The 540,143-nt window shown below is 38.4% G+C and overlaps 34 protein-coding genes, 6 long non-coding RNA genes and 2 other non-coding genes across 105 annotated transcripts; 15 read left to right on the top strand and 27 right to left on the bottom strand.

Annotated features, from left to right (window-relative positions):
* Nucleotides 1-3: 3 nt before the first annotated feature.
* On the top strand, nt 4-1,806 carry LOC129738343 (DNA replication licensing factor Mcm5; the record flags this gene model as incomplete). The annotated part of the gene is made up of 1 exon (XM_055729528.1): nt 4-1,806. A coding segment is annotated over one exon (1,668 nt), but the record flags the coding sequence as incomplete, so codon positions are not given.
* A 1,336-nt stretch (nt 1,807-3,142) lies between these two features.
* On the bottom strand, nt 3,143-4,915 carry LOC129746019 (39S ribosomal protein L37, mitochondrial). The gene is made up of 3 exons (XM_055739441.1): nt 4,052-4,915; nt 3,530-3,992; nt 3,143-3,448 (listed from the first exon to the last, which is right to left on the bottom strand). The coding sequence occupies exons 1-3, from the start codon at nt 4,576-4,578 to the stop codon at nt 3,191-3,193; spliced, it is 1,248 nt and encodes a 415-aa protein (XP_055595416.1). The 5' UTR covers nt 4,579-4,915; the 3' UTR covers nt 3,143-3,190.
* A 2,451-nt stretch (nt 4,916-7,366) lies between these two features.
* On the top strand, nt 7,367-9,539 carry LOC129739781 (translocon-associated protein subunit alpha-like). The gene is made up of 3 exons (XM_055731300.1): nt 7,367-7,619; nt 7,711-8,430; nt 8,572-9,539. Exons 1-3 carry the CDS (start codon nt 7,556-7,558, stop codon nt 8,655-8,657), a joined length of 870 nt encoding a protein of 289 aa, XP_055587275.1. The 5' UTR covers nt 7,367-7,555; the 3' UTR covers nt 8,658-9,539.
* A 784-nt stretch (nt 9,540-10,323) lies between these two features.
* LOC129739780 (probable prefoldin subunit 5) lies at nt 10,324-12,568 on the bottom strand. Its single transcript, XM_055731299.1, has 4 exons — nt 12,553-12,568; nt 10,985-11,218; nt 10,838-10,916; nt 10,324-10,769 (listed from the first exon to the last, which is right to left on the bottom strand). The coding sequence occupies exons 2-4, from the start codon at nt 11,215-11,217 to the stop codon at nt 10,581-10,583; spliced, it is 501 nt and encodes a 166-aa protein (XP_055587274.1). The 5' UTR covers nt 11,218; nt 12,553-12,568; the 3' UTR covers nt 10,324-10,580.
* Nucleotides 12,569-17,228: 4,660 nt separating this feature from the next.
* On the bottom strand, nt 17,229-18,257 carry LOC129739779 (uncharacterized). Its single transcript, XR_008735966.1, has 2 exons — nt 17,579-18,257; nt 17,229-17,518 (listed from the first exon to the last, which is right to left on the bottom strand). It is a non-coding gene; the product is annotated as an uncharacterized LOC129739779 (long non-coding RNA).
* A 747-nt stretch (nt 18,258-19,004) lies between these two features.
* Nucleotides 19,005-64,236, top strand: LOC129745982 (zinc finger and BTB domain-containing protein 41-like). 2 transcript variants are annotated; one of them, XM_055739406.1, is made up of 4 exons: nt 19,005-19,421; nt 19,491-20,422; nt 20,489-20,600; nt 64,134-64,236. In XM_055739406.1, exons 1-3 carry the CDS (start codon nt 19,200-19,202, stop codon nt 20,580-20,582), a joined length of 1,248 nt encoding a protein of 415 aa, XP_055595381.1. In that variant the 5' UTR covers nt 19,005-19,199; the 3' UTR covers nt 20,583-20,600; nt 64,134-64,236. The 2 variants fall into 2 exon arrangements, with proteins under 2 accessions (XP_055595381.1, XP_055595377.1); XM_055739402.1 differs by lacking the exon at nt 64,134-64,236 and having other exon boundaries at nt 20,489-20,770.
* On the bottom strand, nt 28,234-34,110 carry LOC129738342 (uncharacterized). Its single transcript, XM_055729527.1, has one exon. The coding sequence runs from the start codon at nt 34,108-34,110 to the stop codon at nt 28,234-28,236; it is 5,877 nt and encodes a 1,958-aa protein (XP_055585502.1).
* Nucleotides 37,830-46,133, bottom strand: LOC129745907 (RUN domain-containing protein 1-like). Its single transcript, XM_055739289.1, has 4 exons — nt 45,935-46,133; nt 43,940-45,868; nt 39,399-39,496; nt 37,830-39,310 (listed from the first exon to the last, which is right to left on the bottom strand). Exons 2-4 carry the CDS (start codon nt 45,722-45,724, stop codon nt 39,106-39,108), a joined length of 2,088 nt encoding a protein of 695 aa, XP_055595264.1. The 5' UTR covers nt 45,725-45,868; nt 45,935-46,133; the 3' UTR covers nt 37,830-39,105.
* LOC129745943 (zinc finger protein 62 homolog) lies at nt 47,072-50,239 on the bottom strand. Its single transcript, XM_055739345.1, has 3 exons — nt 49,049-50,239; nt 48,382-48,981; nt 47,072-47,885 (listed from the first exon to the last, which is right to left on the bottom strand). Exons 1-3 carry the CDS (start codon nt 49,375-49,377, stop codon nt 47,315-47,317), a joined length of 1,500 nt encoding a protein of 499 aa, XP_055595320.1. The 5' UTR covers nt 49,378-50,239; the 3' UTR covers nt 47,072-47,314.
* LOC129745929 (zinc finger protein 226-like) lies at nt 51,632-54,947 on the bottom strand. 2 transcript variants are annotated; one of them, XM_055739326.1, is made up of 3 exons: nt 54,149-54,947; nt 53,432-54,058; nt 51,632-52,375 (listed from the first exon to the last, which is right to left on the bottom strand). In XM_055739326.1, exons 1-3 carry the CDS (start codon nt 54,523-54,525, stop codon nt 51,727-51,729), a joined length of 1,653 nt encoding a protein of 550 aa, XP_055595301.1. In that variant the 5' UTR covers nt 54,526-54,947; the 3' UTR covers nt 51,632-51,726. The 2 variants fall into 2 exon arrangements, with proteins under 2 accessions (XP_055595301.1, XP_055595309.1); XM_055739334.1 differs by lacking the exon at nt 51,632-52,375 and adding an exon at nt 52,419-53,130.
* On the bottom strand, nt 55,834-59,282 carry LOC129745911 (zinc finger and SCAN domain-containing protein 12-like). Its single transcript, XM_055739303.1, has 3 exons — nt 59,083-59,282; nt 57,612-59,010; nt 55,834-56,274 (listed from the first exon to the last, which is right to left on the bottom strand). The coding sequence occupies exons 2-3, from the start codon at nt 58,995-58,997 to the stop codon at nt 55,927-55,929; spliced, it is 1,734 nt and encodes a 577-aa protein (XP_055595278.1). The 5' UTR covers nt 58,998-59,010; nt 59,083-59,282; the 3' UTR covers nt 55,834-55,926.
* On the top strand, nt 61,111-63,328 carry LOC129745920 (zinc finger protein 777-like). Its single transcript, XM_055739315.1, has 3 exons — nt 61,111-61,235; nt 61,300-62,749; nt 62,806-63,328. Exons 2-3 carry the CDS (start codon nt 61,322-61,324, stop codon nt 63,082-63,084), a joined length of 1,707 nt encoding a protein of 568 aa, XP_055595290.1. The 5' UTR covers nt 61,111-61,235; nt 61,300-61,321; the 3' UTR covers nt 63,085-63,328.
* Nucleotides 64,237-65,957: 1,721 nt separating the features above from the next.
* Nucleotides 65,958-94,176, top strand: LOC129745954 (adenylyltransferase and sulfurtransferase MOCS3-like). Of its 5 annotated transcripts, none has more exons than XM_055739356.1 (3): nt 65,958-66,107; nt 92,651-92,779; nt 92,836-94,176. In XM_055739356.1, the coding sequence occupies exons 1-3, from the start codon at nt 66,087-66,089 to the stop codon at nt 94,033-94,035; spliced, it is 1,350 nt and encodes a 449-aa protein (XP_055595331.1). In that variant the 5' UTR covers nt 65,958-66,086; the 3' UTR covers nt 94,036-94,176. The 5 variants fall into 5 exon arrangements, with proteins under 5 accessions (XP_055595331.1, XP_055595348.1, XP_055595365.1 ...); XM_055739373.1 differs by having other exon boundaries at nt 65,968-66,107; nt 92,646-92,779; XM_055739390.1 differs by lacking the exon at nt 65,958-66,107 and adding an exon at nt 92,501-92,580 and having other exon boundaries at nt 92,646-92,779.
* Nucleotides 94,177-98,723: 4,547 nt separating this feature from the next.
* Nucleotides 98,724-99,752, bottom strand: LOC129740000 (uncharacterized). Its single transcript, XR_008736063.1, has 3 exons — nt 99,459-99,752; nt 99,186-99,400; nt 98,724-99,092 (listed from the first exon to the last, which is right to left on the bottom strand). It is a non-coding gene; the product is annotated as an uncharacterized LOC129740000 (long non-coding RNA).
* A 3,783-nt stretch (nt 99,753-103,535) lies between these two features.
* LOC129739777 (uncharacterized) lies at nt 103,536-105,241 on the bottom strand. 2 transcript variants are annotated; one of them, XR_008735964.1, is made up of 5 exons: nt 105,099-105,241; nt 104,960-105,037; nt 104,309-104,886; nt 104,104-104,245; nt 103,536-104,046 (listed from the first exon to the last, which is right to left on the bottom strand). XR_008735964.1 is itself a non-coding variant. In XM_055731297.1 (4 exons), the coding sequence occupies exons 2-4, from the start codon at nt 104,459-104,461 to the stop codon at nt 104,003-104,005; spliced, it is 339 nt and encodes a 112-aa protein (XP_055587272.1). In that variant the 5' UTR covers nt 104,462-104,886; nt 104,960-105,052; the 3' UTR covers nt 103,536-104,002. The 2 variants fall into 2 exon arrangements, 1 of the variants encoding a protein (XP_055587272.1); XM_055731297.1 differs by lacking the exon at nt 105,099-105,241 and having other exon boundaries at nt 104,960-105,052.
* A 4,886-nt stretch (nt 105,242-110,127) lies between these two features.
* On the top strand, nt 110,128-125,644 carry LOC129745886 (condensin complex subunit 1-like). Of its 2 annotated transcripts, none has more exons than XM_055739269.1 (5): nt 110,128-110,838; nt 110,973-111,696; nt 111,771-114,353; nt 123,240-123,618; nt 125,372-125,644. In XM_055739269.1, the coding sequence occupies exons 1-5, from the start codon at nt 110,261-110,263 to the stop codon at nt 125,419-125,421; spliced, it is 4,314 nt and encodes a 1,437-aa protein (XP_055595244.1). In that variant the 5' UTR covers nt 110,128-110,260; the 3' UTR covers nt 125,422-125,644. The 2 variants fall into 2 exon arrangements, with proteins under 2 accessions (XP_055595244.1, XP_055595236.1); XM_055739261.1 differs by lacking the exon at nt 125,372-125,644 and adding an exon at nt 124,724-125,364.
* Nucleotides 115,454-115,535, top strand: Trnal-aag (transfer RNA leucine (anticodon AAG)). Its single transcript has one exon. It is a non-coding gene; the product is annotated as a tRNA-Leu (tRNA).
* LOC129745900 (uncharacterized) lies at nt 117,465-118,267 on the bottom strand. Its single transcript, XR_008737208.1, has 3 exons — nt 117,844-118,267; nt 117,678-117,786; nt 117,465-117,513 (listed from the first exon to the last, which is right to left on the bottom strand). It is a non-coding gene; the product is annotated as an uncharacterized LOC129745900 (long non-coding RNA).
* Nucleotides 123,109-123,190, top strand: Trnal-aag (transfer RNA leucine (anticodon AAG)). The gene has a single exon. It is a non-coding gene; the product is annotated as a tRNA-Leu (tRNA).
* A 1,233-nt stretch (nt 125,645-126,877) lies between the features above and the next one.
* Nucleotides 126,878-130,217, bottom strand: LOC129739776 (sorting nexin-12-like). Of its 3 annotated transcripts, none has more exons than XM_055731294.1 (4): nt 130,062-130,217; nt 129,489-129,874; nt 128,415-128,510; nt 126,878-128,157 (listed from the first exon to the last, which is right to left on the bottom strand). In XM_055731294.1, exons 2-4 carry the CDS (start codon nt 129,663-129,665, stop codon nt 127,927-127,929), a joined length of 504 nt encoding a protein of 167 aa, XP_055587269.1. In that variant the 5' UTR covers nt 129,666-129,874; nt 130,062-130,217; the 3' UTR covers nt 126,878-127,926. The 3 variants fall into 3 exon arrangements, with proteins under 3 accessions (XP_055587269.1, XP_055587270.1, XP_055587271.1); XM_055731295.1 differs by having other exon boundaries at nt 129,489-129,894; nt 130,062-130,211; XM_055731296.1 differs by having other exon boundaries at nt 129,489-129,890; nt 130,062-130,199.
* Nucleotides 130,218-152,598: 22,381 nt separating this feature from the next.
* Nucleotides 152,599-164,531, bottom strand: LOC129745862 (uncharacterized). Its single transcript, XM_055739231.1, has 6 exons — nt 164,082-164,531; nt 163,583-164,014; nt 162,755-163,433; nt 154,387-155,172; nt 152,985-154,244; nt 152,599-152,918 (listed from the first exon to the last, which is right to left on the bottom strand). The coding sequence occupies exons 4-5, from the start codon at nt 154,693-154,695 to the stop codon at nt 153,903-153,905; spliced, it is 651 nt and encodes a 216-aa protein (XP_055595206.1). The 5' UTR covers nt 154,696-155,172; nt 162,755-163,433; nt 163,583-164,014; nt 164,082-164,531; the 3' UTR covers nt 152,599-152,918; nt 152,985-153,902.
* Nucleotides 164,532-165,086: 555 nt separating this feature from the next.
* Nucleotides 165,087-168,675, bottom strand: LOC129745880 (uncharacterized). Its single transcript, XR_008737206.1, has 8 exons — nt 168,530-168,675; nt 168,224-168,381; nt 167,952-168,135; nt 167,395-167,885; nt 166,813-166,981; nt 165,872-166,348; nt 165,650-165,812; nt 165,087-165,562 (listed from the first exon to the last, which is right to left on the bottom strand). It is a non-coding gene; the product is annotated as an uncharacterized LOC129745880 (long non-coding RNA).
* Nucleotides 168,676-168,710: 35 nt separating this feature from the next.
* Nucleotides 168,711-170,975, bottom strand: LOC129745870 (uncharacterized). The gene is made up of 6 exons (XM_055739242.1): nt 170,608-170,975; nt 170,183-170,382; nt 169,930-170,023; nt 169,160-169,404; nt 168,932-169,091; nt 168,711-168,839 (listed from the first exon to the last, which is right to left on the bottom strand). Coding segments are annotated over exons 3-6 (414 nt in total). The 5' UTR covers nt 169,937-170,023; nt 170,183-170,382; nt 170,608-170,975; the 3' UTR covers nt 168,711-168,837.
* A 7,746-nt stretch (nt 170,976-178,721) lies between these two features.
* On the bottom strand, nt 178,722-184,471 carry LOC129745831 (uncharacterized). The gene is made up of 6 exons (XM_055739191.1): nt 180,934-184,471; nt 180,582-180,790; nt 180,348-180,516; nt 179,674-180,286; nt 179,237-179,423; nt 178,722-179,173 (listed from the first exon to the last, which is right to left on the bottom strand). Exons 1-4 carry the CDS (start codon nt 180,998-181,000, stop codon nt 180,096-180,098), a joined length of 636 nt encoding a protein of 211 aa, XP_055595166.1. The 5' UTR covers nt 181,001-184,471; the 3' UTR covers nt 178,722-179,173; nt 179,237-179,423; nt 179,674-180,095.
* On the top strand, nt 179,592-180,287 carry LOC129745853 (uncharacterized). The gene is made up of 2 exons (XR_008737195.1): nt 179,592-179,740; nt 180,116-180,287. It is a non-coding gene; the product is annotated as an uncharacterized LOC129745853 (long non-coding RNA).
* Nucleotides 184,472-184,617: 146 nt separating the features above from the next.
* Nucleotides 184,618-189,469, bottom strand: LOC129745820 (uncharacterized). Its single transcript, XM_055739180.1, has 7 exons — nt 188,326-189,469; nt 188,141-188,252; nt 187,673-187,935; nt 187,438-187,603; nt 186,961-187,369; nt 186,736-186,904; nt 184,618-186,660 (listed from the first exon to the last, which is right to left on the bottom strand). Exons 1-5 carry the CDS (start codon nt 188,479-188,481, stop codon nt 187,233-187,235), a joined length of 834 nt encoding a protein of 277 aa, XP_055595155.1. The 5' UTR covers nt 188,482-189,469; the 3' UTR covers nt 184,618-186,660; nt 186,736-186,904; nt 186,961-187,232.
* An 8,494-nt stretch (nt 189,470-197,963) lies between these two features.
* Nucleotides 197,964-198,500, bottom strand: LOC129738341 (uncharacterized; the record flags this gene model as incomplete). The annotated part of the gene is made up of 2 exons (XM_055729526.1): nt 197,964-198,083; nt 198,274-198,500. Coding segments are annotated over 2 exons (258 nt in total), but the record flags the coding sequence as incomplete, so codon positions are not given.
* LOC129738340 (uncharacterized) lies at nt 198,404-198,939 on the bottom strand (the record flags this gene model as incomplete). Its single annotated transcript, XM_055729525.1, has 1 exon — nt 198,404-198,939. A coding segment is annotated over one exon (306 nt), but the record flags the coding sequence as incomplete, so codon positions are not given.
* Nucleotides 198,940-211,697: 12,758 nt separating this feature from the next.
* Nucleotides 211,698-299,790, bottom strand: LOC129745528 (modifier of mdg4-like). Of its 50 annotated transcripts, none has more exons than XR_008737149.1 (10): nt 299,580-299,790; nt 298,550-298,787; nt 298,237-298,379; nt 296,992-297,766; nt 213,742-214,106; nt 213,248-213,419; nt 212,728-213,172; nt 212,238-212,657; nt 211,947-212,121; nt 211,698-211,880 (listed from the first exon to the last, which is right to left on the bottom strand). XR_008737149.1 is itself a non-coding variant. In XM_055738657.1 (7 exons), the coding sequence occupies exons 2-7, from the start codon at nt 298,761-298,763 to the stop codon at nt 219,886-219,888; spliced, it is 1,731 nt and encodes a 576-aa protein (XP_055594632.1). In that variant the 5' UTR covers nt 298,764-298,787; nt 299,580-299,790; the 3' UTR covers nt 219,871-219,885. The 50 variants fall into 50 exon arrangements, 48 of the variants coding, with proteins under 48 accessions (XP_055594649.1, XP_055594632.1, XP_055594625.1 ...); XR_008737150.1 differs by having other exon boundaries at nt 212,732-213,172; XM_055738657.1 differs by lacking the exons at nt 211,698-211,880; nt 211,947-212,121; nt 212,238-212,657; ... (1 more) ...; nt 213,248-213,419; nt 213,742-214,106 and adding exons at nt 219,871-220,019; nt 220,075-220,252; nt 220,343-220,629.
* On the bottom strand, nt 241,913-244,104 carry LOC129745850 (uncharacterized). The gene is made up of 2 exons (XR_008737194.1): nt 242,226-244,104; nt 241,913-242,155 (listed from the first exon to the last, which is right to left on the bottom strand). It is a non-coding gene; the product is annotated as an uncharacterized LOC129745850 (long non-coding RNA).
* Nucleotides 299,791-300,929: 1,139 nt separating the features above from the next.
* Nucleotides 300,930-302,728, top strand: LOC129745813 (valacyclovir hydrolase-like). Its single transcript, XM_055739177.1, has 4 exons — nt 300,930-300,948; nt 301,014-301,571; nt 301,647-301,905; nt 302,224-302,728. Exons 2-4 carry the CDS (start codon nt 301,046-301,048, stop codon nt 302,312-302,314), a joined length of 876 nt encoding a protein of 291 aa, XP_055595152.1. The 5' UTR covers nt 300,930-300,948; nt 301,014-301,045; the 3' UTR covers nt 302,315-302,728.
* Nucleotides 302,729-303,591: 863 nt separating this feature from the next.
* LOC129745808 (vesicular integral-membrane protein VIP36-like) lies at nt 303,592-306,290 on the top strand. Its single transcript, XM_055739165.1, has 5 exons — nt 303,592-303,971; nt 304,044-304,159; nt 304,821-305,018; nt 305,086-305,248; nt 305,314-306,290. Exons 1-5 carry the CDS (start codon nt 303,812-303,814, stop codon nt 305,688-305,690), a joined length of 1,014 nt encoding a protein of 337 aa, XP_055595140.1. The 5' UTR covers nt 303,592-303,811; the 3' UTR covers nt 305,691-306,290.
* A 38-nt stretch (nt 306,291-306,328) lies between these two features.
* LOC129745740 (polypeptide N-acetylgalactosaminyltransferase 16-like) lies at nt 306,329-313,815 on the bottom strand. Its single transcript, XM_055739065.1, is given in 4 exon segments — nt 306,329-306,962; nt 312,544-313,072; nt 313,134-313,372; nt 313,481-313,815. Coding segments are annotated over 4 exon segments (1,737 nt in total).
* A 198-nt stretch (nt 313,816-314,013) lies between these two features.
* Nucleotides 314,014-334,265, bottom strand: LOC129745773 (uncharacterized). The gene is made up of 3 exons (XM_055739112.1): nt 333,763-334,265; nt 332,813-333,695; nt 314,014-314,153 (listed from the first exon to the last, which is right to left on the bottom strand). The coding sequence occupies exons 1-2, from the start codon at nt 334,171-334,173 to the stop codon at nt 332,826-332,828; spliced, it is 1,281 nt and encodes a 426-aa protein (XP_055595087.1). The 5' UTR covers nt 334,174-334,265; the 3' UTR covers nt 314,014-314,153; nt 332,813-332,825.
* On the top strand, nt 330,870-332,679 carry LOC129745764 (galactose mutarotase-like). Its single transcript, XM_055739102.1, has 3 exons — nt 330,870-331,934; nt 331,996-332,331; nt 332,388-332,679. Exons 1-3 carry the CDS (start codon nt 331,236-331,238, stop codon nt 332,634-332,636), a joined length of 1,284 nt encoding a protein of 427 aa, XP_055595077.1. The 5' UTR covers nt 330,870-331,235; the 3' UTR covers nt 332,637-332,679.
* A 483-nt stretch (nt 334,266-334,748) lies between the features above and the next one.
* On the top strand, nt 334,749-369,932 carry LOC129745495 (ankyrin repeat domain-containing protein 50-like). 3 transcript variants are annotated; one of them, XM_055738618.1, is made up of 9 exons: nt 334,749-334,840; nt 335,346-335,969; nt 361,003-365,355; nt 365,419-366,772; nt 366,838-367,143; nt 367,203-367,483; nt 367,550-367,748; nt 367,806-368,088; nt 368,151-369,932. In XM_055738618.1, the coding sequence occupies exons 3-9, from the start codon at nt 361,537-361,539 to the stop codon at nt 368,341-368,343; spliced, it is 6,435 nt and encodes a 2,144-aa protein (XP_055594593.1). In that variant the 5' UTR covers nt 334,749-334,840; nt 335,346-335,969; nt 361,003-361,536; the 3' UTR covers nt 368,344-369,932. The 3 variants fall into 3 exon arrangements, with proteins under 3 accessions (XP_055594593.1, XP_055594584.1, XP_055594581.1); XM_055738609.1 differs by having other exon boundaries at nt 334,759-334,963; XM_055738606.1 differs by having other exon boundaries at nt 334,759-335,969.
* Nucleotides 347,441-349,806, top strand: LOC129738339 (uncharacterized). The gene is made up of 3 exons (XM_055729524.1): nt 347,441-348,728; nt 348,802-349,752; nt 349,799-349,806. Exons 1-3 carry the CDS (start codon nt 347,441-347,443, stop codon nt 349,804-349,806), a joined length of 2,247 nt encoding a protein of 748 aa, XP_055585499.1.
* Nucleotides 369,933-376,361: 6,429 nt separating the features above from the next.
* LOC129745515 (uncharacterized) lies at nt 376,362-381,914 on the bottom strand. The gene is made up of 6 exons (XM_055738630.1): nt 381,628-381,914; nt 381,233-381,530; nt 378,908-381,177; nt 377,191-378,846; nt 376,908-377,117; nt 376,362-376,846 (listed from the first exon to the last, which is right to left on the bottom strand). The coding sequence occupies exons 2-6, from the start codon at nt 381,498-381,500 to the stop codon at nt 376,742-376,744; spliced, it is 4,509 nt and encodes a 1,502-aa protein (XP_055594605.1). The 5' UTR covers nt 381,501-381,530; nt 381,628-381,914; the 3' UTR covers nt 376,362-376,741.
* Nucleotides 381,915-383,376: 1,462 nt separating this feature from the next.
* Nucleotides 383,377-426,908, bottom strand: LOC129745788 (fibroblast growth factor receptor-like 1). 3 transcript variants are annotated; one of them, XM_055739136.1, is made up of 5 exons: nt 426,419-426,908; nt 397,910-398,083; nt 397,737-397,846; nt 384,181-384,412; nt 383,377-384,120 (listed from the first exon to the last, which is right to left on the bottom strand). In XM_055739136.1, exons 2-5 carry the CDS (start codon nt 398,025-398,027, stop codon nt 383,441-383,443), a joined length of 1,140 nt encoding a protein of 379 aa, XP_055595111.1. In that variant the 5' UTR covers nt 398,028-398,083; nt 426,419-426,908; the 3' UTR covers nt 383,377-383,440. The 3 variants fall into 3 exon arrangements, with proteins under 3 accessions (XP_055595111.1, XP_055595120.1, XP_055595129.1); XM_055739145.1 differs by having other exon boundaries at nt 426,433-426,908; XM_055739154.1 differs by lacking the exon at nt 426,419-426,908 and adding an exon at nt 421,146-421,504.
* Nucleotides 426,909-448,358: 21,450 nt separating this feature from the next.
* On the bottom strand, nt 448,359-448,743 carry LOC129745839 (protein chibby homolog 1-like). Its single transcript, XM_055739202.1, has one exon. The coding sequence runs from the start codon at nt 448,735-448,737 to the stop codon at nt 448,375-448,377; it is 363 nt and encodes a 120-aa protein (XP_055595177.1). The 5' UTR covers nt 448,738-448,743; the 3' UTR covers nt 448,359-448,374.
* A 253-nt stretch (nt 448,744-448,996) lies between these two features.
* Nucleotides 448,997-481,659, top strand: LOC129745749 (protein Daple-like). Its single transcript, XM_055739076.1, has 5 exons — nt 448,997-449,330; nt 459,620-459,890; nt 470,158-470,693; nt 471,185-471,249; nt 480,981-481,659. The coding sequence occupies exons 1-5, from the start codon at nt 448,998-449,000 to the stop codon at nt 481,279-481,281; spliced, it is 1,506 nt and encodes a 501-aa protein (XP_055595051.1). The 5' UTR covers nt 448,997; the 3' UTR covers nt 481,282-481,659.
* A 33,986-nt stretch (nt 481,660-515,645) lies between these two features.
* On the bottom strand, nt 515,646-519,926 carry LOC129738338 (uncharacterized protein K02A2.6-like). Its single transcript, XM_055729523.1, has 3 exons — nt 519,105-519,926; nt 518,411-519,049; nt 515,646-518,339 (listed from the first exon to the last, which is right to left on the bottom strand). The coding sequence occupies exons 1-3, from the start codon at nt 519,924-519,926 to the stop codon at nt 515,646-515,648; spliced, it is 4,155 nt and encodes a 1,384-aa protein (XP_055585498.1).
* Nucleotides 519,927-540,143: the final 20,217 nt, after the last annotated feature.

The raw sequence follows: 540,143 nt of genomic DNA, 5'->3' as shown, positions 1-540,143 counted from the left end.
AATTTACCGGTTAATCCAGGATTAGAGGGTTACCAGCTACCTCGAAAATGTAACACGGAACAAGCGGGTCGACCGAAATGTCCATTGGATCCTTACTTTATCATGCCAGATAAATGCAAATGTGTCGATTTCCAGGTGCTGAAGTTGCAAGAATTACCCGATTTCATTCCCCAGGGTGAGATACCCCGACATATGCAATTATTTTGTGATAGGAGTTTATGTGAGCGAGTCGTACCCGGCAATAGGGTTTTGATTCATGGCATTTTCTCCATCAGGAAGATCGGTAAGCCCAGCAGGCAAGACGGTCGTGAGAAGGCTATTGTTGGTGTTCGTGCCCCTTACATGAGAGTTGTTGGAATAACAGTTGATACAGAAGGCGTTGGTGCCATTTCTCGTTTCAACAACATAACCACAGAAGAGGAATCAATGTTCCGTAAGATGGCAGCGAACCCAAACATATATGACAGTTTATCAGATAGTTTGGCGCCTAGTATTTTTGGCTCACAAGATATCAAAAAAGCTATAGTTTGTATGCTTTTTGGAGGATCTCGCAAAAGAATGCCAGATGGTCTTACTCGTCGAGGTGATATCAATATACTTCTGCTGGGAGACCCTGGTACTGCCAAATCACAACTGTTGAAATTTGTGGAAAAGGTAGCTCCGATCGCCGTCTACACTTCCGGCAAAGGTTCAAGTGCTGCCGGTTTAACTGCTTCGGTTATGCGTGATCCTGCCACCAGAAATTTCGTCATGGAAGGAGGTGCTATGGTTCTGGCCGATGGTGGTGTTGTTTGTATCGACGAGTTCGATAAAATGAAAGAAGACGATCGTGTTGCTATTCACGAAGCAATGGAACAGCAAACGATTTCTATTGCCAAAGCTGGTATCACGACCACATTGAATTCTCGTTGCTCGGTCCTCGCAGCCGCAAACTCTATTTTTGGTCGCTGGGACGACACCAAAGGTGAAGAAAATATTGATTTCATGCCTACGATTTTGTCTCGTTTCGATATGATCTTCATAGTTAAAGATGTGCACGACCAAAATCGAGATATAACTCTGGCAAAACATGTGATGAACGTCCACATGAACGCCAACAAAGTACTGGATAATCAGGAAGGAGAAATTCCACTTGCTACCTTCAAAAAATATATTAACTACTGCCGAACCCATTGTGGACCTCGACTGAATGAAACTGCTGCTGAAAAATTAAAATCGCGGTACGTTCTTATGAGATCGGGTGCCGGAGAACACGAACGTCAATCGGATAAACGTCTTTCGATCCCAATCACCGTTCGTCAACTTGAAGCCGTTATCCGAATGTCAGAATCTTTGGCAAAAATGCAACTCCAACCTTTCGCTACAGAAACGCACGTTACCGAAGCCCTCCGACTGTTCCAGGTGTCCACTCTCGATGCAGCGATGTCCGGTTCCTTAGCCGGTGCTGAAGGCTTCACAACCGAGGAGGACTCTGAAATGCTGAATCGTATCGAGAAACAACTGAAACGCCGTTTTGCCATTGGCTCCCAGGTATCGGAGCAAAACATCATCCAGGACTTCTCACGCCAAAAGTATCCAGAACGTGCCGTGCTTAAGGTGATCCACACAATGATTCGTCGGGGTGAGCTGCAGCATCGAATGCAACGAAAAATGCTTTACCGGTTGTCCTAAATTGATATGTACCTGTCTGCAAAATTTTTTCTACATCGATTAAATGTTTCCGTTTTACGTAGATTTAGTTTTTTTTTACTTCTACAATAATGTCAGCTAAAGTTGAAAGACCAATAAATAATTTCGATTGATGTATTTTATCTTTTTCTATCTTTCAATTTTATTGACCTTTTTTCCATGAGCTGATCGTTCAGAAGCTACAGTGGTGTATTCTACTAAATTCACCAGAATTGATTTTTTTAGAAATATCGAAATGTAGCCAAATTCGTCCTTTTTTTCTCATTGACCAGCTTGCTAACACCGTACAATCCGATAATTGTCCAGGACGGGGCAGAATTTTCACTCGTTTATTTTTAATTCAATTTTCAAAAACTGAATCGTAAACACCGGCACAACACAATCAGAGCAAATTTCGCCATTTTTCTAGATGGGTTCATCCAGTCACTCAGCTCGGAATGAGTATCTGTCACTTGCTCTCACCTTGTTGTCACCTCACTTAAACCGACTGTCGGAATAAGGTGACAAGAGTCGAGTGACGGTGGGGTGACTCGCCAACTGTCACGTCACTCGCGGCGCAGAATAAGGGCCATAAGCATTTCGGCGATCCTAAGGTTAGAATCATTGATTCATTAATTCATTCGATACGTCCTACCTAGTATAAGTTTGTTTTGTAAAGTTCCAGCGTCTCAAATTGAAAACGAAAAATGTTATCTATAAAATCAATCCCCTTCAAGCATCGTGGATAACGCGATGTTGATTTGAACAGTAGTCAATATTTATTTGTTCTCCTCGGACAGGGAAATAATTGCAATTGATTTGATAGTGAACTACATACGCTTAGCTTCAAGTGGGAAATGATTGCCAATCCTAGAAGTCAGTTTCTTTACTGCTTTCTACCACGATACATTACTTCTAGCTTATCTTTTCAAGAAAACTTTTCACTATGAAACATTTAATTTCTTTTCTGTTTCTTTTTGAGATAAATCTTTTTTTAAACATTTTTCCAGTGGAGGTGAGTGGTGTGGAATGTTACAGTTGTAATTCCGATTTGACAGACATGGATTGCACGGCTTTCAGTCTGCTTCCGAAGGTCAACTGCACATCGAAGATGATCAACTTAGTCTGTGGATTCCACCAAGTGGAAGGTAAACAGATATCTGATAACGAAATATTCATAAATTTTGACGAAAAAGTTTTTAATTTTCGATTAGATGATACTTCCTCGCGAATCTTCCGAGGCTGCATGGTAGCAGGAGAATGCGCATTTATACAGAAGCAGGTAACAGATAAATCAACCTTACGTATGACTTATTGTGCGGAATGTTCTTCCCCAAACTGCAACACCATGCGGAGCACTGCGGTCTCAATTCATAATTCTCTGATTTTTGGTTTTTGTTTTATCAGTTTGTGTATAGGTGCTTTGTGAGTATTAACTAATAAAGGATATTTCGAAAAAAATAGCTACGAAGCAAACGGGTGTTCAGTTTATTAAACTTGCATTTGCGATTCTAAATAATGACTAGCTGCTGGCGTAGAAATTGGCCAAATGCCTTAGTACGTCTTTGTTGTATTCTCTCAGAGTTGGTTTCCCCAAAACATATCCGCACTCCGAATATAGGTTCATGACAGGTTTGCGGAACCACAGATTATGCTGCTGATTGCCATTTCCACCGATTATGTCAAGAGTGTTGAGTTGGAAAACACCAAACTGGAACCATTTGCTATCCGTTTGGACAACTTGAACCGTTATTGGATGGGGTAAAATTTTCACCCCTTTCTGAAATAAAAATAAAATGTATTGATGTAGAAATGTTTTCTTCATTCACATTTGAAACTCTATAATGTCTTGTGCTATTACCCCATAAAGCTGTCTAGCACGGGACGCAGCCACAGTGAACGCCTTCATGATGGCCCGGCTTTCCTTCTGATCGTCGCTGACCGGTGTCTCGAACTGATTGGCAACATCTTCAGGGGCACAGTGCAGCAAAATCGTGTGTGGGTGAGAACAATGATATTCTTTACGGACCGGATAACGATCAGTCCAATCGTAGAAATTGCTCCGGGGAATAGTGGCAGTTTCACGCACTGGAAACAAATCTGGAAGTTGCTGGTCCTGGGAGCGATAAACGGAACTATCCAGGGGACTAATAGGACTGGTAGATGTGATGAATGTTTCCGTTCGCAATGAACAAAGTATGCGGTCAAGATCCTTTATAAGCGGAACTCTAAATTGGGCGCCGTTGATAACTTTTCGATTTGCGGTAACCGTACGGCCCAGGAAACGTTCGGAGTGAATGATCATCTTGGACAATAGGAGCGAGCTTTGCAGAAAGATATACGTTATTAGGAGTGTAATGCCATTACATTGAATTAAACTTACATTTTTCTTTGATCGGATATTCCGTACACTCTGGGAAAAGTGTAGGCCGGTCTCTCCGGATCTTTGATCTTTGCCGTCTTGACCTGTTCAGCATCAAATACCAAGGCAGCCAGCACAGATTGTTGCATTGACCGGTCCAATTGCGTCGGGATTTTTAATTTTTCAATACGTTCCTCGTACTTCGATGGAAGCTCTTCGTAAACAATCGTATTCAATAAAACCTGAGCTTGGCGGACTCCTTCCAACAAGACATTGCTATCGCTGTACTGATAACAGGCTTCCTGTTTATATAGAGGATGGTTTTCATCCAGTGCTGTTTCTGGCGGCAACTGGCCTACAGGCTTGGATATTATTTCGCGTTTCCAATCCCCGTCCAACACTTGTCTGGCTTCGACCACCGGAATTCCTCGAGCTGCCAGTTCAGCAGCAGCCCCTAGTTCGGTAGGAACTCGTTTGCCCTGGATGATCCAGTGTTTCTTGAAATGATAGCCAATATGTTGCCGAAATAAGACCGCTGTGAAACGCATTTTTGTACTGATTTCACCAACAGAGACCAACAGCTATTAGTTCTTCTAGGTTTAGATGACAGTTCAAACAAGTATTAAATAACACGCAAAGTCGTTTTTCGATTTTTTATGCTGATCTTCTTCTTCTTCGAGTTCGCGTTATGTTTTTATGCTCTTCTTTGTAAACATTGAGCATACACACTGAATATCTTTTCAAATAGTAAGTGTACTTGAGAAATGGGTGAAAACCGCCGTTAAAACGATTTATATAAATCGCAGATTTATATGGCCAATGACATAGTGAGAGCGATGCGATACGAATTGGCAAACGCGGCCATTGCGAACTCGAGCGACGGAACATATTGGTATCTGCTTCGCCGCGTTCAGTATGCAGATCCCAGATCCAGATCCCGGCAACGTTATACAATCCGTGTGGAGTACATCTCTCACATTTAAGTTTTTTTTCCTCAGATTTAAGATTTTTTCCTCAGATTTAAGCTTTTTATCTCAGATTTGAGCTTACATCTCCTTAATCTCTAGGCAAAAAAGCTTAAATCTGAGAAAAAAAAGTTTAAATCTGAGGAAAAAAAGTTTAAATCTGAGGAAAAAAAGCCTAAAAACAATAAGATTCACCATAAGACTTCATAATTAAAAGATGTTATGGTCACACGATACATAGACAAATCGTGTGATGTTGCGGGATCTGGCCGCATTCAGTCACATTCGCCGGTTCGCATCGCATCGCATACTCAGTATGTTATAACATTCACCTCGAAGAGGTAGTAAAAGTTACCTTTATGGCTTTCACGAGCATTCACCTTTTAATCTCGGTAAGTTTTACCTTTTTATTATTTATAATGATTGATCCAAAACTGATGAGATTTGAATCGTTTGGATCCAACCAAATATTTAGTCCTCGCTGGTATTGACGCATTTGAAATGCGGCATTTCTGAACCGTTTGACAGTTAATGGAAGACGATAGGAAGGGTTGCGTTTTTTCACTGGGTTGGATCTAATTTCTTTAGTTCAATTCTGGTATCAATTAGAACCTTTAGAGCAAACGCACCAATACGGGAGTATACGCGGCCCGATTTTGCTCATTTCAGCGGACCTATTTTGGCATACACACTCGTTCGCGCACCGGGCGGAAGCATAATAATTTTTAAATTGAGCATTGCACTGAGAAAACTTTTGCAGAAAATCTTAAATTAAATTTATACCGATCGAGTAAATTTTCGGAGTCGATATGTTTTTCGTATTTATTTCGATTATTTCATTATTATTAATAATTATTATAATACATGGGGATTGTTGGCGGCTATTCGACTGGTTAACTGCTATCCGTGACGTGACGTCAAAGTCGACATCCTGGTTGAACATGCCATACAGCAGCAACAGGGCCAAGCAGCTTCGAGCGTCCTGCAACCAAGTCCGGTGGTGGATGCAGCAAGAACTTCTGTGCAGTAGCAGCCGGAATCATCCGAAAGTCAGTGGAACTTGCGCGAAATAAGCCAGCTGCTGTGGAGTTCCACCACGTTCCTTCATCAAGCAGGAGGTTTTCCGCCGCTGGTCCTAAGACTTCGGCTTCAGTGAGTCGGAACCGTTTGCCCTGGTGCAGCGCAGCGAGAAGGAGGACTGTATGCGTCATTGCCCCGGTTCAACCCTATCTGCTAAAGATACTGCTCATGGACCCGGCCAGATGGTGAAGTTTTTTCTTCTATCTGTTGCGTACTTTTCCAAGCTGTACGGAGAGTAGAAAAAAATTTAAATTTTCGCTAAATAAACAGTTTTTTCACTTACCTTCATCGCTTGTGTTGTTGTTACTCGATGCTGGTCAATTGCAAGTTCGGCACCGTCCAAAATTATACTAATTCCGACGGCCCACTCGGCTGCAAAGAACAAATCCTGGGCCACCGATTCCGAGGGTCTAAATTTTCACCTCTTTCGACCCAGCACAGAATACTTCCGAAATGGCTCTATATGATCTTTAACACACTTTCGATCCCCCCGCGAACAAAATTCCATCCGCACATTCGACTGAATCATTAATTAATTAGTTAACAAATTGGTTTACCAAAATTACAAAATTTCAATGAATGTAACAAACTCTACACGCTGAACGTCGTTTGTTTTACTTAGCCTTAAATTGCAGATTTTTTTTCAGTGCATGTTTGCTCTCGCCCCTTTCTAGTGAGCAAATTTGGTGATTTTGTCGGTCCCGACGGCAACGGCCCTATTTTTCTCACCCTCATACTAACCCCCGGTGCGGTATGAGAGTGATCAAACGCGTGAGTATTTTCACTATACTCGCGATTGCTGCGGATGCCCTTAGAACCAGACCACGGATACAGGTGCTCTGAAAGGTCGCTAATGCGAAAAGTTATGACAGAAGGCGGAACAAATATAATTAGAATCAAAATGCGTGCATGAAATCAATCGTGCATCGAAGATAAATTTGAAATTTTCTCCATCGTAAATTACTGAAAATGGAGAGCAGCTATAATACAAATTCATTCTTATTCTACATAAATTGAATGTTATCATCAATTCGTGATATTTCAATGATTCATTAGTTCAACATTACAATACGAATGCATCGTTAAGGCATATTTGAAAAAAGCTTTTTTCACAAAATTAATTTAATTAGCTGAAAAAAGGTAAGCTTTATCAAGATGAATACATACTATGAAATTATTACCATTGCCTTCACGCTTTGTGACGCCCCCAAACTTCAATGTCTTTACTGTCATGTAACCGTTGCACGAATGTCAAACTGCTTCCACGTTTACTGACGTTTTCATCGCAAAACGGCCAGCCGTGCAGCATTCGGTAGGAAAGCTCGATCGGCTACGCGGACGCATCAGCGCAAGTTGGATTTGGCTACCTCATATTACCACGGTTTGCGCTAGCGGATGTAAGTGTCTTTTCCAGTGAATAAATAAAGTGTAAATTTTGTGAACAAACTCAGTGATTCAAGTAGCAGAACAGTTACTTCCAATGAAGAAGCTATTGGTCTTTGCTTTGCTGGTTCTTCCGGCGGTTCTCCTTACGGTGGACAATGGTAAGTTTCAAGTTTTCATTGGAAGTTCTATCACTTTCACTTCGACGTGGCATTTCGTAACCATAATTTTTGGTTTTTCTATTTCTGGCAGGCTCCCGGTTCATGGCCAATGCTACCGAGGATGAATTAGACGAGGAATTGGATGTTGAAGTTGAATCCGATGAGGCATCGGTAACCCAAAACGAGGAGCCGGAAACAGATGAAGAACCAGAAACGACGAAATCGCCAGATGCAGATACGTTCCTTCTATTTACAAGGCCTCTCTATGTTACTGGAACTCAACTGGAATTGCCTGCTGGAAATCCTGTCGAATTCCTCGTTGGATTCGCCAATAAGGGAAGTGACGATTTCATAGTAGAAAGCGTCGAAGCTTCCTTCCGCTATCCCATGGATTTCAACTACTTCATTCAAAACTTTTCGGCTATTGCCTACAACCGAGACATTAAACCGGGTCACGAAGCGACCGTCTCGTACTCCTTCCTTCCATCTGAATCGTTTGCCGGTCGGCCATTCGGATTGAACATTGCGCTCAACTACCGTGACGCCAGTGGAAATCAGTTTTCCGAAGCCGTCTTCAATGAAACCATTTCGATTATCGAAATCGATGAGGGTCTGGATGGGGAAACGTTCTTCCTGTACGTGTTCCTGGCGGCTGTTGTAGTTTTGTTGCTGGTGCTCGGCCAACAATTCCTGGCATCGTATGGCAAGCGTAAACGCTCCCCAGCTGCCCGTAAAACTGTGGAAACCGGAACCACCAGTACCAAGGATGTGGACTATGAATGGATTCCACAGGAAACTCTCAAGAGGATTCGTAAGTTTATCTTATTGTTTTACTTATAAAAACTAGACTTTCTCTCTGGAAAATATTTTAATAACCGACTTAAAAAACTTAAACGTAAATTGGAAGTCCTAATACTTAACTGTACTAATGAAAGTCGTTTGTTTCTTCCAGAAAATTCTCCCAAGGGCGGCAAAGTGTCCCCGAAGCAAAGCCCACGGCAGCGGAAGGCAAAGCGAGCTGCCGGTGCCGATGATTAGATCAACGGCTTGGAGAACTCATTGCTTTGAAAAGGGTAGCTATCGTTAACAAAGCATAAAAACAGAAACACAAATATGTAGAATGCCCATCACCATCATCAACACAAAAAGCACAATCGGTGTCGAACAATAATTCTGGCGTTATCTTCCGGAAAGTCGTTTGACAGAATGGTTAGTTGGCCTAACAATTTATAATGACAAATTTGGTATCTTGCGAAAAGTCACATTGTGCTAGATAACCGTTATGTCAAATGGTCCTAAAGTCAAAACGGGACGAACCAGATTATTTCCATTGGCAAACATTCAGCAAACAATAGGTAGTGTTTAAATTTACATTATTTCATTTCGAGATTAAATGAGTGATGAGTCCGGTGTGTGACTGCACTCGTTTTGTGGAGGACATTTATGAATGATTTAGTCAAAATGAGTTGAAAATATCGGAAACTTCCTATTAGGAACATCCACATAAAACAACGTTGTAGTTTATTTTTGTTGTCATAGCGTACCAATTGTCTCAATTTCCAATCATTTGGTGAGGAAGATTTTTTTAATCTGTATAATCAGAACAAACATGATTTGTGTACTGGTAAGAATGAGAGTGAGACTGCGATGTTAATTCCATTAGGTTGATTTCCTCTTTGTAGAATGGAATCTAGCACTCAAACTATCAAACAAACACACCTTATGAATATAATTTAGTTGGAAGGCGTGAGACCGAACAGGACGCTTCGTTAGTGGAAGCGCATCAGAAAGGCCCGCATATGTTGGTTATCCTTAAACATAACTCTTAAGTTGTAGGATGTTCTGTCGTGAAATCTTCATTTTGCTTAACTTAATTTACGCGTTTGAAAAAAGAACCTTAAATAAAATGTAAAAAAATGATGTATAGCTGAACTTTTTATACGATGACATACCTACTGTTTTCTGTCTATAGTTTTTAATTTAACCCTCTTTTGCTTGAATTATGAATGCTTTTTGAAAAAAAAAAAAATCGATGGAAATAACTATCGACCCCTAAATAAGATTTTTCTGTCGAAAAAAACTAGAGATACAATTTTTTGAAACTTATTTTAGGCTGCATAATTGCTAATTGTATTGTGATGCATCGAAATACATAGTTTATTAAGTTTTCCAGTACTGAATTAAGCTTAAAAAGTAAAAAGAACTTCGAGATCATAAATTGATTATGTGTTGTAACTAGAAATCGTAACTGAGAAATGATTCTTGAAATTTCTGATTGATATTTTTTGTTTGCTCCTTTAAATGTTTAGTTAGGGCGTTTGTTTTAAATGTCTAACTAGTTTTTTTTAGATTAAATTTTGTTGATTGGTCGTGACCTGGGCAAAATTTCAGCAGCTCAACCGGGCTTTATTCGATTGGTTGTTTTCAAAATACGCTTGAACGACAAAGCCACACGATTTTAACAGATCTAATAACTTATGAACGATTGTGACAAAGAAAAATTGTGATTACAAAAATGTGTAGCCTATCAAATGAAACCTGTCCTTCCCAAAAAGTGCCCAGTTCAATTGTCGGGATATTTATGTCATCCGGTATGAAATCAAATCAATTACCTGCCTACTGATAGACTACACTTTTCAGATGTGATTTCATAGGGTAATAAACAGGTCTTGCTTGAAATAACAAAATTAAAAGATTTTCATGATTTATAGGTATAAATAAATTTATTAGATTAAATGCACCTATATCATAAACCTGAAAAAAGCAAACCGGTAGCTATGGACAAATTTCTTCTACTGACCAAAAAAGTTCTTAAAAGATGTGGGAAGTTGTTCAATTGGTTATAATACAGTATTTTTGATTCTTTGTATTGAATTAAAGATCTTAGGGTTAGTTATGAAAGCATGGTTATTCAATAGTGCCTGTTGGACTGAACGAGAATAAATTCAATTTTTCCTTAATTTATTCCTTTTCAATGCCCTCCCGTTTTTTCTGCAATTCCTTCTCGAACTGCAGTAACTTGATTTCCATCACCTCTCGGATGGCGTCTCGTATCTTCGACTTTTCCATGCCAAGCACTTCGATCTTCTCCATCTGCTCCTGGACAAAGTCCACCCGACGCTTGAAGAAATTTTTCGCACTGTCCAAATCCTTTAAGAAAACAATACAATCAATTTTCTCTGTTCTTATATAGGTACCCAATCTTAATCATATCATACGTTTTCGATGTAGTATCCGGTTCCAATATCTACGATCACATTGTCCGCATCTTTGATAGTCCCAGGGACATACATGCTCCTAGAAATTACGAAACGAAAGAATTTGAAGCAATCAAACAATTAACGCTTGAAAAAAAAAACACTTACCCGGTGAGCGGAACCAGTATTTGTTTTTCGTTCCAGTCAGGCTTGAATTGCTCCAGAGCTTCTTTTGACCCACTGTACTTAACCCTTGCCATTTTGAGGGTCTGGAGCGACTCCTGGAACACGGTCAGTTCCTGGTCCAGCTGGTTCTTGAGTTGAGTCAGCTGTTGAAGGTTAAGTGTGTTCAGATCGATCTGCGTCATATGCGGCTTTTCGGTGGTAGAAATGGCAGCCATCCTATTAGTAAATGTTTAAAATTCCGTTTTTAAATGAGTTTGATTGACAACAGTTGGATAAAATCACGAAGTGAGACGCTTAGATTTCCGGATATGGGCAAAAAGAACGGAAATCCTGTCGCAGAAAACCTATAATGAGGGTTTTCTTGTCTTGGGTTGCGCACGAACACTGAACCTCAAAAATACCCACACAGCAAATTTTTTTTTGCTGGAAACCAGCAAAATTTTGCTGGTTTTTGTCCCGCTGACTTTCCAGCAAAATTTCCAGCAATTTCAATTGCTGGAAAAAACAGCAAACGTTAATGCTGGTTTCCAGCAATTCAATGCTGGGAAATCAGCAATCCAAATTGCTGGAAACCAGCTATTTCTTTCAACACAACCGGCAGTATTTAGTATGAAATTTATATTTCAATTCAAAATTACAGTTTAATATTGGCTGTGCATATAATAAGCAATAAAAACAATTATTTTCTCCCATTTTCAATAAGGGATTTATTTATTTAAAAAAAAACTTTTTTTTTACAACTTTCTAAACCGGCTCTGGGGTGGCCGCTTTGTGCCGCAGTGTTGATCATCCGCCACCTGTAAAAATAGTTTTGATTAGTATCTTCTATGGAATATCTATGTACCTGTACAATAAAAACTTACCCTTGACTTGATGCCTGGTTGCTAGAATATAGAGGAAAATAAAGTAATTATATTAATTCAACCTAAATTCGTAAAATAGAATCTCACCTTACTTCAGCGTACGAAACAAAAACAAACTCCAAATTGACAACTCGATTGCTGATTTTCCAGCAAACTAGATCAATTGCTGGAAAGTCCAGCAATTTGAAAACCGATTGCTGATTTTTCAGCAAAAATGACAAGCACATAACCGAATGCTGAAAAATCCAGCAATTCGAAAATCGATTGCTGGTTTCCAGCAAAAATTTGGATTGCTGAACGTTTCCAGCAATTTTTTTTGCTGGAAATCGAGGCAAAAATTTACAGTGCAAACTTGAGAACTTTCCCCGCCAACCCGAATGAAACTCCCTCCCTACAGGTTTGGCTATTGGTAGCATAAACCAAAGTTAAGCTTTTAAAGGAGAACTCATCCCCCAAAATCTAATACCGCAATAAAATGGAAATCAAAATAAAAAAATTACTGCAGATACGGGAATCACACCCATACCTGCAATGTCTTTGCGATTACCATCTCAGGATGCTAACCGCTCGACCACCGAAGAGTTGTTGAGAGAGGCACCTACATCATCGTATATGCGAAACTTTCTGCGAATGAAGCGGGAATAAAAGTTATCCCCCAAAAAAAACAGTTCTTCGCTTTGAACTTACCCCCCAAACCTAAATCTGCCACGATGGAGGTAACAGAATAAGATGCGCTTACAACAAAAACCCCCCAAAAAAACAGTTCTCCGCTTGAAGGACAAGTTTGGCTTATTTTCAAGCTGTGATTTTTTCACAAACTTGAGTTGTCAATATCGAACTCAGGTTTGGCGGGTGGCAGTTCTCAAGTTTGGGTATTTTTGATTTTCAGTGAAGATTTTGTTCGATTAGACTGAATTTGACGTTTATTAAACGGGAGCGCAGTTCTCAGAGTTCTCATTCATATGCTTCGTTCAATCGTAGATAGAAATTGGTTTCTACCGTTATCTATAGCAAGGTGGGTATATATTCAGGAGGTGTTCCCGAATAACGAATTCCCGATTCAGCCATTTTGGCTATGTAGGCTATGCAACTATATGGAACTCATGAAGTTTGTTTACCAACAAACCCCAGAAAAGCTGAGCAAAAAATAAACAAACTCACTGAGAGCCCCGCTCACTCCTCGCCTACTTACTGTGAAAGTCGGAGAACCTAGTGTATCTAAGAACCTTGATCTATAGGTTTCTGTAAACACTGTAGTTATTCAATGAGTGTTTTGGTCGAAACTTGTCAGGTCGTAGTTCAATGAAGCAAGTTGAAATCGATTGAAACAAAACAGATCCAGCTCACCAGGAGGATTCGTTTAGATCTGGTAGAAATCGATCGAAATCAATTGGAACAAGACATGCAGGTAATCAACTGTCCATCCTTTTCTACTTGTTTTGACCTATTTATTACGGCCAGACTTCATTGAACAGACTTATGGTACTCACGAAATTGAACCTCGTTTTGATCAAGGTGTATATATAGAAGGTGTTACCGATTACTAAATTCCCGATTCAGCCATTTTAACCATGCAACTGCGGAACTCATGGAGTTTGTTTACCAACAAACCACAGAAAAGCTGAGCAAATAATCTTATGTTTGTAAACAAACTCATTGAGAGCCCCGCTCACTCCTCGCCTACTTACTGTAAAAGTCGGAGAACCTCGTGTTTCAAAAAACCTTGGTTTTGATTTAAACTTCAAGATGCTTCTCTATAGAGTTGTTTTTGACATTTCTTACGCACACTTGCTGAGCGTGTCTGATGAGACAGGACAATTAACCTCAAAAACTCTCGGTACAAAAAACGGGCAGCCAGTCGACGCACATGGTCGTTTTTGAGGTTAATTGTCCCAAAACTGAAAAGTGTTGGTGAATCAATCTGCATAATTTCACGAACACTACCAGCGGCAAATAGGTTTATTGTGTGAGTTGATATTGCTACATCTGAAGATATGTACACTGCAAATTTTTGCCTCGATTTCCAGCAAAAAAAATTGCTGGAAACGTTCAGCAATCCAAATTTTTGCTGGAAACCAGCAATCGGTTTTTTAATTGCTGGATTTTTCAGCAATCGGTTGTGTTCTTATCATTTTTGCTGAAAAATCAGTAATCGGTTTTCAAATTGCTGGACTTTCCAGCAATTGATCTAGTTTGCTGGAAAATCAGCAATCGAGATGTCACATTATGGAGTCTGTTTGTTTTCGTACACTGAAGCAAGGTGAGACTTTATTTTACGAATTTTGGTTGGATTAATATAATTATTTTTATTTTCCTCTATATTCTAGCAACCAGACACAAGTCAAGGGTGAGTTTTTATTGGACAGATTTCACAAAAGATACTAATCAGAACTCTTTTCTCAGGTAGCGAATGATCAACACTCTGGCACAAAGCTGCCACCCCAGCGCCGGTGTTGGAAAATTTAAAAAAAAAGTTCTTGAAAATAAACAAAACATAATTTAAAAATAGAATAAACTAATTTTTTTTTCATTGCTCATATATGCACAGCCAGTATTCAATATTTAATTTAGAATTGAAATATAAATTTGGTACTAAATACAGCCGGTTGTTTTGAAAGAAATAGCTGGTTTCCAGCAATCTGGATTGCTGATTTTCCAGCAATTTGAATTGCTGGAAACCAGCATTAACGTTTGCTGTTTTTTCCAGCAATTCAAATTGCTGGAAATTTTGCTGGAAAGTCAGCGGGACAAAAACCAGCAAAATTTTGCTGGTTTCCAGCAAAAAAAAAATTGCTGTGTATGTATTAGAGCACCTGTATCCGTGGTCAAAACAGCCGGTTTAGACCCAAATTCCAACCCGAGCAACCGCACTGGTGATCCATTGTAGAAGTTTCAACTCAACTTTTTTTAGAGCTGGTATTTATAAGGATTGATCCAAAACTGATGAGATTTGGATCCAATTTGACGCAGTTCTAAACCGTTTGACAATTATTGGAACACGAGTGCAGTTGCCAGTTTTTTCATTGGATCGGATCTAATTTCTTTGGTTCAATTCTTGCATAAATTAGACCCAAGAATAGATCAAGAATACAGATGCTCTTAAGGCATCTGTATTCGTGGTCTATTCTTGGGTCTAATTTATACAAGAATTGAACCAAAGAAATTAGATCCGATCTGTAGGAAATAATAGTATAGTGTAGAAAAGTGTGTATGAAATAATGGTAGTGTAAGAAAAATATAAGATAGGTTATTGAGATTTAGTGTGTAAAAATAGAATACGAGTCAATGGAATAAACTGTGGTAGGCCGAATGGAAAAAGGGAGACAGATGAGCTGTATGAATGATTTCGTCTCGCTTCACCACACGGATGATTGATTCAGAATTTGCATGTGTGCTGTTGGAAGTTGAAAGAGTCTTTCTGAAAACTAATGTTGTAGCAGATGGAAGTAGTTCGGTTGATCGAGGAAAAAAAAAATCGTTGTGATGATTTGTGTCACTTTAGAGCAAACACACCAATACGGGAGTATACGCGGCCCGGTTTTGCTCATTTCAGCGGACCGGTTTTGGTATACACACCCTTTCGCGCACCAGGCGTTAGCATATTTATTTTAAATTTAGCATTGCACTGAGAAAACTTTTTGCAGAACATCTTGATCAAATAATATTATACGGACCGAGTAAATTTTCTTAGCCGTGAGTTTTTTCGATTAAATTTCGATTGGTGCTTTTTCGAAAAGTTAAATCATAGTCGACATCTCAGCATCAGCAGCCAAGCAGCTTCGACCGACCAGCAACCGGGTCCGGTGGCGGATACAGCCGAAACTTCCGGGCAGCAGCAGCCGGAATCAAAGTCAGCAGAATCTGCGCGAAATATTCCAGGTGCTGTGGAGTTCTATCATCAAGTAGAAAGTATTCCACCGCTGGTCAGAGGCTTCGGTTTCTGTGAGTTGGACCCGTCCGGCCTGGAGCGAGATGAAGGGCCGTTTTCGTCATTGCCCCGGTTCAAGCCTATCTGATGCATCCTCGATTTGATGCACCTCATCAGGAAGCGACTAATACGTCACCGAAACCGCCACGAAAATCGTAATGGACGAGATGCTTAAAACAGGAAAATCCTAAAACGAAGAATATTCATTTTGAACACCCAAGCAACCAAAAGTCGCGTTTTTACTTAACTCCGAACTCCGAAGTTCACATTTGGCTGAAAAAATGTATTACGGGAACTTCAGGTGACTCTTGTCGCGTAAAAGTTACTCAGGAACTTCCATCGCCCTTTGAAAGGTTAAACTATCGATAACGGAACTTCTAAGCGCTTTTAATGGAACTTCTTTCAAGAAGGTCGATAACGTTCGCGTAACATTCCAAAACGCACCATTAAGATACTTGAAGGTGTTTTAAAGAACCTATATGGGAAATCTAAGCGACATGTCAAAAATATTTTTCAAGAAGGTCGATAACGTTCGCGTAACATTCTAAAGCGCACCATTAAGATACTTGAAGGTGTTTTAAAGAACCTATATGGGAATTCTAAGCGACATGTCAAAAATGTCTGTCAATTTCTTGTCATGGTATTTGTTTTGTTTATATCTGTACTAATATTTACAAATGGAATTCAAGATTTTTTCGAATTTTTCTTATAAATGTTAAATAAGGTATTCGAATAAATTTTTTGATGATGCGAATTTTTGTTATGATTCATATTGTGTACTGAAAGTCCTTTGAACGAAATAAGGTACCTTCTATTGACCAACCCACTCAATCATCTCAAATGACATTAAGTTTAAATACTAATCATTACAGTGGCAATTAGCTATTGCTGGATTGGTCGAGAGGCTGGTGAGTTTCATTGCAACCTAGAGAGCAGCGGTTCAATTCTCTAGGCGTGTAAGCAGCTTTTGTAATCAAAACAATATAATTAAAATCAATGAGATAGATTATGATAGACCGGCAACCTAGCAATCTGACATGTGGTTGTCAGAGCAATCTGTCAATTGGATTTTTTTTTCGGCGCGTAGAAGTTTCTTGACATTCTCTTAGAAGCTGAATAGCGTTCTCTACAGCCACCTAAACGAACTTGAAAGTAGCTTTAAGAACTTAAATTTTGGGCTGATTAACATTCTCTTCAGACACAAACGAGAGCTGATTAAGCTTCTATGGAACCTTTTTAAGGGAATTCTGGTTGCTTGGGCAGTTTGCTGAAGCTTTCTAACTCCGATCATAATGATTTTCTAGAAAATGTACAGATTGGAAGTTTTCCAGAAAAAAACAAATATGGACAGATTGAAAACCTTCGAAATAAACTATTTATAAACCTATATGATGAAAATCAAGTTCTTTTCACGTTTCATTAATATTCGAAACACTTTATGATACATTATTTATTACAGTTCAATAGTAGAAAACAACACTTAACAAATATTTCAAATTTAACATGTTTGCACTGTTGTTCGACACATACATCATCATCCAGTACGCCATCCTATTATGTTTTTGAGCCACTGTCTCAATCGATTAGCTGCTCACTGATTAGAATGCCAATTTGAAGCTGACCTAGTCCTCTCAACTGGGTTAAGTTGTTCGACTTTCCGGAAGACGTTTCCAATGCCAACAAACGATATCAAATTGTATCCCCGAAAGCATTTTGCAGACGAACCTTCAAAATACAAAAATATAGTTGGCATGTGCTGAACCAATTTTATTTTATCATATTTACCTGATATTTTAGAAGCGCTGATTTTCATTTTTCCTATTTTTGTATGTATTCTGGTTCGCTATGCGTAGAGCACACAGACCAATAAAATCACAGCTACACGACCGGAACAATGTTTATCAGAATCGGCCACCAGCGAATATTGAAATTCGAGAACGGAGACTTTTTTCCTTTTAGCAATCCTTCGGGTCGAATCGGCGAACCATGGAGCTTCGGATGAAATCACGAATGAAAATTTCTTTGTTTTTTGAACTGATTGTGGTTGATGTTGCTGTTACTTCGAAGATTGATTTGAAGTTATTGAAGGCCATGATTCTGGTTCGGAGTTCCGTTGTTGTTAACCCTGGGAGATGCACCTTGATTGGAAAAATTTCTGCTCTTCCCGTAAACGAGTCTGCCGGTTCCACCACGGCCGGTGTTCAGTGGACCAGTTCGACCCGATGCGCAAAATGGAATGTAAACAAACTCTACACGCTGAACGTCGTTTGTTTAACTCAGCATTAAACGGTAAAATTTTTTCAGTGCCTGTTTGCTCTCGCCCCTTTCTTGTGAGCAAATTTGGTGATTTTATCGGTCCCGACGGCAACGGCCCTATTTTGCTCACCCATATACCAACCCCCGGTGCGGTATAAAAGTGATCAAACTCGTGAGCATTTTCACTTTGCTCGCGATTGCTGCGGATGCCCTTAGATGTAGTTTTGTGAAACGGTGATGCGGGTTGTGCTGTTTAAGATGCTTGAATAGCTGAGATCACGACACGATCCAATGAAAAAACTGGCAACTGCACTCGTGTTCCATTAACTGTCAAACGGTTTAGAACTGTGCGTATTGAAATGTCCACGCTTGTCCACGGAGAGGGGGGTGTAGGGAATAAGAATAGAGTTAGCCAAATGTCCACGCTTGTCCACGGAAGGGGTCAAAAATCTCATTTTTCTGTCAACTTGATATCTGAACGGCCCCTCGGATCAAATTAATAAATTAAAAGCAAAAACTCACTGCAAAAATCACTAAACTTTAATGTGAACTTTATTTTAGGTGTATGTTTTGAGTGATGCGCGAGTGCGATGCTCATGAGCAGAGATGCCAATGTGCCTGATTTTTCGAGGCTCAGCCTGACAACTTGGCCATTGGATTTCTCCGATTTCCCTGATTTTTTAAAATAAGCCAGAGTTTGCCTGATTTTTGTGAATGTGATGAAAAATGGGTAGTAAGGAACTACATCAGATGCCATTGCTGAAGTGCAAATGGGGATCGACGGCCAAAAAAAGGTCATCATTTTGAGCGAAAATTTCATTTCCTTTGACGTATCCTGATTTTTATTTCATCAGTTCCTTATTTTTGAAAAAAAAAAAATGTTGGCAACCCTGCTCATGAGGGGCTCCATGGCAAGGTACTCAATGGCTCTCAAATTTATTACTGTGGACACTGTGGTGGCCATCGCGTTGATCGGTGCGCTGTTGCTGTTGCATTCGCGGATTGTGGGATTTGTATACAAGAAAAATTACATCTGGTGGCTGTGTAATTGTTAAAATTATTTTGCTGGAATCCGGCTCAAATTTGTGTTTGATCTTAAGGTCACCAAGTAAATAATAAATAAGTGTAAAATTCTCAGTCACCTACCAATATGTCTAAGATTTGTGCCATTCCCGGATGCCCTTCGGAGGTCGAAAAAACGACGCTGTTTAGCATCACTTCGACTCCTGCCCTAACTAAATGGTGGCAAAATTGTCCCTGGAACGGAAATCGGTATATGGCTGACAATAAAGAAGGAGTCATTTCTAGTCGACCGAAGGTTCAGATATGTGTTGCCCACTTTCGGCCCAACGAATTGGATCGATCCAAATCGGTAAGAACGAAAACGAGGGGCTGGGGTAGATCGATAAATTTCTTTTACGTAAACAATTTTGATTTTTAGATTCTTCGTATAGCTGCTACTGCTGTTCCGACAATTAACTTGCCCCAAAATTTGAAAACTGAGTTCCCTGTTGATGTGACCGGGACAGGTAATCCAGTGTTGTTGTACTGTCGTTTCTGCGCTCGAAAACAGCACCAACCTATCGAGAATCATCTTGAGAACCTGGTTGAATCAGAAGATCTGCTGCAGTTGTGTCTGGGCCGTGGGCGCTTCTTGGAAGGTTTTCCCAGTGGCGTTTGTGACCCTTGCCTGAAAATTATTCGAGTTTCTTCATCCTTTATACGAAATTGCGAAAAGGCTCAGGAAAAACTGCAGAAAATGTTTTTCGGAACCGCCCAACAACAAGCCGACTCATTTCAAGAGGAAGAAGACGAGGATGCACAATCTTTCACAATGCCAGAAGCTATTGTATCCCTCGATGAATACGAAGAACCCAGACTTAACATTGCCAAATCAGATCTTGAAGATCCTTTGGGAGATGATGATGACGACGACGATGATTATGACGGTTATAAAGCGGATTCGGATAACGTAAATTTAATGCATAACCTGCTTGCTCTCCCAGGCTCAATCAAATCGGAATTGATGCAACCAGTCGGGAAAACTACTAGTAGCGGTGAGGGCAGTTCTGCTAACTCTGAAGGCGAAATTAAATGCCTCGAGTGTAATAGAACTTTCAATCGAAAGCGTGCTCTCAAAGCCCACATGGAATCATTGCACGAAGGAAGGGTCTTTACTTGTAAAATTTGTGGCAAGTCTATGGGATGGCGGAAAACTTTGCAAAGACACATGAAAAGTCACGAAGAAAATTATTACAAACACAAGTGTGAAATTTGCGATAAAAGCTTCAGCAGGCCCAGCCATCTCAAACTACACATGACAAAACACACAGGTGTTAAGGTGCGATGTCCACTCTGTTCCTCCGGTTGCCGGTAAAGCGAAAAAGATAAGGATAAGAAGGACCAAATTAATTAATGTTTTTTTTTCTTTTGTGACAGTTGCAACTACAAGCTTGTCGAGCACATAGTAAAGATACATCATATGGACCAGGAAACCGCCAAGATGTATGCACAGCAAGCTGAAGTATACTGAGCGATAGCGGACATTCCGGTAAGCACGATTATTTTCACGATACCTTTTACATTGTGTTTTTTAAAAATCTTGAAGTTCTTGTAACTGAACATAAAATTGTCTATTCGTTTCAATTGAGCAGAACACTATATTCGCAATCAAATCCATCTAATTTAAAAAATGTCAAAGAAATAATAAGCGTGCAAGTACGATATTTTTATACTTTTATAGAACAAAAAGAACAATACTTGTAATCGTTTGGTGGGCCTGGTTGTCTCAAAACATGTTGGTTGTTTGTTTTTTTTTCTTGGATTAGAACACTCGTTTTATTCATACCCATATCCTCCGTGTCAAAGATAATATTTGTTGTAGGTATGGGTAGGTAGTACGCCTTCAAAAATTGTAATTGCAGTCTCATTTTAATTAAAATATTTCAGGTGAAAAAAATATTGTACACATCTAGAGACAAAAGCACATCTGTATATGGTTGTATACTGTTTACCGGAATTCCATTTACCGGACTGCAATTTACCGGAAATTGATAAATTTGGAATGAACCATTTACCTGACTGCCATTAACCGGGAAGGCACTATGTACCGGATTTAGAATCTTTATTTTAAAATTTTAGAATAATATTTTAAAATCTTTTTTTCTTTTTTTTAATTATAGGTTTGTTTATTGGGCATTTTACTTATAAAGTTTCATTTTGCCGAGTGTATCACTTTATTAATCTATGTTAGTAGAAGGGGGAGCCGTAATAGTCGTGGGGACGCAACTGTTAGTGTTGTATTCTAATTTAGGGGAGGGAAGAGGAGCTTTTAGGATTCACTATCAAAAACGTTTCTCCATCCGGGTTGGATGGTGGCTTTCTGTAGCTGTGGATGCAGTAGCTACTCCAGATTGTCGTCTTCCTGGCCAGACTTCTGGTGGAGTCTGGTAGAGCCAACGTCCCAGTGTGCCATTATCCCAGCTAGACTGCCAAGCGTTAATCGCTTGCGAGGTATTGAAAAATATTCATTGTAAGTAATTTCTCTTAAAGATTTCACCTTGTAACGCGCCCACCTTAGCCAATGAGTCCGCATTCTCATTGCCTTGAATAAGACAATGAGACAGGATCCAAGATAAGGTAATCCTATACGAATTTTCGATCTGGCATCTGAGGCTTTTTGGGGCCGGAGAGGGTTTCTATAATAGTTACAAACCCGTCCGACTTAAAGGGGAGGGGGCTCCCATACAAAACTACCATTAAATATGACACAACTCAAACAATTTATATGTTGTTTCGATAGAAAATGCTACCCAAACATATTTTAACATTATAGGGAAGAATGACCCTGGTTGTTAAACTCTCTTGAGGAAAAAAAATATGTTAACATGATGGTTTATAAAATTGGTGGACAAGTTAAGTTAAGATACATTTTAGAGATTTTTTTTTAATTTAAAGACCCCTTTTTTTGCTAAAGACGGGGAGGAGGTCCCATATAAATTCAATGCCAAATATGGCTGAACTTGACTAATTTTCATACAATTTTGATCTTACTTGGCACGCTTTCAAGTTTTGATGTAACAATGTAATTAAAAAATATTGTAAGTATTCTGACAAAACTCGAAAAAAATTTAAATTATTTTACAGTTTACAGGAAGAGGGGAGGGGGGAGGGGGAGAGGCCTCCCAAACAAAAGACAAATGTTTGCATAACTCGAGAACCGATCAAGCAAATGGTACCAAATTTGATGTGAGAGGGTATAAGCTTTTGTTTTTTAAAATAACTTTTAAAAATAAGTGAAAATCATTTGAGAAATTTTTGACTTTTTGACAAAACATTACAACAAATTTTAAAATAAAGGTGATGATCAACATTCCCCAAGACAAAAAAAAATCCCCAAGACAACAAGTTACTTGCCAAAACAAAAGTGATAGAACTATTCTTCTAGTTTGATTACCCCATTCTGTATCATATGGAAATTTTAATGAATGTTTATTAGTTTTAGACTAAATCGAATTTTTTGATATTTTTTTTAAAGCGAAAATCAAATCGTTTTGCAGGTTTAAACAAATTTGTTAAATAAAATTAAATCTTTTTTAACTTTTTTCAGTAAGATCAGGACTAATTGTAATGATATCTTTCCAAATTTTGAAAAACTGGGGAATTTTAAAATCATCAAAGTATTATTTCTAAATTGAATGAAGTATAATTAACCCTTCATTTCATGATTTTTTATTTTTTCTTAAAAACCACTTTTAGCAGTTGGAAATGATGAGTACATCAAGAAAAAAAATTAAATTAAAATACGATTCACTTTTCCCATACATTAATTGTTGCAAATTTGTAACTTTATGAAACGAAGGGTTAATGTGACGACCTCTCGGACGTAGCGTCTCCATCAACAACACCCAGAGTAAATACTTTTTAACATCGGGGTGTCAACATATTAATTTGAGCGCAATTATAGATTATCGCAGACAAGGATAGTAAGATCAAATAAGAGCAGTTAGAGTAAGAGTCATTTCAAGAAGAATTAAAGTCAGGAAACTAGCGGAAGTCGCAAGTCGAGTTAGCATCTTGTTCACATCATATAAAGTCGAATTATATATCGTGTATCAGTGCCAGAACACCAAGTAAGCTAATTTATTAGATTCGTTTTCGAACAACAAGCTAACACAGTTATCACTACAGGAGGCTCAAGTTGACCAAAACAACGGTCGTTCCATAAATCGTGCCAATAGACATCTTATAGGGAATCCACGTGCCAGTTGGTTGACCCCTAGAAGGTAATTTCTGAAACAACAAAAAATATAAAACAACAAAAGAATTATAAAAATGTATGTCACAGGTTGTCGCGAAAATATCAGCTGGGCCCACAGTTACTGTAAATTCATAGCTCGCAAAGTTCAACACTCGCTGTTCAGGATAACAAGGAAAAAGGAAGATTAGAAGAAGTATTTAGTAGAAATTGAAACAGAATTGAAAACAAGGAAAATTAGTAAACGTAAGTTAAAATTTATTATTGATATGTATTCCCGCTAACTTACAAAATGTTTTAGGATATTTTAATATACCGAATTCTATTAAAACGTCGGAATCTCGTCTGTTTCACTCTACAAATAACAGTTAACGAATTCGAAATCTTTTTTTTTTTCGAAGCTGATTCATTTTTAAACTTATAAACTATAAACTTGAGCTGATAGCTGATAAAATTTGACGAAAGATATGAGTTCAGGACGCCAAAATCTACCAAATCATATTCTATTAATTTGTTTTTAAATGATTCGACATTTTTATTGAAAAAAAAAATGTTTAAAAACTTATCATTTTCATCATAATATTTTGTTTTTATTTACTAGATAAATTTACCAAAATTTACAGTCAAACTTTTTGATTTTTTTTATTTTTTTTATAAGTGCGTCTATGTTTTTCAATTCTGAATTTTTGTGTTTTTAAAATATAATATAAAACATAAATATAAAAACAGAGCTTTTACCTTTTGTCCTTTCCACCTAACCTACCTAAGGGTCCAGCGCCGATTGACCGGCGCATAGGACTGAGATAAAAGATCTCCACTGCTGGCGATCCGGAGCCAGCGTCTTCACTTGTTGCCAGCCAAGGTTCTCGTCAACTGTGCGGATTTCAGCGGGTAGACTTCGCCGCAACGAGCTTTTATCCTGCCTCTTCTTCGATGCCCATCTGGATTCCAGTCAAGCGCCTCTCTGCAAATCTCGTTTTCATCTCTTCGCAGCGTGTGCCCAATCCATCTCCACTTACGTTTCCGAATCTCGATTTCTAGCGCCTTTTGATGACACCGGCGATGAAGTTCAACGTTTGAGATCCAGTTGCCAGGCCACCAAGCGCGGATGATGCTCCGCAGGCAGCGATTCACAAAAACTTGCAGTTTTCGCGTCGTCACCGCATATGTGCACCAAGTTTCACACCCGTACAGCAATACGGATTTGACGTTTGAGTTGAAGATTCGGATCTTAGTTCGTAGAGAGATCTGGCGTGACCGCCAGATGTTTCGGAGACTCGCGAACGCAAATCGGGCTTTTCTGATCCGGGTTTCGATGTCCTTCTTGGTACCACCATCAGGCGTAATCTGGCTACCAAGATACTGGAAGCATTCCACTGTCTCAACCTGTTGTCCAGCTACCACGAAATTGGAACGATTTTCTGTATTGATTTCCATCGACTTGGTCTTTCCGACATTGATTTTGAGACCTGCTGCCTTGGAGCTTTCGGTGAGGTCGTCGAGTTTCCTCTGCATTTCTTGTTTAGTTTGGGCGAGCAAAACAATATCGTCTGCCAGGTCAAGGTCGTTCAGTTGCTCCATGGTTGAAGGATTCCACGGCAATCCTCGGTTTGGTCTACAGTCAATCGATCCAGTCAAGATCTCATCCATTACGATGAGAAAAAGCAGCGGTGACAAAATGCATCCTTGTCTCACTCCAGCAGTTACCGGGATTGGTTCGGACAAGACACCGTCGTGCAAGACCTTGCACGAAAATGCCTCGTACTGTGCTTCGATGAGATGGACTAGTTTCTCTGGGACCCCTCGTCGTCTAAGAGCAGCCCAGATGTTTTCGTGGTTCAGTCGGTCAAATCTTTTTTCGAAATCAACGAACACCAGCAGAAGAGAGTCCTGGAATTCGTTGATTTGTTCCAGTATTATTCGTAGCGTTGTGATGTGGTCCACACATGATCGTCCGGATCGGAATCCAGCTTGTTGCCGTCGGAGTGTAGCGTCGATTTTCTCTTGGATCCTGTTCAGGATCACTTCGCAGAGTACTTTAAGGGTTGTACAGATCAAAGTTATGCCACGCCAGTAACCGCACTCTGTTAGGTCTCCTTTCTTTGGGACCTTTACGAGGATACCCTGCATCCAGTCGGCCGGGAATGTTGCAGTATCCCAAATGTCAGCGAAAAGACGATGCAACATTTGTGCTGACAAGGCAGGGTCGGCTTTGAGCATTTCAGCAGGAATGCAATCGATTCCAGGCGCTTTGTTGGATTTCATGTCCTTGATTGCCGCTTCTATTTCAGCCAGCGAGGGCGCTTCCGAGTTGACGCCATTTATGCGACTTACTGTTGGCGCTTCAAGCTGCGGGTTCTGTTGGCCATCGCTATTCGTGACTCGGAAGAGTTGTTCGAAGTGCTCAGTCCATCGTTTGAGCTGATCTGTTCGATCGGTCAATAACTGACCTGCTCGGTCTTTCAACGGCATTCTTGCATTAGTCCTTGCACCACTGAGGCGGCGAGAAATGTCATAAAGTAATCGGATATCTCCATTGGCGGCGGCTCTTTCTCCCTCTTCGGCTATGGAGTTTGTCCAGGCTCTCTTGTCTCGTCTACAAGCTCGTTTAACTGCCTTTTCCAGCTCCGCATATCGTAAGCGGGCGGCTGTTTTGGCTGACCCGGTACATGCCTGCTCAATTCCGACTTTCGCCTTTCTCCGATCATCGACCATCCTCCAAGTTTCATCCGACATCCATTCACTTCTTCTTCCACAAACTTTACCGAGAGTACCATGGCTCGTCGTGATAAAGGCATTCTAGATTCCACACCACTGTTCTTCGACTGTTCCGTCTGTCGGCAGCTCCGAGGCTCGGGATTCTAGCTGTTCAACGTATGCCCTTTTCACCTCTGGATTCTCCAACCGGCGGACGTCGTATCGACACCCGACTTTCTCCTCGCGCCGTTGGACACGCGCAACTCTCAGTCGTATCTCGCCAAGGACGAGGTGATGGTCAGATGCAATGTCTGCGATTCGTTTGTTGCGGACATCAAGAAGGCTCCTTCTCCATTTTCGACTGATGCAGATGTGGTCAATTTGTTTTTCTGTTCGGCCATCTCGGGATACCCAAGTGACCTTATGTGCTGGTCGATGGGGGAAGAGCGATCCACCGATCACCATGTTGTTGTTGCCACAAAATTCTACAAACAGCTCTCCGTTTTCGCTCATCTGTCCTAGACCATGGCGCCCCATGATGCGCTCAAAGTCCTGATTATCGGAGCCAATCTTTGCGTTGAAGTCGCCTAAGTGGATTTGAATGTCACCCTTCGGAATTCTTTCAACCACGCTGTTCAATTGACTGTAAAACTGCTCTTTTTCCTGCAAATCGGCAACGTCAGTTGGCGCATAACACTGGACCATTGTAAGGTTTCTAACCCGTGTTCTGAATCTGGCTACGATTATTCTTTCGTTTATCGGTTCCCATCTTATGAGGGCCGCATGGGCCTGCGGGCTTAACAGGAAACCAACTCCTCGTTCCCGAGTAGCATGTTCTCCTCGTATGCCAGAGCAAAGCAGTACTTGCCCGGACTGTGTCTTGTGTTCTCCAGTGTTAGACCAACGGACTTCGCTCAGTCCCAGAATTTCAAACTTGAGGCGGCTAGCTTCTCTAGCAAGTTGAGCCAGCTTGCCTTGTTGAGCAAGGGTTAATACATTCCAAGTTCCAATTCGTGTCCGTAGACTATATTTTACTACAGAATGATCTGAACGCTGTTACGAGATGGTGCATGACAAACGGTATGCTGGTGAATGTTGAAAAATGTAAAATAGTGAGTTTTTCAAGATCACGCAACTTACTTCGTTATGAATACTCTATGAGCAACCATTCCCTCGAAAGGATTGAAACAATCAAGGACCTGGGAGTTACATTTGATAGTCGGTTGAGATTCCACACGCACATTACTACCATAACTGCAAAGGCTTATGCAATGCTTGGTTTCCTTCGTCGAAATACAACTCATTTCAACGATGTATACACCCACAAAACGCTGTATTGCTCGATTGTCAGAAGCATTCTGGAGTACGCAGCTCCTGTTTGGGCCCCGTACCAATCGACACTAAGTCAATCCATTGAAGGTGTTCAACGAGCCTTTATCCGCTTCGCTCTTCGGAAACTTAGATGGAATCCTGATATCACTACTCCATACGAACATCGCTGCAACCTTATACATTTGGATACTGTAACGGCGATTTTCGGATCTCCGAGAGATGATCTACCTTTTTTGCAGCAGTACAATAACAGACAGCTCAACTGTAAATTTATTATAGAATGGGTAAACTTGAATTGCGTAACCTTGCTTATTTCAAATCCAATACTTACAAATTTATTAGTAGAACCTCTTTTCTTCTTTGATTTGCGATATCGTGTTTCTGACCGTGGACTACTTAAATCTTGCGTTTGATTAAACTTTTTCTTGACTGCCTAATAATCGACCTAATTGCAATTGTAACGTTATATGAGATTTTTGATTTCCAAATTAGTTTTAATTGAACTTACATACGATGTTCGCTCTATCGTTTATGCCAACTATGCGCAGCAATTTGAGACAATCTTCTCAAAGATTGCTACTACTAATGATTTTCCGATCGATTGACCGGATTTGAGGTTAGTTTATTTTCTGTTGATGGTGTCTTGTAATAGCAGCTGAACTACGGGTGTAACTACAACAGCCTTGGGCCAACAGGTAGCCAACAATTCGTCCGAATTTAGTAGCTCTACTACGCCGCATTAATCGACAACCCCAATTGTATGGCTTAAATAAACGGGCACTTCCTTGAATTTTAACTAACGTGTTATAATTTTGTGCTGAATATTTGCGGAACTAAATTCCTAACCAGGTGGTTTTCCATCAACAACTTTCCTTAATCTTCTTCCTACTTCTCTTTTTTATTTTAGCAATTTCCTCTCTGTTCCTGCCTTTGTAGTATGGGTTATTTGATTTGACATCTGACCACTATGGGCCGCGTCAACACCCCCCACACGTAACTCCGGTAAATCTCTAGATTTTCCGGTTTTACCCTTTTCTTCAATACCTAGCTCCAACACTGCAAGGTTAATTACACTTCGTCGGTTTACCCCTTTGGCAGTTCTGATCAAAGCCTGTCGAACCTTCCCGTCACGTCCTTCGAATATTTCGTCGACAATTCCTCGAACCCACTGGTTCCGGTCCCTTCCAGTCACTACAAATACCAGATCGTCTTTCTTGATGTTTCTTTGTTCTTGGAACCACTTCGTACGCCGATTAATTGATGGTAAGTATTCTTTCAACCAACGTTGCCAAGCTCTATCCGCTAAGAACTGTGATCTCTGAAAAATGTTTCTTAACGCATCAGCTAGTTCTGTCTCAGTTTTGGGTTGAAATTCTTCCGCTTTAACAGTCCTCAGGAAATGGTTTGGGGTTAACGATTCGTCCTCCATAACATCCTGGGATTTGTACGTCAGGGGTCGTAAATTAATCATATCTTGGACTTCGGATAGAGTAGTCCAGAGGATCTCATCCGTTAGCTTCCTTCCATCGTCCAATGCTTTCATAGCTTCCTTTACTGAGCGCACCATCCTTTCCCAGATGCCACCCATGTGGGGGGTTCCTGGGGGGTTGAAATGCCACTTTGTTCGAGGAGTGGTCATAGCTTCAGCACATTCGTAGTAAATCTGTTTCTGCATCTCATTCCAGGCTCCCGTGAAGTTCGTGCCATTGTCGGAAAAGATGTCTGAGGGTACTCCTTGTTTGCATACGAATCTACGTATTGCCATAAGGCACGATGGTGTAGATAAGGTGTAAACTACTTCTAGGTGTATCGCTCTAATAGATACACACGTAAAAACAGCGACCCATCTTTTCTCCTTGCGCCGACCCACCGTTACTTCAAGCGGGCCTAAGTAATCCACACCGACAGCTTGAAATGGTCCCAATTGAGGGGTTACGCGTTGTATAGGTAACGGTGCCATCATCGGAGCTCGTGGAACACAACGGTGAACTTTGCACCAAACACAACTTTTGGCTACCGTTCGAATCACGCCGCGTAATCCTATGATGTAAAATTTTTGTTGCACTTCGTTGAACACCGTCTCGCGGTTGCCATGTCCTAACAGTTCGTGATAATGTTGAATAATTCGCAAAGTTATAATGTGATCACGGGGCAGAATTATAGGGTGACGTTTGTCAAATGGTAGGTGTTCGGCTTTCTCCATCCTGCCTTTAACTCGTAGAACTCCCTTTTCATCTACGATGGGTGTAAGCTTGAACAGTTTGCTGCTTGTTGGTAAAGGATATCTTGTTTCGTTGCGACCACTTTCTGTAAATTTTGATAATCTGCGAATTTCATCAGGAAAGCCATCGTTTTGAGCTTGCTTCCATAAGATAGAATCAGCTCTTTGGAGCTCTTCGCTTTGAAGAGGACATTTCACTTTTTTACATTTAATCTGTAGTTTCAGTACTTGCGATTCTTTCAACTTGGCACAGAACAACGGCTCTCCATTTTTTTTTCTTTTTAGATTGTCAATGTACCTGATAACTGTAGCAGTTACTCGTGAAATTCGATTCCAAGTTGACATATTAGTCACGGGAATGAGTGGAAGTCGTGGGGCACCATCATGATGGAGTAAAACACATGGTTTTATTTCTTCCGGGGTGTTACTGGGTGAGTTGATTTGTTCTGGCCAGCGGCTTTCTGGTTCATACAAAAATGCGGGTCCTCGATACCAAGCGCCGTCCATGTCCAAGGGAGATCCCGTTCCCCATTTAGTGAGGATGTCAGCGATGTTCTGCTTACTGGGAACCCATCGCCAGTCTGATGTATTTGTAAGGTCCTGTACTTCAGCGATACGGAATGACACGAACTGTTGATAGTTACGGGCTTCAGATCGAATCCAGCTGAGTACGGTTCGGGAATCCGTCCACAGGGTACATTTTCCAACCTTCAGTCGATGATTTTGCTGAACCGTTTTCATCAACTTTGCTCCACGGACTGCTGCCATGAGCTCCAGGCGCGGCACCGATATTCGCTTCAGTGGGGCCACTTTTGCGCTCGACATCACCAATGAAACCTTCACACCATTGGCCCATTTTACGCGGAAGTAGACTGCACAGCCATAAGCATACTCACTGGCATCTGTGAATACATGCATTTCCAGTGATTCAATTTCTTTTGAATGTAAATTTCCGAGGTAACATCGATCAATACGAAGGCTTTCCACTTGAGACATTATTTCGGTCCATTTTTTCCATTTATCAAAAGAGTTGTCATCTATGGCTTCATCCCACTCACATCCAGTCCTCCACAAGTCCTGGATTAACATCTTGCCTAGAATTGTGAAGGGAGAAAGAAGCCCTAGCGGATCAAAAAATCCCATAACACAACTCAGGACAATCCGTTTTGTCGGTCGTGAGTTCCCACTTAAATACTGTCGAACTTCATCACGATGCGCAGTGGAAAAGCAGAAAACGTCATCGTGGGGGTTCCAAATGATTCCTAACACCCGTTCAGTGTCTGTTTCTTTACACTTGTTGAATTTGATAGCCTGTTCCTCATTGGGTTCTCCCAAATTTAAAAGCATTTCTTCAGAATTCGAAACCCAGTTTCGAATTTCGAATCCTCCTCTGGCATGAATATCTCGCACTTGGGTGGCTAATCCGACCGCTTGATCCAGCGTATCCACGCTGTCATAATAGTCGTCAACGTAGTGGTTTTCAACTATCGCAGCAGCAGCCTCAGCATATTCCGTTGCATACTCACGCGCATTCAAGTTTTTGATATACTGGGCAGAGCATGGGGAGCATGTTGCCCCAAAAGTGGCCACATCCATGATATAGATCGTCGGTGGCTTCGAACGATCTTCCCGGAAAAGAAACCGTTGTACCTGTTTGTCTTCTGCCCTAATTTGGATTTGATGGTACATCTCCCGAATATCTGCACCAAAGGCTAAACGTCGTTCTCGGAAGCGACTGATGACAGACGGCAGAGACACCGTCATATCCGGACCCTTCATCAATTGGGAATTGAGCGAGATTCCTTTAACGGTTGCCGCCGCATCCCAAACCAGACGAACTTTATTGGGCTTATTTCGATTTAAAACCACGTTTAATGGTAGGTACCACGTTTTGCTGGCATTGGCTACCGAAAGTTCTTCCGCTGTCGCTATGTGCGCGTATCCCTTCTGCAAGTATTGCTCAATTTGTGTGCGAACATTTGAGAACAATTGTGGTTTATTTGCGAGTCTTCGTTCTAGTTCTTCCATTCGCCTCAATGCCATTCCATAACCATCAGGGAACCAAGGATCATCTGTTCTCCAAAGTAAGCCTGTTTCGAATCGGTTACCGATTCGTACGGTGGTTGCTTCCATGATTTTACGAGCTCTTTGTTCCTCCTTTGATTCAGGCGAAACCGAACTAAGGTTCTCTTCCACCGAGTATTGGAATTTTAACAGGTTGTAGATTTCTTGGTTGGTAGGTTGTACATGAACCCCAACATATCCACTCGAGGTGGTAAACGGTGACTCCTTAACTGGACCATACACTGACCAACCTAATTTCGAACGTACGCCTATTGGTTCACCAATATTCCCCACCTTCGTTTCTAATGGTGCTATAATCTCCAAGTTATTGAGTCCGATTAAGAGTCCGGGTCGCTCGGCTTGGTAAGACTGAACTGGTACTTCGGCGAGGAAAGGATATTGCTGTTTAAGTTCTTTAGTATCTAGAACTTGCATTGGAAGGAGGAGCTGCGAAACTGTTCGAACATTCCTTAGCTGCCATCGATGATCGTTAGTCCCTGACGATATTTCGACGTCCGCTCTGATGGAGTCCTTTTCGGTGCGCGACACGTCTGCTGTCCATTTGATGGTTAACGGATCCGACTCACCTACTAGATTCAGTTTTGCTGCCAGTGAGTTTTCGATCAACGTAACTGATGCGCCTTCGTCGAGAAAGGCAAGAGTACTCACAACTTTATCCGCAAAGTAAAGACTGACAGGTATCATGCGAAACATAATACTGGAGGAATCAGGGAAGTGCGTGTTTAGAGATACAGTTGGGCAGGTTGATGGGTGGAGGAGTGTATGATGACGATCGCGACATCCAGCAACGTCACATTTTATTCGGTGGAATCTGCATGGCAGCCGTCCATGCTCATTCAGGCAAATATGGCACAGTTTCCACTTCTCCGCAAGGTCAAAACGCTGCTCCTCAGACATTTTCTTGAATTCATCGCAGAAGCGTAGACGATGATCCGTACGCCCACATGCTTTACATGGTTTTTGTGCTGTGAGTGTTTGTCGTTCTTCAACGCTGTGAGTGAAAACTACTCTTTCCTTGGTTCTTGGTTTTTGAGAATCTAGTACGGATTCTACATCGACATTTGTTTCGCAAATTTCAGACACAATTTTAGAAATGAATTTTGCAAATGTGCGTAGATTCACGGTGGATTTTCTCCTTTTATACCGTACCCACTCTCGTTTGTTTATTGCCGGCAATTTGTTTACAAGATCCTGGATCAAAGTAGGGTTGATCAAGTGCGCATACAAACCAGATGCTTCCAAGTGACTGCAAAGCTGTTCTACCGCATTTCCGAACGGAATATAAGTCGTTAACTTTTCTGCTTTTGGAGATTCCAATTTACGTACTTTGTCGATGTAGTGTTGCAACAGGATCTCCGGACGACCGTATAATTTGCGTAATTTTTTGATGACTTTGGGTACAGATTTAGGATACAGCAGGAGTCCACGTACATTTTCCAAGGCCGGTCCTGTTAGGCTTTCCTGGAGGCGAACTAAGTTTTCGATGTTATTGTAACCGCACGCCTCTGTAGAGGATGTGTAGCTGCTCAGAAAAAGTGGCCATTCTTCCGGCTTTCCTGAGAAAGGTGGAAGTCTTCGATTGATTCCATTGCGTGCCGTCAATTGTGCTTTTGAAGGTCTAGTTTGATTCCCTTGTAAAGCAGCCTTTGAACTAGTTGATGAACATGACGATGAACTATCGGTGAAATCAGAGAGGGAGCTACTCGAGGAACTATCAGTCGAGCTAGGTTCCGAATCCAATACTGTAGTTTTCTTAGTGTAGTTTCTACTCTTCAGTGACTCACCAGGTGCTTTCCAGCATTGTTGATCAAGTTGGCGTAAAGGAGTCGAAGTTTTACCACGAGTACCCTTTGGCAGCACAGTTTGAGATTGCAAGCTGAATTCTGCTAATTCTTTATCAAGAGCGTCCATTTTAGATTGATAAGATTCGCGCATAGCTTTGAGTTTTTGTAAATGCATTCGCTTGTCTTCCAAAGCCCTTTCAAACATCTGTTGTTCCAACTTGATTTGCCTCTCACGTATTTCTGTTTCGATGCCATACTGCTTTGCCAATGATTCAATTTCCAAATCTTGTTTTTCGAACGCTTGCCTTCTTTCCACATCGAGTTTCTCTTTTCTAATCTGTTGGTTTTCGTCCCGAGTAACAATTGTTTCATCCTTATTATCGCTGAGGAGATTTGGCCGTTGTTCAGATGTCGTGCTCGACTTATCTGAGCCATCGGTTTTCTTCGTAGCGCCTTTACGACCGGCTTCTTGCTTCTTCTGATACTTGGCGTACAACTGCTGACAAGCTTCGGACGGACAGAACCATTTCTTCTGTTTTTTGACCTCGTCCGTGACTCCAACGCAACGGTAGTGGAACCACCCTGCACAACCGTTGCATCCGACCATTCCTTCATCTTGTGTGGATACTTGACCACACGACTCGCAAGGGGTTGATGTAAAATCCTGTTTTCCACACGATGCCATTTCGAAGGTTTGATCCGTTTATCCGATAATAAATTTTTGAGAAATGTAACGGCGATTTTCGGATCTCCGAGAGATGATCTACCTTTTTTGCAGCAGTACAATAACAGACAGCTCAACTGTAAATTTATTATAGAATGGGTAAACTTGAATTGCGTAACCTTGCTTATTTCAAATCCAATACTTACAAATTTATTAGTAGAACCTCTTTTCTTCTTTGATTTGCGATATCGTGTTTCTGACCGTGGACTACTTAAATCTTGCGTTTGATTAAACTTTTTCTTGACTGCCTAATAATCGACCTAATTGCAATTGTAACGTTATATGAGATTTTTGATTTCCAAATTAGTTTTAATTGAACTTACATACGATGTTCGCTCTATCGTTTATGCCAACTATGCGCAGCAATTTGAGACAATCTTCTCAAAGATTGCTACTACTAATGATTTTCCGATCGATTGACCGGATTTGAGGTTAGTTTATTTTCTGTTGATGGTGTCTTGTAATAGCAGCTGAACTACGGGTGTAACTACAACAGCCTTGGGCCAACAGGTAGCCAACAATTCGTCCGAATTTAGTAGCTCTACTACGCCGCATTAATCGACAACCCCAATTGTATGGCTTAAATAAACGGGCACTTCCTTGAATTTTAACTAACGTGTTATAATTTTGTGCTGAATATTTGCGGAACTAAATTCCTAACCAGGTGGTTTTCCATCAACAACTTTCCTTAATCTTCTTCCTACTTCTCTTTTTTATTTTAGCAATTTCCTCTCTGTTCCTGCCTTTGTAGTATGGGTTATTTGATTTGACATCTGACCACTATGGGCCGCGTCAACAGATACGCTTGCCCGGAGAAGAAAATTTTTACAGTGTTTGTTCACATTCGACATATTGAGCGGGAACATCGACCATAGCGAACTCCTACAAAATGTTAGTTTGTTCGCCCCTACACGGTCACTCCGGCATCAGCAGTTCCTCTGGATTCCCGGTCATCGGACTACGTATGGTTTCTACAACCCTTTGGACACGTGCAACCGCTACTTCAATCAATGTGCTAGCATCTTCGATTTTGGAATCTCAAAACAGGTGTACAAAAATAGATTAAGGCAACTATCATTATAATTAGTCTGTGCGAAACATTTGTTCTCGAAGACAATAAATAAAATAAAAGTCGTCGCCAAAGTTCCAGATCGGTCATTTCTTTCGGATTCCGTAACAAGTTTATGAATCGGGAGCAGTAGGTTGTTAGCCTAAAGTCCCTATCCCGCGATGGGGCTGCCATCTTGGACTTAGCTGGCGGGAGCCGCATTTCATAAGTTCAGCCGCTTGCTGCAAGACAGACGCTGTTTAAGCCGCCCCTGACCTGGAGAACAGACGCTCGGTTGTTGTTGCACGCCGCCCCTGACCTGGGGAACAGACGCGTGCGGCCACCTTCTCAGTCTGCATGCGACCAAAGCATCCACCGGGGTTGGGTACCCGATCTCCGCTTAGGTTACTCGCACCCCAGCCGGCACCGGCACACTTCATCCTGAATCCTCCTAATTTAGCTAACTCTGATCTACATTTTCACACGACCAGTCAAACTTGATTCCCTTTTTCGGTTTTCAATTTTTCTTGCAAGTCCAATCAAAATGTTTTTTGAATCAAAGGCTGAAGTTTTTATTCAAAGAAATCATTTCTTTAAGTTAAAATTTCTTTAAATCAAATCATTCGCCAGATCACGCTCCACTCGGTCTAACCACCTCGCTCGTTGCGTCCCAGCTCGGCTCGTTCCTACCGGATTCGTAGCGAACATCTGTTTTGCAGGACAGTCGTTCGGCATTCTCGCAACATGTCCTGCCCAGTGTATCTGTCTAGCCTTCGCCACCTTCTGGATACTGGGTTCGCCGTAAAGTCGCGCCAGTTTGTGGTTCGCCTTCAGATTCCGTTCTCCTGCACGCTGCTAAATATGATTCTTAACACTCGTCGCTCGAATATTCCGAGTGTACGCAGGTCCTCCTCGAGCAATATATGTACATTAGATTGAGTCGATTTAGGGTCATTTTCGAATTTCTCAAACCCTGGGGTCTAAAAAGTTTCGTCTTGGTCCAAAACTCATCCATGATTTTTTGCAGAATTTTTAAATAACGTTTACATGAGTAAATTTGAACTTTTAGGTTTGTATGGGATAATTGAATATTTTGTTCCGAAAAATCAACATCATTTTTGTTTCTTCTGTGGAACCGAGTCAGCTGACAGTTTTTGTGCCAATTTATAAAATTCCGAAAGGAAATTTTCCGCTGAACAACTTTGTATAAGACCGTAACTTCGTATCTTATTAGGCAAAAAAGTTATTAGCTATTTAGCAGAGGTAGGTCTTTTCGCATTGATAAACAATAAATTCGATTGACATCCCTGCTGGGTGCCTGGCGAGGTATTGCATGGCTACTTTTCATGCTATACTTCGCGCGACTCCAGGAGTGATGTCAATTTAATTTATACAAAGTTAATGTCTTCAACAAAGTTGTTCAGCGGATAATTTCCTTTCGGAATTTTATAAATTGGCACAAAAACTGTCAGCTGACTCGGTTCCACACAAGAAACAAAAATGATGTTGATTTTTAAGTACAAAATATTCAATTTTCCCATACAAACCTAAAAGTTCAAATTTACTCATGCAAACGTTACTTAAAAATTCTACAAAAAATCATGGATGAGTTTTGGACCAAAACGAAGCTTTTTAAACCTCAGGGTTTAAGAAATTAAAAAATGACCCCAAATCGACTCAGTCTAATTAGTGTACATGTCTCGTGCTCGTAGAGAACAGTCGGTCTAATGAGCGTCGTTTACAGGCTGGGTTGCCAGGTGCCCAGATTTGTCTGTAAAACCAAGACTTTTGACCCTTCGTCCAGATATTGGTCAGACACAGATTTAGCCCAGATTTTTGCTGAGAGTGCCCAGATTTTACAGACTTTCAAAATTGACAGATAAATTCAATATTAATGTATCAGATTTGATATGTAAGTGGCAGATCAGACTAAAATCTGGCTTGTATTCTATGGTATCACCAATCATTTTGTTTTTTAAATAAGATCGGCATGGTACGTGGTAGGAAACTGTGTTTGTTATTTAGTTATTAACTCGAAAATAACCCGAACACCATAATACAAACACCCCCCCGCTCACACGATTCGCCAAATTTAATTTCTTGTTTAGTACCAAATTTTTGATTTTCCTTATGCACAGACACACACAGACTTTTTTTCAAAATTGCCCAGATTTTTCATCCTCAACACCTGGCATCCCTGTTTACAGGTTACACTTCGTGCGAGGGCTAAGTCTTCTCGACTGCAGTTGCTTGTGGAGCCCATAGTATTTAGGCACTACTTCCGCTGATCATTCGCCGCCGGTTCTCGTCAAGATCTTTCAAACCGAGTATATGGTGAAATGAGGCTTTCAGAGCAACCCGATCTAAAAACGTTTTAGTCCATTCGATTCTTCGCATTTTTTGCATAAGAAGAAATGCTGGTTTACCTACAAGAATTCAACACGTGCGGGGTTCTTGAAAACAAAAAAAAGTACTTTTAAAATCCAAAAAGTACTCCAAAATCCAAAATAACAACTTTCCAAACAAATCTTACAAAATTTCATAGAAATTTCTTCACCAAAGAATATAAAACTTATTTTTGGTTGTGTTTTGCTTTATTCATCTGAAACTTATAGCTATTTTTTTATATATATTTTTAATATATCGTCGGCTAGAAACAGATTCTCCTGCTACCCTCGACAAATGCTAACAAATCTAGATCAATAAACATAACAAATATGGTATAGCTTTGAACAGATTATTTTAGGTCTTTCCTTGCTTATTTGCACCGTATTCGTGTAATGTCATGTCTTTCTCTATAATGTTTCGTCTTTATGCGCACCACTTTCCTATTGTTCATTTATTATTGAATGACTTGTCAATATTTACTGCATTTATTTAGTTGAAATCAAGCATTATTTTTGAATGATCTCAACTGTCGAAAATTGAGTTTCGATTTTATTGAACCATCGTTTCCTATACTTGAGTAAGTGGTAACAAGTTCAAAATCGAAACCCATTTTCAACAGATATTTGGAAAAATATGCCTGATATGTAGTTGCAACATTATTATGCATGACCTTTGAATATTTATTTGCTATTATAGATAATACACTCTTCCCTGTGAAAGCACGTTTACTTCTTACATATATGTATGTATATAAATATACTAAAAGTGTGTATCGCCATATTTGTGGTTTTTTTTATTTGTTAATATTGTTTTGATCATTCAACAGTTTTTTATTCTTTGAACTGTTTAGAAATAAATTCTTTCTAAAAAAACGCTAAAATACGCTTTTGAATAAATGAGTAAGCCAAATCTAGAATTAAACAAAGAAAAACCCTATTGAGATAATTTAGAATTCTACTTGACATATATATTACAACTCAAAATAAAAAAATACACTACCAAGTTAATTAAACCACAAGATATCCTTTTCATGGCACGTTTTAAAGAACAGCTTTTTCGAGATAAACCTAATTTGTCAGATTGTGTTCATTAAACTGACATAACCACAATTTATTTAACCTGCGCTAAGATGCTATGAAATAAATATATACCTTGTTAAGGATTTTTTTAAATGTTTTAAGTTTAAAAAATTTAAGATCGTTTTCAAAATACTGTATGCAAGAATAAGCATTATTTGTCCATGACTGATTGTGAGTTGATGATGAAAATACCGCTTAGTTAGGAGGGGAAAATATATTGTTACTTTTGACTAGAAAATCTTTTCAATCATTAAATAACGGAATGTTGGTGTATGATTAGTTATTTTTAGTCAATATGTGCATTGTTTCCGGGTTTTACGCTCAGAATCAGTTCTTTATGGTATAAGCATTGAATCTCGGTGTAGTCGTTACAGATTATCTAACTGGTGCAGAGTGGGATTTGAAAGAGAGGAAAAAAATAGCAAGTTTATCGTCACATGTCTACATGAAAACGTCCTTGATGTTTTTGAATTGTCGAATCGACAAATCCACCGGTAGGTCGAATCGATACTGGGTTAACCGATCGAGCGATTTCAGTGCGTCGCGGAATCCTGTATTGGCCACGTAGCTCCAGCTCGCGTAGTACGACGTCACAAGTTCCTTGCATTGGTAAATCAGGTGTAACCACTGTGTTAACTTCTGGGCGCTGAAAATTAAAAAATAATTATAATCAAACTTTTTTATGAACTTAAACAGTTGCAATCACACAGCTGCAGCAGTTTTATGATACTTACTTTAAAGCGGCGCAGATAAAAGCCTTGAACTGTGAATTATAACTTCTTTTGTATGGTCTATGCAAAGCAATGATAGTCCCGATGGCACTCAATAAACTCTGCAAACGGTAGAAATGGAAGAGGATAAGTTACTTTTCGAAGGAAACCTACAAAGCTACAAGTCATAGTCTCCAGTATAAGGTACACCGGGTCAAGTGGAAATGGATCTCAGCTTAGTTCAACTGTTATATTTTCTAGACAAATAAATATTTCTTCAAAAATCATCGGTTATCGTTCTTGGGACAGTTAAATTAGTTCATAACAAATTATTGTTGAAAAAAAAAGTTTCAAAAATATTGGCAAACAGTAACGGAACTTAATTTAATGAAGAGATTAACCACCGTAATGTTTGTATGTTACTTTAATTTGTCGGCCTTAGCAGTGAAAAGTGATGTCCTTTTTAGTAGGGACATCTAAAGATTATGAAAGATTTTTTATATAGGTGGATAGAAGGTTAGATGAAATGAAAGATGTTGAAAATGAGCGGGTAGAATTTATTTAGAAGTATATCATCACATATTAAATTTTTGTTCCTCACGGGCCTACTACTATGCCTCGGCCTGTGATGATATACTTCTAAATAAATTCTACCCGCTCATTTTCAACATCCTTCATTTCATCTAACCTTCTATCCACCTATATAAAAAATCTTTCATAATCTTTAGATGTCCCTACTAAAAAGGACATCACTTTTCACCGCTAAGGCCGACAAATTAAAGTAACAGTAACGGAACTTTTCTTATTTTTTAATAATTACACTTGCTCATTTATGGGGCGTTTAATCAACGTTTTTATCTACGAAAATCTTGTACTGTGCGGTCAATTTTTAGGCACCTTCTATGGTGTTTTTCGTGTTATTAATTCAAATTAAGCCGAATGATTTCTTTACTTTGCATAGGTAATTGGAAAGAAATTTGTTGAGCAAGTTCCTTTCGGGAGCTATCTCAAAAACCGCCTCACAGATTGTCACGAAATTGCCACATGGAAGCATTACATTACTAACTAATTTCGCTGAAAACTTCATTTGATTCCATCCATGCAATCAAAAATTATTCACAAAAAAAATATGCTTTTCCATCGAGTACTAGGCCTTATTTGTTACATTTTTAATCAGTAAAGGCCCATTTACACTTCACGTTAAAATTAACGTGAAAAAATCTTATTTTATCAATAACTCAATAACAAAAACGCGACACAACTAGCTTGTGTAACATGGTGGAATCGATGGGGGATGATAGAAGGGCTTGTTCCTTAAAACCTTCTAAAACTGTTTTTATCTCGATTACCCCGGATTTCACCGCGAAAATTTCATCATGGCGGGGGAATCGGAATAAAAACAGTTCTATCAGGTTTTAAGGAAGGAGTTCTACTGGAATTTCAGCTTTCAACAGTTCCCCATCGATTCCGCTATGTCAGAAGGTTCGTTGCGTTGTTGAGTTATTGACGAAATAAGATTTTTCAGGCTCATTTTCACGTGAAGTTTAAATGGGCCTTAAAGGAAAAAAAACCTTAAGTGTCCGGTAGCGGACAATTTCCCCCTATTTCTTTATCGTATTTCGGCAAATGTGTTTGGTGGAGATGTTTTTGCTTCAACGCTTTATCAACTTTATTGATAAACTAGCTGTCCCCATACGAACTCCGTTTCGCTTTCAACTTGGAATATGTTATGAACAGTTTGTATGAAAGTCAATAGCCAAATATTTTCCAGATGCATTTCCGAATTAATTGTTAAGTTATAATTGCAAAAATATTGAACGAACACCTCTTCTGTCGTCTGCTACTTCATTAGAAATCAGGAATTGATTGTCCGTGCCAAAAAAAACCCCGTCTAAAAATTTCGAGTCGATCGTCGCATAACAACGCAATTATTGCCAAAAAGTTAAACTTCTTTTGGTGGCTTCTTATACAATCTTTGATATCTGAAGTCGATTGTCCGTCTCTGAAAACTACCGTGTGCAAATTTTCATCCCAATCCGATGTATAATAATGACGATATTTCAAATATTGTAAGGTTAATATGGACGACCCCATTGCCGGCCCCTTACGCTGAATTCAATACCTGAAATCGATTCATCGTCCCTCAAAACTATCGTGTACCAATTTCTTTTAAATAGGTGTATAATAACGACAATATCGCAAAATCAGTGAATAGTAAATATGAACGACCTCTTAGACCGACCCCTGACTTTAATTTGGATAAGTGAATTCAATTGTTTGTCCCAAATAACCCCTATCGGCCAATTTACAACCCAATCCGATGTATAAAAACGGCAAGATGACTAAGACATTGAAAACTTAATAGTGACAAACATCATTTCTTAGGAAGCTTGAATAGATTTGGCCTAATAGTTTTATCTTCAAAACATTTAACTGCTTTTTTATCTTTTCTATCCCTTATTTAATGAAAATATCTGTTGAAGATTATCCCACTTTTCAATATGGATGATTTTGTTAAGCATGTTGAAAACTCACTTTGCATGGAGATGAACCAGCTGAAAGCTGAAAATCTCTAGAATAAAGACATTTAAAAAAAAACTTTGCATGTTTTCAACTGCATAAACTCTGAATCTGATTTTTTTTTCTTATGAGGAATTCCAAAAATATGAAAATGGTTGACCCCCAAAGCCGACCAGCGGCGGCAAAGAGTACTTTGAAAGCCACTTTCACTTTCAAATTTTTAATGCTCAGCAAGCTTTGATTTGCTATCCAGTACATGTGAGCTCTGGATGGTCGTTTCTAATAGCCTGCCCATAGTGATGGTGAAAATAATCCCGCCAACAAAACGAACGGAAACGAACGTCGGTCCACAAAATGGGTGCCATGACTTTTGGTTCGGGGGAATAAAACCGTTGTTGTATGGACGACCGCCTTCAAAAGGGGTCATCCGAAAATCTAAAAACATTTTTCATCATTCCTGGCCCTAATGAGCACCCATGCCAAATTTCAGCTCTCTAGCTCTTAAGGCAGCTGAGCCTATTGAAGACAAACATACAAACGAACAAACAAACGGAATTTACTTTTTATATATATAGATAAGAATTTTGAAGATTCACAGTCTGTTTCTACATCACCGGGTATGTAAGTCGAAGTTATGTAGTGAGACGAAATACTATGTAAATAAAATAAATACATAGTAAGTCGAACTGCTCAATAGACCGAGTCGATTTGGGGTCATTTTAGAATTTCTCAAACCCTGGGGCCTTAAAAGCTTTGTTTCGATTTAAAACTCATCGATGATTTTTGCAGAATTTTGAAGTAAAATTTTCCTGAGTAAATTCAGACTTTTAAGTTTGTATGGGAAAATTGAATATTTTGTACTGAAGAATCAACATAATTTTTGTTTCTCCTGTGAAACCGAGCTGCTAGAAGTTTTTGTGCCTATTTATAAATTTATCAAAGGATCAATGCTTGTGATCCGTAAATTATTGCATGAAAAGTAGTAATGCAATCAGGCTTGTAAGTGGTCACCATCGTTTGAATTTTTCTGGAGACAACCACCACACATCGTTCGTGACAATCGTGGAGAGCGCAATCGTTTGATCGGAGAGCAAAAAAATGTCAAATGAAGTTTTGATCTTTGGTGTGGTTAGTCGTTTGACTTTCATCCCTCTTGCGTAGATAATCGAGATAATCATTCCACATTGTTCGACCAACACATCCAAACATCACCCGGCGCTGCAGAGTGGCGAATTTTTTTTTCAACAGGATGGAGTGAATAGAAAAGATTGCATTTGCTTATTGAGTCTGTAAGTTCTGCTGCGTGAAAGAGATAGGCGATGTCGTAAACTGTCGGGAATTATGGTCGTTTGACCATCAAATTATCCCTCTCGTGTACCAAGACACTAAATTTCGTTCGATAATCACACAAAGAAGAATGAATGTCGTTTCGTTTGATGGTAGTCGACTGTTCGGCAAGTTTTCGGTCGCATTCGTTTGATGGCACGAACAATGAAACTGATAGTAGCAGGCTGTGCGACTGTCAGAGAAAATGTCGATGGTTTACAAGTCTGAATGCAATACCTCGCTAGGCACCCAGCAGGGGTGTCAATTGATTTTATTGTTTATCAATGCCAAAACACATACCCCTTTTAAACACCTTATAACTTTTTTGTCTAATAAGATACGAAGTTACGGTCTTCGACAAAGTTATTCAGCGGAAAATGTCCTTTGGAGAATTTATAAATTGGCACAAAAACTTCTAGAAGACTCGGTTCCACAGGAGAAGCAAAAACGATGTTGATTTTTCAGTACAAAATACTCAAATTTCCCATACGAACCTAAAAGCTCAAATTTGCTCTTGTAAATGTTACTTAAAAATTCTGGAAAAAATCATGGATGAACTTTGAACAAAAAAGAAACTTTTTAGACCCCAGGGTTTGAAACATTCAAAAATGACCCCATATCGACTCAGTCTACTGCTCAACTCATTAATACTGGGTGCAATGCACCGTATACTTCTTATCGATTTGAGCCAAAAAACAGAGATCTACGGATGAACTTACCTGCTTGTTCGATTGGGGTCTTCCATCCACCAGGTCGAGGTTGAAGCTTTCCGAGAGTTTCCTAGCTGGAGTTGAATTGTACCGATCTCCATTTTTGATATTGTAATAAATAAGTAACAGTTCCCAGGCGTGCATCTCAGTCTCATCGCTGCCATCGTAATATGCAACTTCCTCGTCATCGTCATCGTCCAGCTGCATGAATAGGTTCTCTTCGATGGTTATCTCATCGTCTGTCACAACCGAGTTATTTTGACGTTTCGGAGGCGTAGTTGCAGTTCTAGCGATGCCACCGGTGCTTTTTCTTCTTGTTTCGCTTCGATAGAATCGATCTTCGCCGACTGTTGGTTGGGGTTGCTGACGATAGTTTCCTCCCGAAAAACATCCGGAGATAAACGGTACCAGACTTCCACTACTCTCAGAAATTCCTCTGAGGCCATGTTGCATCAGACCTTGAATAGTTCTTGCCAATTGTTTGCGAACTAACATGGTCAATTCGTAATTCTTCCGACTGTTTGTAGGTACATGTGATTCGCCACTATCGCTGGCCGTATCCGATAGTTGTAGATCGTCTTGCATGTCCATCGCAAAAGATATAACCTCCTGTATATCAATCTCAAGCTTGGCTCGTGTATCTCCCCAGCAATTTTCTTTGGACTGTTTCATCATATTGCACTGGAAGTTTTCACGATTTCGATCGCTACCACAGTTGAATTGCGATAGTGCAAACATCTGCAGTATTGTGCTTGCTCTGTCCATCAAACCTAAAGCTTTAGCATTGAAGGTCTCCTTGGATGCTGTCTCTGAACCATCCCGACTTGAAGAGGGCTTCTCGTGGCGATTGCCATAGGCCAAAGATCGTTTGACTTTAGCACGTTCTTGAGCTTCAGCGCGACCAGCTGCTTCAGCTTTGGCTAGCTCTTGTTGTTCTAGAAAACGTTTTTTGATTTCTGCCTTCTCGTTGGTTTGCAGAAAACTTATAAACCGTTCTAGATCTTGTATCTGAGTTTTGAGCTGCGATACAAGTTGTTCCTTCATTTTCAATGGATTAACAAGCTGTTCATCTAGAGCGGAATCCACCTGACTTCGGAGATCTTCCGTTGTGAGCTGGGGTAGATCTAGTTCGTTAAGGTTGAGATTAATTTTGTTCTTAATCTCATCTATGATGACTTTCTGTTTCTCAAGAAGTATCGTATGTGGAAGTATACCGGCCCCGGATTCATACGCATAATGCTCCAGGTCCATCAATTGATGTTTGAGTTGATCAATCAAGGCGTGCTGTTTCTCTCGAAGGTTTTCCACCGATTCCGGACTTTGATCGAGACTTGCGACTATTTCAGGAATGTTTTTCTTGACCGGATTTTGCTGCATTTCTGGAATACCTAGAAAGGCAAATTCCTCAAGGTTTTTGAGCAAACCATCACGTTCTTCCGGTGGTGCTTCAACAATTTGGCGTAACCTCAATTGAACCTGTGCAAAGTGCGATGTTAGTGCGATCAGGTTCGAAGACAGTACCTCGTGTTCATCCTCTAAAGATTTCAGTCTTTCCTCATGAGGTCCTCCATCGGCTCCTTCAACTCCCTCATCAGTAAACACATTATTTGACTCGGAACTGAAGGCTGAATCAAAATCAAACTCATCGTCAGACACTGGTTTACGAGTTGATAGAAACAGATGGTGATGTCCATTATCCGATAGCAGAGTCATTGGCGTGCAGTTGGCCTCGTCGTGTTCTAATATTTCATCCTGCGTATCGCATTTGCTGACTTCTATCCCAATGGAGGACATGATTCTTTTGGTTTTTCGAATTATATGTATTTCAAACAGCACTTTGTTAGCCAACTGAATAAAGTTTCACTTGTTTTGTGATGTCATCATTGCAATAAACTTGACGTCCACCCACGCAGTCTGGTTCAATTATTTGCGTATGTCCTCGAAGAAATGACTTTTTTATAGATTTTTTTAGGCAAGGGTCGAAAAGCTCGCAATATGACTTACAAATTGTTCGTTTTCCTGGCAGTTCCGGTTGGATTCTTTAGTGCAATCAAACAGACAGTTGATCGGTCCAATAAGGAACCAGAAACATCTTTTAAAAACTTTATTTTAGATGAAAAAGTTGTTTCTCAATCTTTGTGACATAAAGTTCGCCTGAATGAGGAAAGAAAATCAACCAATTATTGACGTTTTCCACGAATTTTCCTTTTTCCTAAGCGAGAGTCAGCTTTTCGCTAGGCCTGTCGAAAAGTGAGTCTGGTTTCTTATCTGAGTGCTCGAGCACGTGCAAATGAGTGCCTACCATTACGACGCTGGAAGGCTTGGGAGCAATGTGATGGAAAAGTGTAGGTTGGCTTGATCTAAACCATCAATTACAATTTTCGGAATTCCGTTGTTAGGTTTTTTTTCGCGGTCTTTAATGTGATATGATTAAGATTTTCATTGAAGATATTTATTTTTGTTGAAAAAAATCTACGATTCATTGAATTCAAGCTCTTCTTACGAGCAAAACTAAAGATAGATGATAAGATTTATTCATGGGATAAGATTTTTGAAGGTTCTCTCCAACAAATATTTTACACCTATATTTATTAAGGTGGTGTACTATTAAGGTTACATTAATAAAACTAAACATTCACCAACCAACCGATAAATCATGCATTAACCTTCTTCTGCAACAACTATGAATTCGTTAAGATTTTTTTTTGTCCATAGAAATAACTTTAATGACCTCTAACTAAGCAATTTATGAAGAATAAAAATAAAATTGTTTTTCAAGAGTTTAATTGTTTGAATAGTGTAAGAAATGAGTTATTTAAAAAAATTATTAGTTTTCATTATTGCAAATGTAATGTTTGATGAATTTTAGTTGTTTGAAATCTTTTACAGCACTGAATTATAAGCTAAAAAATGTGAAAACAGAACTCAAGGACGTACATAAAGTCAACCGCAAAACTTATCGTACACTAATGTTTTTGTTTTTTTTAGTACTTTAGTGTCGATGTACGCAACGTTGATCGTACAGTACAAGTTTTTCTAAAAAAAAGTTTTGAAAATCAGTTTTTAAAGAAGAAAAAATAGTACAAGTACATAATAGTAAATTTAATAAACATCTAATATCGCCAAGGGCTTGTGATATAGCTCAGTTGGCAAGTCTGTTAGTCTCCTGAGCCGATGTCCGCGAGTCCGCGAGAAGTTATCACGTGGCTTTCTTCACAAAAAAGGTATATGTCATAGGATGTTCAAATAATCTATTTGGAGAAAAGTTAAGTTCATTCATTTAGCATACATGGGAAAACATAAAATATGCTAGTGATTGCTCCACAAACAAGTCATCTTCACGAAGTGTCACCTATTCGCAGCGTTGAATGATTCCATAGAAATCTACATATACTCCTTCGATTGATGCGCCGTCCGGATATGCCGTTTCAGATTGGACCGACATAGATAGTCCTTCCCGCAAAACTCACACCGAAAATTACGCTCCTTGGTGTGCACCGACATATGTACCCGAATCTTCTCTTTGGTGGAGAATTTTACCCCACACAATTCACATTCGATAGTCTTGAAATGTTTCTTTATGTGCATGACCATAGCACTAGCTGTGCAAGCCGCGGTTTTGCCACAATGATGACATCGAAGGTAGCGAGTTTTGTCTTCGTCGTAACTTACAGTGTATTGATCCTTCCAGTCTTTAGGTCTCCGATAGTTGTCGTTTTTTTCGTGAATCTTTTTATGAGTGCAAAGGTTCGCTACACTATGAAATTTGGCGTGACAGACTTCACATTCATACTGCCGTTCGCCATGCTTTTTCAGGTGAATATTATAACCTTCGAGGGAGGTGATCACGGAATCACAAATTTCGCATTTGTATCGATCCTTGTTTTCGTGCGCCCGAGCTATGTGCATCTTCAGTTTGCTGGGCTTGTGAAAAACCTTTTCACATTTGGGGCACCTGAAAGTGTATGAATGTTGTTGTTCTTTTAAATCGAGCCCAGGATCAATGAAAACCGGATACGGTTTTGATGAACATTATAGGTAAATATTAGGTGTACAACAAAGTTTCCGCTGATTTTCAATAGAAGGTTCGAGATCCAGCAGTAAGTGTTTGTCGATTTCGAAATTTCCAAAACGCCAAGAACACATGGTAAACAGATCGCTCTGATGATTAACATGGCGTTCGTAAATTCTTTTTAAGGGTATGTATCAGTCGATCGATATTTTTTTGTATATGTCTTCTCCTATGACGTTTTGGAAACGCCGAAATCGACCAACTTTTATGCTGGAGTAAACTATTGACAACCAGTTGGGCACTAAGTGCTGTCAAAGCGTTTTTTTTAGAAGACAGTAGTTAGTGCACAACTGGTTTGACTCATGATGAGAACAAATACGATATTAATTGCGCACCTTTTTAAAATAATAGGTAGGTATATAACGTATATAACACTTACGGGAGATGCGTTTTATGCTCTCGAAGATGATTTTTGAGCGCCAGTTGGGATCGGCATATTTTTCCGCACTCGTCACACGGTGAAGGACAGGGTGCCCCCTCACCCATGTGATACGATTGCACGTGGATGTCCCGAGCGGTGTTATCACAGTATCGCCGATCGCAGTACGCACATTTGAGGGGTTGTGCGTGCATCTTCTTGTGGTTGTTGAGGGCGCGAGCATTTTTTAGGACCACCGTTTCCATTACACAGCTCGTACACGTTGAGGGAACCATTTCCTGATGAGTGGTCAGATGATCTAGCAGAGCCTTAGAGGAATCGAACGGATCGACGTTACATATGTAGCACTTGTGATCGTGCAGGCGTGGCCTTCCTGGAAGATTTTTCAGCTGCTTCCGTGACATTTTTTCTGGGTCGTGAGCTCGCCTTTTTTTGACTGCTATTCGTGGTGATTGAGGCTGAAGTAATTCTTCCGTGATTGCTTCAGCTTCAGCAGTGTTTGGTTCATCCTTCGCATCGTCACACAATACAAACTCATTGTTCGGCGGAGCAACATCCAAAATATCAATGGATTCTTCCTTGATTACCATATTTAAGTGTCTGTAAAAATTGTAGAAATAATAAATTATTGCAGTTTGCAAACCGTGAAAAAAACAAACAAACTTACTCTGCAGCTGGCATCTTTATCAGTTCCGAATCTAGATTAGAATTATTTTGACATCCTTCGATTATTTCGTTACCGGCATCGTTACTAAAGATCAGGGTCCTGAGCTTCTGATCGTTCTGTCGAAACGTGTCTATGGTATTCTGCATCTTGAGCAGTGTGTTGGCACAGGGCTTACAGATGTTAGAAGGCAAACCATCGTCGTCGGAGATGTTTAGGTGCAGAACTTCAGAGATAATTTTTACCATGTTGCAATGACCGTACTCAAGGAAAATTGACCGCAATCGTAGTTTTTCGGATATGCACATCCGACAGACGGCATACACATTCATTTTACAAAATAGAGTCAATTTAGAGAACTAGGTTGTTGTGTTTTGTTTAGAAAACTTACTGAAGACAGAAATGATAACTAGCAGTAAGCTTGACGCAGTGCTGTCGAATGAAGACGATAACCCGCACCTCACCCTCCACCCACACCATGCGATGGCTATGTTATTTCGTTGAGCTCCCACTTCCCACATCGTTTGGGAGAGTCGAGAGCAAATGTGTAAGCCTCGACCACACTCAGCAACTGGAACTGCGATTCCGGTTGTGGTGAGGCTAATAGAAATTCGTTGCAGCATTTTTTTAACGTTTCGACAAAAAAAAACTGAGCAGTTTTTGAAGAGTTGTAATCGTTTAAGACAAAATTTCATGCCGGAACCAAACAAATCAAAAAAACTATTGTTTTATGTAAGGTACACCGGGGCAAGTGCAAACGGTTTTCACCATAGTTCAATTTTCACATGTCCTAGAAAAATATGTATATGTTCAAAAATTATCAATTATCGTTCGTTGTATCACTAAAATAGTTCTCAACAAATTCCCATTGGTAGTGAAAAATTAAAAAATGTTGGTAAAAAGTAACGGTGCTTTTGTGAAAAAATTTCAAAATTTGCACTTGCCCCGTTTATGGGGGCAAGTGCAAACGCAATACTTTTTCCAAACTAATTCACAGACGAGTCAGTGTATCGGTCTTAAAATGAATTGAATACATGTTCCGGTACGTTTTATCAACTTTGATTAATATGTTTGCTGTTTTCTCGCAATATTGATAACTTTTTGGAACTCCATTTTTGGTGACTGTTGTTTTAAGCAAAAGACCTTCATTTACTAATGCATTAAGGAATTTCGAACATCCGCTTCAGATACAACACTTTGGATACCCCTTCTGACCATTTGAATATAATGCTGAACCATTTTGGTGATGAATTTTCTGAAATGGCTGATGTTGCATGGCTTAAAGGTGCGTTTGCACTTACCCCGGTAGTGTCGTTTGCACTTGCCCCACAGTGTGGGTTGACAAGAGCGAATATTATTTTCACAAATTCGGGGTGTAATGAAAATTTATCAAAAATTTTCTGCTTTCACTTGAATATCAGTCTCAAACACTCACCTTTTAACGAAAATTCGGATTTGAATGCCTTTTTTTTGTAGCCAAAATATGCAAAACAAAAACACACTGTTCATGTCTAGTACGAACTTGAATTCGTGTGTGATCAAACAGTGCCGTGTTTTAAGTGAAAAATTTAAAGAAAGTTTAGTTTATCTATGTCAGATTGTTTGTTTGGGGCTAAATAACAATTTCTAGAAGAAGAAATATTTTTTACTTTTTTTGTAACAGAGAAAAGACGAACGTTTGCACTTGCCCCGAGTTTGCACTTGCCCCGGTGTACCTTATAAGGCATTCTCAGTTTGATGTCAGTCATTCCACATTTTGATTTCCGCCAATGGTATCTACAGCATTTCCGTGACGTCCATTTCTATCACATTCACAAAAATCAAGGAAAATTATGTTTATCTTCAAAAATCCGAGAAAAACTATGGCTATCCAGGTTGTCATGGAGACTTCGAATACTCAGGCAAAACCTGAATAATTCAGGCACTTTGGCATTTCTGCCTACGAGACAAGTTCTAACATAATGAGATAATTTATTGAAAACCCCTTTCCACTATCAAAGAGTAAAACTTACATTCGAATCATCAAAATTATTGGAGGTCTTCATACAAAAAAATGAAATATGTTTGATTTGAAATCAATCATTTTGCTAGTGAATTTAATGAAACTCGGTACATAAGCAATTTTTTTTATATATCGAGGAAAAATATGGTTTTAAAAGACCTTTTTAGCTCTTAAAGTGGTGGCAGGGAGGACGTTAAGGCTTTAAAAAAAAAGTTTATTAAGATTTATTGAATTCAGGGCAAAACGAAGTTTATCGAGTCAGATCGTTTTTTGCAAAAAATATAAGGGATTCGCACTGGAACGCTTTATTGCTTCGGATTACAATAAATTTTTCTGAACCATCATTTAGTATTTTAGTTTAGTAGTACCTATTAGATATTTTGTTCAGTAACTTCCAACTCAATTTAAATTTCAAGCAAATGTAATTTAAACCAGAGCCATAAAAAATAGTTATAAAAATTTAATTTTTAACAGAACTTTCTGTAACAGTTTAACTACCTACTACTACAGTATTACCTAAATATAAAAAGTTATAACACATGAGTGTATCATCTTTGGACAAGAGATGTAAATGTCATTAAACAGAATTTGAAGGAAATAGAATTTAATTTTATCCTCGAATTGAAGCGTTTATTTTACGTTTAATAATAATTTCAATGCCATCACTCAAAACCCCAAATTAATACCCCGGCAATTGTATGCTTATTTCAACGATGTCGGGTCCATTAAGCGGGGCCGATGGTAGCGCTACTGTCCCACTAGCAACTTCTTTCGGCAGATGAGTGTTTTTTAAATGTCGCCGTAAATTAGTACGGGTTGGGTAGGTCTTCCCGCAAAACTCACAAGCAAAGTTTTTTTCCTTGGTATGAACAACCATGTGTACTTTCAACCTCTGCTGGGTACAGCACTTAAACTCGCACAACTCACACTGAATTGTTTTGAAGTGCTTCTTGATATGGCTGACGATGGCGCTCACCGAACTGGTAAAGGATTTGTTGCAAACTTTACACGTGTTAGTGCGTTTTCCGCTCTCATCGAACTTTACCGTATAATGACCTTTCCAGTCGTTCGGCTTCCGGTAATTATCGTGCTTTTCGTGTATTTTTCTGTGCGATATCAAGTTCGCAATGCTATGAAATTTGGTCTGACACACCTCACATTCGTAGAGTTTCTCACCATGTTGCTTCAAATGGATATTGTACCCCTCAAGTGATTTGATAACGGCTCCACAGATGGCACATTCGTGTCGGTCACTTTGGTCGTGTACGCGGGTGATGTGCAGTTTCAGTTTGCTTGGCTTTGGAAACATTTTGTCGCAGCTAGGGCACCTGAAAATTGTAAAGCAAAATAACAATTCAAATAAGTAGACTTGACATCGGAATTAACACGAAACGTTATTCTAAAAATGGAAATTTCTTTTCTGTTAGAAAAAAAAACAATCTATTATCATTTTCAGATTATTTTTACACGACGCATAAAACCCTATTGATGTCTAATTACAGGTTTCACATTAACCCCTTTGGAATGATGTACAGTTCTGATGTGGCGATTGAGATTTGACTGACACGGATAATGCTTTCCACAAAGCTCACAATGATAGTTTCTTTCCTTAGTGTGAACTACCATGTGCCCTTGCAGATAGTTGTTTGTGGAAAATTTCATTCCACACACCTCGCAGGTGAATGTTTTAAAGTGTGTTTTGATATGCGACACGAAAAGATTTGTCGAACATGCCGCCTTTTTACCGCAGTGATTGCAGGTAAAAGTTCGACTTCCATTGGTTTCGTGACTCACGGTGTAGTGATTGTTCCAATCTCGCTTCGGTGGTTGGTAGTTTGCATTTTTCACGTGCACCTTCCGGTGAGCACATAGATTTCCTATGTTGTGGAACTTGATATGACAGATGTCGCATTCATATTCCTTTTCGCCGTGGATCTTTAAGTGGTTGTTGTAGCCTTCCATCGACGCCAGAACTGCGTGACAAATTTCACAAGTGTAAGTGTTCGTCCGAGGTTCGTGGATGCGGCCAAAATGTCTTTTCAATAAGCTGGGCTTATGAAAAATTTTGTCACACTGAGGACACCTGTGGGATCGGATTGTTGTATAATGAATATTTCGCATCTACTGAGTTATCAGCTTCATGAATCTTGCTCTTCTATAATCCATTGAATGCTCTTAATATATTTTTACATTGTGGATTGTGGAAGTCCCCCTGTGTATTTTTTTTTTATAGGTATGTATGTCTCGAATTCTAAATTAGATTTTATTATATATATCTGATATACTTAAAATAAAAAAACTACAGTCGTTCAATTTGAAAAACCTCTACCAAAAATATTAAATATTTATTAAATGCTTTAGACACATGTTTAAAGCATACTTACTTAAGTTGAGTCTTATGCTCTCGTAGGTGATTTTTGAGTGCCGTTTGAGATTTGCACACTTTGCCACACAGGTCGCACGGAGATGGACAGGGTGCTCCTTCGCCCATGTGGTACGACTGCACGTGCAGCTCCCGGGCGGCATTGTCGCAGTATCTTCGATCGCAGTACGAACACTTGAGAGGCTGAGCGTGCATCTTCTTATGGTTATTCAAGGAACGGGCATTTTTAAGCACGATCGTTTCCATAACGCAGTCGGAACAAGTGTATGGAAATATACCTTGGTGCTGAATGGTTAGATGATCTAGCAGGTTTTTGGCCGATCCTAAAGGTTCGCTATTACAAATGTAACAGATGTGATCGTGTAGCCTCGGTCTTCCAGGAAGATGTTTCAATTGATTGCGTGACATCCGTTCAGGATCACGAGCTCGTTTCTTTTTGATTATTTTCGGCTTCTTCGGTATCACCGTGTTTTGAGGGATAAATTGATCATCATCATCATCATCTTCAAGGTATTCTTCCTCTATTGGCAGTTCACTTGAGTCGTTTGTATCGTCTATTTGCTCACGAATTTCCTTTGCTGTTTCGATAATATCTTCGGGCTCGTCTTTGATCAAACAATCTACGTCGCTGTTTGTTGAGAAAAAAGGGTTAATTAATAAACTAGTGCGTCAATCTTTAACTGTGGTCAGTGCTTTAACATTGCACTGTGGTACTTACACTGTCGCTAGTTCCATTGTTATCATCTGTTCGTCGTTGTCCACGTTCCCAACATCCAACTCGACCTCGCTTTCTTTAATACCATCGCAAACATCACTCTTCTCACATATGACGATTGTTTCACCTTTAAGAATAAGTTCCCTCAACTTCTGGTCGTTTTGCCGGAAGGCTTCGATGGTGTCTCCCATTTTGAGGATAGTTGTAGCACACGGTTTACATACGTTCGGTGGCAGTCCATCGTCTTCGGATATCTCCAAACGGAGAACATCGGTTATGATCTGCATCATGTTGCTATCGTTGTATTCGAGAAAAATTGATCGCAATCGCAATTTTGCGGATATGCACATCCGACAGACGGCGTACACATCCATTAGCATACAAATTAATTAATAATCACAACTTTTGTTTCTATTTTTCGTATCAAAATTTGCAATTGCAATGAACCCGAGAACGAAATTGTTTTGCTTTCACTCGCGATATGGGCATAGGCTGCCTGCCTGTCACATTTGAGTTTTCCTTTTCTCCCCCTCCCAGACAGTACATATGTATTGAGTTCCATTGAAAATGAGTTCCTTCTTTTCAAAGACCGTACATCAGGCGTCGCATTATGGAATACCAAGTACATCAAATATTATGAAAATTTTCACAGATTATACACAAGATATGAACTTAAATCTAGGTCTTTCGTCAATTGCACTAAAATTTCCATCATTTAGAATATAGGAAATTAAACTGGTTATTAAAAAACTGCTAAAAGTACAAAAGTCCTTCTTTTCAAAGACCGTACATCAGGCGTCCCATTAGGGGATACCAAGTACATCAAATATTATGAAAATTTTCACAGATTATACACAAGATATGAACTTAAATCTAGGTCTATCGTCAATTGCATTAAAATTTCCATTATTTAGAATATAGGAAATTAAATTGGTGATTAAAAAACTGCTAAAAGTACAAAAGTACTGACCTAAAAAACGTAGGTCCTTAAAGTTCAAACTGCTTTGCCATAAGTAACCGATTTTCACAAACTTTATCTTATTATTATCTTAATATATTACTTAAAGTGCCTGCGGCGATGTGTGGTTGTCAGTTCGCTCAACTATCGTGCTTTTTGTTGTTGAAGAACCAGCCAACTAATGCGAAGTGAGTTGGTAGTTTTTCGAACATTTTTTTCTTCTAAACCATCGAAATAAAATATTTATCTAATAATAAAATCAAAGTTTGTCTGAATGTGAAAACAGAATAATATACCTATAATCACAGAAAACAGACGTACAAGCTCGAACAAAAAACCGTCAAAAAAGTGTGTAAAATTTCAAATGCTATCACCAAAAAAATACGTTAGAAACTGACTGCAAACAGTGCCATCTATTGCGCCATTCAGGAGTTTCATATCAACTTTAAAGTGCCCAGTTTTCGAAAAGGCGTAATCGTAGTCAAAAACAAAAATTAGTTCAAAAAGGGTGCGGGGATTTTTACACAAGTTTCGTGGGCTAGCTTGTACGTCTGTTCTCTGTGCTATAATTGCAATGCACTTTTAATCGGTTTACTTTGCCATGAAGGAAGGTTAGAAAATCACATTAGAAAAAAATCATTCAACAAAATTGTTGCCTCTAATTTTTACTCCTTACATTAAAGTAAAACTAAAAAAATGTATGACACAAAAAAAAATTAACTTCAAAGTGTAATAGTCGGTAGTTTCTGAGATCTACCTTATATAAACAGCTTTTTTATTATATATTCTTATCTACTTAAAATAAGGTATCTACATCATGTTTCTACATACTTCGATCTTCAATGATCGAATCTACAAACGACGACGGCTGGTCAATACTGAACAATGCTGTCTCCAGAGTCAATCTGTCACTTTCGGAAACCGGTTCCGTGATTGGCATTATCGAAACACTGGTAATGCCATCGTCCTCGTGCCTCTTAGCTATGTGCCTTTTAAGAGCATTGCTGTTTGTGAACCGCTTCGGGCACATGGCACAATAGATCAATGACGATTCATCGTGGAGTTTTTTGTGCCGGTACAGCGTTTCTTTCGAAATCAGAATGGCCTGGCAGACGTCACAGGAATATCGTATCTTCTCATGAACTATATTAACGTGGCGCAGCATTTCAGACTGAAATATAAATATTTAAAATTAAACGAGAAAATCGTTTTTTTTTTTGTATATTTAATATTAAATAAAACTTATAACAGAAATCATCTATCCAAATTGAAAACGTACTTAATATAAACGCAGATAACGGTTTTACAAATACCGTTTACCGAAATGAACCATTTACCGGACTACTATTTACCGGTATGATATTTGTCTAATTAAGAATTTTTAAGTACAAATCCATAATTGTATCCCGTTTATCCGAAAGGCGAAAACTTTTACCCAGAATGATTTTTGGGCAAGGTTTAAGTATTCTGGGCTGACCAGTGAGCGTTTTAAAAATCGTGTTGATAGCCAACATCTCACGCTGCGCGTTCGGACTTGAAAGACATATTGGCCTTCACGCTGTCGCATGGCGGCATTCTAGGGAATTGTTTACGGGGAGATGGATTACAACCCAAAGCTATACATATTAACGAAAATCCGGTAAATGGTATAGACCGGTAAATGGGGTCCTATATTATAAGGTAACATAAATTATAAGGTAACATAAAATGTTGCTAAACATTAAAATACATAAGTTTTTTTTCAATTTACCGATTTTCTAGGTTTAATCAAATCCCTAGGAAGGCCCCGTGTTTCTAGGTTTACCCAAAGCTAGGGACAATCCCCTAGCCCGGTCCGCAACGCGAAGCGTAAGGACCATACTTCATTTTAGTTCGAACGCGAAGCGTGAGGAGGCTTCCTCGAAATTTTGATTCATCATTTTAGGACGGCCACGTCTTTCTACGTTTTTTCAAAGCCCTAAGAAGGCCCCGTGTTTCTAGGTTTACCCAAAGCTAGGGACAATCCCCTAGCCCGGTCCGCAACGCGAAGCGTAAGGACCATACTTCATTTTAGTTCGAACGCGAAGCGTGAGCCTCCTCGAAATTTTGATCCATCATTTTAGGACGGCCACGTCTTTCTAGGTTTATTCAAAGCCCTAGGAAGGCCCCGTGTTTCTAGGTTTACCCAAAGTTAAAGACAATCCCCTAGCCCTGTCCGCAACGCGAAGCGTAAGGACCATATTTTATTTTAGTTCGAACGCGAAGCGTGAGTAGGCTTCCTCGAAATTTTTATCCATCATTTTATGCCAAACGGCCATTATGCCAAATGACCATTATGCCAAACGACCATTATGCCAAACGACTTTATGCCAAACGACTTTTATGCCAAACGGCTTTATGCCAAATGACTTTATGCCAATCGGTATATAATCGGTAAATGGAATTCCAGTAAATATATATTACAGTCCGGTAAATGGTACTTCCGGTGAATGAAATTCCGTAAACATTATACAAGCGCAGATAACATACCTTAGTGTAGAAGAATTTCCCACAGTGCATGCACCGAACATCTTTAGTTTTATTGTGAAATTTAATGTGTAAAGCAAGGGAACCGGCCGATGAAAGTTGTTTGCCACATATGCTACATAAATTACTGCTCGTCATATCTTTAGCGTTACGATACACCCTGGAATTGGTGCTCTTGTGACTAGGCAAATGATACCATAATCGATTACGTGCTTCGAAATATTCGTTGCACAGCGGACATTTAATGTTCTTCCGTCGGCCCATCTTGATCAGTTCATCCGGCAAAGTTTCTCCTTTTTCATTATTGTAAAATTTATCCTTGTGTAAAGTCCATAAATGGTAGCGATATCCAGCCATAGATTTCACTGTTTTATCACAGATCGAACAAGTGTATGGCTTATATCTAAGTGATTCCTCACTTCCAATCAATAAGCAAGATTTTCTATGTTTGCTCATGAGATCTTTCTTTCTGAATGTTTCTCCACAGTCCAAACAATCATATGGCCTCGGGGCACAGCTTTTGGTATGTTTATTTTGCTCTAACTTTGCCATCAGTATGTCAACATATCGGTCTGTTCGTTCCTCTTTCGTTTCGCCGTCATGGAAAGATGTTGGATCAAATGGTTCAGTATCATCGTCAGACTCCACTAGAGAAAAGCCTTCGTCGTTTTCACTTCCAGCAGCATCAGAAGCATCTTTAAAGCTCTCAGAAATTTCAGGTTGATTTACTCTTAATTTAGAAGCTAACTGTGTTTGACCATTGTGACAAATTTTAATGAATTGCATAAATCCGGTAAATTCACTGTAGCAATTTTCGCAAACATGTCTAAATGCTGCCAGTATAGGGTCTTGAACAAGGCACATTGTGATTGCTATTTTTACATTATCATCCTCGCCAAAGTTGTCCAGATCACTTTTGTATTCGCTTTCACTTTTAACACCGCACAAACGGCAGAAAGCATTGACATCTAGCTGTAGTATTTCTGACTCAAACTCCATTGAGCTCGTTTCATCCATAACTAGGACATTCTCAACAGATTGGTTTAGTTCAGATTTTCGTTTGAGTTTATCTTTTCTTGAAATTGTTTTGCGTTTTACTCTTACGACAGTTTCTTGCTTGGGTTGTTCCGCTTTTGGGACCTTCCAGTACAAATTAAGCGACGGTACCGCTCGACTTTGTGTCGGATTAACAAAAACGTCCTCTGGGTTAAAATGCTTCTCGCACACCGTTGCGTTTTTCGGAGGTACGTAATTTTCAGACCGACCACAAGCCCGCAACCACGCAACCATCAGACCCTTGTTTTCACGAGGAAAATTGTACGAGCGAATACCACGCTCGTAATAATCTTTATGGGTTCGACAACCCACTACGGAACAAGTCCGAGGCATTGAAAATATAAATCTGCAAATATTTACATAAAACATGCAGTTAAGGCAAATAGGAATTGCTTTGTTTCTTGTTGAATAAACTTACCTACAGAACTTATCCTGTGAAATTTTTCTTCCCGGAAGCCTTCAACTTTCGAAACTTCAAAAAGTCAGGTGTACGAAATATTTGTTTGTTTTGAGTGAGATATCTCAAACTTTTTACCAGGTTAATCACTACGTTATACTAATGCATCGAGTTTTTAATTTACTATCGTGCAGAATAGTATGCAACATGCATTTACAGAATATTATTGCGGAAATTGCACCTATTTAGATTCCTGTGCAAATAATTTCCACGCAGAAATATTTTCGCACTGACGCACACATAGACAACCCGTGTCAGTTTTTCAAATCAGCCGTTGCTCGCTTCTGATATTCGAATCACATTTCCAAACGGCATAATCGTTATTGTTTTGGCGAAAATTATTATGAAATGCGAACCAAGGAGTTCAATAACGAAAATTGACCTATCAACAAATGAAAAGAAACGAGCAGAAAACAGAATGCATTCTGTACATTCGGGTACAGAATGTAAGTGGAACAAATTAATCATGCATATTCGGGCTATTATCAATTACTGAAAAATTAGCCAAAAAATTATGGATTCACTGACAATTTTTACTGACACACCAGCTAGTCGCAATTGTTTTTATTTCAATTTTATCCAAAGATGTAAAGAATATCAATATGTGTCATTGTCTATGTATTGGTCTGTGAGCAGATTTTACTGCGCGCAAATTATTTGCACGGGGGTCTAAATAGGTGCAATCTTCGCAGTTTGTTGAAGACGGCAACGGTGCGTATGAAAGTTGATTTTTTGGTAGAAATAATTTGAAGTAACTGAACTCTGATGTTGGTCCTTTTTTTCATATAGTCCCTTTTCAACTTTTAGCACATGATAGTTTATATATAGAATGTGATTGTGTTAGTGAGTGCGGAATTCTTACCTGTCAAATCAGATTCTCTCAATAGTCTAAAAATTCATGCAATTGACAATATAGAAAAATATGAATATTATGGATGAAAGTACACGAAATCTGTACCAACACGTGAAAAGGATCTATCTCCAAAAGTAAACAAAAACCATTTTCAGTACCTCGCGATAGGCCAACACTTGCACTACTTAACGGTAAAACCCTTTTGAGAAAATAATATTCCGTTACATTGAAAACTCAATTTGAGTAAAGGATCTATAAACATTCTAAAACCAGAACTGTCATTACATTCATATACACCCTTTACTCCGGAACAATTTTTCGCTACTACTCCGCAAACAAACTCAAGATAATCAATTCGACTCTTTATTCAACATAAAAACATAATTGTAAATGTATGCGAGCTTAAAACTAAAGCTCAAAATAAGAAAATAGCAAAGGGGGTAAAAACAGGTTAGACAAAATATTACGTGAGCTAGGTTCTATCTACGATAGCGCGTTGTTTTTTTCATGAAAATTGATATTCCTCTATTCTAACATGGGATGCTTCTTAAAAATCGTTTGTCTTTCATAAAAACCAAAAATTTGAAGTGATTTTTAATTAGCGATTTAAAATAGGTTGTATTTTTTCAAACGCGCTTTTCTTGATACGCCATATATGGAGATAGATGCTTTTTATGTGTTGGTAAAGATTTGACACTTTATTCAACATAAAAACATAGTTACAAATGAACGCGAGCTTAAAACTAATGCTAGAAATGAGAAAATAGCAAAGGGTGTATAAACAAAGGAGACAAAATATTACGTGAGCTAGGTTCTATCTACGATAGCGCGTTGTTTTTTCACTAAAATTAATATTCCTCTATTCTAACGTATAGAGGATGCTTCTAAACATCGTTTGGCTGTCATAAAATGCAAACATTTCAAGTGATTTTTAATTAGCGATTTAAAATAGGTTGTATTTTCTTCAAACGCGTTTTTCTCGATTCGCCATATATGGAGATACATCCTTTTCACGTGTTGGTACAGAAATAAATTATTTGTTATTTATAATAGAAAAAAAATTACTCAAAGAATAATAATAAATAGTTTACGAATTGGTTGAAAATTAGCTGAAAACTTCAATGTTTTTCTAAGCGTGTAAAAGAAGCTGCATGTAAACAGTGCAAACAATTAATTTGCGGGCTTCAAAAAATATTGAAAAAAATATTTGTTGCTTAAACTGTACAACTATTTTGATTGAACATTACCTTCATTAAATAATGTAAGTATTACTTTTGCGGATATGTGTTTATAAAAAGTAAAGGCATGACCGCATTACATTCCAGAAACTACCACACCAACAACAAGATGCCTCGAACGTGCTCAGTGCTTGGTTGTCAAACGCACAAAAAGTATTTCGAGCGGGGAGTCCGGTCATTTGACTTTCCTAGGAAAGATCCGGAATTGATGGCCGCATGGATACGTGCTTGTGGGCGAGAGCAGAACTTCGTTCCAGCGAAGACTGCTTCCGTGTGTGAGAGGCATTTTACAGAAGAGGAGAAAAATCCAAATCCTCGAATACGCGAAGCAGTACCCTCTCTTAACCTTTATTGGAAACTACCGAAAGAACCGACAATGGATGTCTCACAGACAGGAAGCGTCATTACATCTAGAAGGAAAAGATCAGCGATCGAGAAAAAGACTAAACCTGTTAAAACTTTTGATCGCATAGTAGAAAGTGTACTAGTGCAGGAAGCAAACAGCACAATGCAGTTTGAAACTGAAGTCCTCTTTTATAATTTGAATCAATTTTGCCGGACGTGTGGCATCAAATGTGAAGAAGGTCAACATTTTGAAATGGGCAATCTTGGAAGTGACGACAATGTTGAAACACTTAAAACTCTCTGCATTACGCAGGACCCATTACTGGATCCAATATCATTCATTTGTGAAAAATGTTACCAGGAATTCACATCTTTTTTGCAGTTTGTCGTCATTTGTAAGAACGGACAGCAAAGCTTAATTTCAAGACTACAAGCTAATCAATTGTCTGTCAAGGAAGAATGCTTGCCCACGGTTGGAGATGCAAGCGCTTTGGAGAGCGATATAGAGCCTGATCAATCGGACAATGATTTACCACTTTCTAGATCCAACAGTCCTATAGATGACATCGTAGATGCTGAAAAAATGGATCAATACGTAGACAAATTGATGGAAGAGATCAAAATGTCTAAAAAACATATGTTCAATAGACCGCACGATTGTATTGACTGTGGTGAAATCATGAAAGGAAAAATGCAGTTCAAAAGGCATAGACTTACATGTCCGCTTATAGGAAGTGAGAACTCTCTCAGACATACTCCTTACACGTGTTCACTTTGCAATAAAACTGTTCGTTCTATCGTTGGCTATCGTTGCCATCTTTGGAAGATGCATAAAAATCTCGTTCTCCGCCCGAAGCAGATCGACAAACCTTTGCCTGAGGAACTGATCAAGATGGGTGAACGGCGACAGATAGTGTGCCCTCTATGCCAAAAGCGCTTTGTGCTCTACTGCCAATTAATGTACCACCTACCGAGTCACAAAAGCACTAATCAACATAAAGGTATCAATCAATACACAATTCTTGATTCAAGGGACGGTCTCGAAGAAAGAAAACAAGAACCTGAACCAAAACCTTTGTGTAGTATTTGTGGTAAAAAGATATCACCTGCAGCGTTGCCGCTGCATATGAAATTCCATCTCAAACAGAAAGATTTTAAGTGTAAAGAATGTGGGAAGTTATTCTACAGTAATGTAAGTAACAGCAGTCGTACTTTTAGTTTTTGTGTTGAGATTGTTTCTTTTTCCAGAATCAATTACAAATTCACGTAGACCAGAAGCATAAGAAAATTCGTTATTCCTGTGATGTTTGTGGTGCTAGTTTGGCAACCAAAGCGACTCTGTACAGACATAAATTACTGCATAATGAGGCAGCCCTTATATACTGTGAGATTTGTCCGGAACGATCGAAACGATTTACTAACAGGGATGCCCTCAGGCGACATATGAACAAACAGCACAACTGTGTCAACGGAGCCGAAGGCGTAACGCAGTTGGCTGAGATGTTGGCACCAGAAACGGCCCTGTGATGTTCGATTCCTGCATGTTAGAATGAGCATTCTGCAGTGTCTGGCATTAAAGCGCTAATCGCACATAAGTCTGCTCGTTTTTTATAAGCAAACATTTATAACGGAGGCAATCAAACAAAAGTGCTGATATATGGTATTTTCCACCAGGCCAGGCGGGGCGTGGAGCTAATTAACGATTAGCGTTTTTATGTAAAACACTGGTACTCCGCTGTTATGTTTGAATATAAAATGGCCTTTTAATCTATTAAGATTTATACGAAGCTATTTGAGAATTTCCCAGTCCGCAAGTCGTTCGGTTTTAAACACTTCGAAAGCTTATTTGACATTATACTTAGTAAGATTAGTGTTGTCAGGAAATATCAGCGTTTATACGATATTGTAATTATTGTTAAAGTTTATTTATTTTTTGAAACAAATATTTGCATGCTCGTAGAAAATCTATGTACCTATTACCTACTATCATAACCATAATGGTTGTTGCAACGGTTAGCTTATCTATGGTGTTAGGGTTACTTAAAACATGTTTTGAACTTCCGGATAGAATGAAAGACCTCAACTCGTTGCATCGATCAAAATAATATTTGTGAACCGATATTGGTCCAAACGGTACATAATTATCGGATTTTTTTTTAAATACACATTTTACGTCACAATTCAAAGTACCTCACTACCCGATTATGAATCGATTCCGTTGACCGTGTAGTAGCGAAAATCGATGTCACAACAAAATATGAATAATGTTTGTTATTGTCTATTTGCTGATGAATTCTGCACAACAGTGATTATAAATTGCTGAACACAATTTAAGGACTCAATATTGCGAAAAGTACGGCTGCAGTAAGCTCAAATAACTAAGTAACTTACGCTTAAAATAAAACAATAAAGGTAAAACAATTTTTTTTTTTGGAAAAATATCTACAAGGTATAAAATTTCATTTGAATTGAGCAATACTTGCGGCCGAATTAGTGGTGTTATATATGAATTATAATTTCATCAAATCAGCATTAAGTATTTGGTAGTGCTTTTAATTTTTTTTTCATTTTTCTAGCACCACAAAATGGTAAAAGCATGTGCGGTCCTAAATTGCCTCTCCAATCGTTATTTCTACGAAGGCATCTACATGTACCCGTTACCTAGAGAAAACCCGGACCTTTTATCGACTTGGATGCGTGCTTGCCGACGTCCGGAGGGATATATTCCTCCCGGGTATATGTTTGTTTGTGAGAAACACTTTGATCATTCAGTTGTAACCAGAAACTCTCGGGATACCCGAGGTAAACTGTTAGTAGGCGCGGTACCAACACTGAACTTAGACTGCGAACTCCAACCTGCGGTCGAAAAGCATTCAGCACCTCTTAATCCCGAAAAAGGATGCAAAATGAAAAAGCACCTGAAGCTAGAAAATGTCGGTAATCGAAAAACTAGTAAAAGAAAACTAAAAAGTTATCTGACGGAGAGAACGATAGACATCAATGAAGCGAAAGAAAAAGCTTCTGCAAAAGTATTAAACACAAGAAAAAAGAAACGACAAAAACTGGAAGAAATAGAGGAAGTTGTAGTGGATGGCGGTGGTTGTTCAGCCGAAGTAGAATTTGAAGAAGAGAACTTGGATCTTAATATGTATGCTTATTGTCGGCTTTGTTGTGTAAAGTATGAATATGGTAATAACCGTAGTTTGGGCAGCTTGGGAGACGATGAAACCGTATCGTGCTTACTGAGTATAAGTTTGATTGAATCACCTGCACTTACATCAGCCCAACAAATATGTATGTTATGTTACGACCAGTTTACGGATTTTGTTCAATTTCTCAAAGTATGTCATCGCGGTCAGTTGAATTTAATGCTACAACTGTCAGATCAGCAAGTTAAACCACAAAATAAATCCACTAATGAATTACATCTAGCTGAAGAGAGTTCTATTAAACAAGGAGAGCAGTTTGAAGAAGATACCGGCTCATATATGGAGGAAAGCGACTCTGATCTTTCTGAGAATATAGAACAAAATGACCCTGTTGACACAGGACCGGAATCAGAACTACCAACTAACAATTTTGAAAGTAGCGATCCTGCGAAAACGATAGACTATATTGATCAGTTGATAACAGAAATGGATCAATTAAAGTTTAAGAAACATAAACATAAACCAGGCAGGGATTACGAGTGCAATGATTGTGGTAAGGTTTTTCAGCGCAGTCACGTGCATAGAGCTCACCGGAAACATTGTTCGCTGGTCGGGAATCCACTTTCACTACGGAATAAACGTTACGATTGCCCGCTTTGTCCCAGAACGTCCATTCAATCGCTCAGCGGTTTTCGCTACCATTTATGGAATATCCATCGAGGGATAATACAACCAAACGGTAATAACGACCACGTACCGGAAGAACTGATGAAGATGTATATAAGAAAATCCTACCCATGTTCGTTGTGCAAAGATACTTTCGGTTCCCGAAATCAGCTGCGCTACCACCTATTGACACATAAACGAATCCTACAGGGCGGTCCGGGCTTCAGAAAACGCTTCAGTGATCACCCGAACGCGTCCTATTCAGTGTTATGTAATTTTTGTGGAAAAACCATGAATTCGCTTGCAGCCCTCGAGTTGCACATGAAATTTCATAAGAAGCAAAAAGATGTCAAATGCGAAAAGTGTGAAAAAATGTTTTACCAAACTGTAGGTTATTTTTATAAATCGCCTGTGAAATACGTTTTAACACAATCCTTACGTTACAGCATGATATGCAGATACATATGGAATCGGTTCACTTGAACATCAAACACCCGTGTGATATCTGCGGCAAGGTGCTAGCGGCCAAGAAACTGTTAGCCAATCATAAGCGGTTGCACGATGAATCAGCTCTTAGGAGGTGTCCCTACTGCCCCAAGGCATACACCCAGAACTCAGCCTTAAAGTATCACATGAACAAACATCACAGCTTGATACCGGAACCGGTGAAAGGAGGTTTTGACGGTGTTATTTTAAAGGAAGACAAACAAATCGATGTTGGTGCAACTACAGTGGGTAAATCGACTTCTGATTTCACAATTTTTTAGAGTTAATTTGGATATGAAGACTGAAGGAATTAGAGCATAATGCTCCAAGTAATATGTTTCAAAAGTCACCCAGCTACCTTGAATCGGATTAAACATCAAATCATTTTTCCTGAGATATTGCAGTTATCACCTTGCGTTGAAAAAGGGTAACTTTTAGCAAAACGCGTATGGTTTATGAGAGTAGTCAGAGTGAAGTGAACATTTATTTAAAAATCAATGCATAGCCTACTGATAATTATATAAATTCATAGGTTACTTATTCAACAGTAACAAACTGCGGAGTCAGAGAGTCAGGTAAGCTAGATATGTAGATTATTAAATTTGTATTTCGAAATCGGCTTTCTAGTATCTGCCGATTGATATTCACATTGTCTGTGTAAAATAGAATTGGTATTTGCGAGAAGAAGAGAGAAGTTTTTTCTTCTTTGGCTCCGGCTAGCTCATTCAATTCAGCCAAAGAGAATAAGGAACTGTTTCCGAAATAAAATTTAACATGTAATTTAGATTAAATTAATTTGCTTTTATTTTGGCCATGCCACTTTGCTCAATTTATGAGAGCAGGAAATTCTTCTCGCCAAACATCTACTGTGTTCAAAATAATGAATGGGCACTTAAGCGGGCCCACAGAGAACAGACGTACAAGCTATTTCACGAAACTTGTGTAAAATTTCCAACGAACATTTTAACCAGTTTTTCCTTTTTAGCTTAGTCACCAGATGTCTCCAAATACACCAAAGAGAACTGTGAAAATTTGATTTGTAACTTTTGAACGGCTCAATAGATGGCACTGTTTCAAGTCAATTTTCAACGTATTTTTTGGGTGTCAGCATTTGAAATTTTACACTTTTTTAAAGATTTTTTGTTCGAGCTTGTACGTCTGTTCTCTGTGGCGGGCCATAGACTACACAAATGGCCTGCACAAATTCGATGATTCCATGACGATTGTTTGTTCTATGCTCGCCCACACACTATACAAACATTTTTCACGCGAACACAAACGATTGCTGGCGAAAATAGCAACAGCAACAATAAAAACCATCTCCACCCCGGCTGGGAGGATGGTTTGTACAAAATATTTCGATCCCGACCGATTTTACTCCAACCGTTTGGGCGCTCATTCAAGCAGTGCCATACACTATGCAAAACGTGTTTACAGCGACAAAATTTCATCGCATTTGTACAAATGTTGTGTAGTCTGTGGCCCGCTTTACATTATAGCCTCTAGGCCTCTCCGGCATGGCATCGAATTTCGAATCGGTAGCGAAAGCGCTCATTTTTCTCTTCGCAAATGGTCATCGACAGACCAACCAATGGCAAACGCGCGTCGGTGGCTCTGAACAGAGCCGGCTGACTCTCACGCTTCGACGGCGGAATGATGATGAGGATTTTGCTTCTTCTCGTCCGAGTACTTTTCCGAGCATTTTGTTTGTCTCGTGGTGGCTTATCGACTTTCCAGCACTCTTTTTGTCCGTTTACTTCTCTATGCGGACCGTCTTTTCGTTCCCGTTCGGTGGGGTCTGTCATTTTTTTCCGCGCTTGACCTGCTCGCCAGAATCTGTTGTAGCCGGATTCCGGGAAACCGCGGTGAATTCACACGGTACACGACAAATAAAAAACCGCCACTTGTACGAACGACAGCCAGCAAAAAAAGAACGCGTCAATCGGAAGCGTGTTGTCGTGTGGTTGTTGTATTTTCTTGAAGTCGTTCTCGTATTGCGTGATTTTCTTTCTTTGGACAACAGCGGGTATTCAGGTCGACTTACACTTTTGGTGCACGGAGCTTAACTTGCACTGATTTTTTTCTTATGTTTGTTAATTCTATTTTCATTTATTCAATCTTTTTACATGTTCATCCGAATTGGTTCAAAAAACACATAAATGAACCAAGTTTTAAATATAACCGCTACACAGCTTTGCCACTACCGAAAATTGTTTTCATGAGACGGTGTAAGGCGGCTCATGAAAAAAATTACAACTTTAAAAAAAATTGATCAGAGATTATATTGATAAGAAACTTGAGCTAAATTATGGAGGGGTGCTTTTGGGGATTGTGCAGGATTATCTTTTGACTGGAAATCACCCGACACGCGAGCACAGAGCACACTACTTCCTTATCCGAGGGATGACTCGCGAAAGAGGCACTAATGCTTGCCCGTGTAGCGGAGAGCTAGAATCGGGTCGAACTCCGACATCGACGACAACTCTCAACAGTCATTGAGACAGTATGCGTATGGCTAACAGATAGGCTCCGCACATCCTCCTTCTTCTCTAATGAAAAAAAAGCAGAAACATTTCTTGACAACAAATTGAAATGTTAAAGGCATTCCCTCATTTCAGCCATTTTGTTTCGCTCAAGTGCTCATGCTCAAATGAATTAATCTGGTCTCTTAGTAACTTCGAATTATTTTTATTATTTTCCTACCGTCATAAATTTATTATTATTTGCATACAAGACGCAGTAACAATTATATTTATGGCTTGAGCAATAAGTGTTTTCACAACCGTTCTATCTATTATCGTATTTGTTTTCTCCCCTCGTTCAGTGTTCCACCGTACCCGATTAAAACAAACACAGCAATCGTCAATGTAATTGCTACCTCAATTACTCACCCGCTCTCTCGCAACACTGACAAAATTTTCGGGGCACTACCGGCCGATGGCAGTGCGGTCAAAACCAGTGCAACACTGTCAGAATAAACAAACAAGATGACAGTGCCAAAAAAAAAGTGATTGCCAAACAATTTTCTATCCTTACGAATCCACGCAACGCGATAGCGCGCTCAACTAAACTAAACATCTAAATATACACCCATAGAAGAGGTTGCAAAAATCCAATGCCTATTTAGCACATCTCTGTGCCGATAATGCGCTGAAATGTGCACTGTGCCGAAGATGATATGTTTGAAAAACCGTAACTGGCATAAGGACTCGGCTCCCAACTAAAATGATGCATGACCACTACATTCATGCGAAACAAGAAAAACATTTTATGGGATTTCGTTCCTATTGGATAATTCATCCCAGAAACAAGAAAATAAAAATATAAACCACAGCGCCCGTAGGGAGAATCGAACTCAAATCACTAACTAAATGGTCTTGCCAGACCGACATCTTAACCAGTGTACTATTTGAACTTCATGCAAGAAGAGGGATATTTGTCATAGGCATTCTGCCACCGATCAATCACAAAAGAAACGCACTACAGTGGCTTCCCGGCGTTTGGCCTCCTTTCTAGGTATTCATTTGTCTTGCGATGGAAACGGGAAAGGGAACGGGAAAGGGAACGGGAGTGGAGGAAACGGGAAACCCATTGAATGAGAACTGTGCTTTGCTTACTGCCTGCTATTACATACACACGCTACATATACACAGCTGCTAAAGCCGGGCAGCTTGGCCGGTGCTTGTTTGCCGGTTAATTGAAGGAATATATTCTTGTTGCTTTTGCTACATACACACGCACAGCTTAGCCGTGGTTGTTTGCCGGCGAATTGAATTGAAGGAATGTTTTTTTTTGTTGTTGCTTTTACTGCATATATACACACGCACAGCTCGGCCGTGGTTGTTTGCCGGTCGATTGAAGGGATTGAATTAGAAGGATGTTTTTGTTGTTGCTTTTGCTACATTCACACGCACAGTGCTCGGTTCGCTGGCTGCCTGGTGTTGGCCGGTATTTATTTCCATCCTTCTTCGTCTTGTGATGCGATAGGGAGGGACGTGAAAGCGTTTTTATTTTGTTTCTTTCAGACATTCGCAATTCGGTTAACTTGGGAGGTTAATGCCGGTGGGAGCAAATCGAATCAGCACCGATCGCGTTATCTTCTTGTACCAATGATGCTATGTAATTGACTACACGCCATTGGCACAGAGGCTGAATTTTGGGTGTAGTCTATGCAAATGGTATTCACCATCACAGAATTTCATAGCTTTGCGCAAAAACGGTGTAGTTTATAAGCCGCCTAGTATTGATCATATCATCGATTTAGATGTTATTAACAGTAATAAATTTGAGCTTTTATCATAGTTGATTATTCATTGCTTTTTTCCATGTAACATAAAAAGTTTGGTAATCCATTTCGCTGCAATAAAGTTTTCCCTTGTAAGATTTACTGACAACGTGTTCCATTTTTAAATTAATATTCATTTTATTCATTTGAACCGTACAGCTGTACTTTCCTAAAATCCCTTTTTCATCTTTAAATTTTTTTATATCGTTAAAGCCATATACTAACCATAGACTAACGATAAACCTCCTTAGTTGCTTAGGTCTAATATACTACATGTGCCATATTTGAACTTACTATCTTCCTACAAAAGTTAGTCAGATCAAAGTCGAACTTTCAACATACGCTTTCATGTATGTATAGATTTGCAATTTGTTTGTTATTTCTCAAAATTGTATGTGAATTTTCCATAAACATGATAAGATATTGAGGACTATTCATAGTCAGTGCTATTCAGTTATTATTAGACTTAAATCTTTATTCAGAATTATTATCCAGTAGTTAATTCACAGAATCCAGACGATCCAAACATTTGTTGGAATCCAGTACGCTTGGGTTTTAGATTGAAGATAACTTTATGATTATCACACTGCCTAAAGACACTAAATCTTTTACTGTACCTCGCCTAACAACTCCCTTTTATGAAAAAAAAAAATTCTACTGGTAAATCTTAAGTTTGGCTGGTAATAATAGATCTTATTCTTAGCATACATGAATGCTACCGGAAACCTTTACACCTCATAACAAGGTTTCCTTGTCTTATATTAAAGCCTCTAAATAGAAAAATTATTTCGTGTTTAATTCCCTTTATTGCTTGGAAAACAAATCGTAAAGGCATTGTATATCTTACAACAGGTTTTACATGTGCAGATGATTACAACAGGTGGAAACATACGTTATTCGGCTGGTGGTAAACGTTACAATTTTATCTAATACCCACCAGATTGGTTAATCAACACATTCAACTTATTGAAGAATGTCCTCGCTACAGACGGAGGTATCACGCAAATCATTAACATAACTTTGATAATGCTGAAAAATGATTATTGTTTTTTTTTGCCTTTTCAAATCGGTTATATTTTTCTCAGATATCTAATCAGAAACACAACAAAAAGTTTCAGTTTTGAGAGGTATTTTTTTATCATCTTTTATGAAATATTTTCCTCAATGCTCAAAATATTTCAATCTTTGTAACACCATACCACCAAAATTAGAGGTGGTGTATTCATTGCGCCGAAAACTTGCTAAATCAGTTATTGGAGGATTTGAAGCAAATGGGCTGTTCCCCTGTCAATTTATCATCCGGTAAATAGGCATCCATATGCTCAAAGATTTAGTATAGATGAACCAGCAAGCTCGAACAATCTCATTAAAAACAAAAAGTAAAATCTTGTGTTCTACAGATAGGTGCGATATGTGCTTCATTCACATAAGCATTTGCCGATATATGTAAATTTAAAACACTTAATTGCAATTAACACGGAGATTTAACTATTTTACAACTCCGGTGTTTGGAACTGATACAATTTCTAAAACTTAAGACTCTTGTAGTCTCTATAATCAATCACTCTGATAAATTGGTTAAATAGTCAGAATCATTCGAATGCCGCATTTAATGCTCCAGTGATGTATTACAGCAAATGCCAATAATCTGCACCAAATTTCAAAAAATATGTCATCTGTACGTACAGATTCTGTACCGAAAACGAGCGCAAAAATCTGCATTTTTCTAGATAAGTCTGTTCATGTGGCAACAATGATTATCTATAATCGTTAATAGAGATTTGGCTCTCATCTTTTCTCGCTCTAGAACTGCGAAAGCTTCGCTGTTTATTTGCGTGTGTGTGGCTTCTCTCAGCGGGATGACGGAGCAAAGCATTGCAAAGAAATGACTCCGACACGACAAGTTAGGCCTTTATCGGTTCATGTTACCGAAGGAAAGCGTCATTTGCATGTGTGAGAAAAAGACACGATGCTCGGCTTGAGCGGGAACCCTGACGCAGAGGACGCAGACCACCTGAGAAAACGAAAAGTTCTATCAGTGTTGGTGCAAACTAGGTGCGTTACTTAAGTGTTCGAAGCTGGGTTGCCAGGTGCCCTGATTTGATCGGAAACGCAGACTTTTGACCAATTGTCGATACTGCTCAGACACAGATTATGTCCTAATTTTTGCTCAGAGCACACAGAGTTTATGGACTCGAAATTCTGTTGATTATAGAGGTCAATATTAATGTACCGAATATGATACTTTAGCGCCAGATGCTAAAAATCTCGCTTGTATACATTATTATTTAACCGATCATTAATTTAAAACTATTTTTTTTAAGTCCGATCTTACTATCTGTTGGTGGTGGAAAAGTGTGTTTGATATATGTGTATTTCTTAACTCAAATACAACCAGATTCGCAACAAGCCAGAAACTCTAGGCAATTTCGGTAAAAGAGAGTTGTGTTCGGGATTATGGTCTTAGCATAAAATGCCTCTTATGCTAATCCCATTCGAGAACAAGAGAAATGATCCCTCCCATCGTTTTTGTAAAATCGGCGTGATGATGAAATTTGTTTTCACATATTCGCTCTAGCTTTTTCGGATTCCATTCCAGTGTTGCTTGTTCGTTTTCCCCAAAATTTAACCTATGTGTTTTGTTTGTTATAAAGATGACAATAAGATGGTTGGTTTCATTTCAGTTACATTTTTCCTCCCTTAGAACCAAATTATCGACTATCACTTATACGGCACTGACATTGCATGTTCTGTTTCAGTGACCCGAAATTTTTAATTCGAGACAGCTTCTTTTTCCATACATATGATCGATATGACAACACTGTTTCTTGAATTACCAACAATTAACACTCCTTTTTAGGAGATAACAAACAGGCTGTTTGGTACCACCAATATTGAAAATAAAACAAATATTTTATGAGTTTTTTCATACTCACAGAATTACAAGGAATATGCATAATTCCTGCATCAAATTGTTCAAGAACTTTCTCACCCTTCTATAGCTTCAATCATTTTCTATTTTGCTACTTAGCCTCACTCTAGTTTTTTTTTATTTTAATTTTTTTAATTGAATTTGAACCTGTTAAATGTTTTTAATAAGGCTCATAGCCCAACACACCTTCGAAACCATTTTGCTTGCTGTCGTAATTTATTTAATATCTTTTACTCATATATCGAGTCGGTATTCTATCAGACTTTTTTTTATCGATATTTGCTTCAAATGATTGTTGTTCGAATATGATTGATTCCTCACATTTCTTACTCACTTATTCAAAATTGTCTAGTTGTCAGTCTTTTCTCGGCAATCTTCCATGTTATTGCCAAAAGTAAAGTCTCATCACGTCTTTCCGCTTCTACGGTTTTCAAGTTTTGACGTAATATCTACAAATTAGTTCATTGTGCAAGCATTTTTCCAACACGCTAGTTTCAACTCTCATAATGTTTTCTAAAGTTTGCAGAATCGGATTCTCATCACATAGATTTTGAAATATATTTTTTTTTATTTTCACTTTTCCCGGCTCTTATCGCCTTTTGCTTAAAAAATCGGTCCTAAAACATTTAAACGTATGGTTTCTTAGTGTCATACTCATCTGAACACGCTTTTTTGCATAAACTTTAAATTAGTTCTCGAAATATATTCCCAAAAGGGATTTTTTTGTTCTAACTAGGTGAACTTCTAGTTTGCATTTTTCCCAAATGCTGGCTTTCAAAATTTTACTTTTTTCTTAATTATAGAAGCATTCTGTCAACTCGCCTCTTTTTCGATTTTTTTTTCCTTTTTTCTAGACTCTCTACATTTTCTTTCTTTTTTTTTTTGGTTCTTGTCAATTCCAAAAGCGGACTCTCAATGTGCTTTTTAATTTAAGAAGCGCGCATTCAACGCGCTCCTGTATTCTTATTACATTTTTCCCAAATTCCAAAAGCGGACTCTCAACGCGCTTTTTAAATTTATTATTTCTAGAAGCTGACTCTCAACGCATTTCTTATTTCAAGCGGACTCCCAGCACGCTCTTTTGATTATTTTCTCATTGCAAAAGCGGACTCTCAGCGCGCTTCGTAGTCCTTTCCCTTTTTCCATACTTTAAAAGCGGACTCTCAACGCGCTTTTTTGGAATTTTAGAAGCGGACTCTCAACGCGCTTCTTATCTCAAGCGGACTCCCAACACGCTCTTTTGAATTCTTTCCATTCCAAAAGCGGACTCTCAACGCGCTTTAAGAATTTCAGAAGCGGACTCTCAGCGCGCTTTTTTGTTTCTTGATTATCACAGTTTTAATTTATACTTACGTTATACTTTTAACACTTCTCGCGTATAGGGTGATTTCCAAAATCTTAAGTTCACTTTTTCCCACCGGTTGATTTATTTAAAAACCGGCATATCTGTCTAGGTCGCCATTGTGCAGGATTATCTTTTGACTGGAAATCACCCGACACGCGAGCACAGAGCACACTACTTCCTTATCCGAGGGATGACTCGCGAAAGAGGCACTAATGCTTGCCCGTGTAGCGGAGAGCTAGAATCGGGTCGAACTCCGACATCGACGACAACTCTCAACAGTCATTGAGACAGTATGCGTATGGCTAACAGATAGGCTCCGCACAGGGATCAATAAACGCCACTCCTTTTATAGAATCCACCTCCCTTTATCAGGAGGAATTGAAGCTGTTGCATGTCATATAACTATAAGAGGTAAGGACTTATGCGTTGTCAGTTTGTACTGGCCTCATAGAGTTGCAGTGGATCGAAATCACCTAGAGGACCTGTGCTCAGTGCTTCCTGAGCCAAGGTTGATCCTGGGTGACTTCAATTCACATGGAACTGTCTGGGGAGAACAAACTGACGATTGTCGTTCTACTCTTATTTATGACATTTGTGACAGTTTCAATTTAACAATTTTGAACACGGGTGAAAAAACACGGGTACCTAAACCCCCTGCAAGACCAAGTGCAATTGACCTCTCACTCTGCTCAAATTCACTATCATTGGATTGCCAGTGGAAGGTAATCCCTGATCCCAATGGTAGTGATCACTTGCCAATCAAAATTACAATCACCAATGGGGCCAGCACTTCAAATTCAACAAATATGGCATATGACCTTACAAGGCACATCGATTGGAAAAAGTACTCGGACGAAATAACAGATGCCATTAATTCTATGAATGTTTTACCTCCTTTGGAGGAGTATCACTTTCTTTCACGTTTGATCCATGAAAGTGCACTTTGCGCTCAAAAAAAAACTATCCCAGATTCATCTGTTCTTCAAAGGCCCCCAAATCCATGGTGGGACCAGCAGTGTTCCAAGCTTTATAAGGACAAATCAAAAGCATTCAAAGATTTTCGAAAACATGGAACCCTCGTCCTTTTTGAATCATATGTTTCCCTTGAAAATCAGTTCAAAAAATTGATCAAAGGGAAGAAAAAGGCGTATTGGAGGAATTTTGTGGGTGGTTTATCACGGGAAACATCCTTGAGTACCTTATGGAAAGTGGCACGAAGCATGCGCAATCGATCATCTACAAATGAAAGTGAAGAAAATACACATAGATGGATATTAAACTTTGCACGGAAAGTCTGCCCAGATTCTACACCTGTACAAAAAATAATCCGGAACGTGCCTCCTGATAGGTGTGGTCTGGATTCCAGCTTTTCGATGGTCGAATTTTCACTTGCCCTCCTCTCTTGCAACAATTCAGCTCCGGGAATTGATAAAATCAAATTTAACTTGTTGAAAAACCTTCCGGACGCCGCCAAGTTTCGCTTGTTAAATTTATTTAATCAATTCTTGGAGAACAACATTGTTCCCCAAGAGTGGAGAGAAGTGAGAGTTATCGCTATCCAAAAGCCCGGGAAACCAGCGTCCGATGCGAATTCGTATCGTCCAATAGCGATGTTGTCTTGTATACGCAAGTTGATGGAGAAAATGATTTTGTTTCGTTTGGATAAATGGGTAGAAGCAAATGGTCTCCTTTCAGATACTCAATTTGGGTTCCGAAGGGGCAAAGGGAGGCGGGAATACTTCCTCTTAAAGATCGATTCAATTTACTATCACTCCGGTTCCTCATCAGGTGTGAGGTCATGAACCCATTGGTGATTGTGAATTTCGAAAGGTTACTTGAGCAAAATCTTCAAACTAGATTTATGGCTATATACCATGTCCTCATGTCAATGCAGGTAAACCCTTCTTCGTATTCTCCAACTCGTGTTTGTAGCCCAGATTACGATCATTCTTCTGTCCAGTTTGATTTGTCTATGCAGCAGGAAATTCGTGGAATCCCAGTCTCACATCGCCCTCTTCTGATTCCAAGAATTTTCGAAGCTAAATATAGACACTTAGGCGACTTCAACGCAAAGATTGGCTCCGATAATCAGGACTTTGAGCGCATCATGGGGCGCCATGGCCTAGGACAGATGAGCGAAAACGGAGAGCTGTTTGTAGAATTTTGTGGCAACAACAACATGGTGATCGGTGGATCGCTCTTCCCCCATCGACCAGCACATAAGGTCACTTGGGTATCCCGAGATGGCCGAACAGAAAATCAAATTGACCACATCTGCATCAGCCGAAAATGGAGAAGGAGCCTTCTTGATGTCCGCAACAAACGGAGCGCAGACATTGCATCTGACCATCACCTCGTCCTTGGCGAGATACGACTGAGAGTTGCACGTGTCCAACGGCGCGAGGAGAAAGTCGGGTGTCGATACGACGTCCGCCGGTTGGAGAATCCAGAGGTGAAAAGGGCATACGTTGAACAGCTAGAATCCCGAGCCTCGGAATTGCCGACAGGCGGTACAGTCGAAGAACAGTGGTGTGGAATCAAGAATGCCTTTATCACGACGAGCCATGGTACTCTCGGTAAAGTTTGTGGAAGACGAAGTGAATGGATGTCGGATGAAACCTGGAGGATGATCGATGATCGGAGAAAGGCGAAAGTCGGAATTGAGCAGGCATGTACCGGGTCAGCCAAAGCAGCCGCCCGCTTACGATATGCGGAGCTGGAAAAGGCAGTTAAACGAGCTTGTAGACGAGACAAGAGAGCCTGGACAAACTCCCTAGCCGAAGAGGGAGAAAGAGCCGCCGCCATTGGAGATATCCGATTATTATATGATATTTCTCGCCGCCTTAGTGGTGCAAGGACTAATGCAAGAATGCCGCTGAAAAACCGAGCAGGTCAGCTGCTGACAGATCGAACAGATCAGCTCAAGCGTTGGACTGAGCATTTTGATCAACTTTTTCGAGTTACAAATAGCAATGGCCAACAGAACCCGCAGCTCGAGGCGCCCACAGTAAGTCGCATTAATGGCGTCAACTCGGAAGCGCCCTCGCTGGCTGAAATAGAAGCGGCAATCAAGGACATGAAATCCAACAAAGCGCCTGGAATCGATTGCATTCCTGCTGAAATGCTCAAAGCCGACCCTGCCTTGTCAGCACAAATGTTGCACCGTCTATTCGCTGACATTTGGGATACTGCAACATTCCCGGCCGACTGGATGCAGGGTATCCTCGTAAAGGTCCCAAAGAAAGGAGACCTGACAGAGTGCGGTAACTGGCGTGGCATAACTTTGATCTGTACAACCCTCAAAGTACTCTGCAAAGTGATCCTGAACAGGATCCAGGAGAAAATCGACGCTACACTCCGACGGCAACAAGCTGGATTCCGATCCGGACGATCATGTGTGGACCACATCACAACGCTACGAATAATACTGGAACAAATCAACGAATTCCAGGACTCTCTTCTGCTGGTGTTCGTTGATTTCGAAAAAGCATTTGACCGACTGAACCACGAAAACATCTGGGCTGCTCTTAGACGACGAGGGGTCCCAGAGAAACTAGTCCATCTCATCGAAGCACAGTACGAGGCATTTTCGTGCAAGGTCTTGCACGACGGTGTCTTGTCCGAACCAATCCCGGTAACTGCTGGAGTGAGACAAGGATGTATTTTGTCACCGCTGCTTTTTCTCATCGTAATGGATGAGATCTTGACTGGATCGATTGACTGTAGACCAAACCGAGGATTGCCGTGGAATCCTTCAACCATGGAGCAACTGAACGACCTTGACCTGGCAGACGATATTGTTTTGCTCGCCCAAACACAACAAGACATGCAGAGCAAACTCGACGACCTCACCGAAAGCTCCAAGGCAGCAGGTCTCAAAATCAATGTCGGAAAGACCAAGTCGATGGAAATCAATACAGAAAATCGTTCCAATTTCGTGGTAGCTGGACAACAGGTTGAGACAGTGGAGTGCTTCCAGTATCTTGGTAGCCAGATTACGCCTGATGGTGGGACCAAGAAGGACATCGAGACCCGGATCAGAAAAGCCCGATTTGCGTTTGCGAGTCTCCGAAACATCTGGCGGTCACGCCAGATCTCTCTTCGAACTAAGATCCGAATCTTCAACTCAAACGTCAAATCCGTATTGCTGTACGGGTGTGAAACTTGGTGCACATATGCGGTGACGACGCGAAAACTGCAAGTTTTTGTGAATCGCTGCCTGCGGAACATCATCCGCGCTTGGTGGCCTGGCAACTGGATCTCAAACGTTGAACTTCATCGCCGGTGTCATCAAAAGGCGCTAGAAATCGAGATTCGGGAACGTAAGTGGAGATGGATTGGGCACACGCTGCGAAGAGATGAAAACGAGATTTGCAGAGAGGCGCTTGACTGGAATCCAGATGGGCATCGAAGAAGAGGCAGGCCCAAAAGCTCGTGGCGGCGAAGTCTAGCCGCTGAAATCCGCACAGTTGACGAGAACCTCGGCTGGCAGCAAGTGAAGACGCTGGCTCCGGATCGCCAGCAGTGGAGATCTTTTATCTCAGCCCTATGCGCCGGTCAATCGGCGCTGGACCCTTAGGTAGGTAGGTAAATATAGACACGTCGATGCTGATAAAATGTACTTTACCGATGGATCACTTATAGAGGAAGCAACAGGATTTGGAGTGTTCAACGAAATATTTAGCGCCTCTTACAGTCTCCAGTCACCATGTTCTGTGTACATCGCAGAGTTAGCTGCTATTCATTGCGCTCTGGATAGTATCGCTGCTCGACCTGTGGAACACTACTATATTATAACTGATAGTCTCAGCTCTGTTGAAGCAATCCGCTCCATAAGACCAGGAAAATTCACGCCGTACTTCATCGAAAAGATACGCTATGTATTGACTACTTTGTCAAGACGTTGCTTTTCCATTACCTTTGTCTGGGTCCCCTCACATTGCTCGATAGTAGGCAATGAGAGGGCAGATTCCCTTGCAAAGGTGGGTGCGATGGAAGGCAACATTTACCAGCGTGAAATCGTATTCAACGAATTCTACTTCTTGGCACGGAGAAACTCTCTTATCAACTGGCAGCGCAAATGGGACGAGGATGAGCAGGGTCGGTGGTTCCACTCGATTATCCCAAAGGTAAGCCTTAAACCCTGGTTTAATAGATTGAACCTGAGTCGGGATTTTATTCGTATATTTTCCCGTCTCATGTCCAATCATTCTTCCTTGAATGCGGTACTCTATCGTATAAATATTGCTGGCAGCAATTTATGCGGTTGTGGCCTAGGTTACCATGACATAGAGCATATTGTTTGGTCGTGTGAGGACCATCTTGTCGCTAGAACGAATTTAATAGACTCCCTTCGGGCCCGAGGAAAACCACCTGACGTTCCAGTGAGGGATGTGTTAGCTGTGATGGACTTGGACTACATGTTCGAAATATACATTTTCCTAAAAGCTATTGATCTCCGTCTATAATTCTTTTTATTTTCATATTTCCCTTTCTATTTCCTATTCTCTTCAAAAAGTGTTAAAAAAGTGATCTAGACTTAAGCAAACAATTGTAAAAATCAAAACGAGTTTGGCTCCTTAAAGCCTCAAGGTATGAGCCGTTTCAAATAAACGAATTACAAAAAAAAAAAAAAGGGCCAAAGGGACAAACGATTGTCTTGCTTTGCTGTCTTCAGAGATACAAATGGCGTACGCAAAACGTGAGCAAATGGCTTCAGTGTTTCTAGACATAAAAGGAGCTTTTGATGCAGTCTCTATAGAGGTGTTGTCAGACAAGTTACACTCCAGGGGTCTGCCTCCACTATTGAACAACATCTTATACAGTTTGCTTTGTGAGAAACATCTGAACTTTGCTCACGGAGATATTGCAGTTAGAAGAACCTCTTACATGGGTCTCCCGCAGGGTTCATGTTTGAGTCCACTTTTGTACAACTTTTACGTAAGTGACATCGACAGTTGTCTCTCTGAAGGCTGCACTCTAAGACAACTTGCAGATGACGGCGTGGTGTCTGTCACAGGATCTTCTGAGTCTCATCTGCACAGACCTTTACAAGATACTTTGAACAGATTGTCTTCCTGGGCTTTGGGGCTTGGGATTGAGTTTTCCCCTCAGAAAACGGAGATGGTTGTTTTTTCTAAGAAACATAGACCTGCTCAACCTAAGCTTCAACTCCTGGGCAGAACGATCACTCAATCGAAGTGTTTTAAGTATCTTGGGGTTTGGTTTGATTCCAAGTGTACCTGGAGGGCCCATATTGAGTATCTGAAAGGAAAATTCCAACAAAGAATCAGTTTTCTCCGATCAATCACTGGCACCTGGTGGGGAGCCCATCCAGAAGATCTTTTAAAATTGTATCGAACAACTATTCTCTCAGTGATGGAATATGGTAGCTTCTGTTTCCAGTCAGCTGCCAAAACTCACCTCATTAAACTCGAGCGTATCCAATATCGTTGTCTCCGCATCGCTTTGGGCTGTATGCCCTCAACGCATAACATGAGTCTCGAAGTTTTGGCAGGAATACTCCCACTAAAAGATCGATTCAATTTACTATCACTCCGGTTCCTCATCAGGTGTGAGGTCATGAACCCATTGGTTATTGTAAATTTTGAAAGGCTTCTTGAGCAAAATTTTCAAACTAGATTTATGTCTATATACCATGTCCTCATGTCAATGCAGGTAAACCCTTCTTCGTATTCTCCCGCTCGTGTTTGTAGCCCAGACTACGATGATTCTTCTGTCCAGTTTGATTTGTCTATGCAGCAGGAAATTCGTGGAATCCCGGATCCGCATCGTCCACTTCTGATTCCAAGAATTTTCGAAACTAAATATAGACACGTCGATGCTGATAAAATGTACTTTACTTGTTGGCGCTTCTGGCAACACGGACAATTCGGAATCGATACGTACGAGGGGTGATCACGACATCGCAGAGGAAAACGTCAGTTTGCTGTCATCGTAAAGCCACTTCCGTTAATTCACGCGATAAGCTCTGGATCAAATTGCCCGAATAAGTTTAGATTTCTATCAAAGTTCTCAATCATTGATTATTTAGTTAAAGTACAGGCTTAAGGAACATCATTCCGCTCTTCCGCCAATTTATTATTTTCACCTAACCTTAAACTAAATAATATTCGCACAAGTAAGTCATTACAAAAAGTTTCAAGTGCATACAACTAACTAAATATCGTTAAATCTATGATTAGGATCCTTAGTAATCATCCAGTCGATTCTCAGGAGGCAAATCAGTGCCTAGTCCACACCGAATTGTAAGTTTCTTGCAATGATTACAAGGATAAATTATAAAACTACATTTAAATTACAGTTTTGAAGCTGATTAAAGAACTGCTGTCAGAAATCGAGTGCTGGTCTTATTATTAACCTCTACAATCTTCAAAAAATTCGACTTGGATACCCTGTACAAGGATGTCCCGAGCGAATTCTTCTACACCGTTCGTTGGCGGGCCGACAACCACTAATGCTGGAGCGAAAAATTGTCAAGAATGTGACCGTAATGATTCATTCGACAACATGGTCCAATGCGACTTCTGTCCCTCTTGGTGGCACTTCAAATGTGCTGAAGTGGATGCCACCGTAGAAAGCAGGACGTGGAAATGTAAAAACTGTGTTGCCAAAGGAAGTAGTCAAAAGCCTTTGTCTCAAACGGGTTCCGCTCTTCAGCGGCTTCGTGAACGCCAAGAACTTGAACGACAACGGGCCGATCTTGAGCTTCGACAGAAACACCTCAACGAACAAGAAACGTTCATCAACTCCGAGGAATCTCGTAGTAATCGCAGCGGGATTAGCTCTGGTGGAATTGATCAACGTACGCAACAGTGGGTCGACAGCATCGACGAACAAGCATTTACTCCGGAACCGACAATGTCTTTTATGCCACCAGTGAATCAACTGTCATCCGATATTCCTCAGCTTAGACGACAGTTAGCCCAGTGTGAAGCTGGTAACCCTACGACCGAGCAGTTGGAAAATTTACAGAGACAACTTCAACTGTGTCAGGAGTTCCTTGCTACATTATCAGCTGGTGAACTGCCTAAATCAACTGGAAGGAACAAATCCATGGCTGCACAGGAAAAATCTGATGAAAATTTGGGAATTAGAACTGGAGCTATCCCGAAATCAGTCGCTACAGGAGCAACAGTCATTGGTCATCCGATGACAAATTCTAAGCGAGTAGGGGAGTTCCTACAACAACAGGAAAGTGTGCTGCCCACAGGTGAGTGCCATGCCTCTGATCATACAGATAGATATGCCTCGTTTAAATGCTCCACAATCAATAGAATTACCAAATATGGGCAGCAGCGCCTTGAATCCGCGCGCCCACCTGTGCATAGTTTCAATCATACAAATCAAATCGCTCATGTAAATCAAAATACAAACCAATTGAGTAATAACCCGTCCCAGGTATCGCAATTAGGTGAACAGGCAATCCAACTGCCACCTCCCCCTATCGATATTATGAATTCTAAGCCCAAACAATCGTTACAAATTCCATTACCCAACTATCAAACAGACACGACCTTTCCCCAATTTAGATCGGCTCGACGTGCACGATTCGAATCACTGCCTAATCATGCGTCTCAAAATCTGCTAACTGATCAGCCTATTTCTCAACCGGTCTCTCATATCGAATCGCAACCAATGCCATCAAATGGCGTTGTAAATGCCCCCCAATGTGAGTTATTCGATGTAGTTTTTCCTACACCTCAGCAGATGGCAGCTAGGCAATCGTTTCCGCGTGAACTTCCCAGTTTTTCCGGAGATCCCGCCGATTGGCCGATGTTCATAGCGAATTATGATTACACGACTGCAACTTGTGGCTACTCCAACGGTGAAAATATGCTACGACTTCAACACTGTCTAAAAGGACACGCACTCCAGACCGTACGTAGTCGCCTGGTGCACCCCGCAGCTGTACCACAAGTAATAGAAACATTACGCTTACGGTACGGAAGAGCAGATTTTTTAATTAACTCCCTTCTACAGAAGGTTCGAGCCATCGCGGTGATAAGGTCGGACAGATTAGAGGCACTGGTCGATTATGGTGATGCTGTCCAAGCACTATGCGACCACATAGAAGCCGCAAACGAACACGCTCATCTATCAAATCCTCAACTTCTGCAAGAGCTCGTGGAAAAGCTTCCGTCCGAGCAGAAAATGTTATGGGCGGCCTATAGGCGCAATCTTCATGGAGTAGATCTTCGAACATTCGGTGATTACATGACGGTGGTGGCGAAAGATGCCCTAGGCGTAATAAGCTTCAACAGCAAAGTGAATGTCATCAAAACGGATAAACAGAAACCTAATGCGAAAGGATATATCAACTCCCACGCTGAATCAACCGAATTCTCGCCAGAACAACATATCGAAGAAAGTGCAGACGGCTTTAAGCCGGAATGTGGTTGCTGTGGAAAATCTGGCCACCGACTCCGTGAATGCTATAAATTTAAAGGACTGTCACTCGAAGAACGCTGGAACACTGTAAGAGCGTTACATGTGTGTTTCACATGCCTCAACAGCCACGGTAGGCGCGCGTGTCGGAGCGGAATAAGATGTGATGTTGTGGGATGTAATTATCGACACCACCCGCTTCTTCATATTTCTAAGGATCCCAAAGCGCAAATGATCCATGTTGCGGAACATCACACACACCGAATCGCAGATTCGCCAACACTCTTTCGAATACTTCCAGTAACAGTATATGGAGCTTCAACTGCAGTGGAAACATACGCGTTCCTCGACGAAGGATCCGACTTAACGTTGATTGAAGGTAGCTTAGCACAACAGTTAGGCTTGCAGGGAATTGCCGAGCCCCTTTGCCTTCGTTGGACCGGGAATACAACGCGCACGGAAAACGATTCCCATAAAATTGACATCTCACTGGCCGGAGTTGGACAAAACAAGTTTTTTGTTTTAAAGAACGCAAGAACAGTAAACTGTCTCAACCTTCCTACACAATGTTTCAATGCAGAAAATGCTGCTAAACAATTCAGACATCTTCGTGGTATCCCTCTCAAAAGCTACAGTCAAGCAAAACCTACAATACTTATTGGCATCGACAATCTACGACTCGCAGTACCGCTGAAAATAAAAGAAGGAGATGGATTAGGACTCGTAGCTTCGAAAACGAGGCTTGGATGGTGCGTCTATGGGAGACATCCGGGAAAACTGACATCGTCAAATAGCTTCCACATCTGCGGGTGTACGGCGGATGAAAATCTCAACGAGTTAATCAAGCGTTTTCTCACACTCGAACAGGTCGAAGAAACGGTACCAAAACAATTATCGGAAAAGGAAGAACGCGCTTTATATATCCTTAAACAGACGACGAAACGAGTGGGCGATCGATTCCAGACCGGACTTCTATGGATAGATGATGTAGTGGTCTTACCAAACAGCTATAACATGAGTTTAGGCCGCTTAAAGTGTCTGGAAAAAAGAATGCTGGGAGACGGCAACCTGAGGGAGAACCTCAATCAGCAAATCCAAGATTACGTAAAAAAGGGCTACGCACATAAAGCAACAACCCAAGAACTCCAAGAAGCAAATCCTGATCGTGTGTGGTACCTTCCGTTAGGAGCTGTTACTAATCCAAAAAAACCCGGCAAAGTAAGAATAATCTGGGATGCAGCCGCCAAAGCTTCCGGAGTTTCATTGAATAGCCAGTTGTTGAAAGGCCCCGATCAACTTTCCTCACTACCAGGAATATTATTTCAGTTTCGTCTATATCGTATAGCCGTCAGCTCTGATGTCAAAGAAATGTTTCATCAGGTACAAATCATACCTGAGGATAGACATGCTCAGCGTTTTTTATGGCGCACAGATCCCAAACTAGATCCCGAAATTTACTTGATGGACGTGGCGACATTCGGGTCAACATGCTCACCAGCCTCGGCCCAATATGTCAAGAACCTTAATGCTGAGCAACATGCGCTGCAGTACCCTGAAGCGGCTAGATCAATCGTTCAACGCTATTATATGGACGATTACTTCGAGAGTTTTAGCGACGAAACGGCAGCATCGAAAATATCGGAAGAAATCCGCCAGATTCAGCTCAATGGAGGATTTGTTTTACATAATTGGAGGTCTAATTGCGATCGAGTATTAGAAAACCTTGGCGTTATCCAGAATGCCTCATCTAAAGAAATGAATTTGGCGAGTGAAGATAGAGTCGAACGAGTGCTAGGAATGCTGTGGAATCCAGTTACCGACAAATTAGGATTTTCTACTCAAATGAGAGATGATGTTCAACAACTACTTGATTCGTGTAAGAGACCAACTAAACGACAGATTTTGCGGTGTGTGATGACACTATTCGACCCATTGGGTTTATTAGCTCCGTTTGTCATTCACGGAAAGGTGCTTATTCAGGAGCTGTGGAGATCAGGAATAGCATGGGACGACGAAGTTGGGGACGCAGTATTTACTCGTTGGAATCAGTGGATCAACATGATCGAATTTATATCTAACGTCCAAATTTCCCGGTGTTATTTCCCTGAAGCAACCAAATCTACTTACGAAAACACAGAATTCCATGTATTCGTTGATGCTAGTGAAATAGCTTACGCTTGCGCAGCATATATTCGGATCGTAGCAAAGGATGGTAGAGCTGTTCTTCAACTGATATCGGGAAAAGCTAAAGTCGCCCCACTCAAACCACTGTCAATACCGAGAATGGAGCTTCAGAGTTGTGTACTAGGAGCTCGGATTTTGAGATTTGTAAAAACACACCACGATATACCGATAGCTAGAAGTTTTCTCTGGACCGACTCAAGGACAGCTTTATCGTGGATCAAGTCTGATCCTCGAAATTATCGACCATTCGTGTCTCATCGGGTTTGCGAAATACTCGAACACACGGCTGCAGCTGAGTGGAGATGGGTACCGTCCAAGGAAAACCCAGCAGATGAAGCTACCAAATGGGGGTCCGGCCCATACTTCAATAGCGATTCTCGTTGGTATGATGGTCCAAAGTTTCTAGAATTACCGGAATTATATTGGCCAGGAATGGAAGGTATAGGCGGGGGCACGAAAGAAGAAATACGTTCTTCAGTCCACATTCACGTAAACTACCGACCTGTGATAGACTACGCTAGGTTCTCTAAATGGGAACGACTTTATCGAGCAACTGCTTACGTGCTACGATACCTCGAATACTTCGAAGGTTGTCCACTTCGCTTCGATATATTACAGCAGTCCGAACTACTTGAAGCAACACAAACCGTCATCAAACAAGTTCAAGTCGAAACATATTCAGAAGAAATAACCATTCTCAAGCGTAACCAGACTGGCTCAATTGGCAAAGGCATTACTTCAAGAAGTTCCCTTTTCAAGCTTCTTCCCTTCCTAGACGATGAAGGACTTCTTCGGGAAAACAGTCGGATGAGAAATTCGAATTCAGCGCCATAAGGAGTACGCTTCGCAGTGATTCTGCCCACCAAGCACCGTGTCACGATGCTGATTGTCGACTGGTATCATCGTCGATACAATCATGCAAACTTTGAAACTGTAGTTAATGAAGTGAGACAACTCTACACTATACCAGGGCTTCGAACACTTACCAGACGAGTCTGTCGAACGTGTCAAAAATGCAAGATCCTGAAAGCTAAACCTACCGAGGTCCGTATGGCCCCATTGCCTGCAGCACGACTTGCCGAAGGAGAACGACCTTTCACATACACCGGACTGGACTATTTTGGACCGCTATACGTAACTGTCGGCAGGGCCAGAGTGAAGAGATGGATTGCACTCTTCACTTGCCTTACTGTCCGTGCAATTCATTTGGAAGTAGTCTACTCTCTGTCAACAAGTTCCTGTATATTGGCTGTGCGCAGATTTGTCAGTCGACGCGGAGCACCTGCAGAAATTTTTAGTGACAACGGAACCAATTTTCTGGGTGCATCTAACATCTTGCGAGAACAAATCGAACAAGGACTAGCGAACACGTTTACGAATCTAGATACCAAATGGAAATTCAACCCGCCAGGGGCACCACATATGGGGGGCATTTGGGAAAGGTTGGTAAGGTCGGTGAAAGTAGCGATAAATGAAGCATACAACGAGGGTAGAATGGACGATGAGGGGCTTATAACATTGATTGTGGAAGCAGAGAGCATTGTTAATTCGAGGCCACTCACTTATCTACCTTTAGATTCGGCTGAATCCGAAGCGCTCACTCCAAATCATTTTTTGCTGGGGAGTTCTAACGGAACAAAGCAGCCTGTAGTGCCAACAGGACAATATCCGAACATTAAAGCTTCCTGGGGTTTAATTCAAAGGGAATTAAACGTTTTTTGGGGCCGCTGGATAAAGGAGTATCTTCCCGTCATCCGGCGTCAAACGAAGTGGTTCGATTCGAGCAGGACAGTTGCAGTTGGAGATCTGGTAATGGTGGTGGACACTAAGAATCGAAACGGCTGGACACGAGGAAAAGTGACGGACGTAATCCCCGGTCCGGACGGGGTAATCCGCAACGTATTCGTCGACACGATTAGCGGCCGAGTGCGGCGTGCTGTGCATTACTTGGCACGTCTAGATGTTGAAGATGACCGTGCAGTCCCGGAGTCCCTCGAGATGCACCCGGGGGAGGATGTTGGCGCTTCTGGCAACACGGACAATTCGGAATCGATACGTACGAGGGGTGATCACGACATCGCAGAGGAAAACGTCAGTTTGCTGTCATCGTAAAGCCACTTCCGTTAATTCACGCGATAAGCTCTGGATCAAATTGCCCGAATAAGTTTAGATTTCTATCAAAGTTCTCAATCATTGATTATTTAGTTAAAGTACAGGCTTAAGGAACATCATTCCGCTCTTCCGCCAATTTATTATTTTCACCTAACCTTAAACTAAATAATATTCGCACAAGTAAGTCATTACAAAAAGTTTCAAGTGCATACAACTAACTAAATATCGTTAAATCTATGATTAGGATCCTTAGTAATCATCCAGTCGATTCTCAGGAGGCAAATCAGTGCCTAGTCCACACCGAATTGTAAGTTTCTTGCAATGATTACAAGGATAAATTATAAAACTACATTTAAATTACAGTTTTGAAGCTGATTAAAGAACTGCTGTCAGAAATCGAGTGCTGGTCTTATTATTAACCTCTACATTACTGATGGATCACTTATAGAGGAATCAACAGGATTTGGAGTGTTCAACGAAATATCTAGCGCCTCTTACAGCCTCGAGTCACCATGCTCTGTGTATATAGCAGAGTTAACAGCAATTCATTGGGCTTTGGACAGTATCGCTTCAAGGCCAGTTGGGCACTACTTTATTGTAACGGATAGTCTGAGTTCTGTTCAAGCAATTCACTCAATAAAACCGGGAAAGCACTCACCATACTTCTTCGAGAAGATACGGGATAGTTTGAGTGCTTTATCAAAACGTCGCTTTACCATCACCTTTGTTTGGGTTCCCTCCCATTGCTCGATAGAGGGTAATGAGAAGGCAGACTCTCTGGCAAAGGTGGGGGCGATGGAAGGTGACACGTATCAGCGTGAAATCGCCTTCAACGAATTTTACTTTTTAGTTCGAAGAAACTCTCTTGTCAACTGGCAACGCAAATGGGACGAGGATGAGGATGGTCGGTGCCTCCACTCGATTATCCCAAGGGTAAGCCTTAAACCATGGTTTAATAGATTGGACCTGAGTCGGGATTTTATTCGTATATTTTCCCGTCTCATGTCCAATCATTGTTCCTTAGACGCGGTACTCTATCGTTTTGATATTGCTGGCAGCAATTTGTGTAGTTGCGGCCAAGGTTACCACGACATCGAGCATATTGTTTGGTCGTGCGAGGTTCATCTTGTCGCTAGAACGAATTTGATAGAATCCCTTCGGGCCCGAGGAAAACCACCCTATGTTCCAGTGAGAGATGTGCTGGCTGTTATAGACTTGGACTACATGTTTGAAATATACCTTTTCCTAAAAGCTATTGATCTTCGTCTATAATTCTTTTTATTTTCATATTTCCCTATCTATCTTCTTTTTTCTTTAAAAGTGAACTAGATATAAGCACACAATTGTAATCAAACAAAACGAGTTTGGCTCCTTAAAGCCTAAAGGTACGAGCCGTTTCAAATAAAGAATTTACAAACTTGAGCTAAACTCAAAATACTTATTTATTAACTATATAGCTTAGTTGCGTGGCCCTAAAGGCACACCAGAAGTAGTGCACAGTACAAAACGAAGATACTTATTCTAACCAAAGGTGGCAACAGCGAATTCTGGTAAATGGTGATCAAGATTGCGTCACCGAAATGTGACAGAGTCACCGACCAATATCTTAAACTTGCTTCTCTCAACGAATTTCTGCTGCAGCAAACACGCAGAAACGATAAAAAATCTTTACTAAGCAAAAGGATTCAGATCGAACAATGATGACGAAACTAACGATACGATACATGTATTTACAAAGAGACATGATGGTTCCAGGCAAAGGGGGATTTAGTCTCCTAAAACAATAAGAGCCCAGAGTATTGGTTGTATCGCGCCTCCAATTCGCGTTCCTTTTGAATTACTCCCCCGGAAGTTTCTACGAATGTTTGTAAGCGTCAGATAACACTTCCATCGAGGTGGTAGAGATTGATCGCGGTTTAACGTAGCTTTTTCAAAAAGTAGTATATCGCAGTGAGTGACTAGTGTGTGTGAAGTTTTTCCCCAAAAATCCGCCTTCGAAGCAACGAACGCCTGCGCAACGAACGTCAACAGCATGCAGCCAGAATGTTTTATCAACTCACAACCAGAGGGCCAACTGGGATAGTCGATGCTTCCGGGTAAATACACGAATGGCAGCGACGCCCAACGATAACGCCCAACGCCCAACGAGAGCAACGACCGAAACTCGCGGTTCAAGGCCGGTCAAATGCGGCTTCCTGGTGCTGGCTCACTTTGCTAAAAACCACCGCAGTGTACACGTAAAAACTTTGATAGTGCAAATAACAGCCAGACACCAGGTAAGCCAACCGCCACTCATCCGCCATTTTGCCCTCGCCAAGAAGGACGCGCACTAATGCCAGTGTCCCCTTAATACAGGACCCCTTTTGTTTTGGAATAAAATACCGTGGTTGGAATAATCTTTTCCCTCCCACTACGACGGGTATAACCGTCGGTTAACCCACGATCGGAAGTACCCGTCGCTCTTACGCCCTCGAACGTTACGGATCGACCCAAGACGGTGGACCGCCCGTTACCTGAAAGGCCACTGTCTTAACCAATCGAGATCGACGCTGTATTCGAGGAAAAGAGGAACCGCCATCGTCATTGGACACTCGCTGACACGTCAGCCTTACCGACACCCGTACCAGTATCGGCAGCATCCACAAGGGCTTGGCCCTCCAGGTACTGTGCTATTATTGTGACCATTTTTACTGTGCAAATAAGCGTGAATAAAACCATTAGTCGAGAAGTGCAATTTTGGGGTTTTTTCTGAGTGCATTCTGGAAGCTCCCTGCGATTTTGTTTGATAAGCGTGCCGCCCTGAGGTCTAGAAAGGGACTCTCTTACACGCCGGTGGGAGTGGTAGGTTTCATACTTACATGTTTGTATTTAAATTTTTTTAGATAATGAGAGTTATTGATTTAGAGAAAGTAGTTTCAAATCCTCTAAGTAGTAAATAGATGGTGATGGGTCGCTTTCGTTGTGCACGGTTTGTCTCGTCCGGCGAACGGTTTCTTCTCCTTCAGTATTTCTTACAATCCATCATCAGTTTGTAGCCTTCATAGCTATTCGTCAGTTGTCACGATCTGAGAACGGCTCATAGTACTTTGAAGTATATTTCCAAGTACGATGTTCCTCCCCCAGGTTTTGACTGGTTTCGATCGATTTCGATTGGCTTTCTTGAACGTCAAATGGATTAGTTTCGACCAAAACAATGGCTGAGTGAACAACCATTTACCGATCGAGATCGATTGAAACCAAGATAAATAGCGTATTGAACAGAGTTTAAAAACATCTTATTTCTTTACAACTAACTACCTTTTTGATTTTTTATCCCAAAATTGAGCTGAGAACTTTTGCTCAAAACGTGTGTGTGAGAATTAAATGAGGACCCAAATGTTTGCTTTGTGCCTCAGCGTGTAGAATTGGAAAAGAATAAAAACAGGAATCGCGCGAAGTGTCAAAAACAGTGAAATTTTATTGAAAATTTTATTAAAAATTCTTCCAAATCTGCAAATTACAAAGCAGCTCTTTAAAAAAAACGGTTAAGAATAACCTTTTTTTAACTTCTCCGCTAGAATCCCATTCGGTTGAAAAATAATCATATTCGAACTTTTCCCCTAGAAGTCATTTTATGGCTTAATTTCCATTGGGATTGGGCCTGCTAAAAAGAATAAAGCTTGCTCTTTACTCTTACACAGATTTCCATAAGAATGACAGCTAATCGGAGTGAAATTGGAGTGAAGGCTATTGCCTCTGTTTAACACACGAGAAATCGTATACCGGGTTTGTGAGCGCGCCCATCGCCCATGGAGAAGTCATAAAATGGCATTTCCCGGGAAAAGGTCAAAAATGGTTATTTTTGAAACATAAACGGTTTAATAATTTCTAGCGTGTAGGTCAGGCACTTACCGTATTTTTTTTCACCTGGAGGCAAACTAGAGGCAACCTAGGTTCGCTCTAACTGCTGTCATCGTGCTCATTTATTGCTCGAGAGGCAACCTAGGTTCGCTCGAAAAACGGACGGAGTCGCCCTGAGAAGAAAGTCAGTTTTGCGAGAAGTTCACCAATACTCTCAACGTTGTTGTCAAAACATTAAACAGCTGTTTGTGGCTGAAAGCAAAACAGTTGAAATAATGAACGAGAAAATGATGATTGCCGCGATTTTGAACCTCTCAGCCAAGCAAAAGTGAACTATCTGCTGTCCAGTGCAATCCGGACAAGAAAAAAGGCAATCCGGATGTGAAGAACCGAATGAAGAAATCTAGAAGGGAGAACAAAATGACAGCTGCATGTAAACATTGCGCTCGTTCTCACGCACACCTACCTTTGGAATAACTCGAACCCCGAAAATCGTTTTTTTATTCTGACAGTTTCAGAGCCAATTCCGGAATCAAAAAAAAATACGCCAACTGTCAGCATGCAGTGCGTGAATCGACCTATTTTGGTTGTGTTCGAAATCGGAAAGAATTCATAAGTTGTATATAATATTCTAATATATCATTGTTCAGATCATCTTTATTGATTTACGAATCTTTTCAGCATAGACTCGAGCCTCACTTAAAATGACAGAGCAGATGGAAATTGAACTACTGGAACATGACATCCGCACGTTGCGCAAACAGCTCAGCCAAAAAGTTCAACAGCTGAAGGCCTTGAAAAAACATTTTCAGAAAGTAAGTGTACTGCATTTTCTAGGCCTTGTCAAAGTACTACTTTCAAACCATTCCAGAATTGTTTGAATAAATTGAATAACAATGAAATAGCTCGATACAGTCGCCAGATTATACTGTCCGAAATTGGAGTCCAAGGACAGCTGAAACTGAAAAAAGCGTCCGTTCTGGTGGTTGGTACCGGCGGTCTCGGCTGCCCGTCATCACTCTACCTGGCAGGTGCGGGCATCGGTTGCATTGGTATCCTGGATTATGATGAAGTAGAGCTCACGAATCTGCATAGGCAACTGCTTCACACAGAATCCACTGTTGGCCTGAGCAAGGTCGAATCTGCCAAAACTTTTCTCGCTGAGCTCAATTCCCAGATCGAAATTATTACGCATCGCACACAGTTAACCAGCGATAATGCTTTGAGTATTCTTGAACCATACAATATTGTAGTCGATGCAACAGACAATGTTGCGACGAGATATTTATTGAATGACGCATGTGTTCTTCTCAAAAAACCACTAGTTTCTGGAAGTGCCTTGCAATTAGAAGGACAGCTTACAGTTTACAACTATAAAGATGGTCCATGTTATCGATGCTTGTTTCCTACACCTCCACCACCGGAAACTGTTACGAATTGTGGAGATGGTGGCGTGTTAGGAGCAATTACGGGTGTAATAGGAGCACTTCAAGCACTTGAAACGATCAAGATAATACTAGGAAATGAGGGTGTACTGAACGGACGATTATTATTGTTTGATGGACAACGAAGTACCTTCCGCAACTTGAAACTTCGACCGAAAAAAGTCGACTGCTCTGTTTGCTCTGAAAAACCAAGCTTGACCCAATTGATTGATTACGAAGTATTTTGTAGTATGAAAGCAACCGATAAGGATTCACATTTGCATTTATTACAACCGAATGAACGCATAACCGTTGAAGAGTACAAAAAGTTGGCGGACTCGGCAGACCCACACATACTGATTGATGTACGAGGGAGCAATCAATTTGAGATTTGTCAGCTTCCGTCTTCAGTGAACATTCCTATCGATGACATTTTAAAGGATCGTCGAACTAACGAACTTATAAATCGTGCTGAGGAAAATAAAGTTCCTGTATTTCTGCTGTGTCGTCGTGGAAATGATTCTCAGCTTGCCGTTCGTCATTTAAAACCACTGTTTGAACAGAAAGGCCTCAAACCACCCAAAGATATTTTTGGAGGCTTACACGCGTGGACGCAAATTATTGACCCTGATTTTCCAATTTACTAAAATCGTTAAAACTAAAACAAACTGAAATTTAATGAAATTGTTGTTATTGGCTTTGCTTGCTCTTAATTACACTATATAATATTCTATAAAAGTAAGTTGAAATGCTAATGTATCAAGAACAAAGTTTTTTTTATTAATTCATCCATTATTTATTATTGATTTCGATGACTGCACGTTATGAAGATTTGGTGTATGAAACTGACCAGTGACCATCAGCACAGCTCTCGACAAATTTGAAAGGCGAATTTATATATAATTCCTAGGTCCAATCGTAAAAACGTTTGAGTGAATTGCTATCTCGATTTGTCTATACATTTGTAAATTTCGCCCTTTTGAAATGTTCTGTCTTAAATTTTTAAGAAAAATATGTCAATTACCAAAATAATAGGTTTCGTGTGCTGTCCGCAGTTTCAGACCTACCGAGAACCTGGATTTACCGATATCTATCCGAGAAATTTTAAGCAACGAAAGAGGAGCCGAAGATAAAATTTTAAAAATTTCTGAAAGTGTGTAAACTTTATGATGCAATTGATGCAATCTATAATGAGATCCATCACCTTGATCCATCACAGACAAAATACACAACAACATTTCTAATACTTCAGTATTATTCATAATTTTTAAAATATATAGTAAAATGGACTAAGACAGTGGTCGGCAACCTTTTGAGTCGGAAGAGCCAAAAACTTCAAATTTTCAATATTTCAGAGTTTGAAAGAGCCACATTAAAGATGTTTTGTTTATAATTTAAAAAATCAAAATAAATGAATTGTAAATGAACATTAGTTTTGCGAAAATAATTTTAAACCCCTTATATATTTTTTTCTAGCTCTTGTATTTTTCTTTTGAATCTGTTTCTGATAATCTGATAAGCAAAGCTAAAACAAAGTAAAGGAAAATAATTTTCTTAAAATTATCACACTTTTTTATTACATTCCCCAAATAGCCAATCCTTTACAAAATCCAGAAGTATGATATAATATTCAATTAAAATTTATGTAGCCGAAACTTTAAAAAATTATGCTCCTGATAACTGGCAGAATTTTCCAAATTCTGGACATCAAGTTAACGTGTCTTCAGAATTTTATGCATCTGGAAAATCCAAAATCTCATTTTATACCACATGTGATTTTCAGTATTGTGCGTCCAATTGAATGAAAAATGAAATTCAATTTATTGTATATTATTCAGCAATGCTGGCTAAAGCTAAGATTATAGAAAAAAAACTTGTGGTTCGACCAGCATAAATCTGTAAAAATGTGATTTTAACTGACAAAATCAGTTCAAGGATTCTTTCAAAGTTTCAAAACAAAAGTTAATAAAAACAAATCAACGGGGATTAACTCTTAATCGAAAATATAAAAAAATGTGTCCGTTACGGAAACTTCATTGAAAGTTTAAGTGCTTTTGGTAAATCTTTGCTGCAGGTATCACACTTGAAATTTTAAATATGTTCAAAAACTCAAAGGTTTACTTTAAAAAAATCAACTATAAAAGAATTGCTTCGAGGTGTAAAGGTCAATTTTGTTAATGATTACAAGTATTTGGCCTGTGATTTAGTTTTTAAATAGATTTTCAGAATTGAAGCTTTCATCCATTCTCAACGCTGATACGAGTTTGAAAAGCTGTCAAACTTTAATTTGAATTCTCAATTCTTTTTTTTTTGTTTCGATTATAGTCGTTTTACCACCTTTATGGCATTCGCGACTTTATCAACGTTGCAGTTGGCGGATCGTTATTGAAAAACTATCCGGTACAACTGTGTTCGATGTTTACTCTTGGGCTCGAACTCGCGGACATCGGCTCAGGAGACAACAGACTTGCCAACTGAGCTATATCACAAGCCACATTCTCAATTCTAAGTTTTGTTATTTTGTATTTGTATTTCGGTATCTGTTAACTTTGTAACCCGTTATTTTTTGAGAAAGCATTCCAGATTTTGGCATTGGGTTTCTTAATTTTGAACTCAAAATCGAATAATATCCGGGCAAATCCAGCCAAAATCTATGTCGGTTCCATAAAAAGCAAAAAAAAAAAAGCTGAAAAATCAACACACGAGAATCGTCATAACAATTAAATCAAAATTTTAAAAAATGCATGCGCTAAAACAAGTTAAAAATTTCGAATTTCGTAAAAATTGTGAATAATCCTGGAACAAAAACAGGGCCTTTATTTTAGATATCCTGGCATTCGAACCGGACCAAGCACTCCCATTTTTTTCTTTGAAAATCTGGGAAAGCCGGATTAAATCCGGGCAATCATGAATGCCAATATTCAGAAAATTTAAAATCATCGTTTTGAATTCAAATTTATTAAATAGTATTGAAATGGTTTTTCCAATATTTTTATGTTGCTACGCGTCAATTTTACAATCTTAAGATGTCCCTTCTAAAAAGGACTTCACTTTTCACCGATAAGACCGATAAATTAAAGTAACAAACATAAATTAAGGTGATTAATCTCTTCATAAAAAATTACGCGTCAAAGTTCTGATTATTTTTCGAAATGGTTGATTAATTCTAATACGATTTATGAAATTTCAATTGATCAATTTTAATAGAGGCCAAGAAAGTTTTTGCTAGTGCTTAAAATATAAAATTTATTGTGGGTACGTAGAGGCTGCCTAAGAACTACTTTTTTGTAAATGATAAACTTTGATTTTCCTGTTAGCTCTAGCACAGCTTTGTTGTTCGATTGATTTAAAAATATCCACAGGTTTTAGAAATAAATAATTTGATTTGAGTATTTGTTGCTTTGAAACAACGGTTATTCCTCGCATTCACGGTTATTGATAAATTAAGTCTTTATCTCTAAGCTAAAGCTTCAAAAACAGTGAAAATCAAAAAAATTACAAAATTTGGTCGAGGATTAATGACTTTAATGGGTTAGATTCCTATAAAAAAGGAAATGAAAGTAAAATTAGGCTTCAAAATTGTATTTTGCCATTTGGGTCTTTACGCTTGTTCCTACAGCGGATAAAATTTTAAAATTCACTTCTGGATCTATGTAAAAACGTGTGCCAGGTCACAAGACTCAATTATCACATCAGTACGGTTTTATAAATATTGCATTCAAAAATATATATAATATTAGTGCAATGAGCTAAAGAGCCGCAGCTTTACATCAAGAGAGCCGCATGCGGCTCGCGAGCCGCAGGTTGCCGACCTATGGACTAAGACTCTCTGGCAAAGGTGGGGGCGATGGAAGGCGACACGTATCAACGTGAAATCGTCTTCAACGAATTTTACTTTTTGGTTCGAAGAAACTCTCTTGTCAACTGGCAGCGCAAATGGGACGAGGATGAGTTGGGTCGGTGGCTCCACTCGATTATCCCAAAGGTAAGCCTTAAACCCTGGTTTAATAGGTTGGACCTGAGTCGGGATTTTATTCGTATATTCTCCCGTCTCATGTCCAATCATTACTCCTTAGACGCGGTACTCTATCGTTTTGACATTGCTGGCAGCAGTTTGTGTAGCTGCGGTCAAGGTTACCATGACATCGAGCATATTGTTTGGTCGTGTGAGGTCCACCTTATCGCCAGAACGAATTTTATAGTCTCCCATCGGGCCCGAGGAAAACCACCCAACGTTCCGGTGAGGGATGTGCTGGCTATGCTTGACTTGGACTACATGTTCGAAATGAACCTTTTCCTTGAAGCTACACGGACAGAAAAAACAACCCACTCTAGGTAATTTTGACGTAAATCGCCACTTCAGTGCAGGAACTTACTAGTAGGTTAAAGCACAACAACCCACTAGTAGGTAGTTGTGCTTTAAGGTCCCAGTGGGTGAAAATGATGTACTTTGTTAATTTATGGGAAAAATTGAAATAATTTGTAAAATTCATGCTTTTATGCTTTTGGACGTGAAATTCAGATACTTTAAGCACAAGGTCAAACGGTTGTTTTATGAGGAGTTTTTCATAAAATAATACATTTATTTCCATTTTTTTTCGAACATGGGTCATATTTTTTTAAATACTTTTTCACTGCTTTTGTTGTGAAATACTTTCCTACACAGCAAGAAAAATTCGTGTAATTTTAGACCGAAAACGATGCACGAAAACGGAACATAGTTTTTGATGTAAAATTCTATCACGATGTATTTTTTTCAAGAATGTAATTTTTGAGGCGTGTAAATTTAGATCGAAAACAATGCACGAAATCGGACGACGAAAGCCGTCGTGTAAAAATAGACGGTGATGTAAATTTTAAGATTTATTATCGTAAATATTAGAAATCTTTGCTAAACATTCAGGTTTTGCTGTTGTCCATGAATGAATACGCTGCTTTTAAAAATTTAATTTCGCATATATTTCCAAAAATAACCTAAAAGATATACACCATCACGCACAGCTTCAGCCTGGAATTTTTGTTTCATCCGATGATTCCCAGCACGGTGATGTTGAACAGATAGCCGTCACCAGGATCCTCGATTCGTCCCAGAACACCATTATTTTTCGGTCCGCGTCACCTCCGCCTGACGAAAATTTCTGCGAAAAATCACTGCCACTGCAAAAAATCTGATCTTGCTGTAATGAAGAGGAAACTGATTAATTTCAACATCTTTCTTTTTTCAATATGACATTATTATGAACCTACCAGCTTTTGAAGGATTATGGAAATGCTAGAGCTACGCCTACGACTCGTTTTCGAAAAATTTTCATACTTGTTTACTTTGTATCCGACGCGCGCCACACAAGTTGCACATTTCCATTTAATTTTAAATCAAACATACAATTTTACACTGTTTGTGATATAAAATTCATTGACCGCTTGATTTTTACATCACGGAATGTAAAATTATAGCAAAACAATGTATTTCTATTCACTTTTTGAAAAAAGACTAAAATTACATCAAAAGGAGTTGAAAATTACATCGTCTTCGATTTACACTTGTAAAAAATTAGACTACTCGTGTTTTAGATTCCGTATACTTTTAGAAATTTTTTGCTGTGTAGGGATATCGATAAGCAACTCCGAACTTGTTAATTCGAAGCATGTCGGATTGTTCGAACAAGTTCCTTAGGTTCCTTACATTCATCACAACTGTAAGTTCCTGTAACAAAAAAGAACAAATCCGGTAAGTAGTAAAATTGATTGGTGGACATGGAACATTAAGTAAAGGAAATCGTAAATCAAATCAACTTACCTTGAATCATGAATGAATTTCATAAAGTTGATCGAGGACTCCTCACGATTCGGATCATGACAAACGATTACTTTGCTCAGAACGTTATGCAGCTACGGCGTTGGATATTTAGTCCCCTAAAGATTTTCCCGATGAGCTGATGATTGGCTTTCAATCTTCCCCCTCCCATCCGTACAAATCCATTCGTCGGTCTCATCGGGTTTTTTTTTGGTTGGCTGAAAAGTAAACATCTATAAGTGGACTTCCTTAGATAAAAGTAATATAAAAAATCACCTAATGTCGATGAGAGGAATAATTCTTCCTATGATTGCGGGAGCTATTGGGAGGAGTACCGATGCCGCTTCCGATCATCCTCATCCTGATTGTTACATGAATTTCACATTTGCTTCTTCTGAAGGAGTCATGCTTTTGCAGCTTTCGCCGATCCCCGCAAGAATAAACACATTCCGGAAAGGCTGCATTGAGGCATGTAACTTTAGCTGGCTGCTGGGGCTGCCGTTGGCAATAAAGGCAATAAAGGTGAAGGATCCGGTTGCATCATTCGGAATTCCCGGTGGCGAATTTTTCTGCAGCATCTACAAAAAAAAAAGGAAATTCAATGATTATGTGTTTTAAATTTATAGAAAAATAAAATGCTTACCGTACTTGTCTTCAAATCTCGGACTCAGCGGATAAGATTATGTATTCGCTAAGCTGCGACCTAAACTTTTACTCGGACTTCTGCCAGACGCGTCTATTCAATAGAAGAAAATGGCGTACAGTCTAGAGGAAAAAAATGTACCTAGTGAGTGGGTACTTTGATAAAAAGCCTCTAGTAGATTAAAACTACCCACCCAAAACTACTTACTTTGGGCTTAATGTAAATCAACCCAGTAGTGAGTAGTCAAGTGGGTAGTTTTGTTTTGTCCATGTATGGATCTTCGCCTACACCGAAAAAATTCTTCACATGACCGCTACGTGAAAATGTTCATAGATTTTTGTCACCATGAAAATCATGTGAAACCTACGTGAATTTCAGGTAGCAAACAGAGCTCGCGCAGCAAGCAGATTATTCACGTAATTTTCATATGAGTTGTACGTGAATTAAACGTAGATCGAATGTGGGTAGGACCAGAGATGTTAAAATCGCGAGTCTACATACTCGCACTTTGCCCTTCTTTGCAGAACGATTTTATTTCGTTAAACTCAATCTGCAATGATGCTTTCTAAAGTTCAACTCGGAAAGCATCAGGAAGTAAGCTTCGGGTAAACTCGGCAGGAGTAAACAGCAATCGGGGGAGAAACATCAGCGAAGCAAACGAACAGTTCAGCGAATTAAAGAAAAAATCGTTTTCGTTCGGCAGCCGAACACATCAATCGGACAACACATGGGGGCGTGGCTAAAAGTGATAGATACAAGGGAACGGGAAACGAGCGAGAGAAGGGTGCGAGGAATGTTAACTCGGTCCGTCGGGCAACGATCGCTCGTGAGCATTCGTGTACGGTAAGCTTCGTTCTGTTGTTTCATTGGTGTGATTTTATTCCTGCGAGGAGGGGAAAACATCAACTCGGAACTGTTCTCTTTGTTTTGTGTGCAATCACGTCATGATTGGAACGAAGATAAAATCAATCTGCACACAACAAGTTAAACTCGGAAAAAATCAGCCGAATGATTCTTTCCGAGGCGAGTTTAAACACCGCTGGGTAGGACTTCGTTCTGCTACGTGCAATTCACGTAGATTTCATTGTAATATTAATATAGGGAGGTTTTTTTCGGATATTTCAAATAAAAATGCTTTGATTTCGGAAGTAAACTTTATTAAACGACAAAATAACATATTTAACACTTGAACTTGCATAACACTTCTAAACTGACACTTTGTAACTCCACTCAATTCATTGAACAAAAATTCGTCGAAAAATGGAATTTGTTCTTCCTCTTCAGCGGTTGCTTGGCCGTTTCAGCTGCCTCAATATCAAATCCTGTGGAAAAAAAAACAAAGATGTACATAACTACTAACCACAAAACATAATTTTATTACTTACGAAAAGAATATCATCGCTTCTCCATAACCCAGTATTTTTGTCTTTATGCACCACCTGTCGGATCTGCGCCATGTTGAAACTGGTATTCCTTCACAAAGATTTTACGTGAATGAGTCGTGTTTACGTGATGAACATCACATAGAATGCACCAAATCCCTCAGTACTTGGCGGATCACTGGATTTTCACGTAAAACGAATGTGTCTTTGTTTTGACGACATTCAACTATATGAATTTCACGTAAGGATCAAGTGATTTTTTATTAACTCCTAAATGGTTTAAGTAGACCAAGCAAAAATTCACGTAACGAGTGGCTACGTGAAAATCCAGGTAAATTTAACGTTCCTTTTTCGGCTGAGTGTATGATTCTTTTTATTTTTCATGTTTCCCTTTCTATCTTTTTCAATGTCATCGCTCAGCGTACACTCAGCCGAAAAGAAAACGTTAAATTCACCTAGATTTTCACGTAGGCACTCATTACGTGAATTTTTGCTTGGTTTACGTGAAGCACTTGGAAGCTAATACGAAATCACTTAATCCTTACGTGAAATTCCCATAGTTGTCATGCTTCAAAACAAAGACACGTTCGATTTACGTGAAAATCCAGTGAACCACCAATCACAAACGGGTTTGTTGAATTTTATGTGATGTTCACTTAGCTCTGAAGGGCTCATTTGCGTAAAATCTATTATGTGAAAGAATAAAGATACCCAATATGGCGCGCGCGAATTCAAGTGCTATCGACTGTCGTAAAGAGCAGTTTTTATTGCGTTGGAGAAGCTGTATTTTTGTAAGTAGTAAAAATATCATTCTTTGGTTGTTGTTTACATATTTTGCCATTTCAACAGGATGCAGAATTGGAGCAGCTGGGACGATCAGCCAACCGCTAAATGAAATACATTTTTTAGAGACTTTGTGACGTGAAGAAATGTGAAGTGAAGTTAAATTGTGAAAAGTTGTGTATTGTGATAGGTATAAATTCCGGTAAATAAAATCTTTTTTTTTCCGAATAAATCATTTATTATTTCATTGATGCGAAATACAACGAAATCTACGTGAAAAGTATGCAGTAGATCGAATCCTTATTCACATCCAATCTAAATTATTGCGGTTACTGGGAAAATTTCTAATCGAGCGACGGTAGCCTTCCGTGCGGTAGGCTAGCCGGAGCAGTAAACACAGTTGAAAAATTCACTCTTACTCACTAATTTCATTGAAAAGTTAAGAAGTAAATTCTTGAATCAATCTTCAAATCATTATTTTGCAAGAGAGGACAAAACATGAAGTCATCGGAATGAAATATTATTATTCTTAGTATTCATTGAGATTGAATTAATTACGAGCGTTAAAATCCCAGACAACACAAAAAATATTGAACACTATTGAAAACACATTTTTCCATAGCCTGAGAATTAACGAATTTGGCATGACGAAGATTTTTGATGCGATAAATGCGTCTTTGATACTTTATATGCTGGTCGAATTCAATTATGTTGTCGTTAAAATGTAACAAATCGTATATGAGAAGTTAAAAAAAGGAGTTGTGTACGGATAATGATCTATTATAGGAAATAATACCATTCGCATCGCAAAAAATTGGACTGCGCACTCATAACTGCGAAACTTGTGCGATCTGTCAAATCAGTATAAAATCTGTCGGTTTTCTACACGCTAACCGTTTTCATTTAACCTTTTACGGATAACTCCGACTGCAAAACATAGCACGAAATCCAACATTCAATGAATGATCGCTACCGTGTCGTCGAACTCTAAACTTATTTAAACAACTACAGCGTTTTCTTTTTTTTCGTGAATTTGTCCGCTGATTGACCCCATCGCAAACAGTTTTTTTTATTATTCATTTTTCCGTGATTTCGACCGCTGATTGACCAAGCTCAAGGCAAACACAATTTTTTGTTTTATAAACAATAGATAATCCGATAATAATATTTGGTATACATGTTTGTTTGACAACTTTTTATTAAATCATCTTTAAATGTTTTCCGCTTGTTCATCCGATTTAATTTCAGTCGATAAATAATCCTTATGTAGAACAATGCTCATTTTTTTCTTGAATACTGTAATTTTTTTTACAGTGGTACCCTACGGGAGCCCAAATCAGCTATCGCAGAAATAGAAAAAAAGAGTGGATCAGCAATATTTTCACGTACGCTTCACCTACAACTCATACACGGCAAAAATAATAAACTCAACCGCCACTTTTTTGTACGCATCTCGGACAAAAAGTGCAGGGACTCAATGTTAAGTTTAATGCATTAAACTCAACTTCAAGTTTAGCGTATTAAACTCAACGTTAGTTTAGTGCACTTTACTCAACGGAAAGTTTTTCTAAGATTTCTCGCCGGTGCGTAGAATCGTACAATGTTGAAAATTAGCGAATTAATTTAAATGAAATTAAATACAATGCAGGCATTTGAATCTATTTTCTTTATTTACATTTATTTCACTTCTTTATTGTTCGTATTATGAATTGCTTCCAGATTATCTTCAGCCCGTCTTTTCGGGGCAGCGTGAACACAGGTGGTAGCAAATTCAGCTGCCTTAGCGACAGCACACTCAGCTTCAGACGGACGTTGCGAGTGCAGCACAGCACTAGCCCGTGGGGGGGGGGAGGAAGTATGGTGCAGTCTCCGCTGATTTGTGTTGGCATTGTAGATGTTTGCAGGCTACGATGTGACCGTTGCCTTCAAAGCCGGCCGAACTTTGAACCACGGTAGTCTCGCACACCTTGCCCTTTGCAATGGCATTCTCAGGCGCTTGCTGGGTCTTTATTTCAATGAAAAAAACAGCACCAACTCCTCGTTCGTCCACAAAAACCTGTCAGAAGAAATTAAGGATAAAAAAATTGATTTGAGAAAACTGGAAGTTACTTACCTAATCCGGTTGTAACCGATTCACCATCAAAGCATTGTGCGGGACTCGGACCATAATCGCGAACATTTCCCATCAGCTTCCGCAAGCTTTTGAAAGGAAATGGTGCGGTTCCGGCGGAAGTCCCAACTGCCATCAGTTCTACCTGTAAGAGACAATTAAAAAGTTTTAGTTAATGTAACAAATTTGATTTATTGCTGCTACTAACCTGTCCGGAATTTCCGAAAGAACGCGGTAGTGTCGGTTTGTTCTGACCATGGCTCGTCTGGTACCGAGCAAGCAAGACTAAAATTCCCCTCGGAGGTCCACGAGGAAAACAAATGAACGCATGCCGGATTTGTCTTTTTTTCTGTTTCACCATGTTTCCATTCTTGGCCTTTTATCCTTGCTGAAACGGTTGCTTTCGGATAGAAAGGTTCGCATCCGAGAAATGATCCGGCACCTTCTTGTGAAATCAGTGAGAAAACGATCATCGACTCATGAAGGACAGTCTGGAGCAGATACCAAATGGCAATGCATGTTGGCGTTAATGATATTTTTCAGTTTTGTGTGCCTGCTGATAGTGAACTGCTTTAGCAGAACCTTTACAGTTGCCTTCGAATGCTTACGGATTACTCTGGTCGCTTGGAGGACATAATTAAAAACGTCTTCTTGTGGACAGGTCCGCGTCACTGGAGCGATATCAGTTTGGTCGTATTGTTTGGCTCCGTGATGAAAAGTTCTTGTTTTTCCTACGTGCGTTCTAGGCGGAGCGTATAGAAATTCATGTTCCGATGTTCAAGTCCGCTGAAAGATGAGAAGATTATCAGGTTACTAACTGTTTAAGCTTCAGGTTCACAAGTTAACCACAAATCATTACCTAAAATAGACACTCCTGCATCCCTTTTCCTTCAGCACATTCACACTATCGACCTTACTGACATGTATCAGGTAGTACCTGTCGGAATGGATTTAGTTTTAATGTTTTTATTGAAATATATTTTTTAACTAAAACTGACCTGATTCGGTTTCGGTTGCGTTGTATTTTGAAGTCCGCCAGCGAAAAAAATCCTCTTCCGGAAGAGTCGTTGATTCACGTAGAATAACCGATGTCGACATCCTTTACCACGGCTAGTTAGCTGGTCCACCTAGGAGAATGTCCACATTTTCACTAGTAGAACTTTTCAGACTGGAAAATTTTAAATTATCTTCGCAATTCGGAGCGAACAACCGATATACCGCGCCAACTTACCGCCTAAAAATAAACAAAATGGAAGATCTAAAGTACTCACCCGAAAGTTTTATGGAATAAACTTTTGAGATGCATACAAAATCAGAAACGAAAAGTATGCAAACAAAAGAAAACGCCAAAAAACTCTCGGTTGCGTAAAAATAACTTCCTCGGTACGTTTTTGAAAGTTTGCGTGTATGAAAATTACGTGAATTCTGCCTGCTGCGCGAGCTCTGTGTGCTACCTGAAATTCACGTACACTCAGAAATGAAAAAAATATAAATATATTATTTTTCATGTATTTTCAAGCTTCACCGTGCCCACTCCCAGAATTATTTCTCGGCGTGTAATTACTGAAATATTTCTCATCGAGAAATATCTCGGTTATTAAAATTTATGCATTGAGAAATATCTACGACAGTGACATCTGGTGGTGGTAAATGGAAAGAAACTTAAAACGGCGGTTTTACTAAACGAATGCAATGAATGATATTGAAAGAATTCAGGATTGAATGATTCACGATTTTATAATTAAAATTTTTATTTTCAATTAATATGAAATTCATTACTAAGTATACAAATTAAGTACACCCACCTTTACCACCCACGAGCAGCGCTGAACTGGTACTTTGCTTCGCTCGACCGGGGATGAGCAGCTTCGGTGTTGGTTCAATTAATCAGCATCACCTGCGTGAATCCTTTAGGAGAGGCTGAATCCATTCCGGACAATCGAAACCCCCAACAAATATTCCACATTTCTGATGGCAATGGACCGAACTGATTTTCCGACCCAGTCATCGCCCATGGTGCTGCTGCAGCTCCTAACGTTCGAATACCGTCTGTAGTTAATGAAACGGATTTATTATTTTCTTTTTAGAAAACAGCAGAAGGCAGGAATACTTACATCCGCAAACGATTTTTGCACGTTTTGACTGAAAAAAAAAATAAAAACATAAAACGACTGCCATGCATGGCAAGAAGAAGAATAAGAAAATGACAGTTCGAAATATTTCGGTTCTAATTTTTATGCGCTGGGACATTTCTCGCTGAGAAATGTTTCAAGTGCATTAAAAATTAATAATCCGATACATATTTTTTAGACACTGCGGCAATTACTGGCATAGAAATAACGTGATGATTAAATAAAAATTATTTTTATATTTTATTCATTTCTGAGTGTAGGTTTCACGTGATTTTCATGGTGGCAAAAATCTATGTACATTTTCACGTAGCGTTCATATGAAAAGTTTTTTTCGGTGTACAGGTGCCGTCCAATCCTGAAGTGATTCTTGATTCGCTGTCAAATCACATCAAGGAATTCAGATACGATCCGGACAACAACATCACATTTGCTGCTTGATACGCGAGATACGAAGATCTGTTCGAGCAAGACGCTTCCAGGCTCGATAACGAAGCAAAAGTTCGTTTTCTTCTCCGGAAGCTGGGTGCTGCTGAGCACGAACGGTACGTGAATTTTATTCTCCCCAAACTGCCGAAAGATTGCCGAATCTTGTTTGGTGCAGCTGAATCACTCATCAGCAAACGGTATCGCTGCCTGCAAACAACAAAATCACCCTTCGAGGATTTTGTTACATTTTCGTGCAGGGTAAACAAAAACAGCGTTGATTTCGAGCTAAGTAAATTAACCGAGGAGCAGTTTAAGTGCTTACTGTTTGTTTGCGGGTTAAACCAGACTGCTAGCGAAGATCGAAGATCGGAACGACGTTACCCTGGAGCAGCTTTCGGAAGACTGCCAGCGGCTGATGTGCCTCAAACGGGATACAGCCATGATCGAGGGAACCACCGGACCAGCAGTGCAGTTCGTGAATCAGAGTCGGCAGCAATTTTCTAAAAACTCTCCGAACAAAGTGCAGAAACATAGTGCGAACAAAAACATTCCCCCAACCCCTTGTTGGAAGTGCGGCGCAATGCACTACACTCGTGTGTGCCCCTACAAGGACCACAAGTGTAGTGATTGTGGCCAAAGTGGACACCGTGAAGGTTATTGTGTAACCGAAAAGAAAAGTGGGAAGCCCTATCGCAAGAACCAAAACAAAACTTTTCGGGCACAATCTGTGAAAATTCTATCAGTGCAACAAAAACGAAAATTCGTGCATGCAACAATCAGCAGTGCTGAAGTGCAGCTCCAGTTGGACACTGAATCCGACATCAGTGTTGTGTCGAAGCGTGTGTGGGAGAAAATTGGGAAGCCTTCCATCACCCCCGCACTAGGAAAAGCATCCACTGCTTCTGGTGCCCCCCTCCAACTGCTTTTCAAATTCGCGTGTGACGTCAACCACCGTCAACGTCAATGGCCAGCAGCGCCACGGCACATTCTACGTGGTCGACAAATCGCTCAACGTACTTGGGATCGATTTGATCGACGCGTTTGGACACTGGTCGGTGCCAATTTCGTCTTTTTGCGACCAGATCATCAAACCGTCCACATCATTGAAGCAGCATAATCCAGCACTTCACCACAGCACCTTTCCACCCACAATCGAACGGTCTGGCCGAACGATGTGCGAACACGTTAGCGAGCCATTCGGGAATTACAAGAGGGGAGAAGTTCGGTACCAATGATACCTCCAGCGACACCGAACACTTTTGGTCAAGATCCAGGGCAGTCTCCAAATTTTCCTCCGATGTCCCGTTGCTCTTTACATCTCCTTCTCCTCACCACCAAGCTCTGCTGATATGGTAGGGTTCCAGTCAGCCACCGATCAAACAGCTGTCCAGGTGCCTCGTTGTTCTTCTTGGACCAGAAGACCGCCGATTCGGATTAACCCGCACCAGCTGTATTAAGGGAGGAGATGTTAGGGCGTGAAACACCCTACAACAAAACCGCTGGGCTCACTGCTGGCAACCTATTGTCAGCTGATCGACGCGCCAACCAGCGGGATGTAAACATTAATTAACGTGCTTTTATTATTGTTGTCCAAGCGAGTTGCACGTCCCATTTTTAGTCCGTCAAAAAAAGTCCAGTTCAACGGCGTGTTCGTAAATTGAATTTTTCTATCTAATACCGTATTTGTTTTCGCCACCCGAAAGTGTTGCACCTTTCACGCTGAAAACGAGCATGAATCGAGTTTCGCACCCACCTTTGTTGGTGTACGTGAAATCGGCAGTGTCAACAGAAAACATCAAGCTGTCAAAAATCCATTACAGCTGGTATTTGTTTTCGTTTGACTTCGACAATTGAAATGAAATTTACTTCAGTTGATCATTATCTTTTAAATAATATGAAAATTTTAGCATCAATTTATATACTATGTTGAATTGTGAAGATTTCAGATTTATTTTGCTTGGTAGATTCGCCTCTGGCTCTGATGATAACTGCAATACCAGCTGATTCTGGGTGGTCTATGTTTGCTGCTGCTAGACTGCAGTTACCCCAGCTTGAAGGTTCCGGTATTTTGAACGTTCATTCCTCGCAAATACCTCGAGTACCTATTTCCGTTTTCAGATGACAAAAGAAAAATTCTTGGAAGTCAAATTGGCGAACTCAGATTGCGGAAATCGGGGGAGAAAATTTTGCTAACAGACCGAAACGAAATTCAAGCTCCCAATGCGGGTGTAGTCTCGAACTACCGTTTTTGAAGGGCAACGGGTGGGAATCCGGGACTTGGCGCAACCGAGCATCGTCACCCTAAGGCACAGCTCGAAGCAGAGTAGCTTCGATGCAGCTGAACGCTTTTTGCTGTGGAGACCAACTAATAGGACCTCCCGAACAAGAAAACTTTTCGATTTGGGCGATTCCACCAGATTTTTGGGTTGGCCTTTTTGCACTCGGATTTGCTGCTCTTTTTCGGCATCGCCTGGAACTGATTGCAGCAAGCCTTCTGGGCACATTTCTTCTTGGAAGCGTTGTTTGCTTTGGATCGTGCCATCCAGGTGAAATTCTCCGCCTCTGTTGGAAACGGCACTGGTATTGAATCCGGAACAAGTCTCCGTTCTTCAGGATAATAAAGAGAAAAAAAACAGCTCGAACGCAATTTATACGGTATAGAAATAAACCAACCAGCTGATATTTGTTTACATCGGGAAGCATGTGCTGTCAAAATTCATGATAGTATTGGTGAGAGCGCAAGCAACACCGAATATTTTCAGAGTGTTCCACCGTCCACTTTATGGTGCACTACCAGTGGACTACTCATCCTGAAAACGAGCATGAAAACAGCAAAAAGTGCACTACCGGTAGTGCCCCGGTGCACCACCACACGAAAACAAATTCTCTATAAGTGATTTTTTCTATCGATGCTGGCGTTCGTAAATTAAACAAACTGTATGCAAAAGCATTGGAAGGTGATTTGACATCTACCAAAAAAATCGATGCATCACCCAAACAAACCAGTTTACGAACACGCCGTAAGTATGTAAATCTCGCGTCTTTTTAATTCGTGTATCCGCATTTCCCGGTACATAACAATTTTGACATTTTTAATGGGATTTTTCTGAGTGTCCTAATTGTACACAGGGTGGGTGCATATTGAGGAAAAGTAGGCAAGGGGTACCAAAAGTTTCTCATTGGTGGGGGGTGGAGACGGAGCGTTTTTTGACAGCGAATTGTTCGTCTACCATGCCTACGATTACGATTGCCTGTCACAAGATGGACGATTCCGTGCATTGGTATAAGAACACACCTGAAGCTTTACCCGCCTTGATTGTGCACATTACATGCGTTACTACGTTACAACCGTTACAACTCAGTTTGTTTTCAAACAAACGAAATTATTTATATCGCTTAAGCGTCAGCCGCCGTTTTCCGAAACCGTTTTCTTTGGCTGTGTCTTTTCCCTCGGACGTTTGACGAAATAATTTTAATCGCTCGTTTTGCTTTGCCCAAGCCGAAAAACGGCAGTTTTCTCAACAATTTACTTCACAAAATAATACATTTTTTATTTCTATTCTTCATTACAAGTGTTCTCGGATGAAAGTGAATCTATCGAGATGCAGTGGCAATTTGTGATACCGCGAGTTAATGCGGAACTCCTTAGTTCCGACAAAAACAATTACTGCGTCGGTCGCGTTCTCGATGCCCGGGAAATCCCCGATGCTTTGAAAAATGCTCGTGCACCGATGATGGACCCCTATGGAGTATTTGATCATTTTGATACATTCTATTCGGTTATCGATAACGCTCAGCAGCTGTCCGGAGTGAATCTGGTTCGCGCGTGCGATCTGTTGTACATTACGGTAGACCGGTTAGGAACGGCTTTAGCGGATATCCTTAGCCGATCGGATCTATCCCAAGACGACCGGTTGCCAGCATTGAATGCGGTTAAAATGTTGATTTACTTGATGGCGGGTACCGTCAAGGCAGTTGATGCCCACGTTAAATCTGCCAAGGCCGAATCGGAAGGATTGTTCAAGGGTAAAGGTGGCAGTAAACGGAAAGATAATGAGCAAATCGAATGCCTAGATTGGGACAATAAACGATATCGATGTGTGGTACAGTTGTACAACTTTTTCCAACTACCTCTCGAGAGACTGTGGGATCCGCCTGTTTGCGAAGAATCTTTTGTAGAGTAAGCATACCTTGTCTGATAATTATTAAATAAATTTTGGTTTCTTTTTGTCAAATAGTCGGCCAAAGTTTCGAATTAAGATTTCTCGCTCTATAAATATTCCATTTGAAAAGATGTTTGATCTTTCCTTGCAGTGTTATTTGCGATATCTGCTACCGAACATTGGAGCAATCTTATGTGAAGACCCGTAGCGTAGTTGACAGCGTATTTCAAATTCTTGGAACGGCAATCAAACGGTACAATCACGCGCTCTCATTCCCCGTGCGGACATTGCAGATTTTGGAACAAAACGAATCATCAATCGCTCCGATAGCAGCCGGAGTTATGCTTCTGTACGAAGAGTTCAACATTGCGACCATCTATCCCGTGCTGATCAAGGAATTAATCGAGCGACTGGGTATTGATGCAGCAGATGCTCAAACGGCTCGACACTTCAGTCAGTTCTTGGTCGAACTGGGAACACTAGCACCGAAGCTCATCATTCCTCATCTTTCGACTTTGAGCGAGGAATTGCTCGGGTTAGAATCGTACGTCGTGCGCAATTGCGTACTTCAGATTATGGGGGAAGCCATTGTGACGGAACTGACCTCTGAAGAACTTTCCGATGAGTTGAAAGAGACGCGAGACGAGTTCTTGCAAGATCTGTTCAACCACACGATGGATGTGTCGGCTCACGTACGTTCGAAAGTTTTACAAATCTGGCTGCACATTCAGGGCCAAAATGCCGTTCCACTTAGCTGGCAGCATCAAGTTTTGGAAAGAGCCGTTGAACGACTAGAAGATAAAGCGCTTCTAGTCCGAAAGAATGCAATTGCTCTTATAAAGGTTTTCTTAGAGCACAATCCGTTTTCAGCAAAGGTAAGATTAAAATTTGATGCTTATTTTTTGGAAAAATATGTACCTATTATTTTTTTTTCATTCTTTGAATGCAGCTATCACTGGCAGAGTTACGTGCTCAGTATGAAGAAGCAGATAAGAAATTACAAGACATTCGGAATCAGATGGTTGAGCAAGATTCGGCACTGAAACAAATTGAGGAGGACTGGGAAGATCAGAAAGTACAGATGTATCCGATTTTCTCCGAAGTTCTTTCCAATGAAAACTCTTCTGAGGACAAACCGCCTGAATCGGAAGGCACAATGGAAGATGTGGAAGTATTGATGCGAGACATTGGTAGCATGATCGATGGGCAACGCTACAAAGACTTGATTCATTTGGCCATAAAGGTGGATTTCGCGATTGGTAACAGCGAAACACGCAAGGAATTGAATGTTGAACAACAATGTTTGTATTATTTGACTGTACTGAAAAACTATTACGTGAATTGCCGTCGTGGTAAAAATCTAAGCGAGGAATTCCAAAAAATTGAAAACGAAGTAAACTTCCTTAAAGATTCAATAAGATTTTCCGAGATAGTATCAGATGCTGTGCCGAAACTGCAGGACATGCTAATGTCTAAATCTCAATCGGATGTTTATGAAGCAATAGATTTCTTCACTTCAGCTTATCTTTTTGGGATCAAGGGTACTGAATGTGGAATGCAGCAAATGTTGTATCTAGTTTGGTCATCGGACGCCGAAAAACGAAGCTCTGTCGCTTCGGCATATAAACGTGTTCTTCTTGACGTCGATCTGCAGGGTCGAGCAAAGCACGTGAAGGTCGTTCGTAACCTATGCCAATTCATGATCAACCTTTCAATGGGGCACTACACCGCAATGGAAGTTCTGGTAAAGGATTGGGTCGAAAGTGGGGATTTGGATACTAATATGATACAAGTGATGTTTGAGATTTACACAAAGAAACTTGATAACGTCAACGATGCTGAATCAAGACAAGCTTTACAATTACTAATTATGGTTTCTGCTGCTAAACCATCTGTGGTTTCAGCAAATCAATCATTGATCGAAAAAATAGGATTCGAAACTCGTGGTCGTAAAGATTATCGCATTTTCACAGCGACCCTCTCATTGCTGATAAATTCGATTCCAAAATTAAAAGACGGGGTGAAGTACTACAAGCGGTACGATGCGGATTCGGCATCAGTGGAAAAAGTTATCGAGATTTTCACGAAATTATTTTTCAACAGCAAAGTTTCGAACTTTGACAGTATAGGCACGAAAACGTTTGATTTTGTTTATAAAATGGTCAATACTCCAGATCTTGTGAGTCAAAACATGTTGGTCACGATCTACGAAAAGCTACAATCAATGGCCACGGCATTAAACAATCCCAGTGCAAGTGATGATCACAGACTTACTCAATCTTCTCAAATCCCTGGCTCCACTCAAGACGAACAAAGTCGCTTATCACAAATTTCACAAGGCAAACAATCAAGCGCCACTCTTCCAACGTTTTTGATCTCGAGATTTGTACTCATAATTGGATATGTAGCCATGCGAGAGATGATCTACCTCGATATAGATGTATACGGAAATTTGAAATATCGCCAGGAATTGAAAGACGAACTGAAAAATCAGAAAAAGAAAACTGCAGCCCAAAACAAAACCAATAAACGGGCCACTGCCAACATGAGCATAAACGTATCTGCCAGTAATGCTCTAAAACGATTGTCCGGTACTGGTGGTGCTAAAGAACAAGAGCAACCAGAAGAAGAAGAACTTCTAAGCGGAGCGACGGCCGAGGATACAGTAGCCGAAGAAATCACTTTCATATGCGAAACGGAAATGCTTTACTCCAAAGAAAGTCTGATAGCCCGTTTCATCCCCACCATAATTGAAGTCTGTAAATACCCAAATCGTCACAAAGACGATTTGCTTCAAAAATGTACAGTGCTCACACTAATCCGGCTAATGTCGGTTTCTTCCAGCTTTTGTGAAACTAACATGCCATTCTTAATGAACATTCTACAACACACGAAAAATAATCAAATCAAATGCAACATCGTTATCGGCCTTTCAGATTTAACATTCCGTTTCCCAAATGTCATAGAACCCTGGACCAGTCACATGTATGCAACGTTGCACGAAAAAAACGTTGAACTACGTCTCACTGCAGTGAAAATGCTCTCCAATTTAATCCTGCACGAAATGATTCGTGTGAAGGGACAAATTTCAGATCTAGCCATGTGCATCGTCGATTCTGTGCCGGAGATCCGAGTGATCACAGAGCAATTTTTCAAGGAAATCGCCAACAAATCAAACATTCTGTATAACGTTTTGCCAGATATCATTTCCAGGCTGAGCGATCCTTCGTTGGATCTAGAAGAACAAAAGTATCAGATCATCATGCAACATATTATCAGTCTCATCAATAAAGACAAACAGATCGAGAGTCTGGTAGAGAAATTGTGCCTACGGTTTCGAGTGACAAGTGAACAACGCCAGTGGCGGGATATAGCCTTTTGTCTTTCGCTACTTTCGTACAACGAAAAAACGATCAAGAAACTATCGGAAAATATCGGCTGCTTCAAGGACAAGGTGCAGTACGACGAAATCCATTGCTCGTTCAAGACCATCATCAGCAACACGAACAAGCTGGCCAAACCGGAACTCAAGGTGAGTTATTGTTTCGATTTTTTCTATAGTGATTTCATGCTTTCATCACGAATGTTTAATGTCAATTAAAATCTATTTTGAATGACCATTTCAATGGTCCAGATCCAAAATTTCAATTACAAAACTAGTTCCCGATGAATGCACTTCAAAAGAATCAAATGGCGAACGTAGGAGAAATAAATAATTTTGATTGCCATTCTACATAAAACTGCCAAAATTTCATAACTATTTAGTTGGTATGCAAGCATGTTGTGTACTTGCACGCGTGCTTGCACGGGGCTTTCAAGCAGAGCTTAAATTTTTTTAATATCACAGTTGACATGGTTGCTGATTTTCCTTCACCAACATAACGAGCCTATAGTAGTCTCTTTACGCCAACACGTTTCAGATCTTAGTCAACTGCTAGTCAATCTTCAAGAGACTGGAGAGGCCTAACTGTCGTCATGGAGTTCTCTTCTCGTGTACACACTTTATTTTCTCTCAATATCGAAAGATTTCGCTCTTTCACCGACCCGAGTAAGTGCTCTTAGGTTATTGCCAGTGACGCCAATCTTTTAATTATTCCATCATTTATCATTTCCTATACAGTAGCTATCAATATTTTTTCAAAAAATATTTAAAATACTAGAAGAAGACCTAAAAATTGATTCTACTTACTTTTTAAGAGATCTCTGAAGTAAAAAGCCGTAGTAAAATGAGTTTTAAATTCATCGAAAATGTACACGCTTTTGTTTATCTTTTTTCCTAACTATAAAACGTCAAACATTTACCTGGCATCGCGGATTGTTCAAACCACTGTCGTCACATCAAGTTGACGAGTCGTTTTCGAATGTTTCTGTTTTAGAGGTAACCGGATCATTCCTTGGCGGAATGAATCCGAGAACGCTTTGCTTTCAAGTGAGGTTCAGTGCAAAGGCGTACCTGTCTTTTCCATGTACTTTGATACTGTTTAACTTCTAGTAACGCTTACTTAGCAAAGACGCATTCAGATACGTTACGGGTAGTGCGTTAGTTATTTTAAAGCGCTCGGAAGGTAACGAGAGAAATTGAGATGAGGTTCGCTTGATTTTGTAGCACTTGTAGCGAGGGGGCTGGTACAAGGTAGCGTGGCCGAGCGGTCTAAGGCGCTGGTTTAAGGCACCAGTCTCTTCGGGGGCGTGGGTTCGAATCCCACCGCTGCCAGTATTTTTTGCTCTCAAAGTGTTTTAGGTTTTTTTGCTCAGAGGCCTCAAACTTTTAGATTTTTTTTAATCAATTCATTGTGGGATGGCATGTTTATCGCTTAAGTAATATAATTATGTGGTCCCATTTAAAATTTAAAGTGAAAATAAACATCAACAAATTTTATTTCGTCAATTAATTAATGACGCAATATAATTGCATTTCGATATGTGTTGAATGATATTTGGCGATATTGGAACTGTTCCCAGCAATGTTTTAAACCTTTTTAAATTGTTTTCATTGCGATTCCCTCTATTTTTACCGCGGAAACTTATTAAGGTACTCCGGGGTAAGTGGGACGCGGGGTAAGTGGGAACGATGGCTATTTAAATAATACTGTATACTTTTTTTACAAATCTATTATGCAGAATGTTAAATTTACTTGTAATCTATCCAATAATGGATTTCTTTAAGCACCTCCTGCGTAGTTTTCCGCTAGAGAGATACAAACCTGTCATCTGTCGTATTTATTAAAAACCTTTTTATTTTTATCAGATGGCGGTACTGAAGCGAATCAGGTTAGGGTGACATGAAATAATTTAGATTTTAGATAAATGCAACTGTAAATTGAATGCTAGTAAATTGATCAAATGACAAGCCATAACATTTTGATTCTTCAACTGTTGAAATAAAAACCTTTGAATTACTTCAATGGAATGAAAAAGATTATTTTTAACGGTATAACAAACTTCTCAGATGTTCCAACTGACAATCAGCTATATTGAAATTAATTCAAATGTTTTTTAACACAAGTGTCCTTTTTTGCCTTTACCTTCAAAACAATGATAATGATTTTAAATTTAGTTATTTTTTTCTTAGGTTTATCAATAAATTTAATATATTTCTTAATCGATTTAAAAAATTCTAATACATACGGTTTTTAGAACGTATAGCATTCCAGATTATCCTGACGTGCCCAAATATTCAAGGAAAATATTGTCCGTATCAGCCCGGATTCCTGGATTGTATTACAATGGTTCGGTTTTTGTCCGGGTGTATTCACATAATTTTTTGAATTTACCAAAAAAATCAAATTGAGCAATTATTTGTTTTCATTTCTGATCCGAAAACGGATATTTCATAATTATTTTCATCAAAATTAATAAGATTTTTTTTGAGGCTATGGAACACATTTGATGTTCTTCGACGAAAAAATAAAGGTACAGGTTTCTCCTATCTTTTCCTGATTTTGTTCAAAAATGGATAAATTTTGCTCTGATTTGTCCGGATAGTACCCGGTTTTTGTGTTTGAAAATTTCAAATTGAATGTACGTTTTTTCACCCGTTTTTGAAAAATGGTCAGGCTCGAAAATGTGCTGAAAAGTTCTAGAAAGCATAACATAAAACTCCATTGTTTTTCGCACCACTCGCACTCAATTCATTAAGACAAGCACGCACATAGAATCGCTCGATCAGATAATTATTTTTACTTTGTTGAAAAAAAAAATTATTTCAATATGAATTAAAACCTCATAAAATTTGTCAGCCTAACTTTTCATGTTTACTTCATACCTACACGCAGAAAAATAGAAATTAGTTTCAAAGGAAAGTGCCGCAAAAACAAAGGATTTTTTCCTTTGATTTTGGGACAAATTAAAATTCCTTTGATTCAAATGCATTTTCTTTTGTTTCGAAGAAATGCTTTCCTTTGAATCAAAACATTATCTTTGTTCCAAAAAACAAAATGCTTTTGATTCAAAAGCCTTTTCGTTTAATTTTACGAACTTTTCGTTTATTACAATGATATTTGGGTTTCAATTTAAAAGCATTTGTTCTTTAATTTTACTTTTTGTTTCTAAAAATTCTAGTACTACATATTAATTATCGTCCTATTGGAAATAATAAGAAATCAATTATGGTTTAAAACATTTTATTTATTTTGAAAGTTCATGTTCACATTATCGATTTTCCCTATAATTCGAGTTTTGAACTGGTACATCTGTAAATAAAGAGGAGAACAAAATGTACACATGACATTTTTACATAGCGCATATAATACAAATTTATGACAAAAATGCTTCTCTTATTATAAAGCTCACAAAAAAACTATATTAAGCTAAATAATGCTAACAATAAAAATTCAAAATTGCATTAAGTACTTACTGAACGATGTTTGTTGGCGACAGTTCCTTCCGAACCACTCATGAAGGGTTTCGGTGAAAGATGTCTCCTTGGACCGGATCGGAAGGAATTCGTTGGATGAATGATTGCCCTGAAAAAGTTTTTTAAGTTGGTTTATTTGAAATTAAATTGATTTTGAAAGACCTACCCAGGAGTCCACTATCGTTTGCCCTCTTAAAGCTGTCAAGACTTTCCTACGCCGGATTTTGTGATTCCGGTGCTGTCTGGCTGTTGCGCGGAAAATTTTCCAGCCGTCCCGTTCACCAAACAGAAGCTTATGAAGATGTGTCGACTGTTTGACGAAAAAATATTTTGATTCAAAAGAAAATTCATCTAAATCAATGAATTTTTACATTGAATCTGAGTCAAAATAAAAAATCTTTGAATTCAAATTAAATACTTTGATTCAAAAATTTGGAACATTGGTTTAATGGAAAAAAAATTCGGTTCAATACAAAATTTACTTGAATCAAAGAAATGGATTTTGTTTCAATGTACACGAGGTTTTTGAATCAAAGATGTATTTTTTTTATCTCAATGGTACTACTTTTCGCTGCGTGTATCCTTGGCGCTAATTCTTGTTTATTATGAAAATAAAACAATTCCTGTGGTAACTATGCCAACTATGGTAACGCACTATGAGAGATTGTCGTACAAGCAAGCGGACAAACTTAAATTAATTGGAGTTTTGGTTTTTTCAACGCTTCTGTTTGTACTTCGAAATGATCGACGATGTCCGGTGAGTTTTAATAACAATCAAACAAAATTTACTAGTTGTCTATATGCTTCGATCTACTCGAGAAGTAGCTTTTGTTTGATTAATATTGAAACTTACCGTAAAATTTCGATAATTTCGAAACACAAACATGAATTGAAATGTTTTCAACAATTTGACTGTCATTTCTTTTGGTAACGATCGTAAGATCAAAGGGTTATATTTCACGATCACATTTTGGAAATGAAGTTAAAAGAATTAAATATTTTTTTTTTATAAAAAAATGGAAAAAAAATATTTATGTATTTGAGCGGAACTCAGGCCCCTATCATTTCAGTGGCCGCTCTTTTATATTTTAAAAACTTCTAGGCAGCTCTTATTTGTAAAAAAACACGTTTAAAAAGTTAGGACAACATAGGTAGCCCGTTAGAACACCTAGTTTCAAAGTCAAAGACGGGTGACCTGGAAATCTGGAAAACTGATCTGATCGTTTTATAATTACTTTTCATAGAGGATAGGTCCAAAAGACTAACACTGGTGTGTAGTGAATAGACGGGGATATAGAAAATAAATAAAACCTGTCATCCAGAATACACAGCAGCTCAAATAAACATATTAATATCGAGACTATCACTCGAAATTTTAAAGAATCGAGACTAGCACTCGATGTTGTTTATCACTAAATTAGTACAGATTGAAATCGAGACTATCACTCGATTCTTCCTTTTTTTGAGTCGAAATCAAACAAATTAATTAAAATCGAGACTATCACTCGAAGTTATTTTTAAATAATCGAGACTAGCACTCGATGTTGTTTATCGCAAAATAGGACAATTTCAAATCGAGACTATCACTTGATTCTTCCTTCTTCTTTTTCATTCTATTTTAGAGTTGGAAAATTACAATCGAAACTATCAGTCGAAATGAATTTCGAGGAATCGAGACTAGCACTCGCAACTTTTATCATCAATGTAGAACACTATGATTCTGAATAACGATTAAGTTTGTTCATCAAGGGTCAATAACTCGACAGCGCGGTGGGAGTTTATTATGAAAATTATCGTTCTATAAAAAAAATCATAAATATCGGTATAGACTAGCACTCTAATTATGATCAGGAACTGTGTCGTTTTTTTTTTCTACGAAATACAATGTAACACTAACACATTCATATGGTTGATTCTTACGCGACTAACAGCCATCTTGTGCCCAAAAAATCACTTATAGGTCACGCCGCCATTTTCTCTATTTTCGCTTTTGAGAACATTTCGTACTTTTTTTAGGTGCTAAATAGGAACTTACCGCATCGGAGCAGTGACTGCGCCATTGTCGTATCCTTCGGGATCCATTCCTGATACGCTGACCACAGAAAACTAGCACTTTACCACTTTTTTTTGGACTTCGAACAAAACGCGACTATTACTGCCAAATTTATTCCTCAGAATGATCTTTTTTCCTAAACGTCCTTGCTTACTTACTCACTCTCTTTCTCTCTCATACTCGTGCGTGAATACCCAGCATGTAAGTCTACACGCTAATAATTTTGCAACTCTCTTGAGGTTTAAGTTTTAAACGGGCGTAGTGAGTGTCTTGTTGAATAAATTTAATTATAAATGCCATAACGATGCACCTGAGCTGCTGTGTATTCTGGATGACAGGTTTTATTTATTTTCTATATCCCCGTCTATTCACTACATGGTGCATTTCTAAAAAAGCTTTAAATCTTGAGATCGAAACTGAACTTTTCAGAACTTGTTAAATATCCACGTAAACAAATCAGCAGGACCTAAATGATCCCGTTCGAAATCTTTAATTATTTAATTTTTTTCTAATTTCCTTCATTTTCTCAAACTTTATATTCTTATACGTGATTCTGAAGCTACTCAACACTGTATTTTCATAGAGATTAACGTTTACATCAAAAGTATTGTTTTGTAATGTTTTGTAATCAGTGACCATAAATTTGCCTTGCTACTTTTTTATCAAACATACCTATATATCTTTGCAATTTTTCCTTATTTTTCAATATCAAGAATAGAAGAGTTCTGAAATACGAGCTTTTTTTAACAAAGTCCTTCCTAATAATAATTTAATTGATTTTTTTCCGATTTTTGTCCGCGCGAATTTTCATAGTACAACACAGTGCCATATTTTGTTGATTTTTCTATGTTTTCTTAGCTACTTTGATCATGAGGTTTGACAGCTCTGAGCGCTAGTGGCGACTCCACTCGGAAAATTAGCTTTTTCCATCGATCCATTGTGGAAGAGATACGGTTCCGACAATAGCTGATGTTTACGGTGACTTTTTGTTCATTTTCTATTTTTACCTACGATGTGGAGTTGATGTGCATCTTTTTCAATCGCAAATTTCTCGTAAACTAGCTGGCTCTTGACGAAAAACTCTACGTTGAAACAATCCTTACATTCGAAACAACCAGTTAGGAAAAAAAAAAACGACGGTTGAAAATTAAGAAAAGAGTTCATTTGCAAAAATCTAAAAATTTGTCTCCAAACCCTACCTGGGGACGGCTTTATACATACTTGATACTTATACACATTTTTTTTCTTTTTCAATTTTCTCTCCTTCATTCAATAAAATTTAGCTTTATTTAGCATTCCGATCATGAAAAGTTGGGAAAAGTAGGTACTTGTTGAAAGATGCTTTACTAACAGTACCATGAACTTTTTTCAAAATTTTGTAGGTTCGAGCAATAAAGTAACGTATTCAACCAAGAAAACACTAATTTGATGAAAATTTACTAAGAAATCAAAGGAAAAATCTACCGTCCCCACTTATCCCACAAAGCGGGGTAAGTGAAGACCAGCGTTGCCACATTTAAATCTGTATTTTCGAGGCAAAAAATCTTTTTAATCTGTATAAAATCTCAAAAATCTGTATTAAAATCTGTATTCAAAATTTTGATCCGGATACTAACATTGCACTACGATGACCTTTTTTATAATGCGTGGAGCACTAATCTAGTTGCCCTCTTCATTATTGCGAACTGCGACATTTGTGCGATCTTTCAAATCAGTGATAATTCTGTGATTTTGCTACATGCAATCCGCTTTTTGGTTTGTTTGTACAAATGAATGAGACTTTGAAACATTGCTAGAAATCCAATTTCCTGTACAACGAACAAAATACATATCCGCTACCGCTACATGTAAAAAATAAGGTCACGCCAACTTTAAAGTGGATATGTTTCGTAAAAGCAACGATCTTTTTCCATCCGGGGTTTATCAATTAGATGGGAGTTTTAAATTGTGTCAATTGTCTCTGATCAGTTTCTGTATTTAGTTGTAATCGCTGTATACTGCAAGAAAAATGTTCACAGCAGCTGAAGTAACTCAATGATATTTAACTAGGTACCATTAAAAGTTACATTGCGTGTAATGCAATGTCTGATCTTGGTATATGATTTTCGGACACAGGTTTGAAAACTGTTTTCTTACCGTTGCATTGATGCAGTTTCGAACTATAATCTGGAAGATTTTTCTCATTTCTGAGCATGGCAATTGATGGCTTGAACGTTGGATCATCAAAGGAGATTATTCTCGATTAACTCAAAGCATAATCAAAATATCATAGATTTTTTTTCATTTGCTGAAAATCTGTATAAAATCTGTATAAATTTCCAATTATCTGTAATCTGTATATACAGATTCTTGGTTTGAAAATTTCAAAAAATCTGTATGTTCACTGAAAAATCTGTATATGTGGTAACGCTGGTGAAGACACCAGCAGTCCATAAAAATTTACGTGATAACCAGGGTTGCCAACATTTTTTTTTCCAAAAATCAGGGAACTGGCGAAAAAAAATCAGGCAAAATCAGGCTAAGATATAGTAACGGAAATTTCGCTTAAAGTGATGACCTTTTTTTTTTAGTCACCGCTCTTCATTTTCTCTCTAATTAATATGTGTTGTGAGCGTAATTCTACTGAATCAAAGCAATCGACAGATTCCCTTTATTTCCCTTTTTTAAATAAGAATTCAAGGAAATCTTTCGATTACTTTGATTTAGCCGCATTTCCACTATTTCTCTTCAGAAATTGTACCTAATCCAGTTCCTTAGTACCCTTTTTCATCACATTCCAAAAAATCAGGCAAAATCAGGCATGTTTTCAAAAATCAGGCAAATTTAATGGCTTATCAGGTTGTCAGGCAGGACCTCGAAAAATCAGGCAAGCCTGAAAAATCAGGCATATTGGCATCTCTGGTGATAACTTTTTTCGCTTTGCGTCTATCAAGCTCATCTCTTCAGCCTTTGTGAACAACATGTTCTGCATTACATTGAACGCGATTTGATCAAAATTGACCCACTGCTGATTTTTTTTAATGATTTTTTAAAGTTGAACTATACGAAAATCCATCCCCACTTACCCGGTGGATTAAAAAAAAACTTTCTTAGGAGAATTTCATCAATGAAACCGGATCGCATTTCATCTTTCAACAAAATATAATATAATATAATTTTGTTGCGATGTTAAGCTATTGCCGAATCAAAATTTTTTGTTCATTTTCACTCTTATTACTTACCTAATAGAGTTTCATCCAAATGCGACCAAAATCATTTAACATTCAATTTTGAAATTTTACATTAGAAATTTTACCTTGTGACTCGGGCACCCCTGGAATACAGCCCTGTGTGGAATAAAATGCGTGCTCGCAATCTAAGCAAGTGATAATCAACAAGGGTAGCGTGGCCGAGCGGTCTAAGGCGCTGGTTTAAGGCACCAGTCTCCTCGGAGGCGTGGGTTCGAATCCCACCGCTGCCAAGAAATCTTTTTTGATTTGTTTTTTTTTCTTATTTTTTTTTATTCACAGGCTGCGGTGGCAGAATTTGAAAGTCGACTAGAGGAATGTCTGGCCATCCGGGAAGAAGGCGCCGCTCGACTTAACGAGGACAGCGGTGCTGACAGTCAGGAACAGGGTGGTGGTACCCAACAATCACAACACGCAACAGGAAGTGGACGAGGAAATCGAGGCCGACAAGCGGCTGGAGGTTCCAAAGCTACTCAGAAGGCCAAAAGCGCTGCAGGTACAAGTAAAGGTGGTGGTCGAGGCAATCGGAAAAAGGTATCTTCCTCGGAGAGCGGTAGTGACAGTGAGGAAGAAAACATGCCACCATCTGCCAGTGCCCGTGCTGTGGCTCGCATCCGGCAGACCAAAAAAGTCACCAAGGTCATCGAGAGCGACAGTTCAGGTAATTGTTCGAAGTTGATTGATATTTTAATCATTGATCGAAGGGATGTTCGCCATCTCTAGGATCTCATTGTAGATCATGTCATGTACATAATGTAACTGGTATGCTTCACTTTCTAGCTTCCAACCGTAGCACTCAGCATCAAAAACGTAGAACCCGCATGCACTAACCATTCATTAGATGAGGTTGAATATTTTAGAACTTTTAGCTCCATTCATCTAGGATATGGATTTGATGTAGTTTGTAAAACAGATTTAACTAGCACATTTAAAAACGCAAACATATATGTGCCTCCACTTAGTGCAAATAAGAGCTTAATTTATCGAATGTGTTGTTTTTATTGTAAACGTCCATTGTTGTTAGCACCTGTTTTAATGACTTTGACAAAATTTAAATAAAAGCACTTTTTAAAACGTTGATCAGTTTCTATAATCAGGGCATTATTTGGAACAATCTAAGTACGGTTGATCGGTTGAGCACCTTAATTCTAACCAACCACAAAATTTTACAAACCAAAAATGTAACATAATATTTCGAGGGGTCCCTCGTAAAAAAAAATATTTCGATGATATATCGTTAAAGAATGCCAATTGCACAATGTACCAAGATTTTATTTTGGAAAAAAAAATCTACTAAGATTTCGTTTTGAAGGAAAGCCAACTTATTCAAATCCTTCAACAAAAAGTTTCCAACAAGCAAACTGCTCAAAGAACAGTTCCAGTTTACGTAACAGGCTTTACTTTAAACTAAATTGTAAGTAAAAACTGAAATTTGTTGGTCTATAGGATTATCTGATTTTGTTGGAGAAATAATGATCAGCATTCGTACAATTTCTCAAATTGTTTACTCAATTCTCAAAGACTATGAAACATATCTTCGTAGGATCTCTGCCAAGAGCAGTTCTAAAAGTTATAATTGAATGACCCTCAGTTCTTCTAGATAGTCCTCCTTATCATTCCGTGTATGTATAGAATAATATTGGTCAATAGAAAATCTAACACCAATCCATTTAGTAATTTTTAAAATCAAGACCTCACATTTATGATTTTGTTTTCTAATTATTTTTTTCTTTTTCCCCTTCACTTTTCCACTGCTATACTTGCAGACACTGATGCTATGCCTAGGCGCAAAACCAAACGAATTCAAGTGCAAAACTAGACAGAAAAATGTAGCTCTGTCCAGTTGAACCATTCGTATAGCTAGCTTCACCCCCTAGATAAACGCACACATAATTGCACTTACGCACCAACAATCATGTTCCCTCAGAGCAAGTTAAAGGCACTTTTGTCCATGAACAATCAGAATCAGGAATGAGCCTGACTTACGGCGTGTTCGCAAATTGATTTTTTTCTATCGAAGTGATTCTTTTTATCGATGCTGGCGTTCGTAAATTAAACAAACTGCATGCAAAAGCTTTGGAAGGTGATTTGACATCTACCAAACAAATCGATGCATCACTCAAAAAATCAGTTTACGAACGCGCCGTTAAACTTCGATTTTTTTTATTCTGAAATTTTGTTCTTCAGTTTTTTTCTTATCAATTCAATATTAAGTTCTTATCATAAGTTTTAGGCGGCCAAACAGTAGTTAAGGTATTTTTAGAAGTAGATGTTTACTATGCTGTATTTCGATTACTATTGAAACAAATAACTACTAGCTGCTAGAAATTGTTTATGCATAAACCAACAAAACTATACAGACAAGTAAGAAAACCAAAATTCCATTTCTGTATTGTTGTTTCTTTCCCTTTTAGACGAGGATGAAGTGCAACCACAGCCGAAGAAAGGCAGAGGGAGACGTTAGTTGACGCATGTTCGCGTACAACGTGTTAAATCTGATCGAAAAATCAGCAACAGTTAGAATTAAGCTACAAAATTTACCCTCTAGGGACTCGCGCAGGGCATGTTAAAATCATTGAGTATACAAAATATTCCCGTCATTGCATGCGGTTTATTTTTGATAAAATTATTTAAAGTTTTCGCATCCTCAATCGCCTAAGTAAAATATACACTTAATTCTGACTTTACCAGATGGTTTTTGGCCAAGTTTCATTCATCCGAAATCCGATTCATCTGCCCGTCGACACTGAGGCAGATGATGTTGTTTCGCTTCCAGTATCTGTCCAGCACGATCGGTGTGAAGCCGTGCTTGGCAGCCCAGAGGACTGCAGTTTGAACATCGCCAGTAGAGCCGATCCTTCGATGAACCATGCCGATAGAAATAGAAACCATCATAGAGCATTTTCTTCCCCTGAAATATGAACGTGTCGTGATCGTCGAACGCAATTGGTTGTGGTAATTGTCCCGTTCCCATTGCGATTGTTGGTGCAGGGTGGTTGTGATTTATGCCGATGCTAGCCGGACGAATCCGTTTGGTCAGGGAATCCAAGGCCAGCGATACCTTACAGTGGCCCTTGCGTCGCGCAGCACATCGATAGTAAACTGTTCCTCGACGTACCGGTCCGCTTTTGTGAAATAAGTGTCCCTGGTAGGTGAGACTGGCCGCCCGACAGTTGACCATCAACGCAGCAGAATCAGTAGTTGTGCGCGGTTCTGCGAATGAAACGGGACCCAGCTTTTTAAGACATGTTATGTTCAGAATTTGTTTACACTTTGATAAAACTAGTATTAAAGTATATGTAAAGATATCAGATGAGAATCAAGCCGATAAATGCTTGAATTTATTTTGATGTTTCAGTTCTACCTGAAGGATCTTAGGGGCTATAGACCACCTTTCTTTCGTATCCCCTGAATAGAATGGATGGTTCTCATATCATTATATTTGTTCACATCTTTTGTTAAAAATACTACAAAATAATAAAACTGTTGCCCTTATTCTGCATCGCACATAAAGTGACGATAGTCGAGTTACTCGATTTCAGGATTCGCTTTAGGTGAGGAACGTCACTTCGGGTGAACTTTGGGAATGAATTTCTGCCATTTCACTTACATTGACTATCGGAATAAGGTGACTTGAATATCGTCACCTAACGCGCGGCGCAGAATAAGGGCCATGCATGTGTCTATAGTACAAGTGGTCAAAACATCATGTCGAATTCCAATTTTACGGGGGGTTGCCAAACTATTGAAGAAATAACGAATCTTAACTTCCATGTAACGAATCTGCAATGAAAAAAAAAAAAGTAAGATACTTATCGAATACGAATTTGAAAATTCTATCACTATTTCTACATTTCAAGGAAAACACTGTCCTAGTAGAACTAAAATAGGCAGAAAAGAACGGTCAAGAAAAACATCCATTTGAAAGGAAAAAAATGATTTATTTCGCAAATTCCACGTTTTCTGTCCAATTCCCACATACACACGTGTGGTATAGTTTCGTTCTGGTTTTTTGCTGATGGGATTATAAAACCGAGAAAAATACAGGTTACTTATTTTTATTCCGTTTTTCCTTAATTTTTCTGTCATCTGTTGCTGCATGCATAGTTGATAATTCGTAAATCGAACAGCAGTGTTATTGATGAAGGAATACTGTGGAATTCACGTATGTTTTTCCTGATGAAAGGACCACCGACCTTCCATATTTGTATTACAGTATTTCCAAATATGTATAGATAGAAGGAAAACCAACGGCTGATCATCACGTTACCTAACTACAGAAATAATAACCATACTAATATCCGAAGTTTTATTTGAATTGGGGATAATTTGGGTGGGAGGATCAGATTCTATGTTTTTTTTTTAAGTTTTTTACATCAACAGTGATTTGTGATTGCAAACTGTTTGAAAATTAAACAATTCAGGTTATATAAGAATGGCATTTCGAAAAAGATGTCCAAGAATTGATCAAAATCGAACGTCGATAAAGCAGAGAGTTACGTTTTCCTTAAAGAAAGATCCTAGAGAAAATCGTAACGCTTAGCCAAATGTTGCTGATAGTGATATCCTTTAAATATATACATACAAGTAATCAAAATCCACCAAAAGGACAGAACGTTTTATGTAATGTGTTTTTGTTTGATATTACGCGAATTTGAACCTAACATTAGTCTGCAATATATACTTTTCTGATTGATTCGATGAACTTCTTAACACCGAAGATCTTTTGTAACAAGAAAGTCTAACATAATCAGTTGTAGTTTGGGTAGTTGTTTTGTTTTGTAGTTGTTGAAATATTTGTCTCTAAATATAAAGTTCGTTCATAACTGCTATTTTATGAACCATTCCTCCAAAATTGTTCGCACCGGGAAGTTAGCAAACTGTCTACAAGACTCTTGTTCCTTGCCTTCGCTTTCGTACAACGAAATAACAGCGAGGAGGTGGTTCTCTGTCCCGTAACTGCATGCTTTTACGTGTTCCGTATCTTGCCCGGGACGTAGTTCTTGTCGATGGTTGGCTCCTGCAGGAACATATGCAGACAGCGTTCATTCTGAGCCAACGGGTGCCCGGCAATCTTGTTCACAAATTGCTCCAAACCTTTTCGTCGCTCTTCGATAAAGTTCTCGTCAAAGATGCCATCGTCGCCACGGAACGGCATTTGACGTTTCCAGGCCTTTCCCGGTAGTGGTGGTACAACGATCTGGAAAGCGGAAAAGAAAATGCATCAACGAACGGCCCAGTTGCCGGCTGAAAGTGATTGAGTCATAATCCCCGATGTGCTAATAAGCTTTGCGACAAACTATAATGTGGGAAGACGTGAACTAGCAAGTTCGCGTACGCATGAGGAAGCCCAATACAACGTAACCCGACATAAACAAAGAACTAAAAGGCATCGTAATGATGGTACATTTTTCTAAAACAGATTCAAAAGATACAAAGTTATGGATAGATTATTACCTTGCTGTCCCGTTCGAGTTCATTTCGCAACCATTCAAAGTCGCTGTACCGTCTTCGGACACTGGATTCCTTCACCTTAAACACGGGCAGGTTGGTCTAAAAATGAAAAAAAAAAACATAAACCATAATACAAAGGCCCAACTAACAGCGTTAACTATTCATAACAGAGATTGATCAGCAACACTACTCAAAGTCTGTCTTAATTAAGAAAAAAAGAACATGCATACTTTTCAAATATAGAAGTTTTTACAAATAAAGCTTGTTTTGTTTGTCCATCGTTCAGATATCCTGAACATATTCCTAAAGTGTCCAGGACGTCAATCAGTTTAAAAATTTTATCAATTCGTACATCTTTTAATCTTAACTTGATTGAATGTGGGATACCACACTGGCTTAGCAATTACAAAAGGATGATTATAAAAAAAAAAAAATTATCTGGTTCTCTCAATAAATTTCAACCTGAAATCCTCAAGAACACTCGACCGTTATATTGAAGTATTTAAAGTGTTTTTAACTTCGTTATTCCTAATGCAATAGTTATAATTGAGATTTTTTTACGGGAACCTTCAGGTTGAAAAAGAATTAAATGACTAAATCAAAGCTTTCACAACATAAAGTATCTGCGAACTGTGTAAACCAAATTAAACCTCTCGGAATATCTCCTGACTTCTTCTAAAGCGCTTATCGCACATTTCAAGCTGACGATAGCAGCTCTTCCATTCCCTTTCGTTGCAATCTACATATTATGAAAGCAACCGAAATCAACACAATACACAAATGTTATATTTTTAGCTACTCGAATATGGTTGGTTGCACTATCATAACTGCATAAGTACCTACACATATTGCTAGCCGAATACGGAGGAAATTCGTAATGAATAACACCTCGTAAGAGGAATGACAAAAAAAATGTCCGGCAGGAACTTAAAACATCTCTAGGCGTGATTATGGGGAATTCCACATCGCAGGAAGGAGGTCCGTGATGTTCGTCCGTGTTTATATAAAGAAAGAACTCGCATCTTCGGAAACAGACAAAAGAGACCGCCAGCATATGATACGATAAGACAGACTCACCCTCATCCGGACCTCGTAGTCTGTGTAGCGCTTCTTGCCGGCCGTAAGCGTCGTCATCGGATTTACCACGTCAATTTCGAGGAAATTGGCCGGGATGGCATACGCATCGTCCAGGGTTTGTTTCTTAACATTGAGCCGCCTGGTCGCTTCCGCCGTGTTGTCTGACTCAGCCATCATTTCGGTTTTATATTTGCTCCTATGCACAAGTGTATGTACAGTTGAAGCTGCTGATGTTATTTTTGTTGAACTTTCGCTCCTTGCTGTCAAAATTTCCAGAAAATCCGCCTACTTGTTCCGAGAGGAAGCAGTTGGGCCCTGCGTTTCCCCTCCCGAAGATGAATTCCGTGCTTAGATCACGATCCGGATGAAACAGCTTACGTTTACAGCTGTAAAAATGCCGTTCTGGCTATAATTAGTTAGCCTTTAATATGATTATTGCATTTGGGAGGGGTGGATGGGGAAGGCGTTTTAATAAAGAACATCCGAAATAGGAGGATGTGTCTAATAAAATGTTAGAAATATAACCAAAGGAGAGCAATCTTTGATAGAACTGTTCCAATTACAAAAACATACCTAATAATAAAAAGGTTATTGAACGCAGCAGAAATAATGGTAGGTATGTATCACTGTCACACTTATTGGTAATATGGAGAAAAAAGAACTTATAACTTTCGAATGTCCACTAGGCTTGAAGTTTATTGAATGACTGCGAACTGCGAGTGCGATAGCGAGCTGAGAAGCGGAACAAGTGAGACGAGCGCTTGACAATCGAAGGTGAGTCGTGAGAACTTGCTTCTCATCATTCCCATTTTCATACCCTTAGAATTGAAGAGGTCGAAAGTGTTCAGATGCTTATTAATTTTTTTTTAATTATTTAACGTCGAAATTTGTTGTTATCTCATGGAATGGGTTAAGAAAGTTTAAATTTCTTCTCTTATTTTGTCATTTTTAAAAATACCTTAAGCGTAATTGGATGACCAAATTGCAGGAAAAGGGACAGTTTGCCGCATAATTCTCCCCCCTTCACTCTTTCAAAATGAACTTTTATTACTGATTAAAATCGGTAGGGATCGAAATTTTTTGTACAAACTGAACAAACAACCCTTTATGGTATATGGTGTATGCGGTGCTATTTGTACAAAATTCAGGCCTTTTACTCAGCCCCAGCCGGGATGGAGGGGGCTTTTGTTGTTGCTTATTTTGCTGTTTTCGCCAGCAATCGTTTGTGTTGGCATGAAATATGTTTGTATCGTGTGAGCGAGCATAGAATCAAACCAACGCCGGCAAATTATCGCATTTGTACAAATGTGGTGTAGTCTTGGCCCGCTTAAAAGAATTGTTTTTGACATTTCTCACGCACATCAACTGGCGTTCCCCTGGGCATGTACGAACAAGAACGGGAAAATTAACCTCCAAAAATATCAATGCAAAAATCAGGCAGCCGGCCGACGAAAACGCTCGTTTTTGAGGTTAATGTTCCCAAAATTAAAAAGTGCTAGTGAATTGCTCTGAATTCTTACACGAATAATTAGAGGCAAATAGAACTATATACGAAACAAAATTAGCAATTAATCGACGTACCCTGAACAAAGTGACATGCAAAGCTGAATCCGGATAAGCAATCTCTAGACAGCACATGTGAGCGCTGCCTGTGTGATTTTTTTGCCAGTTAGGACGCAATCTCATGTGCTCGACCCATCCATGATGGCTCTAGTATGGTGATCTCATATGCCAAATCGCCATTCCGCCATATTGAAAAAAGTTTTGACAGCTGGCTGTAGTGTTTACGAAAAAAGGGGTCCAGGGATGCCAGGTGTTAGAGATAAAAAATCAGATAGCAAAAAAGTGTGTATGTGCACAAGTCAATCGTAAACGAAAGATCAAAAGATTTAAAACCGTACTGGGGTTTAGTTTATGTTATTATATTTAAATTGAGTTTTCGGAAAAAAGCAATGATATGAGTATATTCAATGAATAAATTTGTATTCTAAACACGTTTTTATAATAAAATTACAATACAGTTCGGTCTATCCGTAAGTTCCAAAAAAGAAAAACTTTTCATTGACCGTTATGATAGAAAGGATCTTAAAGGGTGGAACAAACAACCAAAACCCTTAACCGGATGTTGCTTGTTCCTTATTCTTGTTACCTTATCCAAAGAGCTATTTTGTTTCCCTCCAATCGAAAAGCGTTGGATGAAAATAAAAGTAAATCGGTTCTGCTAAAGGAATGCTATAAATTCTGCTATTGATAATTTTCATGATTAAATGATAAACGATTTTATGGTTCGAAATTTTTTTTTCAAATAACTGTTGCATCATGTAAATACTGCTTAAGCCTTTTTCAATATTAACATATTCAGTTAATCTACCTTCACCACCACCCACGAGCAGCGCTAAGCTGGAGCTTTGCTGCACTTGAGGATGACTAGCAATTGGACAGCATCACCTGCAGAATCCTTCAGGGGCTCAATCCATTCCGGACAATCAACAGTCTGCAGTGGATCGAACTGATTCCCCAACCCACTCATCAGACTTATCGTCATGCTGCTCAGGCGCCTAACGTTGCGCCTATTTTCCTATTTCAGCTCATCGGTCCCATCATTCAAAAGTGCCAAAAACTTCATCTGATTTTCCCAAATGCTACCCATCAGATCCGGATTACTCGATTAAATCTTCTGGAGCAGCGATGGCAACAGACGGGGGTCTTCCTGAAGCAGCTTTTTCATCTTGATGAAGATCGGATGTTCCTGCAGGAGGGCGCTTCTCGGACGATGGAATGTAACGCCTCGCCATGTTACCATCCGATTCGATGACTTTCTGCTGCTTCTAGATAGCTCTTGAAAGAAAAAAGTGTTGAATAAGCATAAATTTGTCATAAGTAATGCAAAATTAATGTTACTCACCGCTACCGACAAAGCTGGCACCGTCGTTCATAGGTCCAACTTCTTCCAGCTTTGCTTACCAACCCGGAGCTCAGCCGGAAGATTTTGTTTCGATTCTATGAATTATATTTGCAAAAATCAAGACGAAATCTTTGTCTAAGCAATATCTTGATGATTGGCAAAACTTCGTGTTTTACAAAAAATCAGAGCACCTGGCATCCCAGCCAGCCAGCAGCCAGCCGAACAGCCAGCTGTCAAATTTCGGCTCCTCCTCCGCATCCAACCCTCGTCTACTTTTTGCCAAAGTGAGACCACCATATCTAGAGGCATCATGGACCCATCCATAGCTGGTTGTGGGTTAACAGGGTGGCCAGCGAACCGGGAAAACCGGGAAAACCGGGAAAAAACCGGGAATTCAAAATGGGACCGGGAAAACCGGGAAAAAACCGGGAATTTCAAATCAAAACCGGGAAAAAATGTTTATGGATTATTTTTTCCCAAAGATATATAAACCTATTAAATCCTTAAATCAGGACGGAACTTTCTCCCAGAAATTTTACAATCTTTAGTCGTTTATTCCAGGACTGTTAATCATTATGGAGAAGCAGGAAAATGTCGGAATTTTATATAATTGAGTGAAATTGCAGGAAAAGTCAGGAATATTTTAAAAATTGAGATATTTGAACGCAGTGCATACTTCTGTCGAGCAAAGAAACGTCGTAGAAAAATTTCTCGACCGCAAACTATTTTTTAGCTCACGCATTTTGTGCACTGCAGTGTATATAAAAACTAAAAAGTTTTTAAAATAAATAAACGTTTCACAACTATGAAGTTTGAATACGTTAAGTCTTGGTAGTTGACTTTTATTGTGCACTTTCTTTGCAAATATCTGTAAAAATAGAACTTAGAAATCTGAATGCAGAAATAAGTGAAAGGAATTTAAAAAAATCCTAAATGCCGCGACTTTATAGTCCTGATGTGAATTCATAAATTGAAATCAGATAGTTTTCTATTGAATCCACATCCCGAAAAATAAGCTCACCATCTATCTTATATCTGGAATTTCTATACACTAGGGGAGATGGGGGCATAATGGCCACCTTAAGGAAAACGGTTATTTAACCATAGAAAATAGCTATAATATGGAGGTTACATTATTGTTTCGTGTTCAGACACTTGAAAAGCCTATTCCCTAACGGGCTGAAACGTGAAAAACTAGATGAAAGCGTTAAAAAATGCATTTTAAAAAATTTTGCCAAAAGCTGAAAACCAGCCACTGTGGAGGCATAATGAGAAACCCTCCTGAGGCAGTATGAGCACCATTAATCAGAGCAAGATGTGCGTTTTTTCCGGGGAATCTAGCAGCGAATTCAATGATGAAGTCAGGTGAGTCGTAGATTCATCAAACAAAGCAATAACAAAATAATCTAGATCTGTTTGTAGAATACAAACAATTCACGCACGCTCATACATTAAGTGCTTTGTTCGGAGGATGATGCTACTAGCCGTATAATGTAACAATAAAAAAATCGATCATGAATTGTGAATTGAAAAAAATCACCTCGAACAGAAATCTAACTCTAGTCTTTTGATTACCTCTCCGACACCTTACCAATAGGCTAAATTGTCGGATGAAAACTAGTCAAGGTGTGGCGCTATAAATCAATTTTAATTCGCTGCTAGATTCTACGGCAGAAAATGCTCATTATGCCTCGATAATATGGTGCTCTATATGCCCCTAGTCAACAAATTTAAGTAAAAACGTGTTTTAAAATTGATAAAAGTGAAAAATTAAAAATTTTTTGATGGTAAAAATTGAGAAACAATGTGTACATCATGTTGCAGTGCGTACATTATAGATCAAGGTTATTTTAAGATCATAAGAGCTTATTTCGTGGTGCTCAAAAATTATAATATTTTCGTAACTTGAGAACCAAGCTAGTTTTTTTTAAATATCTCTGTATAGATGATAAGGAGATTCTTTTTTTTGTGAAAAATTAATACTATAGGAAGTACGAAACAAATCCTCATGAAAATTTATTTAAGAAAATACGCACTTTCGTAGAAAAGCGTAGTTCTCATTATGCCTCGGGTGCTCGTTATGCCCTCATCTCCCCTAGTCCAGAATTGATTAAGTTCGAGTCTGCATCAGGAGCTCATTTTTTTTTCAGAAAAACACGTTATGCTGAAAAAACTGAGCAAAATTAGCAGAAATCTAACAAACACATTAAAACCGGGGGAATAGAACGTTAATAGAGAGTTATGAATTCAGTTGATCATCCATGAAGTCTTAACTCGGTCGACAAATTTTCTGAAAAGCTATTTTTACAAAAAATCTAATGATCAAAGGTAGTTTATAATTAGATTGAACAATGAGATTTTTTCACGTAACTTTACTCATTTTCAGCTGTTTTCAATTGAGTTTACAGTACCTCAAAAATCAAAAATAATCATAATCATACTTCAAATTTTCATTTGATTGATAAAACATTGAAAAAAGAAGCTAAACAAAAATATTTTGTTTGTTTTTTATGTATTGTCAAAAAACTATCAGTACGTAAGTTCATAAATCAAAATCAAATTTCTGACAAACCGATATAACCTTAAAGTACTTATTTTATTTGTTTTGGAAAATACTTTCTTTTGATATTTAGCTCAATTTTAATTTTCGAAAATCGGGAACTGTCCCATGTGGGAAAAATGCTAGAAAAAAAGATGCCATCATTTTATTCGATTAATTGATAAACGCACAATATGCAGAAAATGTAACAAGAGAACAAGTTGTTGTGTGATTCTTGTTCACATTACATAAAAAATCGAATAAAAACATGCATTTTGAGATAGGACAGATAATTTAGAACTCAGCGCATTCTAATAAAAATTTTAAAGGTATCCAAACAAAAACAGGATTCAGTTTTCAATATGAGAACCGAAATGAAATATCAGATTGCTTATCATGAATAAGGTTCATCTGAATCTGTTTTAAGAACTTTAGAAGAAAAATATCAGAATATCAATCAGTAGAATTCAATAGAAAAATTTAGTATTTCAACTTAATATTTCAAAAGTATTATATGGCATCATATAAAAACTATGATTTATCCATGCAAATAAATCATAAAAAAGCAGTTTCTCATATCAAAAGCGAAGATGGTATGAAAGACTGAAAAGAAGGTGACAATTTTCGGTTCAGGTTCGGACAACTAGATTTATTTTCTTGCCGTGTTACGATCACCGTAATTTGAATAACCTTTGAGTTTCAAGATTAAACTAAAAAGAATTAAGTCATCTCACACTTTTACATTCAACTTAAATAAACATATCTTCAGTTTTGGTCAAAAAACCTAATGGACATATTTATTTGCGCATTTTGAAACGAGGGAACCCAGTCAATTATTATTCTACCTGACTTTTTTTAAACGTGTATTTATGGCAGCTAACTGATAGTTCAACTGCCGGAATCCTTAGTATTTGTAAGTTTTGAACCCTGCAATTGAAATCTGTCACACATACATCTACACTTAATGTTGTTCATGCTTAAGCTACACAAACAACATGAACCATCCTTCTGATTGTTCATCTTGTTCATGTTTTTTTATGCAAGTACGAGTGATGGCAGCATGGCTGCCCATCGGCCATGCTGCAAGATTCAAAAACAATGATGGCTGCAGCAGTGGCTCCAATGGAATTTTATTTGGCGAATTTGAGTAAATTTCAATTACGATGAAATTGAAGTTGAGATGATTTTTTTAAATATTAATCCAATATGTACAATATTGAAATATAGGTGTAAGCAAAAATCAATGATTCGAAATTGAAATTTATAAAACTAAATAATCTATTTGCATATGTTAAAATACGTCAAATATTTTTACAAATTTTAATAATAATTTATAAAATAATAATAACAATTTATAAATCAATGTAGTAATATCACAGAGTTATATTCTCTGTGGGTATATTTAAGAAAAATTAGACGTTTAGCAACTGATTTGGCACATTGCGTCAATATCTCATTGCTCAGTATACGTAAACGAACTGTGCGTGATTTCAGAATTTAAAACGGTTTTAGATTAATAAGCAATAGCATAAGACCATCATAAGTTGATGATCATTTAACTCAAAATCATCAAGATTGATTCACAATAATCCTTAAACAAAATAACTGTTTTCAGACTAAAAGATTTTGTTCGAAAAAAATGTTGCATAAATTTCGAACTGCATGCTTAGCAACACTGGCCCTGATATAAACACCCTTTGACGGAAAAGAATAGTAGGACCACTAGAAAGATTAGTAGGATTCCTACTAGCCACCTACTAGCCGTCTCATTGTTTTCTAGTGGAAAATGGCCCAACCGATACAGTAGAAATGACATTCCCGGTTCAGAATGACAGCTCTCGTTGACATCTGTCATTGTTTGATAGTATTGGTGTGATAGATTTTTGCTTATGTGTGAGTGTATTTTTTTTTTTTTGTAAAAATGGTTTTATTCGTACAAAATATAACAGTTTACAAGATATTACATACATTCAAAAGCAAAATCAAGATTTTCAGTAGTTAACATATTTCTAGAGTCTAATACAAAGTTAACATATGTTATGAACAATTTTAGAGCTTTATTTTTAGCTTCTCGACTTTTCGATTTAAGTTCTGGGAAAGCAAACATGTTATAGGAGATATTTCTGCCTACAATTGGTTCCAGATGCAGCTTCAGATGATTCCATAGGTGGCCGATTCGGGTACAGGATGAAAATTTGTGTTCCAACGTTTCCATTACATTCGGACAATGTTCACAGTTAGAACTGCTAGCCCTTCCAGTTCTTGCCATTAGAACACCATGGGGAATTTTCTTATGCACAAGGAGGTACAGTTGGGATTTTTCTTGGGAATTCAAAGTGGATTTGTGTATGTTTCGCCATATGAGCTTCCATGTCACGTGTGGGTGTTCCTCGACGACTTTTGGCTTATTCGAAGATTGTCTGTAGTACATGTAGAGAGCTGAAGCTGTCGGTTGATCTTTCAGTCGATCATCTATGTAGGGAATTTCTTTGGCGATAGTTTTGAGACATGGATACAAAGCTGGGATACCACTGATATTTGGGGGATTGATCATTTGAGTTGTGAAAGATGCAGCAAAAGGAGTACAATCGAGGCTTTTTAAAAATCGTGTGAGAAGAAGCGATTTGCATTTTTTTATGGGTAGATGTAGATTAAGACCTCCTTGTTCCAGTGGCAGGGAAATATTTTCCATTGAAACCCTTGTTGGGTATCGTCCCCATATAAAAGAACCTATTTGCGATGTTATTCGAGCAACTTGTGCATTTGGGATACTAAGAACAGATGCTAAAAACCAGAGTTTCGATGTTACAAATGTGTTGACTAATATAACTTTTTGCCGTAATGACAGCAAACGAGGCTTAAATATCCACATCAGTTGAGATGTTTTTCGGATCAGTTCTCCCCAGTTGATTTCGATGGTAGTTTTTAGCGAATTGAAAAATGTAATACCCAGAATTCTCACTGACTCTTTAGGAGTCATCCAATCATATTGAAAAGATGATTGAGATTGCCCAATATCCATTGATACAGTTTTGTTGGTATTCAGTATTGCACCAGCACAAGCTTCATAATCGTCGAATGTTCGTTTGATCATACTTAGTTTTCGTGGGTCTGATATAATTATCGATACATCATCGGCGTAGGCTACTACTAAGTCTAAGGGATCATTGCAGATAGTTTTAAGTTTTTCTAGGAGAGGATGAAGGTAAATAACAAAGAGGTGCATACTTATAGGATCCCCTTGCCGGACAGAACATTGAATGGGAAAGGGTTGACTGATGTTTCCATTGACAATTACACGAGATGAAGAAAGACACATAATCTTATTAATAAGAGATACAAAACCCGAATTAAAGTTCATTTCCTGCATAACTGTGAGGAGGAAGTTTTTGTTAACACGGTCAAATGCATGATCCAAGTCAAAAGAAATAACTTTTGCAGATTTCCTTAGGCAGTTGATTTCGACGATTCTGTCTTTGATGGCAGTTACAGCTTCGAAAATATTCTTTTTACCATTCGAACATTTTTGAATGTCATTCAGTATATTGTTTTCAGACATAATTCTTTCAAGTCGAGTTTTAAGAATCCTAGAAAAGAGCTTGAAGTCAAAATTCAAAAGAGATATTGGTCGAAACGATTTTATTGTTTCATCTGAAGTCTTCTTTTTTGTTAACACTATGATACCATCTGCAAAGTTTGGGTGAATATTTCCTCTGATGGCTTCATTCAATATAAGATTTAGTTGACCATGGATTATGTCAAAAATTTGTAGGTATAGTTCTTTTGGGAGTCCATCGGATCCAGGAGATTTTCTACTAGCACTGCTTTTGATGGCGAAAAAAATTTCCTCAGTAGAAATTTCAGCCATTACATCATTATTTGAAAGCGATTCCGAAGAAATCACCCTATTACAGGGAAATGTATTACGCGTTGGTGTACTTTGAGCAGAATAAAGGTCTTTAAAATAATTGAATACAAAAGTTTCTATTTCAGATGGATTGTTTAGCGTTCGATCAGCATTTTTTAAAGAAGTTATCGTACTTTTATTTTTCTTTTGAACACGATCTCCAAGTTGAAATGATGAGAAACTTTCACCTGCTAAAATATTATCATTTAATCTTTCATAAGCTTTTGAAAATTTAGATTGCAGTTGCAACATCATTGCCTTTATTTTGTTGACCTCTTGCAGTGTGCCAGTATTTTGAAGAAGATTATCATATGCTGAATTTAACCTTCCATACAAAAGTTCATTGTTCGCATGGAAATCTCTAAAAGTCTCGTTAGTTTTCCATTTAAAAAAATTACGGATTCTAGGTTTCGCTAATTCTATCCACCATGTTATCCACGAATTGTAATTTTGCCGTTCTCTGAGCCATCTACTCCATTTAAGTTTGAATTCATTGATATTGTCTGTCGTCAAAACATGGGAACGCAAGGCCCAATAGCCCCGACCATTAGCTTTTCCTAGATCAGGTAAACAACATCTTAGCTTGAATGCTCTGTGATCAGAAAAACACGTTGGATGATAGTTTGAAGAGCGTAGATGTGGAGAGAGAGAAGAAGATACATATATTCTATCTATACGGGATGCTGAATTTGACCTGATGAAGCTGTAGATTACTTGGTTTCTATTAAGAGTATCCCACGTATCCAACAGTTTTAAATTCTCAACAAGACGTTTTAAAGAAGGACAGTGATTGCTGGTTCCGGTTGCGTCTTTAGAAGAAATCACACAATTAAAGTCTCCCCCCACCATAAAATATTCACCACAGTTTTGGAGATAGAAAGGTAACGAATGACTAAAAAAATAATCACGAGCGGACTGGTTTTGTGTTCCTGAGGGAGCGTAGACATTACATACTGTTACAGAGTTGTTAATTTTGATTGAAAGAATACGACTGTCAAGACTTCGTTGCACGTTTGAATAAGGAATATATGACTTCAGTACAATGGCAGTTCCCCTTTTAGAATTATCAATGTTAGAAATAACATTAAACCCAGGAAAAGATAAGTTAGGATTTTCCACCTCCTGTAATAACACAATGTCCAGTTCGAAGAGACGTATAAACGATTGTAAAGCATTAAGTTTGTTAGTGCTCGCAATGCAACAGGTGTTGATGCTAGCAATATTATAGCTTTTGAATTGATTAGTCACTTTTAAAATATAGGTGATGAACATAAATACACATCGGATTAGGTTTGGGTACAAAGTTAGTGTGCAACAAAGTTGCCAACATTCCCCGAGGGAGAGGATGTACGAGGTTTTTTGGATTTATTGCGTTTAACAGTTGTAAACGAATGAACAGAATTTGAATCGTCAATAACATTATCAGCCGTATCATCATCAGAAGATTCTGAGATGTTAATTTCATGGTTTTTGGATGGGATCATGGAAATTGGAGGGGTACTTACGGGATTAGACGAAGTAGTAGCTTGAATATTGTACTCCTGTGGAGTCGAAACTTGATCATCATCTACTAGCATTTCAATGATCATCTCACCATCAGCATCAGAGACCTCACTTTTTTCAGTTACCTTATTCTCATTCGTTTCGATAACACTCAGAGTTGAGCGAGGGGAAATTTGCTCAATACTCTCTTCAACCCTTGATATCTCAGGCAAAGTATTGGACTTTACAACTTTAGCGTACGAGCTTTCACTTCGCGCGTTTTCTAACCGTTTCTCAAGGTCAACCTTTTGTTTAAGCAGCTTTTTATTCTCAACACATGTACTACCAGGATGTGACGCACTGAGGCAATGGCGACAATTTTGAGGTTGATTACGATATGTAATCAAGGTCAATTCTCCTTGGATGGTAACAAACGACCGAATATGACGACGAAGAATCATTTTTACCACCTTTGCACCCGTTGGTCTTCCCTTATATGGAGAGCTCTCACCCCACACCAAATCCTTAATGCACTGTACCTCCCCGTATTGTTGCATATAAGCAATAACTTCATGGTTCCCGATGTTTTCCGACAAGTCGTGTATTTTAACTTCTACACCACCATCCTCCATAGCCAAACGAACACGGATTTTAGTTGCACCCATTATCATCTCGTGCTTCTCGTTGTGATGGTCAACTGCATCTTGAGCAGTTTTCAAGTTGTTGCACTTAACGTGCACGCAGTTTTGTGCATGGTTCATTTGAAGCCGCACTACTTGCTCAAATGACAAGCCGATCTTTTGATGGATGAAACGATGCATATCTTCAAAAGAAGGTCGTTTGGTAAAGTTGGATAAATCCACTTTAAAGGTGTTTTCCCGCGGGCGCGGGGCCGATTGTGCCATGATGTACTTAGCTTTCAAAGTACGGCACGTGAATACAAAGCAACACCACTATCTAAAAAAAACTGAGAGCGCTTGTAAAACAAGTCCGGTTGCGGCGAGAGCTTTAACCTAACTTAGTGTATTGAAAAATGGCAGTGCATATGTATGTGTGTCACCTTAAAACGTGGCGTTAAAGGATTTTTTCTTCAAATTATTAATTTTCATTTGCTCTAATTTTACATAATTTGCTTTATTTTTAACTTTATTTACTTCTTTTTGCATGCACTGAAATAACACATTTATTAATTAATTTTTGGTTTTCCAAACACATTGTAACTTCGGATGAGCAGTTGAGCTTTTGCTTCACCAGCGGGCCACAATCATTGCGGAAAGCACACCGCAAACGTCCGGAACCAATCGGCCTTCTTCCTCCAGGTGCTTATTGTGGTCCCGGTGCTCGATATCATCTTGTTGTTGCGAATGTCGTGGGAAAGAGGCAGCAGCATACGAATGTGAAACTGCAGTATATGCGGTCCGTGAAGCTTATAGTCCTTGGTTTTCTTTGTGGATTCATATTTTCAAGCCTTTTAGGGGCCAAATTATCTGGAAAAATAAACACGATATAAAACTGAGAAAGTGGAAAAATATCAATAAAATACCTCGAAATCTGAATAGCTAGATGGCAATCGATTTTCCTCTTTTGCTATAGACAGCACATGCAAATCAGAAGATTCACTAAAATGGGGCCGTGCGATCAGTAGAGGTGTTACTGCGTCGACTGTTAGCTTCGAACTGAAGGGGGGATGGCTTGAACTCCTATCAGTGCTCTACAGGTGGAACAACTGATCAATTTGAAGTGTATGTGTGATGGATATAAAATGAAGGATAAAAACTCACAAATACAAAAAAGTTTGACACTTCAAACCGTTTTTTCACTGTCAATTTACCGTCACAATCCGTCAATTAACCATCAAATGCACGACTAATTAAAAACATGTATACAAGTACACTTGGAATTTTCCCAGCTACATTGATCTACAGAGATAGGGCAATTGCCCCAATAAGGCATTTCCCCACTTGTCAGACGAACAGCTGATTTCTCATGTTTACTTTTTCTCGGCATATCGTGGTAGGGTAAGCATAACAACAACATTACGCATGTTCAATGACCAGATAGTAACGAAATAAAATTGGCAATGCAGTTGTAGTGGTTTTGCAAGCGCACCTTGGTGATGAGAACATAAATTCTTGATTAAATGATTTGTAAATTCATAACAAGCTAAGACATGAAGAAATAGTTATGATTTTAATTAAATAAGTTTTTAAAAGAAAGCATTGAACAGTGCTTATCATCAAAGATCAAAATGGCGACCAGTTGGTGTTTACATTTTTCAAAACAAAAACAAAAAGCTACCCTACCACAATCTGTCTCAGGAAATACTCTATTGCCGTTAACAGTCGAAAAAAAATCACATCATTCACCAAACAACTTCGAAGAGAAAAAACCTCTGGTAAGTTAGATTTGCAAACTGAAATGCTCGACAATAATTCATATATTTTTTACAGCCACAGAGGCCGGCTTGAGCCACGATAAGCAGATGCAGATAGTGGTTGGTGAAATAATGCAGGAACTGCCGAAGGCACATCACGAAAGACAAAACAGAATCTAAACAAGCTGAAGACCTGGCTCGCTTCCAATGTCCTCGAGTGTTCCCCGACTTGTTGACATAATGGTGTGCCATACGAAGCCAATCCGATTCTGCTTCCCAATTCGGACTGCTAGTGTGGTGAGTTATTTTTTTATGTGAAATTTCCAACATTATAAAGCCAAACTTTCTTCCCTTTAACGTTCAGATCGCGGTTGTGGCCGTTATGTGAAAACCACATCGCTGTCCGCACATTAACATGACTGGTAACATTGGTGAGAACTGTCCGGCCCGTCCGGACAGTGGCTTCGACTATTCCACCCAGAGCTAAACCGGATACGAGGCGCAAAAAAACTGATTCTGAAAGAAGGCCCGAGATGGCAGAAGGCGTTCAGAGATGAGGGATTCCAAAAGTTTGCTTCGAAAAATATCAGCAGCTAGGTGATGCATTTCAGCAGTCCAAAAGGAATCCAATGAGCCAGCTCAGACATCCAGCGCGAGATGAAGAAGGTTCCGACTGATAATATCAACCAATTTGTGGCTCCCGACGGTGCCGAGGCAACTTGATTGCTAGCATTTTTCCCTGCAGGTGAGTAGAAATTCCAAATAAATTCTGACAAAATCTAGCTGACATTTTCTGTTTCAGTTTTATATCCCGTACAGGTAAAATCCCTTATTTATACGCGGTAACTGGAGGAAGCAATCGGTAGTTGAAGGGCCATCCCATGCATGAACCAATCAATGGTTGCTGTTCCAGATCGCTGATGACGGCCAACTGCTAGGAAAAATTGTATTTAAAAATAATTTTGGAAATGTTTTTATATAGCTTATTGTAACATGTGTATTCAAAGCAACAGAAATAAAATTTGAAACTTATAATTTTATAATTTATTATGTTTGATTTGGATTCTTGAATCTTCTACTGAAAAAAACTGTGGATGGCAACACTGTAATAACGGTCAAAGAAAATTAATTAAAATGGCAACACTGTCCAGTGCCTGCACTCACACTAATGCACTTTGGTTTGACAAATTAAAACATGCATGTGTGCGCAAATGGTCATTCTGAAACGGGAAAATTCATTCCAAGTAGAATCGGCTGGGCCATATTCTACTTGGCTGCCTGCAGAAATTCTACTAGAATTCTACTAGAACTGCTACTAGAATTCTAGTAGTCCTAGTAGAATTTTTATTAAGCGGGAAACCATAAATTCTCAATCGGGAAAACCGGGAAAAAACCGGGAATTTGAAAATGGAAACACGCTGGCCACCCTGTGGGTAGCAATGTGGCTTCTTCGTCACTTACTACAAATAGCCAGCTGGTTCTGGGCAAATAATCACATAGGCAGTTTAAAAGCTGTCGATAACACAAGTCCCTAGCTTACATTCCTTCAACATCTATTCGATTCTTCTACCCAAAGCGCTCTAGCTTTGACCTAGTCCAACTATCAGTTTCATACTCTTTCTCATTAAAAATTTTACTTAGTCTCAATAAAATTTGCCGAAATGCCAATTCAGATTTAACTCAATAGAAATTAGTTAACTTAATAGATTACTTACCGGACATAATTGACAAAAGATATATAACAACTTCCTTATTTTAAAGAAATTTGTGAATACTGTAGAGAATATTGGATAGAGAATAATAAATCTGGGTTTAACGTGGTTTAACCTACCTACCTGGGTTTAACCTAACCTACCTACCTACCTAAGGGTCCGGCGCTGATTGACCGACGCATAGGGCTGAGATAAAAGATCTCCACTGCTGGCGATCCGGAGCCAGCGTCTTCACTTGCTGCCAGCCAAGGTTCTCGTCAACTGTGCGGATTTCAGCGGCTAGACTACGCCGCCACGAGCTTCTGGGCCTGCCTCTTCGATACCCATCTGGATTCCAGTCAAGCGCCTCTCTGCAAATCTCGTTTTCATCTCCTCGCAGCGTGTGCCCAATCCATCTCCACTTATGTTCCCGAATCTCGATTTCTAGGGCCTTTTGATGACACCGGCGATTAAGTTCAACGTTTGAGATCCAGTTGCCAGGCCACCAAGCGCGGATGATGTTCCGCAGGCAGCGATTCACAAAACTTGCAGTTTTCGCGTCGTCACCGCATATGTGCACCAAGTTTCACACCCGTACAGCAATACGGATTTGACGTTTGAGTTGAAGGTTCGGATCTTAGTTCGTAGAGAGATCTGGCGTGACCGCCAGATGTTTCGGAGACTCGCAAACGCAAATCGGGCTTTTCTGATCCGGGTTTCGATGTCCTTCTTGATACCACCATCAGGCGTAATCTGGCTACCAAGATACTGGAAGCACTCCACTGTCTCAACCTGTTGTCCAGCTACCACGAAATTGGAACGATTATGTGTTGATTTCCATCGACTTGGTCTTTCCGACATTGATTTTGAGACCTGCTGCCTTGGAACTTTCGGTGAGGTCGTCGAGTTTGCTCTGCATGTCTTGTTTTATTTGGGCGAGCAAAACAATATCGTCTGCCAGGTCAAGGTCGTTCAGTTGCTCAATTGATGAAGGATTCCACGTCAATCGGGTGAATGACAGTCCCTAGTGGGTTATACAATTCTAAAAAGATAAAGTCCCGTTGGGGTCAGAAAGGGTCCCACTAGGGTGAATGACAGTCCCTAATTGGTGATACAATTTTCAGAAGAAAGAGTCCCGCTGGGGTAAGAAAAGTCCTAGAAGAGTTTCATTAGGTTGATACTATTTAAAAAAGGAAGAATACCGTTGTGGTAAGAACGGTTGATGTCGTGATCGGTGGTATCCTCTTCAACAAAACCGAACTTATTTTTCTGAGACGCCATTTTCACCACTTTTCTCTGGTATTTCTATCTATAAGCACCCACGAATATATTAGTCGAACTTTCCTTCTCAACAACACTTTTTCACTGTTGTTGTGAAGAGCAGTTCGTTTAATTTGTAAATAAATCGCGTTAAGTTTTCATAGTGGAAATAAAAAAGAAAAAAAATCGAAAATGAAAGTTAAAAAAAAATGAGAACAGAGCAGAGACCCACCCAGTCACGACAAATACCTGCGGGAAATTAGAGCATACAGAGTCGGACAATAGAATAGGACCGGTCTAATGCAAAATATTCAAATCACCTTTAAACTGCCAATTCAAATATAATAATATGCGACACCTAGCGGCAAGCACTTATTGTAGTATTCCAACTTTGAATACTGCACGTTTGTTGCAATCAAAGCAAAAAAGTCCCGTCATAAAATAAGACCAGCTCATGGGTTCGGCTGTTCCGGCATTTTCAGCGCTCTAGATTTGAAGAAAAGGTGTTGTTTGTCCATTTTCGTGTCCTGGTAAGTATTTCCCATAAAATTAATCATGTAAATCATGAAAACAAACAAAAAATAAAGATTTCCTTCCTCCTACTCTGTTTTCAGCGAAAAAGCGATGGGTCGGGCACAGCACTGCACGGAGGTCCAGCGAGCGATCATCCGGAATCTGTACAGCTAGCAAAAGCCAACGCGAGATTGCCGACTACTTAGGAAGGTCGAAAATCTTCGTTTTCAACGCGCTTCACAGCACCGGCAAACGGGAACTGTCCGGCCGCTCCCGACGCCGAAGGACGATTCGGCAATCAAGCGGGCCTCGCAAAAGGACCCTTTCAAAGCGTCCAAGCAGATCAGAGACGAGCTGAACTTATCCGTGAGTTCCCGGACGGTTCAGCGACGGTTGGCGGAGAAGGGACTAGGGGGAAAAAGTCCCCGGAAGGTGCCGATGCTGACGCCGAAGCACTTGAAGGCGCGGCTGAAGTATGCGAAGGACCACTTCGATTGGGTCGGTCCGGAAAAGGAGAAACTATGGAGAAATGTGCTGTGGTCGGATGAGACCAAAGTGAACCTCATCTGCTTGGACGGAAAGAGTTGGGTCCATCGCCCACTCGGCTGTGCGTATATGCCCCAGTATACAAATAAAACATTCAAACATGGAGGAGGTAGCATCATGGTGTGGGGGTGCTTTTCTTGGTACGGGGTGGGTCCCTTGTACTGGATCGACCGGATTATGGACCAGCATCTCTATGCCCAGATACTTCGGGAAGTAATGCTGCCACACGCCGAGTGGGAGATGCCCCTAAAGTGGCAGTTCCAGCAGGACAACGACCCCAAACATACCGCTAAAACGGTTAAAAAGTGGTTCCAGGATAATAAGGTAGACGTTATGGAGTGGCCAGCACAGTCCCCTGATCTCAATCCCATAGAGAAAATAGTTAAACGTAAGGTGTACACCGAAAAATCAAAAAAACAAGCAGCAGCTGTGGTGGGAGAGAATCCAGGCGGTGTGGTACGCTATCCCGGTGAGAACGTGCCAAAAGCTGGTGGAGTCGATGCCGAACTGGGTGCGAGAAGTGATGCGTAATAAGGGTTATACCACCAAGTACTAACCCTGCAAATCGATCACGGTATGAATTTCCTTTTTTTTTACCATGAATTCTAAAGCGGTCCTATTTTATGTCGCGTTATTTTAGTCAGTAAGTATGCTTAAAACGCATTTTTAAATAAAGGACAATTGTTTTAACTACGGATGATTTTAATTTCTTCGAAGAATGGAATTTACAATTTGTAAATGGTTTGATGCACTTAAATGGGAATTTTTTTCTCAAAGTTTTGTCACTTTCTGTTTTGGATTGAGCTGTGGTCCTATTCTATTGTCCGACACTGTACATATAAGAAATGTAAATTAATGAGAATATGTAGAAAGAAAAAAATGAAATGCAAAGAAAAAAAAAGGAATTACATTATTACCTACAATGAAAAAATCTTAGACAAATTAAACTTGAAACTCTCGAATTTCTGATTCATTAGGCAGAAAGTCGATTTTTGACCAAATTTCCGATTTCCTTCGATCCCTCTTGTTGGAGTCGAAGTAATCCAGATATGCTGAAGTTAAATCTAAGCAATCGTAGACTAAGTTTAGTGAAAATAAATTTTAGTTCCTAATAACTATTCAAACCTACAAGACGTGTTTCCCTATCACAAGCGTAATTCCCATAGGTTATGGGCCCAGGTCCCGTCGTTTGAAAATTTTTGAAGAAGATGATTCCAAGGGACTATCCAGTTCGAAACCCAGGCGGTGCAAGTAGTGGTGCGGATTTTACCGAAGGTCAGGAGTCTGGAGGACCAAGAGAAAATGGTCAGATTCCCGGCAGTAGAAGCGGCGGATCCCATCATGGTGAGCAGCGAGTGGTTCGATCCGGTGGAGGCGTTACCTTGGCCATCGAGAAGTTAAAAGGCAGAGACAACTACGTATCGTGGGCTTTCTCCATGAAAATGAGCCTGATCCGGGATTGTTGCTGGAATGCCGTGATGCCCAAGGAAGGTGAAATCGTGGATGAAGAGACGGATATGAGGGCGTTGTCAACGATCTGCCTGAGCCTGGAGAAGACCAACTTCAGTTTAGTCATGGATGCGAGAAGCGCAAAGGAAGCATGGGACAAATTGAAGACGGCTTTTCAAGACGATGGTATCTACCAAGGTTCTTAGATACACTAGGTTCTCCGACTTTCATAGTAAGTAGGCGAGGAGTGAGCGGGGCTCTCAATGAGTTTGTTTATTTTTTGCTCAGCTTTTCTGGGGTTTGTTGGTAAACAAACTTCATGAGTTCCGTATAGTTGCATAGCCTACATAGCCAAAATGGCTGATTCGGGAATTCGTTATTCGGGAACACCTCCTGAATATATACCCACCTTGGTATCTACAGAAGAATTGGGTTGCTACAACAACTCGTATCGTCAAGGCTGGAAAATTTTCCAAACACTGAAGCCTACGTTGATGCAATAATTTCGACAAGTCACAAACTGTCGGAAATTAATTTTCCGGTAAGCGACGAATGGTTGGCGTCAATTCTGCTGATGGGGTTGCCAAAATATTACGCCCCGATGGTGATGGGACTAGAAGCGTCCGGTCAAGTCCTGAGGTCCGACTTCGTAAGGAGCAAAATATTGCAAGACGTCAAGGTGAAGCAAGATCTTCGGAGCGGCGCAGATGAAGGAGCTCTGTACTCGAAAGAGCAACAAAGGCGACGAGGCAGCGTTAAGAAAGGCGTTTGTTACTCATGTGGCGAAACAGGTCATTTTGCGGCAAGTTGTCCGAGTAAGGCCAAATCGATGAAGAAGGACAGGAAGCGAGCAATGTGTGCTACATTTGCGATGGGCGATGCGGATCGGAACGAGTGGTATTTCGATTCAGGCGCGACTTGCCACATGGCGAGAGGTGATGTAGATTTCCAATCGAAGACGGAAATTTCCCTAAATGTTGGTACCGCAAACAACGACAGCATGTTGGCGAAATCGAAAGGCATCGTCAATTTGGTCTGTCTTGAAGGAGCTGTGGACGTAAGCGACGTACTGGAAGTTCCGGATCTGGCGACAAACCTGTTGTCAGTTGGAAGAATTTGCGAGAAGGGCTTTACGGTTGTTTTCACAAAAGACGACTGCAAGGTTCTCAACAAAAATGGCCAGATTTTTGTTTCGGGAACTGCTGATGGAGGATTATACCGGCTGAATCGGAAAGCACCGAAGGCGTTTTTATGCAATGATCTAGATCTTTGGCATAAAAGACTTGGTCATTTGAACGTGCACAGTCTCAAGCAGCTTCAAAACGTCTCAACGGGAATGCAGCTCAATGGGTCATCGTTTGCTGGTTGTATGGAGTGCATCGAAGAAAAACAAGCTAGAGCATCGTTTCCGACTAGCACGACGAGGGCACGAGAGCGTTTGGAACTAGTACACTCTGATTTGTGTGGTCCATTCGAGATTCCGTCGCTGGGAGGATGCAGGTATTTCATCAGTTTCATCGATGATGCTACGAGGAAGCTTTTCGTTTATAATTTGGAGACGAAAAATCAAGCCGTTGAAGCGTTCCAGAATTTCAAAGCTTTGGTTGAGCGCCAGACTGGTCTCAAGCTAAAAGTGTTGAGAAGCGATAATGGCCGCGAATATGTGAACTCAAGTTTCAAGCGAATTCTAGAACGTGAAGGTATCCGACATCAGAAGACCTGCCCGTATACGCCGGAACAAAATGGAGTGGCCGAGAGAATGAATCGAACGATTCTCGAGAAGGTTCGCTGTATGCTCAACGAGGCGAAGTTACCGAAGGAGTTTTGGGCTGAGGCTGTGAACACGGCAGCCTATATCATCAATCGTTGCCCGACACGTGTGCTGAATGGTGTTACGCCCGAAGAAGCCTGGACAGGATCGAAGCCCGACTTGAGCAAGTTGAAGGTGTTTGGTTCGACTGCGATGGTTCACGAGCCAAAACAACGAAGAAAGAAGCTGGATCCGAAATCAAAGCGATGTGTGTTCCTTGGCTATGCTGACGATACCAAAGGCTTCAGGGTATACAATACTGAAATTCAAGACGTCGTTAAAAGTCGAGATGTGGTTATTTTCCATGAATGTCGATGTGAAGGATTGAAGGACAAGCGACATGAACCGGTCAATTTCTTGGAAATTGTCTTCCCTGAGCCAGCTGTGACGGTCGTTGAGGCAACTGTGCCTCAAGTTTCGGAAGAACCTTCAAGCTCGTCAGCAGAAAACGATTTTTTGCAGCATCCGGTGGCAGATCGCGCGCTCCCACCGCAATCTGGTAGACCTTCTGAAAAAGAGCATGAGTTTAGGCGCAGCGGTCGGGAGCGCAGGTACCCAGGCAAGTATAACAATTACATTTCTTATTCGACTTATACTGGCCAAAATGTCTTCCCACCAACGCAGACGACCGAATGTTTGGACGATCCTACGAGCTATGAAAAGGTACTCGGTCGGCCGGACCGTGAGCTGTGGATTGCGGCGATGTGTGAGGAAATTGCAGCACTCGAAACAACACGTGGGTGCTCGAGGATCTACCAAAAGGGCAGAAGGCGATAAAAAACAAATGGGTGTTCAAAACCAAACGTGGAGCCAGCGGAGAGGTCGAGCGGTACAAAGCACGGTTGGTCGTTAAGGGGTGCTCTCAGCGACCAGGCATCGATTTTGACGAGGTGTACGCTCCAGTCGTACGGTATTCCACGATCCGATTCTTGATGGCGATGGCGGTGAAACACGATCTGCAAATTGAGCAAATGGATGCGGTTACGGCATTTTTGCAAGGCGATCTGAAGGACGAGGTGCTGTTCATGGAGCAACCTGAAGGTTTCGGCGGTAATCAAAGGAAAGTTTGCAGACTCCGCAAGGCGATGTATGGTCTCAAACAGTCCAGTAGGGTCTGGAACAACCAGTTGGACCAGGCGTTACAAGAATTCGGATTGACTCAATCGAAGGTGGATACATGTCTCTATTATCAGGCCACGGAAGGAAAGATGCTTTTCGTCACGATATACGTCGACGATTTTCTAATCTTTACCAACGATGATCGGACGAAACAGCACTTGAAGAGGTTCCTGTGTGATCGATTCCGAATGAAGGATTTGGGTATCGCTAAATACTGTCTCGGAATTCGGATCAATCGAGATTTGGAGGCAGGAGAAATTACCCTGGATCAAGAAACCTACATTAAAGATGTTCTCAATCGGTTCAAAATGATTGATTGTCATCCAGCTAGTACACCGTTTGAGGCAAGCGAGAAATTGGACAAGTCGATGGTACCAAGCACACCCGAGGAGCAAGACGAAATGAAAAATACACCGTATAAGGAGGCAGTAGGTTGTCTTCTATACCTTTCTCAAGCAACAAGACCCGATATTTCGTATGCAGTGAACGTGGTAAGCCAATTTTGCCACAATCCTGGCAGAAAGCACTGGACGGCGGTGAAGCGGTTTTTCCGTTATCTCAAGGGAACAACAGGAAGTCGACTTTGTTACCGGAGAGATGGCAATGCTGACATTGTTGGCTACACCGATGCAGATTGGAGAGGAGATTTGGATACCAGGCGATCCACAACCGGTTACGTTTTTGTGCTGCAAGGTGGCGCAATTTCCTGGAGTGTGAAGAAACAACCAACGGTCGCCCTTTCCTCGTGTGAAGCGGAACTGATGGCTTTGGCGAAAACTGTTCAGGAAGCATTGTGGTGGCGGAACCTGCTGTGGATGATTTGTGGAGCAACGAAGTTGATAGGTATACTGCGATAATCAATCTGCACTGTGTTTGGCCAAAAATGGTGCATATAACCCGAGGACGAAACACATGGACATCAGATACCATTTTGTCAACGATGCTATCACCAGCGGAGCGATTGATGTACAATACATCAACACGAAACATCAGGCAGCCGACGGATTCACCAAACCACTTTCATCAACCAAAATCTCGGACCAGAAGATTTTGATCGGGATCTTGGATTAGGGAGGAGTGTTGGAGTCGAAGTAATCCAGATATGCTGAAGTTAAATCTAAGCAATCGTAGACTAAGTTTAGTGAAAATAAATTTTAGTTCCTAATAACTATTCAAACCTACAAGACGTGTTTCCCTATCACAAGCGTAATTCCCATACCTCTTTTGGTGATTTTTGAAACTTGGAGCGCTTGGAGTCCGATTGGGCTGAAATTTGGCACAGGTCAAAATTCGGTTTTCAAAATTCGATCATGATAACTTTCCTATACATCCATTGCAACCCTAACATATATAAATTGGTAGCTGGTAACTTAGGGATTTTCTTAAACTGCATAAAATAAACTCGGATTTCTAAATTCATCGTTATACCATCGAAATTATGTTAGATGTTAAATTAAATAATAAAAAAAATCAACAATTACTAAAAGATTATATTTTAATTAGCATAATGCCCTTAACACCATTAACAGTTATGTACCGGGAAAAGTAATGGAATTTTTATTATCTAAATTGAAACATTATAAAACGTAACCCTTCAACTCAACAAAACGTGGCTAGGCTTTTTGTAGCGGTTGCGTCCGTTAGCTTTTCGAACGATCGTATCGAACCGGTTGTTGATCTTGCCGGAGTGTCTATCGTCCCCGACGTTGTCCAATTTGCGATGGAAGTAGAGCGAATGCGGCTCGTGGGGAGTGGTACTGCAGGCCAACTGCGGAAACGTGTGTACGATCGATTTGGCCAATATTTCCTTCTTGTCTGTATCTGGGTACATGGAGCTATGTTCGTAAAAAAATTGATTGAAAATCAGATTCGCGTGAATTGTATTGAATATGATCACTCACCCATCGCAGCGCTGCAAATGTTCGCAGCAAATTCGTACCAGCTCGTTGTTTTCCGAATCGGTGAGTTTGGAGCCCTGATGGAGGTTCCGCAGTATGTTGGCACCGTTGCGATTCTCGTAGAGGTCCGGGTCTGTCAGCACTTTTTCCATGTTGAATACCTTGGTGTATGGATTGTTGTATTTATTTAAGCTATCGGGATGCCCGGTGCGTACGCCAACTATCTTTCCATCTGGCAACAGCAGCACGTACGGTTCCCTTTTTTGTGGTCCGGCCTTGTGCTTGGGCAAAGGATTTCGATCGGTATTCTTTTTTCTGTACCTTCGATGGGTTGCTCCTGTAACGGTTATTAAAAACTACTGTTAATCTTATGCTTATTAAAATTTCTTGTTTTAATAATGTTCTGCTTGAATGTTTTTTCCGATATATGTTTATTTGGCATGAGATGATTTGTTAGATTTATTGGTTCACATTTGGAAAACACACATGGAGGATAAAATTTAATCTCAAAAAATATTTATGGCACATATGAAATCACCTTACTTAACTCAATATTTGGCGTATTACATGGAAAACTTGTTTGAATAAGAGTATCAACGTTTTTTTTTGTAAAATAAATAAATATTATAAATTAAAACTTAAAACAAGGGAAAATAAATTACTATGACTAACACTTTCTACGAAGACTAGAAATAAATGTTGTGCAGTATTTGGCATATGGTAATATCAATCGTATCTGACTAGTTTGGCTTCTAAAAACAGAGTGCCTGCATATTTACGCTTCTCAAGCGCCATCTGTTATCGTAATTTAACTATCTTGTGGGTCAGTTTAATACTGCTATAAGATCTAAGAGTGGTTTAGTACTTGGTTGACTAGCATGGGTTTGTGCATGCAATCTTTGGCAAATATTTCACTTAATTCTAGGGACTACTCTGAACGACGTAGTTTTGTTTCTTCACAAACAGAGCGTGGCAGCGTAGTTTGCGCTTGAGGAACTTTTCGATCCCCTCGTGAATTTCCTCCAAACTGCACTTGCCGAAACGCAAGCGTCTGGCCCTGTGCAGCAGATGGATCACACCGATCAGGTTTCTAAACGGTTGCTGTTCCCCCATGCCGCGGGCTATCGGTGAACGAGGCAGAAAACCGAACCAGCTGTACTTCAGTAGAACCGCATAATCCACAGCAAACTCTAGCAGCAGCCGCATGTGACCGGTCACGTTTTCCAGAGTTTCATTGCGTACAGCATTGTGCATCATTTGCGCCTGCAGTTTTAGAAGGGACTTAGAGTTAGTTTGAAGAAAATAATAGATCGGGCAGAGTGAGACTACGAAATACGAATGAGAATGTTTCACTCGACTGATCTTTTAAATAAGATTGAAAATTATGGAAAGAAAGATGTCTCACGCATTTCTCCATGAACCCAGGATTGCCCAGCAGCAAAGTATCCAGTTCGTTCAGCTCGTTGACGGTGTGCACCGGGAAGGGATTGTTCATCAGATTCCTGTTCTGACTGCACACATTGGAGATTTGGAAGAGATCGCTGAACTGCATCTTCGGTGCCGGTTCTAGTTTGGTCCGCACCCGTGCCGCTGTAGCGTTCGGCGACTTGTCCTGCTGACTGCTGCTGTCATCGTTTTTCACGTTGTGCTCCGAGTAAAAAGCATACTCATCGAACTCGTTGCTATCTTCCTCGATCTTGATCGTCGGCTCCATTAGATTGCTGGTTTCTGTGAATGGAGCAAATCATTAGTATGGAAATAAAATAAATTTATTTTTAGTCAATAAAACAATGAGCATTTTTTATAGAGCAAAAATTTAAACTTTTATTTGTAGGCCTAAAAAGAAAATTTATTATTAGCAACAACCATCAGGAGTCATTTAAAGGCGCTGAATGCCGAGAATTTTTGCCTTGCGGTTGGCAAAATATTTCCGATTCCGCTTGCGTCCGTTTATGTTCTTGATGACGTGACAGAGGCGATCCTTCAGCGTTTCCCGATCGATCCCGTCACTTTCCCACGCTTCCAACATACAGTCGACAAAAATGGTATAGTTTTGCATCGCCTTGCGGTTCGGACCCCGATTGCAGATGCCGGAAAAGTTGTAGTTGTACATGGCCTCATCTTTGAACAGCATATGGAATACGTGAATGATATCCATATTTATGGGTTTCTTCGAGCGCAGGAAGTTTACCTGTAATAGAAGATTTGGACATTAGTTGAAAATTGGTTGTTAATGGGACGATTAGACTTATCTAAGGAATAAGATCGGTGAATCGATAAAATCGATGAAATATTATGTGATTTTTAGTAATGATTATGAAATTTTCTAGACAGATAGAAAGTTAGATGAAATCATGAAATGAAAGATGGTCAAAATGAGAGAGTAGAATTTTATTTGGAAGCATTTTCATCCCCATACAACTTTTATAGTACACTAAGATGGCAAATATTCCACTCGGGAAACTGTCTAATTTTCACGACATTCGAACGAAATCAAACACGAATCTCGTCACACTTCATTTCTCCTGAAATTCAGGATGACATGAATACGAGTTCACAGAAATTCGAAATAACCCCGTGAATTCAGGACAATGTTCTCCTGACTCGCGTTAGACAAGTGTTTGTAAAATATTCTGTCTCTTGTCATCCTACACAAAAAGCAACGAGATGTTTTTTTCTCTTTTTCACCATGTGTTTCGCCTATCTGTTATTTTTCTCATTGTGTTTGTCGCACAGAGTAAAATTTTTCGTTTTATCGTTTTGTGCAGTCAGTGGCTTTCTTTCGGAAAAGAATATAAATTCTGGTTGAAGCCTGCGAAGAAAAGCACAAACTAATCAATGCGGTGCTTATGCACAACGAGAACCTGGAACTTCAAAGAGAAACTCATCTATCCCGGAATGAAATCAATGCAAATGGAAAAGCTGTTGATTCAAGCATAATTCCGTTCAACGATGTCGGTATATTTGGCTTGCTCGATGATTTGTTGAAATCGCTGAAATAGTCCTCATGTTTTTTTTATTCCAGTTAAAGGGTGATACGGTGAAAATTTGGTCAATATCAACTTGACGTATTTCTTTCAATTTTGCATTTAAAAAACCTGAACACCCCTCATTATGAAGGTGTGTTTGTGTAGAATGTTGCTTCTATTTTAATTTTGGAATTCACTCTTCTGTTGTCAAAATGCTGTCCAAGGAAGAAGAGCAGCGTAACAATTTTTGCTCGCGCATCGCGAAAATCCGAGCAACTCGCGCGCAAAACTGGCAAAATCGCTAAAAGTTGCCAAACTAACCGTTACAAATGTAATTAAAGTGTTTGGGGAACGTTTGTCGAAAGCCAGGAAGTCTGAATCGGGGGTAAATCCAAAAAACCGGAAGCCGCTGAGACGACAAAGAGAGTTGCCGGTAGTTTCAAGCGAAACCCTAACCTCTCTCTCCGAGATGCCGCAAATAAGCTAGGTGTATCGTCTAAAACCGTGCATCGAGCCAAAAAACGAGCCGGACTATCGACTTACAAGAAGGTAGTGACTCTAAATCGCGATGATAAACAAAATACGACGGCCAAAGCGCGATCCCGGAGGCTGTACACGACGATGCTGACGAAGTTTGACTGCGTGGTAATGGACGACGAAACCTACGTCAAAGCCGACTACAAGCAGCTTCCGGGACAGGAGTTTTATACGGCAAAAGGAAGGGGAAAGGTAGCAGATATTTTCAAGCACATGAAACTGTCAAAGCTCGCGAAGAAATATCTGGTTTGGCAAGCCATCTGTACCTGTGGCTTGAAAAGCAGCATTTTCATAGCTTCCGGGACTGTCAACCAAGAAATTTACGTGAAAGAGTGTTTGAATAAACGTCTGCTGCCTTTCCTGAAGAAACACGGTTGTTCCGTACTGTTTTGGCCGGATTTGGCATCTTGCCATTACGGTAAAAAGGCCATGGAGTGGTACGCCGCCAACAATGTGCAGGTGGTTCCCGAGGACAAGAACCCTCCCAACACGCCAGAGCTCCGCCCGATTGAGAAATACTGGGCTATAGTCAAGCGGAACCTAAAGAAGACCAAACAAACTGCTAAGGACGAGCAGCTGCGGCTTTCTGCGGCGAAGAAGGTGGACAAGGTGGCTGTACAAAATCTGATGGCAGGGGTTAAGCGTAAGGCCCGGCAATTCGGATTTGGAAAAGCGGAAGCCTAACTGAATATTTTTCCTGAATTTTATACCAATTAAACTTAAAAAAGAAATTTAATTTGATTTTTTAAATAAACGATTTCACCGATTTACACGCGTTTTCCCTTGACCAAATTTTGACCGTATCACCCCCACACACTTTTCTAACTTTACGTCGATTCGGGTACAAAATTCCTTCATCTCAGCCCCAGGTTCCACAGCTTTGTTGCCTGTATGGCTGATTCAGTTTAGCTTACTGGCATGGACCCAGGGCACAAGGTTTAAGGCACCAGCATCGGTTATTGTTTGGGATCAGATAAGTATCTTCGCCATCCGGCGTTTACAATTTTTTTTTAATTTTCTCAAAAATAAGTCGTCCTGAAGCTACAGGACTTCTTCTTCTTCTTACATCAACATGGCCAAAACATGTAGGCATCCTGGAAAATGGGAGACTTGCGTCTATCATTTTTCTTTTCAGCGTAATACCTGTTACATGTTCCTATGCATTGCAGATATTACTACGGCCAGGACAACCATGTGATGAAAATCGCGAAAGATACAGGATACAGGGGCGGAATGTCGTCCTGAAGCTACAGGACTATTCTAAAAGTTCCCGCATACACAGGAGAAAACTGTCACGAATTTACAGAATAATTTGGCAGTTGTTTTCCTGTGCTCTTTTTCTGTCTTGAAATCGTCCTGTAATTTCAGTTGTTGAAAATACAGGACGAAATCGTCCCGAACACAGGAGAGCAGATTGAGTGTGAAGTAACTCGAGAAGGAATAAAAAAGGAAACCGAATGTGATCAAAGATAGCGTTTGGCATGGGAGATTATTTGGAGCCATATGTGGTATGTGCCGTAATTTTGTTTCGAAAAATGTTTCTAAGTTAGTTCGAGACCCTTCCCATGCGGGAAAAGGGAGTGAAGTTGGATGGCTCAAGTAGTTCCTTGGCAGAAACCGTCTAGCTTCAGAGGCGCTGGAAGTAAAGCCCTACAGTAAAAGTGCGGCAGACTGTCACCGCGGAGTTCCAATCGAACTGTCAAAAGTCGTTCCAATCGAGCATAACCATTTTCTGCCGCCTTTTACTGTAGGGCTTTATTTCAAACTAGTACTGTAGGGCTTAGGTAAAAGTGCAGCAGAAAATGGTTATGCTCGATTGGAACGACTTTTGACAGTTCGATTGGAATTCCGCGGTGACAGTCTGCCGCACTTTTACCGTAAGGTCTTACTTCTAGCGCCTCTGAAGCTAGACGGTTCCTGCCTACACGCAGAAAAAAGACGGGGGGTCGGTTCAACAAAACGTTTTGTTATTTTATTTAGTTTTTACAATGCATAATTTTGAATTCTATTCATGAAAAAATCGATTGAAAATAATTACAAAATTTTGTTATTTGTACACACTCATTTTTTATTAATGAAAATTTAAATTTGGTTTGTTTTCAAACGAAAAACAAGCTTTATCCAGTAATCGTGTATCTTGTTGGGACATGAAAAAAAAAGAAAAAAACGAAAGGATTAAAGTCGATTTCCGAAAAATGTTTGACCCGCGAGCGCGAACATATCCTGCGGAATGGACGGAGCTTTTTTCCTGCGGTTGTCTCTCGGCCAGCATGCCTTCATGGTAAGTTGCTTATTTTACTTTACCCAACCATTCCCCCAGATATTATATTTTGGTTCCAACTTCAAAATATTTTATTTTCTTCCCTCTCCCTAAATTTGTTTTTTAATATTCCAGCTGCCTCATCCCATCAAACGGTCCCAGTCAAATTCTAGGTTTCATTGGAGGTGCCAATTCCAACAAAGCCCAATGCCCAAAATAAGAATACAGAACAGCGTTCACAGAAATTCCAGCGGTGCGTGTGATGACGGGCCTCACCGAAAGTAGCCAGGGATCGATGAGGGACGGTAGTCTTTGCCAGGTCACAGGATCAAGCGGATGATATGCAGACCTATTGCTACGTCTGGCCAGCTATAGTCACCAGATGCGCTGGTCGATCCGCTTAAGATGATTCCGGCAACAATCCGATGCTCCAAGAAAAATCATGATCGTGTGTGAAAACGAGTTTGGCCCTTTTTGGTGGATTCAGGAAGCAACGGAAGCCGTCTCCAAAGCCAGCATGAATGGAAATTAGTTGAATCCGCCATTGGTGTTGGTAAAAGAGAAATTTGTTCATGGTTTAGGCTCGTTATTGTGAATAAAGAAAATAATTAATGTTCCGAAATTTCTCTTTCTCTTCAAATCATCATTTTATTTTTGAATTTGAAATAAAAATAAATTAACCCCTCAATGATTTAATTTTCGAACAATAAAAATTTTGTAATTCTCAACCCAATTTCGTTTTATCGTTTTGACAGAAATTTCGAATCATTTTTAAAAAAGGTGTATTTTAGTTTCAATCAAACGATAAGTTCAAATCGATTCGATGTTTTTTGTCAGTGTTATCAAAAATATATTTGTGCTTTTTCCCAACCAAAATTTTTATTATTTTTGGTCGAAATCTTATTATTTTTAAAATATATTTTTCTGCGTGTAGAAGTGTTTTTGTTTCTGCCTAGAAGTGTTATTAGTATTATGTATGAAAGTTTCCGGTCGTGTATCTCGTAACGCCTCAAATTTAGTACACGATGTACGCAGGTTAAGGCAGCCACACAATACCGCGTCGTCCGTCGCGTCACGTCAGCTGTCAACGCCGTCGTTGTGTACTAAAACGCTGACGCGACGCACTCTACAATTTTTGCACCACAATATAGCGTCCACTGACAGGGCTGACAGGGAAATATTGAGAGAAAACTCACAAACTCCAACGCAAAATGTTTCATTTATTTTTATTTAAAAAAAACGGGAACATACAAATCAAGTTAATATTTCTTAAAAACGCTTTATATGTAATTTCATCATTATCATTATAATGTTAAAAATAAATTTCAATGACGTTTTTCAACAAATGTGTATCATCGAAGAGATAAAATAACGATGATATGATTTTTGAATCTGTTTGTGTCAATCTTTGACGAAAAATATCAAATACGATTAGTTCAAACCCATGCTGACGCGCTTAAATTTTGATATTTTTCAAAACCAAAACGTCGACGCTCGAAAACGCTGCCGTTTAGAACAAGTTTTGCGTTTTAGTACAATGCCTTCGCTGACGCGACGCACCATTGTGGCGACTCAAACGGAAAATGGCATCCTCAAAATTAAATGTCAACGCGACGCGACGATCGACGCTGTATTGTGTGGCAGCCTTTACAATACCTACGGCGCATAAATAAACCAGAACCAACAAAAGAGCTGGTCTCTTTTGGATTGGCTGTTAACTCGACAAGACGTCTTTTTTTCTTTAACAGTGAGAGAGAGTTGTTAACAGAAAAATTAGATGGATGAATGTACTCCAAGAGTTTCTAACTAGCATCAAGATCGATGTGGTCCTTGTCGTTTCTGAGCTTTTCCGTTAACGAGAGAGAGTCGATTTAAGATCGTTCGCAAGTGACCCGACTTCGAATGTCATATACGAAGAATAAACAAGTCAATCGAAGCTGGACTATCGAGCTGAACAGTTAATGCAGTATAGTTCCCGATTACGATATTCCGGACAAATTAAGGGCACTATTTTTCTGACTTAAAATACATATTTATTAGGTGATATGAAAAGCAGTTAGAAATACGATCGTTCTAAGCGAGGAGAGAACTCGAATTGGGATTCGATGTCTTCGTACAGAGGGGTGCCTCGATGTCACTTCACTCATACATTACACCCCCGTCTTAACTTGAAAAACATCTGCTAATAGCAAACATCTGTAAAAACGGTTTAACCTTTGGAAATTCGTCCTTGCTTGTCTCGTAGTCTCCAGAAACCTCTGGCGAAACCACTAACGACCAATCCAGCTTCAGCATCATCTTTGCTCGAAAACCCTGTCGTATCCGGCGGAAGGGCTTCCTTCAATTTTCTCAATTTCCTCTTATTTCTCACTACGTTTAAACTAAATCTTTTTTACCTATACGTTACCTATACCTATACGTTCTTCTTGTTCTGAGCTATCTTCTTCATTTGGGGTGAAATAGCCTTCATTTTCAGCTGAACTTAGTTCCTCAACTTCTAGCTCAACAAAACTATTCCTATTAAGGGGCACTTCCTTAGTTCTGTCAATTTCAGGTACTGTATCCACTACGCTCGTTTCGTTATTTACGACGGAACCCGATGGACTTGCTGCCACGTTATGAACAACTAAACCCGAGTTGAAAGATCTTTTCGCCGGCATCGACGCTGTGGCTATTGAGGGTGACCCCTGTTTTGGTTCTTTCGGAGAAACAACCAGTTCTCCGCTCCCCAACAGTCGAGTGTCCTTTTATAGCTGATCAAGGTGACGTTTTATGATGCGCCCGGAATGCTCTAGCCGAGTATAATAGTTTCTCGTTTCTGAGATAGATTTCACAATCGCTGGGGTCCACGACACTTTATCCAAATCTAACGTCGTTCTTATGGTGTAGATGTTTTTCCCATTTTATCCAATTCCTGTGCCATAGGCTGATGTCATGCTGAAGCAACTAGCAACGCAACGCAACGTTCCAATAAGATTGCGTTGCAACGCATTGGTATGTCATGCTGGCGCGACCTGTGACTTTGAAATTCCCTACAAATCATCACTTCTCTACATCTGATAATGCTTTGAATCGTCTCCTTTCTTTCGGGAGCTATCAAAAACTCATCGAATCACGACCCGGATTGCAAGAATGTCAAAATTTGAACCGACAAAATTCCTTGTTTTTTTTTGCCGGAACTAAGAATTCATGAAAATTTTCTCGCCGATTAAGATATTTTTTAGTTTATTATCACAAGTTCGGACAGATCTTCGTACTATTGTGCTTAAAACCCGGAATCACTGCTTCAAATCGAGAAAAAACAATATTCCTATTGGATTTCCTACTAGTCGCGCTACAAAACACATTGGCATCAGATTGGTCGCGCTATACAAAGCGACCAGTATGACAGGTCTGCGCGATTTCCATGGAGATCAAATGAGAGCTGGTTAGTCGTGTGAACGTTGCGTTGTAGGTCGCGTTGCTAGTTGCTTCAGCATGACATCAGCCATAAGGTCTCGAAATTTCAAAGGAACTGGGCGAACTGGCATACTCAACCAACGATGTTGAGCAATCGCTAGCACAACTGACCTTTCCAGTCTTCAGCTAGCAGGTCAGGTAATCTCGAAACGTAGGGATGAATCATCCCAGAGGATGAAAATCCCGTACAAAAAAAAAGTGATCTCGAAAACCAAAGTTCTGGCTTTCCTTCGCAAAGCTAAACTTCTACATAAAATCTGAACCAAAAACCACACCCAATGACCCCAATGGGTTAAACATCATTTCCAACGAGGAAGAATGACCTAAATGGATTAAGCTCCTATCAAAAACAAAAACAAAAAGTAATCTCGAAATGAACCCTGAAAACGGGCTGTCCTGGATTCCCTAACAATGTTCCTCTCGGTTTCGTTTCTCAAGGACGCCTGAATGAATGTGATTTCAGAAGCGAATCCTGCCATTCTGAGTGAAAATCTTCCCCCCTAACATACATTCTACACTTGACTAAATTATCGTGCAATCATACTCACATATTCGTTCCGGATTCGGACGTTCCAGTTGACGGTCGCTTCCAGATGTTCGATCGTTTCCTCGTCTGAGATGGGGAAATTGAACCCACTAACGACGGACCGCGTGTGGACCTGGTTGATCATGTGCGACCTACCAGTTTTTTCCTCCTCTTCGTCGTCTTCGATGTATTCCACCTGTTCCATGTTTGGATCTTGATCGCGTATCACCAGCACCGGTGTTGATGATGGTTTTCCGTTCCGTTGTTGTTTTGCTTGCGCTGGGTCTAAACTCGCATCGATATTGTACAAGTTCAGGCACACGTTTTGTTCCGTTTGTTTCTCTTCATGTGCATCTTTCGCTGAAGATTCTTCAGCTGCCTCAAGCTTTACCAGACGACAGCGTGGTTTATCTGAAAGATAGGCATACTGTTAAAAAAAAACTCTTACATTTTATTGTTCAGTAAAAGATTCTTTCGGAGAAGGTTGTCATCTAAGTAATACAAAATGATATATTTTAGAACACAAATGTTGGTAGAACAGAATGAAGCAGAAATCATTAAGTAATATTAAAAAAATAACACTTCGTTCCACTTGACAAGACAGTTTTTAGCATCACATCATATGCGTGTACACTCAGTTATTTTTAAAGTAAATTTTTGGTAGATATCACATCATCAGTAAACTAGTAGTTCAAGCGGATCTGAAAATAAAAAAAAAAGTTTATCATTTTATACGTTCTTCATTGCATAGTTCTTGAGGGTTTTCGATTTTAATAGAAACTTTTGAAGTCGACAGCCAAGTAATCTTAACTCATGGTATATTAAAAGATACATTTTCTACTACACTCACCTGTTTTTTTTTTGCATAACGGGGCGAACATTGTTTTTTTTTTTTTCAAAGTTCTTAGAAAATGAAAAACCAACACTATAAGCAATACTTAGTGTCTGTTGATGACGGTTATCCAGCTCATTTCCTCAAATTCTTCCGACATGTCCTGTTCCTGTGCTTCAAAATGTATAGACGCGATCGTTTGCGCGAGTTGATAGATTTGATAATCTTACTGAGAGACTCCCTAAGCAGGTAAATGTTCATTCCGTCGAACTTCCACGCTTCCAGCATACATTCGACAAAAATGGAATAATTTTTCATTGCTTTTCGTTTGTAGGGACTGACTGCGATACCGGAAAAGTTGTAACCGTACATGGCTTCGTCTTCAAACAGCCGATGAAACACACTGAACAGATCGATGCCCGGTGGCTTTTTCAGTCGAAGAACATTAATCTGCAAACATTCAAGCTTCAAGTCAGTTTCCGCGATTCTGGCTTCGAAAACGGTGGTAGATACTTACGTATTCATTACGAATCTGTGGACAAGCATTGACGGAAGCCTCCAGTTTTTCTACCGTTTTTTCGTCAACGATTGGAAAGGTAAATCCCGTAATGCTATCGCTTTTAAAAGTTGAGAACGTCGTTTGTGGAGAATATAGTAGGTCTTCACTGTCCTCATTGTATTCCACCTTGATGTGACTTGGATCTATCATTGGTATCTTCTCCGTAGACCCTGGAAAAAATAATAAATAAAAATCTTTAGTTGATTAGTTTGTGAAACAAGGGTTTGTCAGACAATGATTTCTAGTTTTCTGTAGAATGAACCTTAAAATTGTAGATATTTTATTAATTAATTGTACACTAGAAAATGTTGAGAAATCATATCACAAACTGTAGCACAGCGAATTTCAATTTTTTCTTCCCATTGTAGAACACAGCCATTTTGAAAGTTTTAACTTATATTGGAATTGATAGCGAAGCTTTTGCCGTTTAGTACCGCTTGCCAACTACGGTGTTCCGTAGTTTTCTACTGATGACCATGACCACCGCTCGGAGGGCATTGTTCAATGCCGCACTATCAACTCCCATTGCAGACCAAGCCTCTGGAAAAGAAAGAAAATATTTTTACTAAAGGTATTTGATGACACAAATTCGTCAACCTACCCAACATACAGCCTTGGAAAATTTCGTAATTAACCATCGCTTTGCGTGAGGCTTGTTTGAAATACGGTTGCCGATCAGTTGACAAGCAGTAGTTTTGCAGCGCTCGATTAGTGAATATGCGTTTGGACACAATGTCATAGATCCGTTGGGCATCCGAGCGGCGTGACATCTGGGATCGCAACAAATTCACGTAAGCCTGACGGACGGGCCAACTGCTGCGGACGGCCAGTTCCAACTTTTCCACCGTGGCCTCATCCGCGATGGGAAAACTAAATCCAGCAATATTAATACGTGACGCGGTATAGGTTGGCACCGGACTTGCTGGGCGATCGTGGTCCGGAGAAGAGGGTTGAGTTTTCGAAAGCAGCTTATCTTGACTCACCAAACGAATCGAGGCTAGAATTGAAGAAAAAACTATTAGAAGTAATAACAAATAGGCTTTGCTGTTGGGTAATTTCCAGAAAATATAAAAATCGGTAAATGAACATTTGAAATCTGGTTAAAATTTTATTTTCTGCCCTTGTAGGTAAAACGAAAAATAACGTTCTTATTTTCAGGAAATGTTAAATAAAATTAGGTAAATAAATAAATTCAATCGAAATCCACAGTGAGTATGGCGGGATAAACTAAATGTATAGATTGCTTTCGTTATTTTGGGCCAGTCCCGTGCTTCATGACTGTATGTCGGAAAAATTTGAAAACATTGTTCCAACGTTTTGGAAAATTTTCCGTCGAAAGTTGAACAGTTTGGCTCGCTTTCGCCCATCCGCCCGTTTGATGACGATGTTGATGCTCTCTTGAAGGCTGTCCACGTTGACACCATCTTCGGCCCACGCTTCTGTTTGGTGGTACAAGAAGGCAAAGAAAAAAAGCATCTGTAAGCAATTGATTTCTTTTACGCGAAAGATAAATTGTGGACAAAAACCTAGCATGCAGTCGTGGAATATCTGGTAGTCCCGCATTGCTCGGCGCTCCTTTCGTCCGGTGCCATTGTAGTTATACAGCTCCAAAGCTGTATCAGAGAACAGGACAGGGAACGCTTTGGGGATGTCTTTCGTTTGCTCTTTCACTCGACGCAGATACTCCACCTGAGAACGACAATTTAAAAATTAGTCTTTTTCTATAAATTGGAAAAATAAGTACTCACATATTGCTTCCGAACATTGGGAAACATGCGCACTGATATTTCGAGCCGTTCGATGGTGTCCGCATCTGGGATTGGGAAAGCGAAATTGTCGACTCCTTGTTGGGCTGTCTGCTTGAACAATTGGATCCGTTTGAACACTGCAACGGAATTGATAGGAATTAGAATAGAGTGGATGAATGTACATTTTACTTCAGAAAAAAAAAAACCAATTAAAACAACTGTTAAATGCTTCGCAATAAAATGAATTTCACGTGTCGTTTACTGAATAACAAGTTTATTGAAGGTTTCTATCGTTGCCCTATTGTTTCTTGTTTTGTGGGGTTCCAAGCCATATCGTCCGTGGTTCGAATATTTGCTGTTCCTCTTCTAGCCTTTTCGTGGCTCGGTATAATCGTTTCGAATAGCGATAGCGAGTTTTCCTTACAGCATCGCCGACAATGGTCACCATCTGCTCGTGAGTGAACTCAGGCCACGCAACTAGAAATAGCGAATCATATCGAAATATCGAAAAAGATTAACAACCTAAAAAGCTATCAAACTGTTTTAAAGGTTTTCATTTTACATGACAAAATAGAGGCTGCTCACATCTCTTAGAAATATTAACTTATTCACTAAACAACACATTTTCATCCTATGAGGCTTCTGGCTTCATATTGACCACATCGATGACGCTGTGTAACAGCCCGCGGCGCCATTTATTCTGACGATAGCGTTTGACACGTTCGCGATTTCTGGCTCCCGTTACAGCGGCGCGAATATTTTTCTGTAGCTCTTCGTTCTGCATTTCTGGCCAGGCTTCTGCGGAAAGGAGACAGATAAAATTGTGGCATGCAGTTCGATATGTAGGTAGGTAGACAAGAATTTTGAACAGCCTCTGATTCATCATTTCAAATATAAAAATCAAAATACCTAGATACGAAATAATTCAAAATTACACTTACCAAGCATACAGTCGATGAAAATAGCATACATCTTGAGAGGCCTTTTCTGGCGTATTTTGCCCTGGGTACCATTGAAGTTGTATCCGTCCAGAGATTGATCTTTGAAAAGCAACTTCATCATATCCGGTATGTCCATGACAGTTGTTCTTTTGTCTCGCAGGAAGTTAACCTGTTGATGAGAGGAGAGAATTCTTGATCAGTTGATAAAACTTGTTAAAAAATTGATAATTAATTTTTATATTTGGGCACGCGCACGTGTTTAAGGTAGCGTGTTGAAGTTTGTATATTCAGAAAACTGTCTGATCAGGTTACTCAGATGTGTCTTAGCTAACATCAAGTTGTTTGCTGACAGTAGCGACATTGTATAGTACAGTGGTTTGTTGCGGTACTAAACATAGGTGTCTTGGCTACAAATTAAGGTTTCTGCGGGCATTTCAATTTTTAATTTTCTTTTGAGTCGAATTTCAAAAATCAAAGCCAAACGATTCAATTGCGAACTCATCATTTCAGCCCACACGATAAACTTAAAACTTTTTGTAGAGGTTCGAAAATTTCAAACTGCATTGGAAGTGGTTCACTTACATATTGATTCCACACGATAGTGCTCTCTCGAACGGCCGTTTCAAGGCGCTCGATTTCGTCGGCCGTTTCGAGCGGAAAGCTGAATCCATCAACGCCGGAGCCGCGCTGCTCGCTCAAGGCTGTCAATCGGGCTGGCATTTGCGGGAAAAAGGTGGATCCGTGGGGTGGCATAACCTCGCCTCGATGATGGAAAGAGGGACCTACAAAAAAAATCGTTACAAAACAAAATATAAGTAAAATGATTCTTCTGTTGAATTTTTTAAATATAGGTATAAAAAAACACTAGTGACCCGATGTTGGTTGCTTATATTTATTATTTGTACGAATTTAACGTTTGCACAGTCTTGCTGTATTAATGTCATCCTGTACATTTGCAGACTTTTGACTTCGACCAAGACGAACGTAATTCCGAACATGAATTCGTTTGATCAGACGTTTCATTATGTTCGGTAAAGTCGATGGATCGATATCAGAGTGGTCGCACCAGGCCTCTGAAAACAAAATAAAATTGATGAGACTTAAACATATCAAATTAAAAAAATCATCCATCAGCTTACCAATCATACAGGCTCCGAAAACCATGAAATCACGCAAAGCTCGACGTTTCCTACCGTCTGCAGAAAATTTGGTAGTCGAATAGCAGAAATAGGGAAATATAGCGGAGTCATCGCAAATTCGACCAAAAACCTTTCCATCGCTCAGCGCTTCGTCGACCGTTTTGATGCGTCGGAGATAACTGACCTGTTAGAGAAAATTTGAATTATTGGTATTAGGTAGGTAATCAAATTGGTAGGATACCACATCCCACAGAGAATGATCGTCTACTTACGAATTTCTTTCTGGTGCGTGGGTTTTTCCTTACTGCGTACTCTAAATCGTCCAATACATCCGGATCGCTGATGGGAAACGTGTAGCTGTTGATTAATTTCCTATCATCGGACCCTTCATATTCGGACAAAAACGTCGGCGACATCCGATTCGATGAATCTTTTCGAGCAGCATTTCCAAAATAAAAAAAGAATAAAACATTTAATCATACGTTAGGTGGCATATATCATAGACAAATATGTAAATCGTTCTAAATTTCTAAAAAAAAAAATTAAAAAAATATTTTTAAGAACATTTTTTATTTCACCTAAATTGCGTCTGAAATCGTCAAATCTGAGATTAGAGATGAAAAGTTATTGATTACTTAAACTTATAACATTCGAATGTTAAAACGGTAACCCAGACACTTTATAGCGTAAATTTTAATTTTTTCGAAATTTCAGTCAGTTTAACTTTTTATGTCATCTTTCAGAGGATCTCGAAATTTTCCACCAAACTATTTATTCTTGCTTTACGACGTCGCTTAGAATGCTGCACATTGCGTCTGTTATTGATCTTTTCGATAGCTCGCTTCATCTTCGACGCAAGACGTTCCGAGTTCAGCCCTGGCCAAGCCTCTGGAAGAATACACAATTAAAACCATATCGGTTGATTGTTGAGAAAAGAAAATAGGTTATTGTCAATTGTTATCAGTTCTCACCAAGCATACATAAAGTGAAAATCTGGTAATTCTTCATGGCTTTTTTGGGAAACCGATGGCTGGATATTCCGTTCCAATTGTAGTTTACCATGGAAGCGTCCGTGAAGAACAAGCTGAATCCATCGACGAGGTCAACCGCTGGTGGTTTCTTTGTCGCTAGGTAATCAATCTGTAAATTTATCATTAGGTACATTGTACGAACAAAGGCTGGTCCGGCTATCATCGTTTGAATCTTACGTATTTCTGCTTCAGCAGCCTGTCGTTACGAACAGACTGTTCAAGTCGTTCAATATCTCTCTCGTCTTTGAGGGGGAAATCGAAACCTTCTACGCGGACCTTCACCTTATCTTTCGCCCCAGGGTAGCATTGAAAGGCCCCTGCTGTTTGCTGTTTGTTGAGCAAATTGGTTCCTCGTTTGTCAATTCGATGCAACGATGTCGAACGCTGTGATGGAAGGCCTTTCGTTAATAACTTATAATCGGCTGTGGAAAAAATACAAGAAAAAAAAATTAGTGTTCCTCTTTTTTGTCGTAACAAAACTAGTTAATTGAAAATAATACTTTTTTTCTAAAACGTTATCATATATTTGAAAAGTTTTGCACAAAATGTCTAGATTTTTGTTTCTTTTTTTCGCCGTTTTGAGCTGTATGCCAGGTGAATGATAAAGCAGGGGTAAAGGTAGAACATTGCTTTCTTCATTAAAAAAAGAAGCATTTGGTTGTCACCTTGAAGTTTCGAACGAGCATCTGCAAAAAAGATGATTTTGGTAGTAAGCGTTTAAAGGTTTCACTACTTATAGCTAAACGAATGAATAAATCTGGTTTTGAAAATTACTTTCTATGTTAGCACATCTTCTAACTCAGTAAAGGAGGTAGTATTGGCTTGAATGGGATTTTTTTAAAATTTTAATTTTTAATGTTATATTCGTTGTTAAGTCTCAAAATAACAAATTATCATTTATAATCTTTCGGGAGGCAACAGGCAAACCAATCAATACGTATACTCACCAAGCATGTTTACAGGTACAAACAACAATAAAGCCCTTTTTTGGACTCCGTGATTTTTCTTTACATATCGATTATATAGGCACAAATAATCAACCTAAAGAAGAGAGAACCAAAAAAATTGTTAGAACAAAAAAATGTCAAAATGAAAGTCAATTAAATCTAACATATAAAGCCTGATAGAAACGCAATTTTACTTCTAGATCTATGCATGGCATTTTCATTACTAAATTAATCACTAAAAGTTTTTCCTTACTCATCAGACGATCGCCATCAGAGTAAAGTCATACATGTTGATGGGATGTTTCTAAACCAGATAGACTAGCTGCATCATCAGAAATAGGTAGAAGTCAACCCGGTCCTGTAGTCCAAGTTCATCCAATAGCGCAAATAAACTAATGTTTGCGAATTCCATGCTACAGTTCGAAGAACCAGGTATTGATGACGTATATTTTCCTGAAAATAGACGAGAAAATTGTATTTAAACAGAGTTTAAATTAAAAGATAAGATTTGCTTTTTGTAGTTTTAATAAAATTAAAGCGTTTTTTTAATACTTGGATACCACTTAAGATGTTGGATACATAGGTTGTCCATGTTGTGGAATTAAAATCTTTTAGATAAGATTTTTCATTTTTTAATTTTGATTTCTGGCAAACATTTTACATTTCAATTATACTTACCGTCAAATAAAGTTACCTAGATCTCCATCAGTTTGAAAAAATCGCCAAATCGCTATCTTCATCACTAAAAAACATTTTCACCAAATTTTACATTTTCATCTACATGGGATTTTCCTCCCGGCCACCCACTCCACACAGTGCCACCCACAACTGGAACCATAGTTGAATCCACTCATTTTGATCTTCAATTTCCACTGACAATCAAGCTTCATTTCACTTAAAAACACTACCTCGATCAGCCACAACATCCACAGAAGTAATTTAACTGGTTTTCATCCAAAATCACAACTATTTGCAGCGTTTTTACACTTTTTCCGACACCGTCGTAATGGCGTTTGTTTTTGTTTCGCAAATTTTATGAATGGCGAGATGGACCATTCTTTTTTTTTTTTTTTTTTTTTTTTTTTTTCCTGGGATTTTAACGCCTGGACGTTATTCATCCCCTTTCCTGCAATGTCTGTCTAGTGCGTCTAGTGTTGCCAGTGTTGTAGATCTGTTTCTTGTTGTTGATTTCTTTTATCTTATATCTCTCCGAACAATTTGGTTTTTCGTAAAAAGCGTATCATTTTCTCTTCGTCTTCAGGATCATTTGAGAGTGCTTCCCGAAGGTTTTGAGCCAATCCACAGTCCGACCGGACCTGGTGATATATCGGGCACTGAATGATGATGTGTTTGATGGTTACGGGAACTTTGCAAGTGTGACATTCGGGAGGATCATCGTTACCCATTAGGTGACCGTGTGTCAGTCTGGTGTGACCTATGCGTAGCCGCGTAAGTACTCTCCGTTCCAGAAATGTGTTTCGATCAGTCCATGCCAGAGTGCAGTTTTTTACTTCTCTTAGTTTGTTCTCAGGGCAGGTGTTCCAACGATGTGCCCATAGTAGGGATAGTCTGTCTTTTATCCAGTTTGTGATGTCTGACGGCGGGACAGGAATATTTGGAGGAGTCATCTGACTGCCTTCAAAAGCCAGACGATCTGCAGCTTCATTCCCGGGAATCATGGAATGACCAGGGATCCAGCACAGGGTAATACTTTTCTGGATAGCGAGTTCAGAGAAGGTAGTAATCCAGGGATGTTTTGTGTTACCCGCTGACACGGCACTAAGCACGCTAGCAGAGTCCGAGAAGATGACGGAACCAGATGATGGGCATAAATCTTCGGCAGTTCTTAAGACAGCATAGGCTTCTGAGCTGAACACTGTACATTGAGATGGAAGTGCAAGTGCGAAGTTTCTTGTACTGCCAAATATACCACATCCTACTCGGTCATCGGTTGATTTGGAGCCATCAGTGTAGAATTTTGGGGTATTTTTGTACTTCCTCTCTACCAGTTGGTGGAAAAATGGCAAGACAACTGAGGAGCTTACTCCAGCGCGAAGTTTTGAAAGCAGACACGTGTCAACTTTCGGGATTGGCGTGTTGTATTTGCGGAGTCTAGGTTCGAGACGAGGTGCAATATCTGGAAGAGATGTTTGGTACTCTAAAAGAGCATTTTCAACTCGTCGGATCATCGGAATTCCGGGATGTCTATTGTATGACAGCCACCTTATTGCTTTGATGGTGAGGTTTTTGGTGAGGATGAATTCAAAAGGTGGTTGCCCACTCTCAGCCATCAGTGATACAATAGGGCTGCTTCTAAAGGCACCGCTGATGATACGAATTGCTTCATTGTACATAGGTTCCAAAAGTTTGGAGATGCGGTCACCTCCTCTGCTGATCAATCCTAGACCGTGAAGCATTGTGGGTAATATCCATCCGTGCAGGAACAGAAATAACGATTTGCGAGACCCAGCTCCTCTGACGCTGCATACTTTTCTAAGGATGTTAAGTTTAAGGGAAGTGGATTTGCGAACGCGGTTAGCGTGGTTGATGAACTTTAATCGATCATCTATCCAGACTCCTAGGATGCGAGCTGAGTGAACTAGAGGAACAGAGTTGTCGTTCATGGTAACTGGTGGGAGCTTACTCAGCTTTCTGTTCCGGTTGCCGAAGTGCATTAACTTTGATTTATCTGGAGCGAAAGTGAAACCTAACGTAGGGGCCCAATTAGATACTTTGTCTACAGCAAATTGTAATCGTTTTCTGGCAAGTTTCGAGAAAGGAGCAACAGAAAGAAGTGTGATGTCGTCTGCGTAAGCCAAGATTTTGACATTTCCAGGAACAGTGTTGAAAATTGATTGCATCGCGATAAGGAATAGAGTAGGGGCCAATACAGAACCTTGTGGGACGCCGTTTGAGATGATCCGGGAGGAAGATACCATGCCGTCGATAAAGACTCTGGATTTCCGGTCCGTCAGAAAGCTTTTAACGAATTGGCCCATTCTACCAAGCACTCCCCAATCTTTTAACGTGGACAAGATTTTATGTCTGTACACCCTGTCAAAGGCTTTGGAGAGGTCTAACGAGAGGCATTCAACATGTTGGTTGTTTTCGAGGGCATCGTCTAGGATGCCTTCGAGGGTGGTGAGGTGATCGTCAGTAGAGCACCCAGGACGAAATCCAAACTGACGGGTATCTAGTCGATTTTCAGATTCTAGAACGGAGGACAAGCGACGTTTAACCATTCGCTCCAGGATCTTCCCAGAGCAGTCCAGAAGAGTGATGGGGCGGTAGCTGTTTGTTAAATGGAGATCTTGGTGTGGTTTTGGGATTGGGATGATGAGTCCCTCTTTCCATTGAGATGGGAATTCTCCGGTCTGCCAAATTTCATTCAATATGTTTAGAAAAGTTATCTTTCCGACTGGTGGAAGATTTTTCAATAAAGGGTATCCGACTTCATCCTGTCCTGCAGAACGACCTTTAACTTTCTGAAGTGCAATGTTGAGTTCGTGCAAAGTGAAGTCAGAGTTATATTCCAGGTTCAGATCGGTATCGAAGTCGATAGAATGAGGAGTGTTAGGTGGGGAATCTGAAGAAACGGAGGAGAAGTATTCAATAAAAGCTTCTGCTAGTTGCGAAGGATCGCTGGAGTAATTTTGGTGCAGCAGCAGGTGGTATCGGCTAGTCCGATTTGAGCCTTCTAGACGTTTAAGTTTCTCCCAGAGTTTCGCGGATGGGGTGTTGGGGTTTATTTCTTCGACGAATTCCTTCCAGCATTTGCTTTTTGCAGCTTTTATGATCGCTCGAGCGGCTGAGCGGGCAGCTTTGAACTGGCTAAGAGCGGAGTCTTTTCTTGGGTCATCATTTGGTAGACGTTTGAGTGCGCGAAGTCTTTTTCTACGGAGCTTAATAGCGTCTCTGACTTCTGGGCTCCACCAGGGGACTGATGGTTTTCCAGGTACGCCAGTTGTTCGTGGTATACATAGATGAGCAGTTTCGAATAGGAGCTTAATAAAGGATGTTGGGGTGTAATGAGGATTTCTTCCGAGGGCCCTTTCGATTTCAATCTGGTAATTAGTCCAGTCCGCATCTTCATATTTCCAGCGAGGCCTAGTTGCAACTTGAGGAGTGGAGTTTTCGAGATTTATCAGGATGGGAATGTGATCACTTCCGTGGGCATCTTGCAGAGTCCTCCAAGTAAATTTCGAAGCAAAGTGCCATGAAACTAGACTCAGATCCAAAGCAGATGTATTTCCGGATGAAGGGTCGATTCGAGTTGGTAATGAATTGTTGAGTATTATTAGGTTATTGCTAAAGCAGAAATCTTCAACAAAAAGTCCTTTCGTGTCATTTCGAGAACAACCCCAGCTGGTTGAATGTGCGTTAAAATCGCCCAACAGTAAAACTGGTTGAGGGATCTGTTGGAATAGATCTTCAATATCTTTGCAGTAATCGCTAATGGGCTTGTCGGGGGGTATGTAAATGGACAAAACTGTTATTTCTACAGGAGACTTCAATCGGATGCATACTACGTTGAGAGGGGAGTCTATATTTATTGTGGTATAGGGATAACCATTTTTGATAGCAAGACCTGATCCTTGACCATGATTTGTGTTGAGGTGGAGTTGGTATCCTTTTATGTAATTTTGAGGAATTTGGTTTTGTCGCACCAAGGTCTCTTGAAAAGCTAGGACGATGGGGGAGAAATTCATAGTCAATAATTGAATTTCTGATGCTCGGGCTCTCAGACCTCGTAGGTTCCATTGGAGGGCGAATGTATATTTCTTTCTTTGGGAAGGTGGCGGTGTATGTGGTTCAGGGGAAGGGTTTGTTGTGATGGTATTTATTGTGGGGGTAACGGCTTCATTTAGTTGTGTAGTTCTTGATGGTTCGTCAGTAGCCGGAGTGATATTGCTTATAGAGGCCATTTTTAGGAAAAGAAAAGATAAGACTTACCGGATAGTACTGGAAGCCTAGGTGGGACAGATCGAATGAGGGGAGAGCTATTTGTTTTTGCGGGATTTTTTGTTGGCTGGTTGGCTTGGATTTGATGACTGATGATTTTTCTTTTCGAGTTCCATATCTGATTTAGATTGTCGTTCTTCTGATGATTCTCGGTTTCGATTTCTTTTAGGTGTAGACAAGGGGTTGCTGGATTCCGAAAACATGGTGTCATCGGATTCGATTGATGATTCCTCGCTTTCTGCTTCTCGTTCCGTGGCTGATTGTAGTTTATACAGTTGTGTGGTGAGCTCCTGAATTTCCTTCTCCAGTTGCTTAATTCGTTGGTCCTTTTCATCGGTTGCAATATTGTTCCTAATAGCATCCATTCGGTTCTGAACAGAGCTATCATTTTTGGCGGTTGCGATGTGGGAATGGTATTCTTTTGTGGCAGCAGCTTGGGAGATTCCCTGATCCACGCGGATCCGGACGATGGCTTGCTCTTCTATTTGCTTTGGGCAGGATCGGTTGATTGCTGAATGGGAACCGCCACAGTTGAGACAATGTGCTTTGTTGGAACACTCTGGATGTACCTCAGCGGCGCCACACTCTAAGCAAGCAGCTTTCACTTGGCAGCGTTGTTTAGTGTGCCCGAATTTGCCACAGTTGTAGCACAACAGGGGACGGGGATAATATGGCCTGGTTTGTACTCTGATGTATCCGAAGAATATGTGTGTTGGGGGTGTGGATCCTTTCGTGGTAATGACCATGGTGTTCGTTGGTACTTTTGCACCATTTACCTTTTTCAGGAAGCGATACACGCGTGTAACTCCCTGATCAGCTAGGCATTCAGTTAATTCATCGTCGCTCATTCCGAGTACTTCCCGGCATGAGACAACACACTGGCTGACGTTGAGTGTTGGGTGTAGACTAATCGACACAGGTGTCCCGTCGATAAGTTGATTGATGAGAGTCAGTTTCGTTGCTTGATCGGCGCTACGGACTTTCAGGAGATAGCATTTTCCACCTTCGCTTGGATTGGCAGCATATATTTTTCCAGCAGCTTGGTCCAAGGTTTTGGCTATGATGAATGGGTTGGGGAGTTTTGAATTTTCGGCCGGCTTGAGGGTGAGGAATTGAACTTCCCCATGAAGACCTTCTGGGTCCATCCAGGACGGTAAAGTTCTTCGATTTTGTTGACGGGAGGGGCCAGGCTGACCGCCCCACGGTGGATTTTTAACCACCGACATGGTGGAGATAAAATGGTCTGAACACCTTATCACTCGTGCGGTGTTTTCAACAAACAAGGAGGGAATAAAATAACTTCCGAATTTGAATAATTTTTTTTTCTAGCACACTTATTCACTGGCGAACTGTTAGGACACACGTGTGTACACGTCGGCAGTCGAAGCGGAAAAAAAGGAGATGGACCATTCGAAAAGCGGACAATCTGACACGCACGCTTAAAGGAGAAAACGCAATGGACGTATGTTTTTAACCAACTTCCTTATGATTATATTTTATTCAGAATTTTCGGCGAATAATGTATACACAATCGGCGCATGCTTTTACAGGTTCTGTGAATAAGGGACATCAACTCATAATATAAATTAGTAAACACATGTTCAATTTGAATAATGACAGCCATTAAGAGGGCACAGACACAATAATAACTGCTCATCGTTGTCAAACACATGTTTATTCTTATAATTAAAGACTGGACCTTTATTTTGCGAGCTTGAGAAGTTGAAGTATGATTTACTTAATTGAAATTCTCAGACACTTAATTTAACACAGTTTGTTAGGGCTACCACGACGTCGATCATATTGTTTGGACGTGTGTGCGGTATGATCAATCGAGGTCATGTTTACTATGGTGTTCCAATTTGAGACATTTTCTGACATGAAAGTTTTTTTTGTGTTTCGATTTATAGTCGTTTAACATCATTATGTCATTCGCGACTTCTATCAACGATGCAGTTAGCGAACAGTCATTGAAAACTTATAACAATCCCACGTGTGTGCTACAGAAGCCTACACACATACATATTTATTCAAACCGCCCCTCTTGAGATTACTGCTAAAACTTGTAGAGTAATTGGCCTGAAATAATGGTAAGCATGAGTTAAGTTACTTAAGTATTATGGCATTTCGGCATTTTCAAATAAAAATCACAAACATGGGAAACTAAAAAACATTGAATTTTGGTACATTTTAATAAAAGTTTGGTTTTTTATGCCAATTATCTTGGAAATTGGTAAAACTTTTGAAATCTGTTAAATATTATCTCGGAAAAAATGACTTTGAATCGACTTTTTTTGTTTTTTTTTGTACAGAAAATATAAAACTGACTGACAGTTAGCTCTAAACCGCCTATAACACATTTCACATCTTGAACACATCTTGAACTCGATTTTCATAAAAATGCAAAAATAACAAAAATGAAAAGGAAGATAAAATAACTGATAAAAATGACAATAACAAAAAAAAAACCCTAATTTCAAATATGCATTGAAAAACGGCAAAAATGCAAAAAAATGATCAAAAATAACAAACTGATGAAAGTTTTTAAAAATGATAAAAACGACACAAATTTGTTATTGATAAAAATGCCAAAAATACAAAAACGACTCAAAACAAAAATTACAAATTTCACAAAAATGATAAAATAGACAAAAAAAAAAAAAAAATACGAAAATGACCAAAATTGATAAAGTACAGAAATCAAGAATACAGTAAAAAGGATCAAAATTAAAATTATGACAAAAAAAAAACTCATTAATGGCGAATAACAAGGAATTGACAAATTTTAATTGAATTGAAAAATTTTACAAAAGTTATGTTAATACAAAAATAACAAAAACGACAAAGAAATAACAAAAAAAAAAAAAACAAGAATGACAGAGAATAATTAAAAACAAAAATGACTAAACGATTTTTTGTCAATTTTGAATCATTAACTTCGAAATCAAACCAGATTGCTTCATGTACTTCTAAGTCATTTGGCATCAACAAAACAGTTGTGATCGTCATGAATTTTGAACGATAGCGTAAGCTAAATGATGCCCGATAGAGCGGTAATTTTGCAAACATAATTCACATTTTTTCGATGATTGAGGGAAATAGTACCTACATTCGAGGACCTAACATTATGATTGTACAAAGTTTTTCTGAATGATATTTGGTTTTGGAAAATGAAGAAAACAATCTAGTATTCTTGCTGGGAGCTTATGGAGCTGTCAAACATTGAACGCGTTTTTCTCGAAGCAGTGATGTTGGCGCATTCGCCGTGTTCGATAACGAATTGGTTTTGTTTTTCAATCAGTTCTACTTTAACTACTGAAAATAGGTGAAAATTCATACAATAAGTTAGGGCTTTTTTTTAATGCAAAACCATAGAACATAACAAAGATTTTGAAAACAAAGGTTCAATTAAATGATCAACTTTCCCCACGACCGCGAGTAATTATGAATTCTGAAATAAAGGTTGAAGAAGTTTTGTTCTGGTCATTTTTCCCAATTTGGCAAAAAAAGATTATTTTTGACGAAATTTTGAATCTGGAATCTTCGATATTTCTTAAAGCGTTTAAGTTAAACCATTTCGCAGTGTTTAAAAAAGTTGTTTAATGAGTTCAAATCTTCAATATCAATTACTCAAAGAGTAAATATTGAAAATATCCAAGCAAGACCTCAATCCATGATTGAATGAAAGATATAAATGATGAAAGATATAATCCATGATTGAATGAAAGATATGAAAGAGATAAATAGGTTCGAAATCTGTTTTCAGCTGTCATGTAGGTTTAAAAGTTTATCAGTTATCAAAGACCGATTCAACTCGAAACTAATCAATTTTAAAATTTCCACAAGCCATATCACCAGAGCTAGAGGAGATGGACAAAATCTGATGAATGATTCGAATTCAGGACGCCAATATCTTGCAAAATTAGTTCTTAAAAAAACATTGGCACCGAAATGCTGTTCCCTTGTGTATCCAGAATGTACCTACATGGTAAGGTTTTGAAATTCGATTCGTCGCCTATAACATATACGAAGTTCTGATCAGGTGGAAACACATACATGAAAAGCACGAATAGTTAAGTAAGACAGTAAAACACAGTTTTGAAAAATTGGAAAAACATTTATTTCCAACCAATTGGAAACTACCGATTTTGCCGAGCCGTAATGTCATCATGTTTCCGTTTCTTGTAATTGCTGGAGTATCTATGATTCGAAATTGGCTGCAGTATTTTCTTCAGCGATTCTTCCAGCAGACTCGCGCTGATACCATGAGCTTTCCATGCATCTGGAATGATTAAAGTCGGAACTGTAAATTGTATTTGTTGTTTGAATTCAATCTTCTACTAACCAAGCATACATGAGCTGAATATTGCGTACTGATGGAAAGATTTTCTACGCCCGGGAACACCATTTTTCCCGTCACTTTCTATTCTTGTTGTATGAATAAAATTTGCCAATATATCCTCCTCGAAGAGCCGATAGAAAACTTGCGCGATGTCCAGATGGGCGGTCTTGTTGCTCGCCAGGTATTGTACCTATGGGAACAGCAAAGCCGGTTAACAGTTGGGATCAACTATAGAAGCAATCGCACATTCCTGCATTTGATCAACCACGATAGGTTAGGGAATAAATAATTTTTGTCTAACATACACGCAGGTTTCTGTCTTAGCAAGCGTTGAAGTCTTTTGTAGGAAAACGCGTAAACGAAAAGGTAACCAAGTGCTGAATCGTTTAAGTTTAACGTACTGACGGAGAAAAAAAAACCCAAAAAATTATCAAACTTACATATTGGTTCCGTATCACGGGATTGCGGCTCACCATCAGCTCCAATCGATCGATATCTTCTTTACAGGTGAGGGGGAATTCGAATCCAGCCACACGGATCGGTTTTCTTGTGCCCATCGTCTGGTTTGGCCTGTTTAGTTCTTTAGCAGCTGACGGTTTGTAACCTTTACAAAAGGTTTCTGTCAGAGGGCTTTGTTTGAAAGTTGTCTGTAGCTTGTCCGTTTTCCACATTAACTTGGAATAATCTGTAGTTGCCCTAATACATTTTTCCAGTTTTACACCTGAAATCGTATAGTTTGAAACGAAACTTGTATTCCAAAATTATAAAACAAAAACTGAAGACAGCCAAATTAAACAAAATTTTTAACAAACGGACTGTTTATTTAACGTTCTTCTTTCGCACTCTCTCTCTCTCATGTAAACTAGACTTTATCACTTTCAGCCCCTTCGAGCTGCCTTTTCCGATCGAAGCGTTCCTTTCGTTTGGCCAACAGCAGATATTTGTACCGCTGATAGTAGCGGGCATTGTTGAGGTGCAGCTTGGCTTTCTGGACCGCTCGCATCAGCTCGTGCTTCAACATGTCAGTCGTAATACCGTGACCCAGCCAGGCATCTGCGGAAAAAAGTTCAATCTAAGTGATAAGACTTCGAAAATATCTGAAGGATTTATCTACCCAAAAAACAATCCGTAAATACGGAATAGTTTTTCATCGCTTTCCTGGCACATTGAGCCGTCGATAGCCCGTGGTAGGTGAATTGGGAAAGTGCCTGGGCAGTGAAAACTTTCTTCATAACCGAGTGGATACGTTCTCGTGGCTTCTTTACCGTTGCAAGAAAACGCACCTAATTTGAAATGATGAACAGAAAATGTAAACGATAAAACTACTTCATTACGTTTGAATTCTTACATATTGCTCTCGCACTTGATTGTCAATGGTGACCAACTTCTCTAGCCGCTCAACGTCTTCGTCGCATCGAATCGGGAAGCTGAATCCCATCAATTCCAGCATCCGACCGGGATTGAAGAGTGAAAAAGCAAGAAGTGCTTCCGGCGGGAAATTCTGCATAGGGCTCAAGTCGAATGTGGTGGGTTCGGTTTTGATAACTGTGTTCAGTCCTGAAAAAGGGAAAAATTGAGATCTTTAGAGTCAGTTTTGATTTTGATTTGTAATTTATTTCAGCATCTAAGAAAACAAAGCGTTTCGTTGGAAGAATTCCGAAATTTTATTTCCATGAAAAAAATACTCATTGTTAATTTACTTCTTCCTGATGGATCGCTGGACACATTCTTTTTTATTTGAATTTCAATACTCCGGGTAATGAGCATCTGAAAAAAAGAAAATGGAGTTAATATATTTTTTTTTTTCAATTTCTGTTAATATAAATTAAGCAATTGTTGTTTTGTCATTTGTGTCTTTTTAATCATATTTGTCATTTTAGTCATTTTAGTCATTTTTGACATTTATGACATTTTCGAAATTTTTGTCATTGTTGTCATTTTTGTCATTTTAGTCATTTTTGTCATTTTTGTCATTTTTGTCATTTTCATCATTTCTGTGATTTTTGTCTTTTTTGTCATTTTTGCTATTTATGTTTTTACCATTTTAGTCATTTTCGTAGGTTTTGTCATTTTGGTTTTTATTGATATTTTTACCATTCTGTCATTTTTTGCCATTTTAGTAATTTTTGCAATTTTTTTAAATTTTTGTCATTTTTGTTATTTTTGTCATTTTTGCGTTGTTGTCATTTTTGTAATTTTTGTCATTTTTGCGTTGTTGTCATTTTTGTAATTTTTGATTTTTTTGTAATTTTTGTCATTTTTGTAATTTATGTCATTTTTGTCAATTTTGTAATTTTTGTCATTTTTGACATTTTTTTTTGTCATTTTTGACAATTTTGTCATTTTTGGCATTTTTGTCATTTTTGTCATTTTTGTTATCTTTGCCATTTTTGTTATTTTTGCCATTTTTGTCATTTTGGTCATTTTTGGCATTTTTGTCATTTTGTCATTTTTGTCATTTTCGTCATTTTTGTCATTTTTGTCTGTTTTGTCATTTTGGTCATTTATGTCATTTTTGTCATTTTTGTAATTCTTGTCATTTTTGTCATTTTTGTCATTCTTGTCATATTTGTCATTTTAGTCATTTTTGGCATTTTTGTCATTTTTGTTATTTTTGGCATTATGTATTGTCATTTTTGTCGTTTCGTAAATTTTTTTTTGTCATTTTGGTCATTTTTGATATTTTTGACAGTTTTGTAATTTTCGTCATTTTTGTCATTTTCGTCTTATTTTAATTCTTGTAGTGTTGCCATTTTTTTCGATTTTTGTCATTTTTATCATTTTTGTCAATTTTATCAATTTTGTCATTTTTGTCATTTTTGTCATTTTTATCATTTTTGTCGTTTTTGCTTTTTATGTTTTAACCATTTTAGTCATTTTCGTAGGTTTAGTCATATTTGTCATTCTTGTCATTTTTGTCATTTTTGTCATTTTTGTCATTTTTGTCATTTTTGTCATTTTTGTCATTTTTGTCATTTTTGTCATTTTTGTCATTTTTGTCATTTTTGTCATTTTTGTCATTTTTTTATTTCATTAATTTTAGTAATTTTAGTAATTTTTGTCAATTTTTCTCATTATTGTCAATTTTGTCATTTTTGTCGTTTTTGTTATTTTTGTCATTTTTGTCATTTTTGTCGTTTTTTTGTCGTTTTTTGTCATTTTTGTTTTTTTTTTGTTATTTTTGTCATTTTTGTCATGTTTGTCATTTTTGTCATTTTTGTCGTTTTTGTCATGTTTGTTATTTTTGACATATTTGTCATTTTTGTCATTTTTATCATTTTTGTCATTTTTGTCATTTTTGTCATTTTTTTCATTTTTGTCATTTTTGTCATTTTTGTCATTTTTGTCATTATTGTCGTTTTTGTAATTTATTTATTTTTTGTCATTTTTGACAGTTAGGTCAATTTTGTCATTTTGGTCATTTTTGTCATTTTTGACAATTTTGTCATTTTTTCACTTTTGTCATGTTTATCATTTTTGTCATTTTCGTCATTTTAGTTATTTTTTGTCATTTTTGTCATTTTTGTCATTTTTGTTATTTTTGTCATTTTTGTTATTATTGTCATTTTTGTTATTTTTTGTCATTTTTGTCATTTTTGTCATTTTCTTCTTTTTTGTCATTTTTGTCATTTTTGTCATTCTTGTCACATTTGTAATTTTTGTAATTTTTTTAATTTTTGTAATTTTTGTAATTTTTGTAATTTTAGTAATTTTAGTAATTTTTGTCAATTTTATCAATTTTGTCAATTTTGTCATTTTCGTCATTTTTGTAATTTTTGTCATTGTTGTCATTTTTGTAATTTTTTGTCATTTTGTCATTTTTGTCATTCTTGTCATTTTTATCATTTTTATCATTTTTATCATTTTTGTCATTTTTGTCATTTTTGTCATTTTTGTCATTTTTGTCATTATTGTCATTATTGTCATTTTTGTCATTTTTGTCATTTTTGTCATTTTTGTCATTTTTGTCATTTTTGTCATTTTTGTCATTTTTGTCATTTTTGTCATTTTTGTCATTTTTGTCATTTTTGTCATTTTTGTCATTTTTGTCATTTTTGTCATTTTTGTCATTTTTGTAATTTTTGTGATTTCTTGTCATTTTTGTCATTTTGTCATTTTTGTAATTTTCGTTATTTTTGAAATTTTTGTCATTTTTGTCATTTTTGCCATTTTTGTCATTTTTGTAATTTTTCTAATTTTTGTCATTTTTGTCATTTTTGTTGTTTTTGTCATTTTTGTTATTTTTGTTATTTATATCGTTTTTGTCATTTTTTGTCATTTTTTGTAATTTTTTGTCATTTTTATCATTTTTGTCATTTTTGTCATTTTTGTCATTTTTGTTAATTATGCCATTTTTGTCATTTTCGTTATTTTTGTCATTTTTGTCAATTTTATCATTTTTTTCATATTTGTCATTTTTGTGATTTTTGTAATTTTTGTCATTTTTGACAATTTTTTTTCATTTTAGCCATTTTTGTAATTTTTGTCATTTTTGTCATTTTTGTCATTTTTTTCATTTTTGCCATTTTTGTCATTTTTGTCATTTTTGTCATTCTTGACACATTTGTCATTTTTGTTATTTTTGTAATTTTTGTAATTTTTGTCATTTTAGTAATTTTAGTAATTTTAGTCATTTTTGTTAGTTTTGTCAATTTTGTCATTTTCGTCATTTTTGTCATTTTTGTCATTGTTGTCATTTTTGTAATTTTTGTCAATTTAGTAATTTTTGTCATTTTTAACATTTAGGTCATTTTTGTCATTCAAGTCATTTTAGTAATTTTAGTCATTCTAGTCATTTTTGTCAGATTTGTCATTTTTGTCATTTTTGACAATTTTGTCATTTTCGTCACTTTTGTTATTTTTGGCAATTTTGTTATTTTTGGCAATATTGTCATTTTTGTTGTTTTTATATTTTTTTTGTCATTTTTGACATTTTTGTCATTTTTTTTGACAGTGTTGTCATTTTTGGAATTTTTGTCATTTTTGTCGTTTTTAAAATTCTTGTAGTTTTGCCATTTTTTTCGATTTACGTAATTTTTATCATTTTTGTCAATTTTGTCATTTTTGTTATTTTTGTCATTTTTATCATTTTTGTCATTTTTGTAATTTTTGTCATTTATGTCATTTTTGTCATTTTTGTCATTTTGTAATTTTTTTCAATTTTCATTCTTGTAGTTTTTGCCGTTTTTATGTTTGCCGATTTTTTTAATTTTTGTTAGTTTTGTTATTGCCATTTTTTTTTTTTTTTTTTTTGTAGATTTTTGTCATTTTTATCATTTTCGTCATTTTTGTTATTTTTGTCATTTTTGTTATTTTTTTTCATTTTTTTTTCATTTTGGTCATTTTTATCAATTTTGTAATTTTAGTCATTTTTGTCATTTTGGTCATTTTTGTTATTTTTGTCATTTTTGTCATTTTTTTCATTTTTGTCATTTTTTTTCATTTTGGTCATTTTTATCAATTAATTTTAGTCATTTTGGTCATTTTGATTATTTTGGTTATTTTTGTTATTTTGGTTATTTTGGTCATTTAGGTCATTTTGGTCATTTTGGTCATTTTGGTCATTTTTGTCATTTTTTTCATTTTTGTAATTTTTGTTATTTTTGTAATTTTTGTAATTTTTGTAATTTTGGTCATTTTTGTCATTTTAGTGATTTTTGTTACTTTTGTCATTTCTTTTCATTTTTGTCGTTTTTATCAATTTTGTAATTTTGGTCATTTTTGTCATTTATGTCATTTTGATAGTTTTTGTCATTTTGGTTATTTTGGTTATTTTGGTCATTTTGGTCATTTTTGTCAATTTGGTCATTTTGTCATTTTTTGTGATTTTTGTATATTTTATCATTTTTGTCAATTTTTTCATTTTTGTAATTTTTGTAATATTTGTCATTTTTATTATTTTGTCATTTTTGTCATTTTGGTTATTTTGATTTTTGGTCAATTTGGTCATTTTGGTTATTTTTGTCATTTTTGTTATTTTTGTAATTTTTGTCATTTTTGTCATTTCAATTCATTTTCGTAGGTTTTGTCTTTTTTTTCATTTTTGTTCCTTTTTTCATTTTGTTATTTTTGTTTTATTTTCATTCTTGTAGTTTTTGCCGTCGATTTTTGTTATTTTTGTCATTTTTTAATTCTTGTAGTTTTGCTATTTTCATTTTTGTCGATTTTGTAGGTTTTGTCATTTATGTTTGTGTTTGTGTTAAATTACACATTTTTGTCATTTATGTATGCCATTTTTGTCTTTTCTGTGATTTTTGTCATTTGATCATTTTTGACATTTTTATATTTTTTTAACTTTGTCATTTTTACAATTCACAAAATTTCTTCTTCTGGGCATAGGTTTCTCTCGTTTTCTCACATTTTCTTTTTTTCACGCACAACTGTGCACACTTATGAACATTAATTCAATAATTGACTACACAATTGCAATCATTTCTTCCACAATTTGCGTGATCATTGGCGTACCTTCACTCTGCATTGTAGTCTTCCGGTGGAATTACGAAAAATGGATTTCAATAATATGCTGGTGTTTGATAATCATGTTTTTCTTTCCTTTATATAACTAATGAAATATGCTTATCGCCACTAGATCATAAAAAAAAAATAATCAAACGGCTGAACTCTCTGGAGCCATCACATGATACGTTTCTAAAGATTTTCGCCAAAACACTCTTCCTTAAAATGTCTTCAATTTTATAAATGATCCATTTTCACTACAGTGTTTTACTGACTTTCGCTTTATACGTCAATTAGGTTGCGTTTAAGAAAACTCTCAAAATATGTTTAAAAATATCACAAAATAAACTAAAACGAACCAGGTCTACCTGAATACAGACTCTCTGGAGCCACCTCGCGAAATGTTTTCATAGATTTTCGGCACTTAATTAGTTAACCACAATATTACCTGAAGGCCTTCAAAAACACGGAATGTCAAAAAAAGTCGTCGATTTTATTCATCATTCGTGATCACACTCTTAAGTTGTTTTCGTCTTCCAAATGGCGAACTCGTTCATTAAACATTTATAAGCACAAAGCAAAAATGGCAAAAATAGAGTTATAAAAATCAAAAAAAAAATCCTCAAGGAGTTGAACAACAAAGAAACAAGTGAAATCAACAGATTGACGAACAAAATCCAAGGGTACTTGCAGTACGACTCTCTGGAGCCACCACTTGACAAAGGTTGTTCCGACAACTAATTAGCTACTGTATCATTTAGAGGCCTCCGATTTCAACTATCATTCATTCTCTGAGCCATCTTCCATTGCCCCCCGCTTTTTGTGCCAATTTTCTTTACGCTTCGCCAGCAAACGGGGCTTGTACCGCTGATAGTAGCGTGCCGAGGAAAGATGTTGCTTGGCTCGTTGGACCGCCCGTATGAGCTCCGGTTTCAAAGTTTCCATCGTAACCCCGTGCTCAGTCCAGGCATCTGGATGGGAAGGATTATTCGTGAGATTCGTTAAATTTTCAACAAACTTTGAAGTTTCTTAATTGAAGAATTTACCTATTAAACAATCGGTAAAAATGAGATAGTTTTTGATCGCTTTTTTACAGTAGTTGGAATTGACCAAACCATGGAAGGTGAAATCGCACAGCACTTTGTCGGTAAAAATTTGGTTGATCACGGAATTGACCCGTTCCTGAGGTTTCTTCACCGTTGCGAGGTAGCGCACCTGTAACGAGGCAAGTTGAAGTTGGTCTGGTTGTCGAATTGAAGCAACGAACTTACGTATTGTTCTCTGATGTGCTCGTCTACGGTGACCAGCTTTTCTAGCCGTTCGATGTCTTCCTCGCATCGAAGAGGGAAATTGAATCCGGGGACTCGCTGTGATCTTTTCGGTTGGGTTGCCGAACTGCGTTTATACGTTCGTTGCGTTCCTAAAACATAAGTTTTTATTAGGGAGTTGAAAATTACGCGTACTGCAAAACAAAACGGCGGAAAGCATATTTTTCTTAGGCATCTTTTTTCTGTTTTATTCAAGAGATTTCTTGTAATGTATCTTATTGGTTGAGCATTTTCTTGATCGATTTCTTAGCACGGAACGTTCTCTGGCGCATGCGATTGCGGCACTGTTTGATGGCGGCAGCCATCTGCGCGGCCAGCTCAGTTTGGTCCAATCCTTCGGAGGCGTAGGCATCTTAAATAAAAAAAAAAGAAATTTTAACTCACATTTTTTAAAATGAAAATTGAAATGATTAAACTCACCGAGAAAACAGTTGGAAAATATTTCGTAACCTCTCATCGGAAGCTTCATTTTGCCCAAGGTATTCGATCCGTTGTAGTTGTAGCTTTCCAGAGCTTCGTCGGCAAAAACCGAGGGCATAAATTGTACAATCGACATGCTGCCCTTCTTGCGCATCAAAAAGTCGACCTGAGAAAAGAAAGTAGAACTAAGTTGTAAATTGCTTTCAATTAACTTTAGCACTGGTCAACGACTTACGTAGGATTTCCTCACTTTATCATTCTTCACAACCAACATCTCTAGCCGCTCGATGTCCTCCTGCTCGGCAATGGGAAAGGTAATACCCGCGATCACCGTTGGTTTGTTCTGTGCGGACGCCTTGTTGCTGGCCGACGAGGTTCGATCACTCTTATCCGGGGAATACTTTGGGAGTTTGACGACCGGTTCCTCCACACTAATAATCTCATAGCCGTCGTGTTCCGCTTCCAGGTAAAACAGTTTTCCGGAGACCTTTTTAATTCCTGGAACCCACATCACAAAATAAGATATGTATTAGAAGATATGATCCCAAATAATTTTTCCTACTCGACTTGGTGCAATGCGAAAGTAAAATTATCAACAAAAAAAAAAAAAAAGTTATTCCATAACCATGTATTTCAGAAAACAAAAATGTCTATCGTCTAATTAATCCCTATGTAAAAGTTTCATTTGGGTAGTTCTGATGACCTTGACTTCCGGCCCGAGTCTTCGCGTTTTCGGTGAATGGTTGTGATCGTTTCGGTAGGAGCGCACTATTCCCGGCCTCCCGCGGATGGTTGTGACACGGCTTTTGCAGCCCCTGCAGATGTAAAGTTTGTAAGTATAGGGGATAATGTTGTCGGAAAAAAACGAAAAAAAAATCATTCACATACCCATTTCTTTTCTGAGAGCACGTCCAGATGATGATATTTTCTCGGACCTGAGAGCGTTGGAAAGAGTTTTTCTCGATAACAAGCTGCATCGTGCCCCGCGGTCCCATGATGAATTGTATCATCGGTGCTCCTGCGAAAACATAATGTTGGTTTCATTAGATTATAGGTAATAACGTTTTTTTAATAGAAGATGAAAAACAGTAATTTTCGCAAATTATTTTTGTAAATTGAGTTTACTTTATTTTAAACGCACTTCTTTTAAAGGACTCAAACCTGAAGTTTATCATGAAAAGAATAAAAGTATTAAATGTGTTTTTGTGTCCAAATGAAAACTACATCTATAAAAAAAAACTTAAAAAAAAGTAAGGCACAAGTAAGGTGCTTCCAATGCTTCCAATGAGTAATGGTATTTCGATTCTTTTAATGTGTTTCGAAATACATTAATGTGTTCGTCGATAAAAAGCTATAAAAATTGTATTTTTTTTCTATTTCATCATCATTGATGTTGATGCTGCCTACTTTGTTAGCAAATATTGTAAACCTCAACTGGTCTACTGAAATCGATTCAAATTGAGTAAGAAAGATTTTGGAAGCTTTTTCAGTAACAATCAATTCTTCCGCTGGATTCGGTACGACCCACAAACGTCCACGCTGGCCGGATCGTTTTTTTCGTGATTGTGCTCGGCGCTGATGCAGTATATGAGCTCATCTTTGATGAAAATCTGAGCCGCGCATCCCGCTTTACGATAGTTCATACAACGGTAGAAGTTAAGGCCTTCTTTTTTGTAGGCAAACTGGAAAATTTCACTCGCATATGTCACCGTGGCCGATCCGAAACGAGTATTGTTGTACACCACCGGTATTCCTTGCTGCTGCGACAATATCACGTTCAAATCTATTGTTTGTTTGATAATTTTCGGCTTCCGACCACGTTTTTTACCTCCGGAATTGATTTCAATCGGGCTTATAAGAAAATCTGCAATAAATTAGAAAAGTAATTAGAAACACAAAGTTTTATTTAAAAAAAATGTTTAAACCGAATTGAAATCAAAACGTGCAACTATTTTACAAAATTTATTTATCATAATTTGGAATTCATTTTCTTTAATCCTCAATTCAAAAATCATAATAACTGAAAAAAAAGTAAAAAGAAACCGTTTAAGCATCAAATTTTCACTCGTCCAACTTGCTACTATTCGTGGGATCGTGATTGTGCTGTTGGTTCTTCAGGATAAGCCCCGAGCTTCCGTCCAACGTAATAATACGGGCCCGGCACTTGAGAGATCGACTTTTCGAGCACAGCCAGTAGGTTTTGTTCTTGTTACTGTTGTTGCGGAAAAACGCATATCCACCCATCAGCAGCATCGGACGACCTTTGCGACCGACCACCATCTTGAGATCCAGTGGGAACTGTTGGACCTCTTCCTCACATTGATCCCAAGAATCATCGCGGGCCAACTTCACTATCACAACTTCTTCTGAAAAAAAGATTGAAAAATGAAGATGTTAGTCAAAAAATAATAAAAAATTTCCGCAAAATTTTTTATTGGATAAAAATGATTCTTCAAATTAAAAAAAAAAAACAATTTATTTGCTACATTTTTTTTCTCTCTCTCTCTCTTGGTCATTAACTAATCCTGTGCAGGGGATTAGGCGGTGGGTGGTTGTGGCTTTGACCATTGTGACAAATTTTAGCACTTCCGGCGTAGGTAACTATCCGTGCTCGACACTTCATCTTTTTGATCCGCGAACAGGTCCAGTAGGTGGTGTGCTCATTGCCCCCGTTGCGGGTATAGGAAAACCCATCGATCAGCATCTTGTAGTTACCCTTCATGCTCGGAATCACGTTGATACGGTGGGCGGCTAGGTTGAGCTCTATTAGGTGGCGACCTACAAAAAATAAAACTATTAGTATTGATGAAATTTCACGACAAAAATTCGACTGAAATTCGAAGAATGCTATCAGTTACAAATTGTAACTTACAATAAAACTAATCCCCTTTTTGAAATTTTTAAAATTTTATTGCTCTAGAAAGTTATCGATACTTCACAACCCAGAGTTCTTACGGTTACCTTTCGGTGGTATTTCTGACCCGGATATTCTCCAGAGAATGATGAAAAAAAAAAACATTCCAACCGAACAGGATAATTCTGCCTAATTTAGTCATCTGCCCAGTATCCCAATCAGTATTCCGATCTCTAGCCGAGCAACCTTCACTTTTGTTCGAACGTCCAACGACTGTCTTCACAATCTCATACTCAAAACACGTATATCAAATTATTGCAGCACTAGTTCATCAGTCTGCCGTTCGGCTTAATTGACGATCCCGATAGTTTCCAGATAGTACTGGAAATATTTTGTTTGCAGAGGCCCTTGTTCTGTCTGCGCCGCCCGTGATGTCAAGTCACCTTACCTTCACGGGACTGTTGTTACTTTATTCCGATAGTAGGTGAAGTGAAAGAGGTTCATTCCCAAAGTTCATTCCTCGCCTGAACCGACCTCTGGAATCGAGTGAGACCAAACCCACCGGGCGTCGCTATTTCGGTCGGTATTTTAGTTGCTTTGATAGGTTGCGTTTATATTTATTTACTGATTTTCTTACCCATTGTTGCCTTCCAGGTTGGTATTTGTGTTTGTTTATTTTCTGATAGCGACGACAGGCTCCGTTGCTACCGGGTTGCTACATAAACGCATCCTGTAACAACCTACTGCTCGAATGCTATTTCTCGAATCAAGTTAGCCACTGTTGGTGCGATGATGGGTTGATAGATATGTTGCTGAATGTACTCGATTCGAAGTTTAGCAACCATTGGTGGGCTTAGTCTGACTCACTACTGTCACCTCACGCGAGGCGCAGAATAAGGACGTTCGAAAAACTGTGATCACTGATATTCAAACTCGTGTACCAAGTATTGGTTGCTTCAGGAAAAGTGTTCTACCCACACTAAAGGCAGGAAATCTCTATACCAAACCTCTTTGTGATCAAATCTACACCAAATGTATGCTCTTAAATTTCTTCTGGATTCTTCCATACAAACATTTGAGCGAATGGTCAAAAATAGCCATCGGAGAGTGAGGATCCAATTTAAGCGAAATTCAAAGACCGAATCAGCGAAACATTTTCTCGATCAATAAAAGTGACCAGATTTACACATGTGTAATGCTACTGCAAGTCTGAATTGTGTGAAGGAAGGTTTTCTTCTTGAGTCAACTCTAGCTACAGCCAGGTGTTCCTCGAATCAATCTATCAGTTTTCTTTTGATTTGTCCTTATCACAGTCGGAACAACTGATTCTATGCACACCAGATCTTCGAAAGGAGATCTACTGGATCTTTAGTCGATCCTAAGATGGATTTCAGTTGTTTATTTGAGCTAATGAACGCTAGCTCAACATCAAACTTTGTCAACATTTGTCGCATTCACACTGTTGAACTCCATGTATCTCCGTTGGAACTCCTTCTGCATGGGAGTCAAAGAAGTGGAAGATTTCCGTTGAAGCAATCTTTCTTTTTTTCTTAGGACGGCTTGAATGTATCTACTTTGGTATCCATTTTTATTAGCAGTTTGGAAGATATATTGAAGCTCCTTTTCTCTTCCTTCTGTTGAGAGAGGAATGGAGTTCATTTGATGGATTATGTGATGGAACGCCGCCATCTTATGCTGGAACGAGAGGCTAGAGGTGCTTGGTATCACCCTCACCCTGACAACTAAACCAATATTTGACGTAAACGGGACTTTTCTTCTGAAATAAAAATAAGAATATGTTAGTTTAAATTTTACGCATAAGAATTGTCCTCCAAATTTCCCGAAATTCAAAATATTGAATACAAAAAAGAACAAACTCATTCCAAGCGCTTTATTTACATTTTTGTCCACGGCATTTCGAAATCATTTATCCCGGTGTCACAAATAGTCCACTGAGCTCATTTTCGGGCACGATGCGCTTGTCGGTGGCCGGATTCATCCGTCGGAAATTCATTTTGTATTGACCGACCGGGTGAAAGTGCATTGAGTTGGTCACCTTGACGTAGATTACCCCGTTGATTTCACGGGTGATGGCGCGTGCTTTACACTTGAACCGCGTGAACAGCGAACACTTCCAGTTGCAGGTGCGAGCCGACTGCCGATCCTTGGTGTAGGCATGACCTCCGTGCATAAGTTTCTGCTGTCCGCGGCGGGTCGTTCCGAAAACTGCCGGTTCGAAGATACCTTTGGGATGGGAACGAAATAGATTAGATTGCGCGGCTCGGTCACAATAACTGTACGCACATTAAAAAATGAAAGACAAAAAACTTTTCAATTTTACTAAAATCTCATACATTTAGGGGATGCTTTCGTATATCACGTATAAAATTTGCACTGTGAGTGATTCAGTTATCATTTCTGGTCCTACGGAGCATTACGGGCGTCTTGCGGTACTCAGAAACCGAATGGCAGTGGGCATCGTTGGTCAATCGGACGTAGGTGATCCCGTGGATTTCTTTAGTGATAGCCCGAGCTCGACACAGACGCCGCCTGAACAGCGAACAGCGCCAGTTGGTAGAATCGGAAAAATCTCTATCCTTGACGTATTCGAAACCATGGTAGAGGAGTTTTTTGGCACCCCGCTGTGAAACTCCGAACTGGGCCACCTCAAGCGGTACGTCCGGATCTAATTTGGTGCTAATGATCCGTGTGAACTCCGCACCTGAAAAATGTTTGAGAACGTTAGAATATTTGAACAGCCAGTGACATCTGGTGTTATTCGGTGTTGAACACCAGCTAAAGTGAAACGCGAAAATCAAAATTAGCCAGCCAATAAATAGTATTTATTCTCTCTTGGTAAGAAACAACCTGTGGGAGGGTACACTTTGAGCGTACGTAGCATTTAGTACGGATGGAACTCTTAACAGACTAGCACTGGGGCCGCCCATGCTGTCGTAATGACTTCCGCTGCCCGAAGGAGCTGCGGAGACGGCTAACATGTTCTCACTCAGCAGCGCTGCTCCCGGTAGTAAAGATGAAGCCGCCGCAAAGTTCACACCAGTCCCTCCACCGCTATTGATGTCATGGTTATGCATGTGCTTCATGTTCATGCGCGAGTTCACTTCGTCTATCACAACTATACAGGGACATTTGCATTTGTAGTACTGGTTGCACTTCCAGTATTGTTTCGTGTTGCGGTGTCGATTGCGAAAAAATGTGACTCCATTTACCACCAACAGTAGACGACCGCTGCGCTTTGATGTTTTGAAAGAAAACTGCGGCTGGGTAGTTGCCGCCAGAAGTGATTGCGGTTGGAATTGATGAAACTGTGCCGGGGCTAAAAACAGATAAAAGAAAACATTATTAGCATTACAAACTAATGCATCTTTAAATAGTTTCAAATCAACCATGAAGCACCCCACGATAAGAGATATTTTAATTTAAAAAGTGTTCTAAGTGGAATGCAATACATAAGACATTGAAATTTTATTTTTCCATTAAATCAAACTAATTATGGCTGATCGAGAGATCGTGATTATGGGTGTTTTTCAACAAACACGTATCCGGTGAGGACACGTTGGTGATCGCCCGAGCCTTGCAGCCGCTGTGCCACTTGGTACACTTCCAGTAGGTTTTCTCGCTGTGCGCGTTGTTCTTGATGTAGCGGTGACCGTCGTAGATCAGGACATTGTTGCCCCGCCCGGTCGTGTAACGCAGCCGCGAGGAACCCGTCTGTTTCGGCGGCCAATCATCCGACGAATCCAGGTCCAGTTTGCATTCCTTCTTTTTCTGCTTCCGTGACGTGGTTTTGGCGTCCCCTAACATCTCCGTCGAAATGTAGTAAATCCGTGGCTCAGAATCTACAACATAAAATCAAAAGAAATATTCTGTTGGCGTTACATTTTTTCGTAAAATTTCGATAATGCTGACAAAGAAACACACATTGCTCAATTTCACATGAATTAGTCGACATTTATTTATTTTATTTATTAACATCTATCTTCAATCCGAATCCTCCTGGCCAAATTTAATGATACCCGGCATATTCCTGCGCTTCCGTATCACGTGAAGCGGATGGTTGTGTGAACCACTACCCTGGACCAACCCGGCGGTATCACCGTCCGTGATCACCCGGGCCTTGCAACCGGTACTACCCTGGAACGAAGAAAGAAACGGGTCATCATTGGAATTCGAAATAAGGATCAAAACCCAATAGGGTGTACTAGAAGGCCCTTATTCTGCGCGGCGCGTGGGGTGACGATAGTCGAGTCACTCGATTCCAGGAGTCGCTTTAGATGAAAAACGTCACTTCACTTACGCGGACTATCGGAATAAGGTGACGGTAAGGGGACTTGACTTTTGTCACCTCAAGGGCGGCGCAGAATAAGGACCAAAATGTCAAGGCCCAATATTTGTGAAATACTGTTTTTTAAGTACTGCAATGATCACGTCTTCCCAGAAGGACTCATGAATTTTCCACTTCTACCTCTTACTCCCCTAGGTCCACCCGAGGCCTTTGACCGTGTCTCAGTCTTGTTTATTTGGTAGCAAATCAACGGATCACATGTTGATCCCAATGATTAAATGGATACAAAACAAAGTAATTAAAATTATAAAAAAGTTTACACAAACTATCTGGACCTAAACGCTATTAAAATTTTCCTTCTAAAGGAATCCCTCGATTTACCGAAATCAAAATGTTCAGAGTAGCGGTTAAACGTCTTGATCACGCCGATCAATGCACTATTTGCCCCGTAGTTGTTTTGACGAAGGGGAGTGTAGAGCTGTAAATTCCGGTTCCGTAGTCCTTGAGGTCTGACACTAATGTCGATTGATTCCAAAAGCGAAGGGCAGTCAATTTTCGATGTCAGGATATCGGAGACAAACAAGGCCCGTGTGACAGCTCGACGGGCTTGTAGCGTGTCTAGGCTAATGAGGTTGCAGCGGTTCTCGTAGCTTGGAAGGTGGAACGGGTCAGACCAGTTCAAATGGCGTAGAGCATATCGCATAAACCGTCGTTGTAGAGCTTCGATCCGATCAGCGCCATTCTGATAGAAAGAGCTCCAAACTGCCAATGCATATTCCAGGATGGAGCGAACGAGGCTGCAGTAGAGGCTTTTCAAGCAGTATACGTCTCTGAAGTCCTTCGTCACGCGTAAAATAAAGCCTAAACATCGAGAAGCTTTATCCACTATATAGTTTGTATGTGTCTTGAAGTCAAGTTTTTGATCAAGAATCACACCTAAATCTTTGATGTGGTTCACACGGGCAATTAAGTGTTCCGAAAGGAAATAATCGGCGGAAATGGGATGCTTTTTGCGCGAAAATGTTATGACGGAACATTTATTGCGGTTCAACGCCAGGCAATTGTTGTTGCACCAGGTAGCGAAAAGGTCGAATTGCCTTTGTAGTGAAGCAGTGTCTTCGGGGCCTTTTATTACGTTGAACAATTTCAGATCATCAGCATAGGCGAGTTTAGGTCCGTCGAGCAGTAGATGAGCGTCATTAAAATAAATAAGGAACACAATTGGTCCTAGATGGCTCCCTTGTGGAACCCCGGAAGTAGCAGGGAATTGCCTGGGATACGAATCCTCAGTTCGAACGGTCAGTTTTCTTCCGATCAGGTAGCTACGGAACCAATTCAATAGGCAACCGCAGATTCCGAGACGTTCGAGTTTTGCAATAGCAACTTCATGATTAACCTTGTCAAACGCGGCAGACAAATCTGTATAGATTGCATCGGTTTGGATACCCGCTGTAAAACTTTCTTGCACATAGGATGTAAATTTCATTAAGTTCGTACTAGTTGAACGCTTGGGCATAAACCCATGTTGGTCATTGGAAAAATACTCCTTGCAGAATGAGAAAATGGGGTCCAGAATTACCAGTTCGAATAATTTTGCAATTGCGCATAAGGCAGATATTCCTCTGTAGTTATTTATATCCCTTTTGTCACCTTTTTTGTGAACAGGAAACATATAAGCATCCTTCCACAGCGAAGGGTAAACGGCTCTGTCCAGCGAAGCTTGAAATATTCGTTTAATTGGAGACAATAAATGGGGCATAAAGCGTTTCAGAAATGTGGCGGGTATTCCGTCCGGTCCCGAGAGAAGAGAGTTTTTCATTTTTGCAGTCGCCTTTAAAATGGTTTCCTCTTCAATTGCAATCATGTTTAAAGATGCGTTTAGGGAAGGAACGTTTAGAACAGCGTTAGCTATTTGATCGGCAGAGATTAAACCAATGGTAAAAACACTAGAGATTTTTTTAGCGAGCAGATTACATAAACAGAGATCCGAACTTGCAGTTTCGCCCTCCAAGAACATGTTGGTTGGAAGTCCAAATTCTCTCCGCTGATATTTCACATGTTTCCAGAACGATTTAGAACTATCTTAGGAGCTTTTCTTGCGGCTAAGCTATATTTTGATGCTGATGATTTTAATACTCATCGAATCATCCAATCTCAGCATATCTCTCCTCTTGACGTCTTCAGGTCCGATCTATTTTCTTAATAAAACAAGGGCATGTCTTCTGCTCGGCCTGTGCCGATCGAGTGTCGCTTTTCCTGTGCTCACTTCTGTCCTACAATACGTTTTTGGCTGTCCTGCCCAATCCGCTGGAGGCGAATATGTTGGCGCGTCCTCCTTCGAATTTCGGGCTACGTGTTAGGATGCCTCGTCGGTCAAGTCAGACATAGTGTGGCCTTTGCCGAACCGCTGGTGGTACTTCATGAAGCATCCGTAACTAGTCAAAAGCTGCATTAGCATCATCATGCTTATTTTCTATCCAATAGAGGACGTTCGGGTTCGGGCGGCGGGTCCAACTTACATCCGCTGAGCTGCCCCACACCTGTTGCCAGTTGGCCAACGAGGCCTCACTTGCGTATCTATCACGTTAGGCGTGCCTTTATTGGTAATTGGTAATTCTTTCGGTAAAACTGAAGGTGTTACAATTGTTCCAGGCACTGGCGCTACCAAAATGGCAGGCAGTGATGGAGCCGAAGATCGCGGGAGTTGGTCATCTGGTGGGAGGAGTTTGGCAATGAAGCGTTCCGAACCGTAATCCTGCATTGAGCTGGATTCACTGCAAATTTCATATCCAAGGCGAATCGTATAAATCGAACGAACTTGATAGGCTGTGGGCGAAGAAAGCGGTCAAGTTTTTTTTTTGACAGGAAAATTTTTTGAAATTTGTGAAATATTTGAAGATAGAAGCTTATATGGCAACTTACATCCGCTGAGCTGCCCCAAAGCTGTTACGAGTTGATTGACGAGGCCACACTTGCGTATCTATCACGTTAGGCGTGCCTTTATTGGTAATTGCTGGGCAGGCCGCTCCACCGTATCTCAGAATTGATGAGGTCACGCTCAACAAAACCCTTCTTTTGCTGAATCAAATCATCGAGGTGTTCAAGATGATCCGCCTGAGGGCAGCCGTAACTATTGCCTCTTTCTCGTAAGCGTACTCATCTTGGCTTTTGAAGTTTAGTCGTCAGTATATGGCATGAACGACATTTGAACGATTCACAAATACTGGCTAACCTTAATCTTTCTAGTTTAGTAATCGTCGAATTGAGATTTAACTAACGTGGATATGTTAAGCAAAGCAATTACCTTCTTGGCACAGATCCAGTAAGTCTTGGTTTTGCTCTTTCGATTTTTGACGAATTTGAATCCGTTTACACTCAGCAGCACGCAACCACGTTGTCCAACCGTGAATGATACCTCCTTTGCTAAGTCGCAGGGATCATCTACATCCAGATCTTCAACCGTAAAGCGTAACAACTGCTCGTCTTCTGCAAAATGGAGTGTTAAAAGAAACAAACGTTAGTAAAAATGAAAACGAGATATACAAACAACTTCCTAAACTGATTATTCATATAAGAAAAATAACAGCCAAACTTCTCGGTTAAAAACATGGTCCAGTTTATTTTTCACATGCATTAGCGCACCATTCAGAAAGGTTCATGATTATGGGTGGGATACCGTATGACTAGGTTCTCCTCCCCGTTATGCAACATGTACGTCAGAACACGGGCCTTGCACCGACTCACACCGGCCTTCGCGCACGACCAGTATGTTTTGTTGTGGCTTTCCTTGTTCTTGGTAAAGCTGAATTCGCCCACCTTCAGCTTACGGCAGCCTCGAAAGCCCGACACGTACCGCACGTAATCTGCAATGGTGCAATCCGTGGAAACAGAAGGGAAATAAGGGAGTTAATATAATTTTCCAATTTCAAAAAGCTCTAGTTTAACAAGTAAAGCTACATTGAAGAACTTCAGCATTTTTCTCATTGTGCTTATTTTATTCGAAAGTTTACGTTTTTCTATCTTAACGAAAATCTCATCAGTGGCATTCATGATGGGCCAGCTGCTGCTTCAGTCGTTTGAGGGAACCGTAAGTTCGGGGCGTTGAGATCACCTCGTGGTTATGGTCCACGTTGATCATCACAAAGTCATCGTTGACTGTCTTGATGCGGGCCCTGCACTTGTAGACGGTAAACTGGGAACAACGCCAGTATATGATACTCTGACGCTTGACATGCCGATTGAAAAGGTGTCCCTGGTGCCGCAGCTGGACCGTTCCACATTTACTCTGCACGAAGATCGGAACCAGTCCTGCAAAAACGGTCAAAATCGTTAACACAGATTGTTATTGGCTAAAAAGAAAAGATTTAAACGTTAGCATAAAAACACGTTTATTATGAAAAAAGTAACTGTTATTTATTTTAAGTATTTCAAACATCAGGATAAATTCAACTAAATGTATTCAAATAAAGTTTTGGTGTACAACAAGCTTGAAGCTTGCTGGTTGTTGGGAAGACAAAAAGTGCTCTCGAGTGCATGTTTATCAAACAAGCAGAGAGAAGATCTGTAGATTCAGAAAGTTTCCCGAGAAACTATCTTTCAGCGGAAGCGAAACCAAATATTTGGTCAGCAGACGTAGACCAGTTGAAGGAAAAATAAATCTCAAATATATTAGGTTAACTTTGAAGAAAATGGGTTTCAGCCCTTTCCGGATGATATATCTGTGAAAAGAAAAGATTTTTTTTAAATAAAATTTGAAAAAATTGTCTCGATAAATGAAGTACAGATTCACCTCTGAATTTCCCTTAGTTGATAAATAATTACCTATCATTTCCAGATGATATGCTTTCAAATGTGTTTCCTCAAATGCCCATTTTCTTCGGCTTCATCGAGTTTCTGTAGTTCACGGTCGTGGTTATGTCTCCCGACTGTAAAGTTAAGAAGGAAAAATACTATTTAATTTCAAAAAATGATATAATTTTTTCCTCTTACCATTTTGCCAACTGGATGCATCACTCAGGCAGCACAGCAGCTTCGCTTTGCAACTGCGCCGTATACAGTACCATCTGTAGGTTCCATGGCGCGGGACACTCTTCATGCGGGATGCGTAAATGTACTCATCGTGCACCAGCTTGAAGCAGCCGCCGTTCATTTCGGCAATGAATCGACGTTTCACCCGGTCTCGATTACTGGTCCGGCTCGGTGATCCGATGACCACTTGATGATGGTTTTCATAAGCTTCCTGCTCCTCTGGCTCCATTTTTTCCACCTTGATCGGCACCATGACAAAGGGCACTTTACCTGCAAACGAAGAAATTATGTTAGTTCTAAAAATCTATCAGCAACGAATAATTTTTTATTCAAAATAGGTACCCAAAAATTGCTGTTACATTTCAAAGTTCAAGCTCCACGAGGAAGTATTCTTAGACCAGTGCTGTTTAGGTAAATTCATACAGACCTACTTGGGTCTAGCAAGAAAGATTTACGCTTCAACTACAAGCTGTCAAGCTGTACATGCTATCTCAACTTAAGTATTTTGAAAGAAGTACGCTGAGTAGACTGCCTTATGAAAGGTTTTGGCGTATGGCACACGCACTCAAAAGCAACATTATCTTTGTAGGGACCACGCGAATGGGTATAGTTTTAGTAAAAGATAAAATCTAGGAGGCCGTGATCAAATGTTAGTGATCAAATATTTCCACGCAGTCGATCAATAAAAACCCAAATCCCGAGTTATCAAGTCTTGTCTTTAGTTACAACACGACATCCTACAATCTTCAGAAGTGGGATAGTAATCCTGAAAGCAGTTGAAAATACCCGAGAATCTATCAAATTTGGAACGTCCTTAGTTACAACACGGCATCCGACAATCTTCAGAAGTGGGATAGTAATTCCGAAAGCAGTTGAAAATACCCGAGAATCTATCAAATTTGAAACGTCCCGGATTCTTTCGGTAAAACTGAAAGTGTTACAATTGTTCCAGGCACTGGCGCTAGGCAGTGATGGAGCCGGAGATCGCTGGAGTTAGTCATCTAGTGGGAGGAGTATAGCAATGAAGCGTTCCGAACCGTAATCCTACATTAAGCTGGATTCACGGCAAATTTCATATCCAAGGCGCGCATCGTATAAATCGAACGAACTTGATAGGCTGTGGGCGAAGAAAGCGGTCAAGTTTTTTTGACAGGAATTTTTTTTTTAAATTTGTGAAATATTTGAAGATGGAAGCTTATGGTGGTTAAAGTTCGAGAAATGGATCCGAACAGTGACCAACCCAAAAAAGAAGCCCCACTATTAAGCCTTGGTTCCTCCGAAGAAGCGAAGCCGGCAGTTTTCACATCACCAGTTGCAGTTGAAGCTATGAATGCGTCAGGCATCAGCCGTAATCATCGGTTCCCTTTGATTTGGTGAGCCAGTTCTGTATTATTAAATTTTTTTTTTGCTTATTTATATTCTATAAAGAAAATCACAAACACCATAAAATCATATGATATATCATACGAAATCATATGAAGCGTTTGGCAAGAAACTCCACGCTTTGAATATTCTTTCCTTGGTCCCGTATCTTTTGCGTTTTTCGTCACATGGTTGACCTGGCCGTAGTACTATCTGCAATGCATGTTCTATGTTACAGATACTATGTTGAAAAGAAAAATGAGGACCGCAAGTTTTTCATTTTCCAAGGTGCATACAAGTTTTGGCCATGTTGATGTTCTTGTAGAAAGTAGAAGTTGTAGAAACCATGCTAGCAAGTATTAGAATAAAGATGCAAATCAGGAGGTCACGTTGAACAAAATGTAAATATGACAGATTCAGTTCAGACACCAATAAATAAAGATGTGAATAATCTGAAGAAATCTTTCTGTTTGAAATAGGCTTCGTTCAATTTTTAGGCTCGGTAAAACCCAAACAGACACCCGTTTTCATTGAAACAAAAAATCAAACTATATAAAATGGAGTCGACTTTTGTTTTATAAAAATAATGTTTCCTACTAGGGTTTTTGTTTACAGCTACAATGACTCATTCTCAGTAAGGTAAGAGAAAAATGAGCATCAAAACTTACCGGGAGTCTGCGGCCATCCTTGTATTTGTTTCTTGCAATCGTTGATCGGTGATTTCGTTGGGGGCCGTATTTTCGGAGCCAGTAGCGTTCGTCTTACTACCGTTTTCCTTCGCAAGGGGTTCAGACGTAAATCTGCAAGCAAACGTGAAAGAAACCAGTAAAAAATTATTGAAACAATGAAAAATTACGATGGTATTTTCTAATACTAAATTGGTGTTTTTCGGAAATGTTTTCATTAAGGCGTGTATCAATGACGCTGATCGATTATATTTTAGATCTAAGCAAGGTTTGGATTATAGAATAAAATTTGATCAGAGAAATGGCTGAGTTGAGGATTCTGTTGAACACTTCGCAACTAAAATTTGATTGGTTTTTTAAATTATTCTCCTATAAGCACCATAAGCAATGGTTTTTTTAATCGTTTATGAATACGTTGAACTAAAGCGTATACATTTATGGTCGATAATGAATGAAGACTGGTATCACTTTAATCGTTATTTTTCAGCTTTTTGGCGTATCCGATGTACTGTCTGACATCCTCCATCGATCGGCGGGATAGGTGCCCCATCTTTCGGGAATACTTGACACGGCTTTCCTCCGTGGGATGGTTATGCGTTCCTGAAAAAGGAGACAATCATTAGATAATTATGAAATAAATATGACAGGGTCTGAATTCAGTAAAATCAAAGTCTAAAGTTCTTCGTTTTAGGTCGTGAAATCAGTGGTTTTCAAATTTATTTTTCTCAATCAATGCCATCAACAGCATTTTTTAACTATCGCTCGTTTGTTATCGTTTTACCTTTGTACATTAACTGTACCTCGTTTTGCCATCGCTTTCCGAAAGTTTTGAGAGCCTTGTGATAGCAAATTTTGCCATTACCTCTCGAAACCAGCTAAATTTGGTATTTCTTTGCTATCCGCGTATTAAATTCTGCTTTAATTTTTGCTGTGTGTACCTCCTTCCTTAAGCAAAGCAAAATGCGGGCATATTAGGCACTCAAGACGCGAAAGCCAAATTTGGTAGGTATAATTTCGGGAAAAATGCCTTGCGCTTTGGCATAGAACGTCAGGTCAGAAGTTGATGAATTTTAAGCCGCAGTGAGGTCGTTGATGTTATGGAAGGCGATTGAGTCGAATGAAGGTTATTGAGCAGGCATAAGGCATCCATACGATTAATAAATCTCTCTTTTTCACAAAAAAGCAGGATGACCTTCCTTTGGGTTGATGACATTGCCTCAGTTACATCCCTACAATCTTGTAATGGATCCCGGTTCGATGACTTTTCAGGCTCCTAATCCGAGTGAAGTCTTTCGAATTTGAAACCATTGGAAGATGATCGTGTAGTCTATTGTGATCACCAAAATTATAAATTTTTAAAATATGGGAAACTATAGGATTTTCCTTTAAGTTATCAGTAAATGATAGCACGTCTAATTAGGCTTGTAGTTACACCAAAAGTGAACGATTACTCTTTATTTCTTTCATATCTTACAATAAACCAAGTCTCTCTCGTAATCGGTTATTACCGTTTAACTCTCAAAATGGATTAGCCTAAACTGATCGAATGCCTGATTGATCGACTACTACATAGTCAAGAACCGTAACTGAAGGAGTTTTCCGGCCAAACTTATGGACGATCGTTAACCCAAAGAATAGTTGTTATCCGGAGAAAGGTCACAGCACAGGAAAGCCGTGAAAGTAGGAGAGCTCTGGGAAGACGATCAAATCGAGGTAAGGTCACCGAGCCGCAGAAATGGCGTAGACCGAGAGCAAATGAATATCCTTTTCACTAAAAAGCGTTTCCTATTTATAACCGTTATTCAGATGGTAGTTTTTGAAGTAAAATCATCAGTGGCAGATTGACGAACGAACCAGAGCTGATGAAAGAAAAATGAATCAGAAACCAAAAGAAGTTCGAGCAAAACACCAGAGTTATATGTCTGGTCTCTTCCTAAGTGCGTTAGCCGAGAAGTCCCGATTAGAATGGCTGAATGGAATTGACATTTGTAACTGAGATGTTTATTTTTAGTTGAAAATTTTGGTTAAAATGCCTGGCAAATAGGTTAGCCGTCTATCCTGGAATTGATGTCTCTTGTATTAGTGGTCACTGGAAAGAAGAGTTCCTCATGCGAACTCATATAAGTTACGCAAGTAAATTGCAACTCCTGGCTCTTAAGTAATGCCTTAATCTTTAGTCTAATCAATCGCTGAGTCCAAGGATGATTCAAGAAATTTCAGAACCATGTACTTACGTTCAACGGGCAGTATAAGTTCCCCTTGGCTGCGCACCCGAACCGGACACCGCTCGTTCCGCATCCTCACACACTCCCAGTGGATGGTGTGGGTTGTTTTTTTCTTTCCTCGGAACAGATAATTTCCCACTACCAGCAGGGGTTTACCGCACGCACTCTCGATGAATAGGTGACGATTGGCTCCCGATCTCAGCGGATCTGTAACACAGGCAAAAACCTTTCATCAGAAAATAATAATAGAATACTTCCGATGTCGAATTAAGCTGCAACTTGGTTTTTAATGGTTGTTCGAAATAGGATTACTTTTCACGGAACAGTAACAAAATTCTACACGTTCTATTTTTTTTCAAGAAATTGAAATAACAGATTTTCTTATGTTTATTTCGAACATTTCTTCAATTTCCGAGCTTGGCTGACCTCGTAGATTTTTATTTTCTCTTCTTGAAACCTACAACCTGCTGAATGAAAATTTTGGAAATTAAAACAAAGGAAAATAGCACAGCAAAATTGTCTCTGCCTGTTTTTCACAGCAACATCGAATTACATTATTCAATTTTGGTTCGATTTGCGGAAACGGAACCGCTGCATACGTCGCCGGGCTGTTAGTTTTTTGATTGCGTTTCGGATTTTCTCCTCCAAAACATCGTGCGTCAAACCGTCATGTCCGAATGCCTCTGTGGAACAGAGAGAAAACGTTCTAAAACAATTCCTAGCGGTAAAAGAATTGATCTCACCGATCATACAATCCGTAAATATGTAGTAATTCCTCATCGGAAGCTTCTGTTCGCCAACGTTATTGGTGCCGGAATAGTTGTAGCACACAAGGGCCTCATCGGTGAATAGGTATGAGAAAAATCGCACTAAATCCATGCCGCTCGGTTTTTTGGTAAGCAGATAATTCACCTGGAAAAATAATCGTTTGAAGAGTTAGTTCTTCACCCACACTCGATAGGACCAGGGGATTTTTCCCACTTACGAATTGGTTGTGAATGTGAATATTGGTGCGAACTGCTTCCTCGAGACGCTCGATTTCGGCCATCGATTGCAGGGGAAAGCCAAATCCGTCTACGGTACATGATTTTTCCACATTCCTCTGTTTCACTTTGAACGTGGCCAACTCGTTCAACTCGTCAGTGATGCTATCGATCTGCCGCCGCAGCGAACTTTGTTCTTTCTGCGTTGCATTGCGCGAACTGATCTTGAACAACTTCTGCAAACGTTTGCGTAGTTTGGCGGTTACCTCATCTGAAAATAAAGAGAGAAAAAAGGTCACTCTTAATTCCATGCTAGTATTATGCAGCAAACATGAACTTTAAAATAAAACAGAAAGTTTTTCTTCAATTTTTTTTTATGGTTTCTTGTGCACCGCCCGGAATTTGCGTACATTATTGCGAACATAAATTCGTTTTATGATGTATTTCATGCTGTCTGTGATTTGTTGCATCGTTATTCCGTGATGTTTCCAGGCATCTGAAAGCGGAGGAAAATACCTTCAGTTAAGTAAATCGACTTTCAACGTTCATTCTGCACACTACTCACCATACATACAATCCGTGAAGATGGAATAGTGTCGGATCGATTCGCGATTGTTCAAGGCCGTACCCGTTGTTCTCATCGAGGTCCAGCTGAAGTTCCGATATATGGCCTCATCGGTGCAAATTTTTTCAAACGTATCGTCGATGTCTTCGTCGGGGGTTTTGATCCGCGACAGATATTTGATCTAGAATATGAACATGTGTATCGAAATCAGAACGTAAATTTAAACAAATTTTTCACTATGACATCCGTACATATTTACGTCTCATATTTTGATCGCAACGGACGGATTTTTCCAATTGCTTCACAGCATCCGGTTCAAAGAGCGGGAACAGTAGCAACGGTCCAGTGGTCGTTCCTTTTTGCATCTTGATAGTTTTTATTTCACCTGATTGAAAGAAAAGCACATTATTAGATAGGAAAATCACATTAACTTAGACAGTAAAAACAAAAAAAAAGGAAAAATAAAAAAAAACAGTATTTATTTCGATTTTTCTTTATTGCGAGCAATCGAACGCGTGGCATCGGCCGGGTTTCTTTGCTCTCTCTGTCTGTTTTTGTAGCGCCGGAAGCGGAGTCGGTTGTTTAAATTTTTGACGATATATCGCAGCGTTGATTGGACCATGTCAGCCGTTACACCATGACCGACCCAAGCTTCTGCCAATGGAAAAAAGAAAAATAGGTATCAGTTAAGTTTAAATTCGGTCATGTCACATGAAAACAGAAACCTAGGCAGCAATCCATAAAGATTTTGTAGTCCTTCATCGCGCGCTTCATCGTCTGCTGACGGTTGCACATCCCATTGTAGTTGTAGTTGATCAGCGCTTCGTCGTAGAAAATGAGCTTGTAGACCTCTTTGAGGTCCATTTCAGGAGTTTTGATTCCCTGCAGGAAAGCGATCTGAAAATTAAAAAAAAAAGCAAAACCAAAAATGAGACATTTGGTTTTTTTTCGGCAAGTCATGAGAGAATCGAAGTAGGCTTTGACGAAATAGGACGAAGAAAATTTTCCGCGTGTGTCAAAATCATTGTACTAAAAAAATTTACTTTTGAAAAGAAATTAATCGAAAAGTTACATGTCTACACTGGCCATGTAGTTAGCGAATCCTTCCGCTAGTTGCGAGAAATTTATTGCGAAACTTGTAGTTATTACTTAGAGACTTTGATTGATGTTTGCATAGTCCTGTTTCAAGTTCAAGTGTTCATTTTAAGCGTATGGAAGTTCAAACAAATTCAAACAAATCTTCCGCATGATGCTACGAGAGGATTTTTTTTCATTTGTTTTTTTTTTTCGTGAAAATACAATGATTTTTTTCTGTTTTGGAGCTTCTTTTCCAGAATATGTGTGAGGATTGTGTTATTCTGCAGAAGAAAAAAAGCACTCAAATCCCGAAACTTCCTGGATTATCAAGCAACAGTGACTGGAAGGTGCAGGGATGATCACCATAAGTACAACCGGACCATAAAATACTAATCAATCCATGCTGCGTGCTTCCCTCATCGCCTATCAATGGACTGTGGTGAGATTGTTTCATTTTATTTTAATTATATTTATACATATTTCGTTAATCCTATTTTCCACGTAGGATTTCCCACTTAAACTTCCCTTCCAAAAGCTTTCTGAAACAGCTTTATGGGTCGTATGAATTTTCTGCACCTAAAGAGTTATTTTTGCTGTTTCAGATAATCCCTTCTATGATTACGTTGACTTGTCACGGTGTGCATCATGGTACCACACTGATCTTCAAGAGCAGCACTTGGAATGAATATTGAATCCAGATACTCATTTTCGCATCTTGCGTTGCTCTTGATTATCAGTTGTACCTCATGTATCAGCCAATGCAAGATGTGTGTAGTCACTCTATGATATGCTATGTTATGCTATTTGGTTTTTTTCGGCAAGTCACGTTACGTGACTTCTTATTCATGAATCCTTCAAGTACTCCAGGCAACAAATATCAGTTTAGATAAGCTTCGATCGGTTCTCGGAGCTTAATCGGTTTCGTGTTTCTTGGCTGAAGAACTTACAATCATTTTTTTTTTTCTTGGGATTTTCATCCAATATGATAATTCATCCCTATAACTTACAATCATCAATAAAACGGCTGATTGACCTTAAGCAATCAACTGTGAATACACGAGATTCAACTATAACGATATAACTGATTCAATTGTTAATATGATAGATTCAACTGTATTGATTTTAGACATTCAACTATAAATATAATCGGACCAACTATAAATCTCTGATTGTCCTGTCATCTTTAACTATAAATATGATAAATTCAATTTTAAATTTATTCTAGTTTCAAATATAAGTATGATACATTCAACTACAATTGTATGGTTGAAACTATGCTAGTTAATTCAACAATATTTTTAAGATTGATTGTATGATACTTAACTAGATACCTACACATATAAACATTCAATGCGTTTCTTATCATTGTGGAACAGCTCAGAAAAATCGATTCTCGGCGCGCAGTTAGAGAGAGAGAGAGAGAGAGAGAGAGAGAGAGAGAGAGAGAGAGAGAGAGAGAGAGAGAGAGAGAGAGAGAGAGAGAGAGAAAGAGCAGCAATAAATTCGCTTGCCGCCGCACGCAGCTTTTGTAGTCTGCGTTCACATTGTGCTAGCAGAACACATTGTGTAATTTTGAGGAGCGAAACGCCCCTGAAAGGTAAAGATAACCCGGTTCATCTGTTCGATGTGTCTGTCCTTCTCATTTGATGGCGTAAGCGACCGGTTCCAAAAAAGGATGAAAATGAAGGACGGAATAAGTCACCGTCTGCCGGATTCCGATGTTTTTGGTAAAAAATATGTCAAATGCTTCATTTTTATTCACGTAGTCGTTGTACAATTAATAATATTCCAAGAAAGTGGTTGTGGAATTCAGTTGAACTGTTTGAACTTCAAGTGGCTTTTTCTCAAAATCGCTCTGGTTTTTGTTATAGTTCTAGTTGAATCCATCATATGTTTTGTTGAATGCACAAAATCGATCAGATAATCTATTATATAGTTGAAAGTTTAATATTTATAGTCGATTGAGAATGAATCGGAAATACAGTTCAATATAGGCGAAATATTGCTTATGCTTATGCTTATGCTTATGATACGTACACAGCCAGATCTTGTCAGCATCCCGGTGAATAGTAAAAATACATTTACTATTCATCTTATCAAGGCCGGGCCCACTGTGCAGTATTGGACGCAGAGACGACTGGAACCAGGGGAGGAAGAAACGTGGACAACAGTACCATACGTTCCCATGTTTATTTAATATTTATTCGTTGGGAGCATAGATGCTAAGATATTTCTATGCTCCTTGGTGTTGGGCCTTGCGATTCTTCCTTCAGGGGATGGAAATGAGGTTTTTCTACATGGAGTCCAAAATTCAACAATACAATAATTAAAGAAATTTCTTTAATCATTATACACTGTTAAGTTCTGGATCCCTGTACCTTCATCTCAGGTCATCGACCATGGTTATAGCGCCATTGCCCGCTTTTGAAAAGATTTGAAAGAGCAGAGAAATTATTAATACAGCACTGAAATCCTTAGAATTTTTCCATTCTAAAAGATTTCAGCGCCAAAAGGAATACATACACGTTATGACATACTAAAAATATCAAAAGCAAAATTCTAAAAACAATTATTTATGATTAGATTTAAGAACAATGATTAAAACAACGTGTGTTGCGCGCAATACATAATTTCATTAGTTGTGCGTAATGTTTCCAGTATACATATTTAAACAATTCGGTTGGCATCTACTAGAATTATCAGATTAATAAAAGGTCACAAAATTATGGAAAATCAAGTGTCACGTTGTTCAGCTGTGCGATAAAAGTAGTGTTTAAAAATAAAACCTATGAAAATGTCAATGAGAAATATATGCATACAGTCAAAATTCAATTTTTTCATCGACGGTATGAATTCCATTAGGATTTGTCTATGCATCGTGTGACCAACATCTTTTAACTAAGTGTTGGTGAATCTCGTTTTAAATTTTTTTTTTCTCCAGATTTCAGCTTTTTTGACTTTATAGCATAGGAGATTAAAAGCTTAAATCTGAGAAAAAAGCTTGAATCTGACAAAAAAAAAACCTAAATCTGAGAGATGTGCTCCACACGGATTGTATATGGTTGCCGGGATCTGCGTTCCACATAATGGTGAACAGTGTGGTATAAAATAAAGCAGAAAGCGGAAAGTAGACCGGCTCAAAACATAGCAAGACAGATGGATAGTCACACAAAAGGCAAGTGTTTAGGGTGTCCATTCTGCGGAGCTCTAGAAAACTATAAAAAATAATTATTGGATCGCCTTAAAAATTCTTGAACAACACTCTAATCTAAACCACATTAAAACACATAATTCATCTTTCAAGGTGAACTAATGAAAATTATTCTACTCTACTTAGCTTTAATTTGGTAGTGTCAGCATAAATGTGAAAATCCGTATGCCGTCCATACAGTTGTCCGATTGATGAATTGAACCATTCTATTAAAACGGAATCAAACCAGAAACACATCACAGCAACCATACTTCTTTCTCCGATTTCACAATTTCTCTTCTTTCCTAATTCATAACCCATACACATACACGAAGGCATCACAAAAAATGTCAGGTGCCATTTTTAAAACATAATTTGTGAAATTTTCAAATATTTCACATCAAAATATTCCTTCAAGGGCAATGCTAAGCTAACACTCTTTTCTATTCCCAACTTAATGATAATTTAAACATCAAAGAACCACTGCCCTGTTCACTTTTTGACTTCGCGTCATTGCCAAATACAATCACCGACCGCAACAGTTTCTGTTAATTATTTTCTTCCAAAGGTCATTTCCTTTTCATTGAACCAAAGCTAGGTCACTTAAAATGATTGATAAAATTTTCGTGTTTTCAAAACACAAGGAAACACAGCACAACCCGATTCCAACGAACGACCAGGAACGCGACGACTAGACGGGAGAACGAGAGAAAAACGACCGCCCACGACCAAGGCTCAACTCCTGATCTGGTTAAATTCACTTTGTTTGAAAAGAAAACTCAGAAATAATCCTTCATTATCCATTTGAATTCAATTTTTAGGATAATTTTCTTTAAACGCAAGGAAAATTGACACGAGCGAAAAAATACGACCGCACTCCACCAAGGCTTGCTTAGATCTCCTCGTTCAATATAGGCGAAATATTGTACAAAAAACTATTCTTCATTCGCCGTGAGGCTACGATATTGTTTTCTTCGCTCTAAAATAACCGAAAATGCACGGCAAATTCGACGATCTCAATGACAGCTCCCAGGACTCGAAGTCCATGTCGGAAATTCCAAATCGATGGAAGTAAACACAGAAAATTCTTTCACAGTTTCATCTCCAAAAATCCGAATCTTCAACTCAAATGTCAATAATTTGTCATTCGCGCTTGGTAGCCTGGCAACGGGATCTCAAACGTGGAACCAAGGTTTTTAGAAATACAAGGTTCTCCGACTTTCACAGTAAGTAAGCGAGAATTGCGCGGGGCGCTCGATGAGTTTGTTTACAAACATAAGAATATTTGCTCAGTTGTTTAGTGGTTTGTTGGTTAAGAAATTCAGAAGTTACTAAACCAAAATGGTCAAAATGACTGAATCGGGAAGTTGACATACGGTAACACACCTTGCATGGAACTAAATCGCCGCGCCGGTGTCATGGAGAAGAGATAGCAAAGAAGCTCATGTCGGCGTAGGATAGCCGCAGACATACGAGCTGTTGACGATAACTTTGACTGGCATCAAGTGAAGACGCTGACAGATTGTCAACAGTGATGATCTTTACTTGAAAGATTTGAACTAGCAGTTTTTTGGGCCATTATACAAAATGTTTATGGTCGATATTCAAAGTTGGAAAAGCATTTTTTTTTTTTGGGATTTTCATCCTGTAGGATGATTCATCCCTAATAATAATTTGTTTGAAAAGCATGAAATTTGCCACCCTTACATACATAGTTAGCAGTTTGCGCATACTTACATAACAAGCTTTGATGGTAATGTCGGTCCGCACATTGAGCTCCAATCGCTCGATCTCTTCCTCACAGTAAATGGGAAACTGGAATCCCGGGACGCCGGAATCGTTATCAGCTTCCTGGAATACTCTAGACACGGCATGATGTTGATTGCCAATCCTTCTTCTGGCTAAAATAAAGACAATAAAATCCATATCACATAACGGATCCATTTTAAAAATTAGCAGCTTATAGCTATGTAGAAACAAAAAGTTCTAAATTTAAACAACGCTTTTATTGGTCACTCGTTTTCTTCGAGCACATCATATTGAAACGGATCTGGTATCGTTTTTTGCCGGTAGCCACGCGTTCGTAATTTATGATTCAACCGGGATATGATTTTGGTGATTGTGGCTCTCAGGTTGTCCTCGTTCAAGCCGTCGTTTCGCCAGGCGGCTGTAATAAATTAGATACACTGTTAGAACAACTTTCTAAAGGAAATCGACCAATAAAAAGAGTTACCGAGTAAGCAGTTGGTAAAAATGATATAATCTCGCATGGCTTTCTTCTTGTGGATTTTGGACCGATTCGTCATACCGTGGTAGTTGAAGTTCAGCAGTGACTCATCGCTAAAGACGAACGGAAATGCGCTGGTTATGTTCATGCGGGGCGACTTGCATTTGCGTAGGTATGTAATCTGTAAACAAATAGATTCATGGTCAGATTGAGTCCAAAATGGGGGCTTTCTCATCAGTGAGATCATAACACAAAAGTTTAGGAACTATCAAATCAAACTACAAAAATCTTACTTACATATTTCTCTTGAATGTCCGGATTGTCTCGAACGGCGGCCTCGAGTGCTTCCACTTCTTCATCAGTTTGTAGTGGAAAATGTATTCCATACGCTGCTAGCTCGTTTGTGATTGTCTCTAAACCGGCAAGGTGGAATGGGTTTTTTCTTGGAAAAAAACTTCTATAATCGCGTTCCTCTTCCGCCGAGTAAAAATCTAAAACAAATTCGAAACAGATCACCTGTATTAGCAATGGGTGTTAAACAACAGGTTGAGCTTCTTTGTACGATTAATAATCAATCGGATTTTCAGGCAACTGGAATTTTATTTGGTTTGATACATATGTTGAAAGAAAAATACTTTAGTACTTTTCGAAAGCTACTTTCGCTCTGAGTCCTTGTTACTCATTGTTTAATCAAATGTTTAAAAAATTATCAGAAATCTGAAAAAAAAACAAAACAAAGACAAATGGTTAAGAGATTAAAATTTTTTACCTTAAAATGTATGCATACCTACTGAACAAAATATCTACTGTACAACATTGTAACCCGAAAACCACCGAAACGTTCACGGACGTATCATTTGATCTACTTTTTTCTGCAGCTCCATTATCATCCTGGTCGAATCGATGGTTCCCAAACGTCTCAGAGAGGCAATACGGTTTTTTATTTTAAGAACTTCCTTCCCTGAAAAGTAATTGTTAACGAATTAGTTGAACGGAGGTTCGTTAATAATGTCTTGTATGAAGAAATGCACATAGAAGTCAATAAAACGATTCGACACTCAGTAGCAAATCTAAACCCTTTTATTAGATTGAGAAGATTTTTCAATTTCATTCGTTAGTTTTCTTTTTCCGGTGGCGGAATCGAGCCCCCCGGATGCGAGTGTTGACCAAGGTGATGGCGCTTGAGAGATGACGTTGGACATCCGCTGGTTTCTCAAAATCCGACCAGGCTTCTGTTGGGCGAGTAAAAGTAAAACAACCAAATCATTTCAGAGCAACAACTCGAATAGGTACACCGGTACACATACCGTAAACACATTCGGTAAACACCCAGTAATCCTTCATGGCAAATTTCTTTTCACCGGAAAAGTTACAACGGCCACTGTAGTTGAAACTCGCCAGCGCATTGTCCGTGAATAGTTTCAAGAAAGCCACCTGGGGTTTTGGGTGGTTCATATGCGTTTTGCGCAGCAAATCGATCTGTGAGAAAACAAAAAAAAAAATACCTATATAATATTTATTTGAAGTTACATTTTTTCAGAGATTCTAGGCCTAAGTTTAAATTCATTCCGATTTTTTAAGGTTCTCCAAGTTACCGAAATTCACATACCAACTTGAACAGGATCATTCAAAGTTTTTACTTTAGATTTTGAGAAGGTTCCAAAACGTCCCTTTAGTTAAAAAAAAAATTGTTTTGAAACGCTCTCAATTTGATCTATACACCTTTATACAAGTTTCTTTGCTTTCTCAAAATGCCTCGACCATTAAGAAAAGAAAATGTGCAAACAAATTAGCTACTTACATACTGACGTTTGACGGTCGGTTGGCCACGTATTGCCATCTCCAAAAGTTCAACATCGGCTGGTGTTTGAAGGGGAAAGGTGAATCCTTTCACAGAACGATCGTGTATGTCGCTGCCCTCGTCACTTTCTCTGACGCGATCAGCTTTGATGGCTTTGGTGGTGGCTTTTCGCGATGGGCGATGAATCACGAGGCTGGATACATCTGGATCTTCTTCCTCGCGAGCATCGTCGTTGACAACCGGCGACGACTTTTGATGCATTCCGAGACCCGATATTCCGGTACCGATGATTTCATGCTTCAAGTACGATTCGGGGGCCACTTGGACAATAAACACACGCTGCTTCCGATCGGTAGGCGTTGTTCCTTTTGGAAATGGAAAAAAAAATATATATTATAAATTTTTTACACATATTTGAATACAGACTACAACTATTAAAGAATAAACGAAAATAATTTAGATAATATTTATTTTAAAAAGTTCTTGATGAGCAATTCAGGATTCTCTGTTTGCATTCAAATATGTATTATGTTTGATAATTTTTTATTCATTTTCTCTATTTTCCGCATTTTTTTTCCTTTGCCTTCTTTTCGCTAACACTTCTTAACATCGATCTACATAGTCTACTTCGGATATTGTCACGATTTGCTGTTCTGCGCTCCGGTCGTAGGGGGAAGCGTGAATTCTTGAGCCGTTGGTTTACAATGACTGTTGTTAGCATACCGTTCACTTATGTGCCGATCAAGTTGGGCCAATTCCAGACGCAATAAATCTTGCCTGCTTCTTGTAGAATAAACCGGTCCTGCGATGGAGGAAAAGTATTTAAATATTGTTTGAATTTTTAATTTCGTTTTCTCACAAATATATTTCTAGGAAGCTAGGATTTTTTTATTCACAAATTTGTTCATTTATTTCACTTCGAACGATCTTTCAAAAGCATTTTCTGAATAATTTTTGATCGTTTGCGTCTTTTAATGCTCGACAACTGACGCCGAACGTTGACCTTCAATAACATCTCATTTAGTTGATCATTAAGTTCAGATTCTGTTATATTGCAGGACTGCCAAGCCTCTATAAAACAGTTGGTGAAAATTTGGTAAGCTCGCATGCATTTTTTTGAGCATCCAGCCGGCGATTGATCCATGGAAAAGTTATAGAGGGATAGATCCGTGAATAGTTGCCCGAAAATCTCTTCGATCGACGCTCTTGGTTTTCTAGCTAGGTAGGTTATCTGTAAATATTAAAAAAAAAGTTATTCCGGAGAGTTGAAAAAAATTTGGTTTTGAGACTTAACATATTCCTTGCGAATGGATGGATCAGATCTAACGATGCTTTCCAGTCGTTCAACGTCTTCTTCGCAGAACAACGGGAAACTGAATCCGGTAACTGCAATTGGTTAGAGAAACTGTTATAAAATTTGATTTTTGTTTCACATAAATACAACAAATGGAAAGTGATAGAAAAGATGGAGTTCTGAAACTATTCTACACTGTATTTCTATTCCATATTTGTATTTGATTCGTTTTGTTTTTCGAGCGACTGCATCAGCCGTTTGCGCTGATTGTACTGGTTCGATCGCCGACGGCCACTTATTTTTGTTACCAGCTTCTGCATGATGTCGGCCAGCTGCTCCAGCGAGTTCACGCCGCAGGAAGTCCAGGCCTCTGAAATGATGGAGAAGAAAAATACTTTCGTCAAAGTTTCGAAGAGCTAATCTTAAGACCGTTAGTTAATGTTCTTTTATTCATGAAGATACCCAAGTAACTCAAAAGTTCCATACAAGGAGTTTAAACCAGTTTAATCAGCCCTCTCAAGCATGTATATAATACTACTCTTATTTATTATTTCGGTGATTTTCATCCGCGAAAGGTGATTCATCCCCAATCCTGATAGCATTCTACTCGTTAATTTAATTCCGTATAGATACATACTTGGCAAGTTTTTCCGTTCTAAAAGGATGAATTTCTGAAGCTAGGAACTTAAAATACAAGCGCTTAGCTCCCAATTGGTGCCATACTGAACAAAGAAGTTCAATTATGGTTAAATAAAAACATGTAGATGCTCAAAGTAATATAGTCATCAGAAAAGTACCTTTGAAGTGATATCGCTTTTCTTAACTTTTAAAAATTCGAAGATTCAATCATTAAGCCCACTTTACGAAACGACCTTGTGTTCCCCCAGGGAAGTAAGTTGAGACGTCTATTATTTAAAGAATTGATCACCAGTTTAGAAGCAACGTTTCTTAAGTGAACGACCTTGGACCTTAATCAGCTACCTACCTAAGTGCCCGGTGTCGATTGTCCGAAGCATAGGACCACTGCAGGCGTTCCGGAGCCAGCGTCTTCACTTGCTGCCATCCATTTTTTTTGTCTTTATTAGTGACACTTTACACCTATGAGGCTGTTCGTGAATTCATCCAAAATGCTTTCATTGCTTCGGACCCCGGACAGCAAAGTTACGCGTGCTAAAGTACTTTATCAGATTTCTCTTAAGAAACCTGCCCTGGTACCATCTCAAAGTTCTTCGGCGTGTCCCGATCGATGCCAGCTTTTGGGCCTCGAAGACCTACGTCCTCTTTTAACTCGATTGTATCAATCTTCCACAAGTTTAACTGGACCGAGGTCAATAATATAAACTGAATTTAGGAGGAGGGACGGGGAGAGGTTAGGATTTAGAAAGGGATGAGGAGTGAGGATAAACTTTATTTCGATTAGCGCTTCGTGAACAGGTCAAAACCGATTGGTACGAGAGGCGGTTGTTAGGAAGTGTGCATTTCCTAAGAGGGGAATCGGAATCCAACACAAGGCTTGGAGTGTTGGTTACTGCAGTGAAGTGATCTCTCTTTGGTTGTTGCTTGGTTGTTTCCTACAGCTGGTGTTGTTCTTTTTTTTTGTTACGATTCTTTCTGTTGCGGCGCTTGCTGGTCTGATTATTTTTTACGGGGCGTATTGTGTTCTTCGATATGTCGCTTAACGACTTCGGCATGAGTTGGTGCTGTTTTCTTCTACTTTTATGAGTGCAGCTGTCAACGTTATTCCTTGGTCGGTTTTCAATTTTAGACCTGTGGATTCAAACATGCAGACTGGGCAGGACCTATCAGTAGGCGAGTGGTTTTGTTTGCAAATCCGACAGAATTTTATTTTGGTAGTGCAATTTGCACTATTGGCGATTTGCAGCTCGAAACGACACTCAGAAGGCGCTGCGATCAAAATGATGATATTATGGGTGAAAATGTCATTGTGCGTACAACTTTTTCAAAACAAAACGGAAATTTTAAAATTGCAGTGTTAATTGGAATATTATTCAAGGTTTTATTGTTGAATATGGCAAGAAAAAGTGAACTTCACAATCGTCTTTGTTTTTAAAACCCGTTTATGGCTCAATGTATATTAATTTTTAGTTTTGCGGAAAAAGCTGTGTTTTGCTAACATGCAACAGCGCGGAAGACCTATTCGGAGTTAACATGACGCTGAAACCAAATCCATCCAAATGCTCTCTCTTCGAAATCTGGAGGGCCAAGGTGTTTATCCAGCTACTTCGAAACATCTTGTAGTGGAGCAAAGATCCAGAACCCAGAATCAATCAATTTTAGGATACAAATGTACTTAGTTGAGAAATTTCGTCAGTAATTCGAGTAATTCCACAAATCACCAAGTATTCCAACTCCAGCAGCTGAAGCATATCAATGTTACCATTCTTTGAGGATCAGAAGAACCCCAGTGCTATATAAGCAATGTCAGATAAAAAAAACGGGGAAGGTTTTGTTCGAACGAAGGTGCTTTCAACGATCAACTGATGGCTTTTCAAGTGACGGAAGTTATTCAAATAGACAAAAAATTCATGTTAAAAAAACTTCATTTCTGATCGATATTTGAAATAAACATTGATTGAATATCCAAAGAATTTGCGTCTGAATATTTAGATGTTTAGCCATTTAACAAGAACAAATAGTTTCAGGAACAAAAATTAACTGCCTCTTCATCAAGCATTCGAACAGGAGTTTCAAAGAAAATATGGGGGCATCCATAAATTACGTAACGCTCCTAGGGGGGGAGGGGGTTAGCTCGAACGTTACGAATTGTGACATAGGGGAGGGGGGGAGGTATGCTCATCGTTACGTAACGATTTTTTTCCTTAAAAATTTCAGTTCAATCGCAGCTTTTTTATGTCATGCAATTTTGGCAGAATGATATGCAAACCAAAATCAGTTTAAAATTTGTAAGCTTAAACATGATTGAAACTGATTTGTAATCTTTCCTCTTTAAAGATTCTGAAATAGACTTCTTGAAAGGTGTATTAAATATCCGTGAAATAACCGTTGAAAAAAAACCTCTACATTAAGGTACATTTACCCCTTTAAAACTCAATTCAACCTTTAGACGTAAATTTTACTATTTTTTTCTCAATTTATTAAAAAATGCAATTTTGATTCTTGCGACGAATATTACATAGTGGAATATATTTCGCATAAAAAGTAAGGCTTCTTGAACAAATTTAAGTAAACAAGGTAGATCATCAGTTTACAAGCAAAGAGCAACTCATAACAAGAAAATCAATTTATTTTATGAGAGAGTTATCATCAATAAGCACTAAGAAGCGATTTGGATAGATCGATATTAATTCCGTTTTGAAGAACGTTAAAAAATAATGTTGAAATATTCGAAAATCAGAATTTAAATCCATGAGAAGATTGAGGGGGGGGGGGGGTAATTATCAGCGTTACGTAATTTTCATAGGGGGGTACGTCGAAGCGTTACAATTTGTGACATACGGGGGGGAGGGGGTCAAAAAAGTGCAATTTTTGCGTTACGTAATTTATGGATGCCGCCTATGGACAATTCTCTTGCCCCAGACCAGAAATAAACGAATAATTGTTCAACTTAGAGAATTGACGTCGATAAAAAGTTTAATGAATAAAACTATTAAACTACTATCTACAAATTTATTAATTACATATCTTGGAAGCAAATTTCGGTTTTAGAATATGCCGACCAGATTATTTTGAACATTTTCTTCAATTTTAGTTTTCTTCCAGCTTTGGAATTGGTGATTCCAATTTTTTAAATAAGTTTTTTCAGAAAAAACCAGAAAAATTGTATTCACTTTTCCGAAAATCATCAAAACTAGTAGAAATGTGGTTTTCTTACCCAACTCAGTAATTGTTATTGTCCGCAATTAAACACTTTCTGCAAAAAATTTTATTTTTTAAACAATTTCATATTCATCGCCGTGTTAAAAAGCAGCTATCATCACCCTTTTGTAAGTTCCGAAAGTGAAAGCTAGTTGGCACTGCATGTCAAAAAGTTTTGCTGCAAATCGCCAATCGTGATTAGGCACGACTGGTTATGACATCTTATTTTTGAGTGGCCGTAAGTCCAAAATTGCCGGCACAACATCGGTTGGGGATCTTAGTCTAGTTCTGACTGTCAAGGAATAAAATTTATAAATTACGGTACGACGGTACAATTGATCGTTAACACAAGAGTTGGTGAATTGCTTCTTGATCCGACACTAGCACACTTTTGTAAATGCGACTGATCGTCTCGAAAGCAGAGAGTGAACTGCTTTTTGGTAACTTGGGTATCATCAATGAGATGTGCAGATTCTATTTAAATCGGTTCCAATAAGATAAAGTTCTACTCACCGATCATGCAATCGGTGAAGATGTCCATCGACTTCATAGGCCGCCTGGGAAAGCGTGGATTTTTACTCTCATTCCAGGCGTACAGTGTCATCGCTTCGTCGGTGAAAAATTTGCCGAAACACTCGAATATGTCCATGTGGCGCGGTTTGCGTTCCATCAAATGTTGGATGTATTGTCGCCGAACAATCTCATTCGACTGAACGGTTTCCTCCAACCGTTCGATCTCATCTGCCGTCTTCAGCGGGAAGCTGAACCCCTCGACCTTGGTACGCTCCCGACGTTCCGGTCTCCGGAACGGCTCCAGATACTGCAAAAGATTGGTCAACGTTTTCTTGGGACTTTTTCCTGCAATGAAAAATCGGTTAGTTTCTCGATGATTGTGAGCTGTTTTTTTTAATTAGCAAAACTGCATTATGCTTAAAAAAAAAATTTGTATAAGCAACATAATCACGATTAATTTATTAATTTTATTTGGTCAAAATAACTAGGCAAACTTTTTATCACGATTCCATTCGTTTGTTTTTCTTCTTTAAAGCTTGTTTCTTCGTGTACCGTCGGCGACATATGTGATACACGGTTTTCTTCAGTTGGTCCACCAGTGTCGCATGTTCGATTCCATGGCTTTGCCACGCTTCTGCAAGTAGAAATTTACTTATAGATTATACTTTTTAATCAAATGAACAACCTACCGAACATACAGCTGTAGAAAATCTCATACTTTTGCATCGCTTTCTTGGGCGTACGGGGAAAGTCTGCTTTCTCCAGACCGTGCCAGTTGTAGTTGGTCATTGCTTCGTCCGAGAAAAACTTGCTGAACACCTGAACGATGGTCAATCGTATCGGTTTGAGCGCATTCAGGTAGGATATCTGCAAAAAATGGTAAATTTTATAGCTTTGTAAGTAGGGAGAACTTTTGTTGATAAGAGATAAGAAGATAGGGTTCAAATATTAACTCACATATTGCTCTCGAATGCTCAGATCTCGCTGTACGGCTTGCTCTAGCCGTTCGATCTCGCTCTCGCTTTGAATGGGAAATCGGAATCCGCTGACTACGGGCACCGAATCGACCTGTGAGAGAGATCGTAATTCCTCATCGAGCTGGATCAGCTCTTGGCGAAGTGCTTTCACCCGAGCCCACTGATCCCGGTTGCCTTCACCGTCTGCAGATTTGTTTTCGACGCTCCGATTCAAACGCTCCAATTCAAAACTTATGACCGCCATGCGGGCTTTAGGTTCCACGGGCACTACGGAAAACGAACGTCAAATGGATTAGAACTATTATTAAAGTAATTGAAATTAAGATCAAGTACTGGAAAACCATCGTTTGACCATGAATACAATTTATTGACAGTCACATATTTTTTGCGTTTTTTAGAAACATTCTTCCACAATAACTTCGAACCAATTTCTAATTTTTATGATCCCGTGTAGTGATACGTTCGATCGATTTCTTCGCACGAAACGTTCGCTGCCTCATCCGATTGCGGCTTTGCTTGATCGCGCTGACCAGTTGGTTGGATAGCTCATGCGAATCTAATCCGTGTGAGCCAAATGCTTCTGGAAAACAAAATAATACAGTTTGTGAGAAACAGATTAAAGGAACAGAATCACCACAATTCTCATACCTAGAAAACAGCTAGAAAATATCGAATACCCCTTCATCGGTAGCTTGGATTTGCCGGATGCGTTCGATCCGTGGTAGTTGTACGACACGAGAGCTTCGTCGGAGAAAATCATCGGTAAAAATTGGATCAGGGACATCGATTTTGGTTTTTTCCGATAAATGTACTCGACCTTCGGAAGAATTGTGTAAACGAATAAACATATTTTATTGATTTGTGGCAAAGTTTCCTAGATTTGACTTATAAAGTCCAAAAAGAGAAAAAAAGCTTTCCCAAGCTCAATCAGTAATATTGAAATTCTGAATTTGGTGCAAAGCTTCATTAAATTGTTCATTTTCCTTAAAAAATCAGTGAAAGTTCTAATATGCGCTGTGAGCCTACTTGGTTGAAGAATTCTAGTGAATCAAAGCAATCGAAAGATTCCCTTTAAGCGCAATCGAAAACGCTCACTCACGAAGATAGTAAATTGCTGTCGAAATACCGGTATCTGAACTTTTCTTATACCGTGGTTGAATTAAAGGGAATCTTTCGATTGCCTTGATTCAGCATTGAAAGTTAAAACTGTTGCTTGGGTTTGAACACCTTCATAGAAATTCCGGATCAGATGGGGTTAATATACGGATCGCACAGGAATTCTTCAATTCCTTTTTCTGTTGTGAGTTGTGACAAAAAATTACCGGATAAACGACTTACATATTGATCGTGCACCTCGTGATCGTTCTGGACGGCCGCCTCGAGTCGCTCGATGTCCTCCTGCTCGGTCAGCGGAAACTGGAACCCCTCGACGGCAATCGATCGATCCAGGCTGATTTCTTGGGCCAGCGAATCGGCCGATACCGTTGGCAGTTTGGCCTGCAAGGTCTGCAGCTCACGCTGAAGGGTTTCGATCTGCGGCATCACCGGGTTGCCTTCGTACAGCTCGAACTCGGCGCTCACTTTCTGCAGGTAGTAGATCCGTTTCTGTAGCTTGGTAATTTTGTTCACTACAGATGATGATGGACGAAGAAAAATGGGTAAGTGAATGTCGGGCTTGGTTGGTCAGATATATTGGAGTCGAGTCATTTGAAAGTAGGTTACGGTTTTGCTCTCAAAATAAATTTTATTTCTTCAACTGCCGAAAAACAGATTGATTCCATGGGCGAATTGCTTGATTCGATGTTTTACTAATTCACGATTTCGTACACGCTCGAACGTTAAATCTAAAAATAAAAAAGGGAAGTTTATTAGGATACCGAGAATTGCGTTGGACTCAATACAGCAGAAAATTCTTCGTTATTAAACAAAAACTTATCTAGTTGTTCACTGCCCCTACTTTCATAACAGTCCCATATGCAAAAACAAGCAAGCGAGAAAATCAGCTTTTTCTGATTTGGAATATATTTTTAAACTATAACCATTACATTCAGTATAAACGAAAATCGTTTGATGGAATGTGTTCTAGGTTGTCATAATAAATCGTACGACCTGAAATTTTAGAAATTGGGCCATCGGTAACGTCGGGAGCACCATTTTATTCGCTATGGGACTGTTATGCGAGCATATTTGAGACCTTTTTCAAATCTACTCGCATAACAGTCCCATCCAGAATATGTTTTGCTAACCAAGCTACTTTCGTAAACTTAAATTTGATCATTTTTGAACTTCTAAATGCAGTTATCAGAAAAAGAAACACACTTTTGGAAAAATATCGTGAATTCTTCATTGTAAGTTGAATCTTTTTACGATTTTGATTGCATCGGTTAGTTTTTTGCTCAGGAAGACATTCCTTCCTTCTTACTGACCTGCCTTCGAGAACTAGTGTGCATAATTCGACATCAAGTGAGTTTAAATCTTTTTTAAATGATTCGAAGCAATAAATCAAAGACTATTTCGCCGAAAGAAGCATTGAAAAGAAACCAAATCCGTGATATTTCACATATGGGACTGTTATGCGGGTATATTTCATATGGGACAGCCACAAGTTGATATTTTTTTCAAAATTTCTAGAACAAAATCTCTTTTTTTATTGTTTTATATTGAAGCCTTATGTTCAAAATGACGAACTGTCAGGTTAGATGAAAAATGACGAAAATTCATATGGGACTGTTATGCGAGTAGGGGCAGTTCAGCATGTATTCAAAAACATATTTGTATGCATCTAACTAAAGTGAACTATTTCCTACTGTTGATCATGCTCAATTTTCTGGTTTGAGGAGTAAGATTCGCTCAGTGCCGTTGCCTTGCGGAGGATGTCCTTCTGAAGCATGGCGCTTAAATCCTCATCGGTGAAATCGATCAGCATTCCGATTTGGTGTCGCTTCATCGGCGCATGGTTGTGGTTCCCATTCAACACTACGCAGGTTTTGTTCTTGTTCAAGCGTATCCGGCCTTTGCACTTGAGCGTATTCTTTTTGTCACACACCCACTTGCTGGACTTTTCCGTCGTGTACGATCGGTTAAAAAAGTTCCCCTGGAAGTACAGCTTCAAAGAGTTCCGGTGGCCAATTTTAAACAGCGGTTTTCCTATAACTAATAAAAGAAAGAGCTGATCAGTTTAAATTTATCCTAGGATCTATACCAATATAACAAATGAGATCGTTTAGTGACTAAATGTTTGATTAGGACTCGAACTTATTTATTTTCGGTTCATGATTTCTCTACATTATGCTTTTCGTCAAAACAATTTTCGCAAGTCCACTGTCCGCCAGGACAAGCCGAGCAGTATGTGATTATTTTCCCCAGATGCTTTTTATATTCGGGGTCTTGAATGATACGGATGCAATTCACACAGAATCCCTTGTTTCGAGCCCGCTTCAACAACATCAGCGTATGGCCGTTGCTGAGTTGTTTGACGATGTGATCGGCAGACAAGCTCGGTGAATTCGGATGCAGAGTTAAAACCTTACTTATATCTGGAACAACGACGGTAACTTTCTCCTTCTTTATTGGCGAGATGGCTTTAGCTGCACGTTTAATTTTGACCTTTCTTAGGATGATCGGAAGCTTTTCGCATGTCATGTTGTTTCCTAGGATAGAGGAAAAGCAATATTAGTGTGGGGTATGGAGAGAAGTGTTATCTGGTTCGACATAAAGAAGAAGGTCGTTTATGATTGTTTCAAATGATGTTTATTGAAATTGATCCGTTTCCTGCGAAAAAGAAAGGAAGGAATAAAACATCAACTGGCTGATTTAAAAGAGGTAGGATCACCGTACATTCCACACTGGCAAAGCAGAAGCGAGCACAATATTTCCAATATCATTCGCTTCGTGATTGTGTTCTACATTTAGCAGCATCAATTGCTTGCCTTTCGTCTTGAGCGATGCTTTACATTTGTGCTTCCGGGAATTTTTGCACCTCCAGTAGATGACATTTTCCGATCCGATCGTGGTGGCCCGAATGTATGGGAAACCTTCGAACACCAAATTTCCGTTTCGATTATAACTGTACGGTTGATCGCAGAGCAACGCTTTCATCCGATTACTGTTCTGTTTTGGCTGAGATGGAAGCATCTGGTAAACTACTGCGGTTCCTGAAAACAAGGAATACCTAGATTAGTTTTAGGAAGATTGATGAAATCAAATTGGAAATTATGTCAAGAAAAAACGGAATTGCCAGTATCATCAGTTTATTCGTTCTCAACGTTTTTATCATCAGAAAGAAAAGCTAAACCTGTCTCATGTTCTGTTTGACGCGTTCTTCCTTTGCTTACGTCGGCGCAGCAATTTCTGGAGGTCACCTGGTTTCCGGCGTTTGTCAATCAGGTAATGATTGTGTTGCCCTCCCTCGATCAGCACTATTCTGCCGTTGGATGTCCGTATTCGAGATCGACACCCGAGCGGCTTGAACTGAATACACCGCCAATAAATAGTGTTTTTCTTGGTACTGTGACGAGAGTAGGGGAACCCATCCAGCCACAACTGCAAACATCCCTTGGAACCCATCTTGTACTCCGCAATGTGATTGGCGTAACCTGGAAGCAGGAAAGTTATCGTTACTCATTTGCAAATAAAAATTCCTTCGCAGATAGCCGTAAAACTAGACAAAAAATTATATTACAATCATATAAAGTAGGTACTTTCGATTTATTTTGATTCTATTGAAAATTCACGTTGTTCTCTACGGAATCGCGCGTCCTGGTTTCTCGCCTTCGCTGATGAAGCAGCCTTCGAAGGACACCATTCTTTCGCCGGTCCATTTGCATCGGGTGGTTGTGTTGGGCGTCAATCACTTGCACTACGGATTTTGTGTCTTTGCCGGTTTTGGCGCGTGCTTTGCAACTGCAAACGAGAACGCAGACAGAAGAATTTTAGTCATATGGTCAGAAAATATATAAAAAAAAATCACATACCCAAGCGGTTTGTAGTGTACACATCGGTAATTGATCGCGTTTTCCTTGATACGTTCCCGAGTGAAGCGATAGCCGTCGATACTCAGCTGCATTCCTCCCCTGGCGCTCATAATGTACTGCACCTCGTGCTTATCAGCTATGGAGGGGGACGAACAAAACACAGAATTATTATTTCAAATGTATATAAAAAAATAAAAAAAAATATGGAAAGCAAATGTTTTTTTCTTCAGGTTTAACGAATTTATTTTAAAAATAATCTTGAAACAAAATATTCCTCAGTAATGGGTCAGTTTCTTCAGGGTTCCGCGGGGTCTACGCTCTGTCAGTATCGCATGGTTATGCGACGCTCGCACTATCGTATAGGTGGGTTCAGTGTAGGCATTCAATCGCTCTATGATCCTCGCTTTACATCTGAAACGTAGGAAAAGACTCGTGTGAGACAAAGAATACGTACTTATTTGAGTTTGAAACAGTATTGGTGATCAATTTTGGCCGTTATCGGACATTTTAAAAACTGTTTGTAGAAATTGTAAGTTGCTCCGTCAACATGGGGCATGAGATGTATTTGTCCTAATGCGAGTTAAAAATAGTTAAAAAACTTTTTCAGAACATTCCTATACCGCGCGAGAAGAGATCAATAACAGACTCCTTTCTGAATACATTACCTATTCGCATCGAATAGGGTTTATAAACACTGTTGAAAAATCTTTATTCACCTCACAGCATGTATGTATGTATGTATAAGAATCCACCAGTGACTGATAGGTCTTTCGAACCGAGTCGGTACGGGAAGTCTCGATCGTACATTCAAATATTGTTCATACTTAACTCATCAACAATTACTGCAGTACTACCAAGGGGTTTGTTACAACTGGCTTGGAACAGGTTTTGAATCATCTTCTTACTGTTCGAAACAAATAAAAAGAATTTCGAAAAGGTACCCAAGTATCCTCTTGGTGATTCAAAACCTGCCGATATACTCCGGCTTGCTTGATTCTACAATCCATTGTACCATTTCAAAAGAAAACTAGAACTTCTGAAATGAAAGAATACTTATCTTCATAGCATAAATTCTAAACGGTCCACAAATTAGTGCTATGAATTTTCCTGGTCGCAGCATGCCGAGATTGCTACAGCGATTGCCCGAAAGCAAAAAAAAATCTCACAATAGTGTGACATGATATCGAACACCGATATCGATTTCTGAGCAGTAATCTGTTCCTTAGAATCACAATCACACCACCATTATCTTCAGCTCTAATCACAATTCTTGCCAAAAAACATAAACAACTTTTAGAAGTAATTCATACGCCAGGATGGCTTTCCTTCCCTCACAGCGGCAATCCCGGAACTACTCCTTTCAGCTTTTAATTAGGCTTTAAAACCCACCCACACTGTTGGAAATTTTGGTTTTCACTATTTCACAGTACTACAGTACCCATGCGTTTGGAATAAGAGCTTTACTAAAATTTATCACTTTATTTCCCGAACCGTTCCCGATTAGTTCTGCATTAAAACTTGCTAATGAGGGAAATTTTTCGGGAACCCCAATTCCTGATGAGTTAACAGCGCAACTTAAAACTAAGTAAAGAACTTTTTTTCGCAATCAACACAGAAAAAAAAACACGTGCGTTCGAAACAAGCCCTCGCCTACTTCTCAAATCTTCATTCACCGTACAGCACATAACAAACTGTCCCATGGGAAATTCGTTGAACGTTGATTGAGGAGCACAGTAGCGGCTGGGATAAATGGTTCTACGGATTGTTATAAAAAGTCCCATGATTGGCTCTCCTATGTCACATTCCGGCAGTCGCGGAGAAACAGCGTATTGCAGTATATCTTCTGATCTCTTGGTATATCTTCTGACCCCTTGAGTGAAGCAGTTTAAATTTGACAAGGATTGAGGATAGATCTGCGCTAGTATAGCTTCTATTATTTACAAGTACAGTAGCGCTGTAAAATGATCGATTCCGTGATACCTTCTGACGTTTTGGGTGAAAGGTTTGACTTGTACCGATGAGGGAACAGTTGATATTTGCAGAAACGGTGTTAGAGATTTGCTATAGTTCAAGCTACTATAAACGCAAGATAATTTTAAAATCACACACGCAAATTTCGACGGTGTAAATCACAAAACCAAATAATATTTTTCTATTATGTCGATTATGACAGATGAGCGAAAACGGAGAGCTGTTTGTAGAATTTTGTGGCAACAACAATATGGTGATTCCCCCATCGACCAGCACATAAGGTCACTTGGGTATCCCGAGATGGCCGAACAGAAAATCAAATTCACCACATCTGCATCAGCCGAAAATGGAGAAGGAGCCTTCTTGATATCCGCAACAAACGAAGCGCAGACATTGCATCTGACCATCACCTCGTCCTTGGCGAGATACGACGTCCGCCGGTTGGAGAATCCAGAGGTGAAAAGGGCATACGTTGAACAGCTAGAATCCCGAGCCTCGGAGCTGCCGACAGACGGAACAGTCGAACAACAGTGGTGTGGAATCAAGAATGCCTTTATCACGACGAGCCATGGTACTTTCGGTAAAGTTTGTGGAAGAAGAAGTGAATGGATGTCGGATGAAACTTGGAGGATGGTCGATGATCGGAGAAAGGCGAAAGTCGGAATTGAGCAGGCATGTACCGGGTCAGTCAAAGCAGCCGCTCGCTTACGATTTGCGGAGCTGGAAAAGGCAGTTAAACGAGCTTGTAGACGAGACAAGAGAGCCTGGACAAACTCCCTAGCCGAAGAGGGAGAAAGAACCGCCGCCAATGGAGATATCCGATTACTTTATGACATTTCTCGCCGCCTCAGTGATGCAAGGACTAATGCAAGAATGCCGCTAAAAGACCTAGCAGGTCAGTTATTGACCGATCGAACAGATCAGCTCAAACGATGGACTGAGCACTTCGAACAACTCTTCCGAGTCACGAATAGCGACGGCCAACAGAATCCGCACCTCGAAGCGCCAACAGTAAGTCGCATAAATGGCGTCAACTCAAATGTTGCACCGTCTTTTCGCTAACATCTGGTATACTGCAACATTCCCGGCCGACTGGATGCAGGGTATCCTCTTAAAGGTCCCGAAGAAAGGATACCTGACAGAGTGCGGTAACTGGCGAGGCATAACGTTGATCTGTACAACCCGCAAAGTACTCAGCAAAGTGATCCCGAACAGGATCCAGGAGAAAATCGACGCTACACTCCGACGGCAACAAGCTGGTGTTCGTTGATTTCGAAAAAGCATTCGACCGACCTAACCATGAAAACATCTGGGCGGCTCTAAGGCGACGAGGGGTCCCAGAGAAACTAGTCCATCTCATCGAAGCACAATACGAGGCATTTTCGTGCAAGGTCTTGCACGACGGTGTCTTGTCCGAACCAATCCCGGTAACTGCTGGAGTGAGACAAGGATGTATTTCATCACCGCTACTTTTTCTAATCGTAATGGATGAGATTCTGATTGAATCGATTGACTGTGCACCGAACCGAGGATTGCCGTGGAATCCTTCAACAATGGAGCATCTGAACGACCTTGACCTGGCTGACGATATTGTTTTGCTCGCCCAAACGCAACCGGATATGCAGAGCAAACTCGACGACCTCACTGAAAGTTCCAAGGCAGCAGGTCTCAAAGTCAATGTCGGAAAGACCAAGTCGATGGAGATCAACACAGGAAATCCCTCCAGTTTCATGGTAGCTGGGCAACAAGTTGAGAAAGTGGAGTGCTTCCAGTATCTTGGTAGCCAGATAACGCCTGATGGTGGTACCAGGAAAGACATCGAAACCCGGATCAGAAAGGCCCGATTTGCGTTTGCGAGTCTCCGAAACGCCAGGTTACGCCAGATCTCTCTACGAACAAAAATCCGAATCTTCAACTCAAACGTTAAATCCGTATTGCTGTACGGGAGCGAAACTTGGTGCACATATGCGGTGACGACGCGAAAACTGCAAGTATTTGTAAACCGCTGCCTGCGGAATATCATCCGCGCTTGGTGGCCTGGCAACTGGATCTCGAATGAGGAACTACATCGCCGGTATCATCAAAGGGCGCAAGAAATCGAGATTCGGGAACGTAAGTGAAGATGGATTAGGCACACGCTGCGAAAAGATGAAAACGAGATTTGCAGAGAGGCGCTAGATTGGAATCCAGAAGGTCATCAAAGAAGAGGCAGGCCCAGAAACTCGTGGCGGCGAAGCCTAGCCGCTGAAATCCGAACTGTCGACGAGAATCTTGACTGGGACCAGGTGAAGACGCTGGCTCCGGATCGTCAACAGTGGAGGTCTTTTACCACGGCCCTATGCACCGGAGGATCGGCGCGGGATCATTAAGTAAGTAAGTAAGTATGTCGATTATGACGTTGATTCAGTTTTGTGTTCCGTAAGGTACAAAGAGGCTTATACTGTACCACTTGGTTTTCAATCACTTAAATTGACATCACTGCTTGTGCCTATAGCGAGATATTGTATGAGTACTTTTCAAGGAATGTTTCGATAGGCACAGGCAGTGATGTCTGTTGAATTTATTCGTTATGAATGCAAAAAGACATATCTAACCCTTTTTAAAGCTAATAACTTTTTTGCATGAAAAGGTACGACCGTTTTTGACAAAGTTATTCAGCGGAAAATTTCCCTTGAAGAATTTAAAAATTGGCATAAAACCCATTATCAGGCTAGGTTTCACAGAAGAAAAAAAAATGATATTCATTTTTCAGAACAAAATATTCAATTTACTCATGTAAACATTACTTAAAAATTCTGCAAAAAATCATGAATGAGTTTTGAACCAAAACAAAGGGTTTAAGAAATTCAGTAATTTTCGATAGGACGAAACTGTGAGCAGTTTGGTGGAGTAAAACTTTAATTTAAAAACATCAAAATTATTCTTCTGGTACCATTACAATGTATCCCAGGTGTAATGGCAGCTAGTTGGATCAAGCCAGAACTTCACAGGGCCTTCGCGTGTCTGAATAAACGGCAAAGCTATCTCCTGAAGACATTTCTGCTTGTAAACTTGTTCATACATGAAAATTGTCAAATATATAATTTGGCTTCCCAAATCATCAACTGGCGGGAAAATTAATTCCACGAAAACAAATTTGAACCCATCTGGAGCATTCCTCTTAAGGTTAGCAAGGTACAATTTCTGCCTCGAGATTTGTCGATCTCAGGAGTTTGAAAGCCTCGACGATCATTCCTCCTGACCATATAAGGTTTGCACAACCACATTGTGCAGAATTACTTTTCCGCTCTCGCGTTCCATCTTGGATAACTTTTAAAGCCGTGTACCAATCCTGACGCAAATGTCACCACCAGACATAGAAACCTTAAGGGGGTCCTTGAACAACCCGATACTAAGTGGTACAAGTCTTATAAATCCAAAAAAAAATGTCCATGGCCCCAGGCCTGCCGTTAATGCCAACTAAGGTCTAAAGGTTTAAAACTTCAAAACAAACTCTTGAATGAATTCTTGAAAATTCTCTTTTTGCAATACGAAAAATTGATCAACTGACTAAAGAGAGTTTAAAACTTACTTGAGCGTTTTCGCCTGAGAGCAGCGCCAGCTGGTCGATCCCTTCCGTTCCTTCTCCATCTCGAATGTGTAGCCTTCGTAGCAAATTTGGCGTCTTCCGCGTCGACTGATGGTGTACGTGACCGGTCCTAGTCGTCGTCGTCGTCGTCGTCCAAGAACAGTAGAAGAACAATATTAGTTTTTAGGCTAGTTCAAAAAGAATAAAAACAGAACACATTTTCAAAGCAATGCCGCTCTATTGTTTCACTTGAAATAAAGAAAGAAAAACCACTCATTGTGCTTCTGCTGCGTTTGTCTAATTTTGCTAGCTATGTATTTATGATGAGGTACTAGAAGTAGCGCATATATTTATTGAGAGGAACTATTCTTTCTGCGCTCGGTTACGAGCGGATGATTATGTGAGTATTTGATAACAATTTTTCTTTGGCCACTACGGTCCCGGACGGCGTTGGCACGTGCTTTGCAGCTATTTTGGGAGAGATAGATAAATAATGGAATAATGTTAGATGAAGCTTAAACGTTTTTTTTTTTTCAGTTGAGATATGCAAGATTTGACGAGTGCCAAATAGATTGACTGTTACCTTAAAGCGCGATGTTGCGAACATTTCCATGAGGTAACACTGTTGCGTGATTTGTCCCTGGTGAAGGTAAATCCATCCAACAGCAGGAGCGGAGTTCCGCGACTGCTGATCGTATACTGTATCTGGGGTTCATTGGCCCCATTCTCCACTACTGTCGTTGATGAGTGGTCGTCTAACCATTGTGATTGCCAAGGAAAGCAGCAGGATGAGAAAAGAATGCAAAATCGTTCGAGTTAGCAGCAATATGAAACTGAAATGAAAGAGAGAAAAAAAACGGATCCAAAATAAAAACTAAAATGTTCTAACAAGCTACAATCAGACAGCCGGTTGTGGGATTTTTGTTCGCGAATTTATGACATTTATTTGTTCTAAATTCGATCAGCACCGGTGAGGCGCATGCGACGTGCTTCGCGTTCTTGTTCACGCTTTTGTACGAGCGACTGACTGAGCTCTGTCGGATTGTTTTTAAGGGTTTTCTGACTGGCGATATGATTGTGGGATCCCATGACAGCCAAAACCTTCCGATCGCTATCGCGCGCAGTTATGATCCGAGCTTGGCATCCAGACTCATTCGCGATGCATGACCATTCAATGATACTGGTATCCACAAAATCTTTAATAAAATTGAAGTTCTGAAAGCACAACTGCATTACTCCATTCCGTATTATGAAGAAAGTTTTCATATCTAGAAATAAAAAAAATATGTTAGATTATACACTTATTAAATCATTAAAATAAGGATTCTAAAACACAAAACACCGCTATTTTATTCAAAACAAAAACCTTGACTTTTGCAAAGTGTCGTTTTAATGTTAAAGGTCGTTGAACAACTATTCGAGTAATTGATCGGACGCTTGTGTCCTGTTCTTGATCAGGAATCGAAGGACAACAATAAAAACGATCACGTTTCAACGGTTTCCTTTCTTTATTGATCGAGCTATTCGTTCCATTTTACGTTTCTCCATGAGGATTTTGCGCTGCCCAAGCTTCCGGCGTTCCGTCACAATCGGGTGATTGTGGTGTCCTCGTACGCTCACTTTGTTGCTCCCGTCGATGTAGGTCGTGGCACCGGCCTTGCATCCCAACGGTTTCGCCTGACAACATTCCCATATGGTGTACCGTTCGCGTAGCACTTTCCGGGTAAAGTTATAGCCACGTATGTACAGCTTCCGGGACTTTCCGACAACCACAAAATGCACGTCCTGCTGCTGGTCCAGTGTTATTTCTGTAATGTACAAAGCTCATGTTAGTAGTGAAATCCGGAAAAATCCTTCTCCTTGTTTGTGGCATTTTCACACTGTAGCGCATTCAAAGACGTTTGCCTCAAAAATTTTCGTTAAACCATATTTATTGAACAACTTTAGTTTTCATGCGATCGAGCCGTCGCTGTTGGGCTTTTTCACGTTCCCGCATTTCCAGCAACTTCTTACGGACACCGGCTTTCCGACGTTCCCGTATTAAGCCGTGGTTGTGTTCACCGCGCAAAATAACCTTGCCCCGCTCCATTGGTTTATTGTAGGTCGTAGCTCGCGCCGTGCATCTGGAAGATTAAGATGGGAGCAGTTAGGGAAACAATGCCAATCTTCAACGAATGAATGCCAAAAATGTAATCGTTTTGACATTCATCAATTTGCATTTTTTTATGAGATCAATGATACGTACTTGAGAGGTTTCGCTTGGCAGCATGCCCAAAACACCATATGGGGACGTGCGTTCAACTTCGTGTAGGGAAAACCTTGGATCATCAGCTGTGTCGTTCCTCGAGCTGTTATGAAATACGAAACTTCAGGGACCGTATTGGCGTATTCTTGAAATAAAGAAAGTCGAAATATTAACATTAGAATCAGAGTTTTGGGTAAAAAAAAATTTGGAACAAAAAAAAACAATAACACTGTCGGTTTATTCTAATGCAACCAATTAATTTATTTTCTGATTTCCTGTTTTCGTTTGGCCAGAAGCTCCCGCAGAGCGCCCCGTTTCCGTCGCTCCACTATCACTTCATGATTGTGACTACCTCGACAGATGACCGGACCCTTGTTCGGAGGACGGGGCATCGTCGCTCGAACTCGACACCTGTATCAATGGAAATTAGAAAGAGTGGGATTTTTTTTTGTTAAACTTCGGGAAATCGACTTAAGATCAATTCATTGACATTTCGTTTTTTCACAACGAACACAATAAATTCGAGATGCGGAACAATAAGGAGTTGACACGCAACAAACTCACCCCAACTTTTTCTGCGTACACTGCCAAAAAAGGTAACGTTTGGATACTTTGTTCCGTGTGAAACAGTGATTCCGGATGACCATGTTCTGGGTGCCACGATAATTTAGCATGAACGAAATCTCCTCCGGGCTAATGACTGAAAGAGGAAAAAGTTAACTGTTATTACTAAAGAAATTTTAAGTTTCGTGGTTCTGAAGGGTTCAAATGAACATTAAATGGTCATCTTTCAGTTTTTAACAAAAAAAAAAAAAACAAACTATTCGACAATCGAGTTTTCAAATGCCTCGATTTTGTATTCATCGAAGCTTAGATTCGTTTTATGGCCTGAAAACTTTAAAACATTAACATAGGCGGATTTATGCTAGATTTATCGAAGAGGTCTTCCAATATCCCAATTAAGTCGCGAGACCCCGATCTTTTCGAGCCTTCTGTAACAGCACGGCCCGAGCTCCAGCTTTTCGGCGCTCACTGATGATGCCGTGGTTATGCGTTCCTCGTACCGTCAAGTTGGGCTGGCTGTCCTTCCCGGATTTACAGGTGATCGCGCGTGATGTGCAGCTGGATTGAGACAAAGTTTAAATTTTAATTTTTTCGATACGCTTCGAAGAAAGGAAACAACCTACTTGAAAACTTTCGATTGATTGCAGGCCCAAAATTGCTTCTCGGATCGGATTTTATCGCGCGTGTAAAGGTATCCATCGATACAAAGCTGCATTTTGCCACGTTTCGTCATCACGTACGACACCTCTCGAGGCACTGAAAACGATCAAGAATTAACTGGCGGGTGTCAAGGATTTTCATTTGAGCAAGCATAGTGGAATGAAAACAGATTCATTTATTTTATCGACGTATGGTTACATGTTTTATAATAGTTTTATTAAAAAGCATCTATATTGATGGAATAAATATTTTGCATCTTCATCTAGTTATAGCACAAAAAATCCACGGAAATCTGAAACAACGAAAAAAACAGAGCATAAGCATAGTTTTCGTACTCTTTGTATAGTTCAGATGACAAATTTATGAGTCGCTATTAGTCATTAAAACAAATAAAAAATCAAGCAACAGAAAACGAAACAAGTGATTTAAATTTAGAAATCTTACATCCCTCCTTTTATGAAGCTTTCATAATTTCATCAAGCAAATATTCCACACAACGACTTTTTTTTAAATTACTCCCTTTATCAAAGCCAAAATTACAAATCATCGAGCACGATAATAAAGAAAAATTACAACAAAATTAAATTGAAAATCCAAAGTTTAAAATTGAAAATAAAAATTAGAAATTCACATTTAACTGGGTCAACTACCTACTAGAAACTGGAATAAAAAACAATTTCCATCTGCTAACTAACATCAGAAGTTCAAAACAGGCGTATAATATTTTTATGCACGTTTTACAGTGTAGGACAATAGAATAGGACCGCTCTAATGCAAAATATTCAAATCACCTTTAAACTGCCAATTCAATATAGCATTTATTGTAGTATGCCAACTTTGTATACTGCACGTTTGTTGTAATCAAAGCAACCCCTTTGTTCTACTCGACCAGAAAGCTGTCAGAGGTAGGAAAAAGTTGCGTCATAAAATAAGACCAGCTCATCGGTTCGGCTGTTCCGGCATTTTCAGCGCTCTAGATTTGAAGAAAAGGTGTTGTTTTCGGTGTTGTTTGTCCATTTTCGTGTCCTGGTAAGTATTTCCCATAAAATTAATCATGTAAATCATGAAAACAAACAAAAAATAAAGATTTCCTTCCTCCTACTCTGTTTTCAGCGATCATCCGGAATCTGTACAAGGCTGGCATAAGCCAACGCGAGATTGCCGACTACTTAGGAAGGTCGAAAACTTTCGTTTTCAACGCGCTTCACAGCACCGGCAAACGGGAACTGACTGGCCGCCCCCGCAAAACGACGCCGAAGGAGGATTCGGCAATCAAGCGGGCCTCGCAAAAGGACCCTTTCAAAGCATCCAAGCAGATCAGAGACGAGCTGAACTTATCTGTGAGTTCCCGGACGGTTCAGCGACGGTTGGCGGAGAAGGGACTAGGAGGAAAAAGTCCCCGGAGGGTGCCGATGCTGACGCCGAAGCACTTGAAGGCGCGGCTGAAGTATGCGAAGGACCACTTCGTCGGTCCGGAAAAGGAGAAATGTGCTGTGGTCGGATGAGACCAAAGTGAACCTCATCGGCTCGGACGGAAAGAGTTGGGTAGCATCATGATGTGGGGGTGGTACGGGGTGGGTCCCTTGTACTGGATCGACCGGATTATGGACCAGCATCTCTACGCCCAGATACTTCGGGAAGTAATGCTGCCACACGCCGAGTGGGAGATGCCCCTAAAGTGGCAGTTCCAGCAGGACAACGACCCCAAACATACCGCTAAAACGGTTAAAAAGTGGTTCCAGGATAATAAGGTAGACGTTATGGAGTGGCCAGCACAGTCCCCTGATCTCAATCCCACAGAGAATCTATGGGAAATAGTTAAACGTAAGGTCTACACCGAAAAATCAAAAAACAAGCAGCAGCTGTGGGAGCGAATCCAGGCGGTGTGGTACGCTATCCCGGTGAGAACGTGCCAAAAGTTGATGGAGTCGATGCCGAACCGAGTGCGAGAAGTGATGCGTAGTAAGGGTTATACCACCAAGTACAAACCCGCAAATCGATCACGGTTTGAATTTCCTTTTTTTTTTTTAATTTTTTACCATGAATTCCAAAGCGGTCCTATTTTATGTCGCGTTATTTTAGTCAGTAAGTATGCTTAAAACGCATTTTTAAATAAAGGACAATTGTTTAAACTACGGATGATTTTAATTTCTTCGAAGAATGGAATTTACAATTTGTAAATGGTTTGATGCACTTAAATGGAAATTTTTTTCTCAAAGTTTTGTCACTTTCTGTTTTGGATTGAGCTGTGGTCCCTTTTCGATTGTCCGACACTGTATGTGCCTCTGTTGGATTATTGGTCATCCTTGTGCTTTTTAACAAAATTTTTGGTTCCATGTGACACTAAGTTGGAACTCATATGCACATTAGACTGAGTCGATTTGGGGTCATTTTTGAATTTCTCAAACCCTGAAGTCTTAAAAGCTTCGTTTTGGTCCAAAACTCATCCATGATTTTTTGCAGAATTTTTAAGTAACGTTTACATGAGTAAATTTGAACTTTTAGGTTTGTATGGGAAAATTGAATGTTTTGTACTGAAAAATCAACATCATTTTTGTTTCTTCTGTGGAACCAAACCTGCTTATGGTTTTTGAGCCAATTTAAAAATTTCTTACAGGACAGGACAGGGACCACTTTTCATGCCATACTTCGTGGGGAACAAGCAGTGGTGTCAATTGAATTCATGGTTTATCAATCCAAAAAGACATACACCTGTTAAACTGCTAATAACTTTTTTGTCAAAAAAGATACGAAGTTGTGATATTCGACAAAGTTGTTCAGCGGAAAATTTCCTGTAAGAAATTTATAAATTGGCACAAAAACCATTAGCAAGCTCGGTTCCACAGAAAAAACAAAAATGATGTTGATTTTTCAGTACAAAATATTCAATTTTCCCATACAAACCTAAAAGTTTAAATTTACTCATGTAAACGTTACTCAAAAATTCTGCAAAAAATCATGGATGAGTTTTGGACCAAAACGAAGCTTTTAAGACCCCAGGGTTTGAGAAATTAAAAAATGACCCCAAATCGACTCAGTCTAATGCACATTCGGTGTTGCAAATAATGTTATTATCAGTTTGACTTAGTTTTTATTGTTTTTCTTAACCTGAACCAATAATTAATTGTAACTGACAGGCTACGTTAAATTTTATAAATTACAAATTTCAAAATTTCTTAAAAAGGAAGCAAATTGATCGATTCCTTTGAATTCTGCCACGGAACTATAGGACACAAACAAATAACAACTCCTACATACTTGTGTTGTGTTCATCCCTCTAAAAAAAACGAGACTATGCAAATGGTAGTAACATGCGACTCACCTATGATTTAGTAGCTTTCGACTTCGATTTCGATTTGGCCTTCATTTCGCGCTCTTTTCGAAGTTTCAACAGCCTGGCAAGCTCGCCGGCCTTCCGTCGCTCGCTGATGATCCCGTGATTGTGACTTTCTTTCATGGTCAGTATTGGCGGTTTTCCATCGGAGGTTCGCTGCGTGATTGCACGGCATTTGCAGCTAGAAAAAGAGTCAGAACAATTTTTTTTTGTTAATGTTAATGATTGATGACGACCACCGAGACGAGTACGTCTCGGTGGTCGAGTGGTTAGCGTGGTAGGACGGTAATCGCTAGCCCACTGATGGCATGGGTTCGATTCCCAACTCGGTACTGGGTGTTAAATGTTAATCTTAAGTTGTCCAGTCTGTAAAGCCTAAATCGGCTAAGACGGTGTATGTCTTTAAAAAAAAAAAGAAAAAAGAAAAGTTTGTTCCAACTTACTTGAAAACTTTATTTTGAATGCAAGCCCAGAACTGCTTTTCCCCGCTGACCTTATCGCGGGAGAAGAAGAAACCATCAATGCAGAGCTGCATTTTGCCTCGTTTGGTCACCACGAACGATACGTCCTTTGGCGCTGAAAGTGGAAAAGTATCGAAGTGAAAGATTAGTTTTGGGAGTTCCTTTAATTCCCAAAATTGTAAATCGAAACATCATCCACTTGTGTTAGGAAGCGACGACTTTTATTTCTTAATCCGATCAACATATACGTAAATCATTTCACCATGTATTGATTTTAATTCTGCACTTTGGTTTTACAACATTGTGTTGACGGATCTGAAAGTTAGATATCCGTTTACCATTTAATATAACTTTTTCAACTTATCTAGCAACCCACCTGATAATCACATCGAAAGGTTCCATTCAGTATCGCTACCCTCGTTTTTGTCAACCTTGGATGCACGGATCCGTCGGGGATTTCGTTTGATCACGTCGTGAGTGTGATCTTCCCGGATCGATACAATCGCGCCGTTATCCTGGCGGGAAGTTGTGACACGAGCACTGCACCTTGAAATAAAAGGAAGAAAATAGTTAGTGAAAAATAAAGTGTTGAAGGATAAGTTTGAATACACTCACGAATGTGCTCGCCGCTGGCTGCACACCCAAATAATGATGCGATCGCGGACTTGCGATCGTGTAAAGACGTGACCGTTGATTTTTAGCTGCACCCTTCCTCTTTGACTGATCACGGCCAACGCTGAAAAATTGTAACAAAAATATTAGGTACTTGAGGATCACCAAAACTTAAACATAAGAACACTCCAATCAACACAAAGTGAATTCGATTTTCGATTTAAAAAAACAGATTTATTCAACAAAGCTATTCAAGCCTGTGGATGCGCGTTCTTGGGCGTCCCCCTTTTCTCAAGGGAACCGGATGAACTTCGGGCTCGTTTCGACGCTGCTCTTTGATCATCTGACATTCACCCTTCTGGCGGCGGCTTTTGACCACATCATGATTGTGACTGCCTCGTACCGAGATCAACTTTCCGCTTTCTCGTTGACTAGTGGCCCGCGCTTTGCAACTGAAACATAAGATGAAACCTAATTAAAATCTATTCTAAGGTATAGTTATGGGTACATGCTTACTTCAACACCCAAGCTTGGTTGCAAATCCAACGGATCGTTTTGGGTCGAAGCTTCTCTCGCGAAAAGGTATAGCCATCGATCATCAGCTGAAGTTTTCCTCGATTACTTAGCACGGCGTGCACTTCGGGCGCTCCTTCCACTTGGTGTGCTGTAATGAAACTTCATTAAGTTGAATGAATATTGTTCGGAAGGTTCAAAACTAAACGGACGAATTTAATTTGAAAAAAATCAACGTTTTTTTTTTATTTGATCGACATTGTTCATTCTAATACATTGTTCGATCTGCGCTCTTGTTGCCGTAACGCCATTAAATAGCGCAGCTCTCCATTCTTGCGACGCTCCCGGATCACATCGTGGTTATGTTTTCCACTGGTTGAAATAATCTTGCCTCCACTCTGTATGTGGGTTGTCGCACGAGCGATGCAACTGAAAGAAGTAGAAAAATAGAATTAGTAAAATGAATTTTTAAAATTCTAAATTAAAATAGTAGGCTATGTTGCACGATTCGACTATTGACAAACATCCTTTAAGAATCAGTTGTGTGTTGAAGACACAGGGGCTTATTGCATCGCCTTACGCAACTTTCATTAGATGTCATTGAATAGAAGCAAATTTGGAAAGCGTTGTGAGTTGATTTGCGATTTTTAAGAGCGTTTAAGGCGACTTGTGATTTAAAATTAATCTACTTGTTCATAGGTCGTTCAAGCATAAAAGTATCAACAAGAGCTCAAATATTAAGCTTCTACGGAACTGTCGCTAGCAACTTACTTTAAAGCTTTCGATTGAACGCAGCGCCAGCGTATGGTTTTCTCTCGTACTCTCTGCCGGGTGAAGCTGTAGCCATTGATCGTCAGTTGCAGAGTTCCTTTACGGCTGGGCACGTAAATGGGATCGATGCCACTCCAAACTGCAAACGTAAACAAACATTAATATTCATATCCACAGAAAAATCATCACTTCTTAAGCCTAAAACAATTTTTTCCACAATCAACAATTAACAGTTTTTATTGGTAGTTGAAATATTCCTTAGGATAGCAGCTTCCCGTATGCGCTTCAGATCACCGGCCTTTCTGCGAGTCATATTGGCGGGATGATTGTGTATGTTGTTGTACTTCTTGACCACTCCATGAAGTGCGTTGCTTGTAAGGGCGCGAGCCCTGCATGCCAAGGGTTTCGATTGCAGACACTCCCAATGTATTGAATGCTTCAGTATTTTCATTCTAGTAAACCGATACCCCCCGATTTCCAGCTGCACGGATCCTTTGCGACCGTTGTGATAGCTGATTACAGTCGGTTCAATCAAACCTGGAAAAAGAATCGAACCTCAGTAAAAGATTCAAAGCAGAATGAACCAAATTTCCAATCACAGAACAAAAAGTGTCAGGTTCAAATGAAGATTTATTAACACGAATCGAAACGCTTCGAAACTACAACATATTAAGCCAATCCGGAGCTCTGTTGTTTCAGTCGTCGAAGTTCGCCAGCCTTGCGACGTTCCATGTGTGGCGGGTGGTTATGAACGTTGTTGTAGTACTGCACTAAACCTTTCGGCGTATTTCCGGTAGTGGCACGAGCCTTACATGCCAGTGCTTTGGTCTGCAGACACTCCCACCGAACCGTGGTTTTACTGATCTTCTGCCGCGTGAAACGGTACCCATCAATCTCCAGCTGAGGCGCTCCCTTCCGACTGATGCTATAGCTGTAGCTGGGTCGATTATCTAAAACCATAAAGAGCTCATTATTCGCCGTAAGAAATCAATTAGGTTAGAACGATAAGAAAAACAACCCTAGATTAATTTTTCTTAAGTGGAATGTTCATTTATGTCAACACAAAATCGTTTAAAATTATAGTTTGGTTACAAAATAAATCAACAGACTCAGGTAAGAACCTCGTGGCTTACCAACAATATCTTTAACCTCACTCGCGGGATACCAGTACGAGTCTTCTCAAAATCATTTTTTATTTTTAGATCCCAATTTAAATTTCAACCGCGGTTTGTTGCCTTCAAATTCCTCCAGAGCATTACTGTGCTTTTTGGGAAGAGGCTGCCCTTTTCCGCTCTGCTTCCGTTGCTGTATAATATCGCGCAAGGTGCCGCGCTTCCGTCGCTCCAGGATTTCATGATTGTGTTCGGCCCACACCACCTCAAAGGTGCCCGTCGCGATACGCTGGCGATTTCTGGCAGGACATCTGTTGAGAAAGGTAAAAGAATAACTGTAACTTCCGAATAAGAATGAGATTCTCAATTCGAATATGTTAACAATAAACGGAATACATCATCCGAGAGAGCCTAAACGGAATGTTATGACCAGTAAAAAAAAGCCAAAAACAAACAAATCAACCGAAAAGTTAGTTTTATTTACGCACTCCAAGGATTTTGATATTGTACTCACAAAATTTTCGAGGCCGGAAATTAGCTAAAATTTGCTCAAATTTGACCAGCTAGAAACTTAGCAATCAATTTAGCAAAATTTTCGAACTGAAATTTTAGCAAACGAGAGAAAAAATTAGCCGCCGCAATGTTTGCTCACTTTTTTAGCAAAAACCGGTAGAAAAGAGCCCCGGATCTGAAATTTCAAAATTTATAGTTTTTTCTCTGCTAATTCGAAGGGAATGCTTGATCATTAAATAGAATGCACGAATAATTTCACTTTTAATTTATTTTTCACATTTTTTCGGAAGTTCATTTACCACTTTTCGTTGAATTGAAAGTAATTCGTTCCGTTCCTGAACGCACCTTCCGGCGAGCGAAATGCCAAGGGCCGACCCTCATCAACGAATGCACCTGGGTTGTGTCGGATGCAGCGCGTTGACATGCCAGTTGTGGTCACTCTTTATTTACAGACTGTTGCAAAAAGAAAACCGTCGTGTTTACCGGCAGTTGCAACCTGGTAGAAAAAACAAACAATTTGGAATTTCACAATCGGAAAATCGGTACACTTCAAGATCGGCCCTTACCTGTACGCATCCGGTGTATATTTGACCACCTTTTTTACGTTGAACTAGCCACCAAACGAACCGCAATCATCGAATTATCGGAACCGCACTGATCAATTCGATTTGTTGTTCTTCTCCCAACTGACGGCGGCTGCTGTCTATGAACAAAGCGGCTAGAAAACCTTACTTTTACTAAAATCAAGCAAGATTAACTTTCTTATTACTAAAATTGAGTAAATTTAGTTTTTTGCTAACTCGAAAGTAAAAAAATATTTTTGCTAACGGAAAGTAACAGCGAATTTTTGCTAAGTGGAGCTCCGAAAGTTTTGTGTGTAGTCATCCCATTTGGTTTCGAGAACAGTCCTGCGCTCTATAGTTGTCATCATCATTTGGATGAGCTCCGGACCGTTTTTAGAACCGAACGAAGTGCTTTGAAATTCATAATGTTCAGAAAACGCCAGATAACTAACATTTCAACAAATCTCAGGTCTCAGGTGTCCCCAGACAACCAGAAGTCGTATTTTCTTTTACAGATTACATCGTATAGAATGTTATTTATACTCATTTTCGTATATCTGCACCTACAATGTGCGGTCCATGCATATTCTTTATCGTATTTAAAAGCATTGCAGCTGCTGATCGAATCGTCAGGGGATCAAGTCCAGGTGCTAACAATAAATTCATGAACGTGGAAAAAAATCAGCAATCAGGCAAATAATAAATGTGTACGATATAAACTTGAATTTGACAGCAAAAAACACATTTCTTTGGAATAATCTTATTTTTATTATTTTTTGGGGATGGATAAACCAATTGGTTTAAAATCCCAAAAAACAAAATTTTTTTTTTCAACTGACGGAAAATGAGAGTCGCAAAAGACGATCAAATAAGTCGTCAAACTTTCCATATTGTTACGAAAAATGTCGTATATTACAACCTCAATCATCTATATGATGATGTAAATTGTCATAGTATATTCCAAAAAGAATCAGGGTAGTCGTAAATGATGCGCATGACAAGTCGTGCAAATCGTAATTTAATACAATCCAAATCAAGAATATGTTTGCTAATGTACCTATATGGCCTCCAAAATGATACGTATATACTGGTTTTGCTACATTATATACGATATGTTTACACGTATATTTGCACGTATATTTGCGTTGCAAATTCGAAATACCCACCAAATGGTTGTCTGGGTCATGTCTAAAGTCTCAAGTCTTAGGTCTCAGATCTCAGGTTTCATGTCTCTAGTCTACATTCTCAAGTCTCAAGTCATAAATTTCAGGTCTCAGGTCTTAACTGTCAAGTTACATGTCTTTTTGTTTCAAATTTCAGAGCTACAGAATTTGAATGGTCTTTTTTTACACGGTTTTCGGGAATTAGCACGGTTTTTCAACACGGTTTTTTGGAATTAGCACGGTTCTTTTACACGGTTTTCGGGAATTAACACGGTTTTTTTACATGGTTTTTTACGCGGTAAGTATATCAGTATAATTTTCATAATCGTTTGGAAGAGCTGTGGACTGTTTTTTAAACCGAACGAAATGTGTTTAGTGTTTTTAAGCATTCCATTTGGTTTCAAAAAACAGTCCTGATAGCAACCGAATGATAATGGATGTATTGTTTCCAACATTTGGAAGAATTCAGGACTGTTATTTAAACCGAACGGAATCATTCCGTTTTTTTTTGTTTTATCTAAACGGTATGAATTTAAAAGCATTCCGAATGCTTTAAAATTCTTACCGTCCAGATAAAGCAAAAAAAAAATCCCTTTGAAAAGTTACTTTTTGCCGGTTTTTGACATTATAAATTTCGAAGCATATCTTTCGGTTTCAAGAACAGTCCTGAACTTTTCTAAATAATGATGAAAATCTTACCAGATTCAAACTAGCTTTTGGGAAACTTACCGCAGTGCTCTGAACTGAGTACATCTCCAGTAGATGGTGTCCTCTTTGACAATGTGCCTCGTAAAGGTGAATCCTTGCACGCAAAGTTGGGCCGATCCTCTGCTGCTCATCACATAGCGGGTACCAGGGAGTGTCTCTGTGAGAAAAATAAAATGAATCAGTTGCGATGAAAAATAAAACAAGGGAACCTAGACTGTTGTTGTTTGACTTTTTTTTTCTGAATAAGCATTGTGATATCAAAAACTTCAATCAGTTTCAGAACAACCTTTAAAAAAAAAGTATCAAGATTTAAAAATTCGTTTTCCCACGGACTTAGCATATCAATTAACTTTTTATTAATCATTCGTACCGTTAAGGTTCTTAGAGTTTTATTTTCAAATTTGTAAGGCCATTTTTGTAGTATTTTGCGAAATCGCTCAGTCTTTCGAGCTGATTCTTTTTTGAATAAATGATCTTCAAATTAATAATGATTGCAAATCTTCAAATCTTAAGCTTTGAATAACTATGTTTTAAAGGATAATTTATAGCTTGGAAAACGTTACAACTTAAAGCGCTAGATTTGTTTGCCCAGTACATGCGCATCCAGTGTTGAAGACTCTCGGTGCGAGTGTTCCTCGCAGACGACGTAGACCTTGCGATCGAAGGCCAACACCTGGGCGGGACAATTAAGCTGGGAGTGCCAGGCGCAGCGGTACAGTTTGTGCGATTGTTTGCCATAGTGGTACTCGAAATGATGGCCGTCGAATTCGACCCCAACTGGGCCCCGGCGAGTCGGTACCATAACCATGGTATGCCCTGTCTCTTTCGCAACGATGGCCTCCATATCTAGAAACGAAGTTGATCGGGCCTTTTTCATGGTTGATTTTTTTGAAGCTCGGGTTTGTTTTTTCCATGGTTCAACGGGGGAAGGCACTGATTCTGAAAACAATGATTTTGTAGTATGATTAACTAGGGAACACATACGAAAAGGGTTTTACCTGTCGGTTGAGCGACCTGATTGATTTTACGGTGGCTGGTTGAAGAAAAAACCCATGGTGTCAATGGTTCCGCCAGCTCAAATTCAGATGGATTGTTGCGGTAGTCATTTCTCGTGGACGTCGTTGCTTTTAAAAATAACACACAGAGAAGCTTTGGTTAAGTAGGGAAACCACAAAGAGGAAAAGTAATAAAAACGAAAAAAAACCCAAAACTATAATACATAACTCGTTCAGTTTGAAGGGTACCTTTTAATAAATTTGTATTCATATGTATTTGATTGTACTCTTAACTCGATCGCTTATCTCAAAATAATACAAACAAAAAACATTGATATTGTCTGGAGAGTGTTGTTGCTTCATGAATTCAGGCCTCGCCATGGTTATGCCAACCATCAATTGGATAAACTTTCGACCGTTGTAGCAACACCCTAGCTTCACAATTGCATTCACAGTATTGCATACAACGATAGATCCTGGAACCACGGGACGCATAATGGTAGGAAAATAGATGTCCACGGTAGCATATGTCCATTCCCCCTCCTACCACACTGGGCACCAAACAGACATCCTCGCTTGGCTGGAGCAGAACCTTGTGAATGTCAAAAGGACGAGCGCGTTTACCGTTGTGTTTCATTTTTCGTTTGCCTGAAAAGCATTAAATAATTGGTTAGAAACACTATTTACTCTGATCATCTTTATCAAAAAAAAAAAAAAATATAATAAATCAGATAAATAAAACAACTACACTAAATTTATAATAGGATTTTACGTCTTTATGTGAAATATATTCGGATCACTTTCGGATTGCACAATAGCCTTGTGGCTGAGTTTGGGCAAATGATTGTGTTTGACTCCGCCTAGCATTATTCGGTAGAGACCGTCTATTTGCCGGGTGGTACTTGCACGAGCCTTGCATTTGACGTGATTAGTCACAACCCGACACGCCCAGTAGGTCGTGCAACCGATAGTATTGTTCTGGCTGTAGGTAAAATTATCGATCACCAACAGATGCTTTCCACGCTGCGATTCGTACAGTACCAGTGGTTGATCGTACAGGACCAGCGGTTTACCTGGTTTATTACGGCGTCGAGGTGTGTAGGTTTTACCTGCAGGTAACATCGGTTCCGGAGAGGGCGTTTCCGAAACAATAAATTGTATCAACGGATCGAGATCTGAAATAAAAATGGATTCGTATTTTAGACAGAATATAAATGAAGCATTTTAGGCATGCATGAAGGTTATTTTAACAAGAAACTACAGAAATCGGTATCCGAAGTGGTGCAAAAGAATCCTTCCATCGAAAGGGCTTACATTTTATTGCCAACTATTCTACCATATGGAAAATATTGGGATCGTCTGGGGATGGTACAATCGACTTCTGGCCATGCCTAAGGCTAAGTTTGGGCATGTGGTTGTGTTCGGCGGTGCCCAGCGTGATTCGATACCGACCATCCGGTTGCCGAGTTGTATGGACGCGGGCCCTGCATCTGACCCGTTTTGAATAAGTTCGGCAGGTCCAATAGGTTGTGGCGCCTATGGTGGTCTTTCGGCAATATGTATAATTTTCCAACACCAACATACGTTTCCCACGCTGCGATTCGTACATTACGAGCCGTTGATTGTTGAGAACAACCTGTTGAAGTTTCTTTTCCCTTTGGCGAGATTTTTTAATTTCACGTTGTCGAGGACGATTCGAACCAATAGTTAGTACAGAATGGTTGAAATCTGAAAGTGAAGGACACATCGTTAGTAACCGATAATAATTAACCTTTGAAATCATACATATAAAAAATAATAAATAAAGCAGCGATTAGCATATCAGTTTTATTCAGGGTCATACTCGAAGGAGTACAGTTCTTCTACGAAAAGTCTGTTTGGTTTGGATCGACTCTTCGGAACGGGAGTGTACGTTTTCTTTACGGGCTCGTGGAAATGGATTGGATTAGTGATAACAATTCGGTGTAAACCGTTACTTTTCAATGTCGTCACTGCCCGGGCGTTACACCTTTGATGATTGATCCGTGTCCGACATACCCAGTAGGTAGTATTGTTGGCTTTATTGTTCTTGGCGTAGCAGTAGTCTTGAACCCGCAATAAACTGGTACCCCGCTGACCAGGCACTAGGTCCAGTTCCTGATCGTCCAATTCTATGATCAGCGGCTTTTTCGTTGGAACAAACTCTAAATCTTCAAAATAGTACGACATATCTGAAATAGATAGAAAACTAAACTGAAATGTCCATCGATACTAGATCAGTTACAAACGTCAAGGCCAATAGAATAAAACGCTTGATTAATCGAACACGATTGATTCCTTTTTAATTTTGATCAGATCAGGCCCGTGGTTGTGGTTTACATTTCTAACAATAAACAATTTATCTTCCGAATCTGTTATCAAGCGAGCTCTACAGCTTCGACTACGCTGCTTTCCACAGATCCAGTACTTGCGATTCTTCAAATGCTTGGCACACACGTACGAAAAGCCTTCGTACACAATTTTGGGAGCACCCCTTTGACCGGTAACGTACGTGAATGGTGGATTCGAGTGGAACAAAGTTTCTTCCGGAATTGCTTCCATCCAGTAAGATGCATCTGAAAACAGTTAAAATATTAGTTACAAACGTTACGAAACTTATTTATCATTCAAGCAGTTTTTCATTCGAAACTAATTATTCGCAAAATTTTAAAACAATGCTTATTTTATTCGTCCTATAACACATTTATGCATATTGTTGGTAGTCAGGCATGTGACAGTGGCCAGGGTTGGTCATCGAAACCTTGTTATCTAGCCTGTTGGTCATGACCTTGGCTTTGCAACCGAGAGACCGGAGCTTTGAACAGCGCCAATACGTAGTACGGAAGTTACCCTTATTCCGCACAAACGAATAACCGTCTACAATTAGCTTGGGGGTGCCACGTTGTCCACTTACGAACACCAGTTCCTTGTATTGTCTCGAAGATCCTGCAGAAACAGAGATGATCTTTTGTAAATACTAATTCTGCTTAGATAAAAATTTAGGCAAAGAAAATCTCAATGTAGTAAATGAAACAAAATTTCTTTTTCGAGTTTTATGTACAACAGTGCCTACGAACGGCACTCACATTCATCTTTATTCACTCCGTTCTGGTGGGTGGTTGTGTTCCTGATTCTTCATCACCACGGCCCCGGTGCCATTGTGGGTGATGACACGGGCCCGGCACTTGAGCGAACGGTTCTTGGCACACAGCCAATAGGTGCGGGTGTTTTTGGTGTTGTTGCGACAGAAGCTGTGGCCACCTATGCGCAGCATCGGATGGCCCGACCGTCCAACCGACACCTGCAAACCCATCGGAAACCGCTGCCGGAACTGTTGGTGAAGCGACCAGAGTAGATTCAGCCCTGCAACAGTTTTTCACGGTCGGTTAGTTGAAGAAAAACATGGATGGGTGGGTTGGTGAAAGAATGAGGCATCTTCATTTCAGATTTTAACTGAAAGTTTATTTTTATTTCAGTAATGTAAGGTTTTAATTCACGATCAAAACACAGCTATTCAGCGGCAATTCATCAAGTTATGAGTAGAAAACGTATCACAGCATATCTGAAAAGAAAAGAAGACAAGAGATCAGACTAGAAGATTTTGAGCATAAGATTTTTGCTTATCGAATCGCCGAATAACGAGGAAATGGACGTGAAAAATCTTATTTCATCAATAACTTCACCATGTCACAAAAACTAGTTCCGTCGCAAACTAGTTTTTATGACATGGTGGAATCGATGGGGAATTGTTGAAAGATGAAATTCTAGCCGGACTCGTTCCTTAAAACCTGATAGAACTGTTTTTATTTCTATTCCCCTGCCGTTGTTGAAGGTTTCTAGGAAAGAGTCTGGCTGGAATTTCATCTTTCAACCATCCCTCATCGGTTCCCCTATGCTACACATGCTAGTCGTGTATCGTTTTTGAGTAATTGACCAAATAAAAATTTTTTCATGTTCTATTTAACTTGAACTGTAAAACGGGCTTGAGGGGAGGGGAGGGGAGGAAATCGGAAATATCAAAATTTCAATGTTGATGCCAAATGACTTAAAAATGTATGAAACGTCGAGATCTGGCGTTATATGAAAAAAATAAATGTTTGGAATAAAATCACTTTTTGGGACATAAAATCGGCCTTTTTTCTGAAGAAGCGAGTAGGCTATGGTCGAGTGCGTACAATTTTGTCGTTTTTCTGTTTGTTTTGAAAGGAAGTTTTGATTTTTGAGACAAATCATATCAACGTGATTAATTTTCTGTCAGCGAAAAATTTGTAGGTGGCTGGTGCCTCTGCTGGAGTGAAACAAGGATGTATTTTATCACCGCTACTTTTTCTAATCGTAATGGATGAGATTCTTACTGGATCGATTGACTATGTACCGAACCGAGGATTGCCGTGGAATCCTTCAACAATGGAGCAGCTTAACGACCTTGACCTGGCTGACGATATTATTTTGCTCGCCCAAACACAACCGGACATGCAGAGCAAACTCGACGACCTCACCGAAAGTTTCAAGGCAGCAGGTCTCAAAGTCAATGTCGGAAAGACCAAGTCGATGGAGATTAACACAGGAAATCCCTCCAGTTTCATGGTAGATAGGCAACAAGTTGAGAAAGTGGAGTGCTTCCAGTATCTTGGTAGCCAGATAACGCCTGATGGTGGTTTTGCATTTGCGAGTCTCCGAAACATCTGGCGGTCACGCCAGATCTCTCTACGAACGAAAATCCGAATCTTCAACTCAAACGTCAAATCCGTTTTGCTGTACGAGTGCGAAACTTGGTGCACATATGCGGTGACGATGCGAAAACTGCAAGTATTTGTAAACCGCTGCCTGCGGAATATCATCCGCGCTTGGTGGCCTGGCAACTGGATCTCGAATGAGGAACTACATCGCCGGTGTCATCAAAGGGCGCTAGAAATCGAGATTCGGGAACGTAAGTGGTGATGGATTGGGCACACGCTGCTAAAAGATGAAAACGAGATTTGCAGAGAGGCGCTAGATTGGAATCCAGAAGGTCATCGAAGAAGAGGCAGACCCAAAAGCTCGTGGCGGCGAAGCCTAGGCGCTGAAATCCGACTGTCGACGAGAATCTTGACTGGGACCAGGTGAAGACGCTGGCTCCGGATCGTCAACAGTGGAGGTCTTTTACCACGGCTCTATGCACCGGAGGATCGGCGCGGGATCATTAAGTAAGTGAGTAAGGTGCCTCTGCATCGACGACCACTTTTGGAATCAGGCCACTCGAAAAGGAACACCCCTGAGATTCGAGTTCAAGCCCTCCGAAGCGGTCTTAAGTTTCCCAGAAAGGCGACGCAGATTATCAACAGGTGGTGCAACTTCCGTTTCATTATACTTTGGTGAACCCGTTCTTGTTTACTTATGATTTTTTCGTGAAAAATATTATTTCGTCAATGACTTCTTTTTAGATTTTGTCACTTGTTTGGCCTTTTTCGTCTATATACGTTTTCAAAAACAACAAAAAGTTAATCTGGCCGAGTTCAGGGAATATAAACGAATGCCAATTTTTCAATATTAAGGGCAGTAAAAAGTTTCAATCTGTTTAATTTCCACGAAAATACTGCAAAATACAGTGGACACGTTTCCCTTTTTCTGGTTATTGATCTTGACGTTTTAAGCATCTTCAAGTCATTTGGCATCAAAATTAAAATTTCGTTTTTTTTTTTCTAATTTCCTTTGATACCCCCTCAGGTGATTTTTGAGGGTCAAAAAATCAAGTCCGATCAAGCTGATATTTGGCACAGGTCAGGCTTCTGAGCCAATCTATAAAATCTATATGGTCAGTTTTCGAAATTCTACATAACCAATTTGGTTGCCAACCGAAGTGTATATAAGATTTAGTGATTTTGAAGTTTTAAAGCGGCAGTGGGTTGAGACTTTGAAGTTTTAAATGGGTAACCAAAGTAACCGAGGACTGTTTATTCAGTCAAATTAGTACTTAGAGGGCACCCTGTTCAAAGTTTTGGGTTTCGTTTTATAATTTTAACTCAGACTAACATTTAAAAAAAAGATCAAAAAGACCTACCTTCATTTGCTGATATTGGACGTCCATCTTCTGATCCAGCTCGGTACAATGAATATTCTATGTCCAATATCCTAGTGCAAATTTGCAGTGTTTCAGTACTAATGCATTTGTGAAGCTGGATGGTTGTGACTGTGGGTATTAATCGTCACGTTGCCCCGCTCGGTGACGGCCCTGGCCCGGCACTTGAGTTTACCGAACTTGTCGCAAAGCCAGTACGTTCGACCGGAACCGCCAGCATTCCGCACAAACGTGTACCCATCGAGTATCATCTTTGGCCGACCCCGTTTGCTGGGAATGAACAAGATGTCTTTATTGCTGAGCTTTGATCTCTCCCCTTTAGTTTTCGAAGGACCTCCTATAAATAGAAAGATACGGTGTGTTAGATTGGTTTACTAACGAATGAGCCAACGAATATTGGTAAAGAGCCTCTTTCTTCCCAAGATAGTTTATGTCTATTAGTAAATTTGGTTTATTCATAGATGAAACAGATTTATACAATTTCCATAAACAGCGACTTCTTTTTCTTCCGTTTTATGAACTTTTTACTGCCTTGTAATTCAAATCCATCGCATGAGGCCGTTCGTAGAACTCATTCATGTCCGCCTCGACACGAGCCACCTTGGACATGTCGTTATATTCATTCGGGTGAGTGTGCGTTCTGAAGGTGTACTTGACAACCATACTGTCCCGATGGGTTACAATCTTACACTTGCAACGTTTCGATTTGTACGCCGAACATGACCAGTACGACCGTAGATTGTCACCCTTGGTGCGGAAGAATGAATTACCCTCGACCACGAGCTTAGGTTTACCTCGCTGGCCCGGTGTGAAGGTCCACTGGGGAAGGTTGATGACCCCGGAGAGACGCATTTTTTTACCTGTAACGAAACAATTTTTAGTTAGACTTGGATTAAGACTTCATCCAGTTTCGATTTACAAGGAAAAATAGAAACAAAAGTACTCATAAGCAAGAACCAAATTTATTAACATTCTTAACTACTCCGTCGCCCATCGGGTCTTCATTTCATCGGGTTTATGGTTGTGGGCTAGATTTTTCAACGTTATATCGTAATAGTCGACGGCATCGGTAATAAGACGAGCCCGGCATCTAAAAGGGACCGCCCGTGCACAGCCCCAGTAAAGCTTTCCGTTGCGCTTTTTGTTCACTATGAAGGTATAGCCTTGAATCAGCAATTTCACCTTGCCCCGCTGACCGATAACGGTCGATATCTCAAACTCCTGGTTCATTTTGACCAAAATCTGCTCCGGGACAGTTTCCATCCGACAACGAGGATCATCTTTGGAGAAAACATATGTACCCGCTATCAAATCATAGCCAGAATCTACAAAGGAGAAAAGAACGTCTTTAGAAAATAATTTCCACCCTAAATTACAAAATCAAAAGTTTAGAAAAATACTGAAATTGGGCTACCTTAAGAAATAGAATAAAAGTAGCCACATCGCTGAAAAACACATTGTTCTATATTTATTACGAATTAAAATGAAGACAAAACCTATAAGCTACGATTTTTTTTACGAGATCAGCATACTTAGGGACTAGATGACCAGACAAAAAATACAGATACAGCTAAAGTTTCGTTGGCAGCTTCTAGAACAAACTACGGAACTTCTGGCTCAGATGAGGAAACACTTTGTCGTGGGTGTGCTCGGCCACGACGACCCGCAGCCGCGGTTTGCCGTAGGTTTCCGTCGTCACCACGCGGGCCCGGCACTTCAGACGATAGTACAGGGTGCACTTCCAGGTGCGAGACCTTTGGCCCGGGAAGGGTCGCTCGTTCGGGGTATATGTGTTGCCATCGTAGAACAAGTGCTTGGTTCCTCGCTTCGAAAGCACGTAGATGATACTCGCTGTGTGTAGGAAGTAAAAGTAGAAGATGTTAGTGAAGTGAGGAAAAGTGGTTAGGGAAAAGGGATAGTTTAAAGAGAAGAACGCTATCGAGAGTAATTAAATCTGCTAAATCTACATTACCTACTAGTCCTGAAATAAAAACTTATTTTGATCACAATGGAAAAAAACGACCAATTGTTTTCTGCTTTACTCATGGATTTTAATTTTCTAAAAAAAGTCATCATCATCATCTTCGGGGAACCACAGGGTCGATGACCCGTCCTCCAAAGTGGTTTCCAGGTCTAGTCGGTGCCTCTGCTTGGCAGCACTGCTGCTTCTTTCCGCGCCTGTAGACGTCACTACAGCAGAACTACCACCTCCTTCATCCTTAGGACCATGTGTATGAGTAGCGTGGGAAAGTTTCACATACACTTCACCATTATGCTTCACAGTAATAGCTTTTGCTTTGCACTTTTTGTTCCTGTAGGCCGAACAACGCCAATTGACTGTGCCACAGAAACCACCGTTGCGAATAAAGCTGAACCCTTTATGAAGCAGTGCAGGTCGACCTCGTTGAGTTGTACCGAATTCAGCTATGTCCATGTCCGCGATCAATTTGTTGGAATCTAAAATGAAACATAGGAAAAGGTATGTTAATATAAAAAAAATACAAACCAGCCGCCTTGTTCCTCAAAAGTGCTACAGCATGGCAAAAAATCTACTCAATTGTGTTTAATTCTTTTTTTTATTTTCAGATGTAACCTAAATCAAGGATTTCATCACAACCCAAAAGGATCACCTCAGGGCACGCCCATAAACGGTTTTCGACGTTTCTTGCGAGCCCCCCTAGATTCCATTTCGCGCAAATGGGTGTGTTCCGGGTTGGAAACTTTGACGTAGTCAGCTCCGTTGATGGTTTTGGTCAGTGCGCGGGCCTTGCATTTGAGCCGCTGGTAAAAACGACACTTCCAGTTGACCCTTACTCCGCCGTCGTTCGTTTTGTTCTTGCTAAAGTAGAATCCATCGTACACCAGGCACTGGGTTCCGCGGGACGTGAACTCATAGTATGCCCGCTCTGTGAAACCGCTCTTGTCGTCTGGAATGAATTTAGAATGAAGATTCATAAGTCATGGTGATTTTGATCAACGAAATGGTTAATGGACAAAAACAGATAAATAACAATAATCCGAACGTCAGCAGTATATTTTCTATTAACTATTTCATGTCGTCTTAACACTAGCATGTGGGGGATGTGTATGGATGGAACAGGTTATCCGCACATACTGGTTACCACCGATCTCTTTCGTCACCGCCCTTGCCTTACACCGGTGCTTCACGTGCCAGGAACACTTCCAATTGGTAGTGTTGTGTTTTTGCTTCTCGCGCATAAAGGAGTATCCATCTTGTATCAACATTTTGTGCCCCCTCCTGGTAAAGCCAAAGTAAGCTTCGGAATACGTTTCTAAAATGTAAAAAAAACAACTGTTAGACCATACGTGTTGAAAATTTTACCTGTGTTTAATAAGCCTTAAAAACTATTCGAATAAAACGCTCAACATTTGAAAGCCATTTGAACTTTATTTTATCCAATCAGCTGGATTATCAAATTCCATCCGGTACTCGCTACGATCATGGGTATGTACGGGATTGGTGATCTTGACCATCTGCCTACCGTTGATGTACTTGGTGGTGGCTCGAGCCCGGCACTTCATACGGCGAAACAACGAACACTTCCAGCTGCAGGTCGAGGCCGACGAACGGTCCTTGATGTAACCATAGCCGTCGTACTGCAGCATCGTGTATCCGCGCTGGGTATGACCGAAGGATGCCACTCGATAGGTTGAGCTCTTTTTTTTAGGCTTTTGTTCTGCAAGCAAAATATTAGGAATTTGTTGGAGTAAAAATTTGTTTTCCATGAACTTAGTTAATGAAGATAATAAATTGGGCATAAATTCATACTATCTATCTATTTTTTGACATTCAGCTTGCAACATTGTGATCATTGCGGGTTCCCGATAAATAGTTAGATAATTTGTAGGGAAAAAAGTCGAAAAATCAGTAAAAAAGACATTTTTCTGTTTGAATAAGAACGTTCTTTTTAACACATAATTTTCGAAGTTCACTCTCAAATTACAAATTGATTTCGGAAGAGTGTTAAGGAAGTAATACTCTGCTGGTTGCAGAGAGAACATTTTTCTCACTTGAAGCCTGCGCGGGAGCGGAATCATTTCAAAATTTACCATCATAGCGAACTTTCTATCATATCCGATTTAAATTGACTTCAAACGACATTTTATACGATCTTTTCAATATACAACTGGAATTGCGATTCGCAACACCATTGTAAACGACTTAAGTTATCATTTCTGTTACGATTTCATGTTTGCTGGGTAGTTCCGACCTCTAAACGAATTTTAAAGATGGTTTAACTGCCAGTAGAGGGGCTTGTGACGTGAGCTGACGATCAAGATAATGCCTGAAAATAATTTCTCTTAGTCAGTTTTAGAGCACCTGTATCCGTGGTCCAAACAGCCGGTTTAGACCCAAATTCCGACCCGAGCAACCGCATTGGTGATCCATTATACCAGTTTCAACTCAACTTTTTTTAGAGCTGGTATAAGGATTGATCCAAAAACTGATGAGATTTGGATCCAATTTGACGCCAGTTCTAAACCGTTTGACAGTTAATGGAACACGAGTGCAGTTGCCAGTTTTTTCATTGGATCGGATCTAATTTCTTTGGTTCAATTCTTGTATAAATTAGACCCAAGAATAGACCACGAATACAGATGCCCTTAGAGCACCTGTATCCGTGGTCCAAACAGCCGGTTTAGACCCAAATTCCGACCCAAGCAAACGCACTGGTGGTCCATTAGACCAGTTTCAACTAAACTTTTTTTTAGAACTGGTATAAGGATTGATCCAAAACTGATGAGATTTGGATCCAATTTAACGGGGTTCTAAACCGTTTGACAGTTAATGGAACACGAGTGGGGTTGCCAGTTTTTTCACTGGGTTGGATCTTATTTCTTTGGTTCAATTCTCGTATAAATTGGACCCAAAAATAGACCACGACTACAGATGCTCTTAGAGCGTCTGTATTCTTGGGTCTAATTTATACAAGAAATGAACAAAAGAAATTAGATCCAATCCAATGAAAAAGCTGGCAACTGCACTCATGTTCCATTAACTGTCAAACGGTTTAGAACTGCGTCAAATTGAATTCAAATCTCATCAGTTTTAGATCAATCCTTATACCAGCTCTAAAAAAAGTTGAGTTGAAACAGGTATAATGAATCACCGGTGCGGTTGCTCCGGTCGGAAACTGGGTCTAAACCGGCTGTTTGGACCACGAATACAGGTGCTCTTAGTTCTGAGAATGGAAATGGAGAAGGGAACAAACGCACAGAGACAGAGAGTGCATTTTCCATCGATTTGCGTCTATCCTGACTCCGCGTTCTTGGTTTCATGCAAAATAGTGAGAAATTTTCTCTTGAATTTATCCTTAACGTTAAAAGAGACGATAAATATGAATCGGAATATACAACATAGAGCAAGTTCACTGGTTGTTGGGAGAAAGTGGTAGAAATTTTGACACTTTGAGCACATTTTGAAAACTTTACCATGCGAAAACATTTCAAGATCTGTGGCCTTCCAGAGGTTTTACAACACGTGTTGTATTCTCGCATGCTGTGATGCAAAAATAGCAATATTTCTATCACAAACGACTGGAATAGAAACAGTGCTGTAAAAAAATACAACGCCAAAAGATCTTGAAAACATTTTTGCATGGTAAAAGTTTCAAAATGTGCTACAAGTGTCAAAATTTCTACCACTTTCCCCCAACACCAGTGAACTTGCTCTTATCGAGAGCAAAATTGAAATTGATAAGTGCTGGTCTAGTGTGCTTGCGTATGAAAATCTCTGTCACGGGTGCTTTGATCGTGAAATTCTATCGGAGGATAACAATTTTTAGATTCCCTGATCCGAAGTGACTTTTCTCGAATTGAGCCCTAACAGAATTTAAGTAGCATGATCTAGTACATGATAAGCTGCCCTCGACCGACACACGACGGACAAATGTGTGACAACCCGCGAGCTTTGTGATAAGAGGTCGGACCTCGAGTCGCCAAGAGGAGAGGTTTGTCCGTGAACCTCCACTCATTACAAGGGAGGTGAAATATCGAATCATTAGAGAGTCATAAAGAGGAGAGGTCGTAAGAGGAGATATCGTTATCAGGCCTCGAGTCGTAAAGAAGAGAGGTATCGCTGAAGTTAGTTTCGTTAATCAGTATGCCCGTTTTCTATACCAAATGGGTCACAACGTTATTATTGGCCTTTGATCTACGCCACTCGATTCCAGAAGTCGCTTAAGGTGAGGAAAGATACTTCGGATAAACTTGGGTAATGAACCTCTGTCACTTCACTTACAACGACTATTAGCATAAGATGATTAGAGTCCCGTGACGGTAATGTGACTCGACTATCGTCACGCCACGCGCTTTAAGGGCCATTGTACCGCCTAGAGTTTGAATGTCATGAGATATATGTTTTTTTTATATTAGAATACCCACGGATTTCCCAATCCAACTACTCACACTGTACAAAAAGGAGGTCTATCGGTCGATGTCATCGCAGTTTTTCGTCTTTTTATTATCTACTGGCCAAAGTGAGTTAAAAATTTAGGTTCGGTCCTCCAGTGACGGCCGAGACTCCGTGTGCCGTTCGATACTCGCGCACGTCGTGGCAGTGATCGTCGTTGGTGAGCCGCACATAGACCACCCCTCCAATGTCCTTAGTGATGGCTCTGGCCCGGCATTTGCGTCGCTTGAACAGGGCACAGCGCCAGTTGGTCGAGTCGGCAAACTCTCGATCGCGCACATACTCGAATCCATTGTACAGCAGCTTACGGGCTCCGCGTTGGGATCGTCCAAATTTTGCCTCCTCTAGCATCATCTCCCGATGGGCGGGTGCCGACGTTCGCGCTATCGTGAAGTCCCCGTTCTCGTTCTTGAGAAAAATAACTAAAATAAAAAAAAAGACTGTTAGTGTAAAGTTTTTTTTTACTGAAAAAAAACGAAGATTAGATCAGAACAATTTTCTCTAAATTATACTTTTTTTTTATTAGGTAACAACAATTTATTCAAGAGAAGCTCATTATTTGAAACATTTGAGTGCTTTGAGCTTTTTCGTGTTTGAACAACTTTTCCGGGCTGTGAGAATGCGCGCTGCCGGCCAGCCGGATCGGGTATTCGTTCGTATTCTTGGATGTCACACAGGTTGCCCGACAACCGTACTTCACGTATCGGGAACACCGCCAGAACACATTTTTGGTGCTTTGACGATTCTCGACGTATTTGTAGCCATCGTGTATCAACATCAGCCGCCCTCGTTGCGTTTTGGTGAATTGGATCATCGGTGTATTTTCGAGCGCCTCGATGATCGCCATGCACGTTTGGTCCGCTTTTATTGAAAAATAGAATAGAATAAAAGGAAGGAGTGTCTGAGATAAATACGTTCTGTCATTATAATTGTTGTGCTCGTGCATGGAGTAAACAGATCTTAGTAAGTATTAGATTCTTCCTAAATTTATTGACGTCTTAATTTAATTCCACTTTAGATATTGTGAGCTTGGAAATGTGCTTGCTTCTGGGAGATTGGTACTCCTCTGAGGGATTTAGAATGATCTCGGACAGGCGGTTGTAATCGGCTCGTTTGAATACTCCTGGGCGGTGATTATGCGGCGTCGAGTGATTGATCTCGCCGTTGAGCGTATGTAACCTGCCGTGGCATCTGATCTTGGTGGTGTAGTAAACGCATCGCCAATACTCCTTCTGCTTCACGGTTTTTTCTTTAACGTAGAAGAAGCCATCGCAAGAGAGTTGCAATCGACCTTTCTGACTGCTTCGGTAGGTCAGAACTTTCCCGGAGCTCACTATCACTTTGTATTCTAAAAAGAAAGAAAAAAATGTCAGAACGACAGAACACATTTTTTAAAAGATCTTATTGAAGATTTAAAGAATAAAATCAATACACGGTTATTCGCATTCTACTGTTTATTCATTAATATACTCCTATAACAAATCCCCCTCCGGTATGACCGAGAACACGTCCTGCGTTAGAAATGCGACCTTGTTTCGCTTCAGGGGCGCGTGAATGTGTTTATCTCGGTGTATGACGAAGCGTTCCGGGTTTTTGTATTGGAATATTCGGGCAGGGCACTTGAGCTTGCTAGTAGCCATGGACGAACATCGCCACACCACCCGTTTGTGGTTTTCCGACATAAATAGATACTTTACACCGTCAATGATAATAGCCGGCCTGCCTCGGGCAGATTTTGTGAAGTAGATTTCTGAAAACAAAAATACTTCGGTTAGTTCATCGATATTGGGATTGCTTATTTTAAGCCTGATATAACTTAAATGAAAAACTGAGCCACCAATTAACTTTTGGTTGATCTAACGTATTTATTATTCTCTGTTTATGATCTTTTAAAGCCTAGATTGGAACTTCTGCTCCCGGTTGGCGCGATCCGTGGTGGAATTTCATGATTATGCTCGTACTTCACCGTTATGTGAGCACTTTCATCGTTGATTATGGCCGTACATGGACATTTGCATTTGTAGTACTGATGGCACTTCCAATAGTGTTTCCCATTTCGTTGGCGATTGCGAAAAAATGTCACTCCATTCACGGTTAAAAGGTGCGTACTTCGTTGTGACATCTTGAAGGCAAAGTGTGGGTACTGGTTGATGGTGCCTGTAAGACAGATAAAACATTTCAGAATATTTTCTTACTCTTTTTGAAGAATAAAAATAACTCAATGAAAGTAAATGTGATATGAAGCTCGCTTTTGAATGAATTTCGTTTTATTCTTATCGTCAATTTAGGCTGATGGTTTTATTTTAAAAAGCGTATGAATTAACATTTTTTTATGTGATTTATATGGAATCACATTCCTTCGCACATTAGACTTTGCTCCAGCTGCGTCAACTCGGCCACCGAAAGTTGATCCATAAATTCAGCCGGCCGATTTTTGTAATAATCTGATGAGCAATCGTCCTCGTGGTGCATCAAGATTTTGATCTGACCTCCCTTCAGCTCCTGGAACAAAACCTGACCCGGACAGCTGTACTCGATGCAGTTGTAATAGCTGCGATAAGCCCGACCTAGCGTTTTGCGATAGATTTTGTTACGCAACTTCAACAACTGCTGCTTGGTGCTCACGGCAATGAAAATGGCTGGAAAGGAAACAATCGAATTCGATGAGTAATTTTATTCTACGAAATTTTATTTAAGAAAGGGTCGAATATGTCAAAGCCTCTACAAAAAACAAAAAACCTAACGTTTTAATTTAACTTTATTCATGTTTCCTAAACTTATCGAAGGTATCGGCATTCTTCAGCTTTCGTTTCCGATTAACACCCATGCCGTACACGAGCCGGCGCATGGGCAGATGGTTGTGGTTCGGGTTCTTGATCCGCAGATGGCTGCAGTCCGTTGTCACGAGCGTTGCCTTGCACTTCAGTCTGGCCGCGTACGCACAGCGCCAGTAGATCTGTGCCCCAGAAGCCGTGTTCTTGTGGAACACAAAGTCATTGTGGATCAGCAGCCTGGTACCGACCGAGGAGTACTCGAAGTAGAAGTCATAGGTCGGATCTGAGGAAAGCACATGAAGTACAGATGGAAAACAGAGCTTGATTAAGTATCTTTCCTTATTTGTCGTAAGGATTGATGTTAGCAAATAAATTATTGTGAAATTGATAAAATTCCTGTACAATAGAATTCATTTCTTTTATTTCTGGCTTTGAATTTGACACAATCGGTTGCGAATAAAGCCTAGCACGAGAGCCTCCGAGATTTCAATTTTTTGTTTCTTGAAAACGTTGACCACGTGCACTGTAAATAAAGAGAGGAAACAAGAAAAAAATGTTCAAATTATCTCTTTCATTGGAATTCTGGGTGTCTTCTAACACGGACATCTATAACCATGATTCAAGGACGTCGGCTTTTCGGATGTATAAGCCATTGATGCTTAAAATCCAGTGAGAAAAACAAGACGTCGGCTTCGGTAAAAAAAAATCTTTCTAAAAACCAAAAAATTTAACTCACCAATAATCGACTGTAACATGTTAGAGTCGAGCGGTTTTAGGTGACTGATGTTGTTGCTGGTCGCTGCCGTTCCTGCTCCTGTTGATCCTTCCAGACAGGACTTCATCATGGTTTCCCGCCCGAAAACAATTTCCACCAGCCGTGCGGTGTACAGTGCCGGCTTGGTGGTATAGATACGGATCAAATCCTTGGTCGTCACGAATACGGTGCTACCGCTATGTAGAGGAACCTTATCCAGCGAGGTGGATTGCTGGACTGGTGTTGACTTCGAAGCCGGTCCCGATCGCTGCTTTTTTTGGTTAATTGGCTTCGGTGGAGTTCTGTTCTGTTGCCGGGGTTGTTGAATACACTTTTGTGGTGGGTGCATTTGAACGGATGATAATATTTGTACTTTTTTAACAATTCTCAAATTCGAGTCGGAACCTGGAAAAAGAATAAAAACAGTATCAGTTCCAGTTGTCCGATAAATCCGATAAAAGAAAATAGATCAGAAAGTCATAGAACTACAAAATTGTTTAAAATGGTTTATTAATCTACAGATTGCAATCAGACTCAATGATCGCGTGCTAGAGTCTTTTTTTATTGATAAAGCTAGAATCTTCCGTTACACATGACACGACATATTCCGTGCCATCGACATCCACTGTTTTCGATTCCTCTATGCCGCTACTGGAGGAGGCAGCAATGGAACCGGTGACATATTCGACTGTGGCAGGTTTCTTCTTAGCAACTCGTCGCTTTCGTTTGACGATATCCGAGTGGGTGTGATATTTGTTCAGTGGAGTGATAATATTGTCGATAGTGTAGACACGTGCTCGGCACTTTTGATTCCACCATTGATTACAGCGCCATATTTTCTTCGGATGAGCCATTGATGTTACGACTAGCTTCTCAAACACAAACGGTTGACCAAGGTAGAGCAACTGTTCCTTGCCACGCATCGTTGTGGTAAAGATTGCGATACATTCCGGACCGGGTTCGTTTCCGTACTCTACATAGTTTTTTAAACGAAAAAACAAACAAATTGTTAGAAGGGGTCCTACAGAGTACCCTAGGGTGAATTCACTGTAGACTTAATAAAGAAATAAGAAGTGTTTTAATCTATGCGGTTTTTTTTTATTTTTCTTCTTCGAAATGTAGGTTCAATACACGGGATCGTGATTGTGGCCATGCTTGCCCAGCTTGAGTTCGTTCGTAGCTGTTTTCTGGATCACCCTCGCTTGACAGCGACCAGCCGCATTTCGATTGCAAACCCAGTTTATCGATGTCTTGAATGTGGCTTCTTTGCGATAGACATAGTTGAAAAGGACCAACGATTTACCACCCTTTTGATTCGGTATCACATCGAAGGGTTGGTTTGCCAACCAAACCCCGGTGGATAAGGACCCAAATGTTTCTGAAATTAAATGGTTTTATTAGTTCAAGTTCTTCTTATCATTGAAGTAACCTAATAATCTACTGCAAAATATTTAAAAAAAAAGCAAAGTTTCGTTAATCCATCAAATATTCCGAGTTTATTTCATATTGTTTCATGGGATCATCGCTTTCATACTGAACCATCGGAGGGTGATTGTGACCCTTTTTGCTCAGTTTGATACCGCCCTCTTTGTTGGTGGTACAGCGAGCCGCACATGTATCCGCATATCCACCGTATGGCGAGGAGTCCGTAGACCCGATGAACCGATTGTAATGCGGATTCGCGCAAACCCAATTGACCGTGTTTGCGAAGTCGGCTTTCCGCCGGTACAGATAGCCCCGGTAGCACAGGTTGAGTCCTCCCTTCCGATTGCCAATGAGTTCATACTTGCATCCATAGATGAATTTCTTACTACAACTGCCTCCATCATTAGAACCTGAAAAAGAACGGAATTTCATAGTTAGTTTTGCTACACATTGTTTGTCTATCGCAACGCAACTGAAGCATTCAAGAAATACTTCGTTGAGTACTTCAGTTGTATCGTTCCCTAAATCTGCCTTTCCAAATAATCGCAAGAATGCAGTTTCAAAATCACAGATCTTTATTTGGCCAAACAACTCATTTCCCCTCATTGGTCAACACCGTATCGTGGTTGTGGCGGCGTTTGCTAAACTTGATCATCCGATTGCCCTGGGTAACGCACCGGGCCGGACATCGTACGGCCGGATTACTGTTCTTGTTGCACACCCAATTGACGGTGGTGTTGTAACGACGCTCGGTAGTGAACAGAAATCCGTGAAACTTCAGGCTAAAACCACCGCGCCGATTTTCGATAAACTCCAGCGGTATCTGGTACCAGACTCCGGCGAGTAGTCCGAGGGGAGCTACCGGATAACCCGTCGCACCTGAAACGGATTAACAAAAACGCAATTTAACACCGACCTTCCGTAAATTGAAGTATGTGCAGAAAAATGAAATTTAATTTAAAAAATTTAAATTTACATAAATAAAAAAAAACCGTGGAGGCAATAATAACTACCAGAAAGAGTAAGCTTACCAATAGAAGTGTTTCTCTGCCAACCACTACACCTACTGGATACTGTAAAAGAATTTTCTTAAAAGAACATTCACTATTTCATTGAGATTTCTCTTTTAAAAATTGTTAACCAACTGTTTTTTTCTTTCTTAAACATTAGTATTTATAATCAACATCGTCCATATCCAACACCCCGTGATTGTGTAGCTTAACACCGAACCGAATCTTGCTGTTCCCCTCGGTGGATACCCGGGCTTTGCAGGCCAGCTGAGAGTTGTTGCTCTTGTTGCAAACCCAGTTGATAGTACGGTCGTAGCGTTTCTTCTGGATGTAGATGTACCCCCGGAAGTGCAAATTCATCGTTCCTCTCCGGTTCATAACGTACGTCAGGGGAAATGAGTACCACACCTTCGGAACCGGCAGCCGATCGCCCAGCGGAGGCGGACAGAAAGGAATGGCCGTACCTGTAAAAAATTGAATGCCGATTCATTAGATTACACCTCTTAAGTAATGCTTCTTTTATGAATGGAAATAAAAAAAGGAAAAGTTTTAACAATTTTATCAATCTTTTATTGCAGATGGTCTTTCACTTGTTTCATCATCGTGATCTTCCGGTTCCGTTGAGTCAACCTTGCAGTGAGGCTGTCGCATACGGATTATAACATGATTCTCCTCGACCATACTTTGGGCTTTCACACTTTCCAGCACTGTTCGGCCCCAATTGATCTTCTGTGATTCCGGCCCGTGGGTGTGGTTTTCTATACGAATAGGATGCTGACCTGGTTTAGTGATCAGCCGACTGCGACACTTGTATTTGGTACACCTGTGTAGACGACAAGAGGGTAGAAAAGACAATGTGATCTTCAACAAGTTGTTAAATGATTCCAAAACTAATCTCACCTAATGCAGCGCCAATAGTTGCCTCGATTCTTTCGGTAAAGGTAGTTGTCCACGACAAGTAACGGATGACCTCGCTGACTGTAGATGTACTCCACGTTTCCGAACTCTGTGTGGTAAAAGAAATTAAGAAAAAAAAATCAGTTTCCTATGTTTCCATAAAGAAGTTTCGCAAAAATGATGATAAAAAAGAAAACTTTTCAATCTTTTGCTGATTTGCATATATTTGTTCATCAAACTTAACTATGTGGTTTTCACTGGCACAGGTTGGTGGTTATGCACCCGATAACGAACTATCTGATCTCCGGGAACGGCCGTGATCAGCCTTCCTGGGCAGCGATCGACCATACAGCGCCAGTAGATTTTGGCGCTCGGTCCTTTGGTAATTTCTTGGCGGAAACGATAGCCACAGAATAGCAACAAAGGTCTTCCCCGTTGACTGCGTGCGTAGGCTACGGGTTCCTGTGATAGCGTCGAATTAAGGATATCCGCCTCCAGATAGACCTGCTTTCCCGCCACCAACGGTTTAATATCTGAAATGAAATGTGTATTGAAGACAAAAATTACTCACCGCTTGGGGTTTTAACTAGATCCCAAACAAGTTCCATTTTTTAAAAAGAAATGTTTTTAAAAAGTAATAAATTTTATTAGACCATCTCTGTTCCTATACCAACAAAAAACAATCACAGCATCGGAGGATCATGGGTATGCACGTGATATTTGACAATGATACCGGCCACGGTAGTGGCCCTACCCGGACACTTGGCAAACGAGGCACACCGCCAATAACCTTTCTCCTTACATCCACCGTTCCGACGAAATTTGTAGCCCCGGAATATTAGCAACGGATGACCTCGTCGGCTTCGTATGTACTGCACTGCTTCAGGGTACAACTGATCCCTCAGATCATCGCTGTAGAACACATTCGATGAACTGCTCAGAGGAGTGGTGGTCTCAGACGTCGTTATGTACACTACGAAAGAGGAAAATAAAAGAAATTTAGAATATTGCTTCAATTTTTTTTGGGTACTATTTGTTCGAAGATCTCGGGATTACGGACGGAAAAATGTAGTTCATTACAATTCACTTTTCTTTTCTTTATTTCCGCTTAACTAGAAGCCCTTCTTTATTGTGAACCATCGTTTGCTTGCACCACTCATCAAGATCTATCTCATTCAAATCCGTTTGTTCCAAGATGGAGGTGCTGATGCGTCGTTCGTCGTTCGCATGGCAATGGGTCGTGTTCTTGATAACCGTATTACCCTGGCAGATCACTCGCCCGTTGCATTTGGAACTTTTGTAGCGTATACATAGCCAGTAGGATCGGGTCTTCCGAACCCGTTCGCAACGGTAGATGAAATTCCCAAGGGCCAACAGAGGTGCTCCCCGTTGACTTCTAATGAAGGTACGATACTCATTGAAATAAACGTCTGAAATGGAACCAAAGCAATTAAGTAAGTCAGATTAGTATTTTCTTGCGCAATTGTCCAACTAGATGTAGCAATAAAACACAGATTTTTGTCGATTGCTTTTACAACATCAATAAATTTATTGCGAGCGATTCAGAGGTAAAAAATTACGAATTATTTGATATTGCCTTTTACAGTTCAACTGAAAGACTGTATTCTCCCAATTTTGGAAGCACATCGATTTTGATGAGTCCAGCGAATTCCTGTGAGCTTGTATCCATCAGTGGTGAAGTGGACAGGTACGTGGAATCACAGAACTCAGACGTAGGGTCTCCCAGGATGGGTGAATGTTGTCGATGATGGTTGGTCCTATCAAAGTCTAGAGCTAGATCGTCGTCATCGGCCAGGTGATTACGGCGGGAAATTTTCGCAATTTTTTCGGTATGCGGCGGGTGGTTGTGTAGCGTACCAGTCAGGGCACTCAATCTTCCGTTGATGATTACACATCGAGCACGACAGCGTTCTTCCTTTATTTTACGTGAATAGTTGTGACAGCGCCAGTACATTTTATTACCCCGGGTGCTGTGGCAATTGTACAGGAAGTCGTTCAGAACCAGGCACGGTGTCGACCAGGGACTTTTGATAAATTTCAGCTCCTGAGAAAAAAGATCTTGGAAAACAGAAAGAAAAAGAAAAAACATCGCCATTGAACTCGATTAGACCACAGAATATTTTATAAATCTAAGGTAAGTTTATCGTTTATCATTAAACTCTTGGAATAAAGTTTCATTCATATGTGATGGAAATATTTTCAGACTTAAAGAAATTGTAATACAACGATTGGATTTCACAGCAGGAAGGACAATCACTTTAATAGCGTGGCATTTTATTTCAACAATGTCTATCTCTCTCTCTCTTTATTTTGTTACGGATCATGAATACTGTAGTCTTCGAATAAATGCTTCCCATCGAGTCTGGAGCTAGCCGCAGGATGATTGTGGTTGCCGCAAAACTTCACCACACTATTATTACGAGTCGTACATCGTACTTGACATTTGTCTCCCACATAGCTCTTCGAGGCTGTACAACGCCAGTAAGTCGTATTCGTGGCTTTGACGCGCTTGTTGGTGAAGAAAACGTAATCATCGTAGACGAGTAACTTTCTGCCCCAACCACTTCGTACGAACATCAGTCTTTTGGGTGGTGTTAAGCGATCTGAAATGAGGTACATAAGAAACGACCTCTCTTTACTAAAACACTATATGCACCATATGTGCACACACTTGAAGAAAAAAAACATCACATTCCACCAAGGTTTAACGATATATTTGAAGTAAGCCTTCTTCGTCGCCTACAGTCGCTGCGTTTTCATGATCGTGTTCTCCCCGGACCCGTTTGATCTGGCGATCGTCGGTAGTTATCCTCGAGGGGCAACTTTTGAGCTTAGACCGCCGGTGGACACATTCCCAGTACCCGAGCGGACCACGTTGCCGGTTCAACGTGTACGAGAAACCCTTATACAACAGCAACTGTTTGCCCTTGCGACTTCGAATGAACTGGACATCAGTCGGGTGAAACGTATCGTCGTAACCCTCGGTTTCTACAACGAAACATAATAGAAGTACTTTGTAAAATTACCACTGTATTCGGGTGCTCAAAAAATTGAACATCAATTAATTAACTGTACGCCAAAATCATTTTATTCTGTTTGATTTCATGTTTTATTTACAATTATCGCATTCAAGTTCACAATGAAGAAAAGGTACGATAAGTCATATGACCCGCTGTCATAGCGGACGTCACCTTCGCCGAATCAGGATCATGATTATGGTCGACTAGAGAAGAAAAATAGAACAGAAGAAAAAAAAAGAATTGGTAGGCATTTTTGAAGCCTGTTACGTCCAATAAGATTAAAAATACCATTTGAATTGGATATATAGAGCGAATCGCCGATGCTTTTGACCCGTCCACGACATTTGTCTGTCCGGTTGTGAACACATTCCCAGTAGAGGATATCCTTGTTGCGCCCCGAACGCCTCAAATTCGACCGATATACATAGTTATTGTGCACGAGATGGATCCCGCCCTTGCGACTTGTCAAAAAAGTGTAAACCCGATCGCCGGTCGCCACACATTCTCCATCATTCTGCACTTTCTTCGCGATAACGTACAGGTCTGCAAGAAACAACATAGACAACAATCATCACCCAACATATCCTCAGCCGATCGATAATAGCCAAAAACCAAAGGAAAACAAAACAAATTTAGATTTTCCATTTCACAGCATTTTATTCACTCATCTATAATTCGTTTAAGAACCAACCCTTCAACATTGATTAGGAGCGGATGGACCAGCCTCGGATCCTTCGGGGACATTGGAATCGCGTACCACAACCTGATAGTTACTGCCATCATCGATCACATCAAACTTTTGCGACGACGAAATCGGATCCTTCGAAAAAATGTCCAAATACTCTTCCAAATCTTCCGGGTAGTCGTAGAGCAACTTGTTTTTGATTTTACTCTCGTGATTCTCGTGGAAATGCTGCCGTTTGGCCCGGATCAGTTTATTGAATTTGGTAACGCATATCGCCTTGCAGCGCAGCTTCGATACTTCGATACAGCGCCACGTGGTCGTTCCGTTTTGCTGGGTTAGCTTCCGGTTGTACAGGTATCCTCTGTACACGAGCTGGGCGTTCTTTTTCTGACTGCGTATGAACTTGATCGATTCAACAGCAATCGATCCTGCATGAGCGTTCGGCCTTTTCACTGGCAAAGGACCGTCGCTGGACGGTTGTCCGAGATTTCCATCGGTTCCTAAAGAAGGATGCAAAATATTGAAGTATCGATGATCTCGTGGACGTTTGTTTCTATCAAGGCAATATATTTTTCTCAACAACAAAAAAAGTAAAACAAGTTTAATTGTTCTTTTCAAAAAAAAATCTTTATTTTTTTTATGCAGGTACTTGTATCATTACATGATTAACACATTCTACTAACTTATAATAAAATATAGGTACCTAATGATATGTATTTAAACTCACAAATTTGTTGCTATATTTTTTCCTGATAAAAGAAGAGAGTCATGTGAAACCACATCCCCGGGTTGCAAAGATTCCTAACCCCCTACACCCTCTCCCCTAATGTTCACGTGGACATGTTGGATTTTTTTTTTCTAAATCTAATATTGCAGTTAGAAAACACATCTGGTTGAAATTTTGGGCTTCTGCACTTTTGATAGTTTTATTTAACAAAAGAAGAGGCATTCCTGATCATCATTTTTCTAACGGACTCAACGTTGGTATTTAGAACTTATTTGAAGAGAATTTTTCCCTGGGACTAGATTCCTCACCTAAATTTCTTAACCGGATGTACAAGTTCTGATTTTAACATAGTTCTAATATTCTAGAAATATATGTTTTCTCGATCGACACTCAATCATTGATGTTGTATAACTTGATAATTTCAAAGTATTTATTATTTTATTTCAGCCATCACCATATCAATAACACTAGAAAATTTTCATAATGCAAAAATGCGTCTATATGCGCCTATTAAGAAGAATACTGACGTTGAACGATCCCTTATTGGCAGTCTTCTTTTACAAATCAAAATTTGACAATGTAGTGTGGGATTCCATCTGCTTTTTTAAGTGACCAAGAAGGAATTTCTGTTGAACGAACGTGTGCATTTTAACCTACCTTACGAGTCAATAAATGACCAAAAGTTTCGATTCAAGTCATCGTCTCTTTCTTTAGAAAAATATGTAATACTTATAATGGACAAATCACAGAATTCTGGCAGATTCGTTGGCATCGTTGGAATTGTTGAAAACCAAATTTATTTAAAAACTATTATTTCAATTATCTTTCGTGATGTCTTTAATTATAGGTATTAAAATACATTATAAAAATCAATTAAGAAATGAACATGCAATCTACAAATATCTGTATTGTACAAGAAAAATAATGCGAAGGAACAAATTTGTTCATGATTTCGTTAATTCGAAGTGTAACACAAAATTACAATAAAAATGAAATACTTTCTGCAAAAATTGATTCCCATCAATACAAATTTTTTTTTTATATTTAATGTAGACTAACTTACGAAATTCACATTCTATTTCTATTTTATGAATTTTCGTTAATTTTGAAAAATGTGAATTTAAATCTGGAAAAACTTCACCGCTCCCAAGGAATATTTAAAGAAGGTAGTGCCAAGGCAGCCCTGCTCTAGTATTGGTACAGGCTGATACGTCACAATCACGAAAAATCTGTCAATTTACCTACTAGGAAACTTTTCTTTTTCGATGATAATTCGAAGAATCTGCTGGAAATTTTCCACATTGAAAACATGCTATTGTAGGAGGATTTTTGCTCTTCAAGATGGGTACAAAAAAAGTTGCATTTTTTAATAATTTTTCTAATCAATAGACGATCGAAGTTCGAAAAAAATGTGGATTTTCACCACTGAAATTTGCAAAACTTAAAAATTAGTTCAAAGTCTTCCATGAAAGACTTCAAGTTAGTGCAGTTAAAACTCCTCATTACAATAAAGTGATTAAAACACAATTTTTTATACAAAAACACAATCTTTTAATGGCATTTTAGTAAACACAGTTAACAGTCATTAATTGATGTTAAGGGGGGGGTAGGGTCTAACACTTTCAAAAATCGATTTTTTTATTTTTTTTATTTTCTTATTGTAAAACATTTCAAGAATGTTGTGTCAAATTTTCAAGTCAATTGAAGCAAAACTGTAGAAATTATAGGCCTTTATCACATCCTATCTAATATTGCAAAGAAGCAAGATCAGAAACTTCAAACGCGTTTTTCTCGAAAGCACATTTTTAAAGTCCGTGGACATCGTCATTTGAAAACTACTTATCCGATTCTTTTCAAATTTGGAGCATACTTTCTACATGTAAATTACCAGACCCCAACGTTTTTCTTTTTTATTTTTTTTACTTTGGGGAGATTTTACAGATTAAAAATGGCGGATTTTTTAGTGAAAAATCGTAGTTTTTATTTCAAACAGCCACAAAAATTTCAAAAAAAATTTTTTAAGTTAAATAAAAACGTTGGGGTCCAGAAAAACATCCATTAAAAATATTTTGCTCTGATTTTTTGACTTCAGATGATTCTGTGCTGAGATACAGTGTCCACCGCAAATCCTGTTTTCTAAAAGGCATCTTCGAAAGTGCTCCGTCACCGGCTCATTTTTCAATATTTTTCTACGAATAAATTACTAAATGTTCTTTTAACAATGCTTTGTATGATGCAAAAAATTTGAATACATTTGTTTGAACAATAGCTCTAGAAAAAAATCGTGAAAATGGTGTTTTTTTATACCCGTTAGACCCTACCCCCCCCCCTTAATTGTTTTGTTCTACATAAGAATTGTATATGGTAAACCGGTAGGATTCAAATCATGACAATCAGTTGAACACTCAATATCTACCAGCTAGACCTTTTTGAAGTTGATATTTTCTTAATTTTTGCACATTTTAGCTTCAAGGCGACATTGCATTCATTAATAAATTAAGAAAAAAACATAATGCAATCTTCGAAGGACCAAAAAACTTCATAACATGGTAAAATTTTCGTACTATTCGATTTCGTACTAAAACGTGTTTTTCTTTGAAATTCCTACCATTCTCACATAAATTTTCAATACAATCGTTTTTGTGACGTCACAAAAAAAAATCCAATATGGCTCTCGGCACTACCTTATTTAAATATTCCTTGCACTGCTCCCCGAAATTTGCATTCTGATGCTAGGTTTGGAAAAAATCAGAATAGAAAATCTTTATCTAGATTTTAAACCTAAAATCTCAATCCTAAATAATACATCAGAAAATCGAAACTGCATCGATCTTAACCCTAATCTACTCTTGAGTGTCAATATGACACTATTGAAAGTTTTTTAGTCAGGCGCATCCAATTAAAAAAAAAATCTTCTGGGACCCTTAACGAATTCATGGAATCTTTAATTTTGCATCATTACTTTTTTATGGACGCACCCTGAAAGCCCTGGCAAAAAGCTCCCTTATCAAACCGATAGTGTCAATTTGAGACTCCTCGATTAAAACCACATTATCTCTCTATTGTTCTCAACCGATTTGTACAAAATTTGTAGTCTCAGAAACCTCGTAATGTCACTTAAATATGATTCTCAGACAACATTCAGCTACAACACTACACAGGGTGGCCACAACTTTTTCATTTTGAAATTCCCGGTTTTCCCGATCATAAATTTAAGGTTTTCCCGGCTTTGATGATCGGAAATATTGAAAAACAACTTACACAGAATCCTTAAGGGTGTAAAAAAGCTGGAGTTGGCAACACTTCTATGCATTTAAAACACACTTTTGGTGGATGATTTGAAATCATATACAGAATTTTTGACATGATGTGTTAAATAAAAAGAAAAAATAATAAAATAATAAGTAATGTTTTTAATTAATCAGTCACAAATGAATATAAAAAAATCAGTCCTCATTATGACAATTTTTTTAAACCAAAAGTATTCAAATGAATGAAATGTATCATTTTTTGATAAGTCACAGATACCAAGTGTGTAAAAACAGTTCACAAAATTCATATCTCTGTTAATTTAAAATTATTCTGAAGGGCATTCAATCTTAAAACTCACTCGTCCGTCACAGTAAATTCAGTTAAAATGTTGATTTCAGATGTTTCACATTCAGTAATAGATGTAATTTCAAGTGTAATAAATTTTTGTTATAAAATCGATCTCACAGATTGATCATAGTTGCATAATATTTTTCAAAATTATAGTAAAAGTTTTGTAAAATTATAGTACTTCTGAACACTTGTTTCAAGGCATTGTTTAATTATTTAAACTTAAAACGAAAATACCCTATGACTAATACATAGATGGCAATTTTTGAAAGATCACAAATCCTATCTAGATGCAGTGATGAAAATCCACTAGAAATATTGCAAACACTAAAAGTTGTTACCTACCAGAGTAATTTAGATCATAATCAGTCAATTTTTCTGTAAACACTCAACAAAGCACGAAAAATAGTGTTTTTATCTGCTTTGAAGTTCTTTTGTTTCCATGTTGTTAGAAGCAAGGTTGCCGAAATCACAGAAAAATCTGTAATTTCACAGAATTTTGTGCAAATTTTCATCACAGAATCTGTGTCATAGAACACAGAATTTTGGAATATTCACAGATTTCACAGAATTTTCGAATTTTGAATGGATTTACAAAAAAGTGTTTTTACCTACTTTGAAGTTCTTTTGTTTCCATGTTGTTAGAAGCAAGGTTGCCGAAATCACAGCTGTAATTTCACAGAATTTTGAGCAAATTTTCATCACAGAATCTGTGTCATAGAACACAGAATTTTGGAATATTTCACAGATTTCACAGAATTTTCGAATTTTGATGGATTTTTAAAAAAAATTTTTTGGCCATACAAAATCAATATTTTTTTCTTATCTTGAATTAGAGAAATATGATAAAATTGTCAATGTTAATTGATTTTTCCCATATAAAAGGTTAAAAAGACCCAAATTGTCATAAATTTTCAATGAAATTAAGGGAAACTGCATCACAGATAACCATACCAGAATTTTTGGATAAAATCACAGAAAGTCAGAAGTTTTTTTCTCAAAAACACAGAATTTTTTTCGGCAACCTTGGTTAGAAGTGCTACCTCCATATGTTAGTGCAGTTGTTCATTGTTTGTTTTCGATGCAAAAAAAGAGATTTAATGTCATTATTTCTTTCATAACTCTTCAAGGAGTTGTTGGCCCACTTTGGTGTCTTCAGATGAAAGTTGCATCATAAATTGAGCTATGCAATGGTATTTTTTCGGTAAAATATTCGGTGATGCAGACGGTACTTTTAGACGCCATTTAAAGCTTATTTACAATTTTTCATGTTGAAGGTCATTTATTAAATTTCAATGCATTTTGATGTGCCATTTCATAATTTCATTTATTTACAAGAGTCTAACCGAGGCTAACTCAAAAAATATAAATGTTAGAAATCTGAAAAAATACATGTCTTTCTTAGTCGTAAAAATGAACCAAATTTTCAATTTCGGAGAAGATCTTAAGACTCCCGGCGCAAATTGTCAGATAATAAAAAAACAATCCTCAAAACAAAAACTATTTTCTTTACAATTCGAAAAAGATTTTTAAAATTTTTAATTCCTTGTTCAAAAAGTTTTTTTAGAAACATTGTTTATGAATCATAATTCCAAAGTTCTCATTACAGAACTTGGAAATCACGATTTAAATTTAGAATTCTCACTACGAAAATGTGAGCAACAAGTTGAACAGTCTTGAATATACATTGATTCTTTGCAGTATTTTTAATTTTGAATAAATTGAATATTTTGCTCTGAAAAATCAACCGATTTTTGTTCTTCTGTAGATCCAAGCTTACTTATGAGTTCTGTGCCAATTTTATTTGAATTGATTGTTTTGCAATGCCATGCCAAACCGCAAAAAACATACCGCTTTTTAATAACTGATAACCTTTTTGCATAATAAGAAACGAAGCTACAGTCTTCGACAAAGTTGGTTAAGCAGAAATTTACCTTTTAAGAATTTATAAATTGGCATAAAAACCGTGGGTTGGCTTGGTTCCACAGAAAACCAAAAACAAAAATTAGGTTGAATTTTCAAAATAAAACATCCTATTTACCCATACAAACCTAAAAGTTCATCTTGAAAATTCTGCCATGAGTTTGAAACCAAAACAAAACAAAAATGACCCCAATCGACTCGACTCATTCTAATGAAACATTTGTTTGAATTCGTCAGATTCACCCACTTTATTTTCTTTTAGCCAAGGAATTTCAATTTCTAAATGAATATTTAAAAAATAAGGAAAAATGGTTTTTAAATTCATGATGAAAAATCAATGTTCAAACGCGTTTTTCTCGAAAGCACATTTTTAAAGTCCATCGTCATTTGAAAACATATTTTTTTATATATAAAATACCAAACCCCAACGATCCTCTTTTTTTTCTACTTTGGAGAGATTTTACAGATAAAAAATGGCGGATTTTTTCGTGAAAAATCGTAGTTTTTACTTCAAACAGCCACAAAAATTTCATAAAAAATTTTTTAAGTTAAATAAAAACGTTGGGGTCCAGAAAAACATCTATTAAAAATATTTTGCTCTGATTTTTTGACTTCAGATGATTCTGTGCTGAGATACAGTTTCCACCGCAAGTCCTGTTTTCTTAAAGGCATCCTCGAAAGTGCTCCGTCACCGGCTTGTTTTTCAATATTTTTCTACGAAAAAATTACTAAATGTTCTTTTAACAATGCTTTGTATAATGCAAAAAATTTGAATACATTTGTTCGAACGATAGCTCTAGAAAAAAATCGTGAAAATGGTGTTTTTTTACCCGTTAGACCCTATCCCCCCCCCCCTTAATTTCATAGCGTAGAAAAATGTAATTCACAATTTTGAAGTTTAAACCGGTTGAAGCTCGAACTTAACTGTACTTCTTCAAAACTCTGAACACTGAATTCAGAACCCATGAATTTGAAAAGTTCAACATAAACTGTTCATGTATAATTTTAGAAATCAAAGATCAGTTTCTTCAATCAGTGATCCAGAATAAAGCTGGGCCGAATATTACCCAAATTTTTAATTTGTCGAACATTCAGCGCACAAAACAGTGCGCCAAATATTCGGCCGAAATTGTTGCAAGTTTTTGTAGAATTTTTAAAATGAAAAATTTGCCGATTGTTTGAAGTTTGAAAAAGCCATAAAACATTCAAGAAAACATTGTAGGGTATTTCTAAATGTGCATACGACCCAATATTTTGTTGTTATTAATCTATAAAAAATTCACCGTGTCGTGTGTCAAGATGATTTGCATATTTATTTTTAATTTCTTGTCTATCTGTCTATCACTGGAAAATATTATATGAGTCTCTCATTACATTTCCAAGTTTGAAATAAATTCAAAATGTAACTTTAATTCACTTGGTAGTTTTTAAATTTAAAAACTTATGATTTTCTTACCACACATTTTTTAACTATTGAATTCTGACATAGAAATAATTTTGAGTTTTGGGTTTAATCTCTGATCTTGGACCCAAAACTGAATTTTCGTTTCCTTTTGAATAGTATCCGATTTTGGGTCTTAACTCCCAGTTTTTTCCTGGTTTCCCAGTGCGATTTTCAATTCCCGATTCCCGGTTCCCGAAAAATCAAAGTTCGAAAACTAGCTACTTTTGAAAATTCAGAAAAAAAATCAGTGTTTCGTGTTTTGAGAATCTGTGTCAAATTACGTCAACTTGCCAAGCCACTTTTCAAAATTTACAGGTCTAAAACAATTTTGAAGGTTATTTGATTAAAAAGAACGGTTTTTACACCACTTGTTTACATTTTTTTTCGTCATGAACTTGAAAAAAAGCGTTTTTTTTTTAAATTTTTTTCTTAGGCTTTGAAAACTGAAGTGTTGTAGCTGAATGGTGTCTGAGAATCATATTTGAGTTACATTTTACATTACGAGATTACTGAAGCTATAAATTTCGTACATATCGGTTGGATAACAAGAGATATACGCCGTGATGTGCCGAAATGACGTACATCCATTTTTGAGGATTTTGACATTTTTGATTCTACTTTATGCGTTTTTCGACTAGATTTTTGATGCTCTGAATTATTCTTCTTAAAAAATCAAACCGTTTTTTTTTTAAATATTTGAGAAAAACGAAACGGCAAATCTACGGTTTATACGACGGAGGTGACGTACAGTACCGTTCATAATTGTATAGAAATGGGAAGCACGCACACTGTCCCTTCGATTTTGAACTTCCATAACTTTCAACTCTGATGATATTTTTTGATTAAATTTTCTACATAAGGTAAATCAACTATCACACTGTTTTCACAAAATTTGAGCTTTCTAAAGTTTGTGTGGCTTGAGATACAGTATAATGCTACGAAAATCGGACTTTTTGGACTTCTGCCATTCAAACTACAATATCTCAGAAACTACGCAACGCCTATTAACAAAATTTTGCAAAGTGATTGTTGAAAAATAAAACTAACAGGTCTGAAGTTTTTTAAAAATTTCTATCGATGTGATAAAAAAGTTTCGCGAAGTACAATATTTTAGGGTTGAACCGAAAAATACGCTTTCTACAGAATTTGGACGGTTCATGGGAACAATATTGTTCATTCACAAATAAGTCAAAAAATGACTGACGAAAGCATTATCGAAAAAAATGGAATGAAATTCATTTGTGCTTAGAAATCTGAATCCACGATATTGTTTTGAGTTTTTGATTGAAATAGTAAAACTGACTGTTGAACATAAAATAAGATTTTCATATGGATACATTCGTCCAAAATTTGATAGAAATAGCATTTTGGATTGATGCCTGAAATATTGTACCTCGCGTAACTTAACTTTTTATATCATCGATAGAAATTTTCAAAAACTTCAGAAATGCTAGCTTTTTATTTCAACAATCACTCTGCGAAATTTCAATAATGGGCGTTGCGTAGTTTATGAGATATTGCAGTTTGAATGGCAGTCCAAAAAGTCCGATATTCGCAGAATCACTGTATCTCGGGCCACACGAATTCATAAAACTTTTCACTTGCAAATGAAAAACTCATTTGATGAACTAGAAAAATTGATTTCAGACGCAATTTTTAACCTGCCGAACATAAAGCAACTCCTATCAAGCTTTATACAATGTTTCATTCATCCGATATTTTTTTAATGAAACTATCATAAAATATATTTTTAGACACGAATGCCACAAGGTAGTTAGAGTAAGGTGGGGTAAAAGTACGAGTCGGGTAAAAGTACGTTTTGGGATTATCACAAACCGAGAACAGTAAAATTCAAAACTCTGGCGTGGATTGATAGTGATTTGAACTGCCAACAACAAGCCATAATTTTTTTTTCGTATAAGTTGAAAATACCCCGAAAAATGAAGTAAATGGGGCCGTTCAGATACCACGTGGACAGAAAAATGAGATTTTTGACACCCCCCTCCCCCTCCGTGGACAAGCGTGGACATTTGGCAAACCCCTACCCCCCTCCCCGGATGTCCACGTGAACAGATTTGAAATTGTTTTTTTTTTCTCAAAAACTCATTTGACAGTTAGAAAACACTACTTTTTGCCTATTTGTTATTGGAATGGCTGATTTAAAAAAGAAAAAAAAAGATATAGCATTACCTGATATACAATTATTTTAAAAATTTAAAATTTCTTTATTATCATATTTATTACTTGCTTTCAAGTGGTTATTAATTGTATAAACTTAAACTGGAAAGCTTTGTAATATTAAGATTCAAACAGTAAGTATGTCCACGTGGACATGACCCAAACCCCTACCCCCCTCTCCGTGGACAAACGTGGACATTTTCATACACCCCCCCTCCCCCTAAGTTGTCCACGTGATATGTGAACGGCCCCAAAGTAGCTTTTTTGCTTGAATGATGTAATATTTCAAAAAACGGCAAACATGTTTATGTAATCAAAAGTCTGGCTTTCAATGAAAGTTTTAATATGTCTTTTTAGTTGTTTTTAATCACTATCAAATACCGAAGAAAGAATTTAATTACTATTTCTCTATTCATCACAATAAACTGTGAATCATAAGAAACCTTGAAGGGGCAAAAGTACGAACTGCAAATGGGGCAAAAGTACGAAGGGTCTTCTGAAGTAAATCTGAACGGAAAGTTTTAACTTCTTTTTTAAATGCTCTGGAGACATCAGCGCATATTTTTGATTCTTCAAGACTTGCTTGCGTGAAAAATTGCTCAAATACGATGAGAACTGGATTTCGAAAACCTGTCGAATATGGACAGTTAGTGGAGAACTCCAAATTCGCACAGGTTATTTGCTTATGTATAGGATTTGTATCAGAAGCAAACAAAAATGCTGCTGCTGTAAGCAGAGATTAATACAAAATAATTTTCCTGTTGACTTAATGCAGAATTGTGGAATTTTGAATGGTCGTACTTTTACCCCACATCATTCGAACTTTTGCCCCAGAGATGGGGTAAGAGTACGTTTCGATAGCAGTTAGACATTTGCTTAGACACAGTTAGACACTGCTATCAAATGCGTCGACCGATTATCTTCGTAATTTTGTAGAAGAGAGATAAAAGTCTAAAAAATCAAATGCTGTTCTTGTTTTTTCGGAAAACAACCGGCAAAATTTTCTAAAAATAGGATAGCATTAAGGTCGTACTTTTACCCCACCATACTCTAAGTTTCATAAAAAAAATCATAAAATATTTAATTGTTTATATAGACCACCTAAAGGGATCAATTAAAAAAAAATGAATGTGAGACTGGTGAAATGACACCAGATCTCGACATTTCATGCTATTCTATGTCATTTGGTATCAAAATATTATGCTCGAATTACTGAATGAAATCTATTTTTGACAAATAAATTGTTTTAGAGATAATACCAGATTTCGACGTTTTATTTTTATTTTTAAGTCATTTGACATCAAAATTAAAATTCAATTTTTCCTTGGTCCCGCCTCTTCTTCTGATTTTTGAGGATAAAACCGAAATTTTGAGCGCTTTGAGGCACCCATAAATCAAGTCCGATTGAGCTCAAATTTTGCACAGGTCAGTTTTTGGGCCAACCTACAAAATGTATATGGGTCGGTTTGCGAAATTTGACATGATCTATTCGGCTGCCACAAAAAATCTTTCGAATAAGTCTTCTTCTCATAATAAGCACCAATTTTCCAGAGTTTACATAAGACAATACTGAATAACCTTAAAGTTACAGTAAGATTCTGATTCAGCTAAACTTTCTTGGAGCACGGTCAACCATTGGAATGTAAATAATTGTGGTTGGCGCGTGGAGTAATTTAAATACAAATGTCCAGGCTTGTCCACGGAGAGGGGGGTAGGGGTTTTGGGCATGTCCACGTGAACATACCTACTTTCAAAATATTTTCTTAACGTGAATAAATATTAAGATGTTTAAATCAAAATCTTAAAATGGCATACCCTTCCAGTTTAAGTTTAAACAATAAGTAGCTACTTGAAAGCTAGTGATAAATATGGTAATTAAGAAATATAAAATTTTTAATTTTTTTTATATCAGGAAATTCTTATTCGGTTTTTTTCAAAATCAGCCATTTCTATAACAAAAAATGCAAAAAGTAATGTTTTCTAACTGTCAAAGTATAGGTTTTTAAAATAAAATCTTTTTTAAATCTGTCCACGTGGACATCCGGAGGGGGTAGGGGTTTGCCAAATGTCCACGCTTGTCCACGGAGGGGTAGGAGGGGGTCAAAAATCTCATTTTTCTGTCCACGTGGTTTCTGAACGGCCCCAAAGTAGGGAATCATGTGCGTTAATTTTAATTTCAGTATATTCTCTCATTCAGGGGTGCGAGATGTACCGATTTTGAAAAACGCTCGATTGGTACTGGGCCTTATTCTGCGAGGCGAATGAAGTGACTCGGAGTCACATTAGTCGTAGTCACGTGACTCTAGTCGGGGTATTCCGAGAGGCGACTCACTCACGGTGACTAGTTCATTGCCTCGGTGGCTTGATGTTCATTTTGACGTTCCAGAGGCAATGAACCAGTTTCATCGGGTTCACCATGCGAACTGTCAAACATGTAAGGAACATTCAAAGCAGGTAGTGTGATATTCAATTTCTTGGATGACGTCACATTTATGAAGAATTTGAAAATAATGCATTCAATTTTTATGTAACCAAACCCAATGTAGGATAAAACAAAACAATCTTCTTCGAACATGCTGTAAATTCCTAAGCAAGCAAGGGATTGAGTTTTTATCTCAACACACATCTGAGATATTTAGAGTGGCCCACGTTACCCCACTCTCCCCTAATAATTTAAAAAAATGAGATTTCGATAACAGAGTCGAAATTCTTTTTTTTTTATCGAATTCTTCATTCAGAATCGAAAACTTATCAGCTAAAGATCACATCATTAGTTTTTTTTTTTTTTTTTTTGAATTTACAGCTAGTTTACAAAAGGCTTTTTATTTTCACTCACAGGGAAGATTTCATTTGAATACAAATGTTGGTATTGTTGCGACGTCACGCCCAGCCGTTACCGCCGCTGAAAACAGCATCGAACAGAGTGAATAGGCCGATAGTAAGAAATGTCATGATAGAAAAGGATAGCACAGCAGAAGTAGAAAGAGTGAAAATAGTAAAGTAGAAGTGAGGAAAAGGAGTGTCTTAGAAGAAAAGGTGGTTAAAAGCTAGGAAAACGTGGTTACGTGAAAATTATAAAGTAAATCTATAGTTAAATCCCCTGTATTCCAACTAAGTTCACTGGTTTGAACGAAAAGATTTCGTTGCATTACGTTGTAAGTACTGTGAACAATTATAGAAAACGCAATCGATGAAACTAAGCCCTCTGAATTTATAGGTTAGCGGTTAGTTAAAACCAGTCTGAACCGTAGTTAATACGGATAGTTTTGAAGTATTGTCCACACCTGAAACCATTAAGTATTATCCCAGAAGATACTCTGGATACTCCGGATAATACCGTAAGTAAAAAGTACTCACTAACCGAGTGCACGAATGCACCAAGTTTATTTTCCTTTTGATGGATTGTAGGTTAGGAGTTAGAGGTTGGACACAACCTGAAAGTGATAGTTGTTCGCTAATCAGTAGGAGAACGTTACTATAAACGTAAGTTGTACTATTTGCACTATTAAAAACATCTCGAGTAATTGTTCATATAATATTTACAGCTTAAAAGCGTCAATAAATTTGATCGACTCTAAAGAAGTGGCGTTTGTTTCTCCGAAGCGACAACAAACTTTTAAGGTTTATAATCGGATCGGAGCATCCGCGATTAAAATGGCCACGAATTACACCATGGACGACCAGGATAAAACCATGGAAGAAACACAGTTCAACTGTATGGAGTGTTCGAAGCCGGATGACCACCAAACAATGGTAGCCTGTGATACATGTCACGGCTGGTGGCATTTCTCCTGTGTGGGTGTCGATTCGTCGGTTAAGGATCGCCCATGGTCGTGCCAAGCCTGTCGGCTAAAATCACAAAACCGGTCTTCATCGCAGTCCGGTAAGTCCGGCAAATCGACAGCTAGCCAGATCACCCTGAAAATGCGAAAGCTAGAAGAAGAGCAGATGTTAAATCTCAACATTCTAGCTGAAAAGGAGAAGGTCCATAAAGATTTCATCGGCAAAAAGTATGCTCTTTTGGCGGAAGAAGCAGTAGCTGGTGAAGAAGAGGACGGAAGTGTACGAAGCTACCACAGTTCCCGAAACGTGGTTCAGCAGTGGTTGAAAGATCATCCGAGTACGCAGATGCAAGCAGAAGTGGCAGGAAGTGCCCCAGTTACATCTGGCAATGAGGTAGCGGTCAATCAACGCACAGTGAACGAAACAACGGCGACTTTGTTGAGCGATTTACACACCACCTCTCAGGATGCTCCAAAGTCTTTGCCAACAGAAACTCCGGTTCGAGCTTACGCGGGAACTGTCCCAAGGAATGTACCAGCCCAGCAGCCCGTTGCCTTGTACCCTGCTGTCCGACCAACGCTGGTGAATACGTCGATGAGTATGTGTGCGCCGTTAGTTGGGCACTACCAAGCTGCAATTAGTAACTCGAATCCGATGCCTACAATGTATCCGACATCATTCGGCCCACGAATGTCTTCTACCGTACAGGAACCAATAACATCCGGAATAGGATTGAGTCAACCTACACTACCGTGGATGACTAAGCATCGGCATGATCAGTGTCATCAAGTGCCGCTACCCTCATCCTCAGGTGCTGGAAGCACAAATCGAAACGACCAACCTTGGCAGTATCCAGTCAGCAGTGTACCGAACAGCAACCCTTACCGACCATCAACATCCGTGCAATACAATCAACCAATGTACCCCCTGCTTTCTAAATGGATCGATGGGCCGCAACCTGCTGGTGAGGCGGTTCCAGTAGTTGGTCCTTCTGCCAGAATGGATCATCAAATCGCAACTGGGCATGGAAGACAGGATGAAACAGCTAGGTCGTGGAACAGGTTCCAGCATCAAATCACCGCAAGGCAGGTAGCTCATAAAGAGCTGCCGATTTTCTCGGGCGAACCCGAAGAGTGGCCGCTGTTCATCTGTAGTTACCGGAACTCGACGGAAATGTGTGACTATACCGACGCAGAGAATTTGTTACGCCTACAAAGGTGCCTGCGGGGCAACGCATTGGAAGCGGTGAGGAGTAACCTGATGGAGCCGGCATCCGTTCCCGTGGTGATCTCTACGCTAGAGCAATTATTTGGAAATCCTCAACGTATAATTGCTGCTCTACTCCAGAAAGTGCGGACTGCACCTTCACCGAAAACAGATCGGTTGGATTCACTGATCCAGTTCGGCGTGATGGTTCAGAATTTAGTAGGACACATGAAGTCAGCACAACTACACACGCATCTGGCGAATCCTACCCTGCTGCAGGGGCTGGTAGAGAAATTGCCCGCGAATCTTCAACTCGATTGGGCACTGTTTTTGAACCGGGTAGATGAGCCAGATCTGGGCGTGTTTAATGATTATCTTTCCATCTTAGTCAAAGCCGCCAGTAAAGTTACTTTCACGAAGAATTTTCTAAGTAGACCTGCGAAGGCAGATAGGAAGGATCGAGATAAAGCTTTCGTGAATATTCATGCCCCTACCACAGAACCGAACTCGGAAAGGAAAGCTATTGTGTATGACCACCGTAACGACCCCAAACCTTGCTTCGTGTGTGGAAGTTGCTCACATAGAATCCGAGACTGTACTCAACTAAAATCCTTGGCTATTCACGCACGATGGCAAGTAGTCATTGACAACAAGTTGTGCCATCAATGCCTCATTCCTCACGGCAAATGGTCGTGTAGATCGAAGAGGAAATGTGATGTGAATAGATGCGGTAAAGACCATCACCCACTACTCCATCCCGGGCCGCCGGAAGAAACAGCTGTTGTAGCCATTCACCAACAACTCCAGACGCCAGTTCTATTCCGTATCATCCCTGTGGTGTTGTATAACGGAAGTCTAAGTATCGAGACCCATGCATTCCTTGACGAGGGGTCATCTACGACATTATTGGAAGAATCCATTGCAACCGAGTTAGGCGTCGATGGCGTTCATGCTCCGTTGTGTTTACTCTGGACGGGAAATGTTACTCGCAAAGAAAATCGGTCACAGAAAGTGAGCCTAGAGATTTCCGGTTGTGGCGGTGGAACCCGTATGGCGTTGAAGAATGTCCGCACAGTTGTGAATCTGGAATTACCCACGCAGTCGTTGGACTATGATAAGCTGGCAGAGAATTTCCCGTACCTTTCGAAGTTACCAGTACAGAGTTACCAGAATGCATCACCAAAGTTGCTCATTGGTCTTGACAACTTTCATGTGGCAGTTTCATCCAAGGCACGCGAGGGTCGTGCTGATCAACCACTGGCTACGAAATCGAGACTCGGGTGGACGATATTTGGAAATGTTGGACCGAAATCGTGCAGTTCAATCCTAGCACCACAGTTGCACATTTCGGAATGCAAATCTGAACCCGACCTACACGACTACGTTAAACGATTCTTCACCGTGGAGAGCCTCGGAATATCCACTATCCCATCAGCGAAATCTGAGGACGAACTTCGAGCAGTGGGTATTTTGGAAGAGACTACGATGCAGTTGGATGACGGTCACTACGAAACAGCGTTATTGTGGAAGTACGATGAAGTGAAGCTCCCGCCTAGCTACGATATGGCCTTTGGAAGGCTACGTTGCTTAGAAAGGAGGCTAGCAAAAAATCCGGACATGAAGGCGAATGTGAGTATGCAAATTGATGAGTACTTACTGAAGGGCTATGCCCACAAGGCTACGGCTCAGGAGCTGGAAACACATCCCGATCGGGTGTGGTACCTTCCATTAGGCGTCGTAATTAATCCGAAGAAGCCGAAGAAGACTCGTTTGATTTGGGACGCCGCGGCAAAATCCAACAACATATCGTTGAACGACATGCTCCTGAAGGGGCCGGACCTGCTAATAGCCCTGCCAGCCGTCCTGTATCGTTTCCGCCAGAAGCAGGTGTGCATTACCGGTGATATCCGTGAAATGTTTCACCAAATCAGGATACGCAGTCAAGATCGTCAGGCTCAACGGTTTTTGTGGCGAAGGAACGTGGAGGATAAACCTGAGGTGTACGTGATGGACGTGGCGACGTTTGGCGCGACGTGTTCGCCAAGTTTAGCGCAATACGTCAAAAACGTCAATGCAAAGAGATGGGAGCAGCAATTCCCGGAAGCAGTAGATGCCATAGTAAATAGCCATTACATGGATGACTACGCAGCCAGTAGAGATAGCGTAGAAGAATTGGTCGAGCTCACGAAATCGGTGCGTCAGATACATGCCTCGGGAGGATTTGAGTTGCGGAACTTCCTATCGAACTCTGAAGCAGTCCTGCAGCAGATCGGAGAAGGCGTTCAAAACGAAAACAAGCAGTTTGCAGAAGATAAGGAGAATGATTACGAGAGGGTGCTGGGTATGACGTGGTTTCCAAAATCCGACGAGTTTGGCTACACAGTGGCACTTCGTGATGACCTTATGCAGCTGATAACCGGTGAGAAGCCACTCACAAAGAGAAGCATCCTGAAATTTGTCATGAGCCTGTTCGACCCTTTGGGGTTCATGGCACACTTTCTTATTCAAGGTAAATTAATCCTTCAGACTTTGTGGCGAAAGGCCATTGCGTGGGATGAGGTTGTCCCAACAGATGTAGAAGTATCCTGGGGAAGGTGGATAAAGGTTTTCAAGAACATCGGGCAAGTTAGAATACCCCGTTGCTATTTTCCGGACTATGATGTGGAGAGTTATCGTTCTATTCAGCTGCACGTATTTGTGGACGGCAGTGAAAATGCTTATGCTGCAGTTGCTTATTTTCGGATCATCGATCGCGACCAGGTTCGGTGCTCGCTCATAACCTCGAAGGCCAAGGTAGCCCCACTGAAGCCACTGTCTATTCCCCGCATTGAACTGCAAGCCGCAGTTATTGGAAGTCGGTTAATTCAAACAGTTGAAAGTCTACACACCATCCCAATAGCAAAGAAGTTTTTATGGACGGATTCCTGCACGGTCCTCTCCTGGATACAATCCGATGCTAGGAAGTTTCGTCAGTTTGTAGCATTCCGGATTGGAGAAATACTCGAACACACCAGGCCAGATCAGTGGCGCTGGGTACCAACGAAGCAGAATGTTGCTGATGAGGCGACGAAATGGTTGAATGGTCCTTCTTTGGATTCTAAAAGCCGATGGTTTAAGGGTCCAGATTTTTTATATTTACCAGAAGAGCAGTGGCCGAAACAATCAAAACACGTTGAAACGGTGGAAGAAATTCGTCCAATGCACCTCCATAAAGAAATTGTTGTTGAATCGCCGATCGCCTTCGAAAACTTCTCCAAGTGGGAAAGATTATTGAGAACTATGTCGTACATGTTCCATTGGAGAAACATCGTGCGTTACCGGAACAAAACCGCCGGGGGATTGACCCAAGAAGACTTTCAGTGCGCAGAAAGAACAATCTGGAGCATGGTCCAGCGTGAAACTTATCCCGACGAAATGATTCTACTGGGCAAAGCTGAGATTCCGGAAAAGTCTTGTCGCAAGATTGAGAAAAACAGCCCTATTCGTAAACTGTCACCATTTCTCGACGAATGGGGAGTCCTCCGTATGCAAAGCCGAATTGAGTTGTCACCGTGTGTTCCCTATGACATGAAATACCCCATAATTTTGCCGAAAACTCATCGAGTGACCCAGCTTCTTGTTGACTGGTACCATCGAAAATACGCACATGGCAACAGCGAAACTGTTGTAAACGAGATACGACAACGTTTTCACATTTCGAACTTAAGGGCAGTGGTACAGCGAGCTGCAAAGAATTGTTGTTGGTGCAAAGTGTATAAGGCGAAGCCCGAGACTCCAAGGATGGCACCACTTCCGGAAGATCGACTCACCGCGGGTGGGAAACCCTTCTCAATAGTAGGCATAGACTACTTCGGTCCTTACAATATAAAAATCGGACGATCCAGAGTGAAACGATGGGTTGCCCTGTTCACCTGTCTCGTGGTGAGAGCAGTGCACCTGGAAGCAGTAACATCCTTGTCCACCGAATCGTGCAAGCTAGCCATACGTCGATTTATCGCCCGGCGTGGTCCACCAGCAAAAATCTACACGGACAATGGAACAAATTTCCTCGGTGCAAGCCGAGAACTAGAAGTCCAGATCAAAGCCATCAACGAAGGACTTGCATCCATCTTCACGGACGCCGAAACGCAATGGTGTTTTATTCCTCCCGTCACACCCCACATGGGCGGAGCGTGGGAAAGAATGGTGCGTTCGGTCAAATCAGCCATGTCCACTTTCCACGAATCTCGAAGTCCAACAGACGAAGTATTTGAAACCGTACTCTGCGAAGTAGAGTCGATTGTAAATTCACGCCCACTTACTCACCTTCCCTTGGAAACCTCCGAGCAAGAATCTCTAACACCAAATCACTTCTTGTTGCTGAACTCAAACGGGACGAAGAAAATCGAAAAGATGCCAACGGATGAACGTGAAGCTCTTCGCAGCGGATGGAACCAGTGTCAGCGGATGGCGGATCTGTTCTGGCAACGATGGGTGAAGGAGTACCTTCCTACCCTCACGCGTAGGACCAAGTGGCACGACGATGTTAAGCCGATTGCAGCAGGTGATCTTGTTTTCATCATCGACGACGGAATACGGAATCGATGGGTTCGTGGTCTTGTGTTGCAGACGAAACCAGGAAGAGATGGACGAGCGAGAAGTGCATACGTGCAAACGAGTCAGGGCGTTCTTAATAGACCCGTTGTAAAGCTAGCAGTACTAGACGTGGTCGAGTCTAGTGGAGCCACGCCTCCTCAGTAGCTTTACGGGGCGGGGAATGTTGCGACGTCACGCCCAGCCGTTACCGCCGCTGAAAACAGCATCGAACAGAGTGAATAGGCCGATAGTAAGAAATGTCATGATAGAAAAGGATAGCACAGCAGAAGTAGAAAGAGTGAAAATAGTAAAGTAGAAGTGAGGAAAAGGAGTGTCTTAGAAGAAAAGGTGGTTAAAAGCTAGGAAAACGTGGTTACGTGAAAATTATAAAGTAAATCTATAGTTAAATCCCCTGTATTCCAACTAAGTTCACTGGTTTGAACGAAAAGATTTCGTTGCATTACGTTGTAAGTACTGTGAACAATTATAGAAAACGCAATCGATGAAACTAAGCCCTCTGAATTTATAGGTTAGCGGTTAGTTAAAACCAGTCTGAACCGTAGTTAATACGGATAGTTTTGAAGTATTGTCCACACCTGAAACCATTAAGTATTATCCCAGAAGATACTCTGGATACTCCGGATAATACCGTAAGTAAAAAGTACTCACTAACCGAGTGCACGAATGCACCAAGTTTATTTTCCTTTTGATGGATTGTAGGTTAGGAGTTAGAGGTTGGACACAACCTGAAAGTGATAGTTGTTCGCTAATCAGTAGGAGAACGTTACTATAAACGTAAGTTGTACTATTTGCACTATTAAAAACATCTCGAGTAATTGTTCATATAATATTTACAGCTTAAAAGCGTCAATAAATTTGATCGACTCTAAAGAAGTGGCGTTTGTTTCTCCGAAGCGACAACAGGTATAACTTAAATAAATTACTAAAACAATATAGGGGAGAGTGGGGTATCATGGGCCACTTTTTTCTTTGTTTCATAACTTCTTTATTAGGAAAGATAAAATGGAAGAAAAGTTTATGAGTTGACCCAAAACTAAAATTTCATTATTCATTTAGTTATTTTAAAGCGATTTCAGATGAGGAAACTAAAAAGAGAGTTGTGTATGATCGAATAAATCCTAAAACCTAGCTCGCGAACGTTTCGGCAAAATTCCATATATAGGATTTTTGTTCACCTCTATCGCATTAGAAAAGGTGGACAAAACATTTTTCATAATTCTTCATTTGGCATAAGAAAACATTACAAATAGTAATAACGTATTTTAAGTTCAGAACGTGTATAAAAACACCAAAATATAGGTGGCCCAAGATACCCCACAAAATGTGGCCCACGATTCCCCACAAGCAATGATATGGAAATTGCTTGCGTTTGTGTGACCTATTTATGTTTCATCAAAAATTCCTTTTCCACGTGAAAGAACATGACAAAACCAAGATCATAAGCATATGAGCATATTTTTGTTATGTACTTGAGGTCTCGCACGGATGCAATTTTGCGGGTGCTTGATTAATTATGTAAGTATATTTTTCTAGGTTAGTTTCATAAAAAAAGCATATGATACGTACATAAGTCAACAACATATAGAAAAACATGCTTACGCAAAGCGACGAAAATGACAGTTGGATTGGGATTTTTATCTCAACACACAACTGAGATATTTGAAGTGGCCCTCGTTTCCCCATGGCGCACGTTACCCCACTCTCCCCTACAATAAACAGAGTTTACATAACAAATTAACGTAAAAATGACATGAACGAACTTAAATTTTGAATCAAAAACTTGTTGGTATCTATTTTTTTTTTCATGAATACGTTTTTTTTTAATTACATCGTGGAAAACCTCTTTATTGCGGTTATGTAGAGTTTGATAAACAATTGTGTTTGATAATTCATTAATAAATGCGATACAAATAATCTGCTTCAATAAATTCAGTGTGTTAAGTTATTACTTTAAAACGTAAATAATTTAATTCAAAAGAAATAGACATATAAATTACTATGCGCTGCACATACATAGTAACTATGTAACATATGTAACTCGTTTTAATGAAATTGCATTGTTTTTAAACTACTAATACATATACAAAAACAGTAATAGCGTACCTCAAAAATCAAGTTAATTTCATTCATTGACAGTTCTTTGAAATTCATCCGAAATGACTATTGCCCAACGTTCGTTCACACTCAGGTGAAGCAAATCAAATCAATTTCATGTACAATTTTGCACATTTATTTTGAAATTTTCAATGTTAACATATTTCAATTTGTTTGCTAAATATTGAACCGTTTTTTTACAACGAGCTCAATCACTCCAATCAACAAAAAAGGAGCTTCTCCGTCTGTTTTGGTTACCATTAATTTTAAAAATAAATATTTGCATCACCTCCCTTTACATTCCAAGAGTTTTTGCCACTGTGTTCATTTGCATGAACCCAACAATCTGTCAAAGTATCGAGACCCGACGCATCCGTACTCAAATTAAACATAATTACGTGAAACGGCAAACACCGGTCTTCAGGAGGCCCTCAACAATCTACCATTCGGAGGCAAGGTGACACATCTGCTGGGGGCCATCCAGAATCCGCAGATGTCCGAGGATGCCCGGGTCATGGATTTAGGAGTTTTATAACTTTGCCGCCGGAATCGAAGGAACAGCTCAAACAGCAGATTCCGCTAGAGATGGAGGTTGCCCAGAATCTTATCGACGACGATGGCAGTGACTGGAGTTTTACAGTTTCTTGGAAATGTTCCAGCGGCAGAAATAAACACTGTGGATCTTAGATCCCTCGTCGGATCCGGAGCTGCGGTTCTAGGCCTTTTGGGTGTTAATTTTGATAGACAAAGAGGACGGTAAAAGAAAATTGAACGCGAAATAAATAAGCAGATTAGAGAGAATCATGATTTTTTTTATTTATAGAATGAAAGTACCAACGAAATGGGTGTAAAAGTTATCCCAAACCTATTGGTTGCGTTAAGCGGACACTTAGACCATTTGTCTTTTTCGGGTCGTTAAAAAAACTCATCAGCCGGCGAGGTACGATCCCCGCAGTTGCAGATTTTGTTGCTTAAAAAGAACGTAATTTGAAGTCAGAGTTCATGTTACAAGTTTTTATTATACGCACGGAATGATTTGATAAAAATTTCGTTCCATTTTCTTATGTTTTTTTGCCATTCCACCTTGTTTCCTACCGAGTCACTTGCGAAGTAGGTTACGACTCCAAAAGTCACTTGCCACCGACTCGAGTCACGCCATTCGCCTCTGAGAATACGGTGACAGTTAAAAAAAGTTCATTCAAGTCACCTAAAGTTCATTGAAGTCACGGCATTCGCCTGCTAGAATACGGTGACTCTAAAAAACTAAGTCACTTCACGTCACTCGCCTCGCAGAATAAGCCCCACTATTATAAAAACGTACTGAATTGCACTTTTTGTTACGTTACGAATATTCACGGAATGAGAGCATTTAACTTAGCTTGGATTTAAATTATTTTGCTATTTCAACCAATTGCTTCAATACAGAGGACATAGGCCCTTATTCTGCGCCGCGAATGACGTGACAGTTGGCGAGTAACCCCACCGTCACTCGACTCTTGTCATCTTATTCCGGCAGTCGGTTTAAGTGAGGTGAGAGCAAGTGACAGATACTCATTCCGAGCTGAGTGACTGGATGAACCCATCTAGCAAAATGGCGAAATTTGCTCTGATTGTGTTGTGCCGGTGTTTACGGTTCGGTTTTTGAAAATTGAATTTTAAAATAACGAGTGAAAATTGTGCCCCGTCCTGGACAATTATCGGATTGTACGGTGTTAGCAAGCTGATCAATTAGAAAAAAAGGACAAATTTGGCTACAAAAGTGGAAATTCCAGCCACAGAGAATTCCAGCCCAGCCCGGATTTCAGAAACAGCATCAAACTGGAGCAACAAAAATTCGAACAGCATGCAGGGGCAACTGCTGTCTCACAAATCGGTGCGCAAAAAAGCTTCCGAGTATCTGCGACAACCTTAGCAGCTATTTCAGGTTGGAAAAATAAGTTGCTTCTTTTAATCTCACCATTTCTAACTTTTGTCTACCTTTTTTAGGTTTCCCGAAATGAGAAAAAAACCAGGTTTTGACCATGGAAACAATCAGTCGTATCATCGGTGTTCAAGTTCGTCTTACGCTTTTCGATGGAATCCATTTAACTATTCCGTCCAGTCTGTTTGTTCATTTCGTTCTTTATACGACGGAAGAAGATACCTCGGAACACCGGATATACCGGTGGTGACGACTAGAAAGACGATCTGTGAGATTTAAAACCGAATCTTTAATGAGACCGAAAATACCGATGTATGTATGTGAAGTGGGATGTAAGTGACGGCTTCCCCCCAGCGACGGGAATGTGTTCCGAAAAAGCGTAGGGTTAATAGTGGCACGTTATCCAAACAAACGGGAAAATGGTGCCCTATAATATCGGATTAATGGAACATGATTCGAATCTGATACAAATAAAGAACAAGTAAAATGATTCAATGTGTTTGTTCAAATAACTTAACCATAAGTCCATAAGTCGGTTTTATGGGGACAGTTTTTAAGGAACTTGCTGAATCAATTAACTGTTATTGTTTATATCATAATCAATTTCATTAAACAAGAAAATTTTCAGATTTGAATTTTGATACAAAAATCAAGGCCCTAGCTGCAGATTCCAATTAGCATTCCAAGTTCAGATTTTGGATCAAATTCAATCGAATTTGCATATTAATATTCCGATTGTAAAATGTAAAACCCAGAATTCGCTTTTGATTGCACTTTTTTATCTTTGCAATTTTAAATGCGTAAAATGAGGTTGAAAACTTTTCATACAAGCTTTTTCGTTCAGTGCTAAGGTTTCCGTATCCCTTTTATCATTTAAAATCTCTTTTGACATGAATTTTTGTTAAAATTTTTGCCTCGTCGGTACCTACATCCATACCGACAATCCTCACCTAAAATCGTCACCCGAATGCGACAATTCTCACCCACGGTGACTACGATAATAGGGTAAGAACTCACAAAGTTCATCCGAAGTGACGTTTCTCACCTAAACCGACTGCTGGAATAGAGTGACTTGGGTGACTCGACTATCGTCACGTCACTCGAGGCGCAGAATAAGGGCCATAAACTTACTTGATCTATTGTAGGCCGGCCTAAATTTGGAATAAATTAGCTGCATAAATGAAGCCGATACACGGTATCTAATTTCGCCTTTATGTATGCAATGGCCCTTATTCTGCGCCTCGAGTGACGTGACGATAGTAGAGTCACCAAAGTCACTCTATTCCAGCAGTCGGTTTAGGTGAGGAACGTCACTTCGGATGAACTTTGTGAGTTCTTACCCTATTCTCGTAGTCACCGTGGGTGAGAATCGTCGCATTCGGGTGACGATTTTAGGTGACAATTGTCGGTACCTTTTCAGGTGGTGACGAGATAGAAATTTAATCGAGAATTTATGTAAATCACAATGTTAGGCTCTAAATGGTTAATTATACTAATGAATGATAGTTTTGGAAATAAAATTAAGCAAATTTATTAGCAAATATGATTTTTAAATACATTCAAACTTTTTCATTGCTATCTCAAATATGTAATTTGGATTGGAATACTGAATGGAAAGTATGATCTTCTAATGAAATCTAAAATTCAGATTTAATTGAAGTTTGTTTTTCGAACCGTTAAAACGATGAAATGACGAAAACTTTGGAATTCAAATATTATAGTACTTTTAATTTTATTTTCACTTTTTAATAATATGCTATACAAAAAAACCGGATTTAGGTTTATGTGACCGAAATTTGTCGTTTGAATCTGATGCTGCTGCTGCTATTTCGTTGGTTTCGATAAATGCTCGGCATTCCATGATCTCCTATCTGGCAGGCGAAACAACTTCCGGCATGCCACGGGGGTAACTTCAGTTGAGGAAAATATATAAACCGGCAGCATTCGCCATTACTGAAAACGAAAAAAAAACTTAACTTCTCTTGGATGATCGAACAGTTTCAGGTACAAAACACAAATTATTTTACATACCTGATAAACCTTTGGAAATGTTTAACAAACACCGCCTTTTTGTGCGCTGGGTTTTTGGAGCAGCAGCCGTCGGCATCTGATTTTTTTCCCCCGGCAATATAACCCAGATCCGAACTTAGCTTTGATGAACGAAATTTCCACTTACGTCGCACAAATCGTCCGTTTTTCTTCCTGAAGCAGCTTGCTGTAACCGTACCATCCGATGATGGCCATTTTCGAACCGAAATTCTAACCCGAAATTCTAAAAACTTACTTCGGAAAATCCGAAGCGAGAGCAAAATCCAAACAACACCAGCAAAATTCTACCATTTTGACAGATGTGTTCATTCGGTCACTCACCTAAAGTGAACCTCTGTCACTTTACCCACAACGACTCCGGGAATAAGGTGATAAATCTCACGGTGACTCGAGGTGAGGTGACAATCGTCACCTCATGCGCGGCGCAGAATAAGGGCCAATATTTAATTCGTTCAAAATTTTGCATTACATCCAGTCCGTAAAGCGGTCGACTAGACAAATAAAACGCAATACATTAAAATCGGATTAAGCTACACAAGTGAGAGCTACTAAACCAATCTAACCCTGCAATGGGCGATTGTAAAATAACCGAAATCATCAAGAAACCCTACTTTCCATATCGATTTAGAAATTTAAAATCATCCATTATTTTTTTCAAACACATGTATTTGATGAAGCATATGTACACCAATGAATGAAATTTACAATACCGTTTGGCTAAAGAACATGAACTGCCAGTGAAACTCTACTCCGTTGATCAAATTTCAAATAAATTGAATTTTATTTGCTAGAGTCCAGGAAATTTTCCATCGTTTCTTTTAGTTCATTTGAACCAATTTTTTCCAGGTGAGGAATAAAATAAATCAAATATCCCAACAGGTCCTCCTTTACAACGAATTCTTCTTTCGCAGATTGCCGTTTCAAATAAAAACTCTTGCAAACGATATCTAACCGAATTGTAAAAAAAATTCTTTGAAATATCACCTAACAGGGAAGAATATACTAATAGGTTCAGTTAGAAGGTATCTATCTAGTTTGGAGTTCTTACTGAGCTGCCTAACCTCACAACACTTCTATCTTAAAACTGACCATAGATTCATGAATATTTTTAAAACAAGATTCAGGGATGTCATATTTTGTGAAACAAAACACAAAGCAATGTTTATTTCCTAATTCAGTTTAACAGAGAAATATGAAAAACGTTATTTGAAAAACTTCCTAGCATCCGAAACTTTCGACAACACCGAGACGTGGGGATGTCCCTAAAACAAATGAAATGCGCTTCTGCATGAAATTGTTGTATTACATACTTAGTGAAAATAATATATTCCGACAGGAAATGCAGCTATTCCGTTTAAATTTAGTTTTATTTAACGTGACAAATATAAGATTTTTATACCTGTATCACTACCACTGGACTATCCTTTGTACGAGATTTGGTTAAACAACTCGCAATTTTTCGATATAAAAAATTGAAAATTTTATCATTGTGCTAAAATTAAGCAAAATTTTTAGAATTTTCAAGAAAAACATGAACTTTCGTTCGTTTGTAAATAAAGTTCAAATCATGATCAAGACTTAAAAATTGAAATTTTGTTCCGAGATTTTTCTCCTCTAGATTTTGGTTCACACTTGAAAAAAAGTTATTAATTTGGTTTAAGAAAACCATAAACATTCGTTTGTTTGTAAAAAGTTTAAATAAAAATTAAAACTCAAAATATGGAATTTGTTCCGAGAGACTTTTTCTCTTTTAGATTTTGGTTCACACTTGTTGTACACTCTGAGTTGTAGTATTGAATTCCTTTCAACTGGCCAATAATGCTTTGCAGTAATAAGTTATTTCATCAATGACACTTTATGCAGACTGCATTTCCTGTCATAACGTACCTACCTTGGTGCATATTCTCTGATTCCGATGACAACTGAAAACCAAATGTGCAAATTGTTTAGTGAAACACCTCTTTACAGCAGCGCGATGACGCTTGCTATCGGAGATGACCCAAACATAGTTGCAAAGGCGCCAGCTTAGGCAGCTGATTGTCCTACACCCATAGATGCAAAAGATAGATTTCGCATCTACAAAATGTAAGAAATCAGTTGCAGCGCATATTAGAGGGAAGGCAAGGTGGACAGATTTAACGAGTGAGCAGACCATCTTTTTTTCTGGCGGACAGCGACAATTTAGGGATGTTGAGGAATGCTTATTAACTAGATAAAAATAGTTAAGTTTCATACCCACCTGATCTACCTTCGATTTGATTTTGACTCGATGTTGTTGATAGTTTGTGTTCATCTCATTTTCATTTGAATATTTCTTATTTGCTTTTTTTTTGCTGTCCTCCTAAAATCGATTAGTTGGTAATCGCACTACACTTACCATCCAAATTGTAGAAGCACTTTAAATGGTTCACTCACAAAAAACCGGTGATACACCTGTTTCTTGCTTGGAGAAATGTATGATTGACCTAATTCCGCTTTGTATCGAAATTTGGTCCACTATGACAGGGCGAAAATTACTCGGGGGAACCGTATTTTTTCGAAAGGCAAACCGAGATCAAGACAGCATTTAATAAACAGGGACATGTGATCTGATAGGCTTACTTCTATAACATGGATAAGTGGCGATCCTTAATGGCCCCCATACGAAAGTTGTTAATAATTTAGACGGTGAAAATAGGACAAAAATAAACAAAATTTAAGAATTCAACTTTCGTGAGGGAACCTTCGGGATGGCCGGGGGGAAAGAGTATTGGCAGTAGCTGTCTGTACAAGACTTCGTGACCTAAATGATTGTGCGTTTTATTAGGTGTTTTACCTAATAGCGATATTACTTTCTCCTAAATCTTCTGATATTTGCCTAGGGGAGAACGAGTGATCAATTCTGATCGTGTGACGTACCTTGAGATATTGTTGCAATCCGCTTTTCCATTGTGCGTTGACTGGTTCCAATAACACTTCATCACAAACTTTTTTCAACAATTCACTAATGTCTTTTAAAAACAACTTAACTTTCAACATTGCACTGTTCCACTTTTTTCCTGTTCGGATTTTCTGTCTATGTTTGAGTGTTAGTATCCCCTATTCCACATAGGCCCTGACTGTGTTAAAAATGGTTGTGTTTTTTTTTTAAATACTCTTGAAATTATGTGGATGGCAAAGATCAGACTTTCTCGCATAACTTATTATTTCGAGAAAAAAAAAATCCTTAGAAGTGCTAGTACGACAACAGCTACCGCAAAACGCCACTGATTCCCGCCCAAAATGGTACCAAGTCAATGTACACCTACCTTGTGCGGCCTGGTCTGTCGATGTTCCTTCCGTGTATGATTCCGTGCCAAATCCAGAGGCCCCGGCCTTAGCATCGTCACCCTCGGTAAAGTATGTTTCGTCATATTTGCTCATGTCACCATACGTTTCGTCTTCCACATAGTTTGCAGAATCATCCGCGCCCTGATCATGGTCTGTTTCGTGTTCCGCTAGAGCCTGTTCCTGTTCGTGTTCCGTATCGATGGCCTCGACTTCCGATGGATCATCAGCATATTCCGGTTCTGCCTTAGGGTTGATCGTTTCGATTGGCATTTCGACATATTCCGGTTCAGAGCTAATCGATGGCTGAGGCGTCGGCGTGATTTGTTTGACAATTTGCACGGTTTGAATCTGAGTCGGTTCCGTGGCTTCCAACGGGTCGGACAGTTTAGCTCGTTTCATGATCTGGGTCGTTTGCGGGGTAATCGAGGCTCGTTGCGTAATCGTTCGTTTCTGAGCTGTCTGCTGCAGAATCTGAATCTGTTGCGGGGCGGCGGTGACTTGGGTGACGATGGTTGCACTTTGGCCACTACTGCTACTGCTTGCTGCGACGATCGGGGTGGATTGGGCTTGGATTTGTACTATCTTCTCGTGGTCGCTTCCGTCCTCCGAGTCGGGTTTGTACGACTGGATTCGCGTCCTCTGGATGGGTTTCGCCCGGGGAGAGGATGCATTCGATGGAATGCTGACCATACTCGATACTATGTGATGGGAGGTTTCTTTGGCGGGTGATTGATGTGGGGGTGCGCTTTCTCCCTGTGGAGATAGAAAAAAGCATCGAAAAATGAAACAAACACATTGCTCCAGTTCAAAGTGTGGACAAGATAAAAAAAAAGGGTTCAGTAACTTTGTCAGGTTACAAGTGACCATGAAGCAAAAAAGGAGTAGCTACAACATGTTTGTAAATTTTGTTATAGATATTTGTGTTCATTTAAATCATATTGTCTGCAATTTTTAGTCTTGTTGGTGTTTGTTTTACAATTATATGTATTTTTGACCAACATCAAAGGACATAAAAACATTTCTTTACTTTAAAGTTAAATTTGTAGAAGTAGTTGCTTTGCGAAGTTTGAGCTTTGGAAAGTTTGAATTTCATGTTGGTTCCACAACTTGTGTTTAACGAAAGAAATGTATGCCTGACAATTTTTTAACATGAACCTTTTATGTTTTTGGAAAAGCTGAAAATCTCTAATATTTAAAAATATATTTTAAGAAGTGACCCTTACCGATTCAGTCAGTCCTTTAATTTGTAGCGCTTCCGCTGTACTGATAAACGCTGGCAGAGCATCCTGCTTCACGTTTACCTCCCCGCAGTACATAAACTGGATGAGATCCTTCAGGGCCGAATGACTTACGTCCTTCAGAAAGACTGTTGGAAAGGAAAAAGGAAAAAAAAACAGTTAGAAATAGTGAAAAAAGAAAAAGCTACATGGAAGAAAAGCATCACAACGCGAATGCGCAAATGCAGCCGCCCAGATACGAAAAATCAATTTTTCATTTCCCGGGACAGAATCGATTGGGAGTGCTGTGGATACTTACTGAATGCGTGCTGGTTGGCCGGCATCTGGGTGAACATCTTCCGGAAATACGGTGAGCATACTGAAAGGATGAGTCTGTGTGCCTTAACTAGTTGGCCCTCGGCGGCCAACGTTACGTCCACCAGGTCGCCCCGGATGAGGGATTCATGGAATCCAGCCGAGAGATTTGTGTTGAAATTGTTCCAACACAAGGAAAATTGCTCGTCGTCCGCCATCTTGTGGCGCGCGCGTTTTTGTGACTGTTGACGGGAAAAAGGATGTTATAATTTAAATCTGGGTATAACTTATTTAAATGAAATAACCAGACATCTTAATCTGTTCAAATATTTTAATAATACTGACAACTTTAATTTGATCTCTTTTCAATTGATATTTGACAAACTACGTGTTCGTAAATTGATTTTTTTTGGTGATGCATCGATTTGTTTGGTAGATGTCAAATCACCTTCCAATGCTTTTGCATAAAGTTTGTTTAATTTACGAACGCCTGCATCGATAGAAAAAATCACTTCGATAGAAAAAATCAATTTACAAACACGCCGTAAATATGATAGCAAACCCGTTATGGAAGCCTTTGATTACTTTTGTTTACAAATAATGTTTAAAATCGATCAGATTTGCGCGAACTCGAAAATTCTATTAAAATTCAAAAACTACTCGACAAACAAGATGCCATAATTTTTTCATCGAAAATTCAATATGGCCGCCTTAAAATTCCACGCCGCTCAACGACTTTCGTTTAACAGCCGCCATTTTACTTTTCACCACCGCCAGAAAAGCCCGGGCTTAACGGTTAAAACGCCTGCGTCATAAATTACCCCATCAGTCCCTACACCCAAAAACCCCATCAGTCCCTACACCCAAAAACCCCTTTCATCGATTTTCCCCTACATTTTACGCGGCTGTACTTAGGGTGTTTCGTGAGAACCGCTGTGGTGAAAAAGCATCATGGCGGCCGTTACTGCCAAAGCTGGGTGGCTCAGCTCTAGCGCTACGCCCCTCTACCTTATAAATCTAGGAATACAACTTACCCTACTTCACAGTGCTGCAGGCGTTTTGCTGCAGTCTCAATGAAAAGTTAAAATATTCACGGCTAGACTTGCACTATTCACTGTTTATACGCTTTACACCAACACTTCTTGGACAGATGACGCCGTCACTTGAAGCACAAATTGATTCGATTCTTTTATTTTCTCTTTTGGCGAGGACGTTACGCAAAGTACGTCCTCTCGCTGGCACTGTCTGTTCGTGAATGAAATCCAACTCGCGCAGTTTTGTCGACGAACGCTCGACGGTTCGAAAATGGAAGCGACGCTGCTAAATTCAACGGCTCGATTTCGGGCAGCTTGGGTTTCGGGCGAAAAGCTTTGCTTTAAGCTTTTAAAGCTTGGCAATATTTCACGATTGAAGCTTTGAGGATGGCTTAAGCTTTGGCAATGATGGCAGGTGGAATTTTGTTCGGCAATGCAAGATTGGATTACAGGAAATAAAAACCTTTTAAAATTACAAAAAAGTAAGTAAAATGCTCATCAGAATTTGTGTTTGAGAAGCAATCAACGCTTTGTTTCACAAATCAACAATTTTGAACGATTCACGGCGTGTTCGTAAATTAATTTGTTTGAGTGATGCATTCGATACTTTATTTTGTTAGTTGTCAAATCAAATCACTTGCTTTGCCATACGTTTGTTTATAATTTACGAACGCCAGCATTAATAAAAAAATCACTTCGATAGAAAAAATCAATTTACGAACACGCCGTCAGAATCGAACTGTAAAATAAAAAATAAGTTCGAATACCTATACGTTTTAAATGTTCACATTTATCAGAAATCCATAAGTTCATTACTGGATAAAGAAAACAAGCAAAGTTTGTTTAATCACTTTTCTGTGAATGTAAACATATTGCCATCTCTTAAATTATATTAAATCATATTCCTAATAAATAAAAAAAGCATAGAATCCGTTCTACACGATTCTGGAACATCTTTTAAAGCTATCGAAACGACATACATTATATGGAATATCATCCAATAGTATCGAATTTCCCGAAAAAATAAATTTCAAACAACATATATATGAATACTTAAAATTCGATTATCTAATAAAAAAAAAGAAAGAATGCTAAATACTTTTCACAAATAGCATTTTCTCCAATCGATAATGTTCAAAACTGGTTGCGAGAAAATAGATTTTCGGCGCCAATGAACAATGAAAAATTTCAACTTTGCCGCCCATCTGCCGATTTCGCCCGTACGCGGCGACTTGGTTCGCATCTCGGCTTGGAAAAGAACGCGACGCTTCGGACAAAAATGGCCTCGATGAAATTGGAAAATCTGATAAAAATTATGGCATTTATGAAAATGAAAAATATTATCAATATTTTAAAGGGACAATTGCATGTATGTATAGATTAAAAAAATTGCAAGGCGAGGTTGAATCAATTTTTTAATTCAAATTGATTTAGTTCTTGATCGTTTGGATATACGATAAGTCATCATGTTACGCTTTGGCAGTCGCGGATGCCAGCGGCTGGTAGCCGGATGTGGCCACTTTTCAACTCGAAAAATGAGTACTGCAAAGTCTCTTGTACCAGAACCGCAGGAAAAACAAGTCAAATTAGATAACTCAACGTCGATTCACTATGTGGAGGCCGGATTGGGCGAAAAAGGATTGTTGCTGCTTCCGGGAGCCCTCGGAACCGCTTGGAGCGATTTCAAGCCACAGATCGAGCAACTTCCTGGGCTGCTGCCCCGCTACAAGGTGATCGCTTGGGATCCGCCCGGATACGGAAAATCTCGTCCACCGGATAAGGAATTTTCGGAAGATTTTTACGAACGGGATGCCCAGGATGCTTGCGAGCTGATGGAGCGAATCGGTTTCAGGAATTTTTCGGTTCTTGGCTGGAGCGATGGTGGAATAACGGGACTCATCATGGCCGGCACTTACTCAACACGGATCGAGAAGTTGGCCATTTGGGGCTCTAACGCCTACATTGCCGAGGAAGAGGCATTAGCGTTCGAAAGTTAGTACATAGATTATGTACCTATATGATCAACAGGTAGCGCCCATATGGAATAAACGATTATTTTCTTTTCAGAAATGCGTGATGTCAGCACTTGGTCCGCACGTATGAGAGCTCCCATGGAGAAGATCTACGGCGCTGAAGGATTTCCGAGAATTTGGTCCGCCTGGGTCGATGGCATGCTGAGAATCTACAACGGATCAAGGAAGGGTGACATTTGCCGCAATATATTGAAACAAATTACGGCACCCACATTCATTCTTCATGGTAGCAAAGATCCGATGATCATACCGGAACATATCCCGATGCTGATGAACAACATTAGGGACACTGAGTAGGTTTACCAAATTGTCACATATCATTTTCATTATTCATTTTATTCACAAAGTTTTCCATCTTAGAACATAATTTGATGGACAAAATTACTACATTCAATCTGTCCAAGGCAAACGTTCTCCAATTACTCGGATATCGGGCATTGTAACACTTGTTACATAATTTTATCCAATCCATGGATAAATTGGACATTTGGATAGCTGTTTTTTCGTAAAAATTTAACCAACGTCAATAGAACAGCTATTCAAATTTAGCATTTCCAATTTTTAGATAACTTTAAGTACTGAAGAAAATTTTCCCCTTTTTTTCTTTACAGTTTACACGTTTTTCCGGAAGGGAAGCACAACATTCATCTGAGATATGCAGAAGAATTCAACAAGCTTGTTAGCGATTTCCTTAAAAAGTAGAGTCCCTAATTACTCCACTATCTACACTTTACAGGGTTCCTTACTATACTTTCATATACAATATATCCTATAGCTTTAAATTAACAAAGATTATAATTTATTATGGTTCAAAAGTGTAACTTGTCATTAGTAGGTAGATAGATTTTCATACAACAATACATATTTTATACTTCTAGAAGAATTTTTATTGTTTTAAAGGCATGTTCATAACTAATAATGCTGTATATTTAAGAAAAAGAAATTGTGATTCGAACCGAATTATGAATACAAGAAAACAGTTCTCATTGAAAAATTGTTAGCATAAATTTAGGAGAACTGATAAAATATTGGGAATATGTGGTTATATTAATTTTTCCGTTCAAAGTTGAAATTCAAAGTAAATTTACAAAAATTTTACTTTCTTTTTAATGAAATAATACCGAAGGCAATTGAAATTTCCTTCAAAATTCAGGTTTAAATTGATACATGATCACTCAAAAGAAAAGTAATTGGGCCAAAGCGATTTTGAAATTTGAATCCTCACATTTTTTTTTAAGTTGTCAAGTTGCTTCAAGTAATCAGCAACAGATTTTGAATGTTCGAAACCGCTTTAAATAAAATGCATAACAAAAACTACAAAAATTTCTACTGATCTTGCAATGAAGATTTTTTTTTCATATCAGAAATTTTGAAAACAGGCCCTATAACCAAGGTTGCCGAAAAAAATTCTGTGTTTTTGAGAAAAATAATTCTTACTTTCTGTGATTTTACCCAAAAATTCTGTGCTGGATTTCTGTGATGCTATTTCTTTGAATTTCATAGAAAATTCATGAAAAATTGGGTCTTTTTCACATTTTAGTTGGGCAGAATCAATTACCATTACCAATCTTATCATACTTTTCTGATTCAAAGTAAGAAATCTAAATTTGGTACTGTCCAAAAAAAATTATAATTTCGGAAATCCATTAAAAATTTAGAAATTCTGTGAAATCTGTGAAAATTTAAAAATTCTGTGTTCTGTGACACAGATTCTGTGATGAAAATTTGCTCCAAATTCTGTGAAATTACAGATTTTTCTGTGATTTCGGCAACCTTGCCTATAACAGCTAGAAAAGCAGCTAGAGCCATGATTTCATGACTCCATTCTTCGCTTAAAAGGTTGTCGCCATTCAGGCGTTTAAAGTACCACCATAGATCCTTCAACATCAATATCGCCTAACTCTATTCAAAAGGAAAGGCACGCAGCCAGAAGCAAGCTTTTACAACTTTTTCAAATGTCGGTCCAGAATTGCCACTGTCAAAGCCGCATCATCATCGGACAGCCAGCAGCAGCTTAAAGACGGCTGTTTTCTTTGCATTTATTCGATCGTCAGTTTCTTACGGTTCAATTAGTATAGAAAATACGAGTTCCAACTTTGATTAGAGAATCAGTACATTTCGGAAAAGTAAAACCTATTTTGAACGCTTCCGATACGCAGAGAGACGGATACCCGAACCGGAACAATAGCTTAGCGTAAAATGGCATCGATTGGCAGTCGAAGGACGTTGTTGGGAAACAAGGCTAGCCTGGCGATCTGCACCTTGGTCCTGTTGACTTACGGTGTCCGTGACAGTCTTCAGCAGTACGAAGCTAACGATTATATGAAACGAGAGCACTCCCTTATCAAACCATACCAGGGTGAGTGTAATGAAGCTTTGTTCAAGTCAAAATTTGAAATGAAAAAAATATTATTTTTCGTTCATCTTTTAGGATCCGGAATGACGATTCCCTACTGGGACTTCATAGGATCGACCTTCGTCACGAACAGCTACGTTCGCCTTACTCCGGATCTACAATCGAAGAGTGGAGCCATCTGGAACCACATGGTAAGTGGCCCGATAGTTAACTTGTTGGAATATGAAGTGTTCATCAAACAATTGACAACGATTACATTGTTTCGGGATCATTTAACAGGAGACACGTCATTATCTATCTGCTGTATGTTTGGTTAATACAGTTGTGCAACTAGATCAATTCAAAATATTCATCCATTGAAGATCATAAACGATGGAGAATAAATTCTCGAGATGATCTGCGCTAGTTAGCATTTAAAATATTTTTGTACGATCAATTAATTCAAAGCTAATTGTTTTTTTTTACAAATGTTGAAAAAACGCAATTGAATATAAAAAAAATTATAAAAATTTGACGAAAAGTAAGGTTTTGGTTGGATAATATGCTGTTGAAGTTGTTTCAAGCTGTCTTCAACCCAAAAATTCCTAGCTCACATTTTCGCTTTCTTCTACCCAAAGCATTACAGCTTTAATCTAGCTTTACCGATACATTTAAAGTCATTTCTAGAATTTAATTGTACTAGAATTCAAATTTGCCTCACACAATAACCTACTGAAAGTAATGCTAAAACTGTTATCGGATATCGGTGTACCTAAAAATTCCGCCTTCTGTTTGCTTTCAATATAACTTATTCGTAACTTATGTCATCATAACTTGATTTCAACCCATGGATATGCATTTCTTTTTCTCAAGGCATGTACCTCCATCAACTGGGAACTTCACGTGACGTTCAAGGTGCACGGCAAGGGCAAGGACCTGTACGGTGATGGGTTTGCCATCTGGTACGCCAAGGAACGGCTGCAGACGGGTCCTGTATTCGGCAGCAAAGATTACTTCCAGGGATTGGCCATCATCCTGGATACCTACAGCAATCACAACGGGCCACACAATGTAGGCAACTGCAGCAACATTTCTTCGCTATTAGAACACTGACGATTTTTCAAAATTTAAATTGCAGCATCAGCACCCGTACATAAGCGCTATGGTCAATAACGGAAGCCTGTCGTACGATCACGATCGTGATGGAACCCACACTCAGCTGGCAGGTTGCGAGGCAAAATTCAGGAACGTCGACTACGACACGATGATTTCGATACGTTACGAAAATGACGTTCTCACAGGTAAGGTTCAAATAAACCAAAATCTAAAAACCTTTGAATCTTCAACGCAATTTTCTCTTTTGCAGTTTCAACCGATTTGGAAAACAAAAACGTCCTCAAGCAGTGCTTCCAAGTGACCGGAATCAAACTGCCAACGGGATATCACTTTGGCGTTTCGGCTAACACCGGTGATCTGTCGGACAATCACGACCTGCTTGCGATCAAGTTTTACGAACTGGAAGCTCCGTCTCTGCTGTCGGAAGATCGCAGCCAAATCGTACCGTCGGCGGCCACCTTCGAGGCACCCCGGGAACACCGGGAAGATCCGAAAACGTCCGGCATGTCGAACGTGAAAATCTTCTTCTTGATCCTGCTGGCCATGCTGATAGTGGTGGTGCTGGTCGTAATTGGAATCATGTTCTACCAGAAGCATCAGGAAAATTCCCGCAAACGGTTCTACTGAAAGTTTCGCAGCGATACTAGCTACCAAACTCGATTCAATGGGAACAGCTTTACATTAGGATCAAATTTTCGATAACGGAGATTATCACGAGCTAGCGAATTTTTGTACCTTTTCATTTCCCACAATTGGTGTCGTAGTTTGGCTGAAATTTATCTGTCTAAAAAGATATATATGACAGCGGGTTAATACGTTGGAAAGTAGGAGCAAAACGATTTCATACAAAGAACAATTTTCGCGAATCTGGAAATCTTTTTGGTGTTGTTTTCGTTCTATTAAAAACCGTGGTGATGGTACGGAAGTGTTTCAGACTGGAAATAATAGCTTGTAAGAACTTCTAGTCTTTGTGTGCGCGGAAGAGGAATAATCTCTTGCCAGTTTATTCCATGTCATCAATTAAGTTAAGTTGGAAATTTTCTTCATGGTTTTCGTGTAGGATGGATAAATTATTTCACGCAAATGTAAGACCGGTAAAAGTGATTTGGCGGTTAAAGGTCACATTTTGAAAACGAAAAATTCAATGACGCGTTAATAAGAGACGATATATAATGAACGATATTTTTCTCTCTCCTAGCCAATATACTAAAAAACAAAGCCTCCAAATAGGACCTATTTCTTTCGTAATGAGAAAGCCCGCTAGGTCATTTCATATGCTGTATTTCTACAGAGAAGCTCCACAACTGACTTGGAGCACCAGTGCGACAATTAGTAGCACCCACATTAGCTCGAACCAAATTTTCTATACATTTTCCACTATGACTATGTACCAGCGTTCCTCCCACTCTTCGCCACTGTTGCTGTTTTTGGTCCTCTCCAGGGTGTTCTTCGCATTTCTCAAACACTACCAGCTCTTGCAGCACTCCCAAGCATGCCCCCGAATCCGAACTAAGCTGCCCGGTTTTGGTATTTAATGACCATTTGCTGGCACCATCCACATCATCGCGACTACACTCAACGAGCCACACATCACTCTCTCTGGTAGCTTCCGCTTCCAACGCACGGCTTCGTTTGCGCGTCCGTTTGTACCGTGGCTTAACATCGAGGCAACGCTCACCATGGCGCAGGTGGCCGAAGGCGGCACTGTTCTCGTTTGGAAGCCGCAGATCGTGGAACACATTCTGCAGATACCAGCTAAATTTGCGACAGTTGAGCCGCCGCTTCAGATCTTTGGACGCCTGCAGGGAACCGACGGCCAACGACAGTGCCTCTGGCCGGGCCTCGTAGAAAAAGTTCGCGAACTCATCCAACCACACGGATGCGATACGCTTGGTGTTCCTGGATCGATGAGCGGGCATTATTGTAGTGAACAGTTAAAAAAAATGTACAGGTAAGTAGGTAAATATTTGGTAATATAAAAATCAGTCAGAGTTGAATTTTGTGAGAAAATCAGTGCTGTGTGAAAATGTGAGTTGTATGAAAATCAGTCGCCGTACTGGCTCATTTAGGAATTATTTCGAAATATTCAGATTCAGATTTTTAATTCCATATTTTTTTCTAAATTCTTTTAAAAGCTTCAAAAAGCGATAGAAACTTTAAAATCGTTTCAATTTTATACAATTGTTCTTGCTTACTCAACTCTATGGATGCAAATTTTTGGTTAAATTTTCGCCAGTCGGTACCGACTATTCTCACCTAAAATCGTCACCCGAATGCGACTTTTCTCGCCTAAGGTGACCACGGGAGTAGGGTTAGAACTTACAAAGTTCATCCCAAGTGATGTTCCTCACCTAAAGCGACTCCTGGAATCAAGAGAACACAGCAAATTTTTTTTTGCTGGAAACCAGCAAAATTTTCAGCAATTAGAAAACCGATTGCTGGTTTCCAGCAAAAAATTGGATTGCAGAACATTCCCAGCAATTTTTTTTGCTGGCTGTGTAGAGTGACTCGACTATCCTGACTATTCCTGACCTCACACGCGGCGCAGAATAAGGGCCTATAATAACTAAAAAAGCCATATTTTTTTAGTTTTATATAAGGGATTTCAACTCCTCAGGAGGCATTCATCCCTTAAAAAACTGTGTGTTCGTTCAGTTTAGAGAAACTGGGATGAATAAACCCATTGGGCTTCAAATCCCAGAAAAAAAAAGTTTAAAGAATTTTTTTCGTTGATAAAATAGGTTTTCGATCACGGAAAATAAAAAAAAGGTAAAATTTACCTTTTTGCGAGGTGATTTTTTTCTCGGTAAATTTTACCTTTTTTTCATTCACCTAGCTAAAAAGTAAGTATTACCTTTTTTCAATTCACCTAGCAAAAAGGTGAATTTTACCTTTTTTGCATTCACCTAGCAAAATAGTAAATAATATCGTTACCCCACTCTCTGATTTGGTAAATGGTTTCTGTGGTAACAAAAATAAAACAAAATTCGTTCAAGAATTGGTATTTATTTAAGATAGTAGGGACTTTTACCTTTATAATTAATGTTGGTATGCAGAAAATTATTGTTGCTTCCTCACGGTCACCTTCTTCGAGTTCTTCCGAGGAACCTTGGCCGCTGAATTCTCTTGCATTGCGTTGACGTTCATATCCTTCTCCTTCGATTGATCCGGTTAGGTCCCGCTTTTCCGCATCTGTGGGATGTTCCGGAATGTCGGCCAATCTGTATATAACAAAAGCAAAGTATTATGACGAGAATCAGCACTATTAAAGAAATCTAAGAAAACATTTACCGTTTTGTTCCAATTTTCACATATTGGGCAAAACTTGTTCCTGAATGACAAAACAGCTTAACCTCAATAAACGGGTTCGGCAAATTGTTACCTTTTTTCAAGATGAACTGTACCGTTTTGTTTTGCTCAATCCAGGTCAATTTCACCTCGCTACGAGGTAAGTTTAACCTTTTTTTATTCACCTTTTTTCTAGATGTATTGTACCTTTTTATTCAGCTCAATTCAGGTGAACTTCACCTCACTACGAGGTAAGATTTACCTTTTTTGAATTCATCTTTTTTCTCGGTGAATTGTATCTTTTTTTCCAGCTCGATTCAGGTAAACTTTACCTCGCTGTGAGGTGAGTTTCACCTCGAAGAGGTAGAAGTCTGGGGGAGGAAGACTGAAATTCGCTGTATCGTTTTCTGTATCGTTTTTTTACTGTTCGGCAAAAAGCCAACAATTGTTGAAATGGGGAGTATGACGTTTGGCATAAAGCCATTTGGCATAATGCCTTTTGGCATAAAGCCATTTGGCATAAAAGCCATTTGGCATAAAGGCCATTTGGCATAAAGGCCATTTGGCATAAAGGCCATTTGGCATAAAGGCCATTTGGCATAAAAGCCATTTGGCATAATTTCAGCTTACCGAGTGGTGACTGTTTAAAAAAACATGCAATTTTGTTCAAATTCTGCGGCGTTGCCGCAAACATCGAGGATGCAGGGGGTGAGGCGGCACAAAGCCGCCGAGGCTCCCCAATCCGAGGTGGCCGCCGACCCGCCGTCGGAAGCGGCGGCCTTATTACATTGGTCTAGGTCTACTGGGGCCTCCTAGGTTTACGTGAAAGCTAGGGGTGATCCCTTAGCCCCGTCCGCCGCGCGATAGCGCGAAGGACACACTTTCATGAAAGTTCGAACGCGCAGCGTGAGGAGTCGGTTCAAGCTTAGGTCTAAACGCCTTACTTATTGCGGTTCTACAAAATTCAAGACCAGCCTCCTCACGCTGCGCATTCGAACTTTTATTAAATATTGTCCTTCGCGCTATCGCGCGGCGGACGGGGCTAAGGGATCACCCCTAGCTTTCACGTATACCTAGGAGGCCCCAGTAGACTCAGACCAATGTAATAAGGCCGCCGCTTCCGACGGCGCACACAGGGGTAAAACATGAAAAAGGCGATCAAAACTGTTTTCTGCCCAAACGGTACGTTTTAGACCTATAGTGTCTTCGAGACAAATGACCAACATCACAAGGGCTAAAAAATTAGTTTTTTGAAAAATTGATTAATCCACCTAGTAGTGAGTTAGAAAAACTAACTTTTTCAATATTCATTTTAGAGCTATATTGTCTGAGAAAAGTTTTTAGCTTGTACCAATTCTAGCAACATTGCTCAAGAAGCCATAGCTGTAACATCAATCGTTTCAAAGTTATGATAATTTAAAAAAAAATTACATCAATTTTCAGTTTTTTCAACATAACTTTTTTGCGCGTGTTTTTTCATATAAAATATGTTCTAGAGAGTTTTGAAGGCAGAAAAGTTGTACACTTTTGCTGAATATACTGTATAAAAATTTTGAAGTTTTAACGAGATATCTTAAAAATACTTAACAAAATTAGTCATTTTGAACTGTTCATATCTCCTGAGTTCGGACGAGTTCGGTTACATATTTTACAGTTTTGCATTTAGAAAAGTATCGCCTTTCAAACAATGTACAACTCAAAGTGGCCAATTTTGATCTTCATAGCGTAAATGTCAATAGAAAAGTGAATCTCAACGTGATCACACGAAAAAAGAAATTATGCCAAATGGCTTTATGCCAAATGGCTTTTATGCCAAATGACCTTTATGCCAAATGGCTTTTATGCCAAATGGCTTTATGCCAAGAGGCATTATGCCAAATGGCTTTATGCCAAATGTCATACTCCCGTTGAAAAGATTTGTAATCGTAAACTTCAAACTATATAAAAATTTTGTTCGATCAATGGGAACTACCCTAAATCTAAATCTGTTCTTTAAGCTATTTTTAAGAACGAACATTAATCAAACAATTTTTATTTATCAGCTTCAAAAACTTTAACGAAATTTGAGCAACTCAATACGCCTGATCTGCAGAATTCGTCAGAGCAAAAAAAAAACCTAATTAAATCGTTGTTTCATGCAAAACAAGTGCTTTTCAGCATCAAAAAAGTTTTATTGAAATTCACTAAATATGAAAGTAAGATTTTGAACCTTCGCACTGGTCGGTAGATTGATGAGAGAAATTTGACGTTTGAAAGATTTTTTTCTTTTTTATTCAGTCTTCCTCCCCCAGGTAGAAGTTACCTTTTTGGCTTTTACGAGCGTTCACCTTTTTATCTCGGTAAATTTTACCTTTTTATTATTTTCCGTAATTATTTTCGAACCAACCCCCCCTCACCATCTACGTAACACATTCGTACCAGATTTTCAATCATAATTCCACAAAACTTAAAATCTATTAACATCCGCATGTAACATGGATAAAGTTGGTACTTAATTTGTTAATATTTGAAATCTTAAAAAATCCTTTTCTTTCGGTTTACTTTCTATTTCTGAGTAACAACGTCTGTGTGTCAAAATCCGGCTCCTGCTCGTCAAGAATTACGATCGGAAATCGTTATGTGAAAAATACTTCCATCTACGCCGGACACTCTTAGCAACATGTACTATCGGCCAAGAATACTTAGAAGTGATCATCAACTCACTAATTACTTTGTTTTGTTATTGTTAAGACCAATTACACTAAGTATTATAATGTTTTTAAAGGTTCTGCGCCCGTTCGAGAAAGGCTTCGTCCAGTTTTCGAACTGTTTGACTCAAGCCACACACTCGATCGGGCGCTTTATCCTCTGAAAAGATACTCGGCTCCTTTAGCCAAATGGCAGTTGAGCCTTCGAATGAGAAATATACTATATTAAAAAAAATAATCCACAAAACTTAGCAAGCTGTTATACAGCCTATTCTCCTCTATATTGTGTAGGAAATAATAGTATAGTGTAGAAAAAGTGTGTATGAAATAATGGTAGTGTAGGAAAAAAGTGTAAGATAGTTAATTTAGATTTGCAGTGTAAAGTTAAAAGAACGTGAATGAAATAAACTGTGGTAGGCCGAATGAGAAAACGAGACAGATGAGTTGAATGAATGATTTCGTCTCGCTTCACCACACGGATAATCGAATTTGTTGGAAGTTGATACGGGATTCTGAAAACGAATGTTGTAGCGGATGGACGTAGTTCAGTTGTGTGAAAAAATAATAATAAAATTAATTGTGTGGTGTAATTTTGTGAAACGGTGAAGTGGGTTGTGCTACAAAAGGTGCTTGTCTAGGTGAGATCACGACATATTGCAGCTTTGCATTCAAGCTATTGGTAAAAGCCACGAGTATACAATTTTACACAACGCGTACGACGAACATCTTTCACATTTAGGCTTTTTTGAATCCAAAAAAAGAAGCTTAAAACGAGATTCACTAACACTGAACAAATCCAACGTTAGTTATCAAGGCATATCCAGAGGCCGGCAATTCTATTCCAACCGTATGGAGCACATCTCTCAGATTTCCCCTTTTTTGACAGATCTAAGCTTTTTTCTTCAGATTTGAGCTTTCATCTCCTATGCTCTCAAGGCAAAAAAAAAACGTAAATCTGAGGAAAAAAGCTTAAAAACGAGATTCATGACCACTTATTTAAAAGATGTTGGTCACACGATACATAGACAAAACGTGTAACGTTGCCGCTCTCTGGGCATATGAAGCTTAAATCTGACCACAAAAGGTTAAAACCAAGATTAAAAACACTTAGCAAATAGATGTTGGTCACACGTTTTATAGAGTAATTGTATAATGTTGCACCCCTGTGCACTCCACCAGTCATACAGGATTTGTATAAGTATCGTATGACCAACATCAATTTGCAAAGTGTTAGTGAATCTCGTTTTTAAGCTTTTTTTTCCAGATTACACGGATTGTATATCGTTGCCAAGACCTATATACAGCATGGAACCCTTTCTTCGACTTTTCGATGGCTATTTCCTAATTAAAAGTTTTTACAATACACTTGTCTGGTTATAAGAAATTAAAATATTCTTTAGGATCCCACTGACTCTACATTTTCTACTCAGAAAACACAACTACTTCAGCCTTGAAACTTTACGAACACACCCTGCATAACGATTAACTTTAAATCTTGTTCTTACCTGAGATACGTCGAGGTACTCCCCAATGGGAAGCTATATGGATGCTTCATCCGGAAGACGTGACCAATTCGCGAGCAGGGACTAACTTCTACATGCGCTCCGCAAAGCCACGACTTGAGCGAAAACTCGAGAGATTCTCCACCCCAAATCTCCAGCCCGCCATCGAAACCGCCCAGCTGCTGGAATAGGGCCTTCGACACAATGAACACCCCGCCGCTGATAGCCGGACTGTGGAAGGGTAACGAGTCGTCAAACCCTCGATGTTCAATCTCTTCCTCTCCGATGGGAAGCCACTGAAAGCGCAAACTCCAATCGAACCCTCCTCGCAAACGGGCCGAGTTCGCTCGATACTCAAAAGTATCCGCATCGATGATATCGATCACTGGACTGATCACAACGCTCGGATCCTGTACCAGTCGATCTAGAAGCGGTTCCAGCCAGCCTTTGTTCACCTCACAGTGGCTGTCCAGGAACAGGATGTACTCACCACGAGCGTACGCTACACCGATGTTCCTGGAACGTATTAAACCTTTGTTTTTGCGGAGAATGACTTGGATCGAAGCTTTGGTAGAATAGTTTTTGGAACTTACCTTCGCGAACGTAGTTCCGATGGTACCGGATCAGGGGAATGTTTGCAAGGAAATCTAGCTGGTGCTCCAGGGAGGTGCTACAGTCGTCTATGACGATAATTTCCTCTAGTAATTCGGCCGGGGTACGGGCCAGAATACTTGCAACGGTTCTTAGCAGTGTCGAGGTTGCCTCATTATGGAAGGTGATTATCACAGATGTCGTATGGCCGGATGGAACCATGTATTCGCGAGTTTTGCAGCTAAAAAAAGCTATAATTAGACTGAGCTCACCAGAGACAGTTTGTAATTGAGTCCTTCGAAGGTCATATGGTCCTTCGAGCTGGATTTTCTTTTGGAATAAAACTCACTTGGCATGCCGCGTATCCGGAACAGTTCGATTGACCCCGATTTGATCGCTCAGCTCCACGTTAAAGTAATTTTTTTGGTAAGAGCTCGAACTGTTGCTGCTGCCGAAGGTGTCGTTCAGCGCATGATTAGAACGATGATATGATGATTGCTGATTCACCAGCACGTTCCAGTGGCTGTAAATTAGCGCCAAACTGGTGGTCAGATTAAAATCTTCCGCCTGGCTGCGTTTTATTTTCGGCTCGTGGAACAAGAACACGTTGTCTCAGAAGATGAACCACAGTCCGAACAGCAAAATCATTAGAAAGCAATACTTTTTGCGGAAGATCACTTTCATTCTCCTTCTCGTCGACTACGATGGCGTTCTGATGGCACTTGTTTTAGAACCAGCTACCCGCGGTTTGATTTAGGTTTAGGGCCATGTGGTATCGATCTGGGATGGCGCTTGATAGGTTTTGCTTCTATTGAACAATGTACGGTAATGCGACGGAGAAACCCGTTGGCCAGGCGTACGCGATAACGACTGAACATGTGGAGCTTACCATTAATTAGAATGAAGTTAGTGTCAGTAGCGGCTTTTTGCAGTGTTGTATTTGGTGTTTGTCTAATTTTTCTTAATTCACTAAATTTTCCTCTTACAGTTGAGTATTGGCACTTGTCGGCGATCAAGCTGTTCTGAAATTAAAATTAAAAATTGGAAGTTGATTGAATATACTATTTACAGCTTTTTCGAGAAGAATTAGCGAAAATCCAACTACGCATCTGATTTCATTTAACAATCTCCGTAATACATTTATGTATGAGCCTCTAGTGATTAGTGCATGCTAGGTCAATACGGTACAAAAAACAAACTTCAAAGGCAAAGGCCGCACTTAATGAAAGCGAACGAGATAGAGTGAGAAATCGCCGAGGCTTTGTAAACTAAAACAAACTTTAAAAAAAATCAGCGTTCAGCAGAAGAAAAGCAGCTCACATAGAAAGCGAACGCAAATGTGTAATGCAAATCGACCGGTTCGAGTTCTATGAACAGATTACGATCGAATAATGATCGTTCTAAAGAATCGCGAATGGGAAAAAAATCAAACTATTGAAGCGTAGGTATTTTATTTAAAAATTTGTTTGGAGAAATGTTCAACACTCGTCACTTGTATCGTGACGAGCTTCAATTGAAATCAATTGGTTCTTTCCGATCAAACGTCGAGTCAACATCTTCACGCCCCGGTAACACCGGAGATCTGATTCGGCAGGCGACTTCAGGCAATTAGAATCTACATTTCCCGCACTTCGATATAGTTAGGCTCAGTGAACGAAGACAATTATTATTGGAAGTCATCAGCAGCGTCGTCCCCCGGCATCCAGTACGCGCTTTCATAAATAAATCATGCCAGTGTGTTTGCATCAATTTTCACACTCCATTCGTTTACGCACGCGATTTGATGCGATGTTCTATGATGCGCTTGTCCGTACATACATACAAAGTTGAATGAGTTAATTGAATGGTTGATAAAGTGTATACGTATTTTGCCTCCTATCAACGAGTCAGAAATCGTTATCAACCGCAGTACAATTGGCAATACGGGATTAAAGAAGAGAATGTTGAACTAATTTTACAGTTATAGAAATTCTTACATCATTAGTCATTTGCTTTAACAAGTTGATATCTGAATGGATTACAGAACTATATATTCGTCTCAAAAGAACAATAAGTTGTTTTTGAAAAGCTAAGAAGAGTTGTTGTTTTATTGGAAACTAGCTGACCAGTGTGCTTTGCTACACCTTCCAAAAATAAATGTTATTTGTAAAATTTATTCAAAATTAGATTTTTGTAAGCATTTTTTGTAAATCAAACCTCATCATAGTTCAGATCTAACAACTTTGAAATGAGAGCTGCAGCTGGAGTTCCAAATTGCAATTCAAAGATGGTATATATTATTTACTGTAACTTGATCTCTAAATTTGTTTTTCAAGATCTGAAACTTGCACTCTCTTTTTAAAGCTTCATAATGACTTAAATAATGTCAAAATTTATGGATTTTCCACCTTTTTTCGCAAAGTGGGAAGTCACATCTATTTTTGAGTTATGTCAAATATCCGTACGCAAAAAAACCCTCTTATATGGTCCCTTTTTTGAAAAGCTCTTTATCTTAAACTTACATAGGAGCTCCTCCATCTTTTCCAATTTTGTCCCCCACCGCTTGAAGAAGGTAGGCTGAATTTTGAAAACCGATCGATAGCGTGAATCTGGACAGTTTTTGGAGTATGTTCCTAATATTCTGTATTATGAGCACTTCCAGCTCAGCTTTAGATGGTGTATTTTTTGGAGTTGAAAAAATAAGCTAAAGAAATTTGAAAAAAAACGATGAAAAAGATTTTTAATAACCATTTTAAACAGCTTTTTTCACCATCCTTGCCCTTCGAAGCAATTTGAATATCTATCCTTTTTTCGCCTAAATTATGTTGAAAAATGTTTCGCTATATGCCAAACTCGTGGACATGAGACATTACAGCATGAAGTTTTCCCAAACACCACTTGTCATGGTATGAAAATTATCGATTTTATACAGTGCAAATTTCTTTTTTTTTAAATAAATTTATCTGAGCAAAAAATATAAATAATTAAAAAATATCAGTTGCATCACTAAATAAATTTTGAGCGGTTTTTATTTTCCCTTTGAAAGTCAAATATTCAAGAATGTTGGCAAAAACAAATTTCTAAGTTAACATTTGTCCCGTATATTGTGGCAAGTGGAAATGCAAAGCTTATTTTCAGATGCGTCAGAGTGATGGCTTTAAAATGGATTTAATACGTACAGTGAGGGGCAAAATAAAGTGTCCAAATTATTTTTTTTTCAATTTCTTTTATTTTTCTGGTTAAAATTCAACAAAACGCATTGTAATCATTTTTTAAATATTGTTTATTATGTTCTTTTCAATTTTTGTTAATGTTGCGCTGTTAAAAAAAAAGTTTTTCTGATAGAAAAAAAAACACAGTTAATATTCCAAAAAATACAGGGGCAAAATAAAGTGTCCAGATCGATACAGCTTCAAATTGATTCAAACTGAAGGCAAACAAGAACGATTTAATAATGGGTATGGCCTCCTTCGGCCTTCAACACCTCCTACAAGTGCTTTGGTATACTTTCAACAAGGTTGTGCAAATTTTGTGGGTCGAGTTCCTCCCACGCATGCTCCATGGCATCAAAACAAGTATTTTTAATTTGTCACACCAGTCTTATCAATCAGAGCATCGAGGATGGCCCACAGATTTTCAATGGGGTTCAGATCAGGACTTTGTGGGGGCCATTCTCTGGTACTCCTTTTCATGGATGCGGCGACGGACAGTACAACGCAATACCGAAAATTGGAGCTCTTCCTGTATCTGCCGGATCGTTATAATTGCGCTTTTCTTCACTTCAAGAATGATTTTCTTGTCCGTTCTGGCATCTGTCTTGGGCTTCAGTCCTCTTCCTGTGCGATCCATTTCCGATCCGAACGTTTTCATCTTCTTCATGATTTTTGATACTGCTGTCTTGCTGATTTCGTAGTGCTTGGCCACTTCCCGGTGCGTTTGACCGTTATTCACATCACGAACAACCAGTTTCCGGATGGACAACGGAATAAAACCAGAAATTTTTGCGTTCTCCATATTTTACAACTTATTCGAATGTAGACATCTGTTTGAATACTCCAGAGCCAAGCCAGTTGTTTATAAAACGTCAAAATACACAAAACAAACAAATTCGGGGGGCCTCGCAATGAAAACTTATTGAAATTATATTGATTTTTGAGTTGGACACTTTATTTTGCCCATTTTTTTTTTGGAATATTAATTGTTTTTTTCTATTATAAAAACTTTCTTTTTTCACCAGCGCAACATTAACAAAAATTAAAAAGAACATAATAAACAATATTTTAAAAATGATTACGATGTGTTTTCGGTAAATTTTAACCAGAAAAATAAAAGAAATGATAAAAAAATAATTTGGACATTTTATTTTGCCCCTCACTGTATTTCTGTTTGGCTGGTAAACGGTGGATAATGTGCAACACGAGACCCCATAGTGGTCATATCACCTCTTATTCACAACTCCCATCTCTACCTCCCCGTGGTGCCGGCTGCGAGTAACCTAAGTGGATGCTTTGGTTGCATGCAGACTGAGAAGGTGGCCGCACGCGTCTGTTCTCCAGGTCAGGGGCGGCGTGCAACAACAACCGAGCGTCTGTTCTCCGGGTCAGGGGCGGCTTAAGCAGCGTCTGTCTCGCAGCGAGCGGCTGAATTTATGAAATGCGGCTCCCGCCAGCTAAGTCCAAGATGGCAGCCCCATCGCGGGATAGGGATTTTAGGCTAACAACCAACTGCTCCTGATGTCTTGTATTGTTACGGAAACTGAGAGAAGAAATAACCGAGTTGAAACTTTGGCAACGACTTTTAGCATGAAAACACGGACACGAATTGGAACTTGGAACATTTTAACCCTTGCCCAGCCAGGTAAGCTGGCTCAACTTGCTAGAGAAGCTAGCCGCCTCAAGCTAGAGATATTGGGACTGAGCGCAGTCCGTTGGCCTAACACTGGAGAACACAAGACACAGTCCGGGCAAGTACTGCTTTACTCTGTCATACGAGGAGAACACGCTACTCGAGAAGGAGGAGTTGGTTTCCTGTTAAGCCCGCAGGCCCATGCGCCCCTCATTAGATGGGAACCGATAAACGAAAGAATAATCGTATGCCAGAATTAAAACACGGGTTAGAAACTGTTGGGACACCTGATCACCCTAGAAGGATTTTAGCACTGGGCTCCTCCGCTGACATTGAGCTGTCATCTGGATCGATGCCACATGTGATGATAAAACAATTTTGGAAAGGTCGTCATCTTGTTTTTACTATGTATCAAGCACACACGCGTTAAAAGTTTACCTGATTAAAGTTCTAAGTTTTATTAATTGTACCCCGATGTTTTGAATGTAATATCACATCACCTCGTCAAACGGAGATACAACAGAAACCTTACAATGATCCAGTGTTATGTGCCAACTGACGTTACCGATTTGCAGGGGAAAGAGCAGTCTTACATTCGACTGGATAGCGTGGTTGAGAATATTCCGAAGGGTGGAATTCAAATCCACTTAGGTGACTTCAACGCAAAATTGGCTCCGACATATGACCATCACCTCGTCTTTGGCGAGATACGGCTGAGAGTTGCGCGTGTCCAACGGCGCGAGGAGAAAGTCGGGTGTCGATACGACGTCTGCCGGTTGGAGAATCCAGAGATGAAAAGGGCATACGTTGAACAGCAAAAGAATCTCGAGCCTCGGAATTGCCGACAGACGGAACAGTCAAACAGTGTGTAACCAAGAATGCCTTTATCACGACGAGCCATGGTACTCTCGATAAAGTTTGTGGAAGAAGAAGTGAATGGATCAGAGAAAGGCGAAAGTCGGAATTGAGTAGGCATGTACCGGGTCAGCCAAAGCAGCCGCCCGCTTACGATATGCGGAGCTGGAATACGGCAGTTAAACGGCTTGTAGACGAGACAAGATAGCCTGGATAAACTCCCTGGCCGAAGAGAGAGAAAGAGCCGCCGCCAATGGAGATATTCGATTACTTTATGACGTTTCTCACCGCCTTAGTAGTGCAAGGACCAATTCAAGAATGCCGCTAAAAAACCGAGCAGGTCAGTTATTGACCTATCAAACAGATCAGCACAAACGATGGACTGAGCACACCTGGAGCTCGAAGAGCCAACAGTAAGTCGCATAAATGGCGTCAACTCGGAAGCGCCCTCGGTGGCTGAGATAGAAGCGGCAATCAAAAACATGAAATCCAACAAAGCACCTGGGATCGATTGCATCCCTGCTGAAATGCTGAAAGCTGACCCTGCCCTGTCAGCACAAATGTTGCACCGTCTTTTCGTAAAGGTCCCGAAGAAAGGAGACCTGACTGAGTGCGGTAACTGGCGAGGCATAACGTTGATCTGTACAATCCTCAAAGTACTATGCAAAGTGATCCTGAACAGGATCCAGGAGAAAATCGACGCTACACTCCGATGGCAACAAGCTGGATTCCGCCGCAAGCTGGAGCCGGACGATCATGTGTGGACCACATCACAACGCTACGAATCATACTGGAACAAATCAACGAATTCCAGGACTCTCTTCTGCTGGTTTTCGTTGATTTCGAAAAAGCATTCGACCGACTTAACCATGAAAACATCTGGGCGGCTCTAAGGCGACGAGGAGTCCCAGAGAAACTAGTCCATCTCATCGAAGCACAATACGAGGCATTTTCGTGCAAGGTCTTGCACGATGGTGTTTTGTCCGAACCAATCCCGGTAACTGCTGGGGTGAGACAAGGATGTATCTTATCACCGCTACTTTTTCTCATCGTAATGGATGAGATCTTGACTGGATCGATTGACTGTAGACCAAACCGAGGATTGCAGTGGAGAATCGTTTGACAATGGAGCAGCTAAACGACCTTGATCTGGCAAAAGGATTTTGTTTTGCTCGCCCAAACACAACAAGACATGCAGAGCAAACTCGACGACCTCACCGAAAGCTCCAAGGCAGTAGGTCTCAAAATCAATGTCGGAAAGACCAAGTCGATGGAAATCAATACAGAAATTCGTTCCAATTTCGTGGTAGCTGGACAACAGGTTGAGACAGTGGAGTGCTTCCAGTATCTCGGTAGCCAGATTACGCCTGATAGTGGTACCAAGAAGGACATCGATCAGAAAAGCCCGATTTGCGTTTGCGAGTCTCCGAAACATCTGGCGGTCACGAACTAAGATCCAAATCTTCAACTCAAACGTCAAATCCGTATTGCTGTACGGGTGTGAAACTTGGTTTTTTGTATCGCTGCCTGCGGAACATCATCAGCGCTTGGTGGCCTGGCAACTGGATCTCAAACGTTGAACTTCATCGCCGGTGTCATCAAAAGGCGCTAGAAATCGAGATTCGGGAACGTAAGTGGAGATGGATTGGGCATACGCTGCGAAGAGATGAAAACGAGATTTGCAGAGAGGCGCTTGACTGGAATCCAGATGGGCATCGAAGAAGAGGCAGGCCCAAAAGCTCGTGGCGGCGAAGTCTAGCCGCTGAAATCCGCACAGTTGACGAGAACCTTGGCTGGCAGCAAGTGAAGACGCTGGCTCCGGATCGCCAGCAGTGGAGATCTTTTATCTCAGCCCTATGCGCCGGTCAATCGGCGCTGGACCCTTAGGTAGGTAGGTAGGGAAACGTCGAGAACAAAGGGTACAAACATTCACACTAATACGCAGAAATCGGCAGAACTCGTCGAGCTGGTTCGATAGATTGCTGCTGCTGTACTGGATTGGATGGTGAAAGGATTTCAAGTAGACTGCGTTTATACGGACATGTCGAAAGCTTTCGACGTAGTAGGCATAAAGGAAATTCTGGAGGCATCATCGAATGGTGGTATAGGAGGAAATATCCTTCATTGGATAAAATCCTATTTAGAAGGTAAGCTTCAATATGTTTCCGTAAATTCGGCTATATTTGCATCCTATAAAGCGTCCTCTGGAGTGCCTCAAGGTAGTCACTTGGGTCCACTTCTCTTTATTTTGCTAATGAATAACTTACCTGACTTCCTAAATGACTCATTCGTTTTATTCTACGATGCTGTGAAATTATTTTTACCCGTAAAAAAGATGGAAGATTGTAATTCTCTGCTTTTGTGAACGGGTGCAAGCTAAAAGTGAATATCTCCAAATGCTCAACGATTTCGTTTACCAGAAGCAATACTCCGATCCTGTTCAGGTACTCCCTCGGCGGCGATGACATTAAAAGAGTTACCAGTGTATTGGACTAAGGCGTCACTTTGGATTCCGGATTAAGTTTCAGAGACCACATTAATAACTTGGTATCGGATGGACTTGCACTTTTCGGTTTAGTGAGGAATTGGAAGATCCATACACTATCAAAAGCCTGTATGTCAGTTTGGTAAGATCTAGATTCGATTTCGCGAGTATAGTCTGGAGGCCAATGCACAATGTCCATATAAGCAGACTGGAAGGAGTACAGAAACGCTTTGTGAGATTCGCTGTCAGGAATCTAGGCTGGAGAGAAAATTTGTCAGATTACGAACACATCTGTTACCTTTTGGATTTGGATTTATTAGAGAACCGACATCGCATAAATGATCTGATTGTATTTATGAAAATTGAACGCGGTTTGACAAATTCAACATTTCTACGCTCCCGATTGATAGCTAACACCAGCAATGTGGTCTTAAGAAGACGAAGACCTCACGCTCCTGAGAATCGCCGAACAAACTACAGTCGCAGTGAGCCCTAAGGTTCATGAGGGGAATAAACAGTGTTAACCGTGTCATTGATTTCAAATTAAGTTTATCTATTATCAAAAATCTTTACATTTTATTATTAAGAAGACAACTGTATGTAAGATAATTTTTTAAGATAGCTTGGATGACGGGCTCAGCCCATATATCCGCCCATAAATAAAATAAACTATTGGTTTTTGGGTCAATCAATGCGTCAAAGTTTTTGCGATTGTGATTCAGATAAGTTCCTCTATGCAAAATGTATAAACATCTACCTAGAATTATTACTGTCTGTGGCATGGGTGGCCAAGATTTTCACCAAAATTGCCTTATTTTGAAGCTAGGGACAGATGGAATTTAATTTCTGTATGAAAATTTCGCATTATGGATCCGCGCTCTGCGCTCTTAATCTTAATCTTCAGAATAAGGCAATTTTTGTGAAAATCTTGGCCACCCAAAGTCTATGGCTTTCTTTTCGAAGCCTTGTTGAAATTTGATGTTAACTAATTTCTTGCAGAGAAACCAATGCCATTATGAAACCTTTGAAACGCAACATTATGAGCCGAAAATTTTGCGCCTCAAGAAAAAGTAAAAAAAAATCCTAAACACGTACATACCATTAAAAGTGGTACCCTTTTTTTGTTGTGATGCACTGTCTTCGCCTGCCAGCAGAATGTTTCAAGGCCGGCATACATGCGGGGACTGTAATCGATAAACGCCGGGCGAGGTTTGAGAATTCTACCACATCACTCGAATCCAATACACCACTGCATGACTGGCTGGGGGGCAAAAAACCTCCGGAAACAAACCACCGGCTAGCCACGCACGAAACGCAGCCGACGGGCGCCAAATTTGATTGTTTGCCAAATCCAGGCTAGGACTACGATGCACAACGGGTTGTTTTCATGCGGTATCGGCAAAACTTTTTTCCGCTGAACTTGGGAACTTCCATCCAATCGATAACTGTTTGTGCTTGCGACGGTGCCTATCTTTCTACACAGCTATACAATGCAAACTGACGAGTAAACGTATAGCTGAAACAAATTGATGCGGATTGTGAGATTCACGTGCGCCTTTTTGCTGATAGATACGCGTAACTTGGCGGGCACCCGAACGGTTCACCGGTTCAAAAAGAACTGATGACTGAGTGAGTCGAAAGGCGGAGAATCCGACAGCTTGCATAAAGAACGGCATGATTAATCGGTCCCCGATTCATTGACCAACTCCATCTTTATCGATGGATGGCCGGCCTGCCTGTCGTTTGGGCTTCGAGGCGTGAACGGTGTCACACGACACGATTCAATAGATGCGACTGATAGATTGGTTCATATCATTCTGATGATTATCTATAGGCTTCTAGTAGTATTATCTAAAATTGAAAAGTCAAAATAACAACACACAGTAGAACACGTCACAATTTCCGAGAGCTTAAAAAAAGAGTCACTGCAAAAGTGAACTATAATGTGCAGAGAATTGTTAGCTAAGGAATCTTAGCTTAAAGCATTCTCATAAGTTTACAAAATAAATTATTGGAACAGTTTCCCTTACGCACCGATCTCCATCACCTCACCATCTGCCAAATTAGGGAGGTGTTAATTTCCGTCCCTGCTTAGTGCGACCAATGATGGTCTCTTTTTAACGACCCTTTTATTGATACCAACAAATGTGTTCGGCATGTACAATGCAGCTTGACAAATATCACTCGAATCGATAATTAATACTCTGTCGAACGAAATAGCAATTTGAATTCTGGCGACTCTCGCGACTCGCCATAAATCTCGCTGGGGTCATTGTAAATTTTAAGGTTTATTTGCGAAGTGATTTTTGTGTTAAAAATTACCGAAAAACTATAAAGGAAAAATGTTCAAAAGTTAGAATGAGTAGAGTATAACTGGTACAAAAAAATATAATTAAAATAAACTTTTAAACGAACTGTTAAAATATGTCTATTATTTCGAAACTTTAACATGCATCCCCAAAAAGAACTACTAGCGGTTTGCGTGAGATTTATTTAAAATATTACTTATATTATATTACCCTCGAAAACGTTCAAGTTCTCGACAGCAATAATCGATTTCATTGATTTTTCCCTCTGTTAGCACTCATAGGCACTTCAATTTATAACGTGTTTTATTGAATATATAATCTAAACACAACACAGTCAGATTTTGAATGTTCAGTCCCAGGAAACGACACTAAACAAATGCTATACTTATGTGCATTCGATAGTATGATAAGACCTGGTGAAGTTTAATCTACAACTAAACGCCACATTTAAAATTCCAGGTGATCAACTCTGTTTGCGAATTGTACACTAGAGTGAGTCGATTTTGGGCCATTTTTGAATTTCACAAATCCTGGGGTCCAAAAAGCTTCCTTTTGTTTCAAAACTCATCCACGATTTTTTGCAGAATTTTTAAGTCACGTTTGCATGAGTAAATTTGTGTTTTTAGGTTTGTATTTGAAAATTGAATATTTTGTACTGAAAAATCATTACCATTTTTGTTTCTTCTGTGAAACCGTGCCTGAACAACTTTGACGGAGAACGAATATTATTAGACAAAAAAGTTATAAGGTATTGAATGCGGACATGTCTTTTTGGCATTGAAAAACAATAAATTCAATTGACATTGGATGAAAATTATGAGAACTACCTAGCGATTGCTGTTCTAAATGTTTTTTTTTATTATTTATGTTAATGCCTTTGATAATCACCATACAGACATATCTTAAACTTAATACAACTTATGTTCTAAGACTAGTGAACCTTCATATAAGGGTATATACGGACGATAGTATTGACGAAAAATTGGCCTCAGCCATAACCTCAAATTTTGATTTGCTGGCGGCCTCACCAGTGATGCTAGGTGCGTTATTAAAATCAGTATTTGCTTGTTAAAAAACTAATTATATTTCTGAATTGATTGAATTTTTTAACTATCAACAGCTAAATGTTTGAATTCATTACGGGGCGTCCATAAATGGATGAAGATAAGTTATCTTTTGCTAATGAATGTTCAAGGTGAATTAAAAACATCTGAAGTATATTTTCATGTACTACTCGGTAGATTAAAAAAGAGTTGTTTCTAACTTCTAAACGAATGCAAAATCATTCATTGTTATAAACAAGCTTAAGTGAAAGTCCGGTCTTTGTTGAATTTGAAAATAATCGCCTGCATGCTCTGACTATTTAAAACAAATCCACATAATTCGCTTCTTCGCTTAAGGGTGCGATACAGAAAGTTGTTCTTTCGTTAAGATAAATGATGCGTTTAATTTCACATTCGAATATAAATCTACGGGAAAGTTGCAAATTCTCAGTACTCATGAAAAGGTTTTTCAATAACAATGCTTTTAATTGCATAATCATCGTTTTCCAAATATCAATGCACTTGGCAGCCCTGAACACCCAAAAAAAATCAAAACACGAACATCTGTGTATCACTTTTCCACAGGGCGAATTTGTCGATTTTAGTATCGGAAAATCGCGTTTATCGTGCGCCCTTCTCAAAAATCGATTCTGTTCTCCCATGGTATGAGGTTAGGGCTGAGGCCTTCTGTTAAAGTGGTGTTCGTGTAGAACTGTCAATATATCCTAATAAGAGAAGCGACATCTGATCCCTCTTAAAATAAAATATGTGGCAACATCGCCGAAATCCTGGACAAAAAAATCCCCAGCACTGTTTTCTGGCTCAATGTTCAAGCTCTAAAGTGAACGCTCCTTCAATCCAACAAAACAACATTGAACTTCGTTAAAAACACGACAACAATTATACAAGGGGTGGTTTTGTGCAAAAACGGTGCGACTGAGTGGTATCCACAAAAAATTCTGTTGTCGAAGTCATGATGCCTCTAGATATGGTGGTCTCTCTTTGGCAAAAAGTAGACGAGGGTTGGATGCGGAGGAGGAGCCGAAATTTAACAGCTGGCTGTTCGGCTGGCTGCTGGCTGGCTGGGATGCCAGGTGCTCTGATTTTTTGTAAAACACGAAGTTTTGCCAATCACCAAGATATTGCTTAGACAAAGATTTCGCCTTGATTTTTGCAAATATAATTCATAGAATCGAAACAAAATCTTCCGGCTGGTAAGCAAAGCTAGAAGAAGTTGGACCTATAAACAACGGTGCCAGCTTTGTCGGTAGCAGTGAGTAACATTAATTTTGCATTACTTATGACAAATTTATGCTTATTCAACACTTTTTTCTTTCAAGAGCTATCTAGAAGCAGCAGAAAGTCATCGAATCGGATGGTAACATGGCGAGGCGTTACATTCCATCGTCCGAGAAGCGCCCTCCTGCAGGAACATCCGATCTTCATCGAGATGAAAAAGCTGCTTCAGGAGGACCCCCGTCTGTTGCCATCGCTGCTCCAGAAGATCCAATCGAGTAATCCGGATCTGATGGGTAGCATTTGGGAAAATCAGATGAAGTTTTTGGCACTTTTGAATGATGGGACCCATGAGCTTAAATAGGAAAATAGGCGCAACGTTAGGCGCCTGAGCAGCTTGACGATAAGTCCGATGAGTGGGTTGGGGAATCAGTTCAATCCACTGCAGACTGTTGATTGTCCGGAATGGATTGAGCCCCTGAAGGAATTCGAACAATAAAATCGTTTATCATTTAATCATGAAAATTATCAATAGCAGAATTTATAGCATTCCTTTAGCAGAACCGATTTACTTTTATTTTCATCCAACACTTTTCGATTGGAGGGAAACAAAATAGCTCTTTGGATAAGGTAACAAGAATAAGGAACAAGCAACATCCGGTTTAGGGTTTTGGTTGTTTGTTCCACCCTTTAAGATCCTTTCTATCATAACGGTCAATGAAAAGTTTTCTTTTTCGGAACATAGGGATAGACCGAACTGTATTGTAATTTTATTATAAAAAAGTGTTTAGAATACAAATTAATTCATTGAATATACTCATATCATTGCTTTTTTTTCCGAAAACTCAATTTAAATATAATAAAATAAACTAAACCCCAGTACGGTTTTGAATCTTTTGATTTTACGTTTACGATTGGCTTGTGCACATACACACTTATTTGCCATCTGATTTTTTATCTCTAACACCTGGCATCCCTGGACCCCTTTTTTCGTAAACACTACAGCCAGCTGTCAAAATTTTTTTCAATATGGCGGAATGGCGATTTGGCATATGAGATCACCATACTAGAGGCATCATGGTCGAAGTCTTCTCGTTGGTGCGTGAATGTTGATGTTTTGTAGCAGTTGAGGGCTGAGGGCAGTCTATGTTATTCATTAACAGGTCAAAGACAAACATTCTTTGAATGTATGTCCGCCTGCAACGAAGGGTTTCGAGGGATAATAAAGTGCATCGCTCTACGTACGGTGGTAGTCTAACTTCTTTTGAACCCTTTCAATCCTTTCGATTTGTACTTCCTGATAAGGTGTCCAGACTATCACGGCATATTCCAATACACTACGAACCAGGGCACAGAAAATCGCTTTGGGCAGTAAATATCTTCAAAATCAGCGGTGTTTCTCCGGATGAAACCAAAGATGGCAAAAGCTTTTGCGGTGTCGGCGGCTATGTGTTCCGTAAAAGTCAGTTTGTGATCAAACACTACGCCCAAATCTTTTATGGAAGTCACTCTCTCCATTTCTTCTGTGTCCATGGTGTAAGCAAAGCGGATGTGCTCTCTTGATCTATGGAAAGTTATACATTTACACTTATTCGAGTTAGCTATCATCCCATGTGACCTGCACCAGTCCGAGAGTAACAAGATGTCAGCTTGAAGTGCTGCACAGTCCACAAGTGATCCAATAATTCGGTATATTTTAAGGTCGTCTGCGTACATTAACGTGCATTAACTTCGAAGATTTGAGTATCCAAGCAAGGTCGTTCACGAAGAGTATAAAAATTAGTGGGCCTAAGTGGCTCCCCTGAGGGACGCCGGACGGAACGTCGAATGGCTGAGATCTGATTCCTCGTAAGTTCACAAATGCTTGGCGTTTCGTCAGGTAAGAGTACAGCCACGATGTGGACCACGACGGGAAACCAAAGCGTGCGATTTTTTCAATTGCGAGCTCGTGCGGTACTTTGTCGAATGCTTTAGAAAAGTCCACGTAAATAGCGTCAACTTGTTATTTTTTGCTCATAGCCGAATGCAGTGTATTATAATAGCACAACAAGTTGGAAACAGTCGATCTTTTCTGTACAAACCCGTGTTGATATTCCGATATTATCGGTTTAGCGGCGTTGTACAGTCTTCCATACATAATTGTTTCGAAAACCTTTGATAAACAGCAGAGTATTGAGATCGGTCTGTAATTTGTCACATCATGTAAATTTCCTGATTTGTGAATAGGAGTTACAGCAGCCATTTTCCAAACACTAGGAAAAACACCATCAGTAAGCGATCGATTGAAAATTATCCGTAATGGCTCGGCGATCGAAGCGGCAATGTTCAGTATGAGAAACGGAGGAATACCGTCTGGTCCGGGACCTTTTGAAGGATCAATGGCTTTTAAGGCAGACAAAACTTCATGTTGGGTGAGAATTGGCTGAGGTAAAATGACGTCAAAGCTGGGCAATGCTTCAAGGTATTCGTTAGAGGCAGGCGGTGATTGTGAAGTGTGGACGCTCTTAAAGAATTCAGCGAACAGATTCGCGGATTCGGCAGTAGTTTCAGAGGAATGACCTTCAAAAGTAACTCGCGATGGAAAGCTGTTGGAATGACGTCGAGATTTGACAAACTTCCAGAAATCTGACGGATTATTTTTCATTTCTCTCTCCATATTACGGATGTATCGCTTGAAAACAGTATTACGTAGCTCGGAGTATTCGCCTTCCTTTGTTGCAAGCTCGGTTCTGCTCGCATCAGTTTTATTTCTGAAGTATTTTTTGCGCAACTTGCGTAGTTTATTTCTACAGCGACGAAGTTCAGCATGTCGCCTACAAAGTGCTGTCCCGAATCCTACTCCGCCGCCTAACGCCACAAGCAAACAGATTCGTAGAAAATCATCAGGCCGGCTTCATGGAGGGACGGTCAACGACGGGCCAGATCTTCACATTACGGCAAAAATGCCGTCGACACCAAGTCCCTACGCACCATCTATTCATCGACTTTAAAGCCGCATACGACACGATCGACCGTGACGAGCTATGGAAAATCATGGATGGGATGCTTTTCCGGGAAGCTGACCAGACTGATCGATGCGACGATGGATGGATCGCAGTGCTGCGTGTGGATTTCGGGTGGATTGGCGAGTTTATTCGTATCGCGCAGGGGTTCGACAAGGCAATGATCTATCTTGTATGATGTTCAACGTGGGCTAAATGCGGGACACGATTTTCAACAGATCCAGTCAACTTATTTGCTCTGCCGATGACATTGTTATAGCAGATCATCTGCAGCGATGGAGGAGATCGCAAACTGGAACGCGAAGCAGAAATGATTGGGTTGATGATTTATACGTCCAAGACGAAGAACATGCTGGCCTGCGGATCCGAGACCGACCGAACCCGCTTGTCCAGTAATAACAAGGTCATCATGATCGACGACGACGAGCTGGAGATAGTCGAAGGCTTCGTCTATCTCGGAAAACTGATGACAGCAGACAATGACACTAGCCGTGAGATTCGGCGGCGAGTTATCAGCGGAAGTCGAGCCTTCTATAGACTCCACAAGTAGCTGCGGTCGAGGAGACTTAGCCCTCGCACGAAGTGTAACCTGTATATGACGCTCGTTAGACCGGTCGTTCTCTACGGGCACGAGACATGGGTATTGCTCGAGAAGGACCTGTGTACACTCGGAGTATTCGAACGACGAGTGTTAAGAACCATCTTTGGCGGCGTGCAGAAGAACGGAGTGTGGAGGCGAAGGATGAACCACGAGCTCGCACGGCTCTACGGCGGACCCAGTATCCAGAAGGTAGTAAAGGCTGGACGGATACGCTGGGCAGGACATGTTGCGAGAATGCCGGACGGCTGTCCTGCAAAACAGGTGTTCTTTTCGAATCCAGTAGAAAAGGGACGAGCAGGGGCGAAACGAGCGAGGTCATAGAGAAACAATAGAGATATCAACTGTGGGCAAAGTACACATGCGAGATATACATATAGCCCATTTCGTAACGTTAACGTGGTGTTATTGCCTAACGCGCCGTTGTACTGAATCGGAAATTGCGGTTCCGAACCTGTCGGTGAGCCGTTGTATCTTTTTCGAAAAATTCATGATTTTTATGGCTTACGTTCTTCCTTTCATCGTTTCTCGTGTTTCTATAAAACTTTCCTTCATCTTCGAAAATATGAACATTTGTAATATTTTTCGTTTTGATTCGATTGCTTATATCTTGTCGAATGCTCCTGTTTAGGTTATCCAGTAAATTGAACGAATCAAAATGAAGTTTTAAAAAACAAAAAAAAGGAAGTTCGTCAAGGTTAAGGCCCTTAAAACCGCAGGAGTCAAAGGAGATCCCTAGTGCTACCATCGCACACTCAAAGAAACACTGCACCAAACATCGACTGTGAAGGGGTTCGGGGCGGGGCAAATATGGTTTGAGGTAGGTAGGTAGTATAAAACCACAGCAAACGCACTTCAACGATTCAATTACCTAACAATCTAGCGCTGATAAGAGAAGCAATTACTTTTTCTATATGTGCAGTCGACGGATAAAATAGCTTAAATGACATATTCTATGAATTTTGATTTTAATGATCAAATTTGTTAAATTTACAAAAAATTTAAAAATGTTTTATATCAGAGTTTGTGATGCCTAATGGTTTCATTAAAATTTAGACACTTAAGACTTGTATGTTACCATAATGTGACATTAAAGTGGCGATTTCAATTGACTACGCTGCGTACAGTAGGTACACTGTTTCGATTGAACTATCGAAATTACCGAATTGTTCCTCTTTTTCAGTGATTAGGTTACTTCAAAAGATATCTGTTGTTATATTTTTCTCGATGTATCATTTGGATTCAATTTGTAGTGAAGAGGGTCCTTACGCATATATGAGATGGATTCAATTAAACTTATATCGGCTTTTTCTCCTCCAGTAAAGATAAAGATTGTACTGTTGAATAAACAACCCAATAGTTAAATGAAAAAAAATTATTAAAATTTAAATAAGGTTCAATTTTAACTAAACAAATCACATAATTGTGAAGCCCCTGTAAACAGTTAAACGCTACCCACACAAGCGAACCTGCCGCAGACCAACTGAAGAGGGCTGATAACGGGTCGGCTTTGGGTTGGTCAAGGAAGACAATAAAGTGAGTGTTGTGTTTACAGTGCTTCCCAGATAAGGTTTCATATAAGTTCGGTTCATCGATTTTATAACAACTATTCCAGGGCAAGTTTGCGGCGCAAGTTGTTGATCGACGGTCGAATCTAGTGATCCACAAAATTTACAACTGTCTGTTGAAGTTCAATCAAATTTAGCCTACCTACTGTTTTTTTTTAAATTGTATTGAAACAAAATCTAAATTATGAGTCAATCAATCACATTGTCCTCCGGGGGACAGCCGGAGGGCATGTCTCTCGAAGGGACCAAAGAGTCAAGTGTTTTGACGGTGAAAACTGTGGACGGCGCTCAGCATTCGGAGGCAGACGCTGTGACCTTGACCGTTGATGGCTTTGGAGTAGTAAAGGATCCCCTGTCGGGGGAGGTTCAACCTGTTAAACGTTACACCTGGGCTAACGAATCGGGTATGATGGTACAGGTCATTTCGTACGGTGCAATCATAACTGTGATGAAGGTCCCTGCAAAGGATGGTTCTCTGGAGGATGTTGTTCTTGGATTCGACGATATTCCAGGATACCAAACAGCAAATAATCCCTACTTTGGAGCAACCGTAGGGAGAGTGGCCAATAGGATTGGTGGCGGCAAATTTACAATCGATGGTGTGGAGTACCATGTTACGAAAAACTACGAAAATCGTCATCAGTTACACGGAGGCAAAATTGGGTTTGATAAATTCAATTGGCATGGCCACGTTCAAGGTACGGTTGTAACTTTATCTCACACCAATCCGGATGGGCATGAAGGATACCCGGGAACAGTAATTGCATCCGTCACTTATGAACTGAAGCGTGATAATAGATTCACTTGCACATTCCGAGCTACATCCAGTGCTTCGACGCCGATAAATTTAACGAATCATTCCTATTTTAATCTTGCTGGACATGTAAGTTTTCAAAAATTTAATTCTATAAGCTTTTTCTGAAGATTTATGAACGCAATTTCAGAGCAAAGGTTACGAAGAAATCTACCGCCACATCATATCGGTGAACGCTGATCGTATTACGGAAACGGATGAGGATTCAATTCCAACCGGCAATTTCCTTTGCGTTGGTGGCTCAGCTTACGATTTGCGCATTCCCCGAGAGCTTGGTCCTGCTATGTCTCGTGCTGCAGGAGAAGGTTTTGATAACAATTTCTGCATCACAAAAGGTACCCAACAGGGTATGACATTCACTGCGCGGGTTGTTCACCCTCAATCAGGCCGAGTGCTGGAAGTTTACACTGATCAACCTGGCGTTCAGCTGTACACTAGCAACTTTATGCCAGATCCGAATCGCAATGTACGTAGGTTTTATTGAAGTGATATCTAGAGTATTTGACAAAATATATATTTCAGATTCGCCCTCGTCCAACAAACGCCGAAGATTATTACGAGGTGACCCACTTGGAACCAGTGGTCCCAGCTATGTCTCAAAATCCACCGATCAGAGGCAAAGGAGGCGCACGATACTTCAAACACGGAGCGTTCTGTTTGGAAACCCAAAATTACCCAGATGCTATGAACCATGACAACTTCCCTAACTCTATTTTGACACCCGGTGAAACCTACGTACACCGAGTGGAGTACAAATTTGGAATCTGCTAATCCGCTGGAGAAAACTGCTTGACCCGCAGTAAAGTTATAATAATATATCTTTTAAACGTCTTAAAATCGTTTCCTAATCGATCTGTGAGATACCACAACAACATTTTAAACTCTTTTGTTACATCTGTTGCTAAAAATTTATTGAATGAGAAAATACATAACGGTAAATCACTTACCATACATCAGATTTTATGAAGCGTCATCGTCATCCAGTTCCTGTTCCTTCCATTTCTTGACATCACCCTTACCGGGTAACCGAAAGCGAAATTCGTCGGTAAAATGATCGTAAACATTCTCCCCCAGTTCCATCAACTCTACGGAGAACGTTTTCTCGTCAGGTTTCCACTGGCGTGCGGACGGTCCACCAAACATTTCCATCCGCAGCAAGGCCACCATCATCGGATTTAGGTATCGCTTGATACCGTTAAACAGTTGCACCTTGTTCATGTGTGGACCTTTCTCTGCAGCCTTCGGATCGCAACAGTCCCCTGCTGAAGGCGTGGACGGAGTCGGTACCAAAGTTGGAACCGGTACCTTTATAACTTTTGGACTGGGAACTGGTCGATTTAACACATCCGTCAAAAGCTTTTTCAAGTCCTCTATCTGAGCTGTGTTCTTATCGACCTTTTCCAAATAAATGGGATCCGTAAATGGAGTAGGTACTTCTTGAATTTGAACAACGGTGGCCGGGGCCGGTGCTGGAACCTCCGGACCAACATCCGTCGACGAAGTGGGAATCACACAGACTGTTGGCTGAGGATCCTCGATATCAATGCATTCTTCCTGCTGTGGCTGCGGGGCCGATTCCGTATCTTTTAAAATGGATACGGATTTGGAAGCAGTTGGTGATTCTAGTTTTTGAATTTTCAGGATCTTCACCTGGGAAGGAGTTTCTTGAATGACGCCTTTTTTACGCTTCACTACTACCCGTCGAAGAAAAGTGGTCGTAGGTGTAGATTTCGCTGTGATATTTTCAGCAGAAACTGGGACTGCGTTCAATATTACCGGATGGACGGGACGCGATGCTTTAGGACTATTATCATTTTTGACAAATTTGATCTGAAAAAAGTGGAAATATCAGCAACTTTTTTGTTTAGATTTTTTTTTTAGATTTTTTGATGGTTACCTCCATTCGACTGTTGTCCTCACCGACCGGCACCAACATTGCATCCTGTTCTTTGTGGCCCGACGTCAATGAATCTTCTTGAATTTCAATCCATTCCTCACGCAGGCCAATCTCGTTTGTCTCTAGATCCAGCACCTGACCATCGTTGAGTGGTTCCAGCGTCGGCACTGCCGATTTGGTTAGGCTCTCACGGAGATAATTCATGAACATTCGGCTGTGAAAGTGCTCCTGACAGACCACCTTGTTCTTTAGCTTGGCCATTGGCAGCTCCTTAAACTCGGGCTTTTCAGCATAGTTGGCCCACGTCTCCAACCGGGGCCAGTCGCGAATGGGAAAGTGAAAGAAGTGCATCCCCGGCTTGCTAGCGGTACTGTTTTCGCAAGTGCGAAAAGTACACCGACAACCACCCATTGCGCTGTTCACTAATTTCGATTATTATCAACGAAACACCGAATTTATCACCGTAAAAATGCTAAAATTTTAACTGTTCTCGCGTCGCGGGGCGCACGAATTTGAAAATGGTTTGTAAACAAACCGCACTATCAACTGTGGTAAGAGAGCGCTCTTCGCGCGAGCGGCGAACTCGGCGAACTTGAATAACAGGGTGGTCAAAACACAGCTCCTTAAGTTCTCAATTGGCAACACTGGTCGCGAATGTTTTGAGTTTTTGACATTTTGAACGTTTTTGTTGTGAGTCGCTGCAGGGTAGCACCAGCAATTTTCAGCTGAATAGTCAGTTAGAAAAAGTATTGTTTCGAATTAAAATTAGATCGTAGGAACTGAATTATAGTCTGAAACAAGTCAAAAATTCAGAAGAAACTATGTTTAATTGAAACAAATTGGTCGTTTGCAAAGAATTGAAGAATTTTTTTTAAATTTATCTTTATAAACTCATCTGTCCGAAGCAAACGTACAATTACCCTATAGTAGAAAATTTTCATCTTCTCCGCAGGCAGAGCGAGCGACAGAAAATCCATTTTAGTCCACGAGTAGCCATCGAAGAAACGTGAAAGAGTGTCGCGGTCCGTTGTCGTGTGTTCTGTGTGGGAAGTGCTGTTTTTTTTCTTCCTCTAAGAAGGTACTGTTCTGTGGCAAATGTAACCCATTTAGCACGGTTTTCGTTCCGTCGGTAGTCCGATGACGTAAGAGCATCGATTCCAGTACTGAACCGGTGGAAATTGACTCCCGATGCTATGAGAAAGTGAAAATTCTTTCCAAAATCCAAAAAAATGCTTTTTTTTTCATTACCCCCAACGTCGCTACTCTTCTTCCCCTGTATGTGATTGATTGAGAAACGAATGGTTTGGTTATAGGGGAGATTGCCTTCAGATCGTTTGGGAAGTTTGGGAGCTGCCCTTCGTTTTGCAAATTGCGTGAATGGAAGGAAGTAGGCGAGGAAAAAATCCGATAAAATTGGGCGTGTGTGTTGGTGTTTTCGTTCCGGGTTTACAAAACTGTTTGAAAAATTTCATTGTTTTGTAATCAATCATACAGACGATTGCAGTAATATGTAACAACAAAAGGGAAAATGGTGCAGTGATAGGTATTCATGTTTTTTTTCTTCTATGATCTAAAATTCACAGGAAATAAGGGTGTGAAAATTACCTTCTCGAGATCACTGCGGAAAATCGAAGAAAAGCGCAGAGGAAAAATGAGTCCCATTGAAGTGTAAGCGCCAGTCGCGAAGAACCGAGACAAGAAGTGAAAAAAATTAACGGGAGAGAAAGAAACCGAAGAAGGTTAAGGAGGAAGTAAAGTGCAAAAAGGGCTAAATTGTTTTTTGTTCGTGAAAGGGCTTCGTCGAAATCCAATCCGGTTTTGTTCGCGCTCTCGAGTTGGGCCAGTTGAAGACTAGCATCGCAGCAGATGAAGAGCACACGGCACAAGCGATATGCTGTTGCAAAAGGAAAGGTGCATCATCATAAATAATGCGATTCTGGTGCCCATAACGCAGTGAAGAAGCATCCACCATTAGTAGGTAGTGTTCCTCATGAAGCAACATCGCAAAACGATGATGGGCATGGGGGCCAAAAAATTACTACTATAGGCAGAAACGTGCACTTCAGTTGGCTTCTACCGGGTCTTATGAGAAGGAATATTAATGATAGAAGACAGTTTTGTTGCTGGTAAATTTCACATTTGGATTAAATGATCTGCTGAGTAAAGTTCCAGCCTCGGGGATACTCGGATCCAAAGTCTCGTCACAGGTAAGATTTTTCCTTAATTTATTTCATAGACCGTTGAGTGGAAAAAATAATATTAAGTTAGCAAAACACTAAAACAATCCTTGAAGTCCCAAAGTCGCCTTACTTCCGAGTAAAAGTTTCGTTTTCCCTATGGCAGTGGCCACACGACGACAGTGAACTGCGGGAGAACGAAGAAAAAACGTGTAGGCAAAAAATCGATAAGTCTAGAGAGAAAAGTGAAGCGACCGACCGCAGCCAGCAGCAGCGCCAGGGGCAGCACTTCTTTCAGAGTTATACTTACTTATACCTTTTAGGTATCCTGCACTAGCATCAGAAATTGATAGCTATGGCAAAAAAAACGAATGTTCTTCCTGCCAAATGAGAGAACGGAGCAGCGTTGGTGTTTTTACCACCAAGCTCCTTTCCACAGCCACAGAAGGAGGAAGTCATCAGCCAAAGTATCCGCACTAAGGGCATTGCCAGGCCAGCTCGAGCTTTTTCCCCTATTTGGAGACACACTAATTGGCTTTGCGTAAAGCGAGTGAACCTTCAACTTGAAAAGGAACGAAAAAAAAAAAAAAAATTAAAGGTCCGCAAAACCTTGCCTAGGGAAATCTTCAATGGTGGGGTTAACCTTCCAAAGCCGTTCGCAAAATTTCCGTACAAATCTATTTTTGTTAAATTTGACCTGCAGTTTACGAACGTTCTCCTGGCCGCAAATATTGACCGATTTCGATGAATTTTAATTCATTGTATAGATAATTTATTCTAGTTTCTCAATATTGAAAAATAAAGTCGAAATATTTTACGAAATCACTAGTAGCTGATTCCGAATGAAAAAAGTCCCGAAAAAGAGCTCTTTTTAGAATGCCTATAACTTGAGACAGGTTCCAAATATTGCGCTGATTTTATAATATTTGGAATTGTCAAGAATAAATCTATCCATGGATGTATAAATTTTTGGTGGTCCAAAGGAAGTTTTGGCCGCTATCCCGGAACTACCGGTAGAAAAAATTCTTACTTCAAAAAAGTCACCCAATTTTGGCTTTGCATTGCTGTATCTCGGTTACCAATGGATCGATTCTCTAAATACAAATTTTAGTTTTTTTTCGTTAACTTTATTATTATTTTCGTAGAACATAGTTAGTTCCTCAAAAATCTCAGTTGTTCAGTATATGGTAATGAAACTCACATCTTTTTTGTCATTTTTCAAACTCCCCCTCGTGTCGGTGGGTTTACGCGATTTTGTTAGCGTGATTTCTCTAAAATTTGAACTCAAATTGGTCACTTTTTATATACCTAGAGATTCATTAGAATCTCCTCTTTCGATTGACATACATTTTGTGTGGTGTTTTGAAATTTTGTAGCAACGTTTTTCGAATTTACTGAAAGCTGCCAGATTTCAACCAGTTTGGTCCACGTTTTCAACAGGTTGGTGTACAAATCTCGCACCCCTCACGTAGCTGCGGGAGAAACAAATCCTGTAGCTCTCTTTTTGTCGCTCACCAAATCTACCACCCAACCCAGCAGCAGGAGGAACTGCCGTCTCGCCGCGTGGTTTGTTGATTGATTGTGCTGATGCTGATAACGAAATGAATGCTTTATTGTTGTAGGAATTGCTTGAATCTTTTTTGATTTAATATTTTAATGGATGGGCAACATTTCTAAAGTTCACGTCCATGATTTCAGATTCAGATTATAGATTTCAGATTGCAGATTTCAGATTTCAGATTCAGATATCAGATTTAAATTTCAAGATCCGATTTCAGATTCAGATTCAGATTTCAGATTCAGATTTCAGATTCAGATTTCAGATTCAGATTTCAGATTCAGATTTCAGATTCAGATTTCAGATTCAGATTTCAGATTCAGATTTCAGATTCAGATTTCAGATTCAGATTTCAGATTCAGATTTCAGATTCAGATTTCAGATTCAGATTTCAGACTCAGATTTCAGATTCAGATTTCAGATTTCGATTTGAGATTCAGATTCCATTTCAAATTTCAGACTCTAATTTCAGATTCCGATTCAAATTCCGATTTCTGATAAAAGTTTCTGATTAAAATTTCAGAATATTTGATAACATGATCATGATCATGATCATGAATCATGATAACATTCAAAACAAATGTATCACTGAAGAATTCTAAAATTCAGAAAATTCAGAAAAGAATCATGATAAAATTCAAAACAAATGTATCACTGAAGAATTCTAATGATAAAATATCTAAAAAGATTCAAGAAGCTAATTTAAATTTGGAAAAATAACCTTTCTCTATTTTAAAATCAAAACATTTACTACGCAAAGAGGCATCAGCATCAGCACAATCAATCAACAAACCACGCGGCGAGACGGCAGTTCCTCCTGCTGCTGGGTTGGGTGGTAGATTTGGTGAGCGACAAAAAGAGAGCTACAGGATTTGTTTCTCGCGCAGCTACGTGAGGGGTGCGAGATTTGTACACCAACCTGTTGAAAACGTGGACCAAACTGGTTGAAATCTGGCAGCTTTCAGTAAATTCGAAAAACGTTGCTACAAAATTTCAAAACACCACACAAAATGTATGTCAATCGAAAGAGGAGATTCTAATGAATCTCTAGGTATATAAAAAGTGACCAATTTGAGTTCAAATTTTAGAGAAATCACGCTAACAAAATCGCGTAAACCCACCGACACGAGGGGGAGTTTGAAAAATGACAAAAAAGATGTGAGTTTCATTACCATATACTGAACAACTGAGATTTTTGAGGAACCAACTATGTTCTACGAAAATAATAATAAAGTTAACGAAAAAAAACTAAAATTTGTATTTAGAGAATCGATCCATTGGTAACCGAGATACAGCAATGCAAAGCCAAAATTGGGTGACTTTTTTGAAGTAAGAATTTTTTCTACCGGTAGTTCCGGGATAGCGGCCAAAACTTCCTTTGGACCACCAAAAATTTATACATCCATGGATAGATTTATTCTTGACAATTCCAAATATTATAAAATCAGCGCAATATTTGGAACCTGTCCCAAGTTATAGGCATTCTAAAAAGAGCTCTTTTTCGGGACTTTTTTCATTCGGAATCAGCTACTGGTGATTTCGTAAAATATTTCGACTTTATTTTTCAATATTGAGAAACTAGAATAAATTATCTATACAATGAATTAAAATTCATCGAAATCGGTCAATATTTGCGGCCAGGGGAACTTACGCAAACTCTCGGGTCATATAGACCCGAACAGCCTAATTACGGATTTTTTTGAGGGAGCACTTCCGGTGGTCACAGGAAGTTGTCTGGTACTACACATTGTGTATTTCGTGATTCCCCAGGGAGGTTTTTAAAATCAATTTTTTGCGATTTTTTCTCGAAGAGTTATGATGATTTTAATGTGCGCTTCGGGTCATATTGACCCGAACGACTTTGGAAGGTTAAGAGCGTGTGTGACTATAACGTGGGTACATTATTGCATACTAATGTCGGTTGCACTCGATCAATACAACAAATTATGATCGATACCAACCGAATCACAATTAGATTGAATAATTAAAATGGTTGGCTACGGCTTTGAATTTCGACTGACAAGTGAAGTCAAATGCTTAGGTTTGAAGGATACACTTTCCAAATGAATATTAAATAATTAAAACTTATTGATTTCATATTCTTGGCGTAACTGCAAAAACTGCTTAAAATATTGCAGATTCCGAACTACACTTTAGAAACGAATAAGACAAAAATTTGAATTTGAAATCTGAGCACTTTTCTGTTAAACTGAATGTAAAACCTGAATTGGAATTGTGAAGAATAAATCTTTCCTGCGATGTATAAATATATTGAGGTCCAATGTAAGTTTTGACCGCTATCTCGGATCTTCCGGTAGAAAAAAATCTTACTTAAAAAACGGATTCAACTTCTGCTGTATCTCATTTATTAATGAACCGATTTTCAAAACTCAAATTTTGGACATTTGTTTTCACAAAATCCAGGCAGAATCCAGTGATTATTCGAAAAAAAAAAACTCAAGAAGAAAGTGGGAAAAACACATTGAGTTGTCATTTTTTATCGAACAAGTTAGCTTTCGTATCGTTTTTCAAACCGGGAAAAACTTTGAAGTTTCACCTCGTCGCCGGAAAACCGAAAAAAAAACTGGGAATAATGAAACCTCACCGGGAATTTTTTTTTCAAAAATATTTTCAAAATAATAGTTGAGTTGCTATGCTCGTTTTTTTTTTTTTTTAATAGAGCAGGGAAAAGCCCCCGGGAGTTGGTCACCATTCAAGACCATTCTCCCGAAGCCATAAAACCTCCTCACTTTTTTATTCATTTGTTTTTTCAATGTTTTTCGTACAATTTTTATGATTACACAGATTTTTTTTATAAACGCTTCAAATATTCGGGCTCTTATTGTTTGAGAGCTGTATTATCCTAAAATTGTGACTGTTGTAGGTGGGTGGCGGTGGTGGGCGGTGGCGGTGGCTGGCGGAGAGGGATAAAAACAAAATTGTATGGAGGCAATTAGTGGCAGGCAGATATGTTTGAAGTGAGGAACTGGACTTCTTTCAAGTCTCCAGTGAGATTACTCTCTGTTAAGGAGACTTTGAAAAACTGGTTTACGGCAGGTTCAACGATCTAGTTTGTTTTACTGTTGTTTCATACTAAGAAGTTCTCCAAGTTGTTTTTGATATGAACTTTGAGTTGACGTTTGAAACTGACTTTGTTCCTTATAATTTTTAAGTGTGCTGGTAGACTGTTATACTTCATTTTACTGAAGTATTCAGGGGATCTTTTCATCTTTTCTGTGTTTGGTCTTCTTTGTGTTAGGTTTTCTCTCGTTCTTGTGGGGAATCTATTACCGTATTCGTTTTAACCACCCGAAAGTGTTGCACCATCCACGATGAAAACGAGCATGAATCGAGTTTTGCACCCACCTTTGTTGGTGTACGTGAAATCGGCAGTGTCAACAGAAAACATCAAGCTGTCAAAAATCCATTACAGCTGGTATTTGTTTTCGTTTGACTTCGAAAATTGAAATGAAGTTTACTTTAGTTGATCATTATCTTTTGAATAATATGAAAATTTTAGCATGAATTTATATATTATTTTGAATTGTGAAGATTTCAGATTTATTCTGCTTGGTAGATTCGCCTCTGGCTCTGATGATAACTGCAATACCGGCTGATTCTGGGCGGTCTATGTTTGCTGCTGCTAGACTGCAATTACCCCAGCTTGAAGGTTCCGGTATTTTGAACGTTTATTCCTCGCAAATACCTCGAGTACCTATTTCCGTTTTCAGATGACAAAAGAAAAATTCTTGGAAGTCAAATTGGCGAACTCAGATCGCGGAAGTCGGGGGAGAAAATTTTGCTAACAGACCGAAACGAACGAAATTCAAGCTCCCAATGCGGGTGTAGTCTCGAACTACCGTTTTTGAAGGGCAACGGGTGGAAATCCGGGACTTGGCGCAACCAAGCATCGTCACCTTAAGGCACAGCTCGAAGCAGAATAGCTTCGATGCAGCTGAACCCTTCTTGCTGTGGAGACCAACTTATAGGACCCTCCCGAACAAGAAAACTTTTCGATTTGGGCGATTCCACCAGATCTTTGGGTTGGCCTTTTTGCACTTGGATTTGCTGCTCTTTTTCGGCATCGCCTGGAACCGATTGCAGCAAGCCTTCTGGGCACATTTCTTCTTGGAAGCGTTGATTGCTTTGGAACGTGCCATCCAGGTGAAATTCTCCGCCTCTGTTGGAAACGGCACTGGTATTGAATCCGGAACAAGTTTCCGTTCTTCGGGATAATAAAGAGAAAAAAACAACTCGAAAGCAATTTATACGGTATAGAAATAAACCAACCAGCTGATATTTGTTTACATCGGGAAGCATGTGCTGTCAAAATTCATGATAGTATTGGTGAGAGCAAGCAACACCGAATATTTTCAGAGTGTTCCACCGTCCACTTTATGGTGCACTACCAGTGGACTACTCATCCTGAAAACGAGCATGAAAACAGCAAAAAGTGCACTACCGGTAGTGCCCCGGTGCACCACCTTTCGAAAACGAATTCTCTATTAATGTAGGGAGGTTTTTTTCTCGGATATTTTAAATAAAAATGTTTTAATTCCGAGAGTGAACTTTATTATTCGACCAAACTACTTTACTTTAATCAACACTAGAGGCGAATCTACCAAGCAAGCCTCTCTAATAAAATAAATTAAATTAAATTAATCAACACATGCACAATATATGCACTTTTCGTTTCCACTTTTAACAATTCACTTCACTTAATTCATGGAACACATATTTGCCTCTTGAGCGGTTGCTTGGCCGTCTCATCTGCCTCAATTTCAAATCCTGTTGAAAAAAACAAAAGATATAAATAGCAACCAAACAACAAAACTTTATTACTTACGAAATTAATATCAGCTTCTCCTTCTCTCAGATTTTTTGGCTTTATGCACCTATTGTCGGATCCGCGCCATATTGAAACTGGTATTTCTTCACACAGATTTTACGTGAATGAGCCATTCAGGTTTTACGTGAACATCACATAGAAAACACAAAATCCCTCTGTACTTGGTGGATCACTGGATTCTCACGTAAATCGAATGTGCCTTTGTTTCGACAGCATTCAACTATGTGAATTTCACGTAAGGATCAAGTGATTTTTTGTTAATGCCTAAGTGCTTCACGTAAACCAGGCAAAAATTCACGTAACGAGTGGCTACGTGAAAATCCAGGTAAATTTAACTTTCCTTTTTCGGCTGAGTGTATCTTAGGTCGTTTAAGAAAAAGGTTCTGCTTCATAATCGCCCAGTACTTCTCGATGGGGCGGAGCTCCGGAGTGTTGAACATTTTCGGCACGAAATTGACCTTATTGTCTGTATACCACTTCAGCACGTCCTTGGAGTAGTGGCATGAGGCCAAAACCGGCCAGAAGATTGTTGGAACGTTGTGAGCCTTCCGAAGAGGAAGCAGCCGCTTCTGGAGGCGCTCTTTCAGGTCCGTTCATCGTGTCATGAAAGGTACATGTCATGTCAGGTCGTGTCATGAAAGGTACACTCCGCTTCCCGCACGTTCAGATGGCTTGCCAAACAAGGCATTTAAATTTGGCGTTCAGGTTTTGGTGTTGTACGGAATACTTTTCCTTTCACTTCTGGTCTACCAATCGGTGGTCAATCGTTCCTCGAACTCGCGACACCGTGGAATTCGCGATTCCCAACTTTTTAGCGTTCCATGCGTGTTCCGTTGCAGGAAACGGAAAGCTCAAATGTTGATAGGAAAACTCGGTTAGAGTACTGGTAACTCTAACATCGACAACAGTCCAAAGCTCTGGTAACTTCACTGACGTCGATAGGGATTACTTCTTGGTACTTGGATTCACAAAATCACCTTTTGTATTTGGAAACACTTTATTTTTACTTAGGACACAAACTTGAGGAAGAACTTGTACTCACTGACGGTTGGAACTATACTCACTCAAATGCAGAATAATACTCACTAAAAGGCGGAATAATACTAACTCTCAAATTACTCGACTCTGTATTTATATGCTAATGGAATGTTCTGGAAACGACGGAATTATACCAATAAATTACGTATAGAATATTCTAGATTCTTCTAAGGATTATAATGGAACTTTCTAGAAACATCGGAAATACAATGATATAGGAATGGAACATTCTGGAATCTTCTATGGTAGAACATGCTAAATAGTAATGGAATATTCTGGAACTTTCTATAATGGAACATGCTAGTAACTAAGCTTGCTGAACATAGAATCTTCTGGAGTATTCTTCAAGCGTATTGGTATACGCTGGAACATACTCCGCCCGCGAGAGTTGGAAGCTGATAATTTGAAATTATCAAACTTTGAATTTGAAGACCAAACTTGACATCGACAAACCGGCGTTGAACAATTTTAATGCGAAGGAACTGGTGACCAATCTTGATATCTGCGGCGTCCACGCAAAGAGGGCCATTGATGATTATCCTTTTTCATCACTACATCTTCTATGTGTTCAATCAAATTTCTTCGGGTTAACTTGGATCGAGAATTGACTTTCCTCTGGTTGTCATAACTCTTTCTTCTCTTAGCGTATCTCCAGGGCATATTCCATATTCCATACTTTGGTTTCTCGACAAACGTTTCGTATGTTGGCACGGTTATAGCAAATAAGCATTGATTGGTTGTGGCTTCTTTCGGGGTTAAGGATTCAGCTTTGGTTTGATAGGTAGACTTGGAGTTCGACTGAGGCGATGACAGTACTTTATTCGTATGACTATTTCGAATGTCTTGGGTATTCAAAGCCTTTTCACTATCAGAGGCTGTTCCACATTCTTCAACTTCATGCAGCAGAGTATGATGTCTTCGACGGCATTTGAGGCATCTCTTTTTAGAAGGACAATAGCGTAGGAAATGACCATGTCGTAAACAGTTAAAACACAAACGAAGTTTACGTGCTGTTTCAATTCGTTGTTCGACCGTCATTTCTCTGAGGACTGGACATTCAAAACCTTTGTGATGTCCTTGACAGATATCACAATCATTTGTTGTCATAGAATCAGTTGTAACAAAACTACTCACATTCGCCTGCCGTTCATAGAACATTGGATTGGTTGTCGAGTGGGTAGGCTTGGCTTGTTGGTTGGTATTTGACAACTCACAGCTCTCCAGAATACTGCATTGTTTCTTCAGAAATTCGATGGTTTCTGCATACTTGGGTAGCGACCCCCGAGAAAGAGTAGCCTCCCACTGCTTTCTAGTATTTCGATCCAAGGCTGATGTCAATAAGTATACAATAATGGTTTCTGATACACCAGCCAATTCTTGATTCATGTATCGTAGATTTTCAACATGACGCGTGCAATGATCTACAAGTTACCTGAGTTCACGGTAGCTTTCGGAAGTCATTTTCTTGAATGAAAGGAGTCCACGAATATGGGTGTCTACAATTAAACGAGGATTTTCAAAGCGGTCTTCTAAAATCTTCCAAGCGAGCTCATAATTATTTTCGTTTATGGTTCTAGCATCAAGAACTCCTGCCGCGGCACCAATCAGAGCCTTATCCAAATGAAATAGCTTTATAGCATCTGAATCGTGAGATTGGGCCATCACATCGAGGAACATGGCCTTGAATTTAGGCCAGTTTTCGTATTTACCATCGAATGTTGGGATAGGCGCCTTAAGAGGTTGTTGATGGATGACTACTTGCGGCGGTATCGCGGTTGTTTTTTCGGCAAAGTCCAGGATATATGTCTCTACAATCGCAGACACTTCTTGATACATCTGCTCAAAGGATCCATAGAATATCTCGTTTTCTTCATAATCGTCTTCCGTTAGATATTCGCTGAGCTCGTTATGCAGACTCACGAACTCTTGATACGCCGTATCCAGGCACTTGACATACACCCTCAACTGAGCTAAATTCAGCTGAATTTCGTACGACGGCCTCAATGCGTTGAACCTTTGCAAATACGAGTCCTCGGTTCCGTAGAAGAACTTCATATTTTTTACATTTTTCACCTGCGTTATTACCAACAGCAACTGGCTCCGAAGAACATTCAGGAAACCCTTCCATACGGTGTAATGATGCATCTGAAAATCCAGCAAACCCTTCCGCTGCTTCAAGCCCGACACCGGCTGTGTCGCTGCCTTTTCTTGTGCGTGAACGTTCGATCGGCATTTTCAAAAGTTCTTTCCTTTTCTGCTTTTATCACTTATCACTACTTTTCCAATTTGTCGTTTGAACTTAACTTTTTATCTTTTTACTTCACACTTTCTATCTTGGCTTAAACCTTTACACTTTTTCCTCAACTGTTTCTTCTCTCTGTTAACTGTATCTTCACTGCACTGTAAATCCGGTTCGATAGGGCCAATTGTTCCGTTGCAGGAAACGGAAAGCTCAAATGTTGATAGGAAAACTCGGTTAGAGTACTGGTAACTCTAACATCGACAACAGTCCAAAGCTCTGGTAACTTCACTGACGTCGATAGGGATTACTTCTTGGTACTTGAATTCACAAAATCACCTTTTGTATTTGGAAACACTTTATTTTTACTTAGGACACAAACTTGAGGAAGAACTTGTACTCACTGACGGTTGGAACTATACTCACTCAAATGCAGAATAATACTCACTAAAAGGCGGAATAATACTAACTCTCAAATTACTCGACTCTGTATTTATATGCTAATGGAATGTTCTGGAAACGACGGAATTATACCAATAAATTACGTATAGAATATTCTAGATTCTTCTAAGGATTATAATGGAACTTTCTAGAAACATCGGAAATACAATGATATAGGAATGGAACATTCTGGAATCTTCTATGGTAGAACATGCTAAATAGTAATGGAATATTCTGGAACTTTCTATAATGGAACATGCTAGTAACTAAGCTTGCTGAACATAGAATCTTCTGGAGTATTCTTCAAGCGTATTGGTATACGCTTGAACAATGCGAGAGATCCTTGTTCTCGTGATGAATGCGCAAGATTTTATCACGCACGAGCTGTTCTTTCGACTCCATTTCCGCGAGTTTTCATTACAGCTGACTTTAAAACTTGCAGGATGTATGTAGGATGTAATTTCATCGTGGACACCCTTTTCCAACATGTAACGAATGATGTAAATTATCTTGCATTTAACAAGTGTTATATATTTAAAAGTTGTGTTTTTGATTTGAAGCACAATTTATGGTTTTATCAATGGCCTTCTCAAAATAAGATTCTGAAGCTTATAACGCCTTTTCAATTCCTTTAAAAAACCTACGCTTTTCTTATAAAACTAATGTGTGTTAAAATGTTCCTTAGTTGTATCACAGTATACCTACTATTTTACAGAGTATCGCGTAAGGCTTATCAGAACTAATTTTTATACCCAACTATTGTCCTAATTTTTGATGCAATCGAAGTTTTATCGGTTACCGGCTTTATGAAATCGAATCCGGTGGTATAGAATGTAGAACTGTGTTCAGTTCAAATAACCATGCAAATATAAATACTTTTAAAACTGTAAAACAATTACTCATCTGATTATTTGGCATCACTGGTTTGCCACTCTTCCCACCACACTTTGTAATACATACTCACTTCACTTCTGACCGTACGCGCATTCACACGTATCTTATCATTTGGTCCTTCGAACCGGATTAGTCGAAACGTGGTAAATATTATAATTACATATTATTAATTTTCGTTCTCTAGGAACTTAGCGTCAACCCCAGGTTCAAACATCGAAGAAATCTAATACATAAATGAGCATTCAGCATTTTTCCATAAATACAACATGGCGGACCCTTGTTGAATAGTTCACTCATGGTACGCCATCTTGGAAAAATCGGGAATCGGCATGACTATAAGCTATCTGTAATTTGCACGCGGGTCGATGAGCGGAGTCTCGACAGCCGTCAAATTAGCAATTGCAATGGAGAGCATTATTAATCGCATAGATTACATGGAGATCAAACTTAAAAACAAAATTCGTTTTTTTTCTGACAGAGCCATGTCGGAGATCAATCAGGAAGAGCAACAATTTGTGGAGGCGGAGGAGGTTCTACTCACCGAAGTTGAAAACCCGGGAGCACACTGTTTGGTAGACGCAGCGGCGTCTACTGGCATTCAAGGTTCACCAATATTTGTCGTTCAATCTGAACTCGAACGATTGTTGAGTCAGCGCAACCACTCTAGTTCCAGGATTGAGCACATTATCGAGACTATAAATTTGTTTCAAGAAGACGCCATCTTGCTGGAGACACGTAGAGATATGCTCAAGCAATGTTACTCAAATTATGACACGGCCCAAAGTTCCCTGGAGCAATTGAATCCGGAAGAGTACCGCACTCGCGATTCAATTGAAATCAAATACATTGCCGGGCTAGCAGCCTTCGAGAAAGCGATACACAACAAACGGAAATCCAATATGGCGCCCAACACCCAGGTTGAATTTGCAAGATTGCCAGCCATAGACTTACCGACGTTCAATGGAGCTAGCGGTCAATGGCTGGAATGGATAGGAAAATTCAACTCCATGATTCATAACCGAGCTATTCCGAGTATTCAAAAATTAGAGTACCTCAAGGTATCCTTACGGGGTGCTGCCTTGGCTGTGATTGATTCGCTGCCAACGACGGAAACTAATTACGACATCGCATACGAGTTGCTGAGCCGACGGTTCAATAATTCGAAACTTTTGATCCAACAACACACTCGAGAGCTGTTCGAATTAAAAACGGTCGAAGTCGAATCCCCAACAGCGCTTAGGGAATTATTCGATTCAGCAAGGAAACATTTAAGATGTTTGGAAACGCTGCAGCAACCGATTCAAGCCTGGGACGCCATATTAGTCCACTTATTGTCCAACAAGCTAGACCATGCAACTCGAAGACAATGGGAGACTGCAGCGTCGGGTACCACGCCAGCTACGTACAACCAGCTGGAGGGCTTCGTTTTGGACCGCTGCCAGGTGCTAGATGCAGTTCCAATCAAGAGAAAGGTGCCCGTGGAAGGCGGATCAATTACCAAAAAGATCAAACCAGAATCAAGATCCTTTGTCACTCGGACTGACAACAAGTGTCAAATATGCGACGGACACCATTATATAGCAACATGTAATGGATATAGAATCAAATCAATAGCTGAAAAATTGCAGACTATCAGACGCTATTCACTTTGTTACAACTGCCTTTCAACCAACCACAGTGTTGAAAAATGCCGCAGTACCGGATGCCGCAAGTGCAACAAGAAGCACCATACTTCCATCCATCGCGAGAGTCGTTATAACGGAAACACTCGTGAGTAAATGAAAACCTTAACTATTCTTGTAAACTATATTTCTGATTCATTTTCAACTAATAAAAATTACAGAAATGGAGAACACGTATTATCATTTACCAACAGATGTTCTCATTCCTACGGCTTCTATATTAGTGATGGTTGCAGAGAAAACCATACTATGTCGGGTACTATTAGACACAGGGTCACAATCCAATTTCGCAACAGAATCATTTATTAGACGTGCCGGAATTGTTACTACACCAGCTCACATGATGGTGAAAGGGTTTGGTCAGAATGGAAGTTTAATACGCGAGAAGGCTATCATTAAATTCAAAAGTCGGAATTCGGATTATTGCCAATCAGTTCCTGTCTTCGTAACAAGCTCCATAACCGACCCAATTCCACGAGCTGACATCGATATCGATGATTGGAACTTGTTTGAAGAAAATTTAGCTGATCCTGAATTCCATCTGTCTAGAAACGTTGATATGCTATTTGGAGTAACTCTGGTGCTCGACATTCTAAGAAGTGGAAATAAACAAATAGGTTCCAAACTTCCATTACTTCAGAACACATCACTAGGTTGGATAGTAGGTGGAACAACTTGTAAGTTAACTGCTCATCATCAAGTATCCGGATTCATTAGTGACACTACGGCGGCCATTACTAGAACGTGGAACGAAGAAGAAATATTCGTTGAGAATTTATTCGTTACCACTACCACAAGAGACTCAAATGGCAGATTTAAAGTGAGATTACCACTTAAGGATTCACATAAGCAACTGGGCGATTCACGAACTTTGGCCTTGGACAAGTTCCTGAAATTAGAAAACAGGTTTCAGAAGGATAAAGAATTGCATCAACAATATATTGCATTTATGAAAACCTACTTGGAATTGGGCCACATGAAAAGGCTGAACGAACGAGATATTGACTACGATAGTCCTCACTACTATTTTCCGCACCATCCGGTCTTTAAACTGGAAAGTAGCACCACTAAAATGCGAACGGTATTCAACGGATCTGCAGTTACTTCCAGCGGTTTGTCGTTGAATGATGTTTTACAAACGGGACCGACTATCCAAAGTGATTTGAGCAGCATATTGTTAAGGTTCAGATGTCATCCGTATGTGCTAACAGGTGATATCCAAAAGATGTTCCGACAAATAGTGGTCCATGAAACAGATCGAAAATTCCAACTTATCTTCTGGCGATTTTCTTTGGAAGAAAGAGTGGAAACATATCAATTGAACACGGTTACTTACGGTACGTGCTCAGCTCCTTATACCGCTGCCAGATGTCTGCAACAATTGGCCACCGAATTCCAGAACGAATATCCGGATGCATGCCAAGCTCTCCGTGACGACTGCTATATGGATGACATTCTAACCGGTCACCGCACCGAGACACAATTAATCAAAATTAAGGACCAGCTGACAATGATTCTCGCTCGGGCCGGATTCGAACCCCACAAATGGGCATCGAATAAACAAACCATTGTACGAAACACTGATAAACAAACTGAAGTGAAAATTCTTGGATTAAACTGGGACACACTGAAAGATATCTTCACGTTCAATTGTCATGTAAACGTGGATACAAAAACAACTAAAAGATTAGTCTTATCAGAAGTGCAAAAGATTTTTGACCCTCTTGGTTTACTAAGCCCAATAGTCATCATTGGTAAAATCATTATGCAGGACATTTGGTCGGAACAGCTAGATTGGGACGACACCTTGCCAGATTCCATAATCCGAGAATGGAAAAGATTTTGCAATCAACTAATGAACATAAGTACACTCAGTATTCCAAGGAACGTTCACACATCGGGAAAGATTATTGAACTACACGGATTTTCGGATGCTGCTAAGCGAGCCTATGGGGCTGCAATTTATGTACGTACAGTAACTGAAACCGGTACAAAAATTAGCCTTTTGTGTGCCAAATCGAGGGTCTCGCCTAGTGGAAAAAAATGCAAACCAGAAGACACTACCATCCCTCGATCAGAGCTTAGAGCCGCTACCTTGCTCGTTGAATTTATGGATAAGGTAATAAGTGATCTAACCATCGATGTTCAATGCGTACACTATTGGACAGATTCCATGGTGGTACTGGAATGGATAAACAACACTACAAAGCAGTGGCCAGCGTTCATACAGAATCGAGTGGTGAAAATCAGAGATAAATCTTCAGTTGCTTATTGGCATCATGTGAAATCGAAAGATAACCCATCAGATTTGATCTCTAGAGGAACATCCGTGCAAAAATTGTTACCAACATCAATATGGTGGACTGGCCCTGAATTCTTGAAAGAACATAAAGATGCTTGGCCAAAAGAGCCAACAATTACATCTGCAGTTACGCTTATCACTAAAGATGTAAAATGTACTCAATTAGAAGCAGATATCTACAAAATAGGAGACTACTCGAACGTCCATAAACTGAAGAGAGTTGTTGCATACGTACTAAGATTCATTCAAAACTACAGGCTAAAACCTGAAGATCGTGTCAAAGGTCCTTTGAACGTGCAGGAGGTTGTTTAAATACCAATTTGGCAAAATATGATAATTTTTTAATTTATTTAATGCATTGCAGATTCGGCGAGCCAATGACGATATAATCAAGGTCGTACAGAGGGAACATTTCAGTAATGAATTGGGGTGTCTTAAGTTAAATAAGCCTATTGCTAAGAGTAGTCCATTGCTTACATTGAATCCCTTCCTTGATAAGTCTGGGTTGCTTAGAGTTGGAGGACGCATTCAGGCCGCAGGGGTATCCTATGACCAACGGCATGCGATCATATTACCTTCAAAATCTAATTTTTCCGTTATGATAGTAAGAGATTATCATAAGGCTAATCTACATGCAGGACCACAAGCATTGTTATATGCGATTCGAACAAGATACTGGATACTTAACGGAAAAAGTCTTACCCGAAAGATTGTTCATCAGTGCGTGACTTGTTTCCGCAGTAACCCTAAACCAATAAGACAGATTATGGGACAAATTCCTGAGGATCGACTCAACCCCGGAAGACCTTTCAAATTCTGTGGAGTGGATTTTGGAGGACCCTTCAATATTAAAGAAAATTTGGTACGCACTCAGAAGACGATTAAAGCGTATTTTGCATTGTTTATTTGCCTTCGAACTCGTGCAATCCATTTGGAGCTTGTGAGTGGATTGTCAAGTGCCGCGTTTATTGCAGCATTGAGAAGATTCTCTGGAGTTCGCGGACGCAGCACTACCATTTACTGTGATAACGCTACGAACTTCACAGGATCGAGATCTGAAATGAAGGAACTCATGAGAAAATTCAGTGAGCAAGTAGAACCTGATATTCAATCATTCTGCACTATGGAAGAGATAGAATGGAAGTTCATCCCTCCTCGCTCACCTTCCTTTGGAGGTATCTGGGAAGCAGGAATTAAGAGTGTAAAGTTTCACATCAAACGTATCCTGGGCTCTACAATGCCTACTTATGAAGAGATGCTTACTTTGTTAAAACAAATTGAAGGATGTCTTAATTCGAGACCGATTTCACCCATATCCATGGATGTTCAGGATCCGTGTCCATTGACACCTGGACATTTTCTCATCGGAGAACCAATAACATCTTTACCTGATGAAAATTTCCTGTTGACACCATCGAAACCATTATCACGACTTCAACAAGTACAAAAAAATGTACAACTATTTTGGCGTCGCTGGAGCCAAGAATATCTAAACAACTTACAACAACGCACAAAAAAGATGGCGAGTAAAGAACCTGATCTATTAGTAGGACAGCTTTGTTTAATCAAAGAGGATAATCTCCCTCCCTGTGTGTGGCTCACCGGTCGAGTCATGGAGGTTCACCCAGGACCAGACGGTCGAGTGAGAGTTGCTTCATTGAAAACTGCCAAAGGTTTAACAAAACGATCAATTGCAAAGTTATGCCTTCTGCCCATTGAAAACTGAGATGCCTCGCGCCGGGGGAGTATGTTCAGTTCAAATAACCATGCAAATATAAATACTTTTAAAACTGTAAAACAATTACTCATCTGATTATTTGGCATCACTGGTTTGCCACTCTTCCCACCACACTTTGTAATACATACTCACTTCACTTCTGACCGTACGCGCATTCACACGTATCTTATCAAACTGCGAATTTGCGTCCGTCGTTCGCCATCCCATCATGACATTAAATCTACTAAAGAAGGAGGCAAAAAAAGTCGTTAGCAGAGACGTGAAACCGAAACTCGATTATTAGACCTGATGATCCATACCGAATGAGCCGGAACGACCGAACGACAGGAGCCAATCGTCGTCGGCGGATGTGTTTCGTTTGAAGCTCGCCTCTAGAAGGTTTGTTGATGATGATGCTCCTATGACGTTGCAGCGTCGATGGGATGGATGTGGTGCGGTAGTGCATGCGTCAAACTGTACTAAGAAGTGTAGCGCCGGCGTTCGAGAATGTGTGCATCTACTAAATTTGTAGCATGATGGCAGCTTGCATAACCGTGCCGCCGACAGAGCTGCTTCGTTGCATATAGTTTGTAAATATAACTGCTCAAATGGAGATTCCGGCTGATTTGTGCACCACCCATCCCATCGACACCTCACATCTATGCACGTTATAGTTAGTGAATGCACTTCGCGAGTCTCGTGCCTGGGCCTCGCGGAAAAGTAGTTCTTATTTCGATTCTAGTCCTAAATGTCACAGAACGGTTTAGTGTTACTGTCGATGGTTGAAATTTGAACACGTAACCCAATTTCGGCGAAATATGTAATAGAATTGACGACTCTTGACAGTCAGCAGCATCTTCCAAGACTAGGTTTTCGACAGTGCCTTGTAAGACAATCGTCGGACGAAACACGAGCACGTAATCATACAATGGAAGGTAATTGAATCTGTATTGATTGGTTTTATGGCAATCAGTAAAGTGAACTAAATCTGTCAATTCGATTGTCGGATGATTCTGTTTTCGGGTGAAAATCAAATCTATGCTCTCGATTCGTCCCAGTTTTGACAATGGATGTTCGACTTGAACTTTCAATGTTTAAAGTCAATTAGTTGCAAATCAATCAGTCAGATGGTAAGTTGTTTGCCTTGAACATGATTCTTTGAGTCGGACTAAAACAATTCGTTATGGATAAAATGATTAAATTCATATCATATGTAAACTAAACATTGCCATGAATTTGATTAATTTTATTTTTTTTTAACTGATCATGTTTCTATTTCTGTATTTACTTTGGATTTATTTATGCATAATATTGCGTATCAAAATTCTCTAGAGTTTCGCGTTTGTGTCGTAAAAAATTGCTTCATTCTTTGTTCAAAACAGACCCCATGCGTTATCTGCAAGTGGGTGGTTTCTAGAACGTGATTCCATTTTATGAAAGGGTTAAGCTGTTTTTGTTTTGTTTATGTACATTCATTCAACAACGCTCGTCATGTAACAAATGATTGAAAAACTCATCTGAGATGATACGTCAGTTTTTTTGACTAAGCTTACAAAATTTATACCGTTTTCGAGTCGCGGATGCCATGAAGATAGTAAAACGACTATAATCGAAAAAAAAACCGTTTTCGTTTTAGCCAGTCCATAGTACACGGAAAATGATTAAAAGGTAAAATTCACCGAGATAGCAGGGTGAACGCTCGTGCAAGCCAAAAAGCAAATATAATTGAAACAATATTCACCACACTTATTTTCTTCATATAATGAGAAGGCGACACCATCAGCATCCTCTAGCGGAAGAAATGGAAGCATTAATTCGAGAAATTCGTCTAACTTGTGAATAGCGTGTATTCCGATTCGACTTGATCAGGGATGCCAGTTATAATAAATGAAATTGTTTGTTTCTATTCTTGCACCATAAAAATTTTAGTAAACCAACAAATTTTATTGTTTCAAAAAATACATAGACTTGGATGCGCATAAAGTGTTTTTTTAAGAAAAAGATTTTAAATTCAATCGGTCAACTGCTTAACTGTTAATTAAAATTTTGCTTACTTATAATAGTTAAGGAAAAAAAATATCACGAAATTAACGTAGAAATATCGTTATTTTCTCTTTACTAGATGACGGGTGTCGCTTTTCAATTTGGAAAAAAATGGGGTTTTAAACGATTCGTATTAAAAGATGATATTGTTATTGTCTCATGCTAGATTTTTCTTGTTAATATTTGAACATTTTCAAACAAATTGGTTTATCATTATCAAACTATAAAGTTTGTTAGATCATTTATCAAATCCAGATCTTAGGTCAAAGGACATTATACCGAGCTTTTATCCAGCAATAACATGACAATAATCTCTCTTGAGTGTTTATAATTAATGAATTGATTAAAAAAATTAATGCTAACAAAGCGTTTCAGAAATGCCAGTGCTCCAAAAAAACAAAAAGCTAACAACTATTATCCATGTTTTCTAATTATGGACTTGGAATCATGCCTGAGAGACTAGTGACATATCTTCTGAAAAACATGAAAGAAGTAAAGGCTGGTGGTGCGAATTTTGAATTCATTTCTTAAATGAGCGGAATTTATTTTTTTTATGTGTTCCTAAACTAAACAAAAAAAGTGATGAAAATATGTTCGAACGCCATCCCTGATCAGCATTTTGACAACTCCAGATTAACATTGTGAAAGGACACAGATTGATCTTTTTTTTTTATTAATTGAGACAAATGTATGCAACAGAATTGTTTTTTCTTTCAAATTCAAACCAATTGTTCTGAAATAAATAAAAAAAAACTCTTTCGATTCGCAATGAATCATTGGAATGCGATATATTTCTTAATGTTTTCCCATCATTTATTTGTGCACTTGAAAGCAAAACAAAAATCTAAACAAATAAAAAATCACAGCTGAAATAGTTTCACAGAAACGATAGGAGAAAACAAAATTTAAGCATATTTTCTTTAATTAATACGAAAACTGTGTGCACATTAAGCATCATGTCATTTGTTATTACCAAGAAGGAAAAATTCTGTTCCCACCATGGAATGTGACGAAATTATATTGGTATTGGCATGTATATTGGTTTTGAAATGAAACGATTTTATTATTTTTTACTATTGCAAAACAAATTATATTCCAAAACACAAAAAACTGTTTAAATATAACTAGGAAAAATTAATAATAATCATTTTTGAATTTAAATTTTTTTTATTACTTTATCTATATTTAATTTTCGTCTCTTAGCTAAGCTTTTAAAATTTGTATTAAGCTTCCGCTTATTGTGATTTGCCGTTTTGTATGACATATTCTAGGTAACGGATCGTTGTTAAAAACTCGAAATAAAGACAAAGATGAAATAAAATTTATGGAATTTGTTTTAAAGAAACTAAAAGGCGCAAATGTTTGATTAAGAATATGTAGTTTGTTTGCTTTCTCGTTAAGTGTTGGCGGAAATTTGCAATGCAAAAGTCTAAAATCTGTGCAGGCAGATTTTATGGCGAGTGTCGTAAATCAATTTATTTTTAGTTATTTATGAAGTCATAATAAATTAGTCATTTATTACGAATTCTTGACCTTAAAGTTTATGATTCTAATAACGTTCCCTTTTCATTCTTTCTTTTTTTAAACTTTGCGCTAAATCGATAGGAATATTACAATCACGATGTTTAAGAGTATCAGCAGCGGTCAGGTTTTAAAGCTATAATAACCTCAATTTTGAGACTTGCTCCTCGGTATTGAAAAAGCAAGCCAGCAGCCATATTTGAATACCGACCAGCTCCTGATTTGACAGATGCTAACAAAAGGAAATAGCATCAAAAAACAACAAGCGTCACCACACCAGTGGCTAAAATGGAAACCAGTTTAGCAGTTACCGGTGCGCAAATGTACTGCTAAAGCTAAAAAAGGACCTAGAATGTGTCCGGGGTTAACACCTGGGATAGCACTTATCGCTGCCGATGCTTTAAGGGTTTAGACAACGTTTTAAGAATTGTATGAATATGCGCTGTTAATAATTCATATTTATTCAAATAGTAATCATTTTACTTCCGCCTTTTCTATATGCTACGCCACACTTTTTGCGATTGTCAATTGAAAAATCAGGACACCTGGCATCTCTGATCAAAGCTCCGAAAAAATTCACAGTGTAATAGTTCCATTTCTGTCGCCAGATAGCGCTATTCGTGTCTCCCGATTTCTCGTTAAGTGGTGTATATCGGTTCTAGTATATCTGCAAAAAGGCAACTTCTACCTCTTCGAGGTGAAACTCACCTCACAGCGAGGTAAATTTTACCAGAATCGAGGTTTACATTTACATTTATTATTACATTTCATCTGACTGAATAGTCTATTCATGGAAGATTTATTCTAAGTTTAACGGGAATATTACAAATGTAATTCACTAAAATGTATAATTTTCTATCAAGACAATCAGATTTCTAAGTTGTGGCGAATTTCTCATTCTTGATCTAAAACAGTTGTAATGTCAAATTCGTAAAGTTAAAAAAAACCAGTTAAAAGATCCGACTCATGCCTCTTATTTGTTCATGCCCCAAGTAACACCGATAGTTTTATTGGACTCCTCAAGCCCTTATAAAATCAAAACTTTATCTAGTAGCCTGCTATAAAACTTTCAATGTTACTTGGGTGTTGTCTGTAGTTAGTTCGTCGGAAGTCGATTTGAACGAAATCTCGTTGCCTTAATGTTCTTGTCGGAATAATATCATATTAAAGGAGCTGAGTAATTCCGGACAGTCGTTCGAACACATTTTTCTTATTCCACCTTTTCCCAATCTAAAGAGTGATACGGTCAAAATTTGGTCAAGCGAAAACGCGTTTAAATCGGTGAAATCGTTTATTTAAAAAATCAAATTAAATTTCTTTTTCATGTTTAATTAGTTTTAAATTCAGGAAAAATATTCAGTTAGGCTTCCGCTTTTCCAAATCCGAATTGCCGGGCCTTACGCTTAACCTCTGCCATCAGATTTTGTACAGCCACCTTGTCCACCTTCTTCGCCGCAGAAAGCCAGTTTGCCTTGAACTGCTGCTCGTCCTTAGCAGTTTTTTGGTCTTCTTTAGGTTCCGCTTGACAATAGCCCAGTATTTCTCAATTGGGCGGAGCTCTGGCGTGTTGGGAGGGTTCTTGTACTTGGGAACCACCTGCACGTTGTTGGCCGCGTACCACTCCATGGCCTTTTTACCGTAATGGCAAGATGCCAAATCCGGCCAAAACAGTTCGGAACAACCGTGTTTCTTCAGGACAGGAAGCAGACGTTTATTCAAACACTCTTTCACGCAAATTTTTTGGTTGACAGTCCCGGAAGCTATGAAAATGCTGCTTTTCAAGCCACAGGTACAGATGGCTCGCCAAACCAGATATTTCTTCGCGAACTTTGCCAGTTTCATGTGCTTGAAAATATCTGCTACCTTTCCCCTTCCTTTTGCCGTATAAAACTCCTGTCCTGGAAGCTGCTTGTAGTCGGCTTTGACGTAGGTTTCGTCGTCCATTACCACGCAGTCAAACTTCGTCAGCATCGTCGTGTACAGCCTCCGGGATCGCGCTTTGGCCGTCGTATTTTGTTTATCATCGCGATGTGGAGTCACTACCTTCTTGTAAGTCGATAGTCCAGCTTATTTGCGGCATCTCGGAGAGAGAGGTTAGGGTTTCGCTTGAAACTACCGGCAACTCTCTTTGTCGTCTCAGCGGCTTCCGGTTTTCGATTTCCCCCCGATCCAGACTTCCTGGCTGTCGACAAACGTTCCCCAAACACTTTAATTACATTTGTAACGGTTGATTTGGCAACTTTTAGCGATTTTTCCAGCTTTTCCTGAATTTCTAGAACTACAAGCACCGCGTCCAGCAAAACGTGTGGTGATTCGGGCAGAGAGCGAAGCCGACAGACGAAGGAATGCACGACACGCATCGTTATGTTGTACATGAATGATTTTACGTTTATAGTTTTCATATTTTTGTGAAATCTCACAGCGTGATTTGTCGCACCTCACTAGAATGTAGATTAAATTAGCTTTCCAATGAATATACTTTTGATTGGTCCAAATGAAGTAAAAGCACTGAAAATCCGGGTACAACCTGACGGTGGCCCACTAAAACAGATGAAATTTCAATATGTAAAAAAATTGCGCAAAGTAGTGAACTTTGAAAAATTACAGTAATTTCAATTTTTGTTGCATCAAAAATCTAAAGACAGCAAAATGTTAGAATTTTAATAAAGTTTGTTGTCATATTTTTTCTAAAACTCTACCATCGCTCAAACAGTATTTACTAGCAATCGAATGAAAAGTAGGTTTTTTAGACCACTTTTTTGAACTTTTTGTGACCATTTCATTAAAAAAAATTTAAAAAAATATTTCTTGTCTTCATGATGTAGGCATTAACTTCAGCTTTCATATGCATAATGCAAATATTTTTTTAGACGTGTAATATATGAACTACAGCAGTTTTCATGAGGCATGTTTTTTCGGATTTTTTTTTCTTTCATGCTGAATAACGAGAAAACTTGTAACTTTAGCTGTATATAATGTTCTAAACATATTTCACTGACTGACATTACAAGGTTTCTTTTGATGTAAGTTTTGTTTAAATCGGTCTAACACGCCAAAAGTTATAACGATTTGAGCTTGTGGTGTCAAATTGACACCACAAGTGCTGATTAGGGTAATGAAATCTAATGCGGATGAGGGTTAAGCATGTATGAGGCCATCTTCACTTACCCCAGGGTATAGGATTTGGGCACATTTTAGTGTTTTGTAAATAATTTTTTTCTTCTGCATTTTTTAACCGCCGTGTCTTTTCCTAACTGGTTATTTCGAATGTAAGGATTGTTTCATCACAAGTCAAGTTCCCTCTAATAAACAGACAATGTTTACAATGACTCTGTAAAAGTTGTCTGTTTATTAGATGGAACTTGACATATCCTTTCCAGTGGCTAATGTATCGATTAGGTCCCCGAAAACTGGTCGTTTTCAGGACGTGCCTAGTACACTGACACTGGTATGTACAACATTGTATCAAAACGAGTGCCGATAATTGACTTTCAACTAATTAGCATCCTTATATGTGGCCCAGAGAGAATGAGAGCATGATGGTGATAAAATGGTGCCTCTATCTCTATCACTGCAGAAGGTTTCCCTTGAGTAAGTGATGAGCCATCATCTACGATGGTCTTAATGTGGATAAAATATGGTCCGATGATGCTCACCCGACCACGTGCATGTTTTGTTACACTTTATGGTTTCATTTAGCCAATGCGTCTCTAATTTTTTTTCCTTTCTTCTCGAGTGATTTTGTCGTTGATTGCACTAAAGGAACATTTCTTCCATCCATCAAATATGCTCTATATTAGCATTAGCTCATCGATGAAAACGTAGATCAAAGATTTGAGAACACTTGGTGTGACATTGCAAAATATACCAGCGAATGTGGAAGAAGCGAAATAGAAAAGTAAAAAAAAATTCTACATCATCAGTGAAGGAAGTTGTTAATTTTGGATCGCTTGGACGCTAGTGGCTTAAAATAAAACTGCCGAATGTTAAAATTTCGGCAACATAAGAAGTATTGAATTATTTTCTCGTATAACGTTTTTTTTTTAAATTAGAATGTATACTTCAATTCAAATATACAAACTTTAATGCGAGTCAATCCGAAGTACAACAAGGGCATAGGTTGGCATCGTACCTACATATTTGTCACAAACAACTGACTTCATATTGGACGAACAACTTTTGCAAAAATATACTTGAGTATATGTACTTAAGTATACTATATTTGTATAAAAATTACAAATGTACCTTGAACAAAATAATTCTACAGTTGCTATTCGTTCATTTTCTCAACCAACATTTCTAAGATTTGAATCTATTTTATAAAACTTTAGCACAGTATTATGTGAGAGCAAAAAAAATTTGTGCTGACAACTTTGAAAGGAAGGGTTGTCAAATTGAAAAACAGCATATGGAGGAGCGCCCATTCTTGATTCTAAAACCTTCTGGTGAATCCAGTCAGTCAGTGGCCACTGCTGGCGGCAACGACCCACTTAAGCATATGTGCAGAAAAAAAGTCATTCTAGCATTTTATTGGCTGTTTTGGTTTTATTTGAAAACATCGCGGCTCGCAGAAGAGCACACGACAGCGTTCTATTATGATGTAAGCTTCTCTCCCATGCGATTTTTCCACTGCTTGTTTGTCTATAATTTCCGATTCCGTAAGTGCCGAAAAACTATAATAATCGCGCACCACGACGCAACGTTTCTGATCACAGCACATTATATCATTGAGTTGTTGGTTTTGTTCTTACCGCAGGGTTTATTTTCTTCTATTTTTAGATTTGCGCCGTCGTTCGGGAACTACTTTTCCGAGGCAAGAGAGTCAGCAATCAGCAGTCGTCGGACTACTCATTGGCAACGAAGCGGGACACTGGGACTGGGACGAGCACATGGCCCTCGGTTAGACGACTTGAAGTCTCCATTCCAAACGTACTTGCGAATCTCTCCAGGATGTAAATGTACCCAACTGTGTAGTCGGGGAGCGTATAACAGCTGCGCCATTGAACGCTTCAACTTTCTTGAAAGAAGAACATTGGGGCGAGTTGTTTCGAGACGCGCGTTCTTTTTCAATCGAAAAAAAATGTGGAGTTAGAAGGGTTTCAAGGTTGAAAAACAAAAAAAAAAGGTTTCAATATAATCCATGAAAACAGCGAAGGTAACTTGCGAGAAGCCCTGTTGAAAATATGATCAACAAAGTCGTTTCAAATCATGAACGATGGAACCAATAAATACTGGAGAATCAATAAGTAAACTAATCTAGACGGAATCGCTCGTTGTCGGTCTGTTTTTGTCGGGAATGATAGGGCAAGAAAAATGTCTTCTTCAGTAAATGGAAAAATGACGAACGGTAAAATGAGTACCGACGATATATACGAAAATTTGCCATGTCGCGAACGAATGCGAAACGGAGACGAAGCATTGGCGAATGGGGCGGCGTCAACTTCTTCGCTCAGTGGCAGAAGTGGTGTCCCAGACGATGAAACCGCCTCCGGGGGAACGCAACCTCCCGAGAATAACAACAAATTACAAAACAATTTGGCACTCAACAGCAAAGACAGCCTTTACGCAACACCGTTGAAAAAATCCGAAAGACCCAACAACAAAGCGCAGGGAGCAACGCCCAAGGGAAGGCCATCGACTGTTTCGGCAGCTAGCCCTGCCCCCGCAACAGCAAACGTAGATGACAATCTCAACAATAGCGACGTTAAGATAATCAATGCTGAACTGGAGGATCGCCGAATACGGGATTTCCTCAAAGACACAAGTCAAATGCACAAAAAGATCGAACTGCACAAAGAATATCAGGGCTCGAATTTTTCCTATCTGGCGCGGAAAGAGCACTTTGTCAATTTAGTTCAGCAAAACGTACTAAACGATTCACTAAATGGATCGCATCAACCGGAAAACATCGATCATCAGTCACTAATTGGTTACAAGACTTTGGCCAACGAAGATGAGGATAAAAACTTGGACTTTGGTATCAACGAATCACTAGACGAACTAGAGGCTAAATGTAATGAAAAACTCGAAATGCTTACAAATTTGCACCGAAACAGATCCACCGAACGCAGCCAAGAAGACAACGAGCAGTTGGACCCGGACCAAGTATTGTGTATGGGACCTGTGATCAACCAGCGTCCACCAATCCCGAATCAATTAATCAACGGTAAACACGTTGTAACTGGGGATTTGAATGCCAAAACTCAAGCACTTGCAGCAAATCCAGAAATGAATGCATTTGTTAATCGTGAGTGGGTTCTAAAAAAGATTGCCATGTGTTTAGAGCAAAGGGTCTCGAAAAAACCGGTTCCTGCTCCACCACCTGGCGCAGCATCAGAGGGAGTTGCTGTTGGAGAATGTGTGCCATCATCGTCTTCAGGATTTTTCCCTAGAGCGACATCCACGCACCAAGCGTCGGCCCGTGGTCAACCTGATTTGCCATCGCTCGGTTATCTAGTCCTAGGATCCAATGGTTCGGGTAAAACGTCAATATGTAACGATATCATAGAGGGAACGTCTGGAACGAAAGGAATGCTCAATCGACGATTGTTGGCATGTTACTTTGTGAATTCCCAAAATCCCGAGTGCCATAGTTTGAGCATGTTTATCAGAAGTATAATTCTACAAATTCTAAGCCATTCAAGTTTCGTGAACAATGTGAATGCTCGTGCGAACAACACAACTTCTGAACCGGCTCTCAAGAGTTCTGAAGGAACTTCAACTTCAGATGGTCAACAGAAAGATATAACAAACAGTAATGATGCTCTACCTGAGGCGGATCAGCAGCAAAAGGCAACAGTAAAAGAAATCAACAAAACTTCATCCGGAGACAAAGAAACCGTCGTCTTTGATCAGGAACTAGAAGATGTGATACTTTCGGAAATTAAGCTGAATGAACGAGTAGCCGAATTTTGTTCAAAGAAAAAAGTAAGTCGGCAACAGTCAGAGCCAGTAGAAAGTTTAAGTCGGGACAAGGAGGCCGCCAACTATCCGTATACTACGCACCCTCCCTTAGCGAAATCTTCGGGTACAGATAAAAGAGATGCCACCTTGAGTCCTGGTAAATCAAAAACTTCTAAAATACCGGTTGCAATAGGTAGTAAGAATAGATCTCCAACAAAGTCACCTGATAAAGTTTCCCGACAGGATACAGAAGATGAGGAGCTACTTGATGGAGCAGGCGAAGGTATCGCAGATATTTCAGACATCAAGATAGATGATGAACTTGGTCATGATATCAACGAAGATGTAACCATGGAAATAGCAGATCCTACTTGTACTTCTACCGGGGATCAAAACGTTCGGGAAGAAATGAAACCAGAATCTCCAAAAGCACCATCAGCTCCCGAAATGTCAACATTGGAGGCCAACATTCCACCGCCATTGCCAAAATCGAAAAATTGTCGGCAAATAATTGCCGATGGATACTACGAAATGCTGCTCAGCAATCCCGACATCTTCGAATCGATCACGGTAGATAGCATCGAAAAGAACCCAGATGACTGTTTCAAAAAAGCAATACTGTTTCCACTGTTGGAACTCAATCCGCCCAAGAATGCCTTGCTGCTCCTGATTGATTCGATTGATGAAAACTATATCCAAGATGGTAATCTTATTTCAACTCTCAAAGGCAAACAGATCACAAAAAGTCGCAACATCGCCGAACTATTGTCGAATCATATCCACCTGATGCCGAAGTGGTTGTTCATGGTCTGTACGGCCAAAAAGCAGAACAAAAACATAACGAAAATGTTTACGGGATTCAAAAAACTAACGCTAGATGATCTGCGCAAGAGTCACGTCGTCAAGGACGTTCAGCAATACATTATCAATAGACTGAATACGGATTTCCGTGGCATCAACTTGACCAAAGATATTATCGAAAGTCTGAATCAATTGTATATCAAATCCAATGGTTGCTTACTGTATCTATACAAGGTTTTGAACGGTATTAAGGATAACTTTTTCACATTTCGGGAGATAAAACTCATACCTTGCACTCTCAATGGCTTGTATTTGTACATTTGTCAAAAGTCCTTCAACAAGAAACAGTACAACAAAATTCGACCTATCCTTAATGTGCTGTTAGTATGCAACAACTTCGTCGATAAGTATTTCCTGTTCAACTGTTTGCGCACTCACAACTACACAATGGAAATGGATGAGTTCGAAAAGCGACTGGACTTGATGCGCAACATTGTCGAGTACAGCCCACGTAACTCGGAAGCATTAAAAATATTCCATAACTCTTTTTGCGATTGGTTGATTGACGTCAAATTCTCAACCAAAAAATTTCTCTGTGATCTCAACGAAGGCCATGTCATGGTATCGATGTACTACACCATGGCTGCCGACCAGATGTGTCCCAATAAGCTACGGCTTTATCTTTACCATCTGATCAAAACCGGCGAATACCTTACTAACAAAAACATCAATCTTGATCTACTTCTCATACTGCTGGAAACTAAATCAAATTTAAGCGACTGTTTTTACACAAATCTTCTCAACTGTTGTGCACTCTGTGAAGACGAATGCAAAAACGACGTCAACCTGGCATGCAAAACGCGTCTTTTGCTCGAACGGTATCTAAATGCAGAGCTGGACGACGATTTTGTAGGCTTCCTGAACGATTTCTTCAAACCGAACCTTCCGACGGATTGCAAAGTATTGAAGCTACTAATTGAGACTGGTATAAATAATGCCGATACGGTGTTGTCATGTGAATCATCTGCCATCAATTCTCCTGTTTTATCGGATCGTTCTCAAAACATTGACTCTGAGCTGGCGGAGTTGCTCATTTCGAGTGAGAGAAGCTGCCAACAGGAGCTGCAGAAATCGATAAATTTAAAGGATCTGCAATGCTCGGGTGCGGTTTCAAGTAGTGGGGCGACTGGTTTGAAAACATCGGTCAGCACCGGTACCTGTATGGATAGGTATGGCGATGGTGGCGAAGGCGATGGAAGTGGAATTGTTGGGGATGACAGAGGTAGTGCCATCGGCGATTCGAAGTCGGATATTCACAACGATCGCATTCAGTACGATATGTTTGACGCTGAACTACACAAGGGGAAAGCGTTAATCCACATACTGGCAAACGAAGGCAATCATACACTGTTGGAAAGGGCACTGAACGTAAGTTAAAAATGGTTCTTAGAAACTTAAACATGAACTCATTATATTTTTATCTTTACACAGGCTTGCAAGGATCCTATCGACATGGAGATCGAAGATTTGAATGGTCAAACAGCGTTGAATATCGCTGCGCGTAACGGACACATTGAAATCGTAAAACTTCTGCTAAGTTATCGACAGCCATTAAATGATGGCACCGGTCGGTTTCGAAAGATCGACGTTAATCACGCTGATCGGGACGGTTGGACACCTTTGAGGTCAGCATCATGGGGTGGTCATACGGATGTGGTGAAGCTGTTGATAGAGAGTGGAGCATGCTCAATTGATAGGGCTGACAAGGAAGGTAGAACTGCCTTGAGGGCTGCTGCTTGGAGTGGTAATGAGGATATTGTAAAAATTTTGATCGAGGCAGGAGCAAATGTGAACTCAATCGACAAACAGGGGCGAACTTCTTTGATTGCGGCTTCTTATATGGGTCATTATGATATCGTGGAAATATTATTGGAAAGTGGAGCAGACGTAAATCATACGGATTTAGACGGTCGAAATGCGTTGTGCGTTGCGGCGCTTTGTGGAAGTTCTGGGTACAGTAAGGTGATTTCTACGCTTTTGGAATACGGCGCAAATACGGATCAGACCGATAATGAAGGAATGTCTCCCCTGTTGGTTAGTTCGTTCGAAGGGAACTCAGAGATTTGTGAGTTACTGCTGGAGAACGGTGCTGATCCGGATATGGCCGATCATATGGGCCGAACTCCATTGTGGGCAGCTTGTACCTCTGGGCATGCCAATGTTGTCAAGTTGCTACTTTTTTGGGGATGCGGTATTGATTGTATGGACTCTGAAGGTCGAACAGTGTTGAGTGTAGCTGCAGCTCAAGGAAATCTGGAAACTGTTCGACAGTTATTGGATCGTGGTTTAGATGAAACGCATCGGGATAACGCGGGTTGGACACCACTGCATTATGCCGCGTTTGAAGGATATGCTGATATCTGCATTCAGTTATTGGAATCTGGCGCCAAGATTGATGAATGTGACAACGAAGGAAAAGCGGCCTTGCATTTAGCAGCGCAAGAAGGCCACAATTCGGTGATTGAAGCTATATTGAATGTTCACCGACCATGTATCGATCAACGAGCCCACGATGGCAAGACTGCATTTAGATTGGCCTGCCTGGAAGGACACTTCGAGTGTGTTCAGTCGCTTCTCAAATTTGGTTGTGATGTCAATACAAAGGACGCTGATTCGCGTACAACTTTATACATTTTAGCGCTCGAGAACAAACTGAAAGTGGTTAAATTTTTATTAGAGTACTCAAGTGTGGATGTAAACATTCCAGACAGCGAAGGGAGAACTGCATTGCACGTAGCTTCCTGGCAGGGACATGCAGAGATGGTGAAAATTTTGATAACTTTGGGTGAGTATCTATCGATTTAAATCCTCTCTGAGAACATAATTTGTATGAGCTTATTAAAATTCTAGGTAATGCTGATGTTAATGCAATGGATCTGGAATCTCGAACACCATTACACTCGTGTGCTTGGCAAGGAAATCACGAGGTGATGCAGCTTTTGTTGTACTATGGCGCTATCCCAGATCATGCGTGTAAACAGGGAGCCACAGCACTGGGAATATCCGCTCAGGAAGGTCACGAAAATTGCGTTACCTATTTGCTCAAATATGGCGCGAATCCTTACAAGTCGGATCACTGTGGACGAACACCGATAAAATTGGCTGCCAAATCCAACAGGAATAACGTTCTCAGGATACTAGAAAGCTATACAAAAAGTAAGAATTAAAAAATGATTGTTTTTTTTTTGAAAACTTAACTGATTTTCATTTTGTAGATGATTTAGATGGTGGAAAAATGATACAGCAAAACTTGAACCTGAAATCGCCGGACGAGCCACCTCCTTCTTCCTCCATCCATAATCCCAGTCCTTCGGGACCATTTCCAAATCCTAATCTGCTAAATCTGCCGAATATTCCATCGTCCTCGCTGAATGCTACCGGTTCATCGTCACAGAATAGTCAAAACTTCTACGAAAATACTATGCAATCGGATAACAGCAGCTTGCATAAACGAAAGAGTGTCATTTCCAGTCAGTCTACCGGTAGCAGCAATGAGGTAGCTTGAACTGATATTAAAAGTTTGCCAAGAACGTTTAATATATTTTAACGATTTTTTTCACAGCAAACGCCAATGTCGTTCACCCAGCAGCTGCAAAAACATTCGCGACATCATAACTCCAAATCACACCACATTGTTCAGCAGCAGCATCAACCGCATCAACAAGGGCCGGGTGCTTCGGGTGGCATCGGAACCAATAAATATGGAGGCAAAAAGCACACTCAGATTCTACCTAATGTGGATGAGTATCACGCTAATTTAGGTATGTCTTAATAAGAGCAAATAAAAGCAAGATTTTCTAAAAATATATTCTTTGCAGCGTCCAACATCCGGATGAATCCGAACGATGCTGATCTGTTTGATTTAGGTTGCATGTCTCCACTGTACGCCACACCGCCACATTCTCCGAGCAGTGATATTAGTTCACCGGGTCAGAACCAGCCGCCCTCCTCGCTGGCCCTTCTGGGCAAACAGTTCGAAGAAATGAACATCAGTCTATCGAACAACAGTACTATCATGAATCCAGCTGATAATCACTTTGCTCGGGACACTCACATGCGCATCATATTGGGAAACAATCAGAAAGAGCAACAACAGGGAGGGTGAGTTGGTTAATTGACAAGTTAGCTGATCGTCATATCATGACTTTATTTTCATTTTTCAGTAAATCGTCGAAACGTAGTGGAATTGCCACCAACCCGGCAATGCGATTGATTCGCAACCGTATCGATTCGGCCGCCCAGCTTATCCGACGAACTAATAATATGCTTAGTAATAGCAGCGGAAATAACCAGGGATCGTCCAGTATTGGAGTCAAATCGGGAACTTTCCAATGGCGAAAGGAGAGTCAGATGTAACGTAACGAGAGACTATCAAATTCTACTGTCTTTCAGTAGTGTCGTTGTTCCATATCGACCTCTTTTCCTGTTGGATGGATGTTACGTCCTGAAAGGAAAAACGTAAAATCTTCGCCATAGATCAGACAAATAGAAAAGACACAAACGATGTTCGAAGGTTTTGGAGTATATTTTTTTTTTCTATGAAATTAAGTTGAAAACTTTTCAAGCTACCTAGATTCGATAAAATGAAAGTGTCGTTGTCAATTTGTCTGTGGCCATATTAAGAAACATTACGCAATCGAAACTTGTATAAGTTCATTGCGACAAATTTTTCCTTGAGAAAAAAAAAACAATATTAGTTTATGGTGTTTGAAGCAATTGAATGAACATGTGATATTTTTTTTGTAAAATTTTTCCAACCAAAAGTTGAACACTAGTTCAGAAAAGCTTTCTAAATTGCAACTTGGAATCTTTCAGTTCCACCTTTAGACCGTTTCTTTGTGTACAATTCTAGTCACAAAAATTTGTATTCAAATATATTACTCAATCCGAACTTGATTACTACTTAATAACTTACTAAACAACAAACGTAGCTATGATGAGGTCACTTGGGAAAATCGAGGAAATTGAAACAACTTTCTTAAAATATGAGAAAATTTATAAACGATAAAGCAGCTACGTAAGAAAAAACAACCAACATAAATGAAAGCTATTATAAAATCCCAAATACTGTAGTCACCACCAAGGCGAATTCAGCAAATCACTTATTACTGGGAGCGTGCTCGCATAGCAAGAAAAGAATTTAAGCAACAGAAAAAACAAAATGATGAAGAAAAACCCTAAATTAACAGGATATAACTTTGGAAGGTAAAAATCTAACGCAACATAAACAAAACGTACTCTTAAACTAAACATGTAACCTAAAGATAGCATATAAATACCGAAGAAAGCATTATGAAATTGATGAACAAAACAACTGATTCAATTGATAGACAAAAGATACATAGACTCGAAGACGAATGAGGATTTTAGTTTGATAAACCATTTAAATATTGTAGGCTCATTTTGCGAATCTATATCTTACACTATCAAATCGGTGGACAACATTAGTTTTATATGGAAATCTAGTCTCATTTGTTTGTAAGATTTACATTTTATATGATCTTGTGTTTTTAGTTGGTTTTATACTAAAACAGCAAATTGTACAGAACTTGTGCTAGCTCTGCGAAGAGTATTCTGTTCACATGAACAGTTGACCTGATTCAATCGAAATGCATTTCTTACTCAACTTCTTTCCGAAGCGTGCGTTCTTATTTTTCAAGTATCAATAATTGATAATGTGAAACGAAAAACAAACAACATAAAACTCCTGAAAGTGTGTATTTATTTTTGCTATTGTTTACTATATTCGAATTTTTATTACTTATGTACAAATTTTTTGTGATTCCTTAAAAACGAACAAAGAGAATAAACACTCATCATAATACAGTCGCATTGGCGATGAACTTGAATCAACTGAGCAAATTTACTCCTCGACAAGTTGGAAAAAGTACATATATAGGTATATATATAAAAAGCTAGAACCCTCTAGAGAGTATAAATTCAAATCCCGGTCTATTTTTTGAAAATAATATCCGAAATCCTTAGAAAATTTACTACTTTTATTTTAGTATTGAACGCGTTTTTTACTTTGAAGAGGAATTATATTTTTGCGTTTGATCCTGTCTAGCTTTACAAAACGAGTGACGGACGAGAGCGTTCATGGATGCCAGATAATTTGTTTTTGATTCAATTGTACGATGTCATATTTTCACTCTTACAGCTCGGCCGTCCTGCTGAACGCCTCGTCGTCCTAATCCCTACGCTCGTTACAATTTTTATAATAGCGATCTGAATATATATTTAACGACAATGATGTTATGCCTACGGGTTATTCATTCTGGAAATAAAAACAAAAGATTCTTTTACAAATTATTCACTTGGTAAATCTGAACCCAAGACTTCTGGATTTTCATCAGGCTCTGACTCTTGATGCTTGTATAGTTTCATATTTTGCGGATCAAATACCCCCTCAAAACGCTTGCCTGCGACTTGATAACCATCAATGTCCTCTACCACATATCTATTCTTGTCAAGAACCTTTCGAACTACGTATGGCCCTCTATATTTCGGTTTCAACTTATTGTTCTCGCCCACTGTGGAGACTCGTCTTAGGACAACCAAATCGCCCACGCTGTATTTAGTTTTTGCACACTTTTCGTCATGTCTTTGCTTGTTATACTTTTGCATTTTACTAGTTATTGTCGCCGCTTTGGCCCGGATACTTTCTAAACTCTCTCGGTTTTCCGATTCTTGAAGCTCTTGAAAGTATTGCGCACAGTCGTGACCAATCTGTCGACGCTGCTCAATACCGAACAGCAATTTAGATGGAACCGTACCAATTCCTTTATTGAACGTATTATTTAGAAGAAATTCGGCATCAATTAATGCTGTATCCCAGGCATTTCCGTTTTGTTCAACAAGCTTTCCTAGCAATGGCACTAACGTTCGATTGTAGCGCTCAATTTGCCCATTGGCCTGAGGACAAGCTGTCGCTGTTAAATGGTGTTTAAAACCGTGAGTTTTAGAGAATTCGTCGAACGATTGGGAAGTGAAACAGCTACCGCGATCTGTGACTAGGATTTTCGGAGTACTGTAGTTTATAAAATATGACTTTAAGTGTTTCATTACCTCTTTGCTGTTTGTCGTTTTTGTTGCATATAATTTTACAAATTTAGTGAACCCATCAATCACGGCTAATATATACTTGTTTTTACCGCGAGTACTCTCCAACGGTCCCAAGTGATCTGCGTGTATGACATAGAACGGAAGGTTTCCCTTTTCGACAAGGTGGAGTTCCCCGTCAAGTTTTCTTGATTTTGGGTTGTACATGATACAAGCAACACATTTTTTAGCATGCTCAATAACCTTTTGAGTCATATTCGGAAACCAGAAAGATCTTTTAATCAGCTGGATAACCTTTTCCCTACCAAAATGTCCCATCGAGTCATGGTAACGATAAATGACTGATTCTTCCATATTTTCAGGGACGTAAAACAGAAGACGAGGGCCCTCTTTCTTATAAACCAAATTGTCACGGACTTCAAAGCCGGAATTACTTTCCTTACCCACGGATGCCTTGATTCGGGATATTTTGGAATCCCTTATTTGCGCGACATAGAGCATATCATGGAACGAATCTGAGTTTTTCTGTTCTACGGCATAAACATACATTCTGGAAAGTGCATCCACATGTTGCATTTTATCACCGGATCTATGAACAATTGCATAGTTAAACTCTTCTAAGAACATAGCCCATCTTGCGATTTTGGAATTAACATCTCTTTTGTCAAGCGTTTGTTGAAGGGATTTACAGTCCGTTACTATCTCGAATTTCAGGCCAATAAGGTAATGCCTAAAACGTTTCAAAGAATACACTATAGCCAATGTTTCTAGCTCAAATGAATGGAGTTTACTTTCAGCGGAATCAGCTCTTCGGCTATAAAACATTACCGGATGGAATTTCCCATCTTGTTGCTTTTGCATAAGTATGCCACCAAACCCGTGTGACGACGCATCAGTATGCACTTGCGTTTCTGCTGTTGGACAATAAATGCTAAGAACTGGCCGCGAGATCAAACAGTTTTTCAATGACTCAATGGCGTTAAAATGTTGCGGACCTAGTTCATACACTGCATCTTTCTTAAGTAAATCATACAGCGGACGGGCAAGTGTTGAAAACTTCGGAATGAATTTCCTAAAATAGCTCATCAATCCCAGGAAACGTTGGAGCGACTTGAAATTTAACGGTATCGGTAATTCACGGACAGCATCAACATGCCGATCACAGGGAGTTACTTGATTAAATTGAACATTATATCCAAGAAACTCAATGGTACAAACCAAAAAGTGACATTTTTCTAAGTTGAGCTCAATCATATTGTCCTTTAACACTGTAAATATACGTCCGAGAAGTTGTACGTGTTCTTCAATTGTTTTTGAACAAACTAGGATATCATCCATAAAAACAATTATTTCACCAGACTTTACAAATTCGTTTAACACCTTGGCAACGTATCGGCAAAATATAGACGGAGAATTAGTGTACCCAAACGGAAGCTTATTAAACATGTATTGTCCACTTTCTGTAACGAAAGATGTGTACTTTCGAGACTGTTCCTCCAATTGAACGTGGAAGAAGCCGTTTTTCATGTCCATGGAGGAGAAGTACCTCATACCCTCTAGCTTTGCGATTTGATCTTCAATTACTGGTAGAGGGAAACGGTCACGTTCAACTAGGCGATTCAACGTTTTAAAATTCACACACATTCTATAGTTCCCGTTTTTTTTCTTCACCAAAACGATACGGCTTGAATAAGGAGAATCACATTCACTAATTATACCACCAGCTAACCATTCCGACACTATTTTGTCCACGGCATCACGCTCAACCTTGCTCAGTCGTTGGGGGGAAACATTAAAAAACTTGTCCTCCCTGAGTCGAATAGCAGCCGTGTAGTTCACTTTTCTAGCAACATCAGATTGTCTTTCCAAATAGTTGGAGCGGAAAACCTCGTTAACCTCCTTGCCGTATGCTCTCGTTTTTAGATCATCCCCGACAATCAACTCCGTTGAACCATTTTGTAGCGAAAGCGTAAAACAATCCCCAAAAGCATCAATCATCATAGCCCGATCAAAACCAGAAACTTGTTTATCATTTTTCGAAAGCTTTATAGTTGAAACTCCGTTATTTCTTAGGAAGTCACGTCCTAAAATCCCCGTTATTTCAAGGGTGGTATCAGCTACTACACAGAAGCAAACATCTAGCACATATGCTCTCGCTAAAATTACTTTAGTTCTATAATAACCCATGACCTGGCAACTACTTTTATTGATTCCAGATAAGCTGAAATCTTTTTTCGGTTTCTCTAACTGCCTTTCCAAACTAACTAGCTGAGCAATTTCAGATCGCTTAATAAGACTCACCGCGCTTCCAGAATCGACCAACAGCTTCAGGTTCCTCAGTCGACGACCCAGAACAGCTTCGCAGTCCAGCATCCCCTCTTCGTCGGTTTCGATTTCCAATTGGTCGGATTCTGCTCCCCCTTCCGGCATCGTGGGCTCTACCGTATTCACCATCGCAACCATTGGCTTGGCCTTCGGAATTCCAGGATTGTTGCACACGCTTGCAGTATGACCAACCTTCATGCACACAGTGCAACGTTCACGGCGCTGTGGACGAGGACAATCAATCGACCTATGTCCTGGTGCGCTGCAGTTAAAGCAAACGATTGCAGATGCCACTCTAGCCGATGGTGGCATGACTTTTCCTGTATTCGATCTCGAAACACCTCCCGAATTTCCAGGCGCGAAAGTTGCTTTCTTCAATTTAAAGTTTGATTCGCACCACTTGAGCCGTTTAAGTAGATCGAAAACTGTTTCATACTGACCCGAAACCACTTGCTCATACAATTTATCGCGAGACAATCCACTTAGAATGTACTTGATAACCGATGTTTGTGAAATTTCGCCTTTGCTGGCAATATTTTGCACGCGAAAAACATAGTTTTCGTAACTTTCTTGATTAAATTTAATCACTCCCATTAGCTCTCGATGAACATCCACATCATCACAAAAGTTCGGAAAAATTGCAAGAATTCGTACTCTAAATTCTTGAAATGAATCGATCTGCTCTTCCACCGAACTGTACCACAATTTCGCCGAACCGGTTAACCGTGTTGCAGCATACAACAACGTAGCACTGTCACTCCAACAATAAAGCCGCTGATAATGTTGAATTTTCCGCAGCCATGGCCCGACCGAACACTCACCACTGAACTCAGCGATGAGAGCTTTTATCTCTTCGGGATGAAGTGGCCGCATTGCAGACTGGAACTCACGGTTCATGTTAGGCGTCACTCTGTTCAACCGTTGCAGATTTTCTTCCTCTTCCCTTTCGTCCACCGCAAGCCGTCGTCGTTTGATTCGGCTCATAAATTTTTCACGTCGATAATCAAAGATGGCTTCCAACTGCGCAATTCTCGGACAGCCCGTTTTGTCGGATTCGTTTTCGTTGCTCGTTTCCGTTTTCGTTGCTAAACAGGTTCCGATTTCGTTGCCGTTTCCGTCGCCGACGTTATTCCCGTATGGATGACTGCGTCGCGCACGGATACTGATCCCACTTCTGAAAATTTGAACGCGTTTTTTACTTTGAAGAGGAATTATATTTTTGCGTTTGATCCTGTCTAGCTTTACAAAACGAGTGACGGACGAGAGCGTTCATGGATGCCAGATAATTTGTTTTTGATTCAATTGTACGATGTCATATTTTCACTCTTACAGTATCAACTCGCATTCTTTCTCATCTATAGATAATCTGCATTTTTGCAGAATTTAAAGTTTTTTTTAGTGTCGGACAATAGAATAGAACCACAGCTCAATCTAAAACAGAAAGTAACAAAACTTTGAGAAAAAAATTTCCACTTAAGTGCATTAAACCATTTACAAATTGTAAATTCCATTCTTCAAAGAAATTAAAATCATCCGTAGTTAAAACAATTGTCCTTTATTTAAAAATTCGTTTTAAGCATACTTACTGACTTAAATAACGCGACATAAAATAGGACCGCTTTAGAATTCATGGTAAAAAAAATTAAAAAAAAGGAAATTCATACCGTGATCGATTTGCAGTGTTAGTACTTGGTGGTATAACCCTTATTACGCATCACTTCTCGCACGCGTTTCGGCATCGACTCCACCATTTTTTGGCACGTTCTCACCGGGATAGCGTACCACACACGGTGTACACCTTACGTTTAACTATTTCCCATAGGTTCTCTATGGGATTGAGATCAGGGGACTGTGCTGGCCACTCCATAACGTCTACCTTATTATCCTGGAACCACTTTTTAACCGTTTTAGCGGTATGTTTGGGGTCGTTGTCCTGCTGGAACTGCCACTTTAGAGGCATCTCCGACTCGGCGTGTGGCAGCATTACTTCCCGAAGTATCTGGGCGTAGACTAGTCCATAATCCGGTCGATCCAGTACAAGGGACCCACCCCGTACCAAGAAAAGCACCCCCACACCATGATGCTACCTCCTCCATGTATGAATGTTTTATTTGTATACTGGGGCATATACGCACAGCCGAGTGGGCGATGGACCCAACTCTTTCCGTCCGAGCCGATGAGGTTCATTTTGGTCTCATCCGATCACAGCACATTTCTCCATAGTTTATCCTTTTCCGGACCGACCCAATCGAAGTGGTCCTTCGCATACTTCAGCCGCGCCTTCAAGTGCTTCGGCGTCAGCATCGGCACTTTGTACAGATTCCGGATGATCGCTCGCTGGACCTCCGTGCAGTGCTGTGCCCGACCCATCGCTTTTTCGCTGAAAACAGAGTAGGAGGAAGGAAATCTTTATTTTTTGTTTGTTTTCATGATTAATTTTATGGGAAATACTTACCAGGACACGAAAATGGACAAACAACACCTTTTCTTCAAATCTAGAGCGCTGAAAATGCCGGAACAGCCGAACCGATGAGCTGGACTTATTTTATGACGCGACTTTTTTCACCCTCTGACAGCTTTCTGGTCGAGTAGAACAATCGGGTTGCTTTGATTGCAACAAACGTGCAGTATACAAAGTTGGCATACTACAATAAGTGCTTGCCGCTAGGTGTCGCATATTATTATATTTGAATTGGCAGTGATTTGAAGCGGTCCTATTCTATTGTCCGACACTGTAGGTATTAAACGACGTCTTAAGTTGGTCAGTTTTTCAGCTAAACATTGCTAGTCACTGTTTATTTCCATGATTGAATATTTTTAAAAACCTTTGAGCACATTAGGCCGCATTTTAACAAAAACTATTATTCTTCGAGCACATTAAACTCTAAAATGATCATTGTCACGTGAACATACTTTTTTTGTTACATTTAATGAGAAGTTCGGATGTTTTAGTGAAATTTTATCCTCTTTTTTAAAGGTACAGAAAAATGATTTTATTAACGAAATCCGTACAACTGAAATCATGCTTGTCTTAGAAAAATATAGATACATTTCTCGCGAAGAAACTGAGTGAAAATTGTATAAAATAAAACTTGCTTCAGAATAAAAATGCAACCAATTTAAAAACTACGATTCGAATCCTGATTTCTCATGTGCTTGTCGAGACTTGTCTGTGCTCCTAAATACTTATTAAAAAAGAAAATGCTCTCAAAACATATCTCTTACTTGTCGAATGTTTTAGAAAAAGGTAGGTAGTTTACGCTTAAAAAATAAAGTCATGGCCGTAGTACTATAAATGCATTCAGGATGAATTGCGGGACCATGGACCGCATCTTCTTCCGGTTGGTTGCTTGGCTGATTGGTGATCCTAGATGACCTCGGTTGATCTCGGTTTTTCAATCACTAGCTGGTATCGGTTCACTTCCTCGCACATACTGTTGAAGTCGCTTACGAACTTCCTGAACTCGTTCGTCTGTTCGAAACGGAAAAAATTATTAATAAAGTGTTTTAATCGAAATTTTCCATCAGATTACCTCTTCAACAGGTTTCTTTTTCTTGTGCGTTACCACACGCCGCTTTTTGACTTGCACCTTCTCCAGCTCATCCACATCGATCGCATCTCCTGCGTTGTTGTTCTCCTCTTCGTCTTCGTCCTCGTCATCATCGCTTAGACCCAGTCCGGCTAGGTAAACGTTTCGCTTCCGTTTGGGATTACGCTTCGGCACCCGGGTGTACGTTCGATTCTGTTTGATTAAATTGCAAATAATTATTCAACTTATATCTAAGGGAAATTTAAGGAACTATCGACCAACTTACAGCAGCACTAGTGAAGGAGGTTTCCGGTTCCTGGTTATCTCGGAACAATCCCAACGAGGCTCGATGCTGCTGCGGTGCCGCTTCTTGGTTCCTACTGGTCGATGGCAATGGTTCTTCGATGGCCGAAACATTTGCCGCTTCTAGCGGGAGTGACGCACTGCTACGTTTCTCGGCCAACGGTGTCGATGTGAAGGCGGTCTGGATCGATTGTAGCCGTTTGTGCTGCGCCGTAGCCGGGCTGCTGAAGACATTGGGGAGCCTTTGCTGTCTTGGCAGTGGGAGTGTAGTTTTTTGGGCACTGGTGGTTGGCGGCCTTTGTGGAAGCAATTTGCGGACACTCTGCAACCGTTCTTTGAGAGTTTCTTTCGTAATTTTTATCGGTGTTGGCTCAACGAGGGGTTGCTGCTCTTCTTCAGGGGAATCTTCACAATCGAAGCCGAAAAGGTTGTCCTTTTTCTGGTTTTGCGGAGGTATTTCAAGTAAACTTGGCTCCAAACTCGGTGGAGCTATCGAAGGAGGTCTCACTAGGCTAAGCCGCGAAAAACGGTCTCTACTTCTAGCCAGTGAATCAGATTGAGCCGCCGGGAAGGATGCTTTCACGAGCGGTGATTTTATAGGTGACAGTCTCGGTGAAATGTTTACGATATCCAGTGTTTTCAAAGGACTTCGTTTAGGATTTCCCAGATTCCGCTCAGAGAGAATAATTTCTTTGAATGGTGCTTTGTTGGAGGATTTTACAGGTGACACATTTTCAATGTTGGAATCGTTCATTGCCGATTCCAGTTCGCTGATCATGGTGACGAAGCGTTGCGAATCCCGATGAAAGTTAACAAGCACCTGTTTTTGGGCCTGGGTTTTTACAACTCCAGAAGCCTTTTCAATGGTTTTCATAGAGCTAGCCAACGTTTTGTACGAACGTTCGTACCACTGGCGCAACTTTTGGTATGTCTTTTTCATGTTTTCCTCGTACTCCCGGAATTTGGCAAAAAGGAGCTCCTCTTCCGACTGTGATCGATTGGTTTCGTTTCGCAAATTTGCCGTTTGATTGTGCATCGATGTTTTGTAGTTGCGCATTGCTGTAATGAGCTTTTCGCTCATTTCACTGGTCAACTTAAGTTGTTCGTAGGATTTCTGGATGCTTTGGAACAACAAATCCGGGTTCTTACTGGCGGCCTGAGGGGCTGCCGGTTGCACAAATCGCTGTTGGGTGGGTGTTTTGGGACGAGGTGCTACGTCCTGAATCACAACATCACTCTCGTAGGAGGGAAGCAGATCTTTGGACCGGGCATAATAGAACGTTTTCGGGAGCACGTTTTCGTCCTGAATTCGCCACGGAGAGGAGGCTCCAATCGGAGAGAAGTTGAGCGTATTGCGATCGGGTGTTCCCATTTGTTGTGGCCCACCGAGTCTTGGCGGGATTGCACGATTGATAACTGGTGGAAGATGTTCACTAGGGTGAGCAACCGATGGTGGAGAAAGGGGAACCGGAACTTCCATAGGTGGAATGCTAGCAGCATCAAAATGATCATCGTAATCGTGATCATCTTCTGGAGGCAGTTGGTTTTCAGGTCTCGCAACACTCCGCTGATTTGGTGGATTTTGCCCGGAAGTAATCGGTTTCGAAGTTTGCACTAAAGCAGCCAAAGTCGCCGTTTGCTAAAAAAAACAGAAAAAGAATTAACCAATCGAAGATGAAACTTTGCTCAATCAAACTAACCGGAAGAGCTTCCAGTCTCTCGCTGGCTTCGGATTTCCGCCGTACAGGACCACCACCGATTTTTTTCACTACACTGGAAATTTGTTTCATATTGGTACCGAACAAACAGTGTTGTGGCCGTTTGGAAGGTGTTTTTCGTTTGCTGCTACTAGCATTACTCGAGTTTTTCTTACTTCGTTCCTGAGTTGGTTTAGACTTTTGTTTTTTGGAGGTCAGTTTATTATCCCCAGTGAACTGACTGGGGGAATCGAATGCGTAAATGTCCCCCCCACCAATAACGGGTTCTGGCGAAAATATTAGATTCGTGGATAAGCTGGTAGTTCGCTTCCGTTTACCCTGATTGTTGTTGGAACTTGTACTGGTGGTTAACTGTCTATAGATGGGAATGTGAGAGCCACTCTCGTTGAGCTGTCGCGGAACCGAAGCGCTACGCGTCATTTTAGTTGTGACGGGGACATCTTCAACGACAGCAGTTGCGCGGCTCACAGATTGGCTTCGAGTACGGTGTGCGCTTGGATTCGAAGGTTTGTCGAAATCTACGATACGAATTCGATCTCGGTAGCGACGTGTTACTTTTGGTGGAGATTCTGTTTGATTTCCCCCCATCGGTTCATTGACAGTGCTACGTTTAGCGGAGGGTTTTACTGTTGAACTTTCCAATGGTACCGGACGCGATGCGGATTTGCTCCGAGTTCGGTAAGTTTTCGGAGCATCTTGCGTCCTTTTAACTGATTTGCTTCGACTGCGAACTGTTACAGTCGAGTGTGCAGTATCCTCAATATTCGGTTTTTGCACGGTTTTGCTACGACTTTGGCGACGATTCGTGACGGCCGATTGTGCAGATTCTTCGATTAGCTTGTCGGTATTTTCGCGAGGGCGCTTTCTTCTAGAAACGAACGCAGATTCTTCGGGAAGAGATTTACGTACTGCACCGGGCTCCGGGGTAATAATTTCCTGATTGCATTGGACTGGAGTTGGTTTCGAACGTTTTCTCTGTGCAACATTTGAATGCTGAGAATTTTCCTTGTCATTGCAATCGTCCGAAGACGAAGTGTATGAAGTGCCCATAACTTGATCGTCATTTTTCTTTGACCTTCTCCGCCGAACCGATACTTTGGAATGAAGATCATTTTCAGAGTCTAGATTTGGCAAAGATTTTCGATTTATTCCGTTGTTTTTTCCTCTAGTGGATGTTGGAACTGGTTCAATAGTTATATTGTCCGAATTAGACGCTATCTTGTTGACATTTTGAACTCGAAGTGCTGGCTGTCTTCCTCGCGAAGCTGATCTAGTTCGCATACGTTTTGATGGAGGCAGCTCCTCGAAACTTTCGGTAGCAGACGTTTTCGTTTTTGATCGACTGCGCGAAACAGATGGTTGCAAAGTTGTTTTTTCATCTCCGTTTTCAACTGAAACAGCAACTGGTGTTACTATTTCCCCAGTATTCGGTTTTTGAATCGGATTTTTACATTTATCTTGAACCCTTGGTTCTTTGAGTTGTTTTACTGATTTATTTTTCGAAAGTCCGTATGGTCCTGTTTCAAATTCATCAGTGAAAAACCGACGATTTCGGCTTTTATTCCTGACCGGTCGCGTTGAAAGAACTAACTCTTTAGGTGAATTATCTTCAACTAGTTTTGATTTCATCTGTTTGTTTGCGCCAATTTTTTCAGTTTCACTCTCCGTGGAAGAAAGATTATCCTTGGAAAGTAGAAGATCATTATTATCGGTTGCAGTATGATTTTTCCTGCTGGCAGTGCGTTTATTTATCTTCGATTTACTGTGTACTTCGGCAGACTTCAGTTTTTTATTTTCATCAGGTAAATGATTGGCCTCTTTTTCTACAACTGGCCTTTTTTCTTTGATGGATTCTTTTGCGTTAGGAAATGCCGCAATAGCAGAATTTTCTTCGATATTAGGTTCTTCACCTGGAAGCTCTTCCATAACCATTGAAATATTCGCTCGATTCTCTACCAGCGGCGGTCGTATGCGGCTTTTTTGCTGTCTTTTTGTGATGGTGCAAAATTCACCGGAAAATACAAGCCGATTGCTGCTCCGTTTCCGTTCTGATGGTTTTCTGAAGGGTATTTCTTCTGTCGGAACCGGGATAGGAATTGATAAACGATCCACAGGTGCTGGGAGCATCGTCTGTCTAATGGTCGATGACTTTGGCCGATCACGATGTATAACTGGCGTCTGGTCGATATTGATTAGACTCATGTTGGTTTGCTCACCTGCAAATGATCTCGAACTACGACGAAGGATCATATCTACAAGAAAAAAACATTTAACCAAGTTTCACAAACAAATTGCCACTAATCTTACCAGAATCTTCCAGCAGCATATCGACGTTAGTCAATCGGGTGGCTCGTCCGTTCACTTCCAAGGTGGATAGATACATCACCGACGGATCAGCTTCGTTAATCAGTGTATTCTCCACACTGGAAAGAACCATTATAACTGAATCGTCCTCTGCTTGCACCGGGACCGGTTCTACTATGGGAGTTTCCTTCAATTGTTCAACGCTTGTTTTTCTTTTCCGTACGGTCACTGCCCGCTTTTTGGAAGCTGCCCCTTTTTTCTTTGGAGCCATGATTTAAGAAGTTCTCAAACACGAACAAACCTGAAATTCAGTGAAGTCATTGAGCAAATATACTTGAATTGTAGGACGATGTCATCTGGGCGCCATAAAATCCAAATTAATCTGATTGTATCCTAACCTTAAAAAATTCAAATCCAAGTAGTCGGTGCTCACTGTCGTTTAAAAAAGCTTTGCAACAAAGCGCAATTAATTTTCACAGCTCAACATCTTAACCATCGATGAAATCTAAAGTTTTTAAATCAGAGCTCACACTTCACTTATCAAACTTTTGATTGGTGTACGTAAAAGAAAGAGATTTCACTGATTTCGGGCATTTTTCACGATTTATAATTGAGACGAGAGGAACTTCGCAGTTGGAACGGATCGGCGTTTTGTTTCGTTTACTGGCTGCGTTCTTGTTTGTTGATAAATTCAATTTTTCATAAAACGAAGCGACGCTTCTACACGCTTGGGTCGAATTAGTCAACCAACGAAAATTTACACGCACGCTAACTTTCGGAACAAGATTGCGAGAGGGCATGTAATAAAATACATTTTTTTTGTTTAATAAGTTTCTGAACCTATCGTTATTCAACATTATTTCAGTATCATTGAAAATGAAAAATGGGGTTTCAATTCATGTCAATATTTTACAATTAAAAAAAAAATCGGGACGGAAAAACATCATGAAATAAGAAATTCCATTTTATACACGCAGAGAAAAGAAGGGTCGTTGAAGCAAAAAAGAAAAACAAATTATTGATTTTAAAAATTTCTAATTGATTCAAATTTCTTTTTCCTTTAAAGCGATGATGGAATTTTGTTAAAATCAATAAAAAAATGAGAAAAAAACATTATTTTGCCATTGTTTCTGTGGGGCTCGTTGCGGAGTATACCGGAGAACCGACAATCTGAATTCCCGCTTGACGGAACAAGGTCCGTTCTGTCGTTCGCAGCTTGGCAGAAGCTTGCGACGGGACTGGCGCACGACGGTCGAACGAACTGAACTGACTGACCTGGGGGAGGATGCTGAAAAGCACTTGTTTTGAATGAAACAATGATTTAATTAGGTTTTGTTTTGCTCTGGCAAATTCTTGCATGATCAGGCGTATTGAGTCGCTCAAATTTCGTCAAAGTTTTGAAGCTGATAAATAAAAATTGTTTGATTAATGGTTGTTCTAAAAATATAGCTAAATCTAAATTAAGCACCTTACGAACTGAATTCCATGACTCGCTACATGAAACTGATCATCTAAAGTTTAAATTTGAACGATTACAAATCTTTTCAACAATTGCTGGCTTTTTGCCGAACAGTAAAAGAACGATACAGAAAACGATACAGCAAATTTCAGTCTTCCTCCTCCAGCTGACTGACGTGACGCGAGACGCGAGTTGTTGTTGCCAGCTCCGCTGGCGAGAAGGAGAGGATTAGAGGGAGAGAGATGTCAATCGTGGCAGATCTAACAATGCTGGCAAATAGTGATGCCAGTTGCATTGTTTGACTTTACATTTGACTTACTTCCATTTCTCATATCCCACAGTTTCTAATAAAATTGTTTCATTCAAAAGTTATCCCAATTGAAACTATGAAAAAACGACGCAATAGCTTGATTCTGATGACACAAAATATGTACTAGTCCTTTTTTAACTATGGTTATAATTTTTTAAATCTTCGCATTGGATTCAATAGAAAACATATTTAAAACGAAATAGAAAACGTTTCCAATTGAAAACTGAAGGAAAGGTTTTTAAATCAAAGAATCAAAATTTTCAAACACAGAAAATTTGTTTGGTTCAACATAAAAATTTCCCAGCCGGATCAATAAAAATAAAGAATGAAACAAAAAAAAACTATACCAATTTTATTTCATAAATATTCGTTGGCACATTTTGTATAAGTAATATCACTTTGGTCATTTGTCAGCTGCAGCTATATGTAAACGATTTAAAACCTAGATGCAATTTATTTTTTCATACAGATGAAGGCTATCGTGGTTAGGCCTCGCAATGGACATTTTAGTCGTGTCCTGATCCGCCATAAGAAGAGTGGCTTGAGCTGCGAAAGTCAATGGAACAGCTGGAGCGCAAATATGCTCAACAGATGTTCGTACCCGTTCTCGGTTGCATTGTCGAACTGCGATCCAGCAGATCCACATGAAGAAGGGAACCAGGGCCAAGCCCAAGGGAATCAGAAACAGGGCCAGTAAGTCGGCAACACTTGAATCTCCACTACCCACGGTAACACCGTTGGGATGGACCACATTGACATAGGCGTCTGCCGTATTGACCCCGCCATAGTTAATACCGACGCACACGTAAATACCGATATCTCGCTCCGAGGCGCTTGGCAGGATCAGTTTGCTCAAATAGATATCCTCCGAGAGAAGTTTCTCGCCCGATGAAGGGAGTAGCTCATAGAAGTTCTCCAGATAGCGAATCGACTTGTCCTGGTTGAAGCTGTGATCTTCCAACGGGTTGTTGAGATTGATACGTCGGAACCATTTGATCGATGGTTGAACTTTGCTGTAGACACGGCACTGAAGCACTATCTGTGAATCGAGTAGAGCAGTAGTGTTGGCAGGTAAGTTGTCCAATAGCTCAGGAGCCGCTACCGTTTCATCCAGGAAAGATTCTTAGAAATATTTTTTTTATGAAATACTGAATTTCAAATTGAAATAACACTTGATAATACTTATAACATCCAGCTGGAACGTCCGTACGAACTGAATATCGAACTGGGTGGCGTTGTCCGTACGGTAGGGATAAATACTGCACCGATACAGCCCCGAGTTGGCCTCGCTAGCGTTTCGAATAGTCAGCGTAACACGGCACCGTTTGCCGTCACAGTCCAACGGTCGCCATGTCATCTGATCGAGCTGTTCGCGATTGTGACAGGAAACGTGGTTCGCTCCCTCGCCGCATGGCTGTTCGATCAGAATAAGATATTAAAATATGAAAATTGAATATATTTTTCAAAATATGAATTAAAAAACTGTTTTGAATCTAAAATTTTAAAAAAGAAGAAAACAGGTTGTCACAATCGTGTCGAGTAAAGCACCTTTTGCCTAGCACGTGATTGCAATTGAACAAATTTAAGTTTATTAAACTGATAATAGTAGACATGTTTTCATTTTAAAAAGAAATTTACAAAGGACGAAGATAGCGAAAAGAAAATACCTTTCATTCCTCAAACACTCGAAGACCTGACGTCTGTTTTAGTTACAAAGGTCAGAGCCCACAAAAAAGCGAGACTTTGCATTTCATATTTCTACTGATCTACTGAACCGATTTCTACTAACTTTATTGGCGATTTGCAGTTCAAAACGACTCTCAGAGGGCCCTGCGATCAAAATGATGATGTTAGGGACCCAAGTGTCAAAACAAGTAGTAGTTTTCCAAAACACATGACAATTTTTGAGAATTTTGCAGTTAAATAAAACATTTAGCCAATTTGGCTTGGAGAATATGGTAAGAAAAAGTGAATTCTTTAATCGCTTATACTTTTCCAAACATTTTCATTATTTATACTTCATTAATTTTTAGTTTTCCGGAAAACAAAATTTATGTCTAAACTTGCAGCAGCTTGGAAGGCCTACCCGGAGAAAGAGTGTTTTAAGTTCCGCTTTAAAACAGCAAAGGTTCACGAAAACGAAAGATTTTTCAATAAACGACCTGGAAATTATTTATAAGAAACTTTCGGACGAAGATTCTTTAGCTCGTAATATTTTATTCATTTTTGGCAAGTTCGTTTTCATAAAATATTTCTTATAAATTTATTTCAGAAGCGTGTCGAGTTTCAGGATAAAAGCAGGTTTGATCAAACGGATGGAACCGATTAGGAACTGCTTTGGAAAAGGATGATTTGTTCTTCTAAGGAATAAAAAAAGGTTTCTCGAATCGGCCTGAAAGAATCAGTAACACAGTCATAAGCAAGCATGTCGAACTGGCCGTTTTACGAGCCACATGTGACCCAGAGTGTATCAGTTATCATGTATATTTTGGTAAAATAGTTAATAAATATGCTTGAAGTATTTTCTTCTTCAAATCTGCATTCTTTGCTTGCAATCTTGCAATTTTTTTCACGCAACATAAGTCTTGTATAGGTTTGGCACACCATGGCGCTGTTTTTTTGTCCATTTTTGTCTTACCCCACACTTGAGCAGCATCAGTGCAAAACATATATTCTACCTTCCGGAACCTATAAGAAATAAATTCGTGTTGAAATTTATTTCTTATATGATTGAGTTTAACGTTAAAATTTTTCAAAAACAGCAAACAAGCGATGATATGTTTGCACTTTTCTGTTCCGGCTTTGCAGCTACAGCTCAAAATCCATGAAGAAATGGAGTGTGTGAGTTTAAGCTGAATTTGATGTGCACGGCGTTTGGATGTGATTTTTGTGTAACATATCCTCTCAGCTTTATAAATTCATCCGTCTTCTTACGGTAGCCGATTAATAGTACGTGATTGGCTTAAAAAACTGCTGACCCTTCTCGGATTGGCCGGACAGAATCTCTAACGTAGTCAAGCACATCCACCATGTCGATTTCTATCGGAATAGCTTCGCCTTGGTTTGAACCTTAAAAAGTCACAAATGTTATTTTTATTAAAACATCACATAAAAACTAAATCTTCTTATGCAAAAACTACCAGGACTAGAAAATGGAAGATTTTCTTACCCGATTCTGCCATATTTACTGTCCGAAATTTGCTAGTTTCCGCAAAAACCACAATTTTGAAAGCAACTCCCATTGACTGATGTGTTAACAATCAGCTATCATCACCCTTTTGTTAGTTCCGTAACTGAAATCTAGTTTGCGCTGCACTGCAAATCGCCAATACACTATTGAATATCTCGAAGTCTCAAGATTTTTCTTTGTCCTACAAAAACTTTTTTTAGGTTTCAGTATTTTAAGCCTTATGTCAAAATGTAAAGTCAACTCATTTTTTTATGATGTGTTTTATTTTAAAGTGATTTTCCAATTTACCGGCGTACATAGATTGTTCTTATCTCAATCTGTTATTTTAATCCGCTTCATTTCTAGGCTATCCTCTCAACTTGCCTTTAAATTTTAGGCTGTACTTTTAATTCGCTTGGAATTCTTATCAGTAACTCAGACTGTCCTCTCAATTCACCATTCGATTTCAACCTGTCATCTCAACTAGCTTGTTTTTTTTCTTCCATTTCTCAGGCTGTCCTCTCTATTCGGTTGTTTTTTTTTATTAATAGAGCATTTCCTGAGACAGATGGTGGTAGGGTAGCATTTTGTTTTTGTTTTGAAAAATGTAAACACCTACTGGTCGCCATTTTGAACTTGGGAGCTATAAGCACTGTTATACCGTATTTGTTTTCTCCCCTCGATCAGTGTTCCACCGTATCCAACAAAAACAAACACAAATCGTCGCCAGTGTATTGCTACCTCACTCACTCACACGCTCCCTCGCAACACTGACAAAATTTTCGGGGCACTACCGCCCGATGGCAGTGCCACACCAGGTCAAAACCAGTGCAACACCGTCCGAATAAACAAACAGTTTGACAGTACCTAGTGGTGCACCAGTGCAACAATAGTGCAACACTCGGCATAAACAAATACGGTATTAAATTATTTCTTCAAAAGATTTATATTTTTTCAAATTAACGTTACATAACATCAACATTACCTTCAAAGTATGTCATGTCTACAATTTTTTTTATTTTAGCTAGTTTAAAAAAATCAATAATTTTGCATAACCATTACTATTGCACCGCCTCCACAATAGATCAAATAAATTGGTCGCAGTGGATTTGCTCATACAAAAAAATTGCACCGCCAATTTGGTTTCGTTACTATCCTGTCATTGAACACGCTTATACCGTATTTTTTTTCACCTGGAGGCAAACTAGAGGCAACCTAGGTTCGCTCTAACTGCTGTCATCGTGCTCATTTATTGCTCGAGAGGCAACCTAGGTTCGCTCGAAAATCGGACGGAGTCGCCCTGAGAAGAAAGTCAGTTTTGCGAGAAGTTCACCAATACTCTCACCGTTGTTGTCAAAACATTAAACAGCTGTTTTGGGCTGAAAGCAAAACAGTTGAAATAATGAACGGGAAAATGATTATTGCAGTGATTTTGAACCTCTCAGCCAAGCAAAATCGTACTATCTGCTGTCCAGTGCAATCCGGACACGAAAACAGGCAATCCGGATGTGAAGAACCGAATGAAGAAATCCAGAAGGGAGAACAAAATGACAGCTGCATGTAAACATTGCGCTCGTTCTCACGCACACCTACGTATGGAATAACTCGAAACCCGAAAGACGCTTTTTTATTCTGACGGTTCCAGAGCCAAATCCGGAATCAAAAAGAAAATACGCCATTAGTGTTGTTGTTATTTTTACCCTACCACCAGATGCCGAAAATTGTAAACATGAGAAATCAGCTGTTCGGTTGACAAGTCGGGATATGCCTTATTACTCAGGCTGTCATCTTAACTAGCCTTTCGATTTCAAGCGGTCCTCTCGATTCGCTTGATTTTTCATCAATCAATAGCTCAGGCTGTCCTCTCAACTTGCCTTTCGATTTCAAACTGACCTCTCAACTCTGTTGTTTTTTCATTAATTACTCAAGCTGTCCTCTCAGACTGAGTAGGCGATAGTTTGTTGGTATCGCACGTGTGTTTTTCTTCGTTCAGTCGCGATGAAAATAAAATTTTTGAAGTTCAACTAGTTTCTTATTGTAAAATTGTGATTTTTTTTTCTGGAAAAAGTGGATAATGCATAGTGATCAATAATTGCATGTTTAATTTATTGTGCCCGACCCGATTCTCCGTTGATTTCGTTCACCTCGTGACATCGTTGAATGATTCGCTTCAAGAGGAAACACACATGCTACTTCAACAATTGGTGAGTTCGTTCCATTATCCTTCTCATTCATTTGTTGTGAACTTGCAATCAAGTAATTTCTTTCTGAGAATTTTCAGGACCCAACAAAATTTGAAAATTCTGAAATACAGCTTATTAACTCGCATAATTGTTTTCAAAACGTACAGGCTGTCCTCTCAACTCGCCTTCTAATTTCAAACTGTCCTCTCAACTGAATGACGCGATGTCGGTTTAATCCGTTCACACAGTGGTATAACGGCAAATTATTTACAGTTTTGTGAAATTGAGTGTAAAACCTTCTAAACTAACTGATACTAGATGTTGCTACGGCCCTGAGAGGGTGAAATTAGGGGGAACATCAAACCCATTTTGTGACAGATTAGTTTGACAGTTTGACAGTTTGATAGTTAGACAGGTGAGAAGAGAAAGGAGAAAAGAAAAAGTAGGAAAGTCGGAAAAAATTGAAAAACGTGTTTGATAGATTGGTTGGTGAAAATTATAGTTCTGCTTGAAATTGTATTCTCTCGTGCCGAAGTGCAGCATTTTCTTAGCTGAGTTTGATGCTATTCTAGCAAGATTCCGATCAGTAGGTTGATTAAACGTAAGTTATGATAATATTCTCCAAATATCAAATACGATTTGCTAATTGAAGAAATGTGTTCCGATTAGGTCGAATTCACTGCCGTGAATTGTCGTTCCCGGATAAATATTGTATTTGCGAAATATCTTGCTTTATATTCTCCATCAGATCGTAAGTAACCTTCTTTGTTATAAAAACACCAGAAAGTAACTTTATCGTAACTTAACAGGAATCCGAATCCGGAACTGATTGTAGGATCTTCGGCAAACTCGTTTTGATCGAAGAAGAAGACTTATTTGTAAGTAATCTGGTCTCATATTTATTAACAACATTGTAAGTTAACAAAAGAATAAATTTTCTAGTTGAGTAACGTCAAATACGGACTACAAAAAGTCTACAAGCTCAAAAATAATGAGTTCGCGAGATCCTAACCTCAATCAGTCGAGGACGACTGCTGCGGAACACAACTGTCTCGCCTGTTCCCGTCCGGATGGCGCTCGTAGCATGGTTGCTTGCGATGCCTGCGATAACTGGTGGCATTTCGATTGCATCGGCGTTACCGAATCTGTTGCCAATCGATCGTGGATCTGTGGTACCTGTGAGAAGAAGCGCGGAATGGAACATCCTGCTGCATCGACGAAATCGATAAGATCCGTGATATCCGTGCGATCTAACAGTTCGGCAAGATTGCGCCTTCAGCAGCTCGAGGAGCAGAAAGCCCTGGAAGATAAGATCCAGGAGAAAGATCGCCAATATCTTTCTCAGAAGCACCAACTTGAGCTCGAGATCGAGCAGGAGGAAGCAGTCGGTGGCAGCGTTTCCAGTTTTAGTGCTCGGGATCGGATTAAGGCAGTGAACCATTGGGTCAGCGATGTACGACAGCAGGCGAATCCGGAAGTGATACCTGCTACTTCCACGCCACTTTCGAGAAACGTACCGACTGGAGCGGTTCCGAAACTATTTAACCCGATTGCTCATCAGCTTTCCGTGATTCCCGAATCAAATCAAACTGAATGGCAAACAGCAGCACTGATGCCCACATTCCGAGCTCCGCGTTTTACAATCCCTCCGGGATTTTCTACAGTTTTGCACAACGAAGCAGTTCCCCCGACGGAAAATCCGGGCAGAACGTGCGTTCAGCAGAACGAGTCAAACCAGAGGACCCGGGATATTGGACAGTTGCCAGATAAGCAGTTCCCGGCTGCTTGCACAGGAGTTGGAGCGGCTCCCAATCCGTATGGAATCCACGGCGTTGGATCAACGGATAATTCACAACCGCGGCAGGCCCCAAATTCCTGGGCCTATCCTGCTGCTGGTGTGATCAGCGCACAACAAATTGCAGCGAGACAGGTGGTGTCGAGAGACCTACCCAAATTCTCCGGAGATCCTTTAGAGTGGCCGATGTTCGTCAATGCTTTCGAGTCTACCACGCGGATGTGTGGTATCCAGCCCGACGAAAATCTAGCCCGTCTGCAGAGAGCCCTCATCGGCAATGCCAGGGAAAAGGTTCTCAGTATTCTGACAATTCCGTCCGCCGTACCGCAAATAATTACGACCCTTCGGGATGAATGCGGAAGACCGGACCAGTTGGTCAACTGCTTACTGACCAGAATCCGAACAGCAACACAACCAAATGCCAACAAGCTTGGAACGCTTGTCACATTCGGTCGAGAAGTCCGGAACCTGGTGACGTTTATGGAAGCAGCACATCTACATTCTTACCTCTCAAGCCCTATCCTACTTACGGAGATGGTAAGCAAGCTCCCACCATGTCTGCAGTTACAGTGGGGCCATTACTTGATGAGCGTTCCGGTACCAAATCTAGAAGCGTTCTGCAACTTTATTTCGACGATCCGGACAGTAGCTTGTAACGTTTCGACAGCGACGGAATCCTCCGTAGAAGTGTCGACGAAAAGGGAGAAGCGGAAGGAAAAAGTAGGAGGCTTTTTGAACGCCCATCAGGAAGTTACAGTGAAACCAGAAAATCCGAAACCCTGCCTCGCCTGTGACAGCGTGGGGCATAAGATTCGTGAGTGCGAAAGGTTTCGCAAGCTTTCAGTCAGCGAAAGATGGAAAATAGTCGAGCGAAAGAAAATGTGTCGAAGATGCCTATTTCCACACGGCAAGTGGCCCTGCCGCACAAAGTATCCTTGTGGAGTAGACGGTTGCACCGAGGCACATCATAAACTGCTTCATTCTACCAAAAGGTCGGACCAATCGGATGCACAATCGGGAACCTCAGGAACTGTATCGACGCATCGGCATTCTCGAGACAAAACGCTATTCAAAATTCTCCCCGTGAGATTATTTGGAAACGGGAAATCTGTAGCGGCGTTTGCGTTCCTGGATGACGGTTCCGATCTAACGTTAATCGAGAACGAAGCGGCAGAAGAACTTGGCCTCGAAGGCACGGAGAGTCCACTATGCCTCGAGTGGACGAACAACGTAACCAGAAACGAAAATTCTTCCCGTCGTGTCAATCTAGCCATCGCAAAGATTAACGGAGGAGAAAAGCATCTGCTGAAAAACGTCCGTACAGTCAGAAATCTGGGTCTCCCGAAGCAGACAGTTAACTATCCCGATTTGGTCAAGCTCTACCCGCACCTTCGAGGGCTACCAGTCGAAAGTTACAACGAAGCAACCCCTAGCATTCTGATTGGGGTGGACCATGCTCGGCTGATTATGACGCTTGGTAAGCGTGAACGTCGGAACGAGGAGCCTGTTTCCGCCAAGACTCGCTTAGGCTGGGTAGTGTTTGGTGGCAGAAGTTTAACCGCAGAACAGTCTCGAGCCAGAGTGAACATCTGCAGATGCGCTTCGGATGAACACCTAGAAGACATTGTCCGAGAATTCGTCTCTAGCGACACCATCGGCATTCAAGGGCAACTTCCACCGGAATGCGAAGAGGACATGCGGGCGAGGAAGATTTTGGAGGAAACCACGGTACGAACCGCTTCCGGTCGAATTCAAACCGGATTGTTGTGGAGATCGGACTGCGTCAAGCTGCCAAACAGTTACCATATGGCGAAGAGACGAAACGATTGTTTGGAGAGGCGGTTGGCAAAAGATCCAGAGCTGAAAGCGAACATCACTAAGCAGATTCTCGAATACCAACAACGTGGGTACGCGCACATAGCAACCGAACAAGAGCTCCGATCATCCAACCCAGACCGAACGTGGTATTTGCCCATAGGAGTGGTTCGACACCCGCGTAAACCTGGTAAAGTCCGGGTCATTTGGGACGCAGCAGCGCGGGTCGATGGCGTGTCACTGAACTCTGCCCTCCTCAAAGGTCCAGACCTACTGACCCCGTTATTATCTGTGCTATTCCGCTTTCGTGAGAAACAGTTTGCTGTAGCCGGAGACATCACACAGATGTTTCACCAGCTGTTGATCTGTCCAGAAGATCGGCAGGTTCAAAGGTTCCTGTGGCGTTAAAGTCCTGGAGCAGAACCGGAGGTGTACGTCATGGACGTGGCGACGTTCGGAGCAACCTGCTCCCCCTGCTCGGCGCAGTATGCGAAAAACCTCAACGCCAGAGAACACCAGGAGAAGTATCCCGATGCATCGGATGCTATCATCAACGGAACATACGTCGACGATTTTTTCGACAGTCGAGATACAGTAGCCGAAGTGGTCAAATTAGCACAGGAGGTATCGATCGTGAACCGAGCAGCGTGTTTCGAAATACCATCGTGGCAATCCAATTCCCATGAAGTTCTTCGGCAGCTAGGCGGTGAGTTTGCCGAATCTGATAAGTGTTTTTCGGCAGTACAAACTGCGTCATCGACCGACCGAGTGCTCGGTATCGTTTGGAAGTCCCACGAAGATGTTTTTATATTTGATGCCCAATTTCGAGAAGATTTGAAGCCTTTGTTGTCTACTGAAAGTATCCCCACCAAACGTCAGGTGCTGCAAGTGGTTATGAGCCTCTTTGACCCGCTCGGGTTCATCTCCTTTTATACCATTCACGGGAAAGTGCTCATTCAAGACATCTGGCGCTCAGGAGTCCTGTGGGATGAAAAAATAACAGCAGAGAATTTGAAAAGTTGGCACAGGTGGATAAAATTGTTGTCAGAGTTGAACGAAATTAAAATACCTCGATGTTACTTCCCGAATTATGAAATTGGAAGCTACGAGTCTCTCCAATTGCATCTTTTTGTAGACGCGAGTGAGATCGCGTACAGCTGTGTCGCATTTTTCCGTATTATCGACCGTGGATTACCACGTTGCTCACTCGTAGCAGCAAAGGCCAAAGTGACCACTCTGAAACCCCAATCAATTCCCAGAAACGAGCTTAATGCAGCACTTATCGGTGCCCGATTGGCAAAGACTATTCAAGAGGATCATCGACTAGTCGTCTCGAAGCGATACCTTTGGACAGATTCCTCCGTCGTTCTCTCTTGGTTGCAAGCCGACCCCCGGAAATACCGGCAATACGTGGGCTTTCGTGTGGGTGAAATTCTATCGATATCGAAGATCAACGAGTGGCGCTGGATACCCTCCAAAATGAACGTCGCTGACGATGCTACCAAGTGGGGCAATGGTCCCAATTTCTGTTCCACCAGTAGATGGTTCGTAGGACCCGAATTCTTATACAGTCCGGAGGATGAATGGCCAAACCGAAAACCGAATGTAACAGAGACGCCTGAAGAAATCCGATCGGTTCATATTCATCGCGGGACCAACAGTGTACAGCTGGTTGACTTTTCTAAGTTTTCGTCGTTCGAACGCCTCGTCAAAGTATTCGCCTACATCCACAACTTCATCGATCGTTATCGTCCTGTTAGAGTCAACAGCGATTCTGAAGTGGTACCTACGCAGAAAGATTACGAAGCCGCAGAAATATCGATATTCCGGAAAGTGCAGAGCTCGGCGTTTCCCGATGTAGTAGAAGCTCTTCTAAAAACAACCGACCTTCCTGAAGCATGCAAAAAGATTCCGAAATCAAGTTCGTTAGCTAAATTGTCGATTGTAGTGGACGAAAATGGCATTTTGCGGGCCTCAAGCAGGATCAACTCTCTGTATTACTCTGACGATTTCCGGAACCCGATAATACTTCCAAGATCTGACCATGTCACAGCACTGATCGTTTTGAGATATCACCAACGTTACGGCCACGCCAACACAGAAGCAGTTTTAAACGAACTCCAGCAGCGATTCTACATTCCGAAGTTCCGTGCCACAGTGAAGTCCATTTTGAAAACCTGTATGTGGTGCCCCAAGCAACCAAAAGATCGGTTAACATTCCTCTATCAGGTTTGATCAGCTTAATCGAGTATGCTAATACATCTTTTTTTCAGCTCAATTTTTAAGTAGTTAAACGAACTTTAAAGTTGACAAAAAGTTCGCATAAATCGTCAAACAACTTCTAACCAGCTTCAAAATCCACTTTATAAGCAGCATAAAAAATCGAAAAAATTACTCTTCCGCTCCTTCAATTGCCTTTCTCAAGTCTGCTATTTTGATTCGTATTAATCAACTATATTTGTTACTAACTCACATTACATTTAAAAAACATGTTCTTACCAAGCCTCGAACCCGAGCTCACCGCTTGAAAGTTGAGATCCATACTTGTTGCCCTATATGAACATCATGAGTAGGCAACGATTTTACTCGATGTGATGATTTTCTTTAAAACGACTTTCAGGTTCTTTATTTCTACTTCATTCCCACTTTCAAGCTGTTAAAAAGTTTTTCCGGAAGTTAATGTGAACTTCATATAGTTGTTTCCCAAGTAACGATGTGTTTATTTATGCAAACACGTGTTGAAGTTCGAAAATAGTAGATTTTAGCCTTTAAATCTACTTTAAAGTTTCTATAATACGAAGTTGCTTTTAAACGCCCGTTGGGACTAATTGGGACTAAGAGTTTACAAAATAGTACAACAGAGACTTTTTACGAACTATTGAGCTGTACAAAAAGACTTGCAACCCTTTGATAGCTACTTGATTTTGAAAAAAATGAGAAGTACGTAACAAGTAGATTGTTTTTCTTCATACAAACTTTAAAGTTCCCAAAAAGTAGAAACAGAAACCAAAACAGCACTTTAAAGCTTTATTTGAGTATTGGCTGAACTTGATAAAGAATGAAGTTCCATGGAACTCGAAAAAGCATTTTGAACAGCAAAAAAGTTCCACAGAACTTTTGTACAACTATATATGAACTGATTAGTTCGTTCCTTAAGTGATATTTGAACTTTTGGTTGCTTGGGGCCGCGTCTACCGAACCAAGCCTGACGTTCCAAAGATGGCTCCGTTGCCGCATCCTCGAGTGAAGCCGTATGTACGACCGTTTACGTTTACCGGCCTGGACTACTTCTGCCCACTGACGGTCAAAAGGGCGCGAAGCTCGGTGAAACGCTGCACTGACAAAATACTTCACACATTAGTGTGTGCAATTTCACACATTTTGGAAAAAAGTAGACCAACACATTAAATGTGTGAGGGTACTGCTGCACATTTTTGTGAAACACCGCTTAAGAAACGAAATGTGAGCATTTCACACATTATGCAAAAAGCGTTCAAAATGGGAAAATGTGTGAAATAATGAGGCGCTTACAGAGAAAAATGTGTAAAATCAAAAAATATGGAAGAAGGTCGCTATGTTTATGAATGATTGGAATCGAATGAAATGTTGATGATTTTTAAAGTGCTTTTATTTATTTAAATGAGGATTCTAGATATTTTTTTTTTTTGAAAACTCCTTTTTAGATTCTGCCGAACAATGCCGAACTCGCCAAATGGCACCGACAGCAAGCAGTTGGCTGAGTCCTAAATCTAGAATAAGGTACAAAATAATTTAATAGTATGATGTTTATAGATTCAAATAATGGCGGCAACTTACATTTTTACTTGTAACGACGATCCAGCCGTATAAATTCTTCGACGTATTGTGGCTGACACCAAATTGATTGAGAAAACAACAAGTGTGATATCACACACTTTTATCTTATAAAGACTAATCCGGATAATGTGTAAATTTCGAATCTGCATGGTGTGTAAAAATCACAAACCGGTTTGACAGCTCCATATATTTGCCGATAATGTGTGGAATAATTTGCAAAATGTGTGAAATGATTTATCAGTGTGGGTATGCCTGTTTACCTGCCTTAGCGTCAAGGCAATAAATCTCGAGGTTGTCTATTCGCTGTCGACGGTGTCGTGCATCAGAGCGGTTCGCAGATTCGTAGCCAAAAGAGGTCCACCCCAACACTTCTTCAGCGACAATGGCACAAATTTTCGAGGAGCATCCAGAGAGCTTATCAACGAAGTTAAAGCCATCAACCAGTGTGCAGCGAGGACCTTCACTAATGCTTCCACCGAATGGCATTTCAATCCCCCCTCGACCCCCCACATGGGAGGGGTCTGGGAGGTAAAGTAAGATCGGTCAAAGACGCATTGAAAAGCATAGCTCCTCGCAGCCCACTTGACGACGAAGAACTGGTGACCCTTTTGGCTGAGGTTGAGATGATAGTGAACTCACACCCGTTAACATTCGTTCCACTTGATTCACCAAATGCTGAAGTGCTCACACCGAACAGTTTCCTGTTGATGAGTTCAAGCGGAAGTAATGCAGCGAAAGTGCCGATAGATGAACCGACGGCGCTGAACACGAACTGGAAGGCGATGGATTACATGCTGGATCAATTTTGGAAGCGGTGGATTGCGAGTTATCTTCCAACCATAGCGCGTCGTACCAAGTGGTTTCATGATGTGAGACCCTTACGTGAAGGAGACCTAGTGGTGATAGTCGACGAAAGCGTTCGGAACGGCTGGCTTCGTGGAAGAGTGTTGAAGACGTTTCCTGGAGAAGATGGACAAGTTCGGCAGGTCGACGTAGCTACCAGTACAGGGATTCTTCGCCGTGGGGTAGTTAAGGTTGCATTGCTAGATGTATGTGAAGGTAAAGCCCCCTAAAGTGGGCGTTACGGGGTGGGGTGTTGCTACGGCCCTGAGAGGGTGAAATTAGGGGGAACATCAAACCCATTTTGTGACAGATTAGTTTGACAGTTTGATAGTTAGACAGGTGAGAAGAGAAAGGAGAAAAGAAAAAGTAGGAAAGTCGGAAAAAATTGAAAAACGTGTTTGATAGATTGGTTGGTGAAAATTATAGTTCTGCTTGAAATTGTATTCTCTCGTGCCGAAGTGCAGCATTTTCTTAGCTGAGTTTGATGCTATTCTAGCAAGATTCCGATCAGTAGGTTGATTAAACGTAAGTTATGATAATATTCTCCAAATATCAAATACGATTTGCTAATTGAAGAAATGTGTTCCGATTAGGTCGAATTCACTGCCGTGAATTGTCGTTCCCGGATAAATATTGTATTTGCGAAATATCTTCTTTGTTATAAAAACACCAGAAAGTAACTTTATCGTAACTTAACAGGAATCCGAATCCGGAACTGATTGTAGGATCTTCGGCAAACTCGTTTTGATCGAAGAAGAAGACTTATTTGTAAGTAATCTGGTCTCATATTTATTAACAACATTGTAAGTTAACAAAAGAATAAATTTTCTAGTTGAGTCACGTCAAATACGGACTACAAAAAGTCTACACTAGATCAATTGAATTTGTAAATAGGTTGCATAATGAACTTAACCTGAAAAAAATCGCGAGCTCACGTGCTTAAAAGAAAACTAAAAATTGCGAGCAATGATAAAAATAGAGGTTCACCAAAAATAAATCGACTGTTCAAAAGTTAAAAAAAAAATTCTTCTACTGATCACTCACGCAACAACAGTTGAAATTCAATGCAAGTTGGGAAGCTGGGGATTACGACCAGAGATGATTTTTATGAGCTCACCTTAAAGTGCCACCTCACATCGGAAGCATTCATGTGATCCACGTGGTAGTCCTTGATGCCACATCTCAGCTGTGCGTCGGATCCGGCCGGAATCTGGGTAAGTTTCATAACTATGACAAAAGGTAACGGTCAATAGATTGCCTATTCAGTTGGAACTTCAATCAAAATTTTACTTTCGTTGTCGTTGAAGGGAATCGTTGCCGTTGGCGTTCGCGTGCTAGAAGCCAATGCCGGATAGAAATGGAGAAAGATAACCACAGTTGACAGAACGTAGATCTCTTTGAACTTCATAGTTGTATTCTAATAACCATCCTTTTGCGGGAACTCATCTTTGAATGGTCGCGTTTCTGAAATAAATCAAATTGTCAAAATAAATTTTCTACGGAACACCTGGAATAAAACGATTCGTCATTCAAGATGAGGGCAAAAAAAAAAATATAACCATGCTTATTTTGCAACATTTCATAGTAACATTTTTGAAGAATATACCGTCGGGAGCTAAAATTGTGTGCCGGTATCCCGGATCTCGGTCCAAATGCTTACTCACGGAACCAAACGAAGCGTGATCCAAACCGGAATAAATTGGCACTTATGTTGGTCCATTTATTTTCCGGATATCTAGCACCGGCCGCCGGCTCAGGATGGAGCCCGGACCAAAATAATGAAGGAAAAAATGAACGAGATTATGATTTCGGACCAACCAAAGGCAACGGCTAGGCTATAGAGGAGAAACCTATAATCACATAGCGCTCTCTCTGTCGGGGCTGCCCTCAAGGATGAAACCCACTTTATTGCAGCCAACAGCAACCGGTGACAGAAACGAGCAGGAGCTGGGCCACCAGGATACGAAACAGAAATCCCGAAAATCCCTACTTCACAGTTGAGATGAACGAACTGTGGCAGATTTATGTGCTGTTGCTAATCTTGGTTTGTGTGTGCCATTTCATAGTGTTATTTTGGCTGAATGTTTGAAGCAGCATTTTATTTCGGGAACGAAAAATTAGAAAATCCAGTTACATGAACAGAAGATTATTGGTCAGACAAGCAAAAAAAAAGCGGAAACCAGTGATTAGCAGCGTGTGAAAAATATTTATTATAAATAATGGAAAGAATCAATCAATTTATCCCAAATGGTAACCGAAAGAATGAGTCTAAAAAGTTCACATTACCGAGAGAATTGTTTGAAGATTCATAAAAATTTCTTCAAATTTTCAATCAGATTATTCTCAGCAGCTACATTTTTCAAAACACGCTGATACCTACACTCAAGCCGGAAAATCGACGCCAGACTCGGTCAGCAGAGTCAAGATGGCAGCATCAGCTTAAATGGTTCAACGAAAAACTCATTTCGATGTCATCTGGACCCATCTGGACCATTGCATGGTGTCTCTACGTAGGCAACACCACGTAAAATCAATTTAACAACCATTGAGAGGAACTTTGGGGTCCCTTTCGGGTTAGCTGGCACCGGGTGGTGTTTTGTCGGTGAGGACTTGTCGAATTTTTGAGAAAAAAATTTGAAACAACTTAAAAAAACGTTTCTTTTCCGATCGTGAACTTTATTAAATTGCTTAACTGACATAACATGGGATGGAAGACATATTTAAACAGGACACGAGTTATATCTTGCTTCATAGAATTCAAGGCACGATGGCTTTCCAATGGACTGTCAGCTTACATGACCTTGCTTTTTTTTTTCTTTTTTTCTAGGATTGCAACTCTCGATTTATTCATCCACCAATGATCTGGCTATGGATTCCTGGCTCGAAGACCTTCTGACAGATTCCTGGGTCAACGACCGTTCACTGCTGTAAAAATCGCTGGCATCACTTCTACAACTGGCACACTGAGCCTGAGCAACCGGCATTTCAGCTCAAACTGGCATACTGTGCCTGACCAACTGGCATTTCTGCCTTTACTGGCACGCTATGCCTGGATAACTGGCATTTCTTCCTATACTGGCACACTGTGCCTGACAACTGGCATTTCTGCCTCAACTGGTACACTGTGCCTGACCAACTGGCATTTTTGCTTCAACTGGAACACTGTGCCTGAGCAACTTGCATTTCTTTAAACCGGCATTTCTGCCTTTACTGGCACACTGTGTCTGACCAACTGGCATTTCTGCCTCAACTGGCACACTGTGCCTGAGCAACTGGCATTTCTGCCTAAACTGACACACTGTGCCTGAGCAACTGGCATTTCTCCCTAAACTGGCATATCTGCCTAAACTGGCATTTCTGCCTCAACTGGCACACTGTGCCTGACCAACTGGGATTTCTGCCTCATCTGGCACACTGTACCTGTTCTTCTTACCTGAATTGGGATACATTCACAAATTCTCAATTTTCTCACTATCAATGGAACAAAACACTGGTCAAAACCTGATCACCGTGGAATCCCGGTTCTGGACCCTGTGGGCACTGTTTCGGGGTGTTCAAGCGATGGCACGGACAATTCGGATTTTGCCGTTCCGGTGAACGTCTTAACTGTTGCGAACTTTCCAAGAAAGGCGCTGTGCAACCGATGAGCTTGACGGCTCACTAACGATTGATTGACGAAGTAGGCCTGCGACGAAGCCCATTGGAAGAAAGAAGAGGGTGAGAGCGAGAATGATAACAATCTTGACAGATGTAACAATGCTGTCAAACAGGGCTACCAGACACATTGTTCAGAATCAGAATGGGGGTAGGCTTAATAGCGGCACGTTATCCAAACATACGGGAAAATTGTGCCTAGAGACACATTGTTTGTCTTGTAATAATATTTTATTAATTTCCTTTAATCATATCCCACAGACCCTATTATTGAGGTCCAAATCCAGACTGCCGCACAACTGACTCATATAGTGTTTTCGTTTATTAGCACTGGCAACCTAGCTATTCACGTGTTTTGCCCAAACTGCTGTCATTGTTGTGTAGATCCGACTTCGTGTCCGTCGACTGAACGGGAGACACACAACCTGCCTCGCTGAATATCGTTAGCTAACTGGCGACCGCTACACGGCAGCACAGCCGTTGTGTGTGTGCGTATAGTTGGGACAATCGAGAGAGATTGTCGACACGAAAAGGCATATCGATCAAGAGAGTGTCGCGCTCGCAATTATCGGCTACACATCTCCCCTCCACACCAAAAAAAGAAAAGGAGAATCTCCATCAGTTCAAGATAAGTTTACATCAGTGAACTGTTCAGTTTTGCGTAGTCCAAATTTAACTTATTCGTTTCGTTCTTGTGGGACGAACCCCAATATTTTTCAATTGGCTAGAAAATTCGAAACTGTCTAAAAAGACGCTACCGATCATTCTATTTGCTTGAATCTATTGATTTCAACAACAATTTTTTTTTCACTGGGGTCAGCATACTGCATCCTTGAGGTCTAATTTCCAAGCCGCTACTTATTCATTATATCCAATTCTTTCATATCGATGGGCAGCTCAGGCCATTATTATGAACACGATTTCTTTGGATTGAACCGCTATCGATGACTTTTCAGCTTTTCATTGTATGTTCAATGGTCGTAAAAACATTTGAATCAATATTTAGTTGAGCCTCACGATAATCCAGTTGTATATTTTCCATCTCAACTATTTCAATTTAAGACCATTTTCTTTAACTGATTCTATTGAACCGCCCGATCCAATGAAAATTTATAAAGTGAACCTCCAAAACACTCTTCATGTTGGTCCTCCCGATCCAACGAAAATTCATAAAGTGAACCTCCAGAACACTCTTCATGTTGGTCCTCCCGATCCAACGAAAATTCATAAAGTGAACCTTCAGAACACTCTTCATGTTGGTCCTCCCGATCCAACGAAAATTCATAAAGTGAACCTCCAGAACACTCTTCATGTTGGTCCTCCCGATCCAACGAAAATTCATAAAGTGAACCTCCAGAACACTCTTCATGTTGGTCCTCCCGATCCAACGAAAATTCATAAAGTGAACCTCCAGAACACTCTTCATGTTGGTCCTCCCGATCCAACGAAAATTCATAAAGTGAACCTCCAGAACACTCCAGTCGGAACTCCTATTAAGATAGAAAAAACTCAAGTTTCAAAGAATTTATTTTTTTTATTGGAGTAGCTTCAGGATATTTTAACATCATTTTTGCATCTCAAAATTAAACAGCAGGTATTTCATTTTCATCAATGAGTATTCAAAGCTAAGGTCTCTCATCTCCAAGGAACATAAGCTGGATATTTCTTCTCAAAAAAAAAAAAATTAGTGCTCCGAATATTTCACTAATTTTACCTTATCAATCCAACTCAACCCCGGTTAGAATATAATTTGACCGTCTAGTACTTACCGTGTTGATTAATCAAAATCAATGACTAATTCTGAAAGTATCCAACAATGAGATTTTCGATACCATTTGAAAGAGCCGTGGACTGTAATTTTGCTCGACTTTGGGGACCGTTCGAAAAGTCCGAAGACACAATTCACCGGATGTTAATTGGAGGGAAATTTGACTAATAACGAGGCACTGAATTGTTCTCTATGTACAGTTTTATTTACACTATTTACACTTAAAATTATTTGTAGGAAACATAACTCAAAGAATGAAAATTTAACTTGGAAGGAACAAACTCGTAGGAAGGAATCTCGTAGGAAAAAACTTAAACTTGTAGGAAGGAATCTTAACTTCTTAAGGAGCCACGTCTTAACTGGCCGGAAACTTGAAAGGATCTGAAATGAATGACGAACACGCCGGTTACTTGGATGATCGATTCATTCACACGCACACACACATCTGTGAGCGCAATGGAAATTTCCACTGTCCGCTGGCTGAAGCAACAGCATGCAATTGTTGTTGTACGCCGGCCGGCGTTTACCGGCGTTTTTTATGCACACGTATGAATGCATGGCCTTGAATGGACGAACAACACACAAAAGTAGCAGGCGGTGATCGGTGATGATTTTTTTTCGTTGGTGGCGCAATTGCTACGTTGCCAATTCTTCGAGTTTGGCTCGAACATACTCCCCCGGGGAATCTTCGGATTTTCAATCTTCCTCGTCGTCGGGCTGTCCGGTACGCTGGGAACCTCGGAGTAGTGCACGCAATACCAAGTTTTTTGCGCACTGTCGACCTCGCACTCATGAACCAGGACTGGCACAAGTAATTTTCCAAGAGTGCCAAGGGATCTGCTTGAGGATGACGACGAAGCAAAATGCCATCAGGAGATTGCATCAAAGGATAGCCATTCGGTTGGAAATGTGGGAACATTGTTATGATCTTAGATCTTTCGGGAGGTTTGCTTAACTTTGAAGGATGATTTGGAAAATTTTCCACGATTATTGGAAAATTTCTTATGGCACTCTTTTTCTTGGATTGTTTGTTACATTCAAAAATTGGAATTTTTTCCGGAGCCTTTTCAGCGACGCGGACGACAGGAAAATTTTTCTTCTTTATATGATGCTTAAATTTCCCTTTTCGGATTGGTTTACACTTAAAGTGGAAGGATTTGTTGGAAGGGAACACTAGATCCTTGGGAATTTTCTTGTTGGCAGATGACGGAACTTCATTCTGAAGCAGAACCGGAAGTTGCTTCTTAATTGGATCCCTTTTTGGAGGAAACTTCAATTCACTTTCTTGGGAAAATTTATCTTCTTCAGAGTTGGACTTTTCTTCACTATTTTTGGAGGAATTAATTTTTTCGGGATTGGATTTGGTTTCTTCGGGAATAATATAGGTTTCATCTTCACTTATTTCTTCACATTTTGAAATCTGATGTGAGGATTGTTCAAAATTTTGACAGATATGTTCTTCTTGGATTGCGAAACTTTCACTTAACGTGTTATTCGGAACTTCACATTTAACAAATGGTGCATGACTTAAGGCGGAAGTTGTTCTCACATAATTTATGGAAATCTCAGAAGACAGTTTCTGGAGAGCATTCAAAACTTCGGAACAGAGCAATTCAAAGGCACTTAGATGCTCAAAGTGGGCTTCAAGATCTTTGAAGGAAGCAAGACCTAGAATTTGTTTATGAGCGGCAAAATATTCTTCTTGGGCTTGGCCGATAAAATTAAAGTAGGCTCTTATTCTTCCTACGGAAATCTGGAAACTTAAGCCGTCATACTGATGTAGCGCACTTGCAATTTTTTGCACTTTTTGGAGCTCATACTCCCTGCGGAGAATCAGAGCATCTATTTTCTTCATTTTCTGGGTCGGGGAATTCATATTGTTTGTGGTGGTGAAATTTTGGGAAACTCAGCACAATTCACTTAAAAATCGGAGCAGCTGAATCCGATTCACTGGCAGGAAAATTTAGTCCAATCACTTTTACGATAAAGCTTTTACACTTAAGTTTTTGGGGGCTTTTTTCACTTAAAACTTTGCACCCGGAGCGCAGCAGACTTTCGAAACAGTCAAAGTTCTTATCCGGTTCGAAGGACCAATGAAAGAGCCGTGGACTGTAATTTTGCTCGACTTTGGGGACCGTTCGAAAAGTCCGAAGACACAATTCACCGGATGTTAATTGGAGGGAAATTTGACTAATAACGAGGCACTGAATTGTTCTCTATGTACAGTTTTATTTACACTATTTACACTTAAAATTATTTGTAGGAAACATAACTCAAAGAATGAAAACTTAACTTGGAAGGAACAAACTCGTAGGAAGGAATCTCGTAGGAAAAAACTTAAACTTGTAGGAAGGAATCTTAACTTCTTAAGGAGCCACGTCTTAACTGGCCGGAAACTTGAAAGGATCTGAAATGAATGACGAACACGCCGGTTACTTGGATGATCGATTCATTCACACGCACACACACATCTGTGAGCGCAATGGAAATTTCCACTGTCCGCTGGCTGAAGCAACAGCATGCAATTGTTGTTGTACGCCGGCCGGCGTTTACCGGCGTTTTTTATGCACACGTATGAATGCATGGCCTTGAATGGACGAACAACACACAAAAGTAGCAGGCGGTGATCGGTGATGATTTTTTTTCGTTGGTGGCGCAATTGCTACGTTGCCAATTCTTCGAGTTTGGCTCGAACACCATTCATTAAGCCATTTGATTTTCATAAGTAATTTTTTTAATGCGTTTTGCTTTCACAATTTTCTTTTGTTTGATAGTATATTTAATTCAGAAAAGCAGATGTCCTTCAAAAAATCAATGGACAATCGACTGTTTGGTAAAATTTCGTTGCGTTTGTTTTTTTTTAACATTCAACCAACATTTATTCGAAAAAAGAAAAGATTCGAAGTTTGACGTACGTGTAACTTCGATCGCATATTTAAGGATACAATTATAATCCTCTTCAAAAGCAGAGTCTTAATCGAAAGGCTTAAAAAAACGGCATTAGCAAAATTATCGATTCACACTCATTTTATATCCTATGGATTTGCTGCGTGGAATTATCTGCAGTTTGAACTTTAGAACGCACCAACCCTTTCTGTTTGTTCTCCGAACCTATTTATCTGAGAGTATAAGTTAGTGAACGTCCAGCTCGCTTCCTCCTACCAAATATGATTATATCCCTCCTCGTATCTCGCGTGATGCGCAGAGCAAGTAAAAAACTTTGTTGTGCTAAAAATGGACAACGAGAGCAAGTTTTTTGTGTGTGAGAAAAAACAATCGGTAGCAATATGAGAGGAACAAGATCGAGTAGGAAATTGGGAGGCTTTTTTTTATACTGGCAAACATTCTCTCTGAGAATTCAGTGGAACCGGCAGTCGAAAAAAAAGGATCGTTAAAAAAATTTCCCCCAAGCGGGGCCACAATCTCAGTGAAACAAAATAATGCAAACTACACAAGCATACACTCTCCACCAACATGGATCATCTGACTGGGAATCATCTAAATTTCACACACACCAGATCAAAAGCAGACTTTTATTACAAATAGCTCCCTTTCTATCCACACTCACTTTGCTCGGTCACGGTCATGGCTTTCTCCACAAAAAAAGGAACAGAAAACACAAATTCTTTCTTTCAAAATTGTCTCAAAATTATCCACTTACCACTTAATTACACGTCCAGGCGCACTGGCACTCAGCACACTTGAAAACACTTAGCAAAACTTACAACACAAAAAAAAATGTGAGCCTCCCGTTCAGCCCTTAAAATTATTCTCCTGGCAGGATACGCCATTGTGTAGATCCGACTTCGTGTCCGTCGACTGAACGGGAGACACACAACCTGCCTCGCTGAATATCGTTAGCTAACTGGCGACCGCTTACTACACGGCAGCAGCGATGCCACATTTAAATCTGTATTTTCGAGGCAAAAAATCTTTTTTATCTGCATCAAATCTCAAAAATCTGTATTGAAATCTGTATCTGAAATATCGTTTGCGGATACTAATGCTGCAATATGATGACGTATGTATAACGCATAATGAACTAAATTGGATTCCCAAGTAACACTGATAGTATTGTAAAACTCCTCAAGCCTCTTATAGAACGAAAACTTGATCTAGTAGCGTGCTATAAAACTCTAAATGCTATTTGGGTTGCGCTTATGATTTTTACGGACTGCGGACTGTTAAATCATTGTTAATTTTGTGTGATAATTGCTATTTGTACGAATAACTGCGAAATGTGTCCTTGGGTTTAACAATCAGTTGGGATAACAAAATAATGTAAATCTCTAAAATGTGCCAATTTCTTTACATAGTTATGTATGTATATTCACAATATACTGCTACAAAAATGTCCAGGGCCGTTAGCCAATAACATTTAACATAGCATTGTAAGTTACGATTCGTGTAATGTAATGTCTTATTTTAGTGAAAGATTCTCAAACATAGGATTTAATCTGTTTTCAAACCCTAGTTAGTCGTTATACACTCTGTATTTTCATAGTCCCGATCCCTGATCTGTAAGATTTTTGAAATTTGTGGCTGTGACAATTTAAGATGGCTTGAACGCTAGATCATTAAGGAGATTATTGTCAATTTTCTTAAATTTGAATCAAAATATCGTTAAAAAAATTAAATTTTCTGAAAATCTGTATAAAATCTGTACAAATTTCCAATTATGTGTAATCTGTATATACAGATTCTTGGTTTGAAAATTTCGAAAAAATCTGTATGTTTACAGAAAAATCTGTATATGTGGTAACGCTGCACGGCAGCACAGCCGTTGTGTGTGTGCGTATAGTTGGGACAATCGAGAGAGATTGTCGACACGAAAAGGCATATCGATCAAGAGAGTGTCGCGCTCGCAATTATCGGCTACACAATTGTGTTCGTTTATTAATTCAGAAGTCCACCAGTTTTGCCCGAGGTTTGAACCTCAAGCAGGCGGTTGCAACACGTAGAAGTTGTCAGTGTAGGGGGCGAGCATAAGGGGATAAGGGTGAGTATAGCAACCATATATTTGCATCGTCCCGGGTGACGATTTTGTTTGTTTATTCAGCAAAATTTTGCCCCCGGTATAAGTTGAATAGTATCGCTAAACGTTTGTGCTAGACAACAGTCCAACTTTGTGCATTGGTACGGCAGTGACCAGAGGTGAAATTCATTGCATCCCAGGTAAGCAAGGCCTACAGCAAGTAGATTTGTAGCTGTTTTAATTTAACATTATTCGAACTTAGACTTAAGTGCTAACCTGAAAATACGGTAGTGAGAAATATTTAGAGAAATTTTGGAAGCTCGTTTTAAATAAACATTTTGAAAGTTCAGGTGAAAAGCGGAGGCACAAAGCTGAAAACTTCAGACAGAAAGTTACGAATTGAAAGGCCACTAAACGTAAGATATAAAAACAATAATTTCATTTTCATTTGTTAATCGAATTGAACCCGTAGGAATTCAAAACACGCCCAACTTCGAACGAATAAAGTAGTGCTACAAGTTCGGAAGAACAATAACTACACACTGTCTCCTTATACATGATTTGGATAACCAATGCACAGTGTTTGGTTGAAATTTGGGTCTTACCAGGTCACCTATTTAGGGCATATGTAGCACTTGTGTTAATGGTCGGTTTGAACCCAAATTTTGGGCAAATACTGTCAAGAACACCTGTATCCGTGGTCTAATTTCCACAAGAATTGGACCAAAGAAATTAGATAAAATCCAGTGAAAAAACTGGCAACCCCACTCGTGTTCCAATTATCTGTCAAACGGTTTAGAACTGCGTCAAATTGGATCCAAATCTCATCAGTTTTGGATCAAGCCTTAAACCAGCTCTAAAAAAAGTTGAGTTGAAACTTGTAGGTATAATGGATCACCAGTGCGGTTGCTTGGGTCGGAATTTGGGTCGAAACCGGCTGTTTGGATTACGGATACATGTGCTGTAATGAGTTAAATTAGTTTGAAATAGACAATAAATTGATTGTACCGTGGCGGCGAGGTAATGTTGCTGCAATATGAAGTTCTAAATGCGATACGAAAAGCGATGAAGGCCTGCCGTGTCCCTCAAAGCATATCCAAAAAAAATCGTCCCAAGTGGCAAAGATGATGAGGCGAGGAAAGCTCCTTTCGTGATGTTGCACTATACTCTATACACCGTTGTCGGTGTATGGCTGGCTATCCGCCTTACACTTCCGGTTGTACCGCTATCGAAAACCTAAACCTGGAGCCTCATCGTTCTGTTCGGGTTGGTTCGTAAGTATCAGTACCGGCACCACAGTGAACGGGGTGGTCCCACCGGCTTTTCCGGCTCCTAGTTCGTTCAGCTCTGCCTGGGTGTAGCAAGTTCCATCATCAGCATCACCTCACCACACCGACCGGCCAACGGATTGCGGTGTGAAAAGAAAAGCCTTTCGAGGAGATCGCAACGTTTGCGGTTCGGTCTTTCACCGGATGCCGGCGGCTTTCGTTGCTTCGCCAAGAGGGCTTACACTTTTACACCGGGTCAGGTGCTGCATGACAGTGGATTTGGTTTGCCTTCGGTTCCGATTGAAAAAGCGAAAGGAAAAAAACCGGCTTCTTTGAGACTGGATCAAGGTGTATATTTTATCTATAAAGCTCTCGCCCGTTTTGGCCCATTCTTCTCGAAATGAAAGCAAAATACAAACCACCTTCCATTGTTGCGCTTTTCACTTGGTCTTATTTGCGAACTTTGAACCTTTTTCTTTCCCCGGTGCTTGCTTTGGGAAGAAAACGCAGGACCGCCATTAGCAGGAGTATTATGAGCCATTAGATGCTGAGGCAGGTTCCACGCAACAAAGCAGTCCGTGATTTATGTCCCAAATATACTAACTAATTATAGCACTGAAAGGCGGTTCATTAGGTGGTTTGCTAAGATTGTTTCTCGAAAGTGGAGTTTCTGTTTTCATCACTTCCAAACTGGATGGTTACTGCGATGAAGAAGAACGTTTTCCCCAGCTTAAAGTTGTCAGCTCTGGTGCCATATCCATGCCATGATGTGTCACGTCAGCGTTTGCTCAAGCATGTTTCCTGCGATTAACCCCTTGGCAGGAAGGTGTTCTAGGGAACTATGGGTGCGACATCTACAACACAACTTGTGACACAATCCGGCATGGCACAGTTCCACATCCATGGGCGCTTTCCCCCACAACTTTGAACTCACTCTTTTTCCACCTCTATTGTAAATACATTCGGGCATACACGTGTTGGCAATCTTCCAGCGTGAGATTTTACCGGTTCCGCGACTTGTTCGGCTTCCGGCAGCTTTTGTTGTCCGATTTGTGGTTCAACAAGAGCATCGGGTGGAAGATATGGAACGTGGAACATACTCTACACATATGTACGTATTTTCATATGAACGTGGAGCTTAAAGGTGAAGGTGTTCTACTGTGGGTGGGAAAGCGGAGCCGTTGGAGACGCTCTCCTGCCAGACCCAGTAGCGAGCGAGGTCCTCGTCGGAAGCAAGGAAACGTGCCAGAAAACCAGAAAATCCGGACATTAATCTGATGTTATTTATTTTGTTCTGCCGGGGAAAATGGAATCGACCTGATCCGGTTCGCAGACGGCTAAATACAAGACGCTGCCTCCAGTTGATGTTCCATGGATTATCAAAATCTATTTTTAGCACGCTTTGAGCCATCTAGAGAAATTATATGAGCCTTATTTGGAAATTCAAAAAGAAATTGACAATTTAAACAATTTTAAAAATTTTAGATAATTTTGACATTTGACAATTTTGACAATTTTGACAATTTTGACAATTTTGACAATTTTGACCATTTTGACAATTTGACAATTTGACAATTTTGACAATTTTGACAATTTCGACAATTTTGACAATTTTCAAATTTTTGACAATTTTGACAATTTTGACAATGGTGAAAATTTTGACAATTTTGACAATTTTGACAATTTTGACAATTTTGACAATTTTGACAATTTTGACAATTTTGACAATTTTGACAATTTTGACAATTTTGACAATTTTGACAATTTTGACAATTTTGACAATTTTGACAATCTTGACGATTTTGACAATTTTGTTGTGGATTAAATTGCTATGTTCAACCTTAAAGTTGTAATGAGTCATTAATGGTTTTCAATGGTGCAATTGTTTACAATGAAAAACTAGTGAAGAAGCATGCATCAATTCAATTTTGCTTTCCTAGAGTTCTCATAATATATACAGTCAAGCAAATTAATTTTCTAAATGGCTTAATATCGCTTGATTGTGTTTATCATTAACAAATCGTTCAAAATGGTATTACTATTTTTTTTTAAAAGACTCAAGCAATTTTCTCATTTGTTCTGGAGCCATGTTTCTATCCAGCCCGGGTTAAAGACCATCGAAGACCTCAAAAATGAATTTATTGTTTAGTGTTTATAGTGATCAGATATTTGAATGCTACAGAAATGAGCGAAACTACGGTAGGATATCGAAAATAGATTAGCTTTCATCTCTTTAAATAACATGGATTAAAGAAATTTTGTATTACTGTTCCAAAGAACATAAGTCATTACTCATTTTTCAAAATCAGCATGACAGTTTTTGAAACGACATGGATATGCGAACGTGGTGTATGAGTAGGCATATTTGAATAAAAAGATGCATGCTTGACAGTTACTTACTTTCAACCACTCTGTTTTAAATTTTGCAAGTAAAGTAACAGGTTGGTTTTTGTTGTTGTTATAAATTACTTAAAATTAACACTTATTGACAAGATAGAAATTCAAGTGTAGGACACGAGCTTGTTATTGAGGGATATAAGTTAGATTTTTTTTTTCAAATTCACTTTAAAGTTACTTGAATTGTAACATTTAGTTAGTTATTTTATCTTTAGGAAAATAGTTGAATAGAAGAAAAGGAAGCTCAGAATCAGATCACACTAGTCAACAGTGTCTCCAGATCACATCCTTTTACCCACTCCCCAGAACAAAATTATTTGCTAGGATGCAGAGGTGACCTCGGTCCTAAAGCACGAATTATTTCTTTCATCCCTTTCTCTCTTTTCCAAACTATCTATTGACTACTAGGACGTGGCCGGCGCCGTTATTGACGATTAAAGAGAGAGCATCATTTTTGGGCATTGTGAATGTGTTGTCAGTCCCAGATACCATTCATTTGACCTTTGAACAAAATTGATGGCCTCGGTCAATCACGGAGTAGCAACCATTGGTGATGTGGAACTTGTTCTACTGAGCCACGCCTGCGATCATGAGATTCGAAATGCATTTGAATGATATCATTGCTATACCAATAAAAAGTTGAAAAGCATACTTAGGAAATTCAACGGAATTGTTCAATATTAATTAATCACTAAAAATAAATAATAAAGCATTTCGGGCTCAATGTTTAAAGGTGGATGTGAGTAGTCAATCAAGCTAAGCTAAGCTAAGCTAATCTTGACGATTTTGACAATTTTGACAATTTTGACAAATTTGACAATTTTAAATACTTTAAAAACTTTGACAATTTTGACAATTTTGACAATTTTGAAAATTTTGACAATTTTGACAATTTTGACAATTTTGACAATTTTGACAAATTTGACAAATTTGACAAATTTGACAATTTTGACAATTTTGACAATTTTGACAATTTTGACAATTTTGACAATTTTGACAATTTTGACAATTTTGACAATTTTGACAATTTTGACAATTTTGACTATTTTGACAATTTTGACAATTTTGACAATTTTGACAATTTTGACAATTTTGACAATTTTGACAATTTTGACAATTTTGACAATTTTGACAATTTTGACAATTTTGACAATTTTGACAATTTTGACAATTTCGACAATTTTGACAATTTTTACAATTTTGACAATGTTGATAATTTTGACAATTTTGACAATTTTGACAATTTTGACAATATTGACAATTTTGACAATTTTGACAATGTTGATAATTTGACAATTTTGACAATTTTGACAATTTTGACAATTTTGACAATTTTGACAATTTTGACAGTTTTGACAATTTTGACAATTTTGACAATTTTGACAATTTTGACAATTTTGACAATTTTGACAATTTTGACAGTTTTGACAATTTTGACAATTTTGACAATTTTGACAATTTTGACTATTTTGACAATTTTGACAATTTTTACAATTATGACAATTTTGACAATTTTGACAATTTTGACAATTTTGACAATTTTGACAATTTTGACAATTTTGACAATTTTGACAATTTTGACAATTTTGACAATTTTGACAATTCTGACAAATTTGACAATTTTGACAATTTTGACAATTTTGACAATTTTGACAATTTTGACAATTTTGACAATTTTGACAATTTTGACAATTTTGACAATTTTGACAATTTTGACAATTTTGACAATTTTGACAATTTTGACAATTTTGACAATTTTGACAATTTTGACAATTTTGACAATTTTGACAATTTTGACAATTTTGACAATTTTGACAATTTTGACAATTTTGACAATTTTGACAATTTTGACAATTTTGACAATTTTGACAATTTTGACAATTTTGACAATTTTGACAATTTTTACAGTTTTGACAATTTTGTCAATTTTGACAATTTTGACAATTTTGACAATTTTGACAATTTTGACAATTTTGACAATTTTGACAATTTTGACAATTTTGACAATTTTGACAATTTTGACAATTTTGACAATTTTGACAATTTTGACAATTTTGACAATTTTGACAATTTTGACAATTTTGACAATTTTGACAGTTTTGACAATTTTGACAATTTTGACAATTTTGACAATTTTGACAATTTTGACAATTCTGACAATTTTGACAATTTTGACAATTTTGACAATTTTGACAATTTTGACAATTTTGACAATTTTGACAATTTTGACAATTTTGACAATTTTGACAATTTTCACAATTTTGACAATTTTGACAATTTCGACAATTTTGACAATTTTCACAATTTTGACAATTTTGACAATTTTGACAATTTTGAAAATTTTGACAATTTTGACAATTTTGACAATTTTGACAATTTTGACAATTTTGACAATTTTGACAATTTTGACAATTTTGACAATTTTGACAATTTTGACAATTTTGACAATTTTGACAATTTTGACAATTTTGACAATTTTGACAATTTTGACAATTTTGACAATTTTGACAATTTTGACAATTTTGACAATTTTGACAATTTTGACAATTTTGACAATTTTGACAATTTTGACAATTTTGACAATTTTGACAATTTTGACAATTTTGACTATTTTGACAATTCTGACAGTTTTGACAATTTTGACAATTTTGACAATTATGATAATTTTGACAATTTTGACAATTTTGACAATTTTGACAATTTTGACAATTTTGACAATTTTGACAATTTTGACAATTTTGACAATTTTGACAATTTTGACAATTTTGACAATTTTGACAATTTTGACAATTTTGACAATTTTGACAATTTTGACAATTTTGACAATTTTGACAATTTTGACAATTTTGACAATTTTGACAATTTTGACAATTTTGACAATTTTGACAATTTTGACAATTTTGACAATTTTGACAATTTTGACAATTTTGACAATTTTGACAATTTTGACAATTTTGACAATTTTGACAATTTTGACAATTTTGACAATTTTGACAATTTTGACAATTTGGACAATTTTGACAATTTTGAAAATTTTGACAATTTTGACAATGTTGACAATGTTGACAATTTTGACAATTTTGACAATTTTGACAATTTTGACAGTATTGACAATTTTGATAATTTTGACAATTTTGACTATTTTGACAATTTTGACAATTTTGACAATTTTGACAATTTTGACAATTTTGACAATTTTGACAATTTTGACGATTTTGACAATTTTGACAATTTTGACAATTTTGACAATTTTGACAATTTTGACAATTTTGACAATTTTGACAATTTTGACAATTTTGACAATTTTGACAATTTTGACAATTTTGACAATTTTGACAATTTTGACAATTTTGACAATTTTGACAATTTTGACAATTTTGACAATTTTGACAATTTTGACAATTTTGACAATGTTGACAATGTTGACAATTCGGACAATTTTGACAATTTGGACAATTTTGACAATTTTGACAATTTTGACAATTTTGACAATTTTGACAATTTTGACAATTTTGACAATTTTGACAATTTTGACAATTTTGACAATTTTGACAATTTTGACAATTTTGACAATTTTGACAATTTTGACAATTTTGACAATTTTGACAATTTTGACAATTTTTACAATTTTAACAATTTTGACAATTTTGACAATTTTAAAAAGTTTAACAACTTTAACAATTTTGAAAATTTTGACAATTTTGACAATTTTGACAATTTTGACAATTATGACAATTTTGACAATTATGACAATTTTGACAATTTTGACAATTTTAACAATTTTGAGAATTTTGACAATTTTGACAATTTTGACAATTTTGACAATTTTGACAATTTTGACAATTTTGACAATTTTGACAATTTCAAAAACTTTAACAACTTTAACAATTTTGAAAATTTTGACAATTTTGACAATTTTGACAATTTTGACAATTTTGACAATTTTGACAATTTTGACAATTTTGACAACTTCGACAATTTTGACAATTTTGACAATTTTGACAATTTTGACAATTTTGACAATTTTGACAATTTTGACAATTTTGACAATTTTGACAATTTTGACAATTTTGACAATTTTGACAATTTTGACAATTTTGACAATTTTGACAATTTTGACAATTTTGACAATTTTGACAATTTTGACAATTTTGACAATTTTGACAATTTTGACAATTTCGACAATTTTGACAATTTTCACAATTTTCACAATTTTCACAATTTTGACAATTTTGACAATTTTGACAATTTTGACAATTTTGACAATTTTGACAATTTTGACAATTTTGACAATTTTGACAATTTTGACAATTTTGAAAATTTTGACAATTTTCACAATTTTCACAATTTTGAAAATTTTGACAATTTTGACAATTTTTACAATTTTGAAATTGGGCTCCCGTGTCGCCATTAGTCAACAAGAAGCCATGGAAACTTGAAAATTAAGCCTAAGAACAGTTGAAAGCATTCGCCCGGCCATCCTGCCACCAACTTCTTTCCCTTCTCAGCTAATCTCGCTTGGTTGATTTCACCATTCTTGAGAAATGTAAATTTTTAACGTTGCTTCCAAGTTGAACCAACTTGGAACGTTCGTCATTTTTTTCAAATATACTCTTGATATAATTTTTCGTCGGGTATGATGATGATACGTTAATGATTTTACGGAATCCTTTTACTTTTCAGTTCGGAAATGACAATAAGGAGCGCACCCTTGCGATCTTTCAACGGAAAAGCCACCGGGACCTGTCCTTAATTTTGTTTAAATATTTAAACAGGCTGCTCCCACTTTTTGGGTAGGTATGTGGGTCTGTGGGAAGTTGAATACGGGAAGCCGTTTCGGTGCCTTGTAGTGGTGTGGTGTGAGTGTTTTAGGCAGTGGTTACGATTCCATGCAAAGTGGGCTCAAGAAGGCTTCAACTGTCGAAAGCAATAACTTTCAAATGATGAACGGCAGCGAACTTTAAGATAACAAATCAAAAGAAGTTAAAAAAATAGCTTCAAACAAGTAAGAATTAAAAAAAACACACTTTAACTAGTCACATTCTAAAGCTAGTAGCTTATTTTCGGAGCAAAATTTTTCACAAGGTGGTGATAAAGTCTGGCAGAAAAGTATACACGTGGCTGCTTTTACTGTTTCTGCTGGAATTTCCAAAAAAAAAAACAACTTTGTACTTCGTTGTGTACCATTTTGAAATACACGGACCAAAGCCCACAAAACAAGTCCCGCCCGGGCCAGCAACCGTGTGGCATTTTAAGGTGAAAGAAGGAACTTTTTTTTCGGGCGGGATTTAATTCTGCACCTCGACCGTGAACAAAGAGCATAATTAGGCGCGAATTGAGTAACCGCGTAAAAGTTGAAATCTTACTCCATCCGTCGCAGGGATAGACTCAGTTACAGCGAGAGTGGGGAAATTTAAAGCAGCTAATTAAAGTGTTTTATGAAATTGTTCAAGTGCCTACATTATGACTAATTTGAATAATTATTCTTCAGATGAAGGTTAAACGTGCGAAAAGAAGTCTGGTTTGGGAGCAGATTGAATTAAAACAAAATGAAGGCAGGCACGTGAGATTTAGTTCTTACGCAAGCACTCTTGTTGGGCAAAATCGGGTGGCTCTCATACGAATTGACCATAATTTTTATCTTTAAGATGCTACAAAACCAGAAAAATATTAGAGATGCTTGATTTTAAAGAGAAAGCCTCTCTAAGCTTTAAAAATTTGTTTATGTTCTTTTTGATTTTTTCTGATTTTTGTGATTTTGATCAGTTTGGAATTTCTGCCATATTTCAATTATTGTTTTTTTTTATCAATTTTATCCTTATTTCTCCTGTTTTCAATTTTAACATTTATATAATTTTTGTCACTTTTGTCATATTTGCAAATATGTCTTTTATATTTTTTCGTCTTTTTTGTCATTTTTGTCATTTTTGTCATGTTTGTCATTTTTGTCATTTTTGTCATTTTTGTCATTTTTGTCATTTTTGTCATTTTTGTCATTTTTGTCATTTTTGTCATTTTTGTCATTTTTGTCATTTTTGTCATTTTTGTCATTTTTGTCATTTTTGTCATTTTTGTCTTTTTTGTCTTTTTTGTCTTTTTTGTCTTTTTTGTCTTTTTTGTCTTTTTTGTCTTTTTTGTCTTTTTTGTCTTTTTTGTCTTTTTTGTCTTTTTTGTCTTTTTTGTCTTTTTTGTCTTTTTTGTCTTTTTTGTCTTTTTTGTCTTTTTTGTCTTTTTTGTCTTTTTTGTCTTTTTTGTCTTTTTTGTCTTTTTTGTCTTTTTTGTCTTTTTTGTCTTTTTTGTCTTTTTTGTCTTTTTTGTCTTTTTTGTCTTTTTTGTCTTTTTTGTCTTTTTTGTCTTTTTTGTCTTTTTTGTCTTTTTTGTCTTTTTTGTCTTTTTTGTCTTTTTTGTCTTTTTTGTCTTTTTTGTCTTTTTTGTCTTTTTTGTCTTTTTTGTCTTTTTTGTCTTTTTTGTCTTTTTTGTCTTTTTTGTCTTTTTTGTCTTTTTTGTCTTTTTTGTCTTTTTTGTCTTTTTTGTCTTTTTTGTCTTTTTTGTCTTTTTTGTCTTTTTTGTCTTTTTTGTCTTTTTTGTCTTTTTTGTCTTTTTTGTCTTTTTGGTCTTTTTGGTCTTTTTTGTCTTTTTTGTCTTTTTTGTCTTTTTTGTCTTTTTTGTCTTTTTTGTCTTTTTTGTCTTTTTTGTCTTTTTTGTCTTTTTTGTCTTTTTTGTCTTTTTTGTCTTTTTTGTCTTTTTTGTATTTTTTGTCTTTTTTGTCTTTTTTGTCTTTTTTGTCTTTTTTGTCTTTTTTGTCTTTTTTGTCTTTTTTGTCTTTTTTGTCTTTTTTGTCTTTTTTGTCTTTTTTGTCTTTTTTGTCTTTTTTGTCTTTTTTGTCTTTTTTGTCTTTTTTGTCTTTTTTGTCTTTTTTGTCTTTTTTGTCTTTTTTGTCTTTTTTGTCTTTTTTGTCTTTTTTGTCTTTTTTGTCTTTTTTGTCTTTTTTGTCTTTTTTGTCTTTTTTGTCTTTTTTGTCTTTTTTGTCTTTTTTGTCTTTTTTGTCTTTTTTGTCTTTTTTGTCTTTTTTGTCTTTTTTGTCTTTTTTGTCTTTTTTGTCTTTTTTGTCTTTTTTGTCTTTTTTGTCTTTTTTGTCTTTTTTGTCTTTTTTGTCTTTTTTGTCTTTTTTGTCTTTTTTGTCTTTTTTGTCTTTTTTGTCTTTTTTGTCTTTTTTGTCTTTTTTGTCTTTTTTGTCTTTTTTGTCTTTTTTGTCTTTTTTGTCTTTTTTGTCTTTTTTGTCTTTTTTGTCTTTTTTGTCTTTTTTGTCTTTTTTGTCTTTTTTGTCTTTTTTGTCTTTTTTGTCTTTTTTGTCTTTTTTGTCTTTTTTGTCTTTTTTGTCTTTTTTGTCTTTTTTGTCTTTTTTGTCTTTTTTGTCTTTTTTGTCTTTTTTGTCTTTTTTGTCTTTTTTGTCTTTTTTGTCTTTTTTGTCTTTTTTGTCTTTTTTGTCTTTTTTGTCTTTTTTGTCTTTTTTGTCTTTTTTGTCTTTTTTGTCTTTTTTGTCTTTTTTGTCTTTTTTGTCTTTTTTGTCTTTTTTGTCTTTTTTGTCTTTTTTGTCTTTTTTGTCTTTTTTGTCTTTTTTGTCTTTTTTGTCTTTTTTGTCTTTTTTGTCTTTTTTGTCTTTTTTGTCTTTTTTGTCTTTTTTGTCTTTTTTGTCTTTTTTGTCTTTTTTGTCTTTTTTGTCTTTTTTGTCTTTTTTGTCTTTTTTGTCTTTTTTGTCTTTTTTGTCTTTTTTGTCTTTTTTGTCTTTTTTGTCTTTTTTGTCTTTTTTGTCTTTTTTGTCTTTTTTGTCTTTTTTGTCTTTTTTGTCTTTTTTGTCTTTTTTGTCTTTTTTGTCTTTTTTGTCTTTTTTGTCTTTTTTGTCTTTTTTGTCTTTTTTGTCTTTTTTGTCTTTTTTGTCTTTTTTGTCTTTTTTGTCTTTTTTGTCTTTTTTGTCTTTTTTGTCTTTTTTGTCTTTTTTGTCTTTTTTGTCTTTTTTGTCTTTTTTGTCTTTTTTGTCTTTTTTGTCTTTTTTGTCTTTTTTGTCTTTTTTGTCTTTTTTGTCTTTTTTGTCTTTTTTGTCTTTTTTGTCTTTTTTGTCTTTTTTGTCTTTTTTGTCTTTTTTGTCTTTTTTGTCTTTTTTGTCTTTTTTGTCTTTTTTGTCTTTTTTGTCTTTTTTGTCTTTTTTGTCTTTTTTGTCTTTTTTGTCTTTTTTGTCTTTTTTGTCTTTTTTGTCTTTTTTGTCTTTTTTGTCTTTTTTGTCTTTTTTGTCTTTTTTGTCTTTTTTGTCTTTTTTGTCTTTTTTGTCTTTTTTGTCTTTTTTGTCTTTTTTGTCTTTTTTGTCTTTTTTGTCTTTTTTGTCTTTTTTGTCTTTTTTGTCTTTTTTGTCTTTTTTGTCTTTTTTGTCTTTTTTGTCTTTTTTGTCTTTTTTGTCTTTTTTGTCTTTTTTGTCTTTTTTGTCTTTTTTGTCTTTTTTGTCTTTTTTGTCTTTTTTGTCTTTTTTGTCTTTTTTGTCTTTTTTGTCTTTTTTGTCTTTTTTGTCTTTTTTGTCTTTTTTGTCTTTTTTGTCGTTTTTGTCTTTTTTGTCTTTTTTGTCTTTTTTGTCGTTTTTGTCTTTTTTGTCTTTTTTGTCTTTTTTGTCTTTTTTGTCTTTTTTGTCTTTTTTGTCTTTTTTGTCTTTTTTGTCTTTTTTGTCTTTTTTGTCTTTTTTGTCTTTTTTGTCTTTTTTGTCTTTTTTGCCATTCTGTCGAAACTTGACAAGCAATAGTGTTATTTTTTTAGTTTTTTTTCGTTTTTGTCGAAACTTGTGGCACGTTTTTTTTAAAGTTTTTGACATCTTTATAGTTTGGAAACGCTAATAAATGGTCAGTGTTTTTACTTATTGATTATATAAACCGTTCCCCCCCAATTTCCCCCTCAAACTTTCCCGGAGCAGACAAATCGAGAACCATGAGAATATCAATTGTCCCTCGATTACCACAAATCAGGTTACAAAGCTGGGTCTCTGGCAACAAATCATCAATTTTGAGCGCCAAAAAGTAGGGAATGGGAACCTTTTTCTCTTCGAACGACGACGTAGATGAAGCACCGCCACGTGTTTTGTGTATCCACCCACCCACGTGGTTGACTGCCTATGGAATTCGACAGCAAATGATGGGTACGGGAAAACCTAAAAATTCGAAAGAACGGTAGCGGCAGGTTATCCGTCCATTTATCACTCGGCACAGAACCATCCATTCCGATTGCGTTCGATATGGGATTCCCGAAGAAGGAAAATGCACACCTGTTTTTGTGAGATTTTGTTTTTTCCCATAGGGAAAACCGATCGGAAAATCTCGAAGCCTAATAGATGAGCACGGGGGTTGAGTCGAGCGGCGAAATTCAAACCAACAATCTCACACCTCGTTTGTGTCATTGAACCGTAAACTTCTTTATCTCCGGCGATTTTTCTACGTTTACCCTGCTCTTGGAGTAAGATTTATCTGATCCACCCACACCCTGTCATATTTTTTCTATTTCAACCGTCGGGTGTCTCAAAAGGATTAGCCAAAAATGTGCGAGGATTTTGGTTCAGCTGGAACTGGACTCGTGCCCGACAGGCTGGGAAAGATCTTATTTTAAGGTTCCGAAGTCGGGTTTGTTTCTCGTTTTGGGTTGTTGTTTTTTTTTTCGCTGGATTGAGAATCCACGACATGGCTAGGACGAAAACAACAACCCGTGTCTTCCAGCTGGTGTCGGAATTCCACGTCGTGTCGGTGGAATAATTATCTTGCAGCTGAGAGTTACAACCGCCCAAGGAGCGACCCGGAGTGGCAAATTTATGGTCCTAGGGATAGCCCATCTGTATGAATTACCGAGCGCTCGTTGGAAGTTAAATTTAAATAACGCTGCCCTCTCGGTTCTTATCAGAAGAAGTTGTATAAGGACATTCCGAGTTTTCTTTTTAATTTTTGTGCTATACCGAACGAAAACAAATATATTAAAAAAAAATCTGATAACAGAAAATTAGATAATCTGATTTTCTATCGAGTGTTATCTGTGTGGAATTTGCTGAAATCTCATCGAAGAAACCTGCACCTGTGAATGAAATGTACTTAACGCTTCACAGCCCATCGTTAATCACTTGACAAGTATCTGCGTATGAAAAAAAAAACACTGCCAGAGATAATTTTTTATATTAAATTTATCGCAAATATCCTCCCGATGAACGGATGAACGAAGTGGCTTATCGGTAATTTTGTACTGGACAGTAAAATAAAGCCCCCGGTAGCCGCCCCCTAGGGAGCTGTGCCAAGTTTATCGGAAAACAAACGACAGTGAGTTTACAACCGCATAACAGAGAAAACACCTCCGCTTGTTTCCGCTTTTCACTCCACGCACCCGGATATCCCGTTTGCAGAGGAGCCAGCAATTTTCAGTTTTCTGCAGAAATCTGCCCGTACTTACAGCCGATGTGTTTGTAAAATGACAGAATCAGAAGTAGGTAGTAACTACGGTGCTTATCGGATTGCGACTGCGGACCAAACTGTGGTCGTTGCCGTTTTCATCGACGACGACGTCAGGTCGGATGGATGCAAGCGATCCCGCTGGAAGGTTCGACAAAATAATCGATAAGCCTTGTGCTTGTCTTTGGCCGGCAGGCTGTGTAAATGCAACAGTCAGTTTGAGTCAGATAAACATCACTGCTGTGTGACGACCAGAGGTGTCGTTGGTTTTGTTTTGGAACAAACATCATCTTTATATTGAAAAGATCGCAAAATAAACTGTGAAATAAGGACACCCTCAGAACAAAGCCATAAAGGTATAGCATCTTGACTTAAGGGCTAAGAAGCGTAAAAACATTTCTAAATGAAATTGGTATTCTTACCTTAAGTTTATCTTAAATTTAATTTACATTCATCAGCAAAGAGAAGAAACGAAACACTCTCTTTATTCAGGCTTTGCAATGGGAAACCGAAACTTTTTTACTTGAATGGTGGCTCCAGAGAGTAACCGAAAGGTACGGAACAGATCATCGCGAAAAATTGCAACAAGAAATATTTGTGGTCGGGAATGCCTCATTGGTTAGAACTCATCAAGCATTAATACGAAATTTGCTCTTTCACCCGAATAGAGGTGCAAATTTGCGGGCTCTTACTGAAGTGTAAAGTAATAGGTGGTGTGACTTGAAAAAAAAAAACTCTAACAACTTAGGGTTTATCATAAGGTTGCCAGAATTTTTTCAGCACGTACCCGGCCGAACAAATTCAGGCTATTTGATCTAAAAACCTGGTAAAATCCGGACATTTGGTTCCAAAACGTCGACCAAAAATCCAGGCAATATCCGGGCAAATTTGGTCAAAATCCAGAAATTACTCAACACAAATCAAGAAATTAAAACTTAAAAAAAATCTGTCAGCAGTTTTTAAATCGTATTTAAGGCTTTCAAAATACTTCTCGTGATGATTTTCATAAAAATTGTTCAAACAATTTCAATTAGGACGCATATTTAGAATTTTTTTTGGTTTTTTTTTGGAAAATAAAGTGAATAAATCCGAGCAAAATCCGGGCTTTTTTAAATGTCTAATGTCAAATTTTGTATTAAATATCCGGGCAGACCAAGATTAAACCGGGCAATCTGGCAACCTTAGTTTATCAACGATAAACCGTTTTTTCAATACCACTAGTTTGACCGATGAGTTTTAATAAAAAAATCACAGAACTATGAACTATGGATTTTTTATTACTTCGAGATATCCCTATTCCATTGCTTGTTGGTTTTGTTTGTATAGCATTCTTTAGAGCAAGTTCACTGGTGTTGGGATAAAGTGGTAGAAATGTTGACACTTACAGCACATTTTGAAAATTTTGCCATGTAAAAACATTTTCAAGATTTGTGGCCTTCTAGTTTTTTTACAACACGTGTTGTATTTTCGCATGCTGTGATGCAAAAATAGTAATATTTCTATCACATACGGCTGAAATAGAAACAGTGTTGTAAAAAAAATATAACGCCCCAAGATCTTGAAAACATTTTTGCATGGTAAAATTTTCAAAATGTCAAAATTTCTACCACTTTTTCCCAACACCAGTGAACTTGCTCTTAAGGATTTAAAAAACGAACATATATATATCGATTTTTGAAACGAGCCTCTGTTATAAGAAAAACAAGGAGAAGTAGGCGATGGCTGATTAACATCGCACGCGTGTTTTTACTTTGAGGATAATTCCAATAATTTTCGTGTTTTTATTGAGTGAATCTTTATGAACTGGTAAGTAGTATTTACGTGTGTAAATACGGATGTTCACAGCTGTGGGGCCACCGGAATAATAAACGTGTTTTTCAGGGAGCTTTAAAATTTGCCTAAGAAAGTTTAAAGAACCTTCCTCGATTGCGGTTCATTTGTTGGTGTCGAAGCAGTGGTCAAATTCATGGATCCTGAAATTTTGTATTGAAAGCTGTTGTTGCGTGTAAGTGATAGATAAGTGTAAATAATTATTGTGAAAAGATTCAAACAGCTCGGTTAATGTGGCACCAAGCTTCAAAATAAAGGGTGATACGGTCAAAAATTGATCAATATCAACTTGACGAATTTCTTTCAATTTTGCATTTAAAAAACCTGAACACCCCTCATTTTGAAGGTGTGTGTTTGTGTAGAATGTTGCTCCTATTTTGATTTTGGAATTCACTCTTCAGTTGTCAAAATGCCGTCCAAGGAAGAAGAGCAGTGTATCAAAATTTTGCTCGCGCATCGCGAAAATCCGAGCTACTCGCATGCAAAGCTGGCAAAATCGATAAAAGTTGCCAAATCAACCGTTACAAATGTAATTAAAGTGTTTGGGGAACGTTTGTCGACAGCCAGGAAGTCTGGATCGAGGGGAAATCGAAAACCGGAAGCCGCTGAGACGACAAAGAGAGTTGCCGGTAGTTTCAAGTGAAACCCTAACCTCTCTCTCCCAGATGCCACAAATAAGATGGTTGTATCGTCTACACTCGGATCGGAACAAATTCGCAACCGGACCGATTACTGTCAAACTATTAGTTGTCAGTTTGAATCTGTCCAGTTTTCCTTCGAATTCTGTTAGATTTTCCTGACCATCTCTCCGCTGCCATGCAAACAGTGCAGATGACAGAAATCGAAATCGATCAGTTCAAATCGGTTCGATTTTGATTCGAATTCCGTAAGTTTTTTCTGACGGGAGTATCATTCGAAAACGATCGATTTTGTTTTTGCATCGCAGCAACCTGGTTTTTGCAATATTTTTTATCTATCATCGGTTCGTTCAGTCAGGTTTTTGTTGTCGACAGTTTGTACGTGAGTGCTTTTGCTACCGCGAGAAGTGAAGAAAAAACTCGCTGCTGCTCGCTCAGGACCGAAAAGAGGTGAACAGGATGCAGATGAGCAAAATTGACATCTTTGCCATCGGTCGGCCGGTGCCGACGGAAGATCTGCTAAGGCTCTTGAGTCGCCAGAGATTCAGCCAAAGGCAGCGTCGGTGGCAAAACCAGCAGCAACAGCAGATTCCGGTGGCCGACAGCGGATACTGTTTGTAGTTAAACGGTGTAAGAAGCATGAAAAAACAAGCCGAAACCCAATGCAAAGGATAGTACAACGACCCGTAAAAGTGAAATTTCTACCCCAAGAAAAAAATTTGAAAAAAACCGTCAGATTTAGGTAGGAAATCTAACCGATTTCGGTCTTGAAACGACCCGGTTGTTTTGACAACTCACCCGTAAAAACTTATCGTCGTCACAAGTTGTGTCACCAGGGCACTGAATTCGTCCGAATTCGGTTGGATTTCTGGTCAGATTTCTAACCGATTAACGGGTTGAACGGACCGAAATCCAACCGATTTTGGTTCGATTTTTCGATCCGGGGAACCGTGCATCGTGCCAAAAAACGAGCCGGACTATTTTCTTACTAGAAGGTAGTCACTCCAAATCGCGATGATAAACAAAAAACGACGACCAAAGCGTGTTCCCGAAGGCTGTACACGACGATGCTGACGAAGTTTGACTGCGTGGTAATGGACGACGAAACCTACGTCAAAGCCGACTACAAGCAGCTTCCGGGACAGGAGTTTTATACGGCAAAAGGAAGGGAAAAGGTAGCAGATATTTTCAAGCACATGAAACTGTCAAAGTTCGCGAAGAAATATCTAGTTTGGCTAGCCATCTACTGTACCTGTGGCTTGAAAAGCATCATTTTCATAGCTTCCGGGACTGTCAACCAAGAAATTTACGTGAAAGAGTGTTTGAATAAACGTCTGCTGCCAATTGAGAAATACTGAGCTATTGTCAAGCAGAACCTATAGAAGACCATAAAAACTGCTAAGGACGAGCAGCAGTTCAAGGCAAACTGGCTTTCTGCGGCGAAGAAGGTGGACAAGGTGGCTGTACAAAATCTGATGGCAGGGATTAAGCGTAAGGCCCGGAAATTCGGATTTGGAAAAGCGGAAGCCTAACTGAATATTTTTCCTGAATTTTATACTAATTAAACTTGAAAAAGAAATTTAATTTGATTTTTTAAATAAACGATTTCACCGATTTACACGCGTTTTCCCTTGACCAAATTTTGACCGTATCACCCTGTATATCTTGTAAACTGCCCCAAATGACCCGACTTTTGAAAAGGTTATACGCTGCAGGCTAAAATTGATCCTGGGCCTAGTACAAGATCTCATGCCAAATTTGGGCCAGATCGGACCACGGGAAGGGGTCGCTCAACGAGCCTGAAGTTTGTATGGGATTTTGAGACATTTTGTTCGAGAGGAACATGAAAAACCAGTTTTTCGTCAATAACTTTTGTGTCCTTCGACCGATTTCTTTCAAAAACGGGTTTTCTTAAAGGCGACTGCCAACAATTTTTTTAGATCGAAAAACACATGTACCAACGCTTTATGATGCCAATTAAATGATAATTTTTCGAAAAGAGGTCCTTTTACATTTTTCTCACGTTTTTATTATATTAGCTGTAGCTTTCTTTTGATAGAAAATGAGGGTGAATCTCATCACAAATCGTCCAGTCATGTTCTTAAGCCCCTGTGGTTATGCAATTTTTCTTTTAAATTGTCAAGCATTTTTCCGCCCTTACATCTTTGAACTATCAAGTGAATATCATCCAAATTCAAATATTAGAAAAACATCAAAAATTGCAATCGAGCGCAACAACAATGGTTAAAATCGGTCATTATTTGACGAGACGGCATATATTTCACATTGAGTGTTCTGGTCGGACATTTAGTCGCCTCATTGAAACAGTGATGAATATCACCCTTAAAAAAGTTAGCCAATTTTTGAAGCTTAATAACTTTTTTATCTCAACTTTAATTGAAATGAAACCTTCGGATGAAATATTTTTCATAATTTAGGCTTTAAGAAAACCCATTTTTGAAAGGAATCTGTCGAAGGAGACAAAAGTTCTTGACGAAAAACTGGGTTTTCATGTTCCTCTCGAACAAAATGTCTCAAAATCCCATACAAACTTCAGGCTCGTTGAGCGACCCCTTCCCGTGGTCCGATCTGGCCCAAATTTGGCATGAGATCTTGTACTAGGCCCAGGATCAATTTAAGCCTGCAGCGTATGACATTTCACAGGTTTTAAATTTCCCATACAAATTTAGGCAGTCTTATATCTAGGGTAAATAATTTTAAACGGAACTAGCCTAAAACTGATCTTGAGCGGAACTATTTACTTTTCCTATGATCTAGGCAATTATTATTATAAAATTTTACTGACCCCAACTTACAAACCTGAACCGTTTGAAGCAGTAAAACGGATAGCAATCGGCGATGACTGCAGATGACGCGTCGATCGTCGTAGAAGTGGTCGAACTGTGTGGCTTTGCTGTTATCTTTGCTGTTGTTATTCTCTGTCTTTCTATCTCTCTCTCTCTTGGCTTATGGTTCTGCTTGCACTTGGAGCTTGTTGGGTTTGGTTTCGCGTTTGAAGTTCAGCAGACGTCCTTATCTATCGTCTAAAATCCTCCTCTCGATACTACCTACTGGATGGCGCGGCGGCGATAACGGTTTCTCCTCGATGGTGTTCCGATACTAAATTAACCACTTTGGTGTTGGCTTCTGTATCAACAACCCGGCCGGGGGCTGATGGCCAGAGAACTACCTACTGTTTACTCAACACGTTGCTGTTTGCGCTTCCAGGAACTGTATATGTACACTGAACACTGGAAACTAATGTCACATTGCAGGCAGATGGTTGATTTTCAATATCATGCTTGATTGTTGAATGGACTCTAGGAGAATAATTTTCGTCTTTTCGAATCGTTTTGATTCTACAAATAATTGTCATTCGAAAGAAAAACCGCTAAACCTCCACCTCATATCACTAAATCTAAAACCAAAAATAAAAATATGATGCAACTCTACACATTTTATGTCGTATTGGAAAATCACCAAGAAACAAAAAAAAATGATCAGAAAACGAAGTTGCAAATTAATTTTTGCGCGCGTTTCGGTTCCGTTCCTATCGGTGGTTAAAATTAGACTGGAAAAACTCGGGGTAAACATACCGGGTCGTGTGTGTGAATCGCGCGCTCTTCATCGATAACATCATCCCTCGTTGCTTGCCCCAGGCACACGGGACACCCGACCCGACCTACCCGAAAGCAATTCGACTGAGAACACGTACTACACACCATGAAATCTCGATTCTAGGCTGATACCGAAAAGAAAAATAGAAAAAAAAATGCGGAGCTTCTATTGACTGAAAATTTATTGATAAATATACAACAAAACCCGCACCAACTCCCGGGCCCCTTTTTGGAAGAAAGATTTTATCTGCGGCTAAGTAAATGGTGTACCTATTACTAAGCTCGGGAGGGTTTCGACCCGACTTTTTTTGTTGTAGTTGTTGTTGATGTTTTTCCGCTGACTGTTTTTGGGTTAGGGAAAATCGTGAATGCGGTAATGTAGATGTGGGTACATTTGCATTTAACTACAGCGGAGTGGTTCATGAATTTTTAAACGCAGGTTTATGCATTTTTGATTGTCTAGCTCCCTGAAGTATGGGTGCGGTCATTTAGGATGAGACGGTAACATGACCCTTGAAAACGGGTAAGCGAATGCGGCGGGTAGCTCCTTTTCTTCCTCAAGAATACACAATTATCGAAAAAAATATTAAGTCAAATATCGTCTTTGTTTTTCACTAATCACTAATCACTAATCATACATCCACAGCCAGAACTTATGTCTGATCCCGGAGAATAATTAAAGCTTGTTATTATTCTTCTTGTCTTTGCTCATGTTTTCCATTATGTTAACATAAAAATATTAAAACAATAGAAACCATAAACCGGCCGGGCCCACTGTGGAGCAGAGAACGCAGAGACGTCAGGAACAAAGAGAGAGAAGAAGCGTGGACCACCAGTACCATACGCTCCCAAGGGAATTTTCGTTGGAAGCATGAGCTAAGATATTTTGCTTCTTGATGATATACCTATCGCCATCCTCGAACGGTAGAAAATGACATATTTTGTATACAAAGATCTCAAAATCAAAACAGTTAGTAACATTTGAAAAATTAATTAGAACTATCAACTTAACCGATTCCATTGAATGGTTTAATGGTTGAATATTTATTCTGAGATTCTTGTATACTGCCATTTCAGGTCAACGACCAAGGTTATAGCGCCTTTACTCACTTTTGAAAAGAAATACAGAAAAAGAAAACAACATTAGTAGCTCACAACCTTTTGAATCCTTAATAGGATTCAAAAGGATTGAAAAAAATGGATATACGGTATAAATCTCAATATCATACTTTTCAATGTTAAATTTAATAAATGAAATATCTATGATGAAAGCTTGGTGTATACTTAGCTTGCCATTATTTGTTGTTCGGATACTCTTGATGGATTTGTCAATTGAAATTTGAACGTAGCGATATTTCTCCATTAACATGTTTTGGAACATAATAACCTTCCCATATGAGTAGGTTTTTTCTGATGATCGCAGTAGACCACGCATCATCACACTTTTCGTCGAAACAACCCGTAAGTCACAATCGGAAAAAATATGCTCTGGAGGAGGGATCTTGACGAACATCTTACTATCCACTTTTGACGAACCTTTCACTAACTATCAGTTCTCATGTTTTCACTAAACAATTAACACCAATTTAATTTTTTCTTCCTTCACGTGATATGAACCAATTAATATCACATTTGTTCCTGCATTAGTAGCAATTCAGAAACAAAAATTCGTTGTTGGGATAAACACAACCGAACTCTTGAAAGACACCTTCGAAAAAGAATGAATGACGAACGGAAACTATGACTTATGGAATCTATTTATCATCGTTTTGGATTGCACATTTCGAGAAAGTAGGATATTCCTAAGTCATTATAATGGAGTTAAAAATATTCTGAACTTTCTTTCATCAGCATTAGGAACCAAACTTAAGCACTCGCAGTCGCCCCTGATTGGCAACTTTTTTCCCTTAAAGCACAGAATGGTCCCGATTGTCCCGGTCCTACGGTGGTCACTACATCTATATAGTTTGTCTTCCCAATCCGGTGGTTAGACTTTTTAATTATTTCATTCTAACTTAAAATGAAAACTCATTGATTATCGAAAATTTTCGCGGACGAAGAAAAAAACGCGTGCGGTACGTAGAAGGTATCGCCTACTTCCTCTTAAGTCAAATATCGTCTTTGTTTTTATCTATAAAAAGAATATTTTCGACTGAAAGTAAGTACACCTAGGTTTTTTTTACGCGTTTTTTGTTACACGGTTTTTTACACGGCTTTTTTACACGGTTTTCGGGAATTAACACGGTTTTTTTACACGGATTTCGCGAATTAACACGGTTTTTGAGAGAAAATATTCCTTTTCAAAGGAAAACACTGTGAGACCTGAAACCTGGAACCTAAGCCCTGAGACCTGAGACCTGAGATTTGAAACCTGAGACCTGAGACTTGAGACCTGAGATATGATATCTAAGACAAGAGACCTGCGCCCTGCGACCTGAGACCTGAGACCTGAGACCTAAGGCCTTGGGACTTGAGACAAAAGAATTGAAACTTGAGACCTGAGCATGAGAAATGAGACATAAGTCATGAGGCCATAAAACACGAGTCCTGAGATCTGAGACATGAGACTTTAGACCTGAGACTTGAGACAAAAGGCATGAGACTTGAGACAAAAGGCATGAGACTTGAGAGACAAGGCATGAGACTTGAGATCTGAGACATGAGACATGAACATTGGACATGAGACATGGGACATGAGACATGAGACATGAGACGTGAGACTCAAGTTCTAAGACACGAGATCTGAGACCTGAAACCAGAGACCTGTCACATAAGACCAGAGTCCTGGGACATAAGACAAGAGACATGAGAATTGAGACCTGAGATAAAAGACATGCGACCTGAGACCTGAGACTTAAGATATGACACCTGAGACTTGAGAGCTGAGATCTGAGACCTGATACTTGAGACCTGAGACATGAGACCTAAGAAATGGAACATTAGACCTGAGACATAATATTAATAATAAAAAAGGGTGATACGGCCAATATCAACTTGAAGTATTTCTTTCAATTTTGCATTTAAAGAACCTGAACACCCCTCATTTTGAAGGTGTGTGTGTGTGTAGAATGTTGCTCCTATTTTGATTTTGGAATTCACTCTTCAGTTGTCAAAATGCCGTCCAAGTAAAAGAGCAGCGTATCAAAATTTTGCTCGCGCATCGCGAAAACCTGAGCTACTCGCACGCAAAGCTGGCAAAATCGCTAAAAGTTGCCAAATCAACCGTTACAAATGTAATTAAAGTGTTTGGGGAACGTTTATCGACAGCCAGGACGTCTTGATCGGGGGGAAATCGAAAACCAGAAGCCGCTAAGACGACAAAGAGAATTGCCGGTAGTTTCAAGCGAAACCCTAACCTCTTCGAGATGCCGCAAATAAGCTGGGTGTTTCGTCTACAACCGTGCATCGAGCCAAAAAACGAGCCGGACTTACAAGAAGGTAGTGACTCCAAATCGCGATGATAAACAAAATAAGACGGCCAAAGCGCGATCCCGGAAGCTGTACACGACGATGCTGACGAAGTTTGACTGCGTGGTAATGGACGACGAAACCTACGTCAAAGCCGACTACAAGCAGCTTCCGGGACAGGAGTTTTATACGGTAAAAGGAAGGGGAAAGGTAGCAGATATTTTCAAACATATGAAACTGTCAAAGTTCGCGAAGAAATATCTGGTTTGGCAAGCCCTCTGTACCTGTTGCTTGAAAAGTAGCATTTTCATAGCTTCCGGGACTGTCAACCAAGAAATTTACGTGAAAGAATGTTTGAATAAACGTCTGCTGCCTTTCTCGAAGAAACACGGTTGCTCCGTACTGTTTTGGCCTGATTCGGCATTTTGCCATTACGGTAAAAAGACCATGGAGTGGTACGCCGCCAACAACGTGGCGTGGTTCCCAAGGACAAGAACCCTCCCAACACGCCAGAACTCCGACCAATTGAGAAATACTGGTCTATTGTCAAGTGGAACCTAAAGAAGACCAAAAAAACTGCTAAGAAAGAGCAGCAGTTCAATGCAAACTGGCTTTCTGCGGCGAAGAAGGTGGACTAGGTGGCTGTACAAAATCTGATGGCAGGGGTTAAGCGTAAGGCCCGGCAATTCGGATTTGGAAAAGCGGAAGCCTAACTGAATATTTTTCCTGAATTTTATACTAATTAAACTTGAAAAAGAAATTTAATTTGATTTTTTTTAAATAAACGTTTTCACCGATTTACACGCGTTTCCCTCGACCAAATTTTGACCGGATCACCCTTTATTAAAATCATTATTTTGGTTCAAGTTTGCATCGAGCAAATTTGATCCGAAAATCTAATGATATTTATTTCTTACGTTTTTTTTTTGAAAATTTGATCGTCGTAGATCCGCCGGAGGATAGCCAATTTTCTGACAAGTTTGTTAACACTTCAAATACTTTTAAGAATCAAACGATTTCTGTTTATTATGGTTAGTTGATTTTTTCAACTGAAAATTTTCCTTGGAAAAAGTCTCCTGGGGTCAACCCCTAAACCCCCCCTCCCTCGTTCGCACGACCTTGTTTAATATAATTATATTTTAATTTTTATCAGTGATATTTTTCACCATAAAATACGGTAAAAATAAAGAAAACAAAAAAAATTGAACCACTCTACCCCAGCTAGGTCTCATATTTATTGTATTTGTTTGGAAAGAGATTTCGCGATATTTGTTACATGATTTTTCTCCCTCTTGTCAGATACCGTGACAGGGGGAGGAAAACTTCGAGAGGGCGTAGAGAGTAGTGAGCTTAACTGACTGACTGACGACTGTTGACTTTAACGGCTTTTCACATGCGAAGCGTGAACACAACAAACGCACAACATTCGCATTCGGTTGTACTCCTTTATGCTAGGTTCAGGGAAAAAACACACAGGTGGGAATCATCGGTTGCGTGTGCTATCATTGGAGAATACCTATAGCAAATTATGAGGTATTTGTAAACAGATAATAAATTAGATACCAGTGCCATGTCGGGGCTGAGAGCTCTTTAGCCTTGTAGGGAGGGCGAACTGAATTTCGACAAACGATTTTCCATTATCAGCACTCGTTACTAAGAGCAAGTTCACTGGTGTTGGGAATAAGTGGTAGAAATTTTGACACTTTTAGCACATTTTGAAAACTTTACCATGCAAACACATTTTCAAGATCTGCAGCCTTCAAGTTTTTTTACAACACGTGTTCCATTTTCGCATGCTGTGATGCAAAAATAGCAATATTTCTATCACATACGGCTGAAATAGAAACAGTGGTGTAAAAAAATACAACGCCCAAAGATCTTGAAAACATGTTTACATGGTAAAATTTTTAAAATATGCTATAAGAGCAAGTTCACTGGTGTTGGGAAAAAGTGGTAGAAATTTTGACATTTTTAAAATTCCACCATGCAAAAATGTTTTCAAGATCTTGGGGTGTTGTATTTTTTTACAACTCTGTTTCTATTTCAGCCGTATGTGATAGAAATATTGCTATTTTTGCATCACAGCATGTGAAAATGGAACACGTGTTGTCAAAAAACTAGAAGGCCACAGATCTTGAAAACATTTTTACATGGTGGAATTTCATGTCAAAATCCAAATTTATTCAAGAATATAAAAAAATATGAAAACTATGTCCATTTCAAATCAAAATTTTCATAACCTTTAAGCCAAAGTGCGTTTTCTTCCAGTTGGTTCCTACGAAGAGTGCAGTAGCAAAAATTTGCTACCAACCTGTTACGAGACCAAGCCCCCTTTCGAAGTAGGTAGAAAGCTGCAAATTGGTTTAAGTAGCTCTCGCAAACACAAGAGGACGTAAAATCTCGGCTAATGCAGCCCCCCCCCCCTCCCCCCTCCTCCCCTACAGAAGCAAGAAGTCGTTCAGATCTTACGAGGAGACTTAATGAAAGGTGGGTTCAGGGAAAAATAGTAAATCCACCATTGCTTCCAGCACCAAGAGCAGCTAACGAAGGAAACGCCATCATCATCGTACTTAAACTTACAGCCAAATAAAAGCACATTGGAACAAACAAAAACAGCACATTGGAACAAAAAAGTGAATGACAAAGGAAATGGGAAATGCATTTCGATTGTTGTTGTTCAAAAGTTCTCAGTGTTTACGGGTTTACATTTTCTTTGTAAAACCAATATCAAAAACACATTTTTTTTTTGTAGCATCTTTATTTGAAACGCCTCTAGGCTTTAGGGTACCAAACTCATTTTGTTGGTTTACAATTGTGTGCTTAAATCTAGTTCATCAAAAGAATATAGATATAGGGAAATCTATATATATAAAAATGAATGTTTGTCTGTCTGTCTGTTCCCTATAGACTCGGAAACTACTGAACCGATTATCGTCAAAACTGGCATCTGAAGGTTTTTGAGGCCGGGCATGGTTTCTGTAATAGTCAAAACTCCATCCGACTTAAGGAAGGAGAGGCTTCCATACAAAATTTGTAGTTTTTCGAAACAAATTAAAGTCATGACATCCATTTTCTTGAGATGTTTTTTTCCTTTGGGCGGTTTGTTTTTCGTCTCTATGGTCGAGGCGTCGCAAAAGGAAAGTAACCCAGGCATAGCATACTGATCAGTAGGAATATTTTGGCGCGTATTTCTCAACCTGGGGTTTGTTTTTCGTCTCCATGGGCGAGCAAACGTCGTCGCAAGAGGATAGTAACCAAAGCACACTGTTCATTGATTGCTGGAAAATTTTACAACAAGGCGCCTGTTTCTCAAACACGTGAGGCGATATGCAACCTAGATGTGTTTTTTTCTTGCTTATTTGATTTGTTCACAGCACGTGGAAATAAATGACGCCTAGATGTGACACGGATTGGTATTTTATCAATCGAATCAAAACCAATTGAAAAATTTGCAAAAATACTTCCATATTTAGTTCGTGTTAATGTAGTTGAAAACAAATTCTACTTTTCAATCAAGGAACATTAGAACATGTTCAAACGTTCAACTTTTTCTGTTAAAAAAATTAAAAATTATGTTTTCTTCTAGAAATTGTTACTTCGGCCCAAACACACAACTGAAACGAATTTGGAAATAAAAATGGGAGCTTTTTATTTTAAATTATTCTGAAAATACCATCGTACTTTTTGCTTACATACCAATTCAAGTACGTACTTAACATGAAAAGTGTTTTTGTGTTATATGGCTGCATAAAAGAGACTTTTGATCCGCTTCGTTTTTGAAAAGCGAGACTTTAGAACTGATATTCAACTGGACGCAAAATTTTGAAGAGAAATTTTTAGTTTACCCTTAAAGTGTTGAAAACAATATTCCCTTCTGTCAACTTACACGGTGGGGCAAGGGCAAACGTCGAACTTTTAAGAAATTCATCTTCAAAATGATTCAATATGTTGGAAAGACCAAAGGGGTATTCCCAATGTTGAAACTGCAGCGGAGATTGAAAATTCTTAAATGTCTTTGTAAATGAAGGTCATTCCCTTTGAACAGCATTCGTTAAAAGTGGAGTAACAAACATAAATTTATATTGCAGGAATACTGCAGATATATCAGTGAAACTTGATAGAACAAAAAACAGGAATTCGTATTAAATACATTTTCAAGCCATTACTCTGACGCATCTGTAAATAAGCTTTGCATTGACACTTGCCCCAGTATACGGGAAAAATGTAAACTTAGGAATTTGTTTTTACCTACATTTTTGAATATTTGACTTTCAAAGAGAAAGTTTAAAAAAAACGCTGAGAACTTATTTAGTGATGCAACTGATATTTTTTTTAAATATTTATATGTTTACCGTAGTAAAGAGCTTTTCAAAGAAGGGACCATATTTAAAAAGGTTTTTTTGGGTACAGAGTACAAATTTCAGATCTTGAAAAACGGGTTTAGAGATCAAGTTTCAGTAAATAATATATACCATCTTTGAATTGCAATTCAGAACTGCAGCTGCAGCTCTCATTCCAAAGTTGTTGGTTCTGAAGTATGATGAGGTTTGATTTAAAAAAATGCTCTCTAAAATCTAAATTTTAATAAATTTTTACAAATTACATTTATTTCCGGAAGGTGTAGCAAAGCACAACGGGTCAGCTAGTATGAAAATAAAAAGAACTATATACGAAGATCAATAGCTTTAAGCAAAAGGTATATTTCGAACATGTAGTCCAATTTATCACGGCCAGTACATCAAAAACACATTGATTTAACATAAACGACTGTAAATATTTATTCACCTAATTTCAACATTAAAGGTTGTCCACGATGAAAATGCCACACTATGAAATTGCTCTAACCTTTTAACCGTTGGGTAGAATTTAACGTAAATTTGGGTTGATTTAGTTCATAGTGCATTGTTTACATCCTGCGAGTTTTAAAGTCCTGTGATCAAAACTCGCGAGAATGGAGTCGAAAGAACAGCTCGTGCGTTATAAAATCTTGCGCATTCATCACGAGAACAAGAATCTCTCGCATCGTTCCATCGCTAAAATGTTGGGAATCGCGAAGCTGGGTGAACTTTTCGTGACCCAGAAAACGGTGAATGGACAGGTGTACATGAAAGAGTACCTCCAGAAACAGCTGCTTGTTTGGTTTCCGTCGAGGTCGCAGCACTGTAGATGCCATCCGCTCGGTCATCGAGGTAGCGGACAGAGCCAGGCTAACCAAGAGGAGAGGGCTCCGCTTTTGCGCTGTGGTCACTCTGGATGTGAAGAACGCCTTCAACAGTGTCAGTTGGACAGCGATTGCGTCGTCGCTCATCCGAATGAGGATCCCGGCATATCTGTATAGGCTTGTGGAAAGTTACTTCCACAATCGCCAACTGCAGTATATGACCGGCGAGGGTTTGCGAATACAAGAGGTTTCGGCGGGTGTTCCACCGGGGTCAATACTCGGCCCGGTTCTGTGAAACATCACTTAGGACGAACTCCTACGAACGAGCCTCCCATCGGGAGCCGAACTCGTAGGATTTGCGGATGATGTCGTCCTCTTAGCGAGAGGCTCCTCAACAGCGGAGGTTGAGCTACTGGCCACGGTAGCTATCCAGGCAGTGGAAAGCTGGATGCACTCCAAGTGCCTGCGTCTAGCCCACCACAAAACCGAGATGTTGCTAATCACCAACCTGATCTCACCCCAAACAGGTACCATTGCCGTTGGACCGTGCCATATCGTGTCCAAACGCGCAATCAAGTACCAAGGGGTGATGATAGATGACAGGCTCAGCTTTACGAGCCATGTCGATTACGTGTGCAAGAGAGCGGCAATGGCCACGGCCGCACTCACACGGATGATGCCGAACTCCTCGGCCATCCGAAGTAGCAAAAGGAGGATCCTGGCAAGTGTAACCACATCGATCTTGCGGTACGGAGCAGCAGCCTGGAGGCAGGCCCTGGAAAGAAACTGTAACCTGCAGCGACTTAGCAGCATTCAGCGGCTGATGAACGTGCGGGTTATCAGAGGATGACGGACCATGTCGTCCGAAGCCACCTGTGTAGTAGCGGGTGTCATGCCCATCTCGGTTTTGCTTGAGGAGGATGTCTATTGCTACGACAACAAGGACACGCCCAATGTACGAGAACTCGCCAATGAGGACTCGATGTTCAACTGGCAGCAGCTATGGGACAGCTCAACGAGAGGAAGGTGAATTCATCGTCTGATCCCGCACATCGGGAGCTGGATCGGAAGAAGGCACGGTGAAGTGGACTTCTATATGACGCAATTCCTTACTGGTCATGGGTGCTTCATGAAGTACCACTACCGGTTTGGACATGCGGCTTCGCCACATTGCCCAGATTGTGGTGACGAAGAAGAAACGCCCGAGCATTTGGTGTTTGTCTGTCCGAGGTTTGCGGCGGTACGTACTTCCATATTTGCCGCCTGTGGGCCCGACACGACAGCAGATAACGTTGTACAGAGGATGTGTGCGGATTCTAACACTTGGCATGCGGTCAGCGATGGGTTCACCCGGATCATGACTGCCCTGCAGAGGAGCTGGAACCAACGGCAGTCCGCGAACGGTGTAGGATGACTTCATCGACGGGGAGCATCTGAGTAGTGTGCGTCCGATCCCTTGATCGAAGCTACAAAGATAAGGCATTATATTCTGCGTAGCGGAGGTCAGGGGTGCGCCGCGAACGTGTCTAGGATACCCCAATGTCGGGGGGTATCCGAGTAGTGCCGCTTTCAAAGTGGGAAACTGCGGGGATAAGACTTCACCTTCCTCGTAGCGGACCTCGAGGGAAGAGGGTTAACCACCATCGGGGGATACCCACGGCTCTCGATGTTGGGCGAGCCTCTCGAGTCGGAGTAGGATGTCGTCACCGTCGGGAAACATCCGAGTCGTTCAAAGTCCCGAACGTGTGCCGTGACAAACGCGAGTCCAGGACAAGCTGCTCTCGATCTGGCACACAACGGGCAGAAAAATCCGCGGGCCAAAAATCCTAGGGTTGCCAGCCAAGGGGGATAAATAAGACCGGACAACGGTCGGAGTAGATTGACCCCATCGACGGGGGGCTGTCGAGTAGAGTGCGTCCGACCTACAAAGCTACAAAGATAAGGCAACACCTTCTGCGTAGCGGATGCCGTGGGTGCGTCACGTTCGTGCGTAGGATGCTCCACCTTCGGGGAGTATCCGAGTAGGGATACTCCGACCTTTTTCGCAGTGGAAATCGTTGGGAAAGGGTTATTCCACGTTCGGGGAATACCCGCGGGTAGAGTGGCTCTCGACGCCGGGTGAGCCATGCGAGTCGGAGTAGGATGACGTCTTCGTCGGGAATCATCCGAGTCGTTGTGTTAAGTCCCGCGCGTGTGCCGTGACAGGCGCGAGTCTAGGATAAGCTGCTCTCGATCTGGCACACGACGGGCAAGGTGGCAAACTTCGAACCCTGAAGATAAGAGGTCGGGCTTCGAGTCGTTAGTGGAGAGGTCAGGTCTCAAACCTTCAGGCGGAGAGGTTTGTGTGGTCAACCCCGAGTCCTTATTATAAGGGGTCGGGTCTCGAGTCGTAAGAGGAGGGATCAGGCCCCTTACCAACAAGAGGAGGGGTACAAGTGGTCACCTCGAGTCATTACGAGGAGAGGTCAGATTTCAAGTCGTTAGAGAGAGATCGGGCCTTGAATCGTGCAGAGGAGAGGTAAACCTCGAGTCGTTAGAGGAGAGATCAGGCCTCAAGTCGCAAAGAGGAGAGGTTTGTGTGGGAATCTCGAGTCATTGCGAGGAGATGTCGGTTCTCAAGTCGTTAGAGGAGAGTTCAGGCGTCGAGTCGTAAGGATGACTGGTAAGAAGCGGCTGCTTCCTCTTCTGAAGGCCTACGAGTTATTACCCTATCGTGGGTTTCAACAAGCAGTACAATAGGTTGTGTTTCTTTTGGAAAATACGAGTTGCTACACCTTGGTGGTCAATTGAAGTCTTGAGACGGTAACGGCTGGTCCGGGGCAGGTAGGTTCCATTCCCATAAAAGCAGTAATACTTTTTTTTTTAATTTAATGAGTTCTCGAAGAGAGGGAAGTTTATACGGTGCGGTTGGAAAAGAACTCAATTTTTATATTTCCAAAAATAGTCAAAACTCCATCACCAGTTTTAGTATTAACATTAAGTTTTGCTAGAGAATTGAAACAAGTTGAGCACGACTGACTTTCAGTGTGGGCTGCACGGCTAATTTTTACCCTAAACACAAACACGCAAAATCCAAATCTTCGTGGATGCAATCACAATTTACTCTTACGACATATTAAAAACATAAGCTAGCTTAACATTATTACTCACGGGCCCGTTTCCTACCATAACATCCAAACAATAACAACAATTATATCACAGCTCGGACGGCCCATGTTTATCACAGCCGAATATCACGGAATTTCTGGCAACTCTGCCAGGTTGCACTGCTCCACGGGCACGCACCACTTCCCGGAGCACCTCCGCTGTCTGCTTCCGGCTGGTTCTGTTCCGGCTTGGCCAAAAGAATGAGCTGGGCCCAATAATGCGTTGAGCTCCCGAACTTGGCTCTCCAACAACGACCTGTCGATTTACAATCATGGCTTAGCACTTCCAATTTTGTTGTTCAACAAATTGTTACTCACCCGCTAGGGGTCGTTGTCCAACCATAATTTCCACCATCAGTGGGATGCTGACCAGATTATGGTTATGTTCCGGTACTAAAAGGTGAATACGATTTTGTCGCAATTTGTTGGGGAAAACTTTAACTTAAATCACTCACCCTTGCGTGCGATGTTTTCTTACGCTTTCTAATTCGCTTCCCAGGAACAGCACTTTTTGTCCTCGCTCGTTCTGGCCTTTCTTGCGACTGCGATCGAATTGTGTCGCGAACGAGTCTCCTTTGTCTGAGAGTGGAAGGAGTTTTAGTCTGATGCAAATTAGGCCGCTGTGCTATCTCACCTTTGCATCAACCGATACGATAGATCCTCCTGTTCTGATGGCTCCAGTTATAGAGTGCGCAGTAACGGCGAGCGACAATTTCACTCGGAAATTTACTAGAAACTATCACGAGATCGGCCGTCGAATTTGTCTTCTTGTTTCGATGTTATTTTGGTTTGGATCGTTGTTTTTGTTTTGTTGCACATGTACGTTTGACATTTTACATTCTTAATTCTAAACAGTTAGTTTTGGCTTGAATTACTACCGTTACTGCACGCTCAAAACTTAATAACCACAAATACTTAATTATAACGCTACAGAATTTTAGCCAGTCTTCAGTCAAATAGCCCATCGTGCTGCATTCCGGAACGGAAGATTTCTTGCAGAATTCCATTTTTTGCATTCCATCATCGTACTCATTTCCAAGTATCTATCCTACGTTACGAAAACAGTTGCCACCACCAGCATCTACTACACAATTAGTCGGACCAGGATTTCGAAAAGCATGAGAAAGCTCTAGTAAGAGAAAGTTATTCCTGCGGCACCATCCATATCCTAGGTACTGTGGTCCTTCGAGCTTCCGGGGCAGCACATCCAAAGGTAAACACTTGAAAGCGAACCTAACGCTCCCTTAAAGTACTCTACTCGTATAGTTTTCGAGCACTTTGGACATGTGGCTGGGTCGATGAAAGTACGAGGCACACCACAACCATATTCCAAGGAGTCCATAAAAATGAAGAGTTCCACTCGCTTCGTCCCGTCCTCGCTCATTATCACCGGCCATATCTGGATTTTCTCCGCATTAAGCTGAACAGCTGAGACGGGATGCCGGAACGGTGCATCAGCACCGGAAATGGGGCATGTTAAGCACTTTCATGGATCATCATGCAATCGGATTGGTAGGTAATATTTGCATAACGGCAAGGAAAGGGTCGTTGAATCAACACACACACACACACATGTAAGCACAGATCACAAACCGGAACCCATTCATTGCGATGGATTTAGCTTTGGCCGTAAGATGAAATTGCATTTATCGAACGGTGCTGCTCTGAGGGTCCAAGCACATGAAGCTGGATAAATTTATCTAAAGTTTGGCTCGAAAGCTTTTGAGTTACTCTAGATCTATAGAAACAAGCATCACAGCTCGACACAATTTATTATTGGTCCATCGCCGGTCCAGCTTGTTCTTGTAGTCAGGGCAAGGCAAAGTTTTGAACGATGTTTGAGTCCAATCGATTTAGTAGCATTCATTATCACGTTACTACTGAACTATATTGGATGGTTTAAGGCTTCCGTAATAATTTCGAAAGCTTAAAAGTTACTTGGCAACTCAATTAAGCCTGGCAAATCAGATTACAGTTTGTCTAGCTGTCGGGCTGACTAACTTCGTTTCGGTTCTCAGATCTTTGCCCAATTCGATTTGATTACTAACGAAAAGAAATTTAGAAACGATTGATTCTAAAATGGAGAAATTTAGAAATCTCAGGTAAAAAAAAGATTTTTTCCAAAGCCAATCAAGCCAAACCTTCAGGAATGGTGAACTTCTCAATAGCATAAATTAAAGTGAAAAATCTCTAATTGAACATCACTCATCGTTTCAAGTCTGTCAAAATAGTCGCTCTTTCTATATGTCTATCATTATATCAACTTTTAAGCTAAGTCCAACTTTGATGAGCTTTCACCATTTGGAAAGATGAAAAATAGCAAAGAATTCTTCGCAAAAACGGGCAACCCCAAAATTCAACAATCATCACCAGGAAGATAACACATCAAGCAAGGGCTGGAGGAAGCGTTAAAAAAACATCGCTAGTGAGTGTGAGGATGGATGAAACGAAAATAGGAAAATCACTTGCAGTCCATTAGCGAAGAGTTTTTTTGTTGATGGTTTGGGTTGGTGTTGAGAAGGATCCTTTTCAAAGCAGATTTCAACCCTATCATGATTTAGCTGCTCGACGCTCTTTAAATTGATTTATCTGACCCCACGTCCGGTCGCAAAAGTCCACCCACTCGTGTTGGGAAATTATTGTTAGACGATCTTCTCATTCCAAGAATTACAAAAAATTAAATTCAACAAACATAAAAGACAAAAAACAAATATGACAAAAATTCCAAAACTTAAAAAAATTACAAAACATGCAAAAATTCCAAAATAAAAAAAAACTAAATATACAAAATTTACAAATACATATAACAAAAATAACAAAGATAAAAAAAATAACAAAAATTTTAAAAATTACAAAAATTACAAAAATTACAAAAATTACAAAAATTACAAAAATTACAAAAATTACAAAAACAAAAAAATTACAAAAATTACAAAAATTACAAAAATTACAAAAATTACAAAAATTACAAAAATTCCAAAAATTACAAAAATTACAAAAATTACAAAAATTACAAAAATTACAAAAATTACAAAAATTACAAAAATTACAAAAATTACAAAAATTACAGAAATTACAAAAATTACAAAAATTAAAAAAATTACAAAAATTACAAAAATTACAAAAATTACAAAAATTACAAAAATTACAAAAATTACAAAAATTACAAAAATTACAAAAATTACAAAAATTACAAAAATTACAAAAATTACAAAAATTACATAAATTACAAAAATTACAAAAATTACAAAAATTACAAAAATTACATGAATTACAAAAATTACAAAAATTACAAAAATTACAAAAATTACAAAAAATACAAAAATTACAAAAATAAAAAAAATTACAAAAATTACAAAAATTACAAAAATTACAAAAATTACAAAAATTACAAAAATTACAAAAATTACAAAAATTACAAAAATTACAAAAATTACAAAAATTACAAAAATTACAAAAATTACAAAAATTACAAAAATTACAAAAATTACAAAAGTTACAAAAATTACAAAAATTACAAAAATGCCAAAAATAACAAAAATTACAAAAATTACAAAAATTATAAAAATTATAAAAATTACAAAAATTACAAAAATGACAAAATGACAAAAATGACAAAATGACAAAAATGACAAAAATGACAAAAATGACAAGAATGACAAAAATGACAAAAATGACAAAAATGACAAAAATGACAAAAATGACAAAAATGACAAAAATGACAAAAATGACAAAAATGACAAAAATGACAAAAATGACAAAAATGACAAAAATGACAAAAATGACAAAAATGACAAAAATGACAAAAATGACAAAAATGACAAAAATGACAAAAATGACAAAAATGACAAAAATGACAAAAATGACAAAAATGACAAAAATGACAAAAATGACAAAAATGACAAAAATGACAAAAATGACAAAAATGACAAAAATGACAAAAATGACAAAAATGACAAAAATGACAAAAATGACAAAAATGACAAAAATGACAAAAATGACAAAAATGACAAAAATGACAAAAATGACAAAAATGACAAAAATGACAAAAATGACAAAAATGACAAAAATGACAAAAATGACAAAAATGACAAAAATGACAAAAATGACAAAAATGACAAAAATGACAAAAATGACAAAAATGACAAAAATGACAAAAATGACAAAAATGACAAAAATGACAAAAATGACAAAAATGACAAAAATGACAAAAATGACAAAAATGACAAAAATGACAAAAATGACAAAAATGACAAAAATGACAAAAATGACAAAAATGACAAAAATGACAAAAATGACAAAAATGACAAAAATGACAAAAATGACAAAAATGACAAAAATGACAAAAATGACAAAAATGACAAAAATGACAAAAATGACAAAAATGACAAAAATGACAAAAATGACAAAAATGACAAAAATGACAAAAATGACAAAAATGACAAAAATGACAAAAATGACAAAAATGACAAAAATGACAAAAATGACAAAAATGACAAAAATGACAAAAATGACAAAAATGACAAAAATGACAAAAATGACAAAAATGACAAAAATGACAAAAATGACAAAAATGACAAAAATGACAAAAATGACAAAAATGACAAAAATGACAAAAATGACAAAAATGACAAAAATGACAAAAATGACAAAAATGACAAAAATGACAAAAATGACAAAAATGACAAAAATGACAAAAATGACAAAAATGACAAAAATGACAAAAATGACAAAAATGACAAAAATGACAAAAATGACAAAAATGACAAAAATGACAAAAATGACAAAAATGACAAAAATGACAAAAATGACAAAAATGACAAAAATGACAAAAATGACAAAAATGACAAAAATGACAAAAATGACAAAAATGACAAAAATGACAAAAATGACAAAAATGACAAAAATGACAAAAATGACAAAAATGACAAAAATGACAAAAATGACAAAAATGCCAAAAATGACAAAATTGACAAAAATGACAAAAATGACAAAAATGACAAAAATGACAAAAATGACAAAAATGACAAAAATGACAAAAATGACAAAAATGACAAAAATGACAAAAATGACAAAAATGACAAAAATGACAAAAATGACAAAAATGACAAAAATGACAAAAAATGACAAAAATGACAAAAATGACAAAAATGACAAAAATGACAAAAATGACAAAAATGACAAAAATGACAAAAATGACAAAAATGACAAAAATGACAAAAATGACAAAAATGACAAAAATGACAAAAATGACAAAAATGACAAAAATGACAAAAATGACAAAAATGACAAAAATGACAAAAATGACAAAAATGACAAAAAATGACAAAAATGACAAAAATGACAAAAATGACAAAAATGACAAAAATGACAAAAATGACAAAAATGACAAAAATGACAAAAATGACAAAAATGACAAAAATGACAAAAATGACAAAAATGACAAAAATGACAAAAATGACAAAAATGACAAAAATGACAAAAATGACAAAAATGACAAAAATGACAAAAATGACAAAAATGACAAAAATGACAAAAATGACAAAAATGACAAAAATGACAAAAATGACAAAAATGACAAAAATGACAAAAATGACAAAAATGACAAAAATGACAAAAATGACAAAAATGACAAAAATGACAAAAATGACAAAAATGACAAAAATGACAAAAATGACAAAAATGACAAAAATGACAAAAATGACAAAAATGACAAAAAAATGACACAAAAATGACACAAAATGACACAAAATGACACAAAAATGAGACAAAAATGACACAAAAATGACAAAAATGACACAAAAATGACACAAAAATGACACAAAAATTACACATAAATGACACAAAAATAACACAAAAATGACACAAAATTTACACAAAATTGCCACAAAAATGACACAAAAATGACACAAAAATGACACAAAAATGACATAAAAATGACACAAAAATAATACAAAAATAACACAAAAATTACACAAAAATAACACAAAAATAACACAAAAATGACAGAAAAAATGACACAAATATGACAGAAAAATGTCACAAAATTGCCACAAAATTGACAGAAAAAATGACACAAAAAAGACACCAAATATTTTTAAATGACAAAAATGACAAAAATGATAAAAATGACAAAAATGACAAAAATGACACAAAAATGACACAAAAATGACACAAAAATGACACAAAAATGACACATAAATGACACAAAAATGACACAAAAATGACACAAAAATGACACAAAAATGACACAGAAATGATACAAAAATGACACAAAAATGACAAAAAATGACAAAATTGACACAAAAATTGCACAAAAATGACACCAATATGACAAAAAATGATACAAAAATGACACACAAATGACACAAAAATGACACGAAAATGACACGAAATTGACACAAAAATGACACAAAAGTGGCACAAAAATGACACAAAAATGACACAAAAATGACACAAAAATGACACGAAAATGACACATAAATGACACGAAAATGACACAAAAATAACACAAAAATGACACAAAATTTACACAAAATTGCCACAAAAATGACACAAAAATGACACAAAAATGACATAAAAATGACACAAAAATAACACAAAAATGACACAGAAATGATACAAAAATGACACAAAAATGACAAAAATGACACAAAAATTGCACAAAAATGACACCAATATGACAAAAAATGACACACAAATGACACAAAAATGACACGAAAATGACACGAAAATGACACAAAAATGACACAAAAGTGACACAAAAATGACACAAAAATGACACAAAAATGACACAAAAATGACACAGAAAATGATACAAAATTGACACAAAAATGACACAAAAATGACTCAAAAATTGACACAAAAATTGAACAAAAGTGACTAAAAATGATGCAAGCATAACACAAAACTTACACAAAAATGACATAAAAAGGCACGATAAAGTCGCAAAAATTACACGAAAATGACACAAAAAAAGATACAAAAATTGACACAAAAAATCACATAATTGACATAGAAAAGGACAAAAATGACACAAAAAGTCACAAAAATTACAAAAAATTTACTTAAAATGACACAAAAAAGTCACAAAAATTACATAAAAATGACTTTAAATTACACAAAAAGTCAAAAAAATGACACAAAAATTACTAGAAAATGACACAGAAAAAACTTATAAATGGTTCAAAAATGACATAAAAATAACACAAAATTGACACAAAATGACACTAAACTGACACAAAATTGACATATTAAAAATGACACAAAACGACTGAAAAACGACATTAAAATCACACAAAAATGACCAAAAGTACACAAATATGACACTATCGAAGTACCTACTCTGGGCAAAAGAAAATTTGTCCGCAAAATGGACAATTTGCCAAGCTTGAGTGTTGCAGGAATTCGTTGAAAAAAAGCCAATGATCCAAACTACCCAATCTTTCCCAAAGACTCTTAAAAGAAAGACAATTGAATGTTTTACCTTCCCAAAGAAAGAAAAGACTCTAATAGTGTTTTCGTTTATTAGCAGTGGCAACCTAGTTGTCCACGAGTTTTGCCCTAACTGCTGTTTTTGTGTTCGTTTATTAATTCAGAAGTCCACTAGAATTGCCCGAGGTTTGAACCTCAAGCAGGCGGTTGCAACCCGTAGAAGTTGTCAGTGTTGGGGGTAAGCATAAGGTTGACTATAGCAACCATATATTTGCATCGTCCCGGGTGACGATTCTGTTTGTTTATTCAGAGAAAGATTTGCCCCGCGCCCGTGGAGAAAAACGAAAACGGCATAAGAAAACACCAAATCAGAAAAAGACGCTGTCTCACTGTTTTCGTATTTCGGTGTTGTTGTTTTCGCTCCGTCAACATCTTTGTTGTGGAAGAGAGAGATAATTTATTATGCCCCAGACTTTTGGGGCTTAATCATTGAAAAATGTCCCACCTTGGGCGATGAAAAACTATGAATAAATCCGAAGCATTTGGGGTTTCCTCTTCGGTGAAATCAGCCTGAAAAATCGCAAAATAAGCGGCCGGGTTTCTGTTATTGATGACTCCGGGGATGATTGTTTTCGGACGGTCGAACGCTTTTTGGACACGAGTAACGGAACTTGACTTGATGCAGATTGAAGGGGACGCCATGATATCGACACTTTTCAATTACCGGTTTGGGAGAAGGTTTTAAAAAACGATCAAAAAATGAGATAAAAGTTGGGAAAGTGTTTTCGCAATATCGCGAAAAAAAATCATCTTGTGATTTAAGATGACTCTGATATAGATTAAAAAAATGATGAAAAGAAAATCCGTCAGCTCCAAGGCACTTAGTGCTTCATCATCATGTTGGAATGTTTTGCTTTCCTAGTATTCTACTGGCCTGTCAGTTTAATGTTCTTTTCGGAATTTCTTTGTTTGACTTCCGTTGGCATTTGCTTGTCACCGTGTCCATCTCTGTTTGTTCGAATTATGGCACGACGAGATTTGGAATGTAAGACGCAATGCAGGGGAGGTTGGCGACTAATCTGTTTTAGTCATTCTGTTTTGAAACTTTTAGAAATTCTGCTAGAGGGGGACATTCACTTTATTTTTCTTGAAAAAAGGTGGTCAATTCAACTTGGAAGTGCGTTAAACGAAATTTTCACCTTTTTTTTCTTTTTAAAATTTTAATTTCTCTGGGTTCAGAATTTTCAATTCTATCAATTCTCAATTCCCAGTTTTTTAAAAACCGAATTCTCAATTCTCAATTTTTATTTCTAAATTTTGTAGTTCAAGGTATCCCATGCTTATAATTCCATTTCATGGTTGAGGATGAAATAATTTCAAAGGGGCCAACAAATGGAACATCGGTTTTATTGCAAAGAAAGTTGCTAATCCTCCCGAAAGAACCTAAACGCTCATCCATGGAAGGTAGAACGGGAAAGTTTTGCATCTTGTTAAAGTGCCACAAGAAGTTTCGGTTTCGGTTGTGGAGAGGAATTTTGCCTATGTTCTGCACTGATCACTTTGGAAAACCTCCCCCTAGAATGCAGACATTCCTAGGATCTCCGAAGAAAAGTTTAACATAAATTAACCAGAAGAAGGAAAGGTACCCGCAAAGTTGAAACGCTTCTTCCGAGTGGTTTGTCATGAAAGCTAGTAAGATTGGATTTCGCAAAACCGTCAAGAGTTTGTACTTCGCCTCGGATTATGCTTAATGGCTTCCAAATCGACGCAACTGTGAAGGCGGAGTCAGTGGAACTTTTGAGAAACGGAACGAATCATATTTTCAGAAACTAGCAACTTAATTCTGTGTAAGCAAATCAAATAAATCAAAGTTCTTAAATGAGAGAAAGTGATCAAAGTCAAAATTTCTCTGTTTATTTTTTGCCTACGACTTAGCATTTTCAATATGTGATATTTCGATTTGTTTAAAACTCAAGAAGACCTCATCAAAAAATGTTTATTGATTCTTCAAAGAATTCATTTCAATCACATTCTCCGTCAGCAGATCCAGCAGGACGTCCATCTTCACCTGGTAAAGGTTATTTTCCTGTTCCAGCACCTTGACGCGTCGCTTCATCTTCATCAGGTCGTCAATGGCTGTCGTCGAAAGGGTTCCTGAACTTGTTCCGGAAGCACCCCCGGTGGCTTTCACAGAACTCATCCAAACACCATCCACGAAGCACAGCTGCTTGTCCAGCAGATTGAGCCGTATGTTCCGAAAATCGTCCAGGTCCTCCTGGTGGGCCGGAATCCCGACGTTGAGCCGCTGAGTCCTCGGTAGAGCCACTTTGGGGGCAAACTTTTTCGTAAAAATTGGCATCCTATCAGTCTGCGCTGTCGTAACAAAAAACAAACTCACCTATGAGAATCAGCCACCTGTCAACAGAGGAACAAAAAAGAAACAAACAAACGACACGCGCAGGTTTCTGGCACGTGTTTTGAAAGTGCCAAGTGACGCCGTTGCCATGGAAACGGGAACGATACCGCGTCCTGTTGTCAGAGTTACCATCGAACTGTAAACAAAATAGCAGCCGTAACAACCGCGTCTCAGTTTGCAGGCCTAGCTGGCCCCGCACGGTAATGTCCTTAGTATCTGGGAATCGGAACCAAGAAACGGAAATCGACGAAGGAGGAGAAGTGTTCAATTCGAGAGAACCGGAACCGGAAACGGCTGCGAGGACCATTCACGATTTGTACCAGGAAATTCAGCGGGAGATTCGAGGCTATCGACGGGAGCACCAGTTGATTCGAGCGGATCTAGAGCGGCTGGTGAAGTGCGCCCAATCGGGTCCGGTTTTTGAGGGGGACCAGGAACACGCTCCGGGAGGAGAGATTGCCGATGGACAGCGATTTCAGCATTTGTCCAATGAAGTCATCGGCAATCTGAGGAACCAGCTGGATATTGTTTGGCAGGTTAGTTGGACTTGTGAGATATCACTGCATGATGTGCAGTTCAATAACATTAAAAATAAATCCATTCGTCACTTCTAAAATTTAGAGAGAAATGAGACACTTGTAATTTTTGTCATTTTTGCTTTTTTTTTCATTTTGGACTTTTTTGTCAATTTTGTAATTTTTGTAATTATTGTTTTTTTGTTGTTCAAAAATGACAAAAATGACAACAATTACAAAAAAAATTGTCATTTTTGAAATTTTTATAATTTTTTTCTGTTATGTCATTTTTGTCAATTTTGTAATTTTTGTAATTTTTGTAATTTTTGTAATTTTTGTTATTTTTTGTAATTTTTGTAATTTTTGTAATTTTTGTAATTTTTGTATTTTTTGTAATTTTTGTAATTTTTGTAATTTTTGTAATTTATGTAATTTTTGTAATTTTTGAAATTTTTGTAATTTTTGTATTTTCTGTAATTTTAGTAATTTTTGTATTTTTTGTAATTTTTGTATTTTTTGTAATTTTTGTAATTTTTGTAATTTTTGTAATTTTTGTAATTTTTGTAATTTTTGTTATTTTTTGTAATTTTTGTAATTTTTGTAATTTTTGTAATTTTTGTAATTTTTGTATTTTTTGTAATTTTTGTAATTTTTGTAATTTTTGTAATTTTTGTAATTTTTGTAATTTTTGAAATTTTTGTAATTTTTGTATTTTTTGTAATTTTAGTAATTTTCGTATTTTTTGTAAATTTTGTAATTTTATGTAATTTTTGTCATTTTTGTAAATTTTGACAATCTTGTCAATTTTTTCAATTTTTTCATTTTTTTAAATTTTTTCAAAATTGACAAATTTGACAAATTTGAAGTTGTCAAAATTTACAAAGATTGTATGTAATTGTATAGTTATTTTGTCAATTTTTGCAATTTTGCAATTTTGCAATTTTGTCAATTTTGTCAATTTTGTCAATTTTGTCAATTTTGTCAATTTTGTCAATTTTGTCAATTTTGTCAATTTTGTCAATTTTGTCAATTTTGTCAATTTTGTCAATTTTGTCAATTTTGTCAATTTTGTCAATTTTGTCAATTTTGTCAATTTTGTCAATTTTGTCAATTTTGTCAATTTTGTCAATATTGTCAATATTGTCAATTTTGTCAATTTTGTCAATTTTGTCAATTTTGTCAATTTTGTCAATTTTGTCAATTTTGTCAATTTTGTCAATTTTGTCAATTTTGTCAATTTTGTCAATTTTGTCAATTTTGTCAATTTTGTCAATTTTGTCAATTTTGTCAATTTTGTCAATTTTGTCAATTTTGTCAATTTTGTCAATTTTGTCAATTTTGTCAATTTTGTCAATTTTGTCAATTTTGTCAATTTTGTCAATTTTGTCAATTTTGTCAATTTTGTCAATTTTGTCAATTTTGTCAATTTTGTCAATTTTGTCAATTTTGTCAATTTTGTCAATTTTGTCAATTTTGTCAATTTCGTCATTTCTGTCATTTTTGTCATTTTTGTCAATTTTGTCAATTTTGTCAATTTTGTCAATTTTGTCAATTTTGTCAATTTTGTCAATTTTGTCAATTTTGTCAATTTTGTCAATTTTGTCAATTTTGTCAATTTTGTCAAATTTGTCAAATTTGTCAATTTTGTCAATTTTGTCAATTTTGTCAATTTTGTCAATTTTGTCAATTTTGTCAATTTTGTCAATTTTGTCAATTTTGTCAATTTTGTCAATTTTGTCATTTTTGTCATTTTTGTCATTTTTGTCATTTTTGTCATTTTTGTCATTTTTGTCATTTTTTTTATTTTTGTCATTTTTGTCATTTTTGTCATTTTTGTCATTTTTGTCATTTTTGTCATTTTTGTCATTTTTGTCATTTTTGTCATTTTTGTCAATTTTGTCAATTTTGTCAATTTTGTCAATTTTATCAATTTTATCAATTTTGTCAGTTTTGTCAATTTTGTCAATTTTGTCAATTTTGTCAATTTTGTCAATTTTGTCAATTTTATCAATTTTGTCAATTTGGTCAATTTTGTCAATTTTGTCAATTTTATCAATTTTTGCAATTTTGTCAATTTTGTCAATTTTGTCAATTTTGTCAATTTGGTCAATTTTGTCAATTTTGTAAATTTTGTCAATTTTGTCAATTTTGTCAATTTTGTCAATTTTGTCAATTTTGTCAATTTTGTCAATTTTGTCAATTTTGTCAATTTTGTCAATTTTGTCAATTTTGTCAATTTTGTCAATTTTGTCAATTTTGTCAATTTTGTCAATTTTGTCAATTTTGTCAATTTTGTCAATTTTGTCAATTTTGTCAATTTTGTCAATTTTGTCAATTTTGTCAATTTTGTCAATTTTGTCAATTTTGTCAATTTTGTCAATTTTGTCAATTTTGTCAATTTTGTCAATTTTGTCAATTTTGTGAATTTTGTCAGTTTTGTCAATTTTGTCAATTTTGTCAATTTTGTCAATTTTGTCAATTTTGTCAATTTTGTCATTTTTGTCAATTTTGTCAATTTTGTCAATTTTGTCAATTTTGTCAATTTTGTCAATTTTGTCAATTTTGTCAATTTTGTCAATTTTGTCAATTTTGTCAATTTTGTCAATTTTGTCAATTTTGTCAATTTTGTCAATTTTGTCAATTTTGTCAATTTTGTCAATTTTGTCAATTTTGTCAATTTTGTCAATTTTGTCAATTTTGTCAATTTTGTCAATTTTGTCAATTTTGTCCATTTTGTCAATTTTGTCAATTTTGTCAATTTTGTCAATTTTGTCAATTTTGTCAATTTTGTCAATTTTGTCAATTTGGTCAATTTTGTCAATTTTGTCAATTTTGACAATTTTGTCAATTTTGTCAATTTTGTAAATTTTGTCAATTTTGTCAATTTTGTCAATTTTGTCAATTTTGTCAATTTTGTCAATTTGGTCAATTTTGTCAATTTTGTCAATTTTGTCAATTTTGTCAATTTTGTCAATTTTGTCAATTTTGTCAATTTTGTCAATTTTGTCAATTTTGTCAATTTTGTCAATTTTGTCAATTTTGTCAATTTTGTCAATTTTGTCAATTTTGTCAATTTTGTCAATTTTGTCAATTTTGTCAATTTTGTCAATTTTGTCAATTTTGTCAATTTTGTCAATTTTGTCAATTTTGTCAATTTTGTCAATTTTGTCAATTTTGTCAATTTTGTCAATTTTGTCAATTTTGTCAATTTTGTCAATTTTGTCAATTTTGTCAATTTTGTCAATTTTGTCAATTTTGTCAATTTTGTCAATTTTGTCAATTTTGTCAATTTTGTCAATTTTGTCAATTTTGTCAATTTTGTCAATTTTGTCAATTTTGTCAATTTTGTCAATTTTGTCAATTTTGTCAATTTTGTCAATTTTGTCAATTTTGTCAATTTTGTCAATTTTGTCAATTTTGTCAATTTTGTCAATTTTGCCAATTTTGTCACTTTTGTCAATTTTGTCAATTTGGTCAATTTTGTCATTTTTGTCATTTTTGTCATTTTTGTCATTTTTGTCATTTTTGTCATTTTTGTCATTTTTGTCATTTTTGTCATTTCTGTCATTTTTGTCATTTTTGTCATTTTTGTCATTTTTGTCATTTTTGTCATTTTTGTCATTTTTGTCATTTTTGTCATTTTTGTCATTTTTGTAATTTTTGTCATTTTTGTCATTTTTGTCATTTTTGTCATTTTTGTAATTTTTGTCATTTTTGTCATTTTTGTCATTTTTGTCATTTTTGTCATTTTTGTCATTTTTGTCATTTTTGTCATTTATGTCATTTATGTCATTTATGTCATTTTTGTCATTTTTGTCATTTTTGTCATTTTTGTCATTTTTGTCATTTTTGTCATTTTTGTCATTTTTGTCATTTTTGTCATTTTTGTCATTTTTGTCATTTTTGTCATTTTTGTCATTTTTGTCATTTTTGTCATTTTTGTCATTTTTGTCATTTTTGTCATTTTTGTCATTTTTGTCATTTTTGTCAAATTTTAATTTTTGTCATTTTTGTCATTTTTGTCATTTTTGTCATTTTTGTCATTTTTGTCATTTTTGTCATTTTTGTCATTTTTGTAATTTTTGTCATTTTTGTCATTTTTGTCATTTTTGTCATTTTTGTCATTTTTGTCATTTTTGTCATTTTTGTCATTTTTGTCATTTTTGTCATTTTTGTCATTTTTGTCATTTTTGTCATTTTTGTCATTTTTGTCATTTTTGTCATTTTTGTCATTTTTGTCATTTTTGTCATTTTTGTCATTTTTGTCATTTTTGTCATTTTTGTCATTTTTGTCATTTTTGTCATTTTTGTCATTTTTGTCATTTTTGTCATTTTTGTCATTTTTGTCATTTTTGTCATTTTTGTCATTTTTGTCATTTTTGTCATTTTTGTCATTTTTGTCATTTTTGTCATTTTTGTCATTTTTGTCATTTTTGTCATTTTTGTCATTTTTGTCATTTTTGTCATTTTTGTCATTTTTGTCATTTTTGTCATTTTTGTCATTTTTGTCATTTTTGTCATTTTTGTCATTTTTGTCATTTTTGTCATTTTTGTCATTTTTGTCATTTTTGTCATTTTTGTAATCTTTGTAATTTTTTTCATTTTTGTCATTTTTGTCGTTTTTGTCATTTTCGTCAGTTGTGTCATTTTTGTCATTTTGGTCATTTTTGTCATTTTTGTCATTTTTGTCATTTTTGTCATTTTTGTCATTTTTGTCATTTTTGTCATTTTTGTCATTTTTGTCATTTTTGTCATTTTTGTCATTTTTGTCATTTTTGTCATTTTTGTCATTTTTGTCATTTTTGTCATTTTTGTCATTTTTGTCATTTTTGTCATTTTTGTCATTTTTGTCATTTTTGTCATTTTTGTCATTTTTGTCATTTTTGTCATTTTTGTCATTTTTGTCATTTTTGTCATTTTTGTCATTTTTGTCATTTTTGTCATTTTTGTCATTTTTGTTTGTCATTTTTGTCATTTTTGTCATTTTTGTCATTTTTGTCATTTTTGTCATTTTTGTCATTTTTGTCATTTTTGTCATTTTTGTCATTTTTGTCATTTTTGTCATTTTTGTCATTTTTGTCATTTTTGTCATTTTTGTCATTTTTGTCATTTTTGTCATTTTTGTCATTTTTGTCATTTTTGTCATTTTTGTCATTTTTGTCATTTTTGTCATTTTTGTCATTTTTGTCATTTTTGTCATTTTTGTCATTTTTGTCATTTTTGTCATTTTTGTCATTTTTGTCATTTTTGTCATTTTTGTCATTTTTGTCATTTTTGTCATTTTTGTCATTTTTGTCATTTTTGTCATTTTTGTCATTTTTGTCATTTTTGTCATTTTTGTCATTTTTGTCATTTTTGTCATTTTTGTCATTTTTGTCATTTTTGTCATTTTTGTCATTTTTGTCATTTTTGTCATTTTTGTCATTTTTGTCATTTTTGTCATTTTTGTCATTTTTGTCATTTTTGTCATTTTTGTCATTTTTGTCATTTTTGTCATTTTTGTCATTTTTGTCATTTTTGTCATTTTTGTCATTTTTGTCATTTTTGTCATTTTTGTCATTTTTGTCATTTTTGTCATTTTTGTCATTTTTGTCATTTTTGTCATTTTTGTCATTTTTGTCATTTTTGTCATTTTTGTCATTTTTGTCATTTTTGTCATTTTTGTCATTTTTGTCATTTTTGTCATTTTTGTCATTTTTGTCATTTTTGTCAGTTTTGTCATTTTTGTCATTTTTGTCATTTTTGTCATTTTTGTCATTTTTGTCATTTTTGTCATTTTTGTCATTTTTGTCATTTTTGTCATTTTTGTCATTTTTGTCATTTTTGTCATTTTTGTCATTTTTGTCATTTTTGTAATCTTTTTAATTTTTTTCATTTTTGTCATTTTTGTCGTTTTTGTCATTTTCGTCAGTTGTGTCATTTTTGTCATTTTGGTCATTTTTGTCATTTTTGTCATTTTTGTCATTTTTGTCATTTATGTCATTTTTGTCATTTTTGTCATTTTTGTCATTTTTGTCATTTTTGTCATTTTTGTCATTTTTGTCATTTTTGTCATTTTTGTCATTTTTGTCATTTTTGTCATTTTTGTCATTTTTGTCATTTTTGTCATTTTTGTCATTTATGTCATTTTTGTCATTTTTGTCATTTTTGTCATTTTTGTCATTTTTGTCATTTTTGTCATTTTTGTCATTTTTGTCATTTTTGTCATTTTTGTCATTTTTGTCATTTTTGTCATTTTTGTCATTTTTGTCATTTTTGTCATTTCTGTCATTTTTGTCATTTTTGTCATTTTCGTCATTTCTGTCATTTTTGTCATTTTTGTCATTTTTGTCATTTTTGTCATTTTTGTCATTTTTGTCATTTTTGTCATTTTTGTCATTTTTGTCATTTTTGTCATTTTTGTCATTTTTGTCATTTTTGTCATTTTTGTCATTTTTGTCATTTTTGTCATTTTTGTCATTTTTGTCATTTTTGTCATTTTTGTCGTTTTTGTCATTTTTGTCATTTTTGTCATTTTTGTCATTTTTGTCATTTTTGTCATTTTTGTCATTTTTGTCATTTTTGTCATTTTTGTCATTTTTGTCATTTTTGACATTTTTGTCATTTTTGACATTTTTGTCATTTTTGTCATTTTTGTCATTTTTGTCATTTTTGTCATTTTTGTCATTTTTGTCATTTTTGTCATTTTTGTCATTTTTGTCATTTTTGTCATTTTTGTCATTTTTGTCATTCTTGTCATTTTTGTCATTTTTGTCATTTTTGTCATTTTTGTCATTTTTGTCATTTTTGTCATTTTTGTCATTTTTGTCATTTTTGTCATTTTTGTCATTTTTGTCATTTTTGTCATTTTTGTCATTTTTGTCATTTTTGTCATTTTTGTCATTTTTGTCATTTTTGTCATTTTTGTCATTTTTGTCATTTTTGTCATTTTTGTCATTTTTGTCATTTTTGTCATTTTTGTCATTTTTGTCATTTTTGTCATTTTTGTCATTTTTGTCATTTTTGTCGATTTTGTCAATTTTGTCAATTTGGTCAATTTTGTCAATTTTGTCAATTTTGTCAATTTTGTCAATTTTGTCAATTTTGTCAATTTTGTAAATTTTATCAATTTTGTCAATTTTGTCAATTTTGTCAATTTTGTCAATTTTGTCAATTTTGTCAATTTTGTCAATTTTGTCAATTTTGTCAATTTTGTCAATTTTGTCAATTTTGTCAATTTTGTCAATTTTGTCAACTTTGTCAATTTTGTCAATTTTGTCAATTTTGTCAATTTTGTCAATTTTGTCAATTTTGTCAATTTCGTCAATTTCGTCAATTTCGTCAATTTCGTCAATTTTTTCAATTTTGTCAATTTTGTCATTTTTGTCATTTTTGTCAATTTTGTCAATTTTGTCAATTTTGTCAATTTTGTCAATTTTGTCAATTTTGTCAATTTTGTCAATTTTGTCAATTTTGTCAATTTTGTCAATTTTGTCAATTTGTCAATTTTGTCAAATTTGTCAATTTTGTCAATTTTGTCAATTTTGTCAATTTTGTCAATTTTGTCAATTTTGTCAATTTTGTCAATTTTGTCAATTTTGTCAATTTTGTCAATTTTGTCAATTTTGTCAATTTTGTCAATTTTGTCAATTTTGTCAATTTTGTCAATTTTGTCAATTTTGTCAATTTTGTTAATTTTGTCAATTTTGTCAATTTTGTCAATTTTGTCAATTTTGTCAATTTTGTCAATTTTGTCAATTTTGTCAATTTTGTCAATTTTGTCAATTTTGTCAATTTTGTCAATTTTGTCAATTTTGTCAATTTTATCAATTTGTGTCAATTTTGTCAATTTTGTCAATTTTGTCAATTTTGTCATTTTTGTCATTTTTGTCAATTTTGTCAATTTTGTCAATTTTGTCAATTTTGTCAATTTTGTCAATTTTGTCAATTTTGTCAATTTTGTCAATTTTGTCAATTTTGTTAATTTTGTCAATTTTGTCAATTTTGTCAATTTTGTCAATTTTGTCAATTTTGTCAATTTTGTCAATTTTGTCAATTTTGTCAATTTTGTCAATTTTGTCAATTTTGTCAATTTTGTCAATTTTGTCAATTTTGTCAATTTTGTCAATTTTGTCAATTTTGTCAATTTTGTCAATTTTGTCAATTTTGTCAATTTTGTCATTTTTGTCAATTTTGTCAATTTTGTCAATTTTGTCAATTTTGTCAATTTTGTCAATTTTGTCAATTTTGTCAATTTTGTCAATTTTATCAATTTTGTCAATTTTGTCAATTTTGTCAATTTTGTCAATTTTGTCAATTTTGTCAATTTTGTCAATTTTGTCAATTTTGTCAATTTTGTCAATTTTGTCAATTTTGTCAATTTTGTCAATTTTGTCAATTTTGTCAATTTTGTCAATTTCGTCAATTTTGTCAATTTTGTCAATTTTGTCAATTTTGCCAATTTTGTCAATTTTGTCAATTTTGTCAATTTGGTCAATTTTGTCATTTTTGTCATTTTTGTCATTTTTGTCATTTTTGTCATTTTTGTCATTTTTGTCATTTTTGTCATTTTTGTCATTTTTGTCATTTCTGTCATTTTTGTCATTTGTGTCATTTTTGTCATTTTTGTCATTTTTGTCATTTTTGTAATTTTTGTCATTTTTGTCATTTTTGTAATTTTTGTCATTTTTGTCATTTTTGTCATTTTTGTCATTTTTGTAATTTTTGTCATTTTTGTCATTTTTGTCATTTTTGTCATTTTTGTCATTTTTGTCATTTTTGTCATTTTTGTCATTTATGTCATTTATGTCATTTATGTCATTTTTGTCATTTTTGTCATTTTTGTCATTTTTGTCATTTTTGTCATTTTTGTCATTTTTGTCATTTTTGTCATTTTTGTCATTTTTGTCATTTTTGTCATTTTTGTCATTTTTGTCATTTTTGTCATTTTTGTCATTTTTGTCATTTTTGTCATTTTTGTCATTTTTGTCATTTTTGTCATTTTTGTCATTTTTGTCATTTTTGTCATTTTTGTCATTTTTGTCATTTTTGTCATTTTTGTCATTTTTGTCATTTTTGTCATTTTTGTCATTTTTGTCATTTTTGTCATTTTTGTCATTTTTGTCATTTTTGTCATTTTTGTCATTTTTGTCATTTTTGTCATTTTTGTCATTTTTGTCATTTTTGTCATTTTTGTCATTTTTGTCATTTTTGTCATTTTTGTCATTTTTGTCATTTTTGTCATTTTTGTCATTTTTGTCATTTTTGTCATTTTTGTCATTTTTGTCATTATTGTCATTTTTGTAATTTTTGTAATTTTTGTAATTTTTTTCATTTTTGTCATTTTTGTCGTTTTTGTCATTTTCGTCACTTGTGTCATTTTTGTCATTTTGGTCATTTTTGTCATTTTTGTCATTTTTGTCATTTTTGTCATTTTTGTCATTTTTGTCATTTATGTCATTTTTGTCATTTTTGTCATTTTTGTCATTTTTTCATTTTTGTCATTTTTGTCATTTTTGTCATTTTTGTCATTTTTGTCATTTTTGTCATTTTTATCATTTTTGTATTTTTTTGTAATTTTTGTAATTTTTGTCATTTTTTTTCGTCTTTTTGTCAAATCTTTTTCAGTACGAAATCAAATTATTTGACAAGACGCCCGTTTTTGCGTTGAAAATAGATTTATTAAGTTTTCTGCTCCCATTCAACTTTGAAACGAATTGTTCAAACATCTTTCATCTGAAGTGAAAATACCTTCAGGGAGTAGCAACTTTATTGGTACTCGACCGTCCCTCGGTTTTGCAAGGATACGAACAGGACTAAAGTAATTTAAGTACCGCAAATCCATTATGAAAACAATTTCACCTTTTTGCGCTGCTTCCATTCGCTTTGCAGAATGCTTCGGTTTCTTTCAGGGTTTTTCATTTTATTTCTGCCACCCTCTTCGCTGCTTCGAAAGCAAAACAACAGCGAATACCTTTCATTGGCGAGGAATTTTTCCGTCCGACAATGATCCGTCCACCTATCCAAACCCCAACGACGACGTCGAGACATGATGACAGGTTCTTAGGCTGGAATGCTATCGGGATAAAGTATACTTGTGTCAGTTGGCAAGTGCTCTCGAATGCTTCCTATCGGCGCCAGAAACGAAATCGACATTTCCTGAAGGCCATTGTCACAATTGTTATTTTTTTCCGCGGCTCAATGGTTTATTTCTAAACGGCTTTTTACTTCTTTCTTTTTTTCCGTTCGACAACAATCGTCAATTGGGATTTCCCGCTCATCGTCGCCGGATCGGTCCGTCCAAAATTTGGCACCATTTCGCCACGTGACAGGAGAAAACCACTTTTGAAAGTCTCTGGAAAAGCTCTCAGAAGACAATCCAAATACTGGAGCTGGAGATCGGTGAGTATCGGAAGCAGCTGAAACAGCCCAAAAGTGTACAAACGCTCCGGGCCCAATATACGGCAGCACTCGAGCTTCTGGAACAGAATCTGCTGGCCTGCCGAACGAAGCTTGGCCAACAAAGCGCGGAAAATAAACGCCTAAAGGAAGAGACCGCAGCTGAACACGACCGGCTGGAAGCACTCGAGCGGGACTTTGCCGGTAGGTATTTTCACTATTTTCACCACAAGCTTTTCCCCAACTTCCGTCCGTCCGTTGATGCTTTTTGGCAGCCGCGCCGCCGCCATACTGCCGCTTCAATAATCAACCCGCGTTTTGGTTTGGCCTAGCCTAACCTTTCTCGTCGAATTCACTGAATGGACGAACGGGAGGTTTCCTAATGTTTGCAGAAGCTGCGCGACGCCATTCCATTCCAATCCACCAGAACCACATCAAAGGGTAGCGAGCGAGCGATTTAGGAAATCGGCTCAAATTGATTCGTCGTTTTACTCCGTGTTTAGGATTTTGATGAGCGAGGGTCAGCGAATCTGTGAAAAAGGTGCTCTTTTAAAGGGATCGTAGATTTTTTCCAATTGGGTAAAAATTAATGGATGGCGCTTTCGATAGTCCCGATTCGAAATGGTCCCATTATACTTATTAAATTGTTGGAAATTACATTATTTACAATCGAGGCAAGATTGAATTGAATTGAAGTGGAAAATAGGAGAAATTGGAGAGATGATTTTCAATTCTAAACCCAGAATTCCGAGAAATTTGTTATGATCACCCCGATCACCCCCTCCATAGAACCGCGCATGAAATAGTATCAAAAGTATTTATAGAAATTTGTAACAATTAGCCATTTACAGGGTGATCACAACTTTTTTATTTATATATTCCTGTTTTTTCCGGTTTTCCCGATTATAAATTCAAGGTTTTAATTGTCTAATTTGTCGTTTTATCATACTCAATAAGTATTACTCATATCATTGAAATCAAAATCAATCAAAATCAAAATCATTGTTTTAGAGCTTGTGTTAAACATATAAAAAAATATTTTATGGATGTTTTAGAAACATGCTCATCATCAATATTTGAAAATGCCGTGTTAAATAGGACTTTTCTAGAAATCAGTCGTCATTATGGTCATGGTAGGTTATAAAAAAGTTTTTAAATGTGATATTGATTTTTTGATTAGTTACAGTTTTAAACTGCCAGTTTAATTATAATACCTATTACAATTCATAAGATCCGTGTCTCTGAAAGTTGAAAATAGTTCTGAGGTGCGTTCAATCATGTAGCTCCCTTGTAACAGTAAATTCAGTTAAATTGTTGTATTCAACCGTTTTACATTCAGTAGCAGATGCATCTTCAGGGATAATAAATGTTTTTGCTAAAAATGAAAACTATTTGTTATATATAACTTTATCAGTTTTTAACCCTTAGATATAAGATTAACATAAACAACTTGAAAAAAAAACCAACTGAATCTAATTGAGATGTACCGAATATTGACCTTTTTGACTATTCGGCCAAACGAATACTCAGCCGAATATTCTGTCGACTTTTGAATAAAAATACAAAAGCGATTATTTCAATTTAACTTTAAAATTTAAATTTATGCAATTTTCAGCGAAGTTACATGGTAATGTAATGTTTACATATGGGGATTTTTTTTTATTATCTGACGGGTTTGCGCCGGGGGTCTTCAGATTTTCCCCAAAATTGAAAATTTGGTTCATTTTTGCGACTTAAAAACACATGTATTTTTTCAGATTTCTAACATTTTTATTTTTTGAGTTAGCTTCGGTTAGATTTTTTTGTCAATAAAAAATAACCATTTTTCAAAGCTACATAACTCTGTTATTTTTCAACGGAAATTATAAAATAGCACATCAAAATGCATTGAAATTTTATCAGCTTTCCAAATAAAATAGCTGGAAAAAAATAAATAAAGACCTTCAACATGAAAAGTTGTAAATAAACTTTAAATGGTGTCTAAAAGTACCGGCTGCACCACCGAATATTTAGCAAAAAATACCATTGAATAGCTCAATTTATGATGCAACTTTCATCTGAAGACACCAAAGTGGGCCATTAACTCCTTGAAGAGTTATGAAAGAAATAATGGCAACAAATCTCTTTTTTTGCATCGAAAACAAACAATGGTCGAACAATTGCACTAACATATGGAGTGAGCGCGTACTTCTAACAACATGGAAACAAAAGAACTTTTCAAAGCAGGTAAAAAACACTATTTTTTTGTGCTTTGTAGACTGCCCCTACTCGCATAACAGTCCCATATGAATTTTCGTCATTTTAGGTCAACATAGGGATTCAAAATAAAACACTAAAAAAGGAGGTTTTGTTCTACAAATTTCGAAAAAATATCAATTTGTGGCTGTCCTATATGAAATATACCCGAATAACAGTTCCATATGTGAAATACCACGGATTTGGTTACTTTTCAATGCTTCTTTCGGCGAAATAGTCTTTGATTTATTGCTTTGAATCATTTAAAACAAATTTAACTCACTTGATGTCGAATGATGCACACGAGTTTTCGAAGGCAGGTCTGACTTCTTTAGGAATGATTTCCTGAGCGAAAAACTATGGGATGCAATCAAAAATCGTAAAAAGATTCAACTTACAACGTGGAATTTACGATATTTTGTATGTTTCTTTTTCTGACAATTGCATTTAGAAGTTCAAAAATGATCAAATTTAAGTCTTAGAAAGTAGCTTAGTGAGAAGAAAATATTCTGTATGGGACTGTTATGCGAGTAGATTTGAAAAAGGTTTCAAATATGGTCGATTAACAGTCCCATAATGAATAAAAATGGTGCTCTCGACCTTACCAATAACCCAATTTCAAAAATTTCAGGTCTTACGATTTATTATGACAACCTAGAAACGATTTTCGTTTATCCCAAAAGTGGTGATCACAATTTAAGAATGTATTCCAAAACAGGGAAAGCTGATTTTCTCGCTTGCTTTTTTTGCATATGGGACTGTTATGAAAGTAGGGGCGGTAGAGTGTTGCAGCTAAACTGACTTCATGTTATATCCAAAAATCTAATAACGTATTCGTTTATACCCAGTTTTGCACCAGGTCACAACAAGTTTTGCAAATTTTGCTGTCATTTTAAGAAGTTTATGCGCTCAGTTTTGCATCCGTAATTCCCCAGATTTGATTTAAAATGGACGGTGGAACACTGAAGATTCGTTTGATCGAGGTAGCAAAACACTGACGACAAATTATGTTCGTTCTAGTATGGTAAACCTCAAAACTGGTCGAATGGAGAAAACGAATACGGTTAAAGTATCATATTTTCAATGTCATATTACCTATAATGGGAATGATGCTGTTTACAGCCTGGGCTGGCCATACTGAGCTCTTCGATTATTTCTACATTTGTGCCACACTCTTTGTTAATGATCAATGGGAAAGAATTTTGGTGTCCAGTGCTTAGCTCCCGATATAAAAACCACAGAGAACAGACGTACAAGCTCGAACAAAAAATCGTCAAAAAAGTGTGTAAAATTTCAAATGTTATCACCAAAAAAATACGTTAGAAATCGACTACAAACAGAGTGCCATCTATTGCGCAGTTCAAAAGTCACAAATCAACTTTAAAGTGCCCAGTTTTCGAAAAGACGTAATCATATATAAACTTACAAAATATCAAAAAGGGTGTTGGGATTTTTACACAAGTTTCGTGGGCTAGCTTGTACGTCTGTTCTCTGTGTAAAAACTATGTAAAGCACGTCTATATTTCATTTTTTAATCACATTTTTGTGATCCCAAACACAGGGACTGAACCTTCTACTATTGGCATTGATTATGCTTCACAATGATCTTTGATCGAAAAGTTAATAAGTTATATAGCATATGACCAGGTTGTAAAAGCAACATTTCCATTATTTGTTATATCACAATAACAATACGATACTAAGAATTTTGGTTAAAATTTTAAGTCAGTTATGCTGCAAATACTCTACAAAGCACGAAAAAGTGGTGCTTTTTACCTGCTTTGGTAAGTTCTTTTGTTTCCATGTTGTAAGAAGTGCGCGCTAACTTCATATGTGTGTGCAGTTGTTCGACCATTGTTTGTTTTCGTCGCCAAAAAAAAGAGATTTATCGTCAATATTTCTTTCATAACTCTTCAAGGAATTGGTGGCCCACTTTGGTGTCTTCAGATGAAAGTTGCATCATAAATTGAGCTATTCAATGGTATTTTTTGCTAAATATTCGGTGGTGCAGCCGGTACTTTTAGACACCATTTAAAGTTTATTTACAACTTTTCATGTTGAAGGTCTTTATTTATTTTTTTCCAGCTATTTTATTTGGAAAGCTGATAAAATTTCAATGCATTTTGATGTGCTATTTTATAATTTCCGTTGAAAAATAACAGAGTTATGTAGCTTTGAAAAATGGTTATTTTTTATTGACAAAAAAATCTAACCGAAGCTAACTCAAAAAATAAAAATGTTAGAAATCTGAAAAAATGCATGTGTTTTTAAGTCGCAAAAATGAACCAAATTTTCAATTTTGGGGAACATCTGAAGACCCCCGGCGCAAATTGTCAGATAATAAAAAAAAATCCCCATATGCAAATTTTTGTGATGTTCTGTCAAGTGGTTTTGAGATAGCGTCCAATGAAGAAATGTGTCCTGATGCTTGATCTTAAAAATTATTAAAAATTTTGAATTTAGTCGAAGTTATTACAAATTTAGCCGATTGTCCTCCTTCGGCAAAAACAAGATATTTGACTTTTTATCACTTCACCCCCATTTTTTCCGTAATGGCACGATTCCAGATCCAACAGGAGTATAAACTTTTTAACTTTGCAGAGAAAACGGTTGCATTTGGAGGCAATCTTCAATGTTTGTTTAGCATTCGTCGTGTCAATCGTTATGAAAGACTGGGTAATTTGAAGCTTCTACATCGTTAGCCTCCTCAAGTTCCAGACATTAAATTTTTCGATTTTTTTCCTTGTTTTTCTCCGGGAAATACAGGCGAGACTTGTCAACGAAAATTTTCTGGTTGGAAACCGGTCAGGTGATCGCTAAAGAGTTCGTTTTGCTGTCCATTACGAAATTGTTTAAAATATCTCCCCACAATCAGTCCAAATATTTTGCGCACGGTTTGACCACCGTATTTTGTTTATTTTACCGGTGGACAGCTTTACTACCTTGTAGAAATAAAGTGAGGCCTATTTAAAAGTCTGCTAGATGAACAAGTCAGAGAAATTGAACTTTTTTTTATCACTTTCTATATTCATAATTTCGGATTGAGCTTGAAAAACCTTCTCACATTGCTCTCACTTCATAGAATTAATCATCTTCACTTATATTAAAATTTTGGCTCACTATTGGGCCCTCTAGGACTTTTTAAACGATTTATCTTATAGACTTTGGTCGAATATTTGATTTCTAGCGGTTTTTGGGTCTTCCAGTGGGATATTTCTCGATTCCGCCCAAAAAAAAATTGTCAATGAACTATTGGACTATAAGCACCTATAATGGACACTATCTCAAAAACCACTTAAGAGATTACCACCAAATTTTGTACTCATACACATTACATTACTAGGTAGCTACACTGAAAATTTCATCAATTTCCATCTATGCATTTAAAAGTTATTCACAAAACAAAGGGTTGCATTTTTTTCGAATAAAAAACTCATTATTTATTCCATTTTAATGTCTCTCATATTTAGGAGTCGATTATTTTCAACCAAATTATATTACCAGATGATGATCATAAGATATTTTTCAAGTAGGGGTAGTATTTATTGAATTTTTGTATGAATGTAAACAATATATGATTTTCAAAACGTCACCAACAACCGAAGGATATCAGACGGCTTGTCGCTTCTATAGGGCGTTTATCACCAAAAAGAATGGTTTCCTGTGAAATCTGGGACAACACTCGAAATTGGTGCCGCGCAATTTGAAATTGCTTATTTGATATAGAACTAGATGAAAATCGAATTTGATCAAGATATCTTCAAAATAGTTGTTGAATAGAATCTTTAACTTTTAACATAGGGAAGATAAGGGCATAACGAGCACCCGGGGCATATTAAGCACTCTATTTTTCGAAGAAAGTACGAATTTTCCCAAATAAAGGGTTTTAGAAATCAAAGATCAGTTTTTTTTCAATCAGTAATAATAACATTGTACCTCCCTATTCGCTGAGTGGGGTAAAATTTATGAAATCTTATGAAAAATTGACTGCTCCGATGAATCCTGAAGTAATCAAATTTTGTGCTATGTTTGCTTGGAAATAACGTCTTTATCAGGAAGACAAATTTCAAAGATTTCTGCAAAATCAAGCTTAGCTTGGCTACGCTTACTGAGCTAAGACTAATTTTAAGGATTTATGCAAAAACTAAGTTGAATAGCGGACAAATGAGGTGTTAAAATCAAAGAGACTTAAAAGTGAGCATACAATTTTCTGCAACTGTGGAAGCTAAGTTATAAAATTCGAATTACTATAACACATGATATGTTCTTGTTTTCGAATCTGTAAACTTTAAATTATTAGGAATCCTGTTTGAAACCTCTAGTTTTGGTGGTATTGCATTTTTAATTTTAAATTACAATGGATTCTTTTTTTATACGATTGTTGTGTTCGTGCAAAAAAAGAAATCGTTTAAAAAAAGTTCAAAACAACCGGGCAGAATTCATCGCTAAATTCGAGTAAAGTGGCCAACTTGGACTGTAAATCGATCGTTTCCAACCAGGTGTACCATTCTGAGGTGATATAAGTGAAATCGGGAAGCTCAAAGATTTGTTTTGGATTGATCTGTTTTGGGTTTTAAGCCACGGTTGTTCCGGAACTTCCGCAGAGTTTCTAAGTGGCCATTCCGGCCCATGTTATTGTCGGGAAGCAACGTCCGAACTAATTTACCACTCAAGAGTGGTTTAGCAAAAAGCGGGAATGTCTAGAACCTGTTTTTGACATGTTCGAAAATCGTCTTAAAAATCGTTTAAAATAAAAATAAAATAAGATTGTTTAAAAAAAGAATCCAGTGTACTGGGTTGATCATTGATAATTATTGAACTGACAAACAAAATATATAAAACTGATTTAGAATCAGACCCAACTGATCAAGGATAAGATTTGCCTTGCTATTCTAGTTTTAGAGAATGGAAATGGGAAAAAATGTAACTATTTCTAATATCACTGGAGAAAATTTCTAACCTTTGTATATCAAAGATTTTAGTTTCATTAACAACTTTGTTGAAAACTGCAACTCGTTTAAACATATGCTTAAAAATATTTAAGACTCAATTTGATTAAAATTTATTCTATAAAGATCCTGCAAATTCTCATATTAACTTCACCAGACTGTGAAGTGAAACTTTGTATAAGAAATCATCACTTTTCTCAGAAGTCAAAACTACTCGCGATCTTCGAAAAAGTTGACCATTGATTAAATGCTTCTAATTTGAGTATTTTGGAAATATTTTGCCAAAAAAATTAAGACCTTGGGATATCAATAATTATGCTGGTAAAAAAGAAACAAATTCCATATTTGGATTTAGCGCCCTCAAATTAGTCAAAACCATCTCTTAACCTTCCCGTGCCGTACCGGTCAATATAACCGCAGCCCGTGGCGTAGAGGATAGCCTTCAAGTCTTCTAAGTCAGCGGGTATGAGATCGAATCCTGGTCACGGCATACATAGTACACTTTCTGTGGGTTGGTGGTTTCAGCATTTGTAAGATGCTAGCCATCATATCCTCGATAGATGTACGCTTAGGGCATCTGTATTCGTGGTCTATTCTTGGGTCTAATTTATACAAGAATTGAACCAAAGAAATTAGATCCGATCCAATGAAAATACTGGCAACTGCACTCGTATTCCATTAACTGTCAAACGGTTTAGAACTGCGTCAAATTGGACCCAAATCTCATCAGTTTTGGATCAATCCTTATACCAGCTCTAAAAAAAGTTGGGTTGAAACTTTTATAATAGATCACCAGTGCGGTTGCTCGGGTCGGAATTTGGGTCTAAACCGGCTGTTTGGACCACGGATACAGGTGCTCTTAGAGTTAAGAAAAAAAAGGAATCTCTTCGAGGACACATCAAGTTTCATTGAGATCCTGTATGTGTTTGTGTTTTGTTTTTTTTTTTTAACCCGAAGCGTATTTGAAAAAAAAATTAGTTTCCTTCCAATATATTAAGAAACAAACAAAAATATTTAAACGGATTTGATCTAGAAATTGTATTTTGAAGGTCGATTCAGTTAGAAATAAGATACAGCGAATGGAGAATATTTTTTAAAGTTTTTTTTATACCAAATGTTTACGGATAGCAGTCAAAAGTTTCAACTGAAAATTTCCATTGAACCTTCACATGTTAAGCATCCATTGCTTAATCAGTTCAATAATTGTCAACAGTAATAAGTAGTTCATAAATAGGTTGTTTTTTATTTTACGTCTTCAATTCACATCCGATCGCAGTTGATTCACTAAATATTATTGATCTTGTTTTGAAATGTTGAGAAACTAGAATAAATTACCTTCAAAATTCATCTAACAGCATCGAAATCGATCAACATTCGTGGCCTTTTGGTGCGACAACAAACTTAAGTTCAAAAAGAAACGCCAATAATTTAAACAGGTATTTTGCGAACAGGATGCTTAAACTTTTGGCACCAATGAAAAATGTAATTATATTTCCATATATTTTCGAACAAGAGAAAAAAAGAAGTAAAACGTAAGAAGTTTTGTTATTTTGTTTGTTAACGTAGTGTAACAAACACTAATACATTTTCGAGTATTTTAAAAGGAATCGTAGCATATAAAAGATTTAAAACGTGAAATGCTCTGGAAAATTATAACCATTAATTTGAATATTGAAAAGTGAATTTTGAAGCTCAACTTCAAAAAACAGTGTCTAGTCTAGTCTTATTTCATTTATGAAGTCTAGATAGGAAGTTGGAAGTTACAAAGGAAACTTTTTGATAGGAGATAGTTTTCTATTAAATACCGCAACCTTTCGGAGATGTCAAATATGATTTTCATGAAGCACCGTGCCGTGCGTAAAGAGGATTTGTACATCCATTTTTTATTTGTGTCTTGAATAAAATACTATCACAGAAAAGTTATACGCCTCTTTTTATATTTTCAAATTTTGAACAAAGTGTTCTGAATTGTGAGTTTTTTTTTAAATTTACGCGCAATGGATTTTGAAGTGAAATCCGAGTGTTTTTAATTTTTTATTTCAAAACTTATCATTTTCTTCTCACAAATTTTAGGAACTGTTTGACTTGGATGATTGAATAAAAATTCAGAATTTAGAATTTTTGTAAAGTCCCTGATCTTGAAACCGAAACTGAATGTTGGTTTCCTTTTGTATTTTTCCCCAGTTTCGGGTCTGAATTCCCGTTTTTTTAAGGTTTTCCCGGTGTGATTTTCAACTCTCGGTTTTTCCGGTTTTCCTGATTTTCCTGGTTCTGTGGCCACCCTGTATTTAGATGCAAGTGCAGATTAGAATGGTTGGAAGCCAAGAACACGGAGTCAGATTTCAGAATATTCATAATCACTGCAATATTTATGCTTTTCAACCAGAATGATCATAGTAAAAAATTAGATTCTGAATCAATTTTTGAAATTTAGGATTGGAATTTGGAGCGCTGAATTTAATTATGTAGTTAATTTTTTTCAACCAGTTCTCGTTTATAAGAGAACTTTTGAAAATTGGCAAAAATTCATTTGAAAAACGGGTCGGGATTATGTCATAGTCATGAGTCAAAAATTGCGACTAGTGACTCATTTTTTCCTCACATGTCGTTAGTTTAAGATTTTTTCGAAACTGAAGCATGCTATGAATGATTGTTTTGGTGAAGAAAGAGTTTTCCATTATGTTCTTGATCATTGAGATCTCCAATATTTCGGTCATGACATGATGGAGACGCCTTTATTGAAGTTTCCATTTGGTTCCCAAATTTCATACATAACCCACTCTAGTCACACGTGATATTTATATATATCACGTGAAAATTTCTGTCGTGGTGATCTTATTTTCTAGGGTATAGTGATCCAAAATAAATTTCGCCGTCTATATGAATGAATGAAAGAATTTTCAAGCCTGGTTATATTTACCCAATTTAGCGAAACATATTCTGAATTTTGATTCGATATCATAAATCCTAGGTCTGATTTTTTTTCCACCAAAGATGAAAATAGTTTCTTAATCGGAAGTAACAGATCACGAAATTTGTTTTCAATGGTTTCCCTATTATTCACTTCTTTCCCATAAAAAGTGCCTTGACAATTCAAATTTCAATCATTCCCGGTCGGAAATCATTGTGAATCGAATTGCAAATCACTCTCTCCCTCTTCTCGACGAACGACGACGACGACGATGACGACTGACTGTGCCGTGGCGATAGGAAAAACCCATTTCTGCAAATTTTGCATCTGCAATTTATCTTTCAATCTTACTATTTTTTCTTCTCCTTTCTTGAAGCTCTACAATCGGAACACCAGCAGCTGCAGTCGGAATTGAACGAGTGTCGGGCTGTTGAATCACGCCAGGCTGCCGAGCTGCAGGCGGCGATGAAGGATAAAAACGAGCTTGAGGCGCTTCTGGATCAGGCCAACATCCTGGCCCGGCAGCACATGGGCCGGGAGAATCAGGCTCTGGCCAAAGTGCAAGAAGCCCTCCAAATTGCCGATACAGCCATCGAGGAGAAGCACAGCCTGTTGGCCCGGGAGCAGGACGTCCGGGAGGAATGCAACTTTCTCGCTTCCACCATCGGCCAAGTGATGGAGGAAGCTGCCCGGAAGGTGGAACTGGAGATGAACTCACTCCGGATGGGGTACGAAAATAGGATTACCGCACTCGAAAAACAACTGGAGCAACTGAAGGGTTCTCTTGAGCTGCAAGTGCAGAGGACCGGGCAGGCCGAATCGCGCGCCACGGCCCTGGAGGACAAGTTCAAGAACTTGATTGTGACGAACCAGAACCTGGATGCGGATCTACACGCCGCCTCGAAATTGATAGTAAGTGTCCTCTTAGCCTATCTCTGTACTGTTTATTGCACAACTTCGACCTGGCAATCTATCTGATCATTATCAATTCTGAACTGCCGATGTGAAAAAAATATAAAGAAATAACATAGAAACCTGACGGGATGACGGCGAAAATCAATTAGATTGAAGGTCGGAAACTTCCCTTCCCATTTTTCCCCCTCGAAAGGGCACAGGACCGGCCAATTCGCCAGACAGACAGTCGGACGCGGAAGACAAGGGCACTGGGTTCTTCAAAACGTGACGTTCCCGTCATAAGCAGACTTTATGGCAATTTAATGTTCTTGGAGTGTCTTGGAGAGTTGCCACACCACCACCACTGTGCTTGCCATCTGGGTCTGCCATCCGTGCCTTTTTCCGAGGCCCCGGTTTCGTACATAACAATATGCCGTATTGAAAAAAAAAGGAAAATTATTTCCCGTTCCCGTTTGCTCATATTCTCGTGTTGTTTCGTTTTCTTGCAGATTGAAATGGAATTAAAATTGGAAGCGTTCCAGAAGACGATGACCAAGGAGCAGGAAATTGGCAAGTAAGTAAGGGAGTTTGTTATTTCTGTACCATCGTAGATAGGGCCGTGGGAATGATGAAGACATGTTTTTCTGTTTTCAAAATTGTAGTAAATGTTATCACCGTGCCTGATTAACCCTCATCCGCATTAGATTTCATTATCCTAATCAGCACTAGGAGTGTCAATTTGACACCACAAGCTCAAATCGTTATAACTTTTGGCGTGTTAAACCGATTTAAACATAACTTATATCAATAGAAACCTTGTAATGTCAGTAAAATATGTTTAGAACATTATATATAGCTAAAGTTACAAGTTTTCTCGTTATTCAGCATGAAAGAAAAAAAATCCGAAAAAACATGCCTCACGAAAACTGCTGTAGTTCATATATTACACGTCCAAAAAAATATTTGCCTTATGCATATGAAAGCTGAAGTTAATGCCTACATAATGAAGACAAGAAATATTTTTTTAAATTTTTTTTAATGAAATGGTCACAAAAAGTTCAAAAAAGTGGTCTAAAAAACCTACTTTTCATTCGATTGCTAGTAAATACTGTTTGAGCGATGGTAGAGTTTTGAAAAAAATATGACTACAAAATGTATTAAAATTCTAACATTTTGCTGTCTTTAGATTTTTGATGCAACAAAAATTGAATTTACTAGAATTTTTCAAAATTCACTACTTTGCGCGATTTTTTAACAAATTGAAATTTCATCTGTTTTTGTGGTCCACCGTCAGGTTGTACCCGGATTTTCAGTGCTTTCTCGACGTTTGAAGCAATCAAAACTATATTCGTTGGAAAGCACATTTAATCTACATTCTAGTGAGGTGCTACAATTCACGCTGTGAGATTTCACAAAAACATGAAAATTATAAACGTAAAATCATTCCTGAATTTCTAGAACTACAAGCAGCGGTCCAGCAAAACGTGTTTGTTTGCTCTCCGAGTAGGTACGGTGGGTGGTGATTTGGTCAGAGAGCGAAGCCGACAGACGAAATAATGATGCGTGTCGTACGTTTCTTGGTTGGAAATTTTCTATTGATAGTAGTTCACGTTTGCTTGTCACGACACGCATCATTATTTTATCTGTCGGCTTCGCTCTCTGACCAAATCACCACCCACCGTACCTACTCGGAGAGCAAACAAACACGTTTTGCTGGACCGCTGCTTGTAGTTCTAGAAATTCAGGAATGATTTTACGTTTATAATTTTCATGTTTTTGTGAAATCTCACAGCGTGAATTGTAGCACCTCACTAGAATGTAGATTAAATTTGCTTTCCAATGAATATACTCTTGATTGGTCCAAACAAAGTAAAAGCACTGATAATCCGGGTACAACCTGACGGTGGACCACAAAAACAGATGAAATTTCAATTTGTAAAAAAATTGCGCAAAGTAGTGAACTTTGAAAAATTCCAGTAAATTCAATTTTTGTTGCATCAAAAATCTAAAGACAACAAAATGTTGGAATTTTAATACATTTTGTAGTCATATTTTTTTCAAAACTCTACCATCGCTCAAACAATATTAACTAGCAATCGAATGCAAAGTAGGTTTTTTAGACCACTTTTTTGAACTTTTTGTGACCATTTCATTAAAAAAAATTTAAAAAAAATATTTTTTGTCTTCATGATGTAGGCATTAACTTCAGCTTTCATATGCATAAGGCAAATATTTTTTTGGACGTGTAATATATGAACTACAGCAGTTTTCGTGAGGCATGTTTTTTCGGATATTTTTTCTTTCATGCTGAATAACGAGAAAACTTGTAACTTTAGCTATATATAATGTTCTAAACATATTTTACTGACATTACAAGGTTTCTATTGATATAAGTTTCATATGAAGTTCATAATAATTCAAACGACTTGAATAGATTTTACTTTTGTGGTGTCAAAATGACACCCAAAGTCGGAAAAGGGAGTTTTTTTGTCCAGGCTTCCAGGGTCCGTCCATAAAAAAGTAAAGATGCAATATTGAAGAACTTTTTAATTCATTTAGGGTCCCCGAAGAAATTTTTGTATTTTGAAGCTTCTGAAAAAAGTTACAAGCCTTCAAACTTGCAATGGTGTCAAAATGACACCCTAATGCGGATGAGGGTTAAGGAATTTTTTTGTCGCTCAAGGACTAAGAAGATGCATTATAGTATCAGACAGACATTACCTTTTCAGGAAATGACCCAAACATGAAGCTGACTTTAACGATCTCTGATCAAGCAGATATATAGTTCGATTAGATTTCCATTGATTTAGAAACTTGGCATATCGAAAACAAACTTTTTAAGGAAAAGTGTACAAGATGCACCAGCGGGGTAAGATGGCCCATGTCATTATTTTAAAAAAAATACGCCAACTTATGGCTACGAATGATGTTTTTCTTAATTTTTGTTGCGGAAAGCATGCTTCTCTATCATTTTTTAGGTGAAAATTTCATTAAAACCACTTAAATTCTTAGAAACAGAATGATAATTCGACTTTGCGACAAACTTGTCATTTTTCATGCCTTATAAAGTTTTATGACAAACCGTAGGTACTGTGAGGCTAATAAAATTTCAGCTTTTCTTTTTTCCAATCGTATGCCCCTTCGGATGACAATAAATATTTATTTATATTTCATTTTATTTTCACAATTTAAACTAAAAACAATCATATCAGAATTGGGGCAGAATGCGCGCCAGACCACGTGTTTTACGCTCAAATTTAGAATGCTGTTAACTTTTGAGAAAACCCGAATATCAAAGCTGAATATCATTTTTATTTTGGTTGCTGACTCCCAATTGACGATAATAATGCATAATTATATCGAATTTCGTCCTTTTTCAAGTTTAAAAAGTGCATCAATATTTGATTTGAAAAAATCATCTGCCGCCATATTTGCCGCGATATCAGCCAAGAAATTAAATATCCTTGCCTACTTGAAGGCGTTTTGCCTATAAGGATATCAAGAATTGTATTTTCAATACGTTTATCAAGAATAAATGAGTTTGCTAAAATGCGATGAACATGCTACTAAACATTTGATGTAACAATCATTTTATTCCATATAATCATTATTCTATTTCTGACCACCCTTCCGGTATAGTGCGTTCTGTCCACTAGTTTCGGCATTCTTCCTCAAGATGTGATCTCTAGCTGGTTGTGTTTTTAACTAAAGTATCATCAAAATTGAGTTTTATCTTTTTTTCGTCTTTGTAAACGTTCAATTCTGTTCTTACATGGTTTTTAACGCTGTAAATAGAGAGAATGATTAACTGTACTCTGTACAGTTTACCTCCTAAATAGCGAGGTGAAGTCACCTTAGGTTATCTTTGACCAGCGATCTAATGACATTGCATGGACGCATATTCCTCTGTTTTACTAGAACAGGTTCCAAAAACTCTTTGCAAAAACTAGATTAGAACTGCGACCTCAACCTTGAATAGTCGAGTCAATTTTTCCGAACTTACTTATCTTCCGAACATGAGAAGAGCGCATATGGGGTAGAGGATCATCTATTTCATAAACGTAGGCAATCTATCAGTTCAGGATCCGTGTGAAATACCAGGTGATCAATCCTGTAAAAGAAGGTGCACAACTGGTAAAATTTTTAACAAGCCAATCTTCTTACGTCTCAATGGCAAGTAGTTCGGACATCTGAAACTTCCCTCTAAGGGCCTGTTTACGGCGTATCTTAACCTATGCTGGGTGAACCTTTTGGATGTTCTGGATCTGGGTCACAGAACAGCTACCGGAGGAGTAAAAGAAGGGGGTTATATGCCCCATCTACAAGAAGGGTGAAAATTGGATCTACCGATCTCCGCTGCCCAAACCTACAAGCAAACAGATTCTTAGAAGTCATAAGGCCGGAAGGACATGAAGGGACGGTCTACGACGGACCAGACCTTTACACTACGGCAAATCTTCCAAAAATGCCGTGAACACCTAGTCCCTACGCACCATCTATTCATCGACGAGAACGGCTTTTCTGGCAAGCTAACCAGACTGATCAAGGTGACAATGGATGAAAAGCAGTGCTGTGTGCGGATTTCTGAGGAATTGTCGAGTTCAGTTGAATCGCGCAGGGGGCTTCGACGCTAGAAGGTGTTATACAACGTGCGGTGGGTGAAATGTGGGGCACTATTTTCAACAGATCCACTCAACTTATCTGCTTTGCCGATGACATTTATATTGTAGGCAGATCATCGTCGGTGGTGGAGAAGATCTACCGCAAACTGAAACGCGAAGAAGAAAGGTTTTCGTTAATGATTTATACGTCTAAGACGAAGTATATGCTGGCCTGCGGATCCGAGACCGACCGAACCCGCCTGTCCAATAATAACAAGGTCACGATCGATGGCGAAGACTTTGTCAATCTCGGTTCACTGGTGACCACAGACCATGACAACAGCCGGCTGCAGCCGTTAGATCCGGAGTCGAATGATCAGCGGAAGTCGTGTACTACTAACTCTATAAGCAAATTCGTTCGAGAAGACTAAGCCCTCGCAAGTGTAACCTACACACGATGCTCAATAGACCGGTTGTTTTCTACGGGCTCGAGGAGGACCTGCGTACACTCGGAGTATTCGAGCGACGAGTGTAAAGGACCATCTTTGGCGGCGTGCAGGAGAACGGAATGTTGAGGCGAAGGATGAACCACGAGTTCGCGCGTATCCAGAAAGTGGCGAAGGCTGATTGGATATGCTGGGCAGGACATGTTGCGAGAATATCGGACGACTGTCCTGCTAAACAGGTATTCGCCGCGAATCCGGTGAGCACCAGACGAGCAGAGGCGCAACGAGCGAGGTGATAAGACCAAGTGTAGCGTAATGTGGTGAATGTGAGATGTCCAAAAACCGAATTGCGAGCTAGAAAAACTGCGCCGCAATTGCGAGCTTGTATTGCTGAGCCAAATTGCGAGGTAGAAATGCTGCCACGAATTATATGTGCTTAAAATGTTAGGTCTGCGTCTGAAATGCGTGCTGGTAAGCTGTACTCGAAATGCGAACAAAGGATGATGCGCCGAATAAGCTGCACCCGAAACGCGAGCAGTATAGCGCCTAAACAAGCGATGTATTCTACAACTTCACAGGAATGTGAGCTGAAATAGCTGTGCGCCTAATTTCGGCAAAAAGTTTGGCTTTAATCATCGATAAGTGCTCTGATGCTTATGCTAAACTCTCATGCCGCCGTCTACAACTGGTCTCGCAGAACTTCTTTGTACGTATTAACCGCTCAACGTATATATTGTTAGTCTAATCACTAGTCCGTCGGCAGACGTCTCAGAGATTCGTTAAACAATCTCTAGTGTCGACAAGCTGACCGAAAAAAATGCTAAATATTGGGTATTTTCCGAGGTTAGCAACAACTAAACTTTTAAGCACAATGTGATGTACACTTACTTCAACTCCACCCTCCACTTTCAAATTACCAGCTTATATTGGTCCAGAAGGCACAGGTGAAGTTTGACTTCGGATTCGTAGAGGTCAAAAATCGGCCGAATAATACCAACACTGCTGCATTGAAGCCCTGTTTCTGGCGGCAAAGCGGTTAGTTGGAATAAGTTGCCGTGGACCTGGCCCCATTTTTGGCACTGAACCAGGCACGAAAATGCAGTTGGCTTGATTTAAGGTTCACCGATTGAATTCCATTCCAAATCAGAGACGGGCGTGGTTCGGAGAATCAACATATTTTTTATGCCTGCATTATTGACTGAACTTCCAATCTGTCAAGACATTTTGAATGAGCTTTTGTTAAACCCCTCAACGCTGATCTGTTCTCTGTGCACATCTCAGTTTTCATTTAAAACAAGATCAGGTTCACCTATTGAGTCATGATATAATTGGGACTGGATAAGTAATTGGTTAGGAGCCTCACTTGGACTGAAGTTTGGACTGGAGCTTTCAGAGGCTGTGTAACATACTATAGATAGAGATGCCTCTGACTACATACTACGTACACCCAAAATTCAGCCTCTGTGCCAATGGCGTGTAGTCAATTTCATAGCATCATTGGTACAAGAAGATAACGCGACCGGCACTGATTCGATTTGCGCCCACCGGCATTAACCTCCCAGCGCAACCGAATTGCGTATGTCTGAATGAAACAAAATAAAAACGTTTTCGCGTCCCTCCCCATCGCATCACAAGCCGAAGAAGGATGGAAATAAATACCGGCCAACACCAGGCAGCCAGCGAACCGAGCACTGTGCGTGTGAATGTAGCAAAAGCAACAACAAAAACATCCTTCTAATTCAATCTACCGGCAAACACGGCTAAGCTGTGCGTGTGTATGTAGCAAAAGCAACAACAAACACATTCCTTCAATTCACCAGCAAACAACACCGGCCAAGCTGCCCGGCTTCAGCAGCTGTGTATATGTAATAGCAGGCGGTAAGCACACAGTTCTCATTCAATGGGCTTCCCGTTTCCTTCACTCCCGTTCCCTTTCCCGTTTCCATAACAAAACAAGCTGGCCGGCTTTGGCAGCTGTGTATATGTAGCGCGTGTATGTAATAGCAGGCAGTAAGCAAAGCACAGTTCTCATTCAATGGGTTTCCCGTTCCTTCACTCCCGTTCCCTTTCCCGTTTCCATCGCAAGACAAAGGAATGCATTGAAAGGAGGCCAAACGCCGGGAAGCCGCCGTTGTACGTTTTTTTTGTGATTGATCGGTAACAGAAAGCCTATGACAAATATCCCTCTTCCTGCATGAAGCTCGTATAGTACACTGGTTAGGATGTCGGACTGGCAAGACGATATATTTGGTGATTTGAGTTCGATTCTCACCACAGCGCTGTGGTTTTAATTTTTATTTTCTTGTTTCTGGGATGAATTATCCAATAGGAAGGAAATCCCATAAAATGTTTTTCTTGTTTCGCTTGAATGTAGTGGTCATGCATCATTTTGGTTGGGAGCCGAGTCCTTATGCCAGTTACGGTTTTTCAAACATACCGTTTTCGGCACAGTGCACATTTCAGCGCATTATCGGCACAGAGATTTGCTAAATAGGCATTGGATTTTTGCAACCTCTTCTATGGGTGTAGCGAAGGGGATGTACAGGGTCCGGCAATTGAACTGCTACATTACTTCAACAGTATTTATTTCGTTGCACACGAAACAGTATTGAACGATCCCTCGTCGCTTTGTTTACATTATGTCTTAGCTATCATTTGATGTAAATGTTTCTTTTGTAATCAGGTACTATCCGGAAAATAGATCTCGAACAGAAACATAGCGCTGTGGTTGCCTTGTCCCTAGCTGGCAAACGGCAGAAGGACATAGCTTGTGAGCTATCCGATATAAATGTGTGCAGAAGTTTTGTATACCGTACAGTTAAAAGATACCTAGAGACCGGAAGTGCCAAAAAAACGGTATGGTGGGGGACGCCGATCTGCTGTGGTGACACCTGCCATGGCGAAGATCATTCAGAAGCGCCTTAAGAGAAATCCTCGTCGTAGTGCCACGAAATTGGCTGAGGATCTCAACATATCGGATCGAAGTCTCCGTCGGATCCTGAAAGATAAACTTCAGATCAAACCCTACAAGATCCAAAAGGTTCAAGGCCTTATGGTGAAGCAGAAACAAGAACGGGTAAAAAGAGCGAAGGCGCTGCTGAAGAGGGCCGTTGAAGGAAGGTTGAAGAATATCGTGTTTACCGACGAGGAACTCTTCACCGTACAGTAGTTCGTGAATAAGCAGAATGACAGAGTATGGTTGCCAGACAGATCACAACTTGCTGACGGCCACCTGGCGACAGAAACCAGCATCGATGTTGGTTTGGGCCGGAATCACCCGTGATGGTCGGACTCCGCTGGTTTTTGTCCCTGAAGGAATGAAGATCAACCAAAATACATATCGGGAAGTTGTCGTCAGAATGTCGTCGAACCGTGGGCACGTCGACATTTTGGTTCCAGGGATTGAGTTTTCCAACAGGACTTCCAGATTGCGCAACATTTTCCAGGGTTCATTTAGAGCTCCGAGTGGCCGGCGAGTTCGCCAGACCTGAACCTTATAGACTTCGCTGTTTGGAGTATGTTGGAGGCTGAAGTCGGCTCTAAGAAACATGACGGTGTGGAGGTACTGAAGCGACATCTCGTGGTAGCCTGGGATAAAATACCACAAGAACACCTGCGGCCTCATACGATGCGTTCCTCGACCGTCTGCGGCGAGTGGTTAAACTCGAGGGCGAACAAGTCGAACTTTACCAGTGAATTTTGAAAAAGTGATTTGTTTTTTTTCAGTTTGAATTTGAAATAGAAAGTTGATGTTTTGATCAATTTATATGTTTATTTCAATGTAGCACTTAAATTGCCGGACCCTGTAATATCAGCTTTCTACGACTTCTTCTTTTCAACAGAAGCGTTTGGCAGGGAACTCCACTGTTTGTTCCTTCCCTTGATGACCTTTTGCGGTATTTACCACATGGTTGGCCTGACCGTAGTAATCTCTGCAATGCAGTTTAAATGTAACAGAGATTGCGTTGAAAAGAGGAATGAAGAACGCAAGTCTTTCCTTTTCCAGGATGCTTGCATGTTTTGGCTATGTTGGTGAAAGAAGAAGAAGAAGAAGAAGAAGAAGAAGAAGAAGAAGAAGAAGAAGAAGAAGAAGAAGAAGAAGAAGTAAGATTTTATGAAAATTCTTCAAAGAAATCGGCTTCGTCTCTGACAAGATACGTGAAGATACTATGGAGCGAAGGGGATATATAAGAATTCATTCTTTAACGATTATGTTTCTATAGGACTACGAAATCCTTTCTGAATGGTTGACTGGCCAAAGTTAAATCCAGACTGAGTATAGGTAAAGCCCTGCACTATCCTGCACACTGAAGGTGAATTAAGTCTAGACTTCTCTTCTCTTCGGCTCTTGTTCAGGTTAAATATTTGGGGTTTTCGAGGTTTTCGACCAAATCCTCTACGTTGAAGCAATGAACATGTTTGTAAAGTGTAAACCCAAACAGCCTCTATTTGGGCCGACCAAATAAAGCTTAAAACTTGAAGCTTGAATCAAAATTTCCAAGCTAATCCACAAGACCGCGAAAAAAAGGAAATTGTTGGTTTTGAAGATAAATTAATGCGCCCAATTTCTAGTTTGTGTTGACTTTCGAAGGTGGATATGGCCTGTTTGTAGTCTTGACTCGAGACTCTAGAATACTATGAAGGTAACAAACTGGTGGACAAAAAAGAGTAATTCAATGCATGCTCAAAGAGGCTCAAATACGTTAACATGTGTATTGCTCAAGAAGTGCCCGAGTTTGATGATTCTTGACGAAACTTCTTCTTTCGATGGTTATAATATAAGGATAGTTTGATACTGGGATGCTATAGGACCTACTCACTTTGATTCACACAACCCATCATGAATTCCCCTCTGACAAAATGGGTTTTGTCGCGAGGTAAACACTAGAAAACACTTAAAAGGAAGGGAAGGCCGGGTACTGATCGGGTATTTATGTTCCTATGTTGAGCGAAAATTCTGCCAGAGCTATTTATTGCCACAGGCCCGTTATTTTCATTATCATTCATGCTTCCGGCAATCATGAATATTGCCCTAAAATTAAATACGTGATATTGGCTTGCAATTGACTTTCGAATAAAATCATTTTTTTCTCTCTTCAATTGAATAAATCAGGATCCACGCTTCCTACCTCTACGAAAAGCCATATCTGGTTAAATTTTCCATTAAATAAGCGTAATCATCGAAGCGTTCCATTTACCGTGATGGGAAAATTTCGTCTGAATTGTGCTTCCTTTCTTTCTTCCTTTCCACTGGGCAGAATGAGGCAAGCGCGGGAACAGGAACTGCGTCAGCTGCTGGATTGCAACGAACAGCTGAAGGAGCGCTGGCGAACCGAGATGCTGACGGTGACCGACGGATTGCAGCGCAAAATAGAAGCACTTCGGCGGGAAAATTGCTTACTCACGGTGGAAAACAATCAATTAAAGGATCAGCTACTGCGGGAGGACGGTGCTGAGAGAGTGGTGGGTGGTCTTCTGCGGCCATCTCGGGACGGTAATCCAATCAATGGTCCGGAGACCACAGCGGCTAACTCGACACCACCATCGCCGGCACACTGACCTAACCCAAGCCAAGACCATTTCAGAGTGGTCCCCGGAGTCGGGGAGGAACGGTGGACCGAGGATAATGATGTCGATTTTTTGTTTGGTTCATCTTTGAAACTGTGAGGCGGCGACGAGGTGATCGGATGGGGAAAAAAATGTCATCATCATTGTCTCTATGTGTGTAGCGTAGCGTTCGTTGACAATTACCGGAAACAGCAGTGAGAGAGCGAATTTTCTCTGGAGCCACCACGACGAATGGCGCTTGCTAGTTGATACTTTTTGCTGCTGTCCCAGCCCCGGTAAATGGATATTTTGTGTTCTCTAGTCATTAGGAGCAGATGCGATGGCATGGATAGAACTTTTAATTAACGCTATAAATCTAAATTGACGTGTAAATAGTTGATAAGGAAGCTCAATATAATGGAGTAGTGTAAAGGTAGATGTGCGGTATAATAATTTTCCGAAAGTCGTTCCAACTTCGACTGATGCCGTGATATGGTGATTATCCTTAAGAATACGAAAATAAACATTTTCAAGTTCTAGTTGTACCAAATCAAATTGTAAGTTACAAAAAAAGAAACAACACCTTTAGTTAGGAAAATTTTCCAACATTTCACGAAAAAAGCATGTCGTACACAAATATCCAAGGAATGAAATGAATGATATAAAATTATTGAACAAGACAGGGAGCTCAATCGTATGCATTAAGAAGTGGCTCGTATTGTTTGGAATGAAAAATAATTCACGGAAACAACACACATACTCAAACTCACATAGTCGAAATGGATAAACACCTTTGCGAACGCCGTTTTTCTTCATTCTCGAACGTGAGAATAACTAATTTCAAGTTTTTGGTGGGTTTCACCTTAAAAAAAAAACATAACAAAACATAGAAAGAGGATGAAAATAAAGTTAAGCTCCCTTCTTTGAACACAGAAGCTGAATCACAGCTTAGTGGAGATAAACGAGAACTGAAGTACTTAAGATAGGTAGGTACCTAGTTTAAGTTTTTCAGCTTTGTGAAGTGTTATCCCATTTTTTCGGGAAGCGTAGCAACGAAACTTTCATAGCAGAGATTTTACTGGCCAAGTTTTCGTTGAAAGTTAAATCGGATTCTTACTGTGGTGATATATACAAAGAAAAGAAAAAAGAGTGAGTTCAAGGTAAGTTTTCAGCTGCACACAATTGTTTGACAAATAAATGGAACGTATTGGAATTCGAAGTGTGTTTTAATAAATTTGAAATTTGGAAAAGCAACTATCCAAAATCCATCGAAGATCGAAATGTGGAATCTTAATAATGTTTAGAATCCGCATTCCAGAAACTAGAATCTAGGATTCCAGCTACACAATTCAACATCAAGAATTTAGCATACTCTATACAAAAACAACAAAAACTTTAACACTTCGTTCTAAAATCTAAAAATAACAGAATCAAAAATCGATAATTATAAATCTTTAGTCTGGAATTTAAAATCCAGAATCTGGAATCTAGAATCAAGAATGTACAATTCTGAACCTAGAATATTAATCTAGAATTCAGAATCTAGAATCTAGAATCTAAATTCTAGAACCAAGAATAAAAAAGAATCTGAAATTTTGAATCTAGAGTTTAGAATCTTGACCATATAATCAAGAATACAGAATCTCAAATCTTGAATTTCGAACCTAGAACCTAGAATCAAGAATCTTGAATCTAAAACCTAGAATATAGAATATCAAATCTAGAATCAAGAATCTCTAATCAGGAATCTTGAATCCAGAATCTCGAATCTAGAATTTAAGATCTAGAATCTTGAATCTAAAATCTAGAATTAAAAATCTTGAATCTAGAATCTAAACCAAGAATCTAAAATCTAGAATCTAAAATCTAGAATCTACAATCCAAAATCTAGAATCTAAAATCTATAATTTCAATTCTAGTATCTTAAATGTAGAATCTAAAATCTGGAATCAAAAATCTAGAATCTAAAATGTAGAATCTAGAATTTAAAATCAAGAATTTAAAATCTAGGATATAGAATCTAAAATTAAGAATTGAGAATCTAGAATCAATAATCTACAATCTAGATTCTAGAATCAAGGATCTAGAATCTACTATATTCAATCTTGAATCTTGAATCTAGGATCTTAATTCTAAATTCTGGAACCATGAATATTCAATTTAGAATCAAGAATGCAAAATCTAGCATCTACAATCATAAATCTGAAATTTAAAATCTAGAATCAAGAATCTAAAATCTTAATTCAAGAATTTTTAATCAAGAATATTCAAACCAAACTCTAGAAACTTGAATCTAGTGTCTCAAATCTATAACCTAGAATACTAGAATCTCATATCTAGAATCTGGAATTTAGAACCTAGAATCTAAATTTTTAAATCTAGAATCTAGAATCTGGAATCTCGAATCTAGAATCTAGAATCTAGAATTTAGAATCTAGAATCTAGAATCTAGAATCTAGAATCTAGAATCTAGAATCTAGAATCTAGAATCTAGAATCTAGAATCTAGAATCTAGAATCTAGAATCTAGAATCTAGAATCTAGAATCTAGAATCTAGAATCTAGAATCTAGAATCTAGAATCAAGAATCTAGAATCTAGAATCTAGAATCTAGAATCTAAAATCTAGAATCTAAAATTTAGAATCTAGAATCTAGATCTAGAATCTAGAATCTAGAATCTAGAATCTAGAATCTAGAATCTAGAATCTAGAATCTAGAATCTAGAATCTAGAATCTAGAACCTAGAATCTAGAATCTAGAATCTAGAATCTAGAATCTTGAATCTAGAATCTAGAATCTAGAATCTAGAATCTAGAATCTAGAATCTAGAATCTAGAATCTAGAATCTAGAATCTAGAATCAAGAATCTAGAATCTAGAATCTAGAATCTATAATCTAGAATCTAGAATCTAGAATCTAGAATCTAGAATCTAGAATCTAGAATCTAGAATCTAGAATCTAGAATCTAGAAGTAAGAATCTAGAATATAGAATATAGAATATAGAATATAGAATCTAGAATCTAGAATCTAGAAACTAGAATCTAGAATCTAGAATCTAGAATCTAGAATCTAGAATCTAGAATCTAGAATCTAAAATATAGAATCTAGAATCTAGAATCTAAAATCTAGAATCTAGAATCTAGAATCTAGAATTTAGAATCTAGAATCTAGAATCTAGAATTTAGAATATAGAATATAGAATATAGAATCTAGAATCTAGAATCTAGAATCTAGAATCTAGAAGTAAGAATCTAGAATCTAGAATCTAGAATCTAGAATCTAGAATCTAGAATCTAGAATCTAGAATCTAGAACCTAGAATCTAGAATCTAGAATCTAGAATCAATAATCTAGAATCTAGAATCTAGATTCTAGAATCTAGAATATAGAATCCTGATTCTAGAATCTTGCATCCAGAATCTGGGTTCTTGAATCTAGAATTTAGAATGTCAAATCTAGAATCTTTAACAAATAGTCAAGAATGTAGAATCAAGAATCTTGAATCGAAAATGTAGGATCTAGAATCTAGAATGTAGAATTTATTAATCTTGCATCCAGAACCTGGGTTTTAGAATCTAGAATTTAGAATGTCGAATGTAGAATCTGAAACCTTAAATCTAGAATCGAAAATCTAGAATCTAAAAACTAGGATCTAAAATCTTGAAATTTGAAGCTGAAATTTGAATTTTTGAATCTGGAATCTAAAATTTAGAATCTAGAATCTAGAAGAGTCTAGAATTCAGAATCTTGAATCTAGAATCTATAATCAAGTTCAAGAATCTAGAATCTAAAATCAAGAATTTAGAATTTAAAATCTAGAATCTAGAATCTTTAACTGGGAAGCCTGAATCAAAAATTTAGAATCTCAAATCTTCAATCTAGACTTTAGAATCAAGAACCCAAAATCCAGAATCTATAAACTCGAATATGAAATCTAAGATCTAGAATCTAAATTCTAGAATCTGGAATCTAGAATCTCAAATCTAGAATCAAGAATGTAGAATCTTATTTCTTTAATGGAAAATCTATATTCTGGGATATAAAATCTAGAATAAAGAATCTAGAATCTGAAATCTAAAATCTGGAATTGAGAATCCAAATCTTGAATCTCGAATCAAAAATCTCGAATCAAGAATGTAGAATGCAGAATCCAGAATCAAGAACCTAGAATCTAGAATCAACAATCTACAATCTAGAATCTAGAATCCAGAATACAGAAATCCGGAACCTCGAATACAGGATCTTGAATCTTGAATCTAGAATCTTGAATCTTAAATCAAAAATCAAGAATCATGAATCTCAAATCTTGAGTTTGTAATCTAATGTCTTGAATCTCGAATCTATAATCTAGCATCAAGAATCTTTGCTTACGAATCTAGAATCTAGAATTTAGAGTGTCGAATCTAGAACATGGAATCTTAAATCTAGAATCTAAAATCTTGAATCTAGAATATAAAATCTTGAATCTATAAGTTAGAATCTAGAATCTAATATCTCGAATTTCCAATCTCGAATCAAGAATCAAGAATCCAAATCTTGAATCAGATTCTAAAATCTAGAATCAAGAAACAAGAATTTAGAATCTTTAAATCCAGAATACTGAATCTAAAATCTAAAATATTGAATCTTGGATCAGACTCTAGATTTCAGAATCTTGATTCAAGAGTCTAGAATTTAGAATCTAGAATCATCTAGAATCTAAAATCAATTTCAAGAATCTACTATCTTGAAATTAGAAACTTGAATCAACAAATCTAGAATCTTTAATTAAGAATCTAGAATCCTGAATCAAGATTTCTGAATCTTTAATCTTGAATCTCAAATTTAGAATCTAGAATATAGAATCAAAAATCCAAAATCTTGAATCTAGAATCGAGAAACTAAAATCTAGAAACTATTTTCTTGAATCGAGGATATAAAATCTAGAATTTTAAATTTATAATCTAGAATCTAGATTCTTGAATCTAGAATCTAGTCTGGAATCTAAATCCTTGAATCTAGAATTTAGGGTCTAGAATTTGAAATCGAAAATCTAGAATTTGGAATCTTGAATGTAGAATGTAGAATCTAGTATCTTAAATTTTGTATCTTATATCTTGAATCTTGAATCTAGAATAAAAAATCTAGAATTCAGAATCATACAGGGTTGCTAGCAATTTTTCATTTTGAAATTCTCAAGTTTTTCCCAGTTTAACATGATGATTTTCTTGGTTTTCATTACATAAATTTTAAATATGAAAACATGGCTCATATAAAATTTTCACAGTTTGTGAAAAACGAGATCCACAATCCTGTTTTTAAATTTAAATTATTTTGGTTCGAGTCAAGTCACAAGAGTAAAAATATTGACCTCTAAAAATTTTTCAGAGCCCTACTATAAATAACTGAAAATGATCAAAAATGAATCACGTGAAAAATGAAACTTTTTCCAAAAATCGTCTTGGCTAATCGTTATATTTAAACCTCATAAAGTGAATATGATTAAAAACAGGGAAGTTTGATAAAAAATGAAGATAAAAAAACTATCATTTACTGGCATATCAATTCGAATAGGACATGCTCTAGCTAAATAAAAAAATCATGTCAACAATACACAAATGTCACCCTTTATTCTTTATTTCACTAATATTATCTTGAATATTTGTATTCGTAAGTACTGACATGTAAATATTTTTGAAAATTCAAAATGAAAGATTTTTTTTTTAACTTGGTTTAAAAAATTATAAATTATAGAATGAGGATATCTAAAATAACTCTTTTACAAAATTTGTTTCCTTTTCGATATTAAAAATCATAAGCTAAAAACAAAAGCTTTGCAGAATAGGAGTCTTTGAGTAATCCAAATATGTGAAAATTTTCTCATGTATTTTTTTAAGGAAAAATTAAACCTGAGATGGCCTTAAGTCTAATTTTGTTTAAATTACGTCTGTGATTTGACTTCTGTAAAGTTTAAAAAATTCTGATGGAAAATATTTCTATGCTTTTGAAAGAGCTTTGTTATTATCACATTTAGTTGAACACCAAATTTTTTACATTCTTAGTTGGAAATATTTTTTAAATTATTGGGAAATTTTTTAAAATATAACAATTTTTCCTTATTTTTTTCGGTTTCCTGGTAAAAGAATGACTTGAAAACTGAATGATTCCAAGAATGATTCCAAACTTTTTCCCGAACTTTCCGGTTTTCCCGGTTCGCTAGCAACTCTTCATAAACCAGCCAGCCATGTTTAATAAATGCAGGATACTTCAACTTATCAAAATTTGTTTTATGGAGTCCATTCAGACCCAACTGATGATATTTTTTTTCTTTATTTGGGTATCACAGCACATTTCGCAATGTTCCATTTGTAATTATAACGTAATCATAACGTGAGCTTATCGGAAAATTGTGTTCTTGAATAATGCATAGAATGCTTTTCAATATCTTCAAATCTATTCTCAAATTCCATTATCAAGTCCAAAACTCAGCGTATAATGGCCTGGCGATGATGTTTGGCTTTTATTTCAAGCTTTTGAATTAATTAAGCTACAAATAGTTATTTGATCCAAATTTTAACGAGCGAAAATTTGAAATAAATTCGAGGATTGTTTTAAATTTTCAATTTGCATGAAGTTGAGAAATATAATGACTTTGCTCTGTTTTATAAGTATAATCCTTTTCTATAACATTAAAGCTTATCAAAGCGCCGCGGGCCACAAATTGACGTTCGCGGACCAAATGTGGCCCGTGGGCCATGATTTGGGCACCCATGCTTTAGATAATTATCGTATGATATCAAACGAAACATCCACACTAGAGTGCCCCAACCCCCAACTGACCTGACTTTTGAAAAAGTTATGCGCTGCAGGCTAAAATTGATCCTAGGCCTAGTACAAGATCTCATGCCAAATTTGGGCCAGATCGGATCACGGGAAAAAGTCGCTCAACGAACCTGAAGATTGTATGGGATTTTGAGACATTTTGTTCGGAATGGACTAATTTTTTTTACGGTAGGGTAACGGACTTATTTTGGACCAGGTACATATTTTGGACCACCTTGTAGCTTTTTTCCAATCTTTTTCTCATTAATCATGTTAACCATCAATATTTTTAACAAATATAGTTAAAGCTAATTCTTATGATCCTAGTCATATGTAAGATTCCGTTTGAATAAGCTGATAAGGAAAAGAAAATTGAAAATAAAGTTTTGATTTTTCACAGTTTGGCCAAACCGAGCCCATTTCAGTAGGGCGTGCCATTAATGGAGTCAAATTCCAAGAAGTTTTCTGCCTAGCTGTGATGAATTTAACACATACAAACATGTTCACAGCTATAATAAAACACTTGAAAACTAGTTTGCAAGCTCGAAGAACCAAAAATAATAGTTTTAATCGCAATTTTGCCCATGTCGAAAATAGGTCCTACTTAATTCATTAGGGACTTATTTTGGACCACCCATCTTAACCTGAGTATTAAACTTGCTGTTAAATGTTCATGAACGTAATAAAACGTTGTGCGGCTATATGAAAGAATTATGCACAATATTTCAATCACTTATTATAAATAAAAATTGGAATTTTGGCATTATTTTATTTTATCAACTCGCTAAAGCCCAAACTCGCCTCTAGACGATGTTCACTTCAATAGGCATGAAACCAAACCAACCATTGTTTTAACTTACTTTTTGTGCACTATGATTTAAATAACGTTTAGCTACCAATCCCAAGGAATATTTAAAGAAGGTAGTGCCAAGGCAGCCCTGCTTCAGTATTGGTACAGGCTGAGACGTCACAATCACGAAAAATCTGTTAATTTACTAGGATAGTTTTCTTTTTCGATTGTAATTCGAAGAATCTGTTGGAATTTATCCACTTTGAAAACATGTTATTGTAGAAGGATTCTTGCTCTTCAAGATAGGTAAAAAAAAGTTGCATTTTCGAATAATTTTTCTATAAAATAGACCATCGAAGTTCGAAAAAAAAGGGTGGATTTTCACCACTGAAATTTTCAAAACTTTAAAATTAGTTCAAAGTCTTTCATGAAAATGTTCAAGTCAGTGCAGTTTAAGCTCCTTATTACAATAAAGTGATCAAAACACAATTTTTTATACAAAACCACAATCTTTTATTGGCATTTTAGTTAACTGAGTTAACAATCATGAATTGATGTTAATTGTTCTACATAAAGGTTGTATATGGTAATAGGGTTGGATTAAAATCATGACAATCAGTTGAGCACCCAATATCTACCAGCTAGACCTTTTTGAAGCTGATATTTTATTCATTTTTGCACGTTTTAGCATCAAGGCGACATTGCATTCATTAATAAATCAAGAACAAAAACATAATGCAATCTTCCAAGGACGAAAAAACTTCATAACATAGTGAAATAGAGACCTTACAATAAAATCAAAATGAAATTGGAGATCGATTTCGTTCTAAAACGTGTTTTTCTTTGAAATTCCCACCATTCTCACATAAATTTTCGATACAATCGTTTTTGTGACGTCACAAAAAAAATCCAATATGGCTCTCGGCACTACCTTATTTAAATATTCCTTGTACCAATCCACATTAATGGCAACTGTTTGATAAGCAGTTGTCAAAAGCTACAGCCCAAAGAAGTTTAAAACATGGAAAACTGGTCTTGCACAAATTTTTTATTAAGTCATTGGTTTTGATGCTTCATGAAAAATGATTGACAATTTGGTATAAAAGTTGTGGTAACTGCACCCTCGTAGTCCTTAACTGCTACACCGAACACGCAGTTTCCATTTCGGAAAATCGAGCCACCGCACAGGTAATTCTCCACAGGCTCTCGGAACGCAACCTTCGTTGCCAAGAATGGTTTAGAGAATGACTTTTAACTTGCTATCAACTTCACTCAACCTCGATCTAATACCAATACCAACAATCAAGTATCGCATATGTGTAGTCTATTTCACACCTATACATACTCTCGCAATCCATAAATGAATCACTCACAGCATATTAAATATTCACACGAATACCCTAAAACTACTGTTGTAGTTGATCATACCCTTTTTATTTATTTATTTTATGTACACCGAACTGGTAAACCATACGTTCGGCGATACACGCTCAGAAAATATAATTCAAGTTATCAGAGATGTATCATAATAACCCATTATGAATGATATTGAATAATAACTTATTTATCCTATCCTATTCCACCACAAAAGTTACCACCATTCAGGGTAGATTTTCGGGAAAAAAAATTTGATTAGGTACAAGAGACGGAATTTAAACCCCGTCTAAAGGAGGGGTTTGGAAAAACGACAACATACGGCAAATATGCAACGAGTTCAATTTTCGTAACAGTTGAAATATTTAAGTTAATATTAAAACAATTTAAACAAAAAATATATTTCACTATTGCTATATATGTTTCAAAATTAGGGAAAAAATTGTTGAAATGTGTAAAAACTACAAGCGAAAAAGTACTAAAAATCTAGTTTTTTGGCCTTTGTGGCTATGCAATTTAAAATAAAACTGTTGAAACATTTACTTCAACGATTTTTTTCCTAGTGCAAAAGTTGTTTTAAAGATAAAACTGTTTTTTTTTGTGAATTTTCCAGCAGAAAAATCTGGCTTTTTAATGCTTAAAAAGATAGAAAATTTCTCACAGATTTTTATTAATTTGATCTATGTTTTATACAGAACTGAAGCCAAACAAAATCCAAGTCAAATTGCATCAATTGATGTCGCGGAGTTGATGATGTCAGGCTTTCTTAACTTATCATTGGGTCGCTTGAAGGAGATTTGCGTTCTGAAAATTGATCCTAAATATAGGCAAACTGGCCAGTATTTGACACTGCCGAAAAAATTTCGTCGAGATTGCAGTGTGTTGTCGGAATTTTCGAAACATTCGAAATATACTATGGCCCTTATTCTGCGCCGCGCATGAGGTGACGATTGTCACCTCACCTCGAGTCACCGTGAGATTTGTCACCTTATTCCCGGAGTCGTTGTGGGTGAAGTGACAGAGGTTCAGGAAGCTGCTTCAGGAAGAAAAACGGACGATTTGTGCGACGTAAGTGGAAATTTCGTTCATCAAAGCTAAGTTCGGATTTAGGTCATATTGCCGGGGAAAAAAAATCAGATGCCGACGGCTGCTGCTCCAAAAACCCAGCGCACAAAAAGGCGGTGTTTGTTAAACATTTCCAAAGTTTTATCAGGTATGTACAATAATTTGTATTTTGTACCTGAAACTGTTCGATCATCCAAGAGAAGTTAAGTTTTTTTTTTCGTTTTCAGTAATGGCGAATGCTGCCGGTTTATATATTTTCCTCAACTGAAGTTACCCCCGTGGCATGCCGGAAGTTGTTTCGCCTGCCAGATAGGAGATAATGGAATGCCGAGTATTTATCGAAACCAACAAAATAGCAGCAGCAGCATCAGATTCAAACGACAAATTGCGGTCACATAAACCTAAATCCGGTTTCTTTGCATAGCATATTATTAAAAAGTGAAAATAAAATTAAAAGTACTATAATATTTGAATTCCAAAGTTTTCGTCATATCATCGTTTTAACGGTTCGAAAAACAAACTTCAATTAAATCTGAATTTTAGATTTCATTAGAAGATCATACTTTCCATTCAGTATTCCAATCCAAATTACATATTTGAGATAGCAATGAAAAAGTTTCAATATATTTAAAAATCATATTTGCTAATAAATTTGCTTAATTTTATTTCCAAAACTATCATTCATTAGTATAATTAACCATTTAGAGCCTAACATTGTGATTTACATAAATTCTCGATTAAATTTCTATCTCGTCACCACCTGAAAAGGTACCGACAATTGTCACCTAAAATCGTCACCCGAATGCGACGATTCTCACCCACGGTGACTACGAGAATAGGGTAAGAACTCACAAAGTTCATCCGAAGTGACGTTCCTCACCTAAACCGACTGCTGGAATAGAGTGACTTGGGTGACTCTACTATCGTCACGTCACTCGAGGCGCAGAATAAGGGCCTATATAACTAAAGAGTTCTTCTGTTTTTGCTCTATTCTTATCGAACAAACAAAACTTGACTACAAGAATAAGAAAAGACAAGAATAACTGAATTATTCGCATAATTGCGCATCAATCTTTGTCGTTAGTATAGCAAAATTTAAAAAAAAACTTATTTAGTTTAAGGGTGGTCCAAAATAGGTCCAGAGGGTGGTCCAAAATAGAAACCTGGTGGTCCAAAATACCAACCAGAGTAATGATCGAGGAAACGCGTTTTTAGGCTTAAATCTTGTTACATTGCAACAAACGACGATATGTTTCTATAGAAAAAGCCTTGTTCTTCGTATTGAACGGATAAAGCAGTCAAAAATTTTAATATGTTCTCTTTTATTTCAGAAAATAGCATAGCCACTTCCCAAAGCGGTCCAAAATTGGTCCGTTACCCTAGTATTCATTACTGCTAATGAGGCGTCAATATGTTCAACCGCCCCGACTTATTAACAGTGATGAGTACCATCCTTGAAAAAGTTAGCCCATTTTTGAAGCCTAATAACTTTTTTATCTTAACTCTTATCGAAATGCAGTCGTCGGATGAAATATTTTTCATAGTTTAGACTTTAAGAAAACCTGTTTTTGAAAGAAATCGGACGACGGAAACAAAAGTTATTGATGAAAAACTGGTTTTTCATGTTTCTCCCGAACAAAATGTCTCAAAATCCCATACAAACTTCAGGCTCGTTGAGCGACCCCTTCCCGTGATCCGATCTGGCCCAAATTTGGCATGGGATCTTGTACTAGGACTAGCATAAATTTTAGCCTGCAGCGCATAACATTTCACAGGTTTTGAATTTGCCATACAAATTTGGGGCAGTCTAATCCACACATTACCGTTTTTTGACTTCCGTCCATCTTCGAGGTGACCCTTCTAAAGATCTAAGTCAAAAATTTTCGTTTATCAGATAATGAAATTCAAATTGATTCAATGTACTCACCTTTCGATGGATCCTTTTGTGTCCAGTTAAGATTTCAACTGATTCCTAAAAGGTTAGGGAGGAATTATGACTCTCCGATGTGATCTAATAATCACTTCTCATCTCAAATTGCAAACAAGTTGAAAAATTAATCAGTTAAGCCTAATTTATCGAAAAAATGGCAAAATGACAGTATCTATTTGTTTCTCAGATTTTTTTTTAAATTTTTTCCACCTTTGAGTTACACTTTTTTTTTAAAAAAGAAAAGTTTCCGAAAGTGTTTTGTTTTTTTTTTTCAAACAGACTTGCTGGTAAATCTAGAGTTCCAATTAGCGAGGCACTTCTGCCACTGGTTGATTTCTACCCCACCCACAAACGCCGAGACTTCTCCATCCGGTCGGGCGGGCCTAAGTTTGTTTATCGTGTTGACTACCTCCGGCCATTAAATAACTGTCCGGCAAGTGCCGGGCCAGATTGTTGCTTCTGCTAGCTGCTGTTTACAAATGAATGAATGAATGAACCCGAACAAATGTGCTCACTAATCACACACAACTAACCTCACAGAGCAGAGCAGAGGCCGCGAGCGCGCCATTCCGGGCAATCCGGGCCGACCTGATAGGGGAAAAGTTTGAGCAGCCCTCCTGCCACTTCATGCCCCCCCCCCCTTCTCTTCAGAGGCCCCGGGGAAGGACGGGATTCCGGCAGACCCGAGACCCGGTTATTAGATTATCAGTTGTGAAAATTTAATGACAAAACTTTCGACCGCAATGAGTGCCGCCCACATTCTGCGTCAGACGAGTTCTCCGGGAAAATCAACCCAGAACCGTGTATTATTCAAACAGTTATAGGTAGGTTTGTATAGGAGGTAGATGATGATAAGTTACGGCGAGTCGTGAGAACGAACAAAAGTCGCCAGGCGGGTGAAAAAAGTGTAGGGTTAAAGCTAGTTGGTGAGGCAGGTCACGACACGGCTTGGCCACACACGTCGTGTCTTTCCACCTCAACCGCCCACCCCCTCATACGGGAAAGTGGCGAGGAAAACTTTTCCACCATACCTCATACCGGTGACAGATGTGGGAAATCAATTTAAGAGTTTTAAATTGATTGCGCAGTACCCACACACATATGATCAAGCTATGGATTGAGAGTTTGATGTCGTACCAGTAAAAGTTATTAAGCTCGATTTATTAAACTTTTGATTTTCCAATGAAGCTGGCGCAGTGTCTTTGGCGACATTCATGTCGGATGACTGAAAGTTTAGTACTGCATGGTGACATGTGTGAAACTCTACGAACTTCTGGAACATTTTTCGGAAATGGCTTAACTGAACTGAACACCAGAGAGATGCCGTTAACTGCGGTGGAACAATCGAGAAGACAATTATAGATTACGTAGAAAATTAATGAATTCGTATATGTTGTTTCGGTAAGACATTCAGAGCAATTGCGGCATCCCACAGTGAGATAATTCAGATTCTGAATCTCTGTTCGTATGACATTTATGTACACTTTTGGAACCCCTTACACAATTTTTCCAGCCAAAATCTATGGCAGTTCTGACTAAACTTAACAGCCTTTTCTCAGAACTGACTAACAGCCCTTTTCGCGACAACTGAGTCATGGTCACTCAGAATGCGCGAATCGTTATGAAGCGGTTTTTGATCGCTTTTTTCATGGTTCATATTAAAAATCTTGGTCTATTGAGGGTAAAACGGTCGATTTTTCGAAAAAAAAAACACAGGATAAGTCTCATTTTGTTTAAAATTTTCAAGTCTGAAAATACGTTTTTCTGAATTAAGTGGAAAATGTAGGGGAATTGAGGACGAAAAACAGCCACAATTTCATTTTCCGATGCGTGCTGTGGCTCAAATAGCCTTAATTCGATTCCTCGGAAAAAGCTTATAAGATAAGTAACATCTGGATAAAAATTTTCAAGTTCGAATTTACTTTTTACATAATGATTGAAAAAAAAAGTGGAATTGAGAGTCGAATCAGCAATAGCTTCATCTTTCGAATCATGTGGCAGCTCAAATAGCTTTCATTTGATTCCTTGGAAAAAAATCACACAAGAAAAACACACAAGATTCTATAGTAATGGGTTCTATAGAGTTTTTTCTGTTTTTTTTTACAACCTATACGGGAATTAGGAATTGAAAAGGCACTATATCTCTGTTCGTAAGCTCGTGCGGCGCCTGAAACTATGTCCAATTGATTCTTCGGGCATTTTCACTTTTCACTTTTTTTCGTGTAAAAGGTATTGAATTTCTTCGGGGTTTGAACAATTTTTCCATCCATTGTGCACTTTTTTGTCATTTTTGTAATTTTTGTAATTTTTGATATTTTTGTAATTTTTGTAATTTTTGCCATTTTTGTAATTCTTGTAATTTTTGTAATTTTTGTAATTTTTGTCATTTTTGTCATTTTTGTCATTGTTGTCATTTTTGTCATTTTTGTCATTTTTGTAATTTTGTAGTTTATGTAATATTTGTAATTTTTGTAATTCTTGTAATTTTTGTAATTTTTGTAATTTTTGTAATTTCTGTAATTTTTGTAATTTTTGTAAGTTTTGTAATTTTTGTAATTTTTGTAATTTTTGTAATTTTTGTAATTTTTGTAATTTTTGTAATTTTTGTAATTTTTGTAATTTTTGTAATTTTTGTAATTTTTGTAATTTTTGTAATTTTGTTGATTTTTGTAATTTTTGTAATTTTTGTAATTTTTGTAATTTTTGTAATTTTTGTAATTTTTGTAATTTTTGTAATTTTTGTAATTTTTGTAATTTTTGTAATTTTTGTAATTTTTGTAATTTTTGTAATTTTTGTAATTTTTGTAATTTTTGTAATTTTTGTAATTTTTGTAATTTTTGTCATTTTTGTAATTTTAGTAATTTTTGTAATTTTTGTAATTTTTGTAATTTTTGTAATTTTTGTAATTTTTGTAATTTTTGTAATTTTTGTAATTTTTGTAATTTTTGTAATTTTTGTAATTTTTGTAATTTTTGTAATTTTTGTAATTTTTGTAATTTTTGTAATTTTTGTAATTTTTGTAATTTTTGTAATTTTTGTAATTTTTGTAATTTTTGTAATTTTTGTAATTTTTGTAGTTTTTGTAAATTTTTTTTAATTCTTGTAATTTTTGTAATTTTTGTCATTTTTGTCATTTTTGTCATTTTTGTCATTTTTGTCATTTTTGTCATTTTTGTCATTTTTGTCATTTTTGTCATTTTTGTCATTTTTGTCATTTTTGTCATTTTTGTCATTTTTGTCATTTTTGTCATTTTTGTCATTTTTGTCATTTTTGTCATTTTTGTCATTTTTGTCATTTTTGTCATTTTTGTCATTTTTGTCATTTTTGTCATTTTTGTCATTTTTGTCATTTTTGTCATTTTTGTCATTTTTGTCATTTTTGTCATTTTTGTCATTTTTGTCATTTTTGTCATTTTTGTCATTTTTGTCATTTTTGTCATTTTTGTCATTTTTGTCATTTTTGTCATTTTTGTCATTTTTGTCATTTTTGTCATTTTTGTCATTTTTGTCATTTTTGTCATTTTTGTCATTTTTGTCATTTTTGTCATTTTTGTCATTTTTGTCATTTTTGTCATTTTTGTCATTTTTGTCATTTTTGTCATTTTTGTCATTTTTGTCATTTTTGTCATTTTTGTCATTTTTGTCATTTTTGTCATTTTTGTCATTTTTGTCATTTTTGTCATTTTTGTCATTTTTGTCATTTTTGTCATTTTTGTCATTTTTGTCATTTTTGTCATTTTTGTCATTTTTGTCATTTTTGTCATTTTTGTCATTTTTGTTATTTTTGTCATTTTTTTCATTTTTTTCATTTTTGTCATTTTTGACATTTTTGTCATTTTTGTCATTTTTGTGATTTTAGTAATTTTTGTAAATTTTGTTATTTGTGACCCCAAATTAAGCTCAGAATCGCGAAAAAAAGGGTTCCAAAACAGGGGTGAGCAACCGGGCCAATTTAAATTTGAAATCTTGTCGGCGGGCCGCACTTAAAATAACTTTTTTTTAATAATTAGCAGAACTTCACGTCAGTTCTTATAACTACAAATTTTTGGCGAAGACAAATTTGAAATAGGAAAGATAAACCGAGTTTAATAACGTGTTAATAACACGAGTTTAATAACAGAAATTCAACACGACGTTTTAAATACCCGATATTGAAAAGGTACATCACTAAATCTTTGTCATTTTTACTCTCTCTCAATTTTTCAATAGTCAATCACCGTCTTCTTAGCGTTTGACGTTGAATTGCTAATTGACTTTCTGTATATTGTTTTTCCATAATTAAAACTTGTCCTCAAAGCCTAGATTTTTTTTCCAACGAACGGAAAGAACCTCCTTTTTAAAATCGAAGTTCTGTATTGGATCATTGCATTGAGATGTTGAGCAAGGTTGTATAGAAATCACAGAAAAATGTTCAATTTCACATATTTTAAAGCAACTATCTTCAAAACTACATGCTTGATTTTAGAATTTTTATCCAGATTTTTATAATTTTTAATCTTATTTAGATAACATTGGGATAGGATTTCAAAAGCTATATTATGAGTGAAATAACTCAAATTATCGATGTTTGTTATAAATTTTCTATCAAATTTCTGAAAAAAGCATCACAGATTATCGTCAAATAACTTTTGGGTTATATCACAGAATTTCCTATATCTTTGGGTTTTATCAAGAAATAATAATTTTTGTCGGTAATTTTAATGTCGGCTGATTCATGTTAATACAAAATCTAAAATCGTTCACCCAGGCTTTATTATTAAACTTTCGTTTTTTCGTCAATATTCAGAAACAAATAATATTTAATAAGGTTTTGGTTTGATTTTTTTTGCCAGTTTTTGAATGCTAACAAAACAAGCCTTTTTACCGAATTAGATAGAAAACTATCTGCTGAGCATATTTTTATCACATAACTTTATTTTTGCTTGAGACAAAAATAATGACTTCACTAACGGACTGCGAAATTCCTTTGATCATGTGTAGCTGCTCTTCCTCACTTTAATGGATTTTGCTTTTCAAGGTGATAAGGGTTAAATTATTAGGAAAAATGTATCCTGAATTAAAAAAAACCCTAAATAAGGTTATGCTAATAACAAATATAGCATTTATGCCTTGAGCAGAACATAATAAATGCTTGAAAGCCAGAAAAAGTTAACAATCTCAATGGTTGTGGACAAATGCAGATGATAATGAGCATATTTTGATCAAGTCATTTAAATTTTCCCTAACAATCCATTGTTGAAAAGGCATGAAAATTTGAAAAAAGCTTCGCGGGCCGCACAAAAGGGTCTCGTGGGCCACAATCGCACGCGTGATCTGGGCGTAATTCTAGATCGGAAACTGGAATTCAGGACACACACAAACTACGTTGTCGACAAAGCCTCGACAAGTCTTGGATTCTTATTTCGGGTGTCCAAGGACTTCAAGGATGTGTATTGACTGAAAAGTTTAAATTGCAGTATTGTTCGCTCTATCCTTGAATATGCATCAGCTGTTTGGTGTCTCTACTACCAGAAAAGGGCTGAACGGATCGAGGCTATACAGCGGCGCTTCTTACGATTCGCCCTTAGACACCTGCCTTGGCAAGACCCATTTCACTTGCCAAGCTATGAACATTGATGCCGTCTCATAGACATAGACACTTTTCAAGCCCGCAAAAACGCAGCGCGAGCTTCCTTCGTCGCCGATCTCTTGACATCGCGAGTTGACTGCCCCACGCTCCTCCTAGTAGCCATTCCTCTAAGATTCTAGATTCTGGATTCTAGATTCTAGATTCTAAATTCTTGATTCTTGATTCTTGATTCTAGATTCTAGATTCTAGATTCTAGATTATAGATTCTGGATTCTTGGGTCTAGATTCTAGATTCTTGATTCTAGATTCTACATTCTGGATTCTGGATTCTGAATTCTAGATTTTAGATTCAACATTTTAGATTTTAGATTGTAGATTCTAGATTCTAGATTCTAGATTCTAGATTCTAGATTCTAGATTCTAGATTCTAGATTCTAGATTCCAGATTCTTGATTCTAGATTCTAGATTGTTGATTCTAGATTCAAGGCTCTAGATTCTACTTAGATTCGAGATTCAAGACTCTTGTTTCTAGATACTAGATTCAAGATTCTAGGTTCTATAAGTTGTTTTTGGCAATCTATTCATACATTTGTATTCATTTAGTTTGCAAAAATTTCGATATGATGTAGAGATTTTTACCCTCAAATCCAATCTTTTAAAGCTGATGCAGAAAAAAATTTCAATGTATGCTGTCCTGTCCTCTCCCAGCGGAAACGACGAAGGACGATTTGCTTGGAAATAGTTAGTGTGATTTATAATCTTTACCCGGCACTTGAGTAAACCAAGCGAAATAACTGACAACGCTGACAACTTCTTTCTGCGATCGTTTCTATTCATATGGCGAAGATGTGCTCTCTCTCTATCTCTAATGGCCACCGGCATCCAACCAAATGGAAGGAAGCTGCAGTCACGAAAAAGCTTTCTTTAACCATATACAAAGTATGAGGGTATATGGATGTGTACTTTCTTAGAAGGTTTTCGAATCAACCGCCCACCACATAGAATAATTCACATCCACCATCCAACATTGTGCTCGATGCACTTTTAATGCATTTTCGTTTACCCATAAATTTCATCGATTCAAACTGCTGCTCCTGCTGGCGGCTGAGGCTCGTTCAAAGTGGAGCCTTAACTTAGCCCTGGAACTATTACCGGAGCAAATTTATATGGCGGTGTAGGTTTAAAAGTCTACAAGAGAAAGTACCCGCTAGTAGCACCAGTTAACTTTTCCTTCCGAACAGGCATAGCTTCTTCCTTGAGTGGGCGGCCACATCTTTTCCCTAGATAGGGTAACTGTAGAAAGGAAAGTGGCTCGTAGATCTCCTACGACCGAACGGGGTCGATCCGGGCTTATTTAACGCCTCCCCTCTTTATCTGTCTATAGTTGGAAGAAATATTGCGTCACTGAAACGATTAACTCAGCCAGCGAGGAGGAACATCACTTACCTCTGTAGTTAAGTGGAGTTAAAAGTGTTTGCCAAATTTAGTCTGTTTATTATAAGTTTAAAACCTAAGTCGACTCTAAGAAAAACATGACTCAATGCAAGATACAGTTTACATAAATTCCCAGTTCTTATTTAAGAAATTTAAAAGTTTTTCCAAAACTATGTGAGTATGATTTCTAGAGGAAACAGATTAAGAATTTTTAGATTTCAGCACACATAATTAGGATAAATTGCAATCCCTCAGGACCGAGCATCCAATACATTTCTGTCGTGCGACAAAATTTCTATAACACACAGTTCTCCCAGTACACATTTCATGTTAGTTTATTGGTGGCTGACATGAATATTTTATGTGTGTCCTTTCGATTTGTGTGGCACACAAACACACACACACACAAACACAAACACATGAAAGTGCATCACAAAGTCCACTTTAGGGAGTTGCAATCTGATCTCTATTTGCAGACATGGATGGGGCGGTAGGAAATCTGTCCGGAAGTCTCTCCCGGATCTTTCGTTTACAGTTCTACATACCCCGACATTGTGTGTAGTAGGATCTAACGTCCAAGTGTCATAAGAAATTCATTATTGCAATAGTTAGTTAGGTATGTGACTGTTTATGGTTTTGTTTGCTCATCGAAAATGCAACACCCGATTTAGATGCATAAAGTGACGGATGTCATACGTGTCTCTTGGGGCCCATGGCTGGGCACGATAGATTCCATCGCTTTGATTGAGTAGGTGAAATTCGACCTAATCAAAAATTACCATCTTGTCATTCTGGAATCTAGAATCTCGAATCTAGAAACTAGAATTCAGATACTTGAATCTAGAATCCACAATCTAGAACCTAGAATCTCGAATCTAAAAATAGAATTATTGAGAGGGTGAATCTTTAGAAGCGTTTTTTCGCGATTCTGAGCTTAATTTGGGATCACAACTTTAAAATGCGTTTTCTGGCCTTTAGAAGTTTTTTTTCGCGATTCTGAGCTTAATTTGGGATCACAACTTTAAAATGCGTTTTTTGACCTTTGGAAGCGTTTTTTTTTGCGATTCTGAGCCTTATTTGGGATTAAAACTTTAAAATGCGTTTTCTAGCCTTTAGAAGTCTTTTCCGGGATTCAGAGTTTAATTAGAGACCACCACTTTAAAATGCGTTTTCTGGCCTTTAGAAGCGTTTTTTCGCTATGTTGAGCTTGATTTGGGATTACAATGCGTTTTCTGGCCTTTGGATGCGTTTTTTTCAGGATTCTGAGCTTATGGGGATATCAATTTTAAATTGCATTTCCCGGCCTTTAGAAGCGTTTTTATTCGCGATTCTGAGCTTAATTTAGGATCACAACTTCGAAATACATTTCTTTTTGCTGAAGAAGCATTTTTTCGCGGTTCTGAGCTTAATTTGGGATAACAACTTTAACATTTATTTTGTTGCCTTTAGAAGCTTTTTTTTTTCGCGATGTTGAGCTCAATTTGGGATCACAACTTTAAAATGCGTTTTCTGGCTTAACGAAGCGTTTTTTTTTTGCGATTCTAAGCTTAATTTGGGATCACAACTTCAAAATACGTTTTCTGGCCTTGAGAAGCGTTTTTTCGGGATTCTGAGCTCAATTTGGGATCACAACTTTGGAATGCATTTTCTGGCCTTTAAAATCGTTTTTTTCGCAATTTTGAGTTTAAAATGGGATCACAACTTTAAAAAGCGTCTTCCGGCCTTTGGAAGCGTTTTTTTTTCGCGATTCTGAGCTTTATTTGGGATCATAACTTTAAAATGCATTTTGTGGCCTTAAGAAACGTTTTTACGCGATTTTGAGCGTAATTTGGGATCACAATTTTAAAATGCGTTTTCTGGCCTTTAGAAGCGTTTTTTCGGGATTCTGAGCTAAATTTGGGATCACAATTTTAAAATGCGTTAACTTGCTTTTAGAAGCGTTTTTTCGGGATTCTGAGCTTAAGTTGGGATCATAACTTTAAAATGTATTTTCTGGTCTTCTGAAGCGTTTTTTTTCGCAATTTTGAGCTTAATTATGGATCACAACTTTAAAATGCATTTTCTGGTCTGTAGAAGCGTTTTTTGGGATTCTGAGCTTAATTTAGGATCAAAACTTTAAAATGCATTTCCTGGCCTTTAGGAGCGTTTTTTCGCGATTTTGAGCTTAATTTGGGATCACAACTCTAAAATTCATATTCTTGCCTTTAGAAGCATTTTTTCTTGATTCTTAGCTTAATTTAGTATCACATCTTTAAAATGCGTTTTCTGGCCTTTAGAAGCGTTTTTTCGGGATTCTGGACTAAATTTGGAATCACAACTTTAAGGTGCGTTTTTTGGCCTTTAGAAGCGTTTTTTCCGCGATGTTGACCTTTATTTGAAATCACAACTCTAAAATGCGTTTTGTGGGCTTTACAAGCGTTTTTTTCGGGATTCTGGGCTAAATTTGGAATCACAACTTTGCAATGTATATTCTGGCCTTTAGAAGCGTTTTTTCGCGGTTATGAGCTTAATTTGGGATCACAACTTTAAAATGCATTTTCTGGCCTTTAGAAGCGTTTTTTTCGCGATTCTGAGCTTTATTTGGGATCACAACTTTATAATGAATTTTCTGGCCTTGAGAAGTGTGTTTTTGGGATGCTGAGCTTAACTTGTCATCACAACTTTAAAATGCACTTTCTTGGCTTCAGTAGCGTTTTTTCGCGATTCTGAGCTTATAAGCGTTGCGATTTTGAGCTTAATTTGGGATCACAACTTTGAAATGCATTCTGAGCTGGAAATAGATTCCTACAGTGGACATAGATTAACATTTGTTTTATCGGGATACACCGTTTTTCACCTTTTCCGGTACTGTGCAAACCTGTCCGGAGATCTTGCTCTTGCTCACTCACTTTAGTGTACTCTCTTATCTTCAACTTTATCTCAATAAGCTTGATGATGAATGAGAAGAGCTGCTTTCTCAGAACGCTTTAAAATTCCAAGTTATCTTTTTGACTCACTTGAATTATGAACAATTAATTCAAACTCTCCTCTCGCAATGATTCAAAGACTGTCCTTTTCTCAAGCTGTTCTTTCAATCCGCTTAATTTCCAATTTAGTAATGAACCTAGGCTATCCTCTGAACTCGCCTTTGAATTTTAAGCTATTCTTTAAATTCGCTTGGAATTCTTATCAGTAACTCAGGCTGTCTCCTCTGAACTCACTTTTCGATTTCGTGCTGCCCTCTCGACTCGTTTGTTTTTTCATCAATAACTCAGGCTGTCCTCTCAATTCGCCTCTCGATTTCAAGCTGTCATCTCGACTTACTTGTTTTTTCATCGATTACTCATGCTGTCCTCTCAACTCGCTTGTTTTCTCATTAATTACTTAGGCTGTCCTCCCAACTCGCCTTTCGATTTCAAGCTGTCCTCTCAACTCGCTTGTTTTCTCATTAATTACTCAGGCTGTCCTCTCAACTCACCTTTCGATGTAAAGCTGTCCTCTCGACCCGCTTGTTTTTTCATCAACAACTCAGGCTGTCCTCTCAACTCGCCTTTCGATGTAAAGCTATCCTCTCGACTCGCTTGATTTCTAATCAATAACTAAGGCTGTCCTCTTAACTCGCCTTCAAATTTTATGCTGTCCTCTCAACTCACATAATTGTTTCTAAAATGTTCAGGCTGTCCTCTCAACTCGCCTTCCAATTTCAAGTAATCCTCTCAACTCGCTTGAAATTCTGAACGTGATCAAGCTGTCTTTCAACTCGCTTTCTATTTCATTTTTATTCTTATTTCGGCATTATTTCATAAGCCGCTCATTTTCCACAAAAAATCCTGTTATTTATCACACTTAATGGCACTAGCATAAGGTTGCCAGATTTTTTTCAGCACGTATCCGGGCCGGACAAACCGGGCAATTTTTATATAAAAACCTGGCAAAATCCGGGCATTCGATTTCAAATTGATAACCATAAATCCGGGCAATATCCGGGCGAATTTTCTCAAATCTCAGAAATTCCTCAACAAAAATCAAGAAAAAAACGAAAAAAAAATTCTTTTCGGTAAAACATATCGATAGATATTGAACCGTATTTTAGGCTTCCAAAACACCTTTCATGACAATTTTTATAAAACTTGCTTAAAAAAATTTCGTTTTGGTGGTGTTGTTTTTTGTTATTTTTCGTTTCATTTACCAAATAAAGTGAATAAATCCGGGCAAAATCCGGGCAATTTTCAATGAAATCCGGGCAACCGGGCCGGGCCAGACTGTTCTCAAATTTAGTATCAAATATCCGGGCAAACCCGGATAAAACCGGGCAATATGACAACCTTACACTAGCACTAAATTTTTACTTCAACTACTTCTCGCTTAAGGAGTATTTGAATTACTCATTTTACTGCGTTTTTTGGGTCGCAGCAAGCCGTGCTCGAGAACGTACGTGGTTTTTCCGACGTCGCGTTTTTTCCGTCTGTTTTTCGCGAATAAAAATTTTGGTGAATTCGATGAAAAATCTAATCAAATTTTATGTTTCAAGTACAAAGTAATGGTGAAACGTGCTGAAACTATAAACAACTGAGATGCAGAGAAAAAATGTTCGCGAGTTGTTCGGGCAATTTAAAGGAAAATAAGTGCAATTATTTCAATTAGCGGATCTAATCGCTAGCTGCGGAAAGCAGAGCGTTTATTTTGTTTTGTGCTATCATCAGAATTCAGTATTAACGGGATGTAAAAGTGCTTTTATGTCATATGTGATTCTTTAAAAAATGATGCACGTGTTTTGTGAGAGCAAAATGACCGGATGTGTTGTTTGTATAGATAAGACTGTGAAACGAAGAAAAGCACAAACTTAGTGTGGTAGGAAATTCCTGCTTTTAGATGTTCAGTAAAAAATTAGATTGTATACCGCAAAAAATAAGTTAATTATTAACAATACAAAAAGTGTTATCTTCAGACGAATTGCTTCCACGCAGTGTGTTTTTTAACTGTGTGTTTTTTAACTTTATCTACACTCAGAAAAATACTATTATGTATGCCATAAGATTCTCTTATGAAGTGGCGCCATAAGAAAAATCAATGAAATTCATAAGATTGTCTTATGACGCGAATGAATTCTGAAGATGAACGCCTACTTCAATGAGAGGTTGTTGCTTTTCATAAGAGATTCTTATGGAAACAGTAAATCACTTTCAAATAAGAAAAATTCTCGATATTTCATGCTGAAAACATTCACTTTATTGTTTGCCAAATTTGTTTAAAATTAAATTCTTCATGGTCACCATCAGCAGCGCATCAACAGACGGCTCCATAAAAGTTTTTTTTGCCGCATCTTAATCTTCGACCTTTCGTTTTTTGCCGATCAGCTTGCTGAAAAGTAAACAAATAATGTATTTTAGTTTACTAATATATTCAACGTTCACACCAAAAACATCAAATCGAACTTACCATTCCGGATATAACAATATCATTTAACATTGAAGGAAAACTATAATAACTATGAACTGGCGATTGCTTCGTACTGTTAGATGATGAAAAAAAAACTGATGCTATGAATGAATGTGTTCATCATTTTTTCACAATGCCGTTTCTTCTATTTTTCATAAGAACATCGTATGAAAATTGAAAGAATTTCATAAGACTCTTATGAAAAATTAGTTTGGACGCAATAAAGTGGTTCATAAGATGTGTCTTATGAAATTTATAATAAGATTTCCTCTGAGTGTACTGCTACCTTCCGAAGATTTTTTCGAAATCCGATCTGCATTCATTAAATGAGAAGCCGGTGGATGTAGGTTCACTAAAAGTGTATCGCAGGCGATTCGCAGCAAATCCTGCAAAGTACGATGTCCATCTAGTTATTCTGATTAGTGAGCTTGTTCCTTTTTTTTCTCTTTTTTTATAAGATAAAGCTACTATATGATTTAGCAATTGTATTTTATTTCTTCATCAATCCTATCTGCCAAGTAGGATTTCCCATGAAACAACCTTTCCCCTTCCTATCTGAAAACAGCATCCTGGGTCGTATGAGTTCTCTGCACCTAAAAAGTTTCTTTAGCTGTTTCAGATTATCCCCACAATGATTACATTGCCTTGTCCAGGTGTGCATTGTAGTACTACACTGATCTTCAATGGCAACACTTGAAATGAGTTTTGAATCCAGATACTCGTTTTGGCATCTTGTGTTGTTCTTGATAATTAGTTGTACCGCATGTATCAGCCAATGCAAGATGTTTGTAGTCACCCCATGCTATGCTATGCTATGCTACTCATTTTACTACGTTTTTTGCGTAGTGGGTAATTAATAAAGTGTTTGATTTCTAACCAACTTTGATTATAATTTTCTCAACGTGAACCGCATGTTTTCCTTTTCGGTTCGAAGTTCGATTTTTCTTTATAATTTCTTGTTTAACTAAGATTACGAGAAATTACCTGTCACGGTCGCCAAATGTGTGAACCGCCGGATCACGAACTACCAGGGGAACACACACACTGATTGACTCGCTCGCTTGATCGTCGACTAACTGACTGACTTCCTGCACGCTGAAAGACGAATGTCGCGATGTCGTTTTAATCCGTTCACACAGGTACCAAGGTGGGGAAATCTCTTTTCGAGCGGCTTGTCTGGACCACGCTTTTTGGGTTTCTGCTAGATTTGGAAATTATGTTAAAATTGTTTAGGTGCTTGCTGATGTGCGTTCAACGTACCTGCATCTCTTGGTAATATCAGTGGATCACGCACTAGTTGCTTCCGGAACGAACCGGGAATTCCCGCTCATTTACACATTTTCCTGGGCATGCTTCTTTTTTCTGCGACCGTTCACTACACGCTCATTTTCTTATAACCATATATGGTTCTTAGCATAGCATAGCATAGCATAGCATTGGGTGACTACACACATCTTGAATTGGCTGATACACAAGCTACAACTAATAGTCAAGCCCAACACAAGATGCCAAAATGAGTACCTGGATTCAATACTCATTTCAAGTGTTGCTATTGAGGATTAGTATTGTACCGTTATGTACACCGTGTCAAGTCAATGTAATCATGTAGGGATGGTCTGAAACAGCTAAAAAAACTTTTCAGGTGCAGAGAACTCATACGACCCTACATTTAAAGATGCTGTTTCAGAAAGGTAAGGGAAGGGAATGTTTATAGGAAATCCTACTTGGCAGATAGGATTGATGAACAGAAGATTTTTCAAAATAACACAAATACACAAGTATCACAAGTATCATAGTGCCCGTATTCATGAATTCTAGTGTTTAAAAGCTATTATTGTTGTTATTGAGTATTGTTTTCAAAGGTAAATATTTCATAGGTTTCTCATAATTATGATGAAACTAGTGAAAATTGTGTTCACAAAAAAAATCTTTCAAATCTCCTGACATTCAAGGACCTAATATTTATTCTTTTGGAATATTTTTCATATTAAATTTATTTTAATCATTTAAATAAACACATAAACCATTTTAAATATTTAAAATTCACATTTTGAAACCCTCAACAGCATTTCTTCAAGCCACACATAAATTTTCCTACAATCACAGCAATCCAAATCGTAACCACAATCACGTTCACGCAGCCCGCGCTTAAAATACGATTGACAACTTCTGATGGAATGGAAATTTTACAACTTAATCTACACAAATATTTTTATATGCGTTTCAATCTACATTAACCTTCTTGACCAGTTACTTCATATAACAGTGAAGTTAAAAAAATTCATAGAACTTCTGTTGAGCACATGAAATAAAAACAAATGAGTATCAAAAATTGTAAACATTCATGAAATCGACTAGAAGCTAGGGCACTCAAATGAAGCAGAAATACTGGAGTATTCCGAATGCTTCCAAGAAAAAAATATTACTTTAATTTTGAATAAAAGAAAACGTAATGGAACAAACTCACCCAGCAAAATGCGGTTCATGTGGTCCTTGTTAATTGAAGGATAATTTGCTTCAGTCTACTCTTCATGGTGTCTTATTTTGTTCCTGCACTTTGGGGTAACGATGATCCCATTTATTTCACCAAGAGGCAATATTTCTCTAAACTATCACTAACTATCACGCTAGCACATCTGTCAATTCGTTTTAGAAACAATTACAGTTTGTTAAATTGAATAATGCCGGAATATTAGAAAACAAAATTTTCAGCGTCGGAACGAAAAAAATATACGTCTCCCAAAATTAGCAATTCCAGTTATTCCTTATAACCATATATGGTTCTTAAATAACCATTTTATGATGTTTACTTCAAAATCGCCAATATGGTTATTTTTCAATAATTTTCTAGCAAGAATTTTAACCATTTTGGTAGTTTTCGAGTATAAACCATAAAATGGTTGGATAATTTGATATCGCCATTTTGAAAGCGGTTCAAACTGCAGCCGGACTGCAGCCCAAGCAAATTTTTTCTTCCGCGGAACAGCATCCAGTTTCCTGAAAAATCAGTTCTGGAAATCGAACAAACTTCGGATTTGTCGAAAATCGAGAAAGGTAAGTGATTTATTCCAATTATCCAATCCCCCCATAAAATAATATCCGGAATAATTTTTCTCTCACATAAGTTGAGGGAGTCCCCTAAAGATAGTAGTGAAAGAGTTCTCTCGCATTTTGCGGACTGAGAATATCAAAATTTTAGTATAGAATCTCAAAATCTTCTACCCAAAATTAGGGAAAAAATAATGTAATCGAATTCGAAAAAAAGCCGAGAAAAATATGAGGAAAAACACCTCAATTTTCAATTTTTTATCGAAACATGTCAATCAGGATATTCTGTAAAGAACCGTTAAAATAAAGGAAAAAAATCTCCTCATTTTCATTACATACAAACGTCTTGCGCAATAAATGTTTATTATTAAGATAGCTAGATGCACCAAAATTGCAGCTCATTTGGCCAAAACTGGCTCACAGTGCTAGAAGAGAACAGAGAGGCTTTATGATAAACATTTCAAAATTTTACCTGGGCAGAAAATAAATTTTCAAAAACTGTAGTTCGACAGTACAGAGTTCCTTTATTGAATTTCCATCCCAATTTCTATCTTAGGCTTGAAATTTGTAATGAAACATTTTCCACTGATTTAACCAAAATTTTATCATCTACTGAAGTAAATATCTTGAATTCAGCATATCGTTTTCCAGATGATCATGTTTTTATTCTTATCTTTTTCCAGATTCAATTCATTGAGATTTTCAAGTCTTGTGTTGTTTCTTCAGTTACGTTCAGTTTCATGGTTTTTCTTGTGGTTTTTTTTGTGTTTCAAAGAAAGTAAATTGTAATACATATATGGTGCAATTTCTGCTTTGGCGCTGATTGTAACTTTGATTCCTTTTTTTAAATGTAATTTATATTTTATTTCTCGAAACTTGATTTAAAATTACGATTTAGATTAGAGACACTGAATTGTGGTTCTGAATACAACCTGATTTGAATTTAATTATTTTGTTATTTTTTTTTTATTATTTTGTGTTCTCTATTTTAAATTTTCATGATATTTCCCGATTGTCATTATAGGTAAATATTTCTCGATGAAGCACAAACCAGACAATCAATGATGAAATGAAAAACTTATAAATCAATATCAAATATCCGGTCAATATCAAATATCAAATCAATATCCGGTCATTTTTCTTAACCCGAGAATTTTAGTTGGCTATAACGGTATTGAAAAAATTGAGAAATTAGTTTTGCATGTTGTAGCTTTCATTTTTGAGAAATTTCTTAATTCTTCTGCATTGTTTGCACGTGATTAAATAATCAGCAATTTTTGCTTGAAGATACCAGAAACTATCTTCTATGCAGACAACATGGCTATGTCAAGGCAGTATACTGAACTTATCTCCAGTTCTTTTACACGTTTAAAATGTTTTGTATTCTCTGGGATAGCATTTGAAAAAAAAAAATCGGATCATAGAGGCCCCCCGAGAAAAATTGCCCCGGGCCCCCCGATGGCTTAATCCGGCCCTGCCATCAAGTCAAAGATTATTCGCCAGACCCGCCTCCTTCACCCTCACCCCGTTAAAGATAGCAAACTAGGGATAATGGTATTGGCCATCCCGCAAGAGCTCGCTTTCTTATCAGGTTTCGGTAGCGCTCGTGGGGGAATTTGACTCCTGCTACCAGGTTATTCGGCTGCTGTTGGCGTTTGCTTAAAGCTAGGTGGCAGTCATAATATACAAAAAGGCTTTCAAATTACTAAAATGGGGCATAGTTTATAAGTATTAAGTACAAAAACAATAAAATTAATGTTCTGATAACTCTTATTTTATCAATTCCTTCAACAATTGTAATCAAATCGCACAAAACAGCCCTTACGGTTGAAAAATAACCATTTTTGAATTTCTACGGTAATCTTCCATGCGGTTAAAAAACAACCATATTTCTACTTCTCCCCGAAAAGTCATTTTATGGGTTCTCATGGAGAACTTATAAAATGGCATTTCCCGGGAAAAGGTCAAAAATGGTTATTTTTGAATAATAAATGGTTTAATAGTTTCTAGCGTGTACGACCACTTTGAAACAACACGTGGGCGGTTTGACAGCTTCGATACACGCTTGGTTTGATTTCCTCATTTTTGGTGTTTTAAGCCTAGTCCACACTAGGCAACATGAACAGCGATTTTTGTTATGAGACGAACTTTGTTGTCTGTTGTTGTTGTTGGAAACCTGAGACGGTCTCAGTGTCTCCCGAAGAAAATGGGAGACGCTGAGACCGTCTCGAGACGAACCGTCTCCTAGTGTTTACTAGGCTTTAGGATTGCAATTGCATGTTTGGCATTTGTTCACCAATATCGCTTTTATTTTAAAAACATGCCAATTGAGATCAATATGGAGATGGGTTTTATGTGTTAATTTTGCCAAACGCTGGTATTCTATTCGTTCTTGCATCAGAATTGAATCTATAATCTAGAATTAAGAATCTAGAATCTAATAAATAATAAACTTTGTATTTTAACTTAAAATTTCTTCAAGGACTTGTGTGAACATGGTTGTCATTTTTCCGTTCAAAACTTCTACGATAAACTTTTCCTAAAATCTGTGTCATTTCCCTAGTAAAAAACCCTCCATATACAAGTTTCAGATGCGTTCAATCCTGTGCATACAATGTACTCTCCTAGTAGCAGGGCAGTGCGGTCGAATGTTTTAATTTTCAATTTTATGCCACAAAACGGCAAAGTTTTCCCCTACATTTTGAAGTAACATAAACCTTCCATTACCGCGTTGTTGAAGGTAGGTACGTACGAGCACTTTCTCTAGCCAGATACTTACTTAGTTAAACTGAGCAAGATGTTCGGGTGCAACTGCAACCAGGTGCCAGCGCCAGCATTCCATGTTCAGTCTGGTCCAGGAGGTCCATTAGTTCAATCTGCAGTCCACAAAGTTGATGGTTTTATTTTCTGTCGGAGAAGTGGTTCCCGGTGTGTTTTTGGGAAGTTTTCGGTTCTGGGAAAACTTGTCCCATTTGTTACAATCAGGGGTTTAGTTTGTTGGACGTTGAGTAAATTTTGATTTCTGGCACTTGGTGTGTCTATCAATGAATGTTTTTTTTCATTAATGCAGTTTATTTATTGAAAAAAAAAGCCATAATTGAAGAACTTAATAATTGGTCGTCGGTTGCAAAATGTCCTGTGAAATTTTTATTAGCTCTGTGAAGCCACACGTGAGGGCCTCTGGGAGAATCGATGTCGTTGATCAAAAATTTACACTCGATTTCTCATGTTATTGATGCTGTGAATCATTCGGTCACTCTCTGGGATTACGCTGATGGAAAATCCGATTCATATCATCTTGTCATTTAACTGTCCATTATTGAGTATTTTATGGTGGTAAAAACACATAACGCTTCCGAAAAATGGGGAGAGCTGAATTATTTTCCGAATAATCCAAAAAATAACGCGTACCGGGTTAATTGACACGCTCTTTCTACCCCGTAAGTGGAAAATAAGTTTCATTCGGATTAATGCTCCGAAAAAGATGACCATGGGGATGATTTAACTTGGTTGTGGTTCAGTCTGCCATATCAGCAATTTATTGATCATTTTTTGTCAATTATTCGACTTCAGTGAATAAAATTTATCTTCAGGAATGATTTACGGCGCTGCACTTTCCCGTGAGCATGATATAGAATAAAGTACTATCGCTTTCGAACAATAATTTAAACTGCGGCACATAAAACCCGACCCCTTTTCAATGCAAGACCGGGACCGGGACCAGCTGATTGTTGCAAACTTGCAACCGTTTCCTTTCTGAATGAACCCCCGAGTGTTATAAATCTTCCAAACAACTGTAATTCAACGAGCTTACATACGGCACGGCAAAAGCCCCACGAGTCTCGACTTCAATTCGCAACGAGCCCGAATCAACCTGCCGAGTTCCACCGTACAGAAACTTCCATTCCAGAAACGGGCACTTTGGAATGGCACATCAAGATCCTATTATATGCTCAACCCTCTAATCAGAATGAGGCATGCACTGCAACACATTCACACACACCCACACAGTCCAACACTCACACACACTTTCAGTGCAACTACAAACGCATTCCATCCGACGACTTAAGATTTCAGAAAGGAATTTTCCTCCACCCTCTTTTCCGGTTGAAAGTTGATACCATCATCAACAGCAACAGCATCAAGTCTAGAGCTAACTAGACTTGGGAGCAAAAGGGCTAAACCGACTAGCCTGAGTAAAGTAACCAGGGAACGATCGGAATGCAAGAGTGCAGTGGGTTGTGGGTTTCCATCAACCTTACTAAGAGCGTCTCCTCCATGAGTAACATCAGCAGCAGCAGAATTTGCCTCGATTCGGTTCCGGATCCGGTTTTCCGGTGCTGCTGTTTTAGGGTTTTTCGGGCTCCCTCCAAAATGAAATGCTCTTTCGTCGTCCGTCGTTGTCGCCCTTCTCCTCAATGCCACAGGAATTCTTCGTTTCGAAAACCTGCATACCAACCACCGAAGGCGATTTACCTATAGTTAGGTAGGTACCTACTTAGACAAATCCAGCTGAATGAATTTTAAAGTGTTTTCCAGGATGGATGTTGCAGATCGTTGAGCGAAGTTGCAAGTTTTGGCTCAACAGAGGAAACAGGTTAGAGTAAGAGAGATTTCGATAGTTCTGTGTAGAAGTTTTTTGACAATATAATTATTTTTTCAATGACTTTCGACAATTTTATTTTTTCACTAATATTTAATAATGATTTTCAACAATTTTCTACAGCTTTGAACAGTTGTGTAAAAAAATCAAATTTTCTACAATTTTCTACAATTTTCTACAATTTTCTACAAATTTCTACAAATTTCTACAAATTTCTACAAATTTATACAAATTTCTACAAATTTCTACAAATTTCTACAAATTTCTACAAATTTCTACAAATTTCTACAAATTTCTACAAATTTCTACAAATTTCTACAAATTTCTATAAGTTTCTACAAATTTCTGCAAATTTCTTCAAATTTCTACAAATTTCTACAAAGTTCTACAAGTTTCTACAAATTTCTACAAATTTCTAAAAATTTCTAAAAATTTCTACAAATTTCGAGAAATTTACACAAATTTCTACAAATTTCTACAAATTTGTAGAAATTTCTACAATTTTTTACAAATTTCTTCAAATTTCTACAAATTTCTACGAATTTCTACAAAATTCTACAAATTTTTTAAAAAAATTCTACAAATTTCTACAAATTTCTACTAATTTCTACAAATTTCTACAAATTTCTACAAATTTCTACAAATTTCTACAAATTTCTACAAATTTCTACAAATTTCTACAAATTTCTACAAATTTCTACAAATTTCTACAAATTTCTACAAATTTCTACAAATTTTTGCAAACTTCTACAAATTTCTACTAATTTTTGCAAACTTCTACAAATTCTACAAATTTCGACGAATTTCCACAATTTCCTACAAATTTCTACAAATGCCTTCAATTTTTTTTCCAAATTTTCATAAATTTTCAAAAATAATTCTGATTTTGCTTCAATTTTTGGTTATTTCTTAAAAAAATTTCGATTTTCTTATGATTTTCCACATATTTCCAGATTTTTTTTGCAAATTTCTACAACTTTCTACCACTCCATTTTTACAAATTTTTTACATTTCTGTGAAATTCTACAATTTTTCTGATTTTCCTTTCACATTCTTCAATTTTCTTAAATTTCTTCAATTTTCTTCGATTTTACAGAACACACATAGGACACACAAAAAACAATTTGCCTACAATTTTTCACAATTTTAAACATTTGTACAAATTTGTACAATAATTTGTAGAAATGTGGAGAGAAAACATTTCTCCAAATTTGTACAAATTTCTACACATTTCAACAAAATTCTAAAATTTCTTTGAATTTCGATAAACTTCTACCATGCTCAACAAACTTCTACAATTTTCTACAAATTTCAACGAATTCCTACAAATTTTTACTCGTTCCTACAAATTTATTCAAATTTATACAAATTTCTTTAAATTTCTAAAAATTTCTTCAAATTTCTTAAAATTTCTTAAAATTTCTAAAAATTTCTAAAAATGTCTACAATTTTCTACAAATTTATGAAAATTTCTACAAATTTCTACAAATTTCTAAAAATTTCTACAAATTTCTACAAATTTCTACAAATTGATACAAATTGATACAAATTTCAACAAATTTCAACAAATTTCTACAAATTGCTACAAATTTCTACAAATTTCTACAAATTTCTACAAATTTCTACAAATTTCTACAAATTTCTACAAATTTAAACAAATTTCTACAAATTTGTGCAAACTTTTACAAATTTCTTCTAATTTCTAAAATTTTTTTACAAATTTCTACAAATTGCTACAAATTTCTACAAATTTCTACAAATTTCTACAAATTTCTACAAATTTGAAGAAATTTCTACAAACTTTGACAAATTTCTTCAAATTTCTACAAATTTCAACAAATTTCTACAAATTTCTACAAATTTCTACAAATTTCTACAAATTTCTACAAATTTCTACAAATTTCTACAAATTTCTACAAATTTCTACAAATTTCTACCGATTTCTTCTAATTACAACAAATTTTTACTTTTTTTTTTATTCTACAAATTTCTACAAATTTCTACCAATTTTTTGAAAACTTCTACAGATTTCTCCAAATTTCTACAAATTTCTACAAATTTCCACATATTTCTTAAAATTTCTACAAATTTCTTCAAATTTTTTGAAAACTCCTACAAATTTTGACGAATTTATACAGTTCCTACACATTTCTACAAATTTCTACATTTTTTTTAATTTCTAAATGTTACGTCTTAGAGAATACTTTTATTGATCTGATTTGTTTAAAGACTAACACTAAACTGAATAAATTTTCACTCCATGTGCTTGAAGTTCAAATCATGGATTGCCTCGATACATTTGAGGTTTTTCGTGATTGCTTCGATGTATAATTTCTCCCCCGCTAAAACATCCAGTACCCTTCGAGCTTGGATGGTAGCCGCAGGAGACGTTTTGGTCGTGCTGGAACCTCTTCCGGAACTTTGGTTTCACCTTCATCCGACTTGAGCGATTCATCGTCTGTTAGGAGAGATGAATTGAAGTGGGGTTCTGCACCATCTTCCGGTTCCGGCACTGATTCATCGGCTTGAGGTACAGGTCGTGGAGGCTGCGAAATTTGAAGACCAAAACCATCAAGGAAAATTGATAACGGAGATTCGGTTTTGGATTCCACCTCTTCGGAAAGGCGTGTGCGGAGCTGATTGGCATGGGACCTGATGAGACGTTGGGATTCTTGAAGCTGAACGTTGTAATTCACATTGCCAATCCGCTCGATGACCACCCCGGCTTTCCAGGACCAAGAGTTCTTGTGATGTACCTGCGCGTAAACTGTGTCACCGGGCTTGAACTGTTTGGAGATGGCACCATGTTTTTGGTTGAATGTTTCAGTTTGGCGGTTCATCACGGAGCTGGGCCTCACACGAGTTGGTTTCGGAGGAAGTAGAAGTGATGATACGGTTCGCATCGGTCTTCCCATCATCCTCTGTGCTGGTGACTGTCCATCTTCAGTTGGTGTTGAGCGATAAACAGTCAGGAACGTTCGAAGTGCATCCTCGAGAGTTTCTCCCCCCGATCGAATCTTCTTCAGGCTACGCTTGAGAGAGTCCACAAAACGTTCTGCCAACCCATTTGATTGTGGATGGAATGGCGCCGTTCGGATGTGCTCGATGCCGGACTGCTGGCAGAATGTTTGAAACTCAAAACTCGTAAATTGGGTTCCGTTGTCGCTCACAATCGTTTCAGGGATTCCAAATGTAGCGAACATCTGCTTAAGAAGCTTGATGGTTGAGCTCGCCGTTGTCGATTTGGTTGCAATCACCTCTGGCCACTTGGAACTGGAATCCACAGCTACCAAAAAGTAGACACCGTCAACTGGTCCTGCATAGTCGATATGGATTCGACACCAGGGCTTCTCCGGAATGGGCCATGATTCCAATTTCACCTTCGTTGGAGCTTTGGCTGCGATGGCGCAATGGGTACACCGTTTAACGAAGTCTTCGATTTCGCCATCGATTCCCGGCCAGTAGACGAAACTGCGGGCTACAGCTTTCATTCGGACCACACCAGGATGTCCTTGATGAAATTGGTTGAGTAATCGTTTGCGGTAAGTATGCGGAACGACCACTCTTTCCTGGAACATCACACATCCGTTGATCACACTTAGAGATTCACGACGTTGGAAGAACGGTTTGACCGGCTCGCTGACGAGTTGTGATGAAGCTGGCCAACCTTCGTTGATGTGTCGGATCACCTGTTTAAGTGTGTTGCATTTGCTTGAGGCGTCACGGAGTGCTTTGAACGATACTGGAACTGCATCAATGGATGTTTGTAGGATGCTTACCATGTCTTCTTCCAAGGCTATCGCTGCGATGACGTAATCCTCTTCCGGACGGATGCTGCTGTCGATAAGTCGAGACAACATATCAGCACAACCAAATTCGTTCGTAGAAATGTATTGAATTTCGAAGTCGTAGTTCAATAATATCAGCGCCCATCGCTGCAACCGGTTGGCGGTGTGGAGAGGAATGCCCTTCTTCGAACCGAAAATCGACAACAGAGGTTTGTGGTCGGTTTGAAGAGTGAACCTTCTTCCTAGAAGCATCTTGTGGAATTTGGTTACAGCATACACAAGCGCTAGTGCTTCCTTCTCAGGTTGACCGTAGGCTTGCTCTGCAGTTGAGAGGGATCGGGATGCATGTTGAATCGCTTTTAAAGAACCATTCGGAAACTTGTGAAAAATTACGGCACCAATTCCCGTCTTTGATGCATCGGCTGCTACGACGATAGGCAACTTGGGATCGTAGTGTGTCAGCAACAGGTTGGAATTTAGAATTTGCTTGAATTTGTCGAATGATTGTTGACATTCGGAATTCCATTCCCACTTCACGTCTTTGCGCAACAGCTGGTCCATGGGATGCCGTAAGTCGTCGATTTGCTTGACAAATTTGCCGTAATAATTAACAGCACCAAGGAACGAACGGAGCTCGGAAACGTTCTTTGGCGCAGGAATGTTGGCGATGGACTTGATCTTCGCCGGATCAGGACGGATACCCTTTGTATCAACGATGTGGCCTAGATAACGGATTTCGGTTTGGAAAAACTTGCATTTTTCAATTTTGAGCCGGAAACCGCAGTCCTCGAATTTGCGAAGTAAGAGTTGTAAGGATTTCGAATGCTCTTCCCAACTCTTGCCGTGGATGATAACATCGTCGATGAAAGGGCGCACACCAGGAATGTCAGCTACTACACCGTCGATGATTGATTGAAAAGCCCCTGGTGCGGATTTGACTCCCGGAGCGAGACGGTTGAATCGAAAAAGTCCTCGATGAGTGTTGATGGTGAGGAGATTTTTCGACTCGTCGGTGACTTCCAGCTGCAAATAGGCATCCGATAGATCTATGACACTGAAGACTTGACTGCCGGCCAGCTGCGCAAAAATTTCTTCTGGTACTGGCAATGGATAATGGTTGGCTTCTAATGCGTCGTTGAGTCCCGTCGAATAGTCAGCACAGATTCGTACTCTGCCGTCCGGTTTCTTCACTACTACAATCGGCGCTGCCCACTCCGAGAATTCTATGGGTGAGATGATTCCCAGGTTCTGGAGACGGGTTAGTTCGGTGTCGACTAGCGGAATTGAATTGAATGGAACTGGATGCGAGGACAGAATACCGGTTTGGGGTTTGGTTTCAGGTAAAGATGAACTTTAGAGCGATTGAAATGACCAAGGCTGCCGCTGAACAGTTGCTTGTGCTGGACCATCATCTGTTTGATTTCCTTGTCGATTCTTTCCGGTGAAAATATTGCGATTTGATTGCAGATCGATTTAAACGGAATAGACCATAGATCGAAAAGGTCTAGCCATTCAATGCCGATCAGGTTCAAACCGGAAACCGATGTCACGAAACACCTTGCTTGCTGGGTTTGGCCGTTGATTGTTACCTCGCAGTTGAATTCGCCAAGGAGGGTTAGCGGTTGACCAGATGCATTTGTGGCTTGACTCGAAGAAGGCTTCATGGTAGGCTTGCCGATTTGTTCCCAAACTTTTGAGGAAATGATGGAAATATCACTGGCAGAATCAATCTGGAGTGACACTGGCTGTCCGTTGACAAGAACTGAAGCAAATTTCCTGCGGCTTGCACGATGTTCAACTTGGTTGATGATGAACACCCCTCTGGTTTCGGCGCTGGAACGCTTCTTCCTTCTGGAACGCTTCTTGCCATCGTTGTGTTGGACTGTGCTTGTGATGTTGGCGGTGCTTTTGTTATTACAAGAACAGTAACCTTCCTTGTGGCCGGTGCGGTTACAATTCTGGCAAAGATGGTTGTTGAATGGGCACACTTTCACAAAGTGCATTTGACCGCACTGCCAGCACGGTGACTTGGGTAGCTTCGGAGAATTCACTCGTTGCACTTTTCGTGTTTATGACGGCGTGAACGGATGATTTGAAGCTTGATTGATGTTCAATCATCGACGTGTCTTCCTTCAGATTGGCGAGGCGTTGAAACTCGTCAATAAGCGACTGAAGAGTGGCTGGGGCTTCGTTCGTTTCATTCTCCATTTTGGTCAGCAACCTGGCTCGTATATCAGCGTGTTTCGCCGATTTCAGACCGCTGACGAATACCAAACACTTGAAGTGGTCCAGAGTGAGATTCTGGAACTCGAAATCCTCGCATGCACGGTTCACCTTTCCGCCGTAATCGATGATGTCATCCATATCGTTTTTGACAATCTGGAGACACTGGAAGCGCTTTCGGAACTTGGAAACCTGACTGCCGAAAATTTTCTTCAAAGTTGATACCGTTTCTCGGAAATCGATGTCCTTGGGAAGTGCAGGCAGAATATAGTTGAGATAGCGGCTGTGAGATAGAGTGTCCAACTTGCGGAGCAGCAATCGGACCTTCGCTGCATCGTCCAACTGCCGTGCGTCGTTCTCGAACAGATCTTGATACCGGGAAAACCACCGCTGGAACGTCAATCCGTTTTCCTGATCGTAAACGAACTCGGAAATGTTTGACGAAAGGGATTCCAGGATTTGTTCCGGATTCTGTTGCTGAGGCTGCTGCTGGTTTGTCAGACGTTCGAGCAACCGTGGGATTGCCAGCTGGATGTCGGCTTGGCCTTGGCTGGAACTGGCTGCTTGGCGTTGACTGGAACCGGTTTGACCATGGTTTGAATCTCCTCCCATTTCGAAGGACTAGCTATAGATTCGTTCGAATCCTCGTCGCCAAAAATGATACGTCTTAGAGAATACTTTTATTGATCTGATTTGTTTAAAGACTAACATTAAACTGAATAAATTTTCACTCCATGTGCTTGAAGTTCAAATCATGGATTGCCTCGATACATTTGAGGTTTTTCGTGATTGCTTCGATGTATCACTAAAACATTCCAAAAATAACTCTGACGTTGCTACAATTTTCATCAATTTTCCTGCAATTTTCTTCGTTTTTATTATGATTTTCTACATATTTCCACAATTTAATACAATTTTCTAGAATTTCTAAAAAATTTCTACACATTTCAACAATTTTCTACAAACTTATACACACTTCTTAAAATTTCTACAAATTTCTCACATTTCTATGACATTCTATGATATTTCTAATTATTTTCTTCGATTTCACAGAACACACATAAGAAAATTTTCTTGCACTTTTCCAAAATTTTATACAATTCTCTCTGAATTTCTACAAATTTGTACAGTGTTCTACACATATCCACAAGTTTTTTGAAATTTCTACAAATTTCTACAAATTTCTGCTAACTTCTAAAAATTTCTACAAGCTTCTAAAAATTTCTATTAATTTCTACAAGTTTCTATAAATTATTACGCATTTATGAAATGTTCTTAAATCTTTAACAAATTTCTTCAATTTTGAACAATTTTCTTCAATTTTACAACAATTCTCTTCGATTTTCTTTCAATTTTTTAAATTTTCCGCACTTTTCTATAACTTTCAACATTGTTTTTGAAATTTCTACAAATTTCTTCATATTTCCACAAATTTCTACAAATTTCAACCGATTTCTATAAATTTCTACAAATTTCTACAAATTTCTTTAAATTTGTACAGATTTTTTCAAGTTTTTACAAATTTCTTCCAATTTCTACAAATTTCTACAAATTTCAACGAAATTCTGCCAATTTTTACAAATTTCATAAATGTTCTACAAATTTCTTCAAAATTTTTCATAGTTTTACAAATTTCTTCAAATTTTAACATATTTTTAAATTTCTACATTTTAATACAAATTTTACCCATTTTCTACAAATTTCCACAAATTTCATAAAATTTATTCAAATTTCTACAAATTTCCACAAATTTTTATAAATTTCTGCAAATGTTTATAATTTTCTACAAATTTCCAAGAATAACTCATTATTTTGCTACAAATTTCTTCAATTTTCTTATTATTTAATTAGATTTTCTTATAATTTTCTACATATTTCCACAAATTTATATAATTATCCATGAATTTCTACAACTATCTACAAATTTCAATTTTTTTCAAATTTCTACAAATTTCTACACACTCCACAAAAGTCACCAAATTTCTCACATTTCTATTAATTTCTAAAATTTTTTTCAAATTTCTTGATTCTCCCTACAATTTTTTTGAATTTTCTTCAATTTCTTCGATTTAACAGAATACACATAGAGGACAAACATAAGACAATTTCCCTACAGTTTTCCACAATTTTATCCAACTCCCTCTATATTTCTACAAATTTCTACAAATTTGAACAAATTTTTACACAATTCTACAAATTTCTACAAATTTCTGCAAACTTCACAATACATACTTCTTTAAATTTCTGCAAATTTTTACAAACGAATTCCTAGAAATTTCTACAAATTTCGCAATTTTCTACAAATTTCAACAAACTGCTTAAAATAGTTACAAATTTCAACAAATTTCTCCAAATTTAAACAAACTTCAATTAATTTTTACAAATTTCTTCAAATTGCTACAACTTTCCAGAAATATCTTCCAATTTCTACAAATTTCTTCAAATTTTTTATAAATTTCTACAATTTTCTACAGATGTCCGCAAATATCTTCCAATTTCAACAAATTTCTACAATTTTAAAAAAATTTCTAGAAAATCTAAAAATTTCTTCAATGTTCCACAAATTTCTTCGAATTTCTATAATTTTTTACAAATTTCTTCACGTTTCTACAAAGTTCTACAAATATCTACAAACTTCTTCAAATTTCTGGGAAATTGTCACGAACTTCTACAAATTTCAATTTCTTTTCAAATTTCTACAAATTTAAACAATCTTTACAAATTTCTTCAAATTTCTCGAATTTTTACGAATTTATACAAATTTCTACTAAATTCTACAAAATTTCTAAGTTCTTACGAATTTTCTCAAATTTCTACAAATTTCTTAAAATTTCTTCAAATTTTTACAAATATCTTCACATTTCTACAAATTCCAAACATTTGTACAAATTTTTTACTAAATTTTACTCATTTCTACGAATTTTTACAAATTTCTTTAAATTTTCACAAATTTTTCACATCTTTTCAAATTCCTACAAATTTCTACCAATCTTTACAAATTGGTAAAAATTTCTTCAAATTTCTACTTATTTAATGAAATTTCTACAAATTTCTACTAATTTCTTCAAATTTCTACCAATTTCTAAAAATTCTGCAATTTTTTACAAATTTTTGCAAATTTCTACAAATTTCTACAAAATTCTAAAATTTTTAAATTTTTTTAAAAATTTCAACAAATTTCCACAAATTTCTTCAAATTTTTCGATTTTTTTAGAATTTCTACAAATTTTTACAAAATTCTCAAATTTCTACAAATTTCTGCAAATATTTTTACATTTCTACAAATTTCAAACATTATGTACACTTTTCTACAAATTTCTACAAATTTCTACAATTTTTTTCAAATTTTTACAAATTGATTCCCATTTCTTCTAATTTCTCCAAATTTATTTCTACCAGTTCTGCAAATTTCTACAAATTTCTAGTGTTTTTAACAAATTTCTTCAAATTTATGAAAATTTCTTCGATTTTCTACAAATTTCTTAAAATTTCTGCATATTTGAACAAATTTCTACATACTTCTTCAAATTTCTACAAATTTTTATAAATTTCTACAAATTTCTACAAATTGCTACAAATTTCCACAGATTACTTAAAATTTCTTCAAATTTTACCAATTTTTACAAAGTTCTTCACATTTCTGCAAGTTTCTGCAAATCTCTGCAAATTTCTACAAATTTCTACAAATGTCTACAAATTTCTACAAATTTTTACAAATTCCTACAAATTTCTACAAATTTCTACAAATTTCTTCAAATTTCTACAAATTTCCACATATTTTTACAAATTTCTACAATTTTTTTTAATTTTAACTTATTTTAACAAATTTATACAATTTTCTTCAAATTTTTCGAATTTCTCAGAATTTTAACATATTTTTACAAAATTCTCATATTCCTGCAAATTGCTTCACATTTCTACAAATTTCAAACATTTTGTGCACATTTCTGCAAATTTCTACAAATTTCTACAAACTCCTACAAATTTTTACAAATTGATTCACATTTCTTTTGATTTTCCAAATTTCTCTCTACCAATTTCTGCAAATTTCTACAATTTTCTTCAAATATCTAGTGTTTTTAACAAATTTCTTAAAATGACTTGAAAATTCTTCGAGTTTCTACAAAATTCTAAAAATTTCTGCATATTTATAGAAATTTCTACAAATTTCTTCAAATTTCAAATTTTTTTTATGAATTTCTACGAATTTCTGCAATTTGCCACAGATTACTTAAAATTTCTTCCAATTTTACCAATTTTTACAAATTTCTGCACATTTCTACAAATTTCTACAAATTTCTTCACATTTCTACAAATTTCTTCAAATTTCTTCATATTTCTTCATATTTCTTAAAACTTCTACAAATTTCTTGAAAATTCTAAATTTTTTTTCAAATTTCATCGAAGTTCTACAAATTTTGTTGTATTTCTACCAATTTTTACAGATTTCTTCAAATTTGTACAAATTTCTACCAATTTCTACCAATTTCTATAGATTTCTGCAATGTTGTACAAATTTGTTCAAAATTCTACAAATATTTACAAATTTCATCACATTTCTTCAAATTAAAAACAATATTTTTTTTTCAAATTTTTACATATTTCTACAAACTTCTGCAAACTTCTACAAATTTCTTCCAATTTCTACAAATATCTTCAATATTCATAAAATTTCTTCAAATTTCTAGAAAAATTCTACAAGTTTCTACAAATTTCATCGCATTTCTTCATATTCTTACATATTTTATAATTTTTCATTATTCTTTTTCAATGTTCTTCGATTTTCCTATAATTTTCTTTTTTCTTAATTTTCTACAATTTCCACAATTTTTTACCATTTTTTACAACGTTCTTCATTTTTGTACAATTTCTATTTATTTACATTTTAAATTTTCACAACTTCTACAAGTTTCTACATGTTTCTACACATTTCTACGAATTTGACAAATTTCATTTTTGTGGTTTTAGTTAATTTTTGTCATTTTTTTCTGTCAGTCGAGTCAATGTTTTCATTTTTTTCAATGTTATAAATTTTGTCAATTTTCTCAATTTTTGACTTTTTTTAAAATAAATTTTGTATTTTTTGTCAAATTCACCAATTTCGTCAATTTTGTAATTTTTGTTAAATATGTCAGTTTTTTTAATGTTTTAAGTTTTGTCATATTTTAAACTTGATGATTTTTGTCCCTCTATTTTGTTGTAAGTTGGATGAATGATCCAACTGAATCAAAGCAATCAGCAATCGAAAACTACCACTGAAGAAGATAGTAAGTTGCTATCGAAAAACCGGTATTTGAACTTTTCATTTACCGTGGATGAATTAAAAGGAATCTTTCGATTGCTTAGATTCAGATGATTTTTGTCAGTTTTGACATTTGTGTTAATCTGTCCATTATGTCAATTTTGTCAGTTTATAAGTTTTGGTAAATTTTTTTAACTTTTTCTATTGCCAATTTTGTCAATTTTTTAAAATTTGTTATTTTGTCGATTTTGTCATTTTGGAGAATTTTGTTAATTTAGTCAACTTTTCCATTTCTACAATATTCTTTGATTTTCCTAAAATTGTCTTTATTTTTTTTTAAATTTTCTAAAATTTCCACAATTTTATACCATTTTCTAAAATATTCTTCATTTTTATACAATTTTATTCAATTACCCACAAACATCTATTTATTTATATTTTAAATATCCACAACTTCTACAAATTTCTACATATTTCTACGCATTTCTACAAATTTGAACAAATTTTATTTTTGAGGTTTTTGTTAATTTTTGTCATTTTTTTCTGTCAGTCGCGTCAATGTTGTCATTTTTGTCAATTTTGTGAGGTTTGTCAATTTTCTTAATTTTGGTAATTTTTTTTAATTAATTTTGTATTTTTTGTCAAATTCACAAATTTTGTCAATTTTTTCATTTGTGTTAAATATGTCATTTTTTTGAATGTTTTAAATTTTGTCAAATTTGTAAATTTTATGATTTTTGTCCTTCTATTATGTTGTACGCCTGCTTGGTTGAATGATGAACTGAATCAAAGCAATCGAAAGATTCCTTTTAATTCAATCATGATAATTGAAAAGTTCATATACCGGTATTTAGATAGCAACTTTCTACCTTCTTCAGTGAGCATTTTCGATCAATCGAAAACGCTCACTGAAGAAGATAGTAAGTCGCTATCGAAGTACCGGTATCTGAACTTTCCAATTATCATGATTGTATTAAAGGGATCTTTCGATTGCTTTGATTCAGATGATTTTAGACAGTGTTGGCATTTTTGTTAATTTGTCAATTTTGTCAATTTTGCCAGTTTTGAAGATGTGGTCTGTTTTTAAACTTTTTCTATTGTCAATTTTGTCTATTTTTTAATTTGTTTTGTCATTTTGGAGAATTTTGTTAATTTAGTCAACGTTTTCATTTTCACAATATTGTAAATTTAATTTTTTTTTGAAAATTTTGTCCAATTTTTCAAATGTGTCTTTTTTTAAATTTTGTTAAATCTTCCATTTTTTTTTAAATTATCATTGAATTTTCTAGACTGAAAATTAATTGAACATTCTGCAATTGAGTGAATTATGCTTGGCCCTAAACATTATCAAACAATGCTCAGTTCTAGATTCCAAAAGAATCTTTGATGTTTTTTCATTAGGAAAAAATGTTAACAAAAAAGGGCAAGACTTTCGATGAATTTAAATTTTATTTTACTATGGCTTTTGCCATCAGAGATCTCCAAAAAATCAAGAAGGGCTTCTTCTAGAATTTCAAACATTTAAAAAAAAATATATTGACCACTGTCAAGCGGTAAATTGAGTTTTAAAACTCGTGTTTATCTTGCCATCGAAAACACGCCTGTTTTCTGTTAACCAAAGCATCAAATTTGAAAGTTTTGTCTGAAGTTAACGCAGTTTTAGAGCTGTTTATTGAACTGGAAAATAATTAGAAACTGTTTGCAAAATTTTCGTAAATTTTTGTAAAAAAAAAATGAATATTCTTCCGTCGTCGGTGTGTCTTGCATGTACCTCCTCATACCAAAATTTAACCCAACAATTATTCAAAAATAACATGACGAGCTAATTCCCTTTTAATCAAATGCTTGTTCCCAAAAGCTTCCCAAATGCTCTGAACTCTACTATGGAGGACTTGGTGGCGCTACTGTTTGGTTATTATCTCCCATTGGCTTTCAGCAAGTGACAGTTCGGATTGACTCCCATCCCCTCATCGTCTTAGCTAGACATCTACATCAACATAACCAAACAATCGTGTCTAAAATGCATGATTTTTATACAGAAAATTTTTCAATATTGGTGAAAGTCCGCAAGGGTTTAGATTCCTAGACAGAACTTCAAATATAGTCTGAAGTTAATCTTGAATACCCACGAAAGTCCAAGAAAGACTACCGCCTATTCAAAATCTTCTGATCTCACTGTGAGAAGTGATCAATTCAAATTCACTGATAGCCTTCAGCAATCGATTTTGCATGTTTGACTAAAGTAGATGGGTATGCATTTTCATATTTCACTTTCTCTTGAAGGCGCACATCCATCAAACAACACTTTCATATTGATACATCCGTTCTTTTTTTGGCAATGCAGTAAATATAGCCTCTAGGTATCTATCCGCATCCATTTGCTCATCTTTCGATTAGAAACATCAAAGATTCAGCTAGCTAGAACCTTTGCCGTGGCAGTCGAAATCGAACCTTCACTCAATCAAAGATCGAAAAACTCAATAACGGTGCCAAAAATAGTTCGCTTGACTTCGGATCAGATCAGAGCAGTTAGGTATTTGTATTATTATTATTATTAGTATGGGGGCACCAATTCTCCATTATTGGATCAGATTCGGATCAGATTCGTCGATTCCGCTTTCGGTAATGGGTTTCGTCTGGCCTCAATCTTCTGCTCCTTTTGAACCTCTGGACTATTTTCTCCCGAAAACTATTCCAGAACTCGCCTCTTTTTAGACATCGAAAATTCATTATCCGCAATTTCGTCATTTCCTTCCGCGAAATTCGAAATTTTCCGTTCGAGTGGTCCTTTTCCGATACAACATCAATTCCGGCAACAGTCAGCAGCAACACACACGAATGATTCTTCTTTCCCATCCGGAAAAAAACCATTAACCTTCAACCTTTGGCAAAACTCTTCATTCATTGATTCATTCACGGTTCGACATATTTTTTCGGAAGCAGAAAAGAAAAACAAACCTTTCTCAACCCCCTGCAGGACCCCTTTCTCGTTCAGCCTTCCCCTTCTCAAAGGGCGGACATGAATCGATTGAGCAGTTCTGCCTGGCTGCTGCTGTCAGTTTGAGTTCTTGTTTTCCACTTGGGGGCCGTCGTTGTACCACAGAGCCAAACAAATTACGGAAAAAAGAAGCAGACAAACCAATAAACATACATTTCCAGATGGCTTGGCGCACATTTTTCCCCAGCCCAACCCCGATGCCGAAATCTATCTACTCGATCTTAGCAAACGGCTTCTAGCGGGAAAACCAACGGCAAACGTGGGGCCAAATCATAAATCGCTAAATCGTTGCCGTCAATTATCATTAACAAATAATTGGAACATGATTTGTGTTTGCTGAGCACCGAATTCAATCCTCTCGTTTGTTAAGCTAAGTTAATAAGTATTAACAATAAGTGTTAACAATTTTTTTTTTCAAAAGAAGTGTGGAGCTCAAACACCGTGGAATATAATTTCTTATTCACTGTTTATTGAGTTACTTAGCTGTTTTTGCTAAACTTCTTTCTGTAAGGTTTGATTTGTTTGACGTGAAATATGACCAAAATCTAGTTTCAGCAAAAGTTTTGTTGTTGTTGTTGACAAAAATGACAAAAATGACAAAAATAACAAAAATGACAAAAATGACAAAAATGACAAAAATGACAAAAATGACAAAAATGACAAAAATGACAAAAATGACAAAAATGACAAAAATGACAAAAATGACAAAAATAACAAAAATGACAAAAATGACAAAAATGACAAAAATGACAAAAATGACAAAAATGACAAAAATGACAAAAATGACAAAAATGACAAAAATGACAAAAATGACAAAAATGACAAAAATGACAAAAATGACAAAAATGACAAAAATGACAAAAATGACAAAAATGACAAAAATGACAAAAATGACAAAAATGACAAAAATGACAAAAATGACAAAAATGACAAAAATGACAAAAATGACAAAAATGACAAAAATGACAAAAATGACAAAAATGACAAAAATGACAAAAATGACAAAAATGACAAAAATGACAAAAATGACAAAAATGACAAAAATGACAAAAATGACAAAAATGACAAAAATGACAAAAATGACAAAAATGACAAAAATGACAAAAATGACAAAAATGACAAAAATGACAAAAATGACAAAAATGACAAAAATGACAAAAATGACAAAAATGACAAAAATGACAAAAATGACAAAAATGACAAAAATGACAAAAATGACAAAAATGACAAAAATGACAAAAATGACAAAAATGACAAAAATGACAAAAATGACAAAAATGACAAAAATGACAAAAATGACAAAAATGACAAAAATGACAAAAATGACAAAAATGACAAAAATGACAAAAATGACAAAAATGACAAAAATGACAAAAATGACAAAAATGACAAAAATGACAAAAATGACAAAAATGACAAAAATGACAAAAATGACAAAAATGACAAAAATGACAAAAATGACAAAAATGACAAAAATGACAAAAATGACAAAAATGACAAAAATGACAAAAATTACAAAAATTACAAAAATTACAAAAATTACAAAAATGACTAAAATGACAAAAATGACAAAAATGACAAAAATGACACAAAAGACAAAAATGACAAAAATGACAAAAATGACAAAAATGACAAAAATGACAAAAATGACAAAAATGACAAAAATGACAAAAATGACAAAAATGACAAAAATGACAAAAATGACAAAAATGACAAAAATGACAAAAATGACAAAAATGACAAAAATGACAAAAATGACAAAAATGACAAAAATGACAAAAATGACAAAAATGACAAAAATGACAAAAATGACAAAAATGACAAAAATGACAAAAATGACAAAAATGACAAAAATGACAAAAATGACAAAAATGACAAAAATGACAAAAATGACAAAAAATGACAAAAATGACAAAAATGACAAAAATTGTAAAATACATTGAGCGAAACAAGAATAGTACCGTTATGTGTTTTGCACTTGCACTAAGGAACTTGACATTTGAGCTATAACTCTTTATTAAACTGCTTAATTTCTTAACGAACATGACATGAAATGATGAAAAATGATGAATCTTGGCTGAATTTGAATCGTATAACAGTCTACTGATTTAATTTATTTTTTAATCAGGCATACACTATTTTTTCAGTGTATGTCATAGATGGCAGCACTTTCATGCTGTTAAACGAAATTGAGACCTATTTTCGATTAACCGGGATTAAGTCAGGTGAGCTTGGTGATTTTTGTCTAGAAATAGGTTCTTGGTATCGCGTAAATGCCTATGATCACTAAACTAAACAATCAAAATTGAATCAATGCCACTAAATAGTGGATTTCTTGGACCAATAGTCAGGTTAATGTTGTACTTTCAGTGCTTTCCGATGGAGTTTGATGGACCAGACGACTCGCAGTATTATTGGTATGATTTGAAATTGAATCGAAAGTTGAGATGAGCAGAAACTTCGGCGGTGGTATATTCTTTTACTAGTGAATTTTAACAATCCTGAGATGCTTTCTTTGGTGTGAACTCTAATAAAACTGTGTTGAAAAATTATCTCTAAATGATGAAGATGGGCCTAAATAAACCCGAAAATTCAATAATAAGACTTTGTTTTTAACTGCAAGATAGTGCGACCATCTACGAATGTACCTGTTTTTTATTCAAAACTAGCTGACCCGGTTTGCTTTGCTACACCTTCCATAAACAAATGTAATTTTTAAAAATAATTCAAATTTAGATTTTTGTAAGCATTTTTTAAATCAAATCTCATCATAGTTCAGAACCAACAACTTTGGAATGAGAGCTGCATCTGGAGTTCCGAATTGCAATCCAAAGATGGTATATATTGTTTACTGAACTTGATCTCTAAACTTGTTTTTCAAGATCTGAAATTTGTACTCTGTTTTCAAAGCTTCATAATGACTTAAATAATGTCAAAATTTATGGATTTTCCATCTTTTTTCTCAAAGTGGGGAGTTAAGAACTTCTATAAAACATTTGTCACATCTATTTTTGAGTAATGCCAAATATCCGTACGCAAAAAACCCTCTTTTAAAATATGGTCCATTTAAAAACAGCTTTTTTCACCATCCTCGCCCTTCGAAGCTGTTTGCATATCTATCCTTTTTGCGCCAAAATTATGTTTAAACAATGTTTCGCCATATGCCAAACTCGTGGACATGAGACATTATAGCTTGAAGTTTTCCCAAACAGCACTTATCATGGTATGATAATTATCAATTTTATACAGTGCAAATTTTTATTTAATAAATTTAATCAAGCAAAAAATAGAAATATTTAAAAAAAATATCAGTTTAAACACTAAATAAATTTTAAGTGTTTTTTATTTTCTCTTTAAAAGTCAAATATTCAAAAATGTTGGCAAAACAAATTTCTAAGTTAACATTTGTCCCGTATATTGGGGCAAGTGTAAATGCAAAGCTTATTTTCAGATGCGTCAGAGAAATGCTTTAAAATGGATTTAATACGTATTTCTGCTTGTTTGTTTTATCAAGTTTCATTGATATATCTGCAGTATTCCTGCAGTATAAATTTATGTTTGTTACTCCACTTTTAACGAATGCTGTTCAAAGCAAATGACCTTCAAAGACATTTTAGAATTTTAAATATCTGCTTCAATTTCAACATTCGGAATACCCATTCTGGTCTTTCCAACATAATGAATCATTTTGAAGATGAATATCTTAAAAGTTCGACGTTTGCCCTTGCCCCACCGTGTAAGTTGACAGGAGCGAACATTGTTTTTAACACTTTTAGGGTATACTAAAAATCTCTCATAAAAATTTTGCTTCCAGTTAAATATCAGTTCTAAAGTCTCCGAATTTCAGATTTTGGCAAAAATAATGTATATGTTTTATTCGATCGGCAAAATCTCAATCTGGGTAACATTTAAGCGTCATTCATAACCATGTGCTGTACAATTGAGCTAGGAATCAAGTGGAAAAAAAATCACATCAAGGCTTCATATCGCCACCCCTTGCATTGAAAATATGCTTGGTTGAGAAATACGCGCCAAAATATTCCCAGTGATCAGTATGCTATGCCATGGTTACTATCCTCTCGCGACGTCGGCTCGCGACGCCTCGACCATGGAGACGAAAAACAAACCGCCCAAAGGAAAAAAAATCTCGAGAAAATGGATGTCATGACTTTAATTTGTTTCGAAAAACTACAAATTTTGTATGGAAGCCTCTCCTTCCTTAAGTCGGATGGAGTTTTGACTATTACAGAAACCATCCCCGGCCTCAAAAACCCTCAGATGCCAGTTTTGACGATAATCGGTTCAGTAGTTTCCGAGTCTATAGGGAACAGACAGACAGACAAACATTCATTTATATATATATAGATTAACTAAAATGTTTGTTTTATCATTTCACGTCATGTTGATGAAGTAATTATGCAGTGTTATTCTCTCACGCTTCCTGAAGACGACATCCTTATCATTGGGGACTTCAACTAACCGCGGCATAAGTGGATTCCCTCGCAAGGCAATTTTTTGTTTGCTGATCCAACCAGATCTTCGTTTTCGGTGTCTTCCAACACGATTTTCGACTCTCTAAGCACGGCAACTCTCCGCCAGATCAACAGCATTGAGCATGAAAATGGTCGCATGCTCGATCTCTGCTTCATCAACGACGGACCCCAATTGGCTACGGTTGAATACTCTCCTACGCCCTTGGTTGTTGCTCATCACCCTGCTCTGCTGCTTTCACTAGATATTTCTGGAACTGTTGCCACATCGAAAAACCTGGTCAATTTTATCTTGACTTCAAGAATTCCGATTTCATCGCTATTTCAAAAACGTTCGACGCTATCGACTGGAAATCTGAACTGGAATCTTCAGATCCGAACGCTGCAGCTATGAAATTTTCCCATATCATCAATTACATCATCGATCGTCACGTACCGAAACGCTCATCAGTTTCTAACCTTGGGTAACGAAAGAACTGCAACAAATGAAAACGCTTAAGAATAAAGCTCTCCGTTATAACACTAGGCACAAAACACTCCGCGCTAAAAATGAGTATTGCAAACTGAACTCAGCTTACTAAAAACTATGCTCACGCTGCTACCAGACACCAGAGCTACTTAATTCGGATACAGCGAGGTTTCAAAACAGAACCCAAATCATTTTGGCAGTACATCAAGAACCAGCGGAAAGAATCCGGCCTACCGCCCTTTATGTTTCTGGTTGATAATTTAGCGACCTTGGAACCTAAAATTTGTAATCTCTTCGCTGACAAATTCCGTAGTATATTTGACTCAAACTCAATATCCTCGGACCAAGTTACTGGTGCAGCTTGTAACGTCCCTCATTTGAACAGATAGCTAAATCAAGTTGTTGTAGACGATGATATTATTTTGAAAGCGACCGCTAAGCTGAAACACAGCCTTTCCGCAGGACCAGATGGCATTTCAGTTACCTTCTTGAAGCGATATATATCACATATGCTGATACCTCTAAAAATAATCTTCCAATTTTAATTCGATGAGTTTACGTTCCCATCCATATGGGAAGAGGCCTAGGGTAAATGATCTTGAGCGGAACTAGTCAAAATCTGATCTTGAGCGGAACCATTTATTTTTTCTAAGTTCTAGGCAATGATTGTTTATGAATCTTACCAAACTGATGAAAAAACACTTTTTCAAGATCTTTTCATACAAGCATTGACATTTTTGCTAAAATTTATTAACTCAAATAATGTTATTAGAAGATTTAAAAACATACGCATTTCTGCTGCAATTTTCATCAATTTACGCTGACTTTGAACGTCAATTTATGTCACCCTTGACCGTTGTAAACTAATTCTCAACGATTAAAATGGTAGAAAAACTCATAAAAAAGCATTATTCGGGTTTTTGTAGCAAGTTTTTCATCAGAATATCAATTAATAGCGTAGTTTTTAAAAGTAAAATATGATCTTGAGTGGAACCATCTTCGATCTTGAGCGGAACTACTAGCTTCCGAAATAAACCGCTAGGCGCGCTGCCTTATGCCTAATGTCTCACACGCAGTTTATACCCCTGAATGTATGCAGCACATTTGTATATTTCTTATTCTATCAAAATGTAAAATTCAGTTCGAATAGAACAAAAACTAATTAATTGGCGTCACAGCGTACCAAACTAGGCACACAAAAAGTTTATTTTTTTGGGTGTGATTTTGAATCTTTCTTCCAGAGGGACGACGAGAAGGAGGAGAAAGGCTTTCATACATAATTTTTGGCATAATTCGAGAACTAATGAAGCCAATAAAGTTAAATCATTATTTCAGAATAAGAATCAATCTTCATTGCCATTCTTATTCGTACTTTATGAAGTAGCTTTCTTTAAAAGAGATTGTTTCAGATTTTCACATTCCAATTGAAAACGATAACAACGATAATAACGATAATAAACAAAATTTCAAATTGTTTTTTTACACACATCATTTTAGTTTTACAAAGTGTAGCAAAGTACACCGGATTAGCTATTTTATAATACTTCACGATTCAATTGGTGGCCTGGTATTTAAAACCTATCCGATTTCCTTGTGTTTGACTTTACACTTGAGCTCGAACTGGAAATTGGTTTGAGAAATAATTGTTCATGAGAAACTGGAATTTATTTTAAACTTTATTCTATGAATGAATTTTGAGGAAATTTTTATCACAGAATCTGTGTCACAGAACACGATATTTTGAAATATTTACAGATTTCACAGAATTTTTTAATTGCGAATGGATTTCCATAATTATAATTTTGTTTTGGTCAATATAAAATTAAGGTTTGTTACTTTGAATTAAAAAAGTATGAAAAGATTTTCAACGTAAACTGATTTTTCCCAACTAAAATATAAAAACGACACAAATTATCATGAATTTCCAATAAAGTTAAAGGAATTAAGGGAATTAGGATTAAAAAAAATAAGCATTTTTTTTTTCAAAAACATTGATTTAGAGCAATGTACCGTTTTTTTTGCCAAATCTGTAATTTAAAGTATCTTCTTTTTTATTACTAATTTTGTCGTTACCTTCAAAAGTTATTCGGGGCAGTATGATCCTAAACACGCACATTCAAAAAATCAATCAAATATACTAACGAATTTAATTTTTGTGATTAAAAAAACTTAAATTTGAGTTTAGAGAAACGATTCTTTCAAAATAGGATACAGTGCATCAAAGGGAAAATTGGACTTTTTTTAAGCAAGAAATAAATTTGAACGGATATTTTGAGAACACCTTTGGAACGCAAAGTTTCTTTTTTTCACGTAAAAAGATTAATTTTTGAACTTTAAAATCTTCATAGATGAAATTTAATTGAAGTTTTCACAGTTACACAAGTATTAGGAATAAGAGCTATTAAAGATGTTGACAGAAGAAAATGGTTCCGCTCAAGATCATATTTTGGTTCCGCTCAAGATCAGCGTGGTTCCGCTCAAGATCAGAATTCTTACTTCAGTAAAACAGCTCTAGAGTTATAAGGATTCACTCTTAAATATTCTAAAAATCATCATTAGAAAGCAGAAACCAAGATCTATCCGCTGAACTGAAAAAATATTTGTTGGGATATAACACAAAGCCATACCGCTTGATCAATTGTTCCGAGTTGCGTCGAATTGAGCCAATTGGTTCCGCTCAAGATCATTTACCCTACATGTTTCCGGTGCACAAACAAGGGGACAGACGAAATGTGAACAACTATCGTGGCATTTCTGCCTTATGTGCGATTGCCAAATTGTTCGAGCTGGTTGTATTGAAATCCATTTTTTCGTATTGCAAGCCTTATTTCTCAAATAAACAACATGGATTTATGCCTAAGCGCTCTACGACTACAAACCTGTGGACATTCACGTCTACTGTGCAAGACAGTTTTGCCATCCCAGCTAACATGAAATCGTAATAGAAATGATAATCCAAATCGAATATTAAGACATTTTCAATAACTATCGTAAACACGTTGGTATTGAGTGATTTTCTATCATTCATTTCCGACCAGCTTTGCTCGAAAAAAGTTGAATCGGATAGCAGTTTAGTCAACTCGGAAAAATGTCTCCAAAAAGTTGAGAATATGCTAATTCGACATTTACGATTTGAGTGAACTGATTTACGATAAATGGGCGGTCCTTCAATTGACACTCTCTCCGGTTTCTTCCTTTGACCGGTTCGTAAAAAGAAAATCTCACCTATAGAGCTATAGCGTGGACCATATTTCGCCTCTTGGTGTGAAGTCAATTGCCTTCCCTTGAATCGTAGTAAATGCGTAGTAATTTCGTTTTCCCGCAAGCGGTTCCCGTTATCAGCCATTTATCATCTTGGAAACGAGGCTATCGCTCGAGTCGAATAAGTGAAAGATCATGGCGTGATTCTTGACGCACGGTTGAATTTCAAGATTCACACTAACTACATCGTCGAGAAAGCTTCCAGATGTCTGGGTCTTCTCTTCCACATGACGAAAGACTTCAAGGATGTGTACTGCTTGAAAAGTCTTTGTTGTAGCTTGGTTCGATCGACCCATGAATATGCCTCGGTTTGAGGCCATCCAACGGCGTTTTCTGCGATACGCTCTCCGACAACTCAACTAGCACGACCCGTTCCGACTTCCTAGCTACGAGAGCCGCTGTCGTCTGATCGACATTGACACGCTGCAAGCCAGCCGGACCGCTCGCGCCGCACAAGCCTCGGTCGTTGCTGATTTGCTCTCATCAAGAATAGACTGCCCTGCATTGTTAGAGGGACTCCGACTCAACGTACGACCACGAGTTTTGAGGAATCGTGATCTTCAGCTCTTTGTTCCTCTCCGGCTGAACAATTTTGGGGCCAACACAGCTCTAATCGTTGTTATAAAAACATTTAACCACTACTCAGAGTACTTCGACTTTGATGTTTCGCGTGATGTATTCCGAAGAAATTTTTTTAGAGTTTTAAGTTTAACGTACATTATCGCTTGAATGTACATTGTCTTAAATTTTAGTTTTTCATTTGGATCAATATGTGATCCGTTGATTTATAATAAATAATAATAATAATAAAGAATTATATTTCAAATGTTAAATTCCTTGGTGCTAGAGGAAAATCTCTTATAAACCTCTGCAAAACCAATGGAATACTAAAAAACACCTTAAAATACAGTCATGTATTCAAAAAGTTTGAAGAAGTAGATTATGATTATTAAACAGTAGTTTTATACTTATATTAACTTCAAAAATCAAAAGAAAAACTAATCAAGGAAGCCTTGAGCTTAAAATTGGGAGCATTTTTGCTCGATGCCCTCCATCGTAGTGTTTACAGTGTCATCCGGTACCAGTTTGTTTTTTTGTTTCGATTATAGCCGTTTAAAAATCTTTATGTCATTGACGACTTATATCAACACTGTAGTTGGCGGACAGTCATTGAAAAACTTATCCGGTACAACTGTGTGTACAATCGATGTTTTACTCTTGGGCTCGAACTGATGGACATCAGCTCAGGAAGCAACTGACTTGTGAAAAAAGCTATATCATAAGCCCGATACCAGTTTCTCAGTTTTTTTTCCATTTTCTTAACATGTCCTACTCGTTTTTAACTGTCTTTTTGCTCCCTCGAAGTTCCCGCTTCATAATTGCCCAGCACTGCTACACCGGGCGAAACTCCGAACAGTTTGGCGGGCTCATGTTTTTTTGGAACAAAATGGACAGAATTGGCCTCATACCACTCCAGCCCAAGTAACCAAAAGTCGCATAGATACTTAATCTTGTGCATTGAAAGTTCACATTTGGCTGAGTAAAAGGTCCTCGAGAGAATTGAATATAAGTGCTTAAATCGGACTTCTGAACGAACATAAAAAGTCTATAAAAGTAGCATAGAACAATTTTGTGCGTTCCAAGTACCTTTAAAAATCCAGGATTCAATTTGGACTATCGTGCGTCGTTACGAACTTCTTACGAATTTTTTGGTTCCATGAAGAACTTCTTACGAACTTTTCGGTTCGTTGCAGAACTTGTTACGTACCTTTTGGTTCCATGAGGAACTTCTTAAGAACCTCAATGCAAACGTATAAATTATTTAAAAAAAAAAAATAAAAGAATGGCTTGTTTTACTGTCTCCGTCGGCGATTGTAACAAAATTGATGTTAGGAAAAGAACATGGGAATGGAAAAGTCCAGGAACATAAGTAAATGATACTAAGGGAAAACTTTCCTAAATCCAAAATAAGTTTCTGCACCAGCTTTCCACAAATTCTAAAGTTTTTGAACATTAATAATCCATAGTTTAGTTTTTGAGCCAAACAAACAAAAAAATTAAATTTTGTTTTCATAACTTATAAATTTAAATTATATTCACAATCTTACTACATTTCAAAGTTTTACGTTTTCCACAGCAAATACGACTCTTCTTATTTTCCTCCTCGATGAAAGCAACTCTCACATCAACCGCAACGACACATCCTACAGCAACTAATATATTAAATACAACAAACAGCTGGTATCAAAGGGGAACTCATTTATGGACACTTTTCTCAATATTTAATGCGCAAATTTTCTGTTGTGAAAAGCGTGGAATTCTGTTTTTGATTTTCTCCTTGGACGAAGAGCTGACACAGTAGAAGCAGAATGGCTTCCCCAGCACCTAGAGTAAGGTCGTCACTAGTTGGCACCGAAGGTAGTTTCTTGCGACCGGAAACACTCAAATCATCAATTTTTTTCCAGATACATTTTGAAGAATTGCGCTTGTTTGCTCCCATCAAGTATCTAAAATTTTCAAAATTATCGTTAGTGAAGCAGTACAAAATAAAACTCCTTCAAAAAATCGTACTTTTTCACGAGCTCAATTTGGCTTTCATTTTCTCTTGTTGAAGATTCTGCAGCACTTCATTGTCGGATGTTTCTTAAAAGAACTTGTTGATTGACCGCTTGGAGTTATTTTTTTCCAATTAGAATTTTAAAGAAAAAGTAAGGCTCACATATCACACAAAAACAAAACCAAACTTTGAAAAACTTACGTTTGTTTTCGAATCGAATGAATACAAATGTTTACATTTTTTATATTTAGCCTACTATGGAAAGGTGATAACATGAATCAACTTTAAATTGATGTTTAAAATCACTTCCATATAAGCATTGCCCATGGTACAGAGGTAGCGTGTTCAGTTCTCACCACAAAGGTCCAGGTTCAAATCTACAAGCATATACACATTGTAAAAGTAAGTATGAAATTCATTTAAAGAGAGGAGGTATGTAAAATAGTTCTACACAGATTTGAGAACACGGTAGATTCTAAATTAAGTAAATATACATGAAAGCGTTATTTTTTTTTCCTTTTCTGTTTTATTGATGGTTTCCTGCAAAGGCTGAATAGCCTTCTACTCAGCTTTGATTATAGAACTTAAAAGTGTGGATAAGAACTTAAATTTTCAGCTGAATAGAATGCTATACAGCGCTCAAGCAGGGCTGAGTAAGCTTTTAAGAGACTGTTTTATGGAACTTTTGGTTACTTGGGCAGGACACTTTTAGAATAGTGGCATGATGCCAAACTCGGCGAAAATAGCGGAGCTTCGTCGTGCTGCTACAAGAACGGCAAGAGGGGATTCTCTCAGATTTGCAGATCTTGCCGTTTACTATGCCCTTTGTCACGAAAGGTTCACTCCTCAGTCCAAGGGCAGATGGCCTGCCAAATGAGATATTTGGAGTGGAAAATCGACATTTTCTTCTTCCTAAATTTGTCGTCCTCATCGAACTTGCTCTTGCCGGTGAAAAACTCCAACCCCGGAATTTTCTTAAAATTGGCGTTTATATACGTTTCGTCGTCCATCATACAGCAGCCATATTTCGTCAGCATCTTCTCGAAGAGCTTCCGTGCTCGAGTTTTAGCCGTAGATTGTTGCCACTCATCAGTTTGGGAAGTTCTGTACCTTGTAAGTATGTAGTCCAGCTCTCTTCTTTGGATTCTGGACGTAGCTCTGCGACACGATCTTTTCAGCCAAATCACGGCTTGAGACGTTGGGATTTGCTTTAATCATCCGCTTCACTTTTCCTTTAATCTTTTTGTTCTCCGGTCCCCAGCTCCTTTGCCGTAATCCAAGGTCAACCACTCCTTTAACCGCTTCAACACTCTGGAGACGGTTGAATGTTGAATGTTCAACATTTTTCCTAACTGCCGATGTTACAGGTCAGGGAATTCCAGGTGTTTGGAAAGAATATGTTCTCTCGACTCGCGACCTCCATTTTCGATGAATCGAAAAACACGGCTTCGAGTTTGACAGCTTGTAAACAATACACATCAATGAGAAAGTGTGCAAAATTTGGTTGATTTTTACCCAACGGTAAAAAAGTTATGCCCTGTTGAATGTGTCGCAATAATTTCGTGTTCGCCCTTTAATGGTGAAATTGCATTTAGGGATAATTTAACAAAATCAATGAAATACATAAATATGAAAAAAAAATCTTAGATATGAGCTCCTACTTCATCTCTAACAAACGACATTCTGTGAAATACAATCTGGTTTCCATGTTTCCTACAGCTTTAATCAAACATTAATTACAGGTTGTTGCTCCATTCATAATCTACCTTGATACTGAGGTTCGTCAAAAAAAAAATCAAGCACATTCTCACA

This window comes from Uranotaenia lowii, chromosome 1 (assembly GCF_029784155.1).
Source record: "Uranotaenia lowii strain MFRU-FL chromosome 1, ASM2978415v1, whole genome shotgun sequence".
NCBI lineage: Eukaryota > Metazoa > Arthropoda > Insecta > Diptera > Culicidae > Uranotaenia > Uranotaenia lowii.
This window is presented reverse-complemented; position numbering and strand designations above follow the sequence as displayed.

Excerpts from the sequence above, each read along its gene's own strand:
- LOC129746019 (XM_055739441.1), bottom strand. The coding sequence starts at position 4,578 with ATGCGTTTCACAGCGGTCTTATTTCGGCAACATATTGGCTATCATTTC. Across the intron at positions 3,993-4,051 it reads ATATCCGATCAAAGAAAAAT|CTCGCTCCTATTGTCCAAGA; the intron begins GTAAGTTTAATT and ends CTTTCTGCAAAG. Across the intron at positions 3,449-3,529 it reads GTGCTAGACAGCTTTATGGG|AAAGGGGTGAAAATTTTACC; the intron begins GTAATAGCACAA and ends TTTTTATTTCAG.
- LOC129739781 (XM_055731300.1), top strand. The coding sequence starts at position 7,556 with ATGAAGAAGCTATTGGTCTTTGCTTTGCTGGTTCTTCCGGCGGTTCTC. Across the intron at positions 7,620-7,710 it reads TCTCCTTACGGTGGACAATG|GCTCCCGGTTCATGGCCAAT; the intron begins GTAAGTTTCAAG and ends TATTTCTGGCAG. Across the intron at positions 8,431-8,571 it reads GGAAACTCTCAAGAGGATTC|AAAATTCTCCCAAGGGCGGC; the intron begins GTAAGTTTATCT and ends TGTTTCTTCCAG.
- LOC129739780 (XM_055731299.1), bottom strand. The coding sequence starts at position 11,217 with ATGGCTGCCATTTCTACCACCGAAAAGCCGCATATGACGCAGATCGAT. Across the intron at positions 10,917-10,984 it reads ATACTGGTTCCGCTCACCGG|GAGCATGTATGTCCCTGGGA; the intron begins GTAAGTGTTTTT and ends CGTAATTTCTAG. Across the intron at positions 10,770-10,837 it reads CCGGATACTACATCGAAAAC|GATTTGGACAGTGCGAAAAA; the intron begins GTATGATATGAT and ends GTTTTCTTAAAG.
- LOC129745982 (XM_055739406.1), top strand. The coding sequence starts at position 19,200 with ATGTCTAAGATTTGTGCCATTCCCGGATGCCCTTCGGAGGTCGAAAAA. Across the intron at positions 19,422-19,490 it reads AATTGGATCGATCCAAATCG|ATTCTTCGTATAGCTGCTAC; the intron begins GTAAGAACGAAA and ends TTTGATTTTTAG. Across the intron at positions 20,423-20,488 it reads CTCTGTTCCTCCGGTTGCCG|TTGCAACTACAAGCTTGTCG; the intron begins GTAAAGCGAAAA and ends CTTTTGTGACAG.
- LOC129738342 (XM_055729527.1), bottom strand. The coding sequence starts at position 34,110 with ATGGCATCGTGTGGAAAACAGGATTTTACATCAACCCCTTGCGAGTCG.
- LOC129745907 (XM_055739289.1), bottom strand. The coding sequence starts at position 45,724 with ATGTCCTCCATTGGGATAGAAGTCAGCAAATGCGATACGCAGGATGAA. Across the intron at positions 39,497-43,939 it reads GACCCCAATCGAACAAGCAG|AGTTTATTGAGTGCCATCGG; the intron begins GTAAGTTCATCC and ends TACCGTTTGCAG. Across the intron at positions 39,311-39,398 it reads TTTATCTGCGCCGCTTTAAA|CGCCCAGAAGTTAACACAGT; the intron begins GTAAGTATCATA and ends TTTAATTTTCAG.
- LOC129745943 (XM_055739345.1), bottom strand. The coding sequence starts at position 49,377 with ATGAATGTGTATGCCGTCTGTCGGATGTGCATATCCGAAAAACTACGA. Across the intron at positions 48,982-49,048 it reads ATAAAGATGCCAGCTGCAGA|ACACTTAAATATGGTAATCA; the intron begins GTAAGTTTGTTT and ends CAATTTTTACAG. Across the intron at positions 47,886-48,381 it reads GAGCATAAAACGCATCTCCC|GTGCCCCAAATGTGAAAAGG; the intron begins GTAAGTGTTATA and ends ATACACTTTCAG.
- LOC129745929 (XM_055739326.1), bottom strand. The coding sequence starts at position 54,525 with ATGCTAATGGATGTGTACGCCGTCTGTCGGATGTGCATATCCGCAAAA. Across the intron at positions 54,059-54,148 it reads ACAATGGAACTAGCGACAGT|CGACGTAGATTGTTTGATCA; the intron begins GTAAGTACCACA and ends CTCAACAAACAG. Across the intron at positions 52,376-53,431 it reads GAGCATAAGACTCAACTTAA|GTGCCCTAGCTGCGACAAAA; the intron begins GTAAGTATGCTT and ends TACAATTTTCAG.
- LOC129745911 (XM_055739303.1), bottom strand. The coding sequence starts at position 58,997 with ATGCCTCGGACTTGTTCCGTAGTGGGTTGTCGAACCCATAAAGATTAT. Across the intron at positions 56,275-57,611 it reads GGAAATTCTTCTACACTAAG|TCTGAAATGCTGCGCCACGT; the intron begins GTATGTTATCTG and ends TTTATATTTCAG.
- LOC129745920 (XM_055739315.1), top strand. The coding sequence starts at position 61,322 with ATGCCTCGAACGTGCTCAGTGCTTGGTTGTCAAACGCACAAAAAGTAT. Across the intron at positions 62,750-62,805 it reads GGAAGTTATTCTACAGTAAT|AATCAATTACAAATTCACGT; the intron begins GTAAGTAACAGC and ends TTCTTTTTCCAG.
- LOC129745954 (XM_055739356.1), top strand. The coding sequence starts at position 66,087 with ATGTTGGTGCAACTACAGTGG. Across the intron at positions 66,108-92,650 it reads TGTTGGTGCAACTACAGTGG|ACTCGAGCCTCACTTAAAAT; the intron begins GTAAATCGACTT and ends TTTTCAGCATAG. Across the intron at positions 92,780-92,835 it reads TGAAAAAACATTTTCAGAAA|AATTGTTTGAATAAATTGAA; the intron begins GTAAGTGTACTG and ends AAACCATTCCAG.
- LOC129739777 (XM_055731297.1), bottom strand. The coding sequence starts at position 104,461 with ATGGTGAAACAGAAAAAAAGACAAATCCGGCATGCGTTCATTTGTTTT. Across the intron at positions 104,246-104,308 it reads CTTTCGGAAATTCCGGACAG|GTAGAACTGATGGCAGTTGG; the intron begins GTTAGTAGCAGC and ends TGTCTCTTACAG. Across the intron at positions 104,047-104,103 it reads ATCGGTTACAACCGGATTAG|GTTTTTGTGGACGAACGAGG; the intron begins GTAAGTAACTTC and ends TTCTTCTGACAG.
- LOC129745886 (XM_055739261.1), top strand. The coding sequence starts at position 110,261 with ATGCAGTGGCAATTTGTGATACCGCGAGTTAATGCGGAACTCCTTAGT. Across the intron at positions 111,697-111,770 it reads ACAATCCGTTTTCAGCAAAG|CTATCACTGGCAGAGTTACG; the intron begins GTAAGATTAAAA and ends CTTTGAATGCAG. Across the intron at positions 123,619-124,723 it reads CATCGAGAGCGACAGTTCAG|ACACTGATGCTATGCCTAGG; the intron begins GTAATTGTTCGA and ends CTATACTTGCAG.
- LOC129739776 (XM_055731294.1), bottom strand. The coding sequence starts at position 129,665 with ATGATGGCTGAGTCAGACAACACGGCGGAAGCGACCAGGCGGCTCAAT. Across the intron at positions 128,511-129,488 it reads ACTACGAGGTCCGGATGAGG|ACCAACCTGCCCGTGTTTAA; the intron begins GTGAGTCTGTCT and ends TTTCATTTTTAG. Across the intron at positions 128,158-128,414 it reads AACTCGAACGGGACAGCAAG|ATCGTTGTACCACCACTACC; the intron begins GTAATAATCTAT and ends TCCGCTTTCCAG.
- LOC129745862 (XM_055739231.1), bottom strand. The coding sequence starts at position 154,695 with ATGGAGCCGACGATCAAGATCGAGGAAGATAGCAACGAGTTCGATGAG. Across the intron at positions 154,245-154,386 it reads CTGGGTTCATGGAGAAATGC|GCGCAAATGATGCACAATGC; the intron begins GTGAGACATCTT and ends CTAAAACTGCAG.
- LOC129745870 (XM_055739242.1), bottom strand. Across the intron at positions 169,092-169,159 it reads GGCTGCTGAAGCAGAAATAC|ATTGATTACCTAGCGACAAA; the intron begins GTAAGATTCAAA and ends ATAAATTTACAG.
- LOC129745831 (XM_055739191.1), bottom strand. The coding sequence starts at position 181,000 with ATGCTCATTACCCGGAGTATTGAAATTCAAATAAAAAAGAATGTGTCC. Across the intron at positions 180,517-180,581 it reads ATCAAGTGCGAGAGCAATAT|GTGCGTTTTCTTGCAACGGT; the intron begins GTAAGAATTCAA and ends ATTTCAAATTAG. Across the intron at positions 180,287-180,347 it reads ATTTACGGATTGTTTTTTGG|ATGCCTGGCTGGGTCACGGT; the intron begins GTAGATAAATCC and ends TTTTTTCCGCAG.
- LOC129745820 (XM_055739180.1), bottom strand. The coding sequence starts at position 188,481 with ATGAAACCAACATTATGTTTTCGCAGGAGCACCGATGATACAATTCAT. Across the intron at positions 188,253-188,325 it reads TGCTCTCAGAAAAGAAATGG|GGGCTGCAAAAGCCGTGTCA; the intron begins GTATGTGAATGA and ends TTACATCTGCAG. Across the intron at positions 187,370-187,437 it reads ATTTTCCAACTGTTTTCTCG|ATGCCTACGCCTCCGAAGGA; the intron begins GTGAGTTTAATC and ends TTTTTATTTAAG.
- LOC129745528 (XM_055738650.1), bottom strand. The coding sequence starts at position 298,763 with ATGGCGGACGACGAGCAATTTTCCTTGTGTTGGAACAATTTCAACACA. Across the intron at positions 221,991-296,991 it reads GACAGACCAGGCCGCACAAG|TGAACAAAATTACCAAGCTA; the intron begins GTAGGTGTACAT and ends CATCATCTGTAG. Across the intron at positions 220,943-221,010 it reads ATTTTCTAGCTGTTTTCTAG|AAGCATTTGGCTCACACGGA; the intron begins GTATGAGAATTG and ends TTTGTTTTCCAG.
- LOC129745813 (XM_055739177.1), top strand. The coding sequence starts at position 301,046 with ATGTTACGCTTTGGCAGTCGCGGATGCCAGCGGCTGGTAGCCGGATGT. Across the intron at positions 301,572-301,646 it reads AGAGGCATTAGCGTTCGAAA|AAATGCGTGATGTCAGCACT; the intron begins GTTAGTACATAG and ends TTTTCTTTTCAG. Across the intron at positions 301,906-302,223 it reads AACAACATTAGGGACACTGA|TTTACACGTTTTTCCGGAAG; the intron begins GTAGGTTTACCA and ends TTTTCTTTACAG.
- LOC129745808 (XM_055739165.1), top strand. The coding sequence starts at position 303,812 with ATGGCATCGATTGGCAGTCGAAGGACGTTGTTGGGAAACAAGGCTAGC. Across the intron at positions 304,160-304,820 it reads GAGCCATCTGGAACCACATG|GCATGTACCTCCATCAACTG; the intron begins GTAAGTGGCCCG and ends CTTTTTCTCAAG. Across the intron at positions 305,019-305,085 it reads ATCACAACGGGCCACACAAT|CATCAGCACCCGTACATAAG; the intron begins GTAGGCAACTGC and ends TTTAAATTGCAG.
- LOC129745764 (XM_055739102.1), top strand. The coding sequence starts at position 331,236 with ATGAGTCAATCAATCACATTGTCCTCCGGGGGACAGCCGGAGGGCATG. Across the intron at positions 331,935-331,995 it reads ATTTTAATCTTGCTGGACAT|AGCAAAGGTTACGAAGAAAT; the intron begins GTAAGTTTTCAA and ends ACGCAATTTCAG. Across the intron at positions 332,332-332,387 it reads TGCCAGATCCGAATCGCAAT|ATTCGCCCTCGTCCAACAAA; the intron begins GTACGTAGGTTT and ends TATATATTTCAG.
- LOC129745773 (XM_055739112.1), bottom strand. The coding sequence starts at position 334,173 with ATGGGTGGTTGTCGGTGTACTTTTCGCACTTGCGAAAACAGTACCGCT. Across the intron at positions 333,696-333,762 it reads AGGACAACAGTCGAATGGAG|ATCAAATTTGTCAAAAATGA; the intron begins GTAACCATCAAA and ends CACTTTTTTCAG.
- LOC129738339 (XM_055729524.1), top strand. The coding sequence starts at position 347,441 with ATGTCGGAGATCAATCAGGAAGAGCAACAATTTGTGGAGGCGGAGGAG. Across the intron at positions 348,729-348,801 it reads TCGTTATAACGGAAACACTC|AAATGGAGAACACGTATTAT; the intron begins GTGAGTAAATGA and ends TAAAAATTACAG.
- LOC129745495 (XM_055738618.1), top strand. The coding sequence starts at position 361,537 with ATGTCTTCTTCAGTAAATGGAAAAATGACGAACGGTAAAATGAGTACC. Across the intron at positions 365,356-365,418 it reads TGTTGGAAAGGGCACTGAAC|GCTTGCAAGGATCCTATCGA; the intron begins GTAAGTTAAAAA and ends ATCTTTACACAG. Across the intron at positions 367,484-367,549 it reads CTACCGGTAGCAGCAATGAG|CAAACGCCAATGTCGTTCAC; the intron begins GTAGCTTGAACT and ends TTTTTTTCACAG.
- LOC129745515 (XM_055738630.1), bottom strand. The coding sequence starts at position 381,500 with ATGGCTCCAAAGAAAAAAGGGGCAGCTTCCAAAAAGCGGGCAGTGACC. Across the intron at positions 378,847-378,907 it reads AGAGACTGGAAGCTCTTCCG|CAAACGGCGACTTTGGCTGC; the intron begins GTTAGTTTGATT and ends TGTTTTTTTTAG. Across the intron at positions 376,847-376,907 it reads AAAAGAAACCTGTTGAAGAG|ACGAACGAGTTCAGGAAGTT; the intron begins GTAATCTGATGG and ends CGTTTCGAACAG.
- LOC129745788 (XM_055739136.1), bottom strand. The coding sequence starts at position 398,027 with ATGAAGTTCAAAGAGATCTACGTTCTGTCAACTGTGGTTATCTTTCTC. Across the intron at positions 397,847-397,909 it reads TCCCTTCAACGACAACGAAA|TTATGAAACTTACCCAGATT; the intron begins GTAAAATTTTGA and ends CTTTTGTCATAG. Across the intron at positions 384,121-384,180 it reads GTTCCAGCTGGATGTTATAA|AATCTTTCCTGGATGAAACG; the intron begins GTATTATCAAGT and ends AATATTTCTAAG.
- LOC129745839 (XM_055739202.1), bottom strand. The coding sequence starts at position 448,737 with ATGCCAATTTTTACGAAAAAGTTTGCCCCCAAAGTGGCTCTACCGAGG.
- LOC129745749 (XM_055739076.1), top strand. The coding sequence starts at position 448,998 with ATGTCCTTAGTATCTGGGAATCGGAACCAAGAAACGGAAATCGACGAA. Across the intron at positions 449,331-459,619 it reads AGCTGGATATTGTTTGGCAG|GAGAAAACCACTTTTGAAAG; the intron begins GTTAGTTGGACT and ends GCCACGTGACAG. Across the intron at positions 471,250-480,980 it reads AAGGAGCAGGAAATTGGCAA|AATGAGGCAAGCGCGGGAAC; the intron begins GTAAGTAAGGGA and ends TCCACTGGGCAG.
- LOC129738338 (XM_055729523.1), bottom strand. The coding sequence starts at position 519,926 with ATGGGAGGAGATTCAAACCATGGTCAAACCGGTTCCAGTCAACGCCAA. Across the intron at positions 519,050-519,104 it reads CCCAAGTCACCGTGCTGGCA|AATTGTAACCGCACCGGCCA; the intron begins GTGCGGTCAAAT and ends CATCTTTGCCAG. Across the intron at positions 518,340-518,410 it reads TGAAACCAAACCCCAAACCG|AACCTGGGAATCATCTCACC; the intron begins GTATTCTGTCCT and ends ACCCGTCTCCAG.